The sequence below is a fragment of the Cardiocondyla obscurior genome, linkage group LG26 (assembly GCF_019399895.1).
Source record: "Cardiocondyla obscurior isolate alpha-2009 linkage group LG26, Cobs3.1, whole genome shotgun sequence".
NCBI lineage: Eukaryota > Metazoa > Arthropoda > Insecta > Hymenoptera > Formicidae > Cardiocondyla > Cardiocondyla obscurior.
In genome coordinates this window covers 1-560,039 of record NC_091889.1, presented here as the reverse complement: position 1 = coordinate 560,039, position 560,039 = coordinate 1, and the positions used below count along the sequence as shown (strand labels likewise).

Below are 560,039 nucleotides of genomic sequence, written 5' to 3'. Positions count from 1 at the left end.
TATAAAAGAATTACATAGTCTCCTTCATTTTTTAAAAATAGTTTTATAAATGACAGGAATTTCGCTATAATATTAAAAATAACTTTTCTTTACTTCACAGCGAAATGGAAGTCTTAATGTCTGCTGTAAGATGGTTAATGCACGATTGGAACGAGAGAAAGCAATATATGTTGGAAGTATTGAAATGTGTTAGATTTGGACTTATAGCTCCATGGCAATTAGTAGACGTTAAAAGAAATCCTGAAAATCCAGAATTTATGGAATTAATGTCTTATCCTGAAATACAAAAAATGGTGGACGATGGTCTTGCGTAAGAGTTTTATATTTAGCAAGGTTTTAATAAATATATAAAATATTGGAGTGCAAGTAAACTATTATCAATAATAAATTTATAGATTTGTCATTATAAAATATTGGTACGGTAATCGAACCGAAGATTATTATCATTGGATCGATTTGCTTGGACTTAACGAGCCGACTAATCGTAACTGGGCAGGAGAAGACAAGGTATTTTTAAATTTACATTCTTTACTCAACAAATATTACATTATTTTCCAGTTAAAAACAATATATAAAAGAACTACAATCATAACATTGCACAATTCATTATCTGTTATATTCTTTTTCTCTAGAACTATGTTACATATCATGAATTTCTGTTATATCTCGAAGAGTATCAAAAGACAAACATCTCGGAGATAAAAGCAGGCAAAATTCAAACGAAACCCACGCCTCCTAATTCTCCTCCTAAAGATAGCTCGTTATTATCTTTAGATAGAACACATGCAAATTGCAATAAAAATTGTTGTACAGATTCACATCTTTTAGGTATAAATTAATTTACATATGCTAATATAGTGAGTGTTTAGTAATACTATAAAATTTGTAGTTTATAATGATACAGAAATTTGGCAATCACAAAAATTTTATTTTTGCAAATTTTTTAAGCAGTTTTTTCTTTTTTTCTCTAAAAATTTTGATAATTGAATAATTTATATATTTATAAGATAATGAAACTAATTTACATATGTTTATGCTTATTCTTAGAACAGTGCGTGATGCAAACTAGAGAACCAAAAAGATATTTATCAAAAAATACAGCTTCGTCGGGGTTAGCTATGCCACCTGAAATCTTAAATAATTGTCTTAGTAACATAAGAAGAAATAATAATATAATACCGGTGAATAAATTTTAATATGACAATTTATATATTATATAAATATAATATAATATAATTTAATTATAAATTATAAGAAAAAAAGGAACTTTTAATTATAATTAAGTTTAATCGGTTATTAATTTATTCATATTAAAATAAGATCATTTTTATATTCGTAGAATAAAGGACCATGCGACGAAAGTGGAAACAGCAAATCTATTGTTTGTGATATGAAATATTGTGAGTCAGGTGAACCAAGAAAATCGTTGGACTTTTCGAAGAATACGAAATGTATGTACGAACATCATCAACATGAGGTTTCGATGGTATAAATTTTTTTCGGCATTTTACAAGAATATATTAAAAGTATTAAAAAATAATGAAAAATGTGAAAAGTAAAGAAAAGTTTAAAATTTTTTGTTTAAAAAACTTTAAAAGGTGATAATTTACGTTAAATGTATATACGTGACATTAAATAGTTAGTTAAAATTTTGAAAAATGTGTATAAGACTATACTTATATATTTATATATACATATACATTTATATACATATATATTTAGGTTCCTAATAAACCAACAAATGATGGACGAGGACAGGAAAAAAATGCCTATAACTTTAAGCACTGGAAGCAAAATGTCATATTTCCTATAAAGAGGCAACAAAAAATAATTAAAAAATTAAGATGTACGAATGATTATTCTGTTTCGGCTAAATCCGAAGAAGAAGCCGCCACTATGATACAAGCTACATATAAAGGTTACAAAGTCAGAAGAAAATTTGACGAAGTTAGTAAATATTAAGGGGTCGTATTTGAAAACGAAAAAGAAATTTCTTAGCTAATAACGTAAAAATAATCGATGACAAGAAAAATTAATTTATTACATACATGTAAACGTAATTTTTAATATAAATTTTTATTTTTTTGTTTTCAAGATATGATTTATACATGATTGATATAATTACATATGCTACATACTATGTATCAATTAATAGCCACTTCCCATTTATATAAAAGTTTAATTAATTTTTACTTTTAACGTTATTCTATCTTTTTTTAACATTTATTAAACAAACATAGAATGACATAACAAGTGAGAATTATCTGAAGTTTGGTATAAATGGTAAGCAGCAATTATGTAATATATACATGAGACATGATTATTTCGTGATATTATAGATTAAAAAGTCATCTCTGGAAGGAAAACAGAACGCTCAAAAAGTAGCCGAGCTGTTATCTATGACGACGAGCCAATGTAGATGGTCACTTCAAAATTCATTAAGTCAAGTCAAAGCATTTAACAATATCGCGAATCGTAGTTAAAACACGTTGTTTTATATCTAAAGGAAGTATAAATTAATTGTGCAGTGTAATAAATGTTTAACGTGTATACGGAAATAACTTTTTCTATAAATATATTTTTATATGTATAGTTTTATATAATTATTGATAAATTTATTAAATTATCAGCAGTACCGGAGATAAATGATATAATATATCTAAAAGTCGTACGTATACGCGCGTGTGTGTGTGTGCGTGTATGTGTATCTACAGACGTACATACGGCTTGTACGGTATTATTTGAAATGTACGATAACATATCCATAAAGACGTAAGAATCGCAATATCAAATTTATAAAACTGAAAGCGAGTTATGCGATCTAGTACCATTTTGCAGGCTTAAATTCGTAATTGCTTTTAATTATAAAATTATAACTTATAAAGACGTAGATAATATGTTAATATTATGTGCCATAAATATAATTTGTAATATTACTTATTATTAACGGTATTTTATTATTCGCTTTGTTATGAACGTTGTATATACATTTGGTATTGTCTGTTCAAAACGTCCCAACGGTATTTCTAGAAGAGATGTACCTAATAACTTATAAACATTATATATATATATATGTTTCCGCGCGAGTATATATACCCGAAGTACACAGGTCGAGTTTGTAGTAAAGTAAGCTTATTCGTCATGGAGAGACCTATCGTGACTGTGAAGCAAGGAAAATTAGAAGGGACTGTTGAGGAGAATGTCCTGGGATCTCGTCGTTATATCGCTTTTAGAGGTATACCTTTTGCTGCTCCACCGCTAGGCGAGTTAAGATTTAAGGTAAGTTGAATTAAAGTAACATTAAACTTATCTCAATTTTGTACTTGTGACAAGGTGCTTTTAATTCTTCAATTTTTTTTGTCAAGAATCTCGTTGAACTCATTTAAGACATTTTATTTTGTCAATCTAAGTTATAATTTTATTTTATCTTTTTATTGCTCACTCCGGTGAATTATTCTTTTTATTGTACTGTTCATCTTTTAATTCTCTGTTTTAATTATTATTTTAAAAAGGATCCTGAGCCTCCTGCTTCCTGGGAAGGCATTCGAGATGCGTCGGTCAATTCAGGAATGTCCGCGCAGTTGGAGCTGTCGTTTACGACTTTCCAAATGGTGCCTGCCGGAACCGAAGACTGTCTGTATCTCAACGTGTATAAACCGGAGAGCGTTTATTGGAAGGCAAAAGTCCCAGTTATGGTCTGGATTCACGGTGGAGGCTTTTACTATGGTTGCGGCAATGATGATCACAAACGATTTGACTACCTGTTGGCGAAGGATGTCATGATAGTTTCTATAAACTATCGACTTGGTGCTCTTGGTAAGTAGCTTTTTAAAAAATGTCTTTTTTGAAGTGTTATTTGAAGTTCGAAAAATTCTTATCGCACGTTCACAGATAAGATAGAAAGCGCACTTTTATTATTACTTATTTTTTTTAATATATATATTTTAAACGTTTTATTCCAGGCTTTTTAAACCTGCGCCACAAAGAAGTATGCGGAAATCAAGGTTTAAAGGATCAAGTTGCCGCATTGAAGTGGATCAAAGAGAACATCGGGGTATTTGGCGGCGATTCCGACAACATCACTGTTTTCGGTGTTAGCGCAGGATCTGTTTCGGCTCATTTACTGTCCATATCACCTCTATCTAAAGGTAATTACATATTCTAACAAATAGCAATGATAGAAAAAGGAAAAAAAAAAAAGAAAAAAAGAAAAAAAAAAAAGAAACTGCTAAAAAATAAATTATTAATATTATTTCTTTTTTCGTGTATTTCTAGGTCTCTTCCACAAAGCTATTCTTCAGAGTGGTCTGGGTACATCTGATTGGGCAGTAATGAGACGAAATCAACCGGAAACCAATTCTTATAGACTTGCTTCGATACTTGGCTGCGATTCTACCGATCCTATGCAAGTTCTTGAGTTTCTTCGAACTATACCTCACGATAAGTTGGTCGAGACCCAGCATCAAGTTCTGACTGCAGAGGTAAGAATTATTATATAATTATTAATATTTTTATTGTTACTATTATTGAAAAAAAAAAAAAAAATAAGTTGCCACAATTTTTGCATTTTTTTAAAACATTGGGATTAATCATCCGAACTTATTATTTTATTTACTTTTAATTTCTCAACCATCTGTATGAGAGTATGATTAAATCGTTGTTTTAATTAAATTTTATCTCGAATAAACGGTAACAAATTCGATTCGATTTAGTACGGCTTTTCAAGGTAGATTATTGTGTGTAAACACACTTGGGTTAAATAAAGGTTTTATAAAAACGTTTTGTTAGGAAGCACGTGTTATGGATGTACCGTTTGGACCCACATATGACGATATAGCGAAAACACCTTTCATGCCCAATTTTAATAAATTACTTGAAGACGACAATAATATTCCGATAATGATTGGGTATACTACTCACGAATATATTATGTTTTTGAAAGGTATTAAAATTATTACACGTTAACATTTCCAATACAGCTTTTATGTTACTGTAAATTCATAAGTTTATTTATTAATAGATGATAACCCTGAAACTTTGAAGACTATGTATGAGGAGTTACCGCTATATGTAGAAGCTTTTACAAATTCAAAAGACAAAATGAAAGTAATGCAGCTGGCAAAACGAGTAAAGCAGGAATATTTTAATAATAAACCATTTACTAAAGAGAGCATGCCAGCTATTGTTCGCTGGCTAAGCGACTTTCATTTTAAATTTCCCATCAAAGATTATATACAGCAAAGAAGCAAGAATAATAAAGAAACGTATTTTTACCAATTTTCTTACGTTGGGAACGAAAAGACCGAGACAATGCTGATTGGCAATCAGTTTACTTCAATTGGTATATAGAGCATAAGTTATATACTATTAATTTCATGTAGTCACTATTTAACTCAATTTCTAAAACTTTGTTTTATAAAAAATTAATTTTATCTACTTTATGGTGCAATAACGTCTGTATAACGTCTTATTTTAGGTACTTCTCATACAGACGATATGTCATATCTCTTTTACATGCCCAAATGTAAAATTGAAAATCCTGCACCACCCGTAGAAGGTACTAGAGATCGAAAAGTGGTAGAGTGGTTTACACGGATGTGGACCAACTTCGCTAAATACGGGTAAAGCTACATACTAAAAATTATTAGAAAAAATTTTAATAAGACTAACTTTGTTTTTTCTTTTTTTTTCAGAAATCCTACGCCTCCGTTCGATCAGAACTTGTCAACCACTTGGTTACCGGTTACACAGGAGACTTTCAATTATTTAGACATCGGAGATATTCTAAACATGTCTTCTATTAATAATTATAAAAGTATATTGCAAGAGATGCAATTTTGAAAAGTTTTACAAAGTTCTCAGAGTTATAAATTTCTGAGATGTTTTACAAGTTTGATAATTATATTTTTTCTAATAAAAGCCATTATACACCTTTTATTTTTTTATATAAATAAACTGGAACGAACATAAATAATACAGACGTTACTTCTATTTATTTGATCCTTCATAATAAAACTAAGAAGTAGGTTCGCAAATAACAATTTCATATTCAAAGTATATTTTTAACAATAACCATTTCTTTTATTTAATTAAATTTAATACAGTATTAATATAATTAATAAAATAATTTAAGTTTCTTTTTCAATGTCAAAAACGTGCAAAAATTATTGCTTTAATTATCGTATGTGTAAATGTATACATTTTTAAAGAAAAATCGTTCTACAAGTATGCGTAACTTTTTGCAAACAATATGTATCTATTTCATTTAAAAATGATATGACCATCTACTTATTTCGATTTGCATATTCTAAATCTATTTGTTCCAGAATGCGAAAGCCTTCTGTATTCTCTCGTTGTACGGTTTCCCTGTGACTATAGAAGCAGGATAAGAACGCTGTGGCATTGAAACTTGCAAATTATTCGAATTTGAGCTTTTAACTATACTTTCATTTTCTCTTTCGAACATTCTGGCCGTACGACTGACATTTCCAGTTAGAAGAAGCTTATCGCGATTGTGCCTGCTTATCCTTGTGTCCGTATTTTCGTCAAAAACTGTAAAATTATAACGTTTAATTAATATTTAATTATTTAGTTTTAATAAATTATATAAGTATTATAAGTAAATTTAATAACGTTTACACACACCTTTTCGCATAGGATTAGTTTCATACGAAGCCTTAGTTACATCACTCTTTACAGATACCTTGCTACTATCCGCAGCAGCTTCTCTATTACTTGGCAGAATTTTATCTTGTACTAAACTCTCTAAGAGATCTGCTGTTGAATTTCGCTGATGTTCTTCTTTATCAGATGTTCGTTTGCTCTCTCGATTCTGAATCTCATGATCTATTTCTTCTTTGATAATGGACACCATTCCCAATTCGTCTACTTGCAATGGAGAAGTCATCAGACTGGAGCTACAATCACCTATGCCAGAATCGCGTGAATCGCCTCGAAACACTTTGCGCAATGTGTGTGATCTTAGACTCGCATGTTGTTCTATTCCAAAAAATTTATCTTTTATTTCCACATTAATTTCATTTTCTTTCGGTACTGAAGTTTTCAGATGCGGTGTAACGTTTTGAAGATTGTCTTTTACCTTCGGTATTAATTCATTAGTTAATTTAATATTCTTTTTCTCGATATTTATCTGCTTTGAAAGATTATTCGAGCTGTTTCCTTCTTCTATCGATTTTTGTGGTATCGTAATTAATTTTCTTTCTAGGCACATAGAATCCAAGTTTGTTTGCAATTCTGCTGCGGTAGAATTTTCCTCCGTACTTCCCTCATCGTATTCCAGATCTTTATCAACAACAGAATGGATGGATTCAACTCCGTCAGATGAATATTGCGTCTCAATGCTATCGAATCGCTGTTCAAGCGTAGGCGACGATTCTGCCGTTGTGGGGCTGCGTCTGTTGTATGCCGAAAGATTTGCCATTCTTCCCAATGCGCGAATAGCATTTCCTGTTTTCTATTAAAATTAAAAGCACAATACATGCACACTCGAAACTTAAAAACATGCTAAGATTATTGAAAAAAGTTAAGATAAGTTATTAGAGTTAATAAAAAAAATCTAGCAATCAAAAACGTCTCGTTAAATATCACTTTATATTAATTTTTTGTTTTAAATAAAATCATTTAAAGTAGTGTTATATTTTCACACTTCTTAGCTATGTTCTACTAATTCGTACCTGCCATTTTCTCCGAATGATAAATTTCTTGAGTTTTTCTGTTGGCAGGACCACTCTACTCATAGCTGTAGCATGTTGCACCATCCATGGATGTTCCAAGCATTGTCCGGCCGACATGCGTAATCTGTGCCAGAAAACACATGCATGAAAATTCAAGTTCCGTACGTATCTAAATAACTAAAAGAAAAAAGATATTAAAGCATACTCTTTTCGTTTAATAAGTAAACCGCTGATGAAGTTCTTAGCGTCATTCGAAATGGCATCGAAAGCTTCGTCTTCTAAATCATAATCGGCTCTCGTGATGTTGGCAAAAGTTTCGGCATCATTGTCTCCCATGAATGGCGATAAACCGGTAAGTCTGTGCATCATAATCAACCAATTTATAATAAATTTAATTCGAAATATGTATTGCGCATGAAAATAATTAACTTTAAACAGTTACCACTTACAAAACGTAACAAATTACACCAACACTCCACATATCCGACTCAGTGCCGATAGGTTCGTAACTTATAATCTCCGGTGGAATAAATTCTGGCGTACCAAAAAGTACTCTAATCGGTGTGTCAGATTTTAAAGTCTGAGCTAATCCGAAATCAATTAATTTAATCTGATGAGATGTTCTCGTGCGGCACATTATATTTTCTGGCTATTAGATAAAATAAAATATTAGTCAATTTGCGTATCAAGTCAGTAACTAAATTATTCGCAAGAAACATACTTTTAAGTCTAAATGCACGATGTTATTTCGATGCATATATTCAACTCCCTGACAAATTTGCCTCATAAAGAGGATACTGTCTTTTTCGGTTAAAGTAAAGTCGTCGGCCACAACTCTTTCAAACAGTTCTCCACCAGAAATACTTAAAAAAAAAATACATATATATATATATAAATAATTATTAAAATTTAATATCTTAAATATAATAAATAATATTATATGTACTTACTACTCTGTGACTAACACAGTTTCACGGGGTTTTTCGTAAGCAGCAACCAATAGTAAAAGCTTAGGATGCCTTAATACATTCATAATTTTTATTTCTTCGCGAACCTGTTCGCGATCTTTCGCTTTAATCGTTTTAACGAATTTAGCAGCAAAATTCGTGTTCGTCGATCGTTCGATTACTTTTTTCACTACACCATATCGTCCTTTTCCTAATTCTTCGAGAACATCATATCTTTCGCCAAAAAGTTTGCCTTCTTCCTGCACGACTAAACGAGCTTTAAAGTTCGACTCAAACTCGTCTGAAAAAATAAAACAATTTTGTATTAATTATAACTACTTAAAAAAAATTTAATTAATTAAATAAATTTATATTTTTAATAATATTTAAATGTTATCTCAGTTTATAAAGAAATAGACAACATAAAATATTATAAATTAGAATTTAAAAAATAATTATAAGGGCTCTTTAAAGCAATTATCACCTTCTTCCTCCCGCAGCATTTCTCCTTGTTTTAGAACTTTGACAGGATCAGATTCCATGCTAGGCTCACTGAGGCCGTGGATATTTTCGGCTCGGACACGGAAATAGTAACTTTCACCGGTTACCACGAAATTCCTTTCGGTTGTTCCTACCGTGTGACTCAGAGAATGACAAGACTCGGCGACCACCATCCACGTGCTTTCACCGACGCGTTTTGCTTCCACAGTATATCCGATCACGACGCGTCCTCCGTCGTAAGGAGGAGATCGCCAGGCGATCGTGATTTGATCAGTACCAGACGTTATTGCACTCGGTTTATCCGCAGGTGGCTCGGGTGGACCTAATAATATAATCAAGATTTTCTTTTAACGTGAATAAAGCGTTCAAGCACTGCATTCCATTCACATGGCACGCCGAAGGTTACTTTAAATAAACAGTTTATGGCACGTGCGGCTGCCTCGCATCTGTAGTTCGCACGTGATTAATCTAAATTTTATTATGAATCGACAATGCTACGGATTGCCGTGAATACAGAGCGAGGTAATCGCGTTATCTCGAAAGAATTCACAACACGTCATTACGGGCAGATTCACGTCGTTGAGATGCGCGGCAACGCGCACACTTCTAATGATACATGCGTCTTCTGATTTTTAAGTATAACGATGGTTCAAGGTAAGAGGAGGAAAGAGAGGTGGAATGATGCAGCTGGAGGAAGCGTGCGGGAAAGGAGGATTTATTGCGCGTGTGTCACGTGAGACTGCTGTCTGCCTTGTACGCAAGAAAAGGAACTGGACTTGGGCATGAAACAATAGATAGTGTTACGTTTGCGAACATATGAAATAATGGTTGATTATGAAAGTATATTTTTTGTATAATTAGAAAAATTTTATCAATTTATAATCGAATAAATTCAGTCACGGTTTAATAGTTATTGGTATCGTAATTTAATTATATATTAATAAATGTTTGTGCGCAATAGTTTTAAAAGCAACTGATGTAATGTAAGTAGAAAGTTCACCTTCCACAGCTAGGCTGAAAAATCTTTGGTCTTGGCCTAACGAATTTTCCACTGAAACTTGGTATTTGCCAGCGTGATCGTATGTTACATCGTCCAGCGTCAGGTAAGACACACCATTCCCGCTAACTATCCGAATTTTCTCGTCTGGTCGCAGTTCTCGATTCTTAAAATAAAATAAAAATATTTTACTATACATCACATACTGAAATATGTCGGAATCAGTGTCAATATTTAAGTGTCAATATAACACAAATGAAGCTGATTGACGCCAGCTGCATACGTAGCTGTGCGATGAGAAGCGAATGACGACTACGATAATCTATCGTACTTCGATTGGTTTTTCATACTTTGAACGTCTGCCACATTTTTTATGGAAATTTTATATATATATATATATATATATATATATATATATATATATATATATATTAAAGCAAGAAATATTATTTTGGTATATAATTATGCAGGCTAAATATAAGCAATTATTTCAAATATTAATTTCTATGTAAAAATAATCATTTTTATTTATGCTTTAATGCGACTTAAATTAATTGCGAAACAGCATAAAGCTTTTACTTCAAATAACATTTTTTTTTATAAGTATAATTAGTTTGTAAAATATACTTTTAAGATTGAAATAACTGTTTATGTTTCGTTAATTAAATTGTATTAGAAGAAAAAAAAATTATAAACGTACCACTCGAAACCACTTGACTGTAGGTTCGGGATATCCTTGATAAGTTATACTTAGTGCTGCCGTATTTCCTCTAAATATACGGATGTCAGTTTGTTCTCTTATGATTGTAGCTTTTAATTCCTCTAGACGCGATTCCACTTGTTCTTTGATCGATATAAAATCAATATTCTGATGGCAGAGTTCCGTTTTCTTCGATGATAAACTTTGACCGTCATCTGTATTTTTTCCAATAACTCTTTGTACTGATAAATCGTCCTCAAATCGTGATTTTTGAATATCAGTTGACGCATTATTAGAAATGCGTTTTCTTATTGGCAAAGGAGATATATGCTTAGTACACGAAGTAGTATGTCGAGGAAACGAAGATGATCTGATACGAGATATCAACTTCTCGTGAGATCGTCGACTCGATGATGGTTTGGCTTCTGCATAAGTCTGGATATTTTCAGGCTTCATCACAAAGTCATTGTAATTGTACGAAGAATTATGTAAGTGCAATTTGGCGATACAACTGATCGTCGGACCTTTTCCATTTACAGAAGCTACGCATCGAACTTCCCCTGCATCGCGTAACGATACGTCACGTATTTTTAAAATGCTGACATTACCATCTTTCTCAATCTTTAAATATATATAAAATCATAATTACAATTAGTAATAATTGTATTTAAAATATAACTTTTAATCATTAATTAAAAAAAAATAGTTTTCTTAAATTTTACGTACTTTGCATTTTACATTTTCTCGAGCATCTTTTCCATTAATTGTCCAAATAATTTCCATACTTTTTCCACATTGCACTCTAGCACAAAAATAAGCAGTGGAGCCTTTAGCAGCAATAACTGATAATGGAGTTTTTGTAAATTGAAGCGGCATCTTAGAAACAGTCTTGTAGTCTATTTAAAAACGTTAAATGATATTAAATGGCGATATTATAAATAAATAAAAAAAAGAACAAAGTCTCGTGATAATATTAATATCAGAAGAACAATTTAAAGATAAATCCCACCTTGTACAGCAAAAAGACTACTGCAGCACGCAGTACCGTAATCGTTCTGTACAGTGCAGGTATATTCGCCGGCGTCATATGAACAAACCTCCGCTATTCTTAGAGCAATACCACCATCTCCATAAACAACGTATTTATAATAATCATTGTCTGGTAGCTCGCGACCATCTTTAGACCAGATAATTGTAAAAGGAGGTGTACCTGATGCAATAAAATAAAATAAAATTTTATTTTAAAAGATTTATGTAACTAAGCTAAACATAAATTTAAAAAACGAATTGTAATAAGTTTTACCTGTGACTCCCGTCTGAAATTCGTAACAATGATTCTCCATGACAATTGACTCTTTCGGCAACGATTGTAGAAACTGTGGTGGATTCTTATCCGCAATAGACGAATCGTAAGGATCTAATATAGTTACCTGCGAATAATTATATATTTAAAATCAAACAAATAGTAAAAAATCGTTCTCTTTCTCTCAAATAAAATTGTTAACTAATGTTTTATACAACTCTCACTCACCTGACAACTGTTTCTCGTTGATCCAAGAATATTAGTCGCTATACAGGTGTATTCACCTGCATCACTAGCCTTCACTTTCGATATTTCAATTCTGGCAGTTGTGCCATCGAAATATTTCTTTATTCTAGAGGATCGTTCCAATGGTCGTCCGTTTCTGTACAAAATTTTGTTAATGTCACTTTAATACAGATTCGCATTATGAAAACTTCATGAAACTAACCGATGCCACGTTGGTGTTACGCTCGGCGTTCCTTTTACTCGGCATTCCAATTGCAAGCGATTGTTTATTCTTGCCGTGGTCGGAAGAAGACTTCGCTCAAATGAAGGATACGTTCTGGGTGAGGCACTTCTAGTTCGAATCGCTCGGCTCGTAGGTTCGTATCGATCTTTTCGAAACAAAAAAAACATTTATATAAAAATATCTATTAGGTAGAAAGAAAATTTTAGGAATTGCACACGTACTTATCACTTCAAGACGAGCACTGGCCTCAATTCGGCCAAAATCGTTTTCTGCCGTTATTCTGTAGAGAGCGGCGTCTTCTTGCATCACGTCGACAATTTCGAGTACCTTAATGTCATCGCGTTCTTTGACGGAGATTCTAGTGCTCGGTGTTACAGTGGTACCATTCTTGTCCCACTTTATCCAGGGTGCGGGATGACCAACAACGGAACATTGGAAGCGTACAGTTTCGCCTTCTTGGACCAGGCAGTTGTGCGGCACCGCGTAAAATTTCGGCGGACAGACTTTCGGTCGTTTCGATGTACCGCCTCGCGATAGAACTTGCGGTGACTTGAATTCGCGTCCGTCTGAAAATTATTTTTATTTTATTTATTTCATTATTTTCAATCATTGTTTTATTTCTTTTTTTCCTATCACTGAGCTTTTAACTTTTATTTTAGACTTACGCGGGACTGCAGGCGACAAGCTTCTGATAGGCGTTGAACGTGGCGTCGATCTTGGAGTCGATCCTGCTGACAGCAGACCCATTGGCCTTGCCAATCTTTGGCTTAATATATTTTCTTTCCCTTCAGGGACTACATAGAATAATTTAGATTATTAAAACTGTAGAAAATTTTTAAGAGAGAAAGAGAGAGAGAGAAAGAAAAAAGAGATTTACCATCTACAACTAAACAGGCTGATGTATATGCTTTCCCAAGATCATTGTAAGCTACGCACGTGTACTCTCCTTCATCCTCGGGATAGACATGCTGGATATTTAATTGTGCCGTTTCACCATCGAAATCGGTGCTAAAATCACCTACCATAGCTATAATCTAACGAAAAATACATTAAATGTGCATAATTCGTCAAACATTCGTATTATATGACATTATCAAATATTTTAAATCTTTCATTACTTTGCCGCCACGTTCCCAACGAATTAAAGGTGGTTCTGGTGTAGCATAAACTTTGCATTCCAGGGAAACTGCGTCGCCGTCGCAGCATCGAAGATCTCGGAGATCCCTCTTTATAATCGGCAGTGTCAGTACTTTTCTATAATATTTAATATTTTATTTAAGTAAAACAGTCAGAAGATTTTTGTGCGTTACTAAGCTTTTGCAATAGCTTACCCGTGACGAGATTTCTGCGTTTGTTTTTCTTTACCTTGCCCTGAAAAAAAAAAAAAAAAATATATATATTGAATTAAGATCCGTTCGACATAAAACGAATTTTGTTTACGCTACTAAATTTACCTTTGGCATAGATTTGCAGGGAAATTACAGCTTTAGCTTCTCCATGGCAGTTGCGGGCTATCACGGAATACGTTCCAGTAAAATCAAGCTTAGCGTAAGGTATTTCCAGTCGATATTGTGGACCTGCACCTACCAGTCGGAAGTGAGGTGCGTCTTTATAATAATCGGGCTGCAAGATCATATTTTTATTTAAAATATATGTATTATTTTAATTTGTATTTTTATGACAACATAATTCAGTGCTTTTTATTATTACTAATTTTTAATAATTTATTACTAATTTTTATTAAATTCTTACTAATACGTGTTTGCTTTTATGCGGATGCTTTCTGGTGAATGTAACCCAGTCGTATTTACAGTAAAAATTTCGAGTGTTAGTTCTTACGCAAGATTGTGAGATGAGGGTTAAAACTCAGCGTGTGGTACTGCAAACAAAAAGGACAGTGAAAAAAGAGAGGTAAGAAAGAGTGATGTCTTCGTCACTGTTCTAGACCATATAGGGAGCGAAAGTTGAACAGATCGCCGTAGTCTGATCTGGTTAAACGTATTATATGAGTACATACAAGCGTATATTACTGTTTTACTTACATTATTTTTCGCAAATTTAATAATTACATAAATTCTCTATATTATATTTACGTACGAATTTGTGTATCCGTCAATGAGAGAAAAAAAAAGAATTTACATTAACTTTTAATGCAATTTAAAAATATGCGTTTATAATTATATATTCATAGAATATTGATGTATTTAGTTTAACTCAAAATTCTATTACTTTTCTTAGCTGGAGTCAAACAGCTATGTCAATTAATATTATACTTACACTATTGTAATCCACATCGAAGTAAATTAAATTTTTGTGCTAAGTAATATATAAAATATTTAAATAAAACGATTTATTTGGCTAATTACTAAGAATTATATTGTATTACTTGATAAAATTTATATAAGTATACATAATTTTTTAATTGAAATAATAATTCACGTTTAACGTAACAACGATAATTTCACGTTTAAGTAATCAACAGTTGAAGCGCTTGTTCGTTCGCTAAAGTTACACGACGACTGTTTTACTGGTCGTATGTTACAGTACCGATTCATCGTCGAAGAAAGCCGAGCTGGTCTCAGGAGTAAGTGGGGATACTGTTTCGTGTGCATTTTACGATTATGCAGATATTCTGAAGTGACGTAGACGCGCACATTTTCTCAGTCAATGCATCCGTTTCCAATTTTGGATTTGTATGTCGTCAATCAACCCCACGACCCCCTTCTCAAATACAATACATATCGAGTTCCGTTTCTTCATCCATATTAAAAATGTTATATGACGTAACGCGAAATTGCTGCTACCATAAGAAGCTATCCAATGTCAATGGCATTTCCTTTGCCAGTGCATATAATGTCTTGCCCGCATATAGTTAAAATATGTTCTGTTACGTTCGGCTACATAGTCATTTTTTGCAGCTACCTTGACCCACATAACATGGATCGAGTCAGTATTAGGTACGTACACGTACATTTTACCACTTGCAATGTTCGTTTCTCGTCATAATTACATCGTTATCTTATTGTATCAGATTTTTTAAAAAAGCAAATAGTCATAAGGTTACAAAACCAGAAAATATTTACGAAGTTTACCTTGAGAAAATCGCGCAACCATATCACTTCTGGCTTAGGATCTCCTACCACTTCGCAAAGAATTACAACCGTATCGCCCTCGATCGCTTCGGTCGACAGAGGCTTCGTTACAAAAAGAGGCTCCTTGGAGTATCTACGAAAGTAAAACAATTTTGCTTTTAATTCTGTAAGTGTACGCCAAAATAATAATTGTACTTACGGTATGTCTGGGCTCGCAACATTCGATGATTCATCGATGGACTGATCCTCGATCGCGGTAACTGCTACTCTAGTGGACGTCTCAGTTTGACCGACTACATTCGTTGCGGTGCAACTGTAGACTCCCGCGTCTCGTGTAGTAACATTAGCTAACGAAAATTGAACAGTACCATCATGGCTCAACGTCATTATCGCTCTTCTACTTGGTCGTAAACGAATGCCATCGCGATGCCTACAAAAAGAGTGTTTCATATAATTATAAAAATTAAAGCAGTATATATTTTAACTTTTATTGTCATAAATTAGTATGTTAATTATAATCATCACTTACCATACAACGCCAACACTCGGATAAGCTTCGAGCTGTGCTGACATTCGTAATTCTTCACCTGAATGAATCGTATAAATCGCGTCGAGATCACGAAGAAACTCCGGCGCGACGTAGGCGCGTATGCCTTTGTCCACCACGAGAGTGCATCGACAGGACACCGAGCCGTTTATATTCCTCGCTGTCACCATATAGCATCCGGAGTCTTCAAGAACGGAATGAATTATTTCCAGAGTATGAAAGTTCGAATCATCGTCCCAAAAGACGTGGCGATCTACAAAAGAAGAACATTTATCGAAAAAAATAATAGAACTCCATAAGAATAATCATAATAAAGCTCCATAACGCTACCAGTGAATAATTACCATCCTGATCGATTTCAATTCCGTTCTTGTACCATGTGATCTCTGGAACGGGGTGTCCGATGGCCTGACAGGTAAGCCTTACTGGGTAAGTTGTTTGCACTCGTCTGTCCCGTATTCTCATGGTGAAGTGCGGCGGTCTGTCTTCCGGCTCAACGTTTAAACTTTTAACAGAGTTGTACCAAATTATTACTATAATCTCCGTTGCACCGGGATAGTAAGAAACACAATAGTGTCTTGATAAATCCAAATTTTACTTTTTTAATTTCTTTTCGCAAAGGTAATGTCTACCTACCTCGTTTTAAGTTTAGCATCGGCCTCGATAATTCTCGGATCAGTAACCACGAGAATTCTAGCAAACGACGATACCTTACCGATCCTGTTGGTTGCTTCGCAAACATACCTTCCGGTATCATCTTCTTTAACGTTTGCAATCGTCAAGGAATATTTAGAACCGTCGCGATAGATTGAAAATCTTGAATCGTTACACGGATTAATTTCCGTTGTGTCCCGATACCATCGTATCTCCGTTTTAGAATCACCGCGGATCTAAAAAAATATACATATTTATATTTATATATGTATAAGACAGAATATGTTAATAAGAGTAATAAAATATTAATGTCTTTATTCATAAACTTGCCTCGCATTCCAACTTTACCGGTGCTCCTTCAAGAGCCTTTAATTGACCCGGTAGAATTTTTGTGAATTCCGGAAGGTCTGTACTCTCCATCACCGACACTGAATTCGTCATTGTTACTGGCTCGCCCCATCCATATCGGTTTCGTGGAGTCACACGAAATTTGTATTCTCCTCCCGGTCGCAAATTGAATGCGTCGAACGCGTTGATCGGCGTGACTCCCAGCTAACAAGAATAAATAATAATTCGATTTCAAGAAAGATACTCGAGTTAAAAAATACATGTTAAGCTAAGAATTAATTAAGTAAAAAATTTTTTTTTTTTTTATATTTTACCTCTACCCATCGCGCGCCACCCTCACCACCTAATTGCCAAGCTTCAACTTTGTAAGCGATCACCGGTGCAGGACCCCTTCTTTCTGCTTTGCCCCAACTCAAAGATAGCCAGCTTTTTCCTCCATCGATAGCAACGGGTTCGCTGCTAATCGGACCAGGTACATCTGATCCAGAATTAAATATTTAGTCGTATCAACTGTATACTGTATAACAGAGTAAATCATAATGGATGGAAGTGAATCGTTACCGACCAAGTGCTCCGTATATGTAACCTGAAAAGCAAATATGGCGTTTGCTACGACTAGCGGCAACGGCGGCTAGTGTACGTGATTTCCCCCTCTCCCGGCCGCCGAGTGCGCGGAGGTGTAGGAGGCCGCGTTCCCCCTCAGTTTTCGGTGACCGATGCTACGCAACATATCTACGCGCGCGCTTCGTGTGAGATTCGACGCACCCTACGCCAAGATCACGTACGCTAGCCGACGCCGCAGCATCACAAACGCCATCCCTGACGGTGAGTGCACAGCATTACACATCGTCAACTTAAAGCTTCTGTCGATAACTGCTTCCATCCAGTACGATTCACTCTGCGCGTACGCGTACGTATATTACAGAGAATTATTTTTTAATTTATATTCACGAGTCAGAAACAGTTCTCGTATAATCGCTAACCTCGATGTCCGTACAAATACTCTAAAAAATCGGTGATTAAACAATCCTTGGTCCAGAAACATCTCAAACGTGAAATCGTGATATTCTCGTTTTTAGCATTGATAACGATTCCATGATCATGCGGCATTATAATTAAGTTTTTTTTTTTTTTTTCTATTCACTTATTGATTGAACTTGCAAATCAGGCACATTAATTTTCGTATCGCACACAACTTAGTGAGAAATGATTTAAAAAATGACACTGTTAAAAATAAATAAATTTATACTTTGCAAGGTTACTATTTATTACCGAAATGTACCGTCACAAAACCGAGAGCCCTTCAAAATAGAGCATATGAAATGATTCGCGTTCAGGCGAAGACTGAATTTTGAATTTTGCGGAGTTTGTAAAGTGTTGGTGGGAGAATAAGTAAAGAAGGCAAACTAAAATAACCTGGTTCCCGAAGTGTTCCTCGAATGAAGAAACTTAAGCGTTCTTCCACCGCATATATTTTACATTACAAATACAAAGCTTTACGAATGCGCAAATCCTGAATTTACTGAAGCTGCATCGCGTAGGCTATCGACTCTAATTTATTATAAAAAGTATATTTATATATAACGTTATTTTATTTAAAAAATTTCGAGGTAACCGGATTAATCGTAGAAATAATGTCGTCACACCGTGCGATTGTTTAATCCAGGCGTCAATTGGCACGCAGCCAGTAAATTTTGAGCCAAGCATATGTTACAGTCTGTGTAGATTGTCACTCTAATTTTAATATATGATATATGATAATACCGTACTAATTTTAGTTACGCATTTGAAGTGTTACTAAATATGAATTTGGTTATTTAAATTTAAACTCGCTCGCATAATACTATTTAATGTTTCAAACTCTTTCGACCATTCCAGTATTGCATATAAATCACTGCACTTACTTCTCACATAGGACATTTCTTTGTCGTATTCTTCTGCGTCACGCTCAGCGACAGAATTCCAATCCGATAATGGAGTCAATGATCTAGCACGTTGTTTCACCTGTTGAAAGGCATTATTTTATAACATTCAACTCGTTATTTCGATTACTTTAACAAATATTCTTACCTTGATTGAAAAGAAGCTTCTATCACAGCCATATCTATTTTTGACCAAAATGCAATAAGTGCCTTCATCGGAAGGCGTAACTCTTTTTAATATTAATCTGACGTAATCATCAATGGTCTCCTTGTAGGATCGTGGTCCATCCGTAATATCCGTCAGTCCCTTCATCCATATTACTGAAATAGTGAAAAAAAAGTTAGATAAGAGGATTGAGAAGAAAAAAAAGTTTACAAAAGAAAAATTAAATAAAATATTAATTTATAAATGCGAGCGATTAAGCATCGCTCCGTCGAGTCTTACTTCGAGGTTTAGGAATACCGCTGGCTCGGAAAGATATGCTAATATCTTCGCCAACGATCACGTCGATCGATTTCTTGGATGGTCTCGAGACGAATACCGCCGGTTTTCCTCCATCGATAGCACTTGACGATATTACGTTCACCGTCGCGCTCGTGTCTACTTGTCCATAAACGTTGATCGCTCTGCACACGTATAAACCCCTTTCCGACTCTGTCGCGTCGGGAACAATTAACGTGTGAAGTCCACGTTCCGCAAAGGTTCTCGCTTTTGGTATAGTAATTGGCTCCTTTCGGTCGCCGCGCAGCCACTTCACTTCCGGAAACGGTGTACCTACAACACATCGAACAAGATTCCATATGTAATTCATTTTTTTTTTTCTTTCGATTAGGGTCTCATTTACCTTTAACTTTCACTTGAAGAGCGATAGTGCCACCAGTAGGTACGCTGTAATCTTTTAATAAGTTGGAAAACTGTGGTCTTTGCGCGAATTCCGATTTAGCTGCGCTCAAATATGGATCGTTTCGATTTACGGCTTGCCAATCTGTAAATTATATTATTGTATATTATTCAGATAAGTATATGTGTTAATCTTCTCTATAAAAATATATATATATTTTTTTTGTTACAGATCGACGCAGCTGCATCCGCCGTCGTCAACGAAAGTGCCGTTTCCGCCGGTATTAATTATTATACGAACCGCAGCTGGTTCGTCGGTCCGTAAAGTATTCGGGCGGAGTTCTTTAACGTACGACTTTCTTATAAACGCGAGTGCCGAACGTGGAACACGCGAAAGTGATTATTGAGTAATTTCGCGAATGTAAAATCACGGTCGGGGTGTTCGCGAGTGACTTGTGCGCGGAAAGATGACTCGACACGTCCCATCTGAGAGGAGGAGCAGGCCCGGGAAGGGCATCGTGCATCAGCGGAGCAACTTTTAGGTAAATATAAATTATTTTTTATAAAATCTTTAAAAAAAACCTTTACCTTTTATTTTATTAAATTAATTAACTGATATATCGTCATGTCTACATTAATATTTTTCATTTTATGTTACAGTCACCGGCAGAACTTTATAACTCCGCTGAAGCTCATGCAGATTGTGGTAAGTCACATAATTTTTTTTTTCGAAGTTCGTAATTCGGGTGTCTTAAAAAATAGCGCGCGCACGGTTTCTTCTAGTATATAAAATATTATAATTACCTTCAACATGTACAATGTGAGACATTTCTTCGGTATGTAGTTCGTTCGTCGCGCGACACGTGTATTGTCCATTATCTGTGATATTAGGATCTGCTATTTCTAGTCGATATACATCATCGTCGAGACAGCTTTGCTTGTAACGTTCGCCTTGAAGAATCGTTCCTTCCTTTAACCAGGAAATTGTAGGAATCGGATGTGCTCGTACGCGACATTCCAGAATTAGCTTATGATCGGAATATCGATAAGTATCTACGAGAAAAAAAATTTATTATTAATATAATTAATTTATAAACGTCAAAATATATTGCCATATTTGCGTGCGTATACCTTTAATTAACGTTATAAAAATTGGAGATGCATGCGTGGATTTGTAATCGGAATAAACTCTCAAAATAGATTCAGTGGTCGAGGTGCCATGTGTATTCTCAGCTACACATGTGTATATCCCAGCGTCTTCGGGAAGCGCGTCGTACAATTCCAGATAAGCCATACCGTTTTCGCATCGTATTTTATAACGGCCGTCTGACGTATCTAATTTTTGATCATTTTTCATCCAATAAACCCGTGGTTCTGGATTACCAAGAACGGTGCAAGTCAGTCTCGTTCTCATGCCAGGTCCTACAATTCTGTTTGTTAGTCTCGTACAGAACGATGGTTTCTTTGGTTTATCCCACGAAAAACTCTGAAACAATTAATATTTTTTTAATCGAGTTATTCTGTAAATTGTTGCGCAATAGTTTGATAATGAATAATTACCTCACTTTGATGAAGATCGGTGTAAGACTTAGATTCGCAGGTACCAAAATCAGAGTGCGAGAGAGTGTCCGTTTTTGTGCGCCGACGAGATCGAGCGTAGGTATTAGGTACAATAGTGGCATCGCTATCTCCGGTTGAATAACCATCGTATTTTAACAAGCTAATCGATCTCGCGCGAATCATACGATTTTCTCTTTTTCTACGCCTTCTGTGTGACGATGCCGTATCAAAATAATACCTATCCATAGAAGGACTGTGTAATTTATAGTCCCAATAGTCATCGAGCCTTTTTCCGCTTAATGATGTTAAAGAATCCCTCCAGCTATACGACCTGGAAGTACTAGAAAGCATCGGCATTTTAGAATCAAACCGATAAGTATAGTCGCAAGAATAATCAGCACCGAAAAACGATGAAATTGATTTATTCGGCTTGTACGTAGTCTCCAATACATTTTTAAGAAAACGGTCGGATTCATTTTCGCGCTTTGCGGACCATTCATTTTCTCTTAATTGCTCTTTTTTTCTCTGCCTATTTTTCAATCTTTCCTCTTCTTGTCTTTTTCGTAGTTTATACTCTTCTTCCCGTAATAATCTAGCAGTCTCATCTCTCCTAATTTTCTTTTCTTCGTTTCTTTTTTGGCGTCTTTCCTCGTCTGTTACAGATGTATAATCAACCACTTCTTTAGCTCGTCTTACAGTGGGTTTCTTTTCCAGGTGCTCCATTTCTTTTTGGAGTAACTTTTTATCATTATTTCTCTTCTGATAATCATTCTCGTTTTGTAGCACTTTGTATTCATTACCCTCAATGTACTCTCTTCTCGTAGATAATTGATTTTCATTAGTTATTTGTGGTTTGTATTGTTTCCGCTCTTCTTCTTTATTCGTTCGCTCTAGCTTTTCAAATTTCGGTTCACTCTTTTCTTGCTGTTTTTGATATATTTTTTCATCTATTTGCATTTTAACACTTTCGTCTGATTGATTATATGAATTTTCATCTTTTTTCGATTTCAATTTTTGGATTTCCTCCTTTACTTCTATTTCTTTACTCTCTTGTATATTTTTTTTCGACTGCACTTGTTCATCTTTTGCAACTTTTATGTCTTTAACCTTAGATATCTCTTCCTGTTTCTTATCCTTTTTCTTTGATATGTTAATTTCATCTTTATCCTTTCTGTCTTCTTGTGTAATCCCTTCCTTTTTGCTTGAATCCTTTTCTTTCGATATTTTTATTTCATCTTTTCCCTTTTGCTTTTCTTGTTTAATCTCTCCTTTATTAGAATCTTCTTCCTTCGATATTTTTATTTCGTCTTTTTCCTTTCGTTCTTCTTGTTTCGTCTCGTCATTTTTACTAGAATCCTTTTCTTTTAATATTTTTATTTCATCTTTTTCTTTTTGCTCTTCTGGTTTAATCTCCTCTTTTTTTCCAGAATCCTTTTCTTTCGATATTTTTATTTCAACTTCCTCCTTTCGTTCATCTTGTTTAATCTCCACTTTTTTTCCAGAATCCTCTTCCTTCAATATTTTAATTTCATCTTTCTCCTTCCGCTCTTCTTGTTTCATCTCGTCTTTTTTATTAAAATCCTCTTCTTTCGATATTTTTATTTCATCCTTCTCCTTTCGTTCATCTTGTTTAATCTCCTCTTTTTTTCCAGAATCCTTTTTCTTAGATATTTTAATTTCATCTTTTTCTTTTTGCTCTTCTGGTTTAATCTCCTCTTTTTTTGCAGAATCCTCTTCCTTCGATATTTTTATTTCATCCTTCTCCTTTCGTTCATCTTGTTTAATCTCCTCTTTTTTTCCAGAATCCTCTTCCTTCGATATTTTTATTTCATCTTTCTCCTTTCGTTCATCTTTTTTAATTTCCTCTTTTTTTCCAGAATCCTCTTCCTTCAATATTTTTATTTCATCTCTTTCCATTTGCTCATCTTGTTTAATCTCCTCTTTTTTTCCAGAATCCTCTTCCTTCGATATTTTTATTTCATCTCTTTCCTTTCGTTCATCTTGTTTAATCTCCTCTTTTTTTGCAGAATCCTCTTCCTTCGATATTTTTATTTCATCTTTCTCCTTTCGTTCATCTTGTTTAATCTCCTCTTTTTTTGCAGAATCCTCTTCCTTCGATATTTTTATTTCATCCTTCTCCTTTCGTTCATCTTGTTTAATCTCCTTTTTTTTTGCAGAATCCTCTTCCTTCGATATTTTTATTTCATCTTTCTCCTTTCGTTCATCTTGTTTAATCTCCTCTTTTTTTGCAGAATCCTCTTCCTTCGATATTTTTATTTCATCTTTCTCCTTTCGTTCATCTTGTTTAATCTCCTCTTTTTTTGCAGAATCCTCTTCCTTCGATATTTTTATTTCATCCTTCTCCTTTCGTTCATCTTGTTTAATCTCCTTTTTTTTTGCAGAATCCTCTTCCTTCGATATTTTTATTTCATCTTTCTCCTTTCGTTCATCTTGTTTAATCTCCTCTTTTTTTGCAGAATCCTCTTCCTTCGATATTTTTATTTCATCTTTCTCCTTTCGTTCATCTTGTTTAATCTCCTCTTTTTTTGCAGAATCCTCTTCCTTCGATATTTTTATTTCATCTTTCTCCTTTCGTTCATCTTGTTTAATCTCCTCTTTTTTTCTAGAATCCTCTTCCTTCAATATTTTAATTTCATCTTTTTCCTTTTGCTCTTCTAGTTTAATCTCCTCTTTTTTTGCAGAATCCTCTTCCTTCGATATTTTTATTTCATCTTTCTCCTTTCGTTCATCTTTTTTAATCTCCTCTTTTTTTCCAGAATCCTCTTCCTTCAATATTTTTATTTCATCTCTTTCCATTTGCTCATCTTGTTTAATCTCCTCTTTTTTTCCAGAATCCTCTTCCTTCGATATTTTTATTTCATCTTTCTCCTTTCGTTCATCTTGTTTAATCTCCTCTTTTTTTCTAGAATCCTCTTCCTTCAATATTTTAATTTCATCTTTTTCCTTTTGCTCTTCTGGTTTAATCTCCTCTTTTTTTGCAGAATCCCGTTCCTTCGATATTTTTATTTCATCTTTCTCCTTTCGTTCATCTTGTTTAATCTCCTCTTTTTTTCTAGAATCCTCTTCTTTCAATATTTTAATTTCATCTTTTTCCTTTTGCTCTTCTGGTTTAATCTCCTCTTTTTTTGCAGAATCCCGTTCCTTCGATATTTTTATTTCATTTTTCTTCTTTCGTTCATCTTGTTTAATCTCTTCTTTTTTTCCAGAATCCTCTTCCTTCAATATTTTTATTTCATTTTTCTCTTTTTGTTCATCTTGTTGTTTAATCTCTTCTGTTTTGCCACAATTCTTTTCTTCTGTTTGTTCTTCCTGTTTAATCTCTTCTTTCTTACCAAGATCCTCTTTTTTCCTTTCTAGCTTTTCAATCTTCTTATCTTGTGTTTCATCTTCTGTTTTCGTCGATAATTCTGAACGTTTTGTACTTTGTTGTGCAGATAAAATTGTTTCAACCGCATTTTGCAGGAGTTTTAACGGCTTTTCCAAATTGTTGAGATTTACATGTTGCGATTCTTTTATAGTCGCAATAGAAGACTTTAATTCTGTTAATGATATATTGAGAGTGGAAAATACCGAAGCATCAATTTTGCTCGAATCTGATTGTTTAGATACATTTTTATCAAGAATTTGTTCCTTAACCAATGAAATACAATCCTCAAAATTAGAAAGAGATTCGTTAAATTCATCAATATCGATTTTTTCTTCAACACCCAAATTACTTTTACTTCTTAGTGACGTTAAGTTCTGTTGCATGTTAGCAAGTGGTACTTCCATCGTCTTTAGAATTTCTGTTTCTATAGAGTCATGTTCCATACGTAATATTACAGATTTTATACTTTCTATTGTTTCTGCTAAACTTTCATTAAAGGACCAGTCTGATGTTAAAGTTCTCGTTTGCTCCTTCGCAACTAAAGTTTCTGGTTCGATTACGTTATATTGTTGAATGTCAGCAATCGATCTCTCTATTTCTTGCAGAGAAGTCGCTAAACATTCTGTTATCCAATTGCTGCTTGTACCTTCAGACATGGATTCAATATCAGGCGATATTACTCGTGTTTCTAAAACAGATATAGCACGTTGGAGATCAAACAATGGTTCTGCCAATGCATTTAATATTATGTCATTTATCGACTGATCCGTTGACGTTTCAACCACCATCTGATCCTGTATTATCGCGATAGAATGACGCAACTCTTCAAGTGGTTCTATCAAAGGACGGAGAACAAATTCATTTTTATTATCAATAGAAAATGAGTTCTCGTTAGCACGTTCGATAGCCATTTGTTCTTGAATAATTATCGCTGCTGCATGTTGTAATTCTGATAGAGGCTCTACTACCGTTTTCATCAAAGAAATATTTTCTTTCTCTGATAGAGAACTTGTTGTATCATATGGCTGTATCATTTTCTGCTCTTCGACAATTAAAGATAGATGTTCTCGTAATTCGGTCAATGGCTTTGCTAACATTTTCAACGTGGAAATCTCGTCTTCTGATATCGATGCTGCAATTTCAACTGGAGATTCGATCGTTCCTTGATCAATCACTATTGGACGTGTGATTTTCGAAGAGGATTCATCAATTACATCCGCCCATGTATTCAAAGACGAAGCATCTTCGGAAATGGTGTCAATCGCGGGCTCCATGATTATCTGCTGATGATTGCACATCGCTATACGTTCGGTCAGGTCGTGAAGACTTTCGGCAAAAGTTTCCAATGCCGAGATATTTTGTTCTTGTGCAAGTTCATCTGAAAATTCAGGCGCAGTTGAGGTTACTTGTTGAATAGACGCAATAGAAGCTTTTAAATCCACCAAAGGCTGAGCAATCGATTTCAGTAAAGCATCGGTTTCTATTTCCGATGTAATTTGACTTCCTGCCTCTAATATTACGTGCTCTTGTACAGAAGCGATAGACTTTTGTATTTCCTCGAGAATAGGTTGTAGAGTAAACGTTTCTATACTTACGGAGGGCGGTTTAACTTTAACGTTGTGTTCATCGTGTTCAATAACATGTTCCTTTTGCACTATCGCGACAAAAGATTTTTCAAGCTGCTGTAAAGGACCAACAAGGCTACTTAACACATTAATCGGCTTTCGCATTTCCGTGACATTTAAAATCTCCGATTCTTGCATTTTAGTTTCTTCGATAGTTGAAATCTGCTCCTGTAATATTCGTAGAGGTGCAATAATGTTTTCAATCAGATGCGTATCTATTACCTTGTTAGATTGCCTCGATTCTACGTTTGTCGTAAAAGCTTCAATGATTTTCGGCCTTTCAACTATAACGGAGCAGCATTTCTTGAACTCCTCGACAGATTTAGCGAATGCTTGTAGCGCGGACGCATTCTCGATTTCCACAATTTGTTGCCCAGCGTTTTCTATTGCATTTAGCTGCTGCAGAACCACCATCGATGTCCTCAAGTCCCCAAGTGATCTCGCCAAGTCTTTCAATGCTGTCGAGTCATCTGTATTCACGTCTGCAAATAAATTATCCTGGATGGCCGTAACTTGATCTTGAATAATCGCTACGGATTTATTTAAATCGTCTAGTATCGACTTTATCGGCAATTGCTGCAAGGCTGGAACGGTATCTTGATAAGAACCGGTTAAAAATAATTGCTGTAACTCTTGCAACGGCCGCATCATGCATTCTAAGGTAACAGTTTTTACCGATTCTTTTGTTTCCAGAGTTTGAGACATTCGATCTTCGACTTTCAATATTGTACTTTGCAATTCTTCAATTGGAATAGTCATAATTTTTAACATATCACTTTCATTAACTTCTTCCTTTGTGGTACTTTGTTTAGCCGTAGCTATCTGTTCATTCGTTATTTCTATGGACTTTGCAAACGATAGCAAAGCCGACGCTTCCTCAATTTCTGCTTCGTTTAATTTTACTTCTGCAGATTTAAAATTATCTGTGCCTTTAGCGTCGATAACATCCATGGAAGACAAACTAGATTCCGGTAACAAAGTTTCATCACATTTTACTTGTTCCTGAGATTCCATAATGGCTTCTATAAGCTCTTCAAGCGGTCGTGCGGTTGTTTCTTCAATATCTTTCGTTTCCTCCTTTACTTTCGATATTTCCATTTCTTTTTCGTCGACGGTATTAACACATTTTGATACCTGCATTTCATTTAGAGACTTAATTGTATCGTTAATACATAATATCAAGTCTTTTGCAATTGTAGATAATGGTTCTCCGTCTTTCTTGATAGATCCGCCTTCATATGTTGTTTGATATATTGATGTTAATATATTTTCAAGAGCGCTTAAGGATTTGGATATAAGTGGTAAAGACGCCATAATATCCTCTTTTAATTCTGGTTTAACTCCTTCACGAGCCAAAAGAATAACCGCATTGACAGCCTTTTCAAAATCAACAAGACCATCTTCCATACGAGAAAATTCGTTATTTAATTGCAATACGGGCGAGGAAGCTATTATTGTTTTAATAGAAATATTTGTGGCTTGTAGATCATTCAGAATTTGTATTAAAGCTGTTAATTCTTGTATTTTCCGTTTATTTTCTTCAGATTTTGAAATGAGAGATTCTTGTTCGGCAGATTTTACAAAATGAATTAATTCTCTTAACGGCTGCGTTAAATTATTTATTGCAGAATTAAATTTTAATATTTCAGTCGTTAAATCCCCGTATCTCTCATCTTCCTTTTCATTTTCCTTACGTTTTATCGCATCTGATAAATTGTCCGCTGCTTGTCCGGAGATAATTGCTTCCGAATTTTCTGAAATTAGCGTTTGTGACACTACAGGGGTATCTTTTATTTCATTTTGAACTTCTTGAATCGTTGCTTTAGACGACGGTATTTCTGTGATCATCAACACGCTCTCAATTTCTTCTTGCGATACCTCTATAATCTCATCAATAACACTTTCCACTTTCGTGATAATTACGTTTGCTTTTTGTTCAACGTCAACTGTCTGTTTTATAATGTTTATAGAATCCTTTACATTATTTAAAACGTCTGTGACGGCAGAAAAAGTTTCAATGATCGGTGCTCCTTCCGAAGTGCCTTCTTGGACAAGTCCTGTTTTGTGCGCCGACAGAGAAGAGCTTAGTTCTGAAATAGAATCGGCTAACTCTTGAAGCTGAGCTAGAAAATTATGCGAAAGTGCTGATGGTCCTTTTTGCGTATTCTCTTTTAGAATATTCAATGCCGACAGAAGTTGATTAGTCGGGTAAAGAAAGCCTTCTACAATCGCTTCTTCGTCAATTAATTCGCTACCAACTTGATTGAATTGCGCTTGTGTGAACGAAATTTGCTTCTGTAAAGCTTCCAAACATTTGGACACTATTCCGTAAGTGTTTTTGTCAGCGTGTTCATCTAAGGCTATTATGGCATTAGTTAAACGATTCAATGTGCTGGTAAGTCGGAGCTGAAGAGAAATGTTGATACTACTTGACCGTCGCGAATAATCGGTCTTACCGATTTGTTTCTGCACCTGTAAAATCGCGGAGCTGAGGAATGTCAAAGATTCGTTAAATAAAAAGGCTTCTTCCATGTTCGCAGTTACTTCTACAATATGACAAACTTGCTTTTGCAAACCATCGACCGCTCGTAAAATAACACTTCTCCTTTCATCTAATAAACAAGCTTCAGGAACTAAACTTCTACGACTGCTCTGTACCATTGAAAGACAGCTATGAAATTCTAACAGAGGCTCAAGAAGATTTCGTAATTCGAGAATTAAAGGTTCTCGCCGATTTAACACATCCACTTCTTGAATTGTAATCTTGATATCTCTTAATAGATCAGCGATTGGTTTTCCTAAAATATTTGCGACGTCAGTTTCGAGAGTTTCTTCCGCAGCTTTTTCTAGATCGCTCATACGTTCCAAAATGCTTTCCAAAGGTTTCGAGATGTCCCAAAGATGTTCTAAAATTTTTCGTCTTAATAATATTTTTTCAGTTGCAATTGGAATTTCTGCTTTAATTTCTTCCACTGTGCATAAAAGAAGCTTAAATTCATTTTCTATATCTTTATTTACGTTAAACTCGATTATCAGTCTTATTAAGTTATTTTCTATTACATTCAACAATGGAATAAATCGATTCAGAATCGTAAGTTCTGAAACATCGTGTTCGTGCGACTGGAAAATAAGATCCTGTATCTTTGTCAGAGGTTGCATTAAATTAGTTAGCACAAGAGTTGCTTGATTAAGCTTCTCTTCGTATGAATCAGTTTCCTCGCCGTAAACGGTCATTGCGCGTATTGTGGAAATAGTTCTTCTTAACTCTTCTATGGAATTAGCTAATTTTGATTGGGGAATTGTAGTAGTTTGCGTTGTTGATTCCTCGAAATCCTCTAATATACTCGTCAATTCTAAATCAAGTTTTTCCAAAGTTTCTGACAAAGTCGTAATTAAGATGTTTGCATTTTCCTCCCTCTCCTGCTTTTCATTCGTTATGGTTTCGAAAACGGTATCGTAAGTCATGCTTTTAGAATTGTCTTCTGTAATGGGCTGCTCAGTAGGCAATGCGACAGATCCAATTTCAAGTGGCGTTGAGGGAATTTCCGTAAGAGTACCTGGAATAGTTTCTTGAGAAGCTGTCATAACTCCTTCCTCTTCTTCCGTTTCTACATTAAATGTTTTAGCATTTTGTTTCGCTTCTTGTTGGCAAAAAGTATCTGTGATTGACATTGATATTTGATTATTAATCTGTTCGATGATATCTATTATCGGCCATAAAGATTCTTCTTCCTCATGTTTACGAAGAACATCCACGACGGTTTGCAAAAGATATTTCATAGGATTCTCCAAATTTTTTAGAATTAAAAGATTTTTTGGTTCGTGATGTGTGGAAATAGCATTTTCAAGTCTCACTAACGGTTCTCGCAGGTCAATCAGTGCGTTTATCAAACTTTTATCACTCGTTGATTCAGAATATGACGTTTGAATCGCAATCTGACTTACGTCTTTTTTTAATTCCTCGATTGTTGAACTCAACGCAGACTCCATTTCGCTTTCTTTATACTGCTTCACGTTATCTTCGGACATAGTCGATAACCAATTTTTCAGAGGATCCAAAGAAAGACGTATTTGATTAGCCAGTGAATTAGTTTCCTCTTCTGTATTTTCTTTTTGAGACTGCATAATACTTTCTTCTTGATACTTTTTCTTCGATATTTCTTTACTTATAAGAGCTGCGTCCTTTTCTATATCTTCCAGCAAATTTAATATGGGTACTATTGATTCGCTTGAAGTGCTGCATTCAGTTATATTACGAATTATCTCTTTTAATATACCGATAGGATTCATCAAATCATTAAGGATCAGCTCTTCACGTGGTTCGTATTTTTCCATTAATAAATCTCCTTGCAAATTTAACAGTAATTTATTTAGTCCACTAATTTCTTGAATTATCGCATTATCGGTTGGATTTTTTAAGTTAGCAATTGTAATGGCCAAAGAACCGATCGATTGACGTAATGCTTCGATACTTTTAATCAAATGACACGAAGGTATATTCTTTTCTTGCTTTTCTAAAACTGATGACATAGCAAAATGTACGTTGCTTAAATCTTGGTCAATATTTAAATTCTTTAACATATATTTTTCGAGCTCTTTCGTTGTCGATAATTGTTTTATTATTTTTGGAGATTGTTCGTCATTTGATATTTCTTCTGTTTTGCTAAAAATAGGATCGTTAAATTTCTTCAAAATTGTAAGTGTCGGTTGTAAAGATGGTGACCCAAGATTTTCAATAACATGCGACAATTTAGCTATAAATGGTTCTAAAATATTACGAATAATTTCTGCATGGTCCATTGATGTAGCTTCATTAATTTCTTCTAATAATACATTCAAATGTATTTCTAGATTAGATATAATTTCTACGTTCGTATCTAATTCATCTGAAATCTCCAATAATTGATATACATCGTCAATTCGTTCGTAAATATTAGAAAATTGCGGTGCCGCGTCAGGCACGTTTTCGTAAAATATCTCCAGAACTTTATATAGAGCTTTTTTCGACTCTGAAAGGCCGTATTTGGTTAATTCCTGAATCTTCTCCGAAACCTGGCTATTACTTTTTGTGAAACTCTCTAAATTATCTAATGATTTTTCTTCGGTAAATAATTCCTTCACCGTTTCAGTTTCGTTTCTGTTTTTGCTTATTTCCGTATTTTCAACTGACTCTATAAATTGATGCGCTACCTTCGTTTCAACTTTGTCTTCCGATATATTTTTTGTTCTCCGCTCATAATCGTTAGCGTCAAAGTGTTCCTCAATATTAGTTTTGTCCTTTTGTTGCTTCTTTTTACGTTGTTTCTTCTTAGGAGCACCAATCATTGAATCGAAAGAGGAGTCGTCACCGATCCCGTCATCTAAACTGGAATCGGTTGATTTTCCTGCGCTTAAGCTACGCTTTCTACTATCTTCTGTTTCGTGCTCTGATGTCCTGTGTTTCTGGATAAGACTTTCTGTAATAGAGAGATGCGTAGAAGACAGAGCGTCCGCAAAAGTGTCACTGTCGTCCTGTTTCAAAGATAAAGGCGGAGATAATGGCGGTTCATCTTTCTGTGCGCTGTGGAAACTCTCAGATTCTATTCGTTGGCTTTTTTCGCTTTTTGACGACGATAAACCCGTTGATTTTTTTCGAGGCGGCCTATTAGGAGCTTTTTCGTCTTCGTCCACATTATATCGAGCTGATCTTTTCAAAGAGCCACGTGAATCACGTTCAGGCGATGAAAGGACGTGAGTAATGTCATCCAAAATAGAGACGTCTTCGAAATCAGCTTCTGTCCGTAAATCATCACCGTCTTCCGCGCTGACAAAATAATCGGGGGATACATCGATTACTACGGCTTCCATTAACAAATTACCGGTTGTGGACGTTTCTTTAACAAATCTCATTGGCGGTAGCTCAATCACGTTATGTTCTATAGAAAAATGCAATCTTTTAGTATATAATTATTCTCAATTTAATGCTGTAACATTTTAATAAATCAACAAAAATTAAATCAATGGTTTACCTGTCACATGCTCAGACAGCTGATCGGCATACATTTCAACAATCTGTAACGCCTCTTCCTCAGTGAGATCGGGCGTTTCATACAGACTGACAGATACTTCCTTACCATCGAAACTGAAAGATACCTCCCCTCGTTCGTCCAGAGTAACAGAATGATCTGTTTGCGGTGTGTCGTACAATTGAGACGTTCGTTCCTCGTGTATAGTTGACAACGATAAATTCCTCGCTAGTTCGTGACCATTTGACGATTGAATTTCTTTCGTATTTTTTTTGTCTATAAAAAGAAACTAATTTTAAATACTTTTAACATAAAATTAGCAAAGAACGACTCACCCTTTGTAGTGCTTGATGTATACAATAATACTTAAAATCTAATGCTATTAAAAAGTATATTAAGAATCTAGTAAATAATATTTAATCCTCAATTGCAATTAAATAAAAGCGGTAATTTAATCATACGCTTTTTTTTTTTTTAATTTGGTGTGCATCTATCAATTTAATGATATGGCACAAAGATCTCTTCTATTAATCATACGCCTATACGTATAGGTTATCGAGAAATTAAAAGTAAACGTGATGACAGGTCCGTCAACTCTGAAGTCTCGCGAGTATCTGAAATTGTCCGTAAGTGCTCGGGAGATATTAGAACGTCAGAAGGTGTAAGGTGGCGACACGGTCAGAGCACCGATCCCACTAATTTTGTGGTCACGCCTTTTTTATAATGGTTGTCTGAATAGCAACCATTATAAAAAAGGCGTGGTTATGGAATTGGTGGGAACGGTGCTCGGACCGTGCTGCCAACTTGCGTCATCTGACGTTTTAATATCACCCGAGCGTTTTCGGACACTCGATGTCGCGAAGTCCCGAAATTGATAGATTTGTCATCTCGTTTATATTTAATTTATATTTAATTTCTCGATCACCTATAAAGGCGATTAAATTACCGTTTTTATAATTGATGTCCGAATTTATATTTAAGTGATATTAAAAAAGAAAAAAATGACAAGTGCTAAAGTACTATGTAAAATACATAAATAAATCATTGTCCAAAATTATTTCATGTAAAACAACGTGAAGCACGCGTTTTGTAGTACCTAATAAATAATAAAAAATGTTTGAGCTAGTAATATAATACGTAAAAATAATTTAAAGAAAAAAAAAGTGCTTTGTAAAACTTTTCATGCGAACAAATTACGTATAAAAATTATAGAATTAAAAATTACTATGCAGCACGTGACATGAAAAGAATTACCTTCAAATCCTAATAAAGATGCAGAGCTGCTGACTGTTCCCATGCAATTGGTGGCTTCGCAAGTATATATTCCTAGACAGCAAGTGCCGTCCTGTCCGGAAATGATTCGATGTATGTCACCGGGTTTAAGTTCAACGTTGTCTTTATACCATTTCAAAACTGGTTGTGGAACACCGATAACTTTGCATTCTAAATTAACAGCTCCTTCTTCCGATAGAATCGCACGTAAGCTCTCAAGAAATTTCGGTTTCTTGTAATGCTTAGGAATGATTAACTTCAAAAAGCAGGAAGTGACGCTGTGGCCAAAATCATTTGCCGCTACACATTTCCATTCGGCCTAAAAAAAAAAATAATAGAATATAATTAAGTAAAAATTATTTTATATATGGCAAATAAATGTATTGACATATTTTACTGATACTTACTTGATCGATAAACTCGAGTTTTTGCACTTCGAAATGACATGTGCCAAGATTTTCTTTTAATACGTGATATTTATCAGATTCGTCTACTAAGGCATCATCTCTGTACCAAGAAAGAGTTGGTTCAGGTGCTACACTTACTAAACAGAAACGCACGTTTATCAGTATAGTGTATAATCGTATAAGATAATTAGATAATAGTAATTGACAAATAATTAATTAAAAAAAAAATAGAATTACCTTGTACTGTAAAGCGAAAATCTTCATTTATTCTTGCCTCACAACTTCTGAGACCTTTTATGAACTTTGGAGGTTGATTGGTGCTTAAAAGCTGGAAACGTTCTTCTTCGTTTAATTGATTTTGTATGTCTTCAATGGTTAATTCAGCTGTACTCCTAGCTTCGCCCATGCAGTTTCTTGCGATGCAGCAATAAGAACCTAAATATTTTAAAATAAATTTATATTTTAATAGAGAGATAAAAGAGAGAGAGAAAAAGAAAGAGAGAAAAATTATTTTAATAGACGCGTACCTAATGAATTAGTTCCGGTTAATTGATAAACGTCTCCTGGTTTAAGTTCTTGACCGTCTTTAAACCATCTTAATAATGGCGTTGGAAAGCCCACGACTTTACATTCGAACGAGACAAGGCCTTCTTCCGTTAAAACTGCTTTCAGATTTTCCATAAAGCGCGGTTTCCTATAGTTCCTTGGAACTTGAAAAAAAAAAAAAAAATTAAACGTTAATAGTATTTTTATTCTAAAGTAGTTCCGATTATAATTATAACAAAAATTTTGTTATAAGTTAATTCTACGTTTATTATTGCGACAATACATACTAGACATCGCTACATAGCAGCTGGTGAATTGCTTCATATTGTCTTCGCTTGTAGCAACACATTTCCATTCACCCTCGTCCATCGCTTCCACTTGTTTTATTTCGATTGAATATCCTCCGATGCCATCTTCCATTATGTGATACTTTTCATTAGGCTCAATACGACCTTCTTTATTATACCAGGCGATTGCTTTCGGCCATGGAGGTACTTGAACTGTTAATAAAAATTGTCTATACATAATACAAATGTTAATAAAAAGGAAAAAGAATTATTATATTATATTAATTATTTTACCGCGACAAGACAAAACAATGGTGTCTCCGATTCGACAGCATTCGTCTTGAAGTAACTGTTTAAATATCGGAACTGGTCCAAATGGCGTCAAAGTATCTGCAGGTTTCAGCGAGCCTTCTCGGCTTCCTCTTCCAACTACATGAACCTGGTATGAATAAACAACGCATTTACGTTGTGTTCAATAAAATTGATGTCGTAAAATATAGAATAAGTCGTCATTATTATTGCGCTATCCGTAACAATGAAGGTAGTTCTTACTTTTGAAGAGGAGTTAGCCGTTCCCATGCAATTTACCGCCTCGCAGATGTAAACGCCGAGAGATGTTGGATCGTCGGGATTAGCAGTCAAAGCAAAAACGTCGCCAGCTTTGATTTCTTTGTTGTCTTTAAACCATCTTAATACTGGTGTAGGCACACCGATTACTTTGCATTCTAGCGACACGGTACCCGTCTCGGTGAGCAGCGCGCGAAGTTCTTCAACAAATTCTGGTTTCTTGTAAGCCTTGGGAACTACGGAATTCATAATTTGGAATTAAGTTAGAGCGAAATAATGTTGAAACCATTTATTAAATGTAATAAATAATTACCAATGACAGTGAGAGTAGATGTACACGAGGATCTTCCACCATGATTCTCTGCCATGCAGGTCCAACATCCTTGATCCTCGACCGTGACTGGAGCAACGTCAACACAATGAAAATTTCCTTCGTGAACGAGAGAGAACCTGGGTCCATCATAAATAGGCTCGTCGTCTTTGTACCAAATTACCTGAAATTAGTTTGCGAATGTAATTCAACTGTTAAAACAAAAAATTTTACTATTGCTTAACTAATCTTTTAATATTATTTTTTAATTCAAGGTTTTTTTTTATTTATTCAAGTCCTATCTGTAAAAAATTGGTGTGACGTTCTGTTACCGTTTATTAAATTAGTAAATCTTTATAAAATTAAAGCTTTACTAGTAATATTAAATAAGACTATGCATTATGCATGATTTGCTGTAACGCTAATAACGCATTAGGCTATTTTGCGCATGGCGGAAGAGACGTGCGAAGAAATGCTGGATATATATCTCCTGGCATAGTATGCGGGCATGCGTAATAATAGTATTAATACGACGCACAAGAACGCGCAACCAGCTTCCTATACTCTTCATCGTCTCTCGTCAAGTTTCAGGTCATGGACCTCCCGGTACCAGTCTCAGTCTTTCCCGTTTTGTATCTGGTACCAAGACAGATAGAAGAGAAATGTTTGACAATAAATCACTACCGTCAGGGTCTACCTTCCGGGTTGATCGCGATAGTAAAGCTATATATTATTCGCTTAGATGTTAAAGTTGAACGTCTTCAGTGTTAAGTTATAAACACATTAATGTGTTTCCAAAGCATGTTTTAAGGCACGTTCCTTTCTCATACAATTACTGTGTTAATTAAATAAATTGTTCTCCATTAGTATTTCTCGCTAAAGACATTATTGCATAATGAATTATACCTTCAAAGTAGTTGAACTTCGTATTTCTACGAGAAATCTGGTTCGAGTGCCAACCTTTACCGCAAGATCGCTCAGTCTTCTCAAAAAGACAGGAGGATCACTTTCTTCGTAACTTGCTTCGCTGATGGTTAAATGAATTTTCTTTAAAGCCCCTTTATCGCTTTCCTGTCCAAGCCTCGTTGCTACGAGGGAATAGAGGCCCGTGTCGTTTTTCCGTGATTGTTTCAAAGCCAGTTGAACGATGTTCTCTCGCATTGATAACTGGTAACGGTCCGAGGAAATTGGCAATCCGTCTCGTATTCTGCAAAATTAATGAGATAGATAATTTTCTATTTTATCAAAAGCAGATAATTAATTTATATTTTATCAAAAAGGGGAAGAAACGTAGAAAAATGGTGCGCACACGTGCGAATAAATAAATTACAAATGAGAAACAACCGAAAAGAAATAGCCTAATCTGTTGGCTTTTACTTGCCAAAAATTGCCGATTACTTTGTCACTTTCCATATGAGTGTTTTTGCACTTATGCCTACGTAAAAATATATTACACACATTGGCCCGGCATATTTCGGTCAACAGAACGATCTAGAGTCTTGGCATTGCTCTACTGCCCTATTTTTGTCACCTTTTTTGCAACGTGACGAGCTCAGATAGAACCGAAAGAAGAACCGTCGATATCTAATCAGCGCGATCGTTAAAATATTTTTTTGTCTTTGTTTTTTTTTTTTTTCACGTAGATATAAGTATCATCGTTCGCGTTGCTTGATAAATAATTTTTAGAAACCGTAGGCTTTTACTAAAAATATCGCGCATTAACGTATCCATCACGCAGCTTGACGCAACTGCGTGAGTCTGACATAAGAATTGCTGACGACTATCGCTCCGTAGTATAATTTTATATATTAATTGTATGCGTAATTTTACGGAAGAAACACTTAAATAAATATCGATACTAAATAAGGAATTATTAAAAATTGCCTACCGGTATTCCGATCCATCAGAGGAGGACCCAGTAATATTTTTTTTATTCTTAGAACATTTACAGCAATCACTTCCCATGACGAACCGAAATGGAGAGGGAAATTTCTTTATGTCGAAAACGCACTACCGATGAGATAACTGCTATAAGTTGCCCACATACTTATATAAAACGCACATAATTTCAATTTGACGTGAGGTTTATCTTTAAAAGTTATCCAATGCCATTTTATACTTTTCGTACGTCTACGAACGTTCCGAGGATATTAATGATAATTTGCCATGTAATTCGGTTCTCGACGAGTTGTTTTGTCGCTGTGTAATCTTCGTTCATGACACCGCGAGCACCGCGTGAATGATAAAATTAGCAGGATACACATTGGTCGATCGAACTCTGACAGCGTGATGGCGCTCTGCGAATTCATTGAGGTATCGGACATATGCTTCGAGAAAAGGTACCACAGCGTATTAATTTAATTTTAATTTTAAACTGCGCTAAGATAACAGCGGTCACTAGTCTTCCGACAATGTACATCTGCATTTTTATTTTCCTCCATTCTCTCATGTCGTTAACTTTATTTTGAAGTTTACAGCCATGGATTCTGCGACAGACAATCGAATTCTTTTGCAAATTTAATCAAGTACACAATTATCTTCTTAACGTTTCTTTCAGCGAATTAAAAGCGCGTACCGATGCACTCAAGTCGAGTAATTTAAAAGCCCCCTTTTTTTTTTATTTTTTATCTTTTTTTTTTTCGGGAAAATCGCCGGTCGTCGCGACGCTCTCTCGCCGTCAGACTGATAGCGAAGCGCCAACGTCAAACTGTTTCCTCCCAATTTTCCACCTCCACCAACGTATCTCGTTGAGATAGTTTCGAGGAACTCTAAGGAATGGACTATCTCTTGCTTGTTAGAATCTAGCGAGAGCCAACCGTGAAATAGCTAGACCGGACGCGAGCCTCTTTTATCTTTTCTTGAAAATTTCGAGCGCGGTCGAAATTAGCTTGCACAGAGTAATATTCGTTTGCGCGAGGAGAAATATACGTAAGGCAAAGGCAATATTAATAAATTCTTTCGTTCCACCTTCGTGATATCGCGCCCGCATAGTTTCGTCACAATAAAAATACTCCGAGCTAAGAAATATTCCGAGTACGTGACTTTTATTCATTTTTAATTCGTTTAATATTTACGACGTAAGTCAGAATTGTTGCGCAAGTAGCAGATATATTTTTGAACTAGCTTACTTTCAATATCTCCGGCTTATTCGTTAAAATAAGGAATAACGTGATACAGAAATAGAACAAATTGTAATCTGCATTTTTGCTCAACGCGGCTAAATTTAATTGACCGCGGTTGATAATGATAATAATATTATCAGTTTGCGGACAGGAAATCACGTTCCTGGCGATGCGATAATCCCATGCAGGAATATTGAGCGAAGCTACCTGCGGCAAGTAATTCGGTTCTCTGAAATTAAGTGCGCGACAGCTCAAAATAACTCGCGTTTGATCCTTGGCACATCCCAAGGTTCTATATAATATTAAGGCCGATGTATGAGAATGAACAATAACGCGATAATGGAATGAATGTATTGTTTGAAAATTGCAAATTTTGCGTAACCGAAGAATATACAAAGCTATCAGTTCTTTTTTTTTTTTCTTCTACTTACAGTTCGAAACGTAAGTCGTCGTAATTTTCGGGTAGAGCCAATTTCAGTTCGATAATGATATCCTCGTCCACATGCCCGTGAACCGACACAATCTGATCCTCTTCGATCCATTCTGGTGGTCCTTTATTTTTCAGCGTATAATCTGCACATATTCATATTACATAGTAAATTAATCATGCTTCACTGTTTTGGGATTAAAAAAAAAAAGAATTAATTATAATTTTTAATTTTAAGATCTCTTAACAAAGTTTTCTTTTTATGTTTAATGACGGGATAACAACTTTCTGTTCAAAAGGCACTTACTATTTCAAGATTCACGTGTTTTGCAAAATGGCTACAAGAATAGCAACAGTATGTTATAAATATAAAATAACAGTATAAATATAAATGACTGTGTAGCAAAAAACTTGATAAACCAAAGTTATTTAAGATAATAACATCTTACGACATGAGCTGCGCTCTGTACTTCAATTAGATGCATCTACGCACGTTCAGATTGCACCATTAACATAAATAAAAATTTTCATATTTACCCAACCGGAAATTTGGCAGGCAGCTCTTGTCGAGTTTAATGTTAAATTTATTTTATAAAAATATTAATTATAAATTTGTATCTTTAATATTTAAATAGCCACTCGCAATCATGTGCCTCGTATCAGTCGTAAAACGTCATGATATTTCATACATCAAAGTAGCAAATACTGTTGCTTTTTTTCTAATTAATGATATGCATAATAATTATGTCTGATTACTTTTAAAATAAATAATTTTTTTTTTTAGCTAATTGCCTTTTTTCGAGAAAGATTCGTATCTTCTTATCTCTTTTCTTTGCGATAATTTACATAGATATTTTTACATTTACATAGTTACAATTTATAAGCCACCAACACACACACACACAATCATTTTTTTGTCGTAAGCATTTATAAAACACATAAAGAATATAAAAACCCAGCACTTTTCGTCATACTGTCGATGGACCGGTGCATCGAGCAAGATATCGCCCTGGCTCGTTATTGCCGGCTACAATGATTATACCGGCAAACGCGTTACAACTCAATCGGGCATCTTACCTGTTAAGGTCATCTCGTTAGGTGTTACGTAGAACGTTCTTTCCGTGCATTGACATTACTTGCGAAGGGTCGGTTGCATACGCGCGTGTATTACTCGAAAAGATCTGCACCGTCTTCCGCCACCACCGCCACCAACTTGTTTCTGTCTTGACCCTATATTAATACACTTTCTGCTACGATGTCTGACGGTAGGAGGCCCTGCTCCGTTCTAAAATCGTCTCAACGTCGCGCTTTCGGTTTCGTCGTTTTAACGAAAGAAGCACATGCGCCGTTCGAGGATCTACGTAGCCCTCTTTTCACGCTACCTCTCTTTCGCCGATAAAACTGGCTACTAACGTGCGCAGCTTTTTTTTTTTTTTTCCCCGTTGTTTTCTCGTTATAGATTTTTTTATACATACGTTTTGAGAAGTTAATTAATTTTTGAATAAGATATAGAGATTTTGTGCAAACAATATATGTAGCCACTGAGTCGCTTCTACATCTAAATAGGTAGCAAACAATTAATAAACAATTGTTTTTCACAGAATACGTACATATATAATCATAATATATATTACATGATAATGCAACGTAAAATGGAATATATAATCATGTATATTGTAATTTGATAAGCACATATATGTGTGTTTCCGAGATTCTTAAGTAAATTTCATATGGAGAATATTACAAATGGTTTGAAACTAAATATACATGGCTATTTAGTTATGTCGATTAATGTTTTTTGGTAGATCGCCTCCAACGACGTGGTATCCATCCATGTATTTCTTCCTGCACTTTTCGATATAAGAGAAGCACGATAAATGGTACCGCTAAGGTTTCTTTTTTAAAGAAATAAATATACATAGCGGCTATTAACAACGCCAGATCGGTTATATAGCTCACTGTCGATCTGACCGTTTTTTTAGCTTCTAAATCTAACTGTTTTCCATTTGTTCGATCAGAAGAGCTTTTTCTGACATTCTCTTTGGTTGTTTCAGTTTCCTTTCTTTTCGTTCGATATTGACTACTCTCGAGGGCTTTCTGCAATTTCTCAACTTTTGATTTTACTGGCATTGCCGGACCAAATCTTTCTCTAGAACTTGATCTTGATCGTGAGGAAGGTCTAGAAGGCACTCTAGATTTATGAGGTTTCTGCTCGTTCAAATCATTTTTCGTTAGAAGCTGATTATTTCTTTCCTGAGAAGGTGTACGATTTCGTGTCTTTGAGGATGATCTCGAAGAAGTACCACCTAATTTTTCATTTCTTTTCGCGACTGGAGTTTGGTCCCTGGAGCTTGGTCTACTTCCGCGTTTATCCTTCACAATCATTGTGTCTCTCGCTGGAGTGGTATCTCTGGAATCGACGGCTTCTTTCCGTAAACTGGACATTTCATTATTTTTCTTTTGTTTGTCGACTTTATTCGTATTTCTAACTTGCAGCTTTAACATCTCATTTTGTTCTTGCTTATCTGTCAACTTCGACACAAGTTTCTCCTGCAACCGCTGCTTTTGATCTTGGTCCTCGGAAATGGAGGATCTTCGAGAGCTCGCTGCGCTGCCATGTCGCGAATGACTTGCGTGCTCTCGAACTATCTCAGTATATTGATTTACAACAGCCATTCTAGCTTCTATTTCGGCTGCCTCTTCTTCGGGCGTCATGGATCGTCGTTTCGATTGCATTCTTCGATTTTTCGCGACTTCTGCTGCAGATATAATACTGTCCGTATCCGATTGTGACATCGTAGAAGTCTTTAAAGCTTCGGACATGCTAGGGAGATTCGAAATTCTGTCGTTCGTATCTGTACTTATTTTCTCAATACCTTCCGGTTGATACGACTGAGGGAGCGTTTTTCTGATTGGTTTCTCTGGTGGAGTCGACTTATCAAAATTATTTTGAGAAACTAATTCTTCTTTCGGCTTTTTTAAAATTGACTTAAGCATTGTATTATTGGGCGAGACTGGAGTAGCTGTTCTGACAGCTGGAGAAGACGAAACCTCAAAAATCGATGATTTATTATCCGGAAACTGTGGTAGTTTTGGTTCGACGTGTGGGATTGGTCTTCCTCTAGGATGATAAGTATCTTCTTCGTCAATAATTTGCCTTGCTAGAATTCTTGATTTTAATAATTTTAAATCTTCGCTATCTGCGCTACTGATCTCCTCTGACGATTCTTCGGAAGTTTCGACGCTATAATTCCTTTCCTCTTCTGCCTCGTCCATTTTTATTTCAGACAATTGACTTTCAAATTTATTCACAGTGACAGACGGCAGAATCATTGCTTTCTCTTTATCATTTGTTTGAATCAATCTTTCCTGTTGCACTTCTTCCAGTAATGGGACATTAGTTTCGTGCCACTTACGTAAACGTTCTAAAGATTCAACTTTGTTATCGCTTTCCCAAGGACTTGTCATTACTATTTCAGAAGGAAGATTTGGATCTGATCTGGCTTCAACATCCAGTAACAAGGCCGGCGAAAGAAGTTTTAACGTTTTTAAACCTGTGTCTGCTTGGCCTTCGCTCGATCTTCGACGATTCTTTTTGGCTTGCCAGGAAGCGATTAAATTTTGTGTAGTAATACCGGAATTAGACAGACGTCTTCGAAGCGATGATTTTTGAGCGGATTCAACATCTAATTTCGCTAATTTGGTTTGTTTCTCAAGTTGCATCTTTTGCTTGGCAACTTCAGACGCTTCTTCGGCTGCGACTGCACGATAGAAACGTTCCATAGCTCGTTCGTGAAGAAGCTCGGTGGAACTAACCGCTTCTCGCATTATTTCTACCACTTGATGCTGCGTGCTAAATAATTCCGGAAGAGACAACGACATTGGCGGTGGTATAAGATCGCTTTCGTCTTCCATTAATTCGATGACATTTTGTTTGCTACCTAAAACAATAATTACGGAACTAATTAATACACAAAAAGAGTTCTCACTTAAAAAAAAATATTTTAGTAAAGCAATGTGTATTTTTACTTATGCCGCTTTTAGCATCAAATTCAGCAGGATTTTCTTCGTCAATTGTATCGTCCTCTCGTGTTTCATCTTCGGGATACAAAATTAGCATAAATTCCGAGCTGCCGTGTAATACATTTTCATCATCTTCTTGCAATATTCTTTGCTGCGAACTATCCGGCGGAAGCAATACAAATTCGTTTACAGCAGCAGTCTGCTTCTTTAGAATTGAATTTGAAGGTAGTAAAAAACCGTAACTCGCTGTGGTATAATTATTTTCTTTTTGCTGTTGAATCCTCGGCATGCAGAACGGAGAAGGACTCCTTTCTTTTGCTACAGAGCGTGACACAGGATTGTCTTCAACAACTGAAGTAGAAGCCGGCATGATTGCCGTTTTCGATGTCGTTGCTTTTCCTTCCTTTATAACAATATCTTGCTACGTTTAAAGAAATTAATATAAAGTTCGGTTATATTATTTTTATAATTACTTCTTACCGTGTCTCCTATATTTGTTGCAATATTTAATTCATTTCTATAATTTCCAGTTTGTTGCTTCGTAGAATGATCTCTTGATCTGGCCGGCGGAATCGGAGGTTGTTCATTTGTCAAATTATCCAATGCAAATGTTACTCTACTGTCTGCTCTAGATGGTCTGTCTAAAGTAGGAATTGGCATAGCAAGCCGTTGTATCGAAGCCGATCGTTCGTCGTACCCAAATCGACTATTATTTTCCTCGTCTCGCGTTTTACCTTCCTCTCTTGTTAAACTTCTAGTTCTTTGCGCTGGCATAGTAAAACTCACTTCCCGTTTATCGCCTCGGGATCTGCTAATCTCCCGATGGCTCTGTGACTTTTCATTTAAAGACGGTGTCACAATTCTGTAATGTAAAATTTATTCATTGTCGTATCAACGAATGCGTATCAAATTTACATATTTATTAATAATACAAATAATCGCAAATTACCTTCGTTTAGTGTCTGGAATAAAGATAATGTCGCTTTCTTCGCTAGGATCGCTTACCCCATAAGGATTTTCACCTTTCACGCGAAATTTGTATTCAGAACCTTCGATTAATTCTGTTAATGTTGCGGAGGTGCGTCTACTCGTGGTTGCTTTAAGCCACACTTCCCACCCAATCTAAAACAATTGTTACCAAATTTCTGAAAATTTACACAAATGAAAATAATAGAGTTCCAATTACATACTCTGTAATATTCGACAATGTACGTTCCAATTTTACATCCACCATCATCTTCTGGTTCTTTCCACGATAATGTTACCGATCTACCTAACGTCATTTCAACAGATATTTTGCCTGGTGCAGCGGGTCGATCTGTTAACAGAATTAATAATTCAAATGATAAATTATCAAATTCGTCATCTAAAATTATGCTCATTTAAATAGAATATCCAAGTTAACGCATTTATTACCTGTCACCGTAACCAAAAAAGATGCAGTATCCTCGCCCAATTTATTTGCAACTTTAACAGTGTATTCTCCTCGATCGCTTCGTTTGGCGTCTAATATTTTCAGAATCGATTCGCCGTCCATTGCTTCAAATACGTGTCTAGCATCTTTGGATATCAGCTCTCCGTCGTGGTACCAGGTGACGACGGGCGTCGGTTTACCTGCTAGAGATACCTTCAGTCTAATGGTCTCGTCTTTCTCGAAAAGTAAACCGTCCTCGTATTGACGCGGCAATCGTATTCGTGGAGGCGCTAAACATCCAAGCAATTCAACGTTACATTTTCCAAAGAATCATTCTTATATATTTTTTGTTAACAACTTATTAACCTTCGAGAATTAATTTGGCTCTGGTGGCAATGTGACCTGCACGATTGGTAGCGGTGCATTTGATCTCACCCTCATCATTAAGCGCAGTTTGATGAATCAAAAGAATGCTTTTTCCATTGTCTGTGATAATTTTAGTGCGCCTGCTACTGAAAATTTCGAAGTCATCTTTGAACCACGAAATTTTTGGCAACGGCGTGCCAGAAAATTGTACGGTGAATTCGGCCTATTGTGGAAAAAATAAAAAAAATAATAAAATACAATTACATTTAAATTATACATACGACAATTTAGCGGAAAATGTTTGCGTACCTGTTCGTTCTCAAGTGCAATCGTGTCTTTAAGCTCCAAGTCGAAATGAGGAGCGCAAGCGATGACGGCTTTTTGCAAGGTAACTGTGAGTGGTTCGGAAACCTCGCTTGGCTGCGAAAGCCCGATTGCGTTTTGCGCTCTGACTCGAAATTGGTAACGCCATCCCGGCTCGAGACCGCTTAAAGTTAGTTCTGGAAAGGCGCAGAGACCGGAGGTGCTTCGTACCCAGTGAGGAGAGCCTAGTCGTCGATGCTCAACTAAATATCCAACAATCGCCGATCCACCGTTACTCGGTGATCTCTCCCATCGTATTGCCACAACATCTGGCTGCGTTTCATTCGTTCCCGATATTAAAATCGGCCTGCCCGGTGGAGCTGGAAGACCTGTACCAAAAAGAAAAGAAATTTCTAATTATATTACTCCGTTAAAATTCATGCATTTGTTAACGTTTCTTCAGATTGAGAGGCAGATGGAAATAAGTAGTGCAATATTAATGGCAAGTAACATATTCTTGCTAGAGCCAGAATGGTGTGTGTATAGTCAGATGATTTTCAACATTGGTACGTAAGTACCGTTCCCAAAATAAAATACGTCGCGTTTGGCAGTGCAGTAGAGTACTGAACCGGCGCACCATCCCACTAATTGAGTGATTTGAGATATAATTTTGCATATTACTTGTTAACAGTGTATTAGATTAAAAACGAACGTCGTATAATATCGCAGGACGTAATTAATGGACGATAGTAATAAATCAAGGAATAATTTAAATCTCTTTCGCGTTAGAGTTAGCAAAGATCTAATTTTAGATGGTATCCCGCTGTCGAAACTGTCTAATTCAACGTGGATTAATAATAATTTTCTTTTTTAAATCTTTTAAATATTAAATTTGTATTTGTCAATATATTTATTGTTAATATTTTTACCATTATTTAATATATAAGTTACAATTTTTTAAAAAATTAATAAGTTATAATTCATATCACCCCAGCAGTTTCTACGTTTCAAAAGTACTTAAAGAAATTGTTAAAAATTATAAAACGTGTTTGGAATTTACCTGGACCACCCCAGTACGTCTTTTTCGAGCTGGCACCAACGGGGATGCTCCTCGAATAATCTTTCGAAGTGGCGTTGCCCATTATCGTGCTTCCTCTTCTTTCTTCTTTTCATCAAGGCTAGTTTAATGATTCACTGATCCGGTGACTCCTTTTCTGGCCAACTTTCTGATAACCAAAACATCAAAAGTATTACATTTACAGCGCTGTCCGAAGAGTGATCGAAGAGCAAAATGATTTTTGATGATGCCTAACTTGGGTGAAAGAGGAGTAGGAGAGACGAAGAGAGATAAAGAGAAACGGCCGAAGAGAAAGAGAGACGGAAGAAGAAAAGAAGAGATGGCTAAGAGGAGAGAGAGAAAGACGGTAAGATGCTTGATATAGCGCGAGGCTCGATGATGCACTGGCGAACTTCCCCGTGGTCCACGACTGTAGCGACGCCAAATCTCTTCAGCTTTTCTCGACGTCTATCTTTGTTTCACTGGCGTTTCTACTTTATGTATATCTTAATCAATATCTCTATAATAATTAAAAAAAAAAATATATATATATTTATCGGTCAATTTATATGTATAAAAAAAAATTACGTGTTGAAAGTTTAATAAAAAAAAATATTATAGAATAAAACAATTATTTTTATTCCTTGTATTCAAAAGCTTATATAGCTTATTTCGTGTAACATATATCAAATCAATTGTCTCATACGATTGCATCGCATTTTATAACGAGGTCATATCATAATGCTATATGTATACGCGTTAGGATTATGTAAGTACGTGAGCTTACACAAGAAAAAGCATTGATATCTTTCTTTTATTGTGAATTAAAATTTATCACACATATTGTATTAAATTAATAAATAAACGTCTAAATAATTGTGCAATTTCGAGTGAGATTATTCTTTACCTTACATTATAAGTCTCGTATTTTATTCTAGAATATAAATAACGTGTAAAATTATTTAAAATCTTTTTATCAGTTTTTGAAAACGTTTATAATAAACGTGAAAATTTTTCAAGGAACTTTAATAGAAGACTTTTAACGCCGTGCATTAATTGTATTGCTCATTCGCACAATGCAATATGAGTACGTATCCCCGTACGTTACTTTGATAATATTCCTTACTTCTTGCTTAAAATATTTCTGCATATTTTTTTGCGCAAAGAAGATAAGGAGTTGAAAAAATGCGGTACCAGAGAGACAAGAGGGGGGGAGAGGCGGTAGGGGGAAGGCAAAAGTATAAAGGAAGGGGAACACACGGTTAATCGGTGCCAAAGTACCGTTGTATCTGAAAGGACCAGAGATGGCTTTCGGTTTTCCTGCAGCCTCCACCGCGGCTGCAGCTTCGCGCTGCAACTATCGTGCACTGAACTCGTGGACGTTTCCCGTAAATAAACGCGCGCGGGTCCGCACCCATGTGAGAATTTTTCACCCTGTCGCTGATACGGGACACGCGCGACGGATTCGAGTCATTAAGGCACCCAAATCACCTTCGCCGCTCACGTGGACATTCAGGTGTAACGTTCAAAGTCGAAGCAGCTGTTCGCTGACACTCCGCGTTTCTGCGATGCGTTCGAAATGTAATATTTCTCCCGTGCGCGGTGCCCGCGTAATATTATCCCGTGATAATTTGAAAACTTTTTAAGCTTTCGAAAAATTCCGATGTGGTTCAGCGTGGAGATCATCGTATTAGACCGGTGAGTGCTATCATAGAATTGCAGCGGAATAATTATTATTCGATGCCAGGGCGTGAAACGTTAGGTGTAACAAACTATAATTGTTTAATTTAATTATTTACGATTGTGCGACAATTATTTTTTTTTTGACAAGCAGCTATAGAGATGCCTTCAAACAATTTGAAGGCGGCAGATATTCTGGAGGATCTAGAATCAAAGCTGGCGTATATCCCAGGTGGTCGTGATCACGATGGGCGACCTTTAATAGTGATTGACGTTCCACCGGAGTTTGATTCGACGACGAAATCAAAATTGGAGTCTCTTATTTTATATTTTGTATCAATTTTCAGGTACAACGTGTATTCAAAATTTTATTTAATTTTTAATTATTATTAGATTAATATTATTTATTAAATATTTTAAATATTTGTTGTACAGTGAGGAGACGAAGGAAAACGGCTTAGTTCTAGTTGTAGACGCACGTTGCAGTGCATGGCGTGTAACTAGGTCTTGCATCAGGCTTTCCACGAATCTTATAGGATCTAAAATCATTTCTGTAATCGTGATACGGCCTGATGGGTTTTGGGACAAACGTGTCGATAGCTGTACCAAGTCACATAAAGAAGGCGAAGTGAGTAAATTAATAAAAAAGAATTAAAAAAAAAAAAAAAAAAACAGTTGTAATTGTATATAACAGTTGTAATTGTTGCTTGATATTTTGTACGCGTTTTCACACAGTAACGCAATATTAATTAAAGTTTCTTTTATTTATTTCAATTGTTTTAGCCAATATATATTACTCTAACAAGGCTGCATGTTTTCGTGGATTTTTCTCAATTACCGTACGAGTTAGCAGGTAACAAGGCGTACAATCACGTCGAATGGATTAAGAAACGTATGGTAAATTAAACATTTTCAATTATAAGTGGAGACATTAAATTTTTAATGTGAGTAACGTACTGATCTAATAAACTGACATTTATTATTTTGCAGAAAATAGAAAATTATTCAAGAGACGCGCTAGACGTTGTATCGAAAATGACAAATTTGCACCAAAGATTGAACACTATTAATAATATTCATATACAATCGAACGATGTTAAATCTTATTGGGAGATGAGCACAGAATTATTATCGACAGCACGTCACACCCTTCAATCAGGTCGGCATATTAATTTTTATTTAAAATTCCAGAAATCTCTCGAATTAAAATATAAAGTTATATATTATTTAATCAAAACGAGGAACAGAAAAGAAAATTAAATTAAGTTTGTCCATTCAGGAAGGAATTTAGTGAGTTCTATGAGTAGGGAGTCCTCCAAAGATGTTCTCGATACCATTAAAGGGATTCATAAATTACTGGATTCTATAGAACTAAAGCAGGTATTAAAACGATTTTAAAATTTGCACATTTAAATTTATTTTATATTTAATTTGTTAATACATCGTTATCTATTGATATAGATGGATATTGAAAACGCGTGGACAGAAATGGAACGAAATCTAGATACTGCCAGAGTAATCGAAGATCTTGAACAGGGCGTATCGAGCGTTACCGATTGGATCTTAGGTCCAGCGGACACAATGCTAAATTCTTGCTGTCAAATTGGCTTCGACGTTTCTTCATCTGAGGAACTACGGAGGCAGCATGAAAAAATCGAGCTTGAATGTCGGGTAAAAAAATGAGTTGCACTCACTAGTTTCTTTTTTTTTTTTTTATACAATTTGCTAAGAAGACAGCATTAAAAAGGAAAAAAAGAAAAATTAATTACTCGTTTCTAATGTGCTTACAGGAGACTTACGGACGATACGCGGAGCTGCTTCATAAAATTGATAGTCTACCTAGAAATAGATTACCGGAGGATTTAAAGTCTCAAAGAGATTTCATGAACTTTGTTTGTCGTAGCTTCGCCTCTCGGCTCGAACGACGTAGAAATGTGTTAATCACTTCGCAAAGATTCTTCAGACTAGTTTCCGAGGTAACGGTCAAATATTAATCGATCAAATTGTCATTAATTAAAATAAACCTCCTGTACGTTTATCATTGTTCGCAGTACTTCGATAAGACGAGTGAAGTATTCGAGCAATTAATCATGGGCAGCAGGAACTACAACTTCTCTCAAGCGAGCTTTAAGCTCTTCACTTTGGAGAAGAATCAAACCGTTTTAGGTAAGACTAACATAAGGCGTAATAATCGTATAGTTTTATATTTGAATAATATTTTAGATAGTTTAGAACGCGAGCTCGTGAAAGAAGGCGAAAAATTGTCGGACATTCTCTCCATGCCCGTAAAGGATGCATTCGGCCGAGAAGTTTATGTAAATTATAATGAAGACATCGTTAACGTAAAAGATATATTAGACGCAACGAATGCGAGAAAGAACATATTCAACGACAGCGTGGAATTGCAAAAGTTGTCGTTGAAACAGACAGCTTTGATATACATGTACGAGAGCGATGCCGAACAAGTAAGTGCGGACTAAATTACGAAAACGATTTAACTGAGGTTTAAAAAAATATATATACGTACAATTAAACGTATGCGTTTATTAATTACACATTCTAGGCTGTTAAGTGGCTAAATGATTTATTAAATGTTTTACTTCGAAGCCACATAGAAGTCGGATGTAACGTAAAAGAGATACAGCTGCAAAAGGAAGAGCACCAATCTTTCCAGAAAACGGCAAAAGTAAAGGATAATTACTGTCAGAAATTAATTTACAAATTAGTTACAACAGTGCGCGACTGTTCTACTTTACGTGAACTAATGAGATTAATATTTACAGGGGACTTACGAGTACGGTGGCCAATTGATAAACGGGGCACGTGTATTGAGATTGTCCTGCAGAATTTCCTTAGAGAGCAACGCTAATCTTTTTTCGAAATTACGACAGGCTTGGCGACAGTTTCGATCCGTTAGTCAGGAACAATTAATTAGACTCCGCGTATGCGCCGTTTTTCACAGAAATGTCGAAGATGTTCGTATATAAATTAATAACGTCAACCTAATGTGTAAATTGATAAAATTAATTTAATTTTAATAGAAAAAAAAAAGAGAAAACAAAATTATTATTTTTATATTCTTATTTCAATAAGAATTATGTATAAAGATAATTATTTCGTGCACTATCTATAGTTTATGTATAATATTATTTTATTTAAAGCATTGTACCGGATTGAAAAATTTGGTGGAAACGGTAACGACTCTGTATCACTCTGCACAAGATGAAGATTCGCTCGCGAAAGCACGAGTTAAAGAAAATATAAGAGATATCCTTGATAATCGAGAGAGACTTCTACTGGAAGTGGGTCGAATGGTAAGATTGGGTCGACTTCTTAAGACTCGATTGAAGGAACCTCTTTATCATCTACCGTAAGTATAAAAAAAAATATTGCATCAACATAATTATATGATTAGTCCACTCCTTCTTTAATTAATTTAAGAGTCTTAAAGATTAATATTTTTATTCACGTAATTATACAAAAAAAAGTAAAGCATAATTAATAAAAGAATAGAAATAATCAAGTAAATCTAAAAAATATTAAAAGATTCTTTTTTCTTTTTCTATTTCTATAATCTAAAACAAACGTGGAAAGGGAAATATGTAAGTAAAAAAATAATAACTGGTAAGTGTGTGGTGCAATATGCTTGTTAGAACGCTTGCATGTTTAACAGAGACAGCATGTCAGTCTATGGCCGGCTCTCGTCGAGATAGCTTCTAAAATCTAAGAACGGTGCATGTAAGTCGTACCAAGATAACTAAATCCGTAAATGTTCTCGCGATTAAATTTACGAATAAATTATTTCTTACTTTTACATTTTTTTTTAAATTAACTTTGCATTTGCGCTAATGTATGAATTGTACATAGATTGCGTGTGTTAACTGACAAAGAAATGTGTTCAAAATCCTTTCAGATATTATTTGACGATCTTCTTTTAACCTGTACTATGCAATAAGATTATCTTTACAAATTTTGTTAACACTGAATAATACATATTTGAAAAAAAAAATATGTTTACAACATTCGTAAGTAATAAAGTATCGTGCTCCACAATTCATTGGCTTTATTCCACGATCACGTAGTAACTTAAAACTCGACTGGTAACGCGAATCTCGTTTCGATAATATTTTGGTGAACTGACTTGCGTCATGAAGAATTGCATCATGAAGATTATATTTAGCACGTTCACCGTGGTAATAAAAAACGGAATACATTATTTTTTCTTTCTTTTAAATTGCGGAATATTAAAAAAGTTTTTTCGATATTCACTCGCGAGATTCTTTGAGTTTAACACAGTAATCAGTTATAGCGCCTCCGGCGTAAACCAAATGCGAGCTACAAAATTAGAACTTCGTCCCAATTTGCAGACCACGCGGTTCGACGTCGATATACTGCGTCCTGTCAATATACCGTCTATTATTAATTACACAAACCGTTGACCTAATAAAATTTCATACTTCAAATTAAATTTACATTAATAATATAATTGCTTTTTAAATTAAAATTATATTTTAATCGTTGAAAATTATTGAGAAGAAAAAAAAAAGAAAAATTAATACAAAGCATATGTGCAAACTTTAACTTAGAGTAAAGGCATCTAATTATGAAATATTTAATTGACCGACAATTTTGTTCTCTTCTTTTTCTTTCTTTTCTTTGCTTTTTCTTTTTAGAATGTCTGAAGCCGAGGATGCCTCCGTTCCCGGCGACAATCTGACGGCTGTCGAAGCTATCTCGGCGAAATTAGCAGAAGTTACGCGCCTCGCGGAAAAATTAGACGCGAGACTGTGCGAAGCTGGAGCCAGAACTCGACCAATATCTATTCCTACCGCTGTAACGTCCTCTACTTCGTCCTTACTCTCGACATCCGCTACATCGCCATTAAACCCATCCGTACATACGGTTTCTAACACGACCGCGTCGACGTCTGGTACGGCAGCTTCAGCCATATCAACAGTTCCTCAAATGCATCCGATAGCTTCGGAAACTGTGACCACAAAAATAAAATCTGATGTAATTAAGTCCATAACTTCCGCGGCGGAGAAACTTGACGAAACGTTGCCTAGTATCCGTCCACATTCTGCGGAAGACATCGAGACATCGAGTAAAGACGTTAATACAAAGGTATAATTAACATTAATTTTACTGTCGATTTACGTCAATTCTTCCATTAAAAAAAAAAAAAAAATACTTTAATGAAATACTTTTATTTAATTTTTTTTTTTTTTGTTAAAGGAATTGATCGAAATTTCTCGTAACGAGAGTGCAATAGGAGAATGCAATGTGGAGGGTTACACAACAGCGACCGAATGTTCAACACCCAATCGTTCGAGAAGCGCGTCTTTCGAAACATCACCGGAATGCGAAGATCATTCATTCGTCGCACCCATAACGAGTCCGAGCACTTGGTACGAATTTTCATCAATTATTATCGATACGCCGCAAGGAAATTAATTTTTTCAAAGTAATTTGGAATATTACCAACATTCGTAGGCAATCCGTGGAGAAACCTAAACCAATAGATACGATTCTTATTTCCACTCCGAATTACGAGAGTCAAAAGCTTGCCGTAGCAACGCCAAATGTTTCCACTGTTAGCGGAAGCCCGACGACACAGATCGAAACAATGGACCAAATGATTAACGTATGCCATATAAATTTAGTTATTAAATTAATTGTCTCGAAAGAGACGATAAAAATTTGGTACGAATACTAATTAAAAGTAACTCTTATTTCTGCGTAGAAAAAAGCAAACAAAATTGTAAAAGAAGTCACCGAAACAACTGTCTTGCGTGTATCACACGACATACGTTTGAACGTAGCTTCTTATAAAATTGAATCAAATACTATACAAGAACACCAGCAACATATCGACGTGACAGATATTCAAAATGTAGAGGGTGTATTGGAAGAAGAACCGTGTGAAAAAACGAATGGCGTTCACCATCTCGATTTATCTCGGTTTAGTAAGTTATTAATTTTATTTAGTATTTTAATGCATTGTACATATTTATTAATTTATCATTGCTACTTCTGTCTTTAATAGAAGAATCGAAAAGTTACGACAGCGAAAGTCCGAAAAAGATACAATTGGACCAAAATGTTGCAATGAAACTGAATATAATCCGAGAAACGCCGCATGAAAGCACAAACGCCAATGTAAAAGAGTACGAAGATACGCCGCTGTCTTCGCAAAGTTTTTTACAACACGAGCATAGTGGAATCGAAATGTCATCGATAAAGAAGAATGATACTTTGGAAGGCGAGGATTTTCTTGAAAGAGCCAGGAAGGTGAGTTGGACCCGATGTTGCAAGCCATAACAAAATTAATGCTGATTAATATTTGACTGGCTCGAGTCTTTATATTTTAACGTATGCTAATTATTTAATATATGTTTGAAATGACTCTTATTTATATAAATGTTCTATAATTTTGTTCTTTAATTACTTGTATGAAATGTAATAATTTTTTTATCTAACTCTAACTCAGCCAAACATTATTTGCAGCTTTGATGAAGACGATCTTTGTATAAAGAGTTTAATAAAAGGCGAATATTATCAATATAGACGATTTTTATTAGAGAAAGGAAAAGACGTTATCTATAAATATAATTCTTGTTGAGGATGTCACAAGCCATGGAATCGGCAGAACGTGAAAAAAAAAAAAGAACTAAGAATTCCTAACTGCACCTTTGTTATGCTTTAGCTATCTGTAACTTTACTGCGAATAAAACTTTAATAATGTATGGATCTTTAACATGTTATGCATGATGCATTTGTTTTATTTTATATATATATATAAATAAATAAAAAATGTTTGAAAGAAATGGATAATTTTTAACAGAGCACCTGTTTGAAATATATCAGGTGACCGTTTGTCACATTCACAATGACTTTTTTTTTTTGTTACCACCGAAAATTCCACTTTTGTGCGACGCGTCGTTGCGTCGAGATTCCTGCTCCGCGGATCGTGTTCGACGAGCGCGACGAAGGTAAGCGGGAGGTAGCCAGCCGGAGGCTAACCGGAGGGCCCCGGAGGCCGTGCCGAGCTATACCGGTTCAGTCTTGGTTCGGCTGGTCACTGTAACCGATCGGTTGGTGACGTGATACACTCGTGACATGTGTCACGCAAGTGTTGCTGCCGTTGTTGTCGTCATTGTTACCGCTAACGCTGCTTAAACGCGAATCGAATTTAGGTGATTGTTATAATGCCAAGTAATAATTCCGTGCATCAAGAAAATCGATTTTAAAAGAAGAAAATATATCGTCCATCGCGTTAAAATCGCGAAAAGTTATTATCAAACATTGTGAATTTGGAATTTGCTGAGAGAAAAAAAACTAGGGAATAAAACGAGAGTTCTTTCGATTCCTTTTTTCCTTTTTTTTTATAAATTAAACTGCTTAAGAGAATAAAAATGTGTTACTCGTAATTATGCATTGGATATCGAAGTACTTTAGATTTACGCTAATTATCAGACACTTATATCTTTTAATTGAAAATTTTTTTAATACGTGAGAAGTCAATGACATTATTATATGTTCGTAATTGAGTAAGCTTGAAACGGAATCATAATCGTAATCATAAATCATTATTTATTTAGATAATAAAGAAATAAAAAGAACATTTTTTTTACAACTTCGATTGACTCTTGTATTGGATCATTTTTGGTTACACATGATTTTCACCATGATGTACTTGTCGTCGAAAGAACGCTACCAGTCAGTCCGGTTTTATTCTACCATTTGCTCGTCTCCGTTGGTGACGTCACCATATAAAGATATCTACATGAAGTATTAATATATTGCATAAAAGAAGAGCGAATGTTTTATCACGCGAGCGCACATTCTTCAAATAAATTAATAAATTCCGACAATTCGTTCTTCGCCTAGGAAAAGTGCTCCGACTTTGAATCTGAGATTTCTTTCATTTTCTATTTTAAGAAGTCGCGGTGTAAAATTCGAAAGAATTTCAAAAACGTCGAGTCGCGTAAGAAAGTTTCGCGACCACGTTATTCGGCTGAGTTACAACGAGACGCGATCATTTTCAATCGTACATTTACGGAACGAAAGCACTTTCGGCGGCGTGCCAAAAACAACGTTAATCAGAGAAGACAATTGCATCGATTAAAGCTACATTTGCCGGGGCATGTGCGCGTTTTTGCTAAGCCCTCGAGAATATCGATGAGCTAGGTGTTTATTGTGTCGCGTTTTAGATAGACGTACGTCATTGTAATATATTTAGCACCGGGCATTGAAATCACTGTCCGGTCAAAATGTATGATATTAGTGTTACGTCGCGTAACGTTCTCTTAATTTTCAGCAGCTATAGCTCTTGCGTTACTCAGTTCGTAATATATAGATACATATCAATATTCAGTGAGTATTTTACCACGACTTACATTGCGAGTATAATTGAAAGACGTCGAGTCTGTACTAACGCAGATCTGAATGTTTTGATTATGGCACGAAAGATAAAATTAGCCACGATGGTGGATGGTCCTGATTCGATGGAGGCACACGTGCATCCCGAAGAACCCGTTGAGATGAGCTCAGGAATAATGGTGCAAAGAAACGAGGATACGCCGCAACAAATGATCTCACCAACTACTACTATAAGTACTATAGCTGTGCAAAGCGGAGAAACACGTGTAGTAATCGCTTTACTTCAAGTAAGAAATACCATTGTGTCATAGTAATAAATAATTTTTCTTATTTTGCGATCGTGTTGAAGTCAACACGCTAGTTTAATTAATTTTGTCTCAATAAAAATGTTAAAAAAAAAAAAAAGATCGTTTAAAGACGGAGCAATTCGAGATGTAAATTATTTAGTACGAATAATTTCTAGCAAAATACTTTAATTTCTGTCGCGTTTTCATATATAACACTGTAGTGTAAATTTTTCGGAATTTGGTTGCTTTAAATTTATAGCTATTTCCGAGTCCTCTCGAAATCGTAAGCGTTTTAGGTATCCGTTGAGCAAAACGAGTCTCCCGAAACTCCACGAAGGATAAATTTAACCGCTAGGTACAGTAACTCCCATTACACACCACCATGATCAGATAAACCCATCTTTTACACACGTTACGCTGGATTCTGAGATGTTTCAAATCATAATCGCACAATCAGATCGAATTACGTGCTTTAATCGTTTCGTTACTAATAACAAATTTACAGTTCTATTATTTTAAATATTTCTCTAAGAAAAGACGCACAAAAAAAAAAAAAAAAAAAAAAAAAAGAAAATAAAAGTGATTATTAAACATTTAATTATAATATTAATATTACACAATTTTTTTTAAAGGCAAGATAAATCTATATGCATATTAATTTTTATTGTAATACGGTCAACGAATTTAAAGTCATATTACGCTCTGTAATGGTTCTTGCGTGATTAATCGATAAGTAGATTGAGTAATCGGTGAAATCATATCGAACCGAGAAAGATCTCTCGTGGCATGATCCGCGCACTCTCGTATAATCTAAGAAACCGGTATTATATATATGTGCGAGACGGCTCGAGGCAGTCTGGGCCCAACCTGGCCCAGCTTAAACCCGGCGGTGTGGCACGATTCTTCCTTTTACCGTACTTTCGTCTATATCGTACCTACAATCTAACGATACTACTTTTACGCTCGAAATGAGAGAGCAAATGTTAGGGAGAGATTTCTAAGCGCACGTGGACACGTTTGTGATCCATTTCTAATATCGCCAAGCATGAAAATTTATTAAGTGATTGTTTTTTTTATATTTTTTTTCTTTTTCTTTTGCACGTTATTGTATGCTGCGCGTTTATTAATCCTCTACAAATAACGTTTAACTTACGTTTCGTCGTTTAATATTTTTAAATTGATTATTACGAAATACCGTGACGCTTTTTGCGTTGCATGCATCACTTAAAAAGTAAGAAATAATTTTATCGCTCTCGAGCAACGATATATACCAGAAGAGAGAATTGGCCAATCCAAACGCAGTTATTCGGCAGTATGCCAAAGATGAAAATGGAAACATATCTTGCTCCATTCTGCTGTCCAACCTCACGAAGTCGATGAACTCTGGAGAGTCGACTTCTGTCTATACTAGCTTCTTACCCACCCTTTAAACATCTCTGTTCTGTTCAATAACGTTTGAGGAAAACCGAAGTACAAGTTCCACATTTTATTCTATTTTATACGAGTTACTGTTAAATAATTTTATAATTATTTAATATATTGGTAAAATCGTTCTCCAATGGTTAAACAGTTCTAATTATAAAAATGACCAAGTTACAAAAAGAAAAAAAAAAAAAGAAAAAGAAATGCGATATCTAATAATATTTAACTTCAATACCAACGTCGTTAACGACTGTTAAAAGAAATCCGATTTTATTACTACGCTCTAATATCATTTTTGTTTAGAGCGGCGAATGGCTAAAGCTGAAAATACTCGAGCTACAACCAAAACTAACGAAACTTGGTACTTCGGTAAAAGAAGCCACGGAATTTTCGAACGCGCACGATCAAGTGCTACTTCGATTGCAGGTAAACCAGCGTACGAAGGTGAATCTTTCATTCTGCAAAATCTTGCATTAAATGTAACATTTATATATAATATAATTATAAAAATACGAATGTGTAGAACGTATGTTAAATTATTATTAATTAAAAATTTTTGCCGCAATTAGAATAAACAGAGCCCGGTGGAAGAGTTATTGCGACAGGCTGATCAATTAATTGCGACCCAGAGACCAAGAGCAGAAGTATATACCGCCATGGCGGAGACGTTGGGTCAAGCTTGGCGTGATGTAAACCAACTTTTAGAACGCCGTAAAGAAATACTCGATCAAAATGTATTATTTCAATGGTATAATATGATCAACTGTAATAACACAATTTGTACTTGGAATTGATTATCTGATAGAATAAATTTTGGCTCTTTTTTTTTTTTCCTTTCACAGCCGAGCGGCAGAATGCAAGGAAAGTATGGACGCGCTGGAAATGGCGTGTAACGACACGTTGCTACCGATCGAAATAGAGGCGGTGAAAAATTTTCTGTCGAAAATTCAAGATCTACGAAAGGATATGTTGGAAGCGTTGATGGGTGCGCTGCGAGAGGGCAAGACACTGCTGGATGGGCTCAAGGAATTGGTTAACGAAGGCACTATCGACTCTAGACCGGATACAATTAAAGACGAAGCTAACCACGGTACACTTACGTTTTAAATATTTATTTGATACCTTTGATCAGTTACTTGCTTATTAATTTAATAAAGATAATCTGACGTGAGAGTATTGCACTTCGTTAGCTGTGCTGCAAGTGGAAAAATGGCTGGAAGAACTTCACGATAGAAGGCAGCTGATCGAAGCGTCCTTTCGCAGCAGAAAAACTCAATTGGAGCAATGTCTTGCTCTCGCACTGCTCGCGACTGATCTTCGCGATCTCGAAGAACTTCTCAACGACAGAATCGTGGCGTTGGAGGGCAGCTGCAGTTTATTGGGAGACTCCGTGTCTAGCGTAGAGCTGCTACTTTGTGAATTAAAAAAATTGCAAGACGAAGCGAAGGTATTATTTTTTAATCTTTTTAATTCAATCAAACTAAAAAAGAAAAAAGAAAAAAAAACTAAGCGAGTATTTTACTCCTTTAATTTTTGACATGGAATTTTTCGAATAAACATCTTAACGTTTTGCAGGAATTTCAAGACAGGGCCATTAAAATAACTAAATCGACCGAACGACTGGTGTCATCGGGACACTTTGCAGGCGAACAAGCGATCGAACAGGCGTATGCTATTCTTAGTACCGCTGCCGATTATGTCAATGATTTGGATCGATACAATATGTTATTGGACAGAGCGATAGCCTTTTTCGATTCTGCACAATCGGTCAGTGGTCCCAAGTATTTAAATCATTAACTAAATCGTAGATTGATCAGTAAAATATATTTATTTCAATTGTGAATTACATGTGTCTGCTTAAATTTGATCGCTAACGTGAGCGAATGCAATTGCAGGCCGTTTCAAAGCTGAATCAGCTAGAAATTCAATTGACGACAACGGAATATCCTTCTTATTCCCCTCAACTCGCACGTTTTCACGCGGAGACAGAGGCTACGATAGAAGACATCACTACGAAGCCATTGTCAGAAGGATATACGCTGTTGGATATTACGGGAAAAGAATCGCGCGGTGCCCAGGTGAGATAAATCGATTAATTAATTAAATTTATTATATAATTAATATACGTACGTTTAGGGTGTAAGAAACGCCATCGAAAAATTGGAGAATCGTAAGCTTTGCTTGTTAAAACGGTGCACTGCTCATAAAGAAGAAAGCTTGGAGGTCTCGAGAATACTCAATACATTTGCGGATAACTACGAAACGTTACAAACTTGGGTGACCAATACCGCCAGAGTTTTTCTACAAAAACATCAAGATATGGGGAGCGACTTGGGAACCGCATGCGATTTTCGTCACGTACACTGTCAATTACTAGCCGAGCTGGATAATAAAAATAAAGAGGTAGATCATTTAGAGTTGGAAGTTCTTCCGATTATAGAACGCCTGGGCGAAATGCAGAAATACGAGTTGCAATTGAAAATAAAAAATCTCGAGGAGGAATGGACGAAAACGAAAATCGCAGTGGTAAAAAGAATCGAGCTGAGTACTGTTTATATACAGTTTCATGAAATCGTTGAGGAGCTAAATCGTGAAACAGATTCTATCGAAAACGAATTGAAAAGATACAAAGATGCGTTAGATGAGAGCACAGATAATGAGCTAGAAATAAGATGGAAGTCGTATGTATCGCTTTACAAAAAACTCGACGATCGTGCGAAAGCATTTCTCAATGAAACGAATAATGTAAGCAGCTCGTGATTAATTTAAAAAAAAAAATTATGATTTATTGTTACATCGAAATTGAATTCGTATTCTTTCTTTGTAGATCGACGACTGTTATCTCGATCTATCAAGAGCCTGTCTGTGTGTTCGGACTCTTTTAGAAAAATTCGGCAATCGACAACTGATTGTGACGGAGTTGTGGGAAAAGTGGCAGACTACTGTTCAATTATTGAGACAGAGGAAAATAGAATGCCAAGAAAAAATAGAAGAAAGTATAAAGGTATAATTTTTAATTTATATTAAAATTATTTTTGCAGCATTTTGAAAACGCTTGTGTTATTTATTGACTTTCTTAAAAAGAAAAAAAAAAAGTATTTTAAAAAAAGAAATACACGCTACCGCGTCTCGTGATTGTATCTATTAATTTTTACTATTATATGATTAATTTTTTTACAGACATTAGCTTGGATTACAAAACTTGAGGCTGCGGTGTATCCAATTATAACAACACAATCTTCTAAAATAGCCGAAATTTTGATTAACTTAGAAGACGCGAGAATACGGCTTCTGTCGGAATTAAATAAGGCTCTTCAAGAATTAAATACTCGAATCGAAGGCATCCAATTATTCGTCGAAAGAGGTAATTCAAACGTATTCATGCAATATTGTATTTAGCGCGCGCAAAAAAAAAAACAGAGACGTTTAATTAAAATATTTGATTAAATTAGGTGAAGTTAAGGCAACCGAACCGATCTTAGAGAAGCTTGTACAAATGCATGAGAAAGTAACCAATATTAAAGTCAAAGACTGCGATATATTATTAGAATCTTTAATTTCTATCTTTAAGAATCTTGAACAGGTAAGACAGATTTTGAGACATAATTTAAGGCGATACAACGTACTATTTAATTTATATAATTTATTGTTTCTTTTTTTTTTTTAATCGCTTTTAAGATCGAACATAAAATTGAAGTAGCAAAGCGAGAAGCTGAATATGCATCAAGTTCTACAAAGTTGACCGACGTAGAAAATTCATTAAATAAACTTGACGCATTAAAAACGTCTATTATGGAATCTTTATTACGAGTACGTTCGCAATCAGAAGCTATAATTGACAGTATTAAACTACAAGGGCCACTGGAAGCGATGCAGGATATCGAGAAATTAAAGCGCACGATAAACTTTATAAGCGACAAGTTTGAATCGTTCCAATCCGAAACGTCGAGCCACCTCGAAAAACATCGGCGCCTTTGCATTTTTAAAGAAGATATTGAAAAGATTAATTCGGAGCTGCACGAACTACACGAGCAATTAAAAAATATCGACGGAAAAATCGGCGACAATTTATCGGTATCGAAAGTGACATTGATTGCTTTCGAACAGTTCGAACAAACGATAAAGGTATATAATATTTTTAAAATAATTCGCAATTACTACGTGCTCAAGTGGAAATTTATCTAGCTGATCTGATTTTGCAGCAGTTAGATCGCGCAGATTAAATATATTTCTTAACTGGTGACTAGCTTGGTGCCAGCCATAAATTATAAGAATTAAAAAATAAAAAAAAAACAAAATCTGTCTAGTATCGGTCGTCTCGTCACTCCAGCGCGGATCGTGTATCTGAATAGATATTTAAACGTTTTTTCGCCACGTACTTGTTTACTGTTGTCGAGCTGACCATACGTAAAACTAGCTCGATTGCCGAATTCGCCAGGCAAACCGGTTCTCGCCGTCCGCCGCCCGCGCGTACTCCAACCATGTGAACTTCGAGCGCAAGGTGCCGGCCGATGTAAACACACGCACGTGCTCACACTACCGCGGTGGCCGGCGACCAGCTGTCTAGTTCGCGGCGAAAAACGTTTAGATATCTAGCTTTTCTAACTCGGTGCTGGACAGTTTTGCTAGACATCCACGAGATGAATCACGGAACAATTTCCACTAATTACGAAAATAATTTCAATGCTAATTGATACGCTTGTTATTAGATTTTGGAAGAGAAAATTGAGAATTTTATTAAAAAGACGGAAGAAACGATTGTGCCATTGACACCACAAGTGACGGATGAAATTATGTTCCTGCGAAGTAGATGGGATAATTTAATAAAGTACGTTAGAGATACTAAGAAGAGAATGAATTTAAGTATTGATTATTTCACACTCTTGGAGGATGCCAAAAAGTGGTTTAGAGAAGGTAGTAAGCTTTTAGTAATTGTTGCGCGTAAAGCAACAACCGTAAAAGTTCCTGAAGAAGCTGTCGATTTACTACGAGAGATCGATGCTTACGTAAAGCCCGGTGAAGAGCAGCAAGAAAAAAGAATTGAGAAGCTGAAACAATTATCGACAATAGTTTTCGGTAAGACTGCTTAGATATTTTTAAATAAACTGTGCGAGCACTTTTTCTCAAGTATGAAATAATCATTTATTTGTAACGTGACGTTTTAGGTACAGACAGACTCCCGCAATTCAATGAGGTGGTGGTGGAAAATCGACAGATGCTGGATTCGTTTACAGTAATTTCTTCTGAGCTGCGCACCCTCAGGCAAAATTTACAGAACGCCGAGGATCTTAGAGAGAAACTGCGAATCGAGAAACTGGAAGCTGACAAGAAGTTAGAAATCGCCAAACTAGAGATGGCCGCGGCGGAAGCCGCGAGAGTGGAAGCGGAAAATGCGAAGAACCTCGCGGAGCAGCTCGCTGCCGAGACTTTAGAAAAAGCCACCGTAGAAGCAAAAAAATTGAAAGAGGAAGAAGCGCGAAAAATCGTTCCTCCCACTTCTCACTCCGTTTCCGCTCAAACGGAAGAGACTATAATTGAAGAAACGATCACGTCCGCCGTAACAAAGAAGGAAATTCATATTCTTCAAAAAGTACTTTAAAGAATGCATTTTTTAAAAATTATTTTTACTAACAATACTAGCTTTTTGAAAATTTGTACTTATGTTACAGACGGAAATAGAAGAGAGTATACCGATCGATCAAAAGGAAGATTCACCAAGAGCGCTTGTATCTGAAGAATTACGCGACGAGCGTGCTAAAGAACCAGAAACGGATACAACAATATCGTTAGCTCCGCAATTCACAGTTTTATTAAACGATGCGGTGATCGAAGAAGGCAAGGAGTTCAGTTTTACATGCCACTTGACTGGCCAGCCGATACCGGAAATAGTATGGTACAAAGATGGAATATCAATTTTGAATAATCCAGATTATTTGACAACTTACGTAAACGGCGTTTGTACTTTAAAAATCGAAGAGACGTTTGCTGAGGATTCTGCCAAGTACACTTGCCGTGCGTTTAATATTCATGGCTCTGTTGAAACATCAGCTACTCTCACTGTCAAAGGTAACGTGATTTACATGCAAAATTTCATGATAAATACATACGTCGGTGCTTACGTATTTATGAGGAAAAAAATTTTGTAACGCAGAAATTATTACGGACGAACAGCCCAATGCCCCGGTTTTCGTAAAAGAATTGCAGCCATCTTTAGCGAGAGAAGGTTCCTGCCATAAATTAGAATGCACCGTTAAAGGGAATCCTCTTCCAACTGTGCAGTGGTACAAAAATGACGTCAACATTGACAATTCTCCAGATTACGCTATTACTTTTAATAACGGAGAAGCTGTTTTAAAATTCGATGAGCTTTTCCTGGAAGACAAAGCTCGGTATACTTGTAAAGCGACAAACCAATGGGGACAGTCGTCTACTACGGCGTTTTTAGACGTAAAACGTAAGTCTGGTGTTAATATTGTAATAACACATAATAATAATTATGTACAATCATATAATTACGCATTAAAAACACGTACGCTGATTTTTTTTTTATTTTTATTTTTTTTTATTTACGTTAATATTAATTTTAGCCGCACAAATTGCGAAAAAACCGTATTTTGTGGTACCATTATCAAATGCTACGGTGAGCGCGGGACAGAAAGTGAAATTGGAATGCGAGGCTAACGGAGATCCAGTTCCTGAATTAATTTGGACTCACGATGGAAAAGTAATTGAAAGCGAAGATCACAAAGTAAGATAATAATAAAATAAAAGGCATGCCGATTATTTCAATAGGCAATATAATTACTTGTATAATTATTTAGATTCAGACGGACGGCCTCCGGACTTGTTTAATTATCGCGGAGGCTTCGTCGAAAGATGCTGGATCTTACACCGTGACTGCCAGTAATGAAATCGGAAAAGCCACCGTAACGTGTACCGTTTCTGTGAACAAATTGCCCGATGATACCAACGAATCCGACTTACTTTATACCGACTCGGAATCAATAGCTCCTAAATTTCAATTACCTTTGCGGGATCTTAAAATTCAAGAAGGACAATCAGCCAGATTAGATTGCGTGATTATAGGTCAACCTGAACCGGAGGTACATTTTATTTATTCTCAAATTGTTTTATCGCTATCAATTTTTTTTTCTTTTTATTTTTTCTTTTCTTTTCTTTTTCTTTTTTTTTTTTTTTTAATACGTTAGTTTCGAAACTTTTTAGGTAATTTGGTACCATGGCGAGCAGCCTGTAAAAGAATCGTCAGACTTTCAGTTACTTTTCCAAGGTGATCGGTGCTCGTTAGTTATTCACGAAGCTTTCTTAGACGACGCCGGTGTTTATAAAGTAGTTGCTATTAATTCCGGTGGCAAAGCTTCTAGTCAATGTACATTAACGGTTACACGTATGTATAATTTTGTCCATGTGAAAATTTAATATACAACTCATGGTTACGAACACTTTACTTTCCGTTATTAGCGGCGTCTCAAATCTTGGGTGGAATCGATCAAGTGAGAAAAAAGGTAGAGGCCCTTACTAACGGCACGTTACCAAAGTTTGTGAAACTTCCTACGGACTTGCTAGTTGCCGAAGGTGAAAATGCAATCTTCGAATGCGTCGTGATCGGAGAACCTAAACCTGATTTGAAATGGTACTCGGATAATGGCGAAATGATTCACGACGGAAGGATTCTGGTAAGCGTGTTCGGTACAAGCTGCGTTTTATATAAAGTTTTTATATTATTATTAACTGTGATATATTTCTTACGAAACCTTGGCGTAACGTAACAGATTGGAGAAAGAAAGGATGGAACGGCTTTTTTACAAATTTCATCGACGATACCTAAAGATAAAGGCAATTACGTGGCAAAAGCCATAAACACACACGGCGAGGAGAAGGCGTTTGCTAGATTGGTTGTAAAATCGCTCAGTAATTTTAAGAGCAACGAGGAATTTATCCAGATGGAAGAGAAATTGATTCAGCCGACGTTCAAAGAAATGTTTTACGACAGAAAAGTGCTCGAGGGAGTATCAACCAAATTCGAATGCATTGCCACTGGGAAACCTTCTCCAAAGGTAAATTGAACACAGTATACTCTATAATAATGTAATGAATATTAACAATTTTCCACGCGCGATAAAAAAAAAAATAAAAAGTAAAAACTGTAATTACATAAAAATTAAGGAATATTAAACGTGTGCAATATCAAATGCTATAAAGAAGCAAACTTAATAAGGTATGACATCGCGCGCGTTTAAATTGCGGGGATTGCTACTAATATCATAGAATAAATGTTATAATAATTAAATTATTATTTTTTTTTTATTCTTGAAATTATAACGTTTTAAAATTTGGATTCGTCACGTAAACAACGTCTCGATGAGAGGTTGGCGAGCCTGTCAGAACGGGGTAGAAGTAAATTTGTGCCCGGCGAGTTATATTTAAACGCGAACAATATACTTGATGTGAAAAGCTCGATTGCAGTCGCGCCGCGGAGCATAAAATGGAACTTTCGATGCGGTGTACCGTGATCTTATAGAGGTACCACATATTTCGTTAACGTTTTCTTAATTCGTTACCGTGTCTTTTTCGTATTATCGTCAAAAATAAGAAATCCAACGAGACCAGACGTTTCGCAATGGTTTATTCCCGATGCACGCGCATACGCGTTCAACGAGCGTAATTCTTTTACTCGATAAGTTGATAACGAATTTTATTACTGAGATTTCTTTATACAGATCCAGTGGTTGTTTAACGAACGGCCGGTTCATGGGAAAGATTTTTTGGTTTCCGTTAGCGGTGATCGACAAGTTTTGACAATTCCTGAAGTTGGAAATGCACACGTCGGTACTATTTCTTGCGTAGCGGAGAACACAGCTGGCAAAGCGATTTGCAGTGCTAAAGTAGAAATTGGTAAGTTAATTGCTTGAACATTTTTGCTTCGTATTTTACTTGCCTCTTTTATTAACGCCTTATTTTATATTAATTTTTGGGATAATGTCGTTATTGTAACTTTTTATTTTATTTTATTTTATTTTATTTTATTTTTTTTTTTTGTAAAGTGGAAATAATATTAGGTAACGTTGTTACAAATTATTATTATTTATATTACCCAACTTGTATGTCTCGTTAAAAAATGTTCAGTTAACGATTGATCATAATTTTCGTTCAATGGAAAAATATAGAATTCGCGAAATATATATTAGCTCACTGCTTGAAAATTTGACAATGTTATTTTTACTTTAAGTTATTTGATCTCGATCTGTTATTGCTGAGTATGTTTGGGACGTTACTTTTTATGTTGCACCTACAGCGTGACCTGAATATACATATAATATAATACATAACGTAAACATTCTTTCTTTCTTTCTTCTGTGAACAGAATATTAAATCGTCAAGTAATATTAAAAATGAATAAAAGACTATATTTCACTAAGAAGAAATTTAAAAGTACATCAAAGACGAAATTTATTCTTCTCTTTACTCATTTCTCCCTCTCGCATTTTATACAAGCAGAAACTGTGTTATTTTTATCAGTGTGAATACTCGACACAGCACAGCTTGGTCCCTCGAAAAATGCAAATATATTTTCGTAGCAACAGTTTTGTTAACTTTTTCAAATTTTTGTCACGTAACTTCTTAATAATAATTAACGTACGATAATAATTTATTCATCTTAATAATTTACATAAATTATATTATTGTCGAAACAAGCAAATAAATATATTTATCAAATTTAAAAAAATATCAAAGTTAAATATTAATTTGGTATTAAAAAAAAAAAAAAATTGAAATATAAGTAACTGAACCGGTTAAAAATTGTATCGCTTATCGGATGTCGAATGTAATATGCGCGCATCATTAAAAAGTATGTGACAACGATAAATTGGGTCTTGGGTTATATATTGCAGCCGAGTGCTCGATTCACCTATTACTAGGTGAACGATACTATTTCTGTCGCGGATCGGAGGCAAAGTATTTCGTTACTTCGTTGGGTGCATTTCGACCGTACGGTTGGTACGCTACCGTACTCTTCATTTGTATCTATCAATTATAAAGTGAATATTACATTAATTAAAATTATAATCTTGATTAACGTGCGGTTACGTGAAAAGTATTCGATTCTAAAAAAAATTTTTTTCTTTTCTTTTTTAATTAAAATAGATATAATTTTCTAATCACGCGCACGATATTAGGTGGATCTTTCGAAGTGCACTTAAAAATTATTATCGATAAATTCGAGAGAATGTAATTTCGTCCTATTGACGTAACTGAATTAATTTCTAGATAGCGAATCTCTGAGACCGGCTGCAACTGAAGTAAAAGAAGTATTTGAATTAGTTCCGTATCTTCCTCTGGGCATTATGCATCCTGCAAGCAGCAGCGAAAAGCACTTCTCGAAAGAGAAAACTTATCACGAAGGCGGTGGTGAAAGTCAAGTGTTAACTAAAATGTCGTCGACTGTCACGCATTCAACAACGTCAACGAAAAAGGAATTCACATCGTCTACTGTGACTTCCAGCTTATCGCAATCTGGACACGAGCCTACTAGTGTTTGTACAAAAACAACTGTGCAAAGTTCTGAACAGTCCACTTCGGAAAACGGAGCCCCACCTGTCGTGCAGGTAAATATATTTAATACATCTATTTCGTGTAGCGTGTTTGTGAAAATAATAGTTTACACTTGTCTCTCTTTCTTTCTTTTTTTTTTCTTTTTTTTTTCGCGTTACGAATACTCGATAATATCGTCGATCGATTTAAATACAGATCGTTTGAAAATATTTCTTTTTTTATCAGTCACATAAGATCGAGGAATATGAAAAAATTATACAAGACCAGCCGGGTGAGGTGAGGCAAGAGAAAACTATTCTCGTGTCTGAAGAAACCGATGGCGTGAAACAAAATGTTAAAGCGAATCAAGTTCAGAAACCATCGCGGAAGCTGATAGCGCCAAGATTTATTTCACCGATCACGGGTATGATCGTCGATCAAGGAACCGACGTAATTCTCGAAGGTATCATTGACGGTAAGTGCGCGTAGCGTACGTGTTCGCGCGTTGTATTGAAATTCTCCTAATTCTTCGAATAAAACTTTTCAGAGCAAAATTTTATTCTCGTTCGTGGCTGCCTTTTTTATTGTTTCTTATTTTATTAGGTTTCCCACAACCAACGATTGTGTGGTTAAAAAACGGTCAAGAGCTAACCTCGAAGGATGTAAATACGAGTTACGTTCATAATCATGTAAAATTGGAACTGAGGAATGTTAACGTAAAAGATGCTGGACGTTATACCTGCAAAGTGAGCAACGACGTTGGAAGTGCCAGTAGCACGGCTGATTTAGTCGTTAAGAGTAAGTTGGACATACATAAAAAAAAGAAAAAAAAAAGAATATACACACGAGACGAGATACACGATATATAAAAATTCGCTGCTGCATTATTTTAGAAACAATATTCCCGCCCGTTTTTGGTAAGCGTCTCAAAGCTCAAGTAGCAAAGAAAGGGGATCGAATTATTATGGAGGTGGAAATTACTGGCATTCCTGAGCCTACAGTTAATTGGTATAAAAATGATATATCGATCAACGAACAACCGCCGAAATTGAGAATTATTCAACAAGGAAATTGTTACACGCTGGTCATAGACAAAGGTACATTTTTATTTTTATTATAATAAAAATTTTTATTATATTTTATTGTAATAAAAAAAAAAAATTATTGCGCCTTATTATACATATATGTATATATAAAATCATAGCTAAAGAAGAAGATGCTGGAAAATATATGGTGCGAGCGACGAATGCTGGCGGCGAAGCCCAAAGTATCGCTGACATTGCAGTTTTTGAACCAAAGCCTGATACTATGATCGAAGTTCATAAGACAATGATTTATGAAAATATTCAAGATAAAAATATCGTCCAGGTAACATATTTCCTTTTCTCTTTTTTTTTCTTTTATAAAGAAATTTAATATTTTTATATATAAATAATGTAAAATAATGAAATATAATTTCATGCTTTAAATCAATAATAATTATTTCTAAATACTTGTAAAATTAAATACTTGCAATTTGCACTAGTCCGAGGCAAAAGGAGAAAAGATATCATCAGGCATTACGACGTGCGAACAAATACCAAAGACAGCGATCGATTTATTCAAGCCGACAGCACTGACATCAACTATCGATGTCGTGAAAAAGATCGACGAACCTCAAGTAAAAACTTGTAAATCAGAAACGATTTCATCTATAATCGAATCCCATGAAACCGAAACGAAGTCAGAGCAAATGTTCCATATGAAATTGGAGCATAAAACTCCATCTATTTTGGAGACGAAACATCGAGCCGAGCAGACGATTGCTACAAAAGAAGCCGACAAATATGTTACGAAGCCTTTATCGGAAGCGGAAGAAAAATTAACGATCGATAATGAAAACGTGGAAACTTCCACGATTGCAAAGAAAGATGCGTTGAGCTTTTTCGAGTCCATCACGAAGGAAAGTGAAATAATACCGAAAGGGCCGAAGGAAATGATTAAGCTGACGGAAGATGGACAAGCTCAAGAAGCGCAGGTCGGTAAATTAACTAAAAGTTACGAGCGAGCGACTGTTAGCCAAGAAACAAAGAAACCAGAAGTAAGACCGTCGGAATTTCAACCAGCGAGAAAGGCTGCTCAAGATCTCTTTTTCAAATTAGAACAAGGCTCGACGTCTCGCGGGGTGGAAAATAAATTATTCGAATTTCCATACGAGACTCCTAAGCTGTCCTCGACGGAGATAAAAACTGTAGAGGAGAGGAGAACTTTCGACTCGTCGATTTTGCAAACGCAGGCGAAGAGTCCTGAAACGACGATGGAAGGTTTCGATTTGGTGCCGGAGCCACCTCCCGAAATATGCTACATGCCGAAGCCAGAAGAGATAAAAAAAAAACGACCCGACGTATTCGTCAAAGCGAAGCAGCTTCAGGAATCTTTCGATAAAACGCTTTCCCCGTTAGATGCTCCGGTCGGAGGTGTAAAAATCTTTCCCACGTCCGCTCCAAAAGTTCCAGAGTTCACCAAAGCCGCGGAGACACTTCAGGCGTTTACGATCCCACCGCCGTTTGATCTCGAGAAGAAAGAAACGTGCCTGGAGACATTTGAGGAGACTTGCGTAAAAGAAGATAGATACGAGAAGAAAGAGAGTAAACATTTCAAAGAAGAAAAGATGGAACCGTCGAAATATCCTCCAGCGTCTATTTTGAGAAGCGCCTCTCCTATCAGACCGTGGTCGTCGTCGTCGGACGTGGAAACCAAATCGCACGTGTCTACGGACCTGTCGGAATACAGATGCCACTCGGCCGCGTCCAGTCGCCAAGAGATTTTGAGATCTACGTCGCCGAAGCCGTCCGTAGACGCGCTGACGATGGAAAAATCTTGGGCAAAGAAATACGCGGATTCGAATAGAAAATCGTGGCCGCCGCAAACCAAAGCTACGCAAAAATGTGAGTGGAGTGTTCCGGTTGACGAATATAAAAGTTCTTCGAGAGAATTCGAACGGAAAGTTGAGGAAACACCGCAAGGCGGGATAAAAAAGATTAGCGTGGAATCGTCCACGAACGTTGAGAAACAATCGTGGTGCAGCAAAGGAAAGTTTACACAAGAGATTACTGAAGCGTCTCCGCCTGTGCCTAAATTAGGCCCGATAATTTATAACGCCGAAACAATTAAAGTCGATCATACTGTAAATGCGATTCAAGAAAAGTCTCTGTTCGAAAAACGTGTTACCGAGTGCAACGTCGAGGAAGCTAAAACGACGCAAAAGTTTGAGGGTTTTGATCTAAAACATTGGACCGACGACAAAGAGTTAAAGGCACCTAGTTTGGTGAAAAAAATTGAGCCTACTACGAAATTGCTTACGACAACAGATCGTTTAATCGAGACGGGAATAGACTCGGTCGATTTCAAGCCGGGATCTCCTCCGGAGATTGGATATATTCCGCCACTCGTTGAAAAAGAAAAAACTGTATTAGAGCATATCACGAAAGTGGAAAAAAAAATCGAAGAGCCTGTGCTTCCTCCGAGAGACGTACGTATTACACCGCCGCCTGTCCCGGCTAAGAAACCTATCAAAATTTCGACCCCAGTCCCGTCTAAGTTTATCAAGGGCTCCTTCAGTCACGAAAGTGATTACGAATCGGACTTTGACAGCCGTTTGAAAGCGAAATGGAGACCTTATGAAAGCGATAGCGAGGAACCGCATTATCGAAAAGTCAAACCGCCTGTTTTGAAACAGCCAACGAGACCAAGGTCCACCGAGCCCGAGCCGCTTCCACCTTCGAAATTCGAGACTCCCGCGCAATTTGCAGGACCATCGAAATCACTCGTTACCAAAGAATCGTCTGAAAAAGCGAGAAAAACGACATTTAAACGGCACGAGAGAGAATTCAAGCAGCAGCAGCAGCAGCAAAGTCCGATTCCTTTGAAACCCGGTTCTCCTCCGATCTATGTACATCCGAGTGTAAAGAGCCCTCCTGTAAAATCACCGTCTATTAAAAAACCGGAATCACCGAAATTCAAAACAAAAGTTATTCAGCAGGAAAGCGGTTATATGGCGGATACTGACGAGCCATTTCAGCAGAAGGCGTCGTCCACAATAACGCAAAAATTTTTTGGCAAACGCGACGGCCCCTCGGCAATGGTTCATACGGAAAGCCGTACTGAGAGTGCACGTCAAACGAAATCTTTCGAAAGTCACACTTACGAGAGTGATCATTTGAAAAAAGAGGAAACTTCTTTCGACTCGTTGCCCGTTTGTAGTGCACAGACGCTACCTAAAACCGTTCAACAGCAACGTAGCTCGTTCGAGAAGAGCTACGCGTCGTCGACTAGCAGTAGCCTGCGCAGATTCGAATCCACGAAGGTTCGAGATTTAATGAGTGTCTTGTGTGCCATTTTCAGTGTTACTTTTTTTTTTTCATGCTTGCCTGAGAACTTAATAAATATTGTAAAACGTTTTGCAAATTTTAATACGCGCTTAAAGTATTTTTATATTAATTTTTACGTTGATGAATGTATGTATTTTTGTGCTCTTTTCTTTTTATGATTCACGTTATGCATGAATCGGAAGTCTTTATGTTGAAATTATTATTTTCAGGAGACGGAATACTCTGTTAATCAATTGCATAGAAAGTTGGAATCAGAAGAGAAAGTTCTGTTGCCCTCTCCGGGTCCTTCCAAATTAATGAAGGGTGACTTCCGCGAGAGCGATTATGAGAGTGATTACGATGGCAGAGCATTATCGTCTTGCCATACTGTTAGTTCTACGAAATTTAATGTTGCGGATTCAGGTATTACTTGCCAAAACTAATATTTAAAATGGAATATTTAATATTACGCTATTTTTTTTAATTACAGTATTATAAAACTCTGTATATTTGCAACGGTTTTGGCGTGCGTTCGTGCACGCATACACGAACACACACATACACACACCCATTGATTTAGATATATTAAAATTTAAAATAAAAAATGTTACAAATTTAGGAACTTATGAAACTTGAAAGATTGACGGTAGAAATGTGTATTAATTTTATTCTAACAGTATTATAGCTTTGCGCATTTTACATAAAAAAATAAATGAAGATTGAAAATCTTTAATAAACAAATGCACACAGCCTTAGGTTTGAATTAAATAATATGTAATTATTGTTGCCCACTTTGTTAAGTACAATATCTCCTATCGAGCTATAAACACCATTTCTTTCATTTTATAACAGTCATTAAATTCCGTCCCTTTTATAATCGATTTATTTTTTATAGAACGCGTCTTTCGATATTTCATAACCGGTTTAATCAGTTTCAGTCGAGAGGTACTAGTCGAGAAAAGTCCGAGATACTGTCAGAGACATTTAATTCATAAAAAAAAAAGGAACATCCCAAAGGAAATTCAGACCGACCCTTTTAACCCATTCTGAATCTTAATAAGATTTGTTTGATATGCGAAACCGATTGCTACCAACTTCGCCAATATTCTCCCTCCGTTTCTCTCGCCGTACTACTTTCTGCGAGCTCTTCAGAAGCTCTTTGAATGAAAATTGTACCAACTTTTTATATAGGAAAATCAACGGAGCCGAGTTTGCCTCGCAAGCAACGCACAGAAGTCGCACCGACAAAACCGAAGACCGTTCTTTTACCTGGCTCCCCGCCGGAGATCGCTTACGCGCCACCTCAGCCGCAACAATTTTACGAAGCGCATACGAGCATGCCTTTTACGAACGCGATGGGCACAGAGACGAAGAAAACGATGAGAATGGACGAGTCGACGGATAACGCTAGGAGAATCGTTACCGTTGAGCAGACGAGCCGAGTCATCAAGTTTGGCGACGCGAATGCTGCACCTGTTCATAAACAGCAAAAATCTAGCTACTACGTGCCGAAGCCAAAGAAATTTGTCCAGGGTCAATTTCGGGAATCCGACTACGAAAGCGATATAGATACGAGCAAAATTCGACCGAAGTGGACTCCGGCGGACAGCGACACGGAAGAGCCGTACTATCGAAAAGTTCAACCACCCACAGGAAGGGGACCAAGATCTCTAAGCGCACCAGTTAGAGAGACACACGTCGCATCGCCGATGGAGTTCGACACCGGCCCCCCGACAACGTCTTTAACGCAGATCAATAGAGAGGACGCGGATGAAAAGAACAGTTTTCAGAAATATCAGCAGCATACAACTTGCAGAAAGATCGACGATGTTTTACAGCCTGGCGCACCACCCGAATACGGATTCGTCTCGAAAAGCGACGTAAAGAAAGCAGCAAGCCGTAAGAGCAATATCAATGCTATATGTATAATAATTTTCGCAACGTGTCTTAATAGAAGTGTAGAGATAAATTTTGTTTCGCAACAAGTGAAAAACAAATGACACATACATTATTAATTACTTGTTTTCTGTTTGACTAATTATTAATTTTTTTTAATTTTCTTTTATACTTGAAGATATTCTGAATTTAACGGGAGAAGAAAATAATTAATTAAATGGAGAACAAATAATTAATAGTGCTAATATAATATACAGTACAAGTTTTGTTTTTTGTGCACATAGATTTTTCAAATTATTATTTTTTTTTTTACTTTATACAAAAAGTAAATTAATTCTTGCTCTGTAATACAAAACTCTGAAATCTTCGCAGACATCGCTACGCAGCATATGAGCGATATGACGAGCAGTTTTAAGTCGAAAACTGAAAAGTTCGTAAATGATATTCAATCCGATTTGAGACAAAGTAAACCAATTTTGAAACATCCTAACGACTCCAAGATAAGCGAGCAGCCAAGAACTTATAGAGAAGAATCGCGATTCTCTGAACACGGTAATACTTAGAAATAATTTTTTTTTATTTCAAAAAAAAAAAGAAAAAAAATTGATTTGACTGATGAATAAATTTCTAAACAAATTACATTAACGTAATACAAACATATAATCCTAATTGACGCAAACAGGAACAAAACAGATTGATCCGGACACTGGACTCATATACTTTAAGTACGATTTCGGCTACGAATTCGGTATCGTTTTGCCTGGCGAGGGTAAACAAACGGTTCAACGAAGCAACAAGAGTATTCAAGGACAGAGACGTTCCAGCGACATAGAAGTGCCTATAATCCACGAGTTTACGGAAAAGAAAGCGAATGGCTTTGCGAAGAGAAGCACATTTCCGAACAGTCGGAATGAAGCGGAAAATAAATTCGGGAAAACTGTCAAGTGGGAGCCGACATCGGAGAGCGAGTTTTCGGAAATTGAGGACGCAAAAAGTTTTAGAAAAAGACAATCGAATAAAAGAAATGTCGACAGCTTGATGACACCTCCGAGTCTCGTTATACCTAGCTCTGTATCACCGTCGAGATGGGATCACACGACACCCAGTCCGCTTTCTCTTAGTCCAAGCCTGCCAAGTCTCTCTCCAAGACAGAGTAGTGCTACTGGACCATCCAGTAATGTGGATTCTGCAGGTATACACCTGCCATCGCGTGTTACTTTTTTTATTTATTTATTTTTTTGGCAGCATTTTTTAATCTCGCTTTGCTTTAACAGCTTCTATGACAATTTGTATTTAAACTTATATTCATGCTTTCTTCGTACTCGGATTTTTCTCGAAATTTTTTTTTAACAATTTTACGTTATTGTAAAGTGTAATTTTAGGAAATAGAGATTATGTATAGCGAGCCTTGTCTTAATACTGTTCAATATTGCTTCATAAAACATACATGCTTTTAACTTTCAGACACGTGCAGTTTATTACTTATCATGGACTTTAGTTTTTACTATTCGTAATAGTAATTTACTCCGTATTTATTACTTGCTACTATGCTCTTACATCAACTTGCGCACGAATCACTTTATTACATTTAAATTATTTTGTTATCACGTGCTATTATTAGCATTCTTTCACTAACATAAGTATCACCGATAATTATAGGTTCACCGTGGCCGACTAGCAACGGAGTATCATCGGGCAAAGAAATAATTCAGCCTTATCTCGAAATATTACCGAAGAAGGCGCCTACATTCATTACGGTAATATTAACGTGTCGACGCTAATAATGTTAAAAATTATTTATTAATTTAAAAAATAAACTTTAATTAAAAATTACGCTTATAAAAAAATTTCTTTTTCAATTGTTACAGCCGTTAAAAGATATCGCGGTAGTAAGCGGTCAACCAGCCAGATTTGAGTGTATCGTTCAGGCTGAACCACAGCCGAATATTCTTTGGTCGAAAGATAATAGGATCGTCGAAAATTCTAAGAGCTACGACGTTCAGTACAGAAACGGCGTCTGTCGTCTTACTATTACAAGAGCTTTGCCCGGTATGATATAAAAGTATCAAGGTAGACTTGACGGTTACCTTCTTTTCAAAGTTCTTTAATATCGTGATAATTAAACGTAATTGTATTTAAATATTTAAGAAGGTAATAATTCAGTCAGATAGTAATTTATATTTTTTGCACAGAGGATGCTGGGACTTATGCATGTACGGCAACGAATAGTTTAGGTTCTACCGTAACTTCTGCCAACTTGGAGATTCCAGGTAATAGACGATCTATATATGCTCCAATTTCATAAGGAATCAATGAGAGAGAAAAAAGAAAAAAAAAATGAATAATCAGACAAAATAAATGTAGAGGTGGCGGAACATTTAATTCTTAACCTCGGTCTGCTGGTGGCGGAGATTTGCATTGTTATTGTATTGTTTCATTATTATTTAACCAGGCTACAAACTAATATGGTGAAGGAAGTAGCGACATATAATTTGCATTAAGTCATACTTTTTCAAGTGAGAAAGAATTCTTGTGAAATTTTAAAGAACTGAAAATGAGTACATACTTTAATGTCGAGATGCCTTTCCTACGCAGCTTGCTTTTTATTCGGGGAAACAGTTATTAGATTAATTTAAAGAAATAAAAAGAATTGTGTTACTAATTAGTTTTAACGAGAGCTAGTCAATTCAACTGAGCTAGTCAATAATACTTAAATAATAAAGAAAATAAAAAAGCGCAAAAAGTTTCTCATTAAATAACATATAAAGTATTTCAATCGTGTCACTGAACACCAAAAAAAAAAAAAAGCTTTCTTTGTGTATTTTACTTTTCATGTGTTTCAAATATTGTAACTTTTCAAATATTAAAATATTATACAGTTTTAATTTATCTCTAAGTATACAAATTATTTCTTACCAACATTATTATAAATTATAATTACAAGATTGTTTTCTAAAACTAGCTTTGTTAAATATATATATTTAACAAAGCTAGTTTTTGCAAATGTACTAGAACAAACTTTTTTTTTTTCCTTACAAGTTTATCTATCCTTGGGCAACAATTAAAAAGCTGAGTCGTGCGTAACGCACCAACTTTTTAAGATAGAATATGCACAAAGATTATTTATCATTTTAAATTATTTTGTGTACCGTGTAAAAATTATTATGAAAATTAGTCAAATACTTTGAAAGTATTGTTAAAAATCATTATCAAACAACAAATAAATATAAAAAAAATCGCCCGATCGTTCTAAGTGCGATTTCTTATTTTGTAGCTCTCACAAGTTTTTATGGTAATTGTTCTTGCTTCAATAAAGAAGTTACTGTTTCATAGCTAAACGGGATGTGGGTTTATTATCGGGCATGTATGGCTACGCTATTAACTCCTTGCGTCGATAAGTTGGCAGTGATAATTTACGCATTTAACAAGTAAATTAAAAAAAAAAAAAAAAGATGCAAATAAAATAAACAGTATTTCTTAAACAATACCATGCAAACTCAATACTATGCAAGTTATATAAACGATTACTTCTGAATATTTGATCACAGCAGACAATTTAAAAGTAAGAACTTTTAATGTTTTCTCATCGCAAGGAGTTAACTCTTATTTATTAATCTCGCTGTACGACGTGAATTTACAATGATACTTATATATCATGTATGTAAATAAACGTATGCTTTCCTATTACAATCTATACTTGGGTAAATGGTTTAATAAATTATTTCACGTTCTTGCCTATATTCCTTCCTTGTTGACTCTGTCTTCGTAATTGTCTCGATTTTATATTTAAATTGCATCAGTGTACAGCGGCATTAAAGTGCACCAGTGTACACCAGCGCAAGCGACCGAATTCACTATAATTCTAATTTTAACAACACGTCGCTATGATGAATTTAATTTTAGATTATATTTAAACGCTCGTAAAAATTGTTTTTTTTTTTTTGTTAAACTTCTATACACTTTTCTACATTTAAACTATATACTGTCAATTTCAGTCATTTTATATAATTTTCAACAGCTGTGATTAAACAGAAATTATCTCCTACATTAAAAGTAACGAAAGGTTTTCAAATTAAAATATTATTCTTTACGTGAACCGTGAAATCTATCGTTCTTATAAGTTCTGGAAAGTTTGAGATCGTATCTTCTTATATATGAAAAACAAAAGTAATCCGGTATTAAAATAGATAGTAAAATAATATTGTGGAATGTGGTGGAAAATGTGAGTCGGTAGCCCAAAAATATACGGAAGATGAACGAGTGACTTTATTTGAGGAGAGTGTTAATCCGTTTTCTCCACGACTCCGGCCAGGAATATGAATTTAAATGATTACGTCATACTTTCCCCACGTATTGTTATTTAATAAGCACGTCGGTATTTGCGCGCAACACTTGCATAAATCTTTATGACTCCGTACGTTTAAATACCTAAATTTTTATTGCATCGTTAAAATAAAATGCTAACAACAATCACGGTGAGTATCCAATAAAAATTTATGCATCTAATAAAAAGAAAATATTAATTATCGCGGAAGCTCATTAATAAAATACATAAGTAAACATTCGCGAATAAAAAAAAAAAACAAGATTTATTTCGCGAAATAAAGTACTGACTGTTTTTCATAGCGAGATCGTACGATTGTATTGCCACTTTTTAATGACGAGACTGTTAATTCCCTAAATTAGAATACAATAATAAGTAAAGTATGTAAGTTTGAAATGCTCTTAGCAGAATATCAATTTCGTCGTCAATATTTGAATCACAAGATCATCAAATGTAAAAGGTTCTCTCGTTATTTTGACCGAGATTATTTCACACAATCTTAAAATAGATGCGTCGCTATGCGGCATCTTGGATGAAACGCGATGATTCATGCGTGACCCACCTTCTTCGCGATTACACCGATGTTCCTGGTGCGAAAGTGCGGAATACTACTTCCTTGCATGCACCGTAACCAGTAACATTCGCTTTTTATCGATCCCGATAATAAACGCGAAAAGAAAACTCGCGTACTCAAATTAATTGCAATGTAAAGTGCACATTACGCTTAAAGTGTGTCATTATTATGTATAAATGAATATGAATTGCTCAAAAGTACCGGATAGCATACAAATACTACAATCGGCGGGTCTCGCGCTCTGATTAACAATCGGTGTGCGAAACGTTAACGGTTAAGTAAAATCAGTCTTATTGCTTGGAAAGAGAAGGCTGCTATTATTTATGCTCCGTACTTATAAAATATTCATAAAAATTTAAACGATTTTTCTTTATACGCGAACGTTCCATTGAACGGTATTAAAATGTCCTAAAAATATAATCGGAGTTGTACGTGCACGGGGACCGAAATGGCTGGGACGTAATCCCCCACGTTGTTTAGCTTCATTGACACGCGTACACATGTTTTTGAATGCAATATGTAACGACCGAGCGTTTCATAAACGAGGTGCGCTCACGGTGCGCTTTTGAATTGTGATTCAGGGGTTGCTCGCATGGGCTAAACTTGGCTGAACTTATGGCACGTAAAAACGCTTTTTGTCGAATTCTGCCAAGAAAAAGAAAATCAACGTTATCGAATAGACCAAGAGGAAGACTAAGAAAATAAAGAGAGGAAACTGGTAGAAACGGCGTCGCTAAAAATCTTGAAACACACATCTACAAGTGTATGTAGAAGTGCAAGGAAGAGAAGAAAAAAAAAAAGAAAGAAAGAATATACCTTATGTAGCACGCATTCAAGCTTAAAAGTGCAGAGTACTTATAACTTCACGAAGGAAAACAACGAAAGACAGCTGTGAATATGAAGAGGGCAATAAAGATGCGTGGGTGGCTGTCAGTGAGCCCAAAAATATGAGACTTTATCATTATTCCGTTCGACAAGATGTTATAAACTATTTATAAAATTGATTAATATCAGGCAGATCTTTGGTCTGCAATTAAAAAAAAAAAAATAAAAAATAAAAAATAAAATTAATTAAAATAAAATAAATAAAATAAAATAAATTAAGATAAAATTTAAATTATGAACTGTACAGAATGCTATTTAAAAAATCAAAGTCGAAAAGTATAGAAGATGTAATATAGCACACGCTTAATATACGTTGTCGAACATACGTTGAATAAAAACCTCCTTTTTTTTTTTCTTTTTCAAGTTGCTGTTTTCTGATATCATGCAACAGAAAAAAAAAAAAAAATTTGTTGAATAATTTTTAAATATACCGAGCTGACTAGCACACCCTATATTCCTCTTATTTCCCCTAAGCAGCCTCCACATGTATTAGACGTCGTGTTCAAACGTCCCCACCTCGGTCGTTCAACACCCTCCCCATCTTCTTATGCTTTAGCCAGGCATCAAGTCGTAACCCATCCAATTCGCATTCGACCGACGTCTTGGTTTAAAGAATCACGGGGACAAGACTTTTGACGATGACTTGATTTCTGCCGACTGACTGAATTAAAACCGCGGTCACCAGCAAACCTGCGTGTATTGCGGATAAAGTGTTACGAGTGATTTCCTACAAATTCATCAATTTGTGCATCAAGAATTTGTTTGTTCGATTCGCGGGTGACAAGGCACGTTAAAGGGGAGAAAATATCCAAAGATAGATAAAACGGAGATTTCTCTAAGCTCCCCTAAATGAGCTAGAAGTTCGTTACCACTAAGTCAAATAGTTCGTCGTACTATTGTCACCCGACTCGCTGAATCTTGCGATTCAAAATGAGGCGGCAACAATCTCAAGAACAGCAAAAGCAGCTGTTTCAACAACAGCAGCAGCAACAAACGATTATGCAAGAGCAGCAACAGCAGTACATCCAACAACGGACAGAAAGACAAATCACGCGACAACAGATCACCAGTCAGCAGAGAGGTCAGTTCTGGTGATGTTTGAAAAAAAAAATCAATTCCAAAAAAAAAAAAAAAAAATCAAGGAATAACATTCTTGAACGATCGCTTACCGAATATGAAGATTTCAAGCAAGAAGAACGGACGCAGAAAAATTTATATTAACAAGCTCAAGATTTGATATTAAATTTATATGATATTTCACAATAAAATTCCTAGACGTTGTGAGTAACCGTGAGAGAACAATGGCAGTTCATATTTCTGCGGTGCTTAATTTATTTTTAATTTTTTCTTTTCTTGCAAAAGAAACGAGAATAATTTAATTCGATAGTTTTAATACATTTTTTCTGATGTGATAGCCCGTCAACGAATACTTGTATTCTATTTCTGTGCATGGAGCACCACCCGTGCGGGAGCTCTAAAGATAGCTCGGTATACTCTAGACGTGATCATTAAAAAAAAAATTTTTTATTCGCTGTTTAAAGAATGTGACACTGCATAAAATAGTACACATTTAAAATAAAAATCTCTACAACGTTTCCTATTACTAATTTACCTATTTCCACTTTAAAAACATTTAATACCGACGAATAAAACATTTAACTATTTTAAAGGTGAAAAAAATTAAAATAAAAAGTAGCAGAGCCACTTTATTTATATTTAATTCAACATCACCAAGAAATCAAATCTCATATTGCGGATATGAAATAAAATAATAAAAATCAAGTTTGTGTTATCGAAAATAATTTCATTAAAGTGCTGCATTTGCCAACTGCGTTATTCGCTAAAGAACTGAGAAACATAAATGTCCAGAGAATTCTATGATTGCCAAATAACATAACACTGACACGTTTATGAATCTTACGTCAATGTGCATCGAGACGTGTTGGATTATATTTCAACGTGCGTTAAAACTAAAAGACACTGAAATACAGTAAGCAGACCCGTTACGCCAGCAGTTAAAGCGTTAAGCAATTTTTTATACATTCATAAAGCAGAATTAAATATTAACATTATTAATATTATTATTAAAAATATTCGCGAATTATATAAAAAAGAAATTGTTGCTCAAACTGTGCTTTTAAAAAATATATTGATGTTACCGTATAAAATTTTTGTAATAATCAGCTAATATTCGCCGTAAATTACATAAAACTTTTACGCTTCAAAAATTCAAACAGCTGTTCGTAATGCTTGGCCGTCACCACTCAGAAAATGGTGTTCAATCAAACCCGAGTTTGACAGAGGAATAAAAATAAAGAGAGGAGAAATAACAAAGAGAGGAGCGGAATAATGTTTTAAATTATAAAATTTCGATAGATAAAATATGCAAATCTCTTCCTCTCTGCGAAATGTATTTAGGTGGGAAAAGAAGAGAAATATTAGACCCGATTTTATTTTGGTCAGTGACTGCTTTTGCGTAACGGAAGACGCGATTGGTCCAGGCGCGGCGTAGACGCATCGCGGCTCGTCGTGGCGCGCAACGTCGAGTAAAGATAGTTGTGCCTAAAATGGCTCACGGTAACGTGATCCCCATCCAAATACAAAAATACAATCCCCTGCTTGTAGCAGAACATTACGTCCTTCGTACCCTGCGTGGTTCGCAAATTGTAAATCGCGAGCGAACATTAATTGAAACGTCTCATACAATTAACTTAATAATTAATTAGGTAATCACCGACTCAATGAATTAAAGAAACCTATGCTTGTACATGTCACATTCTATTAAAACAGATGGGAAAAAAAGAAACAAATGCAATATTTTTATAACAATTAATAGCCATGCCTCTTTTTTTTTTTTTTTTTAATGCAAATTTTTTCTGCAGCTAGAAAAAATATTTTCTCCAATTGCAAATTACTTTCTATATTATTTTTATTTATTATGATATAATTAAACAAAACAGTGGATGAAAATTAATATGGGGATCTTTTCTTACAAGTAATTTCTATTGTACTTTATAATTAGGATAGAATGAATCATGGAAGCGAACTGTTTACGAGCTGTTATTTTTTTTTATCGTCGTTACGCGCAATGACGATGCTGCATTTTTTTTTTTTATTATTATATTACGTCTACATCAGAACGCATTTTAATTTAAATCAGTCAACTTGCTAATCTGAAATTTCAGTAAAAATACATGTAAATTCGTTTTAATTTTAAAGTTCTACTAGTAAAAGAAAACATTTTCTTTTTAATATATTTCGTTTAAAATTATTTGCATTTTAATATGTAACGCAATTTTTTTTTTCCTTATTTTTACAGTTCAAGGAGAGATCGTTATGCAAACGCCAACGATGGTACCAGGGTAAATATGTCATTAAAGAATTTTAATTCTCTTGCAACTATTAGATAAATCTAACTGTCATCATTAACGTTCTTAATACGATCCTGCATTAATCCTCTAAATTATAATTGAACCCATAGATTTGCGGATAAACCTGGAAATCCCTCACCACCAATTTTCGAGCGAATCTTCAAAAATGCGAGATTCGCGCAAGGCGGCAACGCGATTTTTGAAGGCTGTGTTCGTGGTAATCCGAGACCATCGGTTTCTTGGACCCACAAAGGAGTGCCATTGCTAGAATCACGAAAGATTCGTATGTCGTACGATGAAAATTCTGGAACTGTCACACTTCAAATCAATCAGATTGGTCCAGGTGACGAGGGAGAGTATACGTGCAGCGCAAAGAACCAGTATGGTAAGGAATTTATTATCTACAAATTTCACACATCCATGTGGAATACATATTTTCTAACCAACGTTTCGAGACTTTAGCGCTCTGTAACGGCTGGTAATTTCAAAGGCGACATTAGGAGAAAAAAAAAAGAAAAAAAAAATAGAAAGAAATGAATGAAAAAAATCTGTCTTTTCTAGGCGAAGCTATTTGCTCAGTTTACATACAGCCAGAGGGATTTGGTCCACCAGCGCAACAAGACAGTTACAAGAAAGAATTTACGCAGACCTTTCAGACGAGCGAGCAAAAAATGCAGACGGGAGGTCAACTCTTCCAGCAACGTAGTTATCAACAAACAACGGATAAACGAAGTTACGTTAATGGAACAGCTTCGAGCATTGAAGATTTTAAGGTATACACCTGGACTTTTGGTACTCGATTATTTAATGGAGCAGTAATTTAGAACGAAAAGTAATGTTTCTTATTTTTTATTTTTTAAACGCGCAGGTTGACACCTTTGAATACAGATTGTTGCGCGAAGTCGAGTTCCGTGAATCAATTACTCGCCGTTTCGCGGGTGAATCCGACTTGCAAATATCTACGATGGTTGATCGTACCTTGGGACCGATCTCACCTCCACAAATCACCCAGAAACCGAGGAACTCGAAGCTCGCCGAAGGATCCGACGCTGTCTTTACCGCGAAAATAACCGGCAATCCAAAACCAAGAGTGAGTTAAAAAATCGTATTTATAAAACAACATTAACAATAATTTTACGACAATTATTTTCCAATTAACTATACAAACATTTTTTATCTCTAAATCGTTATATCACAATTTTATTAAATTATTATCGCTAAATATGGCACGTTCTTTTTTTATTAATTAATTTTTTTTTTCTATTATAGTTAACGTGGTTCAAAAACGGTCAGAGACTTCGAGATTCTCAACGTGTGGAGACTAGCTATTCGAATCAACAAGCTACTTTACGAATTCGAGCCGCTCTGCCGGAAGATAGCGGTTATTACACCCTGCTGTCTGAAAATCCACAAGGCTGTACCGTCAGTTCTGCTTTCCTCGCAATCGAATCCAGCGATCAAGTAGATCAAGTTCCGTATCAAGCGCAGCAGAAAGAATTTATCAAGACTCAACAGACAGAGGCCGTTGAGTCCGTTGACTCCAGCAAGGTCCTGCCACCAAATTTCGTTCGCACGATTACGGATAAAGAAGCTACCGAGGGCAAAATGACGCGGTATGGCTCGACAATGATCGATTCTAAATACTATTCTGCAATCTTTTCTTAATTAAATAATTTTCATTTCCTATACATGACCAACTGCTAACGTTTCAGATTCGATTGTCGCGTAACTGGACGTCCATATCCCGAAGTAACTTGGTACATAAATGGCCAGCAAGTCGCCAATGACATGACTCACAAAATACTCGTAAACGAATCTGGAAACAATTCGTTGATGATTACGAACGTGAGTCGCGCCGACGCTGGCGTAGTTACGTGCGTCGCTCGGAATAAAGCCGGCGAGACTTCTTGTCAGTGCAACTTAAACGTTATCGAAAAGGAACAGGTGGTCGCGCCAAAATTTGTCGAACGATTTGTCACGACGGGCGTGAAAGAAGGAGAACCCGTGGTCTTCATGGCACGCGCGGTCGGTACGCCAGTTCCACGTATCACGTGGCAAAAGGTATTGTAAGCGATTTTAATTGTATTTGCTTTGCAATTACATTTTTTTTTCTTTTCTTTTTTTTTTTCTACCGCTTCGTAACATTTGTAAAATTTTGCAGGACGGCGTACCGATAGCGCCTGGCCCTGAAATACGTATATCGAGCGACGGTAGCGGGGCTTCGACTTTGGACATCCCATGCGCTAAATTCTCAGATGCGGCCTGGTACCAATGTACAGCTCAAAACATAGCCGGCTCTACCGCAACTCGAGCGCGGCTCTTCGTCGAGACGCCAAAAGGAACGACCCCGGAACCAAGACGCCTGAACTTACCCCGACCGACGAAAATCATCGAACCAAAGTAAGGGACTCTCGCGTTTTTTAACGAATTAAGAAATTAATTTTTTTACGTTGCTAGAAGGAACTATCCGCGCGTTTTCTTTTTTTTTTTTTTTAATAAAATTTTAATTCGCGTACGTCGATAAATTCAGGGGCATTAATTAATTATAATTCTTTTTATGATAATTATAATTGGGTGATCTAAGGTTGTCGGTTCACTTACCTTTGTATTTGTATTTTCCGGTTAGATTAGGGAGTTGTTCATCCTTCCTTCCGTCCTTCCTTCCTTCCTTCCTTCTTGCCGTAGCAGTATCCGGAATTATCCTGACGGGATTATCCTCATAGCACTCAAAATCAGTCGACACTATATATCACGCACTATATGTTCTTTAAGTTCCTCGAAAATCACTTAAACGACACGGAACGAGAGTCTTTGTCGCGACGAAGAAGACCGGCGAGGTGCAACCGCCGTTGACGAAATCTCACTGACGATAAACGACTTTGTAGATTTGCGCCAAGAAATGAAAGAGACCGGCCACGATACGCCGAGCACCACGTTCCGGACGAAATGTTCTCCGCGCACTTCATCTTCTTCAAGTTCCTCGAAACGGGCAAGAATCCCGGCCGCGACGAAAACAGAGAGACGAGACGCAGATCTCACGGCCTGATATCGACAATCGCCGGAACTTGCCGCAATAAAAATTATGATGGAAGTCGAGTTGGAAATGCTCGAATAATACGCGACGTAATTCACGCCGGACGTTTCGCGCGCGCTGCGCTCGCTACGTAACGTAACCTCGTCGTTCCGGAGCATTTTTTCGAAGCACGAAACGGAGGGTAAAACGACGATTGGGATAACTCACGCGTGCAAAAAATAATCGTCCGTTCCCGAGCCGGTAATGTCGATACTTATTTGTACGCGAGAACTTTCTATTCGCGGTCGAAAATACGCGTAACTGCGGAGTGATTAGAGAGACGTTCTCGCGCCCGAAGCTCCGCACCAGACTGAAGTGATTGTTGGAAATTTCGGCCCTTGGAGGAAAAGAGAGGACCGCGTAAAAAAAGTGAGACAGACGATAGAGCGCGCTAGTCAATCGCGCGCTATCCTTCTCGCACTGAATTCTCGGAAGCGCCGAGCTCGACTCCGAGTTGATCTGTTTACATTTTTTTAGATGCACTTGGCGAACTCGAAGCGTCTTCTCCTCTTCCCATCTCCTTTAAACAGAAAAAAAATGACATGTTTTTTTTTAGCGACTCCGTGATCAGCCGTCACTTTCGACGGCTCCCAGATTCTCGATTTAAAGAATTTCCTATTCGTACCAGCCCCAAAAATAATTTAATAATCCGAATATTGTTTGGCATGTTTAGACCAGCGCCTGGCCCCGAAGTGATTTATTTGAGACACGTAGAACGCGCAAAACCTTATTTGCCGCCTTCTGAAGAAGACAAAGTTTATCCCCCACCATGTTTCATTATACCGCTGAAAGACGTTCACCAGATCGAAGGTGGACGAATTCACTTCGAGGCCAGAATCGAACCGGTGGGCGATCCCACAATGAGGGTGGAGTGGTTTGTCAATGGCAAAGCACTCGATGCAAGTGAGTAGAAAAGATTTTTACAACTTTTTTTTTTTTTTTTGTCTCACTCAATCGAACGCTACACATTAACAAATTTTGACCTTTCTTTTTATACCTTTCACAGGCTCCCGAGCGACTTCTATCTTTCGTTTCGGCTTTATTTCACTCGATCTCATTAGCATCGTTCTTCAAGATAGTGGCGAGTATATATGTCGCGTTGTAAGCTCAACGGGAATTGCTGAATCTCGAGCCACCCTCAGCGTAACCTGTGAGTAAAGAATAAATATCATTTAAAATTTGTCTACTGTATTTCGTATAAGTATACCTCATGCAAGTTTAAATTTTTTTTTTTTTAGCACGTGCTACAATTGAACAAGCAAGTCAATACCCCGATAGCCTTCAGTATATTCAAAAACTTGAAGATTATAGCAAGTATCAAAGACAAGAGAGTGTAGAGGAGATCTCTTCACAGCGGCCGGTTTTCATCCGTCCACTCCAAGATCTTGGTGAGTTACAGGAAGGTCGTAACGCTCATTTTGAAGCGCAATTGTCACCTGTTAGCGATCCGACCATGAAAGTGGAGTGGTATAAGGATGGAAAACCAATCACAGCCAGTGAGTACTGATATTCGTAGAAAATTAATTTCATTATTAATAAAATGTAAGAAAAACTATTATTTAACTCAATTATTAACTAGGTTCAAGAATCACGAGTATCTTCAACTTCGGATACGTCTCACTTAATATAATGCACCTACGGGCTGAAGATGCAGGTTCTTACACTGTCAGAGCTGTAAACCGCTTAGGAGAGGCCATCAGCTCCGCGACTCTTCGTGTCTTTGGTAAGTATCATTATACACAATTACTTTCAATAGTTTTTACTTAATAATGACTTTTTCGAATATTGATTTTTTTTTTTTTTTAATTATTGCGTAGCGCGTACAAGCGTTACAACAGATTTAGGTATTCCTGAACAATTGAGATACATAGAGGCTACCGAGGAATTGGAAGCGTATCAACAGGCGATGCAACAAAAGTACGTACAAGAACAGCTTGAACCGAGTAGCCCACCGGAATTTAAATCGCCTATAAAAGACCAGAGCGGCATCAGAGAAGGCGGATTTGCTCATTTTGAGGCACGTCTCGAGCCAATTGGTGATGCCGATCTGCGTGTCGAGTGGCTGAAAGACGGACGACCTGTAGAAGCCAGTAAGTAATATAATAAATTATTCTTTTTTTTTTTTTTTTTACAGAAACATGTATTGTATATTTGTATACTTACGCAATATTATTAAAATTAGGTTCTCGAATTACAACTTTCTTCAATTTTGGTTACGTGGCGTTGACCATCAAATATGTAACAATTTACGATGTTGGCGTGTATACTTGTCGAGCCTACAATAGAGCTGGCGAGGCTCATACTACTGCTCAATTAAGTGTGATCAGCAAAAATGATATTATTTACGACAGCCAGCATCCTACTGGTCTCCAGAAAATTCAGTCTCTTGAAGACTCGAGCAGATATTCACGACAGGTGCAGGAAGAAACACAGGTTACGCAGGCACCACGATTCCTGGGTAATCTTAAAGGTACCAACAAGATCGTAGAAGGTCAACGGGCGCACTTCGAAGCCCGCGTCGAACCGCAAAGTGACTTGAATATGAAGATTGAGTGGTATCACAATGGCAAACCGATTACAGCCGCTAACAGGATCCAGACATATCATGATTTTGGATATGTTTCCATTGATATTCTTCAGGTTCGCCCTGAAGACGCTGGCACGTATACCGTTGTAGCTAGAAACGCTCGTGGAGAGGCTCAATTATCTGCAACCATGACAGTAGAGAGTAAGATATACAATTTTATTTATACGGTATTGAAAAATTTATGTAACAAACTATTTAATTTGATTAATTTTTTATTTCAGCACGTTCTAGTGTAGATACTAGTAGTATGCATCGTGGTACTTACGAAAAAACTCAGCGCTTAGAAGAATCCAAATTTGTCGAACCACATTATCACATTGAAGAGATTTCTAAATCAAAACCAATTTTTATTCAGCCGTTGAGTGACCCTAAGCCGGTCAGTGAAGGGAAAAACATCCACTTGGAGTGCCGTCTGGAGCCGATGGGCGATCCTACAATGAGAGTTGAATGGTTTCAAAACGGACGTCCCGTTACAGTTGGCTCTAGATTCAGAACTTACTATGATTTTGGATTCGTCGCGCTTGATATAGTACACGCTACCGTTTTCGATTCTGGTGAATATACAGTCAGAGCTACTAATCATCTGGGTACCGCACATACTTCTGCCTGCGTCAGAGTTATCGGAAGATCTGATATTGTCACTGAAACACAAAATGAACAGTCGCTTGAACAAATACAAATGTTGGAAGATTCATCGAGGTTTGCTTTTCTTTATTATTGCCTAATTTAAAAAAAAAAAAAAATTATTTTATTTTATTAATAGTAAAAAAAAAAAAAAAATTTTATTTTATTTTATTAATAGTAAAAAAAAATTTTTTTTTTTTGATAGAGATAAGACACATAATTATAAAAAAAAAATATATATTTTTTTTTATAATTATGTGTCTTATCTCTATCAAATATATATTTTTTTTTATATAATTATGTGTCTTATCTGTTGCTTTATTCATATGTAGGTATCGTAAAACTCAACAAGAAGAAGTTACTGTGATGCAAGCACCTCAATTCACTCGACCCTTGCACAATATTGAAACGGTAGAATTAACTAATGTTCATCTCGAATGTCGCCTTCAGCCAATTGGCGATGCAACCATGAAAGTCGATTGGTTTGTTAACGGTCGACCGGTTAAAACTGGCCATCGATTCAGACCATCTTATGAATTTGATTACGTGGCTCTAGATATTCTTGGAGTTTATCCTGAAGATTCTGGCGTATATACTTGTCAAGCTAGAAATCAACTCGGCGAAGCGGTTACTTCGTGTTCTGTACGAGTACACGCCAAAAAAGATTTACTCCTTGAATCTCAACATCCTGAAGGGCTTGAGAGAATACAGTACTTGGAAGATGCTTCACGATACAAAAGGCATGAATTAGTAGATGAAGTCGTAAATGTAAAACCGAAATTTATTACAAAGCCGAAAAATCAAGAAAATCTTCGAGAAGGTCAGCATGCTCATTTTGAATGCAAATTAGAACCGGTGACGGATTCGAATTTGAAAGTGGAGTGGTTTAAGAATGGTCGTCCAGTAACAATAGGTGATTTGTCAATCTAATATTCTTTTACAATAATAATAATATAAATGAGAAATATTATCTAACAATATTAAACAAAAAATTGTTTTAATCAATTTGCAGGGCATCGTTTTCGTCCTATTCATGATTTTGGTTACGTTGCATTAGACGTAATTGATTTGATTGCTGAGGATTCTGGAACATATACATGCCGTGCTGTTAATCTAGTAGGAAGTGACGAAGTGCTCTGTACTTTAACTTGCCGTTCCGGCGCACAAATATTAACAGACACGCAAAATGAGCTTGGACTTGAACAAATTCATTATCTTGAAGATAAATCTAAATATCACAGACAAGAAGTCGTCGAAGAAACTACTACTCAGGCACCTATTTTTACAACTTCATTAAATAACGTTGAAATAAAAGAGGGTCAGCGAGCGCATTTTGAATGCAGACTAATTCCGGTATCTGACGCAACAATGAAAATTGAATGGTTCCATAATAATAAACCAGTAAAAGCAGGATCGAGATTTGTTGAAACAAATAGTTTTGGTTTCGTCGCTCTTGATATTATGTATGCATATCCCGAAGACTCTGGGACATATACTTGCAGAGCTAGAAATATTATTGGAGAAGCTATCACTTCTGCAACTGCCATCGTTCACTGTAAGCCTTCCATTATAATTTATACAGGGTGTCTCAGCCCATGTGTAAAATTTTATACGCATAGGTAGATCTTGGAGAAGTAAAAAAGTCCTTTACTGTTATGAAAAATTTTTAATATTTATTGAGAAAAATAATTAATTTGTCTAGCCTAAGCGCGACAAGGAAGAGGCGAGCGAGCGAGGCGAGGCGACGACACGCGAGCGAGACGAGGCGACAACGCGCGTGTGAGACAAGCACGATAATGTGCGAAGCGAAGTAAAGAATGCCTCGTCTGGCTCGCGAATCGTTGACTCCGCCTCACGTGTCGTTGCCTTGTCTAACACGCGCATTGACGTCTCGTCTCGCTCACGTGTCGTTGTTGACTCCACCTCACGTGTGATCGCCTCGCCTCACTCGCTCGCCTCTTCCTTGTCGCGCTTAAGGCTAGACAATTTAATTATTTTTCTCAATAACTATTGAGAATTTTTCATAACGGTAAAGGACTTTTTTACTTCCCCAAGACCTAAGTATCCGTATAAAATTTCACACATGGGCTGATACACCCTGTATAATATAAATTTTGTTCAATAAATTTTTTCGAATAATATTAACTAACAATTATTTTTCACCAACAGCTAAAAAAGCAATCTACACAGAGACTCAGAGTGAACAAACTCTTCAACGTCTTCGCTCATTGGAAGACACGTCTCGTTATCAACGTAAAACTGCGACCGAAGAAATTGTTACGCAAGCTCCTGTCTTTACGACACCGATAAAAGATCTCCGTGTCGCTGAGAACCAAGCAGCGCATTTCGAGGCACGCGTTATTCCAGTTGGAGATCCTAAACTCAAAGTGGAATGGTTACGAAACGGAGTTCCTATTTCAGCCTGTAAGCTTAATATCTCGCAAATTTATGTATTAAATTATATTACATTATTTCGAAATTAAAAAAAAAAATATATTTAACATTTAAAACAATTTCTTTTTATAGCAAATCGTGTAACGACCATGCATGATTTTGGATACGTTGCCTTGAACATGAAATATGTTAATCCCGAAGATTCAGGTACTTATACATGTCGTGCTATAAACGAACTTGGAGAAGCAGTTACTTCAGCAACATTATTCGTTCAATGTAAGTACACTGCTTGTTAATTTAATACACCAGGTATTTATTCGTAAATTAATTTTTTAAATTATAATTAAGATTACTTATTTTTGTATATATATTTAATGGACTGTCCCGATATTAATTGACATTATTAACTTTTACTATAAATACACGATTAAATACATTTAAAAAATTTACATTAAATACATAAAATACATTGAAAAAAAATTACATAAAAAATCTTATATCTATTTGTGTAGTTGTCGTTGTTACAATTTTACATTTTATTCTTACTTCATTGGTTTGATTTATTGTTATTGAACTTATTTTCTGTTACAAATAAGTATTGTGAATCTGTTTGAGACATTGCAAATCTACTGAAATTGTATTGCTTTACGTAATTTATCGACACGTGCGATTTTCTTTGACGATTCGTACTATGTGTTACGCCAAAAATTTTTCTAAAATGCAGCTAAGGCAGCCTTGCAGTTCGAATCGCAACATGAGAGCGCTTTGTCGAAACTTCAAGCATTAGAGGATACCTCTAAATATCAACGTCGCGAAGAGGAAGAAATCGTGGTAAAGGATAAACCGTCCTTTACGGTTCAACTAAACGGACCTACCAATTTAGTCGAAGGACAAAGCGCACATTATGAGTGTCGCATAGAGCCTTATCCCGATCCTAATATGAAGGTAGAATGGTTTCATAATGGCAAGCCACTATCTACTGGTCACAGATACAGAACTATTTGTGATTTCGGATTCGCGTCGTTAGACGTGTTGACTGTATATGCTGAAGATTCGGGAACATATACCTGTCAAGCCACCAATAGATTAGGATCGGCGAAGAGCTCGATTAATCTTGACGTAAAGTGTGAGTAAAATAAGAGCATATTTGCGTGAGAACGTTGCTTAAATTAATTTTGATAATGCGTCGGGATGTATGTGTGTGGGTGCAGGCTCCTGCACCCCGTCAGATGACGGCACCCGCCTCTCTTACGCGGCCGGCCGCGATCCGACGGGGTGCGGGAGAGTCTGCACCCAGATGTGTGCGTTATGTTTTACTCAAATTTATAATTCTCATTTACATTACATACTTTCTTACACCATTTTTAGTATCACTTAAAATTTTCTCTCCTCATCATCGCCTTGCGTTAATTTAAATAAAAATTCTTTCTAGCTCGAGCATCAATTATCCACGACACTCAACATGAGAGTGCGTTGAAAAAGATACAATACCTCGAAGATGATTCAAGATATAAACGAGCGGTCGAAGAAGATAAAATTATTGCCGAAAAGCCTACTTTCGGACGACCATTGAAGAATATCGAACATCTTCCAGAAGGCAAAAGCGCTCATCTCGAGGCTACATTGACTCCCGTAAATGATCCAACGATGGTCGTTGAATGGTTTAGAAATGGACGTCCTATTCCTCAAGGACATAAATTTAAAACAACCTATGATTTTGGATACGTCGCTCTTGATATTCTCTACGCTTACCCCGAAGATTCGGGTACTTACATGTGTAAAGCAAGAAATGCTGTTGGCGAAGCGGTCACTACTTGCGTAATCAGCGTGGATTGTAAGTAATATTTAATATCGCGTTTTCTTTAATTATCAATGCGGTCTCGTTAAGTAATTTATAATTTTTTTTTCGTGAACTTTTAAAATAAATAAAAGTATGCAAGATAAAATAAGATATTTTTTATACTTTGCTTTACAATTTTTTTTCGTGAACTTTTAAAATAAATAAAATTATGCAAGATAAAATAAGATATTTTTTATACTTTGCTTTACAATTTTTTATATTTTTTTTATTCATTATTTTATTATTTTATATTTATAGCAAAACAAGGTTTATATCTTGATACACTGGATGCACAACGTTTGCAAAAGATCCGAGAATTGGAAACGGTTGAAGTAAAAGAAGAAATTGAAAAGGAAGTTATTCATCAAAAACCTGTGTTCCTAACACCATTAAATAATCTGGATCACCTCAAGGAAGGCGAGCACGCTCATTTGGAATGTCGTGTAGAACCGATTAATGACCCGAATTTGAAAATTGAATGGTATATTAAAAATTTATTATATACAAATAATGCATTATAGCTGCAATTAATTTTAACGTTTATAAAATAGTAAAAATTATATAATAATATCATTTTGATACGATAATAATAATAATAACCGAAGAATTTAATTAATTAATTTCTTTTTTCTAATTTAATAGGTTTGTTAACGGAGTTGCAATTAAAACCGGTCATCGTTTCCGTACAACACATGATTTTGGCTACGTGGCTCTTGATATTCTTTATACCTATCCTGAAGATTCTGGTACATACATGTGTAAAGCAACTAATCTAGCGGGCGAAGCCGTTAATACTTGCACTATTAAAGTTGGCAGTAAGTATTTATAATATTGTATTATATGTCAATTAAATGTAAATTATACAAATAAATTTTATGCTATTTTATATAATTGATATAATCTAAAATCTAAAAATATAATAATTATTTTTTTTATTACAGCACGCCGTAGTATTCTTTTGGATACTCAACACCCGGATGGTTTAGAAAAGATTCGAGAATTAGAAGCCCAAGGGCATCCTGCACGATTAGAAATCGAGGAACCACCAGTGATACCACCGAGATTTGTCACTGAACTCAGGGTAAATAATTATAACAACGGCACGCAAATGACTATATTAATTAATTCTATTTTAAAAAGAATTCATGTAATATACAAACATCCGTATTTCATTGTCAAAATTATAAGTAAAAAAACAAGAATTATTAACGCGCATTCTCGGTTAATTACTGTAATAAAATTAATTAATAACGCAAGTAAAAAAATTAAAAATATTTGTAGGGTACAACTGAGGTATATGAGGGACAAACAGCTCACTTTGAATGCCAAGTAGAGCCTTTACATGATGCAAATCTAAGAATTGAGTTCTTCCACAATGGCAAACCTTTACCGTCAGCAGCACGTTTCCACGTAACGTTTGATTTCGGTTACGTGGCTTTGGATATCGGTCACGCCGTACCCGAAGATGCCGGACAATATTCCGTACGAGCGATTAATGCATTAGGACAATGCGTATCATCCATCGAGCTTAAAGTAATCCCACGAGATAACATTATTCTGGATTCTCAACGACCTGAAGGAATGGACAAAATTCGAGAGCTTGAAGCCCAACAGCCGTGGAAGAGACCAGATATTCCAGAGCCTCAAACACGGCAGCGGCCAGTTTTTACTCAACCATTGCAGAATATCGATAACATTGCCGAGGGTCATACCGCACATTTCGAATGTAGACTTATACCTGTCGGTGATCCCATGCTCAAAGTAGAATGGTTTAGAAACGAAGTACCTCTCGAGACAAGTAAGAATCGTTAAGCGAAAATCTACTATTGCGGCAATATATAAAATTTCTAATTAGTTAATTTTTATATATATTTTTTTAATTTATTAATTATTAATAAATTAAAAAATTTATTATAGTAATATAATATAAATATATATTAAAAAATTATTAATAAATTAATTTTTATATATTTTTATCAGGTTCGCGAATTACAAAGGTACATGACTTCGGCTATGTATCTCTCGATATCGCTCACGTGCGTGACGAAGACGAAGGCGTTTATATGTGTCGCGCATCTAATCCATTGGGCGAAGCAGTTACCACAGCTTCAATGAAAATTAAATGTAAATAATTTTATTTAACTTATTTAAGTTATTATAAAATTTATATAATCTATAAATATTATTTAATTTACTTAATACATTTTTTAATAATAACATATTAATACGTACAGCTAAGGCGAGTATACAGTTAGATACTCAGCATCCAGAAGCACAACGTAGAATTGCTCAATTAGAAGCCAAAGAAGTTGTACGACCCGAAGAACCGGAAAAGATATTTGATAAACCTATTTTCACGCAATTGTTAACTGGACCAACCGAACTTTGGGAAGGACAAATGGCTAGATACGAATGCAGAGTCGTTCCTGTTGGCGACGCAAGTTTAAGATTCGAATGGTACATGAACGGAGTCGAACTAAAAATGGGTAAAATTTTTTTTGTCTTACATATATGCTATAGCATTTTTTTTTTTTTCAATAAATTTATATAATATTTGACATTAACAAAACCATTGTGTATCGATATTTAGGTTCACGTTTCCACGTAAATCACGATTTCGGATACGTAACATTAGACATTCTAAAAGTTATCTCTGAAGATTCTGGAGTCTACACTTGCAAAGCAATTAATAATGCGGGAGAGGCGGTATCATCGATTTCCTTGAAAGTAAAAGCACGTTCAGCTATCGATTCCGATAGCATACAAGCGGACGCGTGGCAGAAGATTCAATTGAAGGAAGCAGAAATGAACAAGGTGCCGGAAATGTTTGTTGATACGACACCGCAGCAAGCGCCAGTTTTCACCAAGCATCTTGAAAGTTTCGATAAATTAGTAGAAGGCCAACGTGTTTACTTGGAAGCTCAAGTGGAACCGCGGGCGGATCCTAATTTGAGAGTAGAATGGTTCAAAAACGGAATATCTCTGCAAACCGGAACGAGGCTTCGCAGTACATTTGATTTCGGTCTCGTAACGTTGTCGATTAACGGCTTAAGGCCAGACGATTCCGCAATTTACACATGCAAAGCAACTAATCTTTTGGGAGAAGCCGTGTCAACTTGTACTTTGAAAATTGCGGATCGTCATTGGTTATTGGGAGATACTTTACATCCCGACGCTCTGCCGAAAATCGATGCGCTGGAACAGCCTCAAATAATTTCTTTGGAACAGCCGGAACCTACTTACGAAGAACCCGTTTTTATTACTCATTTAAATAACGTAGAATGCATCGAAGGTGATAACGCTCATTTCGAATGTAATGTAGAACCGTCGAAAGATCCGACCATGAAAATCGAATGGTTTTTAAATAGTAAACCTTTGCCGACCGGCGCTAGATTTAAGAGCACGTATGATTTTGGCTACGTAGCTCTGGATTTAACTCACGCTTACGAAGAAGATTCTGGTGTGATTACCGTTAAAGCCACAAATTCGAAAGGAAGCGCGCAAACGTCCGGTACTTTAAAATGCACTAGCAAACAAAATATTTATCTTCAAACGCAGCATCCACAAGGAGAAGTCGGGCTTGAAAAAGTAAAAGAAGCCGAAGACGCTTATTTATCGAAATATAGAAGACCGCAGGAAGCTCCCGAATCTGAATATCCTAAACCGATTTGGACGGTTCCTCTCGAGCCTGAATTTAAATTAAAAGAATCTGAACCGTTGCATTTAGAAGGACAAGTCGAACCGAAGCATGATCCTAATTTAAAGATTGATTGGTACTTTAACGGAAAACCTTTAGAACATGGTTCACGTTTTAAAATGACTAACGATTTCGGATTTGTCACATTAGATTTGACGGATGTTTATGAACGTGATTCTGGTATTTATACTTGTAAAGCTTATAATAAAGCAGGCGAAGCTTTTACTTCGACAACAATTTATTGTTCCACAAAAGAAAATATTATCGAAAAATCGCAGCATCCTAAAGGCAAAGAAGGCCTTGAAGCGATTCAAGATTTGGAGGAATCTTTGAAACGGCAAGAAGGAGTTCCGCCAAGAGAGGAAGACGGTCAACCACCGATGTTCACATCGCAGTTTGAAAATTTGACAAATCTGTCAGAAGGAGAAATCGCTCACTTTGAAGCATCGCTCATTCCTACTGGCGATCAAACTATGGTGGTTGAATGGTTTTATAATGACAAATTTTTAGAAGCTAGTCATCGTACGAGAACCGTGTACGCTTTCGGCATGGTTGTTTTAGAAGTTCTCGGTACTAAAATAGAAGATTCAGGTACTTATACTTGTCGAGCTACCAATAAATGGGGTAAGGCAGAAATTAGCGTGCAACTAGAATGTGTCGACAAATCCAAGGGACAGAAACCGAAATTCACGACGCAGATTCAATCGCTAGAAGGCTTAAAAGATGGTCAATCGGCTCACTTTGAATGTACTTTAATCCCAGTGGGCGATCCTCATATGAAAGTCGAATGGTTTCATAATGGAAAGCCTTTGCGACATTCTTCACGTTTCAAAATGGTCTCGGACTTTGGCTTTGTAGTTATGGATATTGCTGGCGTGATGTCTCACGACACTGGAGAATACGTTTGCAAAGCTAGCAATAAATACGGCGAGGATTATACTAAAGCTACAATTAAATGCTTCGGCAAAAGTGGAGTTTATTTAGATTCTCTGCAGCCAGATTCACTCATCAAAATTCGAGAGCTCGAAAGTTATACCGGAGAGCAAGCGACTACGCCCACAACTCCCGTCGCTGAGCCGCCGAAATTCATCACTCAAATCTCCGATATCACGAAATTAGTAGAAGGGCAGTCCGCACATTTCGAGGCGAGATTAACTCCGGTGAACGATCCTGACTTAAAAGTCGAGTGGTATTACAACGGTAAAAAACTACCTCACGGCCATCGATATCGCACCTTCCATGATTTTGGTATTGTTATCTTAGACATATTATATTGTTACGAAGAAAATTCCGGAGTATACGAGTGTCGAGCTGTAAATAAATATGGTGAAGATTCTACAAAAGCGACATTGAAATGTTTCTCAAAAGCTAATCTTGTGCTCGAATCGCAATTACCGAAAGGAATGGAAGGCGGTCTCGAAAAAATTCAAACTCTTGAGGATTCAATGATACGTACCAAGGATGAAAAGATCGTGGAAGGACGTGGCAAAGCTCCCATGTTCACTGTGCCTTTGAGTAACATCGACGGTTTGCGAGAAGGAGAAAGCGCGCACTTCGAGGCTCGAGTAATACCTACGGACGATCCAAAATTAAAGGTAAAAATTAAATATATTCTAATTATATCTTATATATTATTTCTTATATATTATATCTTATTAATAAAATAATTATATTAATAATAAAATATTAATAAAATAATATTAAATTATAATTTATATATTAACAATATGTACATGAGTATATATTAATTCTTTTTTTTTTTTACACAGGTCGAATGGTTTTGGAATGGTAAACCATTGCGGACGGGATCTCGCTTCCGCACTTTTTGCGATTTTGGTTTCGTTATTTTAGAAATCTCTCCTATTTACCCTGAAGACTCTGGCGAATACAGTTGCAGAGCGACGAATGATTACGGTGAAGCGGTGACGACGTGCACGATGAAGTGCACAGGTAAACGTAGTATTATTTTGGAATCACAGCTGCCTAAAGGCATGGAGAGTACGATTGATAAAATCGCAGAGCTAGAAGGTCTCGGAGCTGTGCCGGGTCAAATCAGTCCCGAAGACGACACTGGCAGACCACCAGAATTTATTACGACTCCTTCCGACTTGACTCTGGCCGAAAACTCACTCGCTCATTTCGAATGTCGGCTACAGCCAATTAACGATTCAAGTATGAGAGTCGAATGGTTTCACAATGGCAAGCCTCTTCTCGCTGGTAGCAGAGTTAAAACGATTCACGATTTCGGCTTCGTCATTTTGGAAGTTGCAAATTGTTACCAACGCGATTCTGGTTTATATACATGCAAAGCCACGAATCGTCACGGAGAAGCTACTGTATCGTGCAAGCTTCAAATTCGTGGGCGTCAAGGTATTATTCTTGAGCCCCAATTACCGAGTAATTTTAAAAGTGGTACGGAAAGTATTCAGAAATTGGAAGAATCATTATATAAAAAGGACGAGATCTTAGCGGAAGAAGAAACGCCCAATCCGCCGAAGTTTATCGTCGAACTTAAAGACATTGAAGTCGAAGAAGCTGGACCGAGCCACTTTGATTGCAGAGTTGAGCCTGTGGGCGATTCTACTATGCGTATCGATTGGTTCCATAATGGACGGCCTTTCGCAACTGGCTCCCGTGTTCATCAGATTAATGATTTCGGATTTATATCATTAGATATGTCGTATACATACGCACGAGACAGCGGCGAATATGTTTGCAGAGCTACTAATAAATGGGGCACTGCTACTACTAAAGCTACTATTACTTGCAAATGTAAGTTATGCGATTTTTAATATTTCAAAAATAAAATAATTAAAAATTATTAAAATAATTAAAACAAAATTTTTTTTAATTAATTTTGTTTTGCAAAATAATTTATATTTATTTCTGTTTTCTTTTTTCATTTTATTTATAGCTAAGAAAACGATAGATTTTGATTCTCAATTGCCAATGGGAATGAGTGGCGAGAAACTAAAAGAATTGGAACGAGGACCGGTTTCTCAAGCTCCTGCCGAAGAAGCACCACGACAACCACCTCATTTCATTACTCAAATCCAGTCGACAACTATCGACGAGGGTGAATCCGTAAGATTTGAATGTCGTGTGGAGCCGAAAGAAGATCCGAATTTACGCATCGAGTGGTACAGAAATGGTAAATTGATACCTGCTGGTCACAGATATAGAACAGTGTATGATATGGGATTCGTATCGATGGATATTTTATACGTTTATCCCGAGGATTCTGGTGAATATGTTTGCAAAGCCATTAATGATCTTGGGGAAGATACCACACGAGCTGCCGTATCGTGCAAAAGTACGTTATGAGATTTTTTAGCAGTTTTAAAATTTTATTAAATTTAATTTATTTAATTATTAAAATTAATTTAATTAAAGCAAATTTATCATTTTATTAAAACTAATTTAATTAAAGCAAATTTATCATTTTATTAAATTTAATTAAAGCGAATTTATCACATAAATGTTTCTTTCACAGAATTACCGAGCATTATTTTACAAAATCAAGTACCGAAAGGTATGAAAAAATCCGAGGCCTTAATGCAGATGGAAGCGACAATTAAGAAATATACTTCAGAAATTCATTTAACTGAGGACGATCTGTATGACGCGGATAAAAAGCAACCTCCTCGTTTTGTCACGCAAATTCAAGATCAAACTGATCTTGTTGAGATGAATAGCACTAAATTTGAATGTCAATTAGCACCCGTGGGTGATCCAAATATGAAAGTTGAATGGTTCTTTAATGGGAAACCATTACCTCATAAAAATCGATTTACACCTATTTATGATTTCGGCTATGTAGCTATGAATTTCGGTTGGGTTTATCCAGAAGACAGTGGCGAGTATCTGTGTAGAGCTACGAATCTTTATGGCATGGACGAGACCAGAGCTATAATCAAAACTGCTGGAAAACCAGGAATTATCTACGAGTCCCAACTTCCAAAAGGTATGAAGAGTATCGAGAAAATCAGAGAAATGGAAGCAGCATGGCAAATGTAAGATATTTTACGTTTTATTTATCTGTGCGCGATAAATATAACTTTTTTTAAAATAGTTTTTATACTGTATTAATGTTTTTTTATCTTTTATTTTATTCCTTCTATATATTTTTTCATATATCGCTTTTTAAAAGAAACAATTTTTCAAGAAAAGAAAAGATTGAATAATAAATTAATATGCTCGTATTATAGCAACAGATTCCTATGGCGGTGCGAAAACAAAATTATATGTTATTTAAATTTATAATTTACAATTATTTAGCGTACCCGAAGAGGAAGGTGAAGAGGAAAAAGTACGTTCGGCGCCTGTTTTCGTAAGTAAACCAGAACCGGTAACAGTTGAGGAAGGTGATTGCTCCAGATTCTGTTGCCGAGTCACTGGACACCCGAGACCACGAGTTATGTGGATAATTAATGGACATACGGTAGTTAATGTAAGTTTCGAAACGCCGATTTCTAATTAAAATTAAAAAAACATTGACGTTTCTCGTGGCAATATATTAATAATTTTATGTTAAACCTTTTTTTCTCGCAGGGATCCCGTTATAAATTAACATACGACGGCATGTATCATTTGGATATACCAAAGACCAGACAATATGATCACGGTAAAGTGGAAGTAATTGCAAGGAGCTCCGTGGGCGAAGCACGTACGGAAACGACTTTAACAGTCAAGCAGAGAAGCGATGACTACCGCGGTGTCTTGAAAAATTCACCAAGACGTAAGTTTTCGCTTCAGTTATTTCACACATATACGCTTATGAATTCTTCGTGCTTTACGATGAAATCAGATTTTCATTTAAATGTTGAGTAACTTAAACTGTATAAAAAAGAAACACAAATTAAAAAAATATAATTAATTAATAACTTATTGATGTTTTCTGGAAAAATATTACGAAGAATTCAGGCGCAGTATAAACTGCAGTCCATTGAATCATGTATATGCAGCAAAGTATTTTTCTTCTTTTTCCATTAAAAGAAAAAAAGAAAAGAAACGTTTCTTGCTATTTATAATGTTAAATGGACTGCAGTTATAATAACTTAAATATATTACACGTGAAAATATAAAATAGTAGTAAAGAACTTCGAGTAACAGTTCACAAGAAACGAGGCGCGTAGATGAAAAAATATTGATCAATACCGAAACACAGTACATACGTATATATCGATATGACACATGCATTATATTCGAATACAGAAAACACTCTAGATTATTCAAACATAAATGCTACCTTCCTTCCCGCTTCTTCCATATTTGGCATTCCAAAACCACAAAAATCACCTCCGATCCGACAGCTTCTTCTGCTTCTCTTTCTTCATCATGGTTGGAAATATCAACGGGAATATTAAGATCGATAGCGTCTTAAATCAAAGGTATCGTATATCTCACATCAATATTCAGGTATGAAAATCATAATCGTCGGAAGAACATTAATATTGTTTTATATTTTATTAATGTGTTTTTTTTTCATAAATATTATATATTGTTGCGCTGGAGAACACGGGTTTATTGCTCATTAGTGTTTCTCTCATTTAATTTTTTTTTTTAATTTTTTACTTGATATATCTTACATTTATATTTTATCTTTCATTCTACGTTTAAGATATTTATTTAATATTTATTTTTCATTGCAATATAGGCATCTGCTTCTTTCCTACAAAATTATTTTAAACTAGGTATTGTTTCTAAATAGTGCAAATATCGAGCAGATTTCCGTATCTCTCAATATTGCGCAATCAATATGATTTGATCCTAATCCCTGCCATATATTTAATTTATTGTTCTTTTTATATCTTTTTTGTTTTTCCCCCTTTTTTTAGATATAATTTATGCATATAACTTGTCTCCTTTAAGATCTCGCACGGAAAGTAGTGGGCGATTGTATGTAATATAATTCGTCGAAATGTTAAACAAAATTTGACGAATTATGTTGAATTATTTAATTAATCAAATCGAAGAATTCCGCAGTTTAGCAGATTTATTGATTTCTTATATATTTATTTGAAAGAGAAACCTTCTTATAACACGAAGGAAAGCACGTTCGTAAGCAACAAATAATTTGATCTAACAGTGTTTTCGAAAATATGATAAAGCAAAACAATTTCAAATATGTGTTAACCATACGAATTTTTCATACCCAATTCGATTCTTATTATTCATTGTCTAGGTGTCGTCGATATGTGTTGCATTGTCGTTCACGTACTGTGTCTTAAGTATGTTTGAATTCGATTTTGTAATCAATATTACAATATTATTGTAATCAATATAATCAAACGATTTGTTACATTCAGCGTTCGAAAATGTGTGTGTACGCAAATACTTGCAAAAATTTCTTATTAAAATTATGTTATTGATTTTGTTATTAAGAAAAAAAAAAAAAAAATTAATTAATTCGTTCGCACGTGTTCGTTTTTACGCGAAATTACGAGATGCATGAGAGCACGCAAATATCATGTATTGTTTCTTCAGCTTGGTATGATTATGGCCTAACACAATATCAGTCCGAGCGGCAAAACACAGAATTGGAACGTGTATTTGATGAACGCCATCAAAGCGTTTCCCAAGGAATTGAAATCGCCACAGAACATCTTGGACCTAAAGTTATCAAGGAACCTGAGACTGATTGGCAGAGATCAGTTAAGAGCAAGAAAAAAGAAGGTTATTACAACAAATTAATGAATCTCGAAGAAGAACAAATGCTTAAAGAATCTAGATTAAGAGAGGCATCGCATCAATTTGCTATTCCCGGCGACAAAGTTGTCGCACATTCCTTAGCAAAGGGAATGGCCCAAAAGTATGAGGAAAGCTTGTAAGTATTGTAACTAAAATAAATTTGTCAAGTAAAAGATTGAATCAAAATTTAAATTAAACAAGTTTATAACCAGATTGTAATTCTGAAATTTATAAACGTTTCGTTCAATTTCGATTTGCTTGGCTCAATAAATCTGAATAATAATTACGCGGAAATAATTTTTTTTTTTTTAATTATTAATTTAATTATTAATTATTAAATTCATTTCTTGTTATTAGAGAGGAACAGCCTCAACAAGAACCGGTTGAACCACCTCCGAAATATGTAAAGAAACCGTTTGTTACCGAGGTGGATATAGATACTGAACGTGTTAAAGCTACACAGAAATATCCTCCGGAACCGTCTGAATCTACAGTCCATGGTCGCGAGGTTCACGTTGCTAAGCAAAAACAGACGCAAAAGGAAGTCAAAGGCGACTTAGAAATAACGAGAAAAATTACTGCTACAGAGACTACAGAAGTAGAACATAAAGCGAAGACGCAAGAACGTGTGGTGCAAGGTCAAGTAAAACCTGCTAAACCACCCGTTTTCACCAAAAAGATTCAACCATGCAGAGCATTTGAGCAAGAACAGGCCAAGTTTGAGGTTGAATTCGACGGTGATCCTTTACCAACTATCAAATGGTATCGCGAAGATTTTCCTATACAAAATTCAGCGGATCTTCAAATTTATACCTTTAGCACGAAATCGGTGTTAATTATCAGACAAGTGTTTATGGAAGACTCCGGTGTATTTTCCGTTATCGCTGAAAATCGAGGAGGAAAAGCCAAATGCAGCGCTAATTTAGTTGTAGAGGAACGTAGAAGACAACCTGGACGAGGTGGCGCGGTACCGCCTAGTTTCTTATCAACGATTCAATCTGCTTCCGTTGCTACCGGACAACTTGCCAGATTCGACGCCAAAATTACCGGCACCAAACCTTTAGACGTTTATTGGCTCAAGGTAAATTGCACGCGGTGTATTTTTAATACCAGTTTGTTGATTTAATTAATAACTTTTGTGCAGCATAATAATTTGAAATTAATTTAAATTTGAATTTTATTTAAATTTACTCAATTAAATTTAATTTTAATTACTCAATTTAAATTTTATTATTTTATATTGTATTATAGAACGGTAAAAAGATAACAGCGGATATCCGTTACAAAACTTTGGAAGAAGACAACGTTTATACACTTTTAATTCTGGAGACAGTACCGGAGGACAGTGGCAAATACGAATGTGTCGCGATTAACAGTGCCGGAGAGGCACGTTGCGAAGCGGACTGCACTGTTCGCGGACCTCAATCGCCAACAAAAATTGCAAAGCCTACGACACCAACAATAGAAAAAGCGCCAACTGTTTTAGAACCATTAAAGGATCAAACTATTAGAGAAGGAACTTCTGTCGCTTTTGCCTGTAGAATTTCAGGAAAACCTGTTCCTACCGTACAATGGAAGAAAGCTGATAAGGTATTCAGCGCTACATAGAATTATAATAATAATTTTAATTTTTTTAACTTTCAAATTTTTTAAATAATTTTACTCACAAATGCTTGTCGCATTTGCATAGGTCATTAAACCGTCAAAATACTTTCAAATGCAAAAAGAAGGCGATTTTTGTACTCTGAGAATTTCTGAAGCTTTCCCCGAAGACGAAGGTGTTTATAAATGCATCGCTAAAAACCCAGCTGGTGAAATTACAACGTCTGCCAATCTCAAAGTCCTAGGTAAGACAACAAGAAAGAAGAATACAATTTGTTAAATATTTTCTTTTAATTTCTTTTTATCGAAATAATGCGTTAAATTAAAAAATAATTATTTTTTTTATTTTTAATTAGCGCCCGATACTGCCGATGTCTTGCCAAAATTGACGCCTTTGAAGGATCAAATAGTAGTAGAAGGACAACCAGCTCAATTTAAAACTCAAGTGAGTCCGGCAAAACCTAAACCAACGATTCAATGGTATCGAGAAGGTGCCTTGATTCCACAATCGCCAGACTTTCAAGTAAATATCTCGCAGCTTGCTCAAGAAACTTTGAAAAGAATGTTACATTTAAATATGATGCTCAAGGAAGACATATCATTTTCAGATGATTCACGAAGGCAACAATGCGGTGCTATTGATAGCGACCACTTATGAGGAGGATACTGGCACTTTTACTTGCCGCGCTACAACATCAGCCGGTACCGTAGAAACATCCGCCAAACTCATCGTCAAAAGTAAGAACTAAATGAAAAATATAGATTCGATTGCTAACACGACACGAGATTGTTCTCATATTATACACATCTCCGAGAAAACTGCCGGAGACGAATGTATACTGGACATAGTGGCATGACAAATTAATTAATATTAACAAGTTAATAATATATTGGATTAATATAAGTTTAAAGACTCAAATTTTGAAAAAAGGGGTATTATTAACCTTTACATTCAGTAATACATTTTGTACACTGATTAAATTTTAATTATCACGTATAACTTTTGATATTTTTACATACGTGTAATGTTTGAAAGAAATAATAGATTATTATAGTTTTCAAGATTTTGAAATAATTAATCGAGGTTTAATAGCATATAATGTAATAAGAAAAACGGAGATTGGTCTAAAGTAATTATTAAACTTAAAATTTTCTGCAATACGCAATTGGCAATTTGCAAATATATATATACATATATATATATGTATCAAGTTTTATTTAACATGTTATTGCACTAACGTCTTCATATGGTCTTAAATACAGCCGTCTCCGAGCAGCGCAGTTCGCCGTAAATATCTACTCATATTTTTACTTTTGTGCTTTATTGTTTCTTTCCTTGAAAAACACGTAACATACTGATCTAACTTATTAAATTATTCAATTTCTGTATATCTCAAATCTCCTTTAATAAAAAATATTATGCGCATCCGGGGAGTTTTTACTAACTTACTGTACTCTTTTTTTTTAAATTTTTTGTTAATTTGACAATAGCCGAGCGGGTGAAACGAGAAGTAATTAATAATAATACGTAAATTGAGAAGCTGTAGAACTATAATTTTTACACGTATAGAGATATATCAAGTATGCCAAGATCGCGAAAGTATTACTAACATTAAGATCACGCAAATTAGAATCGAAATTAAGTTGTCAAATCAAAATTTAAATGCGCAAAAAAGAAAAAGAATCAAAATTAAAGTAAACCTTACTTCTAATCTAATTGATCGGAATCAAAACGTAATAAATATGATAAGATAAAGCGAAATGGAAAATTGATTTGTTTGCACTGCTAATATTTGGATTTGCATCTAGAACAATATAGTGTTCGCAAACTTTCTATAAAAAGTATTTCCATTAAAATACTTTGTAATTAAATAATAATATGGAAATTAGAATTTTGCGCGATATTAAACAACAAAAGTAAAAGATAAGGAAGAAGAACAACCAGTGTGATTGCGTTGATTTGACTAACTCGTTTGCTCGTTCGTTGAATAGTCTCGATGTTTATTATAAGGAATACGTAGTAAAAAAAGAATTTATATATATATTTACATATTACACAATTTTCTCACTATATATATGTACGTCCACACTTTAGAATTATATATATATATATATATATTTATTATATTGAATTCACAAGGCACACATATACATACAAAAAATTCATCTAACGATCTACTAATCGATTATTTATTATTGTACAATGAAGTCGCAATAAAACCGAATGCTCTAAGTACGTCTAAGTCTGAAGTTTTCGTTACCGTTTCAACAACCATCGTCTGAATTATTAATATATTGTTAATTAAAATAAAAAGTACCTAAGATTAAGAGAAAAGAAGAAAAGTTTTTTTCACTGAATTTTTTTCAAGTATATCGTGTGCAAAAAAAAAAAATTAGCACACAACTTGTATTTAACATCAAGGGATAAAGCTTTAGAAGAGAAACAATTTCTGTTTCATTTTTTTTTCTTTTTATATTGTTTTTTTTTTTTTTTTAATATTACAGAAGCATATTACAAATTTGATTAGCATTTCAACACATTTCCGTAATGAACACGTTTTAAGAATATAATAAACTTGCAACTGCATACGTATATACACATACACACAGACACGCATCTACATGCGCGCGCGCGTGTGGTTTTAATGATTAATACATATATATATAATAATTTAAATCTACCGTTTGTCACGTGCAGAATATGTTCTAAACGAAAAGCAGTTGTAGTGTCGTGTGCACACCGGGCTAAGCCCTTTTCCCAAGTTATTTTTAAACATGATATGTATTACATTACTCTACCTATAATTAGATGCCGGTTCAGAACTCCGCAGATTCGTTAACCGTGATGGTCCAAGTTGCGCGCGTTTCTTTTTTTTGCTAAAAATATCTTTAATTCGTATAAAATTTATACAATTTGTCGTTAATGTACGTTATATTTTACAAGCTAGCACATTTTATTATTTTATTATTTTATTACGTTATAACTTTACAACCTTATATTATTACTTAAAATTAAGAAATTGCAAATTTATTATACAGCTTATATACGTGTTGAAATGCATACAAATATGCTTCTTAGATCTTAAATTGGAAATATTTGAACATCTAATATACATCGCTAAAACTATCGTCATAAATTTATATTATATTCATGTGTATATTTTTTATAGCGTATCTATGTATATAAAAAAAAATTTTAATATTGACTGAACATTGAACTTTTATATCTCTAGTAAGCTAAGTCGTTACAAAAACTTCAGGTATTAAATTAAATAAATATGTCAGGAAACGTAATTGTAATACCTAATTATTTTCGAATTAATAGAGAAAATAAATAGAGAAAATTTTTTAAGCTGCACAATTATTACTTATATTTTAAATGCAATATTTCATAAATATATATACATATATTCTCAATTAATTTTAAACGACCTTGAAGATTGATCGAGTACTGACCTCTCAAGAATACGTGTGGACACGCTGATTCACCAAGGAGACATTGTTTTCTGAGATCTATATTTGCTTTTGATTTTAAATCACCGCCTTCGCTTGATGCTTCGTCAGCACAGTAATTTTGGAGGAAACTGGTTGCGAACTAGTTGACTATTTTGGCTACGTCTCGAGCCAGCTGCTAGTGATTCAGTCATGCCAGGAATAATATAGGGAAGCGCGTGTCAGCGTACTCTGTAAAGTAAGCGAAAATTATTTTTAGTAAATCAGCAACACTTGGGTTTCAAAATATATCCCATGAGAAATCGCGTCACGATTATTTAATACAAGTTTACATCTATTATATTAGAGTGCAATTATAGATACAATTAATTTTATTTAAAAATATACTATATCGTCGCCGATTGATTTCAATCTCCTTTATGTGATTAAAAAAAAAAAGAAACTTATTTTTAATAATGTCATCATGAAAAAAAAAAATCTTTATCCTTGTATTTATTCACTCATTTCCATCTGCATTTATTTAAGTATAAGCATAGTCTTTAAGCGTACGATTACAATAAATTGTAAATAGTTAAGCCTAAGCGATAGAACGTAACAGTTTTCCTAGTATTATAACGAGTGTAATATTATTATATCAGTAATTAAGTAATGCACTTTATACACACACTTTGATTAGATGCCTAAAAAAAAATAGATTCATATAAGAAAACGTTAAAATATTTAAGATAAAATATTTAATGTTTTTGAGTACATGAGGCATTTGTTTCAAACAGTTACATAAACTGTCCAACTTTATTGTCTGCACAGCGTATACAAATATTTAAACTGCATCACTTTTCGACAGTAAAAAAAATTTTCTTGCATCTACTTAAAATCTAATTGTCTTTCGCTTAAATATATAAAAGAAAAAAAAAATTCGATCGAAATAATGAGACACCACAAGTATTTTTTTGTCGAATCTCTTGCTTCAAACTATCACTTTTAATTTATTTTACTGAACAATGTAATCACTATCACGTTGTTACTGTTATTGTAAAAATGCAACGACGATTTCGCTCGGTTTTCTTTCGCTCCTCCGTCTTTGACTTCCAACTGATTACTATTACGACTAGATGTAGTATGAAGTAGGGATGTGTGTCTTATACGTCAAAGATCCCCACCGAGTTACTCCACGAGAGAATACTTGAGGGAAGTTCCTCAAGCATATTCAGGGCCACTGATATAGCAACTGAGTGCTTAGGCTCGCGCGATTATATTTAATAAAATATTCTAAAAGCTCTACATATTTTTTTTTTCCGTATTATGGATAATAATAATAAATGATAATGATATTAAATGATAATAACGTGATCTTATCGTATCATCGAAATAACACTTATTTTATTACATTTAAAAAAAAACTTTTACACAGTTACAAATCCAATTATTCTATTTAATTAAAAATTATTTAAAAAATTCTTAATAGCACAAAGTATGTATTTAACATTTTTGCTACACACATTTAACATTTGCGTTTTATGTTTAACTGTAACAAGTTTGAATGTCTTAATATTAACTTTATTTTTAAATACTTTTTTAATACGTGTGTGCATATGTGTTACATTTAAATGTACTTTGTTAATACTACTAATTAAAAATTTATGTATTTCTGCAATTACTTATTTTATCAATTATTACAACGGTTACTCAAAACTGTTAATATAAGCTCTTATTGTTTCAATGTTAAGAAAGAAAACAGACGTTAAGTTAAATATAGTTTTGACGAATTGTATAATATATATTAATAACTCGGATAATACTTATTCAAGGTCAGTTTTTTGGCAAAACAGTTCGATCATTTTACATCTAAAATTTAATTCTATTAAAATCTGCTTTTTGTTATCAATTAGAAAAACAAATTTATAAACGTAATTAAATACATGTAAAATTACATAATAAATTGATTTATAATACTAAAGTTAAAAGATTGACAAATTATTATTAAATTTGCAAATAGATTTTTTTTTTAATTTTAATTTAATAGTATTATTCGTATAATATTCATATATAAAATTTTTTTTAAATTTAATATATACATACGGTATAAAAAAAACAATCAGAAAAAAATTAAACAATTCTCTATAATTTACAGAGAGAAAAGAAGCCACTTTTGCGGTGCCTGCGGAAACAGGTACCAGTATCGAAGATGCAAAACTTCATCAAGGTTTAAAAGAAAATATATTTTTAAAATCTTTAGCCCTTGACGAAAATAATTTACCCCTCGAAGTACAGCTTCAACCTGGCGATGAATCATTGCCTTGGCGAAAAGAGCGCGTTCAGCCCCGATCTTTAATTCGCGATTCTCTTCCGTGGCGAAAAGTACAAACAAAATCAAGAGATTCTTCTTTGGATAAACTTCGAGCTTTCGAGAGTCAAATAAAACCTTGGACTGAAGAAGAAGTAACTTTGAAAAAAACTCCTCAAATTACCAAAGACGTAACGGCAGAAAAGTTAGAAGAAGTTGAATTGAAACCAACTAAGATACAAAAAAAAGATATATCTAAACCTTCTTTAGAAACCGTTAAACTGAAATCCGTGCCTAAAGAGACAACGAAAAGTATAACAACTGAAGAACATGTTAGCGATGACAATGCGACTGAATTTTACAAAGAGGAAGTGGATACCACGCTGTTAAAAACATCACGTCGTTTAGATGAAACTACATCAAAAAAACAGACAAAAATAGATTCTAAAGACAATGTAGAAAAAATTAAATTTTCTGAGCAAGAGGACATTTCTTTGCTTGCAATTTCAAAGGATGAGGATATACAAAAATCAAGAAAAGAAAAGATTGTCACGGAAAAAACGGAACAATCCATACCTTGGACGGAAGAAAAAATTACGTTGAAAAAAGCAAAACTAGAAAGAAAAGAAATACCTAAGGAAATGCTCGAAAGCGTTTCATTAAAACCATCACAAATAGTAAAAAAAGATCTTGTGAAACCAACAGTGGAAAAAATAGATCTAAAATCAATTTCGAAAGAAGAAACGGAAGAAATTTCTGAAGGAACTTCGGTAGAAACTATACAAATTTATGATTCTAAAGATAAAAAAGTAAGAAGAGCAAGCAAAGACGTGGAGGAAATTACTGTAGAAAAAGTAGATAAATCAAAGCCATGGACAGAAGAAAAAATTATTTTAAGAAAATCTAAACCTATCCAAAAAGAAATCGAAAAAGAAACGGTAGAAATAGTAGAATTAAAACCGTCTAAAATTACTAAATCAATTATTACAAAACCAAGTACAGAAAAAATAGACTTGAAACCTGTTACAAAAGAAAAACCACATATTGAGGAAATAGTAAAAAGTGCTGAATACGTTGAACAAGAAGACACTTCGTTACTTCAAGTTTCAGAAAAAGTACATGAAGATACTAAAACAAAATCTGATATAAGCAAAAAATTAGCACAGGAAGAAAAACGTGATATTAAAAACATTGAAACATACGAAGAGGATGAAAGTACTACTTTACTTAAAATTGCATCCGAACGTGAAACTACAATTGATACAAAGTTAAAGAAGCAGGATGAAATACAAGAAAAGCCACAGGCCAAAACTTGGATAGATGAAAAAATTATTTTAAAGAAAACAAAACCAGAATTAAAAGAAATACATAAAGAAACTCTTGAAGAAGTTACATTAAAACCAACTTTAAAAGTAGAAAAAACAATACCAAAAACGGAATTAACGGAGATAACAGATTTAAAACATGTTGAGATAAAAAGAAAAGACTTGATTAAAGAACAAACTGTACCATATTACGAAGAAGAGGAAAAAATTTCAGTCCAAATGATGAAAGATGTCGATTCTACTAAAAAAATAAAAAGTAAAAAAGAATCTGATATTAGACCATATGTGGAACAACAAGATATTACGATCCTTAAATTTGACAGAGATGAAGATGTAATCGAAGAATCTAAAAATAAAGACATACCAGTACCATGGGTTAGAGGTAAAAAAACAAAAGAAAGAACTGAAGCTGAAAAAATAAAACCATCACGTATAACTACACCTGAAATTAAATCGGAAGATCAACCAATCGAGATTTCAGAAGCTCCATGGCGTCGTAAACCAAAATCATCTATTCAAAATGTTACGGAAATAGAAACTGATAAAATAAAATCTGAAAGTATTAACAAAGATGATACAAAAAAAGTTGATGTCCCATGGAGGCGTGGTAAAAAATTAGACCAAACTGAACAATCAAAAAAAGAAATTACATTGAAACAAATAGAAGAAAAACCACAAGAAGTTAAATTAAAGCCCGTTAGAAAAATCGAAAAACCCGAAGAACCAAAACCCGAGCAAGTTGTGCTTAAACCTGTTAGAAGACTTCCTAAAGATGAAGAATCGAAAGAGGAAATTACGTTAAAACCTATAGAAAAAGAAAAAATTGATGAAAAACCGGAAGAAGTTATATTAAAGCCTTTTAGAAAAATCGAAAAACCAGAAGAACCGAAACCCGAGCAAGTTATGCTTAAACCTGTTAAACGGCTTCCCAAAGACGAAGAATCAAAAGAAGAAATTACGTTAAAACCTGTAAAAAAAGAAAAAATTGACGAAAAACCGGAGGAAGTTAAATTAAAGCCTGTTAGAAGAATCGAAAAACCAGAAGAACCGAAACCCGAGCAAGTTGTACTAAAACCTGTTAGACGGCTTCCGAAAGACGAAGAATCAAAAGAAGAAATTACTTTGAAACCGGTGGAAAAAGAAAAAATTGATAAAAAACCGGAGGAAGTTAAATTAAAGCCTGTTAGAAGAATCGAAAAACCAGAAGAACCGAAACCCGAGCAAGTTGTACTAAAACCTGTTAGACGACTTCCTAAGGATGAAGAATCAAAAGAGGAAATTACTTTGAAACCTGTGGAAAAAGAAAAAGTTGACGAAAAACCGGAGGAAGTTAAATTAAAGCCTGTTAGAAGAATCGAAAAACCAGAAGAACCAAAACCCGAGCAAGTTGTACTAAAACCTGTTAGACGGCTTCCCAAAGACGAAGAATCAAAAGAGGAAATTACGTTGAAACCAATAAAGAAAGAACCAGTAGAAGAAAAGCCAGAAGAAATTAAATTAAAGCCTTTTAGAAAAATTGAAAAACCCGAAGAACCAAAACCCGAGCAAGTTGTGCTAAAACCTGTTAGAAGACTTCCTAAGGATGAAGAATCAAAAGAGGAAATTACGTTAAAACCTGTAGAGAAAGAAAAAATTGATGAAAAACCGGAGGAAGTTAAATTAAAACCTGTTAGAAAAATTGAAAAGCCCGAAGAACCAAAACCCGAGCAAGTTGTGCTTAAACCTGTTAAACGACTTCCTAAAGACGAAGAATCAAAAGAAGAAATTACTTTAAAACCTGTGGAAAAAGAAAAAATTGATGAAAAACCGGAGGAAGTTAAATTAAAACCTGTTAGAAGAATCGAAAAGCCCGAAGAACCTAAACCCGAGCAAGTTGTGCTTAAACCTGTTAAAAGGCTTCCCAAAGACGAAGAATCAAAAGATGAAATTACTTTGAAACCGGTGGAAAAAGAAAAAATTGATAAAAAACCGGAGGAAGTTAAATTAAAGCCTGTTAGAAGAATCGAAAAGCCCGAAGAACCGAAACCCGAGCAAGTTGTGCTAAAACCTGTTAGAAGACTTCCTAAGAATGAAGAATCAAAAGAGGAAATTACGTTAAAACCTGTAGAGAAAGAAAAAATTGATGAAAAACTGGAGGAAGTTAAATTAAAGCCTGTTAGAAGAATCGAAAAACCAGAAGAACCGAAACCCGAGCAAGTTGTACTAAAACCTGTTAGACGGCTTCCCAAAGACGAAGAATCAAAAGAGGAAATTACTTTAAAACCTGTCGAAAAAGAAAAAATTGATGAAAAACCAGAGGAAGTTAAATTAAAGCCTGTTAGAAGAATCGAAAAGCCCGAAGAACCTAAACCCGAGCAAGTTGTGCTTAAACCTGTTAAACGGCTTCCCAAAGACGAAGAATCAAAAGATGAAATTACTTTGAAACCGGTGGAAAAAGAAAAAATTGATAAAAAACCGGAGGAAGTTAAATTAAAGCCTGTTAGAAGAATCGAAAAGCCCGAAGAACCGAAACCCGAGCAAGTTGTGCTTAAACCTGTTAGAAGACTTCCTAAGGATGAAGAATTAAAAGAGGAAATTACTTTAAAACCTGTGGAAAAAGAAAAAATTGATGAAAAACCGGAAGAAGTTAAATTAAAGCCTTTTAAAAGAATCGAAAAACCAGAAGAACCGAAACCCGAGCAAGTTGTGCTTAAACCTGTTAAACGGCTTCCTAAAGACGAAGAATCAAAAGAAGAAATTACGTTGAAACCTGTGGAAAAAGAAAAAATTGACGAAAAACCAGAGGAAATTAAATTAAAGCCTGTTAGAAGAATCGAAAAACCAGAAGAATCGAAACCCGAGCAAGTTGTACTAAAACCTGTTAGACGGCTTCCCAAAGACGAAGAATCAAAAGAGGAAATTACTTTGAAACCAATAAAGAAAGAACCAGTAGAAGAAAAACCAGAAGAAATTAAATTAAAGCCTTTTAGAAAAATTCAAAAACCCGAAGAACCGAAACCCGAGCAAGTTGTGCTTAAGCCTGTTAAACGGCTTCCTAAGGACGAAGAATCAAAAGAGGAAATTAATTTGAAACCAATAAAGAAAGAATCAGTAGAAGAAAAGCCAGAAGAAATTAAATTAAAGCCTTTTAGAAAAATTGAAAAACCCGAAGAACCGAAACCCGAGCAAGTTGCGCTTAAGCCTGTTAAACGGCTTCCTAAGGACAAAGAATCGCAAGAGGAAATTACGTTAAAACCTGTAGAGAAAGAAAAAATTGATGAAAAACCGGAGGAAGTTAAATTAAAACCTGTTAGAAAAATTGAAAAGCCCGAAGAACCAAAACCCGAGCAAGTTGTGCTTAAACCTGTTAAACGACTTCCTAAAGACGAAGAATCAAAAGAAGAAATTACTTTAAAACCTGTGGAAAAAGAAAAAATTGATGAAAAACCGGAGGAAGTTAAATTAAAACCTGTTAAAAAAATTGAAAAGCCCGAAGAACCGAAACCCGAGCAAGTTGTGCTTAAGCCTGTTAAACGGCTTTCTAAGGACGAAGAATCAAAAGAGGAAATTACTTTGAAACCTGTGAAAAAAGAAAGAATTGAAGAAGCACCGGAAGAAGTTAAATTAAAACCTGTTAGAAAAATAGAAAAGCCCGAAGAACCGAAACCCGAGCAAGTTGTGCTTAAGCCTGTTAAACGGCTTCCTAAGGACGAAGAATCAAAAGAAGAAATTACGTTGAAACCTGTTGAAAAAGAAAAAATTGATGAAAAACCGGAAGAAGTTAAATTAAAACCTGTTAAAAAAGTTGAAAAGCCCGAAGAACCGAAACCCGAGCAAGTTGCGTTAAAACCTGTTAAACGGCTTCCTAAAGACGAAGAATCAAAAACTGAAATTACTTTGAAACCAGTGAAAAAAGAGAAAATTAAGCCTGTAACAAAAGAGGAATCACAAGAACCACAACTAGTATCTGAAATAGTAACAGAAATAATTGATAAGCCTATTGAAGATAAAGCAATAGAAACAACAGGAGTTCCTTGGCGGCGTGGAAAAAAAACGAAAAAAGTCGTTGATTTTAAGGATGAAGTTACGATAGTACCAATAGATCAAGATGAATCTGTTACTGAAATTTATGAAGAAAAAGAAACAATGATAATTACAGCCGAAAATATTCGGGATATAACAGAAAAAGAGATAATACCTGAATCATTACGTACAGAAGATGAAATAATCGAAGAAGAACAAAAAACAGTTGTATCAAAGCCTATTATTAAAAAATTACCTGAGGATGTTAAAGTAAAAGTAATAAGTAGAGAAAAAGAAATGAAAGTAATTATTAAAGATGACGAAGTTTTCGAATTAGAACCCATAAAGTTTACGGAACAAATAACCGAAACTTTAGAAAAAAAAGAGGAAGTCAATGAATTGATTGAAACAAAATCTAAAATAATAGAAAAAATACCTGAACAAATAATTACTGATGTTAAAAAGAAGGAAATCGAGAGGGATATAAAATCACAAATTAAAACAGAAATCACTCAAACAGAAGATCGTAAGAAAAAACGTAAACAACGTACTCAGGTTGATATATCTATTACAGATAGAGATAAAACTGTTGCTCCAAGATTTATCCAAAAATTACAACCTGTTATTACAGAGTTGAAAAAACCTGCCAAATTTACATGTACCGTAATAGGGAATCCTTTCCCTGAAATTTCTTGGTATAAAAACGAACAAGAACTCCATGCAAGTGAAAAATATACTATGACGATATTTGAAACAACGGCAACTTTAGAAATTACAAAAGTAAAAGAAGAAGATGCTGGAATGTATTCTTGTAGAGCGTCTAATCCGGCTGGTGTGGCAACATCCACCGTCAATCTTGTGATATTTGGTAATATTTCAAATATTTTCATTAATGATATAATCTTACTATTTTATAAAAATTATTAAAAACTTGCAAAATAAAAAAAAAATTACGATATATATACTCATAGCATGTGTCAATAATATTATCTTACTATTTTATAATAATTATTAAAAACTTGCAAAATAAAAAAAAAATTACGATATATATACTCATGGCATGCGTCAATCATAAATATTACGTTATGTTTTTAAGTAATTACATATATTACATATTACTTTTTTTTTCTAGAAAAAGAAGAAGAAGGTATAGCGCCACATTTTTCTACACCGATTAAGCCGTTAATGATTGAAGAGCATACACCTGCTTTATTAGAATGTGTCGTAACCGGCACGCCAGTACCTGAAGTGAAATGGTATCGCGGTGAAAAAGAAATAAAACCAAACGAAAGAACTGAAATGATTTTCAATCCAACAACTGGAGAAGCTAAATTAAAACTTTTAGAACCATTGCCTGAAGATGAAACAATTTATCGTGTTCGTGCTATTAATAAATACGGTCGCGCTGAATGTAGAGCTAATTTAGTAATCAGTAACATCGTTAAAGTAAGTAAACCACTTGTTCTCCAAGCACCACGAATTACTCGGCCCTTATCTGCCTTGATAACTGAGCGAGGAAAGCCTCTGCAGCTTTTAGCCGATTTCGAGGGTGTACCGAAACCAGAAGTTAAATGGTTCCGCAATGGTATTGAAATTACACCGACTGACAAACGCAAGATAGATATCTACGAAAGCACAACCGAATTAAATATAACAGAAGTAACAAACAAGGACAGTGGCAAATATGAAATAAGAGTTCAAAATGAAGCCGGGGAAGCGAGAAGTTCGAGCTCCGTTGCCGTTAAAGAACGCAAGGATATTATAAACGAAGTCAAAGCACCAAAATTTGTGGAACCTATCCAGCCTCAATTTGTTGCAGAAGGAGAAGTTGTTATCATGGAAACACGAGTTGAAGCATATCCAGCAGCATCCTTTCAATGGTTTCACGAAACCAAACCTCTTGAGGTACTATTTTAAATTCTTGTCAAAAATAAATCTTTAATTCTTATATATAAAATTTTTTTTTGTAATTTTATAAACATAATTATATTTTTTTATTATTATATTTCATTATTCTTTTTTTCTAATTTATAATATATTTTATAATTATATTAAATTTATATACATAATAAAAGAATTTATTATGTAAAATAAAGAAGAAATTAATAAAACTTTATTTTACATTATATTACAGTCGACGCCGCAAGTAAGAATCGTAACACAAGAAAATCGATCGATCTTAATGGTGAAAGAAATAACGCCGGAATCGATTGGAAATTATACATGTCGTGCTGAAAATGTTGGTGGATCGGTCACTTGTACGGCCACCGTTAATTTAACGGACGTAACATGGGAGGAGGCAGTTGAATTAATTTCACCAACGTTCGTCAAGAGACTGTCACCCGTAAAAGTTATGGATGGCGAAAGTGTTAATTTAACCTGTGTCGTAGAAGGAAAACCAACGCCTAGAGTAGAGTGGTATCACAATGATAAGCCAATTAAAGAAGGCAAAGAAATTACAATTGTTCAGGATACAGAGGGTGTTTGTAGCTTAGCTATTACCGAAGTATTTCCAGAAGATGCTGGCGAATATACTTGTCGGGCTGTAAATTTTGTTGGCGAAACCGTTTGCACGTCATCGCTTGTTGTCGAAGGTATATTACTCAATTCATATAAATAAAAAGCTGATGTTTTACATAATTTATTTTCAGCTTACGAATACGTGCCTGATTCGGAAATTGCATCTTCAATAGTCGCGACATCTCTCACTACAGGACAAAGTGGGTCGGAAGAAGATCTCTTATCTCCAAAAGTAAGTGAAAAAATCAACGATGTATTTAATAAATAATAATGAGTTATTAAAATTTATTTTATTTTTAGGAAACTCCTATTTTCGATACGGATATAGAAGAATCTGCACCAGAGATCGTTAAGGCGCTTCCTCAGTTAATTCCAACCAAAGATGGGGAATTAACTAGGTACGTTTAAAATATATTTGATAAATTATAATTATGCTGAACATGAATAATATGTATACACATGCAGTGTGCTAAAAACAAAAGTGTTATAACGAAAATTAAAAGTAGATTATTTACTACTGCCGTCGTTAATTCCGCCTTTTTCTATTAAATAATTTCGTTATGACAATTTTATTTTTAATACTCTGTATAACGTTTACACGTATGTATGCGAGGAAAAAAATTGTCAATTTTTTTTTTTTTAATTTAGATTGGAAGTGAAAATAAAAGGCAAACCAAAACCAAAAGGAAAATGGTATAAACAAGGCAAGGAAATAGTCACGTCACAAGAATTTCAAATTGAAGAATTTGAAGATGGTACGTCAGTATTAACGATTGCTGAAACTTATCCCGATGACACTGGCGAGATTACATTTGAAGCTCATAATCCACTTGGTGTATCGACTACGACAGCATATTTGTCAGTAGAAGGTAATATTTTCTTTTCTATAGATCCATTATATCGAGTCTACGCTAAATGACCATTCTACTTGTAGCTTATTCGACTAATATATTTTATGGGGATTTGTACTCGTCTACATTATTCAGTGAAATGAGTTGCAACCACCCGAGTGGAAATTTATCTAGCTGATCTGATTAGATCGCGTGTATTAGTTTATTGTTGCGTGCGAACCTTACGCAGCGCTCGTTCGACTGCCGAATTCGTCGGACAAACTGATTCTCGCCGTCCGCCGCCCGCGCGTCCTTCACCTTGCGAACTTGGAGCGCGAGGACTTGCCGGCCGATAATTTTCCGCAACGCTCAACTACCGAATTCGCCGGGCAAAACGATTCTCGCCGTCCGCTGCCCGCGCGTCCTCCACCTTGCGAACTTGGAGCGCGAGGACCTGCCGGCCGATAATTTTCCGCAACGCTCGACTGCCGAATTCGCCGGGCAAACCGATTCTCGCCGTCCGCCGCCCGCGCGTCCTCCACCTTGCGAACTTGGAGCGCGAGGACCTGCCGGCCGATAATTTTCCGCAACGCTCGACTGCCGAATTCGCCGGGCAAACCGATTCTCGCCGTCCGCCGCCCGCGCGTCCTCCACCTTGCGAATTTGGAGCGCGAGACCTGCCGGCCGATGATTTTCCGCTACGCTCGACTGCCGAATTCGCCGGGCAAACCGATTCTCGCCGTCCGCCGCCCGCGCGTCCTCCACCTTGCGAACTTGAAGCGCGACAGCTGCCGGCCAGATGTTGACACACGGACGTACTCACACTACCGCGGCGGTCAGCGAACCCGGCGCCGAGCTGTCTCGTCAGTCGAGCGAGAATTGCGTAAGGTCAACACACAACAGTAAATTAGCACGCGGCGAAAAACGTTTAGATATCTAGCTTTTCTAACTCGGTGCTGGACAGTTTTGCTAGACAGCCACGAGATGAATCATTAATTAACAAATTAATTATTAGATAACGGTGGGAATCAATTTCCACTCGGGTAGAATTATCTTTCAATGTAGACGAATATATATATGTTTATAAACTTCAAAAGCTAATCTAGTTAAGCCAAATTCGTTTCAGCTACGATTTCAATTAGAGGAGCGTCATCGAAGCAGTAAAATATCCTGATAAAAATCCAATCATTATCCTATATTCCATTACATCAATCAACATTATCGACACTTGCATTATTCTGAATTTATAGTTTTCTGTTTTTTTTTTTTACATGTTTTTTAATATACTTTAAATAAGTTTACAAATCTCTTTGATCTTATTTAAATTATTTTAATAAAATACTCGTAAGATCAGAGAGATTCGTAATACATTTGTTATGTTTCTTATATTAATTTTGACAATTAGGTATACTCGGCACAAAAGAGTACCGAAAACCGGAGTGGGTTACACAGATGGAAAAAATGCAAGAAGCTTTAAGAGGTAAAACTCATATTTGCTATTTAATAAAATCATAGACGTATGTATTGTTACTTGAGCATGTTATTAATTTTCTCTACCTTCGACAGCTCGAATATTTTTGTGACTTTAAAAAAGTTTGTGTAACGTGTAATCAAGAATTTTAAATTATTCAAAATTTGTGCCAGTAACATTAATAAATAAAATTTAATATAAATTTAATATAATAAAATTGAATATAAATTTAATATAATAAAATTAAATATAAATTATTTTGTTGCAAAAGTTTTTATCGTAATTTAATGATATTTTAGCTACACAAGCCATCCCACGATTTTCTCAAGAAATAACAGACATCTATGTGAAAGAAGGAGATATTGCTGTGTTTGAATGTATCTATTCTGGTAACCCCAAACCAGGTAATTATTAAAAATGTAAAATATTGTAAAATTAAATTTTTTTATTTAGACTCTTTGCATAATAATCCGATTAACATCGTGCACGATGCGCAACGTCCAATAAATTTTTTTGATGGACAGTTCTCGTCGCGCGACTTAATTAAATCGCTCTGGTTTGATTGTGTTGGCGTGCAGATCACATTAGTTGTAATTGTTTTTCAATTAATTATTTCTTTCATTTCTAGATGTTGTTTGGTACAAGAACGATAAACTTATAATGAATACGGAAAATGTAAAAGTAAAAATATTTGATGAAGAAAATAAAACTACTCTAACGATCAAACAAACTACCAAAGAGGATGACGCCACGTATGTTTGCAAAGCTACCAATGAAATTGGTATGATAATAACGAAAGCAAAACTGAATATCGATACTATCACCGAATCACGGGTAATGCCAGAAGATGTAATTAAAGAGGAAGATAAATTAGATGTAAAACTGAAAAAACCTGAGGAGAAACCGCACAAAAAGAAAAAACCCGAACTAAAGAAAGCAAAGGAAATTAAAGAAAAAATAAAAGCCGAACGTGTCAAAATTGAGAAAGAAGAAATTTGCGAGGAGAAACTTATTCCGAAAGAACAAATAGAAGAAAAGTTAGTAATGCTACATTCATGTTTTTATTAATATTCTGCATTTAAATTTTTTATTTGCTTTAATTATAAATTATAATTTTTTTTGCTTTAATTATAAATTATAATTTTGTATTTTACAGAGGCATCGTCGATGTTAAAGAAACTCAACTGTTAGAAACTACAGAGTTAATAGAAGATAAACCCGAAGAGGTATTATGAGATTTACGGTTTCTAAAGTATTATATCAAAATTATGTTTCTTATAAAATTTCAAAAATAATAATTTGATTTTACGTATTTTAGGTTTCTAGAGCACGAAGAGTGGTGCCGATACAAGAGCCAATTGTAACCGAAGCGGTAGCATCTTTGAAGAAAATTGATGATCAAAAACCACGAGAATACGTCGTACCTAAAGTCGAAGAACGTGCAAAACAAATTGTCGAAGAACGAGAAAGTGTCGTCGTATCTGAAATCACAAGTCAAGATATTGCTCCCGATTTCACTGTCGAAACGAAACTCGATCAAGCTCAAATTACTTCGGAAAGTTTAGAGAAAGTTTCGATTTCCGAAGCACGTACAGAAGCTAGCGTGCAAGAAACGAAACGTGTAGAAACAAAGCACAAGAAAGTAAAAAAGATAAAGGCGGAAAAAATTAAAGAAGAAGTTACTGTAAAAGAAATTGTAGAGCGACAAAAAGAAAATATAGCTCGGGAAGTTAATGAGATAATGGAAGTACTTGATGCGAAAGAATTTGGCCCAGGAGAATCTCCTCTTCGAGAACTTGCAACAATCGGCTATTTGGTTCGACAAGGTGTTTCCATTAATGAAATCAACGAATGTCTTTACCGGACTGAGATCTTTCCTGCTTTAAAAACACCAGATGCGCAGAATGCATTGGTACAGTTGGTGGAAAGAAAGGGCCACGGTCCTTTGATTACTCAAGTACTTGCCGAGGAAACAACGACCGACGAGAGTTTCGTTGCAGCAACAGTCGGTTTTCGTGCTTTTATGAGAATGGTCGAACTACAGCATGCAACCGTAGAAGAAGTCATTACACACTTTGCTCCGGAAGATTTTAGACCACATGCTTGGGAAGTTACGGAAATTTCTGAGGTATATATGTGTTAGAAACTTCTATACGATAAATTGAAAAAAATCTGAGTATTTTCTAAAATAATTAAATATTATAATATACAACATATGTTGTAACATATTTCCAGTAAACAATTTTCTTTTTTGTATTTCTTTCTAGATTGAAACTGAGCAACATACTATGGAAAAGGTGAATATCGTTCGTAAAGTGGAACTTCATTTCATGGGTAAGTTTAAATTGCTGACTATGTGATTATTTTATACAAAATCTAATTTTTTTTTAATTACTTTTAATTTTTAATTTTTTAATTATTTTTAATTATTTTATAATTAATTTTTTAACAAAAATAAATATTATTTGATTGCAGAAGAGAGAGACGAAAGACACTCTACTAATATACAAGATGTTCGAGAAATTAAAGGTTTGAAATAATAAATTTCAAAGCATGTAAACATTTTTTACTATGCTTTATATATACATATATATTTATATGTCTAGAAAGAGAGAGAGAGAAAAAGAAAGACAGATTTTTCGCTATAATAAACGTTGCTATTGAAATTTGTTTCTTATACTTTTATCAAACAATTTAACAATTAACGCTATAATATATTAATTTTAATTAATTTGATTCAGAATAGACTCAACTGTCTATATATAAATAGATTATTGCATATTTCATATAAAAAATAATATAACTGATCGAGAAGTACTTTACAGTCAGAAATGTATAATTAATAATCCTAAAACCGTCTTAAAACCGATATTATTCGGTGAATAAACAAAGTAAAAAAAAAGTATACGCAAAAATATTATTATTTATGATTATTTTTGTAGAAAATATAAATTAAAAAATTAAAATCAATGCTGTTTTTTTTTTTATAATTTAAAAATAATATTTTTATCTATCGTTCAAAGTGCACAAAAGGAACAAAAATGCATACTAAAACATAATGTTCACAGATGTAACTATTGTTTTGTTATGCTTTCAGATGTATGAAGCTTTACTTGCTCAAATAATAGCTGTACGATTTTTTCGCTTACGCCGCTATGCTTTCCACGCACGATAAATCCTATTTCTTTATCCTTAACATAATATCTATCATCGCATTTTAATCAACAATTTTCCATATCAACTTTCAACTCGATGCTCACTCGTTACGATTGTGCCTTGAAATGTAAGTTACCAATACTTTGCTCAACACAAATGAAATATAGGAATGTAACATAATCATAAAATTAATAATGTCTTTTCTTCTCCTTCACGTCCTTCCTCCCTTTTCCTTTTCCACATCTTCTCAATCGTTCCTACACACTTTCCGCCCTATTTCTGTTCCCCTTTTTTTTTTTTTTTTCCCTTTCCATACTCTAAAAAAAAAAATTATTCCAAAGCCTTCCTCGAAAAACACACGTTCCGCCTTTTCTCACGCCGGAAAGGAAAGTCAAAATTAATAATGTCATAACTTACTTACAATAAAATTGCACATTTACACGTTTCTGATAATCCAAACACTATGACTTGTTTGTTTGTTAAGCACATGTCTTAATAAAAAACACGCTCTTTAATCATTGAATATAATATGCAAAATATCAAGTGTACATGAGTAAATAAATGATAGAGAGAAAGAGGAAGAGAGAAAGAGAGAGTGAATGCAAAAATTAAAACATCACGCAACACTCACGTCTGACACAAAATTCTCACATACTTTCCACAGAATACGAGGACACACAGCAGGCACACACAACATTGCGCAAACGCAAAGATAGAAAATCAAGAGATCAAATCGAAGAAACAACACAAGATAGGGAAGAGGGGGTTCAATTAATAAAAATTGAGGAAGTCGAGGAAATCGAGAAAGAAAAGAAACAGGAAGAAATTGAAGAAGAAATTATTGAACTCGAGCGGGACTCGAAAGGCAGATTGATTCGTAAGCAAAAGCAAGACATGAAAGAACAAATAAAAGTAGAGGAAGAAGAAGAGACGATTGAAAAAATTAGAAAAACATTAACGCCAAAAAAATCGAATATCGGTGAAGATGAATTACAACTGGAAGAGATAGAAGAATTTGAAATAATAAAAGATCAATTATTACCATCTATAATTATGAATGTATCTAGTCAACGAAATCAAATAATACCACTAGATCGAACTGTCGAGCAGGCACCTGGAAAACCTGAATTGGAAGAAGCGAAATATGCAGTGGACACTGTTGTTGCATTAACGGAACAAATGATAGCGGTACACGAAAAAGAAATTGACGAAGTGACGAATGTTAAACCTGTCGAACGTAAAGCATCAATTTCGATCTCTTCTATAGAACCTTATTCTACCACAGAAACTACTGCACATATATCTACCGACGAATTTTCCGGCTCTTTCAAACCTGCTTCTTACGAAGCTACCCCTTCTGTGATAACGAAAGAAAGTCTGCTTATCAGCGAGACACTGGCTCACGATGAAGGAATCTCGAATTTAACTTTAATCAAACCAGAAACGAGTCGAAAGGCAGACGTACAAATAACCGTGCAGGAAGCCACGACTATTAGAGAAACCATAGTTAATCAAAGCGAAATACCTACTGAAAATTTTGTAGCGCCCTTGAGCGCACAAGCAGAAGATATCGTCTTACCGCAAATATCACTTTCGGTTTATGAAATACAAGAAGGTTTGAGTGAAGATAAATTAGAGTCTGTAAAAACGGTATTTACAAAACCTCGAATTAACGTCAATGCAATGGAACCGATAATGATTGAAGAAATTTATTCCGAGGATAAACCAGGAAAATATTATCCAGAATTAATAGTACCTACCGAAGTCGCTACCGAAACGGTAATTTCGCAACAACAACATGTTACCGAAGAAATGAACGCGCCCGAAAAAGAAGGAACGTATATCCCCGGTAGATTACCACCGAGCCAAACGGCTCAAATCGGAATCTCCTACGGAAACGAAACGGCTGTTATTCGTCATAATCTCGTGCAGGAATGCGAAGGCGAATATATTCCTGAACGAAAAGCAGATTTATTTGAGGCTACACCAAACGTTATTTTTCTCGAAGGAGTCACGATTTCTACAACCGATACTCAACAAAAAGAAAACGATTTAACAATCGAAGAGAGCAAACAAGTTACGGCTGATTTAAATATTGTCGAAATTACGTCAGCTGTGACAACGGAAACGACAATTTCTGAAAAAGAACAAGATTATCATCCCGAAGAAAAGCCTGTTACTAAACTAGCCACTACATCGATCTCTCCTCTAGAGATTGGTTCCGTAACAGACACAATTGTTCAAGAATCCGAAGGAACTTATCACGCCGATCAAAAGCCACTCAAAGTTCTAGCAGAAACGTCGATCAGACCGGAGGAGCACATTTTGATTTCTCAGGTTCAAACCGCGGATTATCCTGCAGATTTAAAAGACGTGCTCAAATATGTTTCAGAAAGCGGTATTATATCCGTTCAGTTGACGGAGGCGAAAACTGTTCTTGAAACATTTACTCACGATCGAGAGGATAGCATTAAGGAAGACGCTAAACCTGAAATTCATATGATCGAGACAGTTTATGACGCTGTCAGAGGTATCGAAATATCACAGAATACTTCGATAGAAAAAGAAGCCGAACTAAAAATCTTCGAAATGCCCGAATCACATCGCAGCAAAATGGTACCTACTCATCCATTAGTCAGTCTTGAAATTCAAGAAACTCAACCTGAAAATAATTTAGGTGAAATTACGAAAGAAGCTGTATCAACTGCTACAGCTAAAATCGAAGCGGTTAGTTTGCAAGAAACGATCGTAGATGAAACTGTTGCGGCAGAAAATGTAGCTCTGGCAAAAAAGAATAAAAGTCCTGAGAGAACAATTGCCACAATTTCAATGGATCAGATCGAAGGCTTGAATACCACAATGATTATAACAGGAGAAAAAGAAACTGAATATCTTGAAAAAATAGATATGAAAGGTGCATTTGCAAATACCGAATTTACAACGCAAGTAGCTCCAGTATGCGAACAAGTAAGAACAGAATCGCCGACGGAAAATTATTTAGAGACGGATAAACCTGTAAGTGGAAAAGCAAATCCATCTCACGTTACTTTAGAAACTGTCAGCATTGTTATGCAAGAAACTGCAGAAAAAGAGGATATTTATAAAGCGGATGTAAGACCCGAGGAAAAAGTAGTAAATATTGAATTTACGGAAATGAGGCCTGGTGCTAACGTCCTAGAAATAATTCCACATGATCTCGAGAATATTTACGTGCCGGATATTAAACCACAAACTTATACAGTTGAATCGTCTGTATCTGGTCACGTAATTGCGTCAAAAGCGGAAATTTTAGTGGAACAAAGCGCTGGAAAAATAAGTAGCGACGTACCGAAATCAAGCAAAGCGATAGTACAACAAGAAACTTTGGAAGAATTAATAATTACTGAGACAAATGTTGGTGAAGCAGAACGAATAAGAGATGCGGATACAAATCCTATTAAACAGAATGCCGCACTTGAGGTATGCGCTCAATCTGAAAATTTAACCGTTACCGAAGTAACGACGGAATTAAAAGAAGAAGAATTAAAAATAGAAAATTTACCAAACGAACAAAAAGTTGCTTTAAACATAACTAAAGGCCATAAGATAGCCGAAGTACAAGAAATGATTCTTGCAAGTACTGCAGATACGTTGAAAGAAGAAAAATCGAATCAAGAAAACGCTACGCCGTTGCAAAATGGATTAGATGTTGTGCAACAAATGGAAGTATCGGTATCCGAGAAAGAATCTCCTTTAGAAACTGATATAAAACCTGATATTAAAAAAGTTGATATTACTTTTCAAGAAGGGGAGAGCCTGACGGTCGAAATTACACATCCCGAGGACAAAGAAGATACGTTTGATAAAAAACACGTACCGAATACAGCGAAAGCTACAATTGACGTAGTAACGCAAAATATAGCATCAACATTTGAAATTACTAGCGACGTAGCTCCAACTGAAATATCTGCTGAATCTACTCAAGAAGTACGTCCTAAAGTGACATTATTGCCATTTGAAACGGTAATCGCTGAAGAAGTGCACACAAAAGAAACTGAAAAACCTTTTCCTCATACGGTAGCGCCAGAAAAGAAAGCTAATCTTGAATTTGTAATGGGTGAAGGGCTTGTTATTTCTTCTATTACAGCCGGTGATAAAGAAAGCACGTTAGCAGAAATGGAAAAACCGCAATCAAAATCTGCTATTTTAGATATTCCTGCTCACATCGTAGCAGAAGCTGCTGAAGTCACCGCAACCGATAATATTAGCGAATTCACACGCGAAGAAACGATCCCTGTAACAGCTACGACCGAGCACATCACGCATCATAGTATCGTTGCATCCGAAATGTCGACTGGTGATTCAGAAAAACCTATGCTCGATTTTATCAAACCAGATGAAAAAATGGTCGATGTATCATTCGAAGAAAAAACAAGCGTAACAGTAATTGAAACAATCGCGTCTGACAAGGAACGAGAATATTTAGAAAAACCGAAAATTCTTGGCGAAAAAATTACTACTAGTTTTGACGCGCATAAAATCGCTGAATTTACTGAAATCACACCGGCGTTTAATTTAGGAGACCTTGATGTAAAAACACCAGCGAAAGCAGCAGCAAAAGAGGAACGTTTGCCATTCGAAAGTATTGTACAAAGTGAAATTATTGCAACAGAAACAGAAATTGAATTTCAAGATAAATCATTTAAGACCGACACGGCGCAAATATCCGTCGATGAAATGATCAGCGCCACAATGTCTACCGAGATTTTAGGAGAAAAAGAAGATGTTCTTAAAATTCCCGAAATACCGGCAGAAAAAACAGCCGGAATTGAATTCGCTGGGCACATTATTGCCGAGAAAAGTGAAATTATTCCCGATTCTAGCGCTGGAGAATTACTGGAGACTAAACCGACTTCTATTTCAGCGACTTTTACAAGTATCCCATTAGAAGCTATAATTGCAACGGAAATGCATTCAACGGAGGCAGAAGCTGTGCTTGAAAAAGATACAGTACCATTCACGGCTCAAGCTGATTTTTCCATGATAACGGAACAAAGTGTACAAGTATCGTCAGTAATTTCAGAAGATAAAGAAATCGAATATAAATCGAAAGAAATACCGAAAGCAAAAACAGCGGAAAAAGCATTAATTGAAACCCATGGTGTTGCCGAAACATCAATGCAAATTGCGAATTTTAGTACCGGTGAAATTGCAATTGATGAAGCACCATTGACTGCCAGCGCAATTCCCGATCATGTAGTTTTTAATTCAATAATAGAAACGCAGCCTGTTATTCAAGAAGGAGAAGAGATTTTCACACCGGTATCAATACCAAAAAATAAAACAATTAATATTAACATGGAAGAAGCGAAAGCAATTGCAAGTATAACGCATGTAACTCCAGCAGATAAAGAATCGTCATATATTGCCGAGGAACAGCCGCAGAAACACGCTGCTTCGTTCAATATCGATGCTACACATAGCATAGCAGAAACGACTGCGATAGATATTGAACACCCTATAGAAGAAGTAAGCATCGAAAAGCCAAATACCGAAACAGTACTATCCACACACGAAGTATATCAAAGTCTCTTAGTGACTGAAAGCATGGCTCAAGATCGAGAAAAACCCTTCGAAACAACATTTGTGCCGAAAGCACATAAAACAGAATTATCTATCGAAGAGGGTAAGCATGTTACTTCGGTTACGGAAATTAAAATCGCAGATAAAGAAGCTCCCCTCGAAACATTCCGCGAAAATATACCTCGCTCGGCACTTTCCACTATTATTCCCGGTCATGAAGTCGCCGAGAAATCTGAAATAATTCCAAATTCAAGCTTAAGTGAAATGAGCAAAATTACAGCACCGACAAAAGCAACCGCGTTAATTGGTCAAAAGCCGTTTGAAACCGTGCAATTGACCGAACAAGTTCTCGTGGAGAAAGAAGAGGATAGAATTCAAGAAACACCATTGACAAAAACAAAAGCACGTATTATTTTAGATGAAAACAGAGTCGTTGCAATTACAGAATCAATTAATGCGCAGGACGTGGAAGGAGAATTTGCTACAAAGAAACTTCATGAAGAGGCGGCAAATCTTTTAATGGAGGGTAAAGAAGTAGCCGAGCAAATAGAAATTAATTTACGCGAAGGACTCGGAGAACTACTTGCGGCAATAAAACCGAATACATGTGAGGCACATAGCACACAATCCACATTGGAAAATATTGACGTAATTGAAACAATTCCTCAAGAACAAAGTGTAATATTTAGTGATAAATTCAAGTCTGATAAGCACAGCGCCGAAATTAGTTTTGTTGAAGGAAAAAGTATTACTGTAGATCATATTGTAACACAAGACAAAGAAGAAATTATGAATATTCCGAAATATAAAGAAGACACAGCAAAATTAAAATTAACAAAACCTGGTATGGACATTGCAGAAAAAACTCAAATATTTATCGAACAAAATACTGGTTTGGTTAAACCTTTCGAAAAAATACAAGCAGAAGCTCATGTAAAGCAGGATGCATTTCAACCTATCGTTATTCACGAAGTTCCAAGTGCAGAAAGTGAAGGATATTTTGATAAATATCCAAAAATAATATTTAGTACCGCTAAGCCAATATTCGAAGAAGATCACGGAATATTTGTTACAGAGGTAACATCTCAAGAAATCGAAGCGTCGTTAGAAGAAAAAAGACAAAAAACGTCGCGAACAGCTGTGCCTACTCTTGTTACACAAAACGATATGATAGAGACCACAATGGTAGAATCACGAGTCGATGTACCTGAACAATTGCCGACTGATAATTTAATATCTCAGATTGCTACGCTGACTCGAGATACGTTCGAAAGTATTATTGTAAATGAAAATGTTGTCGAGGAGAGCGAGGAAACTTTCGATAAGCTTTTTAAACCAGTAACACAGAAAGCAAATATCGATATAACAGAAATAAAATCATTACAAGTTTCAGAAACATTTACCGAAGACAAAGAAAAAATATTAAATATTGCTGTAAAAGAGAATGAGGTCAAAGCTACAACAGATATTAATTTATTCCAAACTATCGAAGGTTCTTTTGTAGAAAGTATACAAAGTACTCGAGAACTTTGTGAGGAAAAACCACTTTCTTCTCAAGCAACTGTGACACAAACTACTGTAGAAACGATAATAAAATCAGAAACGACACCAGCCGAGAAAGAAGACGTTTTCGAAAGCAAATTTCAACCCGAAACACAGAAAGGTAAACCGCAGTTTGAAGGTCTTACTACGGTTTTAATTACTGAAGTGACTTCCAATGAAATTGAAAATATTTTACCTGAAGATGTTACGCCAAAACAACATAAAGCACAGCCAATTATAACAGACAGAGAAGCCACAGAAATTCTTCAAATAATTACAGCAAGTACAACTGAAGATTTCATAAAACCTATTGATTTATACGAACAAAAAGGTAAACCGGAATTTGAAGAATTATCATCTGTGACTGTTTCCGAAATTATTTTCAATGAAAATGAAGACGAATTAATTAGTAAAGATACTCCGAAAGATCGCAAAGCTGATTATAATATTTCTGGTAGAGAAGTTGCCGAAACAATTCAAATAACAACAATGTCTAAAACCGACGAGCTGGCCATAGAAGAATTTAAGAAACAAAAAGGTAACGAACAAGTTGATGAATTAATTCCATTAACAATTTCACAAGTAATGTCTAATGAAGCCGAAGAAATATTCGAGAGTTCCGATGCACCAAACAAATATACAGCGAAAACTGTAATGTCCGGTAGAGAAATAGCGGAAACATCTCAAATACTTGCTCTTTCAAATGTGGAAGAAATTTCAAAATCAGAAAGTCCGGCGAGTCAAAAAGTTAAACCACAATTAGATGAGCTTTCCTCACTTATGGTTTCTGAAATAATATCTACTGAGGCAGAAGCACAATTGTCAAATTTAGAAAAACCAGATACTAAAACAGCCATATCGTGTGTCACTGGTAGAGAAATAGCTCAAAAAACTGAAATTATCACCGCTGCAACTGTAGAACAAATCCCTGAATTAAAGAAAAAAGATGATCAAAAAGGAAAATTAGATATTGAAGAAATGAGTTTCCTTACAGTGTCTGAAGTAATTTCTACCGAAACGGAACAAGAATTATTAACACAAGAAACTCCAAAATTACAAAAAGCTTTGTCTAAATTATCTGGTATAGAAGTCGCAGAAAAATCAGAAATTTTAACAGTAAGTAACGTCGACGACCTCGAAAAATTACAAATTCCCGATGAGCGTAAAGGTAAACCAAATTTAGATGAATTAATGCCATTATCGATTATTGAAGTAACTTGTAATGAAGCAGAAAAAACTTTGCCGACTCCAGAAGAACCATTTAAGCAAATAGCCGAAAAAAATTTGATAGGAATGTGTGTTGCCGAAAAATCGCAAGTACTTTCATCGTTAACAACAGAGGAAATCGTAGAGTCCACTAAGCCTGAGACAAAGAAAATAATACCAGATCAAATACCGTTCGAAAGTATACAACAGACAGAACCAATTCCTCACGAAAGCGAACGTTTTCTTCCTCAAGAAAAAAAGACACCAACCACAAAAGCTGATATTTTATTCAGTGTTTCCGAAGGACTCGAAATCACCCAAGTAACAGCAACGGAAAAAGAAACAGAAAAAATAAAAATCACAGAAATAGCAAACGAACAGATAGCTGAACAGAGCATGCCGAGCATGAGTGTTGCAGAAAAATCTCAAGTAATAATATCATCGATAACAGAAAATTTGACAGAATCTATTCAACCTGAAACGAAAAGTATAATTCCAGAACAGATACCGTTTGAAAGCATACAACAAACTGAATCAATTCTTCACGAAAAAGAAAGTTTATTACTTCCCGATAAAAAGACGCCACGTACAACAGCCGAAATTTCATTCCGTACATCTGAGGGCGTTGAAATTACACAAGTACTCGCTACAGAAAAAGAAATAAAAGACATTGTAAAAGATTTAGAAGATGCAACTGAATATACAGCCGAACAAAGCATGTTAGGTATGCCGATTGTTGAACAATCTGAAGTAATTACGTCGTCGACAACAGACGAAATGTCAGAAATTATTAAACCTGAGACGAAGAAAATAATACCGGAACAAATACCATTCGAAAGTATTCAACAAATCGAATCAATTCCACACGAAAAAGAAAGTTTACTTATTCCCGACAAAAAGACACCAAGTACGACAGCCGAAGTTTCATTCCGCACTTCTGAAAGCGTTGAAATTACTCAAGTGGTTCACACAGAAAAAGAAACAAAAGAAATTGTAAAACAATTAGAAGAAACGATTAAACAAACAGCGGAACAAAATATACTAAGCATGCCTGTTGCCGAACAGTCTCAAGTAATTATAACATCGACGACAGAAAATATAATTGAGTCTGATAAACCTGAAATAAAGAAAATAATACCGGAACAAATACCATTTGAAAGTATACAACAAACTGAATCAATTCCTCACGAAAGCGAACATATGCTTCATCCCGATAAAAAGATTCCGAGTACAACGGCTGAAATTTCATTCCGCACTTCTGAAGGTATTGAAATTGTACAAATAGTTGCTACAGAAAAAGAAACAAAGGAAGATTTAAAAAGCTTAGATGAAACAATTAAACAAACGGCAGAACAAAATATATTAAGTATGCCCGTTGCAGAAAAATCTCAGGTAATTACAGCATCAGGAATAAAAGATATAATAGAACAAGATCAACCTGAAATAAAAAGTATAATTCCAGAACAAATACCGTTCGAAAGTATACAACAAACTGAATCAATTCTTCACGAAAAAGAAAGTTTATTACTTCCCGATAAAAAGACGCCAAGTACAACAGCCGAAATTTCATTCCGTACATCTGAGGGCGTTGAAATTACACAAGTACTCGCTACAGAAAAGGAAATAAAAGACATCGTAAAAGATTTAGAAGATGCAACTGAATATACAGCCGAACAAAGCTTGTTAGGTATGCCGATTGTTGAACAGTCTGAAGTAATTACGTCGTCGACAACAGACGAAATGTTAGAAATTATTAAGCCTGAGGCAAAGAAAATAACACCGGAACAAATACCATTCGAGAGTATCCAACAAATCGAATCAATTCCACACGAAAGTGAAAGTTTACTTATTCCCGATAAAAAGACACCAAGTACGACAGCCGAAGTTTCATTCCGCACTTCTGAAAGCATTGAAATTACTCAAGTGGTCCACACAGAAAAAGAAACAAAAGAAATTGTAAAACAATTAGAAGAAACGATTAAACAAACAGCGGAACAAAATATATTAAGTATGCCCGTTGCCGAACAGTCTCAAGTAATTATAACATCGACAACAGAAAATATAATTGAGACTGTCAAACCTGAAACAAAGAAAATAATACCGGAACAAATACCATATGAAAGTATACAGCAAATTGAATCAATTCCTCACGAGAGTGAACACATGCTTCTTCCCGATAAAAAATTAACTAGTACAACGGCTGATATTTCTTTCCAAACTTCTGAAGGTGTTGAAATTGTACAAATAGTCGCTTCGGAAAAAGAAACAAAAGAAGAATTAAAGAGCTTAGATGAAACAATTAAACAAACGGCAGAACAAAATATATTAAGTATGCCCGTTGCCGAAAAATCTCAGATAATTACAGCATCAGGAATAAAAGATATAATAGAACAAGATCAACCTGAAATAAAAAGTATAATTCCAGAACAAATACCGTTCGAAAGTATACAACAAACTGAATCCATTCTTCACGAAAAAGAAAGTTTATTACTTCCCGATAAAAAGACGCCAAGTACAACAGCCGAAATTTCATTCCGTACATCTGAGGGCGTTGAAATTACACAAGTACTCGCTACAGAAAAGGAAATAAAAGACATCGTTAAAGATTTAGAAGATGCAACTGAATATACAGCCGAACAAAGCATGTTAGGTATGCCGATTGTTGAACAATCAGAAGTAATTACTTCGTCGACAACAGACGAAATGTCAGAAATTATTAAACCTGAGACAAAGAAAATAACACCGGAACAAATACCATTCGAGAGTATTCAACAAACCGAATCAATTCCACACGAAAGTGAAAGTTTACTTATTCCCGATAAAAAAACACCAAGTACGACAGCCGAAGTTTCATTTCGCACTTCTGAAGGTATTGAAATTACTCAAGTGGTCCACACAGAAAAAGAAACAAAAGAAATTGTAAAACAATTAGAAGAAACGATTAAACAAACAGCGGAACAAAATATACTAAGCATGCCTGTTGCCGAACAGTCTCAAGTAATTATAACATCGACGACAGAAAATATAATTGAGTCTGATAAACCTGAAATAAAGAAAATAATACCAGAACAAATACCATTTGAAAGTATACAGCAAATCGAATCAATTCCTCACGAAAGCGAACATATGCTTCTTCCCGATAAAAAGATTCCGAGTACAACGGCTGAAATTTCATTCCGCACTTCTGAAGGTGTTGAAATTGTACAAATAGTCGCTACAGAAAAAGAAACAAAGGAAGATTTAAAAAGCTTAAAAGAAACTATTAAACAAACGGCAGAACAAAATATATTAAGTATGCCCGTTGCGGAAAAATCTCAAGTAATTCCTTCATCAACAACTGAAAAAATTATAGAATCTGTAAAACCTGATACAATGAAAATAATGCCAAAGCAAATACCGTTTGAAAGTATACAACAAATTGAGTCAATTCCCCATGAAAGCGAACGTTTACTTATCCCAGATAAAGCTCCAAGTACAACAGCTGATATTTCGTTCCGCACTTCCGAAGGAGTCGAAATTGTTGAAGTAACCGTTTCAGAAAAAGAATCAAAAGAAATAATAAAACTTGCAGAAGAAGCAACTAAACATACCGCCGAGCAGAGCATGCTAGGTATGCATATTGTAGAACAGTCTGAAGTAATTACGTCGTCGACAACAGACGAAATGTCAGAAATTATTAAGCCCGAAACAAAGAAAATAACACCGGAACAAATACCATTCGAGAGTATCCAACAAATCGAATCAATTCCACACGAAAGTGAAAGTTTACTTATTCCCGATAAAAAGACACCAAGTACGACAGCCGAAGTATCATTCCGCACTTCTGAAAGCGTTGAAATTACTCAAGTGGTCCCCACAGAAAAAGAGACAAAAGAAATTGTGAAACAATTAGAAGAAACGATTAAACAGACAGCGGAACAAAATATACTAAGCATGCCTGTTGCCGAACAGTCTCAAGTAATTATAACATCGACAACAGAAAATATAATTGAATCTGATAAACCCGAAATAAAGAAAATAATACCGGAACAAATACCATTTGAAAGTATACAGCAAATCGAATCAATTCCTCACGAAAGCGAACATATGCTTCTTCCCGATAAAAAGATTCCGAGTACAACGGCTGAAATTTCATTCCGCACTTCTGAAGGTGTTGAAATTGTACAAATAGTCGCTACAGAAAAAGAAACAAAAGAAGATTTAAAAAGCTTAGATGAAACAATTAAACAAACGGCAGAACAAAATATATTAAGTATGCCCGTTGCCGAAAAATCTCAGGTAATTCCTTCATCAACAACAGAAAAAATTATAGAATCTGTAAAACCTGATACAATGAAAATAATGCCAGAGCAAATACCGTTTGAAAGTATACAACAAATTGAATCGATTCCTCATGAAAGCGAACGTTTACTTATCCCAGATGAAAAATCAACCGTTTCAACGGCTGAAATTTCATTCCGCGTTTCTGAAGGAGTCGAAGTTATTCAAGTGACTACCTCAGAAAAGGAAACGAAAGAAATTATAGAAAATGTAGAAGAAATAACTAAACAAACAGCTGAACAGAGCGTGTTAACCATGCCTGTTGCTCAAAAAGAACACGTAATGATATCGTCGTCATCAAAAGATATGACAGAATTTATTATGCCTGATATAAGAAAAATAACACCCGAACAAATACCATATGAAAGCATAGAACAGACGGAATCAATTCTTCACGAAAGCGAAAGTTCTTTTATTCCTGAAAAAGCGGCGACAAAAGCAACAGCTGAAGTATCATTTCGCATGTCGGAAGGAGTTGAAGTTATCCAGATAACTACTACAGAAAAAGAAGCAAAAGAAATTGTCAAAGGTGTTGCTAAAGAAGTAAATGCAGAAACCGATATAATTGATCAAAAAGTTGCATTAAAAACTGAAATTCTTCCAGAGAGTGTAGTATCGGAATTTAATGTATTAAAACCAGAAAGTAAAACAGCGCATAGTATAAAAGATGAACGACAAGGCATAATAGTAACTGAATTGCAACACATTACTGAAATCGAATCAAATCTGCCCGAACCCGTCTCACCAATCGTACCAAAGTTAGCAAGCACATCTATTGAAGCCGACTACTTGGATAAAGTTTCGGGTAAGTATACATATAAAAAAATAACATAATTGATTTAACTTACAATTCAGAAGTCACATTTAAAGATAATTAATTCACTACAACACTATTGTCGAAATAACATCTAACAAATCGTATCATACGAACATAATAGAAATGCGTTACAATAAATTATAGAATAGAGTAGAAAGAAACAGATATGTAAAAAAACATAAACAAATTAGTCATATTTATCATTAACTGTATCAACAGATTAATATTAAAATATTCATAATAATTTATGCAAGGTAAGTACAAAATTAATCAACAGTACCAATATATGTCTCTCTTTTATAACAACTTTAAACCCAAATAAAATAACGCAAACAAACAAAATTACATATTACTTTGCAACACATCGTATTCATTAAATATAAAAAAAAAATTAATAATGTGTTATTAATAACAAATATAACACGTTTACGAATTAAATGAAAATTTAACATTAAAATACAAAAAAAAAAAAATTACGCAACATACAATATTTAATCATATGCCACACATGTTATATATACATTTCAGAAACAACAGAAGAATCAGAGCAACACCACATCACAATTACACAACACACAATACACGAAACAAAACAACAACCAAGTGATTCCGACACCGAAGTAACTGAAGAATACACAACTAAATTTAGACGCGGAAGTAAAGAAAATGAAACTGCAGCAATTAAAACTAAAAAAACAACAATACGAAAAAAGAAACCAAAATCTACATCAGAAAAAGAAAAACATATAATAATCGAAGAAGAAATCGAGAATATAAAATCACAAGTGCCGCTAATACCAAAAAAGCAATTTATACACATCGAAGAAATAACAGGATTATCGGAAATAGATGAAATAAAACCAACAAAAATTGAAGAATTAGACGACGTAACAGAAAATGAAAAAACAGAGCTTGAGGACTACAATAAAATAACACAAGAACAAAGAGTAACAGAAGAAACAAATCAATTGCCAGTTACAAAGATTACAGAAAGTCCAATAAAAGAAATCGTCGAAGAAAAAATTATTACTTTGCCGTATCCTCAGGTGGAACAACCAATTGATGAAAAAATAACAGAGCAAGTAACAGTAACAGAAGAAATTGTGGAAGGAAAAATGCCCAAGAAAATAACGAAGAAGAAAATAATTAAACGTAAGGGACAGAAACAACAAGTAACAGAAGAAACCACAGTCGAGGAAAAAGATCAATTGCCTGTTACGACAATTACGGAAGGTCCAGTAGAGGAAATCGTCGACGAAAAAATAGAACCTTTGCCATACCCTGAATTCGCAAAACCGATCGAAGAAAAAGTAACAGAGCAAGTAACAGTAACAGAAGAAATTGTGGAAGGAAAAATGCCCAAAAAAATAACGAAGAAGAAAATAATTAAACGTAAGGGACAAAAACAACAAGTAACAGAGGAAATTACAGTCGAAGAAAAAGATCAATTGCCTGTCACAACAATTACGGAAGGACCAGTAGAAGAAATCGTCGACGAAAAATTAGAACCTTTGCCATACCCTGAGTTCGCGAAACCGATCGAAGAAAAAGTAACAGAGCAAGTAACAGTAACAGAAGAAATTGTGGAAGGAAAAATGCCCAAGAAAATAACGAAGAAGAAAATAATTAAACGTAAGGGACAAAAACAACAAGTAACAGAAGAAACCACAGTCGAGGAAAAAGATCAATTGCCTGTTACGACAATTACGGAAGGTCCAGTAGAGGAAATCGTCGACGAAAAAATAGAACCTTTGCCATACCCTGAATTCGCAAAACCGATCGAAGAAAAAGTAACAGAGCAAGTAACAGTAACAGAAGAAATTGTAGAAGGAAAAATGCCCAAGAAAATAACGAAGAAGAAAATAATTAAACGTAAGGGACAGAAACAACAAGTAACAGAAGAAACCACAGTCGAGGAAAAAGATCAATTGCCTGTTACGACAATTACGGAAGGTCCAGTAGAGGAAATCGTCGACGAAAAAATAGAACCTTTGCCATACCCTGAATTCGCAAAACCGATCGAAGAAAAAGTAACAGAGCAAGTAACAGTAACAGAAGAAATTGTGGAAGGAAAAATGCCCAAGAAAATAACGAAGAAGAAAATAATTAAACGTAAGGGACAGAAACAACAAGTAACAGAAGAAACCACAGTCGAGGAAAAAGATCAATTGCCTGTTACGACAATTACGGAAGGTCCAGTAGAGGAAATCGTCGACGAAAAAATAGAACCTTTGCCATACCCTGAATTCGCAAAACCGATCGAAGAAAAAGTAACAGAGCAAGTAACAGTAACAGAAGAAATTGTAGAAGGAAAAATGCCCAAGAAAATAACGAAGAAGAAAATAATTAAACGTAAGGGACAAAAACAACAAGTAACAGAAGAAACCACAGTCGAGGAAAAAGATCAATTGCCTGTTACGACAATTACGGAAGGTCCAGTAGAGGAAATCGTCGACGAAAAAATAGAACCTTTGCCATACCCTGAATTCGCAAAACCGATCGAAGAAAAAGTAACAGAGCAAGTAACAGTAACAGAAGAAATTGTAGAAGGAAAAATGCCCAAGAAAATAACGAAGAAGAAAATAATTAAACGTAAGGGACAGAAACAACAAGTAACAGAAGAAACCACAGTCGAGGAAAAAGATCAATTGCCTGTTACGACAATTACGGAAGGTCCAGTAGAGGAAATCGTCGACGAAAAAATAGAACCTTTGCCATACCCTGAATTCGCAAAACCGATCGAAGAAAAAGTAACAGAGCAAGTAACAGTAACAGAAGAAATTGTAGAAGGAAAAATGCCCAAGAAAATAACGAAGAAGAAAATAATTAAACGTAAGGGACAGAAACAACAAGTAACAGAAGAAACCACAGTCGAGGAAAAAGATCAATTGCCTGTTACGACAATTACGGAAGGTCCAGTAGAGGAAATCGTCGACGAAAAATTAGAACCTTTGCCATACCCTGAATTCGCAAAACCGATCGAAGAAAAAGTAACAGAGCAAGTAACAGTAACAGAAGAAATTGTGGAAGGAAAAATGCCCAAAAAAATAACAAAAAAGAAAATAATTAAACGCAAAGGGCAAAAACAGCAAGTAACAGAAGAAACCACAGTCGAGGAAAAAGATCAATTGCCTGTCACAACAATTACGGAAGGACCAGTAGAAGAAATCGTCGACGAAAAATTAGAACCATTGCCATACCCTGAATTCGCAAAACCGATCGAAGAAAAAGTAACAGAGCAAGTAACAGTAACAGAAGAAATTGTGGAAGGAAAAATGCCCAAAAAAATAACGAAGAAGAAAATAATTAAACGTAAGGGACAAAAACAACAAGTAACAGAGGAAATTACAGTCGAAGAAAAAGATCAATTGCCTGTCACAACAATTACGGAAGGACCAGTAGAAAAAATCGTCGACGAAAAATTAGAACCTTTGCCATACCCTGAGTTCGCAAAACCGATCGAAGAAAAAGTAACAGAGCAAGTAACAGTGACAGAAGAAATTATAGAAGGAAAAATGCCCAAGAAAATAACAAAAAAGAAAATAATTAAACGTAAGGGACAGAAACAACAAGTAACAGAAGAAACCACAGTCGAGGAAAAAGATCAATTGCCTGTTACGACAATTACGGAAGGTCCAGTAGAGGAAATCGTCGACGAAAAAATAGAACCCTTGCCGTACCCTGAACTCGCGAAACCGATCGAAGAAAAAGTAACAGAGCAAGTAACAGTGACAGAAGAAATTATAGAAGGAAAAATGCCCAAGAAAATAACAAAAAAGAAAATAATTAAACGTAAGGGACAGAAACAACAAGTAACAGAAGAAACCACAGTCGAGGAAAAAGATCAATTGCCTGTTACGACAATTACGGAAGGTCCAGTAGAGGAAATCGTCGACGAAAAAATAGAACCCTTACCGTACCCTGAACTCGCGAAACCGATCGAAGAAAAAGTAACAGAGCAAGTAACAGTGACAGAAGAAATTATAAAAGGAAAAATGCCCAAGAAAATAACAAAAAAGAAAATAATTAAACGTAAGGGACAGAAACAACAAGTAACAGAAGAAACCACAGTCGAGGAAAAAGATCAATTGCCTGTTACGACAATTACGGAAGGTCCAGTAGAGGAAATCGTCGACGAAAAAATAGAACCCTTGCCGTACCCTGAACTCGCGAAACCGATCGAAGAAAAAGTAACAGAGCAAGTAACAGTGACAGAAGAAATTATAGAAGGAAAAATGCCCAAAAAAATAACAAAAAAGAAAATAATTAAACGTAAGGGACAAAAACAACAAGTGACAGAAGAGACGACTGTGGAGAAAAAAGATCAATTGCCTGTAACGACAGTAACGGAAGGACCGATAGAAGAAATCGTCGAAGAAAAAATTCTTCCTTTGCCGTATCCTGAGGTCGAAAAACCACTTGATGAAAAAATAACGGAGCAAGTGATAGTAACGGAAGAAATAGAAGAAGAAAAAACGCCCAAGAAAATAACAAAAAAGAAAATAATTAAACGTAAGGGACAAAAGCAGCAAGTAACAGAGGAAACCACAGTAGAAGAGAGAGGTCAATTACCTGTCACGACAGTTACGGAAGGACCAGTGGAGGAAATCGTCGAAGAAAAAATTCTTCCCTTGCCGTCCCCAGAAACTGAAAAACCACTTGATGAAATAATAACGGAGCAAGTGACAGTAACAGAAGAAATAGTAGATGGAAAGAAACCCAAAAAAATAACGAAAAAGAAAATAATTAAACGCAAAGGGCAAAAACAGCAAGTAACAGAGGAAACCACAGTCGAGGAAAAAGATCAATTGCCTGTCACAACAATTACGGAAGGACCAGTGGAGGAAATCGTCGAAGAAAAAATTCTTCCCTTGCCGTCCCCAAAAACTGAAAAACCACTTGATGAAATAATAACGGAGCAAGTGACAGTAACAGAAGAAATAGTAGATGGAAAGAAACCCAAAAAAATAACGAAAAAGAAAATAATTAAACGCAAAGGGCAAAAACAGCAAGTAACAGAAGAAACCACAGTAGAAGAAAGAGGTCAATTACCTGTCACGACAGTTACGGAAGGACCAGTGGAGGAAATCGTCGAAGAAAAAATAGAACCCTTGCCGTCCCCAAAAACTGAAAAACCACTTAATGAAATAATAACGGAGCAAGTGATAATAACGGAGGAAATAAAGGAAGGAAAAACGCCCAAGAAAATAACGAAAAAGAAAATAATTAAACGCAAAGGGCAAAAACAGCAAGTAACAGAGGAAACCACAATCGAGGAAAAAGATCAATTGCCTATCACAACAATTACGGAAGGACCAGTGGAGGAAATCGTCGAAGAAAAAATTCTTCCCTTGCCGTCCCCAGAAACCGAAAAACCACTTGATGAAAAAATAACGGAGCAAGTGATAGTAACGGAGGAAATAGAGGAAGGAAAAACGCCTAAGAAAATGACAAAAAAGAAAATAATTAAACGCAAAGGGCAAAAGCAGCAAGTAACAGAGGAAACCACAGTCGAGGAAAAAGATCAATTGCCTGTCACAACAATTACGGAAGGACCAGTGGAGGAAATCGTCGAAGAAAAAATTCTTCCCTTGCCGTCTCCAGAAACCGAAAAACCACTTGATGAAAAAATAACGCAGCAAGTGATAGTAACGGAGGAAATAGAGGAAGGAAAAACGCCCAAGAAAATAACAAAAAAGAAAATAATTAAACGCAAAGGGCAAAAGCAGCAAGTAACAGAGGAAACCACAGTCGAGGAAAAAGATCAATTGCCTGTCACAACAATTACGGAAGGACCAGTGGAGGAAATCGTCGAAGAAAAAATTCTTCCCTTGCCGTCCCCAGAAACCGAAAAACCACTTGATGAAAAAATAACGGAGCAAGTGATAGTAACGGAGGAAATAGAGGAAGGAAAATCGCCTAAGAAAATAACAAAAAAGAAAATAATTAAACGCAAAGGGCAAAAACAGCAAGTAACAGAAGAAACCACAGTCGAGGAAAAAGATCAATTGCCTGTCACAACAATTACGGAAGGACCAGTGGAGGAAATCGTCGAAGAAAAAATTCTTCCCTTGCCGTCCCCAGAAACCGAAAAACCACTTGATGAAAAAATAACGGAGCAAGTGATAGTAACGGAGGAAATAGAGGAAGGAAAAACGCCCAAGAAAGTAACGAAAAAGAAAATAATTAAACGCAAAGGGCAAAAGCAGCAAGTAACAGAGGAAACCACAGTCGAGGAAAAAGATCAATTGCCTGTCACAACAATTACGGAAGGACCAGTGGAGGAAATCGTCGAAGAAAAAATTCTTCCCTTGCCGTCTCCAGAAACCGAAAAACCACTTGATGAAAAAATAACGCAGCAAGTGATAGTAACGGAGGAAATAGAGGAAGGAAAAACGCCCAAGAAAATAACGAAAAAGAAAATAATTAAACGCAAAGGGCAAAAACAGCAAGTAACAGAAGAAACCACAGTCGAGGAAAAAGATCAATTGCCTGTCACAACAATTACGGAAGGACCAGTGGAGGAAATCGTCGAAGAAAAAATTCTTCCCTTGCCGTTCCCAGAAACCGAAAAACCAATTGATGAAAAAATAACGGAGCAAGTGATAGTAACGGAGGAAATAGAGGAAGGAAAAACGCCCAAGAAAGTAACGAAAAAGAAAATAATTAAACGCAAAGGGCAAAAGCAGCAAGTAACAGAGGAAACCACAGTAGAAGAGAGAGGTCAATTACCTGTCACGACAGTTACGGAAGGACCAGTGGAAGAAATTGTTGAAGAAAAAGATGTTAGGGACCAATATATGGTCGAAAAAACAATTATTAATAAAGGTGAAGAAAGACAACATATAGCAATTACAGATGATTTTCATGCAGACACTACACCAGAAATATACAGTAAATCTGAACACGATGGATTAATTAAATCTCTAGTTAATATAAACATTGTTGAAGGTAAGTTAGGTTTTTTCTTTTTATAATATTAATATCCTGTTTTACGGATATGATTTTATTATTTCTTTGTAATTTCTATTAATGTTTTGACATTTATAATCACCAATATTGTATATTAAAACTAAAAGCAAAAAAAAAATCATAAAATTTTTCCGTTTGTTCATCAATATTAATATTATAAGCAGTGTTAAGATTTTTTTTTTTAATATACCCGCTTTAAAATATTTTTATCTATGACTGAGTTTTAAAAATTAATAGATATATTCAATTAATATTTTTTAAGATAAAACACTGTCATTTATGAATAATTTTTTTTTTACAAATTGACGTTTATCTAAAATAAAAAATAATATTTTACGATTATTAATTAAAATATATTTTATAATTAATTATTGTTTGATCTAATGTAGTATTTTTGTCTTTTAGGTACTCGAGATGAAGTGTATCAGGTAAGTTAAAATGCAGAAACTCGTTGTTTTCATTTTAACATTTATTATATTTTATATCATAATTTTATAGCAGGAAGAGTTACTGAATAAAATGCCTGAGGAAACTGTAGAAGAAATTGTGCTAGAAAAACCGAAACTTGAAGAAGCTAAAATTCTTGTCGAGGAAGAAAAAGAGAGTCCTGAAATACTTAAACAAAAAATTACTAAATCAAGAAAAGTACCAAAGAAAAAAGATAAAATCGTTGAAGAGACCAAAGAGATAACTATAATACCAAAGGAATTAGTTGAAATACCAGCTAAAGAAGCAATTATAGAAAGGAAATGTGTAATAGAAACTATAGATATTGTTGAGGAAATTGTACAGGAAATTGATACAGATATGCCAAAAACAGAAAACGCTAATGTTATCGTGGAAGATAGAGAAGAAATTGTTACAATTACAAAAATAAATACAGAAATAGTACCAGCTATATCGCCTGACGAAAAGATAGCTACCGAAGAAAAAATTATAGAAACTATTTCAACACCCGCAATGGAAATTATTGAAGAAACTGTGGAAAAACCAATTGCAAAAACTAAAATTACGAAAGAAGAAGAAACATCTGAAATTATTGAAACCCCAACAAAAAAGAAATTAAAAAAGAAAAAATTAAAATCTCAAGAAAATAATATTCCAGAGGAAAAACTTGAAGAAATTATTTTGGAAAAACCAGAAATGGAGCAAGCCCAAACTATATTTGCTCCTATAGAAAGTATTGAAGTCACACAAGTCTTAACTGAATCGTCTGTTACTAAATTTACAGAAGATAAAACTGAACCCGAGAAAGTTGCGATAAAAGAAATTACGGGAGAAGAAGAGACAATAAAGAAAATTTTACAGGAAGAGACAAAGACGATTCCTGTGCAAGAAATAGTTTCTGTTGAAACTACTAAAGAAATATTGCATGAAAAACCAAAGGAAGAAGAAATTAAATTAACTATTACAACGAAAGAAGGACTAAAAGTTACCGAAACAATTTCAGACATCTCTACTGAAGATCTTCTTGAAAAAATACCGAAAAAAGAAAAAATAATACCAACTAAAGAAGAAGAGCTGCAAACTGGAGTAAACGATATTATTGTAAAGAAAGTACCAACAAAAGTTGAACCAATAGATGCAAATGAACAACAAATTGACGAAGGAATTGTCGAGGATATTATATTAGAGAAACCAATGCACGATAAAGCGGAAAAAATAATAATTGCAAACGAAGAGATAAAAATTACAGAAATTAAACCCGAAATGACAACTAGTGAACTCGATCTAAATGAAATACCAGAAAAGGAACAAATCACGGCTATAAAGGAAACTGATGAAAATATAAAATCGGCAGAAATAATTACAAAGAAAACGCCACTTGTGCACAAAAGAGCTAAGAAAATGAAAGAAGACCAGCCAGAAGAAATAGCGGAGGACATAAAAGTAAAACAACCTACTAAAGAAAAAGCCGAAAAGAATATACCTTTACAAGATAGTGTTGAAATTTTCGAAGTAACAACAGAAGTAAAGCCTGAAGAATTTATTCCACATAAAACAGTTGAAAAAGAAGCAGTATCAAATATTGTACCGAAAGAAATTGTTAAAGTTTCTGAAGTCGACATTGCTACAGCGAAAGATGAAATAATGGAGAAGCCTAAAGACAAACTAGAAGAAATAAAACCGGTACATACTGAAGAAATAAAAGAAATTGAAAAACCACAAGAAGAAAAACCCAAAACTGTTGAAAAAATAAAAGAAAAGAAAGTTATAAAAAAGAAAAAGAAACCTGTCAAGACAGATATTGAAGAATGGGTAGAACCCGAGTATGAAAGGCCCGTATTGGAACCGATGCCTGAAAAAATTACATGGGAACCAACGAAAAAGAAAAAAGAAAAGAAAATAATACCTGAATCTGCGCAAAAATTGATTCCACAGAAAATTGAAAGAAAAGAAATTAAGGCTACAAAACTAAAATATCTCGAACCTATGGAAGAAAAAATTCAATTCGGCACAATTAAATTGAAAAAAGTAACAATTCAGAAAAAAGAAGTATCTGAACCGAAATTTCCCAAAATTATGTTACGAAGTAGAATTACATTTATAGGTGACTATCCACCAGAATTACAGATTCCAAAAATTACGTATATGGAAGAGAATCCAATTCAAACCGGTATTTTATCTAGAAATACAAAAGAAGCATTACAAATTCTTAAGAAAAAGTATAAAAAACCTGAAATATTAGAAAAAGACTTAACTGAATTAGAGAAATTAGATAAAGAATTTGAAGAATTAAAGAAACTTCCTTTGGAACAAATAGAAGATAAATCTATATATGAACGTCTACCTAAAAAATCTCCTAAAAAAGTGGAAGAACCACAAAAAATTATTATTGGAAAAGGTGAAATAAAACAAGAAGATGAAATTATTCCCGAAAAAGTTAAACTAAAGAAAATACCTATAAAGGAATCTGAACAAGATACAGAAATTAAACAAAAACCTAAAACTGATGAACTTTTAAAAGAAGTGCCTGAGAAAGAAGAAAAAGAAATCGATAAAACCATTACATCCGATGAATTTAAACCAACAGAATTTGAAAGCCCAATTATTGAAAAATATATACCTGAAGAATTTGAAATGCCCGAAAAGCCAGAAACCGAACCTATCACAAAACCGTATAAACCAACTAAGAAAAAGAAACCCGAACAAGATATTGAACAAATTCCATTAATAAAAGGAATTCCAAAGCCACCAGAACCCGAAGAAGAACCGGAGGTTAAATTTCGAATACCAGTTTCAGAGAAACCAGAAGACGAGCCCGAAACAATTACATTAAAAGGTTGGAAAAAAGATAAACCCGAAAAAGAAGATTTAGAGGAATATCCCACTAAAGAAAAAGATACAACTGCAATCATTCCCACAGAAACTGAAGAAGAAATAATATTAAAAAAGAAACCAAAGAAAAAACCTGTTACTAAAGAATCTGCTCCTGAAATAACTGTCAAGAAACCCGCTCCGAAGGACGAAATGCCGGAAGAGATTTCGGAAAAAATTGTATTAAAGAAACCGAAAGAAAAATCTCCCGAAGAGGAAGCTGCCGACGAAGTAATAATTAAAAAACCAGTTATTGAGGAAAAACCAGAGGTAGAAGAAGTCGCTGAAGCAGTTACATTAAAGAAAAAGCCGAAGAAAAAGCCTGTTGTCGAAGAATCTGCTGCTGAAATAACTGTCAAGAAACCCGTTCCAAAGGACGAAATACCGGAAGAAATTTCGGAAAAAATTGTACTAAAAAAACCAAAAGAAAAATCTCCCGAAGAGGAAGCTGCCGACGAAGTAATAATTAAAAAATCAGTTATTGAGGAAAAAACAGAGGTAGAAGAAGTCGCTGAAGCGGTTACATTAAAGAAAAAGCCGAAGAAAAAGCCTGTTGTCGAAGAATCTGCTGCTGAAATAACTGTCAAAAAACCTGTTCCGAAGGATGAAATGCCGGAAGAAATTTCGGAAAAAATTGTATTAAAGAAACCGAAAGAAAAATCTCCCGAAGAGGAAGCTGCCGACGAAGTAATAATTAAAAAACCACTTATTGAAGAAAAAACAGAGGTAGAAGAAGTCGCTGAAGCGGTTACGTTAAAGAAAAAGCCGAAGAAAAAGCCTGTTGTCGAAGAATCTGCTGCTGAAATAACTGTTAAGAAACCTGTTCCAAAGGACGAAATGCCGGAAGAAATTTCGGAAAAAATTGTATTAAAGAAACCGAAAGAAAAATCTCCCGAAGAGGAAGCTGCCGACGAAGTAATAATTAAAAAACCAGTTATTGAGGAAAAAACAGAGGTAGAAGAAGTCGCTGAAGCGGTTACATTAAAGAAAAAGCCGAAGAAAAAGCCTGTTGTCGAAGAATCTGCTGCTGAAATAACTGTCAAGAAACCTGTTCCGAAAGACGAAATGCCGGAAGAAATTTCGGAAAAAATTGTATTAAAGAAACCGAAAGAAAAATCTCCCAAAGAGGAAGCTGCCGACGAAGTGACAATTAAAAAACCAGTTATTGAGGAAAAAACAGAGGTAGAAGAAGTCGCTGAAGCAGTTACGTTAAAGAAAAAGCCGAAGAAAAAGCCTGTTGTCGAAGAATCTGCTGCTGAAATAACTGTCAAGAAACCTGTTCCGAAGGACGAAATGCCGGAAGAGATTTCGGAAAAAATTGTATTAAAGAAACCGAAAGAAAAATCTCCCGAAGAGGAAGCTGCCGACGAAGTGACAATTAAAAAACCAGTTATTGAGGAAAAAACAGAGGTAGAAGAAGTCGCTGAAGCAGTTACGTTAAAGAAAAAGCCGAAGAAAAAGCCTGTTGTCGAAGAATCTGCTGCTGAAATAACTGTCAAGAAACCTGTTCCGAAGGACGAAATGCCGGAAGAGATTTCGGAAAAAATTGTATTAAAGAAACCGAAAGAAAAATCTCCCGAAGAGGAAGCTGCCGACGAAGTGACAATTAAAAAACCAGTTATTGAGGAAAAAACAGAGGTAGAAGAAGTCGCTGAAGCAGTTACGTTAAAGAAAAAGCCGAAGAAAAAGCCCGTTGTCGAAGAATCTGCTGCTGAAATAACTGTCAAGAAACCTGTTCCGAAGGACGAAATGCCGGAAGAGATTTCGGAAAAAATTGTATTAAAGAAACCGAAAGAAAAATCTCCCGAAGAGGAAGCTGCTGACGAAGTGACAATTAAAAAACCAGTTATTCAGGAAAAAACAGAGGTAGAAGAAGTCGCTGAAGCAGTTACGTTAAAGAAAAAGCCGAAGAAAAAGCCCGTTGTCGAAGAATCTGCTGCTGAAATAACTGTCAAGAAACCCGTTCCGAAGGACGAAATGCCGGAAGAGATTTCAGAAAAAATTGTATTAAAGAAGCCGAAAGAAAAATCTCCCGAAGAGGAAGCTGCCGACGAAGTAACAATTAAAAAACCAGTTATTGAGAAAAAAACAGATGTAGAAGAAGTCGCTGAAGCAGTTACGTTAAAGAAAAAGCCGAAGAAAAAGCCTGTTGTCGAAGAATCTGCTGCTGAAATAACTATCAAAAAACCTGCTCCGAAGGACGAAATGCCGGAAGAGATTTCTGAAAAAATTGTGCTAAAGAAGCCAAAAGAAAAATCTCCCGAAGAGGAAGCCGACGAAGTGACAATTAAAAAACCAATTATTGAGAAAAAAACAGATGTAGACGAAGTCGCTGAAGCAGTTACATTAAAGAAAAAGCCAAAGAAAAAGCCTGTTGTCGAAGAATCTGCTGCTGAAATAACTATCAAGAAACCTGTTCCGAAAGACGAAATGCCAGAAGAAATTTCGGAAAAAATTGTGTTAAAGCGAAAAGAAAAATCTCCCGAAGAGGAAGCTGCCGATGAAGTGACAATTAAAAAACCAATTGTTGAGGAAAAAGCAGATGTAGAAGAAGTTGCTGAAGCAGTTACGTTAAAGAAAAAGCCAAAGAAAAAGCCTGTTGTCGAAGAATCTGCTGCTGAAATAACTATCAAAAAACCTCTTAAAAAAGAAATAATAGAAACGTCCACGGATGTATTATTGAAAAAGGAGAAGGCACCTCAGACAACAGAAGAAATTGCGGAAGAATTAACTATTCGCAAACTCGAGGTAGAACAACCTGACGAAATAATTGAAGAATTTACATTAAAACGCAAACCACCGAAAAAAGTACCAAAACCAATAGAAGAAATTTATGAAGATGTTACTTTACGTAAATTACGACCGAAGAAAAAATCTGGACTAAATATCAAAGAAGTTACTGAAGTGGAGAATGTAACATTTAGGCCACGTTCGACAAAAACGAAAGAAGATGTAGAGCAGGAATTTAAAATTTCATTAAATACTTATGAAGAAGAAGATATTTCTATGTCTGGAAAAGTACGCTTAAAACCGAAAAAACGACCACTTACGTATTCCGAAGAAACCGGAGAAGAAACAATTAAAATTATGCAAGAAATCGAAGATGATTCCGGTCCAATTATAGAAGAGATCATTGATGAATCGGAGGAAGAAGATAAAAAAGATTATAACATTGAGGAGTTCGATGTCGACGAAATGAATATACCATTGAGACGTAAGAAAAAGGAACAAAAACTTCCATATAATGTAGAAGAAATTGAAGAAGATAATATTAAATTGCAATTAAAGCGTGATAGAAAATATTCATACGAAGAAACCGATGCTGAATTTTTGGCGCTGAAATTGAAAGGAAAAAGACGTGTCTCTACATTCGAAGAAGGTTCGAAGATATCTACATACGTTTATGGCTTATTAGCATGTACAATTAAATTAATAGAATACGCTTTTACTTATATTAGTTAATGTACTTTAATAATTATTTTAATCTCTTTGACAATAAGTGTATGCTTTATTCTTTTTTTACGCTTTGCTTTTCCTTTCCTTTTCCTATTTGCTTCACTTCTTTTTAAAAAAATATTTTCTGCTATTTTTAACATTTTCGTTAATTCGCTGCGTATGAAAAGCATATCGGTAGTAATTACTGTATTATATTTTTAACATAATAACAAATAGTATAAATGCAAAAAGTAATTTAAAAACACACTTAAAGCAAAACATGCAAACTAATAGACCGATATTCATAGTCAGTTCTGTGAATACCGGCAATAAAAAAAATTCTACCTATATATCCATTTTCGCTATATTATAATTGCATTATAATTATAATTATAAGTAAATAAATTTTAATTAACAATTGTTTCATATATTTATGTATAATATTGTAGAAGAAGCTACTCTCAGTATTACTAAAGAAGAGGAAATATCAGAAGAAGGTTTGCTTTAATAATATTCATTTTTATATTACGATATAATGTAAAATTTAATAATTTTAATAATGTCATTTTAATTATTTATTAATGTCTTTCAGTCGACGAACTCGAATATGTAGTTCGCGAAGGTGATACAATGTTTTCAATTTGCTCTTATATTGCCGAAACCGAAGAAGCCATTAATTTAGTAGAAGGAGAAAAAGTTTACATAATCGGTAAGCTTTCCGTGTCATAAAATTCTATTATTATATAAATTATATAATTAATATAAATAGATAAAACATCTTTAACTAAAATTTAATTTTATAGATCATACAAATCAAGACTGGTGGTTCGTGAAAAAACATTTGACCGAAGAAAAGGGTTGGGTGCCAGCACAATATTTGTTGGACGAAGCACATTATACTATTTACTTGCAACGAAAGTTGCATGAAAAAATTGATAAATTGCCAATCTTTGAAAGTGAGTATTTATATAAAACTAAAAAACTCTGATAAAGAAATGTGATATATATAATTTATTAATTGCTGCTTTCGTAACTTAGACTTATTTGAAATTTAACGTGAAGCATTTTAAAAATATTCATAAAATATATTTATATATTTTTTAGAACCTGTCCCTGGAGAGAAAGCTTCAGCACCAAGATTTATTGAAAAATTGCAACCAATTCATACATTAGACGGCTATACTGTTCAATTCGAATGTCAAGTAGAAGGCTTACCAAGGCCACAAATAACTTGGTTCCGTCAGACCGCTATTATCAAACCATCTACTGATTTTCAAATGTATTACGATGAAGATAATGTCGCTACCTTAATCATCAAAGAAGTTTTTCCTGAGGATGCCGGCACTTTTACCTGCGTTGCGAAAAATGCTGCAGGATTTGCGTCAAGTACCACTGAGCTAATTGTTGAAGCTCCTTTATCAGATCATGGATCAGATGTCACCGGTTTGTCGAGAAAAAGTCTTTCGAGGTGCGCGCTTTTTAATACATATTTCTAATGTTACTTTAATCGTCGATTATATTTCTATTGTACAGTTAAAAAATTTAAGTATAAACTTTCGTATTATATCAATTTATGAAACAAGACGGATTACTCATGTAATTAATATCGTGCTTGTTGTACAAATTTATAATCTTTATAGTTGTAATTTTTGCATATCATTAAGCATATTGTTTTGTACATTTATTACATTTAATTTTATATTGTTCTAATTGTATTAATCTATATTATCATATATATTGTTTAGAGAGTCTTCTCTTGCGGATATATTGGAGGGTATACCACCAACATTTTCCCGAAAGCCAAAAGCAAAATATGTTAACGAAGGCGATGACGTAATATTGGAATGCCGATTAGTTGCTGTACCAGAACCAGAAGTAACATGGTACCACAAGGACGCACCGGTGGTTAACGACCAAAATATCGTAGTTGCAACCGAAAGCGACATGCACATGTACTGTAGCATTGTAAAATTTACTAAAATTCAAAAGAAGCAGGAAGGAAGATACAAGATTATTGCTAAAAATCGAGAGGGCGAAGCTACCATCGACATTCCTGTAAAAGTTAGTCGTCATTTAAACCGATCGCAAGAATTTACTTTTACACTTTTATATAATGTATACTTTAATTAATATAATTTTCTAATGAAACAGGTGAAAACTGAAAAAAGCGAGCCACCTGAAATTTTAGAGCCATTACAATCTCATATAGTCAAAGAAGGTGAAACTGTTATTTTATCAACTCAAATTGTTGGTAACCCGTCACCGAAAATAACATGGCACAAAGACGGGAAGCCGATAAAGGGATCGCAAGTAAAGCAGGATGGACATGTTAATACATTAAATTTAATCCAACCACAATTAACCGATAGCGGAGACTATTCAGTTACAGCTGTCAACAATATGGGCAAAGCTGAGACTCGAGCTACATTGACTGTCGAAAGTAAGATTAATTATACAATATTTTTTTTTTTTAATCAAATTGCTGCATCTTAATGCTTCTCTTTTGCTTTATTCTCATTCGCTCGTTTTTCATTGTGCTTATTTATTTATTTTTTTTTTTAACTGACATATGTTAATGATAACTAATTAATATTTATATAAACAAAATATAATTAAAAAAATAAAAAATAAACTGCATTTTTATTTTAACATCTGCCGAGGTAATCAAATGCATTTAGCTTGTTATTGAATATAATTTTACAAAGCGCTTCTTTACTAATCTGCTTTCAGTTAATTCCGTATCGCAGGTCAACATTAATTTTCAACATTGCATAAACGACAAGCATGTTTCATTTGTTAAAGGTACGATATGCATTTACTACTGTTATGCTACTGTCCACGTGCATGCGTATGTGTGTAAAATATGAAAGTATCCAATAGAAATATAATCTTGTATGTACAATAAATTCTTTTGTAATAATAAACTGTTATTTTTATAAAATCTAGAAATACCGAGTGGCGCGCCAGAACCACCATTATTCATCAAACGTTTCCAAGAGATAATTGTCCCAGAAAAAAGTACGTTCAAGTTAATCGCGAAAGTTACTGGAAATCCCGTTCCCGAAGTTACTTGGCTTAGAAATAACAAGCCACTTGATAAATCGGCCAATATCAAAGAAAACTATGACGGCGAGAACATTATTCTCGAAATCAAAAACGCGGATTCAGAAACAGACGCTGGAGATTACAAATGTATCGCCAGCAATCCGGTCGGAAAAGCTTCTCACGGTGCAAAAGTTACGGTGGACGTTGCTAAAGTGTCTTTCACGAGAGATTTGCAAAGTGAAATTAATATCGACGAGTACAGAACTCTAGAACTGAGCTGCGAAACGTCTCATACTGTTTCTACGGTATGGTGGCATAACGACAAAGAAATTAGCGGGATGGATCATCGTGAAGTAATCCAGGAAGGACGGCAGCACAAATTACTCATTAAAAAGTGCGGCCTCTCCGACGCAGGAAGGTACAAATGTACCGTCAAAAACCAAGTGACATCTAGCAATGTTATCGTCAGGGCCACAAAACCGGAATTCGTTAAAAAGCTACAAGACTTCGAGGTGAAAGAACGCGGCGTGGCGATTCTGGAGGTTGAGATCACGTCTCAAACGGCGGACGTTACGTGGCGAAAAGACGGCGAAATATTGACACCGAGTAAAGGAAAGATAGAGTTTGTGAAAGATGGCAACGTAAGGAAACTGTTCATAAGGAGCGCATCGGTTCACGACGAAGGCGAATACACGTGTGCTCTTCCGGATGAAGAGTGTACAGCGGAAGTCACGGTTGTAGAATTACCACCAGAGATCATTACCAAAATGCAAGACGTAACTATTGCCAGAGGGGAAAAGGCGACTTTCGACATAGAGTTGACAAAAGGTGACGCTTTAGTACGTTGGTTTAAAGACGAGCAAGAATTGCAATTTTCTGAGCACGTACGATTGTCGATCGATGGAAAGAGACAGAAATTAAAGATCTACGATACAGAAATGGAAGACGCAGGAATCTACTCTTGCCAAGTTGGCGAACAAACTTCGTCGGCTAAACTAACAGTCGAGGAAGCCGAAGTAGATTTTATCAAAAAATTGCCGGACATTACTTTCGTACCGGCCAACACCGATGCGACTTTCCTTATTGAATTGTCGCGAGCTGATGTACCAGTAAAATGGTTAAGGTAAATTAAATTTCATTACAGATACAAAAATAAAAAACGAAATGAGTTAAAACAATTTTTTAATCGAATTAAAAATTTAAAAAAAAATTTGTTTTTTTTTTTAATTTAATTGAAATAAACGTGCGAAGATGTTTAATGACTTTTACAAAATTTGTACAGGAAAAATGAAATAATCGATTCTACACGATCGTCAAAATACAATATCATCGATGAAGGAAATATTAAAAAGCTTGTGGTTATAAAATGCACGACCGAGGATATTGCCGAATATACTGCCGTGGTTGCAAATGTAAAGACATCATCCAGATTAAAAATTGAAGGTAAACTTTACAAAATATGTAAAAAAAAAAAAATAAAATATATAACAATGTTTGAAATCTATACATATATGTATGGTACGCGCATACATCCAAATCATATCGATATTAAAAATTGGAAATTTCTACGTTTAAATATTCTTTAATATAAATTCTTTAATATAAATACGTCTGCATTTCAGTCATCGAGACGCCGCCGAAAATTCATCCCGATACGCTCAGAAAATACAAAACGATAAAAGGCGAGGATATCGATATCGTTGTGAAATTCACGGCTAAGCCACCTCCGACCGATGAATGGACCATCAATGGTCGTGTTCTCAAAAAATCTAAACGAATTATATCATCCATCGATGAATACTCAGCCGCTTTGACGATCACGAATACGCAAGAAAAAGATTTTGGCGATTACAATTTAAAATTAGTTAATCCTCATGGAGAGGATAGCATAGAAATCAATGTCATCATTGTGCGTAAGTATTTTCACATTATATATACATGTATAAATATGCGAATGTAACGAGAGTCTGTGAGCGTGTGCCGCGAAAGAGATTGAAATCAAGAACAGCGAGTTAATTTTTATCTGACCGTTCAATTGTAATTATTCTTTTAATCGTTGTTAATAAACTTCTTTATTTTCTCTATCGTTATTTGGAAAATTAGTTCTTAAAATATTAAGGATTCTTGCCACGGATATTAAAATAATTTTCGATATAAATCTTTTATTTTCTTTAAGTTATTTGAGACAAAAAGGTATGATATGAAAAATGTATGTACATTGCAGAGGTACCTGGAGCACCAGGAATTCCAGAACCTCTGGAGATAACCGACGATAGTATTACTCTACATTGGAACAAACCCGATTCAGATGGACACTCTTCAATTATAGAATACATATTGGAGTATCATGAGAAAGGAGAAACTTCGTAAGTGACACAAAATTTAATAGACTAGAAAAAACTACGCGCGTACTGTTTTTTAGAAGATTCCGTTTCGCGTGCTTCGTTACATTCGGAAACATTATAATTGAGTGATGTAAGGTTGCTGGTTTACTTACATTTGTAGCTTTCATCCATCCGTCCCCCTTTCCTTCCTTCCTTCCTTCCTTCCTTCTTTTCTGCCATCCGTGAAAATATTCTGGATTATCTTAGCGTGTTGTAGCACTCCAAATCAATTGACACTCGAGACAGGAACGACTGAAAAAATGACAGTGGATTATGGAGGCGATTTTTTACGATGAAAATTTGCTTATTTCCACCGCGTCGATTCTCACCGACGAAGTGAACAACACCGAGAACTTGCGTCAAAGCCGCGAACGAGACGGGCCGCGATACGTCGAGCACCATGTTCCGGACGAAATGTTCTCCGCGCACTTTATCTTTCTTAAGTTCCTCGAAACGAGACGTGATCCCAACCCGCGACGAGAAGAGACTGGCGAGACGCAGATCTCACGGCCTGACATCGACACTAAATGACGATCACCGGAACTTGCCGAAATAAAAATCATGATGGAAGTCGAGTCGGAAATGTCCGAATAATACGCGACGTAATTCACGGCGGACGCTTCGCGCGCGCTGCACCCGCTACGTAACGTAACCTTGATGTTCCGAGAGACTTTTTCGAAGGACGAAATTGAGGACAAAGCGACGAGTGGGATAACTCAGACTTGCAGAAAATGATCGTCTGTTCCCGAGCCGGTAATGTCGACACTTATTTGTACGCGAGAGCTTTCTATCCGCGGTCAGAAATACGCGTAACTGCGGAGTGATTAGAAACACGTCCTCCCGCCCGAAGCTCTGCACCGGACTGAAGTGAACGATGGAAATTTCAACCCTTGGAGGAAAGGAGAGAACCGCATAAAAAAAAGTGAGACAGACGATAGAGTGCGATGGTCAATAGCGCGCTGTCTTTCTCGCACTGAATTCTCGGAAGCTCTGACAATGAGCTCGACACCGAGTTGATCTGTTTTATGTTTTATCGATGCATTCAGCGAGCTCGAAGTGTCTTCCCTTAAAATAAAATCCCTCAAAATAAATATAAAAAAGAACCAAGCATTTCCGCGTCGTGGAATAATCGAAGCGTTGAGCTCAACGCCGAACACATTTGTTTAGATTTGAGAATGTATTCTTTGAAAATTTCCAAATGTGTTTCTCTGTCATATGCCTATAATTTAATTAAAAAAAATGCTTTGATTTCAAGGTGGAACAGAATCTCAGAAACAATAACCGAAACTACACACAAGTTGACGAACTTAATTGCCCACAAGGAGTATACTTTCCGTGTAACAGCTGTTAACGAAGCTGGACCAGGAACAGCATCTCCAAATACACCATATCTAAAAATTTCCAAGCTATCGGCATCCGAACCACCAACAATTCTCGAAGCACTTAAGAGCGTCGTAATTGGATTAGGAGAAGTTATTACGCTTTCTTGCGTAATTGGTGGCGTACCGACACCTAATATTACATGGTAATTTTTTATTTTTTTTTACTCATCACACCTAAAGCCAATTTGTCTAATAAAACTGTATCTTGAATATTAATTTATTAGGTTGAAAGATGACAAGGTTTTCGAAGACGATAACATTACATACGAAAATCATGTAGCTAAATATACTATTCGAAAAACTACCGAAACATCTTCGGCCACATTTACAGTTAAAGCTCAGAATGATGCAGGAATGGCAGAAACATCGTGTCAATTAAAAATTCAAGAGTCTCCAAAGATTACCTGCGACGAAAATCTAAGGAACCAAAAATTAACAGTTGGCGAAAAATGGAACGTTAAAATTCATTTTACTGGTTTTCCAAAACCAGAAATAATATGGACAAGGAATAACAAGAAAATCCTTGATAAACACATTTTTATTGAAACTATTGAAAATATATCTGTTATTTCAATTTCTTCGCTAACCAGAGACGACATGGACACCTATACTGTCAAAGTATCAAACGAAGCCGGTAGCTCATCGATGGAATGTTACCTTCATGTCATAGGTTAATATATAATATAATAATTAATAACGAGATAACTTTAGAAATTAATTTAAAATTATCGATATTTATATTTCTTATATGTGTTGTAGATAAACCTAGCAAACCCCAGGGACCAATTATCGCAAAAGAAATTAGACAAGATCGTATCACTATAGAGTGGCGACCGCCGCTCGACAATGGTGGTGTTGAATTAGAAAGCTATGCCATCGAAAAATGCGAAGCGAACAAGAACGTTTGGACAAAAGTAGGTGATGTTGACAAAGAAGTTGAGAATTTCTGCATACAGAAATTGCAGCAGGATGTCGAGTATCTATTCAGAATAGTCGCTAAAAACATAGTTGGATCTTCCGATCCTTTGGAATCTGAATTAATTCGAACAAGGACTTCGTTTGGTAAGAAAATAATTTTGATCTTGTATTAAGTAAATTAGTAGAAGAACACTAAACTAGAGTAACAAAATAATGGTAAATATTTTATTTATTTAATACACAGATACACCAGGCCCACCAAGAGGACCGTTTGAAGTTTCCGGAATGACAAAAACGTCATTCACATTGAAATGGGAGCCACCAGAAAATGATGGTGGTACCCCAATCACAGAATACATTGTTGAAATGAAAGAGGCGTCAAAGAAAGCTTGGAAAAAAGTTAATATAATTCATTGTCACTACCATGTCGCAGCATTGAAATAATTGATCGATAACAATCGTTTCTTTACCCTTTTTCAGATTGCAAATACGAAAGGAGAAGTTACTAATGCTACTATATCTGATCTAAAGGCAGATGTATCATATAATTTTCGAATAACAGCTAAAAACAACGTCGGTGCTGGTCCTCCGTATACACTGGAAGAAGCGATTACAGCTGGTAAACGACCAAGTAAGTTTTAATTAATCTTAATTTATTACCGATTTTATTATCAGCTTATTACCATTTCTCAATTATAAATGTATAATCTAATATATAATTTAATTATTAACGCTTTTGCTTTCGCTTTTGCTTTGAAGTAATAAAGCTTACAGAAAACAGCATATACGCATTACTAGGCATATTTCCATCAACTAAAATAATCAACGTTAAAAGTAAGTTGTTTTGTGTTTAACTTGTTTTTTTATGGTAATTCTAAATTAAAAAATTGTATCTAAAGTCTGTTAAATGACAAGCACACATTTACATTATGTATATTATAATTTAAAATTTTAGCTCCTCCTTCTTGCCCATTAAACGTTCGAGCAACAAATATTACAAGCAAGAGTGTCACTCTTAATTGGTCACCACCAGCTACGACAGGAGGATCAGAATTGACAGGTGAAAATACATGTGCAATTAAAATATAAACTTTTATAAAATGTACTTGTATTTTGGTACTGATTAAATAATTTTTTCTTATCTCAGGTTACATAATCGAAAAGAGACCATTAATTGGAAAAGGTGCCAGATGGACAAAGATTGTCACTTTAGATGCTACGATACATCAATATTGTATAGAAAACTTAAAAGAAAGCGAATTTCTTTTTAGAATCTTCGCTGAAAACAGCATAGGTCTAAGTATACCAACTAATTCCGAGCCAGTTACACTGAAAACTCATGCCAGTGAGTCAATTTATATATTCGACTATTAATAAATTATCAAATTAAATAAAATAACATAATTAATAACTATATGTTTTTTTTCACTACTTAGATGTTCCGTCACCACCTACTGCTCCATTAGAAATGAGACAAATCGCAGCGAATACAATGGTAATCGAATGGGGAAGGCCTGAATCAGATGGTGGTGCTTCTTTGGAAGGATATAAAATAGCTATTAGAGATACGAAGAAAACGATGTGGATGGAAGTAGGAAGGGTTAGCGCGGATATTCAAAAACTTAATATTAAAGACCTGCAAGAGAATCACGAATATCTCGTGAGAATTTTCGCACGAAACGAGATTGGATTTAGCGATCATTTAGAATCAGAAGAACCCTTCAAGATCGTACCGACATCAGGTACAATTTTTTTGTCTTTTATTGTTTTATATTGCTTCTATCTTTCCGAACTAGAGATTAAAAGTTTAATTCGTTTTTAAATGTTTCTTTAATAGAACTGTCGTGCGTGGAACCAGTTGCAGAGGCTATAGACAAAGGTGAGACTGCATCGATCAGTTTCAGTACGGAGAATACGAGTTCATGGCTGCGAGAACATAATATGGACGCCGATATACATTCGTACGCGAAAGCAAGATTACTTAGGAAAGACGAGTACTTTTTCCGCATTTGGCACTATGCTAAAAAACTATTTGAATAAGCATTTCTATATGTGTAATTTTGAACATTTTCTGTCGTGAAATGTCAGCGGATATAATTGACTTTCTCCGCATTTGCAATTTCATTATTTTATTTTTTCATTGCGAATGCTGCATATTAAAGAAATATATTTAATCAATATATATGTTTCAATCTTTCAAAATAACATATCGGCGATGATATTATTAACCGTTTCTCTGTAAAATCGAATTGTGTAACGATTATATATATGTTATAAGCACTCGGAAAATATTCATTATACGAACAATAAGTTCGTATTTTATTTTAGCTTTATTGTTTTCAAATATTATAATTTGCACTCTCGTGTAGTTTTATAAATTTAATTTTCTATCGCTGATGCAAAATGTTAAAACCGCATTTGCAATTAACGACAATGATAATGAAATGTTAGTTTTCTTTAAAATTTTTCTGATTTTTGAATATGTGCCATTCTACATCTATTTTACATCTTAGCAAGGTATCCATTGTGACTATATGCGTTTTTATTTGTATGGCAAAACCAGAGGTTGCGATTATTTTAATATTTATTCTCTAAGCATATATAGTACATATTGATTGTTTATTATTACTATTGTCGATATCATTTACTTTTAATTATTATTAATGATATATTGAAATGAACGAAATATCACGCGTATTTGGTAAGTGAGACATAAAATATAGGTGCAAATATTATCAACCGATAACGCGTCGTATATTTCGCATTATTTATGTAAAATTATACATTATTGTAAAATACTTTATTTATTAATTAAATTATTATAAATATATATATATATATATATTTTATTTTTATTAGAACAAACCATGCACACATTTCGCGTGCGCTATTTTTTGAAAGGTCCCAATTCGTGCGCGTTATTATAATTGGGGACATCAATTAATTACAATAAACTCTACTACAAAAAAAAAATCATACGACTTACCAATTTTCATGATGCTTCAGCGGAGTTGAGGAATTCTGCCTGTAACATAAAATTAAACATTAATGTAGACGTGCTGAAAATAGTTAATGTTTAAACAAAACAAAATTACGCGTATTTATTTAATTCTTTAATAGAAAAAAAATAAAAATTAAATTTGATCCTTTAATAAAAAAAAAAAAAAATATAAAAATTAAATTAATAAAATGGCAAATCAAAAAAGAATTTATTCTTCTCACCTTAAAGTTGCTCCGCTGATGCACGATGCCTGCTCCTCCTCACAGATGGGACGTGACGAGCCATCTTTCCGCGCACAAGTCACTCGCGAACGCGACCGTGATTTTAAATTCGCGAAAATTATTGATCACTTGCGCGCGATATTTTTCGGCACTGCTGTAAAGAGAAAATCCTGAAAACAAGTTACTGGCTTACCGATCTGCATGAGCGTCAGCGGAGTTGTAGATTTCTGCCGGTGGCTGTAACATAAAAAGAAATATATTAATGTAGACATGTATATCGGTTTAAAAATAAAAAAGTAGAGGAAATCTTTAATAAAGATTTTATTAGAGGAATTAATGCTTACCTCCGCCGATGCCTGATGCCTCCTGGTGGGCCTGCTCATCCTCTCAGATGGGACGTGACGAGCCATCCTTCCGCGCACAAGTAACTCGCGAACGCACTTCCGAAAATGAAAAGAAAATCGTGAAAAAAACGCCGAAAAACTAGCGGCACTCCCGAAACGACCGACGAACCGGCTGCGGTTCGTATGATGACTGATATCGGCGCACGGCACTTTAAGTTCTCATTAAACGATGCGAAGCAGCGGAGTTTCTCTTGATCTGAAACACACAAATTAAAGAATTATTTTGTAGATATCACATTCAAAGCATTTTATTCCAAAGACAAATTTATACTTACCCTGGGGTTGCTCCGCCGGGGCAGGATACCCTTCCTGGGCCTCCTCCTCCTCTCAGGATGTTCTCGGGATGTCCTCCGGATGTCAGGTTGATCCAAAGCGCGGCCGCGAATACGGTCGTTCTTTTCACTGTCTTTCTCAAGTTCTTTAAATCCCGGACTGTCTTTCTCTTTCAATCCCGCACTGTTTTTCGCAAGTCTTTCAGCTTCCCGCACTGTCTTTCTCAAGTTCTTTAAATCCCGCACTGTCAAGTTTCAAGCCGAAACTGTCTTTCGCAAGTTCTTTCAATCCTGACTTCGACGCAGCGAGAAATCCCGCCGAGATACTTCCATATCACGCGAGATAGTCCACGACACTCGCTAGTCCGACACTGATCGTCTCAAATTCTCGAATTCGACGGACGAAGATGCCTCGACATTTTCGTTTCGACTCGGACGCGTGCTCTGTAGTAGTACGCAGAGCTCGAGTCACATAGTCTGTTACCAATATCAGACGATCGCGTGATTGGTCGGCGCTAGGGAATCTACGCGCCGACCAATCACAGCGTTTCACTAGATACAGGTACACGATGATGAGCCGCTCATCGTGTACCTGTATCTAGTGAAACGCTGTGATTGGTCGGCGCGTAGATTCCCTAGCGCGCCGACCAATCACAGCGCTCCATCGATCGTCTGATAGCGAGTTGGTAACAGACTATGTGACTCGAGCTGCTGCGTACTACTAGAGGTCATGGCGAGCACGCGGTCCGAGTTCGAAACGAAAATGTCGAGGCATCCGTGCGTCGTAGCCGGTTTCTCGTGTCGAATTCGAGAATTTGAGACGATCAGGAATGTCGTAGACTATCTCGCGAGTGTCGTGGACTATCTCGCGAGTGTTGTGGACTATCTCGGAAGTATCGTGGACTCACTCGCATCCGCCATCGTCAGAACGTGAGATCCGCACCTCGCACGCGTCTTCTCCGTCGCGGCTGAGACTCTCAACGTGTTTCGAGTGATTGATTTAAAGAACTTGAGAAAGACAGTGCGGGATTTAAAGAACTTGCGAAAGACAGTGCGGGATTTAAAGAACTTGAGAAAGACAGTGCGGGATTGAAAGAACTTGCGAAAGACAGTACGGGATTTAAAGAACTTGAGAAAGACAGTGCGGGATTTAAAGAACTTGAGAAAGACAGTGCGGGATTGAAAGAACTTGAGAAAGACAGTGCGGGATTGAAAAAACTTGAGAAAGACAGTCCGGGATTTAAAGAACTTGAGAAAGACAGTGCGGGGAACGTTTCATATCGCGGCCGTGTTTCGTTCGCCGCTTGGTGCAAGCGCAAGGATCAACCTGACATCCCGAGGACATCCCGAGAACATCCTGAGAGGAGGAGGAGGCCCAGGAAGGGTATCCTGCCCCGGCGGAGCAACCCCAGGGTAAGTATAAATTTGTCTTTGGAATAAAATGCTTTGAATGTGATATCTACAAAATAATTCTTTAATTTGTGTGTTTCAGATCAAGAGAAACTCCGCTGCTTCGCATCGTTTAATGAGAACTTAAAGTGCCGTGCGCCGATATCAGTCATCATACGAACCGCAGCCGGTTCGTCGGTCGTTTCGGGAGTGCCGCTAGTTTTTCGGCGTTTTTTTTCACGATTTTCTTTTTCATTTTCGGAAGTGCGTTCGCGAGTTACTTGTGCGCGGAAGGATGGCTCGTCACGTCCCATCTGAGAGGATGAGCAGGCCCACCAGGAGGCATCAGGCATCGGCGGAGCAACTTTTAGGTAAGCATTAATTCCTCTAATAAAATCTTTATTAAAAGATTTCCTCTACTTTTTTTTTATTAATTTTTTAAACCGATATACATGTCTACATTAATATATTTCTTTTTATGTTACAGCCACCGGCAGAAATCTACAACTCCGCTGACGCTCATGCAGATCGGTAAGCCAGTAACTTGTTTTCAGGATTTTCTCTTTACAGCAGTGCCGAAAAATATCGCGCGCAAGTGATCAATAATTTTCGCGAATTTAAAATCACGGTCGCGTTCGCGAGTGACTTGTGCGCGGAAAGATGGCTCGTCACGTCCCATCTGTGAGGAGGAGCAGGCCCGGGGGGCATCGTGCATCAGCGGAGCAACTTTAAGGTGAGAAGAATAAATTCTTTTTTTGATTTGCCATTTTATTAATTTAATTTTTATATTTTTTTTTTTTTTTTTTATTAAAGGATCAAATTTAATTTTTATTTTTTTTCTATTAAAGAATTAAATAAATACGCGTAATTTTGTTTTGTTTAAACATTAACTATTTTCAGCACGTCTACATTAATGTTTAATTTTATGTTACAGGCAGAATTCCTCAACTCCGCTGAAGCATCATGAAAATTGGTAAGTCGCATAATTAATTTTTTTTGTTGCTTGTAATTAGGATCTTTTAAAAAGAACAGCGCGCTCATGATTTCTTTTAGTTAAATAAAATATTGCCGTGTCTTTTGGTGTGTTGACTCGTACTAGTGATCGTTGAAAGCGACGGTGTTGTGGCGCAGACTCGTAGCAGATTTTCTAACAGAACTAAATTTTGTTTGCAGGTATAGGTTTTCTAACCTTAAAACATTTCTTGATTATTACTTTTAGAGAGAAGCAACGATTTTTATGTCTCAAACACTCATTTTTACACAAAAAATACATCGATTAAGTGCTTTTTTGTTATCGAAATTTAAGTGGCATGCACTAAAGCGAACAACTTTCTAAGTAGAGATGTAAAACGCTGCCAAATGTTGGATACAAGATACGTAGTTTATTGTATTTGGTTATGTAATGCCATTGAGCAACGATACTTCGACGCGGGTAAGAGCTTTACTGTTTTAAAATGTAACATTTAAAAACGTCTAATTTATGAATAAACATATAACATTTCTATTTTAAAAGTAACATAAAAAAGATAACATTTTTTATTGTTGTGACCGATAGAATCCTGCAGCAATTAAAAAAAGTTATAATCTTTTTTTTTCTTTTTCTTTTCTTACAATAATATGTACCAATTTATTTGCCACTTTTTTTTATAGACGAAAAAAATATTATTTGATGCAAACAGTAAATTAACTGCTGCTCGAGGTAGTGTATCAGATGAAAGTCAATTTTTGACTATAGCAGCTGCTTTACCAATATTACCAGGTGCCCCAGTGCCTGCAAAGCTGTCAAAACGTTGTTACAATTCATTTAGGTAAATTACTTTAGAGAAAGAATAAAAGTAGAGTGCAGTTAATCAATTAATTAATTATTTTATTGGACACAAATTATTTCGAGTATTCTTATGTTGGAAATTATTGGTTTGGTATTGCTAGTTGTACTGGAACCCAATTTGAAATTGAAGATGCAGAAACTGAAGGATGTGACGTTGTTACATTACAATGGACAGGAGATACAAGAACGATTGTGGCATCAAGAACTCCTGCCGAACGAGAAAAGAACCCTGATAGAATATGCCTTGATAGGCGTGGTTTGACAACATTCCCTACAGTGATAGGAGAATACAAATTGCGATTAATGTCTCTGCAACATAATTTATTAACCAAGATTGAAAGCTCTAGCTTTTCGCAATTGACAAAGCTTGTTTTTCTTGATTTATATGATAATCAAATAGAGAAAGTATGCGATTTTGATGTTTTAGAAAATTTAAGGGTACTTTTATTAGGAAAAAATAGAATAAAAAAGATTGAAGGTTTAAAACAACTTTTGAAATTAGAAGTTTTGGATTTGCATGGAAATCAAATTCAGCAAATTACTGGATTAGATAATTTATCGTCGTTAAAAGTATTAAATTTGGCAGGGAATAATTTGAAAACTATAGGATGTAATGATTTTCATGGATTAATCTCATTAAAGGAACTGAATTTACGTCGAAATAAACTTAAAAAATTGTTAGGATTTGAAGAAACACCACAATTGCAGAAATTATATTTGAGTAACAATGATATTCAAAAGTGAGTATCTTGATATTTAATTTTATTTAATTTCTAGCAGAATTTACATTTTTTTATACAGTTATACATTTTATTACATTTAATTATACAATGTTAAAATATATTTTGGTGTTTCAGAATTGAAGACATGAGTAGTCTTGCAAAAGCCTTGCAAATTAAAGAAGTAACAATAGACGGTAATCCAGTAACTTTAAATACCGATTACATTTCTTTTCTGGTTTCATACTTGCCAAATCTGCAACTTTTATCGACAATGCAAATTAGCGAACAAATTCGAAGAACAGCAATGGCTTGGCGATTCTCTAAAGAGCAGTCAAATTCAGCGTTTCTTGATCTCAGTACACAAGTTTGTATGAACGTACGTAGAGAAGAAGTGATATCGAATGCTAAAACAAATTGGGAATTTCTTAGATCTAAAACTAAAGTCCCGCTTAACAATCCTAGTAAAACGGCGAATGATAATATAATCAACAACGTAAATACGCTTTTACGCACGCAAAACTCAAGTAAATTTAACGTTATAAATCCAAAGAGTTTAGAAAAAGTTAAAATAAAAGGCTTTGGTAGTCTTATGTCGATAAATGAAAATATGGAAGCACGGAAGATGCATATAAAAAAAAGAAGCAGCTCCAGTGACAATTTATTTAAATTAGAAGATAGATCTAAGTCATATCCTTTAGAATTTAAACTTCCACCTATATTAGGTTCAATAGTAAGTAGTTTAACAACTGATAAACTTGAAAATAGATTGTCTAAAAATAATAAAGAAAATGATCGTAAGATAAAATCGCTTAATGAACATACTGAGGATGGATCGGATAGCGAGACGGACAGCTCACAAAGTCATGAAAGTTTGAAAAGCGGTTTAAAATGTCATCTTTTTACTCCTAATATTTATGTCTCGTCCACTGAGTGTGATAAATCTGCCGCTTGTAACGAATTTACCGTAGGTGTCGTAAAAGATGTATCCTCGATTACTGCAGAAAATTCGAATGTCAAAGATGAAAATTATGCATGCAATAAAAAAACATTTGCTACGACTCAAGATTCTTTAAAATATGATGCAATAATAGATGAAAATAAAGGTTTAAATAATAAACCGTCTCAAAATACAAATTCACTCCATGGTCAAGATGGGCAAAACGATTGCCAATCAAAATCAATCGCAAGTTCTTCTGGATATTGCTCTTTAAGTTCCAAGACTAATAGCATAGACAGTTGTAAATCATTGTTAAGTGATTCTAGTGTTTCATCGATTTTTAAGAACGGTCACAAGTTTCATGAATATGACAAGGATAAAAGTAGGATTAAAAGTGCTCAAACAAAAAAGATAGTTTATTATAAAAGCAATAGAGCTGCGACAGCTAGAGCGAAATTTAGAGCTCTTGTTCCGCCAAGTCCTCCTCCTCAACAAGTACCACCTAAAGAAAGAGAACAAGGTAATCTGAGATTTACAATATTTTAAAACAATTTACTTTTACTCGTGTTTTTATTTAAAATAAATAATAACAATGAGATCACTTTTTAGGCGGAGATTATTTAATAGAAATTGTTGGCCGCTGCCTGAATATATACGGTCAAGGTGCTTTACGCTTTATAGATAGGACTTGGGATATGTCGAAAGCTCAAGACGTTAATATTGTAAAATTTAATTATGTACAATTTAACGACGTGGCGAAAATTTTGAGCAAATTAAAAAATAGATTTCCTCATGCGGAGCATTTCGTATTTAAGGAAACTAATATTAATCTTCTTGGCCAACTAAATGCCCTAGCTGAAGTACAGGGATTGACTAGTATACAGATAGACACGGGAAATCCTATTGTGTCTAAGGACTGGAAGACGTACGCTATATTTCGATTAGCTCACTGGGGCCTCGCAGTTATCAATGGCAAGGAGGTAAAATATAAAATTTGTGGAGAATTTGTAGAAACGAATTATATCATTATTGATCGTTGATGATCGAAAATTTAATATTTTTCTAGATTACAGCTGAAGATGTGGAACTTGCAAATCAAGAATATACCGGTCTTGTAGATATAGTAATGTGTTCACTGCCAGATTCTTTATTACAACCTTTGTTACAAAGACTTCATTTAGAAAAAGTGCAAAAACAAAGTGGGGAACAAGTTACTGCCAAACAATTTCTATTCAATTGCGATCCGGCACTTCGAAGTGTTGTTGCAAAGGAGGCTTTGCAATGGAGAAAGGAAAGTGTAACGCAGGTGATAAAAATAAAAACAAACGTTTAACACTTTTTACAACACAATATTTATTGCTAAATTATATGTGAAAATGCAAATGTTAACGTAATCGTTGTATTTTATTTATAGGAAGATCTTATTTGGAGACACAAAGGGAAAGTACACTTGTTAAATTTAATCAATCGTACTGTAAATGCCATACACAAGTTACAGGTTTTAGAGAAGCAATGGTCATATGTTCTATATGAAATCGTTTATAATACTTTATCTGATTTTTCTGAAATGGACGTATATATGAAACGTTGCAGTAAAACACTCGAAAACAACAAATAGTATTATATTCCGCGCCTTGGAAAATAACGTATCTGTCGAGATAATGAGTAGCGCTGATTTTTAATTTGATTATAGTATATTGCCGAATGGTACTGTTCGAGGTTGCTGCTGTTAAATATTGGAGTATTCGTAAAGGAACATACAACAGGGACAATTTTATATTGTTAATGCTTTATATATATATAATAAATTTGCTAGAATTGTGGTTTATTTATGTATACAACAATAAATTGTATATATACATTGTTAATATTTCTTCTTGAATATACAGCCAATGAAAATAAGATAATATATATTATCTTATTATGTAATATACTGAAGAATCGATTAACATTATAATTCTTACTGAATAATTAACATAATGTTTATAAAAATTTTTTTCAGCTTAATTTGTACGTTGTATTTGTATACATATATAAGATTAATTTCACATCGAAATTAACCATTTGAATACTAATAAATCTTTGTGAACAACATCTTATGGTGGCTAAATTTTCTTAAATTTTGTTAAAAATTTAGCATTATTATTTATCACATTGCCTGTTATTGCTGCAATATTATTGAAAAATACACATAACTTATACTATTGATCATTGAATTGGATTAGTTACCATTGTATTATTATGGCACCATTGACAAGGTATAGATTATTGTCTCATCAAAATTAAATAATAATACGTCTGTACTCAAACAATTAAAACACAAATAATTAAGATATCATTTTGTACCGATAATAGATTCCACACTGAAGGAAATTGGTGCTTTTTTTTCTAAGCAAGAGTTACTAGTTGCAGTAGAAGATTTTCGCAAATCTCTCTCTGAAGTAGAAATAATATTGTTCAAGTCTCCGTTTGCTATGTAAGACTGGGTTACCTCACTGAACCACGGAACCATTGTCGGATATGCGGAGTGAAAAGATTGTACCTTAACTGCGGGTTCGGCTTCTTGTTTTTGATCGCATTCCAGAGAAGATAAAGTGCTCAATAAACGTGGATGCGTTGATACTGAAATACACGAGCGACTTTTATAAGTAAATATTCGGTGCGACGTACGTGCGTACGTACGCTTGTAAGCAATTAATTTTTACGAAAAAAAGGGCTCTGAGATTGTGCGAAAAATGCAAATACTCACATGCACCAGGTAAATTATGTACGGTATTTAATCCATAGAAATCCTGTGTCACGCTAATACTCGTCTGCGTGAAGTGCAAATGATGTCTTTGAAAATTCTTGGTCCTTCTACCACATACTGGATCATCATATTTCGCTTTAACGTAGGAATACGGATTTGCAGCGTCCGCAGACATTTTATTTATCGAAGACAAAAGACTGTCACCTTGCGCCTGCTGTTGCCTACGTAAAGCAACTTGCGCAGCCATTACTCGCTGTCGTTCGACGACTAGAAGGCAACAAGGACATCGGCAGTCCTTCCACGCGCAGGATCTTTTGTGACCTTTCAAACCCGATATTACACCGTGATTTCGACATCTCGCACATTTCGGGCTTCTCAAACGTTGTTCCACGTTAGTATTTAAACGACTCGAGGTACCTCTGTCAGTTTTCATTCTGATTTTGATACTGTCTCAAAGCACATATGTATTTAATCGATCTTTTGTATCAGTCTCGATTAAACTGTTCGGTCATTAATAACGAAAGAATTACTTTCAGATTATTTAATATATGGCCGACGCTAAAAACACCTGTTCCACAGTATGCAATGGTGTATCTTGTAACATGACGGCAATGACGATGGCAATTAGAAAGCACATTTAACAACTTCGATAGACGTCCAAAAATCACTCGGATTCAAAAACTTTTTGTCTTCTTAAGTAAGTCTCATCACCAATCACTCAAATTTTCAAATAATAATTAAACTTCACGTTTATTATATGTAGATCTTCGATGAAAAATTATGTTTATTTTCACTTTGTATTTTTTTTTTTTTTCTTATTATTTTAATAAAACTTGGTCTCTCTTTATCTTTATAATATTTTTGCTCTAGTTTGTGCGTGTTGTATCCATTCAATTCTTCTTAAATACTGATTGAATGAGTTGTCCCATGAAATTATCTTCATCCAGCAAAGATATACATACTTGTAAGTATATATTTCTTGTGTCTTCTGAAGGAGGTGTTTCATCTCCTCCTACTGTGATTCAAAATGTATTTTTAGCAGGTCAACGTATTTCAATTGGCTGAAAACCCCAGGAAACTCCGCCACTCTCATCAGCTGTGAACCAATGGATCACTGGGTTTCTCCTGCTGTTCTTGTTACTACTAAACTACTCTATGAAAGAAAAATCCTTCGTTAACAGGATGGCTTCTTTCATTACATTCTGTGATGGAAATATATTGATACCTTGTCATATTCAAAGGTTGATGACACATGTATGTATACTTGTATCTGCATGCATAAAACAAAGTTTGAATTTCTTACATTTATTATTATGATATTAATCAGTAAAAAACAAAAATGAATTAAATTTTACATTAACATTTCGTTCATTAGTTTTTAATTTAATTATTATGGTTGACAGTAATTTGCAGAAAATTTTAAATCTTTTTTTTTACATTTTTTTGTAAAAGACAAACAAATTAACTTTATTTTACGATTTATTATTGCGCGGTTCTATTAACATTTTAATTCCATATTTTTCAATTATATTTTATCTTATTCTAAGAAGAAAAGGGAGTAACGCCACTGAAATATGATGATACTCAGACCGATGTGATATCCTTTCAGAAATAACGTTGGGCACGCAGGATGTAAACCAGGTGGTTATCGAGGAAGAGATCGTGGTGGAAGTCCGGCGGTGTCACTCACATACATTGAGAAAACATACTCGAAACTAATATTAACTGTGTGTTGGCAACATCCGAGAGGATCGTATTAACGAGCTCTTAGAGCAAGATCACAGAAAGAATGCCATATGGTTGCAGCTGCTGGCGCACAGTGTTGTTAGTAGAGAAAGAGATTGTCCGTCTTCTATTTTTGCGGTGCATAACACGATCCCTGAACAAGCAACGAAAGAAAGGGATTGCGCTAATATATTGGCCGAGTACGGCAGCCGATTGTTGCTTGCAATATTACAGGCACACGCATACATATAATACTTAAACATTGCATTAAATTTACTTTTATAGGAGAGAAATTTATATTTATTTTTAATCAAAAGAAAATGCTGCTTAAACCTAGTTATTTTTTAAACTGTCTGAAAATTCTAGAGATTCAAGTTGCGCATTATTATATGTTCTCATAATATTCCACTACAAGTTGAGTGATGAAAAGTCATCTGTGTTACACACTTTTTTGTCCCAGAGATTTTTTGTTCGTCTAAATTCACGCTGTTAGACAAGTTTAAATTTACATATGTCACTCGCGCGCGTGCACACACGTGCACGGCCGTGTACACGTAGCAGGCAGTAAGCACGCATGACATGCACCGAAGAATTTATCCTAATGAGCGTGGAACGAAGGGGTGTCGCTTTTGAATGCTTTTTCTCTTCTTCTGTTCTCGCAGGCAGTTTTACCTAAGGGTGTTGTCAAGACGGCAAATATGTTGACAGGTCATTCAACATCTTTCTCGTCTTAGTTGTGACCCATGATGAAGCTGCGCAAAAGCTGAACGGTAAACTATTTTATACTTATATCTTAGGAGAACAATACATTAATTAAAACGATCATGATAAGTTAATTAATCGAAAGTGTTTTTATTTTTTATAGATAACAATTTTAAGATTATTTTCGTCTTATTGTCAAATAAAAAAAGAGGCGCAATGCTAAGTCTTTGTACGGAGATTAATTTTTTGACGCGAGGACACTTCACATGACTAGCATACATCCACATTTATATACACATTGTAAGTAGCGCTTGTTTCTTTCCAAGATTTTTGACATTTTGCATTGAAAGTTGAAAGGTGCATTCATCATTTGTTTTCGCACATTTGTAATTGTGCTTCATACAACGATAAATGTTAAATTGCAAGAAAATAAGGAGTTTAATCAGTCGTACTCAAGTATTTTAATTGCATCAAGCAATTTGAGCTGCTGATACAAAAGCCCGGTAACACAGAATATTAAACGGAGATACTCGCAATGCCGAATTGCATGACGAATTTCACTTGGTATCTTGGAAAATTTATTATTGGATTTGCCGGATTGTTATATCTTTATACCAATTTCTGGAAAGAAAAGTAAACATCTTTACGTACCAAAACGACAAATGGTAAAGTGTCAAAAATAATTTTTAATAGTAATAATTTTTATCTGACAGAGAAAAAAAGTGCGTGTGTGACGTTAGACTAAAGGAATTACTGAGGGCAAAAAACGAAGAGTGAGTCATACTGGTCATACATGTGCGTCTTTTAAATCTTTTATTTCATATTTTTTTTTTTTTTTACAAAATGTGTAATCTAGAAGAATATAATTGCGTCGACAAGCTCATCTCTTAAGATTAAAATAATCGTAAAAGGATTACGCTTTGTACGACTAGTGATATCGTAATAATAAATTTAACAAAATTAATGTTACACGAGCATACTAATTTTAATATTATTAATTAGACAGCCGAATAGGTGCAAATGTGTGAAAGGGTAAGTGGATGAGATAGCAAGAAAGCTGTATTGAAATTGTACTCTGTTACTTGTATCCTTTTACTTGACACAGGATGCAAAGGAAACGTTATTTATGTGGATGCAGCAAGTCAATGCGATTGTGAGCTTTCTGTCGGCTAATTGAGCACAGATTAAAATTAAAAATATGTTTTAGCATTAGATATTCTTAATTTTACATTTTCAACGTGAACATATAACTTATATATTGATTAATGAATTTAAATTTACAGATACATTTTAATTTACATGTAATTCTCTGCTAGGACGCGAAAGGATAAGGCACCGGTTTCAAATGATTTTATTAAGCATAACAAGTCTGATGCGAAAAGTTGTTATGCTAGAAGAAATTCTTGCTAGGAAAGAGGAACTTCAATGCGGCAACTCTATAGGAGTATTACTTCCTGACGTACGTATGTTTTAATTAATAATTTAAATTATACGTGTCGACGATTTGTGATGTGTAGATATATGTCGTAGACGTCATTGAGCAATTATCCCTATTTCCATTATGAGTAATCTATTTACGCATCGTAGATACCATAATTATGTGTACTTTTGTGTATTAATTATACAATTGGCAACTAGCGAGTAGCTACGAGAAATTCTATGAATAAGTTTAGCGTACTGTACTGTAGGAGAGTGACATGGCCCGGTCGCACGCTCCGAAAATCCGAAACTCGATTAATACGCGTCCCATCTGTAGGTGAAGAGTCTATAAGTAGATCTTGCGCGGGTAGAACGTCAGTCATATTCGTATATTATTTATACTGACCTCGTAGACATGAGACACCTCTTCGTTGCTAACGAGCTGGCCGGTTGGTGTAACTGCATGATATAGTAATATGTAATATATTTAATATTTAAATCAAAATTACGTGAATTAGAAGGTTTGGGATCTGAAGGAATCATCGTTGATTACTGAAAAGTAACATATCCTTTTCTTTACTTTTTCGTTTCTCTTATATTAATCTATTCTTTGGAAGTTATGTTTTACATGACACATACATACACACATCTACATACACACGTAATCTCCTTTTTGTTTTATATGTACATATATTTTTCTTTGCATCTAAAATTATTTGATAAATGATGGTCGTTGGAATAAAAATCTAGGGCTGAAAACGCTAGAGAGAGAAAGAGTGAAATTTAAAAAGTATAATTTTTAGTTTATAACTTTTGAATGTATGCACTTCGAGTTACTCTCCATGACGTTAATCTACGCGATATCTTTCTGAATGGCAGGCTTTGTAAGAGGAACGTCGCAGCTGCGTTTCTCTTTCGTATTTTGCGCGCATTCCAATGAAATAAAACGAGATGAGTAAGGGTAGCGGCCCAAGTTGAGAAATATTTCGAAACGGGAAGATGTTAAATGAGCAAACTGTCCAACTGTCACTCCGTCTAGTACCTAGTTTCTCAGTGCTTCACGAAAATGTGAGTTAAAATGATCTTGTGAATATATCGCAAATTTCCGTTGAAAATACACATGTAACATTTCGCATTATGAAACCTGCTATATCTGCTTATACATTATCTCACATTAAATTATCTTACATAAATAGTTACGTGCATCTTTAATAATTAATTAAGTAATTTGTAATGTCGCACAATCGGCGATTTTGAAAACAATCCTCGATCCATTTATACCTAACGATTTTTATAGATGCTTGCTCACGTGCTTTTACGTTTCTTACAATATCGCTTGTCTCGCTCGTATCTTCTACAAAGGCATGCGTAATGGAATCATCAATGTTATTTTTAACTGTACCTGACATAAAACAAAATTTAAATTTAGCATGACATGATTGATTCTCAAAGAATCCAATTATATCTCTAAATAGCGAATAAGGCGATGAACTTCCGAATAATTCCTTGTCCATTTCTTTTTCCTGCTCGATAGTAAATTGATTGTCCGCAAACTAGATAAATTACATAAGTAAATTAGTGTGATACTCTTCATACACAATATACAGTAGTAAACTTTAATTCCAAATACCTCGGTATTAAACAATTCCGCTATCTTATCAAATGAATGTTTCAAACTTTTCTCGTCTGCGTCGACAAAAAAACTATCATGGTACTCGTCATAGTTTTCTGCAATTTTGTGTCTAGTAATATCTCGGCTGCATAATAATTCCCATGGTAAAAAATCGTTTACCGAGACTAAACTTGATTGATCGGTGACACGTTCGAACCAGTCCAAGTTTACCACATCATATTTTCCACTGTTTATTTTGTCTTGCGCTTGCTTCTGCAAAAATAGTTCGCGTGCAATTTGTTCTGTTACTTCAAAGACGTGAATATATTTAAGCCAAGTTGTGCAATAGCATAGCAAAAATATATGCATATACGTATATTTATATCTTACCGTCCTATTATTTCCTACTATCAGACAGAAAGTTGTATTCATTGGATTCTGAACAATTTTTGCGCTATGCTGTTGCAGTATCTCTTCAATCTGTTTTTTCGGTAATTCATCGGTACCATTAATGACGCAAACTTCTTTTCCGTCCAATAGTCGTGTTTGTCGTACTCGTTTATTATACACGTCGGGTTCAATTTCTTTACTTCGACTAGTTGTCTTTTGTAATTTAGAGACTGGTACTTGATCGATATCATGCAAGCTAGCTTCTCGCTTGGTTAATTTTTGAATAAATCCCCTATTCTATAACAAAATTATTAATAATTATAATCAAGTGACAATAATTATGTTTATACCATAAAATAATATATTATTTAACGACATTCACATACTTTAACCAATGATAAGAATTCAGTTTTAGTACAGGAACTGTACCATGGCTTATCCGTTCGTTCCCTCACGACTCTTGGAAATCGTAAACTGTATCCAACTGGATACTCGTTACTGCGGATTATTTCGGTCGCTCGTACTGTAAAAATTACAGAGTTTTTCGGATCGATCCATACATCTGGCGGTTTTTTCTATAAAGAATGTGTAATTTTAATAATAGATTGAGAAAGACATATTTTCTTAATATAAATTTACCTAAAATAATACGTGATAATAAATATTCACCTTAGGACCTATAATATTTTCAGGATGTTTTTTGATCCAGAATGGTGAAAGTTTTGTTTGAAGTTGTTGTAACATTTGATCTTCTATTCCAGTGCTTACAGATACAACAGAGAGAAATTGCGATGGATTTTCTCCATCTTTGCTTGCTGGAACGGCAACACCCATCATAAAACTTTTAATTAATCCGGTATATTTACCCTCTCCATAATAACCGCCTAGTACAATAAGGTCTACATCTTGTACTAAATTATCACTATACTGTAACACAATACGGAATATTATAGATATTAAAAAATCAAAAAATTTTAATGAACAATTCTTAAATAAGTTATACTTTTAAACTTATTAGAATCGTATTAAATCCCTTTTAAATAATTAGTTCTTTTCTTAAATACTCTTTATATTATAAATTTTATTTTTAAATCTACCACGTATCATTATCACGCGTTAACATATATAAAAATTAAATTTTTACCTCAGCTTTAATCTTGTAACAACCGTTGCCATTTCGGATATTCGGTAGATATTTCATGTTGCATTTTTTTATAACAAGACCTTCCTCATTATCACGGAGACATTTGTTGAATTCCTCTAGTAATTTTTCCCTTTTAGTAAAAATCATAATTAATCAATTTTTAAAGAGAAATCTTATACTGTAACATTATCGACTCTTTCATATAATAATTTACCTGCTTGAAATTAAAGTAGACTGACAAATATTTAGAGAGCCTTCCTCTTCGATGATTATATTGTTGAGAAGTTCTAATCTCTCTTTGTAAGGTCTATCAACAAGCAAAACGTTGTTGTGCAAAATCACGTCGAACGCGACAAAACACGGCTGATGATAACTATTCGCCGACAAATTTTTTACATCAAGATTCATACCTTTCGTGGCAAATATTTTTTTCTCTTTATGCCAAGGCATTAATTCCCCATCCAGTATCAACGAATGACAATTTGGATTTAAACGCCGCGCAAATACCGCACTTAACAAGCCTATTAAAATAGAAATATTACTTTATACAATTGTTTATAACTGATTTTTAATATCGAATTTGCGTACCACGAATGGTAAGCAATTAACTGTTGACCATTCAATTAAATTCGGACAAATAAGTTTAAGTTTATATGAAACTATTGTTCGTTTAAAGTAATCGTCGTACCAGAAGTTCCAGTTTTTCCGTATCCAGGCTTGTTTGAGATGTCGTATCCTTTGCGCGTAAAATATTGAAACGTTCCATCTTTCATATGAACTTGCGACCTCTCGCCATCATATTTAGTTTGTGCATAGTACAAGTCGTTGTCCCGAAATAGCTTGTCGATATTTTCGATGCTACATCTCTCCAAGAGCATCGGTTTAAAATGCGAAAATAACCGTATGCCGCATTGTAGTTTGGCCTTAGGATCGTACAACTCATCACAAATCTCGCGCAGGTCATTTGTTACAAGAAATTTGTCATTAGCATCGGAATGGTAGACTTGAAAGAGAAAAGAAATGGATCGCAGATTAGTCTTGGAATATTTGAAGCATGCTCGTTAGCGTATCGTTGTTATTCCACCGAGGAGTTTTAGTATTCATTCTAATAATTTATATCTAATAAGTTATACGAACTGTGCAGTATTTTTTGCTGTCCTATGCCAAGTCGTAAATCTTTCAGAATAATACGCGTCAACCATTTCATCTCGAATCCCGTGATGTGCCGGAAAAGCACTCTAAACGTTTCAACTTTTTGCTCCTTCGTTACATTTTTCTCAGTGATGCTATCGAGGAACTCGTTCATCCGTGCAATTGTGAATCCGGTGCTGGTTTGAGGTAATTTGCTGTTGCATATGCAGTAAGCACGATCAGCAAAATCACTCCCTGTAAATTCACCCGACGTGAAGTCCCTGAAATATTAAAAGCATTGACCTTTATAAGAGTTCCTGCTTCATTAAATTAATATATATGTATACGTATCTACTTTTTTATTAGCTGACGTAATTTATATGCAACTGCAATATACAAACCGATAATTTGATAGCTTTTTGTAACTATCGCTACTTGACGGAAAACGATATACTCGAGCGTAAAGATTTGCCAGCGAGGTTTGCTTCAAATTGTGCGGTCCACGCTCCCGTTCAAGTTTAGGTAGAATTAATCTCAATACAGGATAGAGCGATACATTCTAAGCAAAATTAAATCAAGTTATAAAATAACATCAGTTACACTAAAATGTAATGTAGTGCATACATACCGATTCAGGATGTTCTGCTTTCAGTTTCTTGCCGATATTTCGACATTCATTAATGAACATTTCCAAAATTTGTTCTTTTTTTTTTACATCACGTGCTTTGGCAATATTTTCCAATGTGTCGCACAATTGTTTGAATTCAATTTTAGCCTCCAAATTATCAGCCATATCTTAAAGAAAAATATTTTTACCGTTTAGAATTTAGCCTTAAGAGAATAGTGTCTGTTCTTATCTTAAAGCTAGAAGTGTAATCTTGTAAAGTGAAACCATGTTGCAATCGGGAGATAAGGAGAATAGTAGAGAAGTATGCAAGTTTTAATTGCCTTTTTCAAAAACGCAAAAAAAAATTAATACATTAAAAAATAAATGCTCGTTTTTTTAGATAAAAATTCTTTTTAATAAAATTTATAATACATTTTATTTATACACGCATACAAATACAAACACACACACATCCATCAAGTAATCGGAAACTGTAAAACATTACATTTTGACAATTTTTTAATTTTATATTTATATCGTGATATAATTCTCGAGATACATTCTAGCGAGAAGATGATTTTCGGATTGCAAATAGATGAGATGTAAGTTGAAAGCTGCTTCCTTCCTCAGGTCTAAAAGATTAGCATGCTGTGTGATTAATTCTCCCGGATCTTCCTTCAGAACCAGCTTGTAAAAGTGAATCGCAGACGGTAATAAACCAATTTGATGAAATGCTCGTGCCATATTGTAGTAGGTTTCTTGTTGACCTTCTTTACCACGTAATTCCGTATATTTCTTGAAAAAAGCTAACGCTATAAAGATAAAAAACAAAGATCAAAGAAAATAAAAAAAATTTTAATATTATACATTTATTAAACATTATTAATTAAATGTTAGATAAATATTATCAATACGCACCTTGAATTACAAGCTGATTCTTCTTAGCCGACATTTTTTGGCATGCCATTTGTAATTGCGTTACACCTATTAACAATGCTAACAGTGCACTAGGTGCTACTTTAAAAAGAGACATATAGCCGTTTAAAGCATATTTGTAAGTTCCCGAAACGAGACAATTATTTGCATGCATAATATGCAAGTATGAAAATACATCTCTTCCAAGTAATCGCATAATAAACCTGTTATGCCTTAAATCTTCTGCGCTTTGAATAATTATATTTAGCAAATTCCAAGAATTGGACCTTTGACAAACACGTACAAATTCTCGAACGATATTATACCCGTAGAACGAATCCTTGTTATGAATACACGAAACTAAACACAAAAAGATGATATGAGAGTTCCTCTTTTTAAATCTCTTTGATGTCAGAGCGGTAAAACACAATCTTTGAAGAAAGCCATACTTCTTTAAATTACAAGCTAGTTTACACATTTGTAAAAAGAGTAGAAATTCATTTTTCTCGCTCGGCTTCGCGTTTTCAGTAAACGTTGGGGCGTTTTCATCTTCCAATTTTTCACCACAAGATAAACGGCGAAGTTGTAGGCTATCAAGCCGTTGGCGAACACCTGTTGCACGTGCTAATGCATTTAACTCGACCTTTCTTCTTATATTAACGCAATGCCTTGAGAAAAGTAACATTCCCGAGGAAAAATATTCTTCGTATCTTCCGACTTTAAAAAGTAGTAACGTTCTTTGATACAAAACGTCAGAATCCAATGTATCAGTTTCGGGGTCTTGATAGAGAACTTGTATCGCTTTATCGTAATGCTCCAATTGTTTGTAAAGCTTGGCCAGAGCTAATCTCGCGCCTAAATGCTGCGGAGATAACTTTCGGACGACTTCGTAAGATTCTATAGCTTTGTCTGTGTTATTACAACCAGCCCAACATTCCGCGTACATTAGCCAAACTGCAGCTAAACTAAAATCCGAACTTTTAACTAATGGATCCAACAAAATTATGGCGCGCTGAAATTCCTTTTTACCCATTAATGCTTCCGCTACGTCTAAAAAAAGATCTCCAGTTTTTTCTGGATTCTCGCGCATGTAAAATTTAGGTAACAGTTTCTCAGCTATCGAAATGTAATCTAACTCAATGAGAGTTATGAGAAATTTGGCTTTTAAGTCGACAACTACGTCGTCTGGTACATCGCAAGACTCTATCTCGTCATTCTTTTCGCTTTTTGATCCTAGCGTATCTTCTTTTTTTGCATTGCCACATTCTACTTCTTTCTCGGTATCATTGTCAATTTTTTCTTCTTTATTCTCTTCATTTTTCTTATACCGTATTTTAATATTTGTATATTTCACTAATATATCTAAACATCTTTTGAATTGTTTTAACGCTATTAGCAATTCGGTCATAATATTAACTTCTTCTAACGTAATAAGATGAGAACATTTGGTAAAAATAGTCTCGATTGCTTCCAATGCTTGTTCTTTATTATCTTCTTGCATGTAAAGTTTGGCTAATATTTTTGCATATTTCATAATATATTCACCATCTTCAGGTTCTAATTGATGAATTAATTTTGTATATCCTCTCAAATACGCTTTTTTATCTCCGTTCTGTTCTTGGAGATGCGCTCGCATCTCATATAATCTTATGTTTTTCGGACTGGCTTGAATTGCTTTAGAGAAACACGTTATAGCTTGCTTAATATTACCATTTTTCAGTGACAAGTTAGCTAATCTTACCCACTGGCCAACATCTTTAGGACTAAGGAGCGCAGCGATTAATTCGCATTGTAATGATTTCTCTGGCTGATCGTTCTCATATATCATAGCTAATGTATAAAATGGTTCTGGAGCCCTTGGTGCTTGCCTAAGAGAATAATTAATAAATATTAAACAGCTATTACGAAAAGATTTGAACCAAGTTCTATTACACCATTAAGAGTACTTGCTTAATGATCTCTTCGCATATTTTGATTGCTATTTCTATCTCTCCCCTTGCAACCTTTAAATTCGCTTCTCCCATGAGTCCTTGCAAAACTCGTGACAAAACACGTCTTTTCTTTCTCTGACGCACGTTGTTCGCTTTGTTAGGTTTTTGTTCTACATTCTTCTGCATAGGAACACTGTCAGATCCAATCGTTCTTCTGAAAGTATGATCTAATGTAATTGCCGCATAATTGTTAAAATTACGGACGTATATCTGGAGTCATACCTGGATGTATCATTTTCTGTCGTTTCCTGATCCATTCTCCACGAAAACTCGCTAAACGTTAGCTCACCTTTTAAAAATTGTTTCGTTAGCGGATCTTCTTCCTCATCATCGATCAAAGATGGATCCTGATCTTCCACGTCCACGTCTTTGTTATGACTAGACGACGTAGAAGCTGTGCAGTTTGGAACAACCTCCGTTATCTCTTTTATTTGTAATGCTTTTGCTTCGACAAACTCGTTTAGATCCATCTGCATGGATTTGATAGCGTGCTCGTCCAGCTCTTCAATTATCACGGGCACCATGCTGCTGCTCTCGCTAATAGCAAGGCCGTCGTCCACCGTTGATCGTTCAATCTCCATTTCCGTCGCAGATTTTTCAATTACATCGACATCCGCGTCCGTGTTCGAGTGACTATTTTCTTTACTTGAGTTGCACTCCATTATCGTAACATATTTTAATAAATGCGTGTTAGCGGAGTACCTCGCTAGATGCTTATACCTACATTACATACATACATTGAAATACTTCCAACGCTTTAAATTGGTAGCGTTGAAATTTTACTCCCGTTATCCGTAACCTTTTCATTCACGACGTTTACCATTGGCTTTGTTATCGCTATACATACTTTACTTTCAAACATTTTGCATGCATGCATCATAAACGTGTCACGTAATATTTACTTACCATAGAATATAGAATTTCTCCGTAGGATTGATTACACGTGATAAGTTGATAAACCGTCACATAGAAAATATTAATGGTTTTGCTTTCTTGCAGAATTCAGCGAGAGCTTGCTGAGTCAGATTAAACACATTTAACGACGAGAGATAAAAACCGGAGCTTGCCTGACATTGCCGGGAGCCGCCGGAGTTTGTTCGCTAAAGTTCTCTGTCTTTTTCTCGTCGAATGTGCCGACATCTAGAGAACAGCTGTTCGTCAACACCGCCCCTAACGCCCCCCAGCCTCAGCCATTCTTAACAGTCATGGCCGCTTCCAGGTTGACGAAGCCGTCGAGGATGACCGTTGTCAGATGAGGAGGATTAATGAGCGCAATACGCGAGTACCATCCGATCGAGCCGGAATTAGCAGCGAAGACCACACGATTGATGTTTGTACCGTTCTTCTTACGCCCGTACTTCGCGTAATGACGGCCGTGTGATTTTATACACCCCTGCGTGAATGTCCTCCCACACCTTTCACCTTGTGCAAGTGGTGCTCGGTGATTTAATTAAAACTTTATCCGAACCGATACGATTGCGTCCACAAGAGATGAAACAATGATGCCGATAAAGGACAATCAAGATGTGGCATGTTTTTTGGTTACCAAGCACTCCACATGGAAAGGAAAGTAAGTGCATTTACTCCTCTTAGGTGTATACCACTATGTCTATCAATCCATATTTATGATTTAATTACGAAGCATTGGAAAAATATAAAATAATGAATTGATATTTGATACATCAAACAAGGGTCCATGATTATTTGATTTTTGATATTTACTACAATTATTTGTAATATAAGAATTATATTTTGTGATAAATTGATGAAAATAAAGAAGTTTAATAACATATGACTCATGGAAACAATAATGATGCTTTTATATTTATATCTGAAAAATATATTCAAGGTACAAGCGTATCTTTTCCATTGGTTCCATGGGGATAACAACATATAATCCTGGGACTTTAGAAGTGACAAACAAATGGGAGTATCCTGATTTTATAAGTGTACAGCCAATCAATAGAAACCAATTAGGCTCTCATGAATTTACTATAACAGTTCGTAAGGAGCGAAAAAATGAAACAATGAAATTTAGTTGTGAACATAGATCACATTTAATGACAGAAGCACTTAAATACAGAAATCATGTTGAAAAGTCTAAAGAAATTTTGGTGAGTTTGCACATATACATGCATATTTTATATATTTATTTATTCATTTATTTATTTATTTATTTATTTTTTAAGTATTTTATATTGTATAATTTTTATTTACAGAGATATTCAGCTTATAAACATCACTGGTCCGATACAAGATTGCCCATTGTACTAGAAATAACACCATATAGTCTTGATCAATTAGATCCTGCAACAAACATGGTATTAGCTAGTTATTGTTATAAAGATTTCGAAGGGCTACTGACAATGAAAGACTATCCCAATGGATTTGTAATTGTATGTGGTGGTTTTGGACGCCTACATCTCTTTGCTTCTAAACATATGGACGAGATAAAAAAGAAATTGCAAGAAACTGCATTAAATAATTTGGGCATTAACATAAAAATGTTAAAGGAACCTATAAGACTCGATGATTTTATTGCTCAAAGATTAGGGAAATTTAGCAGCGATGAGCATATAACGAGTGTATCGGAATTTACTGTCCATAAAATCTCTTCCCGGCATTTAGATCCTCAAAGAAGAACGCTTTGTCTTTCAGACACTTGTTTGCTGGAAAGAGATCCTCAAACGTATAACATTTGTACTCTTCGACCGCTGTCGGACATTTTTACTTTGATTCGTGATAACGATAATCCTCAATTATTTACTATACAATATCTTAACGGTCAAACGCGCAGTTATACCGCGACAAATAGAGATTCCTTATTGGCCTCTTTACTAGATGGTGTAAGAGCATCCGGTAATAGAGATGTCCATGTGAAAATGTATCCTATAGCCAGAGGTAAAAGACTCGGACCTTTCAATCTGCCTGTCGATGAAGAGATCGAAACGACGCATCTCAAATTTCTTCAGCAACCACCTGGAGGACGTACGTTTGCTGAAATTTTAGAGAGATTTAATGCAAATATACCCTACAGCGGGCTTAATTACTCCATTACGCAAGACGTAAGATAAAGCATTTCTCAATTTCTATATATATGAGAATGTATTTAAGAAATATCGTTAAGTAATTATTTGCATTATGCATTTGTGCACATATATTATAAGAATTTCTACAGTACATTGAAGCGGTTAAAATTTCGTTGACTCATTAAATTTGAAATTTTTTTAATGCTTAATCATAAAAAATATTTTGATCTCTTTTATTCATTGTTTCATTATAAAATTAGTATACATTTAAAGTAAAATAAAAAGATTATTAAGATTCAAATAAAAATATGTAAATGAATATAAGAAAACGTAAAAGAGACTCAAGATATTTTCTGTTTGTCCAGGTAGTTGAACCGCTTGAATGGACTGTAACAACATTACAACTTCAAGTACATCATATCACAAATAATTACTTGCAGGGGATTTTTACTGAAAATAAAGACAAAATTATCCTCGGAGCTTTGAATACCTTAATCAGCAAAGATCTTGAGACAAATAGTGAGATTGAAGCACAATTTCATGCACTGCGAAGATTGGTGGCTAGTAAAATCGGTTTCGCTGCATTTACAACACTTTCTGGTTTTAGAGAAACCGTTGGTACAAAGGTCGTAAAAGCTTTAAAAAGACAAAATTGTGGCGTAACACAAGCAGCTATAGATTGCATTTGTACTCTAATGCAACCGATGCACGATGATTGCGATTTAAGACAAGAACAATTAAACAAAAGTAGTCTACTTAGCAGTAATAAGTTTCTAGAAAGCCTACTTGAAATGTGGGTTAATCATATCGTAAGTATTTTACAAGTACTTTATATTTTTTACTAAAATTTTTTTATTAAAAAATTCTGTTTAAAAAGGAATTATAAGAAATTATAAAAGTTTTATTTTTAGTAATATGCAAATATATTCCGTAAAATAGGATCTGACATGAAATTGTAGATAGAGATTTAATTTATTAATGATAAGCAGTACATTAAAACGATTTTTTTTAATATTACAGAATCATGGCACAGGTGCACTGGTAGTCTCTGCTATGCTCGATCTTTTAACATTTGCCTTGTGTGTACCATACAGTGAAACTACTGATGGCAAGCATTTTGACAATCTTTTAGAAATGGTTGCTACAAGGGGTAGATCTTTGTTTAAATTATTTCAACATCCTTCGTTGGCTGTGGTCAAAGGTGCCGGATTGATAATGCGTGCTATCATTGAAGAGGGTGCGCCAGAGGTAGCAGCAAAAATGCAGGAATTGGCACTTGCAGAAGGAGCTTTGCCAAGACATTTATTAAATAGCTTATTTACAATCGGTAGTGACAGCAGACTATTAACGCATCGACAATTGTGCCGACATTTAGTAGGTTTATGGATCACAGGACATCCTACAGCAATGGGATTATTGAAACGAATTATGGTGAGTCGATATTACGGGTATATTGAAATAGGATTCGCACTATGTAAAAAAAAAAAAAAAAAAAAAAAAGAGAGAAAGAAAAAAGAGACAAATAAAAAAATTTACGTTTTTAAAATTGCATCTACTACAATGTATTGAAATACGAATAAAATTACTGCAATTTGTTTGTAGCCGGTAGGTTTGTTGAATTATTTGGACTCTGATGAAAAAGTGCCGGAATCATTCTTGGAAGAAGAGAGATTAAACAATCGTGACAATTTAAAAATAGCTATAGATCATGCGTCAAAAAATAAAAAGAGTCCACAATGGATCGCCATCGAACGTCAGATGCGAGTAGTTGAAAAACATGTAGAAAATGCTTTGCAACATTGGGGTGCTCGTATTGGTATAGAACGCAGAGAAAAAATTAAAGAGCGTCCGATAGTTTTAAGGAAACGTAGAGAACGAATTAAATCCGAAGCAAATTGGAAATTGTTCTATTATAAATTTAATCAAGATCACGCACTGCCAAATTTAATTTGGAATCACAAAACAAGAGAGGAATTGAGAATTGCTTTGGAAAATGAGATACGCGCATTTAGTTCAGATAAAGATTTGGCTGGTGGAACTTTGATTGCATGGAATCATAGAGAGTTTGAAGTGCAATATCAATGTCTTTCGGACGAAGTAAAAATTGGAGATTACTACCTGAGACTTTTACTAGAAAAAGATAGCCCAGACAGCCCTATAAGAAAATCGTGAGTATATATTTATATCGATAATTGTTTTACATGAATTCGTACGATGAGATATTACAAACAGCATAAAAAAATGTGCTAAATATTTGTTTAAATTTAATTTACGTAATAATATTTTACATTTTGTTGCAGATATGAATTTTTTAATGATTTATACCACAGATTTTTATTGACTGCAAAAATCGAAATGAAGTGCCTTTGCTTGCAAGCAATGACGATAGTGTACGGCCGATATTTTGAGGATATCGGTCCATTTTCCGATACGAAATACATATTGGGAATGTTGGAACGTTGCGCGGATAGAACGGAGCGCGATAGACTAGTCATGTTCATAAATAAACTCATATTGCACAGGCGAAATGTCAAAGACATAATGGATCAGAATGGCGTACGAACTTTAGTTGATTTATTAACATTGGCACATTTACATACTTCTCGAGCAGTCGTACCGACGCAAACCAATGTGATAGAAGCGGGTCCACAGCAGGAACGAATGGAAAAAGAATGGTATTATAATAACGGAGATCAACGTGAAGGTCCGATAAGTCTGAAAGACCTAAAAGAATTGTATGGCTCAAATAACGTAACACACAAAACTAAAGTTTGGGCACAGGGATTAGATGGATGGAAAACAATTTCACAAGTGCCACAATTAAAGTGGAGTCTTGTTGCCAAAGGAACTCCCGTGATAAATGAAAGTGAATTGGCTAATTTAATCCTAAACATTTTGATCAAGATGTGTGAATATTTCCCGAGTAGAGATGCCGATGACGCGGTAATTAGACCATTGCCACGTGTTAAGCGATTACTATCCGATCTTCAGTATTTGCCACATATCGTACAGCTTTTATTAACGTTCGATCCAATCTTAGTTGAAAGAGTCGCTACGTTATTATGCGAAGTGATGCGAGATAACGCAGATGTGTCAAAAATTTATCTTACTGGCGTATTTTACTTCATTTTAATGTACACTGGTTCTAATGTTTTACCGATTGCAAGGTTCTTACAACTTACACATACCAAACAAGCCTTTAGAAACGACGACGTGAGTATAATTTTTTATTCATTAATAAAACTTACAATGTTGTTATATTTTGCAATAGACATATAATAATGTATAACATTGTTGTTGTGTTCTTTAGAACACTTCTTCAGATATTATGCAACGAAGTATTCTCGGTCAACTATTGCCTGATGCAATGGTGAGTTATTTAGAAAATCACGGAGCGGAGAAATTTGCACAGATATTTCTTGGAGATTACGATACGCCGGAAGCAATTTGGAATGCAGAAATGCGGCGAATGCTTATTGAGAAAATTGCTGCACATATTGCAGATTTTACTCCTAAGTTACGAAGTCATACAATGTCCAGATATCAATATATTGCTATACCTGCTGTAAGGTATCCACAATTGGAAAATGAATTGTTCTGCCAGATATTCTATCTCAGGCATCTTTGTGACATCGTTAAATTTCCGCAATGGCCTATTCCAGAACCTGTAAGTTCAAGCGAATTAATTGATTTTTATATGTTATTATATACATTTTAAATAATGCTATTTGTAATATTAATTATTTATATAACGGGTATATTGAATTAGGTACAATTATTAAAAGATGTATTAGATGCATGGAAAAAAGAAGTAGAAAAAAAACCACCTCTAATGACTGTGGATGAAGCTTACAAGCAACTTGGCTTACCTAGTGGAAAACATCACGATGAAGCGATCGTGAGAAAGTCGTTTTATAAATTAGCTCAAATGTATCATCCTGACAAAAATCCCGATGGCAGAGTAAGCCTCGTGTTTATTATAAGCTATTGTTGCACGTGCGTGCGTATGTGTAAATTAATATTTATAATTTCAGGACAAATTCGAGGCTGTTAGTCAAGCATATGAATTTTTGTGCAGTCGCAGTTGTTGGTCGACGACTGGCCCTAATCCTGACAACATTGTTTTAATTTTAAGAACGCAAAGCATACTTTTTCACAGATATACGGACGAGCTTCAACCTTACAAATACGCTGGTTATCCCCAGTTAATCAAAACGATTAAGTTAGAGACAGACGATGAACGATTATTCTCAAAATCTGCACCATTGTTAGCAGCTGCAAGTGAACTTGCGTATCATACAGTGCATTGTTCGGCTTTAAATGCCGAAGAATTGCGAAGGGAAGGTGGTTTAGACGTATTATTGGAAGCGTATACGCGATGCGTATCTGTTTTGAGTAAATCAAGTAAATCCACCGATATAGCAGTGCAAGTTTGCATGCATATAACTAGGTGTTTTGCTGTTGCTGGATCATTTCGAACATGCAGAGATAAGATTATTGAGTTGCCGCAGCTTGTGAAAGATCTTTGCAGAATACTGCATTTTAAGGTTCGATATTTACATTGAAGAGCATATATGTAGAACTTTAATTTATTTTACCTCGATGTTTATTTTTCTCTTTTTTTTGCAGCATTTAACAAAATTATGTGCAGTTGCTACCGAATGTATTTCATCTCTCGCTACAGACAGCATATTGCAAATGCAATTATTGCAATCTGGTGCTTTATGGGATCTGCTGCACTTTATGTTTAACTATGATTATACTTTAGAAGAAGGAGGCGTAGAAAGAAATCAGGACGAGAATCGCCAGGAAGTAGCCAATAATTTGGCTAAATTAGCAGTTCGCGCTTGTGCTAGATTGGGCGGTTACATGAAGGGCGATAATGAAACTCCTATTAATCCCGTTACAGTTGCTGCCCTAGAAAGTTTATTAACACCCTATCTAGCACGTCAGCTTGTTAAAGATAAACCTGAAGAAATTTTGAAGACATTAAATTCTAATTGCTCCAATCCATATTTAATTTGGGACAATGGTACCAGAGCAGAATTAAATGAATATTTAGAAGTGAAACGACAAGAGAGATTAAATAATAGCGATAATTTCGAACACGATTTTAGCGATTTTAAATATACCGTTCATGCTGACGAATTAATAATTGGCGAAATATTTGTGAAGGTATACAATGAGCAACCAGCATATCCAATTGAGGTAAATTTATTTTTAATTAAAAAAAAAAAATTGTACATATGTATGCTTGTGTGCATGCGTATGTGCATGCACGCAAAATAATCGTTAAAATAACCGATTACTATTCGTGATAAAAGTAATCTTAAAGAGATATTTAATTTTCAGAATCCCAAAGGTTTTACAATAAATCTGCTTGAATTTCTGTCAGTGTCTTCAGAGTACTTAGTATCTTTAGGAAATGTTACTTCGGTTAAAAAGGACCAAGAGAAAGTAGAGCACATAGTAATGGCGCTTAAAGCTCTAAATAATGTTATTAAAAATAACCCTGGCATTGAATTACAGTGTATGGGGCACTTTAAACTACTATTTGGATTTTTGAATTGTAGTAATTTTAAATTAATTCAAAAAAGCGCCTTAGAAGTAATCAGTAATGTTACCAAGAATCAAGAATGTGTTGATGATATTGCCGCAAACGAAGTTGTCGTGCATTTATTGTTATGTTTACACAGTCTAAAAGAATATCAGCTCCTCGCATTGGAAACTTTATACGCACTGATGAGTTCGACTAAAATTGTAAAAGATGCATTATCAAAAGGTTTGTACAAAAGAATATATACATTTAATTATATTATATATATAATCCAAGTATTTTCGCACATGTGTCAATCGATATATGTCAATATTATATATCACACTATACATATATGATATTTAATGTTTTCCAGGAGCTGTCGTGTACATACTTGATCTCTTTTGTAATTCAAGTAATGTTCAAATCAGAGAAGCCGCAGCTGAATTACTTGCGAAAATGTCGTCTGATAAATTAGCTGGACCAAAAGTTAAACTTGATTTATCGAAGTTTTTACCTAAATTATTTAGCGAAGCTATTCGCGATGCACCCAAACAATGTGTACACATGTTTGAGACACAACACGAAAATCCTGAGTTGATATGGGATGACGATGCAAAAGCTAGAGTGGCGAGAATTATTGCAGAATTGAAAGACGAGTACGTTTTACAAATTAATTTATTATATATTTTTTTTCTCTCTCTCTCTACTGTTCTCCGAGTTCCTTTTCTTATCAAATTAATTATATTTTATTTTTTTAGATATCATGCGTTACAAAGACGAAATCCAAATGCCATATTAAAGTTACCTGATACACAAAACAATATCGATATTGCGACAAACGAACCTGTCGTGGGTGGAGTGTATCTTCGATTATTTATAGCCAGTCCCGCTTGGGCACTTAGAAAACCAAGAGAATTCTTAAGTGAGTTGATGGACACTACATTAACATTAATGTCCAAAGAAAAAACTGATGTAAGTATTATAAAACCATGCTCATGTGTAAAAGTGTTATGTTAATATTTCTTTAATGTCTATTACATATTTCTAATTTTTTTTTTTTTTTTTTTTTTTTTTCTAGACGGATATGTTGGAATTGACGACCCAGGCTCTTGTGTGTTTACTTCAAGCGCAACCTACTTTGGCAGACCAAGTACCATCCTTGGGTCATATACCACGACTTTGTCGACAAATGGCTGTTCACAATAGTCAACCATTGGTATATAAGGCCGCAATATTAATTCTACATCAATTAGCGACAAGTGAAGTAAGTAAATTATCTGCGTCAATTTTACGTGAAAATTATGTCGTTAATTTATATAATTTATTTGCTTGCATTTAGGCGTGCATTTCATCTATATGCCAAACGGAATGCATAAGTCCGTTAAAACATGCAATGCAATCGAGAAAAGATATAATCGCAGTAGCATGTGAAACGCTAAATAGATTGTTTTCGACAAATGAAGACAGACTTATCAAGCAGGTAACGTATAAAAAGAATTTCTATGATTCACACATATTTACGGTGCCGTAGTTTCAATGATTAATTTCTTTTTATTATTATCGCAGGCGTTAGACGCCGAGATGGTACCATATCTATTAAATATATTGGAAGGGCGATTAGATATTGTTGAAAACCCTGCTACGACTAAAGCACAAATAGTAAAAGCTTTGAAAGCCATGACGAAAAGCTTACTTCTTGGTGAAAAAGTAAATGCGATTTTGGAAAAATCGAGTGTATGGGCAGAATATAAAGATCAACGGCACGATCTGTTTATTTCGAATAATACCAGTTCCGGTTATCTTACAGGTATAATATTATAATGAATGACTTTAATGTATTATGTCAATTATTAAATTATTTGATTGTTATTTAGCTGGAACGCCTGTATCTGCTGGCTATTTAACAGCAGGGCCAAGTACAACTTTAACTACGGGCCCACCACCAGTAGACAAAGAAGATAGTTTAATTAATAGAAACGACACCATCTGATATAGGTAACGTTATAAGTGGTACAAAAGGCAGTAAGAACATTAATACTGAGAGATTTTTGTCGGTTATTATACCGGTAGAGACTACATTGTCTGTGATTTTTGGCTTCTTAAAGAGAGAAATTTATTAATTAAATATATTGTTTTTGCCACATAACTTTTATGTTAAGGTTAATTACGAGTATATAATATTTCGTTCTTTGATTACCTTTATATGTAAGAAATAGTAATATAGTTAGTAACCTTAATTATATATTCACCAGTTTTTAAGACAACAAAAAAGTATATAAGTAAAATTATAATATACATACATGTGTGTGCGTGCGTGTGTGTACGTGCTGAGTGTTTCGGAGCGTGTGCGCGCGTGTGTATGTATGTATTCCTTCCAAGCACAATCTTTATGTACATATATACGTACATACGTGTGTTTGTATGCGTGTGTGCGTGCGTGTTGCATTACCAAACAAATCTTTGGACGAATTTTTTATCTTATAGTCAGCAATGTCGTAATATAAGATTTTGCCACATTTCTGTAAAAGAATTTACATTTGTTGCAAGTTTACATGTAAAGCGTTTAAGAGACAAGATCGAAATCAGATAATATTGTCGAACAGTAAAATTAAATTTTTTTTTCTAAATAACTTACAGAAAGAAAGAAATAATTATCAGCTATTTAAGATTAACTTTGAATAGCATTATTTATTTTTTACATTTAATAATGTGGTATTACTTTTCTCATTCACAGTTTTAATTTTAAAGTCAATTATATTTTTATTTGACATTTTATTACGAAAAAATTAATAGTACAGAAAAAAAATACATCTTAATTTTCATATTTTTAAAAGTATCTATGTAATAACATTTATGGAATATAATGAGATATTTTTAACGAGATTAACCATGAGTTACATATGTAAAAAGAATCGCGAGAATATATAAGATTTATGTAATGATTTGCAGTAAAATCAAAAAAAGATTAAAAAAAAAACTATCCAATCCTTATACAGTAATACAACAATTTTCTCTGTGATAACAAACATATATTGATTGCAATGAAAACTAATGTTACTCCGGAAAAGACTTTTCAGTGACAGCATCTGTTTATAAATTCAGATGATGCAAGAGTTAAAAAAATTCTTAAAATATCTTTTAGATATACAATAACCACGAAAACTAAACATTAAATAACATTAAAATAACATGAACAAATTTTTTAATATTGTTGCTATAATAGAAATGTAAATTATATTACATTTTCTTCTCAGACATTTTTAGAATTACATTTCAAGATTGGTGAGTCTGCTTTTCAACTAGGAAGTGCACTAAATATTAAATATGAACGTTTTCGCAACAATAATGATAATTTATATAAATCTGCATCAAATATACTTGCAATAGCTGCTAAAATCTTGCTAAATTCGTAATTTGTTTCTTTAGAAATAAAGGTTATTTATTAACAGTATTAAATTTAATATTTTATAAAGAATACACACTCAAATAATATACTTTTTTCGGATATATCAGTCAGTGGTCTCGTTTTTTTTTTTTTTTTTTAAGATAAGGAAATGATTAAAACTAAATGCATATATAAATATATATGTATATACATATTCATATAGGATAAATTCTGTATAAATTTTAAAATTACATTATCATCTATATTAAGAGTTAATTTCATAAAATATTAATAACTATGAATAAATAAAAAACCAGCTTTAGTTAAAATAATGTATTTCTTACTGAGTTTTTTTTTTAAGAGTGTAACATTTATATAACCGCGCATACTCGTGTGTGCGATTACACACGATACATGCATACATACACAAACACACAGACGTATACCAAGGAGAAATTATATACGAAAATTTCTTGTATGTATAATTAGAAATAAAAAATAAACGATTTTGCACGCAATAAAATTCGATTCTCGATGAGTTAATTAAACACAGATGTGTTTTACGTTTAAATCCATTTAACGCGCGTTAATTGAGCTTGGCTCGTTATTTTCGTTGTCTGATTCATATAAAACGTCGCAGAGATTCAAGTACTTATTTTCCGAATAATTACTGAGCAATTTATCCAAGTTTTGTTTCAGTTCAGTGAAAGTAGGCCTACTTTGCGGCCTCACATTCCAACACGAATACATTATGCTGTATCTGAAGAACAAAATGATTGAAAAAAAAGTCGGAAAAATATCATGTTGCGGCGAGAAATACATACAGTTCTCGGCTGCAATTTGGTGGCTTCTCCATCCTGTATCCAGATTTAAGAAACTGCAGAATCTTATTTGTAGGAGTGCTGGGATAAGGCGTAGCGCCTAAAGTGACTATCTCCCACAATAAGATACCAAAAGCCCATCTGTAATTCAAAATTTTATTGCAGATAAACCAAATATGAATGGCACATCAATGTACGCAAGTGTCGGTAGAAGTAGAATACATACACATCGCTATAAGTAGTATAGATTTGATGCGTTAAAGCCTCGATTGCCATCCATTTCAAAGGTAATTTACTATTTCCTTTCTTTCGATAAACATTCTCTCGATAGATATCCCGGCTGAGACCAAAATCCGAAATTTTCACCACTCTATCTGGTCGCACCAACACATTACGAGCAGCCAAATCACGATGCACTACACGATTGGAAGATAAAAATTCCTAAACATAACGCCCGTTGCATTGTTATTTATATTACGCAATGGAACCGAAATATCCTTATGCCTATTGGCTTATTATTCCTTCTATGATACTTAATAACTAATAATTAATATTGTAGATCGTTAATATTGATATGTCTTACCATTCCAGTAGCCACCTGTCTAGCAAAGTTCAGTAAATCGGCAGAAGTAATATTTTCTGTGTATTTTATCACATCTATAAAGACAAAAACGGTAATTTAATCGTAAAAAAAGCAAGATTAAATAATAAATAAATAAGTAGCTGAGAAATCAAAAGTAAAGAAAATGATACATTACCGGTGTTTCGTCGCGCCGAATCTCCGAAAGCGCACGAGAAGTATCAGGAGGTTAGAAAGATCGAGTCGACAACACGAATCGAACCGGCGTTTTTGTCGACCCATAGCCACGTTCATTTTGCCATGACTGTTGTTCCCGCCACTTCTGTGACTACGCCTTTTCTGTAATGGTTGCTACCCCGTGGCTACGCCTCTTTTATAATGGTTGCCACCGGCGTCGGCGAGAACGGCGCTTCGTCTCGTACCATCAACTTACTCTTCCTAACCTCTTAATACTTCTCGTGTACCTTCGGAGACTTGGCGCCGCGAAACATCGGTAACGTATAATTCTTTTTTTTACTTTCAATTTCTCGGTTATTTATATAGACGCATGATCAAATTGCCGTTTTTGTTTAATTGTAATTAAGGATTAAATATTATTTGTTCGATTCTTAATACATTTTTTTAATAACGCTAGGCATTGCAAACCGAAATACTTCGCGCGCGATATTATACATATGTATATTAAATGTATTTGTACATGTGCATGTACGTAATTTACCTTGCTGAATATCGTACAGGCGATTGGCAATCATGCACGTATTCTTGTGATTGAGGACACTTTTTTCTGTAAAGGAATAAAGAATTGTTTGAAATTGTTACCGTACGGATATAACGACATATGAATGATACGAGTATACTTGTACACACACGCGGTGCATGCATGACGTATGCATCAAAGGTGTATGTACGTATATAGGTGTATAAAATGCGCATATGCACATGTGTTACCTTGTTTTGTCCTGTCAATTTGTGTGGCAACAGATACCATGTTCAATTTCAAGTGAGTTCTGCATTCGAACACGGCATTCACTAAATTTTGCCAAATCTGAAAATCGAAATTATTCAAGCGCTTTACTCATACAAGTAACAAAACAGTTATTCATTATTTATCACTTAAAAAGTAACGCTAAAAAATTTATTTTTTTTTATTAACAACCTTTAATAATTATAGTATTAATACTTTTTTTTTTACAGGACTCACCGTTCTCAAATACGTCTGCAAATCACCGTTGCTGCAATATTCTACTACCAATAAAGGCTTATCGTGCAAAGTGCAGTATCCAATTAAGGACACTATATTTGGATGCTGGCCAGCAGATTTCATTATAGATATTTCTTGATGAAAATTTTTTATATCCTCCACCGATGGATTGTCTGCATGTGAGGATGACATAATTATTCATTTCTACTGTATTTATTTATATTATATTATTTTATTGAAATACCTTTCATCATTTTAACAGCCACATCTGTGACGGCGCCGAATTCGTCTTCCAATGAGGCAAGTCTAACAATACCATATGCTCCACTACCCAATATACCTTTAAGTTTTAACTGCTGTGGAACAAGTTGAAATTTATCCTGGGGCAAAAGAGTAGCGCTATTGTCCACTGCATAATCCCGCTTTAAAGGTTTTTTAAGAGAATCCATAGAGCCCTATAAAACGAGAATTTCTTTTATATATAATCGCTTGAAGCTGCGCTTTGTTAGAGCTGCGGATGGAAACTACTTTAAATATCGAATTGCACAGCTAGTTATCCACTTTGCAATTAATCGAGTTAATATTGCACTATTACAATCATACGGTATCGATAAACTTACCTCGAAATGCATATATTCTACATTAGTTTGCTTATTCTTCTTGTTACGACGTTGCATACAGATTATTCCAAATACCATCGCAACTATCGCTAATGTTGATAACGTTACGATGATCTCGCGGTAAGATGGCTCTACAACTATTACGTCGCACATAATAGACTAATCGAAATACAAATTTAACATTCAATTGTGACTGATGGAACTTTTTTTTTATCGCACGAAGAATGACCATAATTATCGCATATAATGACTGCACCTACCTACCTGACGTTTCATCAACACTTCCGGATATAGTCGACTGTAAACTTACACCGCCTATTGATTCTGCTACAATATTAATTTCGTACTGCAGTCTTACGTGAACGTTTATAAATACAGCTCTAATTGCGTCCTAGAAAAGAAAAAAAAAATTGTCTAACTTTATTTTGTAATAATAAGAGCATTGTTCTCGATTCATGAATTAATACTTACTCCAGGCACAACTAACAAACGCGGCTCGAGCTGTAACGAAACGAATTGTAACGTATAATTATCCGGCTGTAGAACGGGTTCGCTCCAATTAACGGCAATGTCATACGATCCATCGTTTCGTTTTTGAATGTACTCCGTCCGCAGATCCTTCACCCTTTCAGGCGCTGTTCATCGACAAAAGTACTTATTACGCATATGTATACCTTTACGTGTGTGCGCGTGTAAAACAACTTACCGCAAACGGTTAAATTCTGATAAATTTGCAGACAAGACGGCGTGACGAACGTAAATAACGTCGCGTTACTGAGTTTAGAAAAATCATCGTTGCCCGACTGAATCGATAGAGTACTATTCTGATTGCACTTTAAGTCTCTGAGAGAAAAGCGAAACTCTGAAGTCTAAAAGTAGTAGTAATCATGTCAGACAGTCCCTAATAATTGAATGGTACCAATAATTTAGTAAAATCGAGAAGTAAGTCTGTGCTACTGCAAACACAACGTGCACACTTTATCCTTTACCTTCTTTAAGTCGAAGTTGATCAAGTCGTGTTCTCCGGCCCAAGATAATATGTTATAATTACAGCTACGGTCTAAAAAAAAATATATAAATATATAATAATCACGCCATGCTATATGTGATAATTAAAAATTTTTCAAGCGGATTACGTTTGTTCAACAATTCTGCGCGTATTACCTTCGACAGGTTCGAAAACAATTTCCGCTCGTAGCTGGCATACATTTTTACTTTCTTGTTCAATTTTTGCAAGTGATATGTGTTCAATTTGGGTCGGTTGATAATCAACTGTAAATATTAATTGACATGCGATAAGAGAAAATTGAAACGCAAATTCTCCATAGTATATCGAAAGTATAACGTCTTTATTCCAAATTGAATTAATACGCTCAAGTATAAATGAGTTTCGGGATCGAATACCTGCATAAGTTGAAAACCAATCCGTCGTTTCGGCTAATGAAAATCCGCGTTGCGTTATTCGGTACAAGCGATAACGATAAAGTGTGTCCGATGTCAAGTTTGGAAACGTCGACAGTTCACCATTGCTCTATAAAAATAATTAATTTCGTAATGAGTGCTAATAACGTTTTTTTTTTTTTTTTTTTTTTTTTTTTCTTCCGTGATTTTGACGCGAAGTGCAATCGAAAAAGAGCGCGCAGTGCTTCAAACGCTGCCGCTGCTTCTTCCGCGTCGAAAATAAATTGATAACAGGTTGAGAGCGATAAACGGTACGTTAATTGCAAAACAAAAGGCTATAAGAAAAGCATTTACCACTGTGGCTGGACCCCAGCTGCTCGTAGAAACGCTTCGTTGAATAACGTAGCTCCCGGGATTATGTTTGATAATTAGCAAATTCATTCCCCTGCAGTGTAAAGTTACGTTCGCGCCGGCTTGCTCCTTTATTCGCGGATAAGCTGCATTGCAAATTACATAACAATTGTAATACACGTTTCTTTCTAACTTGCAGTTCTACTGTGTTTAACTTACGCTCAAATCTGCCTGCGGGCTGCGAGCAGTGATCACGGCAGGATTCCTAAAAAACGGCGAATAAATTATGTAATTTGTAATAGTTGATAATTAGCGCAGGTTCATTTATTATTTTTTTTTTTGTGATACAATAAAAATAACGCTTAAATTAAATATTAGCAACTAAAAATAAAATCACAAGCGTCATAAATTCTCGACGTCTCCAAACTAAGATATCAACGTGAACGTTCGACGATTCCATAAATCATTTATTACTAACATGTTAATGATATAATTTATAATATGCAAAGTTAACATATCCCGCATATTAATGTTTAGAGATTGTGCAGTTTACACATAGCGTATCTAATCTTTATGCAAGATAAAACAAAAGAAGAAAAAAAAAAGAAAAAAAGAAAAGTAGATAAAGGAGTTGATAGGTCCTGTAAATCGTTAAAAAGTTTCGATATTTTCGATTACGTTCGACGATCGATCGGGAGAGATTGATAGACGGCAGATAGCGAGCTTAATTGATCTCGGCGCGGTCTTTCAAGTCGAATATAATTTTAGTGAGATGCAAGTTGTGGATGATAACGCAGCGAGAGCGATTATCCCGGCGGACTTGGCGCAAAGTTGTTGAACGTCGCACGTGGATCATTTCGTTATCTCGCCTAAGTATATTATGTGTATCAGTCTAAACGCGCGATAAACTGAAACGTCATCGTCCACATTTATGTCCACGTTTACGTTGCATTTTGCAGCATGCATGCACGCATTGTTTTATAATTTACAGGCCTAGAAACTCGGCCCGAAAAATTAACGTGCATGTCTATGCAGTCCTGCTATTTTTTATAACTTTTTCTTTTTTTTTTGTGTGTGGTTCTTATCGCGATCAACTTGTGATTACAATCCGTATCGATAGAAATTTTGTATTTAGCTTTTACGTTACTTTAAAAGTTCTATAAGCATGAAGAACTTGGGTTTAACGGGAAGGCTTTGTAATCTAGTTCGTTCCCACGTATGTATGTACAAGCATGACTTTCCACAAGTTAAGGTAAAAGAAATGCGAAAAAAGGGGAAAAACATGTTTAAAACAACTTGCGATGCATTATGCAGTCCGTCGTTTACCATATACCGTGTACTTTATTTATATATCGGGCTTTTCTCTTTCGATATAAAATAGATACGTTGCTATTGTCCTTACAGTTGCATATTGCCTGTTATTAACTTTTTTTTTCATATAAATATGCATGTATATCCACGATCAATTTTGGCTTAAGCAGAAAAAAAAAAAGAAAACCTACTTTCAAAGTAGAGTTATTTAATTCGCATGTGATACGTTTAACGTTTACTACAGCGTACGCAGTTGCTCGCGAAATACTTTTTCCTATTGTTGCACCTTTTAACCTCGTAAAAAAAAAAAACACAATGTAATTGTGCTTTTAAGAAAATTATACGTTGTAAAAGTAACGCAGGCAAATACGAGTCACTTTATAGGTGAATCGAATAACTTCAAATTGATCTGACGTGCATATCTGTCGATTTACTTATCCATGATATTGATACAGGTGCCAAAACCAAGTTGAAATGTGCTCAAAATGTGTTAAAAGTATATTTATCTCGATGTATTTATTTTATAGACTCAACAAAAAAAAAAGAAGAATTTTTTTTTTTTTTTAGAAAATATTTTACAGATACCACTTAAGAAAAATTCGTAACATTTTTTTCTTTCAAGTTTAAAAATAGATGTATGGGAACGTTTGAATTAACTTACATTTTTACATAGCGCTAAACATTTAGCGGTATCTAGAGCTTCTTGGAGATGAAAACCATGGGTGGCTGTAGTTACACAACAAAATAAGAAAAATGTCAAAAGCATTCCGTCGACTTTACTCAAAAACGTGCACATTACCCACTCAAGATAATCACTATTAACTGAACGCATGGATTCTTTTTTCGGGATAGAGATAGAAGGAAAACTGCTACTTTTTCCTTTTTGAGTTTATACATATGCACATATACTCTTAACTTTGGGTCCCTTTTTTTTTCTTTTGTTGTTTTTTTGTTTTTGTTTTTAAATTAACACTGCGTATTGCAAATCGCGTCCAACTAAAAGCAAAGGCGATTTATTTCAACTCTATGTATAAGATATTCCTTAAAGATAACACAAGTATAAATAATGTGAAATAAGCACTTTTGCATGATATTATTATTCCGCCTGAGATTACACTTAAAATATTATAGACCGAAATTGTTTATCTTTCGACGATACACGTTTTAACAGTAAAATCACATTTTTATTTTAATATGTAAATGGCACATATTGGAGCAAAATGACCTTACAATCCATGATTAATGACATAAAAACTAAGCCGTAAAGCTCAAGAACGTGATACAAATGAATCCGCATTTCAAAAGACACTCGAGTATTATTTAAACGCATATATTACGGCAGTCCCCTACCATCAAATGTACACGACTATCTTGTATGTTAATAAAAGGTGGGATCTGCACTCCCACTTTTGCCTTCTATACCAGGCAACTTCTAGGTCATTCAATTTCTTTTCGCAAAATAAAAAGACATTAGTTAAATTTATTAATCAGATGATAATCTTTTTCAAATTTATAATGAATTTTAATAAATTGCACTTAACGTATATACCAATATACATATATATATATACATATAAAGACACATACAGCTCTGCATCAAGTCGATAAAATTGTTATCATTTATATCAAATATTTTGTCATTTTTATATCATCGTATCAATATTATTTATATTGTACCAAATATTTGACCACTAAATTGTGCTGAAATTTACAGGTTCCCTTAAACACTCTACTTAAAATATAATAAATTATCAATATGAAAAATGCGTTGCTAAAAACACATTGTAAAGCGACAATTAAAATTGATCGATGACTTTTCACCGTCGTTTACATCACAGCGCTACGAAAAATCATAGTCACCATTTATAAAACATTATTTTCAATCAGAATTACTTCTCGATTGATACGGGATATTAATTGAAACTAAAACTCGTATAAAATAAGAGTGTAGTGCTGCAAGTAAAAGTATAAAGTTCATTTTTTATAAATGTTTATTATGCAATGTATAACGAGATGACATTTTTCTGATTTTAAAGTCGCATGTTGGACTGCATTTGTGATAAAATGTAGAAGAACGTACACGTTGATCCAATGACATAGGTTAGGATAACACCGCAGGAGACTTTTCTGCACAGCACAGTACTCCGTTCTTCATTTCGTGTAATTCGCATTTATGTAGTGGAAGAGAAATACTAAGAAGAACAGTGCAACCCCCAGGATGTTGCAGAATATAGCTAATTGCACGTCCGTAATCATCTGGAAGATAAACATACCATCGTACACAAGGTGAATTATGCATTTATGCCGAATTATATCACGATATATTTAAATATTTTCCTTAAATGACATAATTTTAACGAAAAAGCGTTCAACTGCAACAACGATAGTTACCTTAAAGCTGTAAAATTGCCGTTTCTTTCCGTTTTTTTGCGTAAGATTTGCGGCAAAAAGGTGATGACGTATGTAAAGAATACCGGAGTAACCGGAGTGTACTGGGAGATACCTTTAGCGATACCTAGCGGCTTCAGCTTATCGCATTATTAGTCGAACAAGCAGGGTGGTGTGTGACGCAACTTCCACTGCTGGCTGGTATATATATCAATGATGGGTAAATATAACTTTCATTTTATTTCGTCGGTACAAGAGATTTCTTAATCTAGAAGTTAATCTCAACGCTTCCTATTTCTAACGTTTTACTTCTGCCTTTACAGTCACGAGCGACGATTTGCACTAATGTGACTGGAACTCGTCTCGCGCAACTTAATTTTAACTTTACGCGCAATGCTGACGCGAACAATGCTCCAACGAGCCCTGTCCGGCGGAACGACCGGCTGCTCGAGTCGTTTGTTCCTGAGGCAGGTGAACAAATTCTCCGATGTTTCTGCTACGAAAAACGAGAGAGGCGAGCTAAATGTCAACGTGTCTCAGAACGAACCTGCTGCAGGAGACGATACTCCTTCAAGTGAGGAGAACGTTTCTTACCTCTTGAAGGAGGCTGCCACTTACAGCGATGCCAAGGACACCAATTGGGCGACGAGCCCTTACCCCGCTGGTGTTCCGACACCTGACGAGAAAGATGTTACGAAGCCGAAGATTGATCCGTTAGATACCTCCATCGTACTTTTTCCAGGACAGGGTACCATTAAGGTCGGTGGGGTGCACAAGTACTTGCGCTTCCCACGTGCGAAACAATTGTTTGAATTTGCCAACGAAATTCTGGGGTATAATCTGTTGAAGCTGTGCTTGAATGGTCCACAAGAAAAGCTAAATCAGACTCGCTTCAATCAGCCAGCTACAGTGGTGAGTTCGCTGGCTGCACTGGAACAATTACGTGAGGAAAGACCCAGGGTGTTTGAAACTTGTAAAGCAGTTGCTGGTTACAGTGTAGGGGAACTGACTGCCCTGATCTTCTCAGGTGCTTTATCTTTTGAAGATGGCATTAAATTGGTTTCGGTAAGAGGTGCCTCTATGCAGTATGCCTCTGATTTGTCTTCCCAAGGAATGCTGTCAGTCCACCTCACTCCTCAGGCTACAATTTTCCAAGCATGCAAAGATGCAGAGAAGTGGGCGCAAGATTGTGGCGTAGAAATGCCAGTTTGTCAGTAAGAATCATTTATTGTATTTATTTATTATATAAATTTGAGTTTGTGATTTATTTAATTTATAAAAATGTTATGAGCATGTGGTATGGGATTAGTTATTACAGAAAGAATTTTTCCAGGGTGGCAATATATCTGTACACTCAATCAAAAATCTTGGCTGGGAATACTGAGGCTCTTGAGTACATAGAAAAGAATGCTGAGAAGTATGGGATTTATAAATTATCCAGATTACCAGTGTCAGGCGCATTTCACACAAAATTGATGGAACCAGCGCTCAAATCCTTTGGCAAGATATTGCACACGATACAATTTGATGATTTTAGATGTAAGGTTTATTCTAATTGCAAGGGACACGAATATAGCAACAAGGCATTGATTAGAAATTATTTAAAGAAACAAATTGTATCGCCTGTGAAATGGGAACAGAATATGCAAATGCTGTACTGCAGACCAGAGGGGACAGCCTATCCCCGGACTTTCGACGTAGGATCGGGAGGGAGAATGTCAACTATCTTAAAGTTAATTAATGCAAAGGCGCAACAACATTGTACAGTAGTGTAATCTTTTACATTTTTTGATAATGCCAAGAGGAAATCTCAAAGTACGTTTAACGACGTTATTTTGTACATACTTGATCATTAACTTTATCATTTCAATTGTGATTTGTAAAAATAAAGAGGATCAAAATTGTATTAAATACAAAAATATTCGTATTTACATTTATTGCATATTTGTTAAAAATTGCTCGTACGTAATCGTGATCGATCAAATTGTATAATCCACTTTTACTTTTTAGAGGTTGGATCCCTGTTGTATATCGACCATACAGAGTTCAGAGCGTTTACGCGTGGTGCATGATATCCGCCGGTATCGGTGAAATTGTTCATACTAAAGTAATTAATCTAGCCGTATTATGAAGCTAGTAAGGTACGTAGGATACACGAAAACTCGCATAATAAAAGTGAACGTTGTAAAGAAATTAAATTTTCCAGAAATACAATGGTTTGCTTGTATAGTTTTTGTGAGAAATGAGAACGATTACGCACGTGAAATCTAACCTATATTTTAAATGTTTTTGCGCGAAAGCGTTTATATTTCTCTGATAATTAATATTTTACCGTTTTTTTCGCAGATTTTTGATGAAACTCAGTCACGAGACTGTGACGATAGAATTGAAAAATGGGACTCAGGTTACGGGCACGATTACAGGTATGCCAAAGTGATGTTTTTGTGATTCATACGCTGGTAATAATTGAGGTTTACGCGGCGACATGAGATTAATTACGCTAATAAAATAGCAGATTACCTCATAATTAAGAATATTTAATATTTAATGGAATAAAATCATTATTCTTGTTTTAAAACTAATTATGAATTGTTGCAGGTATTTAATATTTAATGGAACAAAAACATTATTTTTGTTATAAAACTAATTATGAATTGTTGCAGGTGTTGACGTCGCAATGAATACACACTTAAAAACCGTAAAAATGACTATAAAGAATCGTGAACCTATACAGTTAGAGACTCTCAGTTTACGTGGTAACAACATTAGATATTATATTTTGCCTGACTCCCTTCCCTTGGAAACTTTGCTGATAGATGATACACCAAAGGCTAAAGCTAAAAAGAAAGAAGCTGCTAGAGGTACAATATTATTAATTTATTATTTTTTAGTGAAATATATTTTTATTTTTTATATTTTATATTTATTTTTATATTTTAATTATTTAGTGAAATATAGGTTTTATACATTTTATTTTTCTTGTAATACACTTAGAGCCTGTTTTTATTATTTTATTGAGTTTCCTGTATTTTAGAACTTAATTAAAAGTTCAAAACGGGTGGATGCTAATCTCATTATTAATAATAATAATAAATTTTTGGAAAGGGGAATTTGAGAGATTACATCTATTTTTTGTGACTAAAAATCGTTTACAGGTGCAGCCCGTGGAAGAGGACGCGGTGCTAGGGGCGGCAGGGGTGGAAGGGGTGGACGGGGTAGAGGAAGAGGCAGGCGATAGTAACATTCATCATTTTCTTGACTTTCAATATACAAACTTTTCTATCTTTGTGAAACTGATCGATATTCTGCTAATTTTACAAGTCTGTATGATGCTATTTTCTCGATATAGCATTGATACTAAGTTTTAAAATAATATGAACATCTATTTTTCACAGATTAAAATGTGTAATATATATTAGCACAGGCATTCCGCAATTTAAGTTTTATATTCAACTTCTGTGCTCGACATTGCAAAGAAATGTGAAAAGATTTGTAAAATAAAATTTTTTTTTTTCAAGTATACAGTCGAGCATACACTAGTTATATAATTATTTATAATTTCTATCGTAGTATAATGTAATTTATTTTTTGAGCCTATTAATTTCAGTTTTACAGTATTAATTACAGATTTTTCTAAAAGGAATTACAATTTACAATTATCACGTTAGTACAAGTTATACTTATTTCAACATACGATGTCATAAGATTACTACTCGATTACATTAGAATAATAAGAACTTTTCCGTAATTTAAATGTAACGCGGATTTTCTGAATAAAAAAAAGAAGTATCGATCGAAGCAGTCGGCGTATCTATAAATATTTTTATATTTTATGGATAATATTATATGCATAATGTTATCCATCCGCTCTTTCGTATTATTCCTGTTTAACCAATTGACTAATAAAACAATAATTTAATGATTTTTTTTTTTTCGTAGTTTTAATCGAGTCTCTTGAACCGATAACGCGTCGTCGACCATACATTACTCTCAATTATAATGACGCGCACGAATTGAAACCTTGTGAAAAATAGCGTACGCGAAGCGTGTACAGATAACACTGCGTAACAGTGTTACACAGTGTCATTTGTGTCGCTTGCTGGAGAACATCGAGAGAAGTCGAAGATTGTCTGTGTGACTGGAGCGAAATAAATAATTGGATAAGCTATGCCGAAAGTAGTGTCGAGGAGCATTATATGCTCCGATACGAAAGATCAGGAAGAATATAGCGAGGAGAAGCCGTTACATATTTATTATTGCATATGTGGACAGATGACGTTGATTTTAGGTTAGTATTATGGATACATGTCAATTTTTAAGATTAAACTAAAAGTAAAGTAAAAAACACTTTATTAAATAATTATTGAAAATATTGGTAGATTGTGCTATCGAAAAATTGCCATTAAGGAAAAGGGATGGAGCAAGGGTGATTGATGGCAGCAAGCATGCTCATAAAATGACTTCAGAGAGAGACGAAATTGTATTTCTCAAGCGTCCAGAGGGAATCGAAAGGCAACATAGGCAAAAGTGTAAAAAGTAAAACATTAGTTTAAACTTTTAATTACAATGTATATTTTTTATTCTTACATTAAGAATTTATTTATGATATTTAATCATTTTGATACATCATTATTTTTGTCATATAAAAATATTAGAAAAAATATCTTGCAAAGAGATTGTTTAATATGTATATATTTATTTAATCATTTATTTTACAGATGTGGTTTATTGCTGTATTATAAGCATGATCCAGGAGCAAATGTAGTATTTGTAGTAAAAGATTCAGTGATAAAAAGCTCTGGAGAAGGACCTATGACCGACATTTATAATCAAGTAGCCATTGAAAAACCAAAGAAAATAATGGTTACTAAACATACCAAAAATATGGGAAAATTCAGTTCTGTTACTGTATCTACAATAGATGAAGAAGAAGATGAAATTGAAGCTGTATGTCAATCTTTTTGTGCTATTTTTGTTCTAAATATATGTAGCAAATACAATTTAAATTTATGATAAAATATTTAGAATGGTGTAGGAAATTATAAAGTGTAATAGCTATAAAAAAAAAATATATATATAAAATTTAATATTAACATTTCTAATTTAACTAGTCGAATCAATTTATTATAAATATGTTTAAAAAAAAATAATTTTTTTAGAGGGAAGTTGCCGACTCATACGCAAACAATGCACGCATAATCGAAAAACAATTGGAAAGAAAAGGTATGAATAAACGAAAATCTTTACCATCCACTGAAACAGAGTCAAAGCGAACAAGACCTAGAGGAACATTATTGGATGTTTGATTTTTAATTGATAGGTAATTATAATTGTCGTATACGAAAGATTACAACATTTCGCGATTTCAATAAACTTTAAAATTCTAAAAACATCTTAATCTTTTTTAATTTGTATAAGCCTGAAAATCGAACGAAAATGTTGTAATCTTTTTCTTCACAATAATTTTTCCTTAAAAATAAATTGTTTTTTTCAAGAATAGTAAACGTTTTATCTCATATCGACGTATTTATTAACATTAGACAAAAAGTAAATCTTTAAAATATACAAATGACTAGATACAAATATTGCGTAAAAATCTACATTGCAAAATAGAATAGAAATTTAATAAATAAATATGTCAGTTGTACATACAATTCAATGATAAATAATTACAAGCAAAAAGATTTTTTTTCCTTGCACTCGAAATTAGTTTATGGCAATCTTGTTAGTAATAATTAAACGTCTAACAAAATCGTTTAGTTATTAAAAAGTAATTCAAATTGATATGGCATGTTTACATGGTAAGATGGAAGAGCTATCTAAATATAATTCTGTAACTGACCGCTTTTTTCTTTATTTATGACTTATAAGATCTTGCGCGTGCTGTACTACGAAACATTAATGTTACATACAATCAAGATTTTATTCATTTAAGTACCTGTCCGTCAGTTATCTTTTTATCTGTTCCTATTGTTAATATATATGTATATATTTTTCTGTATATACGAGATCTTCACTTACTTTAATTGTGCATCGCAAACCAAGATTAATTTAGCTTGGTTACAAATTTCTATTTTCGTTTAAAGTTTCTCTTGAAAAATTTTGTAAGACATGTAATCGTTTCATACAGCCGATTATAAATGTGTGTATGTGTGTGTATGCACATATACACATAAAGATACATACTTTTTATTGAGATTAATTAGAGTATTTTAAACTTGATAATGAGATTTTATGGCCTGCTTTCTCGTGTCAGAAAAGCAGGAAAATGTACTAAAAATTTCAATATTGTTTTTTGAAACAATCTCATCTAATATCGTAAGAGGTAATCATAGCAGATTTTCTATTCAACTAATAAATGCAGCTTAAGTGTATTTTCTCAAGCTTCCTTAAATTAAAATTGCATTTCACTATTTTACATATAATAAACGATCCCTTTGTTGGAATTATCACGTTCGCAATTACTTAGCGATAGTCCTCCATTCATCATAATGTATTTTACACATGCCTAATGCATTGTCGATGAGTTTTTTGCCTTTAAATATCTGAGATAAATGGAAATATACACGAATGTACATGAAGTTAATACATTAATTGTTAAACATCTATGACGATATAATCACGAATATTAAAATAACGATAATTTCGTGATTTCATAAAAAAAAGATAATCATATTCATATAAAGCTCTTATGTGTAAAATGCGTTATGTATGGAAGTGCAAAACAGTTTTAAAGGTACCAGTATTATTAAAATCTATCTTTATGATTGTGATATGATTACGAGATCTTACGACGAAAAAATCTTTGCTGATAAAAGTGTAGTATCATTAGATCATTGATAAACAAGTTGCATCGACAATGCATATTCTATTGATAAAATTTTTAGCAATTAATAACATTAGGTATTAATCTGCGATGATTTAATGTCGACTTTTTTAAGTATCGTAGGTTCATCTTTGAGGAACGTGCCAGATCTCGAACCTACTGTAGGTTGCCTTTGCGCCTCCATATGGCACTTTTTAATTTTATCGTCAACTTTACTACTATTGACAATTCTCTTGCCGGCAATCGCTGACTTACTCATTTTACCGCCAATGCTAGACTTAGGAGAGGATTTCTTACTACTAGGACTACCAGATCCTTGCGAATTTTGAGCTTCTTTCTTTTCTCTTTTTATGTTGGAAGCGACGTTTATCTGCATGATTTGTCGTGTTTTAAAAGGAGCTGCTGCTGTATTCACCGGTTTACTGGTGACGTCCGGCGTCTTTGCAGCATCTAATAAATTCCTCCGTAAACTTGGTGAACCATGATACGTGTTGCTAATAGCAGCGGCTCTACTGCGACTTGCAGCAGTAGAACTTTCCAATGATCTCAGAGGTCTCTTAGTAATCGTCAGCGGACTCCTTTGTTGCGTTGGTGAACTTTTCTTTATCCTGTTGTTAATAGATTAACAAATCTGATTAATAATGAAAAGAATCAAATATAATTCGAAATAAAATAATAATTATCAATATCATATGCAAATTAGTCTTTAAACATAGAAATTAAAAAAAATTATACAACAGGATTAAATTTTATCTTACCTGTCATAAGTTTGCGTTTTGGTTGCTTTTGTTAGAATAGGCGACAGTTTATTCGACACGTTAGATTTAGGAGTTATCGTTACTTCCGTCATAAGACTGTCAGTGGACATAGACGTATCCATTTTGTTGACTTTTTTCTTAACGGCGACGGGCTTGTTCTTGGTTTCTAAAGAATCGACCGATAAACCTATTTCGGTGCTTTTCTGTTTAAAAGAAGGAGATTCAGGTCTTGTGATACCGCAACTTTTGCTGATTAAATCTTTTTTGTTGGCAGCTCGAGTCGCGTTTGACTCCGTTAAACTGTCTGACGAGAGAGCTTTTACATCTTTCCTAACTGGTAGCTTCATCTTCGATAGGGTTTTTTTATCTGTCGCTCGTTTCATCGCCGGACTAGAAGTACGCGACGAATCAGACGAGGAAATCATTATTTTACGCCGTTGTTGTACGATCTTGTCGTGATGCGCTGGTGCCACGTTTTCCTTTGGAATAGGTTTGTTTCTTGGCTCCAAATACCTCGATTTTACCTACAAATTGATATATTGACAACTTAATTGTAATTTAATTAAAAACTTAATTTAATACGATTACTTTAAAGAAAAATACTAAGGCACATTTTTTTTATTTAAATTTTAATTTAAGCTGTAATTATAAAGTTAATTACATTTTGATAAAGTAAAATAAAACTCTTTTTTTATATAATACATATATAAAGTTGTAACAAAAAGTTGCCTATACATGTGTGTAATTTTAAATATTAAAAAAATAAATGTCAAACCTCTATTTTATTAGGCCATGACTTTGGTCTAACAGTCTCGGAAGAAACTTGTTTATCCTCCTGCATTTTACGCTCGAGCGGATCCGTTTTTGGTTTACACAAAACTTTCTTGGTTTGCTTGGATGTTGGCATTTGCTTTAATGTTTTATCACTATGTTCCGAAATCGCCATTTTTACTCGTTTTAAATCTAAACTGCGACTTATCATTGAACGACTCGAAGGCGCACGAGATTCCTTTAATAAACAGAATAGTTTTATAATAAAAGACAATGTTGGTTTTGAAAAAAATTAATACATACCTTTAAAAAGTTTGAATGTCTGGATAAATGCTTTGACGTTTCGTGAGGTAAGATCACGAGACAAGCTAACTCTTGTATTCTCCTGCGAAGTTCGAGATCCATTTTCAACCATGTGCTGGTTCTCGCGGCACGTGCGGCGTCACGCACCAAACACTTTTCCACACGAGCTTGAAGCTTGTGGAGAAAATCGATAAACAGCGGTCCCCACTTGATTTTTCCTTGAAAATCATCAGCGGCGAGTAGCATTTTATCCAACTTGGAGTAACTTTTGCATGCTTGTTCAGGCGATAATTGTTCCACAGATGTTAGAAAATGATCTTCTAAACGGCTGATGTTCCACGTTAGCTCGCGACCAAGCGATTGAAAACTGTCGTTTCCCAAAACACCTGCAAAATTTTCTGACAAAAATTTTACTGAGGTTTCCAGCAGATTTGATACCATTCGAAATACTGGTTCTGCCCATCGCACGTTCGGTAAGGTTGCCAACAGTTTATCGCAATCCATCATAGTTTGCAACACGTTGTCGGTAGACTGCAATTATATGAAAGAAAAATATATTTACAATTAATAAAACATTACAAAATTATTTATCTATTTAAATTAAATTTTTCTAATTACAGTGTTATTATAATAAAATTGAAATATTATAATTTCTTATTAGATGAAATATTCAACGAAGTTCGTACATATTTAAATTATGAATAATACGATAAAGCTTTTTTATGTGCATACCATGTGTACTATATGCTGATGATAACATTTTTCCATAAGCTCTCTTGGAAGAGTCGCAAATGCCTTGCATGGCCATATACGTACAAAATGTTTCGTAATCCATCTGAGTGATTTTCGATATACTTCATCTAATCCGTATGCTGCCGCTAATGGCATACACTCTAACACTCCAACAGCACATATTTGGCAAGGCTAAAAAAAAAAAAGAGTAATAAATTATTAAAAAACATATCTTTGCAACGAAATTAACATAGCAAACATATATATATATTTTTTTTTTTTATAAATTAAAAACAAGATTTACATGTTTTGTTTTTAATTTATACATTTACCTTATGAAATAGATGACAATATTTTAGCTTAAGAGTATATCCTATAACTTCTTTAAGACCTTCCAAGCACAACATATCCGCTAACGTCGCTAGTTCAACGATACTTATAGAATCCGGTATGTTACTTTCTCCACTGTAAATATGGCATAAGGCAAAGTGAACCGCGTTATAAGAATACCTAAAACAAATTGGCAAACACAGAGATATTAATATTATATTCATAGTGTTTAATTATTATTAAATAATAAATTATTTATATAAAATTATAAAAATTTGTATAAATATATCCAATGATAATTATGTAAAATATCTTACGAAAGCATACTTTTTAAGTATTAAATGTTGACCAAGTAAGAAGAAGTATATAAATAAAAAATCTCTCGATCGCAAGTTATACAACTTTCAGAGACATGCTACATATTTATATTTTACGCGTACCCTTGTAGAGAAATAACATTGCCTGCACTTTCGATCCATCCGCCGCTTAAAATTGCGGCAAAATATTGGCATCGAGAACTTAGTATACACTTATGCGCTCTTATATGCCGGCCAGCTACGTCTATTGTAACATCAGGATTAATTTCTTCCAAGAACATCCTTAACAGATCTTCACCCAGTCTATTGTACGGCTTTGCATTAGCTATGCTTGAAGTTTCAGTTTCCTCCGTGCTGCCTTCTATAATAATTAAAAAAAAAAAAAAGGTTTGATATTATATAAAAAGTTTACAATTTGCTGTATTGTTTATGACAATTAAGATTGGAAATAACATACCTGCTCCGGAACGTCCCATACTACTTTGCATACTGCTAAGATCAGATTCAGAGATAATTCCTTCTGCTTCGCAATCGCCAGTTAAGTCCTCTAAGGGAGATTTTTGCTTGGACGGAAGCGACGTGCTCATAACAGAAACGAGCTTCCTAGAAATCGGTTTAACCGAGCCGCTTGTTCTTGTCACTGCCAATTTACTCTCTATCCACGACGTTTCTGGAATACTGCTGCTCATCCGATACGTGCTCGTGTCATCTTTCACCGTCAATATGTCTGATACGTGATTAGCCGTCGGCGTTTTATCTAAATCTGACAGGCGCACAAAACTAGACGTACTTGTTTTATGAGAGTCTGAATGCAAATTCTTTAAATTGCGACTAGACGTCTTTCCCGTTTTTTTCGATAAGCGACGATCGCATGTCTGATCCACGTCGTTACATTCCGGCTCTTTTAACTCGCATTCAATTTTTTTGATAGTTTCGTTCAACGATTTACAAGTTTTTGATATCTTACTGCTGTTTCCTGCGACAACTAACTGCGCTCTATCGTTAACGCTTGATGAATTCAGCACGTCAGTTAATTCGTAGTAGTGATTGTCACTGTCTGGGGAAGGTCCGCTGCCGCTGCTAATATCAAATGTTTCACTTTTGCGAGTATGACTTTCTGTGCTCTCTGTATACGTCTTTTCCTGAGCAGAAGTCTCAGATTCATCTTCGTATCCCTTCGTTTCGTTAGCCTCCAAGTTCTGCAACTGATCAGAAATAATATCCTTGTATTCGCGACAGTTTACGCTGTCGTGCAGTTTTTCATTTCCGATTTCCACGTGAGAGTTTGGCGGGGTGTCTTTTACGTCAAATTCGAATACATCCTCGGACGATGTATCCATATTGTTGGAGTTGTTCTCACGCTCTTGTAGCATCTTAAAACTTTTGTGATTGCAAGAATCTGCTTTAGCTGCATCGCTCAACGAGTGACTGGACGAGCTTGTCTTTGCTTGAGATTGTTTTCCAATACCGCGACTATCCATCGATACGCTGTGCGCACGTTTGTGCTCTCTTCTGAACATAAGCTCTTTCGCCACACAACCGTTACTAGTATTCGCTGGTTGTGTCTTGTCGACATTCCACGAGTGCCTCTTAAACGCTGGCCGCGAAGTAGATAACGTCCGTCTTCTCACCACAGGAGAATCAGATTCTATAAACATAAAAACGCTAGGCTTGGTTTTTTCTTTCTTTTGTTCTTGTGGCAATTGATGATCGCCCGTTGCGCTGCTGCTATCTCTGGAGCTGCTATCAGTCATTAATTTATTGGGTATCGTTGAAAAGCTTCGTCTGTGCGTAGGAGCTGCAGCAACGTTCGCGCCCATCTCGCACGCATCATTCAAATTAATAAACATTGAAAAGATATTTTTCTTCTCACTTTCGTTAGAAGTATCGTTTTTCTTGCCCGTGTCTTGCCTCTCGGATGACTTGACTTGACTTTTGTCACTCTTGTCGGAGATATCTACGTAAAATTCACAGTAAGGCTTGCTGTTGCCTTCACGTTCTTTTCTCTCAAGTGAGTGATCACGTTTAACTGCATCAGCGTTTACGTCTTTCAGATTGACAAAGAAGCCTAAACTACCGTGTTTCTCATTATTACTTGATTTTTGTGTCGATTTTTTTACGCTGTCGGAAGTAGAAAAACTTTGCGACATGTTGTCTCGTGCGTTGCTGCGAATTTTCGATTCTTCCTTGGAGCAATCGCTCATGTCAACCACCCAGGCGGTCATCGAGGAAGACATTCTGGAGGACTTGATTTTGATTTCAGGCTTGTTCATAATTACCGAGCCACCCGATACAATAGGCGTGGATTCCGTTTTGCGCCGCACTGTCGGACTGTCTGTAGGCTTTGAATAATCCGAGCTGCTAACACCACCAGAAATAATCGGAGTAGCTTCATCTCGTTTATAGACTTTCCTCGTAGACTCCGTTCGGTCACTTTTCTCCAAAATAGAGTTTAAAGTAACCGGCAGACTGCTACTGCAATGATTCGACGCATCGTCCGAATCTGCGCTATGATCGATAATGGACTTGTCACTGGCACTCTTGACAACGGGATAAACCACGCAAGATTTGCTGAGATTAAATGGTAAATAGTTCGCTTGAATTTTCGTTTCATTGATATTGTATTCACGGCCATCCAATACATACGGTGCCGGATGTTGAGCGTTAATGGCAATTTGCACATCGGGTATAAATGCAATCGATGAATCGGTAATCGGAGGAGGAACTACAGGATCGGAAGATGCGTGGCAAATGGAGTCTCCGTCTATACGGTGCCCGGAGTATTGTGGAATAGCGCTTTGAAAAACAAGGCTACCTTGCCTGCGTTCATATTCTTGTCTCAAAACGGATAGTTTCTCATCGTTAGAATCCAACTCGAACGTGTTTCTTCTAATGAGCGAAGGTCGCCTGTCCTCGGCATTTGTGCTCGCGTCTTTATCATTTTTATTTTCCGCTGCTTCAATATTGTTCGGCATTTTTTCAGTTTTCTCATTTTTACTTAATTTGGTATTATTGTCAGGACAAGGAGAAGGATGCGCGCTCTCTCCACTGTCTGCTTCCTTGATTTCCACGGCTAACGACTCCTTTTCCGTTGGTTCGCTCGCCTCTGTCTTTTCCTCCGATGCAGAATCTATTCGTTTTATTTTACGCGATTCTGGAAATGGCTGTAAATATTCGGTGAGCTTCAACTCACGCTCAAATTCTGCAACTCGCTCGTGGCCCGTTTGTAAAGGTAATGTTTTAAGTGGTGTAAATTTGTACAATTGTTCTTCCAGAGCATTATTTGATTTGTTTGCCGTGTAATCTGCACAATTTGAGGTAAATGTCAGGTACGATAACGACGTATTATCATTGCCAAACTGATTCCTTGTTACGCTCGTAGATACAATGTCTACCACCTCATCATTCAACGTAGATGCGTCGATGAAATAATAACCACTTGTGGAGGAATTACTATGGCCAGTAGCATTAGGTAAATGAGAATGAGAATCGGATTCTCGATTTATTTCGGTTGCGCTTATGCTTTCCGATTCTTCGGCATCAGATTGTGCTTTCCATTCCAATTTACACTTTGTGGAAGCCTCGACACGATCATCGTTTGCCGAAGGGACGGGTTCGATAAATTCAAAAGATTCATTTTCATCGCTACCGCAATCTGATTCGTAGAATGGCTCGTTTAACATTCGACTTTCATACTGGAAGATCTCCTCGGCATTTAGTTTCACATCTTGAACGTTGTCCGATAACATGTCTCGATGCTCTGTTTCTAAAGACGAAGAATACGTTACGCTACGATCACTCGACGCAGACTGAATCCTGCTCTTATCATGATAGTTGCCATCGCTGAATGACTCGCAGTGCTCGTCATACAGATACGTCGTGCAATCTCTCTTGTTGCGAGCTCGTTCGGCACGTATTCGATCCGAATCATCATCATTAGCGGAAGGGTATTCTGCCGTTTGCGTTACCTCCAAATCTGTGCTTGAATTCTCTGATGTGTTATCATGTGGACTTATGGAACCTGTCTCCAAACCGGAGTCAGCCATATCTGACGCAACAGAACTTGCACTCGCTAGAGCATAATTCTTTACGTCCTGCAGATCCACGTCATAGTTCAATGTCAAGCGTTTCTCTGAGACTACCCTAAAAATAAAAAATTTATGAAATGCGACGTAAAAAAAAAAAAAATAAAAATAGTATTAAAAAATAAGTATATAAAAGTGGAAAATAAAATCTCTCGTTTTCTAAAATTAATACCCCGAACTAAAGTATATTATACAATTTTATTTAGTAACATATCTAACCTGTTGTTAACACAAGATATATTGGTATCAAATTTATTTAAAAACTGACACTTATATTTTGTATTCAAAATTATTTTCACCAATAGCTGCTCTTCTCGAGTTAAGTCCAGATTACTATAAAGAAGTCTGCAATAAATAAGCAATATTAATAACGAGTAAATACATATGTAATAGTATATCTACATTGATGTAATTACAATTTGACATTTTATTTCGAATACTCTGTATATTCATATATTATATTTATATATTATTTTAGGATAAAATAGCATGCAAAAATTTTATCACATTTAACAAATGCAAACACATATAGAAGTACCTTACGAAATCTTCAATTTGATGGAAAAGTCCAGCTTTATCAAGAATGCAATGGATCACATTATTAGCATAAATGAAATAAGGCTTGAGAACTTCATACAAGCGTGGGGATCTTGCTCTAACAATACACTCATTTATACGTATTACTTTGTAGCCATGTATTATATTAAGATCACAATGCAAGGAATCCGTAAGTATTCTACAATAAAAATAACTTTTATATCTTGCATCATTTCTTACTAATGCATTAGTTCTTCTTTACATGTTAGTCAATTTTATTTCAAGTACATAAAAAAAAAAAAAATTAGAGTTACACAATTAACAACAAATAAAAATTTAAAAGACAAAATTGCAAGATAAAAGGAACCAATAAAAATGAGCACACACACTGGCATACAACAATTTTTTTCAACACTTGATTAATGTATGTTACATTTAACTATTTAATGCGTTATATTATTATGACACACCTCATATAGACGTGTTAATATATGTCCTTTACCTCAAAATACTGTCTTGCAGTAAGCTGAAATTTTTGACAATAGTGCGATGTTGTTCCGCGCTCTTCCATTTTTTAAACTCATTGCTTGAAAAAGGTTGATGTGCTCTAGAGGAATCAAGACTAGTGTGGCACTGCCACTGGGTCGTTTTGTCTACATTTCCATTTTTCTCGTTGCTGTTCCTGCCTCCAGCCATGAGGCATATTTACCGTTTCATATTCCTCTATCTTGAAACATTAAACGAAACATACATTTGACATTAATAGATCAGTAAAATATTTCAAGATATAAAAAAATACCGATTGATATAATATCTTAAACTTATTAATTTTTAATTTTTTGTGTGCTAAAGATCTTTGATTTAATTAAAATTGTATATCCCGTACACAAATACAGGAGGTACAGTGTTATACGATATAGAAAGACAGAGCAGGGGGGAAGGGGAAAGAGCAGAAGAGACAAGAAAATTACTTCTGCTCTTGAAGCGATTCTTTTATTACTCGAGAGTCGAGAGTAGGAAGCAAGTGAATTTATAGGCTTAATTCCTCGTTGTAAGGAGTAAAGAATTACACTGGCCGTCCAATAATGCGATACCTGTCAAATGTCTCACGTCAGAAATTGCGAGAATATACAGCTGGCATCGCGACGACTGGAGCAGAGCGCGAGAAGGAAATGACACGCGACGGGCGTGAATTTTGCGGTGACAAACAGCCGTCGCGAAAGAAATGCAGGATATTTTACGCGCGTGGATAATTTATTGATCGCCTGTCCGCGTATATACGTACCTCACGTATTTCGATCCGCCGGCAAGTCGATGCGCAACGCTGAACATGATTGTGTTCGGCCGTTCTGAAGCGGCGTCTACAATGAGATCTTAAGCTTAAAGCCGTAAGGAATCAGCCAATCATATTAAATTATTCTCTTGAAAATTTGATATAATTGGTCAATTTGCCTCTCGAGGTGGGGCGTCTGAAGCGTCTCGGGAGCGAAGATGTAACCGTGCAATTTCGCATTTATGCGTACGCGGAGTTACGTGTAGATGGCATCTGTTATCGCGATAATTCTTTCTACAAGTATACGCGGAGCAGTCTGTCATTCGATGAACGTCGAGAAAAGACCGAACGACAAGCGAAGGTAGTCTGACTTCCAATACAGACGGAAAGCAACTGAAATTGTCTATCTCGAAGCTCTCGGACGAACAAGTATCGATTTGTCTGTATTCTAGCAGATGGTAAACCGCGCGAACATCGGTAAAGTGGCCCTCTCTCGCCGAGCGTTGCCATGCGCGCCGAGAATCACGTTTTTCTTTTCTTTTCCGAACGGTTTTTTGCTTCGAACGATGTCGACGACACGGTGAAGGGATTAGCAGGGTTTAGCGTCGATCCCGCGCATCCGCGAACGGAATCGGACTTCGAAAGGTCCGCCGGCCGATATCGCCGATCGGTACGCGCTCGCTGTCGCCGACGCTGGTCGCCGCACGAACGCGAGAATACGAATACGCCGTGTCAGAGCAACGGGACGTGTTCTGTGATTCCCGCTTCCGGATCTGGGCCAGGGTGATCTCCGCCGTACGCCACGCTCGCTGTCGCCGTCGCGTGACACGTAGATGCCGCGACCGCGAAGCCGGAATATAGGTATGGAATAGCAAGGACCGCTCGCTCGAGCCCTTTCCCTGCCGAAGTTGGCCGAGTCCATCTGTCTCCGTCTCTCCCCTTTACTTTCTCTCTCTCTTTCGCTCTTTCTAGCGATAGTCCTCGCGCACGAGGTGTTCGTTTCGAACGGTCGCAAAACGCCCCGACCGATCGCGAGTCGAAACGAGAGGAGCCCTCCGAGCCCTCGTCCCGCGAGATTCTGCCATCTGCTGAAATCGCTGCCAATTTCGCGTTCGTTATCTATTTTCGGAGGAACCGTGTTCAGTCAGTGCGACTAATCCCGACGGTGAACTCCCAGCCAGTTGTACTCGGTACGATCGGATATTTTCGAGGATTGCGTGGCGCAACGTCGACCGCGGGCCGATACGTGTCCATACGTGTCACGTCTGCGGAGATTAGCGATTATGCGAGATTGCTTTATCGCACGCAATTCTCTCCCTCTTTCTCTCTCTTTTCTTCTAATACGAGCATACTATCCTCACTGCTATATTATGTTCTAGAAGCCTGCTTGCAGCAGAAACCTGCCAGTGAAAACCAGCTGTTTGTATCGTAGAAAAAAAAAATTCTCGCTAATCGTGCAAGAAGCTTGAATCAATCGGCGAGCAAGCTCGAAAGAAATTAATTTCTGCTGCAAGAATGTCCGGAAGCAATGATAGCTTTAACAACAATACCTGTGTGGTGTGCTACAAAAATGTCGACATCTATAGCATCGGTATGTGCGAGCATCCCGTGTGTTACGAGTGCAGCACTAGAATGAGAGTGCTATGTCGTCAAAACGAATGTCCCATTTGCCGTCAGGATTTGCCGAAGGTTGTGTTCACGCGGGAGATCAAACCATTTCACAGTTTGACTGGTACCAATCTGCTGGACACTCGATACGACATTTATTTCACTAACCTTGATATTCAAGAGAAGTTCACTGAATTATTAGCTAACACTTGCTCGATATGTAAAGAGAAGACGGTCTTCAGTAGTTTTAATAGTTTGAAAGATCATATGTGCAAACGACACGAGCTGCACTACTGTGAGCTGTGTGTGGAAAATTTAAAGGTGAGAGCACACTTGCATATAATATTTGTAATTAATAAATGGTGAATTATATATTATTAACATAATTATAACAATATAAGTATAACAATTATAAATTATTATATTTATTTATTAATTCATTATTTTAACAGATATTTTCGCACGAAAGACGTTGTTACACGAGAACAAATCTAGCCACGCATAAGAGAAAAGGTGATGTCGACGATAAGAGTCACAAGGGTCATCCGCTCTGTGAGTTTTGCGATCAGCGGTATATGGACAATGATGAGCTATATCGACATCTAAGGCGTGACCATTTATACTGTCATTTTTGCGACGCGGACGGTTTGCATCAGTATTATAGCTCTTATGACTATCTCAGGGAGCACTTTCGGCAAGAACACTATCTATGCGAGGAAGGAGTGTGCGCGGAAGAAAAATTCACGAGTGTTTTTCGGACCGACATAGATCTCAAAGCGCACAAAGCTGGCGTTCATGGTAAGCAGTTGAGTAAAGCTGCCGCCAAGCAGGCGAGAACGTTGGAACTGGAGTTCACCCTGGCGCCGCGCGGCGAAAATCGGATGAACAGGAGAGGTATGCTGGGCGCGTCCACGTCAAGAAGCACGAGGGATTACAACGGCAGGGATTACAACGGCAGGGATTATAATTCTAGAGATTACAATTCTAGAGATTACAGCTCTAGAGATTACAACTCTAGAGATTACAACTCTAGAGATTATAGCTCTAGAGATCACAGCTCTAGAGATTACAGTTCCAGGGATTACAGTTCGAGGGATTATAATTCCAGGGATTATCAACAAGGCTCGACGTCCAGCGGTTCGAACTCGTTCGCGTCCAACAACGAGCCCACGTTTACGAAACAGCCGTCCGTCGACGTTCAAAGTACAGACGAATTTCCCACGTTAGGCGGTGCCGTTCCTATCGTTCCCACCTTATCTCAGCCCAAAAGCCGTGGTAACGTGACAATTCGCAGCACCGTGAGAAATCAACCGCTCGCAGTAACGGATGAAAACTTTCCGGCGCTAGGCCCGGATTCGTCCGGTCCCAGTATTTCGAAAACGGTAAACTTCAGCGTCTCCAGCAGTAGCAATAGTACGGGATCCAGCGGTTTGTCGCAGTGTCAGAAAGGTTCCGCGTCTTCGAACGTCTCTATTCAGGTGAACCATGAACCTAACGGCACTGTCACCACCAGAGTATCCGGACCAAATATTAGAATACGTCCTGCGCACTTGTCGATAGATTCTGATTTTCCTGCTTTGGGCAGCTCCGAACCGTCTACAAGTACTGCCAATTCGACTCAATGGAAGGAAGTCTTACAGTGGACCTGTTCGAAATCAACCCCAGCAAACACGTCCAAGTCTCAGAGATTTCCGCCACCACCCTCGATTCCGTCGGTGCCACCTAATCGATCCGGTGAAGATTTTCCGAGTTTATCAAAGTCGTTAAAATCAAAAAAGCAATCGGTAATCACGGTAGTACCATCGTGGGGACAGAACGCTCAGAATTCTAACAACGTTCAGAATTCTAATACTAGCAGTAACACCATGAAAGCTGCGACAGATCAAACGAAGGGTAAGACGAAGAAGAAAAAGGCGAAACAGGCTTCGAGCGGTAACAGTTCAAGTGGTAACGAGTCCAGTAGTTCCAAATCAAATATAAATACCGTTGTAACGAAAAAAAAGATCGAATTGGCCGACTCGGATAATTCTCACGTTGCTTCTAAGGAAAATTCGTGGGCCATGCAGAATGCCAACAATACGGGCACCGATACCAGCGCGTCCAAGAATTCAAAATTACAGAATTTAAAAGAATTGGAAAACACGAGCAAAAAAGACAAAAGGAAAAATAAGAATAATGCGGACGGAAATTCGAGAATCACGACTGTTATAAATACAGAACCCGGGAGCGGAAGCAATAGTTCTTCTCACGGAGAGAAGCAGAGGAAACGTAGCGAACTGAAGATAGACAGTCTGAACACGACGAATAATAATATCCACCGCATGGAGGACTTTCCTGCTTTGGGTAGCACGAGCAGCAGACCACCAGGTTTCACGAATCCGCCACCCGGATTTGCCTCGCCGACTCTACCGCCTCCCGGTTTCTCTGTCAAATATAATAGCTTCGACGGATTGCATTGCGGAAACGGTTTAACGTTCACAAATAGCTCTGGCGAGAGCTATTCTATTTTGCCCGACAACAGTAGCAAGCATGCAACCCACACTTACGTCTCGCCGCCAGATTTTCAAAAACGGAATACGCTTCTAGTGGAGAAACTCAACGCAGTTCTTGTAGAGCAAGACAAAATAGAAGAGTTTCGTTATGTGAGTGGCCTCTTTCGCAGTGGTACCTGTGACGCCCAGGAATATTACACGCACTGTCGAGAAGTCATGGGTTCCAGCGCCTTCGAGAGCGTGTTCCCTGAGCTTTTAGTACTGTTACCCGATATCACGAAGCAGCAAGAGCTATTCAAAGTGCACAAGAAGGAAGCGAGCGGTAAACCGATGGGACTGGAAATGTGCATCACGTGCGGACAGGTTCTCAAGAACGGCTCGGATTTTAGAACGCACATGTCCAGTCACACGCTTGAGAATCATTTTCCGGCGTTAGGCAAAAGCAATACGCCGCTGCCGAAAAACACGTGGGTACGTAAATGAGTCAATTATTCGCCCCCGTTAATCGTCGCGGTACACGTCGTTTAGGAAAGATTTGGGGAAGCTGAATTATCCAGCTGCTAAAAAAAAAAAAAAAAATGTAAATATAATACTTTTGTTTTTACACCATCATACCAAATCGATACCTGTTGCGTTTTGGCCGATACGTAATACGAGCGTAATACGTAATATTTATTCCAAGAGTCAATCGAACCTTAGTGTTAAACAGTAAAATGAACATAGAATTAGCGCTGACTATTCACGATAGGTTTAATATCTGTTGAATGAATTGCGAGGTAATAGTGATTAAAAAAGAAAAGCTAAAAAGAATATTATATGTACCTTAGAGAGCTTTTACTGACGGTTAGGTACGGTTGTTTGTACGGTTGTATTGATGATTTAAACGCTTCAAAACGCGCAACTGCGGCGTGATAAAGAGGAAATAAAATATTTTTTTGTATAATAAGCTATGAAAAAGTATATAGAATACTAAATACAAAAAAAAAAGAAGTCTGTTACAAGTTATGAAGAATGGACGTACGCATATATTATTATATAGTGACGTGGTGCACTAATGGTTTCAACGATTACCTACTTTTACTGCTGTACTTTAAGACGGTGTACATAAAATTCGGAAAGCGCTCCTTCCTATAATTTATTTGCTACATTTTTCAAAACGAAAATGGAGTAGAGATTGCTGTGCTACGTACGAAAGAGTAACACCATACTTTAACAAGTTGTTTGATACGTTATACATTATACAGTACTTGTAGCACTATCGTACTGTTTTTGTACCGTAACAAAGTTGTACATTTAGTTAACACGACAATACATAATTGATGAGCGAGCGAGTGAGTACTATTTCTTTATCTAATTTTGTCCACTTAACATTTTTTTTTTTTTTTTTTTTTTCTATGACATTACTAATAACCGTTAACTTCGATATAAGGTGGAAAAATTAATTGACATTCGCATAGTTTTATTATTTTTTTTATATATATATATATGTTTAAAGTTTATTATGACAATGATTTCTAAATATATTTCTTACAGTTTACGTCTATTTTATTTTATTTTTTTTTTTATTAAAAAGGAAAGTCGCAGTTCGTAAACCTTAATTAAGTTTTAGTTTCTTTCGCAACGTTAAAGTTTATTGTTTACTTATTCGTAAAGCCTTATCCAGCTAGCAATTACTTATTTCAAAACTTTATAAGTAGAACAAGAAAGTGTAAACGACCTGTGTATAACATCACATAACAAATCGTATGTCACTCCTTACGAGTAGCATGGACGCAGATTGAAATAGAAAACGTTATATTTAACGATTGTTTTCCACATGTAGTAATATATAAATAAATAAATATCTGCATTGTTAAATTGACCGATCGAAATGGTACTTTATCGTCTGATGCATTGTAAGGCAAAATTAGAACTCACTTGGCGAACAGTAGGTATGCATGAAAAAAACTTAGTACTATGTACAACCTTTGTATATATATATATATATTCTTATAAATGACGCAAGGACCATTGTATCCCAATGCTTTCATTCTCCATAAAAAAAATTTTGTATCTGGCGCACAATCCAATGCAAGTTCGATCGCGTACGGCAATGAAGAAGTCATCTGATCGTTCCTGATACTACTTGACTCTTGTAATTCGCATCAATTTCTGTAAGCAATTGTGGATGCAGCAACTGTTAAACTGTACATGATAGACATTACATTGATACAATTTGACAAAGGTGGAAACTGCCGAGTGACTCCTTACCTGTTTTCTACGTCCATACTTGATGAATGAGTTATCCTTAAGAGTACGGGATGCGACGAGACGCTATCACTTTTTAGCCAGTTCGTTACTCAGCCAGTCTAAGCCCTCGTACAATCCGTTGCCCTGCGTGGCACACGTACTCTGGATATACCAATGACGTCCTCGCAGCGAATTCAGGCCCAGCTTGTCGGTGAGCTCGGCGGCTGACATGGCATTGGGTAGATCCTGCTTGTTGGCAAAAACCAGCAGGACCGCATCCCGCAGCTCGTCCTCCTTCAGCATGTTCGCAAGTTCGCGTTCCGCCTCGCCGATGCGCTCGCGGTCGTTGCTGTCTACCACGTAGATCAAACCCTGAGTGTTCTGGAAGTAATGCCTCCAGAGAGGCCTGATCTTGTCCTGGCCACCGACGTCCCACACAGTGAAGCAGATATTCCTGTATTCGACCGTCTCCACGTTAAAGCCGATCGTGGGTATGGTGGTGACGATCTCGCCGAGCTTGAGCTTGTAGAGTATGGTGGTTTTACCGGCAGCGTCCAGGCCCACCATCAGTATCCGCATCTGCTTCTTACCGAACAGCCGGGTGAGCAGGGTGCTGATCGTCAGGCCCATCTTTGCGGTAGCACAAGCTAGAACACCGCGTAAGGACCTCGAGGAAAAGCGGTCGAGGAGACGAGCTCTCCTGTGGTTACGCCGATCCGCGAAACTGAGAATGGATACTCTCGGCACCGAGCGTCTTCCAACTGCGTAGCTTTAGCGCACCCGACGTTGAATTTCGTCAGCCTGACGTGTGAGTAAGCATGAAACCGTCCCTCTCTCGCCCCTCGATGTGGCCCCGGCAGCAGCACACCTCGGCGAACAGCAAACGTCACCTTGCGGTCAGCGTACCGCCGGAAATAGTTGGCAAGAATCGTCGCGCACGTCACGCGCCACCCGGGAGTCGAGGAACCCGCCACGACTCGGGATCGCACCTCGAATAAACCTCGTCCTGACTATTAAATGTCGCCTAGTATCTCGTACTGACTCGTACTTTTCTTTTTTTTTCAGAGGCTCGCGTCAGGGTCGCGTGTCGTCCATCGGCGAGGATTAGGCTCATTTTACATTAAGCGCGAGCGACCAGTCGCGACTTGCGGCAATTGCGACAGGCAATCGGTATAGAAGTCTTTACGTAAAGGTCAACGGTCATTGGCTATCGCAAGTCGAAGCTAAGACGCTCTGCGAATAAGCGAGAAGTCGCCACGCAATGCTGCCAGCTTTACTGCGCGTCGATTTGAAAAACGAGCAGTTCTTATTAACGCGTTTTTAATGATATTGCAATAATATTAAATTTTTTTAACACAACCGAGCACTAAATACATATTTAAAACGAAAATACTCTCTTGCAATAATTTATTCAGTTTTTTTTAATTGCTTAACATAACATGCCTCGATTACTGGTAAAAATAAATAATTTTATTTGATGTTCGAGTTTAAATATCGTTTATTTAATGGCTCGCGGTGGTTTTTTTTATTCTTTTAATTCTAATTTTCAATTTTTTCAGAACTCTTCGAGATTTCTTGACGTGGGGTGTAAAGAACGATATACATATACATCTCTATCAATGCGTTTCACATTCACCGATCAACGATCAACGTTGTGCGACCAAAACGAAAATGGTGGTCGACATGGAGCTGCAGGAAGCTAAGGATGCAGTTCTTCAGCTGATGAAGGATAAGGACAAAATCGAATCCGATTTACGAGCGTTGAAGGAGATCTTAGATTGCGTATGTATCGCACTTGATTTTACGCTGTAATGACAAGAGTGACGTCAAGCTGTTGCGTGAAATACCGATTTCATTTCGCACAGCATGATCTGTCAGATTTTTGAAAGCCTAGTATTACATCCTTGGCGTAATTGCAGAATCACGTCGGCATGGACGAGCCGCTGATAGATTCCGAAGGGTACCCCAGGCAAGACATTGATGTTTATCAAGTGAGACACACGAGGCACAAAATAATATGTGTGTAAATGCATTATACCGGAAATAAAAACAAAACTCATCTTTGTACACGTAGGTATGAATAATCGTGTTGCTGCACAGGTCTCACGAATGATCACAAAGACGTGATGAAGAAGATAGAGGAAGGGCTGCATAAAGTCCACAATCTAGCTGGAGCCAGCAATGTTGAACAGCCAACATTTGACATGCCTGATAGTCAAGAGGTTGAAACCCTGGAGCCTTTTCTCAGAGTGAATTTAGTATCACCTGGTTCGCCAGCAGAAACTGCGGTAAATATTACCTAATCTTGATTAATTAAAAAGAAAAATAAGAGCTATTTTTATTTTATTTTAGGGTATCCAAGTTGAGGATCTGATATTAGAATTTGGATCTGTTCATTGTCGAAATTTCAAATCTTTAGCAGACATTGGAAAGCTGGTGGAAAACAGCAGATACAAAACAATCAATGTAAAAATTAAACGTGGATCGAATATTATAGTTTTGTCGTTAACGCCGCGTCCTTGGGTTGGTAAAGGGCTTCTGGGTTGCAACGTTATACTTGTAGAAGTAGTTGAAAGATAAAAAGTCTCGACGAGTGGCATGTTATTTTTTTTTTAGCTCATAAATTATTTTTATATATAATCTTAATAATAAATGTATCTTTGTAAATTATTACTCTCGATACATTCTTATTATTATACGTATTTTTTAAAATTTAAATCTAAATGTTTCTTTTATTTTCACGCATACGATCGCATTAATAATTTACTCTGGTAAATAAAATAAAATAATTGGAATGCACTTTTCGTGCGTTATCTATTTTATAATACTAGATATTACAGAGCGCGCGCATCATTGTATTATCTGCAAATCGGGCAATCTGGCAAGTACCAGATGTCACCACGTACCGGTACGGAATTTGCGCTTCTCCTGTTACACCGAAGCCGTGTCTATTCTTCGAGTCGTTTCATAAATGTCAGAATTAATACTGTGATTGCATTAGTTATAAACAGTCGCGAGATATTTTACGCTTGTTTTTCGTGTTATTAATTAGTTTTTACACATTTCTCTATTATAGACGTCAATTTTATTACAGCCCCGTGTTTCGATATAATGATCAATTTTACAAAACTGAACAACAAAAGAACGATGTGATTATACACACATATATTATACATACATCGCGTAATATAATTATAACCAAGTTATTTTTATTTATACGTGTATTTTTTGTACGCATGTTTTGTGAAAGGCAGCCTAGTATCCCTTTTTGTAATGAGAAAATTTAGAATAATTTAATATAAATTTTGAGCAAAGTTAAATTGCATTTTATACTAAGCTGAGTGAAGAATTATGAATTTAATTCTTAAATTTTTTATGTTGCCATGAATAATAATCGGAACAAAATTTTTGGTAATTATTTAAATAAGGCATCTTGAGAAATAAGTATAATATTTTTAATTAGGCTGAAAACTTCTATTTCTCTTCAGCAGTTAATTTTTTTATATTTTTATCTATTAAATATGTCATTGCTTTTCAGACGAATATATGAAAAATAATTTTCAACCGCAATTGTACCAATTAAATGAAAGAGAAAGCAGACCAAATATTGCATTAAAAAGTATTATCACATTAAAGTAACAATTTTATTCTTTAAATATTTTTTTATTTATTATGTTGTATTTTAATGTTATATTATAATTTATTTCAAACTTTTCAACAGTTTAAATTGCAAAGTTTCCGATAAAATTCTATTTAAAACTATTTTTTGGCCATTTAGAATTTGGACAGGAGCTGGACAAAGCAGAGACAAAATGCTTTGCATTAAAGTCAGAATTAAATTATATGATCGATGTTTATAGTCAAAAGGCCCAAACAGAAATTAAAGAAAATAAAGAAGCATCCAACCTTTCATTAGCATCATTAAAAAATTCAGGTTTAAAGTTTTCAATTAAGCATGATTGCGACAGTGAAATTGCAGGTATGAACTCTACAAACTATAAACATTTTAAAAAGTTTGATAAAAATATTCTTGATGGGTTAAAATAAACTTGTACATTTAAATATCCGTATTTCCACAGATGCTTTCAATTTGAGCCCAAGGTCTTGCCAGTTTCCACCTGCGAAAAATATCAGTGATAATAATGAGAAATCTAAGAGTTTAATACAGCAGAAAGAATTAATGAACATTGTAATTACACCAAGAACTGAGGCAGACAAAAAACTGTTTTCTTCGATAACGACCATACCGATTCAGAAACAAATTGTAAGCATATGTAAAATAGGTTTTGTTTTAAGAATGTGTATCACAACTTCTTATGGATATTTTTATACTTGTTTAAATAGTCAGATAAAGAATACGAAAGTTATTATTTTCCATCGAGCATACCATTTGAGAAAGCGTCACCACGTCCCATGGTAAGAGACAGTGAAGATATCGAGGGTGCTAAAGTTTTGGAATTGAATTTAAACATGCCAGACATCGCAAGAACCAGACTAGCAAAAAAATCGAAATCGAGAACAGGAAGAAACAAAATAAATTCTGTTTGCAGAATAGATAGTACAGTTTCGCGGAAAAGAAAGATGAAATCACGAAGTTCTATTTCCAAAAGCACGGTCACTACCAGAGACACGAATTTTATTGGCAGGAAAGACACGAAGAAACATCGACGCATAGGTGAGAAAGCTTGCAGGCCATTGTCGTATCATATAGTTATTATTAATAGATTTATATAAATTTTTTTTACACAGGCAACGGTGTTTTACATCAGCGATCTCGCTGCCAAAATCAGTTTAAGAAAGCTAATGACGTTGTGGAAATTTTTCATAATAACAGATTGCAGAAAAAAAATTCTAAGACGGATATACCTAAGAACAAAAAAAGAAGTCATCTTCCTAAGATCGGTAATTTAGAAAAGCAGGAGACATCAATTTCTTGTCCAAGAGACAAGTGCACTGAAAGTGATAACCACGAATGTCAATTCTATGATAAGGAAAATAAATCAGCTTGTCATTCTCAGGCATTAAATTGCCAAAATAATTCAGAGTAATTATTTTTAATAATAATCATTTATAACGTTAACGTTATCATAATTATTTACGATGATTATTAAACATGATATTTATTATTTTACATTTTTATTATTAATATTGTTATTTTTATTGAATTTTTATAATTATTATAATTTTTAACTTTATATAGAGTGACGCTTGAGACCGTACAAGATAAATTGAGGGAGCAAGATAAGTCAGAAAAGCATCCTGACGATCTCGGTTCGTCGGTACAAGATAAAATACAATGCTGCGAGCGGGCTCTTAGTAAATACGACAACTCACAGTTTATTCCCAGCTACGAACTGCCGACTTTAGCATCAAAATTAAAACGCTCGAGCAGATCGTACTTGACCAGATTTAGTTTCCGAAATATACCGTTTGTGGTGGGGACTTCGGTTACTCCGAGTTACAACCTCGGATTAAATATTCAACAAGTAATGTTGATTGAAAAAAAAGTAGCGACTATCCCAAAAAAAAAAAAATTATTTTTTGCAATGTAGGTGTTGAGTGTAATGAAAATAAGACAGCCGTCTACAAGCGATGTTACCCCGTTGTTGATCCAGAAAGTGAGCAGAGGCGTGGAGCCGATGTCGATTTTGCAGGACCACATGAACGGTTATGAAGAATTAGTTTTCGATGTGAATTCACAAATAAGCAGGCCGTTCAACAACGGGAAGAACCTAAAACAGGATAAAAAATCGTCCGCGTTCAGTTTCCAGCATACGAGAAAGACACAGAGTGGAGCTTCAAAGATTTCCATTGATGTGGAAGAAATTCCTGAAAAAGAAAACGTAGTTTCCAAACGATTTCATACAGCGAAAGGCGATTTGTGCGATCGTAAAATTAAACAGCAGTTTTCGCTCGTGATAAATAAGAGCAACACGTTAGGGAGTCTTCAGAATCAGCAAGGAATCTCGAAGGTATCGTTAAAAGTAAATTATATTCAGCGGCTGACGCTTATGATGTATTGACACTGCAGAATCACATCAGCGATCATGAAATACGAATGCCTGACTCGCAGAATTCTAAGAAGATACGTGACGTTCTGATTAATCTTCACGATCAATTCGAGGAGATGAACACGTAAGTGTGCCGGGTTATTAAATTTAAAAGTTTAATAAGAAATGCCAATAATAATATTTTATTTTATTAATAATAATATTTCATAATTTCTTACAGAAAATATGAAAAATTTCAGTCGGAGGTAAAAAAGTCCAATGATAAATCTCTGTTAAAAGATCTACAAGCTTTGGAAAAAGAGCTCAATGCCAAGGAAGAAGAAATCAATGCCGTCGTCGGTCTCTACAAAGAAGTAAGAGCTATTGTTGAATATGCGATGCTACTTCCCGGGCGTACACGCACATTGTTCTTAACGATATTGCGAAACAGGTAATGACGCTGAAACGGCAAATAAAGCTGAACGAGAAAAACAGTCTGGTTTACGTCGCCACCGAGCAGTCACCCAGGAATTCATTCTCCTTGTCGATCGCACCTAAAAGATTTCAACCGACGAGTTCAGCGCAAATCTTCGGTCGGCGGACACGAGATCTGCCCACTTCCATGCAATTAGCTGCGTTATTACGGCGGATTCAGGCATTTCACAAGCAATTGCAGCTCTTGTCGTAACGTCATAAAGTCGAATCACAATAAAAAAAAATAGGGCTAAACTTGGAGTTATTTACGTAAAACTGTTTAATGATAGATATCGATACGGAAGAGCCTTTTGATTGAGCTCCCAAATCTTTCTCATCATTGGCACGTGAGACGTGCTACGAAGAATAATTTTGGACGTCTTTTCTTTTTTTTTTCAGAGGCGGTAAAGGGAAACAGGCGTTTCCAGCAGATCATATTCCATTTTATTCTGTTCGCTACCCCATAATAATGTGTATTACTCGCTCGTACGCGTGTATAGTTGTATGCAGCTCGTGTATACGCAATCCTGTGTATGTGTGTGTATATATACTTCTATACATATAATATATTTTATATATATGTATATACAGAATCAACATATGTGTATAAACGCCGGTGGAGGTTTCTTCGGGATTTCCGCTAAAGACGGATACCTCGTCGTCGCGGCTTTTATGGTCGATTGCAATTGTCGGTAGCAGCTGCATTCGACGATATCCAAGAGAAACTGATCGTTACGCTATAGATTTTTTTTTTTTTTTTTTTGCAATTTTTTCTCGTTTCTTTATGCCATAAGATTCTAATTTCTCTAGATATGTTCGTAGATCATGTGATTCGCATGGAATATCTAGCATGTGTCCGTTTCTCTCGAGTACTAATTAAGTGTCATGATCTAGCCCGTCTTCGAACTTCGCTAAATAAGTATTCTCTTCTTCGTATATTCTCTCTCGTCTCTTCTAAATTATTCTGTCTTTCTCTCTCTCTCTCTCTTTTTCTCCCTTCTTTTCAAAGCGCCTACACAGAATCACGCGATCTATTCTTATGCGTTAAAGACACTATCCGCTACAAAATGTATCTTAGTTAATTAACGTTAATATAAAATGTTATCTTAGATCTAGAATAATACTAATTTACTCTCTCCCTTTCTTACTAGTGGAGGGGCGCGGCTTAAGTGCACCCGCGGGAAATGAAAACACTCTTGTGGATTAGCATTAGATACAAAATTAATTTTCTCTCGTGAGCAGCGCAGTCCTTTTGGCAGTACGGGTGGAGGACAATTGCGAATTTTTATACGTTACATCTGGGCTGCCGACACGGGTACGTTTCATGTAAGAGGTGAAGCCAGAGCAGCCCTTCACAATTGGACTAAACGTTGTATATAAATGATATCGCGGAATTCGATGTAGCGCTTTCAGTGCGTAACCAACCAAGATTAATTAAATCTATTCAGTTGTAAGTGATTGCCCTGGCGTCGTACCGTTGTTAGCAGTTTTATACGTAATGCATAGAAAGTCTGAGGACAATAGTTTCGTAACGAATGCGAAAAACGATAAAGTGCACAATAATGTTGAACATTTTTTTTAATCGCTATATCTTAAATGACAATAATTAAACGGCAGCAGGTGAAACTAATCAATTTCGAGGGTCGACCAATTAACAATAATGCATCTTTGCTGAATTTTAGGATTTATTTTTATATTCGGTTCGATTGGTCTAACTCATTTTCTCACTTTCTTTTTTTTTTTTTTTTTTTTTTTTCAGTACTCTGTCTCCAACCGTTCTTTCCGGAAAAGGACTCTGCTTTGTTTATTCTATCGTCATAGCTGTAGAATCTTCTCAAGATATCGCCGACTTCGATCATCTCCTTGCAAAGGAAACGGCGGAAAAAAAAAAGAACATGTTTTATCTCGCTCTTTTACAAAGTTGCCTTCGCAAAACGAAGAAAGAAACGGAAACGGAACCGAGTACTCCACACACACACTCCCATCTTAACACAAATATATCTCTCATTATATCACAGACTAAAAAATGCTTTGGTCTAAAAAATTGTTTTAATCTTTCTTGTTTCTTATTAACTTTTGTTAGCGAAAACATATACGTGTTTATGCATTTGCGAGTGGGTTTGCTGCTATCAATATAGCATTATTTCGTTAAAATTAATTTTGCGACATCGAGTTTCCTTGTCGAGCTTTCTTTCGCATTTGATGCCGAAATAGTTAAAACCTTGGCGACTTTTGTGCCCTCGATTACACCCTAGAATTTTCAGATTCCGAAACGGCGACTGATTACGTCGCTGTGTGGTAAAATGAGAAAACAAAAACCCTTTCGGCGCGACTCATCGTTGAGTGAAATTCGCAAAGCATTTCCTTGGTATTAATTGGCATGCGGTGGAACTCAAGCCATTAGCACCCTTAATTCTCGAGATTCTATATAAAAAAATCGATCCAAGTGGAATTTTAAGGCGTTTTTTTACGATAATAGTCCCCTAGTCGGTTGTGTGTATACATTGCGAATGGCCTTAAAATCGTACTTGTACAAAAATATAAACGCAAAAATCAACGAGCATCTCTTAGTGAATATTCTTTTTCTCTTTCTCTTTTAATACGTTATTAAGTAATCGTAACATTTTATAGTACTCTACAATATTACAACATGTGATATCTCTTACAAGGTACTTACTTATATTACGAGTAACCCCACAGATTCGTTCTTTACTCTTTCAGCGTTAGACTTCAGCGATTAATACAAAATGACAAAATCAATTATCGAGTTTATTTTAAACGTTAATTATTACGTGGACACTTGTCCTTTTTTTCCTGTAATCTTATTAATACAATAATTATCGTTAATCAGAAAAAATTTAATCGGCTTTACAAACAAAACTGCACGAGACTCTTCTCATAATAAAATAATGCTAAATGTGAATCCTATTTTACGTTTTTTTAAACGTAAATAAAAGTTACATTTCTTTGAAATAAATATACTATCTGACACGTTTCATGCAATCATACGATATACGTCGTTATATGTTGGAGAAATTCAAGTTGTCTTAACGATTTATAAAGTCTGTCCTTGTTTGTTCGATATCTATTCTCGCGTTAATCGCTATAAAACTTGACACTTTAAATACAAACAAGTTTAGAAATCTTTGCAACAAATTATATATATATATATATATATATATATATGTATATATATATAGATATATAAAATATAAGTACATTTTTTATATGTTTGTAGCTGATCAAGTTTATAAACTGTAAATATATCAAAATAATAATCCCGTTAACGTAAAAAATATATCCTAATGCTGGGCATAATTATACGACGAAATGAATGGAGGACAATGAAATGGAAATTTTCCATTGCAAACGAACACATTACATACAAAATGAACCGATTAATAAGATACGCGATTATTTCATCGAACATTATACGATACATCACATTGTAATAACCATTTTGTGTTATTAGCGCTTTCAAAGAGTTCAAATGTACTACCACGATCATGCGTTTATTCCGTAGACTATTGCTTACTACATTGTTGTCCATTTATACGTATTTTCAACTTATCGTTACGTTGATCGATTATGTTGATCAAAAACGATATTGTGAAAAAGATACGTTAATGTAATATCGAAATTATTTGATATTATTTTTTCAGTATTGTAACCCGAACGTAATTTGTGATCAAAAGAAAACCGTATAAAAGAATATACGGCGCACGTGATCCGAAAGTAAAGTCTTACACTTACAAGTATTACGCCTCTTTCTTTTCTTTTTCGAAATTTTTTGATTTTAGACGACGACAGATTCTAGTTATGGTATTAGCATTCTTCACTTTAGCAGATATTGCTTTTCAGGTCTTTTCAATTATGGCTGAATAATACAAAAATTGTTGACGGCAATAAATTTACCTGGGGTGTATGTTTTCAGACGTTCAAAGATTGTTTCTCGTCATTCATGAATTAAATACTACGTCAAGCTTTTTTAGCTATCAGCGCGTCAATCAGTCTCAGTTTCGCTTTCGCTTGCTTGTAAGATTCGTACACGGTGGTAACTTGCGGTCCGCGATCCTCACGTTGCATACGACGGCCAGCTCGGGCTTCAAACTGCGCTTCCAATTCTTTCAACGCCCTGCGAAGTCGTTTCTTCTCCTCTCGAGTAGCTCGTTGTTGTATCAATAATTCTTCTCTATAAGAAGAAATAATGTTTGACAAAAATAGTTGGCAAATATGAAGCAATTTCATCAAATACATTTATTCTCTAAAATATGTACAAACTTACTGGGGAAGAGCGTGAAGGCTTTCACTAGCGCCGCGACTACCTTCGCTGCTGCTATGCTGACTATCGCTGTCAGTCGGCATTTGATCTACGGGATCGATACAGTCTAGGATGCCTCGGTGTGACATGTCAGGCTCGCTGGCTCTTCTATCAATCTCCACGGGATTTCCTGGCAGACTCGACGATGTAAAATCCATCGTTTCGTGTTCCAGGATTGTGGCAAGTTCCGAAACACTATCCTTATTTTTGCTCTGTAACATTTATAAAGCATATTCTTATTTTATTTTTTATATATATTTCGAATCGCACTTAGTTAAAGACAGTTAATTATTCATACCGCGCCAGCTCTGATCAGCAACCTCTTCAACGTTCTATACCGGTCGTATAATGATCGTACGACCGTTCTGTCTTCCTTAGAGACTGGTCTGCCGAACGTATTTTCAATGTGAAGCAACGCCTTTTGAACCGCTGTCTTTTCATCTAACAATTGGTCATAAGTGAGCTCCTCCATGTTATCGGGCCGATTGTATTTGATACGCTTTTCACTGAGTTTCTTTTCTGCTTCCTTCACCACTTCTTCCATCGTAGCTCGAGACTTCTCGTGCCCGTTATTGTTATTCGTAGGACTGTCAGCAGTGTTCAGTCGGTTGTTGGCGTTGGCAAGAAGCGCACCTATTGGATCTTCCTTCAGTAATTTGTGTTCCTTACGCAGCTTATTCAGCTCCGTGCACAACCGTTTGATGTCGCGATTGCTCATTTTGTCAGAATGACTCGGTCGATATCCGAAATTTTCTTCAAACTCGTCTTCATACTTCTTAATCTTCTTTTTCAGGCCGTTAATGTGCTTCGCAAGGTTTTTCAATCCCATTTCCGACGGACTGATCGTGCTCGGTTGTATCTCCTCTTCAGAGTAAAATCTCCGAGGTACCAGCAGGGAATTCCTTGGCGAAAGCATAGCTTCCACTCGAGCGTCCGCGGCTTCATCCTATTTAAATCGATGTGCTTAATTTCATTTTAATAATTACGTGTAATTTATAATTTCTAAATTTATACTTACATTTCCTTCCAAGTGTTGAAACCCCCAATTAGTCAAACTGGGATTATTCATATCTTCATGATCGACAGTTCGTGGACGGGCTGGCGAAGGTGATCTGCTCGGTCCACTGCTAAGCATCTCCAAAAAACTTTGAGCTGGCGAGCCATTATGGCTGTTAGGACTTGGCGATACATTGGAGATGTACATATTTTCAGTTTCCTCTTCGTTTTCCTAAAATAAAATAACTCTTTTATTTCTCATAAAAATTAATTTAATTCTTTTTTCACGCAATTTGTACAAAATGAGATTAAATTTTAATTAAATTTAATCTTTTACACATAGGCACATATATCTTATTTGTCATTTATACTTTCATACCGTCGTACCGTCATGAAAGTATCGGATAATTCTATTTTTCATTTACCTTGCTGGAATTTTGATCGGTATCTGGGACTCTGTGCACTCTTCTTCTACGCGCTTGTCTTCTACCTCTCGGAGTGATGCTTCTACTGAAGCGTTCGCTACTTCTTAACCTTTCGGCGTCGCAGTCATATTTCTCGGTTGCTACAACTACATCGCACGGCGACGGCACCGACGACGACGACGACTTTTTCGACACAGGTGAGACGTTGGTTCTCTCTTGAAGTAGTAATCCACCACATCTCTACAAATTACACAAAGTACTTAACAATTAAATATTCCGTAAAATAAATACTCGAGAAAATTATTTCTAGGACAAAGCACTTGCGTATAAAGCATGATTAATAAATGTTATGAGAATTAGGGAATATTGCTGTGATGATACTCACCACCCCGTGACCCATGTCTTGGCCAAGCTGCAATAAAATGTGCAAGTGTTCCTGGCTGTTGAAATCCTCGTGGCTGCTCACACGTCTGATCGTATCCGCGACGTCGGTGTTACTGTCGAGAACACGTTCCTCACTGCTGCTCCTAAAAAGTATACATTTGTCACGTTTCAAGTATAGCTTCTTTTTTCTAGATCCGTCGCAATACGAGGCTGTCGAAGACGAGCTCGCGAATGCAATTCAAACGAGACGAACTCGTGGTAAAATTCAAATCGCCAATATTAATATTTTTTACTCATCACAAAAGTGAATTTATTAACGAACAAGAGAAATCACCGTGCAATTTGGAGCAATCAGCGATCTACCGTACGTGCAAAGCGCTCTCGTAATTATAACGCGTAATAGGCCGTTACATTTTATGATCAATACGTAAATTGCATAAATTAAATGCAGAGTTGTGTCGCGCGCAATAACATATTTATGTATAAAATTAATTTTGCCGATAAATGTTAATTCAGTCCAATTCGAGGCGCCCGTTTCTCGCTGTGATATAATAAATAGTTTAGCGGCACTAAAACTCAATTAAAGTCCGTAATTAAACCGTCAAAGGCGACTGCAAGTCGTTACGAATAGCATCGGAAGGCACGTGTGATTCTCTTATCGCAAATATACCTTATCAGCTTCCGTTCTTGGCAGCAGGACTCACGACGTTCCTTGCGCTTACGTGGTTTCAGCGCGCAGAGCAGAGACGCATTCTCGGAGTCTCTCGGCTCGTCCCTCGTATTCTTGCAGATCTTGCAGTCACCGGCTGGTACCAGTCCGTTCAACGTGTTCTCGCGGATACTACGTCCATACAGGAGCGAGGACCCAGAAAAGAAAAATCAAAGAAACCAGGTCAGATTGTGGAAAAGCACCGTCATCATCTTGATGCGTCGACCTTCGAATTTAATTGACCTGCTATTCGAGTCGATCGGTAAAAGTACTTTTTATGGATACAAGAATGTGCGGAAACGAGCGGAACTGCCGCTGAAACGAAACCTGGGAAGGATACCGAGCCTCGAGGAAAAAAAAAAAAAATTGATTGATTGGCGATAAAATAAGGTGCGATATTTATTATATTTGCAACGTAGGTAATTTGCGGTCTTCCGATCGCGGAAGTCCCGCAGGACGCGGGCAGGGAAGTACGTGACAAAACGAAACGGCGCCGCTCGCTATGAGACGCGAACTTATTGAGGTGACGCGATGGCAAAGGCGATGGCGATGATGAGAATGACGATGATGCATCATCACGTGAATAGATGTAATAAATTGGCGCGCACGAGACATAATTCGATTAACCCATCGGTGCAACGGGCGGCTGGAAGCTCGTGGGGTCTGCAAACTTCATTTTTTCTCCTTTTTTGTAGAGGTTTGTAAAGATTTAAAAATTGTTTTTTCTCTTTTTTGTTGTATTTTTTTTCGGATACTTAACGCTTCTTCTTCTTCTTTTTTTTTTTTAAGTTAATTTTTTCAATACAAACTACAAGAAGTTACTTAAAGTTTCAAAGCTTGCGCGATATCTTCCCAACAATTCAATATATTTTAATAGGTAGTCGGACTAGTCGCCTCTTCGTCAACTCGTCGTTAAGTGACAATCAAATAGACCAAAGTCTATCGCGTGGTGATTCGTGATATCGCTTCTAAAAATAAACGACTAGTTTTGTGTCAGCGAGCATCGCTGTCTAGCCGTTGCATAAGAAATTTCCCGGCGCGGATGGTATCAAGGTGCATAATAAGAGACGCGCGTTATTCAATCCGGTACAATTCCGTGCGACGCTCGCACTTGTGTCACGGTTAATAAATTTCGATTAAGGACGACGTGGAAATCTACTCTCTTCGCCGAGCCCCGGCGCGTTCTAACAAGGCCTTGGCTCTTTCACGAATTACCATGGATTTACGGCGCCGCTCGGCGAGACGCGCTGGCGCGATCAAACGCCTCCTAATGCACACCGTAATGCGAGCGAGAGATGCGGAACGATCTGCTGATGCTGCGGATGCTGATGACGGTGAAACGGAAACCAAGACGCTCGAGAGAACGACGGAATCTTAAGAAAACCCGTGAAACGCTGCACTTTGCGTAATTACGTGCAATAAAATTTAATAAATTAGCTTTGAAAGAACCAGACCTGAAGCTGAAAGATAACCGGACGATACAAGAGCCGAATATCGCAAGTATCGTCCTCGGCAGAAAATTAAATAATTATACATAGTCTTAATCGTGTATGCATATCTATTTAATACGTCTTGAATGTATTATCTCGACGTCAAAGGTCGTTTTCACGTTGTCCGGCAATAAGATTGCGAATGACGTAACCCTTACGCTTTCGCGATCATCAAAGCAAACGTTTAATTAATGCGGAATAATCGCTCGCGATCTCCCGCTGTCGCTTGACGTTTATGGTCACCTGCACACGTGGGACCACACGAGTGATAGACGTGTGAAGATGAACCGCAGGTATCTACCTACGTATCTACGTGCAAACGCCTTGCTTTTCCCCGCGCTCGAGGAAAGCGGCCCCCGTACGTTAACCGGCCGCGGTTGCGTGGCGACGCGGAAAGATCGCATAATGCCGGTATTCATTATGTCAAACGAGAAGTTCGATCGGTGATGGAAGCTCCAAACTCGATGTAATTAATTAAATTCGAATTACGATCTTACCTCCTGTCTACGCGCAGCCGGACGGAGAAAATTCGGTTAACCAGTTGGCGCTCTCTCGGAAGGACGCTCTTCTGCTTTAATTAACGATCCTCGGCTAGCCCTCGCGGCTGATTCGCGATTAATTAGAAAGCGCGTTTGGGTGAACGCTGCTCTGCTCCGGCTTTCGGTTCACGAAGTGGAGAGATCCGCGCCGCGGTCAAGGACGATTTTCGGCTCCTCGCACTTTTACATTCGCGGAGTTTGTCCCACGCGTCGCGAATCACCGTCTATTTCATTTGCATACGTGTACCCACGACGCTGGCGGAAAACCGACTGCGCCGCACCGCCCTTGGGTCCACTATCTATATCGCGCTGTCGTGTTCGCGCGTGCACGTGACTGAAGCCCATGCACGCGGTCCTTTATTCGCTCCGCTGCACGCAATCGTGTATATTTGCACGCGAGAGTCGCGGGATCGCTCCGAAAAAAAAATAATAAAATAAATAAATAAATAAATAAATAAAAATAAAAATTGCACGTTTTAACTTCGACGCGTAATGCGGCGTAATACGCGGTGCGCAAGTATGGCTCTTCTCCGGCGTCAAGTTTTTCGGGCGAGCCATTGGAAATTTCAAGACCAGGCTCAGCGGTGTGTATTATCAATTTAGAAACCGGAAGGTGAAAATTTTCCCGCTGGAAACCCAAACGGAAGACGCAGCGTCGTTTTCGGGAGCCCGTGGTTCTGAATTATGCATAGGGTTCCCTCGCCGGGGCTGCGCGGCGCAGTTGTAATGAACTTTACAGGGAATCGCGGATCGTAAAAAGAACCGGCGTTCTTTTTCTCCCCCCGGTTGACAGGTTGAGTTGCGGCCGTTTAACCACGCGGCATGCGTGCGCGCGTGCACGAGGAAACGCAAATGTCTTGGAACCGGTTTGCGAAGCTCGTTTCCGAGTCGTAAGCTTTACGAGCGAAGGAAAGCGATTTTCGAATCTCGAGGACGAAAGGCACGGCACTCCCTTCGGCGCTCGAGGACCTCGGAGCCTGGATGCCTGGCGCGTTTTTTTAAATCCGCGACGTCGGAAGATTACGGGTCCTCTGGTTTCCCACGTCGATAAGGTAAGATTAAAAATAAACCTTCTCAAATTAATTGAACCACGTTACGCGGATTTAATTCAAATAAATAATACGGTATAAGTGTATCCAAATGCCGTGTCGACGACAATTACGCCCGTTCCTATGAAATGTGTAAGCTTCTGTTTGCGCATTAAAGATGCACATCTGTTTTAAATATACAATGTATGTTTTATTAATGGCGCCGCTTAAATAAAGAGAACGAAGGAATAGAGATTCGACATGCAAATTAAAATATTTATTCGACACTGCACGGGAGAGCGAAATAAATATAAATGGATCTGCATCAATCGATACGTCGCTCGGTATAACACGCCGGCTATTATTTATCTACGGCACAGTCGATCAAATATAATTCTCAATTCGGTCTGCGTTATATCGGCCTGGGACGAAAGAGGGAAAAAATGAAAAATAGATTTCGATATCCGCGAGACAGCCGAGCCCCGTTTCTTCTGTGAAATTAGGTTGCGAAATTACGCCGTTTGAATAAATGCATTGCGGGAAAGGAAAAGTGCGGGCGCAGCTGCGAACGCATCGTCCGAAAAGACCAAGCGGAGCCTCTCCATCGATCGTCAATGCGCGTAAGTAACTGCACCTATCCGATTATATATAATTATTGGCAAAATAAATTTACGCGGAGCACTCACCCTGCCAATTGGCAGGGCAGTCGGCGGGGCATTTTCAGACATGAATTACGAGGTGATAAAATGCGAGAAAATTGAACGGCGCTGTCGCAATTTGACGAGTTATGCGAATGAGTAATCTCCGGAAAATTAAATTCCTGAAGCGACGTCTTCTTTCCCGCGGTCAAATTTCAGATTTGATATGAGAGCAGCAGACGAAAGATCGACAGTGGGGATTGAAAAAATTAAGGAAATTTAAACGTCCAGAAATTTGTCGAGGAAAAGGAACTAAAGAAATTACTGTCGATTCGAACAGGATCGTTATTTTATTTTACGGCATTATTTTTCGATCACAATAATCGAACGCATGCGTTCTTTTCGGTCTCCGCTCATCCGGAACGTTCAAAATTAAATCGAGATCGATGTGTCGCAAGAGTTACCGGAAGGACGGTAGCGTGTTTCAGCGGCTTGGATTCGTTTTAGCTCGTTTATGCGACGTATACACGACAGGCACGTAACCCGTAGTAATACTCGCCGAACACGATCGTTATGCCTGTATGTTTCACGATCCCGTGCGCGGACGCGTTCGGTACCCTTGACGTCAACGGCTCTATTTTCGGTCGTCGTCGATGTACATTTAGCGCCGGGCGTGCATCGTAAAATCTACGACAGCGATTGAGCACGAGCGAGCTGTGTGTTCGTAACTAAATTGCACTTCGCCGAGCTTTCTCCGTCTCGTGAGGAAATCTCTCCGGATTCGTTACGTCAACGATAATTAATTTGTTGACCAAGTTTGCGCTTGAAATTTTAATTTAATCGCAAAGGGAATAAGTTATTTATTGCGTGACATGATATTATAAAGTCGATTAATATTTTTCTTCAATACTTTTCTAGCACCATTATCTGTTTATTACATTTTGGCCGAATTTAATGGATAATTAATTTATTATTATATTACTGCTAATTATTACTGATAACTATGAGTTTGCGATAACAGTGTCACTGATAACGGGAAATTCACGACTAATAAAAAAGGAGCACCATATAAAAAAAATAAAAAAATAAAAACACGAGCTACGTTTATTGCCGCAAAACTTGAAAAGAACGGTCGCGTGTATGAGTCACGCGTATGCATATAAAACAAATTATTTTTGAAGCCGGCCCACTCTCTCCCAACGGGATATTGAAAACAAATCTATGTTACGATTGTGTGATTTACGATCGGATATTTCGCGTAATCATTTCCCTGTGATGTGTCAATTTCCAAAAAAAGAAAAAAAAAAAAAAAAAAAACAACCAGACAGTACGTTTCATTTCTCGAGCTCTCGGAATCTGTACGATTCCCTCTGTACCGTTTTTATTTGCAGTTATGACTGATGAAAATTCTGCGTCGCATTGCACAGTTTATATCAGCGCGATAAAAAAAATTACGAGCGACTTAAAAACATTCAGAAGCGAGTTATGAGATGATTAAAGTAATCTTTCTTTCCGTTTTCCGCGGGCCGTAAACGGTAGTATTATTATTATTATTATTTTTTAGATTAATCTGTAGAAAATAACTCGAGTCTCCTTTAATTGTCTAATTTGCGAGCCCGCTGATTTTTCAGTTTCTTTCGCCACACGACTATTTGCGTTACAGACACGTGTCTTGTATCGAAATCGGCTTTTTCCAAACGGAAGTTTCCTCTGATCGCGAGTGGTCGTGCCAGATTTGGTTCAAGTCCAATAAGATCTATTAGAAAACATTACGTCATTCTTGGACCGCTCGATAGAAGAAGAGTGAAAAAGCAACGACAGTTGCAACATAATCATATACCTTAATTTGTAATCACGCGTTTTCTATTTCTCGTTTAATTATTTTGCGTTAAAACTTTTCTAAATATTTTAATTCATCAAGAACCTTTAATAAACACATAGAATAAATATTTATCGAGATTATTGGCGAGTTTAATGGCGTGAAAATTGATCATAATACGAAATTATCAAGCATATTGATAACAGCTAGTTGATCAAGCACGACGTGAAGCAATAATTGAAACAATGCCACTCATATAATAATTATACAAATGTAATTCATAAATGTTAGAAAACAAAAAAAAAAAACATTGATTATGTATTTTAAAGTAAAACTACTAGTTGCATAGAGAATATCATAAATATACATACAGTCGCAATGTTCAAAACTTGCCGTAAAAAGTTTTAGCTATAAAATATTTATTTTAATATTTGTTTTCTAAAATCAAAATGATAGTTATGCGGCGTCTCGAATATTCGCGGCCGCCCGGTCGGAATTTTCCTACGACCGGGTGCGAAGGTGAGAAGCTTCTTTTTACTTTCGCGAAACACATCATCATCCAATTCAGGATAAACGGGGAGTAGGCACGTATTCAAGGCCGACGAGAGGTGCGCGCGTATAGGTTGCCCCGTGATTCATTCCGAAAGGAAAAAAAAAAAAAAAAATACACCTAAGGTACACGGATGCGGGAGCAGAACCGACTCGCAGCAGGACCATTTCCTTGACTTGCCTGTCGATGTAACGCTGCTCGGGACAATAACGTTTCCCAGTAACCTTTCGCGCATAAATAAACCTCAAGCTGAATAGAATCAGGCTGAACAAGTTCCGACCGCGAACACTCCAACTCTGACAGTCGGAAATCTCATTGCCAATTCCGCGGCAGATTAAAGGTGCGCGCAAATCTGTCTTTAATAAAAATTAGTACGCAAACAAATTTAAAAATTAATGGCTTATGCTTCGTGCGGTGACTTATACCTCTATTACAAACGCCACTGCAGAAATAACATCGCTTTGAAACCTGTTACAATTTAACGAGCTACGAAGGTTTGCCAGATACCGATTCCGGTTTCAACGAATTCCGAGCTTGAGAATAAATATAGTTAGTGAAAATACAAAAGAATTTCTTGTCAGAAATGTGTGTCGGGGAAAACTTGGTCAGGAAAAGAACCAGTTCAGAGATTTGGAGTGCCGTTCGAAACTGTTCCCATAATGTGGCGAACTCCCGTACGATAAAAGTATTTTAGAATGTAGTAAAAAAAAAAAAAAAAGGTACGTTACGTGCAATATGTAATCATAAAATAATTACATACATTTTGCGGGATTGTTACACGTTTTTAAGGAAGGAACCGATTGCGCGATATTTAAAAAGCAAGTTCGCCAGAAGGTCTCAATTATCAGCTCACCTGTTCGTCTATTATCATCTATCACAATCGGCGATAATCCAAGACTTTCATTAGCGGGTTATCGTCGAAGAGAAAGGTCAACTGTTGAGTCGACAATATTCTGCGGACAATCGTTCAAGGGTCCCTGCAACTAAATTAGCGATCTATCTCGGCAGAACTTGGTTTTCTCGGGAATATCGAATGTCGTCGACGGATGGCACGATCGCGGGAGACAAGAAGACGCTATCGCTCCGTTGCGAGACACGTCGCGTACTGAATAATGTAATTAATACCGCGGGAGTAATATACCCTTGTGTGATTAACGATCACGCATAAAGCATTCATTTTTGTGCTCAAAAGTGTCTTATCAGCACCGTGGATAACTCTTCCGGATAACTTCCTCGCGCGACAAATCGACCATGTGCGATTTACACGCCTTCCTTCTTTTTAGAAAGTAATTTATCTTTATTTCATTTAATTCATTATTTAAGATATTGAGATAAGCCGATAAAAATTATTTCAAATCCTTTTCGATTGCGCTGAAATGTTCCATCTTGTATATTTAATCCATTTTTCAAGATAACGCTGTTCTTTTTTTTTTTTCTAATTTAAAGATTTAAGCGTGCTATTTTTATGCGTGATGTTGAAAGTTTCGAGGACATTTTTCGAGAGATATAAAAATAACGCGAAAGATAAAGATGTTTACGAAAGAAAGAATTTTGAACGCTATTAAATTATATAAAATTTTTACGAAAAGCGATTTATAACACATAATATATAAAAATATATATATATATATATATATATATATATATATATATATATATATATCAAATCGCACATGGTCAATTATATATATATATAAATGTAGAGAGAAAAAGAGAGAGAGAGAGAGACAATTAAGTAAATGTTTGAGTGACAAATAATTTTCTGTGACTCTCTGGTTTTAGCAGAAAATAATCTCGTTTGAAAAACTCCCGAACAAGAAGATTGCAAGACGTGCAAAACTGTGAAAATTTTACTGTCAACACTTTGCACGCGCGTCTTATTATTTGCCCTGTGTTCGGTAAGAATCGGATATTTCGAGTTTTGTGACAAAAAGATGAAGCGAGGCGTGTCATAAAACGTGACGTTAGCAACAAGGTGACACACACTTGCTCTCAGCTCGTAAGAACCGGAAAAGAGCAGTTTCACATGAAGGTTTCCCGTGCCCGCCTGTCTCTCGCTTTATTTTCCCTGGTATCAGTTGCGGTCTTATCGACTCGTGTCAACAGAGAATCAGCGACTCGACCCTGCATACTGCGCTCTATTTCCGGACCGCAGAGGCTATTTGCATCAAAGTTTACGCGATTATTTAATTCACGGCGGACACCATGGGAGCCCGATACGCAATCGCACCTACGTCAGAAGCTTACGCTCGGCATTAGACTATCGACATTGTTCTTTTTTTACATTAACATTAATAACTTACAATTAACAAGAATAGCTTCGTGCTAAATTTTCTTTTTTAAATATAGTGACAAAGTATTTATTTAAGCTAACCGATAAATGTCAAACAAATAGGTTTTATTTAAATAGAAGTAACGTAAGACCTGTGACTTTTTTTTTTATCATTTCCGATTGTCAGCACTCAGCTGTTCGCTAAAGCCGATTTTGTAGTCAACAGCGGCATTTGAACTGTTCGAACGCATTTTTATAAGAGATCCTCGCACCAGGGGACTGTTGTTAAGCGAGGGTTGCGGAGTAAAATGTAAAAAACTCTTTCAAGAGAATACCTGACCACGATGGCGGAATAGGAAAACACCCGTGACTCTTTGTGGCGGAGCCGCTACGGAATTACGGCGTGGAATGTGGCCGGAGACCGTCGATGCTTAAAATGAAGTCCTGGTCGGCTGCCAGGATCATATTCGCGGAGTTGTGAACGTGAGAGAAAGAGAGAGATAGAGAAAGAGATTCGGCCAACCTTTCTCACACTGAACCGAGAAGAAAACTGCGTAGTTGTCTATGCAAAGGTAATCCTAGAGCATCGTCGGGGTCACATATCCACAAAAATCAGTCAGGGCATTGACATTTTTATATATAAAAAAAAAAAAAGAATTCTATATCTTACGCATTTAGAATGCAAGAGTAATAATCCTTTCTTTTTTTAAACTTTAAAGAAGTCTTAAAAAAAACTTTTAAATGAAAAATGGAGGCTTTCCGCGCATTATATATAAATAAAAAAAAGAAGAAAAAACATTGGGTCTGATAAAGATGGTAGGTAAATGTAATTTGTTTTTGTTATAATCGTCGTTTGTACGTAGCTATTACGTAAGATCAATAAGCGTGGCATTAAATTTTCAGAATACATAATTGGATTAGATCCGATATCGCGTGTTCGTGCGAAACTCGCCAAACTTGTGTGCAAGTGCGCAATAAACTTTCTGCGAACAGAAATAACGCCAGCGTCGCGATAGGAAAGAAAAATATTTTTAAAAGCTGAGAGATGAACGTATTTTTTTTACGGGGTTACAACTCTGTATAAATAACTTTGTCGGCAACATAGCCGACGATAATAGCCTTTACATGTCGATGCAACATTGTGATTTTTTCACCAATATTTATTCCTTCATTCATTCAACAAATAATTAGTATTTTCAATATTTATTCAAGATTTTATCTAGATTGAGAATTTCTGTTTCGTTGTTTAATAGTTCCTTCGCAGAATTTTTTTTTTTTTTAATACCAAACGTTTCATGTTAAATAAAAACAATTTGTAACTTTAATTATACTTGATCTAAATTTCGACTTGGCCTAAATTTGATTTAACATTCGGTTTTCTATAGCGGTGAAAATATGTTTCGCTCGTTCTTGGTTTATCACGAGTAATTTCGCGAAATAAACTAATCTCATTTGTTACATCCGCTTTAAACAGCTGCGAGTGACGCGCGGAAAATTCACGATATCGTGTGTCATTAGGCTCATTACTCCGATCTTCGATATCGATGATGCGCTTAATCGATCTATGGTTTCCGATTAATTAGCAGCTTTATCCGACCCCGGGGTATCGCGTTTCGCGGCATTGTTGCTGATCGAAACGACGGGAGAAAAACCTAAGTGTGTCGTGTTCCGTTCGCACGGTCGTAATAAAACACCCCGCGGACAAGATAAATTCGGCCGTTAACGGTTTTTATCACGGACTTTTGGACCCGATTGTTGCACGCGACGACCGCAAAACGAATTCGTTAAAACGGTTTACGCGTCACCGGCGCGCCTCGGCAAGCGTTCACTTTCCGTTTTACTCACCGTGTGCAAATTACTGATTTTAATTCGATATCAAAGTCCATTCAGCACATAATTTCCTTGTTATCTTATCGCGTAATAAAAGGAGATGTTGTCTGACCGCAGGGTTTATTATATTCTTATCTAGACTGCGCTGCGCCAACGGGATGAAAATTTAATCTACATTCTATATTTCACTACGAAGAATTTTTAGATAACCCGATAATGTATGACGCAACAGGAAAGATTAAATACAAAGTGGTATCAAATGCTTCTTCCGACAAATTTATAAGCTAATATATATAAATCTCCGAACAGATTTGTAATTAATAATCTGGTTATGAATTATGTACCGGTTTAAAACGTCGCGTAGTTGATTTGTTTTGCGTAACTGACGGAATTTTTTTTCCGAAATCCAATCTTAAAAAATTCGTGTAACGCGTAAATTAGCTGTTAATTTGTTACCGTTTAAAACCGACGGTGATTAGTTCTCTCTCGCATGGCTTGCGCCACGTCAAGCGAGAGTCAACGTCGGCCGTCAAGTCGGCGATTTTGAGGTTTGATTTAATTTTAATATTTAATTAATATGTCCAGGCAAAGACGGTCTTCGTGATTTTCGAGATCGAGGACGACCTGAGGGAAGTACCGTCTCTGTCTGGACATACTAATTAAATATTACAATTAAATCGAACGAGAGTAACGAATAGATAGTTGCGGGGTGGCGAGGGGGCGGAAGGGGGACGGGGTGGGAGCGAGCGCGGTATATTTCCTAGGTATATTCCTCCACTACTCCCACTCTCGCTTTGTCCTTCGCCGGTCGCGCGAAGCACACGTACGCACTACACAGCAGCCACGTGTGCGTGCCGAAATTATTACGTACTTGCGTTTAACGAAAACCGCCCGCTCGAGAACTATCTTCTCCTTTATATTTTTCGTGTGAGGAGAGCACGTGTGATTCTCCGTGTGAGGAGAGCACGTGTCGCGGCCGGTTCGTCGGCCGTTCCGGGAGTTCCGCTAAGTATTCGGTCGTAGTTTTTTTTGGCTTTATTCTGAACGCGAGTGCCGGACAGGAACGCGCGTAAGAGAATAATAATTTTCGCGATTGTAAAATCACGGTCGGGGTGTTCGCGAGTGACTTGTGCGCGGAAGGATGACTCGACACGTCCTATCTGAGAGGAGGAACAGGCCCGGGAAGGGCATCATGCGCCGGCGGAGCAACTTTTAGGTGAGAATTAATCCTTTTTTTCATAGAAAATCTTTATAAAAATAAAGCTTTATTTTTGCATTGATTTAAATACATGTCTACATTAATATGTTTTATTTTATGTTACAGTCACCGGCAGAACTCTACACCTCCGCTGGAGTTTATGCAGATTGGTAAGTCGCATCATTTTTTTTTTTTCATTGTTTGTAATTAAAGTCTCTTAAAGAAGAGCGCACGTGTAGCGCGCGCATGGTTTCTAAAATTTATTTAAAAAAATCAGGAGTCAATATAATTTCACCTAACAGCAGGATGCATAAATTTTCCATATATCCATCTGTTTTTAAATTAATTTTAGAAACACGTATGCTATATTAATGCGGAGAATTTGCATAATTTATCCGATTTATTTATGCAAAAATAAGTTCCCGTTTCTGTTTTGACTCTTATCCGGTGAAGAAATAATCGAAATAACTGACGCCAATTTCCTGAAATACATTGTTCAAAAGGCTTCCCTTGTGAGAATGATATATGAATGTTCTTTCATACTACTTGCCAAACTGAGATTGAAGAAGTTGCCGGTATCTTTAGATCCAAACGGTCATGCTAGGGACAGCACTAGGATATAAGAGGCCACTTAGGCGACACGTGAACGGAATATAATCGTATGTTGCAACAGAACACGCGCGGCCACAATGTTCATCGTGTTTATCGATATACATGCAATTTGACGTCATGTAAGAGCGACAGACTCGGGCTCATTAATCGAATCAGGGGATAATTTAATTAATCACGTGCACCCTGTAAACTTGCAAAAGTGCAAGTTCTGTTTTTTTTTTTCTTTTTTTAAAGCTTTCGTTGATGATTGAAATCTTCCCACGCGTAATTAATGCAAATTAAATCGTTAACTGCTAATTTTTAATATACATTGCGTTATTTACTTAAACGTGCAAGTTCTTTGAACGTATTATAATTTCGTTGGCATCACGCCGCAGCTTTATTGACGGCGCCTTAGTGCATCATTGAGGTATTCGATTGGTTCCGCCGTCTCGCTGTCTATCGAGATGGATGCAAACAATGTATTCATATTGCGTCGGGTGTATAATCAATGCGTATCGATTAGATGCGATTGGGGAGATGGTTTTGGGGATCGTTCAAAGCAATTGACTGAGATAGATAAAGCGGGCCCGGAAACGTCCATTGCGTTATGGAATATTCACGGGGTATTCACAGACGCGATTGCGCCTGCATATATTAACCCGTAAATTACGAGATCCGAATAAAGCTCTTTTATCAGGTGAATCTGTCGCTGAAGGAAGCTATTTACGGTCCACCGATTTACGGTTGCGGCTGTATGTCGGTGCTCCTATATCGCGCCGTTTACGCGGAACTTTGAAACAACGATCGTAAACCTCTATTTCCTCTTTTAATTCGAACGTTTATTTAAAAATAAGTATTTCCCTTTAAATCTCCGAGCGTAATCTGAAACGTTAAACTTTACGGCAAATCCGTAGAACTCTTGAAACTTTTTTCATTATTATTATACCACACGCTTCTTCTTTCGTCAGACGAGGATTGTATGTTCCTAAAATTGTTCGAGTCCTTCAGCGCTTCGGATAAAAAGATGATATCTCGTATAACGCAATTGAATCGCTCTTCGATCGAAATCGTTTTCCTTTTAACCTACACTTGTTTCACGTTAATGGAAAACTTTATATATACTCGCCGGTCGTTTCCGAAAGAGTCGACGAGATTTTTGGACAGGGATCAAGCGCACGCGGCAAATGCAGCGTGAAATATTCATGCACACGATGCACTATTCATGGATGCCGCTCGTCGACAGGGTCGGCGGTGATGACGTAAGATCTATGGAAACGCATGACCGTGCATAACACCGATTACCTTAAGCCAATACCCCAAAACGAGGTCTCCATCGATCGGGAATGCGCAATAACTCGTATCACTCTTTCTCTCCCTGTCTCTCTCTCTCTTTCTTTATCTATCTATCTCCTCGATAGCTTACCTGCCTACCGGCAGGCTCGTTTCATCATCTGCATATCTCAGGTGTGAGATACATCGCACATGTCAAGCAACAAACCAAACGACTGTTTCGACAGAATATTTATCCAGTTCGCCTATTATTAATATATCGCTCTTCGTTTTATCATCGTTACTACAAGATCACGATAGCTTTCCGATCAAGACTCGCCTAATCTATCAATTTACCAGATCGCGGCTGAGAAGATAGAAAAATTTTTCGCGCGCGAATTAAGTCGCCGGTTACTCATCTTTTATAATTCCTACGTCGCCTTCATTTCCGCCCGACGCGATTAATCTACAGTAATAAACTTTAATAAAACGACAACTTGTCATTCGCCCACGCTTGCTGTGCGACATATAAATTATTACAGCGGATTTATATTTTGTTCTCCGAAATTTGCTTTTTAAAATTAATTATTTACTTTTTATTTTAATAAGTTAATACGAGTTGCAAGGTTCTTTTTTGTTTAACAACTTCAAAGTATAAACTACAGATTAATAAATCCTACAAGAATTTAATTCAGTTCGACGGTGTAATTAAAATTACTTACGTAACTTCTTGCATCGTGAATAATAAAGGTTAACGACCTATTGACCGCAGAAAACGTGACCGAGGATTTCCCAGATAACACGGTCATGATGTTATGTGATACACGTATATCGCGGTCTATTGTACGTACCTGGTTAAACAGTCTACCGATCTCGCGTGATCGCGGGAGGCGTGATCAATCTTGGATCCCCTTTTTTTTTCTCCGAGGGGAAAAGCGCCGCGCACTTTTAAAACATTTATTATCACATCACCCTTTAACGACCGTCACATCGTGTCATTCGTGTGAATAAAGCGATCATCTTTTTTTTTTTCTTTCCCCGCCGCACGACACGCTACAGGTATTTTACGAGCCAAGATTAATCGCTCCCTTACGGTTCCGTTTAAGTATAAGGGATTCTAAATGCGTCCCTTTAACCACAAAAAAGTTGAATAACGTTGTCAATCTTGCGAGCTGCTTAATTAATAGAAATCCGCACGATCCTTTCACGCGAATATTTATATCTGCACTCGTGTCTTATTAAAATTTGATACTTGCAGTCTCGATAGAAACCAAGTATCAATAACGAGATAAAATAGTAATTAAAAACTGCAAATATAAAGCTACTGTTAAAAAAAGTGATATCAGAGGATGATATTGAGCGATTTTAATATTAATATTTTATCATATTTAATTCGTGGCATTATTACTTCTATTTCGAGAATCTTTTTTGCATAAAAATTATTAATACCTTCAACAAACAATTTTATATCGTTCTCGGTATATTAAAAAAAAAAAAATAAAATAAAAAAGTGATTAATATACGCAGATGAAACTTATCGCTAGAATTAAAGTTGGAATTTAACGGCTCTCTGTATCTCTAAAATTTTAATTCCCCATTCATTTTCGATACCGGCCTTCGAAATGTATTTAAATTGCAAATAGCGGGGACCTCGTTGCCGCGAGGTAAAAAAAATTTCTTTTTGAAGAAATGCAGCGACACGTGTACGAAAAAGACCGGATGCAGTTATATTTGAAATGTAAATAAAAAGCGGCGCGCTCGTCAGAAAACGCTAAAGGAAAGGAAGCGTATCGAATCCGTTCAAGTACGTGGGCAGGGCTCAATGACGATTTCCCGGCAAGGCCAAGGACCGCGAATTTTTATCAGCCGGTAAACGTGTCGCGTTTCAATAACGCGATGACGAAATTAATCGCGGAGAAGGTCGTGGTTATTCTCGCGCGCGTTTCCTCGCCTACGTCTGCGATCCGACGATCGATGCAATTCGTAAATGCATGCTGATGACCTTTCCGTTTCATAGAAACCAATCGTTAACCGTTCGAAGTAAAAAATAAAAAAAAATAGACGACTGTAAAAGCAGCTGGAGCAAATATTGCTGGCGAAGTGTACATTTTACTTTCCTAAAACACATCGAATTGAAATAAAAGCCGTGGTTTTATTTAAAAAATGCGAAATTCTTGATACTCTGGCGTTTCGATATTATATAGACTTATATATATTTTTATTTTATTTCGTTTTTTTTTTTTTTTTTTTTTTTTTTAATTTTAACGCACAGCTAAAAGCGAATATTAAAACTTCGTGTTACTGTCTACGTTCGTTATATGATCGCTATATATTTTTATTCTTATTTCTACGTATTTTATAACTTTACTAACATTAATTTTTAACTTGCTAATTTAATATAAATGAAAAAATTGTATAGAGACTACGCAAATAATAACTTTTTCGTGAGGAACTTAGCAGCTGCCCATTTTTCAATTTCGTACTTCGCCCCGTGTGATCTGAATTATCGATGTCGCCTAACATATTTTTATGCGCGACGAAGCCGTACCTATTTGTAGGTACACGCAACCGAGAAAGAAACCCTGCCCCCGCACACAAGAAATGCGGAATTCCTTCGCATACGTCGTACGTGTGCGGAAATGAAATCGGATCATCTATCGATGTAAAATGATAAGGATTACTCGCTTATCAAACCTGTTCATAACACATTTTCATATTTCTCTTTTACGTCCCGTCAATACAATCTAGTCGCACTTTTTTTTTTTTCTCGTTCATATTTAATGCACACCTGCCGAAGGCGCGAGAAAGAAGATACCGCGGAGCAGACCAGATCCCTCCGTCGAAACTTGTCCAAGCAATCGAGACGCAATTGCGACGAAGCGGAGAATGCCCCGCGGGTTAGAAAATAATATCTGGTTGTCGTTTCCCACAACCGGGGGAGAAATTCTCCCGGCTACAAGTGGTAGAGTACAATTAGATAGCCGACGTAGAAGCAGACGTCCGCGAAAATTCTGCCGCGCTTGTGATTTCGCGGGAACGAACAGTTTATCGAGATAATATAGATCCGACGGGCAGGAGGGAATAACCGCCGGAAGTGCGAGCGATATTGTAAAACCTGGCAAGACCAAAGCGCGAATATCGTATCGAGCGAGCTCCTCGCGGAAGCATGCGTCGCATTTTCCGCGAAGTGCGCTTTGCAATTTATCTCGCGGCGCCGCGCCGCGCTACGCCACATTCGAATGCGTTACTCTTGCGTAATTCAGCACAGTTAACGCGAACGTGGAGATCGAATTTCGAGATCAGTAAACAAAGTTGCACTTCGTCCGATTTATTCGACGCAGGCGAAAATCTCGCGTTACCATAATAAATGTATTAAATCAGTAACGTTGTTCCATTGTTTCCCATTCAAATTGTATTTTGACTGGCGTTAAAATCCTTTTGCCTTTTTTTTTTGCCGAAATGGCGAAATATCGCGTGAGATTTTGTACGATAAATCTGTTTTATTCGTGAAAAAGAACCGCGAACAACAAAGAATATTAGACGGCACGTTGTTCAATGGTGCATGAACGGTCTATAAAGTTAGACGTGCGAGCATAGGTAGTTAAACTATAATTCCGCCCTAATAATGCTTTTTCACAATTTCAAGAACACCCGCGAAATTACCAATTTGACATGAATAAACGTCGCTGGGTTTTGCAGGATCTTTTTCTACAAACGTACGTGGCTTTAATATTCTTTTTCATACCAAGGCTTTTTTTTTTATTTTTTAAACAGTGAAAGTTTAATAGAGATTAATATTTCAGACAACTATTATAGTTCTGTTTTCAACGAAAATGTAAAATATACTATGTATATCTAAAATATTAATACAACGTTTATATTTGCCGGTGCCAGAAAAATGCCAGTTTACGACTATTAAAATGTTTTAATTAAAACTTTGTCGCGTTTCTATTAAAAAATTTGATCATTTCGTGGAAAATTATATTTTATTACTACGTTCACCGTTTTTCTTTCTCAAACGCCTATTTATTCATCTACGTAGGTGAAACGAATTTTAAAATAAAAAATGCAAATGATCGAAATGACCGAGGCCGAGAAAATAGACATCCCACCCGTTTCTGTTAAGTGAATTACTTACGTAAGTTCCTCGCGGGAGTTTGTTTACTTAACGAGACTTATCGCGTCGTTACGCTAAGAGAATCATCATGTATCACTCACCAATCGGGAAACAGCACCAGCGCCTCGGCGAGGATGTCCCGTAAGAGGGTGGTAGCAGGTGGCACGTGAGGCAGGATGACGGGCGCGAAAACACCGCAGACTCCGGCGCTGCGTCCGTGTCGTGCTTCGTATCGGCTGAGGTAGATCGTCAGGTAGCCGAGTAGGTGATAGTGCGAGGATGGCAGGGTCGACAGGATCTCCTTCGTCGAGGCAATCCACGAGTCATGATCGTTTGCGTAGTTCTCTGCGATTAACAAACGCTTCGATTTATCAAAAACGTCGGGAACAAATATTCTATCGTTCGCGATCAGTTTAATAAAACCCTCAATTATTTCGAAGCGTCGTTAGAGATTCTTACGGGCGTGAATGTTGAGCAGTCTGCCGACGAGGGTGGATGGGACGACCGGCTGCGGCAGTTCTTTTAGATATTGACGGAGAAGAGTCGCGGCCGTCGGCGGGCACCCAGCCGCCTCCAAGTCGGCGTCTCCCCGGCGCTCGAAAGCCGCCCTCAATCGTTCCGCCAGGCGCGGACTCCCGCCGGATAGGCGAAATACGGCCGCGCTTTGAAAGCCGTGCGTCTCGATATAGCTGCATAGCCGGTGCACTACGTACGGCACGCCTGTGTCGAGGTACGACTCCACCAGCTCAAGCCGGGTGCCGAAGATCCTGCTGGACCCAGCGCCGCGGCCCAGCAGCGAACCGGCCAGGACGCGCTTCACGCGAGCGAGACGAGACTCGTCCTGAAACGCAAGACCGCTCGTCTAAAACTAAACTAAACTAAACCAACGCTACTTCCTTTCCGTAGCGAGCTGTGAAATTAGATGTTCGTTATCTTTCCAAGTTATTAAGTTACAAATATTTTTGTCTCCCATAATTACGTTTATTCATGTATAAATATTCACGTATAAAAATTCACGTATAAACGATACACATTTTACGTTAAATGTCGAGCAGCGATTGATATTTCCAGCATTCGCAAAACGAGCAGTATAAGCTGTTAATAAAGTAAGGAAAGATAAAATGTAATCGGCGAGTGATTATTAGGCGCTGAAAAGGCCACGCATTAACAAAGTAAAGAAGCGAGTAAACATAGTTCTCGTTCAACGTGGAAACACCGGAGTTTTCTATAACTCGGTTATAGAACGAACGTAGCTATGCGCTATTATCTATTTATTAAGACCGTCGTCGTAGAAAATTCGCACAGCAATTCTTCCAACAGTTGTAAATTAATAAGCGTAAAACACGTGCGATACGCGAAGAAGAAATCTAAATCAAATGAAAAATGATTCCGAAATGCATATATGCACTTGTGACATTTTCAAGCGTGATTATCGAAGCAATTAATAACCGCTACAGATTAACGGAACAAAAAGTTATAATGCTTCAAGCGATAAATGTGAAATTAACAGAACGCGGCGCAAAAAGTACTTACTTTATCGTGTGTTTGACGAGAGCACGTGGGACTTGCCGTGGATCCATGATGATGATGGTGATGATGATGGTGGTGGTGGTGGTGATGATGATGATGTTCTTGCTGAGGGCGTCTCATCCCACTTTGTCTGCACCGCGACCTGCTGCCGCACTAACAAAAGCGACAAGTGAACTTTGTGAGTCGTCCAATCAAACGCTATTTTAAAAATCATTATCCGTTATTATTCTCGCATAAAAAAATTAAATTCGATTTTTTTTATATTTTTAAATATTTTTTTATCAAAAAAAAAAAAGATCTTGTGGAGTAAAAATATTTATTTAGACAAAAAAAATTTCTGAATAATGTAACGTTTTGTAAAATGTGATATTAACGTTTGAGGCAAAACGATAAGCATTAATTTAAATAGATGCAGATATTTTTAGAAACGGATCCTGAAATATATCTCGATCTCATTTCGCGTAGAAAATTGGGGGCTTTATATCAATCTAACGTCAAGTAACTACGACGTCATTTGCATGATCGTGCTGGAAACACATTCCGTCAGTGCATCGACATTAGCGGAACAATAGCGAGAGTAATTTCAATATTTTCGCCGACGCGCGATCGATGAGCAGCGCGTGACAAGAAACGCGCGGCTCGCTACGTAAGAAAGGCTTTACTTAAATAGATCGATGAACCGTGAGTGTCGTAGACCTCATTCTCCCGTCAACATTTTTATCGCGATAAAAATTAGGAAACGCGCCGATAAACCACCGTACCAACGTTTTCGTGACAAATATATATATAATATTAATATTACATATCAATCGATATAATTATTTAAAACGCGACATTCCTATATTTTTAGACGCAGAAAAAAAAAAAGACTTGGGTCGAATTTAATTATTATTGCAAAGTGTTATATTCGCGGGATGATCCGTGCACTTCAATTTGCATAAAATCCAAAAGAGACCTACTTATTCATTGGGTTCTTGATAATTGTCAGCTATCTCATCGGACAGATAATTTTTCTGCGACGCAGGTTTCATCCGGCGGCACAAAGTAGGTACGCTATCGAAAATAACCTGCCGACCGTTGCACCGATAACCAATACCGCGCGGTTGATCAATTTACCTTATCGTCCCTTTTTGCATGAGAGAAAGTGCGCAGCTCCGAAGGGCAATTACGAGACGGTTAATGATTGCCGATGATGCTCACTCGCGGGCCGACACCGGCCGGGGAAATTTAACGCGAACCGAATTACTCGTGCACTCGGCCCAGAATTGTGCCAAAATTTCGCGATTGCGTAACCGAGGAAGGTAGACGGGGAATTTTGCGTATGCGTGACATAATTACGCGGCTTTTAATCCACGCGAGTCACTCGCGCACTGAATTTGCGACGCAAATTGGAAAATTATCATGCGGTATTGTTTGCCAGTCGCGCCAATGCGTTTTAGCGTGTCGTCGAAAATTATTCTTTTTTGATAGATACGCAGAAAGTGTGAAATCAACTCTATTTTGCTGCGATCGACAAGCATCAAAATTAATTAATGTAAAATAATATTAGATATTAAAGAAAAACACTTACAATGCACTCTCTCGCGACCCTCCACAGGTTGAAGTACACTGAGTTCAGAGTGGAAGCTGCCTCGTCCCGCTCCACTCTTCCGTCCTCTCTTTGTCTGGATCCACCGTGAGTCTCTTCCGGGTTATGATCGTGCTTCTTGGATCCGGCCAGTTCCGTCGACTGGGGTGACGAACTTGTGTCGAATACCACGAGTACCGAACGCGAGTACCGCGTACACACTTTGTCGATTGAGAGCACGTCCCGTTTTCGTCGGGATTTTAATTTATCTTCAAGTAGCACAAGAACAGAGAAGGAGTCGTTCTTGTTCGTCTTCGTGGTTGGAAGGGCAAGGAACGACTTGTGGGAGGGAAGAGGGTGGTATATACGTATGTGTAATCACGAAAAAGGGCTCTCGCAACGGAAAAAGAAAGAGAGAGAGAGAGAAAGAGAGAAAGAGAGAGAGAGATGGAAGGGCCGTCGAAGAAGAAAAAGTCCTTCTTGCGTGCGCGTGAAAATTTTCAACGACCGTGCGATTTGTCCTTCGTTTTTCTTTTTTTTCCCCGTTTTTATTTTACGACGACGGCGACGGCGACGGCGCCGTTGAGCGAAAATCGTGCAATTCGACTAGTAGTTCTGGGTTCATGTCCCTATCACGGCACATCGCATCGAGCCCTTCCTCTGAGGCAAAGGGCACTGCCTATGGTTGCTTCAGGAAGTGAGTCGACACCAGCCGTAGCGTAAGCATCGAGGGTCGGAGCCGGGATGAGGTCTAGGTCACCACTTCACCCCTGGCCCTGGCATGGTCTACGTACTTCTTGCTTGGGCGCTTACTGCCCTCGCTGCGCTCTGCAAGCAATAAGAAAAAAAAAAACATGAATGACACTCTTCCACTGTTCGTCGTTAGTCATGAAAAAGATATTCAAACACTAAACGCAGGAGACTGGATTTTTTTGAAACAAGCATTTGTCACGAGATTTATAAACAAGCAGCTCTTTTAATCCCTTTGATTTTCTATCTCGCGTAGGAGACTCTGGGGGAGGGGGTCAATCTGATATAGTCCTGATATTAATTAAATCCTTTCCGCGTGTCAGCTGAATATTAACGCGTTCAATATTAATGATAATAACGAGCTACAATAATAGCCCTTGGCGTAATATATTATTTAAAATAATTTACGTCTATATATAAGACCGGCGCTCTATTTTTGTACGATACGTGTGATACGCAGCACCTGCATATCTGCATTTATGTATGTATTTCTGTATTATTTGATAAGTGTAATAGGTTTTTTTTTTATTAATTTGTAAATACGTATCGGTAATTGAGTATGAAAAATAATTCACATACGCTACAATGCGCTGAATTATTTTTCCTAATTAATACCCTTTTTACGAACGAGAAAGTAATTTGGTTTAAAATAACAAAGCTCAACGTATCTATATACGTATCCAGAATCTTGTCAATTTTTACAAGCATTCTTCCCATGTTGCATGCTGTTAGAATTATAGGCTGTGCGAATTAAACTAGATTACTTGTTCTTCGTGCTACGGTCGCACGAAGCCATAGAGTCACACGTAATCTTGAACAGACCACGTAACACGGTCCAATTTGATTAGGCCCTTGATTCGTTTAGCGTCATCAGTCTCGGTTGACTATAAACGAATTAAAAAAAAAATATACATTATACAAATAAAAAAAAAATCAACCGTGTTTTATGTATGAAAAACTTTTAGATGAATCAATCTTCCGTCAAATTTACATTAATTTATCAATGTTCATTACATTAAGCGAGAGCCGTGAGCAGCGATGATTTTATACATATCGAGAGGTACGGGAACGAATCGACGTTAATAAACTTTGCAGCAGAAGAATATGTAATTAATCGAGGCCATCAAGCTCTTCAGGGCGCACGACAGCTTGTAAATTAATTAATGCCGGTAATACTTGAATTTAATTGAATTAGGATGCATTATTTGCCCACTTTCAGCGAGCGATTGAAAATTATACGTAATCTCGAAGACGCTAACTTGCTTCTGCGAAAATACCCACCGTAAATACAGTGAATATTTCATTTCATTATTATCCGGTCAATACTTGAGCGCTTTCAATTTAATATCCATTACGCACGTAGAGTACATTCTACAAATTAAAGTACGTACCATTTAAAATAAGCATAAAAATCTATTTTTTTGAAGCTTTGAATTAAGGCGCTGTTAAAGAACCAACCCTAAGACTTAATTCCTGCATCAAGATTTTTTAACGACGTTTTTAATTCACGTAATTTTCCGAACAGATCGCCCGTATTGTGACCCTGCTTTTCATTTTCTTTTCTACAATGTGTCGAAGCGACGCGAAGGATTTCGCGCAGCTCACAGTTGAACGAGAATGAAATTTACGTAAGTCGCCTCGGATTTTCCACGCGATTCTCTAAACTGTTTTACATTTTGACAGTCACGTTATACGAGAGGCGAAATATAATTTTCGCGAATTATCAACGCGACAAGCTCAACAAGTTTAGCAGCGTTAACTTGCACGACGATCCATTTAGCACCGATGGAAATTATTTTCGAGCATGGAGCGCGTAAAAATAATGATTTTTCCCCCCTCGGCGGAACTGGCGAATTGAGTTTTACGCAATTCGCAGCACCGCGTACGCGAATCGCGGGAGAGGTTCCGTATACGAAAATACAGTGAGACTTACGTCACTGCTCTCTCACAATCAGTCTCGCATGTACCGAACGGTGCGGAAACTGCGCGCCAATGTACTACGGCACATTCACTTATTCAGCAATATTGCATTCCGTACGGCAATGCAGTGTCAGCAAAATGCGCGAATGTTCCCGTGCCTCGACGAATAAAGCTGAAATAAATAAGATTCCGCTTCAGAGGCACGAAAATTGCTACAGAACGTACCTGCGAACGAAAACGAACGAGCTTCGTGTAAAAGCAACGGTGTCGAATGCGCCGCGATTAATTTGATAAATATAAAAAAAATATACTGCGGGGTAGAAATTGCATATTATCGACGTTCGGGATGGAGAAACCCGGTCAGGTACACTGACCTAATGCGCGCGAGGCAGAAAATTGCAACGGCAAAATTTGTGCAAGCCCGATCGATTCGCCCGCTGGAGAAATATCGTGCGTATACGTCAGCTCAGGTGCAGCATGCTTACGGTGCATGTGCCCGCGTAGGATGTCTACGATCGATATTTCTGCAAGGGTAAATGGAATGAGCGTTTAATTTCGTCCAGGCGGAGGAACCCCGGCGTTTCTCCCGGCTAATAACGTGCAACGTCGATCGAATCTAATGCGCTGATTCGCGAAACGTCGCGGCGATACGATTAAGCGAACAGCCTCCGCCCTCGTTTTTTATCTCCCGCGAGAGATACACCGCGGAAAATGTGAGAAGTGAAGAATGAAAGTGAAGGGAAAAAGCGCCTCGCGCTTATACGCGTTTCAAATTCAAAACTTGAGCCTGTAATCCGTGAGTTTTAGCCACTTTACGAGACGAATACCGCCGTAAGAGGTAAAAAGGACTTTCAGGGGAATAGCGAGTTCTGAATATTTGAGTGCTTCGCGCGGATCTTGGGAAAATTTCAAAGACGAGCGGAGGAAACCTCGCCGATTACGAATTAATCGCGGACTTGGTGCCTATAATTTAGTTTCCGGTGGACGGAACGTTGTCATAATTTTGCGAGTTTTAATTTTTTTAACGGCAAGCTTTTATTTTCGTTATGTCGTCGGGCCCTTATCTTTAGCGCTCTTTATCCGTCGTTTTTATAGTTGATTGCGCTATGACCCTTGCACCTGCGCCTCAGTCGAAAAGGAAGGGGCGGGAGAGAGCACATTGCGCTTAGCAACAACTGCATGCTTTTTACGTAGGTAACCATCGGGAAGGAGAGGAAGTCAAGTTCTGTCGGGTCAACAGCGTATCGCGCGTTCGCGTTATTTTTCGAGACGCGAGCCCTTTTTATCTCGCGCGCGAATAGAGTCGGCTCCCAGCGAGGCTTTCATCCCTTTTATACAATCGTCGCACAACTTTTTCCGGGTTAACAGACGTTGCACGGAGATCATTTATAGTTTCGCGCGATGAAATGTAATGTAGGTAATCTCACAATCAGCGCGTCGACAAGAGCGACATAACGATCCACGGTCACTTCCGCTCCGACGAGATAACAGAATATTCTGCTGCTTATCTGCGAGTGTAATTAACCTTCTAATCCTTCAGTTAGATTATCAAAGTTATTATTTAAGAAATTAATATTTAAAAAATTGCTCTTAATTGTACAATGCTGAACGTGAGGAAATATTACTTATACAAGAATAATGTATTGTAATTATATATGTATACCTACATATATGCGTTTGCCATACCGTACGTTGAAATAACGCGAGGATATATCAGAGTGCAAACGTATATACATACATATAAGCTGCACAGCTGCAGCAGCTTTTCTGCCCTAGCACCAATTTCGGCCTTTTGCGCAGTTGTCGATATCAAGCCATAATCGTTCGTAATAATGAATTCGCTTTCGTCAAAAGTAGGTAATCACGTTTACCACAAACGTGGGTGTTGAATCATTCGCGATTCGCGGCAACGAGAGAAGAATCATTAATTGTAATCAGAACTGACTGACGTTGATACTTTGCGAAGCCGCGATGCTCGAGCGTGGTAGCAAACGGAGACAAAAGTCACCCCTTCGCAAACTCGGTCTAGAAGCATCGAATCGGGGATATTTGAGGAATTGAATTTCGTGAATTAATTTTCTCTCAAAATGTGAAACTTACATTGATATTAATAAATTCGATAAAGCGCGAGTGTCCGCTATCCGAGCGTGAAGCGAGTTATGAATAAAAGTCAATACTTGGACAGCGACGACAATGTTTCCGAACAGTTTGCGGCAAGCGATGATGACACACACACACACCCACCCCCTGCTAGCAATAATAAAAAAAGAACAAAGATCACGTTCTACCATTAATCATTTCAAATTCACCATCTTGCGCACTGACGCGCAGAAAACGCATCCTCACGATTCTACAGTAAAAGTCGTTCACTCCGTCTCACGAAATTCTTACTCACGACGAACCGATGCTTATCACCTGTCGAAATATTGAAATTATTCACCGGAACACTAGGTGCAGAGGGCAATCACAAGCGACCATGACGCAAGCCTTGAGATAACGCTCTCGCAAGCAAGCCGTAGATGCGATTCGATCTGAACGAGATGCGCAACGCACGAGTTACGTCAGCGTGGATTGGTACCTGATAATTTGCGGAATGAGGGAAGTCATGACGACTGCGATTGGAAAATAAGAGGCTGACCACGACACAGACGCCACACAAATGAGACTGAGTCTTGGTCGCGAACCCTCTCTCTCTCTCTCTCCGTTCGTCGTCCTTCGTCACCACTCTCCACCTCGCAGCCCTCCTCTCTCCTTGCAACCCCCGACTGCCTCACTAGCGCTTGAGCACGCCGCCACCCCCTCCCGGCAATGGGGATTGAGGGAATTCTCCAATTTCACATTGAGCACACGTCGAATGCGAAATTAAATTTTTTCGACTCTTCTTAACTCGTTACCGATGTTGAAAATCTTGTGAAAGTGGGACAAAAGTTGGCGGAGAATTGGAAAATTTAAATTACTTTTGACAAGTTAAAAAAAGAAAAAAAAAAATATTTGAGTTTAATCCAAAAATGCGAATTAATAAAGTAATCGGAATTAAAAATAATTAATCAAAAATAATTACATGGGCTGGGGAGTTGGAGAAGTAAATTAAAAAAATATAATTAATCACGTGCAAAATCAATAATTTTTATTTTCATTATAAAGCGATAATAATTTTGAAATATTATTATAAATCGCGTATGCAGAAAAGCATCTGTGTACTTGAAAATATCGATATTTAATTGTGGCGATTGTGTATATTACATTCGAAAGAGATTTTTAAATTGCAGATTAATTTCGTAATTGAAATTCTCTAATATTATTTAAATAGCTTATGATGCAAATGGGCAATTTAAAAAATACCGTCGTATCAAACGAGTTAAATATTCGAACAAAGTTGCTTGCATTCTCGAACCATGTTTTCGTTTCATTAATAATACCTATAACGTTTTTGATTTAACTTCGACGTTCTTATTTTACTCTTTCATGAAAGATACCATCGCCATAAAAAACATACATAAAAAAACCATTATCGACTGCGTTCAGTTTGTGCGCCTATTTTTCCTTTCCTCTCTGTCTTTCCTTTTTTGGACACCCCGTATTCCCCAACCGTGCCGCTTCCACCCTCCCTCCCCCCCCCTTGGCGGCATCCCTTCCATCGGGACTTCCTCCAAACTGGTCCCCCACCACCGTATAAACCCCTTGACAGCAGAGATCGCGTGCACGAGGGCGCATGCACTACCCTCGAGGAATCAATAGACTGTCCCGGTCACGTGAATCGCGAGATGGAGGAGGACAGATGAAGGGGTAGAACGGGAGAGAAATCGAGAATCTAAGCGAGCCAACGTGCCATGGGATTGGGAGAACCCGAGGGGGAGGAAAAAGGACAGAGATAAAAAGAGGGAAAGGACGACCACTAGTCGCGGAGGGTTGCCCGAGGGTTTGTTGACGATTATACGGCGTGTATGTGGGTAAACAGCGACACGAGACCGTCCGATGGAAATGCATAATATAAGCGTCTCTTTTCGCCGCGAGAAAAAGGATGCGCGGAGAGGCGATAAGTAACGGAAGGACGACGCTTCCTGCGCGTCATTTCTGCGATGATACACCTAGAGCACGAACGATCGAGATGTCCCGACTGATGTACACATACATGCATGCATACATACATACATATCGAAGTCAGAATGCACGTCAAGCGAAATTGTTATCAGGGTAACGTCTATTTTGAAGGCACGCAATCGATGCCTTGTTACGTCTTGCACTTAAAATTTGCACCTTATTTCGATTATTTGCTTCTCGCTCACTTTGGAATATACTTTCTACAATGTCTTATATCAAAGTCTAAAATATGAAAAAAAATTATTACAACTTGTATACAACTTGTATACGGAACGAGGAAATATTATCTATATAAATATCATATTTCAAGAAAAATAACTGTATTTTTCTGCATATTATTCTTGAACGTATACAACGTACAAAAGAATCTAAAAAGGATGCGACTTTTGAGATTTCTCTTTATGATTTGTCAACGTTTTATACCCTCTCTTTCATCCCGCGTAATTTAATTTAATACCTAGAGCGAGATAAAAACTTAGTCGCATGTACTTTAGCAAATTCCTTTTACAATATAAATAAACTAAAATCTTTTGACCGCTTGAATGTAAAAACCTGCCTCGAGAAACGCGTATCGTTCAATCAGCTGATAAATTAACTTTTCAAAAAAATTAAAAAATTGTTTTGCGACACGGTGAATTTAAATAAATTCATATCGATATATGGTTAAGATATCTCACAAGTCACATTGTCACGAGCTTTCGTCGACAAAGTAATGTTGAAAAGGTATCAAACTTTTCGCGATAACTCCCGCTAAAGTTACGTAACGCTATGTGCGCTCGTGACTGCGCGGCATTTTAAAATATATAATAATATGTTAATTTTAAACGCAGCGATGTCTCTCTCTCTATAGAATGACCGTCATCGATTGCGCACGAAATGCGTAACTTTTCGCAAGGGGGATGCGTGACCTTCAACTTCAGATCCGTTCCCCGCAGGAAGGGATTCCCGGCCCTCCCTGTACGTCCTCGAGACCCCATTAAAGCCAACGAATCCCATGAATGGAGTAGTGACTTCACTCCCCTCACCATTCTGGGATTCTACGCAGCAATGCTTTTGAGTTGCGTAATATTTCCTGGGGTTTTATCGCCTTTCACATTTCCCCCTTTTTGTTTCAGGCTTGAAAGAAAATATCGCGATAGCGTAAAGAAATTTTATAGAGCTCAATCAATCTGCGGAGGCCGGTGCCGTTTACTTCAACGTACAATTAAATATAATTTGAATTATTTTTAAAATAATCTTATTCTCAAGTGACTTTTTATTTCCTCATTAGAACGTGGAATGATTACTCGTCCTCACGGTTTTAAATGCCGCTTTATGTACGATTTCAATCGTATAAGTAGGCGATAAAAAAAAATTAATAGAAAGAATGCACGTTGAAATAAAAAACATATATTTTATCGCGCGATTGGTCGCGATTTTTCATATCTGGTACTGGCATGTTTGAAAAAAAAAAAGGGGGGAGGGGAAAACAACTTTGTTGCACCCCGAAGCACATTTTGCCGCTCCTTGTCAGCGAATGTATTAGTGATGGGAATAGAACACGTGCGGTCAATGACCCTGCATGGAACGTTGCGCATATGCATGTAACTAGCGAGCGTATGCATATATCCGCGCATATGTATGTGCGTGCATGTATATGCATATGCACATGTCCATGCCGTCACTTGAATAGCGAGCTTTTCGTACTACAACGTACGTATCGATTGTACACGGCGCCTCGCGATGCAAAGATAATGAGGAACGAACGCGAGATTACGCGGCATTTATCAACGCGAGTCGTCCGGGAACGTCTTATTTTCCGCTTATAATCTCCCGTTGGAAAAACGTGAAAAATAACGCCGTGCTGCTTTTTCTCTCTTTTTTTTTTTTTTAATTTTTTCTCCTCTCTTTATTTCACAATCAGAGTTTTTATTAAAAATAAAAATACGAAAAGAATCCCGTAAAATATGCTCGCGAGAATTCAAGACTTTAGTCGTTTGTTTCTAATTTCTTTCACTTTTCTCGCGCGTGAGGAAAGGAAATCTCGGAAGGAAGTCACGACGATTTGCGCGCGTAGCCATGGAAAAGAGAAAAAAAAAAAATTAATCGCCGACGTAAGCCAGAGGCTGTCGGTGAAGTGAAAGGAATGCCGCGAGTCCCATGAATCGGCATCCAGGTCGAAGATGCGATCCGGATCGATTTCACGACGAGAGGTATTCTCCCGGAAAAGGTGCGGAATTTCCCGCGGCTGACAATCGTGCCGCGTCTCAGCTTCGATACTCCGCGTTTACACGTTCGATCGATATCGGCGCGGCTTCTTATCGGAATGACACCAAGTTCATCATTGCCCGTATAAACGTAACAGAGTGACCCACGAATAAAAAATTCATCAACTGGAATAAAACGCGGGGAATTTTCGTCCATTGGTGCGAGAGCGTTATTTTTAATTTTTTTTTTATATATATACACCAAAAAATGTAGCTTTAACGAGTGTACTTTTTGCGTTATCCTTGAAACGTGAGAGATGAAGAAAATGTTAAAACACAATAACTCCGAATAATATATAAAATTCCTACGTTAAAAAAAAAAATAAGACACGTGCGATAATGCTTCGCCTCGACTTCGGTAAGTACGGAATGTTATCTCGTAGACCGATTAGGAAAAACTAGAGAGAACAAATAATTATCCTGCGTCTTATCATCCGTTCGTATCAACGCGTAGGGCGGCTGAAAATGAAACGACGCCGATCGAGGGGTCTCAGCGTTTTCCAGCAGCGATTCTTATCAAACGATCGTCCGCGGGACTGCAATGTGCGTCGCGATGCGTTTCTCTCGGAGGATGAAGTCGCGCAGCTTCGCGATCGATGACACGCCGCCGTGTCTGGCAGGGTTTTTAGTGGACGTCGGCACTTACCTCGAACTGTGACCGGACGGGCGGTGGGTACGCAGCGTGAGGGTCGGGATGCTCCTCCACTTGCTCAGCGTTGCCGCGGGGACGCTGCTTGGCCGTTGAAGATATCGCGCGCCAGCTCCATCATCCACAGCGGCACATAGCCGCCGGCAAGCCACTGATCGATAATAGCCCCGAGGTCGTAGCCGTGGAGAGTCCCGTGCGCGGGCCGTCCGCGAGATGTCCGGGATCCGCCAAGACGGGAGCACTTCCGAGAACGAGACTTGGAGAGAGAGAGAGAAAGACGAGTAGAAAGGGGAAGAGGAGGACGTGTGTCGGGTCGGGCGGATTGTACGCGCGCGTGGACACGCGTGCGGCGTCCTCCGCGCGTAAGGTGCGGTGCGTACCGTTTTCCGCGCGCGCTTTTCCGCGAACTTCGAAATACCAGGCGGCGCGAGTCACTACGAGAGGCGGAGTGATGCCGGTACGAGTGCGCGTTCCGCCATATTGTCGCGGTTGCGCGCTCTAAAGTGCGCGGACCCCGCCGCCCGCGCCCGCAGCCCGCAAGTGACCGAAGAGAGAGGGTCGTTCATCGGCTCGCTCTTTTATCGACGCTGCTTAAGAACTCGGCCGCTGACCAGGCGCTCGCGTCCGAGAGCACTCCGCTAACCGCTTCTCATCGCTCTCCCTTTCACCCGTGTCCGAGCCTCTTCGGCCGCTCGCCTTACTCGCCGCACGTCTCGCCCGCACCCTCTCCCACGATTTCAGCGAAACTCGTACGTAATTCGATTATACGTTCGCTAACGTGTGTTATACTTACATACGTGGTATTCCCTGTTTGAACTTTATATCCCTCGGTCCGACACTTCAGCTCGCCGTTCACGAGCACGGCACGGCACGGCACAGAAGTAATTCTGATCCAGATTTCAAATCCTACTTGGCCACAAAGTATGCAGGAGGTTGAAGAACGCTGCGCGAGGTGACGCTAGTTGTCGCTGCTCGACACCATTTTGTGGCTCTCGAGCTCGGAATGTTCTGATTCGTCGGTTTGGGCAGCCATCACAATTGCAATGGCGCAGCCAGTATTTTTTCGATGCAACCGTATGCCGCGTGTCCCCGTGCCTTTTCCGCCTAGAGATCCAAGATGGTAAGTTGGATATAGCTCACAAAATCTATTCACATCGCGGGCATAAAGCAGGAATTCGTTTAATACGCGTGGAAAATCGACGACGTACGTTTTCGCGTGTTTGATAGCGCATTTATGAAACGCTAGAAACATCCCGGTGCGAAGAAAATGGTTATGTTTCTGAGGCGTGTCGCGCCGCTTTATTTTCATTTCTCAAATAATTTCTAACGACTTTGTACTTAATTATCATTAAAATTATTCCGCAGGGATATGTATTTCTTATACTTTCGTTCGAATAAGCATCGCTTTGATTTACTCTAGTAGCACTTGTATCCTGTCTAACCTAAATTCGGATCAGATCTGTATTTCGATAACGTCAAGTCTTATTTTGCACCGCGTTGCTAAACATTTTTGATCGCTTTTCTTTTAGGCTCGTGGTCCGAAGAAGCATCTTAAGCGGCTCAATGCACCGAAGGCATGGATGTTAGACAAACTCGGGGGTGTATATGCTCCCCGGCCGTCTACTGGTCCTCACAAGCTCAGGGAGTCGCTTCCTTTGGTTATCTTTCTTCGTAACAGATTGAAGTACGCCCTGACTAATTGTGAAGTTACTAAAATTGTGATGCAGCGCTTGATCAAGGTTGATGGAAAGATTCGCACCGATCCTAATTACCCGGCTGGTTTTATGGGTAAGTGCCTTTTACTATTTTATATTCGTTTCATTGATATCTTATTCGTTTCTGTGTTATACAAAGTTCAATAGACATTGGCCTTATCGAAGCTGTGGTACTTACAATATTAAAAGTATCGTAGTCAAAAAGTGGCCGATAGAAAAAAACAAGTTCTTCATTTTGGTCACAGATCGAGTTTTATATTCTTTCTGTATTACCCACGAAGTGTACAAAAGAATTTTTTTATCTCACATATAAATATACAAATATATAATAGATATAAATTAACGAAGTTGCATCGGAATTGTTTTTTAGATGTTATTACGATTGAGAAGACTGGGGAATTTTTCCGCTTGATCTACGACGTTAAGGGACGCTTCACTACCCATCGTATTACCGCCGAAGAGGCCAAGGTAATTGCCTTTAATTTTTTTATATATATTTTTTTTTCTTACGTTATTGTGTATTTAATACCATTATATTTTACAGTACAAATTGTGCAAGGTAAAGCGCGTTCAAACCGGCCCCAAAGGTATACCATTTTTAGTGACGCACGATGGTAGAACAATTCGATATCCCGACCCAGTTATAAAAGTTAACGACACTATTCATCTCGACATTGCCACTAGCAAGATTTTGGATTCCATCAGATTTGATTCAGGTAATTATTTTCTTGCGAAATAAAAAATGTCCAAGTATTGTGAATAATAAAATATTGATTGTAATTTTTGTTTTATTTCCAGGTAATTTGTGCATGATTACCGGAGGAAGAAATTTGGGTCGCGTCGGAACTGTCGTAAGTCGCGAACGACATCCTGGCTCCTTTGACATTTGTCACATAAAGGATGCTCAAGGACATACGTTCGCCACAAGGTATTTAGAATAAAAGTTATTTTTAATTATTTAATAGCTTTACACGTTATTTTTTGTATATAATTTTATAAATTTTACAGGTTGAATAACGTCTTTATCATCGGTAAAGGCACGAAGGCGTACGTGAGTCTACCAAGAGACAAAGGTGTGAAGCTGTCGATCGCTGAAGAACGCGATAAGAGATTAGCAGCAAAGGGAGTGAACTAATGTACATTTTCAAGAAAAACTTTCAATAAACCGAGATTGTCTTGGTAGTACCTTGTTCGATAGACTCGTCGGTAAATTGCGCTATAATCATTTCTTAAAAATAACATTGTGCCATAAAATTACCATTTCCCCATCTTTTTCAAATTAGGTTTCCAAAAAAAAAATTCAAGTAAAAAAAGAAAATGTTAACCCGATATACCATTATTTTACAAAATTTTACGAAGTAGGAAGATTTATTGATTTCATTCTGTTTGATATTTTTAAAAGCAAAAGACTAAATCTTTCATAATTTCTAAGTATTACATTTTCAATTTATTAAATCTCATACATTCTACAAGATAAAAATACAGGTATACATATAACAATATAAGTACAGAACCGCTGGAATATTTATATATATAATTTAATTTTTTTGTTTTTTAACTTCTGTATGTAATGATACGCGACGGTACATTAGATATTGTGAATTCGATGTGTGATTTAAATATGTGTGGATTCGATTTTTACACGTAGAAAATTGCCGTAAAGTATTAAGTACACTGAAAAGCAGATATGGAACGTTTCTTCTTCTTTTTTTTATAAAATGGCAATTTGTCCGTGTGTCGAGATTATACGGCCACATCGAGTCTGTAGAGATAGCGTACGCGACTTCCTCGTCTTCATCCCCTCCCTCAGCCACCGAGTAGTGGTGGGGAGCGTTTCCCTTCAGTCCTCCGTAACCGGCGCTCCATGGCACATCTACGTTCGCGCTTCGTGTGAGATTCGACGCATACCACGACAGAATCACGTACGCTAGTCGTCGTCGTCGTCGTCGCTAACGCCACATCTGCCTTTCAGGGTACCCTGAGAGGCAGATATCGCGTTTACCGCGACGGCGGTGGTAGTGTACGTGATCTCAACGTAGTGTGCGTCGATTCTCGCACGAAGCCCAGTTACCACACCGCGAAGCGCCGGCAGATGAGAACCACCGAGAACCGAGAGAGAGAACAACTACTTCGGACTTCCTCTCCCGTCTTCTCGATCACCACCCTTCGGCCCCGGCCCGAAGGGGTGATGATCGAGAAGACGGAAGAGGAAGTCCGAAGTAGTTCTCTCTCTCTCGGTTCTCGGTGGTTCTCAGCGGCCGGCGCTTACGCCATGTATTAACTATAGATTTCGTGTGAGATTCGACGCACACCACGTTAAGGTCACGTACGCTAACCACCGTCGCCGCGGTAAACGTGATATCTGCCTCTCATGGTACACACATACGCAACGGCGGCTGTAATGCAAACCACTACAGACGGCTGGGAGGTTACGTACATTGAGTTGATGTTTTCAGTGAGTTCGCGAGGTGCGTCTGTGTGTTATCTGCAAGGTGTGCGTGAGCGGCGTCGACTGTTAGACCTCAACTCGGCTACGTTACGAAGTCGCTGCTGCTGCGAATGCGTGTACGACCGCCAACTAGATCTTCTAATTACGTGAGTATCAATCAACTATAATATACGTACATCGACATGTAATTTCACATGATAATAATACAGCGCGGTATTCTGGGTCTTAATTAATTAATTCTCAAATTAAAAATAGAATAACATGCGTTAAAATATCGATGGAATGAATACGAGTTGAATGTCCACTGAAATATTTCTCGAACTGAATGAATAAGCGTAAATGACTGAAGATCGTGAGCAAATAATCCAGACTTTCTTTTTTATTCTTTTTCACTTTTCTGGCAGCCAAATTTCTGTATTTAACTCGAGCGCGTTCTGCAAAAGAGAATTGCACTGTTCATCCGTGAGTTTTTCATTTCTCTGCTGTATTTCCTTGGCGGCTTTTAGATACCTAATTAAAAAAAAAAAGAAGAAATTAGTTACTTAAAGTTGTATATTACTTTGAAAGTTCTTTCGATTTTAGCTTTTGAAAGAGAATGATTGAATAAATACAGCTAGGTGTTACAAAGCAAATTAATAGATGTTAGTTATAATACAGATGTGATATTACTTTTGTATAGAAATGACCATGTTCTTGATTTCGTTTTCGACACTTGTGTGCGACGGTCCTCCTGTATATTCCTCATTTTCTATGTTTTTCGTTTGAATAAACGGACAGATACGAATCCATCCTCCTTCCTTTTCGCAGGAAGCCTTCCAGTCTCTGCCGTTGTCCCAGATCGGTGGCGAGGCATGATTCTCGATTTTGTTTCCCTTGTACCGACGTATGTACTTGTCCATTAATAGCGAATTATAACGAGGCCACTTAGCCGAGCAAACTTCCGACGTTGATTGTCTTAGCTAAAAGAAAATTGCAAGCAGCAAATTAATATTAATTTGTAATTATTTCAACTTTAATATTTTGAGACTTGAGATCATATTTCTGTGCTTGAAAATATTAATTTCGAGACGTGTTGATAGTATTTTATTAATTCCTGTCTGTAAGAAATTAGTGTGATGCCTGAATTAATTGATTTTATTGTTGCCGTTTATTAAATTATATATATATATTTTTTTTTTTTTGGTTACAGATCGAACGCAGTTGCATTCACTGCTGTCGTCGAAAGTGCCGTCTTCGCCGGTATTAATCATTATACGAACCGCAGTCGGTTCGTCGGTCCGTAAAGTTTTCGGACGGAATTCTTTGACGTACGACTTTCTTTTAAACGCGAGTGCCGAACGTAGAACGCGCGAAAGTCATCATTGAGTAATTTTCGCGATAATTAAATCACGGTCGGGGTGTTCGCGAGTGACCCATGCGCGGAAGGATGACTCGACACGTCCCATCTGAGAGGAGGAGCAGGCCCAGGATGGGCATCCTGCATCGGCGGAGCAACTCTTAGGTAGGCATAAATTTTTGTTATAAAATCTCTATCAAATTAAAACTTTGATTTTTTTTTTTAATTTTATTAACTAACTTACATGTCTACAATAATTTTCTTTTTATGTTACAGCCACCAGCAGAACTCGACAACTCCGCTGAAGCTATGCAGACTGGTGAGTCGCTTCAATTTTTTTGGGGGGGTTTCTTAAAAAATAGCGCGCGCTACGCTTTTCTAGTTTGTTTCAAAAGAAAAATATGTAGAAAGTCTGCAATTACCGTGGTTCGTGTTTTCGAAGAAAGATTTAGGAAACTCTCGACTTCTCGTCCAAGTTTCGATCTTTTTTTTACGGAGCGGCCTAGTTTGGAAGATACTTCGCTGTCGTTCTCAATGCGATCGAGAGAAGACCAGATCGTGAACAGAGAAAGCCCAGTGTTACATACTGGCAGGCCCAATAAATCAAACAAATCGTGTAGTAGGGGCTTTTTTACTTCCGAATCGACTTCACAATCGTTACTCAAAGCCGGACTTAAATTCACCTGTAATTTATACATATATAAATTAATTACATTATTATTTTATATATTTTTTTTTTAACTACGCTCTATTTACCTCTAAAAGCCACGGCTTTAAATTCTCGTCAATTAACACGTCGAAGCCGAAAAACTCGAAACAATTCGAAGATTTAGAAATGCCTGCCGCTTGACTTAGAATTGTTAGCGTCACTAGACACGAAATTCTCTGCCAAAGAATCCAATCAAAATATCCTGCCTGCTCGAAATACCTTCGTAGTTGTCTGAACGTCCACTTGCATCCTTTATAAAAAAAAAAAGAATAGAAACATTTTCTTGTACTTAAAAATTTTTTTTTTTACGCTTTAAGTTTTCATATTTAATTATAGAACAAAGAAACTAATTAAAAAAAAATAGTAAATTGCGTGTGTAATAGTAACAATACCGGCGCCGATGCGTTCCTTCTTTTCCGAATATCCTGGCCCTAATTTGTTGAGAGAGAAATTTGTAAGGTGTCGAAAGGGATCATCCAGTCGCTCTAAAGAGAATTTTTCAGTGGCGAAACGAGCCAAACCTTCCTTGTACAAATAAATTGTTAACGGGTGATAAGACGGCACGCACACGTACAGGCGAAGATCAAACTTGTATCCGCCGATCAGTAAAGGATTCTCAATATATCTTTGCACGACTGCGGCATTATCGTACGATAGATCGCTTAATTTCTAAGAGAAGAAAATAATACATGCGTTAACCGATCTGTGGGATTTGTATTTCGCTTTGCATAGTCGTTAGAAACAAAAAGCCTTACGCGAAATAGAAAAATTCCTTTTCCCTGACTTTGGCCGACCGGTTTGCAAATCCAAACTTTGTCATCTTTCTCACAACGGTTACACTCTTGGGCTAATTTTGTATATTCGGAAGGTAAATTGTACCCTACGGGACTGATAGAAAATAAAAATTGTCGGTAAACTTTTACCATTAACCGTACAATTTATTATTATAATTGACGTTTGGAAGAACTTAACGCGACTCTTCGTCTTTACTAATCAAGTGTTACATACCTGAAGTCATATATTAAACCATGAATTTTTTTCATGCGCTTTAAATGACGAATAAGTCTATCCTTTCGGCAAATGGAATTCCCCTTCGGTATCCGATTGATAAACTATTTGAAAAGTAATCCAATGTACAATTTGCTGATTAATTTTTGTTTAATTAAGCTAATAAATAATTCAAAAATAATTAAAATATATCGCTATAGTTTTACATCATATTATATTTAAATGCAGAATTAATTACAAGCTTACAACAAAGTTAATAATTTTGTGAAATGAGACATATTTCAAGTTAACCGCAGAATTGCAGTTGATCTCTTAATGAAGTCATTAAAATTTATTTATTATAATATAAATCGACAACGAATTTGAGAACGTGGGACTTCGTCCGTCACATTTAGGTTCCGGATAAAAGACTCGAAAATTTAAAAACATAGCGTTATTACCTGCCAGGGTAGTAATGGCCTATAATGGGACGTGGGGAAACCGCCGGACCGCCACCATAAGTTCCATCGATCTTTGAATACATTATTTTCGCCGGCGTATTCCCGCCATCCCCGTTCCGTGCAAACCTACGAAGGAAAACATCCGCGATAGCGAAAAGGGTGACTGATATTACCTCGACGTTTATTCCGAGGGCTCGGTACTATTTATAACTTGAATCAAATGTCGATGCACGTGAGTGCTCGAGACATTTTCCCCGTTGTCAGACGGGGAAACGAAGAAAGCAATAAATCCTTTCCGTGTTATCTGCGGGAATAAAATACTGCAAGCGAAACGGTTATTATTTTTACCAAGTAGACACGGCTTTGTAAATGTGACGTCGATCGATACGACTCTTATTACGTTATTTCGTTAATTTATATTCCCATTTATATTTCCCTGACGGCTTTGTAGATAATAATTTAAATGACTGCCTTGCGTAATTCTAAACGAGCCACTCCACGTGGAATATACCGGATGAAAATAACCGTTTTGTCGATAGATTCGGTCCTCGAATATGAATATTCTTGCAAATTCGCCGAGGGCACTCGACTGATTTTTAGCGTTTCGGTAAATATACATTTTGTCTCGATTGTACCGCCGAAAATACCGTAATCGATATCTATTTAATGCGCACGGGACGTGTTGCATAGATTACGCCAATTGGGCAAATTGATAACCTGGCACCACTTTCAGTTCGGCAACCGAAAGTGCATCCCTTAATTCCGGGTGCCTACGCATCTGAAGTTACCGAAACTTTTCAGGGTGAGGCACGAAAATAGTGCCCTTGATTTATCGTCGTGTTATTAGAACATTAGGAGTGTTGTATCAAAAACAACCCAAGGTCTCTGATTACAATTAAATCTGTGCACACGGCATATTGTTTTAATTAAACCGTTATTATTATTATTTATATATATTTTTTTTGTAAACTTTTTTTAACAAAACTCATGAATTTGAACGATTACGAGCTTATTATAATTTATATTCTGAACTTTAGAACATTATTTCTAGTGGTTTGAGTATTAGGAATGAAAATAATGTCTCGTGCATTTGTGTAAATTTTTCCGCGTCACGTGAGATATTGCAAAACTCTATTCGACACTGTGTCGAAATGTCATTATTTAATTTCGATTAATCGCAGGTTGCGCGACTTTCATAACTTCGGGGCAGCTTATTTTAGATACATTTATGCAAACCGTCGAATAACTCGTGAATTACACGTCCGCCGTTACCATTGGCAAGCTTCCATTTTTTTAAGCCTTCCAACGATAACCCAATTTTTCTTCGCTCTATTTCATTCGACTGCTGCAGCTAGCGATCAAAGACCGACCGTGTAATTGATTTAATAAGTGAATATGGATACACGGAGCTGAATAAAAACTATTTTAACTGAGACGGAGTAGATAACGACTCCATTAATAATTGCAGAGCGTGTTAACTTGTTAACGTTGGCTTATAAAATTTTACAAATTTACTTAACCGGCTAAAATTCTTATTAAATATTCAGACAGAAATAATAAGAACTGCGATATAAACGCGGTGTAACAGGGGAGCGCGAAATAGAGCGGAAGTCGTAAATCTCGCGCTGTAAATTTTCGCGAGGCCCAGCTCGGGCCTTTCGTCCGACGGGTTTTCTACTTTGGTTTTTTTTTTTTTTCGCCGTTGCATGTCGCACTTACCTAATCGTCACGTCTAAAAACAGCGAGCGCACGCAGAGGCGCGTTGCAGGTATGCATCGCGCACCTTGAAAAGGTATTTGGTTCAAGGACGCTAAGTCTAAGTTTGTAACCGCGCTGCGAACGAATTCCGAGGGACGGTGAAAGCCAAAAACCCAAAGCGCTTTGAGGGGGGTGTAAAATGCGACCGTTTTTCTCCGATGCCGATGACCTTTCCTTTCGCGCCGAATCGTATCGATTTATCCGCGATGCATCGCGCGGCAACGCGTGCAGCCGTTTTGCCGTTTGCAATAAATGCCGTGCAGATTTCCGATCGACTCGCTTATCAATCCTGCAGCTTCGTCGAGGCTCCGTTGACCGTCGGTCCCCGGAATATTGGGAGGGCAATTAATTATTAGTTGTACCTGCGCAAGCAGATGTGGTCCGGTACCGTTGTCGTTTAATCTGAACACAAAAGGTCCCTCCGTGCACTTTATTGCCATGCTGGAGCATCGTAGTCTTTTGATATTCGATGAATACTAGAAATCTCGATTTAATTCCGTCGATGTGGCATTATATTTCACAAGTGCATCACGACGTAATGTAATCTGAAAAGAGAAAAAAAGAAACAGATTAAATTAATTAAACATATATCTTTGCTTTAGCAAATGTAACGGTGAATTAATTTTAATAAGGTGAAACGATGTAGGAATTTAATTTCACGTTTTTTATTTTTTACTGAAGAGCACGAAATGTAGATTCGTTTTCTATTTGAAAATTTCATTGAAACGTAGGCGGAATGAAGACCAATAATATTGTAGTAAAATAATTTATGGACAGCGATCGGTAAATTAATGGCAAAAATGCATATCCGTTTGTATGTTATATGTATGTGTCGTGATGTACGAAATATTCTTTGTCTCAAGAATATTTTGAAATATAAAGTGCAGATCGCGGTCGATGCCACGTGTCTCACATATCCCTTCGACTCTCATTGTCAGTAAAAGTAATATAGATATCAATATGCATACAAGAGAGATCTTACCTTTTCGAGTGATATACATTTCGTCGATAATCCCGATTCTCAGACACGGGCAGTTATCTGAAAAAAAAATATTCATTAGAATCTCTATACATGTAGTACAATCTCGTAGAAGTGAATTATTTCACAAATCAAATATTTGAGAGCGTAAATTGTCACATAAAAAACTAAAATAATTATAAAAAAAAAATATACATCTATAACGTTATTAACGTATTTTATATTACAATTAATATCGAGATCTTAGATAAACTATATCTTTACTTCTTAATATTAATAAAATACTTACTCAATGACAATTGATAAGAATAAATTCGCTGCAAATTCCGCTGTTATTTCGATTCGGTGAATCGAGAATCGCCGGTGATTTCGATACATCGAACTCTTTTGTCCGTCGTAAAGGTTCTCGGTGAGATGGCTAGTGTAGACAAGGCGGGATCTCGGTTCTCACTGGTACGCGGTCACGTTCCGGTCTACGCAATCGCTTTCGGGTGGTTCGCAGGTGCGCAGGTTACCCCGCTGTGTCAGCTCCGGCTTGCAGCTTTTATACGCTTTCCTGCCGCGATTGCCGCGAGGGACGGCAAGGACGCCGGATCAGAATGACGGTAGTAAGATAGATAAGTAGGCGATCAGAAGTAGCTCGCGTCGAGGAAGACTCGCGGAGAATTTAGATAATTCGAATTTATGGAAGGTTATTAGAAGCACGCGATGTACATTGTCGTTCCCTTTCGTTTAAGTTACAGGGATAGTCCGCGCGTGGGAACTAATGAATCTCGAGACTTACCGTTAGACCCCGAAACGTAGTAGATGAATATCAAAATAATATTCAAAGCACGCCGGTCTCAAATTAAACTGAGACACCGGAACTATCTCCGGCATTCCCGCGTGCCTGTAAAGTTTCTTTTAATAGCCGATATTTATTTTTAATGGGAGATAATTATAATCGATGACATTACGGAGATTCTGACAGAGATAAAAGGGACATTTTTTAGATGTCACGCGACGATAAATACGAAAAAGAAAGTTTGCGAGAAAAAAAAAAAGAAGAAGAAATTTTAGTTTCAGCGATTATATTTAATTGGAGCATCCGATCGTCTGAATTTTGCCCTGAAAAGTTTTTATTACCGCGAAACGGCTTGCAGCGTTTGCCGATTGCGTTTAACGATTAATTAAGAACGATCGTACGTGCAATTGACGCAATTGCGGATCAGGCACAGAGATGAACTGTATACATTTTTTTTTGGCGTAGAGAAATTGACGAAAGTTCGAAAGGGCGAGCGTAATTCAAGTCGTAACGATTTCGACGTCAAATGTCAAATGTCTCGCGTTAAATTAAATTTTTCAGCGCATAGTTTTTTGCCGCAATCATCCGTGCAAAGAGGTACTTAGGCACCGGAAGATTAGATGCATATTTAAAATCGAAGCAGATGAGAAAAAAGAAAAATAAATAAAATTAAAAGATTTTATTTCCAACGAAAAAATTGAAAAAATATATTCCAGAACTCGATGTAATCTTTCATGCCTCAGCTTATTTCAATTTATTTTTACTTCAATCGATCAGTGGCTGTTTTCGTTATTAATAATTTTTTTTTTTTTTTGTTAACATTATTCGACGTAAATCTTTTATAAAGATCTCTCGACGAATTTTCAATTTCCAGTTCTGACGCGACTGACTGTTCGGTATACTTTTATTTATAATATTCTGATATATTGTATTTCCAAAGAAGATTATCTTTCGTATCTGTCTTCTTTAGAGACAGACAGGTACCGTGAGGTCGCGCTAATGATAAATCGATGAAACATTGTAAAGAATGGCTACTTGGGCTGAAAGTCCGAACCAGTAAAACTGTTTCCCTTGAATATTTTATTCCCCTATTTCCATCAATCTTTCATCGATCAATTAATCGTTTATCAATCTATCTTGAGATCTGATAAATAAAGATAACAGTTAAATGTTGAGTGGCGTGGCATCTTGTCGGGCTCGTCGCGTTTATTCATTCACTTTCAAATAAAATTTACGATATAATCAATATGTTCATTCATTCAAGTACCGTACATGCCAGTTGCAAATAACTTGGTTGTAAATCGTACGTTCATTTTATTGATAGCTTCACTGAATTTTTATGATACACGTTACACACGCGATTTTCCTATAAAAAGCTTGCTTCAACCGACAGAAAAGAGTTGTAAAAAATGCTTTTTTACCCGTTTCCGGAAATTAAAGTACGTAATATAATACAAAGTACCAAATAGATTTGTGTGACTGAATCTCAACGATGAAAATAATTCTTTGGTTCGTAGCAATTAAAATTATATTAATTTAATAATTAAGTTTTAAGTATTTTGGCGTAATGGAGCGCGAGGAAGATAGGAGACAAAAAAAATTGAAAATCTCTCGAGTGAATATTTTATTTTACTTTATTTTATTTTATTTTATTTTATAAGCAACACGTAACACGCATACAGAGGCTTGTGCGATGCTCGGCCAACAATCAGCCAAGCAAAAGTTAAGATTTTCTGGTCCGCGCCGTTGTACGATTGTCGATGATCGAGCGACGGCGGTCGATCCATCGTCTGTCGAAGATTAATCGCGCTCGTGCAGTTAAAGTTCTTTGCACATTACTTTCTTTTTTTTCGGAATTATTGCGACACAGCTTAAAACACTTATATACTATATAATTACAAGATTACGCTATACATATATTACCTTTCACAAATAAACGAGCTCTGTGAAAGTCTCTCGCACGTATACTCTTTTTCTTTGTCTTGTTCACTCTCATTCATGAAAAAAAAAAAAAAAAATAAAAATAAATAAAGAATAATTACGCCATAACAGCACCCCACGCAGATGGCACAGAAAATCGGTAACACATAAAAAATAACAGTAATATGACATCCAGCATGTTAAAGTTTCTTATTTCGTAAAATAGAATAGAAGAGAAACAATTTCATCCCCGTTTCATCTTCGAGTCTCAAATAAGGCAAAAAAAATTTGAAAATGTAGAATTATTTAATTAAAAATAATGTATATTCTTAGGTTTAAAAACGTGCATTTATTTCGGAAAGTTTTAATGATGATTTTAAGGGGAGAATCTTCCTCAATTTTTATTGAAAGATTGATGCAAGAATCGAGGTAGTTAAAAGTTTAAGGAGTCGAGAATTGTTAGCAGGTCGTTCTTACCCCGCGATTTTTAACCTTTCGTTTTTTTTTTTTTTTTCAACCTGCAAATCGGCCCGGTTGATTAAATGAAATCCCGGATGTTAAACCTGTTATCAGTCCCGGCTTTAATCGACTGATTCCAGGGTACGGCGGACTCGCGGATGACTTACGGTGGAGTTTGCATGCCGTAGGAATATACATTTGCCCGTCGTCAATTTAGTAAAGTTATTTAATATCTTCGGCAAATGCCACTTAACGACCGCAAAATATTGTATATCGAACGTTTTTCTCTTCTTTTTGATTTCTCCATAGATTAATAACTATACATATATTATTCGCTTTCTTCCGCATAACTTCCTTTCGTCTATAAAAAAAAAAAAATAATAATAATAATTCGTTACCCTTAGGAGAAAACTGTAGATGATTTTAAGAAGAAAACTTTAAGCATTTGACTAGCATATTTACATTTTTCTTTTAATTTTATAATTTCTATATGTAATTAGTGAGTCAAATTTCGACTTTCACGATTTTTGAACTAGATTATTATTTTTGTATCGTTCGCACCGATAAATAATATCATTTAATATACATGTATGTATATACTTAACGGTATTACAGAGAAAACTTTGCGCTTATAATTTTCTTAATTAAAATACGGTTAGTGATATAATTCACGATTATTGAAAGTCACTTTGTAATCGCATTCATTCGTCGTACATGTATTCAATCTAATTCTCCACAATCATTCGTTTGCTCTCTTGTGATCGCGTTCTTCCCTTTTGTTCTTCCCTTTCGTCGCGACCGTCGGCACCGCCGTCGTCGATTATCAGATAAAGGAATTCGCTATTCGCTACCCCGAGACACCTTGGAAATATGAAATTATCCCCGTACGTACACGTAATACTAATTGTTCGGATGATCTTTGCGTGATCCGTGATCGAGATGACTCCGCCGGCGGCTCATTCGTTAATATGTGCTGCATCGTCCCAGGGTTTCCCGCCACGAACGATTCCCCACGTTAGCTTCGTTAATGTCGCGATTACATCTCACGTTATCAAGCCGCGAAGTGCAGCGATATGTCATCAAACGTCCCCAGCGTAATTAATCGCGTCGCTTGGGTATGCGATCAACGATAATCGAAATATTCGTAAACGGAATTGTTTGAGATATTAAAAACAAGGCTACATCTCGATAGACGCAAGGGCTTTTAATTCTGACGGAATAATCGTACTTTTCAGCGAATATTTAATTACGGCAGATCGTTTCGCTGCTTGCGAAGCAAATAAATTATTTATATTTTAATTTTGATGAGAGGTTTATGTTTTCGTTGAATTCTTTAAGGGCTGTAATGGATGACAGCCTCCTGCGCCATTCTTAATTAAGCTAGGTAATAAATATTAATTGATAAATCCTCGTACGTTTGTAGTTACATAAAAGATCGGTCGTGGATTTTACGAAGGGTTAGTTAGTCAAATGATCTCGGTTGAATACACAGAAAAAAGAAAGTAATCACGATAAATTAATTAATTGGTGCATCAGCACTGTACGCTTTTCTCTTTGTTAGACTTTCTCTTTGCTTTTTTTTTTTTTTTTGTTTCTTTCATTCTCTCCTTTCTGTCGTCATACACCAATCCGTATGCGAGAACGAGGGGTTTTAACGTGCGTGATTTTTGCAAAACGGACGACCGCCTTTCGCGTAGAAGCTTTGGCCCTCGAGATTTTTCTTGCACATCTAAATGAACAAAAATTAATGCTTGTTAATCTGAAGGTATTCTGCGTTTTATAAAAATTTGTTTATCTCATTTTGATAATTACAATAAATAAAATTACACAAAGTAGAAAGTAGCATTTTGACGAATAGTTAAATATTTTCTAAAAAATTTTACTCACCGTGCAATTGAAGCACTGGCTGTGATAGTTGTTGTTCAAAGCTTCTACCCAACGATCGCCGGCCTCGACTGGAAATCCACACGCGAAGCATTTCGTGGTGAACAATTCGTTCCAATCTATCGAAAGAAAGATTGCCATTTAATCAGATTTAATTGAATAATGACACCAACAATTTACTTAATTAATGCGCATTTAATGCATACCTGAGTAACGCGCACATTTATATCTCTTAATACTTTTTTTAATCACGGAAATAAATACTAACCAGCTTCGCAGTACGGCAATCCTTCCTCTAGGAAAAACGGACTGTTGCCAAAGAGCTTGCCGCAATAAGCGCAGTTGAAACATTCGGGATGGAAGTGCTTTCCAATTGCATTCAAACAATCCTAAACGTTAAAAGAAAAATTATAATTAATGAAATATATTGCGCTCGCCGTCGACGATAAAGATAACTTACGCCCTTGATCTTGTTGTTGCATTTGTTACACGAAGGCGCAATGTATTTTTCGAAGCAATATTCGCAATAAAGTTGTCCCTTTTCTTCGACAAAGCCGATGTCTTGAAGAGGACGACGGCATTGACCGTTAACGCAGATAAAATGATCGGGGCACCAAATCTGGCCCAAAGCGGTGATGAAGGGTCCTCTATAATTATGCCGTAATTAATTTACTGATTGTCGTAGGGTGCTATTTTTTTAAAATTTTTTTCTTTTAATGCATAATTGCTAGTAGACGATTTTCAAATTTTACAAACCTTATACATTTTTTGCCGTCTTTACAACACACTGGTTTTAGAGTGAAGCCGTTCAATTTGTGATTAGTATTTTTTTCATTAGCTGTCAACACACATGCAACAAAAGTCATGTTAGCCAATTAGACAATTACAGTACAAATACAATGAACATTGTGCGTTATTCTGATAAGCAAAAACAACATTTTAAGCGTATAATAACATGTAATAAAATATTTTATATATAAAAATAATATGTTCACATATTAATTAATTATATTATTATCAGCTATAATATTGAAATTAAATTTCGTGTCATTGCGCCTTGGTGGCATTTTAGTTTAATACATATACATATATAAGTATAATAAGATACCAGGTTAAATCGTCGATTTAATTTTTCGACTAAATCACATTTTTCATGTATCTAAAATAATTCACAATATATATATTAAATCCAAATCGACTTGAACACGCTAATGGCAATGTAAAAATTCTTTGAATGTTTCAACCTTGGACAATAAAAATAGCATTTAACAAGATAAACGTATTAACGAGGCACACGCACACGTACACACACGTACACACAAACACGTATTATACATATGATGACATAAAAAATTACTAAAGAAAATAATTATATTTATAAAAAGTAAAACGGATACGATTAAAACGAGATACGAAAAGCAACAACGAAAATAGCAGGCATAATCGTATTATCGATCCGGGGAATCTCGAGTACCTGACGTATGAATTGCAGTGAGCGCATAGAGGTATACGTGATCCTGCGCCTACAGCTTGATTTAGGATGCCTCGTCCACGTTTAGGCGCGCTGCTACCGGCGAACGATCCACTCTTGGAACCCGCGCTGCCGAGGCCACCGATTCCAGTACCTAGATCCGGGTGGGACGACAAATTTGGTGGGTCTACTAAATTCTGGGTTTTGCTAAGGGTATCACAATGGATCTGGTCTTGGCAGCGGTTCTGAGTGCTCTGGCAACGATTGCCGGATTCGCAGTGGGTCTCGCGGTAGCTCTGCGTGTGGCAATAAGTGTTCTCGGTGTAATTCTGGTTCGGGGGAGGCTCGGCTTGAATTTGTATCGGTTTATAAAGCTGTATCACGGGCACGTTCGATTGACCGCTCTTGGCGGTCAGTCGCGCGAGCTGGCCGCTCAGATTAGTGCGAGGTTTGAAGCTGGGAGCGGAACATTGAGCGGTGGCCGAAGTGGTTTCTTCGTAGGGCAATGGAATTTGTGGGAAGGGTAAATTCGTTTTGGATTGATTGAGACCGGGCTTTTTGCAAGGTGCCACGCATACGGAACCGTCGGCGCACGGCGCTACGCAGATGTCAGAATCCGGGCAGGTAGAGATGTTGAAGTCGCAGCTAGATTCGCGGCCGCATGTCCCGGACGGTTGACCGCAGGCGCCGGATCGCATGCCGAACGAAGGCGATACGCACACCCCCGATCGATCTTTTGTCGCTGTCACGCAGATCCCGGACTTAGGGCAGGTCGGAGAACCGTCGCAGGGTACCACGACGACGCCGGTCTTGAACCCTTGATCGGAATGCGCTTTGCAAGGCAGAACGGTCACTCCGGTTTCCGAACAAGATTTCAGGGAGGGCGTTTTATATTGCACGTGGCGTACTTCGGCGGAACTGCTGTAGATCGGTTGTTTTCCTGGCGCAGATGACGTCATAGGGCACGGCAGACTAGGCTTCGTATGGCTCACTTTATTAATGGAGCAGATACTCGGTTTCTGTGGCGTCGGCGGTATCTCCTTTTGCTCGCATTTCTCATAATCTTCGACCACTTGAAGTGATTTTTTCACGTGCACCGCGTTGCTCTCTCGTTCGCTAGTTTCTTCGCTCGTCATACATCGCGTCTCTTGAAATTGAGCGTAAAGCGCATCCGTCGGGCCCGCATCGAGGCTGCTGGTTTCTTTCTCGTCGTAGTTGACGGATCTCGACGCGGAGTATTCTTGCGTCTTGTGACCGCTGTCGGTATCTTCTTCCACGTGATAAGAAATTGTTTTGCGCGAAGGAAAATGCACCGAGCCCCCGCGCTTCGACGGTGGGGGGTCGTCGTGTACTCTCGCGGTTTGAGCCTTGACGTAACAGGCCGGCGGCTCGGGCGGTCCTTGAGCAGGCGATTTAGATCTGCAAGGCGTCGGCGTAGGCGTTCTACTGGGAACGTACGATTGACTCTCGACAGGTCCTTTCTTCATCGCCACCAAATTCTTTTGATAGGCGGGTATAGCGTCTGGTTTTTTTAAACCACCGGTCAAAGCTCTGGACGATTTCGGCATTTCCGGTTGAAATCTCGCGGCAGGCGACGCCGAAGAATCTCTCAGACGATGATCGGGCGGTGGAGTAGGTAAAGGTCGTGGCCTTGACTCTTTAATTTCCCTTTTAACAGACATTTCTCGCGCATAACTTTCCTTCGTCGTACTCTCTTTACCGTATAAAATATTTAACGGGGGGCAAACGTCGCTGTTTTGAATCCGGAGGCTCGGACTTTGCGGTCTGTCGATTTGTTGAGCCTGCGAATCAATCTCGCGATTCAAAGGTGTGTAAGATCGCTCGGGCGCTATCGTCAGCGCCTGCTGAAAAGGCGAGATCGGTCGGATTTCTTCTTTAGGCGGCGGTGGCTTAGGCCGGCATTTGTGATTTAAATAGATGGTCTCCTCGGTATAAAGTTCTTTAACGCTAGACGTAGCGTTCAACGGCGTGAACGGCCGATCGGACGCGGTCGTCAGAGCGTTCACCATTCCGGATTTCCATTCCTTCGGAGTAGAATTTTTCACAGGCGTATCCGACAATGGTTTCGGGCCGCTCTCCGTCTCTTTTAAGAACTGCACTTTTTTTTTACACGTTTCCATAGTCTCTTTAGGCTGCTGCCCGTATTTCGCAACGATGCGTTTTTCCGGTGCCTGTTGATCACGAAGGCTCTGATGAACTTGGACTTGGTCGCGCAAACTTTTTCTACGCTCGTCTTCTACAGCTCCTCTTCTTCTCACGCGTTCCTGGACTAGCACCTCTTCGGTAATTTCTTCGTATATCTCTTTCGTAATCTTGCTGCGTCCCGGAGTGGATCCGTCCGATTCCGTGATGCGCTCTTCTCGCACGACGGTTCTGCCTAGCGGCTGCTCGCGTACCTCTTCGACTTCTTCGTCTTCTTCGTTAAAAGTCACATGCTTTTTCATCTTCTCTTCCTCTTCTCGTTTCCTTTTTTCTTCTTCCTCCTTTCGTCTTTGCTCTTCTTCCTCACGCTTCCTTTGAACTTCCTCTTCTTTTCGTCGCTCTTCCTCTTCTTCCTCTCTTTTCCTTTCTTCTTCCTCCCGCTGTACTTTCTCCAACATCTGCTGGGCGTCGACGACCGACGTAACTGTTTCGGCCGATTCCTCCACAGTTCGTTCCACCGTGTCTTTAACTTCTCGATTGATGTGCTTCTCAGTTTTTTTTGTAAAGTACTGTGCCTCCGTTTCATCTTCCGCTTCGTACGTTATCGGCGTGGGAGGTCTCTCGATCGGCGTCGATACTCTCTCCACGGTTTTCTCAAAAGTTGCCGATTGCTTCGTACGCATGCCGTCCACCGTCTCTTCGGCCGTCTCGGTGATGAGATCGTGCTCGCCTTGAATACCTTTCGAGAAGTCCACTTCGTCCGTGTCGTCGCCTCTCAGATCGATCACTTCTTTGTCGATCTCCTTGACGGTCTCTACCGGCTGTTCCGGCTTGGATGTCGGCAAGGGTGGCTTCGGGTAGATCATATGCTCCTTTCGACAGATCTCCGTTCTGTAAGCTCGCTGTTCCTCTCGGTGTTCTTTACCGCCCGATATATGCTCGCGGTGACAAATCTCCCGCTGCATCAGTTTCTTGCAGATCTGTTCCGTCGGCTGCTCTTGCCGCGACGACACGTAACTCTGCTGATAAAGATTCGTCCCGCCGTTGCTGACGGTTGCGGTCCACGGTTTAGGAATCGGTTGCACGATCCTCGTCGGGGTCAGCGACCTGCGGACGCTGTCGGTGGAGTTCGGCCTCGAAGTCGTCACATCCGATCGACAGGTTCTACTGCTGGTGTCCACCAGCTCCACGCGCCGATAAGTTGGTTGCCCGGGACAACTTACTCCGTCCATCGCCTCGGTTTCGCGCCGACGGCCGTTCTCTCGCAGCACCCTCTCGATCTCTCGATCGGTGCTCTCGCTTCGGTGTCTCTCGGTTCTGTAGTTCAAAGCTCGCTCGCAAGCTTCGATGCTGCCACGCTTTTCTTTGACTTGCTGACCACTTTTGTCGAGAATGGGATTCGGATTGATATACAAAGGACTGGCGGTGGGATACGTGATGTCCTCGATCGACTTCGAGGGCGGCCAGGCGAGATTTCGGCGGGATTTTAGGGAGTCGGAATGGGAGCTTTGATCCTTCGTGCTTTTCACGATCTCGTAATAACAGGATCTTTCGTAAGTCTCGCTGCTGGTCGTTTCTGGGATGACAAATGGGGGATGGCGATAGAGATAGTTCGCCGAGATTGCATAAAAAAGAAAACACGGCATACGAAAAGTGTGCGGTGCGGGCGTTCGGGAGGGTGAGATCGATTAGATTCGTCAGGGTACGTTAATAAGAACAAACAAAAGAAACAAAGAAATTTGCAGTGAGTAAGAAGCACGATGAGCCGCGTGTGCTTGTGGTCTCTTTCCGAATTTATTAAGATATGTATTTTAAATGTAAGCGCAACAAATAATTTACTCACCAAATGCGAAATTGACGAGGTTATTATAATTGCATGTATTGTAGAAAAATTATATTTATATAAATGCATTTTTAAAGATATTTGTTTCTCTCTTTCTCTTTTTCTTCTTTATTTTTCAAATTAATAAAACGTGTAATTACTATTTTACTTGTGAAATATTATCTTAAAATTTTGAATATTCAAAGAATTATAAATTATCTTAATTTAATTAATTTAATTATGTTTAATTTGTTTCTGGAAATTTTTTACGGAAGTAGACCACTAGCACAGCCCGGTATGCGAAATTAAGAAAAAGAAGCAAAAATCAAAAGGCATTTAAGTAAAGATGTAGCTTTAGTGAAGATTTCTTTTAATTATTTTTCTGTCGATTATCAAGTATGCACTCTTAATAATCCGTCGGCACTCGGTACTTTCAAAAGCAGCGTTAAAGCTGCGCACTTTCGTGTTTCCGAGTGGAAATTAAGCCTAACAGTTACCTAAAGACTAGTTAGCCAATCTGACATTTATTCTCGTGGCTGTCTAATAAAACTGTCCAGCACTCGACCAGAAATGTAACGCTTCAAACGTCTAGGTACTAGAAAATTATTCCTGACTGATAACCTGCTAGAAAAGTTCGATTCTAAACGTTTTTTCGTCGCGTACTTAACCGCGTACTTAATGCTCTAAGTGTCGAGTGGACGAATTGAAGAAACGACGTGGCACAATAAAAAAATTGTTAAGTAAATGCGCATTGTTTGATGAGGAACTTATGCTTTACTTTGTATTTTTATTTCTTTATTCAATACCTTGGATAGATGACAATAAAAATTGTCATTAAATAACAATTTAGAAGTATTAAGTCGTTGCGTTATCTTACGATTTTTTTTCAATGAAACAAAAATTATTTCAACCGTTATTGAATATACATATAATAATAAGCGTTGTAATCTTGATAAATTTTATTTATATTACCTAATTATTGAAATGTATTAGGAATTTTTTTTTAATTTCAAAGAAAAATCGTGAATAGTAAAAATTTTTATGTCTGGCACTTTTATCTTGATCGTGTTTGCATTTTGGTTGCCAGCATGAAGACGACGACGGCGCCATTGAGAGCTATTGATTCATGCGAATGTAAGGGAGAAAGGTCTGGGTTTCGGGTTGAAAGACGGACCGGCTGAAAAAAGATAAAAGAAAGATTATGCGCGAAAAGAGAGGCACGATCAAATTTTATCAACAGACATGGAAATCGATCTAGGGGTTTTCCAAAGAGTTAAATTTTTTTTAATATAATTTTTCTATGGAAGTATGTATGTGTGATAAAACTGATATCAAATTTCTTTAAACTAAAAATTTAATGTTAATTTTTTTTTAACTTATAAACAAAATATTAAAAAAAAAAGTTTATAAAAGAGTATTTGAAACTTTTTAAATATTTATATAATCATGATATTAAATGTTACATTTCTTATTTTATTACAATCAATTGCTAACTTAAGTTCCTTTTCTTTTTCTTATGTACTTAAAAATAATCAAAACTGCTAACGTTTGAACAATTTTTCGCATGCATCGTGCAAGTTTTTTTTTAAGAATAAGAATAAAAGGGGATAAAAATGCGTATTGGAAGGTCGCTACAGACTGTCATAGCTCTCAGAGTTCGCCGTCGTCGTCGAGATAACGACGAATGATAAGTAGCCAAGAATGAGACGATCAAAATGGGCAGAAGACAGACCTTCCTCTCTCTCTTTCTCTTTTTATCGCTATTTAAAGAATCATCTGCAATATACAGACCAGCGAGGGCTAACGATCAATCGATCGTTCGGCATAATGATACGTGATATGCACCAGCTGCGTGCAAGTGAGAAAGAGCGATATAAAATGTGAGAACATAAGCCAAAAGAGGCGTATTAGCCAAAGCTCGAAACTCGGTCAACCGGCGGCTCTAATCTCTTCGTCGTACCTCTGAAAGGCGAACTTTTTGGCTTTGGCAGGGTAGAGTACCGACCTATTTGCAAGAATCGAAGGCAATGTTAGGCCACGGACGCATACGACGAGATCACATTTATCTTAAACCGATTACGAGATCGCTCCTTCGAACTTTTTATATCATTGCGTAAAATAAAACCGATGCGAGCTTAACGAGAAAAAAAAAAAAAAGAACGAAGAAAAAATACGAAACAAGATTGTCTGTTACTTGTTCGTTGTTGCAGATAGACATTTTGGCGACTTAAATATTTGCGAAACGTGTTGCAAAAAATTTTGAAACTTATTTAAATTTATTTTATTAAAGTTATTAAAAAAGAATTTTTAATTAATATTCTCTCACCTCGACACGTTTTTTTACAAATAAATATTTTAATGCAATATTATGCAATCTTAATTACATAAACGAATATATATATATATATATATAATATATAAAAATAAGCGAGTTGCCGTCGCTCTTGAGCTGTTATCGCTTTTTAAGTTCGCATTGAGTCTATTCATATTAGTAATGAAACTGACATACCTGTCACAGTCTGACTTTGAGGACGTGGCAAGGTACTACCAGAATTCAATGTCGGTGTCGGAATCGGAGACAGGTTCGATGAGAAGCCACTCGATCCGCCGAAGGGCTTAGGGCCAATAAGACTGTTGCTCGTTGGCTGTAAATGAAACAAATTCCCTATTTAATAAACGCATTATAGAATTTTATTTAATTTTTATGTATAATAAATTTAAACATTGTCCATTTAAAAAAACGTTCTAATATTTTATATCAATTTATATTTTTCTGTTTTGATTGACAATTTTTCTGGCAGACAAATGTAACATCATGAAATGATCGTTATCCGTCCGGACGAGATATAAACGAAAATTACAGCCACAGGATTAACAGATTTGCAAAAGCTGGCAATGCCAACTATAGCTCAACGTGCATCGATAACGTCTATTAATGCGAAAGTAGGTAGATAGCTTAATCGGTGACCCATATCGCGCCAAGTCTCAAGGAACATTGCACTCCTCTCGTGTTCGAAACCGTTATCTCTACTATGAAAAGCATGCGAGCAATTGCACACAATTTGATTATCAACTTGCAAGACGGAAAGGCTTTTTTTTTTTTATTTTTGGAAAGAGTATTAAAGTATTCCGATCACTTTTTTATTACCTACATTCCCGATAAAGGGAATGCAAGGCTTAAGATTTCCGCGCGTCGAATCGAAGCGACGAATTCACACGCTGTTCACTTTAATGCAAAATTACGTACTGGCGATTATTAACGGATCGAAATCAACGGGAGCGTTACGAATCGTGCAGGGACTTTACCTGGACTGATCGTAAGTTGGATGAATCGACGGGCGGGATGCCAGGGCGGGTGGTGGGCTGCAATGCACAAAAACGACGCAACTCTGTCATGTGGGACGAGCGATTAAAAATGAGACGAGACAGAAAGGGAGAGAGGACGGGAAAGAGAAAAGACGACTCGGCAGGTATCGCTCCCGATTGCGACAGGCTAATTAGTCATATGTTCGCGAATAGTCGGCCGCGCGGATAATAATTAGCGTAACTAGGTGGTTGACTCATTCAAGGACACTTTGATGAAATCGGTGATTAATTAGTCGTTACGATATTTCACAACGATATTTGACTCGGCAAAGATAAATTTTCTGATAATTATTAGGGCATTAATTCGGATGGAAAACGGGATAGAAATTAATTTAAAAAAAAAATGACGATGAGAAGTACATTAGCGTGAGCGAATGCGGAGTTCTCGAGCGCGCTGCCAGCCTCCGTGCCACCTGTTTGGATAGTGATCGTGCTCGTGAATGTTTTCGACTCGCCGTTGCACTCGCCATTCCCGATGCATCCGTTTGCATCCGAGGTCGATCGCCACGTATGCCGGGATCCGGAATCGGGGCTGGGACGATTGCACGTCTGGAAAAGCGATTAGTGCCAAGCAAGGGCCACCCTCGTTGAACCTCCGAAACAAGCTCGTCGGAAATATCCGTTTTGCGGCGCACCGCGCGATTGTCGTGAGTTTATAATTATCGGCAAGGAAAATTAATTCTTTTAATAAATATTTATTTTCGTTAACAGATGTGATTGTCTTGGAAATAAAAAAAAATCTAGAATTAAAAGATTCCCGCGACACGCGACACCGCAACAAATTATTCTACTAATTAATCGCAGAAAAATTAATCTTACCCGAGTTAAAATTTTTTAATGCGGTTATTGTTCCCGCCGCGTATTATCGTCGAAAAAAAATTTCACGATAATCTACCCTCCGGCTCGCGATCGTACGTAAGAAACTCCGTGAAACCAGCGAAGCCACACGCGGCTCAATGCAAGATACTCGCTTCATAAGCCATGCCAAAACGGGCAAAGAAATGCGTGCGCGAAAAAATCCGTCCGTGACCATGCCTCGTAAAGAGAATCAAATTATGATGAAGCAACTCACGGAGAATGGCTGAGGCGACGATCCGTGATTGCTGAGGGGTGGCGATAAAGGTGCGTTCGCCAATGCCGCGCTGATGGTGCTGGCCGGCGCTTTGCCGCCTCTGTCGAATCGCAAAGTACACGTCTTGTCAATTATTTCAGTATCATCTCAACTTACTCGTTTACTCGCGCTCTTATCCCCGCGTATACTTTTCCATATTTATTGCGTCTCTTTGTTTTTTGTTTTTTTTTTATAAAATTCGTTAAAGTTTCCTCTATGCGAAATAAGTATGTATAGTCGTGTAACTTACGGTGGTATAGTGATGGGCGTAAGACCAGCCGGTGCATTTTGCCTGGCGACGAGTTTTGCGTGAATATCGCAGTATAACTTATTGTTGATATTGTAATAGCCGACATTCTTCAAGGATGTGCCGCAGGTCGAGCACTTGAAGCACTCCACGTGGAGGTTCTTATCCTTGATTCTAACGAAGACCCCTCTGCGAAAGAACAAGTACGTTAATAACGCTCGCCTCGCGAGATCTTAGCACGGCAATTAATTTTAATTTAATTTAACAACGATAAATGGCGAGGCGATGGCGCATCGAATGTGCCACGAGTTTTCAACTTCATTGCTATTTCACTCGAGTTTAAAAAAGAAAAGAGATGTAAACTCGACACCTCGACGAAGGGAGGCCGGCCGGAAATAACTAATACTTATCTCCGTGAGAATTATATTCGAATAGGAGAGATGAGACGGAAAAACCGTGTTCAATTTATGTAATGCAGTATTCGTTTAAAAAGATATATAATTATTGACAAAAATTCACTGATATTGGGCGAAGGTTTTAAAGTGTAGGGTAAAGTCGTAGGTGCTGTTCGCGACGTTTCTTTTTAGATTTCAAGGTACAATTAAAAAAAAAAGAATATTTTTTAATATTCAATACATTTTTAATTTTCGCAAAAAATTGAAAATACGTATAAGTAACGTCAGACGTCTTTGTCGAAATTTATTTTTCACGATTCGTTGCAGCGTAAAAGTAAGAAATAAAAAAGACCTCGCAAAAAGATTCCGTTTAAAAAATATACGACAAAAAGAAAAAAACTCACAAAAATCTTTACAATATCAAAAGCGGGCTTTCTTCTCATACGTTACTATCAGTTATTCAGGGTGCTGTAAATGCGCGAAAGGTGCTATTAAAGAGTGCAGAGAGTAAGAGAGACATTTAGATAGGGCTGCGTTCAAGCTGCGAGCGCATGAGAAATTTTCGTTTCGTTCGGATACGACTTCCAGTAGGTTGTGAGTTGAAAGCTTGAATGAATTACGTATGACGAAAATTCGTCCAGCGAGATAACAATGATAACAAAAAAAAAAAAAAAAAAAAAAAAAAACCATCGAAATATTCGCTCTTTTTGAAGAAGCGATAATGACGAAAAAAGAGGCGGCAGAGATAGGCGTGCTTCGAATTCATCAAGGAGACGAGTGTGCTCTTGTCTCGTCGCGTAAATTAATTTCTGCAAATCATACAGTTGTTTCGTAAATTTATACCATTTATTTATGGTACAGTTTCTTTTACTTCAAATTTATTATCGTTTATTGTATGATAATGCGAGTGTGCATTATCGGAATTTAAATGCAACGAAAAATGTGCACACGTTCTCTTCGAATCGGAATCTTCAAGATGAAACTAGCGTACGACAATCGAGCAATTCAGAACGGCATCATTTTCGGGAATTTTTGACGATCATGCGAGGTGCGTGAATCGCTAACTGAAAAACGACAAGAGCTATACTTATTAAATTAGAAATGATTTATATTTAATTTATCAAACTTTAATAAACCGACTCTTTTTTTTTTTATTGTCTAAATAATTTTCACGAATTTGTGATCAACAAAAATTAGCTATATAATTAAAAAGAAACAAGCGACTTTAACGAAGTAAACTTTTTTTTTTTTATTAACTTGAATCAACATTGTCGCATACGTATCGCCTTCAGTATGCGAATCGCGAACGCCTCGAGAATGCCAAAATCGAAATCCGCCGTGGCCGTCTCGTGCACAAGGGTGGCAACAGTCTTGCTCGGAAATAGTTACACGATCACTCGGTCGCAGTTGCTACAAACGACGCCGCCCGGCGTCGATGAGCCCGACCCGGCGGAAAAATCCTGCTTTTGCGGTTGCGGCTCTCGATTCCTGGCGTTCGATTCGTCCGTCCATACAAAATTCCTGCTATCGGCAGGTGCGTTACCACCCCCGCCCATAGCATGAAACAGAGGCGTAGGTGATCTCGGTGAAGTGGCCCTCCCGCCAACCGCGTGGCTCACCGAGGAGTAAAACTCTGTCCTTGAAGGAACTACGGCATGGAAGTAGAGAAAAAGCGCCATGACAACCGGACACCACCGGACAAGTATCGCAATCAAAGAATGCCTATTTCGACGAAGCCTTTTTCGGCAATCTTCTCAGATTAAAAATGCAAAATAAATAAAATAAAATAAAAATTTTTTTAATTAAAATTTGAGAAAATTGAGAATAGCATCAATATATATTAAATAGTTGGGCATAAACTGCAGCCAGACATCTGCACGACTGGCTGACGTTTTAATCTGAGAACCGGAAATTCGCACTCGACGTTCGACGCGTCTCGTACGCAAGTAGGGAATAGTTGTAGAGCACAATCCTCGACGCTATCTTCTCTCACCGGTGTCTAGTCTCTGAAAATAAAGATGCGCGTTGCAGCGCGTACCGCGTCACGTAAACTTACACGATGAGCCTTTCGCACTCGGCACAAATGTTCTGTCCAGGTGGCAAGCTCGTTTGCGGCGTCGACGGCGTCTGCGGTTTCGTTTCTGGCGCCTGGACGGGCCTCAGTCCTGTCAGGGCGGGCGAGGATGGCGTTATCACGCCGCTCACGATACTTGGCTCCGCTATTTCGCAAACAAGTTATGGTATCGGCATGCAACAAGTTGGCTGGAGTCAATTCTGGCCCAGCCGTCAATCGCTAAAGAACGTATCGATTTCTCAAGCAGGCAAGAGCCGAATAAAATCTCAGACGGAATAGTTGTCCCAAATTAATCACCTTTTAATTTTTATTTTATATTTAATTTATAAAATAAATGAAATACGTACTTATGGCGGAATAAATTAATTTGATAATTTAAATGATTTTAAAAATGCGAACTTTCGTCGCGCATTGCACCTACGTTCTTTAGCGATCTCGTGTAACATTCACGTACTTGTAAATGTTGTAATAGGAATAATTAAATATGTAATACATATTAGAACATTAGGTAATCAATTGCTTTGGACGTTATTATATTCGGACGCGTATTACTAACCAGGTTCTGGGGTCTTTGGTTCCTTATCTGCTTCTTGGACCATTTTGAAAACCTCGCTGTTCTCGGCATTGTAATTCTTTTCGTTCTTCTTGAAATTTACCCTGCAATATTTGCATTTATAAATAAATGTGTTTTGCACTTAATAACTAAAAATAAAAAATTATTGATAAAATTTAATAAGACTAGCTAAAAATTAGGCTCTTAATATCATAAATTTCTTTAACAGTCTATTATATTATTTAATTAATTTGCCAAAATATTTTAAACATTTCACGATCTCAAACCGTGTAATTCCATTCTAAAAATAATTTTAAAAAAACCCAGTATTTTAATTTCATTATCTATTCGCTCTCTTCTACTTCTGGTTTCACGATTTTACCCAAGAACACCTCCGGCAAGGACCTCCGCTTGGGCAGACAGAGTTTCCGCGATTGTCTCCTCGCTGTAGATTCCTACGGGGCTGTTGTACTGTTTGTTCACGATGGACTTAATTGATCCGTCGCCGGTGCCGTTCAGCTGGAAATTATTACATTCCGGAATAGAAAAAGAAAGAGAAAAAAAACTTGATAGCCAGCCGCCGTTCGCGTCTTTGTTGCGGGATCGGCATAATTGGACAGATTAACGGTTAATACTAACGAATGGCTTGGGGCTAAAGTTGTGCCCGGTGCCGATGAGAGGCCCGTCCTGTTTCTTTGCTGCCAAAGAAGTCTTTGTGACTGGCGTGATGTTACCCGCGGACACGGTGTGCACCGGAGCCGGCAGAGTCGTGGTTGCGGGCGTCACGTGTGGTTTCCAAGTACTGCCGCCTCTGTAATGATAATTTATCGCCCGTTAAAAGACAGCGGTGGGTCTCGAATTACGCATCAGTCGCAATTTTTCTTAAATGAAACCGTAATTTCCATTCCGTGAATATATAGCGCAGAAATATTTAGACGATTCCTGCAAAAGCAGATTCCTGAATAACACATTGAGTAGAACAGAATATTAACTTCAATCTTTCTGTTTCAGATAATACTCTATAATTGAAGAAGGACCAACATCACGCAGACATCCTGAGAGGAGGAGGAGGCTCAGGAAGGGCATCCTGCATCGGCGGAGCAACTTTTAGGTAAGCATGAATTTTTTTTTAATTAAATCTTTATTGAAAAAAAATTTTTACCTTTTTTTTTATTAATCTTATTAATTTACTGACACGTATTAATATTTTCCTTTTTATGTTACAGTCACCGGCAGAACTCGACAACTCCGCTGAAGCTCATGCAGATTGGTAAGTCGCATGATTTTTTTTTTTTTCGTAGTTTCTTCTAGTATTTTTATTAATATTCGTAAATATAAAATAGATCGTTTATCGCGCGTTATTACGTTTATCTTCTCACCTTTGGACAGTTATTTCGAAATTATTTCCGGCCTTGACTATGACATCCTGCGCGTCCTTGTGCCTCAAATTATACATGTCGGTGGTGTTGACTTTGATAACCGCATCGCCGGCTTTAAGACCGGCAGCTTCCGCCGGCGAACCGCTATTGACCTGCAATCAAAGCAGATTGATTGACTTATATAGGGCGACGAGAATACGAGTAACTATCGTTTTCTTTACATTGTTTGCATGGCAAATATTAATTTTATATCGGCTAAATTTATTAGTCTAAAAATTGAAAGATTAAAAAAAAGGGGCTCAATTAGCTGCAACTTTTAAAACCTTCTCGGATCTCGAGTCTATTTTTACAAGACGCGTCGCCGAGTCGGAGTTCCTCTCTTCTCCTCTCCAGAGTTCAAACTCCAGGGCCACTATATTTAAGTGCACACGCGTCATTACGCCTCGAATGTCGGACACTGTGCATCCATTCACATTAGGGACGATGTCATCGTCAGGGGAGACGGTTGACAAAAAAAAAAAAAAAAAAAAAAAAAGACGGGGTGGAGAAGAGAAAACAGAAGTGGGCAAATTAAAAGAATTAAGAGGTCCTTTTTGAGACGATCTTTCGTCGACGTGTTCTTATCGAGGCGCGCTAATTACGAGCTCGAGGATGACGATAATTAGGGAGAAACCTAACAAAAACCTTCTCTTTTTGCACGTCGGCTAACGTAATTAAATATGAAAACACTCCAGCGTAGAAATTAATATAATTTAATTGAAAGTAAAAATGTATAAAAATTATCGTTCAATTACAACGTATCGCGATAGTTTTTTCGTATTTTTCCGAATTTTACGGACTCCGCGATTAGAATCGCGTTCGATGCAACAAATAAACGAAGAATTAATCACCGAACGAGGCAAGTGCACTCCGTGACGTAATTGCGAATAAAATAATGAGGCGATGAGGGAAGAACGGTCTCGCCGCTGGACGGCTCGTAATTCTTTGATATTCTGACGGAGCATCGGAAATAATTGACGAGCTTCGACCCAATTGTGGACGATGTCCGGGCCCTCTCTCTATAAATATGTCTCGTAATTTATCGACGTTATTTTTATTGCAACTCCCACGACAAGAGCAGCCGTCTTCCCGTAAAACATCCACGCGGAATAGATCTTATTTCATTCGTCTCCTGCTCGAAAAGTGGGTCGCTTCGTAGGCAGTTGGAAATACGACGCGATGTATACATATATTCCACGTATTATAAATCGCAGATGTAATAACGATAAAAAAAAACGAACGTTTCTACGAACAAGAGCAATCGCGGGGAGTTTTTTAATTGTCCACAAGTCGCACTCGGGTACTTTTAGAGTCGTTACTTTAATAAGCGGTTTAATAAAAATTTGGCTATAAAAATGTACTCTTGCATTTCGTCGCGAAGCGTTAAGTGCTTTCTTAAAGATCAAGATCAAGTACCTATATGAGGCTCGAGAATGATTAATTATTAAATTATCCTAAAATTATAATTAAAAAAAATTCGACTATTAGCATCGGTCGTAATAAACATATTATTTTGTAGATTTGTAGACGATATTAAAAAATGATATATTCCACAAATATATTTGAACATGCTCATTATATTTGCTTTCACCCGTATTGTAATACGCGCGCATAAAGGTACTTTGATCTTCGTTTCGGAAGTTATTAAAAAAGTTCTTACGTGTTTTTACTCGGTGAAAACTAAGTCTCTCCGTTGAGTGAAAGAAAGTACAAGGGTCTGTGGTCATAAAAACGCCACTTTCGAGATTATACGAGCATTCTATATATACGCGCTACGATTGAAAATCTCATATTTTCAGACTTTCGTTAATCCTCGATAAAGTTTTTCTTAAAGAGATTTTTTTCCAAGATCTCGAGATTAGGTTCTTTTTATCTTAAATTTCGCTACTTACAATTAATCACGCGATTTTCTCGATAGACCAGCGCGAAATCAGAGTGTACGAGCTCGAGAGAGCGGTTCGATCCACGCGTGTAGTTGCCGCAAATAGAAGCTCGCAAGCTTGCGTCATCGCTCTGCGTGATCGTAATACCTAGTTTCGCTGTTCAACCTAGTCTTCGATTCCGATAAATTTCGGCGATCTGGAGCACAAGACTTTGGAATGGCTTTCTACAATTGCGATGTATCTGGCTATCCAAACGTCGTTAAATTTTTGTTAGCAACCATTCGATCGAAGAAAAGCAGCGTAAAATTTAATTAAAAAAAACAAAATATATATATATATAATTTTTTGCCGGAGAGAGGATTACGATTGATAAATTATTGATCTCTGGCACGTGCCATTATCACCGGTGTGTTAGTTATAATTTGTAACATCCACGATAATGAGCTCGCGCTTCTCGGCGACGACGCGCTGAATGTCAAAAATCCCGAAAGTATGCCGCGCGCGTTTCCTGGCGGCCGATGCGCTTAATGGTCCACCGATCTTCGTGGTGTCCCTGCGGTGTCCACGAAGACATAAGGACGTAAGTCAGGGTTAAGCCGCCGGTGGGCAGGCCGGCTTCTAAAAATAGTCCTGGACTGGTCTAAAAATAGGCTCCCCGAACACGTTACGTACACTCGGAATCGAGTCGCGTCCGAGAAGTAGAATGCATCAAGGTGCATCAAAACACCTCGTCCCGATGCGCACGTCGACGTCCACGATCGTTCCCATTCAGCAAATAATTGAGCGCCGATGAATGAATGAATGAACGCGCGTGAAATCCCGTCGGAAGTGTGGTAACGGCCTTCCGCGAAGCGTGCATCGAGAATAAAGCATCGGGAAATCGTTGATTGCTTCTCCCTCTGTTCTAAGAATTAACGTAGTCAAATAAAAAAAAAAAAAATTAGAAGAAACCATCTCGCAAGTGTACTTCGAACTTGGCACTCGATAATTAATTCAAATTCAAACGAAATTAATTTAAATTAATTTAAATATGCCTTAGGTAATCTTTTCGCACTTATTCTATGAACGAAGACAAATCACGTTACGTCTCAACTTTATCCTAGCCCCGATTTACACACGATCTTGTTTATTCCCACATGGATTTTCGCGGAACGCTCCGCGCCTATTTCCGCGCACCGTCGTAATATCGCCGTAATTGACTAATTAAATCGGATCGCGATCGGTGTCCGCGCGGATCCGATCTCGCGCTTTACGCGACGAATAAATTCCTGGGTGTCAGTTATTGCGTGCGTGGCACCACCACATGTTAGAATTGCTCTAAAAATAACCGCCGAATATACGCGGGGACCCCGCGTGTGTGCGCGAAGGCGCGTCCGTGCACGTAGGTAGATGCACTCGTACGTAGTGAAGCCGAGAGGAAAGATACAACCAAGGTGTACGAGGTACGCATTCCAATGGGCGGATTATCAGAGACGGATCCATCCCACCTTCCCATGTTGGAATGCATCTGCCCTTTTTTTCTCCGCTCGCCTCTCTGTCACTCGCTCGCCCGCTCTCTCTTTCTCTCGGTCTCGAGTCGGGGCTAGGGGACCCTTAAGGCTCGTTCATACGTGCGATATCCTCAAAAAGCACCGCGCCGACGGGGAACGCATTCGCGCGAACCAGTTGCGTTTTACGCCGGCAAAACGCGCAGAAACGTGAGACGCGTTTCACATTTTTCTGCCGACGCATTCGAGAGAAACGCCGCAGCGCGCACCGTACATCAGCTCGCTTCTAAGTCGCGATCGAATAGCCGTTTGATTCGAAAAGCTCGAGCCGGATATTAATTTAATTGACGCTTGACCATTATTACAGATTTTTTTTTTAATTTTTGTTTTGATTTGCCATTTAACGATGAAATAAACTGCGACGAAAGCGAGATCTCAAATTCTAAATATTTCACGTAACATCAGGCGAGAGACGCGCGGTAAGCTTTTCGACCTCGTTCCTTGAGTCATTTCACTTCGAGGCCGAGCGTATCGATGAGTCGATGACGAAATAAATATCGAGGAGAAACTAAGCTAAATGCCTTCGACTTTTGTGCTAGGAGAAACAGACTGTAACATCGGGCCGAAATTATCGGCGGCTCTTATCTCTTCAAACAAACTGCCTGCTGTTATTGCCGCAAAGTATAACGATATAACAATAGACGGACGAATGCATATGCGTGCCTACGCAACGCGCGAAAAATCATACGACTTTGCCAGGCGTGTTAAATATGCTGATGACGTCAATCCGCGTGGCAGATATTTAAATCCAACATTAAAAAAATTTCTTTCTTTAATCATTTGAATTTTCTCGCGTCCGAGTCGTCGCGGGCGAATCGAAGATTTAAAATTGAAACTAAAATTGTTGAAAACGATCCTCCGAGCCGCGATCGTAATCGCGCGCGACATACCAGGTGCCAGGAGACGAAAACGAGAAAACGGAGGTCAACAAGAGCGTGAAAGTAGAATCAATTCTCAGAGGTGGCGTCGACAGGAGATAGTTGAGAAAAATCATAAGGGATCGCAGAGCCTGGAGACTGCAATTCGATCGCGGGCGACATTTAGATTCACAGGGACGATACCGATTAAAGTAAAATAAATCGATTTAATCGAAATAATTTCCTCGCGTGGTTATTAATAATTAATTACGAATTTTCGAGTTTAATCAAATTGCGGGCCGAACGAATCGGTTCGCGATTAACTTCGCGCAAGCGGGAGGGATTCGGTTTTCGCGAACGCAACGCGCGTGTAAAAAAGAATTAGTCGACGACGACGGAAAAAGGAATACTTGAGAGCACTTTCAGTCTTGATTCATTCTGCCGTCGAGATTCCTCGGGGGCATTTAAGCTAATATTTGTATACCGAGCACGATGAAAAGAAGAGCGATGCGCGCGCGGTTTTCGGCGCGCGGATGATTCATTTCTGATGAATGAATCCTGATAACCCGAGGAATCCCTGGCTCGCGATGAGCTCACGCCGAAAACCGTGAAAAATAACGTACGGTGACGTTCGTCACGCGCGGTTAGTATAAACCCAATTCAGCACGAACGCGACGGTGACTTCATCTGCGGATTACATTCCGAATGGTCAATACGAATTTTTCTGCTTTATTCATCCCGTTGAGTCATTGACGAGACGAAGAATTTCGATTATTTATAAATTTTATTACATCGGAAAGATATCTAGTTTAGGAGTACTTAGACGTTACCCTTCACTTCCTCGTGGAAGTGCTGACAGGATCGAACGAATGTTTACGCGCGCAACAAAGATACACGGCGCCCGTTCTGCTTTTTTTACGACGTGGATTCGCGAACGCGTGTATATAGTATATATATATATATAGTGTATATCTATCCGCCGTCGTCGTAATCGTGACACAACCACCACGGCGCGATGGGGGTGTCGCATTACCAATGGATTCACGAGGTGGTATGGCCACGGCAAACAAACGGGAGAAGACTGATTTCTGCCCCGAGTTTTGGCAAGCTTCCCACAACTGCCTCCCACTATCTTCTCCTCATTCTCGAAATCGAATCGACATTTACGACAACGGTGCACCGAAATCCTCGGCCCCGTCATCGAGATACAATTTCACCCGCCGAGTTTTTCGCCGACTCGCCGGTTGCCTGTGCTAAAAGTTGAGACAGCTTCTCGCTGTCTTCTTAATTCAAACGATTTAAAAATTAATCAATTCAATATTTATCAGCAATTTTTCTGTATTATACTTAATTTATTTGTACAAGTATTTTTTTTTTTTTTTTTTTAAATAATTGTAATGAATTTTTTTGCATCGATCGCCACGTACACGGTCGTTATCAGTTTTTAAATGCACGGTGCCATGGGCGACGTCATGCTAGTTAAGCTCGTATCCTTATCTATCGGTGACGGCCTCTTTTTAATAATTGCGACCGACTGTAAATTTTTTTCGGGGGAAGCTTCGTTTCCACTCGCCAATCGCACGTCTCGCCGCTCGTGCAAAGGGAGTTTGTTACGAGCGCCTGAGAGGAAGCCCGGTCCGTGGATATTAATAGAGGCTGAGGCCCGGTGGCGGACGCGCGCCACCGAGCTTACTCCCGTGGATATAAAAATATCGCTTTTATTTCTCACCGTGGCGTCTGGTCGGAACTTTTCTTCTTTTTTTTTTTTTCTTTTCCCTCTCGCTAGCTACTCTCGCCGCATGCGTGATTCGATCTCTCGCGAGGTGTCCGCGTTATCCTCGCCTCGTGCGCGTTATTTATTACCGTATTAGACGTCATCGGGGCGCGTTAGTTTTTTCGAAAACGTGCCAGGACACTTTTGGTCTCAGGTGTAAATTAACCTTCCGCGAGTAATTAATATTTAATTCGCATTTGGAATGCCGCGCCGCTCCAACGTTCGAACATCACGAGGAGAGCCGGGCCAAAACGCCCACGCGATGCAAGCCTCTCTCATAGGTATATTCGCTCTTATTCCACTCTCCCGAATATCATCTGGCCCCGCCAGATCGGCCAAAAACTCAAATGTAAAGTTTCACCTCGCAGGAATCCGGGAAAATATGCGAAACTGTTGCCACAACAGTGAAAATTCATCACCGCTCGCCTTTCCTAAGAGCTACAGCCGCACGTGCGCGAGAATTCGATTTATCACCACTTTACCTGCTCCGCGATGCAGAGATATTAAGCTTAATTGATACACGTGTTAAAGTTCTTCGTACACGCGCACTAATTTAATTTGAATAGAAAATTATTAGTATTTACAGGAAATTAATTTTTAACAGTAATAAACTTGGAATAATAATCCATCTCTGTCTATTTCGCCTCGTAAAAAATCGCTGTCGTGTTACTTGGACATTATCTATATTATTTACAACGCGCGGAAACTTGTAGCCGACAGTTTTCCGTGACATAAACGGGAGAAAGCAAATTGGCTTGCAAGCGAGTGAGTTCGTCACTCTCGGATCGTTGCCCGAGGACGATTTTCTCGGTTTTCGTCCTCATTTAAACGCGACAAATCGCGCGCGAATACGTTTCGCGGAAGTCCGCGTTGGACGTGCCACCCTCTGTTTCCATCGAATATGCGGCGAACAGGTCCATCCGATAGTCGTGAACACCCGCGCGAAATTCGTTTCGTCTTTCGCTGCCTGCAAACAAAACGCGCCGTAATTTCCCTGGTTGCATCGCGGATGTAGCAGTATAAACAGTGTCTGCGGTTGCCGGTCGCTCGGAAGGATAATTTTAGATAGCCGATGTAAAAAAAAAAAAAAGGAAAAACTAAATATTTATCCCGCTAGAAACCGAAGCGCGCTTCCTGCTTGATAAGAAGAGATAAGACTCGAAGTTTCGATGAATACTTCCTTGTGGTGGATATCCAAGAGTTCGTACTTTGGTACTATCGCTAATAGTGATACACGTGTTGCTCCTAGATAGCTTAATCGCACAGAAATAAAGAATTTGTCTATATTCAGGGTTAGTTCGCTGTCTCGTTGCGTCACACCTTTTGTATTATCTCACGATTTCGTAATTATTTCAATTGTGAGAACATCCGCATGTTAGTAATTAATAGAATTAATAAAAGTTAATTATATTAAAATAGACTGAGCGTTGAATTTAAATGTAATTATCTGTTTAAATAGTTTGATGATAAAAGAACATTAGCTTGTTTTTGTACAGCCACACATGTACTTAATTAAGAAATTTAATCAATGCTGCACACGTCGACGCCGCCGGTCTCAAATTTCGCCGACAGCGGAAACTATCGCGCGGACTTGTGTTGTAGCCGAACGCGATGTTTCAAAAAAACGATCGTAAGAAATATCAGTATTTTTACATTTAACTAACTAGTATATTGCGCGTTTAACGAGGTACTTTATTGTTAAGTAAACACATTATTAAAGGCTTCTTTTTTTTTTCCATGGCGGCATCTATTCGCGCTGAGCCGCCCACATTTTTGGCAAATTATCAAATATTGCCACACTTCGTATATTCACCTTTAATCAGAAAAGATTATTTTATTTATAGATCGTGAATCAATCAAGACCACTGATTATATTTTAAAAAATCTCAGCAAAAGGTCACGTGTGAAATTGTTAATTAACATTTATAAATTTAATAACAATAATTTACTTTGAAATTATATATTGTGCATTAAAAAAAAGCGTGCTAGAACTTCAACATACGTTAACATATGTTATGGAATTTAATTAATTATCATCTTGTTTCAATGCTGCAGCAAGCTACCGTAACGTATCAAAGTTTTCTCGTTCGTGCGGTCAACAATTAGCGTGCAATATTAATTGCAAAGCAAAACGCTTGCTCGCCTCTTCTCGAGCCCCGGTTTCGCGTATAACTCACGAGGAGGCTCGTTTAATTAGCAGAACGATAATCAAGTGAACGCCACGTGCGTCGGTGTGCGCCGAAAAATTTCCGTCGAGATACTTTTCCTGCCTTTCACCTGCCCCGTCGCACCTGGAAAAGTCCTTATCGACGCCGCTTAACATGTCCCGCAACTCGTATCGAGTCCTTTCACGACGCGATAACGCGATAACGCACCGTGCGCTGTTTTCCAGCGAAAATACTCGCGTAACATAAACGCCCACGCTTCGTTGCGTCGCCGCGTCCGCGTCGGTGAACTCGCCATAGAATCGCGGAAAGCGTAGATAGATAAAATCTCGCGAAGGGAATAATTCGCAGTAAAAATCGGCCACGTACGCATATCCCGGGTCGTTCTCGAAAACCTAACGCTCGCAATTAAGAGCGATAAGATTTGATCGCGCACGCAAGAAATGTGGTGCTAATTAGTGCGATTTAAATGAATTAAGAGATAACATTGTTCAGCTGACTTATTCAATTAAATTAAAGCCAGTCTCGATTTGTTTTTGCGTCGCCAAATACGAAAAAAAAAAAAAAAATTGTATCTGCTTCGTTTATATTGAAGTTACGTCGTTGACGTTCGTTAATTAAATTTGCATTAATAATTTACAAATGAAATTGGAGACCAAGTTCTCCTAAAGTCGCATCGGAAGTCTCTGCACATTTCCACGCCGTTTCCGTCTCGTTAATAGGAAGGCATACATTTTTGTCGATTTACATAAGTGTTGAACGGGTGAAAATATTTATCGCTGCGACGATCGACGGAACTCACGTGTGCGTATTTCTTTGCGAATCCACGATAAGCATGCCACGACTTCCTTCGCGCAGCCTCCGCGCGAAGATGCGCGCCTAAATATTTCCGCGCCGGGCGACAAAAGTCGATTTTCGGCGGGCCCAGAACCACGCGGCCGGCGCTGTTTGCCACGAGAGGGAAAACGCGAGTCTCGTGAAGACGACGTCGAAGTCGTGGCGAGGCGAGGCGAGACCCGACCTGGCTCCGCGCGGGTTTCGCAAAGGCACCTTCTAGAAATAGAACGCCCAAATAATTTGCCTCGGATTAGCCGGCGACGTATGTCGGCGCTCTTCTCTCTTTTCCCCATCGGAACTGATCCTCGTGGGCGCGTTTTTCTAAATTCTCGAAACAAGCTCGCGGGAGTTATCGCGCAAAATCGCGCAGGTAAATAATGAAATAAGAAATCGTGAATAATTACTAGAACAACACGTCTAATATGAAAAAAGAGATTAGCTCTCCATGATATTTAATAGTAGAATTTAATTTTGTAATTTTTTTTTTTTCCGCAAGCAAGAAACCTAAAATCTGCTTACGAAAAATTATATTCTCGTCGAACCGTCTGGTTCTTGTAACGTAGGTACACGTCGTTGCAGAAATGTTACGTAAATAGTACAGTTTTTTAATTACCAGCGTTAAGCGTGTAATAATATTGCGCGTGTCCACGTTACGTTATCTCGTTTCGATTTTGTTAAAAGTGCATCCTTCGAAGAAAACGCGCGTGACCAATTAAAGGGTCGGGGATCATCGAGGCCGTGCTAAATGGTTTTATTCGTAATCGGCGTTTCGAACTTGGCCTTCTTCGTAGCGCACCACGTGGTTCGTTTATTTTACGAGGCCGCAAATACGGCGAACGTCCGGCCGCCCCCGGCATTCTCGGAAAGGAGAGAAATATGAGTCCGGCGGTGTCAAAGGCGTCTCGTACAGGTTCTCGCAGGGCGACGATCGCCGATCCGATTTCTACTTCACAGCTTCGAGGTACTTGAACCCGATCGTTTCTCGCCCAGGATCTTAGGTTAAAACCCGCGAAACGATCTGAACGAGCTGTAAAAAATCCGAGGAATCTGCCGTCTCTGATGATACTCGAATTACGCTTTTCTATTGAAATTATATCATATATTTTGCAAAAAAAAAAAAAAAACGAAAATGTATCTTCCATTTTTAAGAATATATCAAATACGATGCTCGAAGCGTAGATGGTACAGCAATTAAAAATATTACAAACGCGTTTTACCTTTTTTTTCAACGATTAAAAAATTATTTTTTAAACAATTGTTACAAGCGTATTGTATAAAAAAAAAACTGTATTTTAACGTTACCATACTACAGCCTTTGAGGCGGAATAAATCGCATAATAATCTAACTTTGAAAATACAGCGTGAGATGCCGTCAAAAGTTCGCGTTGGAAATTACGAACTACGAGCGCACGAGAGAATGTTGAAAATTTTTTGACAGTTCGCGCTCGTGAAAGCTGTCGCTAAATGCACGACGGTTGTTCAACATTGGCACTCGCGTGCCAGCGTCTTTTAATAATAGCGCTTATGGCCGTATAATGTTGCGTGAGAACTCGGAAAAATTTACGAGAAAGAATCCGTGGGGCAGCCCGCGCGTCTCGACACGTTCGCCAAAAGCTTCTCGTATTACAGCAGCCGAGCATCGCCAAAACACGACGGTGGCGAGCCCGGCGTTTCGCACGTAGTTGGCAAGGATTTCCGCCGATACGCGTGAAATAATTTGGCGTTCGCCGACGCGTTACGTAACGCGTACGTGGCCTCTCGAGATCGTAATATCAAAACACCTCGCGGCCGCGAAGAGCTGCGAAAAGCTCTCTTTCTTTCTTTCCAAAATCCACGCAATCCTAACGATATCGATATAGAAAATTTAGGTGGACGAAAATTGAATAGACGATTGGCTTTCAAATAGTTTCTTAAATGTCACGGGCAAATGTATGTTACGAACAAAACTTACGTGAATATTCTGATTTTTATTAATTTCTTAATTTTTGCTATAATTAATTTTAAGTCGTATCGAATACGAGAAGGCTCGTGTCGTGCGGAAAGAGGCATCAACACGTGCCGTCTGTCGAGTGTCAACCTCCTGCCTTTGATACAGGTCTCATTTCCGAGTCGCGAGGGATCTCGTTTGCGTTTCACTTTCATCTCGCTCGTGCGCTCGGAGTTGGTTATCGTTGCTTGCTTCCGCGTGCCGAAAATTCTCAAATGTTCATTCACACGCTGCGAAACGAGTCTCGAAAACGAAATTAAGGCAAACGCCTTCGCAGTAAATTCGATGACGAAGGTATCGCGTCGGAAATTTACGGGTTACGTAGCGTAACGTAAATTATTTTAATTGCAATGAAGGTTAACAATTATTTAATGGAAATAAATGCAATATTTATTCAATGGAAAATTCGTTGACGTCTCAAGGGAGGGTTAACGGTTGGCACAATTGAAGCGTCGCTTGCTCAATAATTCCAATTGTCGGACGGGAATATCGACCGTTCCTCGCGTTCAATGAAAATCCTATTCCGCTCGAGTTGTGGCAATTGATATCTCGCGAGCAACAAGCGGCTGCGCGATTCCTCTCAATCCCGCGATCGGCGATTCCGCGATATCGCGCCTCGTTCTTTCCGTTGTCAAAACGTCGGGCAATCGACAAGGGGTCGCGGACGGGACGGGAAACAGCCGTATAAAACATCGCTATATATAAACTGCTGCGAGAAATATTTTTGCTGCTGCTTCTGCCGCAGACAACTTGAGATTGGGCTCGAGTGGTTTCTCGAAAGCGCCCCTTCAAAATTCCCAAAGAAAGAAAGAGACTCGCGATACTCCTTTCGAGATGTTAATGGCGAATCAGCGATGCGCGCTTATCAATCGCGCAATTATTAATATTAAAAAAAAATAGACACGTATATCTTTTACGTTATCGCAACATTATTCAATATATGTATTCGACGTGTCTATCGCGCGGCATGTAAATTATCAACTATTTTTTATAATTTAATAGATCTACGTATTAATACAATGAACATGCAACTTCGATTCTTCTAACGATTCGGTTCGATAGACCGCGCTGATGGTTAACAGAATACAGGTATTACGAAAGAAACTCGAAAGAATCCTACGTTGTACGACTCGGGTCGTATCGCAGGCTGATAAAATTCTTGAAAATAGATAATGTAACCGATCCTCACGGTCTCGACTTTTAACGCGAAGGGTCGATCGGGCTCACCTTTTGCACGATGAGCGGGGTGCCGAAATCCTTGCCGCCTTGAAGACGAAAGCCCCAGGGAGACCCGTCGAATCTGGACAGCTTAACGCTGATCAGTTGTGCCATATCACTGTCCTGTCCGAACCGCCGATTGCGTACCGAGGTGAATGTCGTAGCGGTCTCGAAAAAAAAAACAGCGACGGCTAATGAACGAGCCCTTAAATCGGCCCTACCTTCGAGATATCGCGATGCACCACTGACAATCGGGGCCGACGACGTCCCGTTTGCTTGGCCGTTTGCGTGCACGTACTCTACAAAAGGGGGATATGTGTATCGCGCTCTCTCGAGTGGAACGTGAAACGGGCACGTACGTTCCCTGAAGAACGCGCAGACCGGAGTAAAGGTACAGGAGGCACCGCGGACGGTCAGTCGGCCAGCGGGGCCTCCTCGCCACGCGATTTCGAACCAAGAGAAGGAGTACGGGAGCTCGGCAGGAAAGGGAAGAAATAGCGGAGGGAGACAGCAGAAGGAAGGAGGGAAATGCGCGGCGGGCAGCCGGATGGCGGAGGTGGAGTGAGGAAGAGAGGCGAATTTATTGTATTCTTTCTCGAACGGCGATTTACCGCTAAAGCAAATTTTCGAAATCAAAAGTAGCCCGAATCTCGTATCAGTCTCGAAATCAGCACTTGAACTTTTTCGAACACCTTCGCTTTCAAATACGAATATTTAAACATCAGATATCGTTTAGGAACAAAAGAAAAAAAATATCTTTGAATGGTTAAAACACAAGTTCCTCCTTACGCTGTAAATTATTTTCGCTCGAATCTTTTTCAATGTTAGTGCCATGCGAATTTTTCACGCAGCCGATTACCTTTGTCGAAGCGGTGACAATCGGATTCTGAAATAAGGTCGCGGAATAGTAGTTTGCCGGAATGCGATCGAGCGACGTTCCAAATAGATACCGAAAACCCGAGGTAGAAACCGAGCAAAAGGTCCTCTTAATTAGCTATTGAAATAATACCATCGGGGTTTTTAAAAAAATTTTTTTTTTTATTACTATTCATAAAATTCCCGGAACGATGTCCCGCTGAAAAGCCGAGCGTGTCCTCTTATATCGATGCATCACGCAAGGTGCTCTTTGCACCGCAGCGGTTCGAGACAAGGGAGGAGGGCAATGAGATATAACAGGACGAGGAGGACCAGATCGAAGGACAAGGCAAGACCGGGAATGCCGGGCTGGCCGTCTCGATGACCGTGACAAGAAGAGCGCGCGTTTTGCGTCTTTTTCATTCTTCTCCGCAACTAATTACGCCACTCCGTCTGGCTTCACTCGACGCAGTCTGTATTATTTCAACGCGAAAGTAGACGGACAGAATTGCGATCCTGAATAACATTTCGACAAGATTGATTCTTACCGAAAACTTTTAGATATCGCGGCGAACTAAAGGCTTACGGTGCGGAAGAAATTTTTTTTTCCTCGGCTAGGTAGGTCGAAGTAAATGTATTGATTTCGAGCTAAAAATCGGACGCTGCGGGCTCGAAAAATTGCAGACGGGACACCTTGATGGACGCACCCGCGCTCGCGGCGACTGCATTCTGCGCCGGTGGCGGTCACGAGGGCGCGAACTAGTTCGTGAATCATGCTTAGAATGCTTTACATAAATCGCTTGGGGCCGACGTCACGATTGAGGATCCTAAACAAGCAGGAACGAAAGAAAGACCGACGGAGAGAGAAAGAAAGAGCGGCGAGAGAGAGTGTGTGAGTGTGTATGTGAAAAAGAAAAGGAAGGAGCGAATGATTAAGAGAGCGAGAAAGAACGAGAAGGAGAACGTTGAAAAGAGGTTCATCGGCCAAGAAGGCAGACGTGACTCAGCTGGTCGTACGCGTATACGAGACGCGGATAACAGAGATCCCGGAAAGGTGAAAGTGTGTCCCCGCGACTCATCGCGCGAATTTCCGCGCGGACAATTGCGGCCGTTTACTCAGAAACTGGCCTTTCCAGGTCGACTTTAATCATATGCCTCGCGGATCCGTTTAATCCGGCACTTACGGGATACCAACGGAAACTAAGAGTGATACCGTCAGCTTCCTATCGGAATAACGGGTGACTGTAGTCGAGGTAACCCTCAGCTTCAAATAATTCCTGAACGCTAAACAGCCGCATAAATTAATCTATAATTAATAAGACACGCGTCGTTGGTAGGTAAAAGATAAAAAAAATACCAGGCATTTCGAGAGACAGATACTTTATTAAATCCGGCAAGATATAAGATGATTTTACAATTTACAATTATGGAAAAAAAAAAATGTCATAAGATAGCGGCGCAAATTAATCAAACGCTCGTCGTATTTTTCCGAAATTTTGCGTATTCACATGATCGCCGAATTAATCCAATATGTGTAATGTGTAAAACTGCGGAGAAGTGATCGATCTGCTTAGTGCCGGTGGGAAAATCTTTCTCGAGACGATTTAAATACGAACATACGTACATACACACACGTTTTATCTGGATAACATTCTTTGAACGCGATCGACAGACCTGATAATTACATCCCTCGTAATTCCTAGCGGTTTTTCTGAATTTTTACAGATAAATAGATTGAACATTATTTTCAAGCGCACATAAATTTTCCGTACGAACTATGGTATCTCATTCCAGTCGTGTATCATCGTTGCTGCATTAATGGCTTACGCTTCGAGCACTTCTGTCGTCTACGTCGCTCAGTGCGGGTGATTTCTGAAAATATATTTAAGAAAATCCATTAAAACTACCCACTCTCTCTTCTTGATTAGCAATATCGAGATGATAATAATCTTATCGGTGTAATTCTAATTTGAATAAATTATCCCGTTCAAAGTTATTCGGGTGGATTATTAATCGGGTGGATTCAATCATTTTAATAAATGACTGAACGGCAGGATTCGCTGTTAACAATTCGATTACAATATTTCTACATTTAAAATCATTCGAAAACTACTTCGTCACGATTTTACAATTAATTATTATCACCTCCGTTCTAAGCCTGACCGATCAATTTGACAACCGTGAAAAATGGCAAAAGAAGGCTTACGATTCTTTTGATTATATCTTCCGCCGCATTAACTTTAGCGGGTCTGACGGGGATGCCTCTTTTCGGTTCTCGCTCCATTTTATGAATCATCTTATAAACACTCGAATTCAACAGGTAATCATAGTTTGGTAAACTCGTCTTCTCATACTTTTTGAAGTTCACTCTACAATCGATTGAAAAACTTTTTACTTCAATCGCTGGGGAATAGGCGTGAATAGGTTTCTCGAGATACTTTCCATCTTGCAGTGGAATCTTAAGCTCCGGCACGAAATAGCCTTCGCGATAGCCGCAAAATTATTCTTACCCCATTGCCCCACCGCGAATAACTTCCGCTTGGCACGACAGCACTTCCGCTATCATCTCGTCGTTGAAGAAGTCGTTCGGGCATCTCCATCGGCGACCTTGCGTGAGTTCAAGCTGCTTAGCCTGCGGCCACAGGTCCTGCGATTGCTTTCTGCCTCTCTTCTGCATCTTCTGCTGGAAGTCAAAACGCAAATCAGCGATCCCGCTCAAATCCGAAAACGTTTACCATGCATCAGTCGACGTGTGCAAAAAAAAAAAAAAAAAGAGAAAAGAATAAAAAACAGATTGGAAACTCGGAATCACGTATAAATTCTTTCGGTATCAATAACATCGAGAATGGAAACGTAACATAGAAGTGATGAGTTGACAAAATAGGGATGGCAATCTTAAAAAGACGTATAACTCAATTTATCGTGCATGTAACTTATTATCTTGTAACAGGGTGGGCTTTGGCAATTCTGTATTTTTTTTTTTTTTTTTTACATGAAAAAGAAGGGACGAATAACATCCTGATTTAGACAGAACACAATCATTCCATTTATCGAGGGGATACCTGCAGTTCCTGTATAACTTGATCTTTTGGTGACAGTTTAGGATCTGGTTCGAAACTTCCTATAACGTAGTATCGAAAAGACGAACGAAATATCAATATTCGCGGCATTTTGCGCGTGCATGTATAATTTTATTATATCGTTTAATTATGTGGCTTTAATTATGGCTCTCGAGAAATTTAATATGATCGTAATAAGCATGGAATAATTACCGTGTGACGGCGCCGGACTCGGTGATTTAATAAGCTTAGTTTCGTAGGAGACGATGAATTTCTTCACTCGACTTCCTTCCTCGTCCTCGCTCTTCACGGAAATCATACCGTCCAGCTCTTTCGTCTCCGCTTCCTCTTCCTCCATTTCTCCCTCGTCATCGCTGGGCTCGATCACTTGCGGCGTTGACCTTGATGACGTCTTCCGCTCCAGACACGCAATCTCCTCGATGTAATCGTAAGTTTCCGTAAATTCCTCTTCTTCGTCAGTATCCTCCTGCTCCTGCAGCTCTTCGTCATCCTTCCGCGTAATAGGCAGATGATTCTCATCTGAATAACAACGAGTCAAAATTAAAACGCGCTATCGAAAAGGAAGAATTAATTAATACGTCACAATTAAAAAAAAAAAATTTTAACTTAAATTAAAATTAAAAAGATCCAAATTTAAGACTGCATTTTTAAAAAATATATTTAATATAATTTGAATAGGTGTAAATGTAATTTAAAATTTTCTTCGAAAAGAAAGATGAAAAACACCGCGAGAACTTCAACTTATTTTAAGAAATAAAGTCATTTAATAGAACCGCGCATCGCTCTCTTTAATATCATATTGATGGATGCAAGAATTGGCATTCGCTCAGAATTCGAAGTCGCATAGCGACGGAACTCGAGAATATGTCTAGGGAATAATCGTCAAGGTCCGCCTTCGGCTATTTCGGACGCGATTACGAATCTCGGTCACCTGACGACCCGCGGCGGCCGACGTTTCCGTTGCCAGCGGACCGCTGCACGCCGCTGAGTTCCATGATCATGTGCAGTTGCTCGGACACGACCCTTAGGTGACTCTCGATCTCCCTCGGTAGCTGTTTCAGAGCGAGCAACTGTCGTTGCACAGTCTCCAATTGTTGCTCGAGGCTAATCTCCGTAGATACCAGCTGCTTGATCTTCTCGTTATTAGCCTTTGCCGTCTCTGGATCCGCCGAGTCCTCCTCGGTCGCTATCTGCTCGTCCTGCGGCGATCTTGCCTCGCAAGATTCAGGACGACTCGTCTCCCCGAACTCGAGCCTCTTCTTCGCTCCGATCCCGTCGACCTCGTCGTTTCCCTTTTCTTCTTCCGTCTTCGATGCGGGACGCGAATTAAATTTTTCTTCCTGATCCGTTTCGCACGTGAGGTCAGGTGTGGCAGTCGGGGTTATTGTCTAAATCGCCAGAAAAATTGAAATTATCAACGTATGTTAAGCGTGTCAAAAATATCGTTTTTAGATGACAAAATCACTTAGTTTTCTAAATATTAAAAAATGCATGATGTTTTAGATTTTTAAATGTTTAATATTTATTTGATGAGGGAGAAATAATTATTTAGCAATAGCAAAACAAAATGTAATGTACTTTTAATGATTCATAAATTTAAAAGGTTAGTAATATCAAAAGTGATGTTACTTACGTTTGAAAGTGTCATAAATTTTTATTGAAAAATACAATATTGAACATATAGGTATACTTACCTTTTTAAGCAACTAAATTACATATTTCAAATTTAATTTACTGTATATTCAAATACACTGTATAATAAATGCTAAAAAATTTAAAAAAAAAATTTTTACGATAAGAAAATTAATTAAATAATGTCGAATTCTTTTTGTTGCCATTTTGTTATGCAAGAAGATATCGATACGTATAAAAAAATCCAAATACAAATAATTCATTTCAATATTTAATTGTATTAATATATTTCACACAGTTGAGAAATCGCTTAAATTGAAAGTTAATTACATTTTCGCTTATGTATCAACTTGGTCACAGCTACCTTTGCGTTCCGATTATTCTACAGTGGATTCACTCTGGAAACACTTATTTTAACGATAAAAAAAAAAGGTACAGGAAAGGAGCACTCGGGGATATATTTTTATACGATCATATCTCACGACGATCACTTGCGAGAATTTCTAGAACAAATATACAAGTGTAACGAATAATCTAAAATCAATTAGAATTATCTTTGGATAAATTACAGCTATTTACATACAATACACAAGACACAGGTATTACATTCATTTAAATTGATCCAGAAATAACATAAAAAATTTTTAACTAAATTAAAAAGTTAAATCTTGGATCGATTAAAATTACATTTGTATTAGCGACATGACATCGAGACACACAAAATATAAACTTATCGGACAGTCATTAGACCACGATTAATTATACATATACAGAAGGATAATCGAAGTACAAGGTACGAACGCGTAAACTGCCAGCTTCGTAAAGTCAACGCCAATCCGGTTCGTGATACCCTGATAAAGAATCGTCGGCACGAACGACAATCTTCGATTGTCGCGTTCGGTTTCGAGATCGAGCTTCTTTTCCCATTCCTCGCTGCGCTCCGCATTTTTCCCGGTGACCGTGAACGAAAACCACGGTAGATTGAAGCGCAAGCTCTTCAGGCCGGCCTGTAAAACGGGCGGCACGAAGGAAACGGATTCTCTCCTCGAGGACCTCGATAATCTTCTACTTCCGCGATGGAACACCTCGCTGGAAACGTAATCGCCGGTTGAGCGGAGAACGTTCGATAGAGGGTTTTCCTCGTCCAGTTGATCTCGCTTGTACGACCTCGAAAGTCGCCTGCTACCGCGATGAAAGACCTCGGCGGAAACGTAGTCCTCGGCCGACTGTAAGAGTTTAGAGAAGGCCTTGTCGTTTTCTTTGACGATATCGATAGACCCGCGTGATTTCGAGGATCGCCTGCTACCGCGATGAAAGACCTCGGCGGAAACGTAGTCCTCGGCCGACTGTAAGAGTTTAGAGAAGGCCTTGTCGTTTTCTTTGACGATATCGATAGACCCGCGTGATTTCGAGGATCGCCTGCTACCGCGATGAAAGACCTCGGCGGAAATGTAGTTCTCCGCCGATTGCATGAACTTTGAAAGTGCATCTTCCTCCGCGACCACGTCCGCGGACTTGGCTGAGTCGGCTTCTTCGAACGGGGCTGGATTTTGTTCGGAGAGATCGTGACTTTTGGCAAGTTCCTCCTTGCTCGAGTCGAAATTGTCGGAGGAGCTAACGATAAGGAACGACTCTTTTTGCAACGGGCAAGACGGACCGTCCTCGTGCCACTCGGGAATTCTTAGATCGATGGCGTCTTTATCAATCTGCTGGTCGCTCAGAATTGCATCGTCAGCGATGCAGCTGGATGTACTGACAGCGACAACGGAAAATTCGTTTCGCGAGATACACAGAAAATCTTCTCCGAGCCATTCGGAAATCCTTGAACGAATGTACTCCACGACCAGGTTAAATATCTCGAGATACCGGCGAATCAATCGCTCCAAGTACCGACCTTTCGTGTGCTTCGGCTTCGACGTGACGGTAAAGAGATTTTCGAGAATGCACTTTGCGTAATCGAGGAGGCTCGTCAGCGCGAGTTTCAGGCGCAAATTCTGCCGACGAAGACACTTTTCCATATAACGTCCCTTCGTTCTTGTAGACCTCGGCTCGTTCTTTTTCTCTTCGATCGTCTTCGACCGGCCTTCGGCGTGGCGCGTCTCCTTCACGCGTTCGCGAATAAGAACGGCGTTCTTTTGAAGAATGCGTTCGAGGTAGCGACCCTTGATACTCGAGCGTCGTTCGCGAATCTTTGGCAAGTTCAACGACTCGGAGGCACTTGGGCTCTGCAACAAAAACTGGAGCAATGTTGTAATCAAGGACGTCAGCCAGATGCTTTCGCGTCTCAGACATGTCGCCAGGTATCTTCCCTTCATTCTGGAGGCGAAGACGCGAACCGTTTTCGGCCTTGCGCGAAAGTGCCCGGTGACGAAGCCAACATTTCGAAGCAAAATTCTTTCGACGTAATGCGCTCGCGCGCATTTGCTCGTCCTTTTTCTAGTATCGCGCGAAAGGCCGTCAGGCCTGAGGTACGTGCTTCCCGATTTCATCGCGGCGACCTCGTCGACCTGTCGATCGCGAGGAACGCAAGAACGAGCGTAGCCGCGAAGAACGTTCTCCAAGTAGCGACCTTTAAAAGGCGATCTCGCCGCGGCCTCGTCGTATCTGCCGAGCCTGCGTCTTCGGGAATTATTAGACTTGTCTTGGAGCTTTGACTTGCATTCATACGTCGTGTCGCATCCTGGCGAACCCTCGGGGGTGAGAAACTCGTTCGAATCGGATTCCGGGAGACGTGGGGACGACAACGGGTGGTCAGTGTTATTGAGAGAGCAATTTGAACACGAGGGATCTAAGTCAGGCACGGTAGGGAAACGGTTTTCTTCGAGCTTCTTCGTTTCATGCATCTTTACCTCTGGTGGTTCCGGCGTCTTGGCGATGGTCGCCTCTGATCCTGGCGGCAGGAGACCCTTCTCCACGAGTCGTGCGATCACAGTTTTCTTATCCTGCTTCTTGATCACGACTCTGTAAGTTTCCCCTTCGTCCTCGTCGATTTTCGGCTCGTTCCTCGACTTCGGCACCGGCCGCTGCGGTCTCTGAAGGAAGGTGGACGTGCGCTTCAACTCCTGCACCCTCTCGGGCTCGGCCGTCGCGATGTGTTGCAGCTCCTCCAAAACTTTCGAGTCTTTCAGGATCGGGGCGCGTGGCTTTAACTTTTTAAAGTTCACCCTGTAGAACACAATCAGGCACTAATATTTTATTGAAATATAAATGCGTAAAATTTTTTTATTTTAATACAAACGTATTAAATAGCATTTCTCGCTTTTGCCTAAGAATCTTCTTTAATATTTACTTAAATGTTTTTAATTAGGCGTTGATAAAATATTTTTTTTTAAATTACGAAAAAAAGTTATTAAAAAAAAAGAATTAAAAAATAAATTTTTAAAAATGTAGAAATGTACCCCAGCAATCCTTTATCAGACAATAGCTCTTCTTCCTCGAGAATCAGCTGAGCGATCTCGTCGTCCGTGAGATTTTTGTTGGGCACGATCTCGCTGTTGGCGTCCACCGGTTTCTCCTCCACGAGCTTATTCTCCTCCTGCCTGATCTCTTCTTCGGCAGACAACGGCTCGACGATGGTCTCCTCCTCCTCCTCGTACCGCTCGATCACTGTCTCCTCTTTTAAGATCTGTTCTGGGAAGACCGGCGGTAAGTCTGCAAGCTAATAAGCGAACTCGACGTCATCATCTCGTCGCCACTTTCTCTGGTACACCATATCTCACTTTAAATGTCAAGCGGATTCGAGATCAAAGATTTTCCCCGATGAAAGCGGTGTTTAACTTCCGGTGAAAAGTACCGTAAATCTTTTAAACAGCGAATAGGAAACGAACAAGAATCATGCCGTTGCGAATAGAGCACCTCGAGTTAGCGCACGCAATATTTATTACAGCAAATCAAACATTTTTCAAATAATTATACACATGTAGGTGACAAATATTTGCAGCGTGACATGAAAATTTTTTTCAATTTTACAAAACTATTTCTTTATCGGTTAAAAAAAAAAAAAAAGGTAAAACAATTGTTTTAATTCTTATTTTTTGTGACGCAAACAATCATTTTTCTCTCGTATAATTTCTACATCCAATCGAGGGAAAATAGATGTATATTTTTTAGAAAATTAGCGAGGGTTTTAAAAAAAAATTTCACGGATAAGGTAAATGGGGGGAAAAAAAATGCTGGACCGCGCGGGATGCTGTTTACTTTCCATCTCGCGGATATACTCACGGCGATTTTATATGGGACGATGTTCTCTTCCGATATTGCTTCGGCTGCCTGTCGTGCCTCTTCCTCTCTGCACAGGCAACAAACACAGCTAAGAAAATAGACTTTCTCCCGGTGCAATCGGTTTGAATTATAGGCGCGGTCGCGCGGATTGCTCGCGAAGCGGTCCGCGGCTGGCGGATCTCGCGAATGTGAGAAACGGTAAGGGACCGGGCACGACCGGGGACCAGCAATAAAATCGCCGACCAATGATAAACAGGTCTCATTCTGGGTCACCTATTTATAGGTGTCGCAATACGTTGCCACACACGTAGCTCATACGCCGGGATATTCTTGCGCGCCGAAGTTATTATCGAGAGTATGCCGGCGATGAATGACGCGTTCGGTGCGTGCTTCGTTAGGCGATCCTTGAGGACTCGTTAATTAAATCCAATGGTAGCCTTCGCGAATCTGAATCCGATTTCAGGAGCGACGCAGGGCGTACGGGAGAATTCCCTGGCTGGCGCCGGTTCCTCCACACTCTCGAAAGTAGCTCGTCTTATCATTCCGGCAACCAGAAGTTGCGTAATTTAAATATAGCAGGAAAAGTAATCGAGATTTAGTGGCGTACCGCGCGTTAAAAATATTTTGTTTGCCGCTTCGACACGTGGCGCAATCGCAATATCAATAACGCGTCGTCTTATATTGGTTAAGAGCGATTTCTCCCGGGAAAGACGTATAGGACGAGGACCAATTTATACAAGTCGCGATGGACATGGTTGCTGCATTCGTGTCTGGCCGCGGTGCAACCGATCGTACGTCATTCATCATCGTTTCCTGTTTTCGTCAGTGTACAATGTAAACATTGTCTATACGCAAGAGTCTAATTAATTTATATTTTCGTCCGTTCCAGCGATGTAAAATGATTTTTCTCACCTATCGATGTTTAATAGTCGAACCGTGAAAAAGCATTCAACCATTGAAGAAACATTGTCCACCGCGAGACTTGAAACGACGTAATCCAAACGATCAGAGACGTTTTATTTAATTCCTTGCAGTTTCTCTTTCGCGAACGTACGAGAAGCTGCTGCATGAATATTGCGATTGCGTTTGAAATTCTTGTTACGTTCCGAAAGAAATAAACCCCGTGGTATTATCAAACTTTTTTCCTTTCGCAATCGATGCCCCTCGCAGAAAACTTACCTGTGCACCCCCAGAATGAAATTATTGCCGGCGTGGATTAACGCTTCGTGTGCTTGTCCGTGAGTCAAGCCGCTAATCGATTGATCGTTCAATCTTGCTACGACATCGCCGACTTTTAGGCCCATACATTCGGCAAGGCTTCCCTCCGTGACCTGCAGATCACGTTCGTGTAATTCAAATGATAAATCCTCTTCGATTTTTGATTTTATTCCGCTCTCTTAACTTTTAAATTTAAAATTACGGAAAAAATACCAAAAAAAAAAAGAACAAAAATAATTTCAAGCGTTACAATTTTAATGAACTATTTAAGTTCCATTTTGTATCACACGTTTGAAATGTAAAAATTGTTAATTTACTCGCGTTGTAATTCAATGATCTCGTTAGCATCGATAATTGCTAGGTAAGAGAAATAGGAAACTCACTCTTAGAACGGTAAGCGGCTGCGGAAAATCGCTGCCGCCGGCTAGTCGAAAGCCCCATGGGGTATTGTCGAATTTTGTGAACTTTATGCTGATTGCCATGACGCTCTACATCTGAAATTACATCCAGACTCGTTCTTACATTAGAATGATAAAATAACAATAAGATTTATCGCAACTGTCTTAAATAAAATCGCAGGATCCTGGGTGTTATCGCGCCAATTTCGTAATTTGAGCTGTTAATACAAGTGACGCGAAGATCAGTAAAAGTGTAATATGTTATATTCATTAAATATAATATAACTTACATTCTCACGGAACTTACACTTACAGAAAAAAAAAACTTACCCTTTTAAATAGGTATTCTTAATTATTATTAAGAAAAGAAACTTAGTTGTGTCACCAACATTTTTTAAGTCCATCTTAAAGTTTATCGGTTCTTTTTTTTTTTTAATTAAATAAATAAATTACTAATGATTGAAATTATCACGTATATAATGTTTTCTTTTCATTTCTCATAAATATTCTTAATCGGCGAATTATTTAAATTAGTTTAATGCTTCAACTTTGATCATTATTACGTAATACTCGAGTAAAACAGGATTCTGGCAAGACGCAGTAGTAAAACGGCCGCGTAAATATCGGATACGGACTTTTTGCAGTTTCCAAAGCTTATTTTAATTTGTTTACGAGATCGCAACCGCGGAAACAAATAACGCTGTATATTGCGATGAGGAATATGCGTCATTTAGAGAGAGGTCAACGATTTCGTTTAGTGCCAAGGTAAAGCGCATATGTCTAAAAATATAATCATAAACCATAAATAGAATTCGCGCCGACAAATAGACTAATCGACAGGTAACATATGACGAAATCGAACGCCGCAGCAAAATGATTACGTTACTCGTATCCGTATTAATTCTCGTCGCAACAGTCGAATTAATATCTGAAATAAACAGCCCGTTTTACACGCACCCTTTTTCCTTTACGAGATAAAAAAATAATATAACTAATGCTAAGGATTATTTTCACGAGTCAACCGCGATAATCCAACTTTGTTTCTTCTTAAAAAAAAAATATATATATATTTTATATATATATAAAATAAAAATGTTAACGCGATAAAAATATTCAACCCGTTGCTGTGGTCCGGAACTCTTCCAACGGATTCATAAGTGGAATGATCTTCGGCAGACCTAACGAGCTCTTTCTCGCGAATTTGCGCTATGCTGACCCGGAAGCGGCTGGTGTCCGAATTTAGAGTACACAGCGAGGTGGTCCCCGTGTGACCGATGGTGCGCGGTGTATCCTAGCGCGGTGGTGTTGCATGTTTTACTTGCCGGGAGCGGCGGGCAGGGCTTAGCAAGTAGCGCGAGCACGGATTTCCCGGACGGGGGGTGGCTCGTGGTCCAGGCGGATGCGGACGCGCGGTGGCGGTGCGTGGACCCCGGGGATTGTGCACGCCGCGGATCCGGGAGGACTCACCACCGCATTCGCTGGTGCGTGGCACGCGGCCGATACGCCCGCGGAACGGCCGCTGGAGCCGGAGACGAAACCGACTATCGGCGCGGAATAAAGCCTGACGACGGCACCGGCCGTTGCCCGGCGCAATGTGGCCGAAACGGTGTCACGACAGTCTTTGCCCGAAGCCCCCGGAGGGCGAGACGTACCGAAGCTTGCAGGCTGTAAATACTACGCGAGAGGCGAGCCGATGCGCCGGCTCTCGCACCGGCTCGAGATCTATTTACTGATCGATCTATATTAGATTTGAGCCACTCGATTTCCGGTGGCGAATCTCGTCCACCTCCGCGCGGATAAACCCGCGAGTTTGGGTAGGTCGTAATAAGAACGAACTGCGAAGGCTCAACTTACGTAATCAAATTAGTAGCCACGATTCTCGGCCCGCGCCGCAAAATTTATTGAAACCCCTATCGCTGATTAGTTCTCTCTCGCTTGGCTTGCTTCACGCCAAGCGAGAGTTAACGTCAGCTGTCAAAGAAAAAACTTTGAAGTTTAAGGAAAAAATAAAAGAAAAGGATTTAGATTTTTTATAACATTTTTTTATTATTTTTTTTTATTAGATTAAATATCTACAATGTAATTTTTTAATTTTTCTGTTATAGATGCGCGCATGGTTTCTTAATAATAAAATAGGAATGTTTGTAGAAAGATTAAACGATTACAGACTCGTGAGAAAATTTTATGTTAATTAATTTCGGATAAATTAAAGTTCTGCTAGTACGATTTATTGCATGCATATAAATTGAACGAAAATCAAAATCTATGTGATTAATCGTGTTTACCCGGTTAAAGTTCTCAAAATGTCTTCGAGATCGTTTATAGATACGTGAGTTATTTAGAGACAATTCCAAATCGCCGGCAAATACATCTTTGACCTTACGAAACTTGATTGCATAGTTGAGATTACAAATTTGCGATATTTATTTCTTGGCATTATCATATCAGCTGAAAAAACTGAAACTCATACGATTTTAACGAGGCACTTGTGTATTACGTGTCCGCAACGACATTATACGTACTAAGTATGTCAATTATGTAGAATCTATTTACTGATGGATATATTTAGACGCAAAGGCGTCGCGATATCGCTGCACTCTGACTTAAATAAAAAATTCTTTGCTTCTTTATCTTCTTGTTCCTTCATTTTGCTTGTCATCTTTCAAATTGTCTTCTTCTTTAGCACCTTGAACTTGATGAATTTCATTGTACGTTTTGATAATTTCAGCGACAATGTCTTGCAATAAACTCGACGCACCAATTCTAAAACGCTCGTTTGTCAGATATGAATCTCCCATTTCTTCCTGAATTAAGACCAACCATTGAAGAGCGTCCTGTGCAGTTTTAATGCCCCCAGCAGGTTTAAAACCCATCTAAATTTATAAAATTTTATTTACTTAAAATATCATGAACAAATTTTAAATAATCTCAATTAACACGTGTCATCAAAATTTATCCTACCTTTTTTAGAGTCAATCTTTCAAACTCTTTTAGCGCTTTACACATAACGATGCCTACTTCCAGTGTTGCATTAACTTTCTCTTTCCCAGTCGATGTTTTAATAAAATTAGCACCAGCAAACAAAGCCACCATCGACGCTTGATACACCTCTCTTAAATCAGATAACTCTCCAGTTGACAGTATGACTTTTAGACATATTGTCTTTTCAGCATTCTCATTACAAACTGCACGAATAGCTGCCAGCTCTTCATACAGTTTTATCCAATCGTGATTTAAAACTAACGTTCGATCGATCACAACGTCTATTTCCTGGGCTCCATATGATATAGCAAGGCGTACTTCTTCCAGTCGAGTCTCTAATGGAAATTGCCCAGAAGGAAATCCACCCGCCACTAAAATAAATATCACATTTTCATATGTTGCTGTTACATCAAATAAACAAAAAAAAATTAATTTTTTACCACTAGCAACCTTGATTATTTCAGTCTTCTTCATTTTCTTCAGATTGGCTAAGACTTCTTTCACTTTAACAGGATAAACGCAAATAGCAGCTGTATTGAGAGGCTTATCCCATTGAAATGGTAGGTTATGTATGGGGTTTACAGCCTATAATATTAAATATTCAATTCAGTTAATAACATCAAAAAATAATTTTAGATTATAACTTACATTTTTACACAAATTTTCGATGACAGGACTGGTGTCGTTATGATTCAAAGAAGTTAAGTCAATAAAACCTATCGCCTTTAATAGCAAAGTTATTTTATTTTCCCCCTTTAGTGTGCTTGCCGAATAAGTATATTGTCGTATACTTTTTTGTATCGCTGGCTCGTCAATATTAACTTCCAAAAATTTCAGCCAATCTAAAAAATTCAAATTCAAATACAGCAACCTTCGATACATAGTTATAAGAATATGTGAATACAAAGACAGACGTTTGCATTAATTCATTACCTTGATTCGTGCCGCTCATTTGGAACAAAGGTTCTTCCTTCATTCGTGAACCTTCCATAATTTTAAGAATAAAAGTTGAATGGCTTTGCACGGTGAAACTGTCGCCAATTATTTAGACTGTGACCACCGGTGTCTTTTCAGAAACGTCCTTCTCGCTCCACCTTTTTGTTTGAAATAAAGTTAAAAGCAGTTATCAGCAGTTATTAATTTTGTTTATTTAATTAGTCCAAAAAGAAGTAAAGAAATCCATTGGGTACTGGCCCATTTGACTGGTTATCGAAATAAAACAGTATGTCGAGTATATTCTCTCCACACTCTACAGCTGGAACTGATAAGAACGAAAGGCACAACACACTGAACACACAAGATACAATTCACGCAGATTACTGTAGACCGAAACGCCGCGCAGTGACGCGCGACCAGCGCGTTTTTCGCTAGACCAGCCAATCATAAACTTCTATATCAACTCGATCAACTGATGATTCGGCCAATTAGAATGTATCTTATTAAATATTAAATCTACATAATTTTTTTTAATACATATATGAAGTTTAAAGATAACAAATTACTTAAATTTAAATAGCTTCTGATACTGCAAAAAATAAGTTCTTTTTGTCTTTTTTATTACAGATCAATAACTCTCCGAAAAAATACATACTAATATATTTTTAAAATTATATAAAATCAGCTATTTAAATCAATACACATCATTAATGAGTGCAAAACTTCATGTAATTGAGACTTTTGCATATGTACATTAATATACATATATATTTGTAGTGACTCAGCAATCGGCGCCCATTGATTTTACGCTCATAAATAATTACTTAAATATCAGAGGTAATTCAAGGAACGTTAGTTTATCAAGAGAATAATTTAAGAAATAAAATACTGAAAAAGCGCGAAAGTACCGCCTCAAACGAAACGCGCGCTAAAGCTTAAGTAACTGTCCATGCGAGAGATCGTTCGGTAAAAATTATAATCATCAAACTGCTTTGTTGACCTTAAGTGAACGAAGTCGTACGGAACTATAGATATCTAGTTTAAAAATTATCATTATCTGTGGTGCTCCCATTGCTCCCAGTACTGTGAAGTCTGCATCTCAGATAGACGCGACACTGTACGGTCGAATGCGAAGATTTCCTCTTCGCCAGTAAAAATGTTTGACTTGTGATCTTCCTGAAAGCAATATTAACAAATTAACTCAATTCCATATGTAAAAATTTGGATGTTATTTACGAAATTGTATACCGAGCTATGTGAAATATTCAAATCATCCATCAGCATCCTTTTCTCGTCAGTGTACTCAGATTCGCTTTCCGGTAAAAATAACTGCGTGTGTGGTACAGCTGCTGACATAACTACTCGTACCTACATTTTAATACATTTATTAATTCTATATAAAATTTTGTCTTTTTTTTATATATTAAAATTTTCTAAATTTTTTATAGTTTATAAATTATTAACTATATTTATTATAATTTATAATTTAAATTACATAATACTCTTACCTTATTGTCGTACAACGTATCGATAAGAGTAATAAATCGTCTGGCCTGAGACTTAAGTCGTAGGTTCAATTGAGGCACGTCTCTTATTATGACTGTATGAAACACCTGACTTAATTCCAAGTAATCGCTCGCGCCGAGAGGCTGCATAGAAATTAGTTGCTGTACATATGTTTAAATCAAGATAGCACACATATATTTGAAAGATATCTCACTCTGTCGCATAGTTCCTCGAACGTAGAATCCAGCACCTGCCCGCAAGTCTTACGAAAAGTAACATTGCGTCCTCTTATAGATATCGTACGCGGCCGTATCACGTCATTTTCCATAGAGCACAGATACTTGAAAACTTTATCCACGTCGTTCGTGGCATCCTTGCCTTTTCTTGTGTAATTCATACGGCTCATTAAATAATGAAGACATAAATAATTATTGCAAATTATACGCAACGTATTACTACATACATAAAATATATCTTCTTGTTTCCGGACCCTGATTTCATTCTGTAATCTACTCCTGAGTCCAAGTTACTAACGAAGCAATGATCTTTCAGCACTTTAATAAATGGCACGAAATTTCCTCTCTGCAGCCCATTCTTGTACAGATCGTCTGGTGATCTGTTACTAGTCGCGACCATTATCACGCCGTTATCAAACAGCTCTGTGAATAATCGTTTTAAAATCATTGCGTCCGCAATGTCCGTCACCTACAATGCATCCAATTTTATTAATCTCATTTACTATTATACAGCAATTTTTTTTTTCACGTAATTTCACGTAAAAATATAAATATTGAAATTTAAATATTAAATATCGCAAATTTGAACCTGAAATTCATCAAAGCACAGCAGCCAAGTCTCCTCTGCAATACCTGTGGCAACTGGAGGTATCGGGTCAAAAGGTTGTAGCTTGGTGCTCGTAACATCTCGTACGATGGTTTTTTTTACCTCGTGCACTCTGCTATGCACGTCCAGCATGAAGGAATGAAAATGGACCCTTTTTTTGTTTTTAATCTGAAACATTTTTATTTAAAAACACATTATATTATATTACGAAAAAGTTTTACTTTTATTCTGTACCGCACATGAAAAGGTATAATTTATCTCAGTCCACTTATTCATTTAAAAAACATTAATTTTTATTTCAATGTTTGATGCTTTAGTTTAAAAGGTCTCAAGATATCTCGTTATGCAATGTACTCAATCAATAACCGTTCGAGTTATGCAAATCACAAGAGCTGTTCTTTTATCTGTATTTAAATTGCGTAAAAACGAAACGCGTGAACTGAGATATTTAATTTAGCCTTTCATGTGCAGTGCTTACGCAAATGGCAACCAGAGAGATACCTGGCAACAATTGTAAAATAGGTCCATCAACATTGTTTTACCTCCACCCACTGCTCCATAAATGTACAACCCTTTTGGCGCATCCCTCCGTTTGCTGCCAAACCATTTTTCCAACAGATTTAGCTGCTGTGGCTTGTAATTGTGCACTTCGCGAAAAATTTTCTGCAAAGTCTGGGCTACTATCATTTGATAGGTGTCTTCCACAAGCTCGCCCCTCGCTATCTTCTGCTTCAGAGCACTGACTGGTCCAGCACTCAGGCCTAAGTCTATGTTGTGTATGTATCTCTGAATATAAATCGCAGGTTGTACACGTGTCAATACGTGACAGAGATTATTCGGAGTAGCACACGTCTTGGCGAGATGATAAGACATAACTGTTAGAATATCACCTGAAAAATCGAAAAGAGCTATTAAGAGTATGATTCATCGAATCACTCAGCGTCAGATCTATTAATACTTAAGAATGTAACACGACTGAACTACGATTAATTTAATTAGCAATTAATTAAAATTGCTTCAGCTCATTGTCCTTGAGCTCTGAGTCCCATATGCAAAAAACGATAAGGATTAACAATGTCATTATCTATAATTAATATTATTACCAAATTGTCAAGTAAATTAATCACAATTAAGCCAGTCAAAATCGGAGTCGTTTGCGAACGTGAAAACTTGACAGGCATAATCTTCGCGCAGATACACGCTATCGTAGGTACGCGATAACCTTGGCGTCGGGTAAAAAAAAAATAAAAATGGCAGGGAGGCACGTGTCCCGAATTAAACGCTCACACGCATAAACAGCCGAAAAAAGATGCGCACGTTGACCAAGAGCGCACCAGAGGATCCGGAGTAGTGTAGTGCACGAAGCTCCGGTTTAAGGAGGAGAAAAGACCCGCTTTCCCCCGCTTCGACATTCGTTGCAGACCACGGTTGTGCGGGTTCGTTCCGCGCACCTGTCACGCGCCTCCGCACTCGAGGAAGACGTGTCTTTTGAAAGACCTCGTGTTCGCCGCGCCGTCATGCCGGAGTAGGGATGCCTCGGTACAGTTTGAAACATCGATACCTCTTCGCTAAAACATCCCTATGCAAGAGCGACCAGTCTGAAATATTTTCATCGCGAGATAACTAAAATATATCCCCGAGACATTTTCTGGCCAATCATCATTTTGATCTTGGAACCGCTATGATGATCTCCATCTCTTTCACTCGAAAGATCTTTGCAAAATGTATTTTCGTTATTTAAATTAATAAAAATGTTTCATAAATTATCTACGTAAATCTTGCTAGTAATATTATTCGATAGATTACGTGTTATTTTATATTATAAAATAAGTATTGCTTACAATGTGAATACATAAACGGTAGTCTAATGTACTTTTATGCGTGCACTTTGAAAGAGCCAGGTCTCTTTCTTGTAAGCGTATTCCGTCAGTCTCTCTTGAGCATATTTAATCAGACACTTCCATGGGAAGATTAGGAATGTGGATAAGAAATGCGAGATCAATGGCCTTGATGCTTAATCCGTGCGATCTTATAACACCTCGTGTCGTAAAAATGATTGTCCTGCGAAATATAATCCTCGAGATCTCTTGATGCAGTTGACGACTTGATTCAACTCTTAATATGCTCAGTCGTTATGATAAAACTTTGGGTAAAACGTAGAAGTATATTGCGGTAGTCTTCGTTTGTCAACCCCGAGTGTTTCTCTGGAGGAATAATAGCGTCTTTCGATAATTTTGTCGAAAAATCTGCTGAGTTTCACAGATGAGCTAGAACCCGCCGCTAGAGATCTTATCTGACGACAATCCTGTTGAAATAAAGCGTGTTAAGTGTGTTTGACAGTCTATTGGATGTAAAATATTTACCAAAAATATTTCATCCGCCCCACACTCCTCTGCAATAGTCGCAGAACGTCTGTGTATTGTAGATTTTATGGAATTTGACTCGGAGATCAAATCGAGCTTTGTTCCAATGACCAAAATTGGTATCTAGAAATAAATATTGGTATGCTATTTGGCATTAATATACACACAGAGTATCCATTTGCTATGGGACACCCTATTTATTGCTGTATATTTTTAAGCTATAGCTTAAAAAATTATTGTCACCTGAGTTGAGCCTACAAATTTCTCAGGATCAAAGTCTTCAAATGATTTGGACTTTGAAGAACCTCCATCCTTACTTAAAACCTCCTCCAGCCACTTCTGCAAATTCTGCTGTGATTTTCGATTTGTTAAATCATGGACTAATATTATGCCTAGTTACAAACAACACATTTTTACAATTTTACTTTTACATTTTTATCTCAGCCTCAGGGTGCATCCCCCATGGGTGTAAGAATACAATTGATTTAATTAATACAAAATGTACACATACCATTTGTGGAATTATAAAACACTGATCTGGTGTTTTTGTGACTCTGGCTCCCACCAACATCCCATAACTCAATGAAATATTTTTTCTGGTTTGGTGTACCTTCTTTATATTCATGCAGCTTAACTTCCACAGAACAACCTATTGTCCAGGAAGGACTACTGATAGGTTGCTGCTGACATATCAAATGTGTCAATGATGTTTTACCAACACCTGCAATAATGAAAGTACCCATTATAAATATACAGATTCAAAGAATTTTTTTTACAAAGATAACACCTTTGTAATGACAATTTAGAATGAGTTACAATTATACATAACCTAACGTCTAAAAATTAAAATAACTAAGATATTAATAGACACATTAACGCGATGAAAAATATTTGTACCACTATGCAAATATGCCAACTTTGACGCGGAATATTTCGGTGCACAGTAAAGCCCAACAAAAAATTCAAACAGATGTATTCGTAACATTTACCCAAATAATAAATGATTTTCTCACGTTTACCTGAGTCTCCTACAACGATAATTTTAACTTTGTCTATTGCTGCCATTAGGTGAGCCTCGTCAAACGTTTTCTACTTGAATTATTTTCACGTTTGACAGGCAGTTTCTTTGCCAATTTCGAGGCAGTGCCACGCAGAGCCTCACACGTTACTTCTCACGCATGCGGTTTTGCACGCGAATAACATTATCTTCCGGCAGAGAGCCCAACTCGGAATTGCGGCTTCCACGCTTACAAATGCAGAGGCTCGTCCGTGTAAAGTGAGCGCTTCGGCTGCCGTCGGATAGAAAAAAAGGCATGAGCTATACATTGTCCTACTCTTTTGCGGCGTCGCCGGCAGTTATCGCAGATCCGCGAAAGAATAGGACAGACAATGTATAGCTCTGGCCTTTTCTTCTATCCGACGGCAGTCGAAGCGCTGGCTTCACACGGACGAGCTTCTGCATTTGTACGCGTGGAAGGCGCGATTCCGATTCGGGCTCTCTGTCTCCCGGTAGACTTCACATTTGACTGATAATGCACAAAAATTAAAAAGCAGCAGCAAGCTTTGAACAGGTCCTCGACCGAAAGACAAAGTTTTTTTTAGTTCCGAAAAAATTCGCTGCGAGCCGTCACTATTGCCGACGGCAATTTGTCAAAGTGCTTATGCGAGACAGGTGAGTATTGGGGGAGTCGGGAATGCTACCGCCAAATCGAGATTCGAGCTAGTGATGGGAGCTAACCGAAACGTAGTACGAATCAATGCGACAAGTCAAACGTCCAATGTTTCAGTGGTATCATCATTATATTCGGCAGTCATGAGGCGCAACATCGAAACCGTACCGTTTGTGAGATTTTTCCAATTCTAACCTACAACTTATCCTGTGAATGGTGCCGCGGCTGGTTGTACAGCTGTGTTTTCGCGACGTTTCCAAGACTTTTGCGGCTCAGGCGATGAGTCCGAGTTCAGGACGAGCATAGCGATACACGATAAAGGAAAAGAGAAGAAAGGAGAAAATAATTCTGAGCTCCGTAAGAATTCGGGACTACAGTATTTACGTGGTGAAGCAGGTACATTTTATAACTGTCAACATTTTCTTGCGAAATATCTTCTTTCTTTAACATGTTGGTCTGATTTGTAGGTGAGAGATGAAGATGAGATAAAATTTTATTCATGTGACAACTGCACTTTCTGGAGAATAAAATTTGTAAGATTAAAGTACATTTGAGATAAAACTAAATATGTAAGCAGATAGTATTGTAATAAGAATAATAAGTACTAGCAGTAAAGTTAATACCTGTATCAACTGTTAAAAAATTATTTTGACTACTTAAAATATGAGTGGCGAGGAAAGACTTGTCACTGAGGTACCTAGTAGCTTGAAGAAACTGGCAAGACTTGTTGTACGTGGGTTCTATACAATAGAGGATGCTCTAATTGTAGATATGTTGGTTAGAAATCCATGTAAGTAATTATATACTGATCTACAAAATCTTCTAAAGCATCTTTTTAAGTAATATTTTATTTAATGTAAATAATTTTACTAGGTATGAAAGAAGATGATATTTGTGAATTACTCAAGTTTGAACGAAAGATGTTAAGAGCCAGGATATCCACATTAAGAAATGATAAATTTATTCAAGTGAGATTGAAAATGGAGACAGGATCTGATGGCAAAGCACAGAAAGTCAACTATTATTTTATTAATTACAAAGTGTGTCAAATGCTATTTAACTAGATATAATGCTGATGAAGTTGGAAAAACAATTAATAAATATTTATAACTTTATTTTAGACGTTTGTAAACGTAGTTAAGTATAAACTCGATTTAATGAGAAAGAGAATGGAAACCGAGGAGAGAGATGCGACTAGTAGAGCTAGTTTTAAGTGTCCGAGTTGTTTAAAGACATTTACTGATCTTGAAGTAGGTATAGTATGCATTAAATTTAACTTTAGTTTATATTCTTACATTACAATTACGAGTAAACAGAACTATTAAATTTCTGTACAGGCCGATCAACTTTTCGATATGAGAACTGGTGAGTTTAGATGTACATATTGCCGGGAGATAGTGGAGGAAGATCAGTCTGCTCTTCCAAAGAAAGATTCCAGATTATTATTAGCAAAGTTCAATGAACAGCTAGAACCACTCTATATATTATTAAGGGAAGTAGAAGGAATTAAATTAGCGCCCGAGATACTGGAACCGGAACCTATTGATATCAACACTATTCGAGGGTACAAGTTTTTCAAAATACTTTTATGTATTAAAATTTTTTATTTTCTTTTAAGTAATTATTTTTATTATAGTATTGACACGAAAAAACCAAGCGGTCTTAGAGCACCTAACGAACAGTGGTCCGGTGAGGCAACTAGAATGTCAGGCTTCATGGTGGAGGATACCAGAGTCGACGTTACTATTGGAGACGAGTCTCCTGACGATAGCGCGTCGAATCATAGAAAAGAGAGACCCATATGGATGATGGAAAGCACAGTTATCAATGCCGATGGTTCACAGGTATCTTTTTCGTTTTGCTGTTCTCGCCCTTGTAGATCTCATCTTTAATTCGCGAATGTCTTGCAGCCGGACGGCGTAAATACACAAGATAGTATCTTGGATAAAGCTGCAGCCACTGCCACAATCTCGACTACGACGAATAATAAGCAAGGCGAGGACATTATGTCGGTCTTATTAGCTCACGAGAAAAAAGGTGGCACGAATTCCGCCGCGTCTATTAAAGCAGCGCTTCCACAAGAATCTAGCGATAGTAGCGATAATGAAGAAGATACAGAAATGCAGGCGATTGATACTGGTAAAAAGAATTAATTAAAAAATTTGACATTAAAACAGTTAACTGTTTAAACGAGAATAAGATATAAAATCTCTATTTAAAAATTAATGAAAAGGAATTTCACAAACCATTTAAATAATTACTAATTAATCTTTATAAAAAAAATTGTTAACTCGATTTTTAGGCGAGGTAGAAGCGATGGATTCCGAGGACGATGTATTGGTGCCGACCGTGAGCGTTGGTGGCAAAACGGTTGCCATTACCGACGTTAAAGACACTTTGATTGCAGAAATGACGCCCATAGAAAAGGAGTCTTACATCCAAACGTATCAGGAATTTTATTCTCACATGTATGACTAGACGGACAACGAGAGTAGTCTTCACAATGCTCTGCATAAGACTGATATTGATTTGGTATCGTTGTTTCCTGTAATATTTTGTATAGTCATAAAATGCATATAATTTTTTATAACGTAATGATTTTTCATAGTAACGTATAACAATCCTGATGTGGATCATCTTGTACGTATTTTTTGTATCAATAAATACAGATTAACATTAGCCATAGTGTTCGAAGGAATAACCGGTTTAAAAAGAGAAAAGATAAACTTGCATTTTTACAGTTTCATATATATTTTCTAATGTAATTGAACAATATTGGTCAATTAAACAGTTCTTTACTAATAAATAAACCATAAGAAATTAGATGGAACTAATATATCATGTCACTTCTGGTAAGACGGGAATTTTTTTAAACTAAATCATTACGATTTATTTAAGTTTAGTTAACATTTTTTTTTTTTTACTCGTCTTTTAATGAATTTCTATCCAACCACCACCATTGCACAGAAATTCCGAGACGATTTAATTTTTTATAATTATCTTTTCGCTTTTTTGTTTTCTTTTTAGTTTTTAGTAATAGCTTTATAATATTATATTAGAATATTAAAATTAATTTTTAATAGTGTTTTCTTTTTGTCTACATTAATTGAATACAATACGTTTACTGAAAATCACGTCAAAAGAATCCAAAAAAACGTAAGTTTTAAATAAATTATAATTTAAAAAATATTTTAATTCTTAGTACGTTTTTAATTGTATATATAGTTCTCTTAAGTTTAATAATTAATATTTAAAGATAAAGAATAACTTTAAACACAAAAAATAATTAACACGAGTAGAAAGTTCAGGATTCTTTTGAAATAATAGCAAGATAAAAAGCGCTAATTTCTCGCTTTTTTTTTCTTTTTTTCTTATCTGCCTTATTCTGGTTCGTTTAAGCGTAAACGAGCGAAGTCTTCAAATATGATATTATCATCGTCATCATTGGTGTAACAAGAGTTTTCATATCGTGCCCTGTCAATGCTTTTGCTTTTCTTCAATATCGCATTTTCTCTTTCAACGGCACCTGTAAAGAAAGAAAAAAAAACAAATTTTTATTTAAATATAAAAAATTTTTAATATTTAAGTTCTAAAGTAAATCTCTTATTTAAAAAAGAATAAATAAGTAAAATATAGTTGATGAAGATGTGATAATATTCTGAATAACGTACCAGGGGCCGGATGCATCAGTTTGAATGGAACATCGGTGATTAATTCACCACCCAGCGTGCCGCAATTTAACTTTACTCGAATCGAGTAGGAGATTACAATACCTAAGGCTTCGGTCGGACATTTGCCTTCGGAAACCAGAGTTGAAGATGCTAAATTTACGTCATCGTCCTAAACGGGATAATCAAAATTTGTTATCATTAATATATATTAGGATAATTAAAGAAAATATTAAATTAGTTTATATTTCAGGTTTGTTCAAGCATGTAGCATACTTTGAGATGCCCGTCGAGGGCAATCCCACGCCGGTCCTTGTTGCTGCTGGCCAGTGGCACAAGATAGAATTGTTTCGTGAAAGATGCGCCCGGTGTGATCGGGCAACCTTCGCGAGTTTCCAAACTAGCGACGTGTCGTGAAAATTGGGTGTTCACCATAGTCACCTCGCAGTGCTGAACCACGAATAACTACGAAGAGAAAACGGCATTAGCGATAGAATACGATAAATAGAGATTTTAGTAAACTTATTTTTTGAAATCTACCTTAATATTCTTCACCGCTTTTCGGGAATTGTTTGTAACTGTTATATTAGCAGCGACTTTTTCACCGTGATAGTAGATCTCTCTGTCTAACGTGACTTCCAGACTCAGTTTGCCTTGAGAGAAGGTAAACCCTTTCGAAATCAAGGAGCTAGGAAGACGACGGCCGCGCGTAGGTGGAGCAAACTGCAATTTCTTGATGGCTAATGATACAGAGGACCTTTTGTGTCCCTAACAAAATGAAAAAGCATGCGTTTGCAGATGCTTTATTTTTAAGTTACTCATTAGCTTTCGATATTCGTACGTCTTCTATTTTGATACCTTGTCGTCTTCATTTTCTCCAACATATATTTTTACGGCATATTCGACACCCAGGGGTTTTCCTTGATCGTCATCGCCGGGCTGGAGAGTGACCGAGCAAGGAGCCGTCTGCGGAAAGTGGAACGTGAATGGATATGCGTTCGTACCCAGGCGTTTCAGCAAACGATCCTGAATCGCCGTGGTCTCTTGCTTCTCCTTCTTCTGCGGTATTATTTGATCGCGACATAACACCAGTTCCTTGCTGAATTTCACTCCCATCACTTCATCCTCCTCACGGCCATATCGGTAGGTCGTCAAGACCTAAGCACAGCAAAACGTTTATACATATTGACGAAAAATGTGCTAAATACTTTTCGGGAATTATTTAAATTTTTGTAACTACATATTAGACGTTTTACCAACCTGACCGAAAACCTTGCGCCCTTGGAGGTAGTCATTCTCTACAACGATGACGCCGTCAATAGGATCAGTGTGGTCTAGATGATCAATAAAGTCTCTCTTGCCCAGATATACCGTGACTTTGCCTGAGTAAAATTAACAAACTATTAATTAAAGCAAAATTTTTAGATAAAATTGAGAGTGCTCACCATTGGGAGTAGTCTTCTTGAATACTTTAATAGCCGCAACAAAGACCAGAAATAATAAAGAAATCATTTGGCTATATATATATATATATATATAATTTTTTTTAAATTATTTTAAACAAATGATTTAGCAGAGAAATTTCTTTCCCGCCCAGAAGTGACACGTCCTCGAAACTTCGTTCAAGTCCTCATATAGTCTCGTCAGGGCTTCCCTCGTCTCGAAGCCATACGTCTAATAATACTGTTAATGAAATTACTTCGTTATAAAACTGATTTAAGAGGATTGCGAATTATGTGTGACAAAGAGAGTCGTATACATTTTCGATCATTAATAAATCATGTTCAACAACATGAGGTAATATTTTCGTACGCAATATACTTAATTACGATATTCTCGTGCAAGTTAGAAAGTTGTTAAAACAATTGTGCTTATTGCGCAAAAGGCAACATCGAGGTATAAGTAGAAGTTGGATAAAAGAACTCACGCTTTCAGTCTTAAGTTTATTTCGATAATGAACGTTTATACAATATAATACGGAGGTATTTTCTGCAGTTTAAACAAAATCCCCTGAATTCTTCAAACGGTCGCTCGTACGTGTTTCCACGATTTTCTCCAGTGATACATGACACCTATCGCGAGCTTCAAGTAGATATTACTTAGCGTTAATAATTAAACTCGCTTATATTTCCCTTGCAATTTATATTTCTTCATATTTCCAGGTTGATAGATAGTCGATGTAATGCATATACATATACTTTTTCGTATATACGTATGCGGGTGTGAACACCATCGGCATAACGATGCTCCCAAAAATATTGTGGTAACTGAGAGACACTTTCTTTTTTTTTCTTTTCTTTTTTTTTTGTTTTGTTGCGCAATATGAAAAAGGCAGTAGTAGTTCGAATGCCCTTCGAAATCGTACAAGCTATCGCTTCCTCGGCGGTCGTAATCAAAGGAGTAGAGTTGATTAAAAATAATTTTACATTGTGCATACAAGAACTTTCGACCAACGTTCTTGGTGCTTCAAACGCCTTTTTTTTTTTACATTCGACGGAACAAAAATGTTCACGACGGAACATATTTAAGAAATGCACGTAGCCACCAAGATTCGCAAGATCTTTATCTTAATCGAGTTAAAAAAAAAAAAAAGAAAATATCACGCGCAGAATTTTAATACTACACGTACGTACAACGTAATTAGAACTGCTATGAACTATAAAAAAAATTTTACGAAGGCGATAACAGTAAAAATAACATAGTAATAATAATAATCATGACAAACATGTCTAATAATAGGCACAGTTAAAGTGTATGGTGTATGTAGCTATATTCATTATTCAGCATTTTTTTTTTAATTAATTACAACTACAGAAATTCGTTGCTACCAGGGAACAGAAATGCTTTGCATGAGAGATTTTATGAAATCTTTATTCCAAATAGTTACGTTTCACAATGCCTTCGTACAATACCTACTATAATCTACAATATTATCCCGACACTTTTACAGCTCTCGTAACGTTTATATTGTAAATGAGATCGTTCTTTTTCTTTTTACAAGAATTTTCAATAAAGAGCGTAAAAAAACGATAACTGCAAAAAAATCTTTTACCATTTTATATGCTTATAATAAAGAAAATATTGTTTTTAGCCAAAGAAAAAAAAAAGTCATAAGATCTGCCACGAGCAAAATTCGCCAATCAATCAAAACAAATTCTTTACTATCAATTTAACAAGTTATTACACTAATATGTTCTTGTAATTATTAGTTTACAAGTAAATTATCCGTAGTTATTTAATCTCTTAATTTATGCAATTATACATTGAATTCTAACGTCATCCCGCTCCTCGCCGAACAGTTAGGATTCGAGAAAGGCAATCCTTTTTATTCGTGAATGCACACTATCGTCTGTCTTGAAATTTGCAAAGTGCATCTCACACGTTTGCAACGAAATGCTTAGAGCATTGATTACCGTATATACTTGAGCAATATCTAAACTGTCGTAGCGTCAAGAACGAACAGAAAAACTTACTGAGATATACCTTATCATTTTAGTACTCGACATAATGCTCTATTCATATGACAAGCACAAAATTTCCGCCCATGTTTTACAATATTTCGAACAAGCTAAGAGAAAAAAATATATATCGGTATGACAAGCTAGAAAGAAATCTCTTAGCTTCTTTTCTCTTTCTCTCTCACATTCTCTCTTCCTCTCGCGCTCCCTTAGCTGGTTATCAAGCCTCGCGGCGCTATAGTCTTGCACTGTGTACACATATCGTATTTTTTAATTCGTAATAACATTTGTACATAAGTAGAATCAGTTCCCTGATACCAGCGCACTTCTAATGTCGAACAGTACAAATATTGTTAGTCTCGAAAGTATACACATGGTAAATTTTTATAATGTTTACAATTCACCGCAATTTGTTCTCTCTCTTTTTCTCTCTGCAAACTTACGTCACTAATCATCATCTTTTCTTCTTTCCTTATTTTTCTTTTTTTTTTTAGTCCTTTTTCTTTTATTAAATACTGCTGAAACCATGGTTCGTTTTTAAAGGCGATTCCCGAAGCGAGATAGCGCTGCTGCGGATCTCGGTGTAAGCAAAATTTGTTTCACACAGTAGAAATCTGCGATACGACAAAATATTTAAAAAAATATAATGATAAACTTTTCATTAAAAAATTATTTCGTGAAACTTACTCAATATCCTTTACAGAAATGTTTTCTTATAAATAAAAAAAAATTTTTTATGATAGATCTGAAAGCAGAAAAACAGCATATTGTTAATATAAGAAGAACAAAGACATTACGAAACATAAATGTTACTAGGGCAAATACTTACAACTCGGTGCAGCTGCAGACTCGAATTTTTTTTGTATCTGATCGTATGTGAATTTGACGAAAGCGTCATACTGTTCGGAGAGCTTTAAATGTAAAATCTGATCGTATTCTTCTCGGATTTGCGTTTCTTGCTCCTTGAGCATTCGCTCGCAGATCAAGCCAACCTGCAAAAATTAATTTTTTAGCTGGCAGATATTTTTAATTAAAGAGTAAAATTAAAGGGAAACAAAAAATTAAATGATACTTCACCTGTCTAAATGTGAAAAGAGGTTTTTCTTTTCCGCTAGTGTTATGACTAAAGGGAGTTAAAGAGGAGCCAGATGGACCAGAAGGACTAGAGGGTCCCTCCATATCTGATGAATCGCTGGTCTGAGGGTGAAAGTGCAATTGTTTACGTCTCTGCAATCTGCGAATTTCTTCTCTGATGTTCGCTGCCATTTTTTCTGTAGAAATAATTGTCTAAATTAGTTTTCAGGAAAACTGCAGTCTACTCAATTTATCATCATAAAAAAAAGTATGACAAATTAAAAAATTAAAACATTAATTATTTACTTTAAATAAATATCAGTGAAAGCTAAAATTGCAAGCTTTCCAAGCGAACTTTACAGCCCACTGTTATTTCTTATATTTCATTAATATTAATATAACAATATAAAGACTTATATATGAAGTAAATGCAAAAAAATAGTTAGAAATATCTTAATTCTTCTTCACAAATATTCAAATACAATTATATCTAACAAACATCAAACCACTTTTAAAATAAAACAATCGTATAATATATGCAACAAAATATTAAATTGAAATATTAACTTAAGTCATCCAGGTGCATCGCATGCCAATAACATTTCGTACAATTTTTACAATCGCGATTGCAATTTCGCTTTTTGTTTCGCGCTGCAATAAATATCTTTTTTACGAGAACTCGCCGCGATTGGATTAGCTATCGCCTCTCCTTCGATTTGTTATCCGCCGTTCGCGGCTTATTCGTCTCATTGTCAACCGACGCGGTTCTAATAGCTCTCAGTTTCTCCCCGCGGTTTTTTGCGTCCTCCGTCTCATCTCGCGGATGATTTAACGGCCTTGCGCGCACCTGGGCGACACGATTCCCCATCTTCGAACGCTCTAATCGTCCAATCGCGCCTCTCGAGCGTTCCTTCTGACGACCGTCAGCGATAACTCTCCTTCAAAAATGAAACATCACTTTCAATATATATATATATAATATATATATGTATGCATGTTTGTTCCTCGCGTTACCATATATATTCGCATACATCGTTGCACGTGCGGGAAAAGCGGAAAACGCGTCCTTTTACGAGGTCGTGGAAAACCTGGAGAATCAAGGGAGAAAAAAAAGAAAAAAAAAAAAGAAAGGGGACGAAAACCCGAATCCCCCGAGCGCGTCCGTTACTACATTACCATATGATTTACGTGCGCCCTCCCCGCGTCCCGTCCCCCCGCGGGCCTACAAGACGAAGTGTGGGCTCTCGAGTACAGGTTTTAAATCGCTAGAGCTTAGCCGCCCCTCTCGCTTTCTCTCTCTTTCTCTTTCTCCGTCTCGTTTCGTCCTTCTGTTCTCTTCACGCCCCTTCGCGCTCGGTCCCTCATATGCGGCGAGGCATGCAAAAGGAAGAAAGGGAGAGAGAAGGAGAAAGAGAACGGCAGGAAGGCACGATGGCGAGGACGCGGGGGACGGGCGAGAGGGAGTACGGGAGACGAAGATAAACACAGGGAATACGCGGTGGGTGCGACGAAGATAGCGCGAGAAAAAATGGTGGCCGCGGTGGGCCCCACGGTGTAATTACCAGGCGTCAATTTGCTGGCTATCTCGCCGAACGGCGATGGCTTCTGCGGGAGCGGGCCGCCGCCGCGCGGCGACGACGCGGATGCGCCGGGTGACGCACACGACATCGGCATGCACCGCCTTCGCTTGCTCGGCCGGCCGTGGCTGTGCACCGGGTCGAACTCCAGGGACCTCTTGAGCGTGGCGCACGCCATGGTGCTACTGCTGCTGCTGCTGCTGCTGTTGCTGTCGGCGGCGGTGGTGGCGCGGCGTTCTCCTGCACCACGGACGACTCACCCGTGCGTCTTGTGTACGCAACTGACACTCAGACTCCTCGTCAAACGACTTCCGTGGCCCCCGGGGGGACAAGGGCGGGGCACGGGTCCGTCGACTATCGGCGCCCGAGAAGCGAAGGCGGGGGGCGCCGGAGGCAGGCGGCCGCGTCTCCGCGTGACACTACGACGCGATCTGGTCCGTCCAGGAACGGCTTGGCGAGGCTTGTGGCCGTGAGCTGGTCTCTCCTCGTCGGCTTGCGCCGCCGCGAAGCACCCAGGAAGCGAACTCGTAGGCGTACGCGCGCGCGCGCGCGCATGAGACCAGGTGCCGACGACACGCGTGCAGGCTACACTGGCAAAACAAATACTGCGCTTCACGGGCAATATGGCCGCCACTTTTGCTGGCACGCCAGGCCTCGCTCGTTCTCTTTCTCTCTCTCTCTCTCTTGCTCTTCCGGGCTTTGGCCTCATCGCGGCTGGTCAACCTGCCGCCACTCGCGCCCTCTGACTTCCGCCTCTTTCCGTTAGGCTGGATCTGCAATAGGATAAATAATAAGCCTTGCGCTGTAAAAAATGAGCCAATGAATTCACATCTAAATTCGAAGAAAATAATTCAATGGTAAGACCCACCTGGTCAAGCTTCGATTAAAATAAATTTACATTTTGTTTAATCCCCGATTAAATCAGATTATTATTATTGCTCATTATTAATTAAATTAATTGTGAATCTTATGGTAGCTTCACAACTCTCGACGCCCGACGTCCAATGAGACACCGCGCTCTGTAGAGACTTTTATCAGAAAACTCTGTAAGACAAGAATAATTTTCCATTTGCATCGAAAACTTGGGTGATTCTCCCTCGTAGCTCTGACTTCGATTTATTAAACAGCGAGAATGGAACGTAAATGAAAGTTTATCTGAATTTCGGTGCGAATGGAAGGGAAACGACTCTCCCAGCGAGAGAATAAAAAACAACGCTGAACAACCATGTAACTTGCGTCTGCGCCGTGTAATTCAGCTCGCGACGAAACGCGGGGTATAAAGATCACTCCGCAGCGTCCGCGCGCGGATAATGTCGATACTCAAGGATCCCCGAGTGTTCATCCTACGCGAGCGTGTGTGATCGCGCGTCGGAGGCGGCACGATGTCGCAGTGAAAGCGCGCACCCCCTTTTTTTTTTTTATCCCTCTCCTCCTCCCTCGCCCGGGATCGCGAGATCTCGTCGTCCCGAGAGGGACGTGCGTGCGTTCGTGCGTGCATGCATGCGTGCGAGCGTGCGTGCATGCATGCGTGCGTGCGCGCGCGAGCTCGATATATTTTTTTTCTCGATCCTCCTTCCTCTCACCTCCCCTACGACACATCGTCACCGCGTCTTCGCGTCGCGTTGCTCGACGGCGGCGTCGGCGGGACGCGCGGCGGGAGGAACGGACTTGTAGGTTATGAAAAAGTCGTGCAAACATTGGACGAGCGTGAGCAACATATCGACGGTGTGCCTGCCGAGGACGAGGCGTAATCGCGCGATTAGCCTTGGCGACGACAGCCTCCTGGACAACATGAAGGAGCAAGACATCCCGGAGTACCTGGAAGGCTGCGGCCTGTCGGCCTGCACCGCCAGCAGCGACATGTCCGAGGACGTGGAGTTCCAGATGATGCGCGAAAACAAAGACAAGAAGTTCTCGACGACGTCTTCCCTGGTGAGCAGTAGCAGCAGCCTGGCCGACTCCAAAAAGACCGTCACGGTTAAACATCCGGATTCGAACAAGCCAAAGCCCACGACCAAGCGCAACAAGCCGATCCAGGCGGAGCTAGACGTGACCAAGGAATTCATCCGATGCCGGGAAGACTGTGTGAAGCGACTGGACCTGAGCAAGGCGAGCATCACCAACCTCCCAAGTTCTGTGAAAGAGCTCAAGCACCTGCGGGAATTCTACCTCTACGGCAACAAGCTGGCGACCCTGCCGCCCGAGATCGGTTATCTGGCGAACCTCGAAACTCTGGCGCTGAACGAGAACTCGCTCACGAGTTTGCCTAACACCCTGGAGAACCTGACGTCGCTGAGGGTACTGGACCTCAGGCACAACAAGCTCAACGAGATCCCGGACGTGGTGTACAAGCTAACGTCGCTCACCAAGCTGTTCCTGCGCTTCAACCGCATCAGGTACGTCAGCGATAACATATGCAACCTGAGAAATCTCACCATGCTGAGTTTCCGTGAAAACAAGATCAGGGAATTACCCACGGGAATAGGTAAGCTGGTTAATCTCGTCACCTTCGACGTTTCGCACAATCACCTGGAGCATCTGCCCACCGAAATCGGAAGGTGCGTGCAGCTGTCCACTCTGGATGTGCAGCACAACGAGCTCCTTGACCTGCCGGACTCGATCGGCAATCTAGTGTCTCTAACGAGACTCGGAATACGATACAACAGGTTAACGAGCATCCCGAAGTCGTTGGCGAACTGCAAGATGATGGACGAGTTCAGCGTTGAGGGCAATCAGGTGTCGCATCTGCCAGACGGTTTGCTGGCGAGTCTATCGAGCCTCAGAACGATTACGTTATCCAGGAACATCTTTACCTCGTATCCGGCGGGCGGTCCGGCTCAGTTCGCGAACGCCTACTCCATCAACGTGGAGCACAATCAGATCGACAAGATACCCTACGGCATTTTCTCGCGATCCAAAAATCTCGCCAAGTTAAACATGAAGGAGAATCTATTGAACGCCTTACCGCTGGACATTGGCTCGTGGGTGACCATGGTTGAGCTGAACCTCGGGACGAATCAGCTGATGAAGATTCCGGACGACATACAATGCCTGCAAAGCCTGGAGATCCTGATACTCTCCAACAATCTTCTGAGACGTATCCCAACTACCATCGTGAATCTCCAAAAGCTGCGGGTGCTGGACTTGGAGGAGAACCGCATCGACTTGCTGCCGAACGAGATTGGCCTTATGACCGAGCTGCAGAAGTTGATTCTGCAATCAAACCAGATCACCGTCTTACCGCGTACTATTGGACACCTAAAGAATCTCACTTACCTCAGCGTGGGTGAGAACAACCTGAGCTACGTACCGGAGGAGGTCGGCACTCTGGAGAGCCTGGAAACACTCCACCTCAACGACAATCCGGGCCTGCACAATCTACCGTTTGAGCTGGCGTTGTGTAAGAACCTCGGTATTATGTCAATTGAGAACTGTCCGTTGTCGCATATACCAGCAGACATAGTAGCCGGTGGCCCGTCACTGGTAGTCCAATTTCTCAAGATGCAGGGTCCCTATAGACCATAATTATTTTATTAATGACACGTGTTTTACATATGGTCACGTAGATGTCGATTCTTAATAACGAAAGAGAAAGAAAAAAAAAGAGTAGAGACCCCGTTGTTAAAGAATTGTTGAATAACACGACAAATGTATTTACTCGATTCAATTTTTTATCGTAATGATCTTATTTTTAATACGGAAAGGAACGCCGTCACATATAAAAATGACACGGGTTATTTTGTTTCGAAATGTACGTAAAAATATTAAAATATATTTTTCTGACCGCAGAAAGATGAAAACCGTGAAATGTTGAATAAGAATACTTTTGACGGACAAGAGAAAAACAGAGCAACTCTTGCGCGATTCAAAGATTTAAATGTCACGATGAATAACAATTTTTAATTTTAAAAAAGTATAAATTGTGTATATATTTTATATTCGTTAAGCATGCATCTATTACTGACTCATTGCTAACAATTATTTTAATATTTGAAACATTTATATATTTTAATTGCTTGCGTTAATAAATTAATTCTTTTATTATTACGCGCACACAAAGTATTTTACGTAACTGTAATAAGAGATATTTTCACGCGTTTATTGTAATTATTTTTTAATTTTATATTCCACGTTAATTGAAAAGGCTAAACGATTTAGAAAAATTTTAATCGTTGATGAACATAAAATCACGCAATAAAATGCGTGTTTTTGCAAAATTATATAACGAACTATTCTAAAATGTTTAAATAAGAAAAAGAAACCACAAAATCTTTAACTTATTGAACGATAATTAAGAATCGGCACTATGTGGCGCTATTTGCTATATTAAAAGGTTGAAATTTCATACATAAGCCAAGAAAAAGATATTTTATTAAAATATTTTAATCGGAAATTGTAACTGTGAGAGCATACCGAAATGAAACGATACACGTAAGTGACCACATCTCATTCTTCGATATCGTGTATATGATATCAATTGTTTCTCATCCGTTTCGTCAATGTTATCTTATAAGATACAAAATAAGGATACGAACAAAGTGACGTTAAAAATGCCTCGAAGCATTTCTCTCCTCCTTCTTTATTTGCTAAAAGGAAAAAAATAAAAAAAGAATTGTTTCCAATCATTTTGTAACGTCACGTCGATCGTACTTTAAAACATATATAGATGTAAGATCTAAAAAATTCATTCTTCATAAAATTATAGCTTTATTTATCAGAAATTCCGTACCGATAATGAAGATTACCCTGACTAAGGTGAACATTTATACAAAAAAGAAGAGAAAATAACTGAACGGATCGACGCATATAAAATATGTACAAGATATCCAGAATGCGAGAATTTACTTTTATTATGCAATAACGAACAACGATAATGGATTTCTTCGAGACTCGCTGAGTAACGTAAGGTGAGCTCTAATGTGCAATTATTCCTCTACAAAGTAGCGCGAGATTTCTCACGGTAATCCGCATCTCTCTCCGTTTAAATTAGATGAATATGCTGGAAAAAAAGGGGGGGGGGGGACTGCCCGAGCGTAAAGTGCACGTTACGGTTTGCAGACTATCGGAGAAATTTTTGAAACGATAAGGCGGCGCTGAATAAAAAAGACGACGGCGGCGACAGTATCCTGTGATTGTACAAAAGACGAAGATAGCGCGAATCCTATTCTCGAGACGCGCTGCTTAGCGCGACGATTAAAGCAACGAAGCCTCTATACTGTTTCCAGAGATGTACTTTTATTAGAGATTAGAAGGATCTTGTTGCCAAGTGTCAGCGTTAGGATGAAAGCGGAATGAAGCAGTAGATACCGAGCATTTTCTTGAGATTATATTTTGCTAAGTTCCACGAGATGATCGCACTCTCATCAATTTTTTTTTTTTTTTTTTTTTTTTTTCCTCCTCCGTACCTCTTTCTCACATCGACGTTGTTCTGCTTTTGCCTTTACACAATGAAATAGTGCCAATGTAGTTATAACGGTGTATGTATCGTATGTCCGTGAATATATTTGTATGCGCGTCATATTATTAATTATAAATAAGTATTGTCGTACGTATGTCGCGTAAAAATAGACTCGCATTTAACGATGTGCCTGACAGGTCTTACGAGTCTTGGGTTCTTTTAAGATCCTTACGGCTTATCGATTACTTTATTCTCGATAGTCCTTTCACTTGTGTATATGTTGTTGAACTGTATTTCTCTATGTTAAATGGCATAGTCGTATAACACACTGTACAGAACAGCGTCATAATTTAGCGACGGCAATTAGCGAATTCCCCTTTATTACGTCGTTCTCAACGTCTTATGGCTTACTTAATGTCGACTCTTCGTTATCACACATATAACACTACGTACGCTCTTGCGTTATTTAATTAAGTTAATTTAATTAGGATTTAATTTTTTTTTTTTGGTAGGAAATAGTTTTAATTAGTATTATATACATATGTGCGAACGCGTTCTTGATTATCGCACGGAAAAAACTATCGAAAATCAAGCTGTAGTAATTATTTGTTGAGTCCGCGTCCGATCATTGTAAATCAGATTTGCACACCATGATCTCCGTTAACGCCGCGAAACGTAGGAACACGTTCACCGAGAATGATTTGCGAAGTTAGAAGCGGCTTATACGTTTTGAGCATTGTTTGCAAATGGCTAGATCGTTCAGTGGCCACCAACATATCAATTATCGCATCTAATAATCGACACTCGACGCAGTAAAACATACCCCCGTATACCGCAGTTGAGAATAAGTAATTCCGCGAAAAAGAATAGACGTCTGCCGTGTCAGAGTAATCTCTGTTGTCCGCGAATAGGCGATAGATATATATTGTAAAAAAACAAAAAAAGCAAAAACAAAAAAAAACAATTGCACCTACTATGGCTGTGTGATCAAATTTCTATTCGAGTGCTGCAATTGTCCCTATATATCAATTAATAGTCGTTATTAGGTGCCCACATTTTCTTTGCGTAAACTTTTGGCCCTTGTCCCCATTACATGAGCTAGCTACAATTAAAAGACACTCTTCTCGACGTCTACCAAAAGCTTGATAATCAATTTTTACAATTGCACATGCATTCTAATTCTCTTCAATCTTCGACGTGGCAAAATTCAATACTTAACGTTGCCACTGTAATTCATGATTCGCCGGTCGCTACGTTAAACTATTCGGCATCTGTTATCTATTATTTATTATTATGCGGGTTACAAATCGTGTGGCATAAATCTGGATTTAAAAATGAGACTTAGCAAACTCTTAGTGGACGAACAGAAGTACTCCTTCACTACGGTTCAATACGTTATAAATTTTATATAATTACGCCGTATCTATTTGTAGATTAAAATACCTGGTTTTATTCGAAAGAGTGAAATACGCACCTTGCAAAAATCGTGACGAGGTTCGTTCTTCGGCTTCTTCTTCTTTTTTTTCTTTTTTAAACTGATGATCCTCGTCGCAGAGAGATCGTCATGTAAAGCACGTTCATTTGCAAGTTTTTTCCATTAGATTGTAAACACACGTTTCGACGTGGTTTCAGACTGCAAATTAAAAAAAGTGACTAATGATGAACGGTGTTATAGACTCGTTCTCGTTTACAAAGACTACGTTATCTTGTAATCTATTATGATGACACGAGCGAGCACACGTTGCCGGGGCGGACACTGGGAAACTTAATTAGTACAACTGAAAAATGCACGTCGAGGCAAACGTCGCGAGGGCTCTCGCTAATTAATGAATATGTCAGATATTTTAAGTCTGAAAGTGAAAACTTCCTTCATTGTATTATAGGATAAAGGTTGCGATATAACGGTCGCCATAGGCTCCCACTTACGCGGACTATTAATAGCGAAATGCGTCTTATCGAAGACGTAAAACGGTTCATCGGTATTAAACAAAAGATTTTTCCTTTTTTTTTTTTTTTAAAGAATGACGTAATTCCCTCAACGTTATGTAACGTTATGTATAGAAGCGGTACGTGCTGCGTTACTTAGAGTGGAAATCTTTGAGTTTCAGCAGTACCATAGATTTGTACTACATCTGTTACTTTTAATGTATACTATATGTTATCTACTATTAAGTATATGTCACTGCTTTTGTAATTTTTTTTTGTTACGTAGCTAACTGTTAAACTCATTTATCGTTACAAAATGTTAAATAAAATGATAAAAAAAAATGTTAAACTATATCGACGTATATACTTTAAAATATCCAATTAAAGTATCTAAATTAAAGATCATAAGAGACCAATTGGAGTCTAAGCAGCATTTAAACTTGTGAAACTTTGAATTGCACTTTCGAAGATTTGATAAAAAAAAAAAAGGTCTCTGCAAAATTTATAATTATAACATTTGCACGTCCTATATGTAAAGACTATAATTTTAAAATGTACGTAATTAGATTGAGTAATGTTAACGACAAAGTATTTTTACGGCGTTATACAAACGACGCAATGTGGCGACCGTTTAATAAATTAGTTTTTAGATATTGTAATGAAAGTCTTCACATGTGGAAAATTCATCGAGCCGTTCACATGTAAGTTGCCAAGATCGTTGATACGATGCTATTCATTATGAGAAACTGTTAAACAGTTTAAAAAAAAAGATTTAAAAATTAATAAAAATTGATAAACGCAGCACATAGTCCACGTGGTTTGCAAGCATGTTTACTGTGACGCTTGCAAACGCCCAGTACACTATTCCGAGATAATTAACGCTTGTCGAATAGTCTATTGCGCAACACACGATATTGTGTTAATTGTGTACAATTCTAAGAATGTAATGTTAAATGTAATTCAGTGTACATTACGCGAGATGCTGTATAAATATTTCTAAATATGCAAATGTATTATAAAATATTTTTCCCGAAGTTTTCGCTGCAATTTTTCACCGATCTACCCCGGCGTTCGTCTAAAACATCTGCGTTGCTCTTTTAAGATACTAACATTTTAATAATAATTAATATAACTCTGTTAAGATGATATAATTGAAGTAAAAAAAGTTAATTAAAATAATATGTTAAAAAATAAATTAATAATTTACATTAAAGTGTCGCTTGGTCATCTCTACTCATCAAAATTATTATATGCTTGTTTAAATTGTTAAAAATAATTGCTCACACTCGTGGGTACTTTTGAAATCTCGCTGTGTTTCTTTAAAATGAATCATTCCCACGTAGTATGTAATTTTTGAAAATAGCCTCTTGAGCTTGCACGAAGATGAGGCATACCTAAAATTAACAAATTTTAGTATATTGTTATAATTGCAGGAAGCATCATTTATGTACTCGCTGAGTATAGCATACACATATGTACATACCTAGGTAACTCTGTAATACATCTCGCGTGTGCGATCATCAATTACAGCCTTCATAATTCCGTAAGGTGTTCTCCATCTCTTGTTTGACGTTTTCTCGATTAAGGAGAATCAATCATTTCCGCTCCGACGCCATCGATTTCGCTCTTACGATCAATCAGCTCCAGAACTACAAAAGTGATTTTAGTTTAGTGTACGAGTGCGAACGAAAATACCTTTCAGCCCTGAAATGGAACATCGGATTACTGTAAGCCAGGCCGACTTTTAAAGAATAAAGTTCTTCAAAATTTTTTTTAATATCTCTGACTTTAATTTAAATATCTTAATATTTGGCTTGTCGATTTAAAAAAAAAAATGCTTTGAAATTGATAAATTAGGTTACGATGCAAGTAAGTTTAAAGAAAGAAGCGGCCAAGGTGTGTCGTTTAAAGGTAAAGGACTTCGACCGTACTTTGCTTAATTATTAGTAATAATTACCTAACAAATTGTAGTTACATACCAAGTCTCGATATGCGATTTCGAAGTTATATTTAAGCCGACGAGTAGCTTAAAATCGAGAATTCAAATTGAATCTAAACGAACGAGACGCTCTCGTCCGCGTCCATTTCGTCGGGATTCACTCTTCGTTAGCAAAACGACCTCTCTCAGCCAATAAAATGCAAGTTTACGACCGCGGCGGTCTAACAGGCCAATAAGCGGCAGTTTCGCAACGTGCATTGAAAACCGCGTCCGCTGTGAAAAATCGTGATGTAAATAAAGTTCGAAGACTTCGAAGCTCACAGGGACCGCGAGATCTCGAACGATCCTTCGCTTGTCTTCTCCTACCAGCTGCGAGCTCCGAGATTCGAGGCCTTTTGCGGGCTCTATACACGGGCCTTACATTGGAGGTTATAAACGGAAGCGTATCGGCCATGAATTCCAACGGAATAAAGCTGTTGAAAAAGGCGTAAGTTATCTGCGACGTGTTCTCCAAGAGCTGGAGATGCAAATCCCAACCGCGATCTGAAGACGTTTATGCGCCGATGGCATTCCGGAGCAAAAACACTGCACCGCCTCCTCTCTAACTTCTCTTTTTGATTCAAGGGACCCATATCCTCACGGGGTTCGCTGCCAGAAGTGTCTGGAGATGGGGCATTGGAGCTACGAGTGTAAAAACAAGAGGAAGTACTTACATAGATCTTCTCGCACTTCGCAGCTGAAGAAGGCCCTGCAAAAGCAAGAAGAGGATGATAAGTATGTTCTTAAGTTGTATAAGAGTTAGAAGATTTCAAATAATGTTTTCCCTATAAAAGTATGCAAGTGAAACAATAAATATGATTAAGCATATACCAGTACCTGAAGCATAATTGGAATAAATGTAATGGATTCAATTAATATGAGTTTCTGAATCATGTTTCAGTCAGGAGCAGATTAAGAAAGTAAAGAAGAATCATGTCAAGAAGAAAATGAAGCTTGAGGAGTCCAGCAGCTCAAGCTCGTCGAGCTCATCAAGCAGTGAGAGCAGTGACAATTCTAGTAGTAGTGACTCTAGTAGCAGCAGTTCCTCATCAGACAGTGAATCTGACTCAAGCGACAGTGTGTCCAGCAGTAGTTCTAGCAGTAGTAGCAGTAGCAGCAGTTATGGTTCCTATAAAGACAAATAGCACAGGGTGTGAGGTGAAAGGAACTCTTTCACCTATACCTTTGACAAAGTGGCATTGTCAATTTTAGTACAATGCTACTTTGTCTTTAAGCTGAATAACTCCAGATAGAAAAGAGCAAGCTAACGCGAAGCAAAATATTTGTAACAAAATTCTTGACACCTCTTGTACAATATACATGTGTAATTTAACAAATAATTTTTACTTCAACATAGGTATAAGACATGTTTGCTTAAAATGAACATTTTGATGATTATTTTTTATTTTTTTTTTACGTTTATAATTTAATTACATTAACATAATTGCTTTCCACTTACACTAAAACTCGAATAAATTTTACTTGCAACGTCATTCTGTCCTCTTTCAAACATTTATTAAATAATAAAAGTGGTTTTTTTTTCGTGTGGGGGAAAATGTTTTTTATGGACATCCGAAAGCCGGTCCTCCGGGTGATGTGGGGCTTGCCGATAGGCGACTATACCCTGACTAAGAACATAGGGTCATGGCACCCCTAAATGTCCATGTGGAAATCTTAGAAAAACCAAGGTAAAAAATAACAAAAGTAAAACGACGCTGTAAGTAAGAATTATGAGCTTTAGTGTAAAAATAAAAAAATAAAAAATTTATTACGTTTCTGCTATACTCAGCTTTTGTATGATGTATGATGCACACATATATATCGATCTTATACAAATATATTCAAGATACTTTTTTTACTTCGCGAAAATTTACATTGCGTTAAAAATGTCTCTCATAAAGATTTTAACTTTTGATATTGAATGTAAATGTGAAAATAATTCGCTAGTTACTGTATAGAGTAATTAATATTAAATATATATATAATGCATTATTTTTATTACCGCTGTGTGCGTATAAATGCATAATAGGAACGATTAAGTTTGATTTATTAAAAATATATTTAATGCTTCGATCGCAATTGTACTTGTGCAACAGTATTCAATAATGACATTAAAAAAAAATTAATTAGCGATTCGTTCACAATGTCAATGTGTGAGTATAAAAAAAATGTTATGTGTAGAGTAAAAAAAAATATACTAATTCGTTACGTATATTTAAAATACACCATCGCTTTTCTTCGGATTAATCTTCGATATCTTCGAGCAGAGTCTGCACTATTACTTTTCTCTTTGAGTCGTAAACAAAACTGTTCATTTTGAATATGTCACTCTCGTAAAACGGATGTAAATTGTGTATATCAATTTGTTTCGCCTGCAATTATAAAATATTAATATCAGCGAGACGTTTTTATCTTTAATACAAGATATCAAAAGATAAGTAAAAGTTGTCTTATAAATATTTAAATAACATAAGATTCTTGTGTAAGCTAGTTTTAATTAGCCAAGATAAAAATAAAGATGTTTTTTAACCCAAATTCATTTTAACATAAATTAAATTAATTTATAGTACACAATTAAATTAATAGTTATATATGTAATAGGTTTCACTTCCGTGTATATAAAATTTAATGTAATTATTTGCATTACCCGTTCCAACAAATCCTTTTCTGAAATTTCAACACTAGTGATACGTCCGCCGTGCAAAGCTTTTTGAAACGCCAGAGTATCTAATGTGATCTGTCGTAATATGTAATATAAAAGTTCACTGTGATCTTTCTTGTATGTTAAATATTTCTGGAATGTCTGTAATAAGATATACAGTTTTTAGTACTGAAAGCAAAAATAAACTGAGATTGAAAAGATAAACGAATAAACGGAAGTAAAAAAAATACCTGACGCATAGATTTCATAACAGAGTACTTTTGTGTGTCGACAAAACTGTCGAGAACTATCCTAATAGCTAGATTCATGTCACTCTCTTGAACATGATCCCTTAAATGCATCTTGGCACTAGCCTCTGCCATACGAATAATGCTTTCTATGTGGCGCACAGTGATCGGCAAACTCCCAGTTGCCTAAAACGTTAACAATGAAATAAAACGACACTGCAATGTATCGAAATATTTTTTACCTTTAATCGTGCTTAACATTAGTTTATTAATCTTTTTTTAAGAATTTTTTAGAGTTTTATTAACTCACCAAGCTTTCCTGTCTCAATTGACTGTACAATTTCGCCACTTTGTCCTGATCAATACTGGTCAGTTTTGGATGCACATTTTGTTTAGCGTAAACAATATATTTTTTTAAAAGATCTTGTGGAATGCACAAACTTTGTGTGGTAGGATCCAATACTAGTGCTTGCGTCCTTTCCGTTCTCTCTGAGCTATCCATTGGATGATGCTTAATATGTGAATTTACAACAAACTTTGCCAAATGACGATCTTGCATAGGATCGACTTCATCTTTGACTATGCACAGTACGTCAAATCGAGAAACAATCGGCTCTGATAAATCCACCTATTCAATTAAGTATTTTAAATACACAATATTAAATATTTAATACATAATTTTATAATACTATAATTATTATATTTTTAAAATTATACACTTTTTACTTCTTATAATTCTAGTTACGAAATACGATACATAAATGTAAAATAAAAAATTTTAAAGGTACGTACATTTTCCGCAAAGGTCATACTAGGATCGTATCGACCACCGATAGGATTAGACGCGGCTATCACGGCACATCTGGCGTGAAGAGATGTAACGATACCGGCCTTCGAAATAGAAATACTTTGCTGCTCCATAGCTTCGTGAATAGACGTTCTGTCCTGATCATTCATCTAAAAATGCAAAAATAAAATAAAAATTACATTATAACATAAATTAAACAAACGTGTATATATAATTATGTATAAGTAATCTTTAAATATTAAAAAAAAATAAAGACCAAGATAGCAAATTATTCTCTTTCACTTCCTTATCTTTCTAACAATAATTATTGATAATATAAAAATATCATGTTTATATACATATGATACTGACACATATATTACTAATGATATAAATTTTGTAAGTTATCATACTTTATCGAATTCATCGATAAGACATATTCCATGATCGGCAAGAACCAAAGCTCCAGCTTCTAAGGTCCACTCTCTGCTAATGGGCGATCTCCTAACATAAGCGGTTAAACCGACGGCCGAAGCGCCTTGACCTGTGGTGAATATAACTCTCGGTGCTATTTTCTCCACGTACTTTAAAAATTGTGACTTAGCAGTGCCGGGATCTCCACACAACAAAACGTTTATATCACCGCGAACTTTGTGCTTGTTACCTGCACATTGTAATATTATGCAAATAATAGACAAGATAATATGTAGGTAGATTAACTAAATTTGAAGCAGTTTTGTAGAAATAATTACCAGGGTTTTTTGGCTCGCCACCGAATATCGCCAGCGCTAAGGCTCTCTTAATATTTTCGTGACCATAAATCGAAGGTGCAATACTTGCAACAATGCGATCCGCGATGCGCTGATCCTTACTCAAAGCGAGTATACTCGAGATATCCTCTTCCGTCAGCGAGTCCACAATTTCTTTTGAATCCTTGACAAATAAGTGATTAGCTAATAAAACAGTAGAAAACACCGGAAAGCCCTGTAACATAGAAAAAAACGAAGATAAAATTTTATCTCTAGAAAAAATCTACTGTCACAAAACGTATTGCAAGACAAAAATATATTTCGATATCACATAATAATTTTAATAAATAAAATTTTACCTGTTCAGTATTTAATGAACCGTCGTAATTATTAGTATAAATAGCTGTAACGTCTATCTCATCCCCTGGCTTACAACGATCGCAGAGATCAGATAGTAAGATGCAATCTTTGCTGCGAGGTATTCTGCCAGCGGGTATTCTACCCGGCGATTCTTGTATCGTTATTTTTTGGTAATTTCGATATATTGTTTGCTCCATATTAATCTGAAACATATATTCAATTACATGAAGAAATACAATAATTTTTAAGTAAATGGACATAGCAAATCTTCGACTTACAGTGAATGGACCAATACTTTGACACTCGGGACAAGAGCCTGGTTTAACTTCTGTATTTTGAGATTGAACAAATGGTCCGAGAATGTAGTTACATTTCGTACAATCATATTTCACCACCGATAATTGCGGTAGAACTCCTGTAGTGGCCGTTACAACTCCAAGAGTTCGAACTAATTGATTCAAGTGTAGTTTCCTTATATAGCAAAGTAAAAATAATATAATTTAATACATATATAAATTGAATTATGTCATATTAAGTATATCCTTACCTGAACGTGCGTAATTCTTCGATCAATGGCAGTTCCGATATTCTGACGTGAATTTCGGACGTAACTCTCTCGTAACTGGGAAAAATTGTAAGCACTAATTCCTTTGCCACTCCATCAAATATCTCAAACATTTGGAATGGCGCTTCTGGTAAAAAATAGGCCAAAACATGTTCCTTACTAGCAAGAATGGGAAATTCCACTATGAAACTGGACTGTTAAAATAATCATAAAAAAAAAATAAAAAACTAATATAAAATAATAAAAATTTCTTATTAAAAAAAACTTTTTAATGTACAAATATAAAATAATTTTAAAGTATTATATAAAATTAGATAAACCAAGAAAAAGTAAAGTATAGAAAAATCTTTTCTTTTTTTTTTAAATTAAACTTATTAGAATTATGTACGAAAGTCGATATAGTACCTGATTACTTTCGCACATACGTCGAATACGCTCTTTGTACATGTACTGTCCTTTAGAATTTGTGTGAGTGCGAAGAAAGCTTTTAAAACGATTTGAAATTTCTGTTCTTGGTCCTAACATCATTACCCATTCCTTTATTGAGTATCCCTTGGTATCTTCTAAATTTTCAATCGATTCTACCATCTAAAAAATTTAATACAGTTTGTATTTAAATTGCAAAAAATTTTTATATGAAATAATTAAAAGATCCTTACTTCTACATCTTCTATTACACCAGTAGCAGCTTTTTCAGCCATACGACGTTTGCGTGCTTGCACATCTTCCTCGTCGGTTTCATCTAAATTAAAAATTGAAGTTCTCTAAATATTTGAATCAATTTAATTGCATAAACTATTATTTTTACGTATATTATTAAACACTAAAATTACCATAAAGAAGATCACGATCATCCCTTATAATGCCAGCTGCGCGATCTCTTTTTCGCATTTCTGTTTCAGCAGCAATACGTTCAGTCTGACTCAACTCTGAATATTCTTCGTCATCTAATACATTAGGATCATATCTGTCCAAGGCTGACATAGGCCGATAATCTCTGTTATAATATAAAAGTTAATTTTTTTCAAGTACTTCTCTCACACTAAATTAAAAAAATTAAAAATTAATATAATTAAAAAAATTAAAAATTAAAATAATTACAAATTAAAATAATTATAAAAATTAAAAATAAAAAAAATTAAAATTAAAATAAATAAAAATTTAAATAATTAAAAAAATAAAAAATTTGTTTAATTAAAAGATTTTAAAAATAATTGAAATTAAATGCATTACTCTAATAAATGTTTTTTAAACAATTGCTTTGTTACATATCAAATGTTAACACACATTTTATAGACATTTAACATTATTACAATAGATAACAAATGTAATATTCTTACGCCTCCATATTATCACCAAACAATTCTTCCCCCTCCTCTTCTTCCTCATTGTTAGCATTGTTTTCACCATCAAGTAAATCAGATTCATCTTCAAATGGCTCATCAATGTCAGGTGCAGGGGAGGTTAATTGGCTCATTGCATCAATGTGTCGTTCGGAGTGTATAGGTGAACTTGGTTGACTCTTAAATAAATATAAAAGTTATTATACATATATATCTTACATGCATTCATATTGTTATGATATTTCATTTCAGTATGTAACATGTGCTATCACTAATTAGTAATCTTTAAAAATTTACCATTTTGCCGTTTAGTATGTGCTATCGTCACAAATAAACTCTTCTTCCGTATAATTATAATGTATCTTCCACAGTTATAAATATTTTCTTCGTAACAAAACTCAGGAGCAAATCGCCAAATAAGCTATCGAAACAGAGAGCAACTGAGAGTATCGAGACAGAACATTTGGCGGGAACTCTGTGTCACAGAACATGGATAATAAAGAAAGATAAGGCCCGATCTACTGGGTGTAGTAAGCCATAAGTTTAAGAAACTGACCAATTATATCAAAATTCCAAGAGAATAATCTAGTATGATTGACTGATCTCTTATGCTGGACGCACACCAGGGCGATTTACTTCGCGAGCGACACAGCAAAGATTCATACCTTTTATAACAGATTTCAACTTACTCGGGAAATAAGCAGTAACGAAAATTTAATCACATTTTTTGTTCAAATTTATATTTATACGTACATACATATTTAATTATTATAACATTAAAATTAATTTCTATTATCGTCATAGATTTTTTTTACTGAATACGTGTGCATGAATAAAATATTGCGTTATGCAACAGAGCAAAGGTTAGATGTTTGCCTTTATATAGCAGAGAGCCCAACTGGGAATCGCGGCTTTTACGCGTACAAATGCAGAGGCTCGTCCGTGTGAAGTCAAACGCTTCGGTTACCGTCTGATAAAGGAAAAGGCCAGAGCGCCTGGCTTCACACGGACGAGCCTCTGCATTTGTACGCGTAAAAGCCGCGATTCCCAGTTGAGGCTCTCTGCTGCATAGTCTGTATACCGTAGATACCGTCTGTATTTCGTGGAAAGTAATGTGAATGTGATTTTCTAAATATCTAAACTCTACAAACCCAATATGCCTGAAAATGTAACGAAAACCGGACCTTTAATAGGTGCTATTGATGAGGGAACGAGTAGTGCTAGATTTTTGGTAAGATATATTAAAAAAAAAAGATTAAATTCTTTGTACAGCAAACAGATCTCATATTTCATGAATTATTAAATTTATTTTTTGTAGGTATTTGACGTTTTACATCGAAAAGTGGTTACTTCTCATCAGATTGAAATCAAACAAAAATATCCTCAAGAAGGATGGGTGGAACAAGACCCAAAAGAGATATTACAAGCTGTCTTAACATGCATAGATGAGACAATAAAAAAGATGAAAACTCTTAACTTATCAGCCTCGGATATCAAAGCTATTGGAATTACTAATCAAAGGGAAACAACACTTGTATGGGATAAGGAAACTGGAGAGCCTTTACATAATGCAATTGGTAAATAATAAAATTAATATATCAAGTTTTGATTTTTTTTAACTTGAGTAACAAATCTTTATATTTATCATGATTTAATATTACCTAAAATTTATTACTTTGCAGTATGGCATGATATGAGAACAACTACCACTCTAGAAAATGTATTGAATTGTATCCCTAACAAAACCAGAAATAAGAATTACTTGAAACCTCTATGTGGTTTACCATTGTCTCCCTATTTTAGTGCTCTTAAGATATGCTGGTTGATAGATAATATTCCACGAGTGAAACAAGCAATAGATGCCCAGAAATGTGCTTTTGGAACAGTTGATACATGGCTTATTTGGGTAAACATTTATAATATTTATAAAAATTATATTAAAAAATTTTTTTAATTTTTTAATTAAATGTTTGTTAATTTAGAATCTTACAAGAGGCCAATTACATATTACGGATGTGTCAAACGCATCGCGTACAATGTTGATGAATATTGATACTCTGAAGTGGGATCCTGTGTTATGCCGCTTTTTCAACATTCCGCAACACATTCTTCCCGAAATACGATCCAGTGCAGAGATTTATGGCTCTGTTTCAAATCCTGAAATTCTTAAGGACATACCTATAGCAGGCGTGAGTATATATTTAAAATTTATGTTAATTATTTATAGAAAAAATCTTTTTTATACTAATCTATGTAAACGTTTTATTTTTTGCAGTGTGTAGGTGATCAGCAAGGAGCTCTTCTTGGTCAGTTATGCTTGAAACCTGGTCAAGCAAAAGCTACATATGGCACAGGATGCTTTTTGCTTTGCAATACAGGAAATACAGTATGTATAACAACTATGTGATGATACATTTAAGGTAAAAAATATACTAATACTGATGCAAAACAAAACATTTGCATATTATTTTATGTTAAAAGTGATAAGGTATACCATATAACAAATTAATGCTTTACAGAAAGTCGATTCAACACAAGGATTAATAACCACGGTCGCTTATAAAATCGCACGATCTTCACCTGTTTACGCATTAGAGGGTTCTGTCGCTGTTGCTGGAGCTGCATTATCTTGGTTGCGAGATAATTTGCAGCTTCTCAGTAATATCACACAGACACAAGATTTGGCAGAACGTGTAAGATGCTCCGGCGACGTGTATTTTGTACCGGCATTTTCGGGACTATACGCACCTTATTGGCAACAAGATGCCCGCGGGTATTGACCTTTAGCACTTTTTTTTTACTGTATAATATTAATGTAAAATTATCGAACTTTTCTAATTGAGCATTTTTATATTACTTACATTTTAACAGAGTAATTTGTGGTATTACCGAAGACACGCAACAGTATCACATAATACGAGCAGCATTGGAAGCAGTTTGCTTTCAAACAAGAGATATATTAGAAGCAATGGTAAAAGATTCAGGAACAAAGTTAACGTCTCTGCAGGTGGACGGCGGTATGACTGTAAACGATTTGTTAATGCAATTACAGGCAGATTTAACTGGAATAACTGTTAGTAAGTAAATAATGTATCAATACAAAACTTGACTTTATTAAATTATTTTCTTAATTATATTTATTGCAATAGTGAGACCAAATATGGTTGAAACAACGGCATTAGGTGCCGCAATTCTAGCTGGCATTGGGGCAAGTTTAATTGATATAAACGAAGTAGATGCATCTCAAATAAAAAAATTTTTACCCGAAATTAATGAAGATGGTAAATATCGTATTACATATGTGAATAAAATTAAGTTTAAAAAAAAAATGTTATGATATCGTACAAATTTTGTCTTGATTTTAGAGAGAGATCTTCGATATTCCAAATGGAAAATGGCTGTTGAAAGATCTATGAAATGGGATTGTTCTACAACTATGATAGATAATTAAAATCATATGCACGTGTATATTTTTGTACTAGATACGGAACGGATATAATACGGGATAACGGATCTAATATGGGAAAATATAAAAGTTATAGCATCTATGATACATTTTAAAGTTTTTATGGCACAAAATTTAATCAAATGTACCTTGATTTTTCACTCTCTTTTCCCGCATCCATCTCGCTTTCACTTTCCTGTATGTACAATCATCAAATTCATATTAGGTGAGTTATAGCATTCAAAGAAATATACATATATTTTTTTATTAATTTACGATACTGTGAAAATATATTAAAATAATTTATTTAAAACATATTCAAATATTTTGCTTTTAATTACTTGGCAATGACAATTAAGTAATTCTATATTATAATATTATATTTTAATTATTTTTATTGCTTTTACTATTATTTTATCATTATTGTTATTATTAAAATACTATCATTAATGTTTAAATAATTTATCGGATCACAAATCCACGAATTTGTCATAATATTTCATTTTAGCGTAAAAAGTCCTGCCCATTGATTGATCCCGAGGACGACCAGAATGGATCAATGTTGCGCATGCTGGCGCATGTGAGATAACGACACGTGAGATGCTGCGTTATATCATCTCTGCGCCGTCTTCTCGTCCTCTCCACATTATCGTTGCGCTTGTTGCGTTCAGTGTAAGACAGGACAGTTAAGTATTAACAAACAAGATGAAAGACCACGACGGAGCGCCTCATCAGAGGAAGCCAACAAAACTCAGGAATCTTGCGGATAAAACGGAGGCATTTGATTCCTTGCACATGAGAAATGCTGAGGTATTTTAGAAAAACTTTTTTAATATTGGCAGCGTATAATTAAAGAAATTAAGAATAAAATTTGGAGCGTTATTTAAAAAATAATATACGAAATTTTTTAAAAGCTAAGAATTAATATGATACAAATTAATTTAAAAAAGTTAATTTTATTTATACTTAGATTTTAATTTGTAATATTCATTTTTTAATTTATAAATTTAATTCACGTAAGTCCCTTTCGTCATTTCTTATAATTTTACTTAAAAAAAATTATCTTGTCGTTTTTACTTCAAATTTTCTTTTTATTTTTTCTAATTAGAGAGAAACCGATTAACGCAAACATATTTATTTTATAAATTTTAATTAAAAAAAATTTTAATTTGAAATGTAAACGTATACTTTATAAATAAAAAAATGTTTTTTTGTAATTAAAACATTTTCGTCTAGTTTATGAGAAAATTATCGTTGCCTAGTGTTCTTTTCGTAGTTATATATTATACTTATAAATAAAATAATATTAAACAAATTTTTAGAAAATTCTTTGCTCGAAACAAGTCTGTCTTGGTAGCGTAATGCAATTGCCAAGTCATGGAACAGAGCCGCGCACGAAGGAAGAAATTTTGCTTCATGCAACTGACTTTTTGGAACAATATTTTACTTCCATTAGAAGGTACTAAAGTTGCTGCTATAATTCATAATCCATAATTCTTAAAAAATTTTTTTTTTTAATTTTTAACTTATTTTTACATTTAAATCGCTCGTAGATTGAATAGCGATGCTCATCGTGCACGTTTGGAAAGTGTACATAGAGAAGTGATTTCTACTGGTACATATCAATTAACGGAAACGGAGTTGGTTTTCGGTGCGAAATTAGCTTGGCGGAATGCAGCCAGATGTATTGGCCGTATTCAATGGTCAAAACTACAGGTTTGTTTTACATTGTAATTTTTTTATATTTTCGGAAAAAAAAAATTTTTATGAACTTATGAACATCCAAAAAATTATATGTATTTGTTAAACGAGTGCCCTTGCAGGTTTTTGATTGCCGTTACGTTACAACTACAAGTGGTATGTTCGAGGCTTTATGCAATCATATCAAGTACAGTACAAATAAAGGAAATATCAGGTAAAATGTAATGTTATATAAATTTATATATAAGTTTTATATTCACGCATAATTTTTCAGATCTGCGATAACAATATTTCCACAGCGCACTGATGGGAAACACGATTATAGAGTATGGAATGCGCAATTGATTAATTATGCCGGATATAAAAATCCAGATGGTACTATTCTTGGCGATCCTGCGAACGTAGAATTTACAGAGGTGAGAATTATTTATTAAACTAAAAATATGTTTATTTTTCATAAAAAAGGAACGTATAATATGTTTCGAAATTAATTTAACATAGACGTCACTTTTTTCGGTAGATTTGCATAAAATTAGGATGGAAAGGAGCGCGAACCAGATTTGACATACTGCCGTTGGTTCTATCTGCTAATGGACATGATCCAGATTATTTTGACATTCCTAGCGACTTGGTGCTCGAAGTACCTCTTAGTCATCCTACGTAAGTTTTTGTTAAATAAAATTAAGTTTTCAAAAACATCAAATTTTATATATCTAATTTTTTTAAATATTATTTTATTTGTACACCCTGCTTTGGATTTTGAACAGATACGACTGGTTTGAAAAATTGGGTCTTAAATGGTACGGCATTCCGGCTGTATCTGGAATGGTTTTTGATTGCGGAGGTTTAGTATTTACTGCGGCACCTTTTAACGGATGGTACATGAGCACTGAAATTGGCTCCAGAGATTTATGTGACGCGCAAAGATATAACATGCTCGAAACAATAGCGACGAACATGGGTCTCGATACAAGGACTTCCACGTCACTGTGGAAAGATAAAGCAATGATTGAAGCTAATTGCGCAGTATTGCACAGTTTTCAAATGAAGAACGTGACGATTGTTGATCATCATACTGCGTCAGAATCTTTCATGAAACATTATGAAAATGAGATGCGTCTGCGAAATGGCTGTCCCGCGGACTGGTTATGGATTGTGCCGCCGATATCTGGATCTGCCACGCCGGTATTTCACCAGGAAATGGCGCTTTATCATTTAAAGCCCTCTTATGATGCACAAGACCCAGCGTGGAAAACTCACGTATGGAAGAAAGGACGCGATAAAAAGGCAACTTCGAAAAAACCGAGACGAAAGTTTCATTTCAAGCAGATTGCGAGAGCCGTGAAATTTACGTCCAAGCTGTTCGGACGAGCGTTGTCGCGTCGAATAAAAGCGACGGTGCTCTTCGCTACAGAAACCGGAACGTCTCAAATGTATGCGGAAAAGTTGGGAGAATTACTGGGTCACGCTTTTCATTCACAGGTACTCTCAATGGAAGAATACGATATCAGTAACATAGAACACGAAGCTCTGCTGCTAGTGATAACTTCTACTTTCGGAAACGGTGATCCACCGGAAAATGGAGAGGCTTTCGCACAAAATTTGTACGCGATGAAAATGAATGACGCTTATTTAAATAGCGAGAATAAAATAAGTTTGGCGACTTCAAAGTCATTTATCAAAGCTAACAGTCAAACGGATATGAGCGGATCGAAAAAATTAGATCGCCTAGATTCTTTACGTGGTTCTACAACAGACTCGCAAACCGACGATACTTTTGGACCTCTCAGTAATGTTCGATTCGCTGTTTTTGCACTGGGGTCATCTGCCTATCCGAACTTTTGTGCGTTTGGCCGCTACGTTGACAATTTGTTAGGCGAATTAGGCGGAGAACGGTTGGCGCGTTTGGCCCAAGGAGACGAAATGTGTGGACAAGAGCAGACTTTCCGGAAATGGGCCGCTGATATCTTCGCAATTGCGTGTGAAACGTTTTGCTTGGACGACGACGATACGTTATTGGAAGTAGCTTTATCTCTGGGTTCTGAAGCATTATCTGCGGCCACAGTTCGTTTTGTAGAAGCTGAACCTCAACCGATTGCTAAAGCATTAAGCAAATGTCACAACAGAAATGTAACGATGTGCAATATGCTTCGAAGGACTAACTTAAGCGGCGACGAGTCTAGTGGAACAACATTGCTCCTTGAATTGGATGATATAGTGAGCATGGATATTTCTTATAAACCTGGAGATCATTTAGGTGTATTTGCATGCAATCGTGCAGACCTTGTCGAGAAAATTTTACAACGCGTGCAATCTCCTTTCGATTCGGATACACCAATCGAGTTACAAATGCAGAAACAGGCACATACTCCTAATGGTAGCTACCGCTCTTTTAAATTTGTTTTCTCTTTTATATTACAAGTAATTAATAACTGTTTTTTTACAGGCATTGTAAAAACGTGGATACCTCATGACAGATATTTACCGAATTCCTTTAGGATGCTATTAATTCGATTTTTGGATATTACCACGCCGCCTACGCCGAATCTATTAAGATATTTTGCCTCAATAGCTACAAACGTAAAAGAACGGACGCAGCTTGATCTTCTGGCTTCTGTAAATATGTACATATGTAAATGTATAAATGTAGCTGTTTATCGAAATGTAGCAAAACTTTAATATTTACACGTAAGAAAAAGTTAAGACTTTAAGTTAAAAATATTCAAAAAAATAGACGAAAAAAATATGGAAAAATTAAAAAATTAAAATTTTTTTAGAAAGCAAGCTATTGAATACATACAGCAACATTCAATACTTAAATAATTAAAAAAAAATAAAGTAAAATTTATATTAAAAAAATTTCTTTTTAATAGGATCCAGCTGCGTACGAAGATTGGAGACATTGGAAATTTCCTAATTTGGCTGAGGTTTTGGATGAATTTCCATCTGTAACTCCATATGCCCCATTGCTTCTGCTTCATTTGACACCTTTACAACCGAGATTTTACAGCATCTCGTCATCTCCGCAAGTGCATCGAGGACAGATACACTTGACAGTTGCTGTGGTGCAATATCAAACACAAAGTATTTATAAATGTCGATAATTCTATTTGTAATTCCTGTACATTAAATTTAATAGCGAATTAATATGTAATATTTTTAACTAAATATGTTTAACAAATATAATATAAAAAAATAATTTAATAAATTAAATAGATGGCTCTGGACCAGTACATTTTGGCGTTTGCTCTAATTATCTGAGGGAAATATCTGAGGGAGAATTGCTGTATGTGTTTGTGCGAAGGTAAAAAACGTTAAATTTATATTAATTAAATGTCATTTATGAATATGTTACGTTAAATAAGATTATTAATATTTAAGCGCGCCAAACTTTTATATGCCGACGGAAACTGAGGCACCAGTAATATTGGTGGGACCAGGTACTGGAATCGCTCCTTTTCGAGGTTTCTGGCATCATCGATTTGCTCAGATGAAACTTCAGCAGAGTACGAACAAATTTTTTATGTATTTTTATTTTATATTTTATAAATTATAATGTTAAAGACCCTTATAATATTATTTAAACATATTATATTTTTGTAGATAAAAAGTTTGGTAAAGTTTGGCTTTTCTTTGGTTGCCGTCAAAGAACTTTGGACTTATATAGACAGGAGAAACAAGAAATGTTGGAGGCAGGTGTTTTGGATAAAGTATTTTTAGCATTGTCCCGAGAGCCTGGCCTTAAAAAGGTACATATACTATTTTATAACTAAAATCGGGAAAAAAACTTGACGAAAAGCACAAATATTACCCGTGAAAAATTACATGTATAACACGTATATAAAAAACGGGCTACCGTCGAACGTAATCTTTTTTATACTGTCGTTAGGAGATTCAAAATATTAATTTGGGATAGAAAAATGTTGAGATAAAACAGAAGCAGTAGTAATTAAGATAATCAAAAAAGTAAAGGAACGGGCAAACCTCACATATATGTATAAAAATATAATTAAATGTATATAATTTATATATATTATAATATAGATTTAATTTTTTTTTATTTTTTATTATTATTAGACTTATGTGCAAGATTTAATTCAAGCAGAAGCGTCTCAAATTTTCACAATGGTGGTATATGAGCACGGCCACTTTTATGTTTGTGGTGATTGCACGATGGCAGAAGACGTTTACCAAACTTTAAAACAAATCATTCAAACACATGGCCAAATGACGGACAAAGAAGTTGAGGCATATATGTTAACATTAAGGGTACGTCTTTCATGTATTATTATTCTGTTTTTACCGCTTTTTTATGATATTTATGCAACAGTAAAAATCACTATGTACTTAAATTGTTTTATTGTATTAATTATTTTAGGATGAAAATCGTTATCATGAAGACATATTTGGCATAACATTACGTACTGCTGAAGTACACAATCGATCGCGTGAAACTGCAAGAATCCGAATGGCCGCCGAACCATAAAAATGTTTAATTAATAAGACAAAATCAAACCTAAATAATGTTCGTTTAAGGGATTGGTATTTGTATTAGTGGTTACTGCATATAACATAGTTCCTTATCGAAAACTTGTTTTATTTACAAGTAGTGCTTGACTAATGCTTCAATTACAGACATTTTAACTGCTATTTCGTGGATCCATATATTTACGGTCGTACGAAATATTCTGCTGATTAAATGTTGCATGTAGTAACATAAGTGTATAGAATTAATTAATTCAATCCGCTATTTCTTTAACTATGAAGATCCTGTCGCCGCAAGGTCTGGTTGTGGTTTCTGACTAACATTAGCCAATAGCTTTTTTATTTCAGCTATTGCTTTTCCAGGATTAAGACCCTATATGTATAATTAACCATTTTTTTGTCAATTATATAATTATCTTAATTTATATTACTGTATAAAAAAAAGGTCAAGCATTTCTTATTGTAAATCAAACTCACCTTTGGACAGGTACGCGTGCAATTCATAATCGTATGACAGCGATAAACTGAAAATGGATCTTTCAATTTCTCCAAACGCTCCTTTGCTTGAGTATCTCGCGAATCAATAATCCATCTATAAGCCTAATAAAAATAATAACTGTTGAAAAATATAAAAAAAGATGATATAAAGAAAAAATTCTATGAGAACTGAACACAGTTATAAGTACATGTGTTATCTCTTACATATGTGTTATTTAATTAATTTAAATATTTAATTAAAATTAATTTATACAAAATTAAATTAAAGAATTTCTCACTTACATAGAATTAATTTTTCTGCATCGCTTATCAAAATTTGATTGTTCTGTAAAATATACTTACTTGCATAAGTACTGCAGGGCCTAAATATTTATCGCCATTCCACCAATAGGATGGGCAAGAAGTGCTGCAGCAAGCACAGAGAATACATTCGTAGAGACCATCCTATATTAATAAAAAATAAATTGTACCTTTAGTAGTTTTAGATTAAAAAGATGTAAGTGTGATTAAAGCAAAAAGTTAAATAAAGTATAATTTCGCTCACTCACCAACTTTTTACGGTCTTCTACGCTTTGCAAATACTGCTGATTTCCAGTTTCTTTCGTATCCTTACGTTGCAGCCAGGGTTGTATACTGCGATACTGTGCATAGAAATTATTTAAATCTGGTACCAAGTCTTTAACGATGTACATATGGGGTAGCGGGTAAACGTCGCAAGTTGTGCTTGTATTCTTATCAATTTTGCTAAAATAAAAATACATAAGTGAATTAAATTACAAATTTATAAGTTATCAAGCATATGACATAATACCTGATACAGGCCAGGGTGTTTGTTCCTCCAATATTCATAGCACAGGATCCACAAATACCTTCACGGCAAGAACGGCGAAATGTCAATGTTGGATCAATTTCATTCTTAATTTTAATTAGTGCATCCAGTACCATTGGGCCACACCTAAAAAAAAAAAAAAAAAAAAAAAAAATAAATGTCATATAGAATCTTTAGAAATATATTGAATATAATTGACAAAATAAAACCTACGCATTTAAATCAACTTTATATTTCTGCATGCGCGGTTTTTCATCAGCTTTATCCGGATTCCAACGGTAAATTGAGAAGGTCTTAAGCTTGGCCTCAGCATTTTGAACTGATGCAGTATGCAGAGCTCTGACCTACAAAATTAAACATTACAAGATAAAAAGCATACATTAGCAGATTGCCAGTAACTTTTAATGATATTATGACTGATATTGTATGTTCCATTTAAATAGTTATAAAATAAAATTCTATAAAGTATTCATACTCAATTTGTCATCATATTCTAACAAATGTAATATCTCTTAGACAAAATTTGTCATTGACAGATTCAATCATCTAGGAAGTTATCTTTTATACCTTAAAAAAAAATAACTATTAATTGCTAATCTTAATTACTGGCACAAAGATCTTGTTATTTCCATATTCTAGTTCAAAGAAAATCTAAAAAGAAAATTAAGCAATATGTCATAATGCTCTAACAAGGCTCCTTGTCATCCAATGTTGATGAATAGCTTGTCCTGCTCCAAGTATTAAAAAAAAAAATTGCTAAATCACAGTAGGAAATTAGGGTGTCTCGATATCTTCAATAAATATTTTATTTCAAGTAATACTTACTTGGCACAACGCATTTCTGCAAACAAACGTCGTAGCCCCAACCATCTTTGAACAATTCGATATCAAAACGTTCATGATGCCCACATTATGTAACTAGATCTACCTGCTTGTGCGCCGAATGCAGATTGCTCCAACTGCAGGCAACCACCAAAGGTAATGAAGGTTGGGAAAGTCTGAAAAGTATATCGTATTAGTGACAAAATGCCAACTGCGTTAAACGATAATAAGAATCAATACAAAATAATATTAAATAATATTAAAGGAGATTAAAATTAAAAATAATTGATTAAGAAGATTAATTATGCTGTATTCGACAGTCCGCAGCATTGATTTGAGTTTCGCGCAATATCTTGCGTCATCGCTTTTAGTTAATCTTTTCCGGAGAGACTGCTATAGAGGCGCTAAAAATTGTCCCTACCTTTTTCAAGAGCGAACTTCACTGTTCACCACCCTGACACTGATGGCGGAGTAATCAGAAGTAATCTCGCTCTGTCGAATATTTATTTGCACGATCTGATAAAGAATCGGTTGCAATGTGCGAACGATCGGAGGTGAATTGAACTAGGTGATCGTGGACGTTGAAAGTTTGAGGTTAGTGAAATTTCCCCGTGAGAGGTAGTCGAGTTATCGTGACTCGGTTTAATCTTAACCTACAATTTGCTCGTTCGCTCGATCTCGACCACCGAGCAAGCAAAGACACGCGATTCCGAAGCGTCCTTGCACTTTAAACGCTGCTTTTGCTTTTCTATTAACATCGTTAATAATTTCCTCATTGACTTTAACGCCGATTATGTTACGCGCGACAAGATTTTAGAGCAGTTTGCATGCTCGACTTGAACTTGGTTTGCATTGCGAGAATTTTGAAGACAAAGAGTCTAATTAATAAGTTCATAGGATAAAACGTGATATTACGATTTACAGATAGATTTTTTTTTCTGTAGAGATTATGATATTTGCGAGATATTGTCTAAAGTGTAATATTTTATATTAATATTAAAACTATAAAACTAAGATTGTTGAATTGATATCGTGCATTGATAAATTTGTCTGATTTTAGGTTCGTAATAAAAACGACCAAAGCTCAACGCGCCCATCATTAAGGCCCGTAAATAATTTAGGTCCTCCCTGTCCCCGCGCCTAAAGCCCTTACGTGGCTGAAGAGCTGGGCGCTGGGCCAGGCCGCGCTGCGCCAGACCGGTGAGTTCCCACACAAAATATCGCTTGGTAGCAACGCGGGCACTCAAAGCCAACTAACCATGTCTGTACAAAGTGTTGCTCTGGCATCTCTCACGGCCACCTATACCGACTCGGAGGGCGAGGACGGGGTGGAAGACGAGCGCCTGCAGGAGGAGAATTCGAACACTCCCCAGGGGGCCGCCCCGCATAATGCCCAAGTCGGTCGTCAGCCCCAGGCCCGATCTGGCACCAGTCCCATATCTGGAGGCCGTTCAGCCTCGCATAGTCCCGCCGTCGGCAAGTCCGCCGGTAGTAGTAGCGACTTGCCGGAAGCGGCCACAAAGGTGCAACGATTGGTCTCTTATTTTGACGATGCGGTAGTCTCCGATGATGAGGGGGTGACCGTTGCTGCACCGCCGCCGTCGGTGCTGTCGGTGCCGTCGTCGTCATCGTCGTCGTTGATGACGACGGGCGCGGCAGTCGTCGCATCGATCGCGGAACATTCCGAGGAGAACGGTCTCCCGGCACCTACCGGCAATGTCGCCGCCACCACCGTCGCCTCTACCACCGTCGTCGCCGTCGGCGGTGGTGCTGAGCGTCGGTCACCCTCCTCGCGTTCCGGAGAATTGGTTTCAGATAATGGCGGTGAGGCGGTGGACCCTTACGGTGTGACGATACCACCGGAACCGCCCGGTCAATGTCCCGCCGAGCTACAGGACAAGATCGCGAGACTGTATAGGAAAATGGAAAGCGGCGGGCTGGACATGAACATGTTGATTCAACAACGTAAGGAGTTCCGGAATCCCTCCATTTACGAAAAACTCATTCAGTTTTGTAGCATAAACGAGCTGGGCACCAACTACCCGCCGGACAGGTTTGACCCGTTCAAGTGGAGCAAGGACTCTTATTACGAGGAACTTGCTTTAGTACAAAAGGCGGAGATGGACAAGCTCGAAAAGGCGCGCAAGGAGAAGAAGATCGAAATTGAGATTGTTTCTGGCACAGCTAAGCGGCCCAATAGTTCTTCCAGTGGTACCGAGAATGCCAAAAAACGGAAAAGTAAGTGGGACCAGGTGGCGACCAGTGGTGCTGCTGCCGCCGCTGCTGTCGCGGCTGCCGCTGCCGCTGCTGTAACCGCCAAACCCACGGTACTTCTCACGCAACCCACCTTGACAACTCTCACATCATCCGGTTCTAGCGCCAAACCCACCGTCTTATCGGCCTTTGGCTCGTTGCCAAAGAAGAGATTGTAACATATCGTGTAAATGTGTGCTATGTAAATAATGTCCACTCCTTTAAACAGCCATAAAGCTGAGAGAAAAGCACAGTCTTGTGCATTACTGGAAACTTAGATCCTTGGGTAATTATTGAAATGTTTTTTAAATAACATTTTATGTTAATAATGAACGTTCATAGAACTATGGATATAACACAATAATATGGAAAGTTCCTAACTAGTTCCTAATCACAAATTAAAAAAAGTTCAATATTCAAGAATTGGAAAATTTATAAAATTTGTTAATTGCAATTCAGCATTACAAATATTTATAAATCTTGTGAGACTAAATATGCAAAATTTAAAGAAAAGTTTTGTAATAATAATTACAAAAAATGGGTATACAAGTAACTTCGTAAATTTTCATAAAAATTTTGCTGATTCCAAGAATACAAAAAGTTCATAACGTTCTATAAATTCAGCCGACTTAAAAATCTAAGGATTTAAGAATTCAGGAATTTAGCCATCTACAAAATAGATACTGTAAATAATAAGTACCGATGTTTGAATGTAAAACATGCTTCAGGAAGAAAAATATTCAGGAATATTACATTCTCGAATTTTTAGATTTTTGTATTTTTAAATCCTTGTAAGTCATGGTCTATAGCTCGTGGGTCTTTAGATCTGTATATACAAATACTCTCTTAAATTATTATTTTAATTTTGGAATTAAACACTTGTGAATATAAGACGAATATAAAACTCTGACAATTATATTTTCAAACATAAATATATTGTAAATTACTTACAAACGTGTGTGATATATGAATAGAAGCAAAAAAATTGAAACTGAAACATGATTCTTGAATTTTCAGTTTTATCTAAATTTTGTTTTTATCATATAAGATATATTTATAAAAAATGTATCATATAACAATTTAAATAGGTTATAACTCTTTTTAAATCACATTTTATTGTTGTAATTAAGAAAAAAGTTTCAGGAGTTGTGTGATTTAAAGACCCAAATTAACGAATATAGATTAAGGATATATATCGAAGTAGCTATAAATTTATGGATTTATAATTTCAAAGATACAACTTAAACGATAGACTTGTTATAAATATATTTAAATATTACAATGAATTTTTTAATAGAAGTTGAAATTAGAAATCGAAATAGGCAATAGCTGTAAAATTACAAAAAATATAGAAGTAGAGCATAATTAAAATTTTAGGCCATTCAAGAATTTAAATAATTTTCAAAATTAGAAGCTTGAAAGTGTATATGCATTTCTGTTTATAGCGTGTATGAATGAACATAAAAATTCTTGAATATCCTACTTTTTAAATTATATTTTATTTAGTTATTATATACTTACAGTTGGAAATTGATGTTATTTTTTGGTTCGTATATATGTTTATACATATAAAGTTGAAGTTCAAGGATTTAAAAATTAGTGAACTAAAAATTCGAATAAATATCCAAAGACTTAAACAATCAAGAGTTTAAAAACGAAGTAAGAATTCCAAAAGAAAAAAAAAATGAATAAAGTACTTCAGAGATTACTTAATAATCCGTATGTAAGCAAATACGCTGTAGATAATTTATGCAGACGAAATGTTTTTTCGTCTAAACGTCCAGAAAAGCTGCCACTTGTTGAATCTCCATAATTAACAGAGATTAATAAATTTTTTAACATATTTTTTACTTATTTTTCTATAATACATGTATTTTTTTCTTTTAAATGTAAGTTACAATAGTTTTATACATAACGTTTGCACTGTAACGAATTAATATAAAAAGAAATAAAGTGACAAAAGATAAATTTGGTTTAATTTAAAAAGTTTAAATTTAAAGTGAAACTGCAAACTTTGTTTGAATCTTTGTCTGGATTCTTGCTTCGTAGAACTTTTAAATTCTTGGCTTAGAACAATTATGAAATTAGTATCTGTTTTTAGCATATACATGTATATAATTACGTGTAAATCGAATTTGACTGATCTTTCAATTAAAACCTATGTATAGATTCAGAAAAAAAATCTTGAAAGAATGGAAAAATTATTCGTTTTTGGAAAGAAAATACAGAAAAAAATTATATATTATTTTCTTATTCAAGTATCGACGGAAAAATGATAGAAGCAAATTATATTATTTAGGTATTAAGAATCATATTAGATTGATTAAAAAAATTTGTTTTTTTTCTCACGTTAAAGAAGTAATTAAAAAATGAATAAACGAATCTTTTTATTAATCTGATATGCATGATTGTTATACGTGTAAATGACAAGTGTAAAGCGCGATATCGCATATAATTGATTTGTTAAGACAAAATAGACGGGTCAGTAATTTATAAACGCGACATATGTATACTTATGTATACTGATTTTTGAGCAAAGTAGACTCGTCAGTAACTAACATTAAGTTTCAATGTGCGATGAGAAAAATAGAGAATTTGTAATTTATGTACGTTAATAATGGTAAAAAATCAATGTAAAACGCGCAAGTTAGAGTGAAGATTCAGTTTTTTTTATATGAGAAGATTAAAGTAATTCTTCCACAAAGGACTTTGTACATACACGCTCATGTGTCAATAGAGTATGGAATATATAATATATAAATTATACATTGCGTACTTTTCGTTATTGATTAAGAGCACCAGACGAATTTCTTGCGTTTAATTTAAATTGATTTTTTTACTGCGAGAAAATATTCTCATTTAAATTTGTCACTTTGCATTCTTACCTTTCACGATGTCATAATTTTTTAAATAGTTACTATCCTTTTATCAAACAATAATTATATATTTATGTCATATATGTTTTCAGCTGAATCTTATTTAGTAATTGTGACGTTTATTTAAATATTATTAACAAAACAGTGATTTTCGAGAAATGAAAATAGCGCACCAACTGCCTCAACTGCAGTAACTAATTGGAGGATTGCGTTTCAAGTTGGCAACGTATTTCCCGAGAAGTGAAATGGAGAGGCAGTCAATCAGGAATATTTTTTTACGCGGACGCACTGACGCCGTTCCCACCTCGACTAGTTTTACGTACTTAAATAGGTTATCTGACGTATGTCAAGCTTCTTGTCAACGAAGTATATTATTTAATCTGAGCGTGCGGGAGTTCGTCTCTCTCGCGACGTTTCCGGGAACGATCTGTCCGCGCGCACGGAATCGATTAACGCGTCGGTCAAACATGAGGTGGTAGTGATGCGCTTAAAGGGGAAAAATAACACAAAATCGTTCTACAGCGTTTACAGGGTGCTTTCTCGTTTATGCCGTAAGTATCTCGCGAAATAATCTTTATGATAATTAAATCTCCCGATCAAATTGTTACGAGAACTTATTGATTGCAAATTAATTTAAGTGACAAAAATGTCACAATTGTTACTTGATCTTTTTTCATCCAAGGTGGAGCATGTTGAAAGTTTTGTTACTCCGATTTGTGCTCTTTTTCTTTATAAATATATGTATGTTGGGTTTTCAGTAAATCATTAAACTACTGGGTATACATTTTTTAAAGTATTTGCATATTGTTCGGCAGAAATTTATCTATTAGTTTATTTATAATATTTATTTTATTTAAATAATTAAAATAAGAATGATTTACTGCTTGAAAGTATTCACTGTTTAATTTTATTAATTAAAAAAAAGAAAAATAAAATTATTTAATAAAATTTGAAGACTGTTATATTATTGTTTATATAAGTTAATGCTATTTTTTTTTTTTTATATTAAATTTTTTGCAGGATCTGTGGATAAAGCACATCTTGATGGTTTCATGGCGGATGGTGTGGCGCCGACTCTGAAAAATGGCCACAATTCTAATATGGACTTTGCTAATCAACCGGTGAAACAATCATCGGATGTTTCGAGTGTAGTTTATGCAGTGGGTCATTATCCACCAAAACTTTTACACAATCTCAATGCACAAAGGCGGGATAACAAATTTAGCGATGTGGGATTGGTGGCGGGCGATAGAATCATCAGAGCGCATAGATCTGTTCTGGCTGCCGGTAGCGCCTATTTCAATGCCATGTTCACTGTCGGCCTCGTCGAGGAACAACAGGAACTTGTGGAGATTCACTCAATCTCCCCTCACATTCTCTCCCAGTTAGTGGACTTTATATATAGCGGCAATGTAGACATCACACAGGATAACGTACAGGAATTATTCGCTGCCGCTGATATGCTAGAGTTAGATGATGTAGTAGCTGGCTGTATCAATTATCTTAAACAGCAGCTACATTATTCTAATGCCCTTGGAATTTACAGGTAAGAAGACTAAGAATTAAAATTGTTTCGTAATATTTAAAGAATAGATAGAATAAAAATAACAAAAGGAATATTATTTTATAACTGAAATAGAGCAATTATACAGTATCCCATAGCTAAGATATAAATTTAAAAAATTCTAATGTTTTTCGTTTTTTTTTTTTTCGATAAGTTTTACCTACTCTCAAAAGTATCTATTTACGATGGAACATCCTGTATAATAATTATCGTCACTATTAATTGCAGATTTGCTGAAATACATAACAGACTGGATCTTTTGGAAACTGCCCTACGCTTTATAGAAGCCAATTTTCCTCAAATCTGTCAGGAAGAAGAATTTCTGGATTTGCCCAAGGAGCATCTTGTTCAATTTCTTAGCAGTGATTATATTCACATCGATACTGAATGCCAGGTTTGTTCGTTCTTAAAATTTTAAATAATGTAACTGTAATTGATAAATTTTTTTTTTAATATATATGATATGTATAATATAATGTAAAAATTATTCTTTACTTTCTGCAGGTCTTCCAGGCCGCGTACAATTGGATCGTTCACGACATCCCCGCGCGGAGATGCTACGTATTCGAGATTCTTAGCCACGTACGCTTGCGACTGTGTTCATTAGCAAGGCTAGAACGTATTATTCTAGAGTGCAAGGACGCGAGTCTCATTGTCGCGCTGCGATCTATACAAAAAGATCTAGTCTCGAACAAAGGTTGCCTGGTGCCTCTTCACGCCCAGCCTCGGATTTGCGCCAGAAAGAATATTTTGGTAATCGGCGGGTCTAAACGAGAACACTCTGCGGAGAGTTGGGGTAGAACTTCCGAGAGTACTTACGAAACCATCGAAAAATACGACATATTCACTGGGTACAATTTTCGATATTTTTCCTTTGTTTTTAAATTTTTAAGTATTAAAATAAAATTAAGGTTTTTTTTTATTTTTTAATTTTTTTAATTTTTTTTTTTTTTTTGTTAAACAGAACACTTTCATTTAATGAATGAACGTATTTTTAGAGAATGGAGCGAAGTCGCTCCAATCAGCATAGGACGCATTTTACCGGGAGTGGCTTTGTTGGACGGCAAGGTATACGTTATTGGCGGTGAGCTGGAATCCTGTATAATCGCTAACTGCGAGTGCTATGATCCTCGTGACAATGTGTGGACCCCCATTGCTTGTATGGAAGAACCCAGGTGCGATTTCGGTCTTTGTGCCTTGGATAACAGCTTGTACGCGTTTGGCGGATGGGTGGGTGAGGACATCGGCGGCTCTATTGAAATATACGATCCGATTACCAATACATGGACTCTTGAAGGCTATCTTCCAGAGCCACGGTTCAGTATGGGTGTCGTGGCGTACGAAGGTAATAATTCCGAATATATAGTTAATTTTTTATGTCTATTTGCTCCTCTTATCTACACACACCTGTAATAAATATTTTAATTCTAATTAAAAAAATTCTTTACAGGACTAATTTACATCGTGGGTGGTTGTACTCATAACAGTCGACATCGTCAGGATGTGTTGAGTTACAATCCTGTAACTAGAGAATGGAATTATCTGGCTCCAATGATTACACCGCGTTCACAGATGGGTATTACGATTCTCGATGGTTATATGTACGTCGTTGGTGGCACTAGTAAAAATCAGGAAGTTTTGACATCGGTCGAAAGATATTCCTTTGAAAAGGTATAATTTATGTTTATCTCGGCTGCTATTAGAATAATTAATGTATAGATTTTTCTTTATATCAAAATTAGATTAGTACAACAATGTAACTTCAACTTGTCAGTAAATGCATTGTAATATTTCAGAACAAATGGAGCGTCGTCGCTCCTATGAGCATGGGCAGATTTTACCCGGCAGTTGCAGCGGCCGATAGTCGGTTATACGTCATAGGCGGCGACCAGTCACAGGAAATTAATTTCTACCGCACACAGATTACAATTTCCACCGTTGAGTGTTACGATCCACACACGAACAAATGGCACAAGTGCGCCTCTTTACCGTCTAGCAGAGGCGAAGCGACGGCGATTGTTACGCCCTTCTGATTGCTATTTCGCAAAAATCTCTTATTGTTTGACGTGTTGGTTTACATCTTTTTACTTTTCCAGCATATGGATTTTTTTCTGCTTTGCCTTATCCATCTTTTCCAAAAATATCATATTGGTAAGATAGATAGTTGCATTGCTAAAGGAATTGTAGCTTTATTAATTTCTAAATATTCCACTGGCATTTTTTAAATACTTATATAAGAAAACGCTATATATTTTGGAAAATTGTATTTTTACTGGAGGAGATTATTTTTATTTCTTATATGTATGGCATAATCATTAATTAATAAGAATAATAAAAATTACTAGGTTGAAGAACTTATGAGAAAAATTTAAGGAATGCAAGATACGACAACATCAGTTTTGAAATATCTAGGATTTTAAATGGCCAAGATTTAAGAAACTCAATATACAAAAATACGATTTAAGCATTTTATGCATTTCAAAATTGAATAAATTGCTTAAGTATTAGATGTTTTTAGATTAAATGGTTTTAATTTCAATTTTTAATTCAAATTCATGTAGAACCTGAAAATTTTACAATTTGAATCGAGGTGATAAGCCTAAAATGTAATTTAATCAATGTCCGCCAAAGATCTTAACATTCTGAAGATTATAGAGAATTTATTAAAATTATGTATTATAATTGTTTCAATTTTGTTTTTGCTATATCCAGCTAAATTAGATAAAATCATTGTTATTGGGAACTGTAGATCGGATCCAAAAATATCTTTGCTTCTATTTATTTATAACTAAATTATAATGCACCAACAGATTTGAAAAAAGAAAAACGAATAATGATAATGTACAGCGTGCAGAAATATTTAAGTACTTTTATTAATTAACTATAAGTATTAATTATATTTAATTAGTTAATGAGTATTAACTATGTACGTTAGGAAGGACTGAGCCTCTTTATATAATATAATCGCATACCAAAGTTATTGTAATTTTTAATCGTATCGCTACAAGTTAACAGATTCGTTAAGTGTAAATGTATAAGGGACTATATAAGATAAATCCGAAGATATTTATCCTTGAAGTAAAGTAAAGATTTAAGGGCATAAAGATTTTCGAAAAGTGAATAAATACAGAATAAAAAAATTTCCATTAAATTATAAAATTAGAATACACTTAAACTTTTTAAAATTCGGAAAGATAAATGTAAAGTTAAAAGAAACAGATCTTTTGTAAAATAAAGATTATAACTCTTGTGGTTTTTAAATTTTCAAATTAAATTAAAAGTCCAATAAAGTCAATCGGAATCTAGCAAATATTGTACATAACAAATCTAAATATATTTAAAAAAATTAAAATAAAGACATGCCTCGAGAATCTGTTATTCGAAAATTTTTAGGGCCTTTATTCCTTGGCGTTTTGGAACTTTGCATCCGAAAATCGAAAAATTTCAGAGTACCTTATTGTAATAAAGTAATGATGTTTCTTAATTAGCGCGTGTGCGAAGCCGCGTATTAAATGTTTTATAAAGTTTAAGGCCACATTTTATAAAACATTATTTTAAGAATCGAAAAGTTGCCGTCATTATCTGTAATTAGTCTATGTAACGATCTAATTCACCTTTTTTCAAAGGTGTTCGGTGCTACATACATTAACATCCGCGGAACGATATTCGATTATTCTCAATTTTTTTCAATATACAGGGTAAATATGGATGAGATAACTGTCGAATACGTTTATTAATTTGATATTAGTTGTAATTAAGTTCTCGAGCATGTCATATCTCAAGTTTTTTGTTCATTCTAAGATAAAAAAAAATTTAAATAATTGCTTATTTTGCACAGGCTTAAAAAAAATTTATTAACTTATAAATCCATAGACTGTTAAATTTATTGGCCTAACATGTATTATGTAAGTACGATGATATCGAGTTGTTTCAATAAACGTGGTAATATAGCCAGAGAAGAAGCAAAAAAGTTGATAATTTCTTCAAGAAAGTGTTTGTAGATAATATTTAAAACGTCCATAAATTTATAAATTTAGTCATACGGATAGAAAAAGTTAATAGTGAATTCAGTGAGTCTATAACAATCTATGGATTTGTAATTTAAACATAGAGATGCATGATATATGTACACTCACCGTCAGGAGTGGCGTTCGTGGTACTGCGACGGCGGTTAGCGTACGTGATCTTGGCGTGGTGTGCGTCGAATCTCACACGAAGCACGTGCGTAGATGTTTCACAGAGCACCGGTCACAGAGGACTGAGGGGAAACGCGGCCTACTACACCTCCCCGCACTCGGCGGCCGAGATAGGGGGAAGTCACGTACGCCAGCTGTTCGTCGCAGCAAATGCCATATTCTGCCTTTCAGTGTACATAAAATGTATAAAAATTAATTTTCTGTAATTTTTATACTTTTAAATACTAATCTTTTCTCGTTTTCTTTTTTCTTAGAAGAATTTCCAAGATAAATTGAAACAATAATGGACATCTCTTGCATATTTATCCTTCAAATAAAAATCTTTTTCTTTTTAATTAGATATAAAATAATATAACAATTTATGTATATTTGTGATCGATCAATAAAACTGCTAAAATTATTCGCGCTTTTGCCTCGCAAAAAAATATAACTTTTTTTTAATGAAATAAAACTATAAGTCTAGAGACAGCAAAGACTTAGGATCTACAGTATCTAGAAAGTGAAATATCTACAAGTCTTTTAAATATTGACAAAAGTTCTAAAGCTCACGGAATTCAAAACTTCAAAATGTTAAGTTAAGTTTTAATAAAACTAAAATTAAAAGAATTACGATCTAAAATAATGAACTACAGCCTGGCGTGTTCTCATTATGTGCTGACATTTCCATGCCTTCAAAATTACTATCGGATATCTACACAAGTGTCGTAATAATACGTTTTTAGATTAAATGTAATGTAATATATCTTCAGCCTTTTTTCGTTAGACATCGGAAATGACGGCGTGAAATACACACGTAGTTGTTCCAAATATATCTGGAATAATAGATTTTTTTTCATAAATTTTGGAAATTAGGGAGGAAAAAAAACTTCAAAATTTATTTACACTCATCTTTATAACGATGAGTTTTAATGAATATTTATACTTATAGAGATATAAGAACCTTGTTTGTAATTGTATTATTGCTGCAAGTTCTCTATTACAATACATAATCCAATTCGTATCTAATATATTGGTTCTTTGGATCGTTCATGATACGAGGGTAACCAGCTACGAGAGCATCTTGTCCACCGATGTAAAGAGAATTATATATTTTCCAATAAACGTCGCGAACTTTACGAGCTGGATGGAACAAACCCTGCAATTTAAGCACAAACGCGTAACGCATATATTAATAACATACCCTTAACACTTGGTTAATTAAAAGATACATGTGCTTATAAAAATTAAAATAATCACATACCTGTAGTGTATACTGTAAAATCTTGATTGGCCCAAGTGCAACGCGTAATCCATCTACAGCGTCCATAAACGCTTGCACTAAATGTGGTGAAGTTTCGAAAACGTTTGGCCATACATGATTTAATAAATGTATTAATGCATCTTCACATCCAAATCCATAAACACCTAATGCCATGTGCTTAATTGCGGCACAGGCGGTCTGTCTGTGTACTAGATCTCTGAAAAAAAAAAAAAAAAATTTGAATTTAATTTGCAATAATAAAAGCCATTAGCAATAATAAAATTAGTATATTTTAATATTCAGGCATCTTACCTATCCATAAGTGCATCTTCTAGTAACGGACTGACAGCGTAAATATAATCTTTGCCCATCTCGCCAATATACTCGAACAAGAACGATAAGGATTTTAATACTCCGTTCTGTACATTTAATTCGGGCACTCTATACTCGTTCATCAACGCAGGTAACACTGTGAAAGGGCTACAAGTTTCAGCAACGATGGCAATAGCAACTGTGGTACAAACACGATTCTGACGTTCTTGTACTTTCAAATTGTTTAAAAGTGTGGCTAAGACATCGTGTGGCCTATTTAAAAAGAATATACAAAAATTTTATTAATATATAAAAAATATTAAATATTAATTAATCGAATAACTTACCCAATAGCTTTGGCAATGTAACCAAAAGTATTTACTGTTGCTCTTCTAATAGCTTTTTTATGTGCTTTCAGTAGTTCCAATAATTCAAAGCATATTCTCATCCATTCTCGAGCGGAAACATATTCGGGACCTCGATCTGCAATTCTGCCTACGAGATCAATACAATTTTCTTGTACCTATAACAAGATAAATAGTAAAATAAAAATTTAGTAAGAACTCTAAAAGAAATACATTATAACATAATTTTCATATTATTTTAAAATAATTTTATTTTATTCAGTAATATGATTAATGTAAAAATAAAATCCGATATATTGTGTATTTACACATAAAAACTTTACCTTTTCGTGTCTGTTTTTCAAGATGGGTGTAAGTCTTGGTAACAAATCCTTAATAGGTGGTGTCATTTTTGTCATTCCTATAACGTTAACAATGGCTTTCAATGCTCCTAAAATGCTACCTAATACTTCTGGATATTCTTCGCCTAAATACTCGTACAAAACGACTCCTAAATGTCCCATTAATTTTTCCTAAAAATATAATATATATTGCATAAGTTAATATTATTTTATTAGTATATTATTTCTATGTATCGAGTGTATTAATTCAAAAATATAAAAATGTAATTCTTACTTCTTGACACGTTTTCATAACGACTGCAATACGTGAAATAAGATCTGCTGCTTGTTGTCTGACCTTTGCAGATTTATTATTCAATCTCCACAATATTGTACCGCATATTTGAGGAAGATATGCCTTCACTCTTTTACCCAATGTGTTCACAATCGTTCCAAAACCATTTAACATTACGACATCCTATAAATAAAAATAGTTTAATGTACGTTCTTTATTATTTAAAATATTTATCCTTATACTAATTACAGTTTATTAATTAATCAGATTCGACAAACCTCAGTAGTTTGTTCCTGGAAAGCATATAAGATTCCATCGATAAGCTGTTCTTCTAAACGTGAATCGACATCTGCTGCTCCTAAATTGCCCATTATTTTCTCAATCGTTTCCATCACCATTTTTCTATACTGTTCATTTTCGTCCTTTAAATCGTCTACTACTCTATTAATAATCTCTGATGCGCCCACTTTGTTAGCTATTTCTACTGTCGTATCCACAAGCTGCAATTTTATTAATTTAATTATAAATATTAATAAGAATTTTATATTTTTTGCTTAAAAAAAGGAAAAAAGTTAATGTATTGTTTACCTGTCGATAATTTCTGCGATCTAGTGCCATACGATGATTCCAGAAATGTTTAAAGAAGTGCGGTAAAATTTCATCTTTTATGTATTGAGCTTCCACACCATCCGTCGCACAACATTGTTTAACTACCTATTAAAAAAAATACGATTTATTTAAATTATTAAAAAGATTTAATATAAAATTTATTTTATATATATCACAATATATCCTATCTTAAAAACAGCAGTGCAAAATCGAATTGAATTCATTGTCACCGCGATGCGGATTGGTTCTATCACTTGGCTCACTTTGTGCCACAAGAGTAAAAAATTTTTTATTGATATTTGAATGTATATTTAAATTACATTTAAAGAAAAGAGAGATGCTAAAGTACTATGTAAAATACATACATTAAATATAAAACAGCTTTTTTTTTAAGAAAGAATAAGCAGTAAATAACGCGCGCAAAGCGCGTTCTTTATAGTAGTATCTAGAAATAATAAATAAAATTTTACCTTCAATACAATTTTTTTCATTTCTTCATCGGGAGACTGGAATTCACGTATAAGGATTAGCATTACTTCCCTAGTATAGTAATTTGCATATTCTGCGTCCATCAAAGGAATAAGATAACCAATAGCTTTTAGGAAAGCTGCTAAACCTTTTCCTCTATGTGTACGAATACCTTTCCACAGTGGTTTTAGCACAGAGTCGAAACTTTCGATACCATATGGCGTTGCTGCCTCAGCTAATGCAGCAATAGCTAAAGCAGTAATTGTTCGTACTTTCTGTTGCTCATCCACAAGACCTGAAATATTTTAATATTTTGTCGTTAGTAACATAGTATTTAAAAAAAAATATAATTAATATAATTAAAATATATGGATTATATATATACGTAAAAAAATGTTATATTAATTTAATTTACCATGTTCAATAATTTCTACCAAGCTCTTCAAATGCGGTAAAATGGCGCAGCCCATTAAAATAGCTATTTGTTGTACAATTTTAATACCAGTATGTCGCGCTTGCCAAGATTTCTTGCTGCGACAAACAGCTTTTAAGAAAGGAAGAAGTGAAGGAATTCCGAGAGCTGAAGCAACAACCGCAAATGCTCTTGCTGTCGTATTACGAACGTATTCATCAATATTATCAATATCCGGTCTCATTGTGGAAATCATTGTAGCTAATCCTGCAGCTTTTGCCAAATTAGAAATAATTTCTCTGCCTTCAACACGTGCATAGTAGTCTTCGTCGATTAATAGAGGTTCGATGACGACTAAAATCTAGAAAATGGAACAGTTAGTAAAATAAAACGAAATAAAATAAAAATAAATCGATAAAATAATAAGAATAAAAAATTACCTTGTGAACATATGGTCGCACCAAATCATCCAGTTTATATAAAATACGATCAATGACTTTGACCAGTAAATGACGTTCTTGATCTTCAAGAGTAGGTGACATGAGAAGGGGAAGAATTTGGTTGAACAACGGTCCGGCACCAAATTCTCTTGCTTTATCCGTAATTTGTCTCAAAGCAGCTTTACGCATTGGAGGAGTTCCATTTTTTATTTTTAAGAGCAGTTTCATGATTTTTCTTTCTTTCTGTTCCTCAGGACTTAGTGTTTCTTCGTCTACGTCAACCAACAATTTGTCGAAATACTGCGCGTCTTCTGGCTTCATAAATGGTAAATTTCCTTTTGGTTGATTATCCACGTACTTAGCGCTTTTGTCTTCTGTTTGAATGAAGAAACCTTGAGGTGTACCAGCAATAGGCGTAGGCGTTGCAGTGAGCTTCCTAGCGGGCGTGCGAATGGGTATGTATCCTGAAAAAGTATAATGCGTACATTTTTTTTTTTTTTTTTTTTTTTAATAATTTTAATAATTATTATTATATTAAAAAAATGTATTTTACCTGCTGGAGGTTGCAAAATTTTGTATCCAGGAGGAAATAGCGCATCTAACTCATCGTCTGACAAAGGTCTGTTGCGTTCGTCTATCTCGCGTTCCCAACGATATGCCTGTAATTGTTCAGGCGTCATGGACATTAAATGTCCTGGAGTCGGTGTAGCCAAACCCATCGCTTTGGGTCCCGTCGGCGTGACGGCACTTGGTGTTAAAATTGTTGTCTGATGGGGTGTTGCAAGAGGTGTCGCCGGGGTTTGCGGCGTCATCGAGCCAGGCGTTTGATTTGATGGAGTTTCATCCCACCGACTTCGTCTTTTGCTCGCCGAAGGAGTCGGAGTTTCCTGTATTAAATCTCCAGCAACTCGATCAGTTCTCGGAGTCTCTGCCCAACCGCTGTTATGTCCAGGTGTTTCTATAGAGTTAAAATATAATTATATTTATTTGTCTTAAATATGTATTTATACGAAATATTCTTATGTATTTATTCAGTTTATTATCCAAAATAATTTAAAAAAAAAAAAATTGTAGATTAACCTCTTTCAGTTTTCGGAGTTTCATCCCAACGATTTCTGCGACTTGTTACAGCTTTTTCATGAGAAGGTGTATCTCTACTCGGAGTCACAGCTCCAGGCGTTGCATGCGCTGGTGTGGCATCCCACATTCGTGTACTGACTCCAGGAGTAGCCCCAGGAGTCTCTGCTCCTTTACCATGACCTGGAGTTTCATCCCATCTAATAGCAGCTGGTGTCACCTACAACAGTAAAAAAAAAAAAAAAAAAAAAAAAAAGAAAATTAGAATAAAGAAAATAAAATAAAATTAAAATTAATATTTTAATTTTTATATTAAATTTTAAATAATAAATTAAAATGCAAAGGTAATATAAAATTAACACGACAAACATACATCTGCATTATCCCAAGATGTAGGTGTTGCCGAAGCACCAGATATTTTTTTCTGCACTGGAGTATCATCCGTTTGATCCCAACGGCCTCTTTTTTTAGGAGCTGGTTTTGGTTCACCATTGGCTTTCAAAGTACCGTCTTTTGCCTTTTCTGCTAATCTTTTTCTCAACTGTAACAAAATGTAAAATATATAATTAAAAAATTCTATATTACAATAAAAATTAATTTTATATATTACTTTAAATATTAAATATTTTTGCATATTATTAAAAAAAAAATACAAATATCACATACCTCTGTTTCTTCACCTTTAAGCATTTGTTCCCGCATAATCTCTGTGTATGTTCTGGAGCCAATATCAGGTGTTTTTCCACCTGTAATTTAAAAAAATTATAGTTTTAATAAAAATTAATTTATTGCTTTATTATTTTAATTAATTTTTTGAGTTACAAAACAATTATACCAACCTTCTGCAAAAGGGTCAACACGCTCAGGAGAAATAATCATTCTACGTCTTTTCTGTCTATATTCATCTTCTCTGTCGGCTATAGTAGGTCGTCGTCTGTCAGCAAATGGATCATAATCCTTCTCCTCTCTGTCAATTATGGTGGGTAATCGTTTGTCCGCAAATGGATCATAATCCTATCCCAAACATAAAGTTTTAATTTTAAAAATACAAAAAAAAATATTAAATTAATAATAAATATATAAAAATAACCTAGATTTTTTAATGTTAAAGTTATAAATATTTAAGAATATCCTAAAAAAATATACCTCAATTTCATCATTTGTTGCAATTGATGTAACATAGCCATCAAATTTGTTATTACTACTGTCATAAATGTCCTGATCGTAAAAACCAGTCTTTCCCAGAGCAACCTGCTCTTTTTCAGATGCTGCATTCAGAAGCTCCTTCTTCTTTGACTGTATCTCCCTTATCTGTGCTTCTATGTCTGTAATACAGATTAAAAATATTGTTAGTCAGATTGTAATAAATAAGTACTACAAATTCAAATAATGTTGAATACTACAGATAAAACACGATACGAAATATTGCTGGCATTGGAAACGAAATCGACAATGTAAGACAAATGTTACACGAAGTGTTCGTCCAATGAATCGTTCAGCATAACAAACAGCTGACGCTTCGTATCTCATATACGTTCGACGTTTCATTCATAATACGAAACATACTCCATGTGTTGCATTACTTAAAAGTTGTCTGATAACAAATGTTACTGTTTACGATTCTCATTGAGCCGAGTGAGACGGAAGAGTTGTGAACTCTTCGGTCTGACAGAGTTAATTTTCGGCTGCTTATTATTGCATTTAAGTTGCGCGCGAAGGCGATTAACGGGAGTGAATCGGTGAATCTTGAGAAGACAGGAATACCTTTGTGCGTTCTCGGGATCGAGTCCATCGTGATGCAGAAGTTTGCAGAGACGGTGGACACGGCGTAAGCGTACCCGGACACGCCGAATTTCAGCAATACGTCAGGTGGACTGACAAGATGGCGCACCGATTCTGCCGATGCGCACGTGCTGCCTTGGACGGCAGGACGTTGAACGTCTTGATTACTCCGGCATCAGGCTCGCTTCGCATTGCGGCAGAATTGGCGCGAGCGTGATTCGCGCTTTTCTAATTGGACGACAAGATTGGCTGGCGCGGGTCAAGCTTATGTCAATTACACTGCGCACGCAGCCACCATAGTTTTCTGTTACAGAATATAAAAAAAAAAATGTTAAATGGATTCTCGAATTTCTTAGTTGACTAAATTCGCTACCGAAAATTGTTAAATGTAAAATTTTTCTTTAACGTAGCAAGAGCGAATAGCGCGCACGAAGCTCATTCTTTACAATGTCTGGTAAATATATTTTTATTATGATAAAAAATCCATTTTTATTCTAGGATCAGTTCTGCTCAAAATAGATACATATAGATTTTATTAGCATAATAAAAATAAAATAGCACTCTTAATATTATCAACATTATATTTATTGTTTCCTTCTGCAGTGCTTTATAAGTCTTCCTTTATTAATGGCGAATATTGCGTGATACGTTCTTCTTTCCTTTTCTTTGCTCGCATTCTCACATACATTACGATTAATATAACATTGGCAAAGGAAAATAGAACGGTACATCTCAACAAAACTATTTAGCATTGGCAAGAACGGTCTTCACAATAATTATCCTTTACATTAGTAGTACAGAGTAAAATAAATTAAAATTAATTCAGTGTGCTACAGTTTTATAAACATACAGGTATTTATAGGCACTAGAATAATAAATTATTGCTAAATTATTTGTCATTAAATCGATAACCTCCCCCTCCTAATTATGTTTGCTCTTAGACCGCGAGAAATTCAAATATCGTGATGAAATCAATATCAAATTCCATAACGAGAGTGTATGAGCGATTAATTCGGTCTAACAGAGCAGAGATCACTTTCCAACTCAATGTTTCTTAATTACTTCTTAGTGTTCCAATCGCGCGCGCACGTGTGTGTAATTTAAAAATTATTTCCTCTTTTGCTAAGGACCAACTTCAGCAATATTCTAAAACTCTAGCTTAACAGACGTCTTATAAAAACATAAAAAAAAAGTACGAGGAGCGAATCAAGCTACAAGTAAAAATATAAAATTGTATAAGGTGCTATGATACTTGATTTAATTATAGACATATGTATATTATGATGTCAAGAGGAGATAATTTCTCTTATGTTCGCATTTTAATAGTATATACTCTAAATACGTTTCGGTAAATATATATAATTAATGCTTTTGAAAGGGCGGTTTTATATGGTCTGCTTGGAACATATATACATATATATATCCACATCAATTGTCATCTTATTCTCAATTATATATCAACGTGTCAATGTTTCAAGCGCTCGCATAATCAAAATAAAATTACTTTCTCAACATTGAAATATTAAATTAATAATTTTTTATATTGAAAATTATATTAAAAGGAAACTATTGAGAAATTAAAAGTTAACAGAATTCAAAAATTTTGTCTCGTGTTATTTTATCTTGTGGCTTGTATCTCACATATTGCTTTTAACGGGTAAACCCTGCTCTGTATTCTATGTTCTTATTTTACGGAGCAACTGTATCGAAAAATGTCTTTCTTGTCTCATTATTTGTTAACAATTTAGTATTTGTAACATTATAAAAAGATAAAAAAAGTAATTAGTTATTAACCATTTGGAAATATTCCAAATGGCAAAACGTACATAATGAACATTCGTCATAATTTCCTGCCCTAAGATCTATAGAGCTAAAACAATTTTGAGCAGACGAGTTTGTTTCTTTTCTTTCTTGTTTTTACAGGTAATGTTAGCCCAAACACTTAAATATAACATAACATTTTTCTACAGAAAGTTATAATAAACATAATATTCTCATTACATGCGCAGATATACCACATATAAGAATTAGTCTTAGTAAAAATTAATCTTACTACGGCTTTCAAAAAAATTGCCTACCGTCAATAAGATTATTGAATTTGTTTTAATGCATTTCAATGCATTTGTACAAATCCGTCAAGTAAGATGTAAAACGTACATCAATTCGTTCATATGGCACTAACAGAGTACATGCAAATGTTCGATGAGAACAACCGCTGCGAATACGAAAACTATACATAATCCCGATGTGATCCACTTTTTGCAGTAGTTTCATAATTACTTTTTTTTGTAAATTGATTTGCATTGATAATGTCGCGAAATATATGTTCATTGAATTGCTTTTTATGTATCTTATAGGTATTCTTGTATAGCAATTCACTTTAACTTTCTTTGGCTTTCCGATATTAAATCTCTTAACAATTAAACCATAAAAAATAATTTTTTTTTAGCAAATACAATGTCTAAAGTTTACTTACACAAAAACTTCAATTCTACTCAGTTAAACTAGCTACTAATTTATATATAAACAAAAATCTTTTAAAATATAACACAGCTTTGTGGATATATATCGAATCTTGTTAAAACACATTCTTATTATCAACTTCAATTTTTTTTATTCACGTTAGTTTTTTCCCTAGAATTTCAAAATCTTATTCAAAAATGAAAAATATCTTCTTTTTATTAACCGATTATAGACTGTGCTGTATAATTTCTCGCTTTATAGCGTATATCATTTTATATATTTGTACACAGTTCTATTAACGTGCATTTTATTTAAAGCATAAAATGCTTTCGTTATATGATTGATATAATACTCGGCAATATATATAAGAAATCATACAGTTATTATCTATTAATTCGACATTTCCTGATTTAAATACTTTTTTTTTGTTGTTCCGAATTGTTGATCGACGAGCTTATATTAAAAACAAAGAAAATAGAAAAATTTGTTTGATCTCTTGATGAATTAATCTACAATGTACAATGAAAAACAAGTCTCTAAAAATAACCTGTTCGTAAACCATCAAATGTCACACATAACTCTTTTAATATCTAATTTTGTCACCTTTTGACAACACCACAGCAACATGGATCATGCCTGCAAGCGAGATTCGCACTTTTGATTATTACCGTTACATTAAGTTTTCTTACTTTAATAATTTATTTATTTTAATTAAAAATTAAATTTTATCAATTTTTTATTTTTAAAAATATACGTAATTATTGTATATAATTTACCTTTACAACAATGTGGAAAAACGCAATAAATAACTCTTCATTGCACAACACAATTTTTGTTTCGTTGAGCTAATCCAGCACGAGATAAATCACGTTCAATTTCGTCATCATCCTCAATTCTATAATTTATTTGAAAAAATAAAATTTAATGACATAAAATATTTAGATCAATAATAATATATGTCTATACTTACGCTCTCTCTTGTGTATCGAGGTGATGAACTAATTCATCTCTTTTGTTTACAATAGACACTAGTTCTTCTAACAATAAATTTTCACGCATTTTTTGTTCGGATGTCTTCCGCCAATCTTCTACCGCGAGGATGCTTCTTAATTCATGATTTAAAAGCTCAAATCTTCGCTCTAAATCATCTTCTTTTTCTCTAAAAATAAAAATTTAATTTATAAAAAGTTTAGATCGTGATCAGATAATGTTATAGCCAATCGTTAATTGAAATTAAATATATATGAAAATAATATGTTTCGATCAACGAATCACTTACAGTATGTTTAATTGCATTTGTCTTCGTAAAAGAGCATTTTTTTTGTTAACAAGCGTGAACCACAGAGACATCAGTCTTTCCGTTTCGTCTTCGTTATCGCTCTCCATGGCTGCTCTCAATTGCTTTTCAAGTTTGCCAGCTTGTATGTCAATCTGACTTTGCTCTCTTTCAAGTGCTTCGAGTTCATTTTGAATATACGATGTCATGTCTTTACCCAACTAAAATATCAATTCGTAGTAAAATAAAAAGTTATTAAAGTTTACTGTAAGTAATGTATATCGTTCTATAATTTATAATTAAACTGAAATTAAATATTCAAATTAACATACTCCGCGTAATGTGTACGGAGTTCTATCAGGACTGCCTTTATCGGGTGAGATTCGTTCAATAATTTTGGAGAAGGAATATAAAGGCGAACCAGTTTTCTTTTCTCCATCTATCACACTCGAGTTTCCTAATATATTTCCATTGTACTCAGACTAAAAAAATAATTACAATGTAATAAATTTTTTCACTCAAAAATTTCAAAAACATAGATGAATATTGTATGGATTATTAGCGTTTACCTTTATACTAATCCGATCACCGGGAGTTGACGGCGTAATGCTGCGCCTAGGACTATTATTCTGATCGTCTATCGATCGTCTATCACTGTTGTTGTCGTCATTTAGTTGACTCGGAGTAACAGCAACACCCATTTTCACTTCCGCGATCAAACGTCTCGCCCTTTCCCGCAACTGCTGCTGTCTTTCGTCATCGTTTTGTGCCTGCAAAGTATGTTACATTAAAATAAACGCCCACATTTGTATTCTTCGATAAATGCTTCATTAACAAAACATTTTTTTAATGTTATATTAACAAACATGTAAAACCTCGACGGGACTGATCGCAGCGGAAACAAATCCGGATGGCTTCGTCTGATTCCTGGCTTGTTCTAGGAGTTGTCTTGCTCGTTCTCGTAATTCATCATGCCGGCTAACTAGCGACTAACACAAAAGTAAAAAGAAACATAAGAAACGTTATGAAATTTGACATAGAAACATGAAACGATTGATGCAACTATTAAGCATTTGTAAAATTCTCGTTTATTTCTTTAGAATAATTTTAATTTTGCTGAGATATTGACGTGGCATGACGTTAGCAAGCGATAAAAGCAAATATTGTTAATTACATGTTGTGAACGTTGTTCTCCATACGGCGGTGATGCACCTTGACATTCGGAACTACCTCGACTTCCTCTATCGTCAGAGTTTACCGAGTCCTACAAAAGACCTATTCTCAATATGTTTGCGTAGCCTGCTTGCGTCACGTTATTGTTGCAAAGCTTTTCGAATAAATACACGATTCAGACGAAGAATATTTTTGCACGTGGTAAAAATCAGTGAGCGTATTAACAATGTAACTAAATCACAAGAAAATCATAAAATTTACAAACTGTTTTTAAATATTTTAATTACGATGTTACATGGTAAAAGATTTTTCTATTTTTAGGAACGTGTTATAGTAAGAAAAGTTTATAGAAAAAATAGAAATTAAAGGTTGCTGAAATAAATTATGACTATCCTCGATATATTTGATTCAGAAATAAAATCGTTAACATTAAATTTGCATTTAGGAGTTTTTAAAGCAAAGCTTATAGAACAGCTCGTACATGTCTACATTTCGTGCATCGCGGAACATATTCTGACGCGATTTCCTCATGCATATTTACATGCAGTTATATACGCGTGTATTATATAGGCATAATTCCCCTACCGCCAAGAAGCTCGATTTATAAACTGTTCGCCTATAGTGAACAAAAAGTACAGTAACAGACCTTCAGACAATACATTTTGACATAATCCGCCGGCGAAAAGAAATAACAAAAAGAGATACAACAGTGCGCGTTATGGGTTTATTGTTAATGCAGCAAGGTATAACAGAAGGAATGCATAAAAAGCGACAGTCTGCGCAATCTCGTATATACTGACATCACGGACCGGACTTTGCGATTTGGTAAGCGAGATCGATTGCGACCATTTGTCATCGATTATCTGTATGTTCTCCTCTTCGTCATCGGAGCCGAACGGATCGGTTAATTGCCGGCGTGTCATTAGTATCGGACGTTGCTGCGCTTGTTGCACTCTCGGCGGAGACTTGCTCTGCGGTAAATTGGTATTTCATTTCTTCACAGTGAAAGAAATTTACGCGCGAATTCCATCGAATATTATACGCGACGTTTCTCTAGACAATTTTCGGGAATAATCGCAACGTGGAAATTAATTTCATTTTACCTGTAAATTTCTACGTACCTTCTCTCTTGAAGAGTATTTTTCCTTGGTTGGTGATAGCACCTTGCCCAGAATGCTTTTTGAGCTGGCCAATATAATATCCTTAACTTCTTTCACGCTTGATGGTGATTTGTCTTTGTTGCATTGATCGTGATCCTGATTGTCCGTATTCAGGCTTAAGTGTAATTTATTTTTTAATGAATCGATGCTAATATCATCCTTCTTATTATCGAATGGATTTGACCTGCAATAACAAATCAGTTTCTAATCTTACTTCTGATAAATAATTTTGCGGAAGATGTACTTTAATTGCATAATACTGAGAATATATTTACCGTCTGTTACTCTCCGCTTTATTGTTTCTTTGATCAATTTGTTCTTTTTTTCGTAAATTAATAATCTCCTGACCAAAAAGTTGAACACTTACATCCGTGTTGTTATCTGTATTAAATCTACCAATCATATAAGATGACTCGTCTGTTGTTTTACCTATTTGATGTACCTAGATTTTTTTAGAGAAATAATGTATCATTAATAATAACGATGATATATGTAATATGCTGTATGTCAAATTACAGAATAATTGGAAAACTGTTACATAAAGAGATTTCATTGAAATACCTCCAATTCATGACCAGTAAAATGCGCTCTCAACTGATACAAGTATGTCATCACAGCTAGTTTATCAGGTACCGTTAATATATCCATATCAGCTGGTTCAATAACTCTGGGTATGCCCAGAATTTCACCCGCATCAAACGCTTTCTTACAGTTGCCTTTAACATCATGTGGCAACAGAGAATTGATTTCTCTATACAAATTTTTATTTTAGATATTATTCAATTTGATCAAAGCTATAAAATATCTATTACATATGCTACTATAAATAGACAAATGTATTGACTTTTTCAACATTAAAAATAATCGTTAAAATGTTGGCACGAGTAGCTTGACACAAGACAATGACGATTTCGAAGAGTTTATTAATGGAATACGCGAATAAAATAATTGGCATGCTTCCAAGATTCACTATTGGCATTTTGTTCCAAGGAAAAGTAGTGCAAAGAATGAAATAAAATAATTTATAATAATTAAAACATCCAATAAAGATAAGCATAATATAAGTACTTACATTAGATCAGGTCTGAAATTATGAATAATCGCACAAAATGCCATCCCGTTTCTCCAAGATGTCGTTAAATTGGTAACTTTGACACCAGGATAATCTTTTGTAACTTCTTTACACCATTCTAATAAATCTTGGCCAGGAGTAATTTCTTTTAGTCTTGGAATATTTGCGTCATTCTTTTTAAGATCCAATGGTTGTAGCGGTAATCTCAATGTACTATGTTCGATGTTTTTACTGTAAAAATATTAAATGTGTAATTACTAATTATTTATTGTTAAACAATATATTAAATTTTTTATCAATTGCATTTTGTAAATTGTAATTATACATACTCATTTTCGACGGCAACATTATCTTTCACAGGTGATTTTTCTTTGAAAGAATCTCCAATTCCTGTTAGACTAATATCGCGTATAAAATGCTCTCCATCGTTTACGGGAGTTGTATCATCTTTTGATAAACTTGCCACTACACATTATATATTCCATTAGTAAATTTGGTTTCACAAATTATAAATTATCGATCAAACAAGTTAAAATAATAATTACAAATTTTATATTTAGAGCAGTTAAAGAAAGAACCAATTAATAATTAAATACTCACCACTTATAGGAGTACTAGGTAATTCACTTTCGGTAAGACTGCTCGTCATTAAATCAAGTTGAGCTGAAATATCTAAAATCTCATCCAAATTTTTTACTGATACTTCCTCAACGTCTTCAGGTATATCTTCATTATCAAAATCATCTAATGGTGCGATGTCGCTATTATTATTAACAGACATTAAACTAGCCATACTTTGCATATCTTCGTCTCTAAAAAAATACAAGCAATTAGTAAATAATTAATAAATTTATTTATAAGTAACATTTTAATTTAATAAATATTTTTAACTAAATTAATAAACTCAGTATGCAATCTTTAAAATGTGTTACTTAATATTTATCTTATTCCAAATACATTTAGTTACATAAACAGATACTTCGATCAGGCTTAATGAAATTTATTAGCAGCATGCGAATGAAATTGAACTGCACTTACGTCGCTTTGCCCTCTCGCAGAAACACGCACGATAAAGTACATTCGAGTGTAGCGCTAACAATCTTTTTAGAAGTCGGCTTCAAGTCCAATTTGAGTTGTTGTTGACTAGATTCTAAGGTTGCATACTTTTTCATATTTATATTTGTGGCAGCGACATGACGCCTCTTTCCTGTTGTCGACACCTACTCGAGAATAGAACAATGTACCATTGTGCTATATTCTTTTGTGAGTGCCTCAGCAGGATGTACTCACATCTTCGATAACAAACGTCCAATCTTTGTCTTCCAGCTCATGTGTTCGAGGATCTTTAAACAGTGTTACAGAAACTGTATGATTGTCAGGAACTGCCCAGCTGATAATGCCTTTCAGAGGATCGCTCAAACATGGTTCCCAATCCAATGGTTCCGAGCTAACTCTTCGGCTACGTCTTGTCCAAACAACACTTAGCTTATTTGGTTTCCTAAAACATTATTTTTATATATTTATATATTTTTAAATATATTTTGTTATAAATTTATATATATATTTTTTATATAATTTTTCTTTCTGCTAAAGCATACTAATACTTCTGTAAGATTATTTTTTATAAATTTTAATCTTATAAGATTTTTTCGAAGTATGTAAATAATTATATTAATAAAAAAAAAAAAAAAATTATATAAATTAAATTGTAATAAAAATTCTCAGAGCACAATATAATATGCAACATGCACAAAATTTAAAAGAAAAGCAATATAATCTCTGCACATTAAATATATATCGCTTATGTCCTTTGCCTCCAATATATTTATTTATTAAAAACAATTTTTTCTTTCCTTTCCAGAGAGCTCCTGCGTTGAGAAGCAGACGACAATTGCGCTCTTCAGACTTTCATACAAAAAGCATTAATGTTAATTCGTGAATAAGGAGTCCGGAAGGCCGCGGCGAAAGGAAGCTCTTGCTTAATCGGGGAACAAGTTGGCGTCACTCACCACTTCGTCGTCGTCTCTAGCGTGACCTCGTGGTAAGAGACGGTGAACTGGAACTTGGCCGCTCTCTTGTTCACCCGCTGCAGGCGCTTCCAGACGGAGCTCATGTCTGACGGCGATTAGCCCCGCTCGGGACTGTCGGGACTCGGGATTACCGCGATCGAGAAACTGGAGTCTCTCTTTTACTGCCGACGCGCGAGCCAGGAGCGCTTTGTCATTTCCGCGAGTCGCACGCGCGAGACCTCGAGCCGAGGACTAAGGTCGGCCACGGCGGGGCACAGAGAGCAAGCGACCGCGCTTCCCGGAAACCGACGACGTTTTTACCACGACGCGCGCTCCTCGGCGGGGACTACGATCATATGGTTCGACGGACGGACGGACGGACGGGTCTTCCTCTCGGCTCACGCGCGCTCCCAACGTTCCCCGCACGGCGAACGGACTGTCATCGTCCGCGCGCGCGCACACACACACGTTGAAATACGCCGAGACGACTCCCGACAGCCCCGACCTCGGCTGCACGGCTCTCACCCGGGGGGTCGTTTCTAAATCTTCCGACAAAGACGAGAAGTCAGGCGAGAGACCCGAACGTCAAGTTCGATTTCTCTCTCAATAAAGATGAGACCATTTTTAGCGGTACCAACCTCGCGCGATACTAGCACCCATCGGTCTTGCAGGCACCTACGATGGTAGAGTTGTATTCTCGAACTGTGCAAAAAAAATTTCGTATACGAAAGTAACGTCGTGCATTCATTGATGAAAGGACTTGTTCCCGTTTCGTGTATATGAAAGATTTGGAGTCCATTTTTGAATAACAAATACAATATCTGAATCTTTCTCTTTGTTCGACTTTATCAGAAAACATCATTAATTTTTTATCTTTACTCTTTTTTTTTTTGTCCCTTCTTATATACATACATATACATATAATTCACACATTTATAAATTATAAAAAGAGATAAATATATAAATATATTTCAAAAATTGTTCACATATTATGTACCATCTTATATAGGATTGGTAAGAATATTGAAAACAACAAGATTGATAGAAACTATGATTATTAGATCCTTTTACAAAGAATCAGTTTAGAAAAAACCTATTCACACAAAATCCTTTTTTTTATATTTCGCGATATCTACATGAACAAAAACATTGCATCACATTGTAACTTTGCGTCGATGAAAAATATCTACAATTTTTAAACTGCGTGTGTATAGTTGTTAATTATATAATATACAATTTTACTGTAATTTTACAATACAAACGAAACAGAGTGAGAATTATTTCGAATATTCAGAAAAATCACGTTTTTCTTTTGAGGCACCAGAGATATTCAAACGTAACCTGGTCCATGGCACAGAACTTTTAGGAGATCTCATAATTGGCTCTCTGGTAACACAACGACGTATATGGCTGATAATTAAAACAATGATTAAAAGAGAAGAATAAAAATGCCATAATTTTAATTTTTGGAAATATGTAAAAAACAGACTTCGAATGATATGCATAAGCTTATGCACATTATCAAACATTCTTTGATTCAAGCACTTTGGCACGGACAAACTGCTGGTATATCACGCGTCATCCTGTTTTTTTTTTCTAAAACAAATAATGATCTAATTGTTAAAATTTTATTAAAAACAGTTTGATTTTATTTGCATTTTTAATTTTTTTTTTGAGATAAATAAATCAATAAACTATTTTAATAAAGTTTTTCTTTTTTATATCACAGGAAAGCACGAGAGTGCTTTTAGCCAGCATGCAAATGAAAGAAGCATGTGCCGCCGAAAGCCAAAGAACACTTCATTTTAACACTCTCCTCTTTTTCTACCGTTTCTAATATACAAATTAAAATCTAAGTAAAATTTACATTCGATCATTTGTATATTACACATTATTTAAATAAGAACAAATTTTACGTACTTGTACGTCATAGTAGAGATTCAAGTCCGTTTATACGTCGTAATAAATAAATAATTAAATAATTTTTGAATAATAATAGAGATCCGCTTAATTCTTTTTCCTAACTTGGATTCTTTTTTTTTTTTTTTTTTTTTACGTAGCCATCGCCTCACGTTCTATGATAACTATTAATATTACACACGATACTTTTTAAAATGTACGCATAGTTATCGTCGTAATAATTAGAGCTCGTTATCACTACAGACAGTCAGATCACTGAAACTGCAGAAATCACATAACGACAGCGTAATTATTTGTGATACATCAGCGATGCCTCCGTAATTTCTTCACGAAACGTCATTTATTTTCAGATGCCGATATTGATGGAACACCAGCATTAATAACAAGGCATCTTCGTTATGTTTTCACATAGTTCTACGCATTTCCGTTTTTCTTTAGCGATAACTATAAATATTATATATTTATATAATATCTATATACATTTTTTATTTATTTATTTTTAAATAACGCTTCTTCTCTGTTAGCAAAATATCAGCACCGAGCTTCGAGTGTTAACTGAGTAAGGTGCTCAAAAAGTCGGCCCATCAGTGCGTTCGCTCGCAGAAACCGAGGACGCCGGAGCGATGTATCATCGAGACTGCGATCCGTCCTCTTTCTTGTGAATATCCGCATGCATAAGAGTGTTTTCAAGCGGACGTGTCGGTACTCCTGGGCCTGGTCCTGCTCTGTGATGCATATGTAAATTGCTGAGCGGACCTGGACTAGGATCCTTACTCCTGAGTGTATTTACCGACGGCGCACCATAACCGGCATACAATTTCGCCCGTTCCTCTTCTTCGGCTCTGAACGCCGCCACTAATGGGTTATATCGTAACTGTTGCAATGTGTCGAACCGGTACTCTCGGAAAGGATCGCTCGGCCAAGGAGCTCCCGGTTGACCGGTAGGCGCAGATGGCGGTGGAAAATGTTGCATTGGATGTGCGCTTAAAGTGGGAAGCATGCTACGCGGCATAGAATGTGAAGCAGGCATACTGTGTGGATGCCTTGTAAGATAAGCATGTGGATGTGGATGATGGTATGTAGATCTTGGATCAGGCAGTGGATTTGGTCCAGGTCCTGGTGCGGACCCTGTCGTTCCGGGGCCGGGTACTGGCGGTCGTGGAAGCATTACAACTTCGTCGTCTTTGCTACGTGGTTCCTCCTTTACACGCACTTCCCCGGTATCCAAAGGTGCCGAGCCGTTCCTAAGTGGCGAACGATCTCGGGAAATCATATGAGGTCGATTCTGGTGAAGTAGTCTCTCACGTTCCATTTCACGCCTTTCCATTTCACGGCGTTCCTTGTCGCGTCTTTCTCGCTCTCGTTCGGCTGCTTCATGCTTTCTTTTCTCTTCTTTCTCGCGCTCTCGTCTTTCCCTCTCGCGTTGCTGTTGCTCTTCTCTTTCCCTCTCTCGTTCTCTTTCACGTCTAATACGCTCGCGTTCCCGTTCGGCACGTTCACGCTCTCGCTCGCGTTCTCTTTCCCGCTCTCGCTCGCGCTCCCGTTCCTCCAACTCAACGCGCCTATCTATCGCTGGAGGTTCCGGTTTCAAACCCCATGAAACAGTAGTTTGCGGAAATCCAGTAGTAGCACGTTGTAATCTGAATTTTACATATATGTGTGCCGGTGAAAAGTATGCGCACAATAAAAATGTAGATAATTAATATTTAATATACGTACCCTCGCCATGGATCATGCACCGCACCTAATCCACCTAAAGGTGGCATTTCTCTAGGCGGAAAAGTTGAGAGATTTGGAAAATTAGGATTTGTTGTAGCAAACGTTGAAGGATATCTTCCGAAAGGAGATATTCCTGCTCCTGTAAAACAAAAAATTATAATGCAAATAAAATTAAAAATGATATTGCAGTTTTTACTGCACTGTATTTATAAATGTGAATGCGTGCAAATGAGAATGAATGTGAATGTTTGTTACCTCTATTACCTAAATGTGAGGCCGTTGTAGACAGAAAACCGACAGGATGAGATGGAGGGGGTGCAGGATGGGCAGACGGCATGTTAGTAGGAAACGGAGGTGCCATTGATGGTGCACCGAGTCCAAGACTACTGGCTGGTCCCCCTGGATAAAGATGGCCCGGCGGTCTCAATAACTCAGTTTTGGTACTAACGACACTTCCTGCTTTAGCTTCAGCCTGTTGCTTTTGTTGATGATTATATATTTCCCACGCAATGCGCACATGCATTGCATTCCATTTTCCACTTTTCTGGATTAAAAATCAAATGTTTGAACATTTAGAAAATGTAAAAAAATTATTAAAAATTTTCTTTTATATAAAAGTACCTTTGGCGCAAACGGAGTCAAATGATTAGGTGGCACGAAAGGTGTCGAAGGCGGACCAATTCCAGGATGAAGAAGACCAGTATTAAAACCAGAATAACCAGAAAGGTTTAAATTTCCACGAAAAAATGGCGATTCGACTCCTCCCAATTTTGGAATGTCCTTAAACTATTAAAAGACATTTTGTTTAACATCAATTCATGTTAAATAATTTAATGTTGACAAATGCAATACATTAATTTAATTTAATTTTTTTTATTTCTTACAATTGGAGGTGGAAAAAGCGTTGACGCTGCAGCTGTTGGCAACAACGGTGTTGTGTGTTGATGTACATGAGTATGTTGATGCTGATGATGATGCATTTCTGTTCGAAGATATGCCGGTGGACCCAAATTTGCCACTCCAACTCCAACATTTCTGTCTTGAGATGCTAAGAATCTATTATCGAGTTCTCTCCTTAAAAGAGCCTCTGCTTGACCTGCAACATGTGTCACCCCTTCTTTTTGGTTAGTGCATTTATTGTCTGTCTATAATCACGTAGAATACACCGTATTAAAGAAAGTCAGATTATAAGCTTACTTGTTTGAAACAGAGACTCTGCGGAAAATGGATTGGGATTAGTCGTCGGTGGAGGAAGCGATGGCAGTGAAGTATGCGGGCTTGAACTAGACACTGGTGGTGGTAAAGGCGCTGCAAACATCGGTGGCGGAAACGTGTGTATGCCGAGCGGCACTGGTGGTGGAGTTGGCCTCGGAACAGATGTAACTGTTGCTGGAGACAGCTGGGAAGCTGCGTTGCTACTATTTTTGGTAATAAAATATTATTGTTTTTGCGCTTTACTTTTATTAAATTTTTTTTTATTTTTATTTACAAAATTAATTTATTTTTTATTAAAATTTTATTAAAAAATTTTAACTTGCTCGAGCTTACCTAATCCAACCTTGTGACTTGGTGTATGCAGGTAGACTAGAATTGGCTGGAGATGAGGTGTTTGGCACACTAACAGGCGTTATGCTGCCTCGGCTTAGACTACTCACGTTACTGCTGTAACAAACATTACAATTATTAGAAATGTTCGATATTATTAATTATCGAATTATTCAATTTTAATAAATATGGTCATTATGCTGCGATCAGAAGAAAATATTTTACCTGTAACTATCTCGTTCTCGATTCGGACTATGTCCACGTGGAGAGTTATTGTTTCGTCCGGATAAACTGCAGGCCACCATGTCTCTATGAGCGATTGTATTTGCCGTGGTAACTGTATTAGTTATAGTGGACACGCATGTTGTAGTGGCAGCGCTCAGTGGAGTATTATTGTGACTCGCGAGGTTATTTCCTATAGTCTGCTTACTTATGTTGGTACAAGGGGAAGCTCTACTCCCTCTCTAAAATATAATTATTATTCTCGTCATAAAAATTCAGAATTTTATACTTAAAGTAAATAATATTCATTAGTGACATAATTAAAAGTAGTCAATAGTATAAAATACAGTGCGTGTAACTTACCACGTCAGCGCGTGATGAAACAGAGTGAGAAGGGGATGGCACCGCAGGTGGAAGATACGGGCTGTGATTTAAAGCGTTGTACGGAGTATAGAGCGGTGGGTACGATGGTTGCGTTTGCGGATATGCGGCTATAGGAATTGGCGGTGGATAACTCGTGGTGGCTGCTCCGTTCGATGGTGCTGCCGGCGTAACACCTAAACTGGCTACTGCTGGACTAGTTGTATGACTCGAAACGAGAGGCCCAATCGGTGGATGTAATGCAGGTATCGTAGTGTGAGGTTGTTGGGATAAGGAGGGTGGTAGCAAAGCAGGGGAAGCTGGCCGCTGTTGCGGAGCTATTGCACGTGGATTCGCTGCCAAAGGACTAGTCATCTGAAATACATTAACAACAAATGTTACTTTCTTTTCTGCGTTCAGAAGAAAAAAAGTTGGTTTTTTTGCGACGCTTAGTTACTTACAGGAGGCTGGGATATGTGTGGAGGCAACGTAGGGCTGGGAGGACTCGGCGCTGTTGGAACTGGTGCAGATGCAGGCACAGGAGGTGGTATAGCCGCAATAGCAATCGTTGCTGAATTAGAAGTTTGACCACCCGTGTCCGGTGGAGATCCGCCTGCCCCGTTTGTGGGTGGTAAAACGTGTGGCGAAGAAGACGGCAACTCGTCTAAAAGCAAAAAGAGAAAATTAGAGACAAGACATTACGCAGATATAAATTAACAACAACGTTATTTGTAATTAATTATTATATTTTTTATAATTAATAATTATATTTTTCGTTTCCAAAAGTATTACTTACATTTACGTGTGAGAGGTGGTGGGGTAGGAGATTCAAAGGTTGTAGATTCGGCATCCGAACCCTGTAATGTAAAGATAATAAATTAATAAAACAAATTAAATTTTTATTATTTTTTTTTTTTGCAAAATGTTCAAGTATTTAAAGTAAACGTGCGTACCTTATCGTCTTCTCCTTCACTATCACACTGAAACGACGAAATAATAAATTAATATATCGTCACACTTATTACTATAATATAAAAATTAACTTGCAATCTTTTCATTATACATATGACTGGAATATGCAGATACTTACGATATAACCTTTACCCGAACTGCAATGACTGCTAGCCTGTATTATAAAAGAAGAGCGAGTGTGAATAAATTGTAATAATTTTTTATTGCTCATAAAAAACATTGATCAATTAAACGAGGGGCCGTCACATTTTAAAAACATGAAATATTCGTTGCATATATTTTAAATAATGTAATTACAGCACACAAGACTTACATCGCTGAGATGGTCCCTAGAACTGTCTGCGTCCTGGTAATCCCTAGGTATACCAGGGCCATGCAATTGTTCAGACGCTCTACCACTATCGTCGCTTGTACCTGCATCTAGGCCCTGCAAAACGAATTTGCGATATATCACTGGTCACATCTATCACATTCTCACCGACATATGTCACTGAAATTAACTCTTGACGCGATTTAATTAAGATCATTCAATTACCTGGTTTAGCGTCGAGGGTGTCAGTATGGAATTATGTACGTAATGGTTGTGCTTGAAATTGTTTTTGATGTGATGCTCGTTGTGCCTGTTATTCTGTCCCGTATCCACCTTTGGTTTTTCCTCCACTATTGATAGCGACTGCAGCTTCTTGACATTATTTTTACCAGCTAACTTTATTGCACTCTGCAAACAAAGAAAACATGTATAAGACTTATGCACTCACCCATCTATACAAAATATACATATATGTGTGCGTGCTGTGCACACATTAAACACATTAAAAAATCTTATACAGAAGCAAATATTTTATATATGTAGTTCTTTGTATTGTGTTCAATCATATTGTTACGGCAGTCACATTATATATAAAAATCTATATCGTTGTAAATTTTAATTTCACATTTAGCAAGAGGTTTTATTTGCATTATCTGAATTTATGACGTAAGTAGCCAAAAATCTGTGGAAACGTCGCCGTCGCTATTAAAAAAAAAAAAAAAATTTTTTTAGAGGGAGAGCTATAGTACGCGCACCATGTTTATTAATCTAAATTAGACGAAGTTGTGCGTTTAAATCGTTTCCCTCGCGAGTATACGGAAAATGCGCCCACCTGCGGTCACGATAAACGGCGAAGCGTCGCCGCGATCGGGCCAGGCCGCCGCAGCAGCCGCTTATCTCGCCCGGGAGACCGCGGTGTCGAGTTTCATTCTTCGCGCCCGCCGCTTCTAACGTTCGGTGGCGATGACAACGACGTCGCCGAGAGCCATGCTCCCGCCGAGACGCGCGATCGCGAGGCACCACCGCACTGCCGCGCGCACGCACCGCGGTACGCGCGCACCCTGTCACGTAAACACCCGGCGAGATAAAACGGAGCCCGGTTACGAGAGCAACGATGTGGACGGCGTCAACGCGGATGACGGCATCGGGAACGTCATCGACGACGTGCAGGTCGAGGCAGGAGAGAGCGAGAGCGAGCGCCGAGGAGTCCGCGGCGTACGATCGCGGAACTTTCACGCTGTTGCGCGCGGCCGCCGGCGGAAAAAGCTCGAACGAGAACGCCTCCTCCTTGCCCACGGAACGGGCCTTCAAACCGCGATACACATTTCCGTACGCGCCGCGTTCTTCGGCCGAAGCAATGTCACCGGTTATCCGCGGCACCGGATCCGGCCGCCGACGGAGACGACGGGCGGCGACGGCAGCGTCTCGGGCGCGACGGACTGATTTTTCACGATCGCGCAGGCACGGGATAATTCTGGCCGCGGACGGGCGTTCGTTCGCAAGATGACAGAGAGATTTCGCAGGCACCCGTGTCTCGTGTGCGCGATGCAGCACGGGAGCACGACCGGGTGGGGAGGAACGATGAAAGAGAGCGGGGAGCGGAGGGACGAGAGAAAGAGGCACGAAGGGACGGCGGGAAGGACGAAGGATAAGAGCGAGCGAAAGAGAGAAGAAGGCAGCGAGAGAAGGGAGCGAGCGAGGAAGAAAGAGAAGACATTGACCGAACGAGCAGCCGCGCGACAAGGCCTCCTTCGTGCCAGGCCAGCTGGAAGGAGCGGAGCAGCGGTCCGATCGCTCTTTCTCTTTCTCTTTCCCTTCACGCCCGGCTTCCCTTCTTTTTTTCGCGGCGGCGGCGGCGGCGTTGCGTTATCTCTTCTCTCTTTCTCTTCGACGCCGCGCTCTTTCTTTCACCTTTCCCTCCCTCGCCCGCCATTCTCCCTTCCTTCTGCCACGGGTGGGTACCAAAGAAAAGAAGGGAAAAAGCCACTAGACCTCGCGGTTGGCGCAAAAAACCACCGCCGCGGTCGTCGTTGCTACCACCACCATCGCCATCACCGTCGTCGCCGTCGCCGCCGCCGCCACCACCACCATCGGCCCAGCAAAAACCGCACTCTACCTGCGCACGTGTGCCAACTGCGAGCCGAAACCCCCTAGGACGTGTTCCGTCGCGGTTGGATCGCGTGTTCCTCGGCGACGCGAATTAATTGAATAAAACCCTCGCGGCTGGGCCGGTCGGGATCGTCGGAAGCCGCCCGAGAAGCACGCCTGGATTCTCGCCTCGTCGATCGGTTCCACTACAAACAGTGTCCCTCGAGACCGGCAACAATCTCGCGAAACAGCACGTTTTTTTTTCCCTCCCAGTCTTTTCCTTTCTAATTCCTTTTTTTTTTTTTTTTCGTCTTTTCAGAACCCGCCAAGACATGATTGATGAGCCGTATCACAGTTGGCAAGCCGCTCGTTCATTCATACGGATGAACCGAATCAGCTGACGCGCATTATTCTTAGAGATAGAACATCGTGTCCGAACGACGCGATTGAGATTAACAGGACTCGTAGACGCAAGCCAAACAAGACGTCACTTCGGAAATGGAGCTTTACAGGAGTACGCGATGTTACAACTTTTCTAACATCTGTTTTTCTATACAGAAAAAAAAAAAATGCGTAAGTTTCGTAGCGTAAGTTAAATTTACCTTGTTTACAACCGCGAATAAACCTCGTATCAATTTCTAATGAATAATTAACGATCATCATCTGATTTCGAAGCGTCCGCAACGCTCGCCGCCTGAATACACGGAACGAAGCACTCGGCAATGATCGCTCGATAGTACAAATATATCTCGACGATTATATCAGATAAATACAGGTATGTGTAAAAAGGTCGTATGACTCGTTCCACATGCGTGCGTGCGTGCGTGCACGCGCGCGCGCGCGTAATAAATGCCTGCTCGAAAAAAATCGAGCGAGTACATCCTGATTGACGTTAATACCGCGTTGGACAGAGGTGTACGCTATCATCATGTATATCCACAATGATTAAATCCTTTCTCCCGCGTTTTGCAGGCACGAGAGACCCATGCACGCGTTTCATTCCGCAAAACCCCCATGGTTCTCGCCGGAGGTGTGTCACAACGCTGCCTTTCGCAAGAAACGCGCCGGGCTAATTCATTACAGGCTGCCCGTAATCGAGACGCGTTGCAATATGACACGCGATTGCTCATATCGCGATATTGCGACGTCGAGGAGTTCCTCCGGGAAAAATCCGCGCGAAGCCCGGACGGACGATCCTCTTCGGGCGGAAGAGAAAAACTGGCCGCTGAAAGGGGTAATTACGCGAGCGATTCGAGCCGACGAATTACATGACTCGTTGATCCTGTAACGAGCTGCTGCCTCTGTCGTCCTGTCCTCAAGATTATCCTATTACGGGTATGAACGGCAAGAACTTAATTACAATTAATCGTCCGCATAAACGAAGGAAAAAAAAATAAAAAGAAGACAGAAAAACTAACACGTGGCGTGTGTAATTATGTGCAGGTGAAAAAATTCTTTTAAGCTTTGTCGTTTCTGCCGCCCCTCTTCTTTTTCTCCGTTTCTTTTGTTTTCCTTTTTTTTTTTCTTTTTTCCTGCAAGTCACGGCTCATGCCACTCGAAGCAACGCGACGAGATAAACGTCGTTCGTTCTTGTAAGACACAGACATTACAGCCGGCGTAACGTAGTTTCTTCACATCACGATACGTAACGTTGCATATTATTAAACATATAATTTTTGTCCGCGTTTCTCATCTCCCGATTCACCTTGCCTCTCCCGGTTTCTTTTCGTGTGACTGTGCGATTTATACGACGTCTAAATGATACGCGAGTCTTACAGGGCTATAAAGTGCACGCTATTATCGATAATTCTGCGAACGCGGTCTAAAAACAAAATGGACTATGAATAAAAATGCATTTTTTTTTTTCATATTTACTTCGGCATAACTTTTGTCGCAAACAAAAACACGATAAAAAAAAAATCAATGTTGCGCCGAGTATTGAGATGTAAAAGCCATTAGTATTCGTGAATAAAAAAAAAAAAAAAAAAGAAAAAGGTACTAGAGGTGAAAAGTTGGACGCGCAACACAATCGGGCAGGCACACTTTTTCCAACAAACGACTTGTTTACCATTTGGCATTCAATGAATAGTGAAATCTATCGATTGTCTCAACAGCCACGCGTGCGTGAAATTAATGCGTATGCACATATGTCGAAACGAGTAAAACCGCGCGGATCTACACCCCAATTTTCTTTAACTAACACGATAAAAATAGCGAAAGAAACATCCTCATCATAAAGCTTATTTCGAATATTCGAAATACTTCCAAAGTCATTTCAGTAAAAATTTCAAAAAGTATCTTCGTACTTCGCAGATTCTTATTTCATTTTTCAAAAAGTAATTCAACTTTTCTATTTTTCCAGGCTCGAAGTTTTGATTTCCTTTTCCATGCGGTAATAAAAGCTGCGTTTCCGCTTCCCGGTGCAAACTCTGCACGAGCAAAGTCAACAAGACTATTCACAGGGAGTCTATCGATATACATTCGTTCTCTGGGCGCGGTAAATGCGCGAGGAGTCGAAAATATAAAAAAAAAAAAAAAAGGAAAGGGGCGGAAGAGTTTGAAAACCGGCAGATGTCCGATTGCGCTCGACTTGATCTCGGACTGGACCCCGGTCTTGCGAGAGGAATCTCGGAGAGCCGCCGCGCGCGAAGAACAAGATAGAAACTTTCACGGCGCGGCACGGCGAGCGAAGTTCCTTGGCTCCGACGGTGCGAATCGCGCGGAGGGAAGGTCGTTCTCGGACGCGCGGACGTTCCACCGTGGGGCCCCGTGCGTGCGTGTAAGCGTGAGCGAGTGCGTGCGTGCGTGCATTCGGGAACCCGACCGGCTACCAAAGTCGTTCGTCCGCGGCGTTGCCGCGTTTCCGTCCGTTTCGTTATGTTGACACGACCCCGGGCTTGCTCTAATCAACCCGCCCGGCCGCTCCGCGTGATCGGCGTGCATTCGCCGCGTGGCAACGCTAATGCGCTCCCGCCCGGATGCGTCTGTGTGCAGCGCGCGCGTACGTACGCCAGGTACGAGAGCGAGCGCTAACGGCGGACAGATCCCCATGCGATTTACTCCGCGAGAAACGACTATTAATGCACTCGCGGGGCGAGGCGATAACGACCGGGATCCCACAATCTTGCGGAAAGGGGTGGAAGAGGCGATCGTATCGTTAATTCACCGTGAATCTGCGGACAGAGATGACGCGTCCCCGTAAACAACGCGCGTGTCCCCTCGATATCGTTACGGTGCGCCCCACGCTAATTTGCCAGCGACCGCCGGCCGATACGTAATCGATTTCTCGACGTTCGGTGAAGCTGCTCGAGACGGAATTTCTATAAATTTTCACGGGGACGGCGAGAGGCTGTTCACTTATGGCCGTGTCAAACAGGACGCGTTAATACTGCTCGCGGGTTTATCGCGCACTTTAATCCTGCTCGCGATGTTTACGAACGAAATAATTACGCGTAAATCACAGGTTGTGAAAACGCAGGCGGAGCGCGCGGGCATAAATTAAATCTATAATATTCATGCCGGTATTTAAATTTATATGTATATTTATTTTCATCTCGACGCGATAAAGCTCTGCACGAGCGAGTGGAGAGTTTCACGTATCCAGAGCCAAGCGTTGCTTGCACAAAGGGCTCTTTTTTTTTTCGGCAATCGACTCTCTATGATCCCATCGCCTACTTGCCTTTCCAATTAAGCGTTAACGGAATCACCTCGCCGTTAATAATCCGGTCGGGATGACGTGCCATAGACGGCACGCAGGCTCCGCTCGCGCACTTTGACGAATCGAACCGCGAATTGTGGGTCAAGAGTACGCGAAGAAATGACCGACTCCCACTTTCCTATTACCCGTATAAATATTACATATCCGGGGTCCCGTTTTCTTCGGTATTTACCGAGTGAAACATGGGGACGGCACCGATCCGCGTGGACGTCGCATTTTTTTACGGCCGTCGTAAATCGTCCGCGGGAATGACGAGGAAGACGACGCCGCGCCGCGCGGCAGATTTACATCCGACGAAATAAAACTGAAAGCCGTCGCGGAACGATACCGTTTACTCCCGCGCGGAAGTGCGGGACACGCGATCCGGATGGATCCCGGCCGCACTTTCAACGCGCAAGGCGAATCTGCTGAATTACGCCTCGTTCCCGCTGACAGAAACTATCGAGCGCCACGGCGAGAGAGATTTTCCGAAAGAGCGGCGGCGGGAGGCATCGATAAATCACTCGATAACGCGCGACTCGTAACGAGCGTTAAATTCGACAACGGCGGCTCTCTCTTTCCGCTTTTGCGCCACCGCAACTCGAAAGATTTCGCGTAACGTATTACACACCGCACACTTTTCCCGGCGAGTGGCTGACATAACGTAGCGCGAGGACATATGGCTCGACAAAGATTTCGGCGGCTTGCCAGTAGGGAATTGACGCGGCGAATCGGCGCTTGGCGTCCGTCCAAAGTTATATGAAGGTAAACACGTATCAACCCGGAGCATTGTTTGCACTCGCGGAGTTACGGGCGCTCATCGTGCCGCATTACCGCGCGCTTATTTCGCGCGGTCATAATTCGTTCATTAGCGACGCACGTCATCGCGATTACGGTGATCGAGCGAAATGGAAGGATCCCCGAATGTGTTCCCGTTTCACGCGAGAAAGCGTCACCGATGATCACCAGCGAGTTTACCTACGTATCTCTCCTGTCGCTTTATTCCCTGCATCGGAATTCTTACGTCCGCGACGAGAGAGAATTATCCCGAACGGGAATAAATTTATTTAGCGAGTCACCTCGAACGTTTATTTCGCCGGTCTCTCTGATATACAATCGTAAACATTTTTACTATATTAAAATACAAGGATTAAGTGCTAAAGTGCAATGTACAAATACTTGATTCGAACTTTCAACTGTGCGAGTTATCTACTCGCGAGTAGCTCGCCGTCTCTCCGATTTCGAGCTTAATTCGCGAACAGTTCTTTTAGTTGAATACACCGTCAGTAGTTTTAAATTAATAAAAAAATATTAAAAAAAAAGGCAAAAAACTCGGAACACGCGAATTTATTATCTCCGCGAGATTGATGCGTCTATTCCGAGCATTCGCGAATTCAGAGAGGATGCTTGTTGCGCCAGGCGTTTATCGCGAAGATCCAACCGCTCGCCTACGCGGGATAATAAATGGAAAACGATCGAGTTGTTTGGTTAAACGACAGATACACGACGGCGGCGTGTTGGGAAATATTGTCAGGCCACTCCATCGATGGGACGCGACGATCACGGACGACGCAACTCGTTCGCCCATTATTCGCGGACGGGAGAAGTTCTTATCGCGCGTCGCTACGTTTTCGCCGTTTAAAACGACAAACGGAGAGAGAAAAGTGCGATCACGAGGAGCACGACGAGCCTTAACCCGACGTTATTCCGATCGACAAACTTGCATTATTACTCGGCTTGTCAATGCATGTCCACTTAAGCGGTTGACCTCGTACACGAACGTCCGCAACGTATCAACGGAACTATCGGACCGATAGTTTTATCGCTTCTCGTTTTTAAATAATTTGTGCAGCGAAAAAAAAAACCAGCCGATAACAAATATGGTTAAAACAACAATGCATTATTGAGAAAGACGACCGCGGGTATCTTAAGATATTCTTGCGGCAAGTGGAGGAAACATTGTGAAAGATACGCGGGATTATCTAACAGCGATAATGTAAAGCGACGCTTTCCATTGTGTACGTTCCTAAAAGTGCGAATACCCGTAAAACGCATCCTTAAGAAGTTCAACTTAGCGTCCTAGTTTGAAGCACGGTCTTTGAAGCATTAGATTTTCCCATCCCGCTGAGAATTACGCGTCAGACATCCATGAGTGCGTGGACCATTCGCTTACGCCACTGGCCCGGCCGGATCGGTGGGCAATAAACCATTTATCCCGACGTAAACGAAAAAAAAAAAAGAAAAAAAAAAGAGGGAAGAGAGGCGGACACAGAGAAAAAAGGGCCGACCGGGGAAGAGAGAAAAAGAGAGAGAGAGAAAGAGAGAGAGAAAAAAAAGGAATAGCGGTCCGACAAACCGGTGGCGGTAAAAGATTTAGCACGGTGTAAACGTGGCGATAAAGTCCCGGGCGCTATCATCCCGCGCGAAAATCCCTCGCCGATTTGCACGGCAAATACCGGTATTCAGTCAGTTATTACCGCGCATTCGACACGCGGGATTCCGCGTTCTCGCGTTTTCGCGGTCATCGCGCGAAACGACGGCTCGGAAGAACCGAGCGCTCCGCTCGTCATTATCTCTTAATGTTTATCGCGGATAACACTACCCGCCTGATCGCTTCCGCGTGCAGGTAATGCACGCCAATTTTCCGGAGGGAAATTGTCAATCCTTTCGATCCGCCTGCGTGCCGAGAGTCGAACCTTTTTAATCGGGCGTCGTTGATTATTTAAGCGGAACGTCGGCCATCGGCTACGTAACGTGCGATAACGAACGGCAATAAAGCTTATTAGCGTCTCTATCGGATTCATTAAAGTCCACCGCAACTGTGTCGGGATATTTTAATAACTTTCTTTTCAAGATTGTAAATGAATAATCACGTCGTATTTCGTACCGAGAGTTTAAGATACTTTAATCGTGTAAACCCTCGGGTCGCTCTGGAACGGAATGAGAGATATCGATTTATCTTTGGAGGCTGATTCCATAAATGTTAAAGGAATACGTAAATCTCTTCGCGATACCATATATCTGGTGTATCTGAGGCTCTTCAAAATCCTAGAAGCACGTACATCGTTTCTCGTTGCACGGATTCCTCTCTTATTCTTTTTTTTTTTTCTCTCTCTCTCTCTCCTGCGAAAGTAACGACCGCGCGACACAAAGAAAGACACGAAAGTAAGACGTGGACTTTCTTCCGTATCTTGGGGAATTACGGAAAGAAGTAGGTTACTTTTCATGCAGGTGCAAGAGACTTTCTTTGTCGCCGGACACGGTGTGTCCATCGATCTTCGCTCGCGGTTAAAACCTTTCCTTTTAACCCTCTTTAAAGCACGCGAAGAAGAAAGAAAAAAGGGAGAAAGAAAAAAAAAGAAAGAAAAAAAAAGTGTCACGCACGTTTCGCGGGGTGCGCATGTACGGCGAGATAACGCGAAAACGTATGCTTTTCGTCAAACAAATAGAAATGTTTATTTACGGAGCGCGTTTATTCGCCAGCAGCGTATCTCGATATCATATCGTTGATAATTAATCGTTGGTAATTATCCAACGGATCTCGTGTATTTGCTATCGGTATGGTCGAATCTCATTTATTTACCAGTATTAATAAGAGCTTTTGTATAATTAACTAAAAGCGATAAATGTAATGTAGTTTTTATTAATAACCCGGGGATTTAAAGGATAACGATGCGAGAGGAGAGAGAGAGAGAGCGAGCACGAGCCGATCGAGCGTGTTTTGATTTATTATTAAAATATGCTACCTCGTTACACATTCATCGTTGTATCGCGTAATTTGCGGGATAATAGAATTACTCGCCGATGATAGTCAATTACATTGTTGCCTTTGAGTATTCTGGTAATTTTTATAAATCGCTGGACGTAAAATAACTCAAAGCGCATGCTTAATTATAAAATAATTAGCTTGCTACGCGTCATCCAATTGTTACCGCTCATACGGCAATTAACGAACTGCCGATTTCGTCGGGTTTATTATTTTTAATAAACTACAAGCGATGCCGACGAATTACTGCGCAAAGCAATAGAAGGAAAAAAAATAATAATAATAAACTATAATAATAATCGTAAAAGTAGAACAGTGAACTTTGTTGTTCAATATCACAGAAAAAATAGGATTTTGTTTTAGACAATAATTTCAGTGTTATTCAAACCGGCGCTAAAATTGCGCATATACTTCGAATTATTACACAACCCCTCTGGTGATCATTTTCGCGTGCGTCGAGATGAAAATGGAATCGTGGCGAACGGTGTGCATCGAAAATACGATAGATAACGGAAACGGATAGAGCGTCTGTCGGGAATATTTCACCGCGAAGAGACGCGATATTTACACAGCTAAATTCTACGATAAAAAAAAAAGAAGCAAAAAAAAAAAAGGGATGTATAAAAACGTTAAATTTATCTTTCGCGAAATTGTTCTTCTCTAAAATCCAACGAAACGGCCACTTGAATTATTCAGTTTAATCTCTAACGTTATATCGTACCGAAAGAGTATAACTTTGTACAATCGCCGTTTATGCTCGAAATAATAGTGAAGCAAAGTGCGACGCAAGTTTCGAATGTGTTCCTCAAACAAATTGTTACGTAGAACGTTTTCGCGTCAAACTTTCGCAGTCGACTTTCTTACGGACTTGTCGCAGATTTCGGGAACGGAACCGCGGCATTCCGGGTGTATCGTCCCTAATTCGGCGACCGAGCCCTGCGTTCTCGAGAGGCCTTCGCAGGCAGTCGATGTATCCGACGTCTATTTCATCCGGGTGATCTCTGTTGACGGATCGTGTGGTAGAATTCGACCGATCCTCCCGCGCCACCGACACGCGTCGCGCGGCGTAGCGGCTCTGATTTATCGAGTGGCGTGCGGGCGCACCGCTGACCTCACTCCCTCGGCACGACTAACGACATTGTGGACCGAGCAGCTCTCGATGATCCGGCGAGCACCGGCGATTTTGTCCGACGCGAAATTACGTTTCTCGGCCGACGAACTCGAGAGCACTTCTCTCCTTTTTTTTTTTTCTCTCTCTCTTTCTATCTCCGTATCTCCCCCTTATTCTCCCGCGTACGGCGAAAAGAGCTCTCGCTTGGACGACACGAAAGTTTCCGAAACATTTGGTCCATTGTCGAGGAAGTCGCGGGACAACGCTCGCCGGACCGAGTAATACGAAACCTCGTGACGTACAGGGGTCTTTTATCGCTGGGTCTTATCAACGCGCGCGCGCGCATCCTCGAAATACACCGAATGTATATTTCGTATATCTGCCGCGTATGACGATATTTCACCTTGCATCGGTGGCTACGTGCACCGGGGAATCTGGAATTTAAATTCACATTTCCTTTTCGCGCGCGATCGTATCCTGACGTGAAGTTTCACGTGTTTCATCATTCGCGGAGCGAGATAAACAATATTGTAATGAAACGACTGGGTTTTTACGCATAACTTTTTCGCGAGTTGCGGAGGAAAAAAAAAAAAAAAAAAACAGCGTAAGAAAAACGGCCTTCGTATCATCGCGCTCGTCCACGCGTCGTGACGTAACGGGCTTGTCGTTACACGCGTTACTGGTTTGCCGACGCTCGAAATCTTGCCGTCCGCATCGAGGAATAAACTCGTATAATTGCACGCCGATTAATTTCCCCGTTTTCTTTCTCTCTCCGGCACGCACGTGAATAATATATCTGCTACTCGCGTTGCAGCAAATATCAATAACGTTAATGAAGTTATCGCTAGTTTAATATTTTACGCGCCCCGTGATAATGACGAGGGCATCCCTCGTTGAGTTATTAATTAAGATACCTTGCGTCACGTCCTATTAATTCTTAAACTCCACTCTCTCGGCCCGTTACAAATGCCATTTGAAATTCACCAAGTAAATAACGCAATTAACGACACCGCGGCAACCGCGTCGACACCCTCTGTACGTACGACGCGACCGCATTTATCAGACAACGTGACACTGACCTCATCCCGAATTCACGAGCGCAGGTCGACGATTATCGATCTGCCCGGCGCCTTTCGGCTTTTCAATAGAAAAAAAAAAAAACCTCGCCGTCAGCGTCAATGATCAACGAGCGATCAATGAAGCCCGATTCTTCGATCGGCTCGATATCCCCGAAGAAAAGAGCGGTATGACGTAACGCAGGGTGTGCCCGGGACATCTTAATAAACTAAAAAGACAAGTTCCCCTCGAAGCTCTATTCAGCGCACGCTGCTTAACGTGACCCTCATGAGCGCAAATGAGCGAGATGCACTTCTTAGCGGGGAGCCGATAAATAACTACCTGCAATCTCTCAGCCCTTTTCCTTCTCTCTTTCACGTTTTCAAATCCGCCATCAGTTCTCGCCGCTACGGCGACGGCAAAAGCACATGGTTAATAATCGACTATTGTAAAAAATATGTACAAAATAGATCTTTCGGGTGTATAACTTTTCAGTCAAAATAAAAAAATAAAACAGAAAAAAAAAAGGGAAGCGGCGTTAAAAATTCAATCCAATTTAGCGAACCTCGTCGGTGACCAATATATTTTTTTTCATCACGGCGCGCAATATTGCGATTTATTGTGTCGAGATTTTGTTCGGATAAATTGTCCCGAATAGCCGTTAAATCGCTGCAAACCACAGCATTATATACCGGCGTAAAAGATATCGATCGCGTTGTAAACATATAATAATTTGGAATTTGTAGGAAGAAAAAAAAAAGAAAAAAATAAAAAGTGCGCGGTTAAGCAGCAATCAGCAAAAATGCTGCATTAGAGTAACTGACGTATACACGCGAATCTATCGCGGCATAATAATTCCGAGCGTTGCGCGATTGAATAATTACATAAAAAAAAAGAAAAATATGTATCGTAAAATGTAGTCACGTTAATCGTTAAATTGCAGCGTTATTAATCGCGGACATTTAATATGCAACGGAAGATACGTTGGAAAATCCGCGCGGGGTCGCGTTTCCGCGCGTTTAACCACGCGCGATGCCCCGGAGCGTTATTACAGCATAATTACGCATGCACATACATTTCACGGCGATGTTAACGCGCGATGATATTTTTTCTGGCGGCGGCGCGACATCAGGGGGGAGGAAGCAAATAAACGGGAAGAAACGGGAAGGAACGGGCGGCAAAAGGCACTCGCTTGTGAGAGAATCGGCACCTGGCGACGAGGTCGAAGTTTGCATACCGGCAGGATCGGAGATACCAAAAGGATCTCCTTTCCCTCCTCCTCGCTCCTCTTCGACTTCCGCGCGCCGACGGCGATTGCAAAAGGACACGGTGAAGCGAAATAGCACCTTTGATATCGGACGCGCCAAATGCAATCCGAACGACACTCTCCCGAAACATTTCGCAAATCGGAGACCGAATGTTTAGCGGCGGGCAGGCAGGCGAACGAAATTCGCTCGCGGGGACCGTTCGCCGTGTGCTCCGCAGCTCGTTTTACCCGCGCGGTATTTCGAAATAAGAAAACCAAGGTCACGCCTGATGGCGGAGGAAACGTCATTTTTAACGGAATCGAATCTCCCCCGTCCGCGTCTTACGCGAAAGCAAGAATGAGAGAAAGAGAAAAAGGGAGCGAGCGAGATAGCGCGCCGGTGGTTGCAACGTGCTCACCAGAACGGACCTTTCGAAGTATTCTATTTATCGCGTTCTCGCGATAACGAAGGCTCCAATAACCAGAGAAGTGCCGTCGATAACTCACGAAGAGCGGATGTGCTGCTCCCTCGTCACATCAGCGAGCCCCGCGTTTTTTTTTCTTTTTTTTTTTATTTAGTTTGCAAGGGATTGTGGCGTGAAAGAAATAAAGAGAGAGAGAGAGAGAAAGAGCAGATCGCCGTGGTACTTTTAATTAAGAAAATAAAGACCGTCAACGAACGAAAATCCCGCTTTGCCTCTTTGAAACTCCCGGCAGCTTTCGGCAACTCGATTCATGCCGGAATATATCTATTCAGGAGTGATCGACAGGCCCGTTTAGACGGTCCGCGAACTACTCGGTCCCGTCATTCGCACACACGATAACAATAACCTCGGCGTTTAAGCGCTTCAACGGAGCTAAAAAATACCGCCGGTTGTTTTTCAGCGTTGCAACAACGATTGCACGATGCTCCAAAAAAATACTAGAGCAAATGCGTATCAAAAAGAATTACATTTCGTTTACTTGCGCAGGCGGTATCATCGACGGAAAATAAACGCGCTTTTTGATTGATTGAAATCCTTGAAATCGATGCGCGTTTAAAAAAAAGAAAACACCCGGACACTCGAGGTACAATTGGAAATCAAAATGCAAAAGCGCTTTTCTGAAAATTGCAAGTCTCAAGTAAAAAAAAATCAATTCCCTTTCATCTCGCTGAACGATAAAATCGGCATCGGAATGGCGGTGCAAGAAACTCTTTAGCGGGTATATCAACGCAGTTTATAATCTCGGACTTGTAGCGGCTTTATTATCACCCTCGATTTAAGTAAAAAAATCAATTCGACGAGGGCATTTGTGGGAAAAAGAAAAAAAAAGGAAAAAAAAAAAAAAATTACCTGTTCGATTATTCAAGCGCGCTACGATATTCATATTGTCGAAAAACCGACTGATCGTTTAAGGAGTTACGTTTTACCTCGGCTTCGTCACTCTTGTCCTTCAATCGTGTACGACGACAAAGTAAAAGAAGGCATGAGGCGATAAATTTACAAGTAGCGCGCATACACACCGAAGCCGGTTGCATAAACAAGCGCAACGAGCGTAATGATTATGATAATGAGCGGTCACCTATGGTGATACGTATTTTGCAGCCGTCTCGTAAAACGACAGTACGAAGATAAATGTCGTTTCTTCCAATTCGTTTTTCTCCTTTGCAAAAAGAAAAACAATCGCGAGAAACGCCAGAGAGGCCCCGTCAGCTCGCCGATTGCTATGTTACGTGAAACGGAAGCGTTTATCGAAGGGTAAACGGGAGAAGACGAAGATTGACCGCGTGCACACGAATTACCGCAATGACCGTCCACGTGCTGCCTCGTAATTATTCAATTTTAATGAATATCAAATTCATTACGCGATAGCACTCTCGATACCGCGGAAAATTCGAAGCAAACTCGAAGAAAAAAGAAAAGAAAAAAAATAGCGAAATAAAAACTTTATCGCTTGCAAATTATATTAAAATACGGTTGAACAGCGCGCTAAACAAAGATTTCGAGGTGGTTTGGTTTCATGGATACATAAAATGACTCCCTGCCGAATAATTTCGTCGTTATAGAAATCCATTTCGGACCTCGTGTCGCTCGAGAACCGGTAATATTGACGCTACCGTACTATTTAGAAGCCGACGGTGCGCTCTATATAAATACGGGTTATATTTTTATCATCGTGGCGATATACGAAGGCGGGATAGACGTAAACCATTGCGATCGAGCGGGTGAATGGTTGCAACAGGCGAGCCACCTGCAGATTCAAGCCGGCTGCACGGATGCCCATCGTCATAAACACGAGGCAACCTTGATAGATAAACTATAGGTGCTCCATCGATACGCGAAGAAACCCTCGAGTGCCGTGTGATTAAATGAAGGAAACGGAAGGCGGCCGATAAGGGTCAACATCGTATTACATATCGTGGAACTGGCTGAATATTTACTTAAAAAGCAACGTCAAGCGCCTTTAACGAGACGAAAAATAATCATAATGACGTTAACTTCGCGATGGTTATCTCCGCGGTTATCAATTTGTAAAGCAAACCGTCTTTCAGATCTAATCAATATAGTTATTTTATATCTTGATGAGACGGCGTAAAAATAGAACGAGTGAGAAATATATAATTCATCTGATTTATAACGCCATTAGCTTCACGAAAAAAAAAAAAAACCCGATAAGGTTTCCTAATGTGATCGTTTAATTTTAGCAAAAATCTGAATTTCATTACACGATAATATCTCGTTATGGTGTCCCGTTGCAAATATACTCGGAGTTTATTAGATTCAGAGAAAATTTTTTTTCTTTCGGTGAACAAACGCGAATGAAAGGAGATCGATACGAGATTCGCTTTTATTAACGTACGGGTGCACCGATGAAGTCGTAATAAAACGGTGCGATACAAATTTTAACAGCCTCCTCCGGTATGTGGTACCAAAAATGAATATCAACAAAATTGCCCCAGTGTTTCGACTTGCTGAAAAAGGAGGGAGAGAAAAATAACGGCGATACCGCGCTTAACAAGACCGCGCGAATAATAAAATGTAACGATTAACTTCCCGGCCGCGATAAATCACGATAAAGGCGCCCGTGCGCGCGTAATTACGCGGCGTGTCTTCGAGTTAATTTGCGGATTTAATGCGCGGCGCGCCAAGTTCTTTTTTTTTCACCGTTTCCAGCGAAAAGAAATAATAATCTCGAACGACGACGCATAAATCACGAGAGCTCAGGACGCGCGATAAAAAAAGAAAAAGAAAAAAAAAAAAAGTCTTTTGCCACGGACAGAACTGTTCGGCAATGCTGCGGAAGCAGAAAGCGTCAACGCGATCTTTCCTCCGCTCTTTACAACCAATCCGTAAATAAAAAGCTCACGGCGAGATAAGCTTAACACCAGTCAACGTAAATTCATCGAATATTTATTTTTATTTTCTTCAGTGATAACGATAGTTAAATAAAGAACTGTTTTTTTTTTTTTTAAATAATTGCAAAGCTTCGATCTCAGTTACGTTTTTACTTGAGAAAAAAAAGTGAAAGAAAAAAAGATTGCTTTTTTTTCTTTTTTTTTTTCAACGAGGAGATAAATGACGTTTATTTACAGTAAAGCGAACGTCATTATCGTCACTCATCTTTAATCGTACGTAATAAGGTGCTCCTAGCGAACGAGATTACTAGATTAATGTCAACTGCGTTAACAGAGGAGATTTAACATCTAGTCATCGCGCGGTCGGCGATAAGATATAACAGATATAAAAGGAACGTGGAAAGCCGCTAATCATTCGATTACTCGATCAAAACAGAGGGTACAGGACGGATACTTGACATCGACGGTTTTAGACCAAGAGGAGACTCGCGCTCGATACGTCTGAGGCCAGGCGAAGTGCGCACTCGAGAGTTTTGTTATCGAGGATCACTCTCGGAGAGAACGAAACTCTCAATTGGGCACTCATTAAGTGTCGCTCTCAATGTACGCCGGAAATTTCCCTGTAGATTGCTCGCAAGGGAATAAAACTCTCAAGAGCCACTCCCGACGACGTATGCGCCGATGAGCTTTCCTGCTGAGAATCATTCACAACGGGACAACTAGTTTTTGAACAAACTGAGGAAGAACAAAGGAGCCCACAATTCCTTTTATTATTATTACCTTTTTTTTTTTTTTTTTTTTACTTCTACCGTGTTTAACTTTGCGTAACAGCCTACACGCCGGAAGACTTTTCAGACGTTTCGAAGTAGCATCATTGTCCTTCGACCGTCCAGCCGACCGTTGCGAGATTTTGAGTCGCAGGGGAAAAAAAAAATGTTATTTTTCTCTCGACAAGTAAAAAGTAACGAACTGGTCGTAACGACGATACCCGGCAAGGTCGCAATTCTTTATAATGTAAATTTATGTCAATGGCGAACAAATAAATATTCACCTCGCGAGCAATTTGCGATATCTCTTATCGGGCTCTCACGAGCGACTTATCTATCTTTGATATGTCCGGATCGTATTTCTCTTATCATCGATTCGAATCGGCTTCGAACGTTCGTACCTTCGTTATCTTCAGCTAGAATGACTTTTGTTAATCCCTCAATCGTACTTTTAACTACGTCAATCGTGAGCTTGCCTGATTTTGTTTAAAAAAAAAAAAAAAAAAGAAAAAGAAAAAAAAAAAAGAATCTATCCGCGACTTCGATACATTACACGTGCTCGTATCATTTTCAGTATAATTTTAAACCCGCGTTACACAAAATGACATACATTTATACACCCCCGCACACATGTATATACACATACATCGAAGAGATCAGTATCACAATTTGCAGAATCGGTTCTACACGTTTCCATATTTCAGAGACAAATCGTGCAAGTTGCAGGCTCACGAGTTGCTTCCCCAGTTACGCGAATGTACAAACCCAAAGAAATTTTTGCAGCGTATAGTCAACAGGAAAACGATGCATTGTCATATTCAATACTGCGAGCGGATCCTCTAGTTCACTTTTCTCTTTTGCTTTTAATAAGGAGAATTTGCAATCTTACGTACACGGTGGATTTTCATCTCTCGCTGCTCACTCACGCGAGAAGAGTTTGCGTCGCGAATACCGTTACACGCCACGAAGTAAATGGTCGGTATACACGCATTACGACGCGACGCGATGCAATGCGATACGAACCGCAACGCGGAGAAGTAGAAGTCGCGTTGTTCGCGCGAGGAGCGCCGGCGAACGTTGTGCTATCAGTCGCCGATATCGCCGTGGCGCGTTCCAAAGGCCGGTTGCGCGGACGACCGTCGGTTTAACTTCGACCGCGATTAGACCGCGCAAGCGGTCGGTGCTTGGGTCTGCGAAAGCCCAGAGTATTCCCAGCGTAATTTCTCAGCAGTCCGGCTGTTGGAAAATAATGATCCGACATCGATCCGTTTGACTTAAGCCACTTATCTCGATATAAATACACGATTTTCCACCTTTTTTTCCTCCCTCAACGCTTCGCGAGCTCATAGTTCCGTAGTACGTATCCGCGCTAGCGATTCCTAACTCTTCTTCACTCGCGAAATTCTTTTCTATACGCGGTACTAATTACGTGTATTTTTTTTTTTACACTTGAAGTATGTATCACTGAAATGTGACCAATTACCACGGAATTTCCGTGTTTCGTTCATTAGAAATGATAATGCATCGTTTGCGCAGGGAGCTCATGTGAGACGCAGTGTTTGAGAACCACTGAGCCCCGGACTGTCAACAATTTTTCACGAAATTCGATTTATATTATCTCAATTAACTAGAAATGTCAATCGACCCATTATTTTTCAATTAATCTCACATTCTGCTTATAAACTTTAAATGCATGTAGCACATTTATTCCAACTGATAAATACATTTATCGGATTTTAAATTTTTTTTGATATAATTTCCTCGACTCTGGGAAAATAATAACCAAATAAGTTTTATTTCCATCGCGTGTGTGCGGTCGTGTGTACGTATCTACGCGTCCGTACAAATCCATATTAACTAAATTAATTTACTCCGATAGAAACTCTGCTTTTCAAGTGGAAAGGAATCTTTAAGGACCCACCGAATGATATAACGTCTTTTCGGCACCTTCCGGCGATAAGCGAGATTAAAAATCTTCGTCGACAGATAAAATCGTAAACATGCGACGAGTAGAGCACGTAAAGACAAGACAGATTAAGAGGGACCAGCGTGACGGACCCTTCCCCAATGAGAGGAAGACATTATTTCTTTTCAAGAAGTTGACCAAACACGGACGATACGCCCTAATCGTATACCGTGACGTACAGGAGACAAAACCACTTCTTTTTATCCGTATTGTCCAACTACCTCCGTGACAGGAAAAGATGGATTTTCCCTCCTTGTAATGGGAGCGCAAAATTCCACCTAGTTCCCCCGCCCTTTTTTTTTTCTTTTCTTTCTCGCTCTTTCTTTCTCATACTTCTTCCTCTCCGAGCCACGTAAAAGAATAAAGTTCTAAAATGGACTTCTCAATTCAAAACCGTTACCGAGCAATTCGCGAACGGCTCGTGAGAGATTCTCCGAAGCAATTTTGTATGCCACACCACAAAAGAATGTTCGCGCGAGCGTACGATAAATCTGAAACGATTATTGAGAGACGCGATAAACGAGGTGTTTACTTTTCCGCGATCATGTAACTGGGCTTGTTATTTCGAGCGGAAAATCCGAGGTGCCGCGTTTCAATGGTCGTGCAAACTCGAACAGCTTATTAAATCAAGAGAGGAGGATTTATGAAAAAAAAAAGGAAACTTATCCTCAGCTTTGTAAAAAGAAAATCGCGAAGCAAGAATGTTTTGTCTATTAACTAGATTATTCAATGTAATTTTTTGTCGCGCGTTAGAAGACCGGACAATGTATTTTGCGTGCATGAGAAAGGAATTATTAATAAAACTTATAAATAAACCTTATTACAATATAAAAACGATTATAACTGTTCAGTTAGACATGTATTGAAATAAAAATAAAAGAAGAAACAACGTGAGGCGATCGCGAAATTGTGTATAAAGCTAGCAACGGTTCGAACGGTCGTTACTATAGAAGCAGAAGTCAATAGAGCGAATGATGTAAAACAGTATAAATGCGCGAAATTCATTTCGATTGCCGAATCCAACAAAGGATGAATAAAGCGATTAAGAGCAAAGAATTGGCGTTAATTCCAAAAATAATATACTCCCTCGGAGTCACATTCTGCCTCCGCCAACTCGAACTATCGAAGCATCGCGTAACAAGGACGACGATCTAATTGTTGGATCACCAAGCCGCGTAAGCCGTTCGAGTTTCTCATCGACCACCTTCTGCTTCGAATGCTTTTCCGAATGAGCGGAAATGTTCGCGCCGGCGATGCTAATCCGACTTACCGTCGGAAGAATTTCGGTGAAGAACGAAGCGAGATTAGGAGGCTTTTAGGTTATGGCACACCCGACGGCGAGCGTACGTCACGTTTCTCTCTTTTTATTTTTTTCGTATCCTAGCAGCCTGGTCCTCGCGCGGGAGAAGAAAAAGATCGTCCACTCACCTCGAGTTCCTCGTACGTGCGGAAGGCGAGGATGGCGAATCCGTCGATAATGTCCTCCTCGAAAGGTGGCTCCTTCTGGTTGGCGGCCGCGAGGGAAGACTTCTTGCGAGGCCTCGGGGGTCGCGGTGGCCTGGGCGGTCGCGAGTGGCCGTCTCGCGGATGACCGGTCTTGGCGGCGAGTCCGAGGCCGCCGCCGTTCCCACCGCCGCCGCCGACGCCGCCGGCGGGGTCCTCGTCCTCGCCGCTGTGACTGTCCTCCTCGTCGTTCGGCGGCCGCTGACGCGATTGCTGGGACTGTTGCTGTTGTTGCTGCTGCTTAGCGGACGCCAGGCTCTCCCTTTGCGCCAGCATGCGCTGCGCCCGCTCCCGCCTTCGATTCTTCTGGCTGCGCTGCTTCGCCTCGATCTCCATCTTCGCGCGAACTTCACCGCGACACTTTGCCGGAAGAAGGTCCGTGGACTCGCGGGCGATCACTCGCGCGGGCCGACGCCGTAATCAGCGCGCGACACGGGCGGCGCGGCCGAGGGTGATGACGACGACGACGACAAAGGCGGCACGCGAGCAGACGACAGCGGCGTTGTCGTGCATTCTACGGTCGTCCCGACCGAATGGGGCAGGGGAGAGAGGCGAAACCGAAGGAAAGAAAAGTGTAGGCAGGCAACGAGAGGAAAGAGAGAGAACCGGAGGGAAGAAAGGAAGACGATGTGGACGACGGGGCGCAGGGCACCGGAGGAGCGAGGGGGGATTCGGGACGAGGGGGAGAGAGAGAGAGAGAGACGGGGGAAGGGACAGAGGGGGAGAGAGCGGAGAGAAAAAGAGAGAAGCACCGCGCTGCCTCGAGATACGCGCACTCACGAGACGTAGCCGTTGGCACGCACTGTAGCACGCACACTGTCACGCGTACGTCCGCGCGCGGCTGGTTGTCCGATATATATGTACTTCCTCTTCTGCGCTCTCGAACGAGTCCTCCTCGGTGCTCTCTTGCGCGACGCGAACGTGTCGCGATAACGCGAGCGAGAGCGCGGTTTAACGGCACGGCGCGATGTCACATCGATCGCGCGGTGGTCGCGGAAGAGAGGAGAGAGTCCGGGTGCGTGTGGCGAAGAGGCACGCGAGAAACACGCACGCAGGTCGGATCCGATGGGACAGACGAGGCAAAGAGAGAGAGAGAGAAAAGGAGATAGAGAGATCGCGCGCGCGCGCGCGCGAGAGAGAGAGTAAGGAAGAGAAGTAGAGAAAAAGAGAGAAAGAGAATGAGAGAGAAAGAGAGAGAGAGAAAAAGAGAAAATGACAGAGCGGCGCACACCGAGATGAAGCACTCGCGAGTACAATCGGACAGCACCCTTTCTAAGCCCAAAGTGCACGCGTGCGGAAGGTCGGGCAAGCAGTACGAAACTCCCACGGTCGACGGCACTGTTATCACCCAACGGAGGGATGCTCACGCGCTACGAGCGAATGGTCGTCGGCGAACTCCACTACGAATCACAGGCACGCACGGAGCACATAAGGGCGCACAACGTATCGCGGCGGAACTCTGTTCGCACAAGAGCCGCGTTCCCTGTCGTGCCGAGCACGTCGCCGTGATCGCGCGGACGATGGTGATGACGCTCGTCGTCGACGTCCACGTCGCGGCGATAGTGGTCGCGCGCGCCGTTATCATCCTCCCCGCGTTATCGCCGCGCGACTCACGTTCCTCTTTCCTTCTTCTTCTTCTTCTTCTCCGCCGCCTCCTTCCGCGCCGCCTCCGCGCTTCCTCCTCTTGCCCCTCGCCACCGTCGTCGCCAACGTCGTCGACGTTTGTGCGCGAGACACCGTCGTCCAGCACCTCCACCGACAGCACTACTGCCACCGCCGGCGGCCGCGGGCCGTCGTCCTCTCGTCCTCCGCGACGTCACCGTCGTCTCTCTCTCTCACGTCGTGCCGCAGGCGCGCCGCCTTGCGCGTCTTGTGCGTGCGTAAGTGCGTGAGTACGTGCGTACGTGCCTGCCGCCTACGTCTGCCCGTTCAACTAGCCGACTGGCTGGCGCAGCGTGACGCGACGCGGACCGCCTATCGTCGTCGACGCAGCACGGCGGTGTCACCGCGGCCTACCGTCGTCAGACGCATCCTGCGAGGACTGCTGCACGTAGCGCGCCGATTGTTTGGAATGGCGGATCGAACGGGCACGCACGGTTGCCGCATCGTGCGGTGTAAACGGTGTAAAAATGGCCGCGCCGACCTGCCTTATGGCCCCGCGAGACCGACCGATCCGTCGCCTCGCTTCGCTTCGCTCCCGTCCTCTACTTGACTGACTGACTGACTGACTTAATCTCGTCCCCCGTCCGCGTCCCCCTCTCGCCCTCCGCGAGCGACGGCCACGCACGTATCGCGGGATGTCGTGACGAGAGACGTCGTCACCGTCGTCGCGTGTCACGGGACGTTGACGCGTGACAAGCGTCGTCGCATCTTCGTCGCTCCGACGGCACTCGCCCGTGCGCCTGCTACACGCCGAACACCTTCAAGTAGCCCGTTGTCGGGACGGTACTCCGCTGCTACTGCCGATTCAACGCGCCTCCCACGATATGGACGAGAGACGTGCGAGGGAATTGGGGGAGGGCAATCGTGGTCCACGGCGAAAGGCACCGCACGCCCCGTGTTACGCGCGAACTACGCTAATCCGCCGCCGATGTTGTCCACGTCCACCGCCGAGCCGAGCACTCGCGCGGCTGTGCATTTCTGTCATCCGTCTGGTTGACCGCCTATCCTCGTCTCCGTCGCGCCGCTCAGAGAATATGGCGTACTACCTACGGTACCTACACTCCGCGGACGGTGCACGCGCACAAACGGAAACCTTCACAGGCACGCGATACGGACTTACACCATGAAGAATCACCCTATGTTCCGTAGCTGGGGTCGTGGCACTCGTGGGCTCTCTCGTCAAGGTGCCGGAGTCTCTCTCTCTCTCTCTCTTTTTTTTCTTCTCTTCCTCATCGGTCTTTGCCCCTTCACCCCCTCTGCTACCCTTCGCGGTGCTCGACAACTTTGGCACGTCGTCCTCCAACTCGGCTAGTAACTTTTTCTTCTTCCTCTAGACGAGGAACGCCGAGTTCTCCATACGTCTGAATGCAAATCCAAGTCGTTAGGTGGCAGCACGTATCTCGCGTAAAGGGTATCGATTTTCAATGCACGACACGGCGCGTAATTTCAATGCGATCGTGCCGTGAATGGGAATCGTGGGAGGTCTAGGTGCGAACTTACCGCAGTCAACGGACATCTTGTGGATTAACGACCAAGCTCTCGACTACCTCAAACGCCTTCGCGATACTCATTTCCATCGATTAAGATCGTAACGTGATCGTTGCCGCGATAGGAAACGTTAAATTTCCAGATCGCACGGTTGAAACAGTCGTTCCGTACAAAGGAGGAGGGTAAGTTACGAAGGAGATCTCAACGTTAACAAAACGATCAAGTATTTTCGTACGAAATATATAAATTTGTCAAGACTAAGAAACAACATAAAGATTCCGTTGTGGTTTTTGCTCAAATAACGCTTCAAAGTGTTTCTAATATGGCCGTTCGATTGTTCGCAGCATTACGAGATCGAGAAACATTTTGAATAAGAACGGCAATTAATGCAATCGTTGCCGCATGACGATTGCAATTGCGCTATAAACTTCGCTTCGTGTCCTTAAAATGACGAACGAGGACGTTGGACGCGCAAACCGGACTGGGGTGACGTCACGCCGGCGATCGCATCTTCTCGCATCGCCGAGCGTTCGGGCCGCACCCGGGGAGACGTGCCTCCTTTGAACCAGTTCGAGGGAGCAATTACGCTTTTGCGAAAGCGCGCGCTATTTCGCGATCTGCGGCCATTTCGCGCGGCCTGTTTTGGAGATCGGCACTCTTCCAAATCCATATACGTGAAACCTGTCGTGACTTTCAGACTCTCTTACGTGCGCGCCCGAGATGCCCCGGAAAAGAGCGGACCGACGTCGTTAGCGAGCGCAGAAATTGATTCCGAAGGTCCCGTCACGTCGGAGACGTTAAATAACACAGAGGCGCTAAATCTACTCGATGCCGAAAGGACACGATTCGCCTTAACTTAACCTAACCTAATGCCCTACATCGGACTCGCCTCAATAAGTTACGATAGTCTTACGTAATTCTTCAAGAACTCGAGTAGGTATCGTAATTATTACTTTGTAATAATTCATAATTTTTTATCATTCGAGCCACCCGTTTACTCGTAATATATTTTGTGCGAAGATTCTGACATTTTTAATGTTTCAGGTAGAGTCGATATCTATGTTATTTTTTTTTGTCAGCCGATTAGGTGAAATTAAGAAAGAAATATTTGAAACCTCAGGTTTATTTGCGCAAGTAGTTATAACTGCGAAGAGTTAAGTTTCTACGTTACGAGGAATGCATATTCAACGGAGAAATCGGCCAATATTCGGGACACGATGGTCACGAGGAAGACCTAATCTGAAGGATCTGTCAGAAAATCCGCAACGGTGAGCGATTTAATGCGCCCACGGCGTTCGGCATATATTGACATTGACACCGTTTTCCCAATATATCGAACGCATTATGCCCTAGTCCCGAGATTAATGCGCATGTTTTGGTCCCAAGGTCTCCATAACTTCGAGATCTACTTGTACAATTTGCCGCGGCTGCGCGGAGTAGGATCACCGTCAAGGAAAGCGAGAAAATTATGATCGTAAATGGAGAGAACGGCGCCGTAATAGATACATTTCGTAGTCTTCGGGCTTTTCATTGTCGATTTGTACGCTAACGGTACACCAATGCAAACAACATCCCGATGGTATCGCGCTACTTTTGCATACATTAGCACCGATTATCGGCTATACGCTCAATCAACTTATCGATGAAAGTTCATCGGGGAACAATCCGCGAGTTTATCATTTGAACTGCGCCGGCAGAGCTTTCTCCGCTTTCCGACGTGCGCCGAGCGGTAGATGAGAACGGGCGATAATCAATTCGGGAATGTCAAGTGAATTAAACTTGGCGAATCGTTAAAAAATGCTATTGAAGATTATAGCGCCGACAAATTCCCTTCACTCCCAGTTGGAGGTCTCCGGGAGATTGAAAAGCATTGTTATGTGTCGCGTAATCTCCGGCGACGCGAGAAATGAGCCGTCGCATAATAAACCGCGTTCGTTCAAAGAGCTAATGACGGCAATGATCCCGAGGCACTATCCGCGACAAATAGAGCAGATCGTCATATCGTTGACTCATTCGCTCGACCGCTGTCGTAATCGCGCGAACGCTGGACGCGGATCATGATCGAGAGCGTGGCGGGAGTCCGCTGATGCTCTCTCGCGTTCGCTAATTAATCATCAGGAGCGATCGGCCGTCGCCATTTCAGGCCGGCCTTGCGGGTAACGCGGGGAACGCCGGTGGAAGCCGTATTTTCGATCGTATGACCCGTGAATGAATCACTTCACGTGCCGAACTCGATGCCGCGGTATAAGGCGCTCGGCTGGAACGCATGCATTTGCATATTAACGACCTCGAGCGCTAAGAATGAGCTTCTGAAAATGTACGTTCGCGCGGTCAAAAAGTACTTATCGCGATGGCGCCCGAGGACGCCTCGTTAAAAACCCGCAGATATTTGCGGCCGAGACCTCGTAGCAGGAAGTCACGCGGTTAAATCGAGAGACTTTTTCGAAACGTCGCGCGCACCTCGCGGAGAAGCGTACTCCGAATACATTCGACGGCCTCTAAAGCACAAAGTAGATTACTTCTATTGCACGCCGGTGGAATTTTATTACTCTTCCTTCGTTCGACTGCAGTATTGGTATCTCTCTAAAATTACACGATGCCGTATTAAGTTCCAAGACCGGATGTATCGCAGACTTTAATGTTTCTATGTTATTTTTATCGCTCTGACGCAACGCGGAGAATTGATAATGCCTTCTCGCGCGAAGGACCCCCGGATTCCGCTTGTTTGACATTTTCGATATTTCGCAACTACATGCCGCGACTTTAGGTACCTTCGGCGCTTAGTTTCAGTATCCCGAAAGTGACAAAAGACGTCGGCGTAATTATTCTGTAACAGGGTGCTTCGAAGAGGTCTCAAGGTAACCGCCGGTTTTAATGGGTTAATGGAACGTTAATCTCCGTCTTCCACGTGGCGATATCTCAGATTGTATAAACGCCTTCGCGGCAGAGGTACACGTTGTTTATCCATTCGGGCGTGCACTCGGTTGTCGCGTACGAGCTTGTTGTTTGCAGTGATTGCCCCGTCAATCCTCGCCTCCTACTACTCGATGCTCCACTCCGACAGTCTCGGCATAAGTTAGAAAAGTTGTTTCGTCCGTAAAAGAATTTTTTAATTGACGTTCGACGTCCTTACGATATAACTTTATTATACCAAGGAAAAAGAAACATTTTTGTTTTCTCTGATTATAACATCTGTCGTTATTTTATTTTTTTTTTCTTTTGCGAGCAGATAAAAAAAAGGAGAGACCTCGTCAGAAATATCGTAAGCACATCGAATTCTTACAACAAATTATTCAATCGCGCGTGTGTTCCTATTCCGCAACTTTCGCGGTTACTATTTGCACTTTCGTAGCGAGCTGGTCCACTTAACGTGTAACGTTTTTTTTTTGATGTTCCTTTTTAGGAGTCCTTGGAAAAGAAGAAGGTTCAACTTTCATGGACCCCCGACTCGGTGACACGATGCGTCGGATGACCGGATTCTATATTTGTCTTTCTAGAGAGGCTGCGTTGGAAGAGCGTTTCAGGCTGCTACAGCGGTAACCACGCATTCTGGGGCGCCTCACCTGCTAGACTCGAGCCTGAAATGCCCCAGGTGGATCCGTCAGAGAGTACTCGACGGCCGGACAGTATCGCGAGCGCTGGCGCGAAAGCATGCAGCGCGAGTCTCGCGAGTACTTTCGTTCCGCGCGACGTAAGTAACGCGCTCGTTTGCGCCTGTGATCTCTTGTCTTTCGAATCATCTCCCCCGAGGAGCCTCGACGGATCAAAGTTAAAAAAGAAATTGTTCGCAGTGCGAGGAACATTCGTCGGGCGCTTTTACTTTCTTCAATTTGATTAACGCGTCGAAAATCGATCCCGCGATCGCGTCGATATTCCTGCGGAGACTTCCCAACTGCTCGCGAGGAAAAGCGCGCGGGAGTGAACCCGCGGAAAGCGTGGGTGAGTGTAAACAATTTGACATTTCTTTTCGCTCGCGCGTTCCCATAGTTCTCTTTTTTTTTTTTTTTTTTTACTTTTCATCTGAAAATTTCTCTTCGCTCTAACGTCCTACGCTTCGATCTCTCTTTCACGCGCGGCGCCGACACGCGCGTGCATTTCGCATTTCCGAGAAAGGATCGGGGAACGGCTTTTCCCCGCTGTGAATATTACGCGAGTGGCATTGTCAGCCTCTTACATAACGAGCCCCGTGCCGCAGGAGCGATGAGAATCTTCCCAGTACACGATGAATATTCGATCGTTCGACAAATGCGCGTTTATCAGTTTTGAAATGCCGTGCTTTCCGCCGCGAACGTGTGCCGGTCCATCGATAACGATCGGTCGCCGCGAGTGTCGGCCTCAGGCTGTATTTGGCGTGAAAGCCAAGGTGCTCGTTGATAGATCGTCAGTGTCGCGCGGTCCTAAAATGGATTCGAGCGCGATCGAATGCGCCCGCCTTGTATTTTCAACCAAAATGGCGACGTCCTTGGCGGGGTCACGTGCTCCGGCACGTCGTCGTCCACTTGTTAGCCGCTCTCGCTCAAATCGACGCGGTTTCCGCGCGCCTTGGCTACGCGTTGAAATTACCGAACGCGCTCCGCCGTACGGCCCGGCGGTTTAAACGTTTTTCCGCGCGCTCGCTTCACCTCGATCTATTTAACGAAAGAAGAGTCTCGCCACTGTCGATTAACGCTAAATTAATCCGCCGTCGTGCGTGCCGTGCCGCGTTTACGCCGGCAATCCGGGGCTTCAGAAGCGGCCCGAAGTTAATGAGACGTTAGTGAAATCTCGTCGACGTAGACTTTCCGAACAGATACGGGCGTGTGAGAGATGCGTCCGTCTGTAATTATTACAGTCTGCCTTCGCGAGGATACGAAAACGAATTAATTGACAATTTGGAGGATGGCGAACGTACGTGAGAGGATTGAAATTATCGCTTTCTATTAAGAGACGCAATTCGATGGTTCATTAATTGTCGTCAAGGATGGTTATTTCTTCTATATATATATTCTTTTCTTTCACCGTTTCTTTGCTAGTTTATCCTGTTCTAGACAAAGTGCGTAAATGTCACGGACTTTTCGAGTTATTCGCTTTTACGCACTGACGCATCTCTGACGTCACGTGCATATTTAATAAGATGATCCCGACATGGTTGTACGGCGGATTACCAAAGAAGCATGTTGTCAATGCAAAGTGCATACTAAGTCTCTTAGAATCTATTCATGAGATACGAAACGTTTTTATTGACGTGACGCTTACGTCTTCGTCGCGACGGTAGAGAAACAGAGATGTAAAAGGTAATTCCGATCTTTAGATATGTTTATGGAATAATCTCTCTTGGCCGTACTTGCCTGCGACGCGACGAACGCGTGGAATACCTACCGAATAATTTAATTTACTACAAAATTTAACTTGCTCATCGCGAGTCTTTCTCCCGCGTAATTAAATGTGCCACATGACAAAAGTCGTAATCGTAACGTCGTGCAATTAAAGGACTCGTAATTGGCGGTGCTGAATAAGTCAGGCATCGCACAGCGCATTAAGAAATTATACGACAACTTTGTATACACACCGCGGAGATCCTTATGGAGCCTTAAAAATCACATTAAACACATTTATGTAATGCGCGGTTGTTTCAAAACCACACTTTATGACCGTAGGATCCTAAAGGTAGAAAAGAAAAGAGAGAAAAAAAATTTCAAACACTTATACATACCCGCTCATAGTTCGAGGTAGAAAGAACGCGTGCGTAATTCCAACCGCAAGGACGCAAGTGTTCAGAGGCGTAGGCAAAGCTCTTTTTAAAACTGATTAAATTACGCGGATCGCGAGGTTCTGCATGATAGAGCGACGATTGAAACGACCAAGTTGAACCCAATGGTATATCAGTGCCTGATATAATTAGAACAGTGTAATACTACAGAAATAGTACGCACGAGTTGCATACATTAATACTAATCAATGTTGACTAGAATCGAAGATTGTAAATCTCGTATAATATTGAGAGATACTTGCGCCACGTTTATTCTATCTTATTATTTTATGTTGCAGTTATTCGGAATTATTTTCACAAGAGGTATGGCGAGAGTTTAATCGTTCTCCAATTACGGGCCTAATTGTCCGCTCGGATAAATGGACAACTCGATCCTCACGAGATCTTTAAGCTGGAGTCTGGTTTTGAGTATCGGTTATATCGCAGTGCGAGCATTTGGTCGTCAAGCGACAGGCTGTAAGAAGACCATGAATTAGGAATCTCTAACTTACGCCATTGATGGAGAGCATAGAGCAACTGGCCATGGTGTCTTTAGCCATCTAGATATCCTATCGCGCGTACCATATCGAGGTGGTCGCGACCACAGGCCCGCGTGCCACCGTGGCCTTCGGCTTTTCTCTCTACGCAGAGAGAGCTCCCAGATGAATTATTGTAGGTCCGCGAGCTGCGTGTTCCTCACAAGCGCGTCGACGTAGCGGAAGAATGAGAAGAGGGATGGCGCGCTCGCGACGGCAGGACTAATATCTCAAATCGAATTCCGTATTACTCTGCGCTGAAGGTGCAGTGACGTTCTCAGCGTCACCGAGAGATCTGACGTATGCAATATCGGATTTAATTCCCTCGGAAAAAAAGAAAAAGAAAAAAAAAAGTACAAGCATTGATCTTGCGTTAAATAATAATCAATTAAAGCTCGCATTGTAGACTGTATTGTTTACTTGATATTTTTATTTTCTAGTTTTCTAATTTGTAAATTAATTAGCATTTTAATTTGATTTTAGCGGAGCGTGGGCGGAAACGTTGTTGCTTATGATTTGGCGGCTGCACTCTTTCACGTAATGACAGAACAGACAAGCCGACAGAAGCATCAGAACTACGTAGCAGACATGATCGAATGATGGAGGTGATTTCGACACGCCGATACGAGGCCCGTCCACCGGCGAATACCCACTCCTCTATTCTCGTGAGTAACATTTTCTCCGACCTCTTCGTAATGCATTTTCTCAGATATTCACGCGTTTCTCCTTCGGAGCTTACATTCCCGCGCCTGTATTCACGCTTGATCGAAAAATATACTAAATTATTCTCGATTGATTCGCGTAATTATATTGGAGCAGAATGTTCCACGAATTATTCGCGCGTTTACTCATCCGGGGCCGATCTCGCGAATGATCTTAACGTTCCCATCGGATCGGAATCTGCCCGGCGTCGGTCAGGAGTTTATTCGCGTGTAATATGGAGTAAGAAAGCGGTTACCGCAAAGTTATTTGCGGTAAACGTACTTCTCGCGATACGTAACTTTCCCGGAATGTTATTAGCCGAAAGAAATCGCTTCTCCGACTCTCGTAAGATTTACATACATATTATTTCTTTTTTTTTTTTTTCAGGTTGACCCTGAGAACTCCGTGGCATTAATCAAAGAAGGTAAATTCTTCGCGCATAAATGTTACTCTCCGAGTTGAAATAGTCATCTGTCCGCTATTCATGCGACCAACTTGCAGAATGAGAATTTATTGAAACAGCACTATTAACGTGGACGTAATGAGAACAGTAGAATAAAAACAGTAATCATACTGCACATGATAAGTGTGAAACGATATATTTTGATACACAGCCAATTTATTCAAGAAAATTTACTGTGCTAAAAATATTTTTTGTCAATCTTACAACTTTGGAAGATAATATTCTACTCTTCAAGGTGCACTAACTTAAAAGAAATTACCACACTAAAAGATACTCGACCAAAGAGTTCCTGATGTTTGAACAGTTCAAATCAATACCTGCCGAACCCTTATTTTCGCCGTCTAAATAAAAGATTAGATATCTAGACTGGACATTTTGAAAAAGCAAATCAAACCTAGAGGATGCTCTTTGCAGGCGGTTTCGTCTGTTCTATTCGACAAACATTGAAAATAATTGTTTATCCTAAGCACATAACTGTTTTTACGTTCATTTAAACGCCTACAAAGGCGCGATAATTGACAGGAATGACGACAGAGGCACAAAAGATACCTTTCGCTGCACCATTGTCGACTCATCATCCACGTTTTATGTCCGTTTGTTCGGGACTGAGAAATTAGTTTTGCGAAACAATGACGGTGTTGCGAGCCGGCCTAAAAAAAAAAAAAATACCCTCTTTCGTTTTTTCAGAGGAATGGGAGACCCGCAAGAAAAAGGAAATTACCACCACGCGGCAAATCGAGACGAGGGTGAAGCGGCAGGTCGTCCTCGAGGACGGCGAGGTCGTCGTCGATTCCGGACCCCTTGTCACCACGAACACAACCGAAGATGTCGAACAGCAGGAGCATACGACACAGGAGGTTCGCATATTTATAAATTTAGATGAAACTAAGTGCAGTATGAGACAAATTTTAATAATAAACGTAAATAATCACGAATTCCCAAGATCTATCTATTCAGCAATGTTAAATTACGCGTACACCGAAGGGTAGATACGGCGTTTTTCTGCGGCGACAGCGGCTAGCGTACGTAACTCTAGGTGGCAGAGGCACGGGGATGAGAGAACGGGGAGAAATCGGTCATCGGCAAACCGGCCGGCGCGGTACGTACACGCGGTACATGAGAAACTCGACGCACACGACGCTAAAGTCACGTTCGCTAGCTGCCGTCGCCAATATCTGCCTCTCAGCGTACATCTCAATTCTTCCCTGATATCTATTCCCCTTTGTAGTGGTCGAGAAAATTCCAGAGCGTCTCGGCCCGTAATAATTTTCATGAGACGTAATGAGACCACCAGAATCTCCTTCCTCTTTTCGACACACGTCCATTGTTCATTGATTCTGCATACATTTGCGTATCAGAATCGGTATCCTTTGTAGTACTGCGCGCGTACTAAGGAAACGTGCTTTTAACTGGTCCGCGAACCGGTGTTTAGAGACGCACGACCGGGGATCAGCCGCGGGAGGTCGACTGGCAGCCGGCGGCAGGTGGTATTGTGGCCGGAAATGGCGGTAACATCGTGCAAAAGGAGCTGAACGAGACGGTGATGAGGAGCCGCGAGGAGATCGAGGAGAGGCTCGAGACGGAGGATCGTCAGCAGTTGGGAGATATCTCAGACGAGGTATATATGCACCCGCGACACACCCACCACCTGAATTCCACCTGCGCGTGCCGCAGAAGGAACACGGCTGTGTGAGCATTCTCTTTCACAACGTCACGCGCCGCGAAAAGGTCGCGCCAGGCTTATTCTGTTAAGACTCGTCCCTGTCTCGCTGCTCGTGTGATAGCTCGCGTGAGGCAACGTACCTCACCTCGGCGCTATTCGGTCAGCGCGGCGCCAGATATTCACGTTGTTACGTAAATCATTTACGAAGCTGTGGAGAAAAGCTGCACGGTTCGAATGATATTTCTTTATGGGAGGTCTCGGCCTTTCCTTTTCTTAAAAAAAAAAATTCTTACGAATCGTTTTTGCGGCCGAGAAGCCGTTTTCTTTGTTTCGTTAACTTTTCGATAAAAGATAATGATTGATATTTGTCAATTTATTTGTCAAGTAACACGTCAATTTCTGGCGGCTGTTTCATTATCGCTTTGATTGACGACGCTAATCACTGACTGTTAAATTAAGAACGTTAGTCCGACGCTTATACCGCTTGACGAGGTAATTGCGATAGATCGTGACGCATTCTGAATATTATAATAAACCGTGTACGTTCAGCGCACTAGTGCGGATAGACACAGGACCAAGAATAGCTCGGGATGTAGGGAAAAAAAAAAAAGCTCTCGCTCTTTTTTTGATTCTAATCTACACGGCGTGCAATCCACGTAAATCGCAAGGAGGTCTCGCGAACCTCGCGGGGATAACCGGGAGAGGAGTACTTGGATTGCGAAAAGACGAGCAACAGGTATCTACGCGAGAGGAGACGCTCTCGCGCGCATGAACGATTCAGGACGGTGGAGATCGAATCGTTCTGGGACGAAGAGGACGAAGTAAGGACGGAGTTAAACGGCGAACGGAGGGAGAGAGAGAGAGAGAGAGAGAGAGCCGAGCGAGTGAAAGACGGAGAAAAAGAGCGAACGGGTGAGAGCGACGGAGTAGGAAATCGCGGACACCGAGAGACAAAGAGAGAGAAAGAGAGGGAAAGGGATCTCTAGAAGTGGAAGTCGATGATCTCTCGATTTTGTTTTCCCTTCACCCAATGGCGACGAAGGAGCGGTGAGATGCCCGCAGCCGCAGTCTCGGGCAGCTGTCCCGCACGTTTCTCGACCGCGGGCGCGACCGGCCGCGAATCCTGCCGCGACAGTGTCCCCTCGGCTCAGTCCTCGTCGGCGGAATCGGCGCGAGGTGCCGTCGTTTCTCCCCCCCGCGGAATTTCGTTCGCGTCTACCTTGCGGTTCTGATCCCTCGCGATCTCGGGATTCCATCGCCGTCGGGCAGGACCAGTCGTCCTCGCGCGAAGAGACGCCGGGACGACCGCTTCGCGGAAAAAGAGCTAACCTAATTGGACGCGACGTACCGGCGGGGACGTATCGTGTCTCCGTAACGAGATAATCGCACAAAGGTACATAATCGCATTGTTGCATCGAAATTGGACGGATTTGCTCCGAAGTGCACGACGCATATCTGCTCGCAGGCAGATCGAACACGGGCTCGATTGAAAGTAGTGTCGCAACGGCGGATAATTTTCTTGGTGCGCACCGCGACGATTTGTCATGCTCGTCATCGTCCTCGGCGTGCACGAATTCCGAGTCTCATTCTTTTCGACGGAGGCCGGAGCGTCGCGTCGCGTCATCGTCATCGGCACTTTTGCGTAATTTTTAATTTGTTCGCCCGATGACACGCGCAAACGTATCTAGCGATGTAAAAATATATAGATTGCTCGGTATTGTCTTCTCGGAACGATGTCGCGAGTGCTATTTATTTTAAGAGGGAGACGTGACCGGTAATTATTTTATTGCCGTCGCTTTTTTTTTTTCTTTTTTAATTAAATTCGAATAAGCGAAACGCTATTTGCACGTCAAATGGATATTAATTAAGGTCTGAAAATAATCGTGATAACGCGCTATCTACATGCCACTTAGATTATTATCGCGGAAACGGTAACACGAATGTCTGACGCGGATTAATGTGAATTTACCCTGACTTCCAGGCGTATCAGAAGGCGGTGCGTAACAATAAGGGTGACTTGCGAGTCGCTCTTGCCGAATCTTCGAAACAGTTGGCGGCGCAGTCTGGTCCCCGTGTCATTCAGCACACCACTAGGTCAAACAAAGTCATCGACACCGAGAAGACCTTGGAGAAAAAGGAACTGAAGGCTGATGGATTAATCGTTACCGAGAAGAAGCGAACGGTCGAGCACGAAGAGGTGAGCGTCGCAACGGCAAAAACTGGTTAATACATTCTCGTTCGTCATTTTTCTCTTTCTTACTTGGATTTTTCTCGCCATTTTCACGAATTAGATAACGTTTAACTATGCGCAAGATTTATTTTTAATGAAATATCGATAATCAACGTATTATCGCAAGGTGGATTGCTTTTGCTTCGCAGATAAAAGACGACGAGGTACCGGACGACGGAAAGAACGACGACGACGCCTCTGAAACGAAGAAGGAGAGCTCGCAGAGATATGTAAAGAAGAGGGAAGAAGACGTGGTGGACTACATCTCGGCCGGCGAGAGAGTCGGCCGAGAAATGCGCTACGTTGCAGAGACAACCGAAGGAGAACGAATAGGCGACTGGTCACCATCACCGACGGGCATGCGGACGACTCGTTTTCATAAGTATCCCGGTACATTGCCTTTCTCTATTTTCTATCGCCACGTTCCACATGTTTACGAATGGTTAATCAGATGGTCAACTGATAATCCTAAGCGGCACTAAAGTATAAAATCTGAAAAGTAAGCTGACCGAGTTTATCCGTTCTCAAGACCGCTGTGCCCTTATCACGTTTGATCAATGAAAACGTTTTTCTTCGAGATAATGAATTGTTGCTATTTATGACAGGCTTCTCGGATGCCGCTCGAAAAGATGCTCTGACGAAAAAACCGCTGGACCTCGAGGAAGAGGACGAGGCGAGAAAATTCGAAACTTCAAAGTGGCTGGAAAGCCATTTCGGCAGCGATTCGCGTTCTTCCCACGGGTCCCTCGATGCCGACGATTCTCCACTTCCTACCAGCACTAACACGAGCTATATCAATGTCACCATGAAATCCTGTGCACCAAGGGAGCGCGATTATCAGAATGTAAGCTCCAGTCGTAATCAGCGGCGTGATCGAGAACCGGATTCGCCTTCGGGATATTTTCACGGAATCAGCGAATGGTCAGAACGACGGAAAGGTACAAAAAAAAAATTATATATATATACAATTTTTCTGCAATAAAAAAAAAAGATAATTTGATATAACATGTGTCTAATTTATTCCATATAGAGAAGCAAAATCATGTACGATCAAACTCTCCAGTTCGATACGTAGAATCTCCACGAGCTAATGGACATTTTCACGGGCATAAGAAAAATCAAGTTGAATCATCGTATTCGAAAACTTACGAATCGTTTCAACGAGAGTATCAAGATTCTGTTGAAGAACGGCAACGTACACCTTCTCCGCCGAGACGAAGAAGATCGAAAGAACAAGTAACATAATAATAAACTATAATTAGCTATAAATTTTTTAAATTATTAATTAATTTATATTGCTGTTGGGATTAAACTTGGGATTAAATGTTTCGATATCTTGTATTACGAAATTATAATTTTTTGCAGTGGACAAAGTCCGAAGAGAAAATCAGCTCGAACGAGCTGGGCCGTACTTCAAGTCCGGTACACGTGGTGCAAAGAACTTGGGAGAGTCGTAATCGCGACGTTCAGGCACAGACACCCGAATGCGATTATAGAAGCACTTCAAGATCGCGATCGATCTCACCGAAATCGCCGATGAACGGTCGTGATGAGAAAAAGTCGGATAGTTCAAGAACGTCAAAGGGCAAGTCTTTTCTCACAATGAACTAACATAGAGGCAATCAATTTAAAAAATATTCTAATTGCAAATTAAATGCTCGTCATTGAATGATAATGTAAAATTATAGGTCACGGAGCTAAATATAAGATCGGTGAGTCCTTTCGAAAGCTGGTCGGTAAGTTGCGTTCAGCTAGTACGGAGAGAAAGAATAAACGGGGAGTCGGCGGCTCAACTTCGCAACTGACGCAGACCGATGACAACGGTCCAACTTATTTGCAATACAACGTGATCGACAGAAACATTCCCTTCGTCAGTGAAAGAGACACGCCGGAGAATAAACCGCCAGAGAGACCCCCGCGATCACCACGAAACGCTAATTCGTCGAGTAAAATCACAAAGACAATCGGCAGAACGGATCATAGTGTCCAGGAACAGTGGCAGCGCAGCGAGTCTACGCCACCGCCCTTGCAGAGGTACTATTTGGGCGAGGATCCTTTCGGAGGTAGCATCTACGGCCGTGAAAAGGGGTACGACGAAGACGGGAACCGGCTACGACACGGAAGACTGCGCAGCTCCGGTAAAATTGCCGTAGATTCCGAGCACAGGTAATCGAAGCACTCGACATTCGACGTACACGTATAATGAGAGCGAGACAAATTTTAATTGATCAGTTCTCCCCTATGTAAATTAGACTGCGCTGTGATTGATATTGCTTCTTTTTATTATCATCCCGCTTGCTATTGAAATATCTTTTATAACAACTGTATGTACTCACCGTAAAGAATGGCGTTCGTGATGCTGCGACGGCGGCTAGCGTACGTGATCTTGGCGTGGTGTGCGTCGAATCTCACACAAAGCGCGCGCGTAGATGTGTTGCGGATCATCGGTCACAGAGGACTGAGGAGGAACGCGGCCCACTACACCTCCCCGCATTCGGCGGCCGAGAGAGGGGGAAGTCACGTACGCCAGCCGCCGTCGCCGCTCGTCGCAATAAATGCCATATCTGCTTTTCAGTGGTGTCTCTTGTAAAATAATGAATTTTCTATCTTTTTCTTATATTTTCTTTTCGATTTAATCAATGGTATTTGAAGAGTTTAAAGTTCATGAGGTAATTATTCGTGAATTAAATTATAAAATACGGTCAGATAACAATTCTTTTTTTTTAATTAAAATATTATTTACGTTAAAGTATATATAAATTAAAGATATGTAAAGAAAATTGGTAAAGAATTACGGACGATGGTGATTTTTATTGTAAATCGAAAACGCGAGGAGTCTATGACTTCGAGACACTCTGCAGATCTATCTGTGCATGTTGAAATGTTTGATCAGAGAATGACATAGTATTTCAAAGATATTTCACGCTTTCTTATTTGTCAGTAAAAATTTGTCTCACGGTCAGAATCTGTCATCGTGAATAGACGGTAAACTCACTGTCTTACGTCGTTCAAGCTGCAAAGACGGCGCTTAGTTGAGCAAGCTTCAGGAACCAAAGCGTGAACATCTAAATCGGGCCGCTTGGGTACCTTTAAGTCGGCGAATCCATGCTTCGATTTTGGGTGAAGGCTGCATGAGGGAACGCATGGGAATCGAGCGTGTATGTCGGCTCAGTAGACTCATTCGATCGTCGCCATGAACACATCGACGAGATTCGACAATCACCCTCGGAAACGACCGCGTTTCAGCATCGCTTCCAGCTCCCTCGGCAGATTTAGCAAGTCCACCAGCAGACTGACCGGTGATCACGTGAGAGAGGAATATGTTCGGTCCACCCAGACGTTACCGCGGAGCCTGCACTCGGCCAATTCTGGGCAATCAGCCCGCTCGCAGACCAGAAGACACCAGGCGAACGTCGGGAGACACGGTACTTCCGGCAAGAAGGGTCAGCACAGTAGCATGATCAACATATCGATCAAGAATACTATAAGCACGTCGTCGAAGGTGAACGTGTCGCCTGCATACAGCACGCTACAGGCACCGCCGAAGCCCGAGCGTACCTACAGGTCCTTGCTGTCACGCAGCAAGAGCTTTAACGTCGAGGCCGACAAAAACGGCGTAGACGCACCGGTCCGCGCGCCATATACCTCCAATTTGCACCTGAACCGCCTGGACGAGACACCGCCGCTAAAAAGCCCCGGCATCCTTGCCAGCATTAGCCGTAGTAACAGGGATCTGTTAAGAGAAAGTAAATATTGAAGGTGGCCAATAATATAATGAACCACAATATCCCTTTTTTTTTTTAATGCTAAATTACGCTTTCCTTACGTTTCGCCGTATACACACGCGTTCGAGGAGCTTCCCTCAATCACAGAATGCTCCGCGTTGTTATATTTTTCAAACATTCTGTATATCTGTTATCAGGCATAATTTTTATTAACAAAGCAATATGCAAGTTTCTTATAGATGCAATATTATTTATATTGTTTATGTACTGTTGATTTAAAATAATATAATATAGATATATAAATAAAAATTCTTCTTTTTATATCTTCTATTTAAAATGTATGTAAATTGTAACACAAAATAATTTAGCAGACAAAATAATATTGGTAAATTATTTCGATTGAATGTAAAAATATCAAATTATTTAATTTCTTTAAGATTATTTTGTTTCCTTTTTTTTTGTGCATTTTATTTGCGTTCGATTTTTGCAACTTTTTAATGGTGAAAAACTAATCACCACGTTTATTAAATACGCACTAACGCACACAATGCAAATATCTTTAAACATATATAATATATAGTTTAAGTATATCGACAAAATATTGGAGAATGTTCCCAGAATGATAGTAGTAGCCGTACAAGTATAATTATTAATTATACCTAAAAGAAAAGATTTTTGATATTATTATTATTACATAAGGCGTGCATACCCGAGTGTAATCGAATACATATTTAAAATTACGAACAGAGTGTAAAATGTTATAAACCATATAGAGAATTTGGGATGTTAAACATAGAATCTTTCGGGAATAATCCGAATCCTTTGCCATATTTGAAACATACATTATTCTTCTGTTATCTTACGTTTTACCGAAATAATGTTACGATTATTATAATAAAATAATTTTGGAAATCAAGATGTAGTGATTATTGTGAGCTTTAAATTTAAACAAAGGCGCTTGATTAGAACCTAAAACGAAAGATTATGCTTTTAATTATAATTTTATTACTTTTTATACTAGTACAAAATATGTATTAATTTTATTTGCATTTATTCAACAAGTAGAAATTCATGATAATGTATCTTATCAGTGTGTATCGTACAAAATTAACCGCCAAGCTGCTGATAGAGAATCGGCACATAATCGTCATATTCTGCCTGATACATATTACCAGCGATTGGATCGCCGAGATTGTATTTAGCAGCAAAACTTTTTATAGAAAACTTGGCGCGATTATCGCCACTTCGATTGGTTAAACGCTTTTCGCTGAAAGTCAGTTTTCCAGGCTGTTTATACAAAAGAAAGACGTATCGATGCAAACCAGTACCCTCTGGAGGTCCAGAGCCCACGTACTCGGACAGAGTATCTCCCTTAGACACATCTGATCCAGGAATATTGCCTACCAGCCAATGGTGCCATTCACGAAACTTGGGCTCTTTTCTGCTTGGAGCATCAGGATCTGTTTAAATATGAAAACAAGAAGTAAAGCACAAAAATAGATTAATTTGTCAAACTATGAAGTTATGTATAAAGATACTAATAAAATTAATATAAGATTGAAACAATAACTGTGTTAAATTTATTATTCAACATTAAAAATTATGAATCAAACTCCCTCATTTTTAAGTCCTTGACAAAACAGAATTATACAAACCAGTCATGCACAAGGTGTAAAAAGCATTAGCTTCTCCATCCCACTGAACAGTAGGCTCATCCTTGACTTGGGTCGGAGTGAGTACCTTACCAATCTCAACAGTGAGATTTTTAGGATAGGTGACATTTAGAACACCGGCTGGCACCTTATCCACAACATCTGGGATAACTTCGTGAGTTTGCAGAGCCTGAGCCATAGATGATAACAATCGTGTTCCTACTACCGATGTAATTCCTGCAAGCAATATCTATTATCAATCGTCATAAAAAAAAGAATTAATAATTATTAGAAAATCGGAGGAGAAAACGAAGCAAATAAAACACTTGGTGATACAATGGATACGTCTACACTCCACAGAACAATCGAAACTGAATCAAAACAGTCCACTGTACCACCGGAAGTGTCTTCGCCGGAAGGCGAGCGAGAATCGAGCCGGTTTGACAACAAATCGCGAAATCTGTACCGAAACAAAGGATCAGAAAGGCGCAGATTCTGCGACGTAGCGTCATTTTGCTATACCTATCGGCGATCGTTTGAAGAGAAAACCAGCGAGTGACGGGTGGTTCCGTCTCGATTCCCGGTCGCGGCAAAACCGGTTTCGTCGTGTTTCGTAATTCACTCGTCGGGACTAATTATAATAGTCAAAGCTAGCATTACTCGACGTGAGAGTGCACAAAACCATGATCAGCACACGCGAAGAGTCGGAACAAGTCGGAAGAAGATTCGAGAACGTCGAAAACTGCGAGAGATAGAACCTACTAGTGCTGGAATTGGGCTTACCCCTCTCGTCTTGCCGATAATTTACGTAATCACTCGTTATCAGCTGCCGGTTATTATTCGCCGGTGGCCTTCCTCGTAATTTGAGCAAACGCAAGCGAACGGAGTACTGAGGACTGTACGTACACAGAAATAGATATGAAGTTTTCCGCTGCGACAACGGCTATCGTACGTAACCCTAGGCGACAGAGACAGGGAATGAGAGAACGGGGGGGAAATCAGTCATCGGCAACCGGCCGGCGCGGTACATATATGCGGCACATGTGAAACTCGACTCACACGACTTTAAAATTACGTTCGCCATATCTGCTTTCCAGCGTACGTCCTTTTTCATCCGAGGGAAAAATGCGAGGCATAAACAACGGCGCGCCGATCAGGCCTAACAGCGGAGTGTCGAAGTCTTTTAATTCCGAAAAGTAAAAACAATTCAATTGCCTAGCAAAAGCAGAACTTGTATGATGTAAAAATTATGAAAATCTGTATCTATTTAGTATGAAAAATAAAGATGAATTTTGAAAATTAAAAATTGAAAAAGCAAGTCGTTCTTTCTAATTAATTAATTAATTTACCTTACCACTTTATTATCGTTTATTTTATATTATTTCGCGATTATTTATTTTTAATAAAAAGATTATTAATATCGCAGCGTCGAATTTTTTTATTGGTTGTCGGCGCGGAGTGTTCGGAAATCCTTCAATTGCCGACCAATCAGGTGCACCCGCGATTCGAGCGCCGTTTCAACTTGAAACGGAGTATATTTGCCATAAGGTCGATTACCTTCTCTACCCTCCTCGATGGACGCATTCCAAAACATCCGCTCACGTAGGCTTGGAGCAGGCGGAGCAGCCAGGACCAGCCGTTAGCAAGGTTTTAAAGACTGGCGAGTGTCCCAATGCGCGGCACCTCGGAATCGTCGAGTGGTCCACGGATGATCGTCGCAGGTAAGAGAATTTGATGAGAATACCAGCGCATTCTCGGATGGTCTCGAGCGCCAATAATAACGACTCCCACACGAATGACAGGTCATTCACGAAAGGTTTTTTTTTTCTATCAGAAAACCCTTCGGCGGCGGAGAGAGAATCGGTTTCGAAGCTCTGGTCCAGGTGAGCTGGCGAGCATCTATGTAACGCAGCATTGACTCGGAGAATGCCCGTGCAAGTGTGAAACTCATGAATGATGGCATCGGCGTACCGCTGCGAAGCGCTTCTCGGTGGTGAACGCGCACACTTGCTCGGGGATCCGTCGTGACGTCGCGGAGTTGCCCACGGCAGACATGCATCAAAACAGGCGGAAGAAAAAGCGAGTGAACTACGGGGTGCGGGTGGTCGAGGTGGTGCGCGGCGCCAAGGGCTACGGGTTTACGATATCAGGCCAGCAGCCATGCATCCTGAGCTGCATCGTGCAGGGCAGCCCTGCGGAGAACGCCGGTCTGCGCGCCGGCGATTACTTGGTCGCCGTCAACGGGCACAACGTCAGCAAGGTGCCGCACGACGATGTGGTCCAGCTGATCGGCAGCTCCAAAGGCATCCTGCGGCTGCAGATCGCCGAAAACTATTACTCCGACTCCTCGGACGAAGAAGGCCTGGCCACTGTAAGATCCAAGCCCAAGTACGCGCACAAGCCGCGGGCTGCTAACGCGAGTGCTTTGCAGCTGCAATGCAGGGCAGCGAAAGTAGTTAGGGATCTTCAGAGTGGCGCGATGTTTCACACGGCCCCAGCTGGCCTGGCGGTGCCGGACGCCAAATGCCAGTACAGTCACTCTGGCCCGCATTACCGGTGGAACATGACGAGTCCGCTTCCTCCGCCACCGCCACCGGTGTCTCACAAACGCGACTCCGAGAAAATTGTACACAGAACAGTTGTCGGTTACCTCGGTACCATAGACATACCGAATCAGTTGCATCCGTCCTCTATGATGCAGGTATGTTTTCGACACGTTTAGAATAATCTCGTAATGATTTAATAAAATAGTAATTTAATAATAATTTAATAAAATAAAATAACTATATTTTATATAAATGACGAAACAATATAAACGCTTATTTATTCTTGCAGGTTCTAAGGAAGTGCATTAAAAGACTGAAAGCCGAGAAACGAAACCCGACCACCGTTCTTCTGACCATCCACGTTGCCAATATTAAACTCACCAATTCGGAGAACCGTGTTATCGCCGAGTACCCTTCGTATCGAATAATATTCTGCAACTCCTTTTCCGAGCAGGACAAGCAGTACTTCGGAATACTGACCAAATCCATGAAGAACACGGACGACATTGTCTCAAACTCGTGCCACGTATTCACTATTTATTATAAGTTGATTGACCACGAGGTGCACTCCAGCGCATGTAACGTATTCGGATTCATGTGCACGAAATCGTCGGAGCTAAACGTCTGCCAGGAATTCCCCGACAGTTGTACTAGCCTCATCGGTGCCATACAGACACTGTATATCTCCGATTGTACGAATGGGGAAACAAATCCTTACAACGAGGCACGGCTACGTTTGGACGCCGTTTCTCCACAACCGAGCAACATTAGCACATCAACTGCTCATTCGAGCAACAGTGATTCCGGAATTGGTTTCAAAGATGATTACGGTAGTTGCTCGGGGAAAAACACGATGAACGATTGCGAGCGGAGAAGGCAATATTCCTGCAGTATACAATATAGGGTATTTTTTTTAATATCGAAAATATTATAAATTAAAATTAATAAAAGCGAAGAGAGACAAAAATATGAAAATACAAATTTTAATTTGATTAAATTAATTTTTGTAGCATAAATTTAATATATTAAAAATTATTAATTATTTGTTAAAGATTAATAAAACTAGTTAATAAAATTATTTTTAATAATTGATAATATATTAAAACCAACTTTTTCAGTACATTTTGTGCCGTAACATTTTATTATTTCTACTTACAAATAACTTATTTGCAGAATATCAATGCGCGTTCAGCCAGAGAACCTGTCAATGACGCTGCGGGACATCGATTGACAGTTCGTGCAACTTCGGAGGCCAGACTGTGTAATGAGAAATCAAAATTTGATCTTTCTAAAGGTAATTTCTCTAAAGATCTTTATAATGAACCCAAATATAACGTGGCAAAAGTTATGTCTTTCTTTTAATTTTTGCAATTTTTTTTTCTTCTTTTACAACTCGATTCGCGTCTAAAATAGATGTAGTTGAAAACAGAATTCGCTTAACTATACGAACACGGTGACAAACTAGAAGGGGAACTACCGAATTTGCTTTTCACAGAGATGCAGCACGTGGCGGGGAGTGGGGAGGGTACGACCACCACCTGCGTCGGAACATCTGCCCCTATTGCGGCACGTACCATGTTGGCCAGTATGTCCGTTGGATCTCTCGCGTCCGTTTGCACCACGGCATTGCTCGACGGCATCGAGGACGCCGTGGAGTCATCGTCTAAAGTCGCATCGGCGGAGCAATTAAAGCGCCTGATGGACACGACAAATAAGCTCAGCCCGAAGGTGTACTGCAGCCAGGTAACAAAATCGCTGGTGCACAGCTTGGAGGATATTAACTGCAGTATGGAGTACGCGCGGCCGCCTTACTGTCACTCGTACTCTGGCAAATCCGACAAGCCTCGTCCCTGGGGAAGTCTGCAGGAAATACGGAACTTTCGCAGCAGCGTCTCGGACAATTGCATTGTAAGAGATTTTTTTGTTTAATTCAACTTTTTTTTTACTGTCGCCTATAGCCTTGCAATTTATATTTTTATATTTATATATTTTTTTTCATTTTTGCACGTTGAGGTCTTTTGGTGTTATTTGAAAAACGAGGCCATATGAAAATAACACACATCAACTCGTCTTAATTATATATTATCTAAATTGCTGAAAGCGCATCTCTCTGCGCTCGTAATTAGCGAGACACGACGGAACTGTATCTTTTCTCCAAGTTTCTCACGAGTTTCCGATTACTTTTGAAAGCATGCACCGGTAATGTTTAATGCTCCCGTAGGATTTGTCGTCACGAACGATTTCCGGTTCCTCTCGTGCGCTCATTATTCATGACCGCGTCATCGTTTCCTGTCTCTGATTCGCACCCATGTACACGGGTAAGGGTAGAGTGAAAACGAAACAGAAACCAGATCGCCGATTCGGTGCAAACGTGTTCCCGCGTTTCACTTGCACGCGCATACGATTGCTTTATTTGGCATACAAGCGTATCTGTTACTTCTAGGAATATATAAATTGTTGACGCAATAAATACTGCTTGTTGAATCGGATAGAACAAATCTGCGCAAGATATTCTTCCACGTACTTCTTTTCAAATCTTTTTACAAGTTCAAATTAAAAAATATCGAAGAAATAACTAATTAAAATTAATTCGGAATTAATAAGTTAAAACATTTGTTTTTAATTAAATATACAGTTTAAAGTTTAAATTAATTTTTTTTTAAGTTAATAGGAAAATTAAAATAAAAATTCAGATTATTCGAGCTTCAAAAATAAATAGAAAATATTCAGAAACTTGTAGGCAGCAACAAGTAAAAGCATTGCAGTTCTTAAATGCGCAGAGTGACATGATTTAGCGTAATGAGATTGGAGGGGATTGAGTCGAGCTAAATTTAAGTCTGTAGAGTTGGAAATAGCTCCTGACAACCGAGAATGTCCAAAGTAACGTTAAATAGAGCGTTCTCGCGAACTGAGGTTGATGCACCGCCTTGAGGTGCACGAATAGATCTTATGATAGGGCAGGGTCGGCCGTACAGAGGATGTTACTTCTCGCACATAAAATTATCAACGCACTACTTATCATAGGCGGTTCAATATTTTAATCTTTATCATCGCGTCGTCTCAAGTACCATTCGCCACATTGAACGATCGTCTGGCTTACATAAAATAATCATATTAATTCTGTAGAAATTGGGAGGGAAGAAACGTTGTAATTTTCTTTATGACCAGGATTTTACGCGAGCTACACAGTGAGTATATTAATTGCATCGCATTAATTCCACTCCAGTCTATATCTGATCCTCAAGTTCTAATTAGTTCTTGTTCTCTGCATTTACGATATCCACTCCTCTTCTACAGTCATGAATCCCTAAGCCTCACCGGCTCCCTGCGGCCCTGCATAGATGTTAAAACGAGGCTGAACGACGGAGCTCGTCTACAGAGACAGAGAGGGAAAGGCCGTGGCGCGGGCCCGCTGTGGTGGTGGCGGCGGCGGCACAAGCGGAAGAGGCGCGGGGCAAGGTGACTGGTCGACGATGAGAATGAATCAGTCGAAAGCAGCGTCGAAGGAGAGGCGAGGAGACCTCGAGGCAGAAGAGCGAGAGGCAAGCGGAAAGAAGGAGAAAGACAGGCAGGGAAGTGGGCCCTGCTCGAGCGTAAAGTGGCCCCAGCCTCGACGTTGCAGCACGCCAGACTCTGCGTGTCCAGCGCGGTAGTAGCCGTGTGGCACACGGTGTGCGCGGTCGCGACCATGTCGCAGACGATCACGTCGTCCTTGGCGCTCGTTATCACCATCGTCAGCCTGCAGTAGATCCCGTGGGACGTCACGTCGTGTTACTTCACGTCACGTCATATCACGTCACGTCGTGCCAGCAGGGACAGCGGTCGTCGCACTGGGCGGAGCCCCCCCGTTAACAAGCAAGCGAATCGTCCGTCGACGACAACGTCGTCGTCGTCGCTCGTCGTTTCCACCTGTCTCACGCTCAAATATGCGACTGCCCGGTACGCGCGCATCCCGGAAAAATTGATAAATGACGTTGTCGTTGCCGCCACCACCGATGCGAAAACGTGCGGCCCGCGAGCGTGACATGGATGCGCTGGCGAAATCGGTACGTAAAATAAAAAGAAAAAAGGGGGCACCGGCAGATTCGCCCGAGGTGCTCGGGCGTGTGCTTCGCCGAGACAATTCCCCGATGACGCATCGTTGAGCAAATTTGGAGCGACTACGTGTTTAGAAAACGTTTCGTCGTCTATCGCATTCGATATTAAACAGTGAAAAACCCGATGCCACAATCGGATATCTTTCTACACAGAACAAAAGCTATTTGAAAAGCGTTTACGTACAAAATGTTGAGTTTGTATTACGGAGAACTTTGGGAAGCAATTACGATTGACGGAAAGCGGGCTCTGTTTCACGTAGGGATATTCTTTTGCTTTAAACGTGACACTCTGTATGTCGGTCGATTAAGTAATAAAGTGAACGTATAGGAGAGGTCAATGCGAACGTAAATCGGCATCGCTCTTACGTTTCGATGGATGTTCCACGCCGTGGAAACAACGGGATAACTCCATGGGATAAAATCACCAAGCGTGCAGAGCGCGATAATCGCGTTCTTTTCAATTAAGCCCGGCGAGCTCGCCGATTGTTCATCGTTTCTCCCGCCGGCGCACTCGCTGACGCGACTTGTTTTCTTAATTATTGGTAATCACGGGCTTCGGGCCTGTGAGCTCGCAGCCCGACGACTCACCGTTCGTCTTCATTTAAGCCGTATTTCTCGAATCGACGCACGAACGTTTTAGCTTCCTTTCGAAGCCCCGTTGCAGCCTATTGTTATCTTCCTGAATATCTTGGCGAGGGGAGAATGTCACTTAAATCCCTCGTATAGTTACATCGTAATGTCAATTGAAAAAAAAAAAATCGTACGTGGGAAGATGAAATTGCGCATCGATTTCGCACGTGCTGGAAGTTACAGGGAAAGGGGATGGGAAAACGGAGCACGCGAGCGATCCAAGAAAGCGTTTTCCCATAGCGCGCACCTGTTGCGTGCACGACAGGTGTTCAACTGCAAAAAGTTTCGGAATGCGCTGAAATAAATAATAGAATCTTCCGTCGGTGACGGTGAACCAAGTCACGAAAGACTGTCGATTATGTATAATTAATAATGTTGGCCGACAGTAATAATCGCAATAGAGTTCAAAAAATTATTAAGCCGCTATTTATTTTAAAACCATTTTCACATTTATTCTATTGTAAAAACCAAATCTAATTTAATAATTGATTTAAAAAAAGTGTGTTTTAAAAAGTAAAAATTATCCAAGTGTATTAATTTGGCCTGGTTTAATGCTTTGATAATTAGACCACCGAGAGAAATTTTTAATGACAAGATTCATCTGAAGCAAGATAGAAAATTAAAAGATGAAATTTGTTTTATTTAGATAGAAGCTGTATTCTTTTTATAATACAGTTCTAATACTACAGCTTTAAAAGCAATACTCATTGATTAATTTTTTTTTTTAATTTGTTTTTATTAATGGAATATATTTATTGCAGTATGGCAGTACGGAATCCTGTGACAAAAACAATGACTGTAAAGGAGTGCACTCGTGGGCAAATGGATTTGAGAAACTGCTGGAAGATCCAAAGGGCTTACAAACGTTTGCTGTAAGTGGGATTTCTCTTACGTCTATTAATTATCTCGGTATAATGGAGTACAATAATTGAATGCAACTGATCATATTCCAGGAATTTCTAAAGAAAGAGTTTAGCCACGAAAATATATATTTTTGGGCTGCCTGCGAGAGATATAAAGATACTAAGGATGTCACTGTACGTCGTCGATTAGCTTGCCAGATATATCAACGCCATTTGTCGAGTACAGCCGCCGAGCCAGTAAACGTTGATAGTCATGCGTCCGGACAAATTACTCAAGATTTACTCGACGAGGCACCCGCGAATTTATTTCTGCAAGTATGTACATCGTTGAATGGCTGTTTTGTAATTTTTATTGTTGAAAAAAAATTAATATTACTTTGTTCAGTCTTTAAATATTCTTTTTATCTAAAAGGAATTAATGTAAATTATGCTGTTATATCAAATCGCTGTTATTACTTTAGGCTCAGAAACAAGTATTCAACCTAATGAAGTTCGACAGTTACCCGAGATTTCTGCGATCGGAACTTTATCGTGCCTGCTTAGAAACAGGGAGCGCCGTTGTTGCTACAGAAGACTGTGATTTATATCTTACAAGTTCACCTAGTATAAAATTAAAAAAGAGTCATTCCGACGCAGAAGATCGTTGTCGAAAGTCGATTCTTCCATGGAACAGGAAAAATAGGTGATGAATTATTTATTAATTTTAATTCTTACGCGTGGCAAGCGTCAACGTTTCATCGTGCAACTCATTAATGTCGTCTCTCTAAAATTTTATTTTACATTTTCAGATCAAAATCGAAAGATCGTGGTGAATCTGAGTACAATAAAGCTCCTAGCCGAAGTGATACTATATATAAAAGCTTTACAGTTATTAAAAGAGAAACAGAAGGTAACAATAATGAAGACACTGTGTCAATATCCAGTAGTCGGTCGTCATTAGCGTCGTGGGACTTAGCGTTACGCCAGTCGTTTAATAAACATGTAAGTAGTATTACAATTAATATAAAATTAAATAAATAGGAATGATAATTGAATATGCCTTAACGGTAGGATTGTCACTTTTTTATAACTTAATTAAAGACTATTGTATGAACTGTATGTGTTATTGAAGTAAAATTTGTGCAAATACTTTTGTGATAAATTTGTTTCGATTGCAACTTTTGAAGTTACTTTAATGAGTGTTGTGTGAAAATCTAGTTTATAGAAAATGCTTTTGGTGATATATTTTTAAAGATGGTAGTTATTATTATTATATAATAATCGGGTGAAAGAGTAGTATACATGTTGCATTAATCCACTAAGCTATATCAGCTGCTGTAGAATAGATTTAATTCAGATTGCTCTAAGTGTTTTTCTTTGTTAAGTAAATTATTTTTATTGTGCAAGAACAGTATCAGGCTATTTTATCAAATCATATAAGCTCTAAAATGCAAACGTAGAAATGTACATGTTACTTAATATATACGTGAGCGAATGTGTGTTCACCTTGTAGTCTGTATCGTCTTATGATGGGCAAACAAACGAAAAGAGAGATCGCGGCAAATGTACGGGTTTATGTCGAGTTATATTGCCCGATGGATCCACTACTGTAGTGACAACCAATCAAACCGAGAGCATTAAAGACGTGATCACCCGTCTCCTCGATAAGCGAGCGTTACGATATTCTAACTATGATGTTCTGATACTAGCAACAGATGAGGTTTGTGCTGCCTACTGTTTAAAATGATTGCTAGCATTATGAGAAGTACTGTTGCTCTGACGCATGCACTTTTGCTTCTTTTGCATTAAATTTTGCATAAAACTTGTCTTTACAATATTTTATATTAAATTGCACAAAGTGAACATTTAGGAGGCAACGTATTTTTTAAATTATTTTGTTCATACTGTACAATTTGGTGGAGGAAGGAACAAATTACATTTATAAAAATTACATATTATTACACTTTATAACGATGCAAATCAAATTAACTTGCCACCTTAATTACTGCCATATATATTTCTAATAACTTACATTAATGTAATTTATTATAGATTATTTATTACACGATGATTTCATAGTATATTATATATTATTTATTTGCAGATGGTGGACACGAAATGTTTTTCATCAGTATTAGCAGGCCAGGAAGTGGAAGTAGTTTTAACAAAAGTTTTAAAAGTTGAATTACCCTCACGGAGGATAATAAGTGTTATCGCTCACAAGGGTAAAATTTTGAAGGAAGTTTTAAGACCTCTTTTAAATAAGTATGGTTTTAATTTAGACCTAATTAGTATTTGGAGCGAAGGCCGTTGCGTTCCTATGGATATTATGGCTATTAATGCACCTACGCGCATCATTGTAGTGGCAAACGAAGAAGGTTAGTATGTTAACATAATTTTATTTTAAAAAGGAGACGTAGAGAGAACTATTTTCCGGCACGTACACTGAGAGACCGATATGGCGTTTACTGCGGTGACAGCGGCTAGCTTACATAACTAGTGTAGTGCGTGTCAAGTCTCACACGAAGTGCGTAATACATGTGCTGCCGAGGACAGCGAGAGAACACGCCCCACTACTTTTTATAATTAATTGTTAAAAATTATTAAATATATTTTTATTTTTTATTAAATTTTATTTTATTAAATAAAATTGTTTTATTAAATTATATTTTATTAAATTTTATTATTTATTTAAATTATTAAATATATTTAAAAAATTTGCTTTAACGTGGAAGAAGCAAAAGTGAATGACGCGCGCGCTCTATAATGTCTGGTTGTTATTTAAAAAATATTTCTCTGAACTTTATTAATTAAATATTATTTTACAGACTTTCAACGAGAGTTACATACTGCAAAGTATTTAGACGAAGTGCCACACGCACAACCAACTCTAGACGAAATTACTAACAAAGTATTTGAAGAGCTTCTGGTTGGGAAAAGCAAAAACAAGTATCAGTACAGTGAAGGGTCGTGTAAAGTAAGTGCAATAAGGCTTAAAAAATTACACGAAAAATATTACATTACTTTAAACAATACTTTATAATCTTTGCAGTCAGATGATCAACGTTCGGAAGGATCTTCCATATTATCTAGCAAATTCTTTCTTCGCGATTCGACAATTCATGGGAAAAAAAAGGTAATATATAAAAGTTAAATTTTTTATGTACGCGACATATAATTTGTTTTATTATTATTATTTTTTTAGGCAAAATCTAAATGCAACACAAGTGAAAAGAGCAATACAAACGATTGCTTGCACGAAGGAGCACCCATTAAATCTCAGCCACCACTTATCGCAAAATGGCGTAATGGTGTAAAACTGCAACTTCCAGGCAGATTTGACGGAGACGGTAAAAATAGTACATATATGATTTTTATTTAAAAATTTACCAGAACTTATTAAAATAGGGATTAATTTTAAATTGTAATTTTTCTTTATAGAGTTATACGAAGGATTAAAAAGGGCGCAGAGATCAAGATTAGAAGATCAAAGAGGAACAGAAATCAATTTTGAACTGCCAGATTTTTTAAAGGTATAATCAAATATTCATTTTAATTTATACTAGGATTAAAATAGAAGAAAAGAGTTTGCACGTGCAAAATTAGACTTTTAAGATTTGTATGCCATTCGAATACGTTTTTGAAACATTATGAAATTATTTAACAGAACAAGGAGAATGGAAAACCGTCGGACTCTAATAAGATGCGAAGGACTCGAGTAGTATCAGCTAATTGTGAGGGCACCACCAAGTTCTACGACTCCAACGACGATAAGCAAAGCAGTGGATACGAGTATCCCACGCATATGACAAACGGAGCCGCGAATGAACGATTCTCGGCCTTGGTTAACATTAGCGAGCCTTTAAATAAGTGCCTTGATAACTCGTTCACTCTGGACGTCGATAGGACGCTAGTGGACGGAGATCAAACGATCATGGAGAACGGCGATTCACCGTCGAAGAGTCCGCATTCGGGAAGCTACGGGAGTACAGACCTGTCGCCTACGAAGTTGACGAAACCTCCGCCGTTACCACCCAAGCCGAAAAATCTCGTCGTAAACGTGGTAAAAAGCGGATACATCGCGTCCCCGAAAACTATACAAAGGCACAATCACGTGATTGAGTGAAACGACCGAATACTATAGAGGAAGATATTTTTTAATTAATGTAACACTTCGCTATTCATATGACGTCATGATTAACTGTTTGAACACGACACGATATACGTGATATCTGAGAAACTTTCTTTTCTTACATTAATGATATATTGCAGAAAACGACATCGTGCAAGAATTTATATCTAGACGGAAAATACAGGGCGGTACTCCCCTGTTATATGTGTTTTTCTATTGTAAGTTTACATTCCGCAATTTAGATTTTACGCCGAAAATGTCTTTAATCCTAGAATGCTACTGCACATAAATGTTATTTAAAATAAATTATTCTAATTATTTTTATTTTAATTAAATGTCGATTTTCTAAGAGACGGGGTTTTTTTTTTTTGCACTTTTGTATGTGTCGTGTTCGCTTTTTATTGGTATCAAGTAATAACATAATTGCACTTTACATTCATTTTTTTTTTTTTTTTTATCTAAATCAATAATTTTAGAAATGCAACGACATTCATTGTTGGTTCGTAGTCGATAAGCCTGGGAAAAGTGTAAGTTAAGAAATACGATTCGATATTTTGTTGCAAAAAATCGATATCTTTCGATAAGGTAGAAGGTTATATTTGTTAGTTATATGCAATACTTAAATAGTGTTGCCGAACGACGATAGCATTCTAGGATCAAATTAGATAAGTAATGATAAACGTATATATATATATTGTATATTATATATTTTGTATACCTGAATTTCTTCGCAAATCGTCTTGACCAGAAAAACAAAAGTCCAGGTGACAATCTATGCGCTTATTAGATAATTATAGAAACAATTAATAAATTGTTGGTAAAAAGTACATATGCTTTAAAGAAGCATAGCACAGTAAAGAGATAAGAGAATGATTCCTTTTCAGTATTTCAAATAATTTCAAACACAATCTTCAGAGGAATCGCATTCTACGGAGTAATTTTGATAGTTTTATATATGACGCACGCTGGAAAAAAAAAACGTACGTGTGTGACTTCGTAGCGAACAAGAAACTTCCGTTGTATAAAGAATTGTGCGAAACAAATTTATTTGTATATCGCGTTGGTGGGGCATCTATTGCGACACGCTAATATATTTTATTATATCCTTGTCTGAAACTCTTAGGCAAACTAATAAATTTTTTTAATTTTATAAAAGAACTTTTAAATAATCTGGCTATGCCAGTTCGCCGTTTTTAAGTCTCTTTATTGTCAAAGATACTAAGTAAAGAATCATTCTCTACTATCCTTTTCCATTAAAATTAAGCGTACTTATTAATTCTCTTTTAAAAACAATAATTATCAATTATTTAATTGTTATGAAACTAATATGCTGAGCATAAAAATATGATTGAAAAATCACATATTAATATTACTCGACGATTATATTGTTTTTTAAGTTAACGATTCAAATTAGTTAATTAATTTTTTATATATATACCCGACTTTTTTTTGTACTGGCTCTATTATATTTTTCACAGCGAAAGAGCTGATTAATTAATTCCTCGCAAAGATAATTGATTGAGAGCTACTCGGATTTAATGAATCAATAATTTAGAGCAACAATTCGACATTCATATTTGCAAACGTAAAATAATTTTAATTCTACATCTAAATCAATTTTCTTTTCGCGTATGATTTTTCGTAAAGATTCAATCGTCATTAAGTCATTAAATGAGTTAATTTCTAAATTAAAAAAGAGGGCGTTTAAATCGGAGTCGCCTGGAGCATTCGTATTCGCGGCGCGGAAGGCGGGAAAGAAACGGAGTTCAGAAAGTGTAAATTGACAGTGCCATCTTCCACTTTTCTCTCTCCCATTACCCCGTTCCTCCCACTCCCACTTCCGTTAGTCGCTTCGCGCTTTTTCTCGCCGGTCCACCCGCCGATTCCCGCCTCCCGCCGTAGGGGACAGTGCAGTTAATCGCGTTTGACGAACGAATTAGACGTCCGTTACTTTCGGAGTGCCGGCCGATAGTTCGCGAGGACAGTTCTGTGCTCCGGGAATCGGCAGCCGTTCGCGTCAGGTTTTCGCGCCGAAAAAGTGATCGCGTGTCCATGGGAGGGAAACCTCGCGGGTGAGCACCCGTTGCTCGTCGACCGGCGACGAGGAACCCCCCCCGGATCGACGGAATTTCTTCGCACGGCTCTTCGCGGCCCTTTAACCCTTTTAGCTTGCGACGAGCTCGCAAGTTGAGAGCGCGCGGTACGTCGGCTGGGAACAATCTCGAAAGAAAAGCGGCCTTCGTAAGCCGGCGTCCAGGACGAACGAGATCTCGCGGACACCGGTGTCTTCGTTCTCAGGAATATTTAGGTAATTATATGAAGTTTGTGAATTACTTATCATAATTAGTGCATGCGTATGGGAGAATAGATATATGTAATGTGATATGTAATATATATCGCGCATGTGTGTGCGTGCGTTTGGGTGTGATAATACTAATTCTTCTTTGTCTATTTCATGCGTAAGTCGTAGGTATGTATTCACGTTGACAACATATACTAGCACGTACTGAATCGCTGGCTCAACCGTGATACTCAGCCACAGTGCGGCGTCAAGGGTATAAACGGGCCGTGACGAACAACAATTGCTCTGTAGACGGGATTCTTTCCGGTCAGGTTCCAGAGCATTTTGGCTGAAGATTTTTAGGTTCAACGGTTAGGCCGCCGACGAGAAAGCGATATCGCTTCTCCGTCTAGCTAGAGGCTTTCTGTACCGCGAAAAAACTTTCTGTATATCTTATTGTATATCGTATTGTCCCGCAATTAACGATTTCGCTCTTAAGTAAAACTCGACGATGTTCCGTTTTCTGGCGTTGCTCACGATTCGTGCAACGTCTGCGCGGTTTCCGCGGGAAAGGAATCCTAGACTGAGTTCAACGGAATAATACTCGCAAAGCGTTGCACAGTTTGCGAGTTTGATTAGCTTTCATTCCCGTCTGAATCTGAGAGTACAGATTCGCAGGTTCTGCAACGGTTTGCAGATGTAAGATTTTGTGTAAAAGCTCAGTTAAAACACAGCCGTTTTGTGGATATACTAGTGAGAGCGAAGTCGTGACTTGTGGCACACCTAGTGTGTGACCGAGGCCGACGAGAAATATTTATCCCACCGGGGTTTCCGGGAACCGTAACGACTCGGGATCGGCCTTAACGGCCGCGATAGGCGCCTCCGTCCGCCAGAGACTGACCCGTTATCGCCCACCGCGGCGATTAACAATCGTAATCGCATTTTTACTCGTCGCGTATTTCTCTCGGGTAATTTAATACGTGAATATCACTCCTTTGACATTTGTAACCGAGTACCACAATCAGACACCCTGTATAAGCGATAATCAATGTACGGACTACTGCTAGAATGAAATCATGTAACGTCTCGTTCCCGCCTAATTGGTGAACCATTGTCCAATCTTGCTAATTTGCTATCTCTGTATGTCGCCCTAGTAAAATCGAAGACAGATTCTCTACGTATAGTAACGATTGATTTTAAGATTAGATAAAAATTGTTATCGCTGTTAATATTCATAGGTCAAGATACTCTAATTTTTTTCGTTACCAACAGGACTAATTTCGCCGCTAGGGAGTCCAGTCTAGAACAAAGGAAAGCGAGATTTTCCGCGGGATTTTATAAAATATTACTGAAGAACTAATCAAACGTTTCTTTTTTTTTTTTTTTTCTAGAAGCCAACGTCGTGCCTGACGTTGACTCGACGATAAGTTCGAGAGATCGCGGATCCGTCTTGCCGGACTCAATTTACCGAGAACGAGCCGCTGTCGCAAAGTGCAACGCCACTGATTCAAAGACCGCCGAGATGGACGGAGCATCTTCTCCCGGAGGATTTCTTTCGCCGAGTCTGGATTTCGAATCGCCGATGTCTACCATTGCCAACGACCTGTCGAGATCGTCGCTGGATTCCAGCGGCACGAGGAAACGTCACTTCTCACGTCTGAAAAGTATGTGTCGCCAAAATCTCAGTATCGACGCGAAAAGAGAGTTGCTTTATTTTATTTATTGCCCTTTTTTTATATGAATCAGCAATTACTACAATGTGCATGTCTTTCTCGTAGCTCGAGTCAAGACGACTTGTTTCGATGAAAGCGACAACTTTTCACGTCGATGTATAATTCACAATTTTAGGAGATTATCTTTTTTTTTTCCTCGACGACGACCAAGGCGGATACCCTGCCGAGTTAATTATCAGCGAAACGGATACTGATAGGGCGGAACGTGAGAGCCTTACCGAAGGCTGGCTATTCGTTAGGGATTTCCCCGTCCTTCAACGATTTGTGAACGTCTGCCGCCGGTCTGAACCCTGCGACCGCGAGTTTGCAGCCTCAATTGTCAGTGTCTCTCATTCGCGCGGTCTCAGTGCCCACACATATTCCAATCTCAAGTCCACGTTCGTTAACTTTTTTTAATCTACTTCCAACGTTTCCATATGTATATTAGCATATCACCGTTTGTCCGTGTATCATGTTACATTCAGACATTCCCGTCCAGTCGAACGGCGTCTCACAATTATGAAACTTATTCTATTTCGCGCAGATAACGTTCGAATTGTACGTATTTTTTAATAATAATTTTTTTTTTTATAACCGCGAGGTTCGGGTTAATTAAAGCGTGCGACGCGGTCGTTGAGCACCTTTTCACAACCGTGAGGCAAGTAGTAGCTCGTGCCGGGGTTACGGGGACCAGGTGCTCACCTGCTCCTTGTTGGGTGGCTGGTTAGGCTTGGCGCCCCCTTTTATTCATGCTCCCGGTAAAGCCCCGTGGAAGTCCGCGGAGTAGCCGGGTACGGGCATCCCTCGCGCTTCAGGGATGCTTGCGGTACTTAAGCGCGATCGGGATATTGATAATCAAGCGGTCCGATGGCTATGCGCGAGAACACGCGGCCGAAAGTAAACGATCTCTGGAACGTTTTTATCCTTGTCTTTGAAAAATTTATTTAAAAAGGTTATTACTTCGAAATGTTTATTTTTACCGCAGAAACAAGTCAGCTAAATTTTAAGAGACTTAAGTGATCATCTTAATTTGTGATTACAATTTAATTTTAATTTAATTTTAATTTTTGCGGACGAGATGGATAACGTTAATTAAATTAGCGAACAAACACGTATGTGATGGGACTGCACAAGACATGTGAATACGCATCTTGCATGAATCGATACTGACCTACCCTCGTTAGACATCAACACATCGGGAGAGACCGTTAAGAATACAGCTGTCGCGCGCGAAAGACTAGGGTCGGTATTTCCGATTCTCTTTAACACTACGTTTAGCTGCAAAGGTGACTGACCGTATCTTATTCCTTAATACAACAGTCACGTTCGATGACTCGTTGAGACGGAAGCCGTGGTCTACAAATGCAACGAGTTAAAATTCTAAACATTTATTGCATCTCGCAAAAAAAAAAAAAAAAAAAAAAGAAACTAATTTAATTATTAATCATGCAGTATTAACTTTAATTTTCTTTATTAAGAAAAAGAAAGAAAAAAGGATTGATTGCATAAAAATTTGTTTTAAAAAGAGCTTAATTTTTTTGGTCTAGAATTTTTACTCGCTCATAATTTTATCCCAACGCAGGACAATAATAACGAACGCGCGAATTTGTATACGGAACACCGTCGCGTTGATCCCCCTCGTTTGCATGGAAAAGCCATACGACTGGAGTAACTCGAGTGAGATAATCGTTATGCGGCGGCGTTTTACATCTCGAATAGGGGCCTGAAGCGTGTCCCATATTACGCGAGTCCCGGATTAAAAAGAGACGCTGGCAGAGCCGGGTGTGCAATTTTTCGCGCTCCTTGGCGTATCGGGCCGGGCTCACGGATAATTCATAGTAAGCCGTGAGAAATAAAAAAAAGTCATATCAAAATCTAGAGAAAACAATCCGGTTCCCGGGTTCACAGGAAAAAAACATTTTTTAAATAAAAATCACTACAGCAGTTGCGAACCATGGAAGATTAAATACTATGGCTGAGCACTGTTCGGCGTTTAAAGTTATACGTTTAACTTACAAGTTTACGGTCTGCAATTATTAGATTACATTATGTTAATTCCTTATTTTAATTTTCTCGGAGTGGCTGGTTGATTCTTTACGGCTTTAAGTTCACCGCGCCGTTGTAGACCTGGTCTTATCGCCGCCGTTAGCAAATGCCGTCCGCACAGCAGCATGGAAAGAGTGTTCGCGTTGCCACATGGCGCGTTTCGTTCTCGTCCGTTGCCTTGAAAGTCCGTTGCGAGGGGCACAACGAACGGGGCACCCCTATACGCGCCGGCTCTAATATCGAACGGGCCGTACCCCGGGACGATAACCGGGTAGACGAACGTACGCAGGCACGCACGGAGCGTGCCGCTCGCGTGTAAATTAGGCAATTACCTGCGTCTTTCGGCAACTTACACCTTTCGGTCCGAAGAATAATACGATTGTCGTCGGCCGGTCCGGCGATGGTTGAAAAATCGATCGACCTGCTTTCCGAAATCGATCATTAGACACAATAGAATCAATCGGCGGAACGTTCTGCGGTCCGCATCGTTTACATTCGTTTCCTGGTGCTAGAAGCTGAATTAATCTTCCACGTTTCGCAAAAGGTGCTCAATGAAAGTACTAGATTTAAAAAAAACGTTCGCGGCGGCAACTGTCGCACAGCAGTTCGAACGATGCGAGAGATACTTTTTTTTTTTGACCAATGGCTTTTCTATCAAGATTTAATATTTAAATGCCCCGAAGTTGTATACCGCGACGAAGGGCGCGGAAGAGAAGAAGGGAAGAACAGACCGGCGAGGACTGAAATAGGTTTGGGTTCTTCGGGGTCACCCCGGGGTTCCAGGGCATTAACATATCCTGTAGGGCCGGTAAGGCAGGTCTCGCGGGCCTTCGGAGAAGGCAAAGGTTCGCACTCTGGCAACCTTTAACGGTCGCGGGCCCGAATTGCAAATCGTCTCGAGCGCGAATCGGTGCGAATTCTATTCCGAACGTCGCCGCCGTATCTCGAGACATTTCGGAACCGAGGTCCAGACCACCTTCGATATCAGTTCATTACTCACATCGTAAAGTAAAGAACGGAATACGAGTTACGCCCCACGTGTTTTTGCGCTTCGAATTTTAACGCGCCTGAAAGGCGCTGAACGTCCGGTGACTCCAGTCTCGATTCTAGATCCAGATTTAGCTCGATTCGTTGTCGCGTCGGGTTCTAATTAGTCAGGTCGTGGAAAACAAGTCGCGGGGAACCGTTCGCGATTAGAACTGCGCGAGATAAAACCGCGCTTAACGACGGGCGGCATCGTCCGGGGAATGGTTGCCACCCGAGAATTCCAGTTTTCGTACCTCGCGGTTGCGCCCCGAAGAGAAGCACCTTGGCGGATCCGTTGGATGAAAAATTCGTTGAGCGCGTGCCGGCTGCACGCACGACTCGACTACCCCTCGGTCTTACTACCCTCGCGGCCTACCCTCGCTAATGTCGAAAGACGGAAGGAGACGGAGAAACGGAGCGAGTTTAGTTATCGAGTAAGCCGACCGGCCGACCAAGCAGCCCCCTGTTCCCCTTTCTTCTCTCCTCCCTGTAGGGCGCTCTCTTGTCGCTTGTTTCCTTACCTCGGTCTCTTGTGTCTTGTCCTGATGTCTGGTCCCGATGCCGTCGCCCAGTCCCCATCCCGTTTCGCAACTCGTAACGGGGTATTCGCAACTTTTATTCCCACCGATGACACTCCGCCCTGGCAGGCCGTAACTCAAAGTACCATCCGTTTTTCTTGCCCTCGCGTTTGAATCGCGGCGATCGGCGCCGACGTGACTTTCCTCGAGATCGATCCCGGACGCGGAGGCGCCGCGAGATCGCGTCTTCGATCATCCTGAGATACTCGGTTTGCCAGGGTGGCCTGGGAATCCGATCTTGGGACACGGCCGCGCACCGGTTCGCGCGTCTGACGATTTGAATAGTATGAATGGGAACGGAATACAATTAACTCGTAGCTGCTCTGGTTTTTATTCAACTCGCAAATTTGCATTTTAATATATTTTTCTTTGTCAGCTTTTTCGTAGCATCGTTTAACATTCATGAAGCCCCGCGACGACTCCCGCAGTTTCAGCGCGATTCGTTTATGTTGATTAATTTTTTTTTTTTTTTTTTAATTAATTGCATTAACACCGTTTACGGGAACGTAAGGGGTTGATAGCTTCTGCCGTTTAACGTTCTTATCGCTTATCTGTGCAAAAAAAATTTCGAGACGGTTGGCGCGGGATTGGGGGCCGCCGCCCTTGGCAACCCTCGGGAACCGTACGCTGCGGGGTACAATGGGATACAACGAGTGATTCATACACGCACATTAACCAGGATGTTCAGAAATCCGGCTAACGAATCATTTCCAAACGTACATCTTTTTTTTATTATACCGACAGACCGCGCGCGCCGTTGTACGGTCCAGTTGGAAGTACCCAGGTAATCCGACTACATTAACAGTGCATAAAATGACGCGCAGGTAAATTCGACCGCATTAGCAGGAAGAATAATTCCTGGCGAACGTCGGTCCTCGAAGTGATTGATGGAAAGAAATTATTTTCACGTAACTCGTCCACAGTAACAAGCTGATAAGAATTCAAGATCTCGCGAACTTTAATATAATTATATTTAGATTAAAATTTTTTTTTTATCAAATACAAGTAAGAAATAAAATATAAATACACGTGCGGAAACCGGAGGTATGCCTTTTACTCAACAGGGCTATCGCCTTGCGGGTGGAAGGAAATCTTTTGCGGCGGGGTTTTATTTCTTTAATACGCCGTACTTGAGTTTTTACGAGTTCCGAGGTGATTGCGACAGTTAGGACTCGCGAGAAGGGCCCCGAGGCGTAAGCGAGGGCCGCCGCCCTCGACGGACACGGTGGGGTAGGTTACACCTGTGCGGGCATGTTTAAAATATGTGGCACATGGTGCGCGTTCTATCTCGTTGCGCTACAATGCTCCCGCGTGTTTGGCGAGCTGACGGCGATAGCGACGGCTTTCTCCGGCGCGCGAGAAGAAGCTCGCCCGTTTCTTTCCGCCGGCTCTCGAATCTCTCGATCTTTCGAACGATTCCCGCCCTTCTCTCAATTACACGCGTGCACGCACGCGAATCGCCCGTCGAATTCATGGCGCGGCTCTCCGTGAACAGTGGCACGCGCCGGTTCAACCGGTCGCCAATCGATATCGGATAGTCGAGACCCCCGGTCCCTCCTAGACAACATCTCCGGCCGTTTCCAAAGATCAGCCCGGCAATCGGGGGATTAGAATCCGGCTGAACCCGTAATCCGCCGCGCTTCAATCGATCTAAGTCTCGTAATCCGGACATCTCTCCGCGGTTTTTCAATTCTTTTTTTTTTTTCTTTTTGTCATTAAAGACACGGTGGTGATCGCGTGACACAAATGTCCTACATTTCGCAGGCGTTTCCCAGGCGTAACGGCGGTACCTAAGCCTTTCGATCCTTGATCGTGGTGAAAGAGCGGAGGAGACGGACGGTTTAATCGCATATAATTCGCGTCTTCGGCGATGCGTCGAACGAAACGCGCGCGAACAGAGGCGCAGGAGATGCCAAGGTACGAACAGAACAGCACGCCCTTCGGGGCGGTTAACCCGAAGGATGTTGCGTCGGCCGAGGGCGCGTAGCGTGACGCGCTCATGTACCTTTGCATACGCACATTCGATGTCTTGCCAGCGCAGCGGCGAACTAACGCCACTTGGGGGGCAGACATATGAGCACACATGGGGCGGCAGTCACCACCTGGCATCACGTAGCCGTAGTTGAATGCCGACCCACCCCTATACGTGCACCGTAACTACGTTACCCCGAGCGGCGCGACCCCAACCCCTCGACTTGGCTCGTGCCGTCGTACATTGTCGTAGGATAGCGCGACGACGGAAGAAGAAGGGTACCGGGGGGCGAAGAGAAATCGGCGGGACGTTGAGCTGCAGAAAATCGAGCGATTTTTTTTTAACTCATCAATTGGTTCATCAAGCGTTTTATTTAACTTTTATTTATTGCGCCAGCGGGTGCTCATTTAACGCCAGAGTTGTCATTCATTATATGCATTGACTTATCTCGTAAATAAATCTAAGTTTCATTACTGACTTTAGTGAAATTTATTTGTCCCATTGTTCTTGAACTATACTATGAAATATCTCTCAAAGAGCTTTTATTTTTTATTTTATTTTATTTTTTTTTAAATTGCTCGATGGAAGTGCGATAAATTTGTACTGTATTAAGGAACTCTTTCGATCTCGCGTGCCCTTTCAATTTGTTCGTTTCCGGACTTTTTAATCTGAAGGCTCATTTACGCCGCTGACAAGATTCGACAGGAGTCAACGAACTTGATAGGGCCCCGGCTCGATGCGCCGATTGTAATATCGATTTCCGCGACGTCGAAACTCGCCCTTTGTCATCGACGCAACGTACTTGTGTCAGTTACGAGCCGGTGAATGCGTGGTCCCCCTCCTCGTTTCACCGACAACGAGATTCTGCAGCAGAGGGTCGATAGGTTATCGCTCAACTGGCTCGTGGACGCCACGTGCGGGCACGTTACAGGCGACTACATCGTTTGCCGTTAATGGCGATGTTACATTTCGACATCGCTCCGCGTGTCTAATCGAACTGTATCGTTTATCAAACGGTAGCACACTTTTACGAAAGCAAACGACTGCGTTTGACGTAATGAGCAATTACAATATAATTTTTTTTTTTATTCAATAAACGCAAAGAGACTGGCAATTAAATCCAAAAAAAAATTAATAACTTAAATTATTATTTTAATTAAAAATAATGTTTTAAATTTAATTTTTGCAGTTCAACTTTATTTAAAAATGTCTTTACTTTTTTTTATTTATTCTGATTTTCTCAGTTTTAATGTCAAGCCAGGATTTAAACGTAACTCGGTCAGTGTTATCTTTTATCAACGTCAATGTCCAACCGCCGTGGCGGTTAATGTGTTAACCGATCGACGGATTACTCGTTCACGTTTCTAAAGCAGCAAAGCAAAACGACAAAAATTGAAAGAAAGAAAAAAAAAAGCACCGGTAAAGCGGTTAACTAGTCGCAATTAACATTAATTCGCAGTGTACAGCTCGTGTGGATATTAATAACCGCGGTTGCTGAGAAAAAGAAGGCATCTGTCTACCGTTTTTCCTCCGCAGGATTGTCACGCGTATCGGTTGCGGCCCAAAGTAGATCTCGCGAAGGGCCGAGCGAAGGTTGGGCCCCTCTCGGCCCGACCGGTGCGGGAGGGCGCGAGAACGCAGGCTGCGCTTTATTTTTAACTGCACTCGCGGGATCCGTGTCTTTAATCTCTCCCAAGCGAGAAACGGCTGGCGGGTACGTGTCCCTAGCGTTTGCGCGGAAACGGATGTCGGTAGGCGTTTATCTAAAATTAGAAGTGCTCCCGATACGTGCGTCTTCCTCTTACGGCTATATTCTATCTCTTTTTCTCCCGCGCGGTATTAGTATTATGATTTCGTCTGCTTGCCATGCACGCTTTGCTTTCGTGGCTTCGCTCCGGAGCGGAGTCACGACCGTTGAAGCGTACTTGCACATGTTACACAGCCGCTGCCTGTTGCTCGTCGGGGAATGTCGCGTTAATTAGTGGGGGAGACCGATGGCTCGTTCACGCGGCCGACTTGATGTAATAAAGCGCTCGCATAGGCGCGATTATTGAACGCAACGGCAGCAGACCGCCGACGAACGGTCGAATTGATAAGAGGAGTCTCTACGTTCGACAATATTTTTTAGCGATAACTTATTAAATTTCTTATTTAATTTCTTTTTTTTTCCCCCCCGTCTTTGTGCGACTCGTACTTATTCTGGGACAGGCGTAAATGTCTTTGTTAGTTGAGCTCCTCGAATTAAAATTCAGAGTGAGGTAGGGTCAAATTGAATCTAATTACTTTGCGAAGTTATCGTAAGTTCTATCCGCATGAGATCTCTATGCTCGAATGTAATTCGCCATCTGTTCGAAACAGTGCTCTTGATTAATCCTTTATGACAATTCCTTTGTGCGCCGGGGTCTAGGGTGCAGGTTACCGCGAAATGTTTAGCAATGCTAAGGAAACTCGCCGCACCGTTGTTCAGGTAGAAAGGGCGGTAGGGCACGGGGGAACGTCGTGTGAGGGAAGCGAACCGAGGAGAAACGTTGAGATCGCCGATACGTTAACCTTCGCGAGGCCACGTTTCTGAGTTTCAAGTGCTACGATCGCACGAAAGTTCGCGGTGTAAATTCGTCGGGTATATTCCGTTTATTCCGGAGGAAAACAATCGGAAACCGAGCGAGTAAAAATCAGTCTATCAATGGCGAATGACGGAAAACGTTCCGAGTGCAATGCCCGATTTTTCCTGATTGGAACGCGTGTTCCACATGGCACGCACGTGCGAGCTGTGTCGTTCCTCGGATTTCGAGATACCTGGCCTGCACTTGTCACGACGACCGTTCGGATCCGGAGACCGCCAAGATTGCGACTCGAGACAAACGATAAGTTACAGATGCAGTGACTGACGATATTACTTTTTTATTTAAATAAATCGCAAGAAAATCAACGCCAGTAAATATAATATTTTAGTAAAAATAACATTTTAATTTGATTTTCACAAATAATTTTCCTATTTATATGGTTTTTTTTTTACGGCTGATTTAAATATAAAAAGCGTATAAATTGCCACCCTAGCGGTTCTATGACAATAACGTGATGCTGGGCGACGTGATGATTTTTGTCTGCTCGCCGAAGTGAGATCGATTATTGTCGAGGCACGAGAATGAAAGGCCAACCATTCGAGCAAATGACCGAACGACCGCGAAACCGTGATTTTACGGCGTCGTGAGATGACCGGGGTCCGCGTATATCCGGTTAGCATCTTGTGTGCGGTTAGAAGATTCGCGAGAACGTGGAAATAAGACGCACGTGGTCCCATGTGGCGGCTTTGTGAAAGGAAACACATGTTCCGGTAATCACGGTTACCGGTCCAGCCTTTTGTGCGGCGACATCCGCCGTTATTTCTGCGCGTGATTTTTATATTTACCAGAAAAAACCATGTTCGCACTACGCGCGCGTTATTTTTTAAGAAACCTTAATCACAAGCTACGAAAAATAAATCATGCGACTTACCAATCTGCATGAGCTTCAGCGGAGTTGTCGATTTCTGCCGGTGACTGTAACATAAAAAGGAAAATATTAATGTAGACGTGCCAGAAAATTAATAAGATTAATAAAAAAAAAGAAAACAAATTTTTTTTAATAAAGATTTATTTTAAAAAAATTCATGCTTACCTAAAAGTTGCTCCGCCGATGCAGGATACCCGTCCCGGGCCTCCTCCTCCTCTCGGATGGGACGTGACGAGCCATCCTTCCGCGCACTGGACACTCGCGAATGCACTCCCGTAAAAAATAATCGTGAAAAAACGCCCGCATACTTTTCGGAACTCGCGAAGCGACCGACGAACCGGCTGCGACACGTGTTCTCCTCACACGGAGAATCACACGTGCTCTCCTCACACGGAGTATCGCACGTACTCTCCTCGCACGAAAAATAAAGAGGAGAAGATAGTTCTCGTGCCGGGCGGTTTTCGTTAAACGCAATTGCGAATTAATTCCGGTACGAACACACGTGGCTGCTGTACAGTGCGTAGTGAGTACGTGTGTTTCGCGCGACCGCTGGAGAAGGACAAAGCGAGAGTGGGAAGAGTGGGGGAATATACCTAGCGCGCGGCACGTAGGCTCGCTCTCGCTCTCACCCTGTACCCCCCCGCCTCACCCCACCTCCCCCCGCGCCTATCTATTCGTAATTCTCGTTCGATTTAATTGTAATATTTAATTAATATGTCCAGACAGAGACGGTACTTCCACCAGGTCGTCCTCGATCTCGAAAATCGCGAAGACCGTCTTTGCCTGGACATATTAATTAAATATTAAAATTAAATCAAACCTCAAAATCGCCGATTTGATAATTGAACTAAATATGACTTTTTGCGAGCTAAATTTGAAAGCGTTTTAATTGAGAGAAACCGTGCGTTAAAAATTGGCAGTGTCCGTTATGCGACGTGGAAGAATCGGATCTCAATAATTATTTAGAAAAAAAAAAAAGATTTTACGCGCCTCTAATTTTTTAACTAAATTCCACAAAATTGAGTTTTGAAAACGGCAACGATAAAAAATGAGCAAGCCAAGCGAGAGAGAACTAATCACCGTCGGTTTGAAGCGGTAATTAACAGCTAATTTACGCGTCGCACTAATTTTTTAAGATAGGATCGTGATCTCCGGGATACCGCGATCTTCCCGTAAGATCCACCACGACGAGCAACGCGTCGCCGTGAAACACGATCTCGCTCTAACGTCTTCCTGTCTTTGGTTTCAGGTGTCTTCGGCGCCTCTCATCGCAGGGATGATCAGGCGAGCGAAGGGTAAGTCCATTATCTATATGCATGTGCATTACAGAGATGCTAAAACTCATTCGTGCGCCATTTCATTTATTTCCCGCGTTCGTTGCGAGATTAATTTCAAGTGTCGTGGAAATATGAGGTAAAATAGATCACGAGAAAAAAGATACATCCGAGACAAGTGTTCGCGAAGATGACTGTTTGCCGTAAACCTGCGCGAGATGTTATCACAGCTGCCGTCGGTATCTTTGGAGTTCGCCATCCCATTCGACACGTCGCTCGTCGGCGCTTGCGGGACGCAATTCAACCGGCGTTTCAAAGCGGGCAGCTCGCGATTACGGGACAAGTCGTGTCGCTTATTAATTCGTAGAAACGCGTTTCTCGTCGTTCGTCAATCGCGTGAGAAGTGATCCTTTGGCTTTTCCGCTGGCTACATCGCCGAGGGCTCCATTCACGCTCGCGGTTCATTCATCGCGCTTCACCGAGGGCCTTTTCTCCCTTTGGACGCGGGTCTCGTCGTCGCTTTCGTACCGGCGCGTTTACCACACATCCGGACTTAAGCCCTCGGCTCGGACACGGTCGGTCCCGGGCCCACGGTATCCCGTCCCCGCTTCTCTCTCTGTCCCGGCGTCTCCTTTTAATCCGAGACCGCCGAGAAGTAGAAGCGGCCCTTTGCTGGGCTAAGCCTTTACGCCTCCCGCGCTTCCTTCGCTGCTGTTTCACGTCCCCGTGTCGTGAGGAAGGAAACGTCCTGCTTTATCCCGCGATCTAAGGCTATCGCACACGTCCTCTCGCGCGTAATCTCTCCGTGAAGTAAAGGAAGCGAATGAAAGCGCCGTCGTCGGCACGCCGATACGTGAAACGAAATACGAAATAACGATTCTCCCTTCGCACGCTCGACATTTAGAGTCTTGGAAAGATCAGATCGTCTTCACTGGTTTTTACAGAGAATTTCGTTTTGTATTATTTTCTTCTCGCTTAAAAATCGTGGCAACTCAACGCCGCGAGCGTTTTGTACTTTGGGTGGTCCCGCAGATTTAATTACACGCGATAGATCTTCGATAGGAACGAAAGGTATAGAGTAACGTGGGATATTCGAAACGTCGTTGAAAAAAAAATTTGATACCTCTCGAGGGGGGAAGAAAACCTCACGCCCTTTGTCTTTGATATATAAAAGTATAATCGTAAAATAAACAGCTAATAATAATAAAATTAATTAACATTAATTATTGTAAAGAATATCTCGGTTGGAAAGTGAGGAGAGGAATTAAGCGGCTTGCGTGATTCGGGGATTTCTTAGCGGGCTATGAAAGTAGATATGGAATCCAAGATACTTCCCGCGGCTCTACTGCGAGTATGCTAACGTTGTAGAACGTGAAGAGACGCTATAATTAAGAAAGGGCTCGGAAAAGCGCCGGTCTGCTTTGTTGCCAGGCGAGGAATTTATTTCCATCGTGGTGTATACTTGGTTTCTTTAAGAGTCTCTTCCCCGACGCCTATCCCTAGCCACCCTACCCCCCTTCGTCTACTCGTCTACTTGTCTACTCCCGCGACTGGTCCCCACGTTTCTTCTCCTCCTCTTCGACATTCTACTACCTCTATTTATCTTGGTATGAAGAGAAGTAGACAGCCCGAACGGAGAGCTGCGTAGAACGTAGAAGTAGAAAACACGTTTTCTACTTTTTACGACGTAGTATTTCAAATGGTTGTAATCTAACGGCCGGAATCTTAATGGCTAGATGCTGGGAAATCGGGGAGTCACGGCATCCCTTTTTTCTTTTTTCAATTTATTTACTTCATTCCTTTTAATAATTTCCGTTTACTTGAACTTCTTGGACATTTTTTTTTCGCGTGGCTAAGCGGATTAGAAATATTTCTGCAAAATTGGGTCATTTTATATTTTCTTAATGTAAATTGTGAATATCGAGATTCGCGGATTCCGTCACCTGGGTGTCGCGAACTTCACGTCAATATCGGTCTTTTTTTTTTTTCTTTTCTTTATCGAACAGTACCGTGTATTGTGTTCGCCGCGAGGAAGCAGCTGATTCCACGATCGCCTTTTTCGCCGGCCGCGTTAAAGAGAAGGCGAACTTTAAACTTTATCTTGGAATTATGATAACGGAGATGTGTAAACTGCGCCTCTCCCAAAAAGGTCTATCGTGAAAACCCGCGATGATAGATCCGATAACGATGTTTGTGGACCAATCAAAAAATTGAGTCGTCGACGATAAAGACGAGTGTTGTATGAAAATGTTTGAACAGAAGAAAGTAATTTTTTTTATTTAATTATAAATCAATAACTAGAGAATAATTTTATCTTTCTTTTTTTTTTTTTTTTTTTTTTGAGCCAATTTATTAAGTTTTGCTCACGACATTTGTCGCTTAAATAGACTTTCGTGATTTTTAGGAAACGTCTTTCGTTTCTTTGTGATACCGTTCTCTCAAAAGCGCGGGAAGAAACTGGCACTGTTCACAGGCATGCCAACTTCAACGTACGATAAAGATAATCATGTTGTAGAAACCGCAGAAATCGTATCAGAATTCATAATTTACAAAAACTATAAAATCTTGTATCTCATTTTTTTTTTTTTTTTTTATCTTTCCTGTCTCTAGTTATCCCAAATTTAAAATTAAATAAATAACATATCACGCGGGTTAAAGAGGAAGTCTCGCTCCGGTCATTTAATCCAAGAACCCGTATAAGAACTCTTAATTAAATCGAGGAGGCCCCTCGTTGCTTCGTTACGTTCTGGTCATTGTCCCCGTCCTTATAGTCGCCAGAGACGCTGATAACTCGCGATGGGGAGAAAACATCGTCGGGAAGTCGCCTCAAAGTGATTCGCGACGATTTGGAGGCTCTCGTCGGGTCGCACTGCCGTTTGATCGTGAACCCGGTATCTCGCGACGCGGGAAGAAATTTACGATGCTCCTCGCGGCGAATGCAAATGCCTTGCTTCCACGACCGGGCCGCGGTTCCCAGAGATCGCCGTTGTATCTTCGCCGAACAGCATTCCAAACGGCAACGAGCTACGCTCGCCATTGGCCGGCGTTTCCCGCCAAGACGTTCCGGTACGGGAACCAGTTTCGCCGCGTCTCGCCGAGGGATTCTTCCTCAGTTAATCGCCATCGACGCACCGACGCGCCAATACGTCCGTCCTTCTTCCTATTTCTCATTCTACTTTTTTTTTTTTTTTTCTCCCCCTTGTCGGTTCCGCTCGCCCTCGAGTCCACCCTCTTTGAACGTGTACATTCGTCAGGTTTCATCTCTCTGCGTTTGTTCTTCACGCCACCCTCCAACAGCAACGATGCAGTTGCAAAATGAAGAGCTAATCTAACGCTCGTCGACGAGACTGTTAATTAAGACAACGTTATCGCTAAATATAGTGGTAGCGAAACTCAGTCCCGGCAGTTTTTTAAAGGTCCGACATCGTCGATAGAATCTTTCAGTACAGACAATATCGCAAATAAATTAGCTAATCCGTGAACGGTTCGCGCTGGCTCCACGTTTCGTGCGGGAAAGAAGCGGGAGAATTCAGGCGCCGTCTTTCAGGACCTGTGTCCGCAGGGGCACACATACGAACGCGCGATAACGCGTCTCGAATTCCGAAGGATCCAATTTTATTGTATACCCCCTCCCTCCTCCCCTCTCGCACGAAGGACCTGTATTAGGGTCGCGCCTTTATCGATACAACGAGCACAATGCACTCCCAAAGATATCCCGACGAGGAGGTCCCTGAAAAGGGACATTTTTTCGCAGCACGTTCTCAACGGGAACTGAATGCGTCGACGCATTATTACAAACGCGGCGTGGATCGCAAAAGTTGCCGCGCTTCCCTCTCGAACGGATCGCATTCCCCACCCTCTTTACCCCCCTCGCGCCCTTGCACCTTTAATCGCCCGACCTTCTCCCGCGGGCAGCCCGCCCTTTTTCCCGATCCCTGCGACCGATCCCGTAGGGGGCGAACGTCTTGGTTCTCAGGTAGGTGTGGGAAGACGGCTACTTTCTGTGGTACCTGTGCGCCGATAGCACCACCGCCTATCTGACCTAGAACCAGCTTGTCTACTTCGGACCCGCCGCGAAGACCCGTGCGAGCGAGCGAGATCGCGGAGGAAAAAGCGGAGAGAGGCCTACCCGTGGCATCCCTTTTGCCGTTCCTTCCCACTCTTCTATTTCTCTGTGTGGTACCTGTCATTGTTGGTTTTGCACGGTTATTGGCTCAGTGCGTCTTGCATTTCCGCGCGTACGCCTCCGGCGAGGTGATTTACTCGCACTCAGCTGTACCTCGAGGACTAGGGCCACGTTAAATAGTTTAAAAGCCTCGGTTTTGAAATTTAAAGCGTGGCGAAATTTGGGATAATTGCATTTCAAGTTCCTTGCAAGTTCTATGCCTGTTTCATTGTTAATAATGATACTTTTTTTTTTAATCGATCGCGGTGCTATTAAAATGTCCCACCTAACGTTTGGTATGCAGTTACGTAATTATCGTATTAATATTTAATAGTTGAGACAATTTCAACGGAAAGACGTCGCGCGGTAGGACTTCAAAGAGATCTTTAAAATGTTTTTCGCGGGAGGGGAAACATGGGAGGGAACTATCGATTCTGGAAAACGTTGCACTGGTCCCGGGACGGGCTTTCTTAGTCGGCGCTTCTTGTTACGCTTGAGTAAGCAGGTTGACATATAACATAGTGATGAAGTTCGAGGAGTGAGCTCGTTTCTCTTGGGATCGAATAACCGACTTTCTTCTCCGCGCGCAAATCTGTGAATGTTTTCAATATACAGATATTTCTCGGCGCCGTAATTATATTTTTTTTATAATTTATTTAAGTCTTATTATTTAAATGCATAAAGCGCCTTTTACGACTTTATACTCTAAAATAAATTATTTAAATTTACTTTTATAATAAAACTACTTTATAATTAAATCACGGAAGTAAGAAAAATTATTTACAGTTAAAATTATTTTGTAATTTAATTATTGAGCTCACTGATATCGAGAGACGTCCCGTCACACTAGAATCTCTAGCCGCGATAAAGATTCGACCGTTCGCAAATTGATATCTTCCGTCAATCGGAGAATTCGAGACTCAGGTGACAGGGCCAGCAGCGTCGCGCGAAGGGCTTTTATTAAAACGGAAATATTCTTTTCGTCTTCGCTGTTTATTGTGGAATAGAACGTGGCCTCTGTCGGGAGAGATTTTTCCGAGGTTTTCTCTAACGTTCCGAGCCTCGTTCATTCCCGCTCTTTTTCTTCAACTATTTCGGCGGGCCGCGCACACTCGACGAGCTCAATGGAATCGAGTCGGAACGGAGACGTTTGCCAGTGGATGCTGGGCATTTATAGTTCTCTCGTACTTCTTGTATGTAGCTTTCACACGGAGCGCGACGTTGGTGTTCGCCGTCGTACACACGCCCGGCGTGCAAGTGTGCGGCGGCTACCCGAAGGAGAAACTGGAGGCAAAAGGAACAAAGGGACAAGGGTGGAGTTGCCGCCGTCGTTACTCGGCCTACCTGTAGCGGCTTTTTAAATCGGCAGAAGTTTAAAAATGGCCGAATTCTCTCCTTTTTAGGCTCACGTCAGCTGGGCCGGGGTATCTCAGCTGACTAGGTTTTGGCGGGAAAACGGCGCGCCAAGAGGCGCCTCTTCCGACGTAATCGTCCCGGTCAATGCTCCCTCGGGCGGGAAAAAATTTTTCCTCGGCGATTAGACGTTGATTAGACACGAGGATACGCCTACCGTTCGACGAGGTCGCGTTCTTTCTCTTTCACGGTAGCACGGCAAGCTAATTGCCGGTTTTTGTGGCGCTAAGGATGCGTTTCGTGCCGTAGTCGGTGCTTTCGCCGATCCTCCACGCAATTTTGCCTCAATTTTGCACCTCGTCGAGATACCAGCAATTGAAATTTAACAGTAGCGTTACAGTCGTCGTATTCTAAAGACGTAAATCTTTAATTATTCTAGAAATGCAGATACGGTAAAAAGATTTATACAGTCTAGAAATAAAAATTTTCTCTCTGCTCCGGTTTGGAATTCCGAAAAGTCCTGACGATTAATGATAGACTGGACGACGTTAGAATTTTTAGCACTCTATCACGTCGAAGATCGAGCCCTGCTTTGTCGTGCGAGGCCCTTAGTTCTGCCTAATACAACGGTGCCGTTTATTTCTACGTACTCTCTCTTATGAGAGAGAGGGATTTCTACCCACATACCGACACGTTCGTATAATTTCGGTTCTCGTGGCTCGGTGCCCGGCAGAAATTTGCTCGTCGAATATTCGCCGTGAAATCCAGCGTTAATAAAATCTTTCTCTTCACATTCCAAGAAGTTCATCAAGTTACAAATACTATTTTAATAAAGCTCGCGATGTTAGCGCAAATAAAATTACAAAAAAGCTATCGAACGATTGAAGCATCTTTTACATAATTATTATTATTATTTCGAATAATTTTGAATAACGATCGAGGTGTCTTTAAAATTAAAAAGAAATAATAATAATAATTAATGTACTTTACTTTCAAAAGTATTAAAGCTAAATTAATTTTTGCGAAACTCGACTGGTTCCCCTTTTTTTTCCCCCCCGAGTTCATTCCCGAAGCGGCCGCTCGGGCGAAGGAAAAAAGTAAGCCGCCGGTTTTATGGTAGTGTAAGTAACCGATATTTCAAGTTTGCCAACCGAATCCTTTACCTTCGGACGCATTTCGGCACGGGACGCGGCATCGAGAATCGGCGGTAACCGAAATTCGCCTTGGGGAGAACGCGATCTACAAAAGACCGCCGGTGTGTGAGAGCAATTGAGAAAAGGGCCTTTGGGCGTTCTCAGCTGATGGCCCCACAAGGTTCCCTGGGACCCGGGAAGGATCTCCCTGTCGGGGAAGAGGGTGTCGACGTCAGGGCGTCCGGCAAAACTCTCCACTGATGAGGCAACTTTGATAGCCGGGCTACAGGCCGCATAATTCTCGGTAGCTTCGTGTACGCGGCATTAACTCGTTTACATACTCCGCTGATGTTTCCCTTCGTGGCACGAGAACGTATCTGGAATACGTAAATGAAGGATTAACGCCGACTGGTGTCTGTGAATTCTCTGAGTTGGTTAAATGCACGATAAGACGTTTGAATCATTAATTTGTAACGTACTTGATACAAAATATACAATTATTTATTTTACGTTTGAACATTTTAGTATTATAATCTTTTTTTTTTTTTTAAATTAAATTTATTAAGAAATATTATTTATTATTAAAATCAAAACTCTAAATTTAACGTTCATCATGTGGTCTAGTTAAGCGAGAAAAGATCGTATTGAAAAAAGTATCTAAGTAGTAGTTACGGCTGGAGAAAAGAAAAACAGACACCAGATGACTTTTGAATCTGGGGAAGCCTGCATTTTTAAGATGTGCGGTTCTAAAGGACCAACACTTTAAAATCCACATGGTACTTGATTCAAAAATTAGTTTTATGTAAAAGTGAACAAGTTCTGTTGCGTCAACGGCATAAACATTTTCCGATTTATTCGCGCAAAAGAGTTTCAGACGATACTTCTCGAATTCGTTAAAAAGCCATGCTTGTAAGAAAGAAATAAAGAAAGGAGCGGGGAAAAAAAAAAAAAAAAACGATGCCGGCGGATGTTCTTGAATGTATTGCATACTCAATCGCGTGAATCGCAGACCCGATTCCGGCCGAAATAATGGAACCTGCCGCTTCTGATTCTGTCTTTGTGAATCGAGTACGCGAATACGAGAGCCACCCCCCGCGCACTTCCGGTGAATCAGGTATTTTCTCGTGCGCGGTACGCGTTTGCGACCAGCTCTCGGTTTCCGTTTGGCAGGTTGGAGGAAATACCCTTACGCACACACGCGCGACCGCTTATTCTTTTACGAAAACAAAACCGACGAGAGAATTTTTACGCAGCCTCCGAGCGAGAGAAGCGTGAACTCTCAAGATGCCGAACAAAAAGCGGGGCGTATCTACGTTATATAATTATTAAAAAAAAAACTGATTAATTAATAAGTCAATTTTAAATATGTCGAATCATTATTGGGAAGTAAATTTATAAAATGAAAAATTGTATCGCTAAAATGTTCGAAGGCAGCGACTGGCAACTACGAGAGCCAGTGACGACACGATCCGTCTCACGTCTCAGTAAACTGCATCTACTTGAGATTTTTATTTCGAAGAGCGACACTTCATAACGGGATCTCGTCAGTGAAACGAAGAGCAGAAGTCGCTCACGATCTTTATCTACGGAAAACTTCTACCATCGAAAGTGTGCCATGAGTGATTGAAGTAGACGTCGAGTTTACCCATTCCGTCTTCGACCGCCGCGATCTGAAAAGCATCACGATGACATTAACCGAAAGCATCTTTCTCCCGCATAAATAAACGGGAATATGAATTATTGATATCCCCGCGTCTCAAATAATTAATACCTCTTGAAACAGAATTTATGTCGCGGTGCGTCGCAGTCAGCTCGGCTGTTGAATCGCAGCCGTTATCGCGCGGTGCGCTTATCAAGGTGTTTATTAGTCTTCGAACTACGCGTGTACGCTGAATGTGTCATTGTTTCACAAACGGACGAGCCTGGGCCGAACGAGTGACGAGGCCGAAAGAACAAACAAACGCGTCTTCCGAGATGTTACAATGCACGCCGGGATTCCTCTTTACGGCGTCTCTCGCTGCTTTGCTATCCGATGACGGTTAAAAATTACATAACACTGTTTCTCTCGCTTCGCCGCGTTCTCCTCGTCTTCCTTTCGCTCCGGTATGCCAGTCGGGGACGAGAAGAGAGTGCTCTTCTCTTTCTTTTTTCACTCGTTCTCGTCTTTTTTTTTTTTCTTCTTCTCTCGACTTGACCGGCGACGTGGCGGACCCCAGCCATTGCCCGGCAACAGCGGTAAGTCCTCAGAGTGAACCTGAGGACTGCTCCGTGTTTCCTGCGCGGGAAACGCGCCAAAACGCAGTGGTCCACCGTCACGTGGCGCGCACCTTTCAGCCGCACCTTCCGCGACGCAAATGAAAACTGAGCGGGTGAATCTTTTTGAGATCATTTTTTGCTCTAATTAATTAAAAAAAAAAACAGAAAAAAAGTTATTGAAAGTAAATTTGTTTAAACTAATTAAAACGAGGAATGTGAATTTATCCCGCGGGCACGGATTACTTTTTAAGTTGCTTTTCGTTCCGATCGGTTTTTCAAAAATTAACCGAACCGAGGAATGTAATTTTGATCGGGATTATTTTTATTTGTGCGGCCCTCGCCCCGGGCAGTGGAAGGCGATCGTTGAATAATCGCCAACCGCTAAATCCTATCTCCTCTTCTCCCACCCCGATTCGCGATATCAAAATTCGCTTCACAGTCTGTTATCCGACCACCTTAGGAGACGACGATACGTTACGGCTCGCATATTCGCTTGCCTGCGCGAGGATGCTGCGGGGCGCAATGTCGGAATTAAATTCCCTCGCGGAGGAGCGTCGCGATGTATCGAAAGAAATTGAGAGAACGATCAAAGCGGGCCGTTGCTGCCGGACAGGCACGTCTTATAATTCAATTCCGAGAAACGGATTAGAAAAGAGATCGGGTTGACGGATAAGTGACGCTCTGTCTATCGTGCACGAGGAAGAAACTCCGACGTTGATTGATTAGAAATAAAAAATACAATATTCATGAATATATCGCATTTACGTTTCGTTTCCATTGTCGGCGCGATCGTGACGTTAGAGTCTCCGCTTACAGGTCTCGAAGCGATGTATCTGCGGTCTGTTCCTCCCACACTTTTTACAGACACGTAAACACGTCAGGGGACTCTTCCTGAAAATTTCGAGCGACTGAGCCGCGGGTCGAATGTCGCGCGCTGGATTACCTTCGTAATCGTAACTTTCAAAGTGTTTTGACACACGGCGTAATCCCTCGGTGGACGTTCTCTCGGCGAGAGAAGACGTTCGACGGGCCACGTGAAATAATCGGGGCGACTCGGCCAGCTATCGGAGCATGAACTTCCGCAGGTTTTCCAAACGATTACACCTGTAGCTGCGAGGAAGCCCCGGCACCCCTATCGCCCGTTCCATGTTCATATTACGGGCCTCCTTCGCTTCCTTCGGCTGCTACGTCAACCGCGATTCCTCCTTCCTTGCACGCGCGCAACGTCCATGTCTTTTGCGTTTCCTGCGTTTCCTATCATCCCGCCAACGAATTACGTGCCGAATATCCAAACGTTTTCCAACGTCCGTCGCGTCTCGTGAATAAATCCTTTTCGCAGCGGCGCGCTAAACAAATCTTTTTTTCTCCCCCACCGTAAAACCCGTACGCTCAAACTTAGTGAAAATATAATTTTAAAGTTAAATGGAAAACAGGTGACAGTAAGGTCCACAATCATTAGACCCTCGTCCGTCTCTCGCATTTCTTTCGCAGCGTGTTTGCTTCGGGGGGCATCGTAGGCTTCTTTATTCTTCTGCCATTTAAAGAGCCCTGCGACCCACCCGTCTGCCGAAGTAAGAACTTCTGGAGCTCACGGTCAGCAGAATCGTCGCCGGCGTTGTCCGTTTTCATTGCTAAACGAACGTCGGTAGCGGTAAATTAACCGTCTTTGCTTTTCATTCCTACTCCGGTCCCTCTCACCTCCGCCTCGCCGCTGATCCTCGAGTCGTCTTCTCTTCTTATTGTTCTTATCTCCCGAGCGTTGCGCCTCCTCGCTCTCCTTCGGAGTATATTCGCGTCTTCTTCGCGTCCTCTTCCCGTCTTTTCTCTCTTCTCCTTCTTTCCCCTTCGTACCGTGTACCTCCTGACCCTCCCTCTCCCCTCAAAACGTACAGAGAGAGGAATGCAATTCTAGAGACGCAACACCGCCTTTCGCCGAGGCTGGAGCAACGGCCTTTTCGGTTTACGTCCGGCTGGAACTCGGCGTCGTACGTGTTATTGTTTTCCGCGATCCTTTTTTTTAAAGCGACGCAATAGGAAATTATCCATAAGCGCAATTAGCACGATTCGGTAATCTTTAAATAAATTTCCTGCGTTATTTATTTAATAACGATTTTTGTTATTAATTTTTTTTTTAATGATGTTACGTATGAATTATTTCTTTATTCGCAAACTATTGTGAACCGCGAGCGGCCCAATGTGTTATTAACGTATCGGGCTGCTGTTCGATTTTTGGTTCGCTAAGCAAAGAGTTGAACCGCCCGTTAGAAGAACACGTTGAAGCCACGTTAGCAACAGTTTTTTCGAGGATTCTCCAACGAAGTTGGCGCCGTGGGTGGAACCTCCCGCTGAACTTTCCAGAGCGGCCTCGACTTAGAGAGGCTCCTCTTTTCGAAGTGCCTGAACACCGAAACCACGTCCGGTTTACGTATCTCTCTTCTTTTCCTTTTCTCCGTGTATGCGTGCGGACCCGCTTTGTCACACAGCGAAAGGCGCTACACTTTGCAAAAGAAAACGTTCCGCGATCCAACGTTTTCTACAAAAAAAAAAGTGACATGATTATAAATAAAATCCAAAAATCGTAACGAGTCAGATTTTTTTTTTCGCGCTCAGAGACTTTCGGGAGCAAAAAGGATTCGCGAGTCGCGTTATTGCGTAAATTTCTGCTCGCGAGTTCGTTATTCAGTTAAGAAGAGCCGAGGAACGGGAAGCTGAGGAGGCTGGGTTCACTTGAAGATTTTTCTTGCTCGTTGTCGGCGACCTGGTTGCTATGCGAGGCGTCGACGTTGGTCCAAGGGCAAGGAGAAGACGAAGAAGGCAGATTCCGTTGTAGGATTATGCGGGAGGGGTAAAGGACGGAGGAGAACGGGAGAGTTCGCCATAGAGCGCCGTCATCGGCGATGTCGATGACGGTTGGAACGTTGGCGCGCGATAGAAAAGGAGGCGGCGGAGAGGATTCGAGACGAAGGAAGAAGGCAGACGGGGAGAGACAGACGAATAGATGCCTCTAACGCGACGGGGGTCGGAAAAGAAACAAAGACAGAGGCCGTAAAGTACTTTCGTGATAAAACGTATATCTGAATATCGCCGATCGTGACCGATTAAAGATCGATAGCGGATAAGAAAATAAAAAAAAACTGGAAGAAAATTTCGAATAGCCCACGATCGAGTTCTACAGAAATATTTCGAGCTGGCGCGATACCAGCCTCGGCATGATTATCTACAGTATTCAAAAAGGGATTGAAGGCTGAAGGTGTGGCACCTTCGTCCTAACGACGCGAACAAGGCTGACGTGAAAGGGGATGCTGCAAAGCCGAAAAACTGCCTTGAGTTCGTTTTCCGATTCGAGCACACGGCGCGCATTCCAAATACCTCGAGGAAGATCGAATTTAATCCCTCATGCAGATTTCACGTCTCGATTTTCCGAATCGGCGAGCAGGCGAGATGGTCTTAAGAGCGTCAGCAGGGTGTTAATTAATTCGCGAAGGGTGGCGGCGCGTAAAGCACCCGGAATCCGCCGTTTCGCGTCTTCGATGTTTACAAACAAGTGGTCCCTACCTCGCTTCGCGTTCCCTTCTGTTCCTTCATTCTTTTTTCGCGGACCCCGACCTCTCCGGAGCCTCTCACTCCTTTCCGCACGCCTTCGCCTCCGTCCGTTGAGCGAAAAAAGACCCGCGACTCCCCCCCGTGTAGTTTCTCCCTACTCGCCCGCCACCGTCGCGACCGTTGAGATTTAAATCCCCCTCTGGTGATGGTGGCGGTGGCGGTGGTGGTGGCCGAAGAGAGGACGTGAACTCTACATGGCATGGGAACGCGATGCTCAACCGCGAAACGGGGCCCCGTATCGGCGAAACTCGTTCGAGGATCTCTCAAAAAAGAACCGAGTAAGCGGCAGTCCCACAGCCTCATTTCTCGCCCGTCTCATTCGCGATCAAATTTGGCGAGCCTCGCTTTTGCATTAAGTACACCACGCCCCGGTGATTTCGGTTCCTTGTCGTTATCTTTCAACGCACATAGGTACGAGATAATTGATTTAAAAAAAATCATCAGCGTTACCTGTCGTAAGATATCAAAAAATTAGAAACAAAACAAGTAGGAGTATTCAATTAAAAATATAAAAGAAAGCGACAAAGATATTTTTTCTTCTTTAAATACATATTTTCTTAAATAATGTAGCGATTGAGGAATAAACGAAAAATAAATGATAGATTAAAAAGTACTTCTCGAGAAGATATATAATGCGTATTAGTAAAAGCTGCGTGTACCTTCGAGTGCTGTGTATAATACACATGTCAAGTCCACGGCTGCCGTTATCCAGTTTATCGCGTAAACTCGATCGATTGGCGGGCGAACGTCCACGCGTTCTCGCCTGCACTTAGGTACCCTACTCTCTATCAAGTACCCACGTACGCCCCCATGAACTTTGTTTTTTTCCCCCCCGGTACAAGAGGGGTATTCTTTGGCTCTCGCTGGCATGACAGAACATACGGGTGCAGCTGTTACGGAACGAAGTTTCGCAGTTAATCAATAACGGGGTACGAGCCATCGCTAGCGAATAGTAATGATTCACCAATGCTCACCGACTTATCATCGACGTAATGAACATCTGGCTGCTCCCGTGGTTTCCGTTTCGTTCGCGACAGATCGATATTACGCGATGCGCTCGGCTGGCGCTTACCGTTTCGAACTCTGCTGGAGCCGAAGGCTTGCAAAATTCTGAAAAAAGAATATTGTCAACGTAAAATTAATTAAGCATCGGGCTAAGTTCGTTGCTTTCGGTAAATCAAGGCTGCATTCCTCTCCCTTATTTTTTTTTATTAATAAAAAAAAAAGAAAGGGGGGGAAAAAGTTTAAGTTGGAAGATTTCAAGTTTTTTCTGCTCGAGCAGAAGCCGATGATTCGGTGCAGAATTTCAAGACGAAAAGAGGGAGTGCGTTTCACTTTTAACGGCGTGTCTCAAAGCGGTAGCAATAAACGTCCGACGCAGCGACGAAATTACGAGACGAGGTCCTCCTTGGGCGGGCCGGAAAATCAAGCCCACCTTTGTGCATGTACCGTACGCATAATGCTTGTAATTCACAACCGTCGCGTACCTGCCATCCTTTCGTCCCGAGTAACAATATTTTACCTATCGCGCGCGTGCGACGTGCTTCCCTCGGATGACATATAGCTGCACACGCGTGTGCATATGTGTGGTGAACAATGGGCAATCAAGCGAGCTTTCTCGGAGTCAGGGGTTGCGTTTTTCTGCGCGACAGAATTTTTCGTCTCCTCACGCATCTCGCGGCGATTTTAACATTATCGAACAGCCGCAACAAACGCGAACGTTCTCGACAGCCGAAGAACAGAATTAAATCATTTAGAAAAACGAAAGTTTTAACCCTTAAATACGGAGAAAGTTTTGCACTTAGAATCGCTATGGTTAGGTATTCTAAAATTTTCCACCGTGCGGCCTGCGATTTTCCAAGCTAAATTATTTTTATTCGCGACTTTTTCTCTTTGGCGTTTATCGAGGTTTTTTTTATTTCTTAGTAATTACACGCCGCGAGCAGGTTCAGCGTGGTACAATCGAACGGAAGACCCGGAATGAGATGAAGGAAAAGCGAGAGAGGGAAACTTTCCCTTTTAGATCGATGTGGCGATGGGACAATTAATTTCGAACGATTGCGGCATCTGCCGAAGAACTTTTCTCCTGATAAATTGATGACATCTCTCTTTCTCTTTTTTTTCTCTTCGCCTCCTCTTTTCTCCTCTTTGCCGTATCCGTTCCACCATTCGCGCCACCGTCTTCCGCAGCATCCCCCATCGAGGGGTTGAGATTTTCTGCTCCTCGAATGTCTCCTCGATTCTCTCGTCACTCACCGTCGTCGTCTCGCTCCGACGTATACGTTGCATCGCGAATTCCGCTTACTTATGCGTTACATCTGCGATCGGCAGCGGCTGCGTGCGTCGAAAGAATAGCGTAATCGGCCGGGGTGCCGTCTCCATAAGGGTGAGACGCGCGGAGGAACAGATGATGATCCCGTTTAGGAAGCTGCCGAGACGTTCCCGTATGTCTGTAAACTTACGGTTACCGGGTCATCGTCGTCAGTGGTTCTTCGGGGTCTAGAAATCGTTTTCGCGACCGAAATCAGGCGATTCTCCACGCGAAAAAAATTAACGAGCGGCTCATTAAAGAAAAAATTAATTTTTCCCGCAAAGAAAAAAAAAGAAGTCGATTTCGCGGAAAATTTACACGCGGAAAAACGCGCTCGTCGGAGTCTCCACTCATCAAGCGATACGCGTGAAAATAATTTCTAATTAATTCTAGACGTTACCCATGATCTTGAATTCGCGGTACATTTTAATTATTTTTCTAATGTTTTATTTGATTTTATTATTATTAAAAATTTTTTTTTTATATCGCGTACATTTATGATTATATGCAGTTCGAGTCATTTCGAAAGTCCTCGTTTGAGAACCGCGTGGCAGTTATTACGTAAGTGGCTTCCCGCCGGCGGGCCGTTCATCGATCGGAAACGACGCATCGCGTACCAAGACGGCACATGCAGTGCGTATGGACGTTCATACCTGTCGGCACGGCACACACGTGATCTCTTCCACGTGTGCGTGCGCGCGGGAACGCGGCGTGCACTTAGCACCACCCTGTCTTGCACATGGACCGGGGAGGGCAGAGGGGGAGGTAGATACGGCGCTAAAGAGAGAAAGAGAGACCGCGTGTCTCGTGCGGTACACCGTCGACACCCCTGGCACGCGCCAACCCTCACAATGAACACGGCCATCTGCACTCTTTCTCACAGAAAAATCAAAGTCGATGGGCAGCATTACCACCGCCCGATACTCGTCAATATCGCCCGGTACCATCATCCCGCATAATCCTCGCGCGTCGTACGAACCGCGTGAAATGTTTCATCGTGCGAAATAGAACACGTGCCTCCTGTAACAGACGAGTCGCGTGGGCTCGAATTACTATAATATTCCCAAGACTCAGGCGGTAAAACAAAAGTTAAATCAAGTTCTCGACGAAATTTTTCGAGCGATACAGCGATATTAAGATCGTTTACGATTCCGATTCTGCGTCGATACCGCGAGGGAACGATCACCAGGGAACTATTCGCCTCCATGTGCAATAAATTACGCGAAGGGTGGGTTACTCGCGACTGGGTAACGACTGGGAGGGAGCGGCGTGTTCGAAGGTGTACCGATCCGCCAGCTGTCCGCAAGGGGGTCTGCGACCCCCGATTTGCCGGTTTCACGGCGGATAGCAGCTGAGCTACCCCCATGCGGTCGACGCCACTGGCATGCACCGTCGCATGCATGCTTTTTGGCGAATCTCGCCTACTGCATTTCGACGTTACTGCCCGCGTATGTCCATCCGAAGGGCTCCCGTCTCCCCTGATCTCGAAGGGAGAGATGCCCCCTGGCCTCCTTCGTGCCACCGTAGGAGTAGAAGTACACTTCTCCCCCTCGGCTCTTTCTCTCGCGGCTGGAACAATCGTACGTGCGAAGAAACCATCCCCCGTGAACCTCAAAGGAATTCACGCAGGGGTGCGATAAAGTCAAGCGACAGCTGAAGTCTCGAAGATGTAAGTCAATAAGTACGTTGGCGAGACGCCCATATCGGGGTCCACGCGGGAGATTATTAGCAAATGCGGCCGGCGTATCTTGCGCGTATTTCGAACTTCACACCCGAGCGTTGAAAAGAACTTTGCCCCCTGTCCATTTGTTTTTATTACGCCTCTTGAGTGCTCGCATTATTTCACGGAGTTTCGCGTTTTAAATTCTTCAAACACGTGTGTGCGAGTACTAGTGAAAACTAGACAGGTAGATCACGTTCTAACTTTTGAACAGAAAAAAAAAAGAAAAAAAAAAGAAAGATCGAAAGAGGAGATTCGAAAAGTTTTTTCTAATTTTGCGTAAAATAAAAATTATTCTCTCTTCCTGAAAATATGCGATAAACGCGAATCAAATTATATAATTTGTTTTCTGTTTTATTTTGCCAAAGTCCATGTACCTTTCTCCGAAGTAAGAACTTGAATTTTACCTTTCGACACGCGATGTCGAATGTACCTGCGAAAAATTCTTTTGGGAGACAAAGTTTGTTTCGTGAAAGAGATCGACTAAACGAATTTGCACCGATTGGGCCATATTTTATATCCAGGAGAGCAGTTTTTATCTCGAAGAAAAAAAAAAAAAAAAAAAGAAAAACTCTTTGGCAGTTGCAAAACAAGCGCTCTGCTGAACTGAGTCTTTATAATTTTCACAGGAATGCCCGCTTCCTGCTCGTCACCGTTCGAAACTTCTAGCACCCATGCTCCTCTCTTTCTTCTGCATGTTCCAAAGAATGGTGTACGGGGCATCTTTGGAAAGGGCGCGTATGAATAGACACTGCGCGTTAACGAAAAATTTGTTCTTAGCTACTTAAGAATAAACCTCCGAGATTTCACATTTTTCAGGAACCGTTCTTTAAATTACCGTAATTTATATTCTTTCCAAAACGTCTGCGAGCATAATTTTCCGAGCCTCAGGACTTTTCCCATACAGATTTATTAAAATAATTACATATTAGGATTTTTCCGCGTCGTAAAGTTTGTAGGGCCAGATGAACAAAAATCGGTATCGTTGATTCGATTTTATAAAAAGCTCAGCTTAATAAATTACGACAAAACGTCAGGCTAAAACCGCAGGGCTGATAAGCCCTCGAGATTCGACGCCCTTTCGCAACGAGAAAAGGGAAGCTGCACAGAGTCACGTGGGGATAATGAGCGATCGAACGAGGATCGCATCTACCGTTTACGTGTGCGTGGAGATAACGTGCACATATGTGCACTTGCACAGGAAAATTTAACGATGCATACACCACGGCCCCCCATAGCGGACGATCGCCCTCAGGAGAAATTACCGCGTTCCCTACCGCCGTTCCCTTAAGGGCCTGTGCCTCGATTGGCCGCCACGTAACCCTCCTTCGTTCACCCGTGCCCCACTATGCGACATATAAAACGTGCGTTTAAGGTGGAGTAGCGCACAGTTCGATACTGTCCCGCGCTCGGGTCGCTCAGCTGGGATCCCCCGATCGGTCGGATGTTGATTTGTTTTGCGAAAGGCGACAGTACCGTTAGTAATCGAGGATGGAGGTCGGATTAGGATTAATTAATCCGCATATGTTGAAACACATGGAGGTAAAAAGGTACGCAGACAAGCCGTTCTCTGAGCATGGAGCGTTATTTCTATCGCTGGTTAATTATTAAAAATATATTAACGCAGTCAGATGGAAAGTAAGACTATCTTGGAAGTGTTAACGGTAACTCCGTCCGTCTGTGAACGTCCCGGGATTTTCTTTACCTCGGTAGCGGTTAAAGTGCGAGGATAATCTTTGTGGAAGAAGTGAAACCCTAGTCCATGTGTGCGTCGGTTTTGAACCGACGATAACGTTCGCGAATTTCTTTTATCCTGTTAACACGAGAAAGTGCTCGTCGTTAAACTGGGAAAGATCGAAGGGATATTTCTAGTTCGTCGATGAATAAATACCTTTAGACTCATTCTAGTGTTGTATTGAGAATAAAGAAATATTGAGTAAAATACTTTTAACGAGCATTGTAGATAGTGAAAGTGATTGAAACCCGAAAATCTAATATTTAAGAAAATGCATGTAATTCATGTAAAATTAGCCGACTTTGCAATGCCTAGTTTTATTAAAGTAGCTAATATCAATTTCAGAGTCGCCTTTTTCTATTTTTTACAACAAAAAAGATATCGAGTTAATTAAATTAAGCTAGGATAAAAATTGATCTATCTCAATAAAAGTGAGCGCTAACTAAGGAACGCGCGTTGTCTTCCTCTACGGCCGGTGCTTTCCCGCCATCCGGCCGCCACGTGGAGGTGAACGCATGCGTACGGGCTATCGCACGCCAATTTTCGCGCTAAAACTGGAAAGAATGATTAACGATAACGTGAGAACTCTGAAACCGCGCGATTATGGCGGTACGATGATTAGATAACGATTGAAAAAGATGAAATAGTTTCTATTTAACCGAAAAAAGAAAAAAAAAAATCTACGAACCTTGATTTATTGTAGAGGCCGACTTTATGATTCGGATATCACCTGATTATTCACATATTCATTATTCACGCATTTTAACACTTTTTTTTTTAACATGTGATTTTGAGTGATTCTCACAACATTTAAATGAATTCCAGGGGGGGGAGGTTTTTTCTCTGCCTCTTTTTTCCCCTCGGATATATTTTCTTAGGTTAAGTCTTCACGTTTAATTAATTTGCACACGTAGAACAAATTTTGATCCTGGACATCCGACGTTTGTAGCTTTAATCGATTCTGTCCGTATACTTGCAGCTCGTTCGCAAAGGACGAGGTCGAGCAAGATTTCGAGAACAAGTGGAAAGACTATGCGAGCTCAGATACACGTGGATGGCAAGCTACAGCACATGGGAGGCCAGATTATAACAAGGAGAACCAAATAAGTGGTGCCAATGGCACTTCGTGCAACCACACTCCGCAAAGAGTAAGAACGCTTTTGCAGAATCATAAGAAGAATTCGTTCCGTCGTCCAAAGACCGAATTATCGTATTTTATATCAGATGCTCCAGTTCCGCCAAATTCTGTAAAAAGAAAAAATTATTGCGAGTTCTACAAAATTATGTTTCGTCAGTGTTTTCGACGAGATAATTCACTCACATCGAGTATGATTTTATCGAGTCGATTTTCCTGACAAATGAATATTCCTAGGGAAAAAAAAATTAGAGAAAAAGGGAATTAATTTTCCTTCTTTCCTCTTAAACTTGGTGATTCTTTTAAATTATCAAAATTTTAGAACAATTTTCAACAGCGTGAGATATTTTAAAAGTATAAATATAACGATATGTTTATAATAATTAAAAAAAAAATTAATTACGACGCTCTATAGATAAAGCAATATTATACGGAAACTTAAAACGCGGGTATCAAAGCACATGTCGAGATTTTCACACCTTCCATGCATATTCAATTCAATACCGGATGTTGCGCTTGCAAGATAGACAGTGTCGTTTCCGCGATTAAGGCTGGGCGACAAATCCGGCTTGCGTGCCGCGCAGCTGCTGATTATCAACGCGTACATTGATTTTAACGGCGACGTTTTACACCGGCTGATCGCAGATAGCGAGTCTACTTTAAGTGAAAGACGACGGGAGGAAGAGAGTAGGGACTTTTCAATTCCGTCACTTTAATCTTTAATTTGGCTTTTCATAATGCACGCGACACCTTGCACGTTGATTCTCGCTTTCCTTCCGGTAGTAGATTACATCTGCAACGCGTTTTCGTGCTCCTTCCGAATTTCGATAATAGATAAAAATCACTGGAAACTACGGGAAATTTTCAGAAAACTATCAAATCCTGTAAGAAATACGCGAGTCCCTGATTTAAAGTGTGTACAGAATGTCTAATAAAATGTTGATTGCAATTTTCTCCTTCCTTTCGCTTTAACCCTTCTTAATATTCGCAATTTTTATTTTCAAAACTTAATAAAGCCCTTCCCAAGATCCCAGATTCTTTTTAAACCATCGTACCGAATTTGTTGCTTATTGTCGTGCCTTTCGTTCAGGCACGCAGCAAGAAGGTACGGCAGCCTTTGGAAAGCTACGAGGAGAACAGCCAGGACAGTGGTTACCCGAGCCCGATCCAGAAGGAGAAGCGTGACTTCTTTACGCAGCATCCGACGTCCGCAGCCTCCCGGAACCGGATGAATCATCACCGCGCCCTGAACTCGTACGCGATCTCCCCGACGTACCGCCTGAAGCCGGCGAGCTCGACGCTTTTGCGCAGCCTATCGTCTGGGTACGAGAGTATGGACGACGGGCTCGTGAGCGAGCTGAACGACATGGAGGCCACGGACGAGGAAGAGATGCAGCTGCCGAGTGGCATCTCGAAGCTGCTGTCCGGCGACATCGTCGCGCCCGAGGCGTCGTCGGATTACGTTTCGACGACACCCGAATTCCCGCGGCGCGCTCACGGCAAATCTGAGGTCGACAAGTGGATGACTGCGCAGAGGAACGTCAAAGTATCGTCGCCGCTGACAAGGTCGCCCTTCCAGACGAGATCGCCGTCGCTGGCGAAGTCGCCGTTAGGTAAAATGCCGCCGTTATCGAAGATTCGCACTTGCCTGTTCCGCTCGCCCACGGACAGCTGCTCGAAGAGAACGATGATGAGAACGTACAGTTACGACGAGGCCACGGCGCCTTACTACAGACTGCAGATGGAGATCTCGCCGAACTCCATCAGGTCCTTCAAACGACCGTTGGAGAACGTACCGAAGACGGACGAGTCGTCGATTCTGAAGCGGTCCCGCAGATCCTGCGGCCTGCACCCGGACTCGACGACGCCCATACGACGATCCGGCGCCCTGACTCACTCGCAGGTCACCCTACAGAGGAGCCTGTCCGAGACGCGGCCCGCCGAGACGCACACGAACATCAAGTGGGCGATCCACCGTAGCATCACCGACAACGATCTAATCGGCGACTTCAGCAAGCCGTGTATACTGCCGCTGACGAACGGCATGCACGCGGACCTTAAATCCATTACGTCCGACACGCTGGCAGCTCTTCTGCGCGGCGAGTTCTCCGATCGCGTCGCCTCCTACACGATCGTCGACTGTCGGTACCCATACGAGTTCGACGGGGGCCACATCAACGGTGCGGTGAATATCTACAGCACGGACCAGGTCCAGCAGATGATGTTCAACCACCTGACTGACACCGTGCCCAACATCCAGCACGACACCGACAAGCGCAACATCCTCGTATTCCACTGCGAGTTCTCGTGGAAGCGCGGGCCGACCCTCACACGGATTTTGCGCCGGCTGGACCGCTCGTACAACAAGAAGCACTACCCCGCGCTTTACTATCCGGAGATCTATCTCCTCATGGGCGGCTACGAGAAGTTTTACTCCGAGCAGAAGGAGTTCTGCATGCCGCAGAACTATAAGCCGATGAAGCACCCTAATCACGAGGAGGAGTGCCGATTCTTTCGCAGCAAGACCAAAAGCTGGCAGGCGGAGAAGACCAAAGGCATCAGCCAGACAGTGCGAACCAACCTCGAGCGCTTCGCCTTTTGAACGGACATTCGTCTCGTTCTTTGTCATTTAATCTAGCATTTAATCGAATCGAAGACTCAATCTAGCCTCCCCGTCGTACTAGTCGCGAATCGTTAGACGTTGAACGTCTTCAAAGACGGGATCGAACACGCGCGCGCCACGCGCGTTGCTAAAGTGCAAAACGGCGTAAAGAGACTGCTCGTCCATTACTATTATTATTTCTAATTAATTTTCGGTTGCTCTTTGCGCCACGACAATACTGACTGACTCAAGGAATTATCTATGAGTGTCTTACACACGATTCACATGTAGGTGTAAATGCTATTCGGCCGCGGTTTAGATTCTGATCGATCTTCGTTCTTGAGAGTCTGAAAATTTTTATTAGTTTAACGCCGCGAATGCCCAAGGTCGATCGGAATTTATATCTAGATTGTATTTTCGATAACGATAGCGTTTAGGCTGTATGGTGATATATCGTTGCGGCTTTCCACACAATACGCGAACGGCCAACGTCCCACCGAAATTGAAAATTGTATATAAAAAAAAAGAAAAAAAAATCTATTACATCAGGTAGAGGCGAATCACACACTATATGTCATTTTGTAATCGAATAATGCAATATATCCGACATGCCGAACTGGGGAACGGTAGAGTGATTGAGATACAACGCCGCAAATTATTCATTATAAAAATTCTTTTGTTTTTTTTCTTATCTTTTATGCTTACGACACCTCCGGACGGCATTTCACCGTGTATATAGCATACGATAGACTTCAACGACTTAATCACGTCGATCACTCTTTTTCTTTCTGTCGATATTGTTTCGCCAATGTCCTCCAGAGTGAACGCTTGCGATCGACTTTAAAAATTACATAGTGTTACCAATTCGTTGTTGCAATCCGATGAAAATGTATTATCGATATTGACCACGGAAGGTTCGTCCTTAAGTACTCGCGTTGGATCGGCGAGCGTTTCTTGCGACCTGTACTTTCTTTTAAAAAAAAGAAAAATTAAAGGAGCAGTCTCGCGTACGCAATCCAACGAGAGGAGTTGAATTATATAAAGATCCAGCGAAAAATCTGCTCAATTTTGCTCATATCTTGTTTTCAGAAGTGGAGAGAGGACTTTCTCTCGCGCGAATACTTGAGGATTAACCGATACCGCCAATTAATTGCGTCAAATTTTTCTATCAAGCCAAGTGATACGAATATTACTAAATGTGCAAATTTTTTTGTTGTTACATTGTAAAAATTATTTTTACGTTATATAGATAATAAATATTTACGCCATGCAATCTAATTGTAATGTTTCCCTCACAATTTTTCCTACTTTTGTACCTCTTGAAAATTGAGACTTGTGAAAAATACGCTGCGATTGCGTGCGAACTTTCTATCTCGAAAACAAAACGGGAGCGCGCGCAATTCATTATCTTGAATCAATTTATCAATTAGTGTAAAATTTCTCACTGTCAATGATTGTCTTTCTGAATTCTGCGTCAATTAAATAGTCCTTTCTTTATTAAAGAACACAAATCGCGATGGACGGACGCGTCTCTTCAACGGAAATGGAATCTTCTGTCTCGGATAAAGTACAGCGGGATGCGGAGTTTCGAGATTGCGAAATCCGCAAATGCCATTCGGAGGAGTGCAACGACACGCGGGATGTGATCAAGGATATTCCTACGATTTTCATCGGGATGTCGGACGAGGACGACTCGTCCGAAGAATTATTGAGCGACGTCGAATCAACGGAAACTCGACCACCGCTCGCAACAGACTTAAGATCATCCGACGACTGTGGAAGAGAATTAGCGTATATTTCTGCTATGAATTTCAAGCCCCGAGAATCAATTTTCTTCTTTTTTTTTCAATAAATACCATTAAAAATGCTGAAGTTTCTTTTTGCGACTTCAATAGATTCTTAGTAAAAAAATTATTACACCCTATCAGATAGAAAATTATTTGCTTTAGAGCCACTCTTCAGGAACGCGCCCGAAAGCTGTGGTTGGACGTAGCGAGTCTCCGAAAGAAACTGAACGAAGAGACGGCTTTATGGAGAAAGGAAAAGGAGTTTCAACGCTTACATGAAGAAAACAGTGTTCTCGCATTTGAAGAAGCAACCGCAGCCGCGCGATCCGCCGTCGCCGCTTACGCGATAGAATCGCCGGTCTCAAACGATCTGAGTGAACGATTTAGCAATTGTCAATACTAAAAAATTATTTTTTCTTCTATCTAACTTAATGGTATAAATTCTAGATAACATCGTCGACGTTACGTCGAAGTGCAGCATCCCAGAGCTCGTAGTGCTCGAGTACAAGATGAATCTCGTCAGGAACCACGATTGGCGATACTACGAAGACGCCGAGCAGCGTTACAACGCATACAAGCACGAGCTCGTAAACGCTTGCAGGCGGAGGCTCTCGGAAATCGAGCAACTCTGCAAAGAAGAGTTAGAGAACATTCAACAGAACGCGAGCCTCCTGCAATCATTCGAGGAGATTGCGTCCCGATGGTCCACCGACGTGAACGATCACGGTGACACGCAATGCAATAGTAACGGCCTATCCGACGTCGCAGGATCATCGAAAATCGCGGAGACCAGCTCTAAGGACTGTGGGAAACTCGACAACGAGGTCAACATGATTCCGGAAATCCTATCCGCCCGCTTCAAACGAGAAGAGACGGCCTAAGAGCTCGTTTCCACTCTAATTGTTAATCTTAATATTGTTTTATAATAATATGTACAGAAGTTTTTTCGAGACGTTACAGATGATAAATTTTATCGCTTAATTTTACATCTTTTGTTTAGAAATATATTTATATTACAACTAACATTTAATTTTTGTCGTGATATGTATTATAAATAAAAAATTAATTTTTTTAATATTGAAAATTTTAATGAATAGAGAAGCGCTTTATATTTATTAATAAATTATATTGTTACCTGTCTGCCATTTAACATTACTAATGAATGTCTTTTTGCTTAGCACAAAGGTATGTATATTCAATTTGAGACTTGGCTTTTTCCAATAAAACTTGAATCGATTTAATACGCTCTGCCACAGCAGTTAACTGCATCTAAAAAAGAAAATAATTTTAGAATTGCTTTCTAATAAATCAAAATATATGAGTAATATATAGTTTTAATCAATTTTAAATTCTTTTTATACTTACATCGATATCTGTAGACTTCGTCACATATGGTTTATTACTTGTGAATTCATTGGAGATGTTCGCTAAAAATGAAAACGGCTGTTGCGGATTCTCCACGCTTCTACTTAGAGCAGCCTGCAGTTCTTCGAATGACATCTCGTCGACATTGTATGAAGAAACTCTCAATTTAGAATTACATTCGGCGATTTTTCTTCGAGCTGCAGAGTTTAATTTATTCACGCTTTGCTTTGCACTTTTATTAATCGATAATTCGCCAATCATGCCCGGCAAAGTCTTCGCGAGGTCGACTTTTTCATCAGAGTTTGGGCGTTTCGCAGACTGTATGGGAGGCAGAATCGACGATTCGGACTTGGCTGAAACAGTAACAATGAATTAAATTAATTTCTTCTTTGTATATACTTTTATACTAATTATTTTTTAGTTGTAAAGTATTTTTAATGACCACGTGGAAAAATTACCTGCAGAATTATTCATGTTACTATAAGATTTCACAGACTTTGATCGGTTGGTTATCATCGTGATGTGTGTTCTCTCACTTTTGTTTGATCGATATTATTCGCACGTAGAAAACGTAGGGAATAATTGTGAGAACGCATATTTATAAATTGATTTCTTCATTTAACTACAGTCAAGCCAATACATACAATCAAAATGCGAAATGAATAAGTTTATGAAAGATCTCGTAACAAATGTTAGGCGTCCTTAGACAATCATGAATTTTAAATTACCGTTCAGTACAAAGCTGAAGTCACTTATACACTAGTAATATATATAAATTGTCTACTAACAATATATAACTATCATTACAACTACCCCACGAATATTAAAACTATCACAGTTCCTCCGTTTTTCTGTCAATATTTGCGAACTAGTTCTCGTAAAAAAAAACACACAAAAAAAAAAAGAAATCGATTGATTAGTGGGCTTATATTTGCATTTAACAAAAGTAAAAAAATAAATGATCAATCTTAATGTTATTAAAATGATTTTAGTAAGAAAATCTTGATGAAGAATGTAAAATATTCATTTCTAATTCTCTGGTTATTGCACGCAGCTTGTATTGTTCTTTTGCACTTGGCATAATCCGTCACAAAGAAACTGCAAAACTAACTTTCCTGTGTATATAGTTCTTATACACACGCACGCGCACACATATATATATATATAAACGTATATATTACTATATGTATAAGTAGTATATCACAGCTTAAAAATAAATAAGCCTCGCATCTTCAGGATTTTGCTCCGCCGGGCAGTACGGGCACTTTAACCTAGAAATAAATTGATTTCTTTTAAAAAGTGACTTTAAATCAGCACTTAGAAAACAACAATGTATTCTAGCCTCGCCGCATATGTAACACCTACTTATTCGCATTGGCGAGTTTGTTCAGCGCGTCTCGGGAAATTACGTGACCACAAACCAGCTTCATCGGCGGATTGTTCTCTGTGCTTTGTTGCCTGAGTATAGGGCAGGCAAAAACCGAGTGGTAGCGGCTCTGCTTTCCCAGATCTATTTCAATCTTCAAGGAAAAGAATTTATGTTAAATAAAATTTCTAAGCGTTTAAATGCATATATAAATAGGTAATAAAACCCTGTACTTACGGGCAATTCATCTTTACCGCTCCAAATACCGGTAACTTGCCTTTGTTGCATTACCTGTTTGATGTTTAACAGCGCAGGCAGTGCAGTGCATCCCGCATTAATGCTAGAATTGAATAAATGGCAGTGTTTTTAATTCATTCAACTTTTTCGGAATTATAAGAAAGTAAAATGTATGTACCAAACAGATAGCGGACTATCCACGCTTAAACCTAATAATGTACACGCTTCTTTCGTGAAAACGTCGTGTATTTCGAGCCACAAAGTTGGATCTAATAAGTGACTATAAGGAGACGATTGGATTCCGTGCGGCAGGTAAAGCAGCGTTCCCATTAGAGATTGTACTTCTTTCTCATAACGTCCAACAAATTGCGTGAGATTTTGGCGGGCGTATAATATCGCTTCTCTCTGCTTACTGGGACCTTGTTGAACTAGTCTTATAAAATGCAATCTGTGTAGTTTGAACTCGAGAGAAGAATTCTGAAAAAAAAAAAAAAAAAAAAAAAAAATTATAATTACACATTACGCGAACAATTCGAAATACACGTATGTAACTACAAAAATTACCTGAGCTAAAAGTGCTTCTCTGTGTTTCTTAGCCCATTCCAATGCCGGTTCCAAGTTTCTTTGTTTTAGACAGTCTAGTATATAGTTCAGTTCTGTAAACGGCTCCTTCCTGCCTTCGTCGGTTTTAATACCGGCTTCCTGTTAAAATTAATTACAAATTTACGTGTTTATACATTTTATTTATTAAAATATTAATTAACTATGATTGCACATAAAACAGATACAATGTATAAATGACGGCGGAAACTTACTGCCGCCAATTCGTCGGCGATGTCTAGCATTCCTTGGCGATAAAAGTGTTGGCATATTATTTGATTCAGCAGGTGAGACTTTTCTGGTCCGGAGAACACGTCTTCTCTGCTGGTGCTAGCAAAATCGGCAGTGAAATTTCTGTCTATTGCCTTGCCTACCTTAGACACTGTACTATGCAAATCGCGGTGATCCGTCGCCAATCTTTGTACAGTGTCGCGCACTTTTGACATTGCTTGCTTTAACATTTGAATTTGGCCAGCCGTCAGCTCCTGATTAGGCGGTGCTAATGAAAAACATTAAATAAAACTAAGTTTTAAGATCGCCGAGTCAGTTGCATACAACCCTTACATATATAAAAAAAAGAAATATATAAATATCACATTTATTAAAATGTATTTCGATATTTGCACGAACGATAAATTTATGCAATATGATTATAACGCGATTTATGCAAAGATGTAAAATTGAACTATTAATAACGCACAATATGCAATCAGTTCGATTTTAGGTTAATTAATTTGCAACAAATGGAACCACACATGAAGCATTAACTAGGTATGTAATCGGTTATCAAAGGGTCTGATTAACTTATTAAGACTTAAGGGCATGATTGTAAGATCTCTGAGTCGGTTTATTCGACGAAAAACTTTTGTTAGGGATCGAGACAAAGATCTCGAATGGGAGCGCCGATGAGCTTGGCCCTGTTTACCTTCCTCCAGATCCTTCTTCAGCGACTGAATATGGTTTATCAGATCGCGTAGCACCGTCTCCGCGTGCTCATTTATCGCGCCGAATTTCGACAGAACTTTGTCCACCTCGCGCTCAACGGCATTACACGCCTCCATTATTATTGTGTCGCTCGTCCGCACGATTGACATCTGCACCGTGGACTGCCGTGGAAAGCGAGAGGAGAGAGGAGCCGATATCCCGAAATAGTTTAGGCAAATATCCCATGTGACGCACGACTCCACAAGTCCACAAGACTCCTGAAAACTGCTCTGGAGTTGCATATTATCGTCCGATGGTAAAGCCTCTGTTCATTATATCTCTCCGAAATTCTCTTTTTCAGAAAATAAGTCCCATAAATACGATTTCGAGATTTAATTTACTTACGACTTGAAAAATACAATATATAATTAAACATAATGTATATAATTAAAACAACATTGTTTTATTTTTTCCAATTATAGCTCCTTTCAACTAATTACATTAAAATTCTTACACATTTCTAAGCAATTATTATAGTAATAATACAATATAAATTATATAATCAGCATATATTAATAACCTATAAATTTTTCCATTTATAGAAGTTATTAATATATACTAGCATTTTTTTTTTTTTTTACCTTTGTACGACTTTACAATTATAATTACAGAGTTACATCGAAAATGAATCGAGGAGGAATGAATGTACATATATTCAAAATTAAAGGTCTCCATAAACCATGGAATGTTTATTAATCAGATACGGGGTTGCCCTGTAGCAAAACAATATACATTTATTAAATTAACAGTGCTCAAAAATTAGAAATTAATTATTAAGCAAGTCATTAATTAATTTGATTAATTCACACGTAATGTCAGTTATACTGATATTCTTTTACTTACCCATTCGCGGGCCATAACCAAGATAGTCACGTTCTCCAACTTTGGGCCGATCAGTGGATTCATCTGTGCCATGTAGCAACACAACCAGCTGCAAAAAAAACAAATTCACGTATTAGTTACGAATTTGATTCAAATCGTGAAGGAAATATTCTACTTACAACAGCCAGCATGTAAACCCTGTTAACACCAATAAAACTTGAAGGATCCTATAAATGCGCATCGATATAAATTAAGATTCAATAATTAAATATAATATTTAATCGTAACACGGCGAGATCGTGCCAAAACAAATGGGAGTGCCGAAAATTCTATTTACCCACGGTTTGGTCCCTTCGGGACAAAAAGTGGCAGGGCTACTCCTAGGAATACCACGGCGCCCCAGAGGAGCGTGAAAGCGATCACGGGTAACGCGGACGCGCCCATTTCTGTCCTGTCTGATCTCCGCTGCCTCGAGAAGTGGCGAAAGAACGCGGAGCCAGTGTACCCTGTCACGTACGAGCTGTCCGCCTCTATTGAAAACTGAGAGGATCACATGAGAGAATCCTCACAGTTCACGTGACACATCGATTTAGCCGAGAAACTCACAAAGAAGGTAGACGCGCTCTTACCGGCATGACGTTGACCGTGAAACTTTCGGAGCGCGCGCAGCTTTCTAAAGCCTATTAAGCCAACTACACATTGCGCACTCGATGCGCCTGGCGCGTCTAAGTTATATTTGCATCGTGACTGTTGCCGGACATCGCACAACAGCTGATTTGACAGTCTTTGGAGCTGCCATGATGCACGAATATTTATTTTTTTTTTAAATAAACGCACTTCGGAAGATATAGAAGGTTAACCAACGTTACCGAGGGTCGGATGTCGATACACGTTCACGCACTGGGCGTACGTAATACTTTCATGTGGATTTACGACGTTATTTCGAAACAAGGCATATGTAATCACATCGTGTATTTTGACGCGACAGTTGGTGATAAAGACTGGGCGGCCAATTGACCGCACTGCGATCCTTGCTCTAGGGCGGAGAACAGTTGATAAGCCACGCGCTGACGAAACCAGTTAGTGTGTGCTGTAATTCTTCTTGCATAAGGTTTTTATTGAAACAAAACGTTATTCTCATTCACGATGAAGAAAAAGGTAAGATTCTTTGTTATATTAAAACGCACAAATTATTTTGTTTCCCGTAAATTTTTTATATGGAGACGCTTCTTTGTTCTGTGAGATTATTTTACGTGTGGCGTTTCAGGTATTGTTAATGGGCAAAAGTGGCTCGGGGAAGACGAGTATGCGCAGCATTATTTTTGCTAATTACATCGCTCGCGATACACATCGTCTAGGAGCAACAAGTAAGCCAAACGTGAAAAGCACGAGTTAATTTACTTTTTAAAATACAGAATAACGCAACATTATTTATTGCAGTTGACGTAGAACACTCTCACGTTCGCTTTCTTGGCAACCTGGTCCTGAATCTATGGGATTGCGGAGGGCAGGAGGCGTTCATGGAGAATTACTTTGCGTCACAACGTGACAATATATTCAGAAATGTCGAGGTTCTAATTTACGTTTTTGATGTTGAATCGCGAGAATTGGACAAAGATATGCATTATTATCAAAGCTGTTTGGAAGCCATACTACAGAACAGTCCCGAGGCTAAAATATTCTGCCTCGTTCACAAAATGGATCTTGTGCAGGAAGATCAACGCGATTACATATTTAAAGAGAGGGAAGAAGACCTTAAAAGACTGAGCTTACCCTTAGAGTGCACCTGCTTTAGAACTAGCATATGGGACGAAACGTTATATCGGTACGTAACGCGCAAGCACATACGTATATTACGTAATTAAAACGGACATGTACTAGACAAATCCACATTATTACAGAGCATGGTCGTCCATTGTATATATGCTAATTCCCAACGTGAAAGAACTTGAACAAAGCTTGAATCAGTTTGCCAATATCATCGATGCCGACGAGGTTCTTTTGTTTGAAAGAGCCACCTTCCTAGTAATAAGCCATTGCCAGCGGCAGTTTCACAGAGACGTGCATCGTTTCGAAAAGGTTTCTAATATAATAAAACAGTTCAAACTGAGTTGCAGGTAAGTACAAGTAAAAGAAAAAAAAAAAAAATTAATATTGGCAAGAACAAAATTTATCTTGTTAATTTTGCAGCAAACTGGCAGCACAGTTCCAAAGCATGGAAGTGAGAAACACCAATTTCGCGGCCTTCATCGATATATTCACATCGAATACATACGTAATGGTTATCATGTCCGATCCGACTATACGTAAGTATTTAAAACTTTTACGTGTGTGAGATTCGTTATTACGCGTTTCTTTTTTTTTTAGCGTCTGCGGCGACCCTCATCAATATACGCAACGCCCGAAAGCACTTCGAAAAGTTGGAGCGCGCCAGCCAGAGTTCGACGCTAACCAGATAGAAGTCGGCACGACCCAGGCGCCTCGTCACCCGGGTCCATCCTGTTAATAACTGCTAAATTTTTGAAGTCGTATCGTTAACATAAAGCGCAAAACCGCGCTTGTAATCGCAGGGGTATGATCGCCGATGAGATCGAGGAAGTCACTAAACGTATACTTCAATCGGTGTTGCTTCCAGCGTGAGCGTTTATGACACAAAAATATATAATCGAAAGAGGCTGATGATTATCGCTGTATTTCATACATTAGAACTGTTTCGATATGAATTCATGCTATATACGAAATATAACATAGCCGTACTACGTTTATCAATGTCAAATAATTACTATTTTATGCTTTATTTCATATTTTTGGTTTTTCTATTTTTTATTCGGTACTCCGATGAAAGTTAATTCACGATTTGAGACCACGTAATAATCCAATGAATGTTACTCAAGTGCTTTTGTTACAGAAATTGATTTATGACTTCAATGATGATAACGGATATGTTAATTATAATTTCAATTATGTGTTCACTGATAAGTTTTACTACTGAGGATTGTACTCTCAAATATGAAACAAGCTGCTGAGTGTTGCAACCGATTGTATCAAAGTACCGTGCTATGGTTGTAAAGGTCGATGATAAATAGTCAATTTCATAAGAGAGGATGGTGTATTTGTACGTTCACACCCATGGTTGCGAAGTTTACACGCGAGATGTAACAAAGCTACGCTGTATTTTGTAAATGTGCGAATAAATTAATTATAACCACGTACAGGCTTAAAGTTATTGAAATCGAAAGAGACATTCCCGGGATAAATTCTAAGCGTGTAAAAATAAAATGTGTTATCAAAAACCGTTTGATTTATCAATTTTTCATTACGAATTTCAAGGGAATAAAAAAAAGACTGGTTTCCATCGTACGGCGATAGGAAATCAAACTTGGCGTCGCCATGTTGCTAAATGGCGGAATAGTGTTGTCATTGCTTCTCGGGAAAAGAGGTTTTTTCGCGATTTAATTACCAGTTTGCGTTCGAATGTCGCGATGGATAGAATACTCAAGGGGATCATGAAGTATCGGAAGTGCCACCGGGAGGGAATGGTGAAGCAGTTCCAGCAAGTCAAAGATCACCCTGAGGTACGATTGTGCGTAGAATAAAAAAAAAGAACTGGTGCGACGAGTCTTTCGATATATAGATATCGGACACCTCTGTCACGCCGAGTACGCCAACACGTGCGTTTTGTTGACATTATCCCTGCGATCAGGTGGCTGCGAGGTATCCGTCACAGTCGAATCCGCCCGTTTGTTTGTCATAAATTAATTAACCGACGTAATTGCGTTTTAAGTGCTGTGACTTACGTGACCTCAATTAATCAATAATCGATCAGAGCACGCGTAAAACTGATGAATAATTGTCTCACCATCGATAATAAGAAAATTAGTCGTTTCAATTCTGTATTACCGACGACGTGCTTTTACGCAGATCGTTTACTGATGGTAGATAAAGACTCGCGTTCTGCTTTCATCAGTCGTGTGGTATCAGTAGACTGTAAAGCTGTTGTTTTATCAAGGTTAAGTTAATTAACTTTTTAATAGATTTGCGTGATAAGCAGAAATCTTCGGCCCTTAGAAAGAAAAATTAACGAAAGAATTTCCTGCACATTTTATATTATTAGTTCTGCTAGTGCTGTTTGTAATTTGATGTCTGTTATTGCTCCCAGCCCAAGGCAGTGTTCTTTACCTGCATGGACTCCCGGATGATCCCAACTAGATTTACGGAAACGAATGTCGGGGACATGTTTGTCGGTAGGGTATTATTTTAGTACTATAATCGCATGTAGCCTAATAACCGATGGCTCTTTCTCCAACCCTTACAGCGCGCTTTCTTCTCTTCTAACTTAACAAACTTTCTCAGCGATTCTTTGTCAAGATAATACATAGCATAACGAAGACTGAACGTAAACCGAACCAGAGCAACGTGCGGCGAATGACTCAGCGGGCTTAAACGTTTCAGTGAGAAATCCCGGTAACGTCGTGCCGCACTCGCAGCACTTCGTGGACGAGTTCACCATGTGCGAGTCGGCGGCGTTGGAGCTTGGATGCGTGGTGAACGACATAAGACACGTTATTGTCTGCGGGCACAGCGACTGCAAAGCGATGAACTTGCTCTACGCGCTGCGGGACGAGGAGTTTGCGTCGCAGGTAAGTTTTTACCGGATAAATGCCGTCTTCTTTTTATCGCTGCCTATTTCTCGTTCGCTTTGCGTTTCGCTTTCTCGATAACTCGCGAATTACGAATTTCAGACTAACAGGAGAATGTCGCCGCTGAGAGCGTGGCTGTGCGCGCACGCCAGCAGCAGCCTGACCAAGTTCCAGCATCTCGAGATCACCGGCTTCCACGAGCCGATCGTCTTCCAAGCCGAGACGCCGCTGCGAAAATTCGTCGCCTACATCGACCCGGAGAACAAGTTCGCCATCGAGGACAAATTGTCGCAGATCAACACGCTCCAGCAGCTGCAGAACATCGCGTCGTACGGGTTTCTAAAGAAGCGTCTGGAGAGGCACGATCTGCACATCCACGCATTGTGGTTCGACATCTACACCGGCGACATTTATTACTTCAGCCGGGCCAACAAGAGATTCGTAGAGATAAACGAGACGACGGAACCGCTCTTGCTTAAAGAAATTAAAAAGTATTACTCATAGAAAGTACTTCCTCGGATAATCCAAACGATATTTATGAACCTTTTGCTTTTAAACTGTTTTAAATAATATATGAGATATACGCGTAGTATTTAAGACCAGATAATTACATGCTGTTTAAAATATGTTGAATCTAATATATGTAATTAAAATTTACTGTGGCGAAATAAAGAATTTGTATGTTAATAAAATGACGTGTATTCTCTTACTCGTCCTTCCTTCTCGCCGTTTCCGATCTCGTATCGGAAAGAAAATTAAAGTCTTACAATTAGACCGACTGTGATAGATAGCCCCCGATAAATGAACAAGCCGCTCTGAACGAACTAAACCATGCCAGTTTTGAAAGAGAAAGCAAACAACGAGAGAAGTCGCGGAAATCAGAGTCGCGGAGCGTTGTGCGTCGTCGTTAGAATCCCGAGACGATTTTTAAGAAGCCTACGAGTAAATGCGAAACAAAGTCTCTTCCCTTTTCAAACTACATGAAAATATTAAGAAATAGTGATCCAAGGATCGACGAAATCGTCCGGTTAAGCCGGCGGAACGGTTACGCAGAAAATAATTATTAATTAGTCATTATAATTCATTAGGGTCGCTCTTCTGGTTTAGAAAAACGTCCGAACGTTGTTTAACTTTTGACGCCGGGCTAGGAGGATAATAGAACGACGTCACGATATTACGCGATCTCTTTTTGTTTTTTTTCCCTTCGCGTTACGCTCGTGCGAGAAAAAAAAGAGTGCACGGCCAAAAGTTGATGCAGCGCGGCCGCGGTCGATGACGACGGTAGCGCGATCGGTTTAGTTCAGTGAATCGTTTCGATCAGCACGACGTCCGGACGATGGGGGATAGAGAGAGGACCTCGCCGCGATCCTGCCCGCGCCGATTAATCCGCGTTACACCACGAATCCTATCGCATGGCAGGTAGGAATATAAATCCTATTATCGTAAGGGTGTACGGAAATACGTAAACGCCGTAGTTGAGACTTCAGGTGGCCTAACCTCAACGAAGAGTATATACCTTTAATAGGAAATTAATTCTTTTATTATTATTATTTTTTTTTTTTAATTGAGATACGCGGAAAATAATATTAAATTGCAGCGCAAAAATTAATTAATAAAATATATATCTTATACGTCATGGAGCAATGGCAACGTTATAATGTATTCCGTTTACTTTTTGGCTACGTGATAATTTTTATAACTCGATAGAAATCGCTCGACAGCATTGAAGTAAATTTACAGTTTAGATCTACATTATTTTATCAAATTCGAAGACGACGTCTCTCTCAAAAAGAATATTTCTCTTATTTTTTTTTTTTTAATTTTTATAAAAATTTTTTCCTACTTTTTTATTCGACAAGACTAATCTTCAAGAGATTGCTCTTTTTTACAATGCAATTCTTCGTCTTGTGCACGATTTTAGTAGGGCATATGCTTGCTCGTTCAAGTTCTAATTTGAGACCTTCGACTTTAAGGAGACTTTCGTGAATCGTTGCCGGCCACAGAAAGGTGGAGGGTAAAACGTGAACGATCGGGTAATCCCTTCGGACATGAATTTTTTTTTTTTTACGTTATTTAACGGAGGCTTTTCTTATCCCAAGAAAAATAGATTTTGTGTGTCGATAGGATAACCCTGAAATCTTCTTACGATCAAGAGTACGGGGAAAGGCAACTTGACGGCGACTTTAAATAGTTATAACGTCCACTCTTGCCGCGTAGTTTAAGCTGATCGCGATCGATGAGCGATCTCGTACAATTTCTGCTCTACTTCAAAGACGACGCGGGCACGAGCAAATTATATTCCGCAGACTTTATACGCACATGCGCGCGCGATAATATTAGATAATGCCAACAGTGCAACGTTTTAAGGTTGTTTGAGAGTTAGGAATACATGTCGCCACCTGTTGCAATTTCTAAAAAGAACGATCGCGATAACATTTATTATTCATCGTGTGATATCGCGCTAAGTAGTTAGAGATGAATTTTAGATCTGTAGTTATACGGTTTCCATGGTAATTTGGATAATTTATAAGAGAAATACGATCGCGCGCCCGCGCTGGTTATGCATTGACTTTGGCTATCAAGCGCACTGAAAGATGTATTATTACGTGCATTATTGCTATAGATGTATTTCCTTATGCAATATAATCAACGTCGTAAGACTAAAAAAGCCGGGGGAGTCGAAAGAGCTGCCGAAACTTAGCTTGGAATTGGTCGTAAAATATTGCTGCACGACCGTGCATTTGCATTTACATCGATTTGTATTTGCGAACACCGTGCATGGAGACTGTCGCAATATTACACGTGTCTGAAATTGTAAAGATAGAAAACAAATTAAAAAAAAAAAAAATACTTTTTTAATACAAAAGATTCCTTAATTTTTGTTCTTCGCCAATTTTTATATTTAGTTTTATTAATTTATATTATTAATTCATTACCGAGTCTCTTTTCAAATAATTATTGCGAATATATTTCACGCCGTTATTTATAATATATTTTATCGAACACGGTTTACGTAACTGCTCACGAAATATTATATTGAATTTGTATACGTGACGTTCGATACTTCTTTCTTTGCAATTTCGTGTACGTAAAGCGGCGCATGTGTGTGTTTTCGACTCATTAGTTCCGCGGACAACCCGTTTCTATCGCGCGGCGTTTTAATTTCGGTGAGTGTGCCGGTGAACAATCCGAAAAAAGAATCGAGAAGGGGGCGGGGACAGATTTACGGCTTTCATTTACATGTGACCTAATTCGACTGGATGTAATCAATGGCCAGGACATACGAATCAGATTGGAACTCTGATTTGGTTAACTACACACGAAACGGTAATAACTCCCCCTCGTAGACTAAATTTAATGTACAAGGGAACCGGTATTGATCACGGAGGTTGAAAGGCAACGATCGTGTCCATTTTAAATATGCGTCACCCTGCACACAGCGCTTGGCAATGAGGTCGCGTTGCGCCTTATAATGTGATCCGATGTCAAAGATCGTCGCCATTGTAATGCTTAATTGCATTTACCGTGCTCGGTAGTTTCCAAGTTTTCACACGTAATATTTCTCTGCGCAATATTCAATTTAAAAAATTCCGCCTAACGTAACGAAACACGTTAACATGCAATGCATTCTGCATTCGTCGACATTAATTTAATGATAGGTCTCTGCAAAGAAAAAAAAAAAAAAAACTGCAAAATTTATTAACAAATATGCCATTTGATTGAAGATTTTTGGGTAATTTGGGTATTAATTAAATTTACGGAGCAAAAATTAATTAAAAAATAGTTGTCAAACGATCGAGGTTTTGGTTTCCGGTCAAAACTTATTTGTCGATATGTGTTTGGGTAAATAGCTTCGTTTCACAAATTTAGCCCGAATGAATAGGACACTATATGATTCCACATGGCACCGCTAAGTTGGTAAGGGTTAATTACAGACTCGAACTATCTCAGCACATACATTCGCGTCCCGAAGTTCGGGCAAGTTTCGACTATATCCAACGCCACGTATCTCTACTTTTATAAGTAACAAAAATTATTTCCATTTACCGCGGCGCAAGCTCATAAATCCTAGCCTTGTTTTTATTATTTTGTACAAGCTGCACACAAAAATGTGCCCGGAGGGCGTCGCGGATAATAAATACAGATATCTCGTTATTGTACTTGTAAAAAAAAAAAAAGAATTTAGAAAACCAGGAAAATTAAAGTGGTAATATTCAAAAATTTGAATAAAAGCAACAATAGTAAAGTTAAATAGTAAAAAAATAATACGCGAACGTTCTAATTACGCGTCTGATAAAATTGAAATATTCTGTTCTTTGAACATATAAAAATGCGCCTTTGTAGAGTATTTTCTGTACTTTTTATTCGGAGGATATCCTTTTTCTTGCGACGATAGATATAATTCATCGACAAAGGACAATACCGACGGTCTCCCGATATGATTTTCTCAAATCCGTCTTCAAAGTTCACGTACGATGATGTCCGTAGTTGCTAAGGAGGTACCTTCATCTCTGCGGTGTAATCAATATTTAAAGTCTAAAATGTCTCGCGTGTGTGGCGAGCCGGCCGCGTGTAGGGGTCGTAGTTCGTCGGCGCGAGTCGGCTGAACCCCACGTTGCCGGTTGGAAGGAGAGGACGGTGGAGAACGGGCAGGCTTGGGCAAGGGGTGCCGGGGGATGGCCAAGAGTGAGCGGCGGCAGTGGCGGTGGTGGAAGTGGTGGTAGTAGTGGTGGTGGCACGAAGAGGTGGAGGTTCTCATTAAGCAGCCCGGGCACCGCGCGCCGGGGGTTCAAATAAGAAGAAGAAGCGCCGTTGGAAGAAGAAGGGAGAAAAGGAGAAGAAACCAGTAAGACTAAGACACAAGGGGTGGAAGGGGGTGAGAGAGCGGGTGGCGAGCGAGCAAACGAGCGCGAGCGTAAGCGCGAAGAAGAAGAGCCGAGGGATACAGAGGGTGGAAGAAGGGCGAAAAGAGGGAACGCGAGGGAGATAGACTGCCAAGGGGGTTGGGGAATTATCAGGGCTCGCGTTCTCCTCGCGCGCGTGAGGGGGTTGCCGCGGGGGGGTGCCGGGGTGGCAATATGGCCGCTACTGATGAGTGATGCTCGTAACCCTTACTGCCATCCATCCCCAACAGATCCGTCAGTCAGTCGGATCTCTTAACGCACTTCGGAATTATGCCTGCCACGACCCTTCTTTATCTTCATTGCCGGCATTGTCCTGCCAGGAAAAGCGCGACGTCTTTGGTCCGTTGCGTTGTACCGACTTCGTACATTGTCTTCTTAATTAGAGGAAAAGTTTCCACTGATCGGGACTATCTTACTTTGAGTTCTTTCCCTGGATGAAGTCGCTCGCGAGTTGCGCGGAATTTGCCGCATTTTTATTAATTACGTGCAAGAGCTTTGCCGACGGCAAAAGTATTAGTACACGAGTAGACGAGTCGATGCAGAATTCTAAGGATAATATATAAAGTTAAAAATAATGCATACATTTTTTAATTATTTAATTAATATTATTTAATATTATTATTTTGCATTATCGTTACTATATATATTTTTTTTTTTTACGTTGCGCGATTCAATTTTATATTTTTTTTATCGCGAATTTACTCTTAATAATTGTATTTTATTTTAATTCGCGTTACTATTTTAAATAATGTACAGCTTTTTATACATTTGACAAATTTACTTATAAAATGGAATATCTACTCGAAAATGTCGGTTTTTGCTAATATCAATATTTAAATTCACAAAAGAAAAAGTTTGTTTCATAAATGAACTTTTTGTTTCCATAATTTCTTCTTGCACCATGTTGCATCTTAGCAAGAAGCCCGAAAGAACTATAAGAAAATTAAGAGTTGTATCGAAATACAAAATTACATAGTATCAATTAATATTTTTTAAATTATATTACAAAGAGAGTAATTAATCGATACATCTGTTACGAATGATTTTGAATTTTAAATTAAATGTAAATTTCGCTTTCGATATTATCATTCAAAATATGCGAATTGATTCCGCGGGCGTTTTCCGGAAGCCGTTTTCTTCACGGCGATTCTCGTAATTTGCGTCACTTCCTACCGCAACTCGCGAGCAATAAATAAAAATATAGCTATCTATCTCGTAATAAGAATCACACCGAGCATCATTATGCTCCCGTGAAGCGATCGCGGTTTGAAGAACCCCCTTAGCTTTTCTCGGCACTCTCGAGGATGCATTCTCGCGTGAGACACAGATCGCTCGCCACGCTTTAACGACCGAAAGCCATAGGGCCACGTCGTATAGGGTATACAGGGGGGGGTCTCCGACGAAAGGTATTAAGAAGGTACAGGCAGCCCTAACCTAACTGCAGCAGCCCCTGGACCGATCGTCGTCCTTGTCGTTTTCCTCTTCCTCTCTCGTCGCCTTTCTCTTTCTCTTTCTCTCTCTTCCTCTTACTCTCATTTCGTATCCCGTGGCCGTCTTACTCCGTGGGCCGAAGTTAAGGGTGGTCTCCCTCTTTGTCTCTCCCAGTCTTCTCGGTCTCCACGAACCTCCGCGTCGTACGCGTGATACACGGACGAGGGACACGCGTGTGCGTGAAACCTCGCAAGACGGACAACGGGGGTTGTTGGGTGGATGGCGTCGTTGGGGGATGAGGACGCGAAGGAGACGACGGATGGTGAGTTAAGGGGGGTGAGGAGTGCCAACGGAGGGGAATGCAAATTAGAAACGCTTGGGCAGAAAGCGGGAGGAGGAGGAGGAGGAACGGGAGAAGGTGGAGGAACAGGAGGAAGAGGTGAAGGCGGCCGGGGGAGGGTGGTGTGGGAGGACAGAGGGGTATATAAGAGGTGGTGACTGAGGGTGGTGGCCAAGGAACTTCACTTATGTAAACCAGTGAGACGGTGTGCGCCGGCCGCTTCGCGCGTGTGTACCCCCCAAGCCGTGCCTGTACGTGTGTCCTGCGTGTGGGTGTTATCGGCAGCGTAACCCGGGTTGCGTGTGTGTATATATCGATTGCCGGCCAAGTCGCCCTCCCCCCCCCTTTCCCCCCCTCGTCTTCCACCTTCTCGTCCTCGCTACCTATAGTAATTATTGTGCTTCTCCACACATGTGTGTATTTGTCGTGAGATTTCGCGTAGGATGGTTTGCGTGCAGTCGCGCACACCAACGTGCGTCCGCGTCCCGCGTGTGTTCGTGTGTATCCGAGTTCCTTACATGCCTCGTCCGATAGTCTCCGCACCGGGGAGCTCCGGCATTTAACGGGTGTCATCTTGTAAAGCGTACTCTCGCACGCCGCCGCTGCCGGCGCGAATTAGTCTCGCGATGTCGATCCGTTCTATCGATCGTTCGCGAAGCAGCACCGACGACAGCTGTAGCGGCGGCTACGACGACGTCGGGCGTGCTCTTTTTCCGTCTCTTCAAGAACCGCTACTTTTCCGCGGTGGGCGTTTGGCTTCCTGCAAAAGGAAGACGCCTTCGCAGTCGCGGATTGCCCGAGTTATCGCCTCGTAGATAGAATCATGGCAGCGACGGTTATTGCGGATTTACCCGTTTTGTAAAAAGAGGGTCGAGAAAACTTTTTTTTTTTTACGATGGTGGCTGCGATAGGAAGTCCTGATATGCGACATGCAAATTGAATCAGAATTTAGTAAGACTAACGCTGTTTCATTCTAGTATGAGGGAATACTGTAGTTTCATGTTTAATACATTACACAGCGCTTATAGTACCGTCCACATATATTATTGTTATATTAATTTTACAAAATCTATCAACACATTAAAAAAAAAAAAAAAATTAAAGATAAACCTTTTAACATTTTCATTATATAAAATCTCCACAAGTTTAATGCAATATTTTTAAATCGTAAGTAATAAATAAAATTTTACATTATAGTTTATACTTAGAGACATTTAAATATAAGCCTTGCCAAGTCGGAGATTAATTTTATTGAATAAATTCAATGGTCTATAAATCTTTTCTTCGCACGTATTTTACTTATTTCAAAAAATAGTATTATACCCGTGTGCTATGCTTAGCTCAGCAAAAATATATAATGTATGCGTTTAATGATCTGGCAAGTCACCAGATTAACACACAGTGCCCAAGTAGTCGCGCCACCTGATAGATCAGTCCAGCGCTAATGTTCTTGTTCGAAATAAATGGTCAGGCGAGCGAACGCGCGCGCGTACCAGCGAGCGCACGGTGGTTTCTAACTCCTTAGCTGAGTCTCGGGGTCCCCGCACGCACACCCATGCACACACGTAAACACCTACGTGTGCATTCACACATCCACACACGTATACGCGACGTGGCAAGCCATCTTACGATATCCCTCGCCTTCGGCCCGCTTGCGCACACGTATGATTCACTAACACAATGCGCGTGTGGGTTCACATACAATTTCACCAAGTCGATGATACACGCGAGAGTCTAAGCTACTAGCGAGCGCAAGAACATCTCCCGGAACCCTTCGCGCGCGCGCCACCCTCGCGCGCAACCACCTCGTCCATCCTCCCCCTCGGACACGGACCTTAAAGGAAGAGGATGAAGCGGGTGAAGTGGTTAGAAGCCGGAGCGGACGAGAAACGAACGGACCGACGGACGTAGGACAGAACGCGCGGTATATAGCAACCCTATCTTGCGACACACAACCACAAGTCATCCTCCTTCACCCTTCGTCTCCTGTGTCCTTCCCCGCGTGTACCACGGTCGCATTCTCAGTCCGGTTCACCCTTGACTCACCCCTTCGCCACTTCGACTGTACTCGGGTCTCCCGTACCCTCCTCTTTCGGTCTCTCTTTGGTCTCTCCTCGTTCCTTCTCTTCTCTCTCTCTCACTCTCTCTCTTTCTCTCTCTCTCTCTGTCCTTTCGTCTCACTCTGTCACCCTCACCGTGCCACTTCATCGTGAAACCTCGAAGGCAATCAATCCTCCGCCTTACAGCGCACTGACCACCTTCCAGGAAACTTCCATCGTTGCGGCGAGGCAGCAAGCCTCCAAAAGAAGCAGACGCTGAATTTTTTGTGCGATTTGCTCTCTCTTATCGATTGGTCGGATGAATTATTCCCCGGGATAATTAATGCCCCGATAACGTCGCTTTGTCGCTTTAATTATGCGCATGTAATTTTAATCGTTACTTCAAAGGCAATTGAAATTTTTGTGGGTCGCTTTCGCAGCGCCTTTGACCGAAAAACTTATTAAAGTCAAGTTTTACAAAAGTTGTTAAAAAAAACAAAGAGAGAAATAAATTAATAACAATTACGCGATTAATTGAAAATAATTAAAGAATAAAGTTATTTGAAAAATATAATTTAATTTATTTTTTATTCCGAGACACGAAAGATTATTCAGTAAAGCTATGTGCGATTTTTTTTTTTTTTTTTTAACTAAAGAAAAAAAACGATTTTACCATTGTGATTTTTTCCCATTGTACGCGTTATATGACTGTCATCTAGTTGGAGAAACATGGCAATTTCGTTGTTGTACTTCTTTGCTTGAGTCTTGCATCCGGTGCATTCATTTTCTTAACTCTGTATCCTTCGCTTGTAGTACCTACCTACCGTTCTATCTCTCTCTTTCTCTCCATGCCTCGCAGGCAATCGATTCACTGTCTTACAGCGTGCTAACCATCCTCCGAGAAAATTCCAGCAGGCGTTTGCAACTGCGGAGTAGATCCAGGGAAAAAGAATCGCGAATGCTTAATCGTGCGTTCTACGGATACGACGAATTTGCATTATTTCGTTCTCCTCCCCCCCACCTCCTCGTCCCAGCATTGTTTTAATCGATTTGCCGTCTCACGACTACACGTCTCGCGAAAGTTTCGCCCGAGATGAATCTGCAGCGAGAAATCGTGAAATGTTAATCGGTGATTCCGCCGGCCGTTGCACGTTGACGATGCATCGCGTTAAGAAATTTCGCCGTTCGATTTGTTCCGAAGGTGTGTCAAGACGGTCGCTTGACCGGTGAGAATCGTTTTCCAATTCCTCGTATTTTCCTGCGGCGTCATCTTCGCCCCGTCTTCGCACCGCCTCGCGGTTAAAAGTTTCGCAGGCAATTAATCTTTGGCTGTACAGTGTACTGACCACGTTTACAAGAGAACTTTCACTATATTATAACGTACCGACTATGCTCCCAGAAACTTCCACCCGGTTGCGCGTGATGGCTTGATCCGAAGAACAAAATCGTGAATGGTTAATCGTTGGTTGCGCCAGCGATAAATTTACATTACATGGTGCTCTCAACGTCATTCCGACACGAAAGTTTCAAGTTACGAACTACATTGCATTTTTCAGCGTTTTGTATCTGTTCAAATAACTGCGCCGGGACACGCACATTTTTTTTTTTGCGCCTTTTTTTATTTAAATTATTCACATTACGGGGCCCTCTGAAATTTCTATCGTAATGAAATTTGGGATAACGTAGCGTGTAAACGGACAATTTTTACGAATGTCGAAGCTATTAATATCTGAACTTGATTCGGTACGTATGATGGGTTTACTGGCAAACATACGATTTCGGTACGATTCCCACCTGAAATTATATTTTATTAATACATTTACTACGAATTTTAATTATAGAGCTATTAAGATTTAATCGTCTACTCTCTTTGGAAGATACGTCTCGTGATAGTCGCGGCAACCGCAATACAGAACGAGCAATTATCGGAAATCGTCGATTTATCATCTAAAACAAGACGGGCTCTTCAATCAGAACTCAGGATAAATCGCGGACAGTTAATTCGTTCGGCTACTTCAGCCTTTCGTGATTATTCCTGCGGTCGGTCATTTCATCTCGTCGCCGTGCCTCGTAGCTAAAGGCTACGAAGTCAAATCGCGAACCAATCAATACCGATAATTAATTAGAAAAATCAGGAAGAAGAAGAAGAAAAAAAAAAAAAAAAAAAAAAAAGAACTAACAAAAGTCGAGAGCTCGACCGCCGCTGCAAAAATTGCCGGAGGCTCTCGTTTGACTTTACATCGCCCCTTTCCGTGACTTTTCACCCTCGCGCTCGATCCTCCTTATTCTATCTTCCGCGGGTATCTTCCTCTCTCCTCCCGCGTTCTTCTTCGCCGTTGGGCTCATCTCTTACGGCGCTCTCGTATCTTCATGCCCTTTTGCTATTGAATAAATTAACGTTTTTAGTTTGCCGATATTCTGAGTTCGTCGAGCACGAGCTAGCGCTATATCTTTCGTCCTATTGGAATGAATGAACTTCTTTTTCTTTCAAAGCCAAGTCGGTCGGTGGCCATCGAGCCCATTCATCCGCTAAAATTCTGGAGGAATTTTAATAACTTGGATTCGTGCTGATTAAAACGGAAGTCGCGTCTACCGCCGAGCCCACGGTCGCGGCGGCGCGACGGCGGCCGGCAACTTCGAGCTCCCTCCGATATTTCGCTTTTGTACGTTTACGCTTTATAGGTGTACCGCGGTTCTTTCACGTGCATTTAACAAGAGCTTGATTTTGTCTCTCGTTGAATCAAGTTTGCTTTACCCGCGAATTCGGTCGGTACGGCGGCACGGAAGCATGACGCAAGGTAATCAGCCTGTCCTTGTAACGGCAATACATGCATGTTTAGAGAATCGATTTAATATAAAGTCACGTAATCATTTGAATAATCATGTTTCTTGATTTATATTTTAAATGGCTTCTTGCGTTATGTCTATCGTATTACCCAGTGATATATTCCCTAAACGTTCGCGTGATATTTACTTTTTTTGATCTTTCTATCCTTTATCGGTCAAGTATTTCCCGATTCATAATAGACTACGTGCTTTACGACCACATTAACCATTTAATTCCACTCTACAAGTAGTATCAGCGGCACCACCGCCACCAACTGGCACTTCGGGGTGAGGGTGTCATTCGGTCTGCTGGTCTGTCGGTCTGTCGGTCGGACGAGGGACAGAGAGAAGGAAAGAGAGACAGGGCTGTGAGGGGGAGAGGGAGGAGGGGGCGCATGGCGCACGTCCACTATCAATTTATCACCCAACCCTCGGCAACTTTCCCTCTCAGACCTCGTTCTCGTTTTCCCTCTTTTCTTGGGTCGTCCACCCCCTCCTACCCTCCTTCTCTCGATCTCCGCCCGGCCGGGGGACAGAGGGGGCGAACGACCGGAGCAGGAAAGAGCGAGACGGGGAAGAAGACAAAGTGAGAGGAAAAGAAAGGACCGCGAAAAGAAAAAGACGGGAACAAGTCGAAACGACCATGACCAGCTCAACGTAGCGATGGTCAGTTCAGGGGAAAAGGGGGGCTGTAAGATCGCGGCTTCTACGGTCTTGCAGCCGGTGCATTCACGTTTCTCTCCCTCCGTTCTCTCCTCAATTCCCGGTGCATGCCGCGAATGCAACCTGCTACATGTACACGCAACAGCGGCGTGCACTCGTGTCGCTCGTCATTCGTCGGCGCTGCGTCTGTGTGAGTTAACGCCTTTCAACCGGGGACGCTTATTAATCCAGAGGAATATTAATTGACTACATTTGACCCGTCGTTGTGTCTGTTTGACGCAATCTCAGGCGCGAGATGAAGTGTCGTCGCGTGTGCGCGCGCGGGAATCTTGGCTGAATGGCTGGCCACTGCACTTGCGATATGATATTTTAAAGCGACAAGTTTAATAATCTTTCCCCATTACATTTTTTTTCACATTTTTTAATTTGGCGACGAAGTACGTTGGATAATAATGTTAATGATGATTAACGATGAAGAGAATTCGTGCCGCGTTGTTGACCTTTTCCGTAAATGGCTTTACAGACGTACGTTATTTAAGACATGTTCGGACGATCGAAACATCAGTCATCTTTAAATACTTGATATTTTTTAACGTGTGTGCTGTATTTTCTAATGATTTATGAAAGACGCTTGTTAAATTAAATGCTCAATTCTTAATGTTAGTAAGAATAACGTCGAAGATTAATGACACTATTTGAATTATTAATAATTAATATTTGGCCTCGATCCGCACTTTTTTCTTAGCTTAGGGGGAGTGTGTTAACATGGGGACATGTTAACTCAAACGTAAAAGCAAGGCTTAAAGACACAAAGAGATGTGCAAGGAACGCTCTAACAGGGCGATTGGGCGCATTAATCTGAAAATAGATAAACATTATCTTAGCAGAAAGGACTTGCATAATGCGCGTTTACAAGCGCAAATTATAAAATAAAACTATTCATATTTTTTTTATATTGAAACAAGACTTCTATTAATTAATTTGTATAATTTTACTTTCGAAAAAAAATTGCTCGTAATTAATATTAATATTAGTCGATTAATTGAAGCACTCATATTTTCGTGAATTATCTCCAGTCGTACGAACTCTAAATTCTCGCAACGGAAACGAGTGGTAATATCGGAAATATCGGACAACGATCCTGACCTTGATTTAGAGAAGCTTTCTTCTGGTCATCGTTGCGCGGGTCAGTTTAACCTTAAGCGATATATAAAACATAGGACATAACCGGATACAGAGAGAAAACTTTTCTCCTGGCGAAGGTTGGGAGACAGGCGGGCGAAAGGAAAGGAAAGAAAAAAAAAAGGAAAAAAAAGAAGAAAGAAAAAGAAAACGGATCCCCCGGTGAGAGGAGAGCACGGTGAGCGAAAGCACGAGGATCATGGGCGGTTTGGGGTGGCGAGGGAGAGAGGTCGGGTGGCGAGCAATAAAATCAAGCACCGGGGCTGCAACCCTTCCGCCGGAGTTGAGTCGTAATCTTGCCCGCTGCCAGAGGGTCGAGGCCTACGAGATCTCATTTTCTTTTCCGCCGGAGTAATTAATTAGCATTACGTTGGCAATTCGTAGAAGCTAACTTTAACACGTTTCATATAGTGACGTCTGAATAAACAATATTGCCGAAGGGAAATTCATTTGACAGTGAAAAATAACGCGCGATATATATAATTATATAAATTAAATTTGAACGTTTACAAGTAATAATATAAATGCTATTAATTACGAAAAAAAGGGAAGCTAAGGATTTTTCTATCGTATTAAATTATTATTATTACTCTTTCTTTTTTTTTTTTTTTACTTTTTTTAAAACATCGACGGAGTGATGTAACACATTGCTAGCATTTCCTCGGAGTTATTACGCGAATTATATTTTTCTATCTGTAATTACTCAGTTTTTCATTGGAGATGCGCAGTGCACACTTCGGTTATAAATAATTCCGATCTGTTTTTACCCGTAGTGAAATCATTAGGACGTGGAAGCTCAGCTATTCGTCGTCTTTCGTACACTTTTAATGGCGGATTTTCTCCTTTAACATTTACAAACGCCCTTCCTCCTCTCACCGCGTAATTGCAGGACCCGCTGAAAGTAAATGCACGTGAATGCAACGAAATCCGTCCCGTCGTCCGATGGAGGAAGAATTTCCTCAAGATTGAGAGAGGGTGGGTAACCGGAGTTAGGGGAAGAGACGGAGGTACTGCACTGGCTGTTCAAATTAAGTACCGCCTGGTAATTTGAGGTATTGATTTTTATAGCTTCTCTCGGTAGGCATACATTAAAGTTCTCCCTCTTTGTCTCTCACCCCTGCAACATCCACCCCTTCGTGAGCTCTTCTCTGTGGGGAGCGACGCGAACAGTGGCGGCGGTGCTCGGCGATCGTCCGACTCTCTCCACTTTCCGCCCCTTTCTTTTTCACCCTTTTCATGAAAATTCGCGACGATACGTGCTTCTTGCGCGGTGCCGCTTACGTCCCTCACGTCAATTAAACGATTCTATACGAGAAAGAATTAATTTGCGTAATAAAACACGATTCGCTAGCAATTAAGCAAATTCATCCTATTCGCGGCGCACCGAAAGAAAAACTCAGTTACGTAAGTAATCGAGGTAGTTGATACTCACCGGTTTTTGCTTTACCGAGTAATTTAATGGTTTCGATATATGCATGAATCGCAATTTATTTGTGCAATTTTCAACCTTTAATTAAAAACAATTTCAAGTATTTCATCTTCATGCAAAATATGTGCAAGGAATATATCGTGCTTTCTGCACGGCAGAATCCGCGAAGGTATTCGATCGTTTTGTCTGTCTCTTGCACGTTTATGAAATCACTCCGCGAAGAGATCTCGCGGCGCGGCTGAAATTATTTCTCGCCCATGACAGTCGTAGCGCAGACGGGACGAGGCCTAAATGAAACGCATGACGGCAAAGTTACGCTGAAGACCGAAGAAGGTCAGGGGTGAGAAGTTCGATGGAAAAGTGGTCGGATGACACGTGATCCGGTGGTAAAAGACGGGGAAAAGGTCGCGGAAAGCCACGAGCGGAGGCTGTATACGGTCCGTTTACTCTTCCTCCGTCTCGATGTCGGTATATAGAAGCAAAAAGAGAGAAGAGAAGAGGGAACCTCTCCCGTTCCCAGTTCATATGTGAGCGTCGATTTCGCGGTCCGCTGCGCCGCGTGAGTGGTTTGCCTGCCGCTTAAAAGATCCGAGACACGGCTGTAGCGATGGGTACTTGACACCGCGCAAACTCACTCGAACAACTCGCCGAACGACGGATCAGATACGATCGCTGTAGAAATTTATCGCGGACAATGGCAATTTTTAAGAACACGTTTCGCAGTCAAACTTGAATTTATTAAAAAACAAAAAAGAAAAAAAAATTAACATTTAATGTAACAGATATTTATTTTTATTTTTATTTTTTTTTTTCACATTTTTGCAAAAGAATTTTTACCGTAGATTATTAATATGTTTAATAATTTCGTGTGTCTGATCGTCGTTCGACATTTGTATGGGAAATAATCGCGAGTTTACGCACGTAGAGGGTATCCGTAGGCGGAACGCACAATTTTGAAAAGATAGAACGTTTAGTCATGACGCTCGACGTCATGTATACATACCGATATAAAGGAGATACCGGATACATAGGTATAGTAGCAAGGTGAATAAAAGATTTCTTAAAATGATTTGCCCCGACAACGTACGTATTACCTGAGCTTCTAAAGGCAGCGACGTAAAGGCTAGAGCGTCGCACCTGTTGCTTCAGTTCTCAGCACCAAATCGAAGACCTCGGCTCCGACGAGATACCATAAAATGGAATTTCATAAAGTGGAGAAGCATCCGCACAGTTTACCTGCGTTATATATTTTCGCGTGATATATACACGTGTGCGTATACACGAGCGAACGTGATTTTAGATTGATTTACAGCTTTGATTTATCTTCCGCTACGTCGTAATATCGCTAAAACGTTGCAATTAATGCGTTAGTCACAAACTTTGTTTTACAACAGCGTGAACGATCGTAAGACATTTCCAAACGACGGCGCGCGTTCGAACTAAAGATAAGACGCGATTAAAATATTACTTTATTACCACGTTCTTTAATAATAAAATTTGCTTAATTGTTAGAAAATCGTAAGAAAAAAAAAATTAATTTAACGTAGCAAATGCATATTGTTTGCTACGTAAAAATTGTTGGAGATAAAATGAAAGATTAAAGCTTCGTGAGGAATGTTGCGAGAAGAATGGTTCGCTGGTACGAAATAAACGCTCGTTCGAATCCATCATTACCTGTGCGCCGTATGGCGTACCTATTCCACGGGACGAAGTAAAAAATGCTGATGCCAGGCCAGCGTGGGGTCCGAGGCTTATGCATGCTTCAGGAACCCGGACACTTCGGATTTAACGGAGAACTCGCACGAATAAACAATCGTACCTCCGTGGGTGCTGCCTTATTAAAGGTCGTGGAGAAAAAAGGGACTCGACCGTGGCACGCAAACGATTAATGTCGTCCGGTGATAAGCGCGCTAACTAAGGGCGCCGTAATTAGCGCGTCACCCCTACCGTCCACGTGATTATTATTATTCTCGCGTGAGGACCGTCCCGGAGACATAATTGAGATATATCGCGCGAAAGGATCGGCCGAGCACGGGGAAGGGGGAGGGCTGATATTTCGAGGCGAGCACACGAATCGCGCGTTTCAATTACGGAAATCTGCGAGAAGATCAAACGGGTGAAACCGGCCTCGGTAAACCGCGATTCCTAATCGCGGCGAATAGCGCAGCTCGTGGAATGCGTCAAACATCGGGACGCTGCATTTTTCAATTTTTTTTTCTCGTTTAATAATTTTTTTAACGTACAAGAAAGCATCAATCGCACAAGAAACCCATCAATTTGCAAGAATTTTTCTGAAATTTGCGTGAAAATGAAATAAAGGAAGAAAGCTTTGTGAAAGTAAACGAATACTTTTTTTTTTTTTTAACTGGTCTAACATTTTATAACTTTTCTATTATTTGACTTGACTTCTATTTCAAATTTAATTAATTTCCTTCTCGTTACACGCGAAATACCAGCATTGTCGCTTTGATCCTGAGGTTAGATGTCGCACCTCTTTAAAGGGCAATTGGTCAGGAATGAAACATACCATTATTTAAGTGTTGAGTCACTCTGTCAGTTTACAAAGTTCTCTCGAAATTGATGGCTTCGGATTAGTCGTGTTCCCTGCCTAGTCAACTACCTCCGTTAAATTCTCACGTTTTGAGTCAATCGTGCAGTCGCTCTAATCTCGCGTGCGACAGCCTGCTTCGATTCATCGACCGTCCGACCGCGGATCGTCAGATTTTTGTCTCCCCGATTCTTCGAAAAATAGGTAGTGTCATTAATAGCGCGACGAGCAACAGGAAATCCGCGTTCTTGGCGACGAAAAAACCCATCATCAGGCGACCGGGTACACATAACCGCGAAAGAAATTGCCGTCATTCGCAAGTAGTAATCTTTCCGCCCAGGCAATATATCCATTATTTGCCGACGTGGTATTTCGTACCGAACTGCGTGGTGCGCGACTTTCGCAGTTTCCTCCTCGTCTCTCGTCCCATCTTACGCCTGATTCTCATCGCGAAAACGAGTGTGGAGAATTTCGTAATTTCGCAAAACTTCTCACGCGAGCAAAAGAAAGAAAAAAACGCGCGCGACAATTTATTTTAGAAGTAACGTGGCAAAAATCTGTAAAATATTTTTAATACTAGAAGAAACCATGCACGCTAATTTTTTAAGAGTCCCCAATTAGTCACTACGAAAAAAAAATCATGCGACTTACCAATCTGCATGAGCTTCAGCGGAGTTGTAAAATTCTGCCGGTGACTGTAACATAGAAAAGAAAATATTAATGTAGACATGTCAGTTAATTAATGAGATTAATAAAAAAAAAAAAGATTTTTTTTTTAATTTATACTTACTTAAAAGTTGCTCCGCCGATGCATGATGCCCTTCCCGGGCCTGCTCCTCCTCTCAGATGGGACGTGTCGAGTCATCCTTCCGCGCACAAGTCACTCGCGAACGCGACCGGGTGAAGTTACAATCGCGAAAATTATCGATCACGCTCGCGCGTTTCTGTCCGGCACTCGCGTTTAGAAAAAACCGTCCGAATACTGTACGGAACTCCCGGAACGACCGACGAACCGGCTGCGGTTCGTATAATTAATAATATCGGCGGTGACGACACTCGTTAATGACCGATAGATGCAGCTGCGTCGATCTGTAACAAAAAAAATATATATATAATTTAATAAACGGTATGAATAGAATCGATTAATTCAGGCGTTACACCAATTTTTTACAGATAAGATAAACATAATATATGTACATATATTTAAGTATCTGCCACATTTTATCAGTTATCTCATCTAAATTTATCACACTTTAAATTTGAAAGCCGCTCTCCAAACAAACGGTCGAATCGCACGTGAAGAATGTAAAAGAAAAATTCTCGTTCGTCTATATTAGGTGATGTAACAGGTGTGACTTCGTTCTAGCCTTTCTGAAAATTTGAAGTTTACTTTTGCACCCAAAAAAAAAAGGAAAAAAAAAAAAGAAGAAGAAGAAGAAACGGATTTGTGAAGCGAGAGTAATACGACTTGAAAATACATCGGCTGCAGGCACCTCGTTTTAAGTGCTCGTTAACACGTGAGCATCGAAAGGTTTCGTCGCGCAAACAGGTAGAGATTGCTACGGCTAGTCTTCGTGCCCACACACACGTTATTCTCGTTTACGAGGCTGTACGTGTGTGCGTGCATGCATGCACGTCGTGAATCTGTATCCGAGAGGTGGCGCGGAGCAGGTTTTCGAGCTGATATCATTTGTATCTCCCGCGGCCACGACCCGGAGGCCTCTCGCACCTTGGCGTTTCCCTTCACCCCCTACATGGCTCCCTTATCCCCGGGAATCGTCTACGTGGTATTTATTTCGCGTGGGCTTCCCTCTGACTTTATATTTGGATATCACGTATGCTTTTAATGGTAGCGGTGGATCTCGCGTTATGCACGTCTACGTCAGACACGCCATTTACCCGCGATGGGCGCGGAATGAACCGCGTCCGGGATAATTCAACACCTGAAACCGAATGCGTGGCGGTTGCCGGTTCTCATATGCGTGCGCCTAAGCGTCGGCGCTGACGGAACGTCAACGTTATCGGAAGAGAACTGAAAGGCGCAGTTACGTTTTCTTCTAAGCTCCGACAGGTGTTTTCACGTTACGTCAACTCTCATTAGTACATTTTTACCGTAAGCGTCTGATAACATTTGGTGCCTTAGCCTATCTCATTATGCAGACCACATCATTACCCGTTCGGCCCGTCTTGCCACCGCAACTTTCACGATTCTATAATAATGTAAAATATTCATGTCATAGAAATCGCGTTGTTTTTCAAGCGAAACGAGAATGGACGCTTCTAGCAAAAATGTAAAATCGAAAAATCACGGCGCGCCCAGAGATTATAGTCCATTTAGCCTAATGGTTAAGGCAGCCCCTGCACGGAGGGCGGGCCGCGAAAGAAAGATGAGGCCGCGTCCGCGATCGTGACTGCCCGTGACATACACGCTCACGTTATACATACATCTCTTCCCCCCTCGTGCTGCCGCGCGGCGGCACGGTCTTTCCACGGAGAAGACGAGGCGCGTTCGGTTACTACAACGATCGTACTACCGATGAGCGCCGTTCTCGTTCGCCCGGTGAATCCGCCTCGCGCGGCCGTTACCGATAAAAGTCCTTATCCGGGCGTGTATCATCGCCGTTCTCGAGCGAGCGAGCGGGCACGCCGTTGCGCGCGAGGTGACGATAAAAATTATTGCAGGGTTGGGATCAGCTCGGCGAGGACTCGCGTGATTTTCAATAATTAATCGGGCCGTCCTCGCGCGCTCACGTTACGCACCGCATTCGCTCCTCAAAATATCATCTATCTGATTAAATCGGACGCGCCGGTGCTCACGTCCATATTCCGCTTGATCACGCTCCTCGTGCATGCCCGCTCGGAAAAGTAATACACGCTTCGAGTCTGGATATGAGAGGGATTCTCAGTTCGAGGCTCTCTCCTCCCGGGCTCTCCCGACAGTCGCGAGTTATTATCGCTGTAATGGCTCCTCCGTTGGCCAGCAAACTATCGACATCTAAGCATCTCGCGCGCGGCGGATGATAACGAGAATTATTACCCGGGCGATCATGATGCCCGCGGCGTAAATCATACATCGTGCGACCGCCGGGACAAAAATTACGGCCGCGAACGCTCCTCGCATCGCCTCGCGCCCTTCGCTCTTTCGCCTTCACCCCTTTCCCGAGAGGGAGCGATGATAAAAGTTGCACGAACCCTTGGCACGCTCTATAAAGATTTTAACCTCGTACAGATTGCGTTGACGCGTATCTCAGATCCCCGGCGACACGGTAGAATCTGCCGTAATAACTTTTTTTGTCGGCTGCAAGGGTCAAGTCGTCCCGATTACGAGAGATTTCTTGCACAACCGTTCCGTCGTGTGCCTTGTAATATTCGACGCCCGTTGCGCGTTTAATCGGGGCTGCCTTCGCGACCATAGAGCGACGTAATGTAAATCAACCCGTCAATGTCGAGATAATTTTCTCGATTATTGAAATTTTCTTTATTCCACAGTTTTATGTTATTCTTCCAATGTTTTAAGATAATTAATATTATCTCGTCAGAGAGACAGATATTTTCCAGTAACACTGATTCAAATTTGACAGCAGTCTTATCTTTTTGATCGGTCCGGGGGTGTACCGTTACGTAACGTATCGAACAACATTTGAGGCGAGCCGTAAATGATAAATTTAACGTCGGGAATATCGAATAACGCACGCGAGGGCGCAATTTCGCAATCGTATCGACCACGACAGTGCCACCGCATGTAGCTCTTGATCGAATTGCACCTTCCGAGTGCGGCCGATACGAAACCACGTGTCACGTATTATCCGCGATGCGTTTTCTCACGCGGCCGATGGAATCGATCGAGGCGAAAGATACCGGCGAAGTGCGGGCGGGGAAGGTGAAGCCGGACGGGGTAGGGGTAACACAAGATCTTCATCTGTAACATCGCAAATTGAACGAGGGTTCGGTACGATCGCCGAGTCGTACCGCAAGTAGTCGATGCATATCTACGGCGTGATATTGCCCGGTAATACACGTATCGGCTTGATTTAAATTACTTCGTCCACTTCCCTGTTATTGGAACTCGGCGTCCTCAGCCAGCGATAAATTAGACGAGCGTTACGTGCGGATGTTCGCGGATTCGAGCGTTACCTTGTTATTTCCGTCTTCTCGTCATGCGTCGCGCGATATCACATTTTATGCTCTATGGGATATTGCTAATTTTACGGTAATTAATACACATATGACCGGCGCGGGTTCGTCGCTCGTAGATTACGTCACAGAGCGCGACGTTAAGGCGGCGAGCTCGGAAGATCGAGCTGGTCCCCCGCGCACGTACGTACGCTGCTTGCGAAGCGTGTAAGATTTCCTTAATGGAACTCGCCGCGATCTGGCGAGGGCGTGATACTATTTCAATATCGGCCTACCTGCTGTTCTTCCTGTACATCGTGCCCCTACCGTTGAAGATCTCTCGGAAAGCGAAGTACGCTTCATCGCCATGCGTGGCTTTCGCTGATAGAATAAAATCTTGCGGTCGGCGGCATTTGATTTACGTTAAAAATGATTAATTCCGATTTCGTGCGCGAGCTAACTGGCAATTTTCCGCGGCACTCGATAGATACGATCTGTCGATTGATACGCGAGATATTAGAGACATTTTGGTAATATTAATTTTTTCTACCTATTCTCGCTGTTTTTAGAAATTAAATCTCGTTTATATTATTAAACCGAGTTCGTCGCTATTGTTTTTTCTGTAATACGAGATACTCGCGGATCTTCGTCGAGGGCGCATAAATTGCTTAATTGTTTAAAGCTTAACAATGAGACAATTCTTGCGTTATAGGTTGCAAGAAGTCTATCTGTTCCGTGAGATTTTCACAAATTCCTCTACGTGGAAGTTGCGTCTATACTGTTTAACAGGTGTGTTTCGCTTCGTAAAGCAAGGGATGGGCACCGTGCACATGCAGATTGCGGTCGCTCGTCTTTCTCTATTGTTTTTCCTTCCCTTCCTCGCCCCGCGCCCCCCCGTCGTCACTGACATGCTCTCTCATTCCGTCACACGCATGCGGTGCCACAATAGATGTCCCTTTCGAAAGGTAACGGCGCTATAACTGTGAACGCACTGAACATTTGTAAGTAGCAAATAGGCAGGTAGAGGCGCAGTGCCTTAATTGTCGCCTTCCTTCTTGAGATTGTATGGCATGCCAAGCATGAAGTAACGTCGGCTCGTATGGAGAGTCATCGTCGAGGATGCGAAACGTTCCCTCCGCAAGGGTCAAACGGTTCATTAGCGCCTTACCAATCTACTCCCGAAATGCGCATTGAAAGCTCCGTCTCGCGGCCTCCTCGAAATCGATCGCTCTCGACTTATACGGATCACAGATGAACGCGTGGAAGAAGAGGCGTGAAAAAAAGGGAGAATGTGACCGATGGCGCAATAAAGCTTCTACAGAGAGCGATAATACCACTTTGGTAGACTTTATTCCGTTAATCGGATTTTTTTTTTTTCCTTTTTTTTTTTTTTCTTTCGTTCCGCCTTCGTGAATATGAGATCAATGATTAAGCTTTTCTCTGAGAGTCCGCCGCTTCTTTTTTCGAATAATTTTTATTTTGTTACTCCGGGCTAATAAATTTTTCTTACGCGCGACGATTTCTTAGTTGTGATCGGTGATATCAAATGTGTCTCTAATGGGGATAGGACTCGAGAGAAATTTTGCGCGGCCGTACAATTTCGGTGTCGTCGAGAGAAACTTTAGAGATTTTCCGAGATGCCACGCTGATTCTCGTCAGACGTCGACCGTGACATAGAACTTGCGTGCCGATCGAAGGCATGGTCGCTCTTCTAACAGAGGGCAGAAGGCGCGGCGTCTGTCAGGTACGTTTAAAGACAAGTTAAAGACTGAAATTACAGCTAAGCGCAATCTATCTAGTCTTGCAAAATTTCTTCCCACGTTTACGGACCTACATCAGTCCGCAACATAGAGACGAGACCTTTGTATTCATAAATACACCCGCTATGTATAAGTGCTGCATGAGAGCAATAATAATTTTCTTAGGCAGGTTCTACCAAGGTTATTAAAAAAAAAAAAAATAAGGATTAATTCTCCTTCTCTCTCTATCTCTCTCTTGTGCATTTGACTAGATTTAAGCTTGCATCAATCGCATCACGATCGCATTTACTTTGCCTCGCGCGGGGTGAAGTAATCGGTGGCGAATGGTAGCGAAGGAAGCACGTGAGGACGAAGCGAGCAAGGAGGAACTCGAATAAAAGAGGAAGGAAAGCGAGGTAGTGTCTCATCCAGAATGTCGTGGTGCAGGGTGCGGAAAGAGGGGGGGGAGGGGGAAGAGATGTCTTCTCCAAGCAGGCCGCCGCCGCCGTCGTCACCGCGGCGCGTTAAGGCCAGTAGATATGGCCTAAGTCGCCGGACGCGAACAACGGACGTTCAAGCGGAGAGCTCAGTGATTACGAGGCTGATTGGCCGCCGCCGAGATGAGACGGCGGCGTCCGTCTTGTCGACCGCAGCTCGTGACGGAAGAAACACGCGCTCTCGAAGGGGGAAGCGAGAGGGAACGAGCTTTTCTTATTTATTCGTACCGCCGTGCCATACGCTGCCGGCCGCGACTGCAACCGGAATATAGTGGCGTATGCGATCGGGGGGAGAAAGAAAGAGGAATACACTTCCACCGCGAAGCCCGTATATAATTTCATATCGCGGCGACCCGGTGCGCCGCGTAGGGATAGGCGCCACGCCCACCTGTGTGTCTCTTGGGCGCCAGCCCAAGTCGCGTCTCCTTTCGCTGCACCGCAGCGCTTGATGCTGCCGTGCTCCCGCTGCTCTCTCGCTCAAATCTTTGTGCCGCTTCGGTTTGCTAGCTCCCTGTGGACGATTCCGTCGGGCGATGTAAGCGTTTAAAATTTCGAACGTACCCTTTTTTTCTTATTAATTTTCGGTTATTAGTCAGACATCAGAAATATTATACACGTATGCTGTTATTGTACGTATGTGTTACGAGCTTATTAAACACGACGGCGAGAAGTCGAATATAAACGTAGAGATGTGGAGGTGCACTTCGAGGCTGGACCGCGGCAAAAGTGCCTTGCGGTCGCGTCTCCGTGCACGCGTTTCTTTCCTATTCCGTTTCTTATTCGTTACACGGGGGCCTCTCCGATCTCGCGTTTCTAACATCGCTGTCACCACTCTATCAACTTCGTTCTATTCCACCCGTCGCTCGAACCCGCTCAATTTCCGCCGCGAATACCGCGAATCTGCTAAACCGCTGCGCGTGACGACCTAACTGCTTTTCGTTTGAAGCCTTAAGGCCGTCTCCGCGAAGCCAAATGGGTCCTTGTCCTCCCTTGTCCTCTCTCCACTTCCTCTTGCGCGCCACCCGCGATTCTGCGCTCGATTCCGTTTAGCACGATCCGCAAAATGCACGAGTACGATGCCCCCGTCTTTTTTCTACTTGCCCTTGTTTCCATTTTGTATTTGTACGAAGATCTCTTTTTTTTTGCATAATAAATGCGTACTTGAATAATTTTGGTTAACGATACAAAATTTTTTTTTTTACATTTTACGCTAAAATATGAATTTATTGTTATTTATTTGCTCATATTTTTCGTATTATAAAACAAAATATATTTCAAGCTTTGCAATATGATATTTTAACGTGTCGAATGGAAAGATAATTATAATCAGATTTCACGCAGATTTAAAACACGCATTAAACCACCGTTGTCATATTTACGAGAATATATATTCTTCAGAAAATGGAGAATATAATTATTTATTCATTAGAACCGAGGGCAGAGCAAAGGAGAGATGTGACGGGGTAAAAGCGGGCGGGAAGGACGCAATAGGATAGGTTCAAAGACCAAAGACATTGTCGAAATCTTTAAAGTCTCTCTTCGGAAGACAACGGAAAGTCTATAAAGCATCATAATAGCAATTTGTGCTAAAACGAGAATTCTTTGAATATGTAATGAGAGTTGAAAATATTCGAAGAGGTCGTTAATACTTATGTACACTTACCGTCAGGAATGGCGTTCGTGGTGCTGCGGCGGCGACTGGCGTACGTGATCTTGGCGTGGTGTGCGTCGAATCTCACACGAATGCACGCGCGTAGATGTGTTGCGGAGCACCGGTCACAGAGGATTGAGGAGGAACGCGGCCTATTACACCTCCCTGCACTCGGAGGCCGAGATAGGGGGAAGTCACGTACGCCAGCCGCTCGTCGCAGCGAACGTCATATCTGTCCTTCCAGTGCACAAGAAATTAGAAAAACGCATATAAACTGTCGTTGGAAAATACTCTTAAATCTTCCTGATTTATTACGTTACGTCGAGTGTTAAAATTAAATTGAAAATTATACCGTTTCGTGGATATCGAGCAGCGATATTGAATAATTACTTTACGGTCAGGATTTTATAATCTTTCGTATTAATATAAATATAAATACCGTATTGATAACGTTCCGTTGATATCGATTAATATTTATATAAATGGGAAGGGTTATGAAATTAATACGGCCAGATATATTTATAAAGCATTGATCATAAACGCCAATTCAAGACGTAGGCGAGATTCGTCTTGGATAAAATGTCTTGTGAAAAGATGCTCGAGCGATGCGCCTAAGTAGGTAGTGATGGATGTATAATCAGACGATTAGCGAATTTCGAAAATAACGCGGAAGCAGTTGAATAAAGCACGAGCTCGCCGAGGAGGAGATGATAGAAGAAAAATGCTGATTGAAGGGTTCGCTTTTAATGGATGGAAATAAGGACCTTTCGCGAAGCTATCCGTCGCGACAACACGAAGAGAACCCGAGAGTGAAAGTGGTATGCAACAAAATATTAATGAGACCGTTTAGTCGATCGATTGGTATACGATGTGCCAGAAAGATTCATCGGTCGATTTGTGCGGCTCGTTCGTGCTGCGATTCGTAACCGGAATTGGCCGCGTGAGAGTATAACAAAAGGACAAGCGGTAAAGAAGAGATCGATCGGGAGACCTTGGTGGCAGACAGATGAAATTATATGCGATAAAAATCTGTGAGACGCGTGAGGAATAAATAGATCTCTGAAAATTTAATATATTTCCGTAGCGATATATCTTATAATTTTAATTAAGAAGATTTCTTTTAAACTCGTTTACGGCATTATCAGATATGCTTATGCACTTGCTTTTAAAAGGGGAATCTACCTGAATTCTTGTATACATATGATCCAGTTAAATGGATAGAAACGTGATACAGTCGTGATACATCGAGTAGGCAAACAAATCGCCGAGGGAGCGAACGGAGAAGAAGGGAACTCCTACGGCGCCGAGTTCACGAAGGGCGAGGAGGACGGATAAAAGAAGGACGAAGTACGCTGCCGTAACACCGATCGGGAGACAAAAGGGTGGGAGGACGGGGGAGAGGAAAAAGAAGGGCGGGCGGTAACGTTCTCGCGGAGATACCAGAGCACACACGACGAGGAAGATTATTGTGTAGCGCGAGAGGGTAGGGCATGACCCTGGGCGGCCACGAAGAAGATCGGTACCGCGGCAGCCTCGCCATCCACGTCCATCCGCATGCGCACACGTGTACGCGCGGCGAGCTCACGTGTGCCCTACACACGAAAACCGACACGTCTCGCTGCAGCGGAACATGCGAGGCCGCGTCCGCGCGAGAGAAAGAAAGAAAGGGAGAAGAAAGAGAAAGAGCGAGGAAACCCTATGCATCGTCACGGAATTCTTAATCGCTCTCGATCAATCTTGCAACGTTTGCGTTCGATAACCGCGGCTCGGGCTCACTGATTTGACAGGTGTCGGTCGTGCGATCGTACTCTCGATCTATTCCTGATGCACGTAAATCATCGCCTGCGCCGCGAGAATATATACCCTACCACCGACATGTACTTTGTCGAAAATACCGAATAATTAAACTCAAATTTTGAAGGTTTATATAAGAGACACGATCTATTTAGATTTTTAATTTAATTGTGCGATTGATTTTAATTAAATTGTTTAAAATTTCCATTTTTGATGGAAAGTCGCTCTTATCGCGACTAAGGAACGTTATATATATATATATATATATATATATATGTTTGACATAAAATATCCGCCGTATCTATGCAGGTCAGAGGTGTATAAAATTTTCTCCAAGTACGATTACACGTTGGGTTTGATATTTCACTTAATTCTGAATCTCACATACAGATCCATTATACAGATTATAGCTTGCGGAATGCATACCGACATACAATTAGGTTTGTGCATTACATTCATACGATTCGCATCATAATGCGAATCGAAAAGAAACACTAGGAATCGTGAGACTCCGGGAGATGTGGATGCTAATAAGATTAGTGTATCGTAATACACAAGTAGATAGTAGCAGCGTCTCGCGGATTGTAGGCTTTTACTTCGCTAATTTATCGTTCCGCCAATCTTTCGCCAAATATTATCGCGAGAAATCAGTTATCGCTCCGTGCTACTTTAACAACTAAACAATTCTCACGCGTATCAAGCGATGCGTCACTCACGTTTCTCGCGTGATAAATTCCAACCTGTCGCCGGCGAGGAAAGTTCCTGCCAAAATAATATGCATAACTAGCTGCGCCACTCGGACGAGATAGACTCGTGTGACCTCAGGTACCTCGGTACAATAACTACGCGCGGTCCAGCGCGCCTCGGAGACGGGCGTTACGAGAGCCGGGCAGGCAACAATGCTCGTCATGGATTTCTTAATCGCTCTCGATCTATCCGAGTTGTAATATCCGCTGCGGCTACGCGCGCGGGCGCGTTCTATAGGTTCGCGGCATTTGGACCGTGCACGCGTGTGGACGTACGTAAGCACGTATGTGTATTCTGCATGCTCTTCTTGTTCGGTACCCCGCGCACGGCTTACCCCCTTATTCCACGGGTCAATGGCTCGCTGCCTCGACTGCTCCGTTCCGATCTGCCCGGCGCTTTACTCCTCAGTACAGCCTCCTGTTCCCTTCGCGTCCCGCCCGCCCTCCCCCCGTCCTCCCATCTTCACCCAGTGTCCACCTCTTCGTCTTCTCTTTTACGTGTTATACAATGCCTCGCCTCACTTGGTTCGTTTGTTCTTTCCTTCGTTCGTTCGTGTTACTCTTGCCGAGAGAGCGGCAAACCCCGACCGTTTCGGAGACTTCAATGCGCGACAGCTCCTCTTTTCTCGTCTTCTATCTCCGTCCTTATCAGTTTCCTTTCGCTCTTCCGTTCTCGCCCCCACCCGCACCCGGAATACCCGCGCGCTCCTCTCTTTTCCGCGGCTCCGTCCCTTCCTCTTTCCGACCCGGCGCGTTTCCACGGTTAACAGGTATTTTCGGAGCAACGCCTTTCGGTTATCGATAGCAGCTCTCTCATGTTGAATGAATATGTGTCTACGCTTTTTTATAAATTATTTTTTCTTTCTTTCTTTTTTTTTTGTTTTTAGAATGTATTTTATATCGTATTTTTATTAATGCGTTTTTACAATTACTAGAAGAAACTATGCGCGCGTTATTTTTTAAGAGACCCGAATTACAAGCTACGAAAAAAAAATTATGCGACTTACCAATCTGCATGAACTTCAGCGGAGTTGTAAAGTTCTGCCGGTGACTGTAACATAAAATGGAAAATATTAATGTAGACGTGCCTCTGTATATTAGTTGATAAAATTAATAAAAAAAAAAAAGGTAAAAGTTTTTTTTTAATGAAGATTTTATTTAATAAAATTCATGCTTACCTAAAAGTTGCTCCGCCGATGCAGGATGCCCGTCCCGGGCCTGCTCCTCCTCTCAGTTTGCGTGTCGAGTCATCCTTCCGCGCACTGGACACTCGCGAACGCGCCCGATAAATTAATGTGACAAAAACTAATTTTTTATTGATCACTCTCGCACGATAGTCCACGACACTCCCGTTACAAAATTTTTATATAAAAGAATGACGCCCGTAATACTTTGCGGAACTCCCGAATCGACCGACGAACCGGCTGCGGTTCGTATTCGTATAGTTTCGGCGTGCGACACTTTTCTTCTTCCACTTTTTTTTCAACGGAGATGTCAAGATGCTCCTTCGACGAAAGTCTTTCTCTGGATTTCCATCTGAAACAAAAAAAGTTATATTTTATTAGCAAAAATAACGAAATAGATTCAAACAATGACAAAAATTAGATATTAATTTAAATAATCAAAGCGTTCTTTATGAAAAAAATTTTTTAATAGGTGAACGAGCGATCGAACGATCACAAATGCGTCGAGATATATTTTTGCGCTTCGCGGGGATTTAACGATCGGGCGCGGATTAACGACGATGTTTCGATGGCCTCAGCGAGAGACCGACTTCGTTGATGGCTCAATTGTTTCCGACGAATGAACGATCGTTTTTACTGCCATGGCTGGCATCTAATTGCGTCCACGTCGCGATTCCATCATCACGCTGGAACACTCGGCGTTTATGCTTCCTTCGAATTGTTGTCGCTCGTCACGAACGAGATATATATACGCGAAGACGTGTACAAACGACAGCGCGGGTGCTGTGCACCTTCCTTTACGACGGCCTCTCGTTTATATTACGATGTAACTACGTGCCGGTCGTTTTTAACGCGCCGCTCGGTATATTCCTCTCGTGACGCGCAAGATTTCGATTTGGGCATGAACCCTTTCGTCACGCATGACATAAAACGGGCCAAGTACGTGTGCGAGTATCGGCCGCGCGCGCTGCGTCACTACGTCGGTGGACGGAGGTGTAATAAATCTCGAACGGCCGTCGTTTTAGCTCCATCGAGTATCAGGTCTGCTCCCCGTCGGGAAGCAGGTACGGAAGAAAAAAATTAAGAAAGAATAAGAAAAAAAAATCGCGTGTCCCTGGAAAGAGCGAGCGAAACAAAAGCAACCGGGATCGTCCCTTCCAACGCCCTCATAACCGAAGATGAGACGGTTCTAAGAGAGATAGTATGCCACTTTTTGCGAAATGCTTCACCGAGCTTCCTCGACAGTCCAGTCAGTCAGGAAACGATCCGTACGAGATGGTCTTACGCGCCAGGACCGAACAATACACATCGTGTGCACCGGTAAGGCCGTGGGGATCAAAAGTGCAGCGTCGTGATTGCATCGGGTCCGCCAAAGAACAAACATCCACCGATACTTTGTACTTACACGACTTTATGAGCAATCAGCCGGCGCTGCCCCGCGCAAATTGTTTGTTCCTCAAACCCATTTAGCTCCATTCCGTGAAATTCTACTCGAATAATCACAGCTTCAGTGCCTGCCAATTACGTTTTTGCGGAGCCGTACAAACGCGCCATGGTAACGTGTATATACGCGTTCGCCGCACATTGTTTCAAGGAAGTCCGCGCTGCTCGCGGTATATGGATACGATATTGTTGCTCCGATTCGACGAAACCTACGAGCCAACATTCCGCCGGTTGCATCGCGCGAAACCGTTCTCTCATGCGCACCTGACCGTGAGTAGTACGAATGAAATAGAAACAGAGAGAGAGAGAGAGAGATAGAGAAAGAGAGAAAGACGTTTTCGCTTTTACTCATCCAGGGAAATATCTCGGCAAAAAAAATTGAATAAAGATATTCGGAGCGGCAATCGGAAATATGTATTGAAATCTATGCAGTAAAAATCTTGTGAGCAGTGTCTTTGTTGTTCTTACAGCTTGAAGCATTTGCACAGTGACTTGAATGTATTTGAGGCATTAAGTGGAGATTAAGTCGATAAGATCGCGGCGATAATCAATCTTCCACCGAAGACTATATCACGGTGCTCGCCTTGATTGGGCGGCGAAACAAAGCGTAACAGATGCCATTACTTCCTTTCGTCCACGGTTGTGTGAAACAGATCTAGCGGATGCAACAACAATCGGAATGTTAAATGTCTTTGAAGCATCCGTCTCGACAGTTACCGAGAGGAGTCGTCGATATCGGTTATAGAAAAAGAAAATAGATAATCGATCGGAGTCCGTCCATTTGATCTCTTTGCCGTATTAATCCGCATATTAATTCCGCGCTGAGCTGCGCATTCGAGGCGTCTCGTTTGTTTACGATCACGGTTATTCAATTCGCATAACGTCAAATTGAGAAAATGTTCTTCTGGTTCTCGACACATGCGTCGCGCCTAATTTTATAATTGTTCACAGTCGTGTCGATTACGTGGTCAAAAAAAAAATTTTTTTTTTTAATTTTAATTCGCTGAATAATCTTTAATATATCTTGTTTCTGATATAGCAAAGATATTTAATATACTAGCGCCATTACCAGATAGACGCGCAAGATCGATATTTACCAGTAATAGTGCTGCCGCGTAACATCGAGAGAGGTCACACCGTCTGAACTTCTGTCGCTAACATTAACAAGTATCATGGTCGATGTGCTTAATACTATGGTATTAACTTAACGTGCGCTAAGTAATAGCTAAGATAAGTCAAGCTCTAGCAGTGTGGTACTAAGTAGGCGTGTGGCATATTATCAGCGCAATTTGTCATTTATTATCTAATATTGCGATCTAACCGGGTATTGTCCGATCAGCTTCGCCCGCGAAGCCGACGAATCGTGCATATTCTCATCAATGATTTAATGACGTGTTATATCGTCGAAAATAATTATCGAAATAATAACACACGTTCGAAATTTTATTCATTTTCCTGGCCTGAGATAATACGTCAGATTCATGATTTTACGTTAAACAAATTGTGTGAGTGATAAATTAAAATAATTAAGTGTACGTCGACCGTGGAATACGTCGGCGAGAGGAAACGGTAGGGCGCTGACAGATATTAATTTGTAATAGACGCATCGGAAATCCGTGGCTCGATCTTAGCCGCCTCGGAGGGGCTCGACGCAAAAATGAGAGCGATCTTCCGGATACGAGAAACCCCGCGTCCGATGTGCTCGACACGCCGTCCTGTTGCTCCGTCCGTTGCGCGTCCTATCTCGGCGCACTCCGGTGGAGAAACAAGAAACAAACTGTAGCATCTCGGACCGGCCGGCGTGGGCTTCCACTTGTGGGAACCATCGTGCGCGCCGTGGCGTGCTCTCTGGACCACGAAGTGAAAGGTCTGACTCGGAGTTAACTGACTGACTCGCAGTGTATTTGAGGTGTACCGGTCGTGTGGTGCAAGGTGATGTATCCCTCTACCGTTTTCTCCCGCGTGTACCGTAAAGACTCGGAAGAGAGAGCGAGAGAGAGAGCGAAAGAGATGCACGGCTATACGCACGTGGAGCCGCGGAATATGCGTAGGTATGTACAGGCATCTGTGTGCTTTGCACTTGCCCGTCGTTGTTACATATGTATTGTACGTGCGTACATAGTATATAAAGGACGTTACGGCCTCCGTGGTAATCGCCCATAAACCACGAAACTATCCTTACATACGCGCCGAGCTACTCCCCCACCCGCTCCTCCGGTTGGTCCTGCAGCTGCACTCAATCTTCTTTGTCTATTGGAATCGTTTCGGCTTCCGCGGATACTCGGGAAAGTGGATATGCAGGATCTTGAGAAGGCGCAGAAAGACGAGCGCGTATCTTGTGTACATCGGAACAAAGCCTCGCATTGTCCTCTCGTTACGGGCTTATCGCGTTCGGTGGTAATTAGTCAACGGGGGGTGGATCGTTTTGGCTCGGTTCCGTTATGTACTTTGCACCGATATTCCAAAATACATTTTCACGCATTGTTTCCGGTACCATTGCTTTGAATACACAAATTACTGCCGTATATATCGGAGGAAAAAAAAGTTAGAATAAAAGTCAGAATTGAAAATGAGTCTCATTTGCGACATTGCACAAAGAGCTAATAAGGATCGATTGTTCCACTCGGCGATTAATTTTCCCGTGAGTTGACTCTATTGTAACTACGTCTCCAGCGAGCTACAGCAGCATCAATTCACGAAGCTCCTTCGTTTAAATCAACATTTAACGATCTTATTCAAAAATTAACCCCCTTCCCCCGAAATTATTCTTACGTCTGACTATGCAACATTTTTTTTTTATTCGCACGCTTTCTCGAAACAGTCGATCGATAGAAAGAAGAAAAAAAAAAAAAAACGAACCGTAAGTTAGCTGATCTGAAATCGCGCGGCATCTCACGAATTTTCACCTCGGGATTAATTTTTTTGGTGAAAAAAGGAAGACACGCCCGAGACGAGCGTAGCGAAACGCGCGAAAGACCAAAGACAACGCCCTTAGGTATTTATATACGATGTTGGTGGTAAAGATGAGAAGTAAGAAGCGGGAGGTCGGGGCCCGGCGGGGATGTGCGGAGGATGGTCGAGGGTGGCATAAAGGGGGGAGGATGGAGATGAGGACGAAGGCGTGGGTAGGGAAGGAGGGACAGAGCCGGCTAGGTATGTATAAGCAGAAGAAAGCGCGGGTCGATTAAAAGTAGCGAGGGTGTTTCTCCTCTCGTTACCGGAGAGCGAGCGAGTCGAGGCGAGGGAGAGATAAAAGCCGGGCGAGCGAGAGGGGAGGATCGAGGTAGGAGGACTTGGTGGAAAAAGGAGAGCAATCGCCCGGGAGAGAGACGGACCTAGAGGGTGATCTAGATGGCCGCGAGAGACAGAGACGAAGGGGGGAGTTGCGCGACGTGGAAGTAGGAGACCGCGAGACGAGGATGAGGAATATACGACTAGGGAGAGGCGACAAGGGAAGAAGGAAGAAAAAGGTCTGTAAAGCGAACGCGACCAAGAGAGATGGAAAGGCGCGGTTCCAATCCGAGAGGGTTCGAGGAACGGCGCCTTCGAAACGGGGGTGGGTGACGCAAGGGGCAAGGACCCACCGACTTAAGAATCTCGACCTTTATTTGGATTTAAGCAAGGAAAGGGTTGTACGACACGTTGGAAGCTGTGACGGGGGTGGACGAGGGGGGGGGAGGTCCCGGAGGGAGAAACGCGGACGGGCTCGCTTGAGATGGCGAACGCATACGGAAGAAGCCCGGAGGTACGCGAATGTAAATTTTACGATCAAAGTGGCGGATTAATACGACGGCGATGCGCCGTCGCGCTTACGGCGGGAGGGAGAAAGGGACGTTCATTCGCGGAAAACATCCGGATTGGCGAAACACCAATGACGATCTCGTCGAAATCGACTAATCTGCGCCGAGTCATTCTAAAAATTATTAACGATCCTCGAAGTCGCATTTTACTCACGAAATATGTCATGCTTAGGTGAAAAAATATCGTCGCTGTTGAGATTCGAGTCGCTTCCTCGTGCAGTTAAACAGAGAAAAGGGTCAGAAGATATCGCCGCTCTCTTGGCCTTTAATATAATACAGGGCAGCTTTAAATTCTTCTTCCTTGGTAATCTTCTTTCAATCATCGGAGAAATTCGTTGCCTCGTTGCCTCGACACGTTCATATTTCATAGTTATTTTTTGTATCGCTCGAAAGTAAGAGACATATTCCCGAATTTGCGAAGTTCTTTTAATTAATAATTAAATTCAACGTCCCGCGAGACAAATTCTTTGTTAGAGATGGGGAGGGGGTGAGAGGGGCGGTAAGGTGAATGAATGAATGAAGTTTGAGTACGGAAATACTTTCCCGCATCTGCTGCGCTGCTTTATCAAACGAATCGTTTGAAAAGCGTGCGCGCCAATGGTGAAGACGAAAGAGGGAATCACGAATTTCATCTCTAAGCCATCGACGGCCCCGGCCATCAGCTGCCTCGGAGTTAAACTTTAATTTAACGCATCACGGACAGCCGTACCCTTGTTCCTTGCGTCTTCTCGCTCCTGTCGCCTTCCGTCTCGCCGCGGAGCCTATCCCGCGCGGAAAAAAAAAAAGTCTACGTTTCATGTAGATCGTGACCGATGTGGTCTCACTCCCGATTACCACTTCGCGCTTCTGTCTTCACGATCCAATGCGTACGAATCGCGTCCCGCATCCCGATTGGTAGGTAGAACTAATAACACCTGCTGTCCACGATGATTAACCATTGATTAAACTCCATTCATGCCCGATCGTTCACGCGACAGTTCGATCTGCCGCTATTCATTTTTCACGAAGCGGATACGCGCGACCGAGGGAGCCTTAAAGAGAAAGAAAAATCGCGTTAAGTCGTTTGCAAAGGACTGAGTAAATTAGAAAATCCATAAGATTTCCTCGAAATGCGATTTCGCTTTTAACCAAGTTTGAAGTTTACGAAGCTATTTCCGTCACTTCCACGTTTAATCGGATATAGAATGTTGCATTGTACAACAAAATTTTCATATTACGATAAATCCTGGCAGAAACGTTTCTGAAATAACTCGAACGCAGGCAGCGGTCCCGCGACGCGTCTTACGTTATTTTGGCGCTCTATTTTCGGGCGTTAAATTCATTAAAAATTAAAGAGGACCTTTACGAGCGCGTGGACACCGTTTCTTGTCGTTCCGGCGAATAAATCCATCGTTGCGCTCCCCGCGGAGGTGGCCGCGTTAATTGAACACGGTTATCGGCCTCCTTCGATCGATCATCATGACCGAAAATGTATGCCGGCCATGAACGGGCACTACTTGCAGGTCACTACTCGCGTGTGCACGCTCGCGTAGCATGACTTGGGGGGGACCTCACGGGCCGCCCGTGTAGTTCCTTTTAAACGAATTACCGCGATAAAGACTCCGACAAAGGTGGCCCTATGTATACTCACGCTCGCGCTCGGTCATACATGACGTGCGTGCTCTCTCTGCGCCCGTGTTTGTACATGTGCGTGATACATACACGTTATACACCCGGTTACATTTGCTTCTCATCTCCACCTTCTCGTCATCTCCCCCCTCATCTCCCTGCTGTCCTGGGTTTCTTCAACTTCGACCATGCCGCCCCCTTCCCTCGAGCCACCCTCCCCTCGCGCCAATGCTTCCTCTGTGCTCCTTTAGTTTGCTTTCTCGCTCATTTTCTTTACCTACCTCTGTCGCTCTTTCCCTCTTCCTATCTGTCTCTCTCTCGCTATCTCGGATCTGATTCGATTTGTCGTACAATGCTGTTCACGATGTGATTACATGCCGGAGGTCCCTGCAGCATCGGCGAGATGCCGGAGCTTAGGCGGCGTGTAAGTTTACAAAGTACGACGCTTCTTGGCACCCAGAACGCCGGCCGTGCCGCTGCGCCGCGCGTTTAAGCGTCAACTTTCTCGGATCATCGGATGCATTTAGTGCATTTAGTTAATGTCCCTCCCACCCAAAAAAAAATATTAAAAAAAAATAACTGACGACTTTATAAAATAATCACGTTGATTTAAGTACGTTTCAAAATGATTTCACTGGAGAGAGGTAAATTAATAATAAGCAAATCGGTTTCCTCGATCTTAGAAGAATTTACGTTTCCTAATATCATTAATGATTATTAATCGCATATTATTAATTACGAAGCTGCTAAATGCTGCAAACAAGCAGAAATTTCTTGTAGCTTTAAAATACACATATAACTCGAGGTAGAAAATAATTTAAATATGTACTAAGAAACGTCTTGAAGAAATCTGGAACGCGTAATGTATTTATGCTACGATATTTTCGGTTATATTAATGTGATACGAAGCTGATGAGGAATGGCACACGGTATCGAGTTTTCGAGAAAAGAAAAAAGAAAAAAAAAATTTAGAAAATTAGATATTACAAAGTGAATAATCCATATTACAGATTGACGCTGTTGCGAAAAAACCGGGTATATCTTTGCTGAATATTCCACAATGCCTACGGATTGCAAAGTTGAAAAAAAAAAAAAATTTCTATATTAAATATATTTTATAAATATTATTTGCGAGAGGACAGAGAAGAAAGAAACGAAACGCCGATATCCAACCTCGGCTCCGTAATAGTCGGCGCTCAACGCGATTAAACTTGGCTCTTTCGCGCGCAACTTAGTCGAAAGCAAATCTTAGTGACTCCCGACATAGTTACAGTCAACCTGAGTTTCGGTCTTTTTAAACGGCGCTCGATACTAACGAGTGGCAACACGTTGGCGAAGGTGTAACGCTGGTAATTTCGAAGAACGATTCGCAAGGGAGCGGAGGGGAGATAAGAAAAAGAGAAAAAGAAAAAGAAAAAATTGAAGATGCCACGAGTACGATCGATTAAATCGAGAAATCACGCGGCGTCTGCTCTCGTACTCGTCGTGCACGTGTGATTCGACGTGTAGGCGACGGCCGATTGTTCCACGTCGGCTATTGTGCTTGGGGACGTACATACACCTATTCCACGCGCGGCATAGAGCAAAGTAGAAACGTCCCGCGGTGAAATCAATGACGCGGCATAAGAGGGAACAAGTATCGCGCCGCGATCTTAATTCATTTCGCTCGTGTGAGAACGTGTGTTTAATTTCGCGACGACGGCGAGATAGGAACGTCCGGGAGGAAGAGAGAGAGAGGGAGAGAAAGAGAGACTGTCTCGACGATGACCAGCGAGAAACTCGTTAACGTGCCCGATAACGTCCACTCGCATTATACTTTTTGATGCGGAGCCCGATAACGGGAAATATCGCTGGGCATGCCCGACCTAATAGAAATTGCCGTTAATTATAAGAAACGAGAACGTCGCCGATTAATACGTTAAACAGATGTCGTGTCAGCGTCAATTTTTTTATCGACACCGCGAAAATGTAACGCGGTAAAAAACATATCCGCGATCCTTTGTCTCGCATGGCGTTTTGTCTTTATTAACTGCAGGTTCTTATAAAAATACGAAATGAAATGATTGATATAAGTGGACGTTTAGCGGGTGCGTTTAATCATGTCGGCGCATGTATTTGGCGCGAGGTGGCCTAAAAGGTGCCGTGTTAACACGATTAAACGATTATCCGAAGCCGGCGAGAAGAATAACCCGGCCAGAAAGGTATCCCGTTCCGGGAAGACGCCGCGAGATGGTGAAACGCGATGCGCGGGGATGTTCGAGGTGTTCATAGGCCGATCTCCGCACGATTCCTCAGCGGCGCAGAAAATTGCGCTCACGTGACGCCGGATAGCATAAGTACACCGTGAGGATCGGCGCTGCGCCGGGGTTGCGGAGAGTCCGAGGGACGAGGAAGGGTGGAGACGGGAATACGGCTCGAGAGTTGAGAGGGGGAAAAGAAAAAAAAAAAAAAATAAAAATAAAAAAAGAAAACGGAGGTAAAACGAGACAAAGCCACGAAGGGCGAGCTCTAGGAAAAGCCTTAAATCCCTGAATGAACTGGTCAAATGGCACCTCGGGCCGAGCCGAAGAATGAATGGTTTGCGGGGCAGTTTCAGCTCTCATCGCGGTCCGCGTCCGAGCCGCTCTCTTACCTTTTCCGCCCCCCTCGCCGCCTCTTTTCGCTCTCCGTTTCACCACCGGCACGACCATCGACATCGCCACTTCGAGCGAGAGCACCACCACTACCAGTGCCATTCGGATCGCCCCTAATTATGTCATAACAATTTAACTGTACGACTGGTCCTTCGTCTCATCCTCCACCCCGCTACTTCTCCCCTCCCTTCCTCCCCTCGGTCTGTTCTTGTAAAGCGGACCGCGCCTTCGCAGTACGAATCCTCCGGTATTTCTGTCCCTTTTTCCGCAGCCTGACTGGCTTTACGTTTTTAATGAACTTCTCGGCGGAAATCGCAGATGCGCTCGATCAATAATTACACGCACTGACGCGATCTCACACTACTCTGTTTATCGACGAGTCGAGTTACAGTGCTTCTTGCACGGAGATAATATAATGCCATTTCGCATTTGAAATGTTATAACTCGCGAGATTATCCGATTAAATCGTGAACTTACGAGGGGAAGGAAATAAAAAAGCGTAGAGACAATTGGATTTGTATGGGAATTCAGCAGCTAGAGTCACGAAAACGCTTTAGATTCTTCCACAGATATCGGACAAGAATGTATTCGATAACCAAGAATGAAAATATCCAGGCTGAAAATAAACGCCGTCCGAATCGTTATTAACGCAATAGCAGGGTATTTTGCTCCAAACTTATTTACTAGATCAAAATAAATTACTTTTACTGTATCTCGTTGAATTGAAATAATCGACGTGTGCGGAACGAACGGGGGAATTGATTAACCGCTGTAATGAGGGAGAGAAATACGACGGAGACGACCGTGTGGCTTCCTCCCGCAGAAACCACGGCTCGACATCGGTGCGGAATTCTCCCCCGCGAGCTCCATTTCCGTTTCGCGCCCGAACTTAGCAGCGCCAGCCTTTTACCGTACTCTTCATATCCTGTGTAAATATTAAATTTGTGTCCCTCGATAAACCCCGTGGAACGCGGTCGTGCCGCTCTTAGGTCGATTCGCGCGCGTTTTACCGCCCGCGGTTGGCCGATTGCTAATTTCACGCCTCGGTCTTCCGATCTGTCGATCTCGTTCGGACGAACGCCGCCCGTGACACCCTCCGTAATTATTTTTCCGCCGCGAGCCGGTGTGTTCCTTGCGCAAAGGCGGTTTTCGGTGACGGTGATTTATTCCGTGCCTCCTCGTGCCGCGCACCATCGGCGGCCAAACGATCGGCGAAGAGAAACTGGCCGTTCGACCGTAGAAGGAGGTGCCGGCGCGAATTGCGCAAAAATCAATGCCGCCGCGTAAAAGAGTGGCGGTCTTAATTAAGACGCGGGACACCTCGCGTCTTAGCATGCGACGAACGCCGAAAAGGATCGGGCCAGTTTACTACAATTTCGATTTCCGTTGAACTTCTGCACCAGCCTCCCTCCCGCGGCACTGTTGCGCTTGAATCTCGTTATTCCGTTGCGTGAGCGCGGCTTAATTCGATTTATCCCACGGGAGAGGGCGGCTTTTATAAAACCGCAACACGCTGCCCACCTCCATTTGCCTCTCTAATTAGTCCGTCGCGAGGGAAAGGGCTCGAGCCTCGAATAAGTCGCCGTAGGTGGACAGCGCCGTGTCCAGCGTGTTCGTGGGCGGTACCGGCCGGAGAGAAGCAGGAAAAAGTAGCCTCGCCCCGCTCTTTCGTATATGTCTATATCGGTGCGCTTTTTACCCCACATTCTCGCTAACAGCCGGGAATGAGACGACGTCCTCGTCGTCGCGGTGGGTATCCGTCACGTTTATCGCGGAGGCGTGCTGCAGAGGAACCGTGGACACGCATGCGGACTGCAAAATCGCAGGTCGGTGCAAAAAAGAGGCGCGCGACGAAAGCGGGTAATTTCGCGTCTGCGATCACGTCATATTTCCGCGCGAGTACTTTCTTTCGAGAGATCGGCGGTGTCACGCCGAGTTCCTCAGCAAGGCGAGGAAAAAAAAGAAAAAAAAAAAAGACAGAATGCAACGGCTTCATCGTTCGAGGATCAGCTATTGTCGTCTCGCGTGAGTGGTAGCATCTAATTGTAAAACACGAAGACTGTCAAGCTAAGATTGTATCGCAATTATCACATATTTACTTCTAAGCGGAGGCTTTTTACTCCTTATCGCGAACTATCGATGTAAGGTATTCAACCTCGACGCGTTGGATCGTTTGGGTTGACCGAGAGACTCCGAAGATCAAAGAGACCTCCTTTCCGAGAGAATCAAAGCTCGCCTCGTAATAAGATTAAAAGATCAGAAAATTCGAGGCATCTTTTGAGCTGCGGTAAAAGAATTTAATTTTTGCGAATTGCAGTCTGGATACGCAAAAATGTTCAACAGACTCGGTGACAAATTTGCTAAAGCGCTTATGCTAATAAAATCGTAATTGAGATTTATTCCAATGAGCTGGACCAGTCTCAAAATTGTGAAGGATGCTGGAAGGTACACTTTTCGCATAGGCAGAATCGCGCCGGCTTTTTACAGGTTGCGAAAACTATCACGGGCTCCGCGCGATCGCTCGTTTATCAGACCCGAAGATAAACTTCGCAATCGCGTTAAAGATTCGTATACCGGATCAACCGAACGAAGGGTGTAGCGCGGAAGCGGCACGCCGAGGAAGCTCACACGCCGAGCCGCATTCATTCAGCGGGAGAGACGTGAGTTAAAAAGAGGAACGCCCGAAGAAGCCGAAGAGCAAGAAGAAGAAAAAGGGGGATGGCCGCCGGAGGGAAGCCGATCGATTCTCGTAATACACTCGGGCACGGTTTACTCCCTCATCCTCTCGCTCTTCCCCCCCCCATCCTCCTCCCCCGCTTACCGCCCCGGCTTCTATCTCCTGGACACGCATCAGTCGCGCATCCCGGCGTGGTCCAGGCTACGAATGGAGTTAATGTGAGGTCGTGCGAGCCGAGTGTGGGAAGCTCCGAGACTCCGGACACCGGCTAGCTTCTGGCCTGATCGCCGGAGTATGTCGGGCCTTAAGAAGCGTGGTCACGAAAAAAGCGACGCAGGAGATTGTCGTCTTTGGCGCTTTCGTTTGTACGACGCGAAGAGAATCGCCGCTTAACGCTCTTTGATACGAGCGGAGGAATTGTTCGTGGTCACCGCGACTTCAAACAAATTTCTCGCCACATGCTTACATCACGTTGCAAATTTGATATTTTATTACGAATTAAAAACTTTTTTTTTTTATCGACATTTTTAATTACCAAACTGTTTATAGTTCTATATATTTTCCGTAATTGTAACAAATAATAATTCAAGCTGGTCACGCGTTTTATCCGTTCGCAAATCTTTTCTTTGTGCTAAAGTTGCTTCTCATTTATCTCCGTAAAGTTCGTTTAGCGTGCCGTAGAAAGGGAATTAGTTCGCTAATGACGGGGATATGGAAAGACGTCGAATATAAAATAATAATTTTAGTCTCTGTCTTATTTTAAAAATCGTCAAGATTACGATTCCGGGATAGCTTTAACTCTGCCGGAGCTAAACAGATCGATGCACTTCCTCCTCTCGTCCCGTGCGGATTCTCGCATGATTTTCACGGCTCGTTCAATAAAGATCATGCGCGACCGTGTTGATTCGCGCGAGGGACGTACACACAAACGCGAACCGCCGACTTTCTTGTCACTTCGAATGAACTAACTCGAGCCTCGAGTCATTGACTCCGCTTCCGGTTCGGCTCTCTATCGCTCGCATTGTTATCCCCCCGACAACTCTCTTCTCGGTCTACTCCGTTCCCACCGATTCTCTATTCTATCTTCAGCAGCGTGTCCGTCTTTTACTAGCGCATCCTCGTTCTTCTCCCGTCCTACCCGTCTGCATCTCCTTCTACGAATTCATCGGCTCTTTCTGTTCCGCCGGATCTGTACTAGCGCCGTCAATGCAGAACTCTCCGCGACGCGGATTTCTTCATTCAAAGTTCATCAAATGTAAACAGTTGACGTTTTATCATCTCTTTCCTTCATTCCTTCTTAGAACATTGATTTCTCTAATAATTATATTTTTTTAAAGGTACCGTAAAGTAATTGAAACAAAACGAAAAATTATTAAAGATATGATTCTTGTAACCGGTACTTCGGGCGAATTGATTCCATACGTTGGCTCGCACGATCGTTTCTTTTTAAGTATTTTCCAGCTACTATTCCGACGTGCTGCTATCTATTTTTCAAAGCTATTTTTCGAGCGGTCGTTATTGGGACATAATAGAGAACGGCGGAGGGCGGTCTTTGGTTGATTCCCGTGTCCGTCCACGTATTCAGTGGCCGACGATGAATGGATACATTTCAGGGTTGTTGAATTAGTAACGCGATACCTGCCACTATGATTTACCCCTTGCATCCTCTTGCCTCCGACATCATCATCCCGTAGAATCGACTTTTCCTCACCGATTATCATCGCGCGCTTCTCTCCGCATTTAATATTCCTCCCTTTATTCCGTGCGCCGCGTAACTTTCGTCGTACTTCTTTATATTCGCCGCTTATCCGGCGGCTTTCTCTACGCGCGATGTCGAACCGGCGATTGGTCCACCGGAGTTCTGCGTGCGCGATGTGTAACGTTTCTTTCCGTCTAATAGATTCCCGGAAAGCGTACGCGAGTTCAGCTCGACGAGTCTTAACCCTTGCTGTAGTTTTGCATTCCCGTTCCCCGTTTTAATTCCCCGTTTCCGAAAAGTATTAAACCTTTCTCCGAGCTCGTTTTCCGTCGCTCTCGAGTCCCGGCAGCTTGTGCCTGGGATGCGGGATTCGCGGCACGTCGAATGGAGAGGCCGAAATAATCTAAAATCGATTTTGCTCCCGATGAGGACGGAGAGGCGGAAAACCTTGATAGCACGACTAATGTTTTCCCCCGTCGGTCATGTTATTTGTCGTCACTCATACGGATCTTAAAAAAATTTTATCGTCCCACCGCGCATACACCTATGCACACACACACGCGCGCAGACATACAGAGACATACACGTTTCCTGTACGATCTCTAGGAAAAGATATATATTTCTTGTCGGGCCGGTAAAGGTCACGCGTTTCTTACTGCGGCAATAAAGCGCCACATTGTGCGCAATAAATTCGCCACGCTCTTTAGACGTACATGGATTTTTTGCGCGGCGACCGATTGATAGAATGTGCAGAAACTCCGCTTCATGTGCAGTTTGCGGTCGGCGCTGCTGCATCGGGCTCCGTTTCCTACGCTCGAAAAACCGTCGTCTCTCGTGCAGAGCGTATGTAACTTTCTTATACTGTTATGATCGCTATAACTGCCCCTTGTTTTTTCGCTCCTACCTTCGTAACGTAATAATTACGGGGTGGCTTAATTGTTTATATATATATATATTTTTTTTTTATTTTTATGCAACGGGAAATCTCTTATCACTCCGTCGTCCGCGCGCAGCCGACGTGCAACATAATTATCCGCGCGACCTTTCGGAGAAAAAAGATCGGCGAATTATCGCCTCCGCTCGCGTCACGAATAACTCCGCTATTTTCGCCCAATTTCAAACATCGTCATTTACCGCGGCGACCATCTTCGCAGTTGGGTCGAAAGCGAGTTTTTTTCCCCCCCTTTTTCATTTCTTTTTTTTTTTCTTTCTCCCCTTTTTTTTTCTTTAGCATCCTATGGCGAGTAGATTCCCCTCTCGCCGCGTGCATGAGTGTCGTGGGTAGAACAATGTGGCGTTCGCATCTCTTTTTCTCTCCTACCTTCTTCTTTTTACCGGTTGCACGGGATGCGTATAACAGTGCATGAGGCCTAGCCTACGGGTTTTATGGCCGTGTAATGGGCCCCTTAGCCTCTCTCCGGCGGGGAAGCATCACGCAGAAATACAGAGCGAGGTCCCAGCGCTCCAACGCTCCGCCGGCCTTTTCTCAGTCGTTACATACGCACACCACATTTCCCCGTACGAAAACCACCGTCGCTTACCTCGGTCTACTATTTTCCTGGAACTCGGATACGAGGCCTTGATCGACGTTACCCGCGACAAAGACCTCGGCGAATAATTTTGTATCGTTACGTACGGCCGATTTATAATTATCTCTTCTCCGTCGAGTGATTTGGAATTATGATATCAGTCAGTGGTGAATGTAAATAATAATCCAGGAACAACCCAATGAACCCGTCTCGAATTGCAACTTTACGTTAAATATGCACCCGATGCATTTTGCATCCGATGGAAATTAATTAGCATTTTGCGAAAATTTTCGCCGAGGTGAACTCGAGATTTGCCGAAGAAGTTGTCATTAAAATCGCATTCGTTCGGTGATGGGACAACTGTACATCTCGGGGTACTTCCCGAGATTGACGCGTGTCTCGCAGCCGTTGCGACTGCGATAAAGTATTTATCCGCGACCGCGTTGCATCGCGATGCGCTTACAGCCCCGCGTACCGGATACGTGAAATAATTATGTGCGCGTTTATCTCGTTCGACAAACGGTTATGCCGTTCTGCAGCTCCGCGCTCCGTTTGCCGCAGACGCCGTGTTTCGGGACCGAGAAAAATCGACGGCGGTTATTCCAGGAAAAGCGGGCTAGCGTCGTTGTCTCGAGTCCCCGCGGGGATGCGGGCGAATGAACGGGTGACAAGCCTTTACTTATGCATGCATCGGATTTCCGTTGACGCAACGCGAAGAGGACCCGTGCCTACGCGACGCTCGTAATCCCGCTAATTGCCTTTTACGCAATTAGGCAGTCGAGCGATGCGAACTTTATCTCGTCCGCGTGTCCCGCGCTAAACGCGGGATTTCCGTCGCGGCGCGTATTATTTCTGGAAGACACCGACTTTCTGAATGGAAGCCCCGGGACAACACCGGCCGCCTATAAAAATATCGTAACGATAACGTTGCAGCCAAGGCCTCGAGCGGCGGCCTCTGAAAAAGAATGAGCGCCGAAGCTAACGATAGCGATGTTCTCGCGCCTCGTTATTTCTCCGTAAAACGAGGAGGGGCTTCGCGGACGCGCATGAATCAGAAATACGAATCGGGCAGAGTGAGAATTTTGCGGTCCCGCGCTGATGAACGGGCGGCGCGATTAACATAAGACAGAGGCGTGGATTTATTTTCGCGATAAATAATGCAATATCACTTTCTTCCGTAATCATGCGATATTTCTCAGAGAGCCGTAAACGCGTTTATTAGCAGTACTCGACACGTTGGACGAGGAATGTTTACTGTAATAATAAATTCGCAAGAATTATAGCTACACGAGAGAAAACAATAATTCCTTCCGTACAAAAAAAAGAAATATAAGACGCGTTGCGGATTATTGCACATATTAGCTATTTCGATTGCTCTGTGCGATCGAACGGAAAGTATTCACATCGTTTCCCAAGTTTTCTGACAAAGCCTGCGAAGATGCTTGCATCTTCTCTTGCAAGTCCTCTTACGCATCCATCCCGTCTTATGCACTCGACCCTCCGCGCCTAAGACTCACACGAGCGCCCGATACTTGGTGCTCGCATGAAAGTTCTCCGCGAGCGCGCGCGCCGGTGATCCGAGAAACGTTTCTTCGGTAATAATCGTAAGAGCGCGAGAGGCATTCCGCGGTAACGGTAATAACAGTAGGTTCGAAAGTTCGACGTCATTATCCGCCTTCGACGAAAGAGCGCACGCGCGATCGCTTTGCACGAATTGACTTTATCGTCCTCGACGACGATCGAACGAGGGAAGGAGAGTTCGAATCGTGAAGGACCGGCCGATCATAAGTGCGCCGCACCGAGCTCCGCTTCTGATTTTCCACCGCGAGCTTGTATATAGATGTGTATGTGTGCGAGCGAGCGAGCGTGTGTGTGTATGCGCGCACTTATGTGGGTGGCTGAAAGGTGGAAGGAGGTCGGAGGTTAGTCGTTAAGCCTCAGCGCCAGATTAGTACCGGCGAGACCGAAACTTTAAACGAGATCATTTCTTAGCTTAACCCCTTCCCCGCGCTCCTCCAAATCCTCGATTTAAATCCGCTAATTGAAGACCGGCCCAAACAGCGCACAGTGGATTCTTACCCCTGCCGCGATAATTCCAACGACGATGCCGTTGCAACCGGGAGACAAACATCCGATGTAACTTACGAACGCTGCCGCCAACTTTCGTGCGTTACTTTTTAACTGAATTAACAGAGGATTCACCGATCTTCTAATTGTTCCGCGTGTAAACTGTGTGACTTAAGAACTCGCAATACACGCGACGACTGATTGTGAGCTAGATTACTGATCGCAGATTGATATTTCAATTTGCTCGGCAATGTCACAAGGAAATACTCAAATTCTTAACAGGCTATTGATAAAAATTAATTGTTTCTTTTTTATTGTATTAGAAAAACTCATGCGCGCGGTATTTTTTATGAAACTTCAATTACAAACTACGAAAGAGAATTAAAAAAATCATGCGACTTACCAATCTGCATGAACTTCAGCGGAGTTGTAGAGTTCTGCCGGTGACTGTAACATAAAATAAAAAATATTAATGTAGACATGCCAGTGTATTGGTTAATAAAATTAATAAAAAAAAGAGGTGAAAGTTTCCTTTTATTAAAGATTTTATTAAAAAAAATTAATGCTTACCTAATAGTTGCTCCGCTGATGCAGGATGCCCATCCCGGGCCTGCTCCTCCTCTCAGCACTGGCCACTCCAACGGGGATGTCAGTCTGAAACAAAAAAGTTATATTATATTAGCAAAAATGACGAAAATTAAACGTGCTGCGTTACAAGTAAGTTGCTAAACGTACGAATATGCAAACTTCAGTTGCGCTTACCTGGGCTTACTTCCAGTTCTCGTAGGCAAGCGCAGCCGAAATTAGCATTCGTGTGTTTGTCAAGGTAAATAAATCGTTCACATTTATCGACCTTATTCGGTGTCAGTTCTAACTGATAAAAAAATTAATTTTAATATAACCCGTTCCTTCAATCTCGCTGATATCAATTTTTTTTTTTTAAGCGAAACTATTTAAAGCTACCCGTGTGGAAATTTATCTAGCTGATTTAAGTTTGCGGCAAGAAATAAAGTTGTCATTTAAGAAGAAAAAAAAGAAACAAAATCTTTCTAGTATCGGTCGTCTCGTCACTGTCCAGCGCGGCCCGTGTATCTAAATAGATGTCTGAACGTTTTTTTTTTTTCGCCGCGTACTTGTTTACTGTTGTCAAGCTGACCTTACGCAAAGCTAGCTCGACTGCCGAATTCGCTGGACGAACCGGTTCTCGCCGTCCGCCGCCCGCGCGTCCTCCACACCATGCGAACTTCGAGCGCAAGGTGCCGGCCAGATGTCAACACGCGCACGTACTCACACCACCGCGGCGATCGGCGGGTCCGGCGACCAACAGTCTAGGCCGTCGAGCACGCGTTAGATAGGTCAGGACGCGCAGTAAAATAGTACGCGGCGAAAAATATTTAAATATCTAGCTTTTCTAGCTCGGTGATGGACAGTTTTGTTAGACAGCCACGAGATGAACCACAAATTGACTAGCTAATTATTAGGTAACGGTGGAAATCAATTTACATTCGGGTATGTTACCAAGATTGTCATAGATCGCGCGCGGTCCTAGTTCGACGTTAAGCGCTAAAGATTAGTAAAACATTGCTGCGTCTATGGTATTTAAGTCACTTTTTTTTTTCTCCCGGGAGTATCTCAATTTTACCAGTCGTACGACATATCCGTCACGGCTCGGTCTTGCGGGCAGTCGTAATCCCGTGGTTCTTTCTACGCGATTGTGTTCCGATTAACAGGCCGATGGTCATCGGCCGTCGACGTTCGCTCGATCCGGTCATTCGGTCCCGATATCCGAAGCAACCGTGTAGCGCTTAGTCATGGCCTCGGCGTTCCCAGGCGAACGGTGTGGCCACCAAAGAAACATGCGGAACGTATGTACATGTATTATATACCTACTACACGGATGCACCTGTATCGGAATACAAAATATCTTACAACTGTCTGCTTTAATTTTAATTCTTGAAAACGCATCGTTACACATTTAAATAAATTTTGTAAAACAAGAAATAAATTCGCGATTCTGGCCGCGAAGATTCTGCTGATTGCGTGCGATTTAAATCTGCAAGAACAGCATCGGTACATTTTTACGTTTGGTATTAAATAAATTTAACGATTAAATTCCGCGAGAGAAAAACTACTCGAACAGAACGACATTTGGTGGGGTATGTGCACCTGCAGATTTACCTGCAGGTTGTAAAGACTTATTCCTGACCGTCGTTTTTTTTTTTTTTTCCTTCTCTCTTCAAGAGTAATTGATGTCTCAACGATTTCACCGTGAAAAAAATTAAATCTTACTCCGATCGAGGATTCTGTTATTGAAAGTAATTAAGCCGGGTGCTTTAAGTTCACGCGTGTATATTCGCGAGGATGTGCGCTTGAGTGCTGGTCAAGCGGGTCGGCGCGGAACAGAAACTGTGAAACCGGAGTGAGGGTGGGACAGAGACGGTACACGCAAGAACGGCGGAGATATTCAGAAAATAGTCGGTGGGGTCAGGTGGAGATGCCGAGCCGCGGGAGGACGACCGCAGCGGCGTGCCGGAAGCGAGCAGGTGGTAGTTCCGCTCCATCGAGCGCTGTTCCGCACCATGACCGCTCAAGATCGGCACAGCGGACCTCGGCCGGCGATTCCGTTCGGGTTCGCATCGCGTTCGACGTCCCGTGCCGGTCGGCGTTCGAGTCTTTTAATCGCGTAGATTCCAGTCGCGATGTGTGATATCATTCTCCGGAACACGATGGGGCGAATCGCGCACGGCTGCCGGCTATCCGACTCGCGAAACGCGGCCGACCGTTGCGTTACGGTAATCTTCCGCGGCGTCTCGATGCTGTTAAGCATCGATATTCGATATCGAGTACGGTATCGTTAACAATTAACACTGAGTCCCGTGTATACGTTGTATATCATATCGCGCAGCCTGCCTAAGCGCGTCGTTGCCCCGAGCACTTCGTTCGCAATGTCGCGAATTAAAATAAGGTACTCGCTCGTCGTTAACTCGGGCGAGAGCCGATAAACACTCGAGGCGCGCCACGAAGATTTCTATAGTCACCTTATGACCCACCGGCTCTCCGGGTCTTTCTCGCAATCGATAGCGGACTGTAATTTAATTACCTTTTAATGGAAGCAACGTATACTCTGCAATCGGTAGCGAGAGAAACGCCGGGGTGGTACATAATTTTTAAATTTCAGCAAAGTTAAATTGGGGCCAGATAATTGAAATTCCACTCACAATCGCTCCTTATTCTAGCGCACAATATCAAGGGGGAAGGAAATTCGAGGCGCGCACCGGGAACGAAGCGGCGGAGGCTGGTAACGAATGTAAAGCATAAAGAAGCCCGTGCCGGCACACTCGGACGACGACGCGGCTTCAGCAAACAGGTATGTCGTTGAAAAACGTAACGCAATAGATGTAAATAGACTCTTTTTAATTTTTAACGCCCTGCCGGATCCGCCGGAATTGCGAGATGTAACGAGCCGTTTGTTAACGCGATGCTCCGCGCGGTCGGACTTTCAATCTCGCGAAACTAAATCTCGCGGCTGGCCTTCTCTTCGACTCCACCGATCGTTCCCGCTTTATTTTATCGCGGTGATCGCACACGCGTATCCGCGTTGTCCAACGCTGTGGGGAACGTGGGCAAAGTAGTCGCGAACGGCACGTGTCGCAAGGTACCCTCCGTAAATCGCTTCGGGGATCTAGCGCGGAGGCTGCCGCCGACGCAGAAGCGCGTCTTGTCGCAACGCGAAGACCAAAACGAAAAGGCAGGCCGGTGAGATCGCGCGGGAGCACGTAACCGCGGTAAACGATCGGGACGCGTCAACGAGGATTCCCACAGTCACCCCGTGACCCGTGAGTCCTCCAGTTGGCGCAATCGCTACGCCTCCCCCTCGCCCTCCCCGGTCCTCTCTCGCCCTGCGCCACCGTCGTTCCCGTTGGCCCGTAATTGACCCGCTCGCTAATTTCCAAATGCTGCGCCGTTACGGACACGACGTTACCGGAGGACGGAGGACGACGGTGCACGAGAACGAACGCGCGCGACTGGCATTACGGCGGGTACCCCGCCGACGGGAAGAGGGGAGGGGGGAGGGGGGAGGAGTGTATATCGCAAACGAGTGATTTGCATCAAATTGATCCGTTAAGTCAACAAGACCAGTTATACGCTCGCGCGAGCGCCCGCGAGAGCAGTGTATTCCTCTCCCGTTCGGTACCATAGGTCCCGCTGTCTCAGCGCGCGCGGCCCGACGTTGACTCGTTGCGCAACCGGTACTGACCCCCAATGGAACGATTTGCTCCGCAACCGATCCTTTCTACCACGAAACTGCGAAAGATGATTGATGTGGGAGCGGTCTCCCGCGATCTATTTCGCTTCTCGTATCGATCCGCGAGCGAGCGAACTATCATGCCCGGGCGAATGTGGGACCGGCCCGCGTCAAGGAGCACTGCTGTACCCCAGTCTTGAATCGCGGGCAAAATGCCGCGCGAAATGCCTTAACGATTGATAATTAAACGATAGAGAGACGATCCCTTCGCGGGGCCCCGCCGACCGAGGCCGGAATAATTTCGACGAGCGCGGTTCTCGAACGCTGTAAAATCGTCCCCGTACCTTATCCTTTTCTTCGATCGCTCCGTGTACGGCATCGCGAATGGGACTTACCCAAATTATACCAGTAATTTCAATCCGTCGCGAGGAGAAAGGTCAATCGCGTCTCTCGTTCGCGCGATCGAACGTGATCCACGATTTTTCTCCGCCGAGACACGTCGAGAGGGTGGGAAGGGGGCGGGAACGAGAGGCGGACGTGGACCCGAGCTAATTATGCGTAGAGGAACACGAAAGAATACGCGCGGTTACGGCGCTATAAATATAAATCACGAGCGGTACACGCGGATTTGCTGCAGATATATACTAGCCGGTCGCCCGCACGTACGCAACCGAGCAGAAGGTATCTGCCGTTCGCTTTATGGGTGAACGATTATGTATGTAGAATGAATAAATCACGAGTACCGGATAGCGTAGAACGCTACCGCGTTTACGCATACCGCGCGCCTTTTCGCGAGGAGGAGGAAAAGAGCGTTTCACCGTCATTTCGCGCCGTGGCGTACGCACGAGGGTACACGGGTAGGTGATCCCCGGTTAAAAAAGATAAAAAAAAAAAAAGAAAAAAAGTAGAAAGCTCGAGGAATCCTTTTGGTGGCGGAACGTGCTACGAAGAATTTACTCTTCCCCTCGCCCCGCCGCGTCCTCTCTTGCGCGGGAAACTGCGCGCCGCCGCAGGATGTCGTAAAATCCGATGGCTCCTTATTTCCTGCATCGATCATACTTGTCCCGGATTATCCGACTCTATCACGCACACCTCCGCAGCTCGGACCGCGCGAATGTGTACGTGTACGTATGGACGTGTGTGCATTTGCCCCTACTCGTGCATATATCTCTTGTAATTACTATTCCAGCCGCGGTATATCGGCGAGCACTGCGGAGTCCGTGGGCGAAGTTCGCCCAGGACGGTCGTGAAAAATAGAAAAAAGTATTAGTATCTTCGTGCACGAACTCTACGTGAACTCGCGTGCTTCCGCTTACGAACCGGGCGAAATTTCTCATTACCCAGTCGGCTCTCCGCCGATGGAATCGAAATTTCAAGAGAAAATGAAACATAAGAATATAATCACGGTTTTTAGGAATTATTCAGACAAACGTTCTGGCAAATGTCCGATTAGAGGAAATTATCGGATAGCTCCATCTTGCTGTCAAACGATAAATACTTCTGTCGTATTATTTTATTTTATTTTTTTCCTTTTTGCTTTTTGTAAAATTTTTATTGCGATTATTATTCAGATATGTTTCTTTACTTTCTTTCGCACACTTGCAGAATTTTTTTTGCACTTCTCTCAATCGACGTTACGTAATTATTTCCAGCTTTTAATATGTAGCAACATCTCTCGCTGTTGCAAAAACAAAGCTCGTCAAATATGATTAGCGAAATGGCATATACACTCGTAAGAAAAATGCAATAACTTGAGAGAAAGAGTCGAGCGTTTGGTTGCAAAAACGTTGTAACAAGACGTATTGCTTTACTACGGTTTCCGCGGCCCAGCGAGCATTCATCTTGTGCATATTTTATAATTACAACTGCGCGATGTCTACTAACTTTGGCAGTTCTCCAAGCCGCGGTAAAAAGCATAAAAGAACATCATTCAGTATCTTTGTACGCGAATGTCGCCGTCACGATGTATACTCACGTTTGTGAACTTTACGAAGGGTCTGCTATTATCCGGTCGGTTCTACTCGGCGAAGAAATTAAGTCTCGAGCGAAGCAAGCCAGCGCAATGAAGTCGTGTGTCTTTAATGATATGCACCTCGCCGTGGAAGACTTGGT

The 560,039-nt window shown here is 38.9% G+C and overlaps 53 protein-coding genes, 3 long non-coding RNA genes and 1 other non-coding gene across 126 annotated transcripts in view; 30 read left to right on the top strand and 27 right to left on the bottom strand.

The window, feature by feature from the left end:
* The window catches only part of LOC139112067 (uncharacterized), a gene marked incomplete at its 5' end in the record, with an annotated part of 6,283 nt that extends 3,680 nt beyond the window's left edge, over positions 1–2,603 (top strand). Inside the window, 7 exons of the mRNA XM_070672852.1 lie at positions 101–310; positions 396–507; positions 633–828; positions 1,048–1,181; positions 1,340–1,486; positions 1,723–1,947; positions 2,340–2,603. Coding sequence (XP_070528953.1) covers positions 101–310; positions 396–507; positions 633–828; positions 1,048–1,181; positions 1,340–1,486; positions 1,723–1,947; positions 2,340–2,483 — 1,168 coding nt within the window. The remainder of the gene's footprint in view (positions 1–100; positions 311–395; positions 508–632; positions 829–1,047; positions 1,182–1,339; positions 1,487–1,722; positions 1,948–2,339) is intronic.
* A 500-nt stretch (positions 2,604–3,103) lies between these two features.
* Positions 3,104–5,974, top strand: LOC139111911 (esterase E4-like). Its single transcript, XM_070672535.1, has 8 exons — positions 3,104–3,279; positions 3,513–3,816; positions 3,963–4,148; positions 4,276–4,481; positions 4,789–4,942; positions 5,021–5,341; positions 5,477–5,621; positions 5,694–5,974. Exons 1-8 carry the CDS (start codon positions 3,142–3,144, stop codon positions 5,839–5,841), a joined length of 1,602 nt encoding a protein of 533 aa, XP_070528636.1. The 5' UTR covers positions 3,104–3,141; the 3' UTR covers positions 5,842–5,974.
* LOC139111902 (titin) lies at positions 5,181–40,775 on the bottom strand. 3 transcript variants are annotated; one of them, XM_070672509.1, is made up of 47 exons: positions 40,609–40,775; positions 39,536–39,677; positions 36,889–37,189; positions 35,986–36,166; positions 35,658–35,908; positions 35,400–35,544; positions 35,106–35,318; positions 34,800–34,982; positions 34,510–34,707; positions 34,273–34,409; positions 33,848–34,184; positions 32,597–32,869; positions 21,576–32,503; positions 21,147–21,501; positions 20,820–21,068; positions 20,020–20,160; positions 19,620–19,949; positions 19,323–19,495; positions 19,157–19,256; positions 17,567–17,730; positions 17,235–17,456; positions 16,887–17,140; positions 16,595–16,755; positions 16,233–16,503; positions 15,903–16,133; positions 15,704–15,836; positions 14,066–14,234; positions 13,943–13,982; positions 13,730–13,865; positions 13,489–13,645; positions 13,277–13,405; positions 12,833–13,177; positions 12,591–12,756; positions 12,371–12,524; positions 12,143–12,269; positions 11,849–12,049; positions 11,566–11,735; positions 10,840–11,460; positions 10,143–10,305; positions 9,126–9,464; positions 8,645–8,942; positions 8,416–8,557; positions 8,144–8,343; positions 7,900–8,052; positions 7,695–7,818; positions 6,646–7,474; positions 5,181–6,552 (listed from the first exon to the last, which is right to left on the bottom strand). In XM_070672509.1, exons 1-47 carry the CDS (start codon positions 40,619–40,621, stop codon positions 6,314–6,316), a joined length of 20,988 nt encoding a protein of 6,995 aa, XP_070528610.1. In that variant the 5' UTR covers positions 40,622–40,775; the 3' UTR covers positions 5,181–6,313. The 3 variants fall into 3 exon arrangements, with proteins under 3 accessions (XP_070528610.1, XP_070528611.1, XP_070528612.1); XM_070672510.1 differs by lacking the exons at positions 39,536–39,677; positions 40,609–40,775 and adding an exon at positions 37,871–38,658; XM_070672511.1 differs by lacking the exon at positions 6,646–7,474 and having other exon boundaries at positions 6,372–6,552; positions 40,609–40,774.
* Positions 40,776–40,961: 186 nt separating this feature from the next.
* Positions 40,962–47,097, bottom strand: LOC139111903 (muscle M-line assembly protein unc-89-like). 2 transcript variants are annotated; one of them, XM_070672512.1, is made up of 9 exons: positions 46,698–47,097; positions 45,644–46,026; positions 45,335–45,557; positions 44,971–45,258; positions 44,745–44,872; positions 44,504–44,676; positions 44,035–44,416; positions 43,561–43,975; positions 40,962–43,472 (listed from the first exon to the last, which is right to left on the bottom strand). In XM_070672512.1, exons 1-9 carry the CDS (start codon positions 46,777–46,779, stop codon positions 41,320–41,322), a joined length of 4,227 nt encoding a protein of 1,408 aa, XP_070528613.1. In that variant the 5' UTR covers positions 46,780–47,097; the 3' UTR covers positions 40,962–41,319. The 2 variants fall into 2 exon arrangements, with proteins under 2 accessions (XP_070528613.1, XP_070528614.1); XM_070672513.1 differs by having other exon boundaries at positions 43,561–43,957; positions 46,698–47,093.
* Positions 47,098–47,633: 536 nt separating this feature from the next.
* LOC139111920 (SEC14 domain and spectrin repeat-containing protein 1-like) lies at positions 47,634–50,149 on the top strand. Its single transcript, XM_070672547.1, has 6 exons — positions 47,634–48,721; positions 48,810–49,002; positions 49,158–49,271; positions 49,365–49,533; positions 49,654–49,754; positions 49,836–50,149. The coding sequence occupies exons 1-6, from the start codon at positions 48,537–48,539 to the stop codon at positions 50,055–50,057; spliced, it is 984 nt and encodes a 327-aa protein (XP_070528648.1). The 5' UTR covers positions 47,634–48,536; the 3' UTR covers positions 50,058–50,149.
* On the top strand, positions 50,124–51,515 carry LOC139111922 (SEC14 domain and spectrin repeat-containing protein 1-like). The gene is made up of 3 exons (XM_070672550.1): positions 50,124–50,350; positions 50,426–50,839; positions 50,938–51,515. Exons 1-3 carry the CDS (start codon positions 50,153–50,155, stop codon positions 51,241–51,243), a joined length of 918 nt encoding a protein of 305 aa, XP_070528651.1. The 5' UTR covers positions 50,124–50,152; the 3' UTR covers positions 51,244–51,515.
* Positions 51,516–52,303: 788 nt separating this feature from the next.
* Positions 52,304–163,700, top strand: Sls (sallimus). Of its 13 annotated transcripts, none has more exons than XM_070672498.1 (114): positions 52,304–52,399; positions 53,048–53,498; positions 53,610–53,782; positions 53,868–54,018; positions 54,118–54,340; positions 54,421–54,665; positions 58,769–58,891; positions 59,035–59,213; positions 59,308–59,555; positions 59,656–59,912; positions 60,041–60,232; positions 60,361–60,543; positions 60,602–61,210; positions 61,293–61,469; positions 61,646–61,829; positions 61,918–62,048; positions 62,144–62,590; positions 63,175–63,541; positions 63,631–64,055; positions 64,135–64,531; positions 64,617–64,919; positions 65,053–65,213; positions 65,287–65,568; positions 65,690–65,870; positions 65,945–66,159; positions 66,256–66,540; positions 67,204–67,378; positions 68,753–69,090; positions 69,263–69,491; positions 69,620–69,814; positions 69,910–70,113; positions 70,221–70,384; positions 70,542–73,361; positions 73,596–73,788; positions 74,557–75,264; positions 75,634–75,813; positions 75,944–76,453; positions 76,921–77,018; positions 77,130–77,310; positions 77,454–77,531; positions 84,364–84,406; positions 84,526–84,800; positions 84,977–85,188; positions 85,284–85,505; positions 85,685–86,028; positions 86,128–86,476; positions 86,577–86,815; positions 88,162–88,391; positions 88,495–88,638; positions 88,727–88,984; positions 89,068–89,211; positions 89,306–89,578; positions 89,671–90,216; positions 90,297–90,774; positions 91,032–91,612; positions 91,712–92,254; positions 92,869–93,123; positions 93,226–93,369; positions 93,818–94,219; positions 94,526–94,927; positions 95,192–95,414; positions 95,576–95,748; positions 95,875–96,014; positions 96,215–96,731; positions 96,914–97,057; positions 97,168–97,419; positions 97,524–100,225; positions 100,400–101,402; positions 101,545–101,943; positions 102,124–102,643; positions 102,909–103,080; positions 103,182–103,368; positions 105,117–105,456; positions 105,678–106,401; positions 106,572–106,910; positions 107,011–107,167; positions 107,279–107,445; positions 107,531–107,660; positions 112,507–118,854; positions 119,119–119,891; positions 120,121–120,580; positions 120,638–120,738; positions 120,807–120,904; positions 121,155–121,375; positions 122,742–122,816; positions 123,107–123,211; positions 123,436–123,844; positions 123,964–124,033; positions 124,126–124,935; positions 125,075–125,141; positions 125,283–125,336; positions 126,628–139,398; positions 139,939–146,361; positions 146,788–146,810; positions 146,881–153,079; positions 153,585–153,632; positions 153,728–153,844; positions 153,939–154,091; positions 154,240–154,603; positions 154,881–155,196; positions 155,287–155,575; positions 156,082–157,303; positions 157,463–157,623; positions 157,803–158,093; positions 158,405–158,546; positions 159,820–160,089; positions 160,171–160,616; positions 160,706–161,008; positions 161,109–161,263; positions 161,345–161,495; positions 161,820–161,924; positions 162,012–162,209; positions 162,301–162,606; positions 162,702–163,700. In XM_070672498.1, exons 2-114 carry the CDS (start codon positions 53,049–53,051, stop codon positions 162,902–162,904), a joined length of 67,281 nt encoding a protein of 22,426 aa, XP_070528599.1. In that variant the 5' UTR covers positions 52,304–52,399; position 53,048; the 3' UTR covers positions 162,905–163,700. The 13 variants fall into 13 exon arrangements, with proteins under 13 accessions (XP_070528599.1, XP_070528598.1, XP_070528596.1 ...); XM_070672497.1 differs by lacking the exon at positions 52,304–52,399 and having other exon boundaries at positions 139,939–143,523; positions 144,004–146,361; XM_070672495.1 differs by lacking the exon at positions 52,304–52,399.
* Positions 163,701–167,142: 3,442 nt separating this feature from the next.
* LOC139112026 (leucine-rich repeat-containing protein 49) lies at positions 167,143–171,256 on the top strand. 2 transcript variants are annotated; one of them, XM_070672776.1, is made up of 7 exons: positions 167,143–167,583; positions 167,802–167,959; positions 168,081–168,719; positions 168,837–170,158; positions 170,248–170,618; positions 170,705–170,944; positions 171,053–171,256. In XM_070672776.1, the coding sequence occupies exons 1-7, from the start codon at positions 167,554–167,556 to the stop codon at positions 171,254–171,256; spliced, it is 2,964 nt and encodes a 987-aa protein (XP_070528877.1). In that variant the 5' UTR covers positions 167,143–167,553. The 2 variants fall into 2 exon arrangements, with proteins under 2 accessions (XP_070528877.1, XP_070528878.1); XM_070672777.1 differs by lacking the exon at positions 167,143–167,583 and having other exon boundaries at positions 167,830–167,959; positions 168,110–168,719.
* On the bottom strand, positions 170,975–173,351 carry LOC139112049 (uncharacterized). Its single transcript, XM_070672833.1, has 2 exons — positions 172,388–173,351; positions 170,975–172,260 (listed from the first exon to the last, which is right to left on the bottom strand). Exons 1-2 carry the CDS (start codon positions 172,818–172,820, stop codon positions 171,974–171,976), a joined length of 720 nt encoding a protein of 239 aa, XP_070528934.1. The 5' UTR covers positions 172,821–173,351; the 3' UTR covers positions 170,975–171,973.
* Positions 173,352–175,824: 2,473 nt separating this feature from the next.
* Rme-8 (receptor mediated endocytosis 8) lies at positions 175,825–195,568 on the top strand. Of its 2 annotated transcripts, none has more exons than XM_070672761.1 (19): positions 175,825–176,273; positions 185,023–185,593; positions 185,873–186,137; positions 186,243–187,088; positions 187,418–187,861; positions 188,073–188,483; positions 188,655–189,220; positions 189,353–190,265; positions 190,363–190,719; positions 190,822–191,013; positions 191,087–191,599; positions 191,682–192,260; positions 192,405–192,834; positions 192,965–193,247; positions 193,350–193,563; positions 193,670–193,855; positions 193,931–194,071; positions 194,158–194,398; positions 194,466–195,568. In XM_070672761.1, the coding sequence occupies exons 2-19, from the start codon at positions 185,523–185,525 to the stop codon at positions 194,579–194,581; spliced, it is 6,768 nt and encodes a 2,255-aa protein (XP_070528862.1). In that variant the 5' UTR covers positions 175,825–176,273; positions 185,023–185,522; the 3' UTR covers positions 194,582–195,568. The 2 variants fall into 2 exon arrangements, with proteins under 2 accessions (XP_070528862.1, XP_070528863.1); XM_070672762.1 differs by having other exon boundaries at positions 175,827–176,273; positions 187,493–187,861.
* LOC139112030 (general transcription factor 3C polypeptide 3) lies at positions 176,489–185,189 on the bottom strand. Of its 4 annotated transcripts, XR_011547312.1 has the most exons (13): positions 184,930–185,092; positions 181,139–181,305; positions 180,912–181,069; positions 180,517–180,791; positions 180,068–180,382; positions 179,594–179,900; positions 179,380–179,509; positions 178,905–179,162; positions 178,622–178,810; positions 178,236–178,532; positions 177,864–178,118; positions 176,640–177,786; positions 176,489–176,564 (listed from the first exon to the last, which is right to left on the bottom strand). XR_011547312.1 is itself a non-coding variant. In XM_070672791.1 (12 exons), exons 2-12 carry the CDS (start codon positions 181,301–181,303, stop codon positions 177,442–177,444), a joined length of 2,694 nt encoding a protein of 897 aa, XP_070528892.1. In that variant the 5' UTR covers positions 181,304–181,305; positions 184,930–185,092; the 3' UTR covers positions 176,500–177,441. The 4 variants fall into 4 exon arrangements, 3 of the variants coding, with proteins under 3 accessions (XP_070528892.1, XP_070528893.1, XP_070528891.1); XM_070672791.1 differs by having other exon boundaries at positions 176,500–177,786; XM_070672792.1 differs by lacking the exon at positions 184,930–185,092 and adding an exon at positions 183,774–183,860 and having other exon boundaries at positions 176,500–177,786.
* Positions 195,569–196,294: 726 nt separating the features above from the next.
* Positions 196,295–203,784, bottom strand: LOC139112035 (tyrosine-protein kinase receptor torso-like). Its single transcript, XM_070672805.1, has 18 exons — positions 202,923–203,784; positions 201,170–201,215; positions 200,954–201,096; positions 200,603–200,729; positions 200,363–200,470; positions 200,188–200,258; positions 199,905–200,067; positions 199,670–199,833; positions 199,463–199,589; positions 199,199–199,335; positions 198,823–199,033; positions 198,579–198,751; positions 198,326–198,422; positions 198,096–198,161; positions 197,381–197,454; positions 197,024–197,238; positions 196,801–196,938; positions 196,295–196,736 (listed from the first exon to the last, which is right to left on the bottom strand). The coding sequence occupies exons 1-18, from the start codon at positions 203,091–203,093 to the stop codon at positions 196,553–196,555; spliced, it is 2,415 nt and encodes an 804-aa protein (XP_070528906.1). The 5' UTR covers positions 203,094–203,784; the 3' UTR covers positions 196,295–196,552.
* A 450-nt stretch (positions 203,785–204,234) lies between these two features.
* On the bottom strand, positions 204,235–204,517 carry LOC139112059 (dolichyl-diphosphooligosaccharide--protein glycosyltransferase subunit 4). The gene has a single exon (XM_070672847.1). It carries the CDS (start codon positions 204,515–204,517, stop codon positions 204,413–204,415), a length of 105 nt encoding a protein of 34 aa, XP_070528948.1. The 3' UTR covers positions 204,235–204,412.
* Positions 204,411–206,424, top strand: Beg (malonyl-CoA-acyl carrier protein transacylase beg). Of its 2 annotated transcripts, XM_070672825.1 has the most exons (4): positions 204,411–204,547; positions 204,698–204,869; positions 204,973–205,863; positions 205,983–206,424. In XM_070672825.1, exons 3-4 carry the CDS (start codon positions 205,043–205,045, stop codon positions 206,422–206,424), a joined length of 1,263 nt encoding a protein of 420 aa, XP_070528926.1. In that variant the 5' UTR covers positions 204,411–204,547; positions 204,698–204,869; positions 204,973–205,042. The 2 variants fall into 2 exon arrangements, with proteins under 2 accessions (XP_070528926.1, XP_070528927.1); XM_070672826.1 differs by lacking the exon at positions 204,411–204,547 and having other exon boundaries at positions 204,635–204,869.
* Positions 206,425–206,659: 235 nt separating this feature from the next.
* Smd1 (small ribonucleoprotein particle protein SmD1) lies at positions 206,660–208,447 on the top strand. The gene is made up of 4 exons (XM_070672845.1): positions 206,660–206,790; positions 206,996–207,072; positions 207,313–207,510; positions 207,805–208,447. The coding sequence occupies exons 1-4, from the start codon at positions 206,777–206,779 to the stop codon at positions 207,885–207,887; spliced, it is 372 nt and encodes a 123-aa protein (XP_070528946.1). The 5' UTR covers positions 206,660–206,776; the 3' UTR covers positions 207,888–208,447.
* A 104-nt stretch (positions 208,448–208,551) lies between these two features.
* LOC139112051 (STING ER exit protein) lies at positions 208,552–211,531 on the top strand. The gene is made up of 4 exons (XM_070672835.1): positions 208,552–208,937; positions 209,029–209,185; positions 209,368–209,596; positions 209,809–211,531. The coding sequence occupies exons 1-4, from the start codon at positions 208,817–208,819 to the stop codon at positions 209,953–209,955; spliced, it is 654 nt and encodes a 217-aa protein (XP_070528936.1). The 5' UTR covers positions 208,552–208,816; the 3' UTR covers positions 209,956–211,531.
* Positions 211,532–211,548: 17 nt separating this feature from the next.
* On the bottom strand, positions 211,549–220,733 carry LOC139112020 (serine-rich adhesin for platelets). Of its 4 annotated transcripts, none has more exons than XM_070672763.1 (12): positions 220,594–220,733; positions 219,811–220,035; positions 219,310–219,507; positions 218,991–219,116; positions 215,144–218,829; positions 214,810–215,047; positions 214,372–214,549; positions 214,040–214,231; positions 213,308–213,838; positions 213,009–213,242; positions 212,234–212,757; positions 211,549–212,083 (listed from the first exon to the last, which is right to left on the bottom strand). In XM_070672763.1, the coding sequence occupies exons 2-12, from the start codon at positions 220,002–220,004 to the stop codon at positions 211,549–211,551; spliced, it is 6,636 nt and encodes a 2,211-aa protein (XP_070528864.1). In that variant the 5' UTR covers positions 220,005–220,035; positions 220,594–220,733. The 4 variants fall into 4 exon arrangements, with proteins under 4 accessions (XP_070528864.1, XP_070528866.1, XP_070528867.1 ...); XM_070672765.1 differs by lacking the exon at positions 220,594–220,733 and adding an exon at positions 220,403–220,587; XM_070672766.1 differs by lacking the exon at positions 219,310–219,507.
* Positions 220,734–220,824: 91 nt separating this feature from the next.
* LOC139112027 (E3 ubiquitin-protein ligase ZNF598) lies at positions 220,825–226,009 on the top strand. 5 transcript variants are annotated; one of them, XM_070672781.1, is made up of 3 exons: positions 220,825–220,942; positions 221,961–222,510; positions 222,642–226,009. In XM_070672781.1, exons 2-3 carry the CDS (start codon positions 222,097–222,099, stop codon positions 225,162–225,164), a joined length of 2,937 nt encoding a protein of 978 aa, XP_070528882.1. In that variant the 5' UTR covers positions 220,825–220,942; positions 221,961–222,096; the 3' UTR covers positions 225,165–226,009. The 5 variants fall into 5 exon arrangements, with proteins under 5 accessions (XP_070528882.1, XP_070528884.1, XP_070528880.1 ...); XM_070672783.1 differs by lacking the exon at positions 220,825–220,942 and adding an exon at positions 220,968–221,442 and having other exon boundaries at positions 221,964–222,510; XM_070672779.1 differs by lacking the exon at positions 220,825–220,942 and adding an exon at positions 220,968–221,442.
* Positions 226,010–226,135: 126 nt separating this feature from the next.
* Positions 226,136–228,018, bottom strand: Arf102f (ADP ribosylation factor 4). Of its 2 annotated transcripts, none has more exons than XM_070672843.1 (2): positions 226,932–228,018; positions 226,136–226,865 (listed from the first exon to the last, which is right to left on the bottom strand). In XM_070672843.1, the coding sequence occupies exon 1, from the start codon at positions 227,538–227,540 to the stop codon at positions 226,998–227,000; it is 543 nt and encodes a 180-aa protein (XP_070528944.1). In that variant the 5' UTR covers positions 227,541–228,018; the 3' UTR covers positions 226,136–226,865; positions 226,932–226,997. The 2 variants fall into 2 exon arrangements, with proteins under 2 accessions (XP_070528944.1, XP_070528943.1); XM_070672842.1 differs by having other exon boundaries at positions 226,136–226,832; positions 226,932–228,016.
* A 465-nt stretch (positions 228,019–228,483) lies between these two features.
* Positions 228,484–229,628, top strand: LOC139112058 (26S proteasome non-ATPase regulatory subunit 9). Its single transcript, XM_070672846.1, has 4 exons — positions 228,484–228,692; positions 228,830–228,929; positions 229,011–229,198; positions 229,263–229,628. The coding sequence occupies exons 1-4, from the start codon at positions 228,582–228,584 to the stop codon at positions 229,488–229,490; spliced, it is 627 nt and encodes a 208-aa protein (XP_070528947.1). The 5' UTR covers positions 228,484–228,581; the 3' UTR covers positions 229,491–229,628.
* Positions 229,629–229,772: 144 nt separating this feature from the next.
* On the top strand, positions 229,773–234,137 carry LOC139112061 (putative leucine-rich repeat-containing protein DDB_G0290503). Its single transcript, XM_070672850.1, has 10 exons — positions 229,773–230,529; positions 230,689–230,889; positions 230,990–231,174; positions 231,255–231,585; positions 231,660–231,954; positions 232,111–232,396; positions 232,463–232,882; positions 232,942–233,045; positions 233,142–233,274; positions 233,352–234,137. Exons 1-10 carry the CDS (start codon positions 230,457–230,459, stop codon positions 233,586–233,588), a joined length of 2,265 nt encoding a protein of 754 aa, XP_070528951.1. The 5' UTR covers positions 229,773–230,456; the 3' UTR covers positions 233,589–234,137.
* Positions 234,138–235,102: 965 nt separating this feature from the next.
* LOC139112034 (protein FAM13A) lies at positions 235,103–260,787 on the bottom strand. Its single transcript, XM_070672804.1, has 11 exons — positions 260,654–260,787; positions 259,087–259,236; positions 258,013–258,394; positions 257,655–257,898; positions 240,171–240,341; positions 239,502–239,643; positions 239,117–239,356; positions 238,714–238,923; positions 237,994–238,641; positions 237,660–237,907; positions 235,103–237,566 (listed from the first exon to the last, which is right to left on the bottom strand). The coding sequence occupies exons 2-11, from the start codon at positions 259,201–259,203 to the stop codon at positions 237,353–237,355; spliced, it is 2,616 nt and encodes an 871-aa protein (XP_070528905.1). The 5' UTR covers positions 259,204–259,236; positions 260,654–260,787; the 3' UTR covers positions 235,103–237,352.
* On the top strand, positions 240,311–241,277 carry LOC139112064 (uncharacterized). Its single transcript, XR_011547317.1, has 2 exons — positions 240,311–240,906; positions 241,087–241,277. It is a non-coding gene; the product is annotated as an uncharacterized lncRNA (long non-coding RNA).
* A 133-nt stretch (positions 260,788–260,920) lies between the features above and the next one.
* Positions 260,921–271,188, bottom strand: LOC139112062 (uncharacterized). 2 transcript variants are annotated; one of them, XR_011547315.1, is made up of 3 exons: positions 271,110–271,188; positions 270,314–270,572; positions 260,921–261,478 (listed from the first exon to the last, which is right to left on the bottom strand). It is a non-coding gene; the product is annotated as an uncharacterized lncRNA (long non-coding RNA). The 2 variants fall into 2 exon arrangements; XR_011547314.1 differs by lacking the exon at positions 271,110–271,188 and having other exon boundaries at positions 270,314–270,850.
* Positions 271,189–271,284: 96 nt separating this feature from the next.
* On the top strand, positions 271,285–273,213 carry Rps4 (ribosomal protein S4). Its single transcript, XM_070672832.1, has 6 exons — positions 271,285–271,436; positions 271,846–272,104; positions 272,402–272,499; positions 272,576–272,747; positions 272,830–272,959; positions 273,040–273,213. Exons 1-6 carry the CDS (start codon positions 271,434–271,436, stop codon positions 273,164–273,166), a joined length of 789 nt encoding a protein of 262 aa, XP_070528933.1. The 5' UTR covers positions 271,285–271,433; the 3' UTR covers positions 273,167–273,213.
* On the top strand, positions 272,180–272,321 carry LOC139112121 (small nucleolar RNA SNORA16B/SNORA16A family). The gene has a single exon (XR_011547327.1). It is a non-coding gene; the product is annotated as a small nucleolar RNA SNORA16B/SNORA16A family (small nucleolar RNA).
* A 1,106-nt stretch (positions 273,214–274,319) lies between the features above and the next one.
* Positions 274,320–276,332, top strand: LOC139112063 (uncharacterized). The gene is made up of 4 exons (XR_011547316.1): positions 274,320–274,405; positions 274,488–274,626; positions 275,670–275,981; positions 276,093–276,332. It is a non-coding gene; the product is annotated as an uncharacterized lncRNA (long non-coding RNA).
* On the bottom strand, positions 274,399–280,486 carry LOC139112060 (probable tubulin polyglutamylase TTLL2). The gene is given in 9 exon segments (XM_070672848.1): positions 274,399–274,990; positions 275,150–275,439; positions 276,239–276,499; positions 276,573–276,775; positions 276,918–277,256; positions 277,259–277,413; positions 277,534–277,637; positions 277,974–278,099; positions 280,094–280,486. Coding segments are annotated over 9 exon segments (1,677 nt in total). The 5' UTR covers positions 280,172–280,486; the 3' UTR covers positions 274,399–274,869.
* Positions 280,487–283,103: 2,617 nt separating this feature from the next.
* LOC139112036 (PDZ and LIM domain protein Zasp) lies at positions 283,104–313,673 on the bottom strand. Of its 5 annotated transcripts, XM_070672811.1 has the most exons (18): positions 312,655–313,673; positions 300,339–300,490; positions 299,599–299,770; positions 299,342–299,478; positions 298,963–299,063; positions 297,722–297,980; positions 295,941–296,126; positions 295,652–295,751; positions 294,940–295,128; positions 294,520–294,576; positions 293,723–293,858; positions 291,828–291,853; positions 290,663–290,950; positions 287,232–290,626; positions 286,218–286,404; positions 286,026–286,146; positions 285,761–285,876; positions 283,104–285,602 (listed from the first exon to the last, which is right to left on the bottom strand). In XM_070672811.1, the coding sequence occupies exons 1-18, from the start codon at positions 312,757–312,759 to the stop codon at positions 285,525–285,527; spliced, it is 5,805 nt and encodes a 1,934-aa protein (XP_070528912.1). In that variant the 5' UTR covers positions 312,760–313,673; the 3' UTR covers positions 283,104–285,524. The 5 variants fall into 5 exon arrangements, with proteins under 5 accessions (XP_070528912.1, XP_070528908.1, XP_070528910.1 ...); XM_070672807.1 differs by lacking the exons at positions 290,663–290,950; positions 291,828–291,853 and adding an exon at positions 293,174–293,218 and having other exon boundaries at positions 287,232–287,382; positions 312,655–313,604; XM_070672809.1 differs by lacking the exons at positions 290,663–290,950; positions 291,828–291,853; positions 297,722–297,980 and adding exons at positions 293,174–293,218; positions 298,389–298,551 and having other exon boundaries at positions 287,232–287,382; positions 312,655–313,596.
* On the top strand, positions 299,945–337,584 carry Tfiiealpha (transcription factor IIEalpha). Of its 2 annotated transcripts, XM_070672823.1 has the most exons (10): positions 299,945–300,070; positions 300,186–300,229; positions 334,467–334,745; positions 334,817–335,139; positions 335,223–335,389; positions 335,471–335,599; positions 335,687–335,913; positions 335,986–336,193; positions 336,260–336,488; positions 336,652–337,584. In XM_070672823.1, exons 4-10 carry the CDS (start codon positions 335,013–335,015, stop codon positions 336,825–336,827), a joined length of 1,263 nt encoding a protein of 420 aa, XP_070528924.1. In that variant the 5' UTR covers positions 299,945–300,070; positions 300,186–300,229; positions 334,467–334,745; positions 334,817–335,012; the 3' UTR covers positions 336,828–337,584. The 2 variants fall into 2 exon arrangements, with proteins under 2 accessions (XP_070528924.1, XP_070528925.1); XM_070672824.1 differs by lacking the exons at positions 299,945–300,070; positions 300,186–300,229 and adding an exon at positions 334,165–334,351.
* LOC139112066 (uncharacterized) lies at positions 314,864–324,602 on the bottom strand. The gene is made up of 13 exons (XM_070672851.1): positions 324,035–324,602; positions 323,613–323,764; positions 323,369–323,414; positions 322,434–322,706; positions 321,611–321,870; positions 318,971–321,377; positions 318,275–318,286; positions 317,512–317,968; positions 316,713–317,099; positions 316,563–316,621; positions 316,011–316,183; positions 315,707–315,869; positions 314,864–315,372 (listed from the first exon to the last, which is right to left on the bottom strand). The coding sequence occupies exons 1-13, from the start codon at positions 324,131–324,133 to the stop codon at positions 315,316–315,318; spliced, it is 4,545 nt and encodes a 1,514-aa protein (XP_070528952.1). The 5' UTR covers positions 324,134–324,602; the 3' UTR covers positions 314,864–315,315.
* Positions 326,076–328,473, bottom strand: Dera (deoxyribose-phosphate aldolase). Its single transcript, XM_070672830.1, has 5 exons — positions 327,965–328,473; positions 327,680–327,873; positions 327,472–327,616; positions 327,011–327,402; positions 326,076–326,922 (listed from the first exon to the last, which is right to left on the bottom strand). The coding sequence occupies exons 1-5, from the start codon at positions 328,020–328,022 to the stop codon at positions 326,677–326,679; spliced, it is 1,035 nt and encodes a 344-aa protein (XP_070528931.1). The 5' UTR covers positions 328,023–328,473; the 3' UTR covers positions 326,076–326,676.
* Positions 328,675–331,739, bottom strand: LOC139112041 (putative ATPase N2B). 3 transcript variants are annotated; one of them, XM_070672819.1, is made up of 8 exons: positions 331,604–331,739; positions 330,818–331,206; positions 330,299–330,484; positions 329,937–330,178; positions 329,688–329,856; positions 329,476–329,616; positions 329,216–329,335; positions 328,675–329,143 (listed from the first exon to the last, which is right to left on the bottom strand). In XM_070672819.1, exons 2-8 carry the CDS (start codon positions 331,187–331,189, stop codon positions 329,021–329,023), a joined length of 1,353 nt encoding a protein of 450 aa, XP_070528920.1. In that variant the 5' UTR covers positions 331,190–331,206; positions 331,604–331,739; the 3' UTR covers positions 328,675–329,020. The 3 variants fall into 3 exon arrangements, with proteins under 3 accessions (XP_070528920.1, XP_070528923.1, XP_070528921.1); XM_070672822.1 differs by lacking the exon at positions 331,604–331,739 and adding an exon at positions 331,420–331,537; XM_070672820.1 differs by lacking the exon at positions 331,604–331,739 and having other exon boundaries at positions 330,818–331,291.
* On the bottom strand, positions 332,113–333,922 carry LOC139112050 (rab-like protein 3). Its single transcript, XM_070672834.1, has 5 exons — positions 333,699–333,922; positions 333,191–333,400; positions 332,923–333,071; positions 332,680–332,802; positions 332,113–332,621 (listed from the first exon to the last, which is right to left on the bottom strand). Exons 1-5 carry the CDS (start codon positions 333,742–333,744, stop codon positions 332,442–332,444), a joined length of 708 nt encoding a protein of 235 aa, XP_070528935.1. The 5' UTR covers positions 333,745–333,922; the 3' UTR covers positions 332,113–332,441.
* Arr2 (arrestin 2) lies at positions 337,248–339,625 on the bottom strand. Its single transcript, XM_070672827.1, has 7 exons — positions 339,463–339,625; positions 339,278–339,399; positions 338,876–339,175; positions 338,558–338,785; positions 338,294–338,482; positions 338,021–338,189; positions 337,248–337,875 (listed from the first exon to the last, which is right to left on the bottom strand). The coding sequence occupies exons 1-7, from the start codon at positions 339,527–339,529 to the stop codon at positions 337,730–337,732; spliced, it is 1,221 nt and encodes a 406-aa protein (XP_070528928.1). The 5' UTR covers positions 339,530–339,625; the 3' UTR covers positions 337,248–337,729.
* A 321-nt stretch (positions 339,626–339,946) lies between these two features.
* Akirin (akirin) lies at positions 339,947–344,747 on the bottom strand. The gene is made up of 5 exons (XM_070672841.1): positions 344,112–344,747; positions 342,553–342,746; positions 342,305–342,467; positions 342,163–342,220; positions 339,947–342,089 (listed from the first exon to the last, which is right to left on the bottom strand). Exons 1-4 carry the CDS (start codon positions 344,302–344,304, stop codon positions 342,210–342,212), a joined length of 561 nt encoding a protein of 186 aa, XP_070528942.1. The 5' UTR covers positions 344,305–344,747; the 3' UTR covers positions 339,947–342,089; positions 342,163–342,209.
* A 557-nt stretch (positions 344,748–345,304) lies between these two features.
* LOC139112038 (leucine-rich repeat protein soc-2 homolog) lies at positions 345,305–352,484 on the top strand. 3 transcript variants are annotated; one of them, XM_070672815.1, is made up of 2 exons: positions 345,305–347,526; positions 348,832–352,484. In XM_070672815.1, exons 1-2 carry the CDS (start codon positions 345,804–345,806, stop codon positions 348,912–348,914), a joined length of 1,806 nt encoding a protein of 601 aa, XP_070528916.1. In that variant the 5' UTR covers positions 345,305–345,803; the 3' UTR covers positions 348,915–352,484. The 3 variants fall into 3 exon arrangements, with proteins under 3 accessions (XP_070528916.1, XP_070528917.1, XP_070528915.1); XM_070672816.1 differs by having other exon boundaries at positions 345,309–347,526; positions 348,845–352,484; XM_070672814.1 differs by having other exon boundaries at positions 345,309–349,033; positions 349,117–352,484.
* Positions 352,485–353,666: 1,182 nt separating this feature from the next.
* Positions 353,667–355,963, top strand: LOC139112055 (zinc finger CCHC domain-containing protein 10). Its single transcript, XM_070672844.1, has 3 exons — positions 353,667–353,876; positions 354,014–354,163; positions 354,330–355,963. The coding sequence occupies exons 1-3, from the start codon at positions 353,842–353,844 to the stop codon at positions 354,571–354,573; spliced, it is 429 nt and encodes a 142-aa protein (XP_070528945.1). The 5' UTR covers positions 353,667–353,841; the 3' UTR covers positions 354,574–355,963.
* On the bottom strand, positions 355,649–360,604 carry Mcm2 (DNA replication licensing factor Mcm2). Its single transcript, XM_070672803.1, has 15 exons — positions 360,419–360,604; positions 360,119–360,300; positions 359,612–359,775; positions 359,438–359,520; positions 359,184–359,366; positions 358,761–358,972; positions 358,492–358,684; positions 358,213–358,416; positions 357,857–358,088; positions 357,518–357,768; positions 357,110–357,274; positions 356,628–356,945; positions 356,321–356,503; positions 356,076–356,231; positions 355,649–355,800 (listed from the first exon to the last, which is right to left on the bottom strand). Exons 1-15 carry the CDS (start codon positions 360,419–360,421, stop codon positions 355,672–355,674), a joined length of 2,658 nt encoding a protein of 885 aa, XP_070528904.1. The 5' UTR covers positions 360,422–360,604; the 3' UTR covers positions 355,649–355,671.
* Positions 360,605–360,965: 361 nt separating this feature from the next.
* On the top strand, positions 360,966–363,669 carry Gk1 (Glycerol kinase 1). Of its 2 annotated transcripts, XM_070672818.1 has the most exons (10): positions 360,966–360,984; positions 361,208–361,352; positions 361,440–361,698; positions 361,804–362,027; positions 362,104–362,310; positions 362,397–362,507; positions 362,641–362,894; positions 362,993–363,198; positions 363,271–363,402; positions 363,487–363,669. In XM_070672818.1, the coding sequence occupies exons 2-10, from the start codon at positions 361,278–361,280 to the stop codon at positions 363,570–363,572; spliced, it is 1,554 nt and encodes a 517-aa protein (XP_070528919.1). In that variant the 5' UTR covers positions 360,966–360,984; positions 361,208–361,277; the 3' UTR covers positions 363,573–363,669. The 2 variants fall into 2 exon arrangements, with proteins under 2 accessions (XP_070528919.1, XP_070528918.1); XM_070672817.1 differs by lacking the exon at positions 360,966–360,984 and having other exon boundaries at positions 361,151–361,352.
* A 524-nt stretch (positions 363,670–364,193) lies between these two features.
* Positions 364,194–370,797, top strand: Nos (Nitric oxide synthase). Its single transcript, XM_070672775.1, has 14 exons — positions 364,194–364,376; positions 364,889–365,025; positions 365,120–365,282; positions 365,390–365,481; positions 365,542–365,683; positions 365,788–365,927; positions 366,035–367,644; positions 367,714–367,883; positions 368,141–368,351; positions 368,484–368,571; positions 368,649–368,773; positions 368,871–369,016; positions 369,345–369,536; positions 369,646–370,797. The coding sequence occupies exons 1-14, from the start codon at positions 364,272–364,274 to the stop codon at positions 369,751–369,753; spliced, it is 3,429 nt and encodes a 1,142-aa protein (XP_070528876.1). The 5' UTR covers positions 364,194–364,271; the 3' UTR covers positions 369,754–370,797.
* On the bottom strand, positions 369,844–372,057 carry Sdhb (Succinate dehydrogenase, subunit B (iron-sulfur)). Its single transcript, XM_070672831.1, has 7 exons — positions 371,905–372,057; positions 371,293–371,423; positions 371,062–371,205; positions 370,799–370,994; positions 370,593–370,694; positions 370,230–370,352; positions 369,844–370,125 (listed from the first exon to the last, which is right to left on the bottom strand). The coding sequence occupies exons 1-7, from the start codon at positions 371,977–371,979 to the stop codon at positions 370,027–370,029; spliced, it is 870 nt and encodes a 289-aa protein (XP_070528932.1). The 5' UTR covers positions 371,980–372,057; the 3' UTR covers positions 369,844–370,026.
* Positions 372,058–372,328: 271 nt separating this feature from the next.
* On the top strand, positions 372,329–376,759 carry LOC139112045 (SAP30-binding protein). 2 transcript variants are annotated; one of them, XR_011547313.1, is made up of 3 exons: positions 372,329–372,495; positions 372,962–373,101; positions 373,175–373,316. XR_011547313.1 is itself a non-coding variant. In XM_070672828.1 (2 exons), the coding sequence occupies exon 2, from the start codon at positions 373,161–373,163 to the stop codon at positions 374,331–374,333; it is 1,173 nt and encodes a 390-aa protein (XP_070528929.1). In that variant the 5' UTR covers positions 372,333–372,495; positions 372,962–373,160; the 3' UTR covers positions 374,334–376,759. The 2 variants fall into 2 exon arrangements, 1 of the variants encoding a protein (XP_070528929.1); XM_070672828.1 differs by having other exon boundaries at positions 372,333–372,495; positions 372,962–376,759.
* Positions 376,760–376,910: 151 nt separating this feature from the next.
* LOC139112037 (actin-binding protein IPP) lies at positions 376,911–382,212 on the top strand. Its single transcript, XM_070672813.1, has 7 exons — positions 376,911–377,581; positions 378,051–378,576; positions 378,823–378,988; positions 379,099–379,445; positions 379,593–379,939; positions 380,045–380,265; positions 380,391–382,212. The coding sequence occupies exons 1-7, from the start codon at positions 377,512–377,514 to the stop codon at positions 380,625–380,627; spliced, it is 1,914 nt and encodes a 637-aa protein (XP_070528914.1). The 5' UTR covers positions 376,911–377,511; the 3' UTR covers positions 380,628–382,212.
* A 1,451-nt stretch (positions 382,213–383,663) lies between these two features.
* On the bottom strand, positions 383,664–390,245 carry Sf3b1 (splicing factor 3B subunit 1). Its single transcript, XM_070672768.1, has 18 exons — positions 390,093–390,245; positions 389,475–389,653; positions 389,168–389,342; positions 388,995–389,074; positions 388,702–388,869; positions 388,332–388,548; positions 387,805–388,209; positions 387,252–387,715; positions 386,815–387,172; positions 386,402–386,694; positions 385,911–386,036; positions 385,601–385,822; positions 385,323–385,505; positions 385,031–385,219; positions 384,690–384,865; positions 384,343–384,615; positions 384,031–384,247; positions 383,664–383,925 (listed from the first exon to the last, which is right to left on the bottom strand). Exons 1-18 carry the CDS (start codon positions 390,118–390,120, stop codon positions 383,767–383,769), a joined length of 3,912 nt encoding a protein of 1,303 aa, XP_070528869.1. The 5' UTR covers positions 390,121–390,245; the 3' UTR covers positions 383,664–383,766.
* Positions 390,246–390,677: 432 nt separating this feature from the next.
* On the bottom strand, positions 390,678–399,719 carry Ehbp1 (Eps15 homology domain containing protein-binding protein 1). Of its 6 annotated transcripts, none has more exons than XM_070672784.1 (18): positions 399,264–399,719; positions 398,545–398,752; positions 398,293–398,474; positions 397,855–398,066; positions 397,584–397,719; positions 397,255–397,485; positions 396,744–396,933; positions 396,458–396,624; positions 396,144–396,366; positions 395,823–395,993; positions 395,024–395,113; positions 394,716–394,838; positions 394,419–394,619; positions 394,182–394,331; positions 393,853–394,070; positions 393,544–393,732; positions 393,350–393,468; positions 390,678–393,209 (listed from the first exon to the last, which is right to left on the bottom strand). In XM_070672784.1, exons 1-17 carry the CDS (start codon positions 399,365–399,367, stop codon positions 393,387–393,389), a joined length of 2,877 nt encoding a protein of 958 aa, XP_070528885.1. In that variant the 5' UTR covers positions 399,368–399,719; the 3' UTR covers positions 390,678–393,209; positions 393,350–393,386. The 6 variants fall into 6 exon arrangements, with proteins under 6 accessions (XP_070528885.1, XP_070528887.1, XP_070528886.1 ...); XM_070672786.1 differs by having other exon boundaries at positions 395,832–395,993; XM_070672785.1 differs by having other exon boundaries at positions 394,725–394,838; positions 399,264–399,718.
* A 1,574-nt stretch (positions 399,720–401,293) lies between these two features.
* Positions 401,294–428,968, bottom strand: Tay (tay bridge). Of its 6 annotated transcripts, none has more exons than XM_070672771.1 (16): positions 426,774–428,968; positions 406,537–406,719; positions 406,315–406,428; positions 406,120–406,155; positions 405,983–406,009; positions 405,826–405,886; positions 405,491–405,693; positions 405,033–405,404; positions 404,673–404,911; positions 404,451–404,561; positions 404,100–404,320; positions 403,787–404,019; positions 403,524–403,688; positions 403,158–403,446; positions 402,903–403,041; positions 401,294–402,823 (listed from the first exon to the last, which is right to left on the bottom strand). In XM_070672771.1, the coding sequence occupies exons 1-16, from the start codon at positions 427,182–427,184 to the stop codon at positions 401,812–401,814; spliced, it is 3,816 nt and encodes a 1,271-aa protein (XP_070528872.1). In that variant the 5' UTR covers positions 427,185–428,968; the 3' UTR covers positions 401,294–401,811. The 6 variants fall into 6 exon arrangements, with proteins under 6 accessions (XP_070528872.1, XP_070528871.1, XP_070528874.1 ...); XM_070672770.1 differs by having other exon boundaries at positions 403,787–404,016; positions 404,451–404,564; positions 426,774–428,966; XM_070672773.1 differs by having other exon boundaries at positions 403,167–403,446; positions 403,787–404,016; positions 404,451–404,564; positions 426,774–428,966.
* A 1,169-nt stretch (positions 428,969–430,137) lies between these two features.
* Chas (chascon) lies at positions 430,138–445,961 on the top strand. 9 transcript variants are annotated; one of them, XM_070672795.1, is made up of 13 exons: positions 430,138–431,266; positions 433,402–433,937; positions 436,026–436,927; positions 437,352–437,388; positions 438,115–438,284; positions 438,860–439,045; positions 441,072–441,287; positions 441,470–441,710; positions 441,926–442,258; positions 442,351–442,556; positions 442,686–442,905; positions 443,009–443,486; positions 444,567–445,961. In XM_070672795.1, the coding sequence occupies exons 3-13, from the start codon at positions 436,859–436,861 to the stop codon at positions 445,075–445,077; spliced, it is 2,667 nt and encodes an 888-aa protein (XP_070528896.1). In that variant the 5' UTR covers positions 430,138–431,266; positions 433,402–433,937; positions 436,026–436,858; the 3' UTR covers positions 445,078–445,961. The 9 variants fall into 9 exon arrangements, with proteins under 9 accessions (XP_070528896.1, XP_070528903.1, XP_070528897.1 ...); XM_070672796.1 differs by lacking the exon at positions 430,138–431,266 and having other exon boundaries at positions 432,736–433,689; positions 433,790–433,937; XM_070672799.1 differs by lacking the exon at positions 430,138–431,266 and having other exon boundaries at positions 432,736–433,937; positions 436,026–436,203; positions 436,746–436,927.
* A 66-nt stretch (positions 445,962–446,027) lies between these two features.
* On the bottom strand, positions 446,028–447,640 carry LOC139112052 (protein D2). 4 transcript variants are annotated; one of them, XM_070672838.1, is made up of 3 exons: positions 447,481–447,640; positions 446,701–446,934; positions 446,028–446,505 (listed from the first exon to the last, which is right to left on the bottom strand). In XM_070672838.1, the coding sequence occupies exons 2-3, from the start codon at positions 446,894–446,896 to the stop codon at positions 446,153–446,155; spliced, it is 549 nt and encodes a 182-aa protein (XP_070528939.1). In that variant the 5' UTR covers positions 446,897–446,934; positions 447,481–447,640; the 3' UTR covers positions 446,028–446,152. The 4 variants fall into 4 exon arrangements, with proteins under 4 accessions (XP_070528939.1, XP_070528941.1, XP_070528940.1 ...); XM_070672840.1 differs by having other exon boundaries at positions 447,358–447,493; XM_070672839.1 differs by lacking the exon at positions 447,481–447,640 and adding an exon at positions 447,220–447,360.
* Positions 447,641–448,265: 625 nt separating this feature from the next.
* Positions 448,266–460,102, top strand: Loco (locomotion defects). Of its 3 annotated transcripts, none has more exons than XM_070672919.1 (16): positions 448,266–448,418; positions 448,532–449,398; positions 449,533–450,147; positions 450,417–450,537; positions 450,739–451,151; positions 454,732–454,842; positions 454,924–455,148; positions 455,295–455,515; positions 455,622–455,814; positions 456,326–456,532; positions 456,917–457,190; positions 457,641–457,789; positions 457,865–457,948; positions 458,018–458,162; positions 458,254–458,345; positions 458,480–460,102. In XM_070672919.1, the coding sequence occupies exons 2-16, from the start codon at positions 448,751–448,753 to the stop codon at positions 458,936–458,938; spliced, it is 3,957 nt and encodes a 1,318-aa protein (XP_070529020.1). In that variant the 5' UTR covers positions 448,266–448,418; positions 448,532–448,750; the 3' UTR covers positions 458,939–460,102. The 3 variants fall into 3 exon arrangements, with proteins under 3 accessions (XP_070529020.1, XP_070529019.1, XP_070529021.1); XM_070672918.1 differs by having other exon boundaries at positions 458,018–458,171; XM_070672920.1 differs by lacking the exon at positions 456,326–456,532 and having other exon boundaries at positions 458,018–458,171.
* A 705-nt stretch (positions 460,103–460,807) lies between these two features.
* On the top strand, positions 460,808–496,611 carry LOC139112108 (M-phase inducer phosphatase). Of its 2 annotated transcripts, XM_070672921.1 has the most exons (5): positions 460,808–461,252; positions 462,617–462,889; positions 473,301–473,346; positions 492,581–492,749; positions 493,827–496,611. In XM_070672921.1, exons 2-5 carry the CDS (start codon positions 462,748–462,750, stop codon positions 495,336–495,338), a joined length of 1,869 nt encoding a protein of 622 aa, XP_070529022.1. In that variant the 5' UTR covers positions 460,808–461,252; positions 462,617–462,747; the 3' UTR covers positions 495,339–496,611. The 2 variants fall into 2 exon arrangements, with proteins under 2 accessions (XP_070529022.1, XP_070529023.1); XM_070672922.1 differs by lacking the exons at positions 460,808–461,252; positions 462,617–462,889; positions 473,301–473,346 and adding an exon at positions 490,443–491,416.
* A 101-nt stretch (positions 496,612–496,712) lies between these two features.
* Positions 496,713–498,020, top strand: LOC139112114 (uncharacterized). The gene is made up of 3 exons (XM_070672933.1): positions 496,713–497,129; positions 497,288–497,499; positions 497,573–498,020. The coding sequence occupies exons 1-3, from the start codon at positions 496,855–496,857 to the stop codon at positions 498,004–498,006; spliced, it is 921 nt and encodes a 306-aa protein (XP_070529034.1). The 5' UTR covers positions 496,713–496,854; the 3' UTR covers positions 498,007–498,020.
* Positions 498,021–498,199: 179 nt separating this feature from the next.
* LOC139112112 (uncharacterized) lies at positions 498,200–499,077 on the bottom strand. Its single transcript, XM_070672931.1, has 3 exons — positions 498,949–499,077; positions 498,491–498,843; positions 498,200–498,394 (listed from the first exon to the last, which is right to left on the bottom strand). Exons 1-3 carry the CDS (start codon positions 499,004–499,006, stop codon positions 498,281–498,283), a joined length of 525 nt encoding a protein of 174 aa, XP_070529032.1. The 5' UTR covers positions 499,007–499,077; the 3' UTR covers positions 498,200–498,280.
* Positions 499,078–499,087: 10 nt separating this feature from the next.
* On the bottom strand, positions 499,088–502,010 carry Sou (required for meiotic nuclear division 5 protein souji). 2 transcript variants are annotated; one of them, XM_070672923.1, is made up of 7 exons: positions 501,619–502,010; positions 500,909–501,192; positions 500,658–500,795; positions 500,272–500,570; positions 500,094–500,196; positions 499,856–500,010; positions 499,088–499,779 (listed from the first exon to the last, which is right to left on the bottom strand). In XM_070672923.1, exons 1-7 carry the CDS (start codon positions 501,917–501,919, stop codon positions 499,698–499,700), a joined length of 1,362 nt encoding a protein of 453 aa, XP_070529024.1. In that variant the 5' UTR covers positions 501,920–502,010; the 3' UTR covers positions 499,088–499,697. The 2 variants fall into 2 exon arrangements, with proteins under 2 accessions (XP_070529024.1, XP_070529025.1); XM_070672924.1 differs by having other exon boundaries at positions 499,088–499,761.
* A 49-nt stretch (positions 502,011–502,059) lies between these two features.
* Positions 502,060–503,099, bottom strand: LOC139112113 (V-type proton ATPase subunit e 2). The gene is made up of 4 exons (XM_070672932.1): positions 502,837–503,099; positions 502,679–502,726; positions 502,521–502,608; positions 502,060–502,390 (listed from the first exon to the last, which is right to left on the bottom strand). Exons 1-4 carry the CDS (start codon positions 502,941–502,943, stop codon positions 502,370–502,372), a joined length of 264 nt encoding a protein of 87 aa, XP_070529033.1. The 5' UTR covers positions 502,944–503,099; the 3' UTR covers positions 502,060–502,369.
* Positions 503,100–503,244: 145 nt separating this feature from the next.
* Raga-b (Ras-related GTP binding A/B) lies at positions 503,245–505,711 on the top strand. 2 transcript variants are annotated; one of them, XM_070672926.1, is made up of 7 exons: positions 503,245–503,405; positions 503,488–503,657; positions 503,767–503,866; positions 503,940–504,324; positions 504,401–504,616; positions 504,690–504,805; positions 504,867–505,711. In XM_070672926.1, exons 2-7 carry the CDS (start codon positions 503,646–503,648, stop codon positions 504,956–504,958), a joined length of 921 nt encoding a protein of 306 aa, XP_070529027.1. In that variant the 5' UTR covers positions 503,245–503,405; positions 503,488–503,645; the 3' UTR covers positions 504,959–505,711. The 2 variants fall into 2 exon arrangements, with proteins under 2 accessions (XP_070529027.1, XP_070529026.1); XM_070672925.1 differs by having other exon boundaries at positions 503,252–503,657.
* A 130-nt stretch (positions 505,712–505,841) lies between these two features.
* On the top strand, positions 505,842–507,831 carry Cahbeta (carbonic anhydrase beta). 3 transcript variants are annotated; one of them, XM_070672928.1, is made up of 4 exons: positions 505,857–506,074; positions 506,659–506,743; positions 506,952–507,139; positions 507,242–507,831. In XM_070672928.1, the coding sequence occupies exons 1-4, from the start codon at positions 505,982–505,984 to the stop codon at positions 507,641–507,643; spliced, it is 768 nt and encodes a 255-aa protein (XP_070529029.1). In that variant the 5' UTR covers positions 505,857–505,981; the 3' UTR covers positions 507,644–507,831. The 3 variants fall into 3 exon arrangements, with proteins under 3 accessions (XP_070529031.1, XP_070529029.1, XP_070529030.1); XM_070672929.1 differs by lacking the exon at positions 505,857–506,074 and adding an exon at positions 506,085–506,508; XM_070672930.1 differs by lacking the exon at positions 507,242–507,831 and having other exon boundaries at positions 505,842–506,074; positions 506,853–506,986.
* The last annotated feature ends 52,208 nt before the right edge of the window (positions 507,832–560,039 follow it).

Excerpts from the sequence above, each read along its gene's own strand:
- Mcm2 (XM_070672803.1), bottom strand. Across the intron at positions 358,973-359,183 it reads GTATGTGCGAAAGTAATCAG|TCCAGTTTCATAGTGGAATT; the intron begins GTACTATATCGA and ends TTATTTTAACAG. Across the intron at positions 358,089-358,212 it reads GTTCATTAAATACTGAACAG|GGCTTTCCGGTGTTTTCTAC; the intron begins GTAAAATTTTAT and ends TCTATGTTACAG.
- LOC139111902 (XM_070672509.1), bottom strand. Across the intron at positions 34,185-34,272 it reads AACTCGAGTTTATCGATCAA|GCCGAATGGAAATGTGTAGC; the intron begins GTAAGTATCAGT and ends TTTTTTTTTTAG. Across the intron at positions 11,736-11,848 it reads TAGTCTTTTTGCTGTACAAG|ACTACAAGACTGTTTCTAAG; the intron begins GTGGGATTTATC and ends GTTTTTAAATAG.
- Beg (XM_070672825.1), top strand. The coding sequence starts at position 205,043 with ATGCTGACGCGAACAATGCTCCAACGAGCCCTGTCCGGCGGAACGACC. Across the intron at positions 205,864-205,982 it reads GTAGAAATGCCAGTTTGTCA|GGTGGCAATATATCTGTACA; the intron begins GTAAGAATCATT and ends GAATTTTTCCAG.
- Arr2 (XM_070672827.1), bottom strand. The coding sequence starts at position 339,529 with ATGATTTCTTTATTATTTCTGGTCTTTGTTGCGGCTATTAAAGTATTC. Across the intron at positions 338,483-338,557 it reads AAGCGGTGAAGAATATTAAG|TTATTCGTGGTTCAGCACTG; the intron begins GTAGATTTCAAA and ends TTCTCTTCGTAG. Across the intron at positions 338,190-338,293 it reads CCCTCGACGGGCATCTCAAA|GACGATGACGTAAATTTAGC; the intron begins GTATGCTACATG and ends TATCCCGTTTAG.
- Rme-8 (XM_070672761.1), top strand. The coding sequence starts at position 185,523 with ATGATGCCGATAAAGGACAATCAAGATGTGGCATGTTTTTTGGTTACC. Across the intron at positions 192,261-192,404 it reads AACCAGCATATCCAATTGAG|AATCCCAAAGGTTTTACAAT; the intron begins GTAAATTTATTT and ends TTTAATTTTCAG. Across the intron at positions 193,564-193,669 it reads TGTCCAAAGAAAAAACTGAT|ACGGATATGTTGGAATTGAC; the intron begins GTAAGTATTATA and ends TTTTTTTTCTAG.
- Sf3b1 (XM_070672768.1), bottom strand. The coding sequence starts at position 390,120 with ATGGACTCGATCCCGAGAACGCACAAAG. Across the intron at positions 388,210-388,331 it reads AACTCCGAAAACTGAAAGAG|AAACACCTGGACATAACAGC; the intron begins GTTAATCTACAA and ends TTAACTCTATAG. Across the intron at positions 387,716-387,804 it reads AATTTTGCAACCTCCAGCAG|GATACATACCCATTCGCACG; the intron begins GTAAAATACATT and ends ATACTTTTTCAG.
- LOC139112114 (XM_070672933.1), top strand. The coding sequence starts at position 496,855 with ATGGACGGACGCGTCTCTTCAACGGAAATGGAATCTTCTGTCTCGGAT. Across the intron at positions 497,130-497,287 it reads GACTGTGGAAGAGAATTAGC|AGCCACTCTTCAGGAACGCG; the intron begins GTATATTTCTGC and ends TATTTGCTTTAG. Across the intron at positions 497,500-497,572 it reads GCCGGTCTCAAACGATCTGA|ATAACATCGTCGACGTTACG; the intron begins GTGAACGATTTA and ends TATAAATTCTAG.
- LOC139112059 (XM_070672847.1), bottom strand. The coding sequence starts at position 204,517 with ATGATTACGGACGTGCAATTAGCTATATTCTGCAACATCCTGGGGGTT.
- LOC139112050 (XM_070672834.1), bottom strand. The coding sequence starts at position 333,744 with ATGGCAGCAATAGACAAAGTTAAAATTATCGTTGTAGGAGACTCAG. Across the intron at positions 333,072-333,190 it reads GTTTTATAATTCCACAAATG|GCATAATATTAGTCCATGAT; the intron begins GTATGTGTACAT and ends GTTTGTAACTAG. Across the intron at positions 332,803-332,922 it reads AATTTGTAGGCTCAACTCAG|ATACCAATTTTGGTCATTGG; the intron begins GTGACAATAATT and ends ATTTATTTCTAG.
- LOC139112037 (XM_070672813.1), top strand. The coding sequence starts at position 377,512 with ATGCGCTTAAAGGGGAAAAATAACACAAAATCGTTCTACAGCGTTTAC. Across the intron at positions 377,582-378,050 it reads GGTGCTTTCTCGTTTATGCC|GATCTGTGGATAAAGCACAT; the intron begins GTAAGTATCTCG and ends AATTTTTTGCAG. Across the intron at positions 378,989-379,098 it reads ACATCGATACTGAATGCCAG|GTCTTCCAGGCCGCGTACAA; the intron begins GTTTGTTCGTTC and ends TACTTTCTGCAG.
- Sls (XM_070672498.1), top strand. The coding sequence starts at position 53,049 with ATGTCTGAAGCCGAGGATGCCTCCGTTCCCGGCGACAATCTGACGGCT. Across the intron at positions 61,830-61,917 it reads CCAATTATTCGTCGAAAGAG|GTGAAGTTAAGGCAACCGAA; the intron begins GTAATTCAAACG and ends TGATTAAATTAG. Across the intron at positions 77,532-84,363 it reads TGCCAACTTGGAGATTCCAG|TTCAAGGAGAGATCGTTATG; the intron begins GTAATAGACGAT and ends TTATTTTTACAG.
- LOC139112055 (XM_070672844.1), top strand. The coding sequence starts at position 353,842 with ATGAATTCCAACGGAATAAAGCTGTTGAAAAAGGC. Across the intron at positions 353,877-354,013 it reads ATAAAGCTGTTGAAAAAGGC|GGACCCATATCCTCACGGGG; the intron begins GTAAGTTATCTG and ends TTTTGATTCAAG. Across the intron at positions 354,164-354,329 it reads AAGCAAGAAGAGGATGATAA|TCAGGAGCAGATTAAGAAAG; the intron begins GTATGTTCTTAA and ends ATCATGTTTCAG.
- LOC139111922 (XM_070672550.1), top strand. The coding sequence starts at position 50,153 with ATGTGCTTACAGGAGACTTACGGACGATACGCGGAGCTGCTTCATAAA. Across the intron at positions 50,351-50,425 it reads TCTTCAGACTAGTTTCCGAG|TACTTCGATAAGACGAGTGA; the intron begins GTAACGGTCAAA and ends CATTGTTCGCAG. Across the intron at positions 50,840-50,937 it reads ACGAGAGCGATGCCGAACAA|GCTGTTAAGTGGCTAAATGA; the intron begins GTAAGTGCGGAC and ends TACACATTCTAG.
- LOC139112052 (XM_070672836.1), bottom strand. The coding sequence starts at position 447,209 with ATGACGCTACGTCGCAGAATCTGCGCCTTTCTGATCCTTTGTTTCG. Across the intron at positions 446,935-447,163 it reads CTTTCTGATCCTTTGTTTCG|GAATTACATCGGTAGTAGGA; the intron begins GTACAGATTTCG and ends TATTGCTTGCAG. Across the intron at positions 446,506-446,700 it reads TTACACCTTGTGCATGACTG|ATCCTGATGCTCCAAGCAGA; the intron begins GTTTGTATAATT and ends ATATTTAAACAG.
- Sou (XM_070672923.1), bottom strand. The coding sequence starts at position 501,919 with ATGCAACTCCAGAGCAGTTTTCAGGAGTCTTGTGGACTTGTGGAGTCG. Across the intron at positions 500,796-500,908 it reads TCGCCGACGAATTGGCGGCA|GAAGCCGGTATTAAAACCGA; the intron begins GTAAGTTTCCGC and ends TAATTTTAACAG. Across the intron at positions 500,571-500,657 it reads GAGAAGCACTTTTAGCTCAG|AATTCTTCTCTCGAGTTCAA; the intron begins GTAATTTTTGTA and ends TTTTTTTTTCAG.
- LOC139112049 (XM_070672833.1), bottom strand. The coding sequence starts at position 172,820 with ATGAAAACTGACAGAGGTACCTCGAGTCGTTTAAATACTAACGTGGAA. Across the intron at positions 172,261-172,387 it reads ACATAATTTACCTGGTGCAT|TATCAACGCATCCACGTTTA; the intron begins GTGAGTATTTGC and ends CGTGTATTTCAG.
- Smd1 (XM_070672845.1), top strand. Across the intron at positions 207,073-207,312 it reads GGTTACGGGCACGATTACAG|GTGTTGACGTCGCAATGAAT; the intron begins GTATGCCAAAGT and ends GAATTGTTGCAG. Across the intron at positions 207,511-207,804 it reads AAAGAAAGAAGCTGCTAGAG|GTGCAGCCCGTGGAAGAGGA; the intron begins GTACAATATTAT and ends AATCGTTTACAG.
- LOC139112035 (XM_070672805.1), bottom strand. The coding sequence starts at position 203,093 with ATGCGTTCAGTTAATAGTGATTATCTTGAGTGGGTAATGTGCACGTTT. Across the intron at positions 201,216-202,922 it reads GTTTAGCGCTATGTAAAAAT|GAATCCTGCCGTGATCACTG; the intron begins GTAAGTTAATTC and ends GCCGTTTTTTAG. Across the intron at positions 197,455-198,095 it reads CCTGTACGATATTCAGCAAG|ATGTGATAAAATACACAGAA; the intron begins GTAAATTACGTA and ends TTGTCTTTATAG.
- Nos (XM_070672775.1), top strand. The coding sequence starts at position 364,272 with ATGAAAGACCACGACGGAGCGCCTCATCAGAGGAAGCCAACAAAACTC. Across the intron at positions 367,645-367,713 it reads ACAGGCACATACTCCTAATG|GCATTGTAAAAACGTGGATA; the intron begins GTAGCTACCGCT and ends GTTTTTTTACAG. Across the intron at positions 368,352-368,483 it reads GGTGCAATATCAAACACAAA|ATGGCTCTGGACCAGTACAT; the intron begins GTATTTATAAAT and ends TAAATTAAATAG.
- Loco (XM_070672918.1), top strand. The coding sequence starts at position 448,751 with ATGCATCAAAACAGGCGGAAGAAAAAGCGAGTGAACTACGGGGTGCGG. Across the intron at positions 455,516-455,621 it reads CCATGGAACAGGAAAAATAG|ATCAAAATCGAAAGATCGTG; the intron begins GTGATGAATTAT and ends TTACATTTTCAG. Across the intron at positions 457,191-457,640 it reads TGTAGTGGCAAACGAAGAAG|ACTTTCAACGAGAGTTACAT; the intron begins GTTAGTATGTTA and ends ATTATTTTACAG.
- Rps4 (XM_070672832.1), top strand. Across the intron at positions 272,500-272,575 it reads TTACCGCCGAAGAGGCCAAG|TACAAATTGTGCAAGGTAAA; the intron begins GTAATTGCCTTT and ends TATATTTTACAG. Across the intron at positions 272,748-272,829 it reads TTCCATCAGATTTGATTCAG|GTAATTTGTGCATGATTACC; the intron begins GTAATTATTTTC and ends TTTTATTTCCAG.
- LOC139111911 (XM_070672535.1), top strand. The coding sequence starts at position 3,142 with ATGGAGAGACCTATCGTGACTGTGAAGCAAGGAAAATTAGAAGGGACT. Across the intron at positions 5,342-5,476 it reads CAATCAGTTTACTTCAATTG|GTACTTCTCATACAGACGAT; the intron begins GTATATAGAGCA and ends GTCTTATTTTAG. Across the intron at positions 5,622-5,693 it reads ACCAACTTCGCTAAATACGG|AAATCCTACGCCTCCGTTCG; the intron begins GTAAAGCTACAT and ends TTTTTTTTTCAG.
- LOC139112020 (XM_070672763.1), bottom strand. The coding sequence starts at position 220,004 with ATGGCTGGAGGCAGGAACAGCAACGAGAAAAATGGAAATGTAGACAAA. Across the intron at positions 218,830-218,990 it reads ATATCTTGTGTTAACAACAG|GGTAGTCTCAGAGAAACGCT; the intron begins GTTAGATATGTT and ends TTTTATTTTTAG. Across the intron at positions 213,839-214,039 it reads ATCAGCATATAGTACACATG|TCTACCGACAACGTGTTGCA; the intron begins GTATGCACATAA and ends ATATAATTGCAG.
- LOC139112066 (XM_070672851.1), bottom strand. The coding sequence starts at position 324,133 with ATGGCAATCAGCATAAAGTTCACAAAATTCGACAATACCCCATGGGGC. Across the intron at positions 321,871-322,433 it reads TCGTCCCATATAAAATCGCC|CTTGCAGACTTACCGCCGGT; the intron begins GTGAGTATATCC and ends TTCGCTTATTAG. Across the intron at positions 317,100-317,511 it reads CGGCCGCCGCGGGTCGTCAG|ATGAGAATCATCTGCCTATT; the intron begins GTGACCGAGATT and ends GTTGTTATTCAG.
- LOC139112045 (XM_070672828.1), top strand. The coding sequence starts at position 373,161 with ATGTCTGTACAAAGTGTTGCTCTGGCATCTCTCACGGCCACCTATACC.
- Sdhb (XM_070672831.1), bottom strand. The coding sequence starts at position 371,979 with ATGAACGTTTTGATATCGAATTGTTCAAAGATGGTTGGGGCTACGACG. Across the intron at positions 371,206-371,292 it reads TATAAAGTTGATTTAAATGC|GTGTGGCCCAATGGTACTGG; the intron begins GTAGGTTTTATT and ends TTTTTTTTTTAG. Across the intron at positions 370,995-371,061 it reads AACACCCTGGCCTGTATCAG|CAAAATTGATAAGAATACAA; the intron begins GTATTATGTCAT and ends TTTTTATTTTAG.
- LOC139112026 (XM_070672776.1), top strand. The coding sequence starts at position 167,554 with ATGCCATTGAGCAACGATACTTCGACGCGG. Across the intron at positions 167,584-167,801 it reads GCAACGATACTTCGACGCGG|ACGAAAAAAATATTATTTGA; the intron begins GTAAGAGCTTTA and ends TTTTTTTTATAG. Across the intron at positions 170,619-170,704 it reads CAGTTATCAATGGCAAGGAG|ATTACAGCTGAAGATGTGGA; the intron begins GTAAAATATAAA and ends ATATTTTTCTAG.
- Raga-b (XM_070672926.1), top strand. Across the intron at positions 503,867-503,939 it reads ACATCGTCTAGGAGCAACAA|TTGACGTAGAACACTCTCAC; the intron begins GTAAGCCAAACG and ends TATTTATTGCAG. Across the intron at positions 504,806-504,866 it reads CATGTCCGATCCGACTATAC|CGTCTGCGGCGACCCTCATC; the intron begins GTAAGTATTTAA and ends TTTTTTTTTTAG.
- LOC139111920 (XM_070672547.1), top strand. The coding sequence starts at position 48,537 with ATGCCTTCAAACAATTTGAAGGCGGCAGATATTCTGGAGGATCTAGAA. Across the intron at positions 49,003-49,157 it reads AGTCACATAAAGAAGGCGAA|CCAATATATATTACTCTAAC; the intron begins GTGAGTAAATTA and ends CAATTGTTTTAG. Across the intron at positions 49,755-49,835 it reads ATTCTATAGAACTAAAGCAG|ATGGATATTGAAAACGCGTG; the intron begins GTATTAAAACGA and ends CTATTGATATAG.
- LOC139112030 (XM_070672790.1), bottom strand. The coding sequence starts at position 184,685 with ATGGAGTGCAACTCAAGTAAAGAAAATAGTCACTCGAACACGGACGCG. Across the intron at positions 184,178-184,245 it reads ACAGAAAATGATACATCCAG|AAGAACGATTGGATCTGACA; the intron begins GTATGACTCCAG and ends TCATACTTTCAG. Across the intron at positions 181,930-182,035 it reads GAATCAGCTTGTAATTCAAG|CGTTAGCTTTTTTCAAGAAA; the intron begins GTGCGTATTGAT and ends TTATCTTTATAG.
- LOC139112113 (XM_070672932.1), bottom strand. The coding sequence starts at position 502,943 with ATGGGCGCGTCCGCGTTACCCGTGATCGCTTTCACGCTCCTCTGGGGC. Across the intron at positions 502,727-502,836 it reads CCGAAGGGACCAAACCGTGG|GATCCTTCAAGTTTTATTGG; the intron begins GTAAATAGAATT and ends GCGCATTTATAG. Across the intron at positions 502,391-502,520 it reads TGGTTATGGCCCGCGAATGG|GGCAACCCCGTATCTGATTA; the intron begins GTAAGTAAAAGA and ends GTTTTGCTACAG.
- LOC139112108 (XM_070672921.1), top strand. The coding sequence starts at position 462,748 with ATGGACGGAGCATCTTCTCCCGGAGGATTTCTTTCGCCGAGTCTGGAT. Across the intron at positions 473,347-492,580 it reads GATGATCAGGCGAGCGAAGG|CTCGTTCGCAAAGGACGAGG; the intron begins GTAAGTCCATTA and ends GTATACTTGCAG. Across the intron at positions 492,750-493,826 it reads GCAACCACACTCCGCAAAGA|GCACGCAGCAAGAAGGTACG; the intron begins GTAAGAACGCTT and ends CCTTTCGTTCAG.
- Tfiiealpha (XM_070672823.1), top strand. The coding sequence starts at position 335,013 with ATGAGTGGCGAGGAAAGACTTGTCACTGAGGTACCTAGTAGCTTGAAG. Across the intron at positions 335,390-335,470 it reads ATTATTTTATTAATTACAAA|ACGTTTGTAAACGTAGTTAA; the intron begins GTGTGTCAAATG and ends ACTTTATTTTAG. Across the intron at positions 335,600-335,686 it reads AGACATTTACTGATCTTGAA|GCCGATCAACTTTTCGATAT; the intron begins GTAGGTATAGTA and ends ATTTCTGTACAG.
- Chas (XM_070672795.1), top strand. The coding sequence starts at position 436,859 with ATGATGGAGGTGATTTCGACACGCCGATACGAGGCCCGTCCACCGGCG. Across the intron at positions 442,259-442,350 it reads ATGGTCAGAACGACGGAAAG|AGAAGCAAAATCATGTACGA; the intron begins GTACAAAAAAAA and ends TATTCCATATAG. Across the intron at positions 442,906-443,008 it reads TAGTTCAAGAACGTCAAAGG|GTCACGGAGCTAAATATAAG; the intron begins GCAAGTCTTTTC and ends GTAAAATTATAG.
- Dera (XM_070672830.1), bottom strand. The coding sequence starts at position 328,022 with ATGGAAGGTTCACGAATGAAGGAAGAACCTTTGTTCCAAATGAGCGGC. Across the intron at positions 327,874-327,964 it reads AATGAGCGGCACGAATCAAG|ATTGGCTGAAATTTTTGGAA; the intron begins GTAATGAATTAA and ends TGAATTTTTTAG. Across the intron at positions 327,403-327,471 it reads AATAATCAAGGTTGCTAGTG|TGGCGGGTGGATTTCCTTCT; the intron begins GTAAAAAATTAA and ends TATTTATTTTAG.
- LOC139112051 (XM_070672835.1), top strand. The coding sequence starts at position 208,817 with ATGCCGAAAGTAGTGTCGAGGAGCATTATATGCTCCGATACGAAAGAT. Across the intron at positions 208,938-209,028 it reads ACAGATGACGTTGATTTTAG|ATTGTGCTATCGAAAAATTG; the intron begins GTTAGTATTATG and ends AAATATTGGTAG. Across the intron at positions 209,597-209,808 it reads AAGAAGATGAAATTGAAGCT|AGGGAAGTTGCCGACTCATA; the intron begins GTATGTCAATCT and ends TAATTTTTTTAG.
- LOC139112038 (XM_070672814.1), top strand. The coding sequence starts at position 345,804 with ATGAAAAAGTCGTGCAAACATTGGACGAGCGTGAGCAACATATCGACG.
- Akirin (XM_070672841.1), bottom strand. The coding sequence starts at position 344,304 with ATGGCGTGCGCCACGCTCAAGAGGTCCCTGGAGTTCGACCCGGTGCAC. Across the intron at positions 342,747-344,111 it reads AGCCAGCAAATTGACGCCTG|AAAAAATGGCAGCGAACATC; the intron begins GTAATTACACCG and ends TTATTTCTACAG. Across the intron at positions 342,468-342,552 it reads CTCTTTTCACATTTAGACAG|GTTGGCTTGATCTGCGAGCG; the intron begins GTGAAGTATCAT and ends TAATTTTTGCAG.
- LOC139112027 (XM_070672781.1), top strand. The coding sequence starts at position 222,097 with ATGTCCGGAAGCAATGATAGCTTTAACAACAATACCTGTGTGGTGTGC. Across the intron at positions 222,511-222,641 it reads TGTGTGTGGAAAATTTAAAG|ATATTTTCGCACGAAAGACG; the intron begins GTGAGAGCACAC and ends TTATTTTAACAG.
- Gk1 (XM_070672818.1), top strand. The coding sequence starts at position 361,278 with ATGCCTGAAAATGTAACGAAAACCGGACCTTTAATAGGTGCTATTGAT. Across the intron at positions 361,699-361,803 it reads GCCTTTACATAATGCAATTG|TATGGCATGATATGAGAACA; the intron begins GTAAATAATAAA and ends ATTACTTTGCAG. Across the intron at positions 363,403-363,486 it reads ACCCGAAATTAATGAAGATG|AGAGAGATCTTCGATATTCC; the intron begins GTAAATATCGTA and ends TCTTGATTTTAG.
- LOC139112058 (XM_070672846.1), top strand. The coding sequence starts at position 228,582 with ATGGTGGTCGACATGGAGCTGCAGGAAGCTAAGGATGCAGTTCTTCAG. Across the intron at positions 228,693-228,829 it reads TGAAGGAGATCTTAGATTGC|AATCACGTCGGCATGGACGA; the intron begins GTATGTATCGCA and ends GCGTAATTGCAG. Across the intron at positions 228,930-229,010 it reads CACGAGGCACAAAATAATAT|GTCTCACGAATGATCACAAA; the intron begins GTGTGTAAATGC and ends GTTGCTGCACAG.
- LOC139112034 (XM_070672804.1), bottom strand. The coding sequence starts at position 259,203 with ATGAGACGCCCTCAGCAAGAACATCATCATCATCACCACCACCACCAC. Across the intron at positions 240,342-257,654 it reads CTGGTGCTGTTTCCCGATTG|TATCCGCGAGAACACGTTGA; the intron begins GTGAGTGATACA and ends GTATGGACGTAG. Across the intron at positions 237,908-237,993 it reads TGCTGATCAGAGCTGGCGCG|AGCAAAAATAAGGATAGTGT; the intron begins GTATGAATAATT and ends TAAATGTTACAG.
- Ehbp1 (XM_070672784.1), bottom strand. The coding sequence starts at position 399,367 with ATGAGCTCCGTCTGGAAGCGCCTGCAGCGGGTGAACAAGAGAGCGGCC. Across the intron at positions 398,475-398,544 it reads GGACGTTTGTTATCGAAGAT|GTGTCGACAACAGGAAAGAG; the intron begins GTGAGTACATCC and ends ATTCTCGAGTAG. Across the intron at positions 393,733-393,852 it reads CAAATGCAATTAAACATACT|AGAAAAAGAAGATGATTTAG; the intron begins GTAAGTGATTCG and ends TTTTATTTTTAG.
- Cahbeta (XM_070672928.1), top strand. The coding sequence starts at position 505,982 with ATGGATAGAATACTCAAGGGGATCATGAAGTATCGGAAGTGCCACCGG. Across the intron at positions 506,075-506,658 it reads AAGTCAAAGATCACCCTGAG|CCCAAGGCAGTGTTCTTTAC; the intron begins GTACGATTGTGC and ends TATTGCTCCCAG. Across the intron at positions 506,744-506,951 it reads TGTCGGGGACATGTTTGTCG|TGAGAAATCCCGGTAACGTC; the intron begins GTAGGGTATTAT and ends TAAACGTTTCAG.
- LOC139112112 (XM_070672931.1), bottom strand. The coding sequence starts at position 499,006 with ATGATAACCAACCGATCAAAGTCTGTGAAATCTTATAGTAACATGAAT. Across the intron at positions 498,844-498,948 it reads TAACATGAATAATTCTGCAG|CCAAGTCCGAATCGTCGATT; the intron begins GTAATTTTTCCA and ends TTACTGTTTCAG. Across the intron at positions 498,395-498,490 it reads CGAAGTCTACAGATATCGAT|ATGCAGTTAACTGCTGTGGC; the intron begins GTAAGTATAAAA and ends TTTCTTTTTTAG.
- Arf102f (XM_070672843.1), bottom strand. The coding sequence starts at position 227,540 with ATGGGCCTGACGATCAGCACCCTGCTCACCCGGCTGTTCGGTAAGAAG.
- LOC139112061 (XM_070672850.1), top strand. The coding sequence starts at position 230,457 with ATGAAAAATAATTTTCAACCGCAATTGTACCAATTAAATGAAAGAGAA. Across the intron at positions 231,175-231,254 it reads TACCGATTCAGAAACAAATT|TCAGATAAAGAATACGAAAG; the intron begins GTAAGCATATGT and ends TTGTTTAAATAG. Across the intron at positions 232,397-232,462 it reads TCGGATTAAATATTCAACAA|GTGTTGAGTGTAATGAAAAT; the intron begins GTAATGTTGATT and ends TTTGCAATGTAG.
- LOC139111903 (XM_070672512.1), bottom strand. The coding sequence starts at position 46,779 with ATGGGCAACGCCACTTCGAAAGATTATTCGAGGAGCATCCCCGTTGGT. Across the intron at positions 45,558-45,643 it reads TTGCACTTGAGAACGAACAG|GCCGAATTCACCGTACAATT; the intron begins GTACGCAAACAT and ends TTTCCACAATAG. Across the intron at positions 45,259-45,334 it reads AGCCAAATTAATTCTCGAAG|CGCCTCCACGAATACGATTG; the intron begins GTTAATAAGTTG and ends TTGGATGTTTAG.
- LOC139112041 (XM_070672819.1), bottom strand. The coding sequence starts at position 331,189 with ATGTCTTATCATCTCGCCAAGACGTGTGCTACTCCGAATAATCTCTGT. Across the intron at positions 329,857-329,936 it reads AACAAGAAGATATATTTTAT|AAAAGGCAAGGATGCCACGA; the intron begins GTATGTAGTAAT and ends GAATTACACAAG. Across the intron at positions 329,617-329,687 it reads TCGAGGAACTATGCGACAGA|CCTCTCGGCGCGAGCGATTA; the intron begins GTGAGATATCTT and ends ATTTCTATGCAG.
- LOC139112036 (XM_070672811.1), bottom strand. The coding sequence starts at position 312,759 with ATGGCACAACTGATCAGCGTTAAGCTGTCCAGATTCGACGGGTCTCCC. Across the intron at positions 286,147-286,217 it reads GCAACAACAAGATCAAGGGC|GATTGTTTGAATGCAATTGG; the intron begins GTAAGTTATCTT and ends TTTAACGTTTAG. Across the intron at positions 285,603-285,760 it reads GCCAGTGCTTCAATTGCACG|ATGTGCAAGAAAAATCTCGA; the intron begins GTGAGTAAAATT and ends TTGTTCATTTAG.
- Tay (XM_070672769.1), bottom strand. The coding sequence starts at position 427,184 with ATGGAGATCGAGGCGAAGCAGCGCAGCCAGAAGAATCGAAGGCGGGAG. Across the intron at positions 404,020-404,099 it reads AGAGTCTCTGTTTCAAACAA|AAGGGGTGACACATGTTGCA; the intron begins GTAAGCTTATAA and ends CTAACCAAAAAG. Across the intron at positions 403,447-403,523 it reads TGACTCCGTTTGCGCCAAAG|AAAAGTGGAAAATGGAATGC; the intron begins GTACTTTTATAT and ends TTTTTAATCCAG.